We start from the raw sequence: 576,716 nt of genomic DNA on the forward strand, positions 1-576,716 counted from the left end.
ATGTGCCAGGCATATTTCTTAACTCTGGAGATAAGACAATGAACACAATAGATAGTATCCTTATCCTTCCAGAGCTCACAGCCCAGCAAGCAAACCACCCTCTTCTTTCTATCTTCGTGAAAATCCTACCTATTCTCCTTGGCTCTGACTCTATTTGGAGTTAACCTCTCCTATACAATCCCCCACATCATTTTATCTATTTCTTTTCTATGACTCCAGTCATGTCTAAATAGCACTGGAGTTAGATTTGTTCACTACCAATTACTAGAATCCCCTTCTCTATGAGTCTGTAACATCCTCCCTAGTAGATGCCATGACAAATTCATCTCCTTGCCCCCAGGGTACCCATCACAATGTGCATAGTAGATACCCCATAAGCCTCTATTATATGAATGTGTTCATTTATTCATTAACCAAATACAGTGGGCAACTTTCAAGGTGACAGGTGATCTTCTGAGCATTAAGAGACTTAGTGGTGAACAGGTCCCTGTCCTCTAGGAACTTACCTTGGCTTAGACACAGCGAGTTCAGATAATGAAGAATATCACAGAGGAAATAAGCAGAGGGTAACTTATTGTGGATGGCAGCAGGGGGCTGCTTCACTACAATAGTCAGAGAAGGCTTCTTTGAAAACTTGGTATTTGATCTTAGACATGACAAATGAAAAGGAGTCAGTCTTAGGAATAGATAGGAAGAAGAATATTCTAGGTGGAGAGAACAACAAGTAAAAAAACCCAGAGGCAAGAAAGAATTTGGAGTGTTGGGGAAAAATGAAAAAAAAAAAAAGAAAGAAAGAAACAGACCAGTAGGACCAGTAGCTGCAGCCTACTGAGGAAGAAGGAGAGCAGAAGACTGGGGAGGTGGTCAGGGTTATGTCATTAGGGGCTGGCAGGCCGCTACGAGGAGTTCAAATTTCATTCTAAGTGTGATGGATGAAGGATCTTAAAAAGCCAAGTGACATAGATCTGATTTATAGTTTAACCAGATCATGTTGAATTCTTTGCAAAGAACGTACAGAGGAAGGAAGCCTGAAGCAGTGAGAGCAAGAATAAATACCTGTAGAGTAAGATTCCCTGGGTAGGAGTCTGGAGACCTGGGTCTACATTACAGAGTGATCCCAGCATTATCAGACAGGTACATCAGAGTTTACTGTTTTCAAACCCAACTCATTGAACTTCCTGGCATCAAATCTTCCTGTTAATTTCATGCATCTCCCTATGCACATCTGAAATGATATACATGTGCTACGACCAAGAATCATCAGGGAGGTCACCCGGAGCTCTGGGCATCTCTTGATGTTGTATCATATATTTGGGGAGCTTCTGTGTCTCATTCCTTCTCCAGGGAATCTGATGCACTTCCTATCACCCCAGTGTAACTCTAACTGCAGCTCTCATTACAGCCTTTTATTGGCCAAATTCTGCTGGCTTTGGCGCTCCACACACTTCCTCTCATTCAGAGAAATCCATTTCAATCCCAGGCTCCTCATTAGAACAAATATTTTACGTGGGCAACGTCCCATTCCATGCATCCCAGGAAGAGGAAAAGATAGAGAACATTGGGTTGAGGCATTAAGAGAACTGATTCAGTTCTCTTGCTCAACTATAACTCATTGTCTGCCCATTTCTCTTCTCTGTGCCCCAGTTTCCCTAGTTGTAAAATAAGAGGATTGAACTTGGTAAGCTGTGGGTGTTTCTTTACTGACTCTCTAGAATGCGCTTCTCTTGATCCCTAACTGGCCTTGCTCATTCTTGTGCTGTCCTCTCCATTGTCCTCAGGGCTGTCAGGGACTGTGGATTATTAGGTTGCCTAAGCTTCGGCGTGTACAACAACTCATTGCAACAATTCTCAAATTTTATTCCATCCAACTATCCAGCTGGCAAGACATACTCTGATTTGTTCATGTCAGAAATATCCTTAGAATGTCTACTGTGCCTCAGGCACCGTGTTGAGTGGTGGGGATGCAATACAGATATGGTCTATCTACTCAAGGGCTTCAAAGTACAGGGGGAGGGGTAGGTAGACAGATCCCCCCACAAGCACAGGGCAGCACGATGAGTGCTATAGTGGGAAGCAGCTCGGGATGTGGAGGAAGTATACAAAGGAGACATCTAAGCCATGCTCAGAGCAACCCAGGGAAAGACTTCTGGATGAAGCAACTCCTAGGCCAAATCTTGAAAGCACTGAAGAAGTAAGCTAAGTGAATGGGCAGGGAGAAGTGCTCCAGGAAGCTAACACATGTGACAGTGAACCAGAGGTGAGACTCTGTCAGGGCTCCAACATGCGTAGATGACAGAATGAGAGGAGCCAAGGCTGAGACTTAGGCAAAGAACAGACTATGCAGGGCCTTGTATATCATGCTAAAGAGTCACAATGAATGAAGGATAGAAGGAGGAAAGAGTCACTCACTACATACTGTACTAAGTGCTGCAGCAGTGTGCATGGTGTCACGTGAAGTGTCTAGCACAGCACCTGCCACCTATGAGGCATTATTGCCTTGTGCTAAAACCTGCAGGTTCCCTGGGCAACCAGCTCTGGGTCTGAATCCCATCTCCACCACTTACCAGCTCTGTGACCTAAAGATATTTCTTAACCCCAGCAGGGGCCATCTTTCTCATTTGCATTAGGGTTGTTGGAAGGATTCAGTGAGATTATATATGTAGAGCTCCTAGTGCAATTCACTAACTAGTGCAACTCAATAAATGTTAACTACTATTACAAATAAATGCTATTCTTTCCTTCTCTTCCTCGCTCCTTCACTCCCTCCTTTTCTTCCTCTTTTCGTCTTTCCTTCCTTCAATTCCTAGATTAACAAACAAGGATTCTTAGATTAACAGACAAGATTGCAAGCCCTCCCATTTTCCCAATATACATAATAATGACCCATCATCTATTTGGCTCAAATGATGTCTAGATGTTGGTTCATTTAGGCAGGACTGTTCACAACTGGATGATTTTGGGTGTGCATTGGCGAGAATGGAGGGTAAATAGTCAAACCCAGTAGAAATGGAGGCTGTAGGTTCAACTCAAATCTTCCCTTATGCAGATTCTTCTGAGAAGACAGAGGACCAAACCCCACTCTGTTCTAATGGATGGTTTACCTGACCCCATGGATGAGAAGAGAAGCAGAGTGTTAATTGCATGGGCTTCCCAGTCAGCTCTGGGCATTCTCCCTGGTCCTGGTCTTTATTAGCTGTGTGATACAGGCAAGTTACTTAGCGCTTTGGGATCTTAGTTTCTTTATATGTAAAATGAAGATTATATGATCCATTCACAGCTACCCAGAGATAGTGCAAGAGAAATCTTGATACAGAGTGAGTTTTCAATATAAGGCATATGTTTTTTGTTTGTTTTTTATTGAAGTACAGTTGATTTACAATGTTGTGTTACTTTCAGGTGTACAGCAAGGTGATTCACATATATATACATGTATTCTTTTTCAGATTCTTTTCCCTTATAGGTTATTACAAAATATTGAGTATAGTTCTCTGTGCTATTCATCAGGTCCTTGTTGGTTATCTATTTTATATATAGTAGTGTGTATACATTAATCCCAAACTCCTAATTTATCCCTCCCCACCCCCTTTTCCCCTTTGGTAACCATAAGTTTGTTTTCTATGTCTGTGGGTCTATTTCTGTTTTGTATATTCTTATTAATGTTAAAGTTTTTACTAGTGTGTATATCAGAGCTATTACTAATAGAAACATGAATTTATTATTAGTGTTATCTAACAATATTTATTCATGTTAGTGTTAATAATTTTTTTGTGTGTTCTTGTTATTTGTATTCATATTATGCAGTAATAAAGAAGATAAAAATACCCCTGGTCGAAGTCTACACTTGGACCATTGTTCCCATGGTGAAGACCAACAGTTGGGCAAGGTGAGAAACTTTTGAAAAGATGGACCAGGACTAAGTTTATCTTCTCTACAAAGTCTATGCTCAGAAAACCAAACTTGAGTTTGCTGTTGTATTAGAAGTCATCTGGATGGTCTTGTTGGAGACTGGGGGCTAGAAAGAGGACAGGGAAATGTGCTGGCTGGATGGGTGGGCAGCTGCAGATGAGTGGTGCCAATCCTGGTATGCTCAGGTTCACAGCACCTGCTCCAATCAGAAAGCACAGTTCTCCCCAAAGAACAGTGCGGCAACATTTTCCTGTGAGGAAAGTGCCAGTGGACTCAGAAAGGAGGAATGAGGGCAGGGCTTGGCTATCTGGGTCAGAAAGTATTTGTAGGGAAATAAACACGGTAACTCGTGAGACGTCAGAGGGAATTATCTTTAAGAAAAAAACAGGCTTGGCTTAACTCATTTTTCCATGTGGTTACATTTTACTGGTGCTTGCTAGGTGACAAATCACCCATTTTTAGCTTTTATTTAGCTTTAGTTTTGATCTTATGAGTTAAGAATGACTAATACCCCAAAGAGTATGACCCTGGAGGAAAGCAAGCTGGGAAAGCACATTTCTGGGTGCGTGTTCCCTCTGTGCCTGGAGACATGGATTCAAATAAAAGTCAAGACTACTACCCCACCAGGGGCCATTGCTTTGGAAAGTAAAACAGGGTTTTTGAATACATCTTTGTTTGCCACTCTTATTCGAGGTTATCCAAAGACGAATCTGCTTCAAGAGAGGGGAGAGTAGTAAATTTAATTGGAACTTTCAAACAATATTCAGTTCAAAGCTGAGAAGCTCAAGATCAAATAAATATTTAAAACCTCTGGCCAAAAGCCAAAATGAGTGTCTTCAATGGACATTACTTCCTGGGTCTCGCTGGCTCAGCAGAGCAAGTGCAAGGGATGAAATTCTGTTCTTACTTAATTCTACTAATGGTCAGACTGTTGGGGGAAAAAGCTAATCACCTCACTTCCTTTTCTGACTGTTTTTGCTGTTTAGAGTTATGCCCACTAAGAGTTCAACCCTCTATGGCTGAAAGGAAGGGAGGATTGTGGATATCTACGTGTGAACTTTTACATGCACTGGCTGTGATGGGCTAGTCAGAGGTTAACCCTGTCTCTGGGGCTAATTTGTTCCCCTCAACAATCCTGGGAGGGAAGCAAGGTTATTAGGACCTCCGTGGCCAAACCCTACATCTGGCCTTATTTCGCTTGACCTCTGGGTGGAGATGTCTCCTCTTTCTGAGCCATATAGAATTGCCAGTTGGAACTTTCTCAGTAGACTTAGTAAAAGCAGGTATGTGAGTTTACAAATTGGGGATTTGGCAAGTCACTTGCTGCCATCATTTGCATCCTTAGAGTCCAAGGATGTTGGAGCAGGAACAAAGCTTAACCCTGTCATATTATTTTACAGAAAGGGAAATTGGATTTGGGAGAGAAAAAAGGGATTGCTCAAGGTCACACAGATGTTGTGACATACTGCAGACACCTCCGTGTCCTCCAAGAAATGATGACGTAGCTGATACAGGAAGTTCATGGAGAAGAGTTAAGAGAAAAGAAGTGTGCATTATTATGAGGCAACCTCTGCCACCTCCTAGCTGCATAGCCTCAGATGAGTCTCTTAAACTCTGACTCTCAGCTTCCTCCTGTGTAAGAATAATAGAACCTACTCCGTAGGGTATGTGAGGATTAAATGATGCCATCTGTACCTGCAAGTCCCTCAGCACAGGGCCTGGCCTGCTGTAGGAACTCAATACCTAAAAGTAGTAATAAATGCTTATCAGGTAAGAAGCACAAGAGAGAGAGGGGATCTGTGAGTCAGGGACAGTGCTGGAGGGAGCGGAGGGAGTGATTTATGTCCGGCTGTTCCCATACTTGGTTCTATTTGGGAAAACAGAGGGGTGAAGATAACAGGAAAAGGGGGCATGTCCTTAAGGAAATCATCTATTGTTGCCCAGATGACATTCTGGTAACAAGGAAACCCCCTGAAATCGGTTTGTGCGCAGCTCCAGATATGACTCCCCAGGGCTTTCAGTGGCAAGTTCAGGGGTTCCAAGAAGGGTCCAGGAATGAGGCGGTCACAGATGGGAACATTTATTTCTTTGGGAGTCTTCCTTTTGGATGTTCTCGGAGCTTCAGATGAACTAGAGGGGATCTTCAGGCTAGAACCTGGTAGGGGAGGCATGTTTCCCCTTTACCTTGCCCCTGTTTATTTGACTCCCAACGTGGGAAACATGCCAACTTTCCTATTCAGTCAACAGATGAGACTCTGGGAGGTTTATAAATAGCTTCTGTAAACACTTTCTGAAACTTCCCCTAGGACTTCTAAACACTCCTTAATAGGGACAGATTGCAAGAGAAAAAAGAAACAATTTTCTAAAGGCAAATTGATAGGGCTGAAAAAGGTGGACAGAATGTAGATAAAAATCATAGTGAAAGTGGGAATTTGGGGGTGGTGGTCTGCTTAGGAACATTTTCTAATTTCAAGTTTATAAATAAAATATATAGATGAATAAAAATGTAGATGAACACTCAAAGACAGGATGTGGTTTAGATTGGCTCCTTCATGATTCTAATTTTCCCACATCAAACAACAATTAATATTAATAGAACCATATGGGGAAAATAACCGTGCTTGAAAAAATACATTTTTTTCAAGCATTTTTAGATTCTCACTCAGTTTTAAGCTGCTACGAACAGTCATTATCTGTTCAGTTACAAGCAATTCTTATCTGTTCATGGCAAGTAGCCATACATTCCTCACCAACACCATGACATTTGTGTCCTCCAAGGAAGGGTTGGCGTTCAAGTTCCAGGGCAGAATTGAAGCAGGTTTATTCTCCTCTGGGTGAGCAGACTTTTACATGGGGACGCAGACTCACAGAGGATGGATAAAACACAATAAAGCTTCAGCCTCCTAGGACTCACCTGAGACAGAACAAGGAAGCAAGGGGGTGGGGGGGTTATTAGCCAGAACGAGGCATTAAGGATTACTGTTTGTTATTTCTTATCCGGACAAGATCCAGCCTCCCAGTTCAAGCTGATTGCATTGGGGGAACGGGGTAGGAGGAGACGCCAGACAGGCTATGAATTCTTTGTTCCCTATCAGAGAGGAGACAGCTCTTTTAACAGAAGGTCCCAGCAGGGTCAAGGACAGCAGCACGGGCCTGGTGCATCTCTGGTTGCCTTGGCTGTATTAGAGAGAGCCCTCAGTCCTCCTCTATAAGGCCTCCTATGGGACCAACTAGGGACAGTCTGGCTCTTATCAGGAGTAGCCAGGCAAGCAGTGGACAGCCAGCAGGCCCCTGGGGGATTGTCCCAGGGACCCCTAACAATCTTTGATCAGAACAACATATAATTCCTGTGCAAGACGCAGAGTAACCGAACCATATATCTAGATAAATAATGTTAATGATTGCTTCTGTTGTTATAATTGTTCCCTTTCACATCCAATCTTATTCAATGTTTATAGTGACATTGAGAGGTAGATGTAATAGATGTGGTGAAGATTCTCATTTTGCAAGACAGAGTATGAAGCACTGCCAAGACAATTCAAATCTACCAAGGTCCAGAGCTCTTAAGTGCAAAGTCTGGGATGTGAACCTGTTTTTGAAACATAGACAAGGTCTTAGGGCCTTTTCCCTGGGTCCACTGATTCCATTCAGTCACATAATTCTCTAACTCATTCATTTATTCCTTCAGCAAATATAAATTGAGTGCCTGCCACATTGCAAGCACTATTCTAGGCACTTGGGTAATGTCACAGGACCAGATGGACAGAAATATCTGCCCCTGCAGCCAGATGCAGAATAAAGTATGTGTACTATCTCCTGTACCACCACTTCCCATCTTATGCGACATGACTACCAACTCAGGGTGCTTATTGTCTAGGGAAGTGGGGGACACAGGTGATAGATGATAATCAACATACTAGCTTAAATACTAGAGAAAATGTGGTAAGTGATCTGGAAGAAAGAGAGCGGGGTCAAGGGGATCAGGGATATTGGGTAGAGGGACAAGTAACATTTTACATAGGATGGCCATGGTAAAATTCATTGAAAAGGTAAATTTGAACTTGATGGAGGTAAGAGATAGAGTCATCTGGGTAAGAGCTTTTCAGGCAAAGTACACAGCAAAGAAGAGACCCTAAGGAGCCTGGGATGGCTGGAGCGGGGAAGAGAGCAGTCAAAGTTGAAGTCCGCAAGATAAGGGGCCAAATCATGCAAGGCCATGCCAGCGATGGTGATGATTTTAGCTTTTGCTCTGCAACAATCACAAAGCCTCTGCATAGTTTCAATCACAGAAGTGGCATAATCTAATTATATTCAATATTTTAAAAATCATTCTATTGACCTGCTGGGTCGAGCTTAGGTTGAAGAGAGCAGGGTAGAAGAAAGAAATCCAAACAGTTTTGTGTACGGCAGAGACAATGCACTATGTTCCTGAAACCTTTCAAGTTTGTCCTAGATGCACAAGAAGAGATTCCCCATTCTCTTTTTGCAATAAGGTGAGCATGACATGATGGCGTTTTGTCTGGAAGTGAGAGTACCACTTCCAGGCCCGGCCCTAACACCTGATGCGTGACCCTCAATACTAGGGCCCCTATGAAGCATCCCTGGAGACCCTGTGTTGAGGACAGAAGCACCATAAGATGGAAGGAGCCAGGCCCCCCGTGGTACCGTGTGGGGCAGGGCTGCTTCATCCCACACCAGCCACATTGCCCCGTGGCTTGCATATGTGTGGAAACTGTGCAAAAGAAAAAAGGTGAACATTTCTTAAAAAGTCCCAATCCTCCTCTATTTCTTTCAGCCTTGTCACTAGTGATTGTCGAGCTACACTTCCTGTTTTGATTTTCCAAAGCAAGAAGAGCAGTGCACAGATGGGCTGCACCTCTCCTCCCTGTCTCACTAACAGCTGCTCAAAATCACACCTATGTGCTGTCACACTTGTCACCTTCACAGCGTGCATCAGAACTCTGATGGCGGAGAATCTCTAAGTCCCTGCAGTACTGGCAGTGGACAATAAGACAACAGCACAACAATGACAACAAAATAATTACAATTAAAACACACTTCCCTTTTCTTTCATCTTAAAAAGATATCAAATTTGTAGTAAGGTTTCCTTGAACATTTCAACATTTTTACTCTTTGTTAGAATTCTTTTAAAAATAGAACATCATTCACTACACCAGTCACTGAAAAATACTTAAACTCCTCACCACTATATTTTGTATCTATCTATCTATCTATCTACCTATCTATCTATCTATCTATAATATATCCTTTCATCCATCGATTTTGTGATGTTTTATCAAATATCACTTATTATAAAATTCCCAAAGACAGAAACCTAACTGGCCTAATGATAGGCAGACACTGAACTTTTCTCCAAGAAACTAGCATGATTCTCCCCTTGGGCATAGGAAAGGGGAAAGGGGAATTAACGTGGCTCTGTGTGCCAGGTTCTGACCTGGGGAAATTATTTAGAAGATCTCATTGGTCGCTTCAGGGTCAGTCTCAGCGGGTTGGTAGTTAAGGTGGAGAGAGCCCGTACTAGTATGATCTCCCTCTGACTAACAGGTGATCAGACTCAGCGAGCTGACACGACTGCCACACCACCAGAAAGAGCCTCTAGGTGCAAGGGGCGTGTGGCGTCACCATCATCGCGGACGCTGCTGCTTTCTTAAGCTGGAGAGGCCAGAGGCTGAGCAAAACTGCAAAACCAGCCCAGACCAATCACGAGAAGCACAGCAGCAGAGAGGTTTAGGAAACCGACTTTGGATTCAGCCAGAATTAGGTGTGGACCCTGGTTTTGTCACTTTCTAGATGTAGTCCTTATCAGTGTTGCTTAATCTCTCTTACTCTTCATGTCCTTAAGTATCAGTAATGGCTATAAAACACTGACCGCAATGCTCGGGCTTACAGTGAGTACTCAAATCGTAACCGCTGTGGTTATTCTTGTGCCACTAAAAGGTCTCCTGACTCAGAAAGGAGCGTCCCCAGAGCATTGTTAGATCCATTCACAGATCTGTAAAACATCACACTTAGTTACAACACTCACAGCCGCAAAATGCTCTCAACAGGCCATGGTTGTGGGTCAGAACCGACCTAGGCAAGGAGGCTTCTTCAGGGGTTCAAACGAGAAGGGTGGTTCCTAGGGACAGAGAGGGAACCACCCCTGGCCATCTCCTTTCTTTGCTCTCGTCTCCTTTCACATAAGTGGGTGCTGTGTGGGTGGGCTGGGGACCAGCAGTCTTGTCCTCTCCGCACAGCCCCTCCCCCTCCCGCCAAGGGCAGGGAAGGACAGATGGCAGGACAGGCACCAGAGAACCAGGGACAAGGGCGGAAGGTCAGAAGACAGGAGGGAATGTGACGAACACTAGTCAGTTATGTATTCTAGGGTATCCGATGTGTTTGCTGTCTAGGCAACGCCAAAAAATCCAACAAGACAAAAGATGACTGTTTTTCATCTTCCTCTCTATAAACTCTTTATGGTGAGATTGTCAGAAAGAACTTGCCCTGAAGATTTCATTTATCACCACCTCTTACAGGGAATAGAGTGATCTCCACTGGATCTGCTAGGTAGGTTGGTGAAAAAATGGGGACTAATAAATTATAAGCATATGCTTTGTACCACACAGGACCGTGCATCTTAACTATTTCATTAAATCTTTACAAAAAGTGGCTATCCCCTTTTTAGAGATAAGGAATGTGCATTTTAAGAAAAACTGCATAGCAAGAAAGTGCCAGAGCTGGAATTGACCCAAGTTTGTCTTTTCCAGGCCCATAGCCACCCTCATGTCTCTGTTACAACACCAGATTTAAGACAAAGGCAGTGTGGCATGTGGTCCTACCTTACCAAGGGACCGCTGGGGTCTTGCTGCTAGAACTCCTGAGAGAGACCCCACATCTGGAGAGCTGGTGTCTGCCCTCAGCCTGTACAGGAGGAGAAGGCACTCATCTGTTAGTCTTCAGGACATGTCATTGAAATTCTTTTTTTTTTTTAATTTTATTTATTTTTTTATACAGCAGGTTCTTATTAGTCATCAATTTTATACACATCAGTGTATACATGTCAATCCCAATCTCCCAATTCATCACACCACCATCACCACCCCCCTGCAGCTTTCCCCCCTAGGTGTCCATACGTTTGTTCTCTACATCTGTGTCTCAATTTCTGCCCTGCAAACCAGTTCATCTGTACCATTTTTCTAGGTTCCACATATAGGCGTTAATATACAATATTTGTTTTTCTCTTTCTGACTTACTTCACTCTGTATGACAGTCTCTAGATCCATCTGCGTCTCAACAAATGACCCAGTTTCGTTCCTTTTTATGGCTGAGTAATATCCCATTGTATATATGTACCACACCTCCTTTATCCATTCGGCTGTCAATGGGCATTTAGGTTGCTTCCATGACCTGGCTATTGTAAATAGTGCTGCAATGAACATTGGGGTGCATGTGTCTTTTTGAATTATGGTTTTCTCTGGGTATATGCCCAGTAGTGGGATTGCTGGATCATATGGTAATTCTATTTGTAGTTTTTTAAGGAACCTCCATACTGTTCTCCATAGTGGCTGTATCAATTTACATTCCCACCAACAGTGCAAGAGGGTTCCCTTTTCTCCACACCCTCTCCAGCATTTGTTGTTTGTAGATTTTCTGATGATGCCCATTCTAACTGGTGTGAGGTGATACCTCATTGTAGTTCTGATTTGCATTTCTCTAATAATTAGTGATGTTGAGCAGCTTTTCATATGCTTCTTGGCCATCTGTATGTCTTCTTTGGAGAAATGTCTATTTATGTCTTCTGCCCATTTTTGGATTGGGTTGTTTGTTTCTTTAATATTGAGCTGCATGAGCTGTTTATATATTTTGGAGATTAATCCTTTGTCTGTTGATTCGTTTGCAAATATTTTCTCCCATTCTGAGGGTTCTCTTTTCGTCTTGTTTATGGTTTCCTTTGCTGTGCAAAAGCTTTGAAGTTTCATTAGGTCCTATTTGTTTATTTTTGTTTTTATTTCTATTACTCTAGGACGTGGGTCAAAAAAGATCTTGCTGTGATTTATGTCAAAGAGTGTTCATCCTATGTTTTCCTCTAAGAGCTTTATAGTGTCCGGTCTTACATTTAGGTCTCTAATCCGTTTTGAGTTTATTTTTGTGTATGGTGTTAGGGGGTGTTCTAATTTCATTCTTTTACATGTAGCTGTCCAGTTTTCCCAGCACCACTTATTGAAGAGACTGTCTTTTCTCCATTGTATAGCCTTGCCTCCTTTGTCATAGATTAGTTGACCATAGGTGCGTGGGTTTACCTCTGGGCTTTCTATCTTGTTCCATTGATCTATGTTTGTGTTTTTGCACCAGTGCCATATTGTCTTGATTACTGTAGCTTTGTAGTATAGTCTGAAGTCAGGGAGCCTGATTCTTCCAGCTCCGTTTTTTTCCCTCAAGACTGCTTTGGCTATTTGGGCTCTTTGGCGTCTCCATACAAATTTTAAGATTTTTTGTTCTAGTTCCGTAAAAAATGCCATTGGTAATTTTATAGGGATTCCATTGAATCTGTAGATTGCTTTGGGTAGTATAGTCATTTTCGCAATATTGATTCTTCGAATCCAAGAACATGGTATATCTCTCCATCTGTTGATCATCTTTAATTTCTTTCATCAGTGTCTTAGAGTTTTCCACATACAGGTCTTTTACCTCCCTAGGTAGGTTTATTCCTAGGTATTTTATTCTTTTTGTTACAATGGTAAATGAGAGTGTTTCCTTAATTTCTCTTTCAGATTTTTCATCATTAGTGTATAGGAATGCAAGAGATTTCTGTGCATTAATTTTGTATCCTCCTACTTTACCAAATTCATTGATTAGCTCTAGTAGTTTTCTGGTGGCATCTTTAGGATTCTCTAGGCATAGTATCATGTCATCTGCAAAGAGTGACAGTTTTACTTCTTCTTTTCCAACTTGTAATCCTTTTATTTCTTTTTCTTCTCTGATTGCCATGGCTAGGACTTCCAAAACTATGTTGAATAATAGTGGTGAGAGTGGACATCCTTGTCTTCTTCCTGATCTTAGAGGAAATGCTTTCAGTTTTTCACCATTGAGAATGATGTTTGCTGTGGGTTTGTCATATATGGCCTTTATTATGTTGAGGTAGGTTCCCTCTATGCCCACTTTCTGGAGAGTTTTTATCATAAATGGGTGTTGAATTTTGTCAAAAGATTTTTCTGCATCTATTGAGATGATCATATGGTTTTTATTCTTCAATTTGTTAATATGGTGTATCACATTGATTGATTTGCGTATACTGAAGAATTCTTGCATCCCTGGGATAAATCCCACTTGATCATGGTGTATGATCCTTTTAATGTGTTGTTGGATTCTGTTTGCTAGTATTTTGTTGAGGATTTTTGCATCTATATTCATGAGTGATATTGGTCTATAATTTTCTTTTTTTGTAGTATCTTTGTCTGGTTTTGGTATCAGGGTGATGGGGGCCTCATAGAGTGAGTTTGGGAGTGTTCCTTCCTCTGCAATTTTTTGGAAGACTTTGAGAAGAATGGGTGTTAGCTCTTCTCTAAATATTTGATAGAATTCACCTGTGAAGCCATCTGGTCCTGGACTTCTGTTTGTTGGAAGATTTTTAATCACAGTTTCAATTTCATTACTTGTGATTGGTCTGTTCATATTTTCTATTTCTTCCTGGTTCATTCTTGGAAGTTTACACCTTTGTAAGAATTTTTCCATTTCTACCAGGTTGTCCATTTTATTGGCATAGAGTTGCTTGTAGTAGTCTCTTATGATGCTTTGTATTTCTGTGGTATCTGTTGTAACTCCTCCTTTTTCATTTCTAATTTTATTGATTTGAGTCCTCTCCCTCTTTTTCTTGATGAGTCTGGCTAATGGTTTATCAATTTTGTTTATTTTCTCAAAGAACCAGCTTTTAGTTTTATGGATCTTTGATATTGTTTTCTTTGTTTCTATTTCATTTATTTCTGCTCTGATCTTTATGATTTCTTTCCTTCTGCTAACTTTGGGTTTTGTTTGTTCTTCTTTCTCTAGTTCCTTTAGGTGTAAGTTTAGATTGTTTATTTGAGATTTTTTGAGATTTTTCTAGCTATACACTTCCCTCTTAGAACTGCTTTTGCTGCATCCCATAGGTTTTGGATCATCGTGTTTTCATTGTCATTTGTCTCTAGGTATTTTCTGATTTCCGCTTTGATTTCTTCAGTGATCTCTTGGTTATTTAGTAACATATTGTTTGCCTCTATGTGCTTGTGTTTTTTTAACGTTTTTTTCCCTGTAATTCATTTCTAATCTCATAGCATTGTGGTCAGAAGAGATGCTGGATATGATTTCAATTTTCTTAAATTTACTGAGGCTTGATTTGTGACCCAAGATGTGGTCTACCCTGGAGAATGTTCCATGCACACTTGAGAAGATATTGTAATCTGCTGTTTTTGGATGAAATGTCCTATAAATATCAGTTAAATTTATCTGGTCTATTGTGTCATTTAAGGCTTCTGTTTCCTTATTTATTTTCACTTTGGATGATCAGTCCATTGGTGTAAGTGAGGTGTTAAAGTGCCCCACTATTACTGTGTTACTGTCGATTTCCTCTTTTATAGCTGTTAGCAGTTGCCTTATGTATTGTGGTGCTCCTATGTTGGGTGCATATATATTTATAATTGTTATATCTTCTTCTTGGATTGATCCCTTGATCATTATGTAGTGTTCTTCCTTGTCTCTTGTAACATTCTTTATTTTAAAGTCTATTTTATGTGATATGAGTATTGCTACTCCAGCTTTCTTTTGATTTCCATTTGCATGGAATATCTTTTTCCATCCCCTCACTTTCAGTCTCTATGTGTCCCTAGGTCTGAAATGGGTCTCTTGTAGACAGCATATATATGGGTCTTGTTTTTGTATCCATTCAGCAAGCCTGTGTCTTTTGGTTGGAGCATTTAATCCATTCACATTTAAGGTAATTATCGATATGTATGTTCCTATGACCATTTTCTTAATTGTTTTGGGTTTGTTCTTGTAAGTCCTTTTCTTCCCTTGTGTGTCCCACTTAGAGAAGTTCCTTTAGCATTTGTTGTAAAGCTGGTTTGGTGGTGCTGAATTCTCTTAGCTTTTGCTTGTCTGTAAAGCTTTTGATTTCTCCAACAAATCTGAATGAGATCCTTGCTGGGTAGAGTAATCTTGGTTGTAGGTTCTTCCCTTTCATCACTTTAAGTATATCATGCCACTCCCTTCTGGCTTGTAGAGTTTCTGCTGAGAAATCAGCTGTTAACCTTATGGGAGTTCCCTTGTATGTTATTTGTCGTTTCTCCCTTGCTGCTTTCTATACTTTTTCTTTGTCTTAAATTTTGCCCATTTGATTACTATGTGTCTTGGCGTGTTTCTCCTTGGGTTTATCCTCTTTATCTCTGTGCTTCCTGGACTTGGGTGGCTATTTCCTTTCCCATGTTAGGGAAGTTTTCGACTATAATCTCTTCAAATATTTTCTCAGGTCCTTTCTCTCTCTCTTCTCCTTCTGGGACCCCTATAATGTGAATGTTGTTGCGTTTAATGTTGTCCCAGAGGTCTCTTAGGCTGTCTTCATTTCTTTTCATTCTTTTTTCTTTATTCTGTTCCACAGCAGTGAATTCCACCATTCTGTCTTCCAGGTCACTTATCCGTTCTTCTGCCTCAGTTATTCTGCTATTGATTCCTTCTAGTGTCGTTTTCATTTCAGTTATTGTATTGTTCATCTCTATTTGTTTGTTCTTTAATTCTTCTAGGTCTTTGTTAAACATTTCTTGCATCTTCTCGATCTTTGCCTCCATCCTTTTTCCAAGGCCCTGGATCATCTTCACTATCATTATTCTGTATTCTTTTTCTGGAAGGTTGCCTATCTCCACTTCATTTAGTTGCTTTTCTGGGGTTTTATCTTGTTCCTTCATCGGGTACATAGCCCTCTGCCTTTTCATGTTGTCTGTCTTTCTGTGAATGTGGTTTTTGTTCCACAGGCTGCAGGATTGTAGTTCTTCTTGCTTCTGCTGTCTGCTTTCTGGTGGATGAGGCTATCTCAGAGGCTTGTGCAATTTTCCTGATGGGAGGGACTGGTGGTGGGTAGAGCTGGCTGTTGCTCTGGTGGGCAGATCTCAGTAAAACTTTAATCTGCTTGTCTGCTGATGGGTGGGGCTGGCTTTCCTCCCTGTTGGTTGTTTGGCCTGAGGCGACCCAACACTGGAGCCTACCCGGGCTCTTTGGTGGGGCTCATGGCAGACTCCGGGAGAGCTCATGCCAAGGAGTACTTCCCAGAACTTCTGCTGCCAGTGTCCTTGTCCTCACAGTGAGCCACAGCCGCCCCCCACCTCTGCAGGAGACCCTCCAACACTAGCAGGTAAGTCTGGTTCAGTCTCCTCTGTTGTCACTTCTCCTTCCCCGGGGTCCCGATGTGCACACTACTTTGTGTGTGCCCTCCAAGAGTGGAGTCTCTGTTTCCCCCTGTCCTGTCAGAGTCCTGCAATCAAATCCCACTAGCCTTCAAAGTCTGATTCTCTAGGAATTCCTCCTCCCATTTCGGACCCCCAGGTTCTGAAGCCTGACGTGGGGCTCAGAACCTTCACTCCAGTGGGTGGACTTTTGTGGTATAAGTGTTCTCCAGTTTGTGAGTCACCCACACAGCAGTTATGGGATTTGATTTTTTTGTGATTGCACCCCTCCTACCGTCTCATTGTGGCTTCTCCTTTGTCTTTGGATGTGGGGTATCTTTTTTGGTGAGTTCCAGTGTCTTCCTGTTGATGACTGTTCAGCAGTTAGTTGTGATTCTGGTGTTCTCACAAGAGGGAGTGATAGCACTTCCTTCTACTCAGCCATCTTGTTTCCAGGAAGCCTATCATTGAAATTCTTGCAAGGAGTCTGGTCAGAGCTGATGCTGGTCCCCGTGGATGTCCTCAGGCCAGCCAGCGGCCAGCGAGAGAGAAACACACCGAGGTTCCCAGGGAGGCCTCTGCTGAATGTGTGTAGTCCTTCCCAGAATTGCTCGTCCTGCTCAGCCTAGTGTAGAAGGAATGAGGTGAGAGGGAGTGCAGGAGAGACTGTCCATACAAACAGCTTCTTTGTGTCTCTATTATCTGGGGTTTTGCTAATGCAAAAGCCTCCCGCCTGCAGGAAGGGAGGTCTGTAAACTGGCAGGTGGGACCCTGCTGCCATGGAGGAAAGGATTTTATTCCATCTTTGGTTAGGTCCAAGGTTGCCGAGGGGCTTGGTAATACACCTGGCTTAATAATAGTGTTTTAAAATATGTCATCACGTCATTGTATGAGGCAGATATGATTGGCCTCACTTTACAGAGGAAAAGAGAGAAAGCTGGGGCCCAGAGATGCTTGCTTGTGAGTTCCTTGTGGATTTCAGACAGAATCCAAGTCTCCTGACTCTTGGGCCAGTCCTCTTTCCAATATGGGATCTTAAACATGGCAATAAGAGATCTAAAAATTCTTCTTTGAGGCTTGGATAAAGGTTTGGGATGTGGGCTTTCACCTAAGTGGAGAGTCGATTCTAGTCTGATATTTTAAAGGCTTTGAAATGATCCATAGTTTATGAGTCTCCTTTCCCTGTGTTCTAAGAAGTAGATAAATGTTTTGGCCTTGCTTACCTCAAATACAAGATCAAAACAAAAGATTATGTGTGTTGATGCTTTGGGAGATGAGGAAACCCACACATATATAGGCAGAGAGGTTCAGTAATTAATCAAATCTTTAGAGCTCACAAGTTCACAGGATTGACCATTCACAACTTAGCCATAAACTCAGACATTTGAAAAGGCTCCTGAAAATGGGAATATACTTTTTCAAAAAGTTACAGCCCCCAAACAATGTGCTTTACTGCCTAGAACAAGTCACAGTCTGTGGATTACCACAAGGAACCCCAGTAAATATTTATAGATGGAATTGAATGAATGAAGGTACAAACCCTCTGGGTCTCCTGCTGGGGTTCATGAAATCTTATTAAACACACTTTTTTAGCAAGCTTGGTTATTTGCTTTTTTTTCCATCCTGCAGCAGATTAACTATAAGCGACTTGGAAAAGAAAGAGGAGCTGTCGGAAGCAGTGAAAATGTCAATAGAAGGCTTGACAGCTTGAGAATAGAAGAGAAAAAATAAAAGCAAAGCAGACAAAGGAACTTAGCTCCTCCACAATATAGCACTGGGTTGCTGAACCAACAAAAAGCTAGCTAAGTTTAAGATCATCAGAGATGTGCACAGACTATTTTAGAGTGACTTTCACCTATAATAATTTGCTTTAAACTGTTTTTGCAAACCCCCTTTGAAGAGGGAGTTAAGCATCAGTAATCACTTATTAGAAAGGCCTCTTTCTATGAGAAGATACAGATGAGTTTCCTCTGAGCATTTAACTGGGCTTCCCTGAAGGGTATGTGTACCCTTCATGACCTAGAAGACCCGTGAATATAATCTCTCTGGCATACTTTACACCTTATGGTTCTTTTGTATTCTAGATAGTCTGGGGAGTTTGAAGTCAGGGGTAATGCAAAAACAAACAAACAAACCCCCCCCCCCAAACACTCCTTTTCATCTTATCTCTGTAAGTCCATTATGGTGCAGCTGTCAGAAAGCACTTACCCCAAAGATTTCCTTTATCACCAGCTCTTACAGTGAATGAAATGGGTCGGCCATGATCTATTCTGGCTTCAAGATCTGATCTTACATCTTTTTTCCCCTTTTGTGACAAAATACAAAAAAACTAGCAAACAAAAACAACAAAATAAAGGACCATACATTAACATACATATACAGACACACACACACACACACACACACACACACACACATATATATATATATATATGATAATGGTTGTTAACAAGGAGTGATGAGCAGATTGTCTGCAGAAAGCAAAAGATAGAAAAGGCTCTGTTTCTATGCTGAGCTTTCCTGATTCCTAAGTCCACAACCTGTATTAATTGTTCAGTCCCTATCCACTTGGGATCAATGAAGAGGTAAATTCAATATGTGGCTCTAATCTTTCCCATGAATGAATGGATAAATGACACTCAAGTGGCTCACTGGGGGCCATAATAGATTTATTGTGCTAAGCCACGAGGGTTTCCTGGAGAGTAAAGCACAAGAAGCAATGCTTAATAATGTCAACAATGGACATAATGATGGAATATTAATGTCAACAGAGGAAATAATAATGGCAACAATAGATAAGAATTGCCTTTTTTTGGACATCTGGTGTTTGTCTGCAATACTCTGAACACTTTACTTGCACTCTTGCAATTAATCCTCACAAGAACATGTTGAGAAAGAATTCATTAACTGCACGTTAGTGATCAGGAAACTGAGGTTCAAGGAAGTTACTCAAAGCCCCAACTCACACAGCTAGTAAGTGACAGGGCTAGACTTGAACCCTAGGTTTACCTGTCTTCAAAATTCAGTCCTCCATCTTTCCCTCCTCTTCCCCGTCTCCCTTCCTCCTCTGCCTTCTTCTTCATCTTCTTCTACTCTAACTCCATAGATAGCTAACTCTATGGATATTCTCTTTGATCCATTACTTCCTAATAGATTTTTCAGGAGTAAAATGATTTAAATAGCAACATAAGTTTCTGAGCATCTACGTATTACAAGGCAACATGGCATAAAAACTCACAGTTTACAGAAATAATGGAGGAAAAGAGCACATATGTATTAAGTGCCTATGATGACTCAGGCCTTATAAATTTTATTATATTACCTCTTAATTTTCTCAACTATAATGTGTATTTTATCCCCATTTTACAAGCTAAGGGACTGAGGCCAGGAAATTTTAAAGAAGAAGCTTATCTAGAATCATACATTCAGTAGAAACTCTGACTTGACTAAATATTCACCAATCCAGGCAAGGTGTCTGGCTGGACCGAGATATGTACAGCCACAATCAGTGCTCTGAGCTTCCAGGACATCAGGGCTTGAAGAGCCCCTGTGCTCAGGTACATGCCCAGACATTTTTTTTTTTTTTTTTTTGCAATTTAACTTTTGTATTTTTCATTGCTGATTTTTTTTAAATATACAGCAGGTTCTTATTAGTCATCCATTTTATACACATCAGTGTATACATGTCAATCCCAATTGCCCAATTCATCCCACCACCACCCCCACCCCTCCACCGCTTTCCCCCCTTAGTGTCCATACGTTTGTTCTCTACATCTGTGTCTCAATTTCTGCTCTGCAAATCGGTTCATCTGTACCATTTTTCTAGGTTCCACATATATGCGTTAATATACGATATTTGTTTTTCTCTTTCTGACTTACTTCACTCTGTATGACAGTCTCTAGATCCATCCACGTCTCAACAAATTACCCAATTTCGTTCCTTTTAATGGCTGAGTAATATTCCATTGTATATATGTACCACATCTTCTCCTTCTTTTTTTTTTCACACAAACACACACACACACACACACTGTATTTTATTTTTACAAGAGATAAATAAACTGACACCAAGCATTGTAAATGGATGACCGCAACAAAAGCAACAATGATTGCAATTACCGAACATGAAACACACTCATACTATGTCATAATATTGACATTCAGTCCAGTAATCCTCCACTGTAACAGCTCCTTTACTTTGCAGTGAAAATTGGTTTGTATATTTTTTGCCTCTGAGTCCTTGTGGGATTTTTTTTTTTATTCAAACAGAAAGTCACAAAAATTATAATCATCCCCATCAGTTCACTCAGTCCCATGTAATTAATTTTTTTTATCTTGATCTTTTGTTAGCACTTTTATGAATTCATCAGTTTTCCATTAGAGTTCTCAAAATGCTTATTCATTCAGTTCAGCAGTATAGTCAGTTACCAGAAACTTGTACTTGTCAGAGTCTTTTCCATGAATTCCTTGAAGATGAAACCCTTTTATAGGAACATTTTTGCAAAAGCATCAGAGTACACCCAGAACTGTCTGTAAATGACAAAAGACTTAAAAATGACCACGGTTAAAGATTTGATGAAAGTTCATAATAATGCAATTGACAAGGAAATTTAGTTATGTCTGAGATATACATTTTGAAGTAATAACTAGAATTATGACTTATAACATTATACCAGAACATATAAGATTTTTAGAAATTTCATGTAATGTCTGAAACATTTATATTAACATGTTTCCATACAAATAACCGAAAGAAAGTTTAGTATTAGTTGGGTTTTTTTGTTTGTTTGTTTTTGCTTTTTTATACTGCAGGTTCTTATTAGTCATCAATTTTATACACATCAGTGTATACATGTCAATCCCAATTGCCCAATTCAGCACACCACCATCCCCACCCCACTGCGGTTTTCCCCCTTTGGTGTCCATATGTTTGTTCTCTACATCTGTGTCTCAACTTCTGCCCTACAAACTGGTTCATCTGTACCATTTTTCTAGGTCCCACACACATGCATTAATATACGATATTTGTTTTTCTCTTTCTGACTTACTTCACTCTGTATGACAGTCTTTAGATCCATCCACGTCTCAACAAATGACTCAGTTTTGTTCCTTTTTATGGCTGAGTAATATTCCGTTGTATATATGTACCATATCTCATTTATCCATTCAGCTGTCGATGGGCATTTAGGTTGCTTCCATGACCTGGCTATTGTAAATAGTGATGCAATGAACATTGGGGTGCATGTGTCTTTTTGAATTATGGTTTTCTCTGGGTATATGCCCAGGAGTGGCATTGCTGGACCATATGATAATTCTATTTTTAGTTTTTTAAGGAACTTCCATACTGTTCTCCATAGTGGCTGTATCAATTTACATTCCCACCAACAGTGCAAGAGGGTTCCCTTTTCTCCACACCCTCTCCAGCATTTGTTGTTTGTAGATTTTCTGATGATGCCCATTCTAACTGGTGTGAGGTGATACCTCATTGTAGTTTTGATTTGCATTTCTCTAACAATTAGTGATGTTGAGCAGCTTTTCATGTGCTTCTTGGCCATCTGTATGTCTTCTTTGGAGAAATGTCTATTTATGTCTTCTGCCCATTTTTGGATTGGGTTGTTTGTTTCTTTAATATTGAGCTGCATGAGCTGTTTATGTATTTTGGAGATTAATCCTTTGTCCGTTGATTTGTTTCCAAATATTTTCTCCCATTCTGAGGGTTGTCTTTTCGTCTTGTTTATGGTTTCCTTTGCTGTGCAAAAGCTTTGAAGTTTCATTAGGTCCTATTTGTTTATTTTTGTTTTTATTTCTATTACTCTAGGACGTGGGTCAAAAAAGATCTTGCTGTGATTTATGTCAAAGAGTGTTCTTCCTATGTTTTCCTCTAAGAGTTTTATAGTGTCCAGTCTTACATTTAGGTCTTTAATCCATTTTGAGTTTATTTTTGTGTATGGTGTTAGGGAGTATTCTAATTTCATTTTTTTACATGTAGCTGTCCAGTTTTCCCAGCACCACTTATTGAAGAGACTGTCTTTTCTCCATTGTATAGCCTTGCCTCCTTTGTCATAGATTAGTTGACCATAGGTGCGTGGGTTAATCTCTGGGCTTTCTATCTTGTTCCATTGATCTATGTTTCTGTTTTTGTGCCAGTACCATATTGTCTTGATTACTGTAGCTTTGTAGTATAGTCTGAAGTCAGGGAGTCTGATTCCTCCCGCTCCGCTTTTTTTCCCTCAAGACTGCTTTGGCTATTCACAGTCTTTTGTGTCTCCATACAAATTTTAAGATGATTTGTTCTAGTTCTGTAAAAAATGCCATTGGTAATTTGATAGGGATAGCATTGAATCTGTAGATTGCTTGGGGTAGTATAGTCATTTTCACAATATTGATTCTTCGAATCCAAGAACATGGTATATCTCTCCATCTGTTGGTATAATCTTTAATTTCTTTCATCAGTGTCTTATACTTTTGTGCATACAGGTCTTTTGTCTCCCTAGGTAGATTGATTCCTAGGTATTTTATTCTTTTTGTTGCAATGGTAAATGGGAGTGTTTCTATAATTTCTCTTTCAGATTTTTCATCATTAGTGTATAGGAATGAAAGAGATTTCTGTGCATTAATTTTGTATCCTGCAACTTTACCAAATTCATTGATTAGCTCTAGTAGTTTTCTGGTGCATGCCCAGACATTCTTGTACAGCATGTGGAGGGCACTTCGATGATAGCTATCAAATATGTAAAGGAGTGCATTTGTTGACAAAACAGTTATATTTCTGTAAATAATAGGACAAATGCTAAAAATGCACTATATAGTGATGTTTATTGTGTGTGCTTATAAAAATAATAGTGAAGAAGTAGTAGTGGAAAATAAAAATGTAAATATAATAAAAAACATCATTAGTAAAGTATTGTCATTGCCATATAATGGAATAAAATGCAGCTATTAAAATGATGAATTACACTAACATTTATTGACATAAAAAGATGTCTAAGATACAGTCCAGTTAAAAAGCACTTCAAAAACTATGTATCAGATGCTGAATAAATCCATGTTTCTGAAATAGAGACCCCACTCCCACCCTCCACATACACACATCATGGAACAAATGTATAAAACTCTGCAATTTTAATTGTGGTTGGCTTTAGACAGTGGAATAAAAGATTAATCTTAATTTACTTCTTCAAATTTTCCAGAATTTTCTTAATTTCATTTTGCAATAACAACTAGCATTTATTGAGTGTTCTAACTTAATTACATTTTTTTCATTATCAAAATAATCCTACTTTATAGATATGCATATTGAAGCTTAGAGAGGCTCATAATTTGCCTAAGGAGTGGCAGAACTGAGATTTAAGTAGATTTTCTGCTTCTACAAACCTATGCTCCTCAGTATGTTTCTACACTACAATAAATGTATAACAATTTTGATATAAAGATGCAATTTAATTATAAGAATAAAATAATTTAGAATTTTTGCTGTCCAGGAAATGTACAATTATCCTTGCATTCTGCACAACATATTAAATTATGTTTCAACTATTTCATCATTTTAGGGCTCAGCCTTTCTTTATTTTCAGGTCCATCTCTTTCTTAATTTCTAATACATACTTAAAATAAATATTGTCTAATGTTTCCTTAACTCCTGAGAGAGACTGTTTCACAAGAGCTATTTAGTCTCCAAGATGCCACGGAACATTTAAGAGGAAGAACATGTGGTTTTATGGTGGTGTGGTTGGTTATTTTTCGTAAAGGAATTCCTAGATTGCCAGGTGTCAAAACTCAAGGGGTTTAATCGGAAGTTACCCTCCAAGCCACAGCCTTCAAGTGCATTGGGTGCTTTATAAGATATAGAGCTGCTCCTCTCAGACCCACAGCCCTGTGGGATGCCCTACTGTGGTACTTAACGGCTGATAAAACCACTTGTCTTCTTGTTTAAAGGTCTCATTAGATTGAAGTCTGGGTCTGACTTATTAAACTGCTGCATCCTCAGAACCTAAACACTCACCTTCATAAGTCTGCTTGTTCACAGGGTCAGAATGCCCTCAAAACTCCCCCCAAGCCTCCTTAAATTTAGTTCCAAAATGTCAGTGATTGGTTTCTGCATTCTGTAGAGAAACATGAAATCTATGGCTTAGCAGAGGCTCCTGGGTGAGCCTTTGTTGCCTTAGAAATGTCATTTCTCACTTCCTGTGCCAGGAAAAGTTTAGAACCAAAGTGGTAATATGAAAGGTTTGTGCTCAGCCTAGACTAAGTTTCTCAAACAAACGTTGTGCATTGTAAGCAGGGTATATCTCTTGGGGATTATGATGTTAATTAATTTTATTTTTTCATTCTTTTGACGGGGTTATGAGACTGCAGGCTGAGGCCTTAGGTTCCTAAAGAGGCAACTTAAGAAGAGAACTGTTTTTCATGACATCACAAGAGAGGGATTAAATCATCTGCTAGGGAGAAAGATGACCATAGGAGATGCCCTGTAAAGAGAAATGCTGTGTGCTCAATGAGAGAAATGTTTGGTATTCAGCTCTGGATTTCCTTTTTCTGCATTGTCTTTCCCTTCAACAATCCTCAAGCTTTAGCAAAGTCTCATGAAGTTGAGTGCATCTCAGTTGGGCTTAAAGAAATAAAGTGAGATGGTTCTTTCCATACAAGGGTAGAAAGAGTGAACTGTAGCAGAGAGAAAAGGTGGCAAAATGGAGGAGAAGTTGAGGGTACTGACCTAGAGTGAGAGATATGGCCCAACTAAGATAAATTTGTGGAACGTGTAACCACTTCCTAAGGATTCTCAGAAACACTTGAGAAACAGTCAAGCCTTCCTGTGTACACCGTTGGGGCCTGGATGATGTCATTTGGATATGAAAGAGAAAGCCCTAAGAATGGAGAGCTTGGGGACACTTGGTTTATTCTTGGTTTAGGAAGTTTAAGTTTCCCATAAGATGAAGAGAACAGGGAAGATATTTGTCAAACATCTAATAACCACCAGTAACTGAATCTGTTATTATTCCCGAACCACTGTAGCTTTACAACAATGATTTGATTTTTTATTCCCAAACATATGATATAAGGTAAATGCTTCATACAGCTTAAATGTCTTTGAGAAAACAGATTTTTTTTCTGAATCCTGATCTCCTGACAATTTCATCAAAGCACAATGGAGCTCCAGCTTGGAAAAATCAAAATCATGGTCAGAGAAAGGTCCTTGCAGGCCAGGCCTGGTTCTTGCATTGATTATGAAAATGACTAAACAATTTTCATGCATTTCCAAGAACAAATTGCCAACATCCCGAGGAGACATTTCAACACATCACCAACTTGGAAGCTAATACTGGCAATGTCAACTGGGAAAAAGTTTTAGACACATCTGATGGGCCAGCCATAGGCACAAGTCTCTTAGACTGATTTGGGTAAACCCAAGACCTGGAGGGTCAGGGGCAAATGAACAAGCCCACTCAGAATCTTCTTCCCCCTGAACATATGTGGTTACTGCTGTGCAAACTACCCCCCACATTCTGTCAAAAATTTTTCTGTGACAAAGGCAAGGATCTGAATGGGAAAAGGAGGTAATTGATGGTCCATCTGATAGGATTTCCAGAGCAGAAGTTGAGGCCTCTGAATACAGACTCTGTTTCCTTGGCATCCTCTGTCAACCCCCTCTTGATTGATGCAACATCCACCAGGGAAAGCCATTTCCTTTCCCAGCATGTCTGCAAAACATCTTCATCTCTGGGTGCCCAGCTCTCAAGTATACTGCCCATGAGTATGTGATCTGAACTGGTGTCTCCAATGTCCTAAACAACTAAGGGAGAGCACGGATCAAAGTCTTTAGGAAAAGAGGCCAGACCAGGGCTGAGGGGAATCTTTCCCAGGAGGGAAAGGTAATCATTTCTCAAGACTTAATCTGATTGAGCCAGTTAACATCATTTGCATCTTGCATGACTTCTGTTGGTGGGGCTAGGCCAACTTGACATTTTGTTATGTTTTAGTGTTTACTTCTTCTAAATAAGACCATGACTATTCATGTGACTGTTATGTATAAACTAAACAGAAGTGACTTTTAACGTGTGTAATGACTAATCTCAGTTTTTAAGTAAAACACATGGAAAGATACATATTAAAGTTGAAACTTTAAACTTATTTGAACCTTTGGAGTTTTGCTTTGCTTAGAAGGATAGAGATGTTCATTTTTTATTGTTAGTACTCTCATTTGACACACAAACAAATGAAGATTAGATGAGCCAAGGGCTTGAAATGGGGCAAAGCTGGGAGCTTTACAGGTTACCTGAGGTAGAGGCAGTGTTTTGCAGTGAGAAAAAGTATTGGTAGCAAGTAGTCAGACAGATTTGGCCAGTGTGCTGGACTTGGAGATACAGTGGCCAGAAAAACATGTCTTTTGTCCTCAGCATTGTCAGTCTCATTGTGGAGACCTCTTAGGAGCAGAAATTTATAGTAAAGTAATACGAGATGGTAAAAGCTGAAAGGGGAGAAGAATGAGGTGCTGGAGGAGCCTTACGAAGACCACCCTTTCCATCTGGGGGCACAGTGATAGGCCAAGGAACATGAACTATGGCAACAGACCGTGAAGACAGAAAGAGCTTTGTACGAACTTTAAGTAGGTATTTAAGTGTGGCTGGGACACAGGGTACGTGAGTGTAGGTGAGTTGTGGTATGGTTGCCATTGAGGGTTGAAGCTCAAAACAGAATCAAGAGATTCTGGAAGGCCTTGTGCTCTAATGAATTTGAACTTTATTCTAGGGCAATGGAGAGCCATCAATGACGCAAAGAGATTTATTTATTTGTGCATCCATTCATTAAATATTCACCATCCAATACTTTTTATTTAATAAACATTTTTGAGCACAGACAGGCACAAACACAAAAATAAACAACGAAACCAAAACCAGATAAAATATCCTGCCTTGAAGGAGTAGGTGGCAATTTTAGATATAGTGGAGAGGGACAGTGTCACTGAGAAGGTGGCACTTGGGCAAAGAGATGAAGGAGGATATCCAGGAGAAAAATGTTCTAGGTGAAGGGAAAAGCCAGGGCAAAGGTCTGGAGGCAAGAGAATGCCTGGTGTGTTTGAGAAACACCAAGCCAGCCCACTGGGCTGGAGTGTAGAAGTCAGAGGTGGTGGACCTTCAGCTTCTGTGCTGAGTCAGGAGGGAGGCTGCCTGACTGTTCTGAGCAGAGACAGGAAGTGCCTGGCCTTCTGGCTTAAAAGGGGGTTGCAATGGGTCAAGGGAAGAGGCAGGGAAACAAGTTAGGAGGCTAGTATAGCAACCCAGGAAGAAAAAATGGCGGGCACTTGGACTGCTGTGGAGCCGTGGGTATGGTCAGAAACCTGACAAGGTTTGCTGACCATTGAAGGGGTGTGCAAGGACAGGTGACAAGTCCAGAGAATAAATTTATGTTTTCGGTCAAGCCCCTGGAAGGATGGGTTGCCTGAGTCCCATGGGGAAGACTGTGGAGGTGACATGGGGAACAGATACTGGGGGACGATCAGGAATTTTGTTTTCAATGTGTTCAGTTTGAAATATTGATTAGAAATGCAAGAGCAAAAACCAAATCAACAGATGCCAAAGTTCTGGGGGAAGGTATGATCCAGACACATAAATTTGGGAGTTTTTAGTCTACAGAAGGTATTTAGAAATAGAAGAATGGATTAGAACACTGAGAACGTAGTGTCAAACATTGTTAGGCACTGGACATCCAGCGGTGAGAAGAATAAACCAATCCCTTGTCCTTGAAGACCTCACAATAAAAAAAAAAAATAAATCAAACAATAGTATATATGAAATAATGGTTAAAACTGTATTAGAATGAATTCTGGATGCAGAGCAGAGAACAAAGTGGGAGGAGAGACCCAGCAGAGATTGTTCCACAGGCTGCTGTCATGATTCCCAGAGGATGTCTTGTCTTGAGTTTGGTGTTGGCAGTGGGAATGGAGAAAAGATTTGGGGGACACTTAGGAGGCTTAATCCTCAGAATTGGGTAATTGTTTAGTTCCACCAAAATACCTGACTCAGAAGACACGAAAAGAGTTTTGTTCCTTAAAGAAAAAGTCTTGGCAGGGTGAGATTGTCACTCATTGGACTGACCTCAGGTGTAATACCTCCTCTGCTGCGTAACCCCTTTGTCAGCTTGGGTAGATTTTTAACTTTTCTATTTTTCTGTTTCCTTACCTGAATGAGATAAATAATGCTTCCTAATGTTCTTATGAGGATTAAAGGGGAAATTACACAGAGGCTCCTAGCAGGGTTGTTGTAGAGCACTTAGCAGATGGACAGAAGGAAAAATTTCCTTTTCCTCTACTCATCTTAGGTTCACTGCCCAGGGCCCAGCACATTAGACTGAAAAAAGACAGATTAACAAGAGAAAACCAAACAGAAGTGTATTAACGTGGCAATCACACAAACACGCGGGAGTACTTACTTAGTGATGAGTAACTCAAAGAGATGATTGGATCTTGGGCTTATATAGCATCTTAGCAAAGAACAACAAAATTGTGGAGAAGTGACAAAACAAAGGAAATGGCCTTTGAGCTTCTAAGGTTGGCAAATTTTAGGAAGGGAAATATATGGGGAAACTAATGATAGAGAAGGGTTAGTTTTAGCAAGGTTTATTATGCAGACTCTTCTGGTGCCATGTCTGGGGTGAGAAGGGTCTAGAGCTGTCTCTTGTGATTAACTTGTGTCCCTGGTAGAGAGAAGAGAGGGGACATTTTATAAATTTATGGCCTGCTTTTAGGCAAATAGGGGGAAGTCGGAGAGCTTTCCTTCTCTCTGTTTCTTCTCAATTATATTCAGCTCAAAATAACCAATACGTCAAAGCAGTGTATTCTGCTATACCTTTCACAGCCGTTTAGAAGATATTACTTCTCTTTCTATTGAGTTAAGAAGCTTAAAAAATCAATAAGATGAGATAAAAACAAAACTCATTAGATCATACAACTAAAAACATACATTGAAAGAAGAAATGGTTGTAGGCATGGCTGGATCCAGAGTGATCAGCCCTCAGCTTGTCTTCCTGCCTCAGCCTGCTTGCAGATCTATTCATTTTATCATCACACAGACTTGACTTAATAATGTCAGAACCTGAGGTGGTAAAGCTGGACACTGAAAATATCAGGCTACAACCTGTTAACTGTTTCATCATCAAATTGTCCCACCTCAAGTCCAGTATTTGTAAACTATCCACCACCCATGTCCTTCTGATACTGAATTGGTACACTGATCGTTGGCAATCTAAGTAGAAAGAATGTCGCTTTCCCAATATCTTCAGTGAAATTTCCGGATATGACCCTTCTTGGCCCATCCTATGTATGGCACGCTGCATCCTTGACTGTGAACTGGAGGATGGAATCCTCATCCAAGGGCGGGGATCAGCCTCACCCAAACCTCATAGAAAAAGAGTAAGGGAAGAACAAGGAAGCAAAAACATAGGTCCTCTAGCTTGCCTTTTGTTATTGGGTTATACTCACAAATATCTCAGAGTTCCTGACCTTCAAGCCCCTTACTTTTCTATCTAATAACCATGTTGAATTTCATGGCTCAAACACTATAACCTGCAAACTCCTTGAAAACAGTAACCTTGGGCTTAGGGAAAACTTGCTAAGTGTATGGTCCCACTCCCTCCCACCACTTCCCTCCTGTGCCCAATGTACTCACTCCCTCTTCTTGGGCTTGCTCCACAGTTATCCATCAAAAACATTCTGCAGTGAGAAACAAGACATACACTTCATTTCCACCCAGACTTTTAACAATTGAAGACAAAACTATTGTAGTTAACTACAGGATAAATAAAGGGATTCCTAAGGCCTTAGTGCACAATGATAAATTAGCAAGAACATGGCCCTAGGACCGGAGGGAGCTTTCCACCCAGGCTGAGCCACCAGCTCACTGTTGGGAACAATTTATTTGATGCAAATGAAAAACCAAACATTTATAAATCAGCTAAATAAGAAGCTTAGGGGGAGAGCTTCTGGGATTCGGACAAAAAAAAAAATTGTTCTCCATGGGAGTTGGAGGATTGGAAATCTATCAGGACTTGGAGCATGCACACATCTGGTATGTGTTGCTGGGACACTTTGCCACTTTGTAAAGCTTTGATCAATTTAAGACTTCTGTTTATGGACCTTGCACTCCTACGGTTGGAAAACCTTTTCTTAATGTCAGAAGGACATTCTGGAACTGTCAACTCTACTTCCAAAAGCAAAGCCCTGATTTGTCCCTCTCTGGCTATCTTAACGACCTTACTATAGCCCATTCTATTGCCTAGACAACTGTCTGCAATAGTCATTTAACAAATTTTCCTGCTTCTATTTTTTTCAAATAAACTTTTTATTTGAGAATAATGGTAGATTTATGGAACAGCTGCAAAATTAATACAGAGAGTTCCTGTAGATTCCTTGCTTAGTTTCCCCTAATGTTTACATCTTACATTAATGATATATTTGTCAAAACTAAGAAACTAATACTGATATATTGTTCTTAACTAAACTGCAGATTTTGTTCAGATTTCACCAATTTTTACACTAAAGTCTTCCTTTCTGTTCCAGAACCCAATCCACTATACCACATTGCATTTAGTCGTCACATTTCCTTAGTCCCCTCTGGTCTGTGACAGTGTCTTTGTCTTTTCTTACTTTTCATGCCTTGACAATTTTGAGGAGTATGTGAGGGAAGCTATTTTGTAGAATGTCCTTCAATTTGAGTTTGTCTGATGTTTGCTGCATGATTAGACGAAGTGTACGGATTTGGGGGAAGAATTCCACAGAGGTGAAGTTCCTCTTTATCACATTGTATCAGGAGGTACTTATTATCAGCAGGGCCTATTGCTGGTGTCTTAGTCCGCTTAGGCTTCTGTAACAAAATACCAGAGACTGGGTAGCTTATAAACAACAGAAATTTCTCTCTCACAGCTCTGGAGGCTGGAAGTCCAAGATCAGGGTGCCAGCAAATTCAGCATATGGAACGAAGCAGGCTTGCTTAACTATAAAGCCATAAATAAAAGCACGAGATATGCCCCAGGTCATTAAGTGAAGAAATGAAGTCTGCATTCTGCTGGTCGAGTTCAGCAAGATAACAATCCTTAGGATCAAGGACAGGAATTTAAGGGAAAGATGGCATTCCAAAGTAGGAGACCCTCATTATACAGAAACCTGAGATGATTCAACATATTTTAGTGTATGTTACCACCCTTCTGCTGATTTGAATAAGCACTGTGACAGTCCCAGTTTGACCTCATAGGGTCAAATACTCTCCTGCCCAATACAAAGGAGGAGCTAGTGATGTAAGCCTGACATCTACTTAAAGAATGAGAAAAAAGTCTTTTCCCCTCCCCCACTTTCCTTTGATTATAAAAATGTAGGCCACTTAATTCTCAGGGCAGAGCCCCCTCGCCTACACGCTTGTATCCCTCGCAAGCATCCTATATTAATAAATCTACTTCTTGCCTATCACTTTGCCTCTCGCTGAATTCCTTCTGCGCCGAGACACAAAGAACATGAGCCTCAGTAAGTCCAGACACCAGGTGAGTGATTCTCATTAAAAGACGGTGGGTTCAAGTCCCAATCTGAAGTGCACGGTTTCAGCTCCATTCTACCTTTGTAAGACAGGGTTCAGAAAGCTAGAAACCCCTGAAAACATAATATGGGAAATCAAAAGGTGCTGGGTAGCAAGAAAATAAGAAAAAAGTCCCATTCACTAACGTGTGATTCATACTCAACAAATATCTGTCAAAGGAAGGGAGGATTATAGGATTTCCAGGCTTAGCAAACAAAAATGTAAAATGCTTAGTTCAATTTGAATTTCAGATGAACAATGAATGATTTTTTAAAATAAGTATGTCTCATGCAATATTTGGGACACAGTTATACTAGAAATGTATTTGTTGTTTACCTGAAGTTCAAGTTTAACTGGGTGTTTTGGATTTTATCTTGCAACCCTGAGGAAGAAGGAGGAAGGAAGCATGGAAGGAAGGGAAGGAGGGAGGAAGGAAGGCAGAGAGGGAGGGAGGGAGGGAAGACGATATGAATCAGGCTACCTTAGGTTCATGCAGTTAGATTTTTGGTTCATCTGACTCCAGATTTACCAAGAGAACATCTGTCTATAATTTGACGTTTCATGAGGAACTAGCCACTAGGAAAGAATAAACTGGTCAGACTGCCTGGAATTTCTCACTGTTAACTGACAAATGGGCTTTTGACTAAGACGTGGTATACTCTGTAGCTTGGTACAGGAAAGGAATGTACTGACTTCAGGGACAGTCATGTTCCTGTCTATGTGACAGATTTTGCAATATAAATTAATAAATTAAAATTCCAATTTGGTTCCAGGTGGATTAGAATAGGAACATTCTCAAAGCTGCAAGGGCCTTTGGCCTTCACCTGGGAGAATCCTTCATCCTTACAAATGGAGAAACAAGACGAAGAGGGAAGAGCTTTGACTAAGCGCCCACAATATTAGAACGGGGACTCAATCTAGTTTCCCTGGCTTCCTATTCAGGACTCAGAACTTCAAGGTATTCTCAAACAACAAACAAACAAACAAAAAAAGTCCTCAAACACTGAGAGTATTTATCTGAAATTTCCTACCAGTTTGTTCTTTCAGACGCCGTCTTACTCTCTCGCTTGCTTTCTTTTTGTTTATCCATTTATTTATTCCTAGTTTTTCATCTTTGTTCCTTTGCCTAAATTTTTTTCTACTCTCTTCATTTGTCCTTCAAAACCTAGCTCAGGGAACTTCCATGAAGTAAATGGAAGGGAGGGAGTTTGAGTTGTTGGTCTTGATTCTTCAATCCCCTATAACCATACTAAGTATCCACACCCTTGCTATGGCCTCACTGTAGCTGGAATATATACTCCACTGTGTGACTTTGGGCCCTTGGCTTGTCATCAACATGACATGACAGGCTATCTTCTGCTTCTGTCATCACCATAAGCACATGGCCTGGTATGTACCATCCCTTTAGCCTGGGCTGCAGAATGAGACAGAAAGAATAGACCTGACCCAGACCTACAGCTGGAAGCTAAACCCAGCAGAGCCCAGCGAAACCTACTGATGTCACAAGGTGTGCCTGCAAACCTCTTGGAAGAGCTTCTGCCTCAGAAGGGAAAAGTGGTACCCAAGTATACATATGAAATAGGCTTGCCCTAAGATAAAATAGGTTTCAACATTTATTCATTCGGTCATTCATTAAGTTATTCAACAAATAATCACTGAGCACCAACTATGACCTCATCTACTCTCTGAAACTATACATCACGAAAACTATTTGTCCATTAATGCATATTTCTGAGGAAAGGGTTTATGGCTTTCCTGAGCTACTCCAATTTGTCCTTAACCTCAACCAAATGAGTAAAGGCCCCTGGTAACAAGTGTTCACTTGGGGCTTGATTCATTTGCCACAGAAGGTCAGTATCGAATAGTACCATTGTATGGCTGCTCACCTGTGAGTACAGACTAAAGGAAAAAAATTGCTCAAATAATTTGAGCTTTACTAGAAGAGTTGACCAGAAAGGTTGAATGTTAATTTGCTAATTACTAAATGAGTGCATTAGTCATTTGGGATGATCACCTATGCTATTTGCAGTTGACTCTCACCATATAACTTGTACCCTAAAATTGTAATAAAAATACTGAATGTTTGTAAATACCATGTTAAATTTTAACTATCACCCTGATAATTTTGTAGGTTGGGCTCCTGTATGTCTGTCCGTTAGTACCTTAACATTTGTAACTATTTTCTCCTGTCGCACTAGTACAAGTCCCCACTGGTTCCTTTATGGTTGACTTACTATTTTTTCTTTCTTGTATAATATGATTTTAAGATCCTTTACTATTCTGATCTCTCTTCTCTGCATTTCCTAGTTTGTCCCTGATTCTCTTAAATACATTATTGAAAATTGACCAGACTCGAAATGTAACCAAATGCTTACCTCCTGCTATGGACTGAATTACGTCCAGAATGCCTATGTTGAAGCCCTAACCCCTTATTGTGATGGTATTTGGAGATGTGACCTTTGGGAGGTGATTAGATTTAGAGCTCATGAAGGTGGGGCTTGATGATGGGCTTGGTGCCCTTATAAGAAGAAACACCAGAGAGCTTGTTCATTCTCTCTCTCCACCGTTTGGTAACACAGCAAGAAGGCAGCCATCTTCAAGTCAGAAAGAGATCTCTCACCAGAAACCGACCATGATGGTACCCTGATTTCAGACTTCCAGCCTCCAGAACTCTGAGAAAATAAATTTCTGTTGCTTAAACCACCCATGGCAGCCTGGGCAAACCAAGACACCTCCCTCCCTGCTCCCCGCACAGTGTCTAGCGTGGTGTTTGTCTTCTATGGTGTGATTGATGGACTGGACCCGGGGATGCCAGCCTTAGGAGACCAATCTTGGTTTGCCCAGAATTGACATATGCTGATGAACCCAGCAGGCCCCCAAATTCACACCAAACTTTTCCACTGCTGGTCTGGATTTCTGGGCTCCCAGTGCCGGCCTCTCCATGCTAGCCTTTGGGGAGCCAACGCTTCTTGCGGAAGATATCACATGCATGAATAATATGACGAGTGTCTGAGTTGGCAGCGAGGGGTGGCAGAACTTTCCTAGGGATGAAGCCAAGGCTGGCAGATTTCCCACCTCCATTCAGCTCCTGGAAGCCCAGCAAATTCACGTGGCCATGTCTGGTGCTGAGGACTCACTGGTGGGAAGATATAGAGAGAGCTGGGATAATGTGCTTTTCTGCAGCCCCTGGGCAATCTGCACAGTCCAGTCACCCTTAGGTCTCCTTCAGGGAGCACTGGTGGTCACCTGCTGTCACCACACTTGCCCTATAGGTGCCTCGTGCTGCTCACGAGAACAGGTGGGAGGCACGAACTAGTCAATTCAATTCCTTTACCTTTAAAATGGTAATTTATTTATGGTAATAAAAATATTGCTTAAGATCGTCATGACAATCAAATGAAGTCAAAAGGTCACACATAGAGGCCAAATAGTCAGGGCTGCCATCACCGGGCACTGTTCTCAGAACCATCAGTATACTGTTTCTTATAAAGCTGATAACACCCTGAGGTAGACTGTGTTACGTTATTTTACAGCTGAGGAAACTGAGGCTTGGGGAATTTATTAACCTGAATGAGTTCACAAAGCTAGTGAGTGTGAAATTTCTTTCCCAGTGCTTGGTATATATATAGAGAGCACTTAATTTGTACTTACTGAATGAAGTATCAGATTTGTGTTTTTAATTCAGGCTGACATCAAAGTCCATGTCACCAACCCCTGTGCTGGTATTGCTTAACTCTAAACTGTAGAGTGCTGTTCCCCCTGTGAGGAACTGTTTCCATTTGGTCATCAGTTCTGATCCCCAAACTGATTGCCCTGTGAGTGGGATCCCAACAGACCTCCTGGGCCTTACATCCTGTCCATTACATCTTTTGTGGGCTACAGATCCGGGACAGATTTCTGTGTGGGCCAGAAATAAAAGGAATGTTAGCACCGACACTATTCTTGAAGATATTATGTGCCAGAGGAGGGAGGGGAATAAGGAAAATGACATTCAAAGAGAATATGTAGTAATAGCCACTCACTTTTTTTTTTTTTGGTTTAATTAATTAATTAATTAATTTTTAAACATCTTTATTGGAGTATAATTGCTCTGCAATGGTGTGTTAGTTTCTGCTGTATAACGAGGTGAATCAGCCATACATATACATATATCCCCATATCTCCTCCCTCTTGCGTCTCCCTCCCACCACTCACTTATTGAATGTTGATCTGTGACAGATACTTTGTTAAGCATTTTATGTATCTATCATTTTCTCCTCCTCATGAAGTAGGGACTCTTTCTAGCTCTCTTTTGTAGAAGAGGAATCTGAGAATATTAATTTAATTATTCCATGCAACTCTCTTTTTCCGCAGTGAAAACAATCATGGTTAATCCACATTCTCTGACTTGAAGGTCAAAATTTAGCAAAGTCACCAGCATGATACAGAGGCCTGTGTCAGGGCTCTGGGCCCCTGGAGCCCTGACTTCAGATCCTTTCTCCGTCAGGGAGTCCAGATGAATCAGACACAGGGGATAGCTCTTTGATTCTCAGTTTACTCACATGTAAAATAGCAATTCTTATCATACAATAATAAGATGTGAGGTAGCCATAAAGATTAAATCAGAAATGCCTGTACAGTACAATTTGCCTGGCACAAATTAAACACTTAATAAACATTCACTGTCAACATTATCATGCACATGTGATAGAAAAGAACAAAAACAAAACCAAAGTAAGGCAGCAGATTCAAAGTGCAGAAGAGGATTTCAGACCCTTTCACAGTTTCCAGGGTTCCCTCACGTGCAGGATTTCACCCATGTGGCTCCCTCTCCAACCCTCCGAGAGCCCTGGCTCCTCCTTGGGAGATGCAGTCATTTAACGATCATCCAGTTCTCCTGAGTGTTAAGTGACAGAGTCAGCACTCAAACTCTGGTCAGCCAGTGTTCTGTCAGCTCCTACAATGTGTCAATGAATGAGTTGCCTAGATGGAGTGGAAGGGTTATTCAGGGAACATTCCTTAGAAGAGAGGGCAGTGAGTCCCAATGACCCCACCTGCCACAGGTGTGTCCTAGTTGGTGGGATGGCTGGGCAGTTCTCCACTTTAGGCACCAGTGAGAATGTCTGGCCCAGAAGGAGGGTCTTTTTTACTCTATTCCACTGCAGATGAAAAACAAGTGTTTCCAAATAAATCGTTCTTCTTTATTGACTCTTCAAGTACTGCATATCCTGCTCTTAAACATTGAGAATCCCCACCATGGAATGGTAAGAAGACAGACTTTGGAATCAGAAGGTTGTGGTTTTAACACCAACTCTGACAGTTATCAGCTGCATGACTTTGGACAAGCCATTAAGCCCCCAAGCCTTTGTCTCTTCATCTGTGAAATGGGGACAGTAATACCTACTTGCATGATTGTTGAGAGGATTAATGATATAATGTATTCAAGGTGCCTAGATCACAGCGGACCCTTAGAAGAAGTCACAATTTTTCATCATTATCTTTTCATTAGTAAACTAATAAATTATAGTTACAAAAAAAACTGGCTTTCTAGATCCTGTGATCTTCACACATGGTGCCTTATGGTTCTAATACCAGAGATTGCCAGGCAGTTAGCTTGATTCACAGCTTCAAAAGGAAAGCTGTGTTTGGCGGTAGGAGGGGAGAGAAACTCACTCTCCAGGCAGACAAACATGTGGTCAGTTGACATGTGTGTCAGAGGGAAGACAGAACAGTAAAGAGAAATTTTCAGATCTCTAGAATAGATAAGAGTAGTCTGGAATGTAAGCCAGTCCATGGGCAACTGAGGATTGTTTCTGGAGCATGACCTTTGTTCCAGCTGTTTGGGCTTTGCCCATACAGTGCATTGTTGGAGGTTTGTCTTGCTATCACATTGGATAGGTGGGATTGAAAATGTCATGTCACCTACAGTGACTTCAAACAGTCTGGTTCCTTCACCTTCTCATGTCTATGCTCTGGACAGTAGACTTCAGATCTGGTCACACTGCTGAACAGAGCTCTGGAGTTTAACAGGACGTTTATACCATCTGAAGTCATCCAGCTGAAAAGCCACCCCAAAGGCTGAAATTAAGTGGGAGATACACTAGGAAAAAGGCAATTACAACAGACTGTTGACAGTGTCATATTAGGGAAAGTGTGAGCTGCTGTAGGAGCTGATAGGAGCGCTACCTAGTGCAGTATTGGTGATCAAGGCACTATCAATTTACCCACAGGAAGTGACCTTTTTGAAAAAATAACCAAATGGAGGTAGTGAAGGGGGAAGGTAGGGTTGGAGACAACAGCCTTGGATAAAGAAACAGCATGTTCAGAGCGTAGAGGTGGAAGAGAGTATGGCACATTCAAAGATCATTCATAGCTGGAATATAGAGTGGTTGGTGGGAAAATGGCAAGAGATGAGAATGAAAAGGGAAAGAAGTTCTCATAAACCATGCAAGGAGGTTGGACTTCATCCCTGGGGTGTTGGGAAGCATCTAAAGTGTTAAGCAGGGGCATGCCGGAATCACATCTTATAGGAAGTAATATAGAAGGTGAACTGGAGGTGAGATGTGATGGTGATGATGATGGCAAGGATGAAGAAGGAGAGGAGAATCACCACCATCAACAACACCACCACCACGAAAGTGGAACACGTGGCCAAGAATTCAAGAGCCACGCCCCCCTCCTTGTGGCCTCAGATGGCTCTACTCAATGCAAAGAATAGGGTCAGCACATGAAAGGAATTTGATAAATAAACACTGAATTATACATTTGATTTCATAGCTTTCCCTGTGGTGGCGGGCATATGACTCTCAGAATGTGGCATTAGATGGGTGACTGATCTAAAAGAAAAATTATCAAATAAATTCATGTATTATTCTTGAAAACCACAGAATAAGTTGTGGTTTTATGGCTCACAAAATGATTTACAAGAGTATGTTTAACCAAAGATGATTGCATTCTATCCCCATCTAATGGACCTCATTGCAGGCATCGAAGGGTAGGGTAGTAAAGGGAATTGTGGATTATTTTGTACAACTGATGTATTTTTATTAAAGAGATGGGGAAACCAGTGCAGAGGAAGAGGAGGGTCCTGCTCATGATCATAAAGCAAATTAATGAAAAAATAGTAGTAGCGTCTTCTGAATTACAGCCTTCTATTCTTTCAGTTGTATCTGTGACTTTACCATTTACAAATTGAAGATCAGGTAAATAAACATAATAATCTTTCCATAGGGTAATATGCCTTAAGGTGTGTTCACCAGGATGCAGCACTGGTAAATCGTAGTAGCTGGTGTGTGTGTGTGTGTGTGTGTGTGTGTGTGTGTGTGTGTGTGGTAGGGGGAGTTCTAGTTTCACATATGTTTAGAAATGATGGTGAAAACAAAGCTAAGTATATTTCTTTATTATGGATATTCAAGAGATTTTAGTAAACTAATACACCTTTTGAAATCCTAAAAGGAAGATTTCATCAGCCTATGGTGTTCAACATCAGATTGACATGTTGTTTTTTATAAATTATGCTCATCATATTGACTTATTTAACACCTTCAGGATTGACATTATAATTCTATATTATATGAAGGGCTTTTAGGGTTTTATATGCTTTTCCGATTACATATTTAATTTAAGTATGTCTCTCTAGAAGTTAATCAGCATCTCTTGAAATTCAGCTGGAAGACTTTGACAGATAAAACAGTTCAATGACTAAATAAATCACATCAACTTCTCCCAGCTTTCAACATTTTATGATCTACTTCAAGAGTCTGGCAACGTCTACCACCTTAAATTGGATTTCTTGTCATTTGACTGTCAATATTCTGCCTTCATAAAAATGTTCATTTCAATGCAACATGAAAATGTAATCTTTTATAAGCAACAATTGAGGACTCAGGTTAAATTTAGCCACAAGAGGTACAACAAATGAAGATAAGCCAACTGAAGTGATCATCAGATGAAAGGTCTCATCCATGCACAGCTAAGATTGCCCAATCAAGGCCTAGCTGCTAACAAATATCCTTTGACATTGTGTAACATGTAACATGCAGCCTAATTTCAGAGATGTTAAAATCAGGACTGGGTATGTGTTAGAGTTAAAGAAATGAATATTATGCTGCTATTTTATAGACCATGCTTTGGGAAATGCTGTTTCCTAAGAACAAGGAACAAAATGCCCTAGAATCTTGCCAAGCTCTTACCACCCTCTAACCATTCCAACTAGAGATTCACAGATGTCTTAGTCCCTTCAGGCTGTATAACAAATTACCATATACCAGGTGGCTTATCAACAACAGAAACCTATTTCTCACATTTCTGGAGCCTGGCAAGTCCAAGATCAAGGTGCCAACAGATTCCTTATATGGTGGGGGCCCAATTCCTGATTCACAGAGAGCAGTCTTCTTCCTGTGTCCTCACATGGTGAAAGAGGGAGAGATCTTTCTGGGGTCTCTTTTATAAGGTCACTAATCCCATTAATGAGAGCTGAACCATCCTGACCTAATCATCTTCCCAAGGCCCCACTTCCTAATACCATTATATTGGGGGTTAGGATTTCAAACTATGAATTTGGGGGGAACACAAACATTCACTCAACAGTAACAGATATTCAGATAAATCTTCAGGTTATTTCTCAAAGGCATTATTATATCCCCACAACCATAATCTCATCTTTTCTATAAGGACTCAAAACTATTTCCAGTTTTAAAATTTCTTGAGATTTTAAGATTTCTGATAATCAAAAATGTATGAGCTGAAAAATGTAGATGATAAGTGAGAATGCATGTTCCAGTATTGAAAGTAATATACAAATCTATCTTTATCCTTAAAACTTATTTCCCTTTTTCATTTTTTAAATCTTTTACTCATTTTCCCCACAGTTTTGTTTTCCCCCTTTTGCCAAGTTAACACATCTGAATGACATTTTAAAGCCTGTCAAAGAGTAAAAACTAAAACATATGATCTTAATTAAGTTTGAGTGAGTGTTTTGCCAATTCAAAGTTGTAGTTAAGAAAGTATTTTATTTTAGAGAGAGAGAGTGGAAGTTTACAGATCTACTCTATTCTTTTTTTTTTTAATTAATTTATTTTTTATTTTTTCATTTTTTTTTTGGCTGTGTTGGGTCTTCATTGCTGCATGCGAGCTTTCTCTAGTTGCAGCGAACGGGGGCTACTCTTCATTGCGGTACGTGAGCTTCTCACTGTGGTGGCTTCTCTTGTTGGGGAGCATGGGCTCTAGGCACGGGCTTCAGTAGTTGTGGCACACGGGCTCAGTAGTTGTGGCTCGTGGGCTCTAGAGCGCAGGCTCGGTAGCTGTGGCACACAGGCTTAGTTGCTCCGCGGCTTGTATGATTGTCCCGGACCAGGGCTTGAACCCGTGTCCCCTGCATTGGCAGGCGGACTCTTAACCACTGTGCCACCAGGGAAGCCCAGGTCTACTCTATTCTTGTCCTATTAATTCAAAACAAGCCTCTCCCTCGCTCAAAATTTTTTTATCTTCCTAGGTCAGGGTCCTTTATTTGATAATGGCCCCAGGGCATTCATTGTGAAGCTCTGGGGAATTACCTCCATTATATCAATAAGTAAACTATTCAGAATTGTATTTTGAACACCACTAAGTTCTTAGAAGACCTTCCCTAATTATTTATAGTGGGTTGCATGGTACCTCCCCAACCCCAAAGTATGTCCATGTCCTACCTCCAAAACCTATAAATGTGACCTTATTTGGAAAAAAGTTCTTTGCAGATGTAATTAAATTAAATGTTGTGAGATAAGAGCATCCTAAATTACCCCAGTGGGTCCTACCTCCAAGGATAGTGGGGAAAAAATATGCAGCACAAGCCAAGAATTGCCTGGAGCCAACAGAAACTGGAAGAGGCAATGAAAGAGTCTCCCTTGGGGCCTTCAGAGGAAGCTTACTCCCGCTGACAACTTGATTTCAGACTTCTGGGCTCCTGAACTGTGCCGGAATACATTTCATTGTTTAAAGCCACCAAATTTGTGGTAATTTGTATGGCAGCCCTAGGAAACTCATCTAATACTCCAATGCTCCGTGTCTTCCCTCTTCTTCAGAGACCAATACCGCTGACTTGAGAACTGACGCCAGAAATGCGGGGGCAGTGACTTCAGTTTTCAGTGATTTTTATCAAAGAATGGGGGTGGGATATTCTTCTGTTCTTTCTGTGATGGTTTGGATGACTTTTTTTTTTTTTAGTAAAGCGCATAGTGAACCGTAAGCACTATATCTGAGGTAATCGTTAAAACCTTCCTCTGTGCCATAAAATTGATACATCATATTTTATGTTGTCTTGTTTACAATTAATTTATCAAGTGTTCATTAAAAAATTTCCAATAAAAGATTGAGTGAAATGAAAATGCCTGATACCTTCCACTCTCCTCACTGTGTCTCAGTTTTCTTATCTGTAAAAGGGAGATCATTGGATAATACTGAACTTAGAGTTGTTGAGAGGGCTTATCCAGTTAATACATGTAAAAAGTTTGGGAGGATGCCTGACACATTATAAAAGTTCTATAAATGTGGATTGGTGTTGTTATCATAATCATCATCACCATTGTTATTATTGTAATTATTATGCTTAGCAGCATGGTAATCATGAAATGGAAACCCAACACTTGTGCCCTGAGTAAATACCTAGCTTAAGATTAATTTAGCTTGTCTCCCTAATTGAAGTTTAGATGTCCACTGAGGTATGGAGAAATTTTTATGGTCTTTCTTCAAACTAAAAAGCATAATGGCATTATTGTGTGGTAAAGACATCTTGGATTTCAGACAGACTTAAGCTCCAATCCTTGTTCAACAGTGAACTTGCTCTGTAACCAGAGTCAAATTTTAGGAGATGCATCACAGGCTGTCTGCTCAAACTTGCTTCTCTTTTCCACTCACATGTTGAGTCCCAGCAGCTGTGAACTAATCAGAGGCCACTGGTGACTGAATCAAAGATGAGGCTGTAATGCCAGCTGAGACATCGGAGTACCTTTGTGGGGATTTATAAAGTGACCAAAGAGAAAAATAGATGAATTCTTTTCCAGGAAATGAAAACCCAAAAGTTAGTCTGGAGAAGAATGGGGAGAGAGGAACACGGTAATGAGAATAAGACAAGACATGCTAAGTGGAGCAGAAAGGAAAGAAGAGAGGGTCCTTTCTTTCGTTTTGCTTCTTCTTCATTATCTTTATTATTATCACAGCCCCTTTGCTCTCATATAAAGAAAAAGAAGAAACACAAATGATGAGTTTGTATTTGGATCGTGAACGGACATCAGAATTTTTAAATAAATATGTAGGGACACAATTTTGTCTACTCTCTAAGGCTTAATAAAGCCCATGGATTTCATTATACTGTTTTTTTTTTTCCCTAAAAGCTTCAACTAGGATTAAAAGATATCAAAGCATTTAGTCTATATTACTATACATTTTTGTCTATACTAGTCCAAATAAGCAGATGTTCCTAAGTCCTTTTCTGAAATTGTTTTGATATGTGTACACACCCTTGACTATTAGACGGGTGGTTCTGATTAGTGTGACCAACTGAATCAAATAATCAGTCATTCAGTCAAGCAGTCCGTTGGCCTCTTTCTACCCTTGTCTCCTTACCAAATTGGCTTATTTGATTACATTGTTGATCAGTTTCAAGTTTAGTCTTCTTATATTTCCCCTTAAATGGAAAACTTAGGCATTACACAGTGTAACATGATTTTCCCAATGAAAATTAGGGATACAGCCAGGGATAGATTTGAGATTTTCTAATTTTCAGAGCAGCTACTTTTCTTCTACAAATTGTACACACACACACACACACACACACATTAAGTTATCTTCACTTTACAGGTAGGGAAACTGAAGTTCAGAGAGGTGTGGTGAGTCCTCTGATGTCACAGAGCATTAAGACACAGGGTATCCCAAGGGACCAAACCATAAACCACATAATCTGGATCAGTTATTCAGGAACACTACCCAAACAGTACCTAAACAACAAGAGCCTAGTCTGGGGCTCCCAGGAACACAGTTCTTCCAACAGGATTAAACCATCAAAACTTGTGAGGATAGCTTCTGACAAAAGAAGGACTAGAAAATTCATTCTAGAGAGGAATGATCACCCCTGTGGCCTGAGCATAAAGAGGAAAGAGTATAGGGAGGCAAAACAGGTCTGAATAAGAAAGCCTACACTCTGCATGCTGTCTCCTTTACCGTTATCGAAGACAATAAAAATACAATCCAAGAAACACCATCAATAGGGAATAAACTGGATGGGTATTTGTCGTGAGCAAAATAAGCTAATCCCGTGTTCTTGTTCACTTCCTGCTACCTCATATTAAATTGTTTTCTCCAATGGCTTATATGAGACAGAAAATTCCTTGAGTTAAGGTTAACGTCTTTTTTTGCTATGTGCTTGAGGTTCAGCAAAGAACACAAGAAATATTTGTAAGATGCTGAATGGACATTTAGGTATGGCCTTCTCTCAGCTTCAAAATTCCTTTTCCTTGCTGTTGACTCTAAAAGGTCCTGTTTAAAGGTTACATCCTCAAGGAATTCTTTCCCATCTCCACCATTTCCCTATTAAAATCAATCTCTCTACTCCCTAAGAGTGTTGTGTATGTCCCTTGTTATAAGCATTTTGTTCTGTTTTATCATTGTGTTACTTAAATGACATGACATAGGCTGGCATCTTAGCTGTAAGGTCCCAGAAATTTCCAACCATTCTCTACTAAAGTCTGTTTTACCACAGTACCTAGGATAGTGCTTTTCATTTAGTAGGGAAAAGCCTGATAAATAAAGTGAATACAAGTATGGTTATTAAATGTTGAGTTGGCTCCAGGCAAATGCTGAGAAAGTTTGCGCTTGGTATTTTTTCTCAAAGACTTGGTATTTGTGACTTTCTCTTCTCTCCCTGATTAGTGCTCTTCTACTCTTTTCTCTTCCAGGAATATCTTCATGAGATTATCACAAATTCAATCATGCTAAGATATAAAAACTAAAAAATCCAAAGGAGTTTCATTTAACCTGGAAAAGGTTTCAAGTTGGAGAATTATGATGTCACTAAGCTATCAGAGATGACTGTACTTGGAGAAGTGGACCAAGAAAACAGTGTTTATTACATTGGTCTATGCCTGTGCATTTTTAAACATGTTTGACCCTGTAGGAGATGTAGGCATGGCTAATTATGATTAGGAATGGGGTCACTGGAATCCTGGGATTTGGATGAGTCTTAGTTCTGTCAACCCAGTAGCCCTGGAACACATAAAATGAGTCTCAGATTCCTCATCTATAAAAAGAACTCTGAAGTATTTCCAAAGTTTTCTACTCACTATTTCTAGGATATCAGTTAAAGATAAAATTTTAGAAGTTACTTTGGAATCTGGCGCTAGGATTGACTACCAGCCAGGGATAATGTAATCAAACAACTAAGCAGGGCATGTTAAGGATCATCCTGACATTTTATAAAGTTTTTTTTTAATTTAATTCAAAGCCAAGAATTAGGGTAAGGAAAGAATCTAAGAGTATTAGTCATTTTGTGTATCCAAAACTGGGAATAGGTAGGCAAAATATATGGGAACAGGTCATTATAAGGAAGGAAGGAAGAGAAAGAGAAAAGGAGAAAGGAAAGAAGAAAGAAAAGAAAAAAAAGGGAGAGAGAAAATAGTCAAGAGCTAATCTGAGCACATTAAATATCATGTCATTAACTACTGGAAAAATAGACATATCCCACAAAACCCAAGTACATAGTAACTGACATAAATATTTTCTGCAAAGATCCACTCCATCCTGGGTTTATGTCTGTTTATGATTGATGACAGCTACATCTTGGCCCCAGAGGACAACCTTTATTCACATCACTCAGCTAGGCTAGTTTTAATTGTCTAAATATAATTCAATCTTTAGAGTCTGTTTTCTTGACTAGGTAACGTCAACATTGGACTTGGCCAATGGAGCTTCAATGGAAAGACAGCTACCTCCTTCTCAAACTTTCTCTTAAGGTGACTCATAACCAGAACCTTCTGCTGACTTGGTTTCTCACTCTTTTCTCCTTTTTGTATTCCATAGAATAAGATTATACAAAGACCAAATATATTTGTCAGCTATTTACTTTTATCCTTCACTCTGGTTTGTAGTAATCAGAAAATATTTAATGTTAATTGAGTATTGCCCACTGTTAGTACTTCGATCTTATGTATAGAGCACTGGAATTTACTGGGCACATACACTTTTATTTTCATTCTCACAATGATCCAATAAAGACATTTTTCTCTCCCCCCACACCTCCTGCTACCACATCTCACAGATGAAAAATCTGAAGCTTAGGAAATTTGATTAGTTTATCCAAAATCCCAAGCCAGTAAATGACAGAGGTGAGATTGGCACATGAGTGTGTTAGAGTCCAAAAATTCATGCTCGTTCTTATCATGCCATCAGAGATGTTTTGAAGCTAAATGTGACACAATTCCTTTATGAAAAGTCACAGCAAGTATAGTCTGGAACATTTTCTTTAGCATGTATTTATAGAGATATTTGATAATAAAAACTTGCCACAAGAAAGCTTTTCATCCAAATTATTGACAAATGACACTTAGCATACTTTACTGAACACTTGAAAAATACTTTCTTATTTAATTCTTATGACAGCTATTTAAGTGAACCAGTTAGAATAGGCGAGGCTGTGATGCAGTGACAAATACACCCCTAACTCTCAATGGCTTTATACAACAAAAGTTTGTTTCTTACTCATACCAATTTGATGGGAGACAGGCAACTCTTCTAGACAGCTTTTTATGTGGCAATGCAAGGAGCCAGGGTGCTTCCACTCTGTGGCTCTGACATCGACGTATGTTTTACTTCAGCGGTCCCCAACTTTTTTGGCACCAGGGACCGGTTTCATGGAAGACAATTTTTCCACGGACGGATGGGGTGGGGGCAAGGGGGATGGTTCAGCTGGTAATGTGAGTGATGGGGGGGACGGTTCAGGCAGTAATGTGAGCGATGGGGAATGAAGGAGAGCGACAGATGAAGCTTTGCACATTCACCTGCCACTCACCTCCTTCTGTGCAGCCTGGTTCCTAACAGGCCGAAGACCAGTAACAGTCCGCGGACCGGGGGATTGGGGATCCCTGTTTTACTTGATTGCTGCATCAGGGGAAGAGAAGGTATGGAGAATTCATCCTTGCTTCTCTAAAAGCCTCCCCTTGGAAGTGATGCTTGTCACAGCCCATTGGCCAAGATTGGTCACATGACCTCAGCCTAACTGCAAGGGAATCTGGGAAGTCTTCCCATACTCCCAGGAAGGAGAAGAAAACCAGATATGGTAGGTGTTAGTAATTTCTACTTGTACTCTTTTCTCCACTTTGCATAACTCTACACTTATGCCTGAAAAGTCTGGATTGCTCAGTACCAGAAAGAATCCAGTCTTATTCATGACCATTCACAAGCAAGTGCAGGCATCACATTATTTACTGTTTAGATCGTCTGAGTTAGACGTTCATAAATCTCACTTTCCTTTTCTTCCCTTTTTCTCTCCCCCTTTTTTTTTCTCCCAGGGTCCCCAAACATCTCCTTACCACCATCTGTTTTCAAGCTTCCCAGTCAGGTTTAGACTCACTTCTTTAGATTGGTTCACCAGCAATAAAAATGAAACTCTCAACTATGTATTAATAACCTCTCATAGCATGACACCGATGCTTCATTACCTTTAAACATATCTCACGATTGGAAAGAGGATGGGGAAAAATACATAACGCGAAGAGAGAAAGACCCCTTTCTCTCCACGTACAAAAAGAGAACTAAGTACTCAGTGATTTTTAAGGAATTTGCCTAAGGTCACCGAACTGTTCATTATGGCTGGTGTGGAGATAGTGATGTTTATGAGCAGAAGAGGGGTGAGAGAGGAGGGCAATGACCTATGGACTAAGTCCTCTTCAGCAATTGTAGGGTTGTTTCATGTTATATTGATAAAAAAGAGAAATAGTTCATCTTTCTACTACTCAAAAGCATTTTCTGTTTTTGGTGGAAAAATAAAAGGACAGCTTCCATCATTGTGCAAAAATTTCCTTTTCTTGAAGTTCCTGTCATTCACATATACTAATCTCTGCCTGGTGAAGCAGGATCACTTATACACTTACTTTTTTTCAATAAATATATTTTAAAATTATTCTTATTGGAGTATAGTTGCTTTACAATGTTGTATCAGTTTCTGCTGTACAGCAAAATGAATCAGCTATACATATACATATATCCCCTCTTTTCTGGATTTCCTTCCCATTTAGGTCACTACAGTGCATTAGGTAGAGTTCCCTGTGCTATACAGTATGTTCTCATTTGTTATCTATTTTATACATAGTATCAATAGTGTATATATGTCAATCCCAATCTCCCTATTCCTCCCACCCCCCTTCCCCCTTAGTATCCACACATTTTCTCTCTCTATCTGTGTTCAACAAATATTTTTTGAACAACTACTATATGCAGTATTTTAGGTGCTAAGGATACAGTGCCCACTAAAATGACTGTTCTTTCATTTTCTCACCAAAAATGCTGTCTATAACATCTCTGAAGTCTCCAGTTCAGCTCCGCCTACCCTTCTATATCTTGATTCGCTTATGAAGAAGCAATGCTGGTGGCTGATACATATCACTCAATGTTCTTCTCCCCTTATCATCCACAGTAGGACACTGCTGTTTCCCCTTTTCTGCAAAGGAATCCAGGAATTCCCCAAATTAACACAAGAGTAAGCACAATTAGACTTATTTAAACTCGGGAGAGATGTTTTTCTCGTGAAGTAGTGGAAAACTTGACATCATATTTAAACTTAATGCAACTGCAGACAGATTTCTGAAGTTGAGAACTGAAATGTCAAAGACAGGAAAAACGTGTTATCCCCATAGCTACTGTGCTCTGAGCTGAAGATGACTCATGAAAGATTGTGTGTGTGTGTGGGTGTGTGTGTGTGTGTGTGTGTTATCCTCAGATCACTGACAAATTACTAGAACTAGGAACTTGCAAATTACAATATGCTTGAACAACCAGAAAATGTGGACTAATTGGAGATTTGAGTTCTCTTTGGGTGGTTTTGAAATTTTCTTGAAACATGTACAGAATTAAAAGTAAACTGCAGACATAAGGGTTTTTTTGTTTGTTTCGATCTGATGAACACTTTTACACAGCATTTTTTTTAGCTTTCTGGTTTCCACTTTGCCACAGTTAAATTATTCACAAGCAGGCTAGAAAACTTTTCCGGAAAATGAGTTTTAGATTTCAAAATAGGAAATTTGTTAGTCAGTAAAGTTTAAATTTTTTCTCCTGGTAAACAGTATACATTTATATCATTTTTTTAAATCAGTAAAGAAATAACTATTGAATTAAGGCATTAGAGAAATTTGTTTTAAAATACATTTGTTGTTTACACGATTTTTTTTTTCTTATTGTGCTAATTTCTCTTTCCTCCTTTTCCTGGCTACTCACTTATGCTTTCTCTCTGAATTTGGAAAATTCTTACCAAACATCTTCTATGTGCCAGGCATTGGTGTGCCCTAAAATTAAAGTCAGGTAGCTCATGATTTTACTAAAGAGCAGATTACGAAACTACGGGACCAGTGCTGTGAAGTGTGACATGAGAGTCATGCTGAATGGATGATGGAGAGAGGAGAGCCTAACTCTGCTTAGGAAACTGGGGGACTATTTCACAGAAGATGTGCAACTCGTGTCATGCTTTGCAGGAAGCTCTCTAGCAGACAGCACATGAGGGTACTGCAGGCAACTGAAATTGCTCATACAAGTTCACAGATGCAGGAGAGAACAGCATGGCTGGAATGCAGGAAAGGTCAAGTGAGTTGCAGTGAGAGATGAGGCCGTAGGGAGAACAATCATGAAGAACATGGCAGGCCATATAAAGAAGGCTTTACTTGTGACTCTGAGTATGTATTTTGGCCTCTCTGTCTTCCAACTTGTACAATTAAAACAATACAAATTGGGTATGTTCCAAGATTGGTGAAATTAATGCGGTGTGTCTACATAACTCTCGAATGGCATGCTACTTGGATGATGAGTTTTGTGTCTTCCCAGGAGAGCGTCCACAAGTTCATTAAGTAAAATGATGCACTGAGCTCTTTTGAGAACTTCCTATACACCCAGCGCAGAATCAGAGTGGGTGGAAGAGAACTAAGAAATATCAAGTATGTTTTATTCAAAGCAACACATGAATTGATCACCAAGAATATGCAGACCATCGTGCTAGGAACAGAGGGTACAAAGATGAGTAAGATATTGTCCCTCCCTTCAGGAATCTCAGAACCCAAGGTACAAATTAGAGGGAATGAAACATCTCCAATTACTTCAATTACTTACTCCCTTTGTTGAATTTCTACTATATGATACTCACTGTGTTTAAAGCAGGGAACAACACACCTTTTTTTTTTTTTAATTAATTAATTTATTTTTGACTGCACTGGGTCTTTGTTGCTGTGTGCCAGCCTTCTCTAGTTGCGGCCAGTAGGGGCTACTCTTTGTTGCAGTGCACGTGCTTCTCATTGCGGTGGCTTCTCTTGTTGCAGAGCATGGGCTCTAGGCGCGCGGGCTTCAGTAGTTGTGGCACACGGGCTCAGTAGTTGTGGCTCTCAGGCTCTAGAGCACAGGCTCCGTAGTTGTGGCTCACGGGCTTAGTTGCTACGCGGCATGTGGGATCTTCCCGGACCAGGGATCCCCACTGGCAAGTGGCTTCTTAACCACTGTGCCACCAGGGAACTCCCACAACACACCTTTATACCTACTGCATCATTTACCAAAAAAACACCTCTCTTCAAGAAGCTCATGATGTGCTGTCTAAATAATGTATATAAACAATGATAATATAAGGAGAATTATAGACAAAGAGGCTTTGAGAGAGTTTCCTTTAGGGTTATTCAGATGGAGGGAAAGCATCCTCTATAAAGCCGGAAGTTTTACAAGTACAGTCCCATAATCGTCACAATGATTCACCAAAATAGACATTCTTAGCTCCGTTTTCTGACCTCGGAAATAGCTTGAAAAAGTTAAAGTAACTTGCCTAAAGATAAACGTTGCTTCAGGTAAGGGCTTGAACTTAGGTGTTTCTAGTTACATAGTCATGTTTTCTCCACTCTTTCCGGGCTACGTGGAATTAAGAAGAGCTTAGAGAAAGAAGCGGCATTCAAGAAAACCTGATTCTGACATTCTCTTAAAGACACAGCCTTATGTCAGAGACATGGTTCTTCTAGTAGAAGCTGATCCATCTGCCTCATGGTCCAAAGAGGTCAAACTCGAATAAAAAACAGCAGTGGAAACTTTCAGACTTAGTATGTTCAGATGGTCTTGTGTGCAGACATGGCATATAATGTGTATGTATCCTTTCTGGCTTGCTGGAAATCTGGTGCCATTCCTACGGCAGGAACCAGTTTGCAATCACTCTTATTTGTTTTTGGAACATTTATAATGACATTGGATAAATTAATATTAGTGCATGCCCACTGTTCCTGGCCAGGGAATGTAGTAACATAAATCTCCAGTACTCCAAGTACAGTTTTGGTTGAGAAGACCTATCCTAGTCTCTGGTATTAAAGACGTTATGATATGGGAATTCCCTGGTGGTCCAGTGGTTAGGACTCAGTGCTTTCACTGCTGGGGCCAGGTTCAGTCCCTGGTCGGGGAACTAAGATGCCACAAGCTGCGCAGCGCGGCCAAAAAAAGATGTTACGATATGAAAGCTTAGGATGTGACAAGACAGAGTGTAAGTGGACTTTAGTCTGAAGGCCTGTCCTTTGAAATGTGGACAGAGCTATGAGAGGCCTTAGAGAAAAAATGAATTTAGGATTGTAAATAATGCCTGAGCTGACATTTCCCTTGTGGGGACGCCGGTAATGGGGCCCAGCTGCCCAACACGATGCTCCATTGAGTTGTAAGGGAAAACAACATTTTTTCAAACTGATATTGTGAGTTAAGATCCATGGCTGAATGCCGTGTATTTTTGTACTTTACAACAATTCAAACCAGATTATTTTATACTGAAGCCACGGAAAAACAATCCCTACTGCCAACCCCCATCCTTCCTTCCTCCTGACAGATCTGCTCAAAATACAGGTTGGAAATGGGAGCTGTTTACCAAATGTTTCTAACTGAGGTTACATGATGAAAAGCTTTCATAACAGAGCCTGAAGTGTTAGGGATGCTTTTAATCAGTGTGTAGGATTGTAATTAATCCCAGGGTTGTCTCCTCTTCCAGATGTTCAGGTGCAGGGCTATATTCCTCTAAGGGTTATATTTGAGAACAGGCTGAAAGACCCCTTCGGAAGAAAGGCTGGAGAATACAAAGAGATTTTTGCTGGGAGACAGAAGACTGGATGTTGTCTTGTTTCTGTTATTCTGGGGTTGTTGTTCCTTCTACAAAATAAGGAGATTTGAGGAAGAATGACTGCACAGCTACTAGCCCATATAAGATACTGAGAAAATATGCAGACGTTTTGAATTTAAGTGTTATTTATAGGTACTCCATAATCACTGAAGTCAAAGGCTAATGCAAGTTCTACTCACAGTTTTAGAATTCATAAAGTCAAATCTAGACAGCTATAATTAAATGTGTCATTCTAATAATTGTCTCAGTGTACTCATTTGTAGAATAAAAGGATGGACCTAGGGGTTTAAGTAGAGACTCTATGGCTTCCAGGACAAAGTCTAAACTCCCTGGCTTGTCAATCAAGTTCCTTCATGATCTGGCCACTTGACACCCTCCTGATTTCCTCCTTCAACCCCTCTGCACATTCACAGGCCCTCAATCTTTTTCTTTTTCTTGTTCATGTATTTTATTTTATTATTACTATTTTTTAACATCTTTATTGGAGTATAATTGCTTTACAATGGTGTGTTAGTTTCTGCTGTATCACAAAGTGAAACAGCTATACATATACATACATCCCCATATCCCCTCCCTCTTGCGTCTCCCTCCCACCCTCCCTATCCCACCCCTCTAGGTGGTCACAAAGCACCGAGCTGATCTCCCTGTGCTATGCGGCTGCTTCCCACTAGCTATCTATTTTACATTTGGTAGTGTATATATGTCCATGCCACTCTCTCACTTCATTCCAGCTTACCCTTCCCCCTCCACGTGTCCTCAAGTCCATTCTCTATGTCTGCGTCTTTATTCCTGTCCTGCCCCTAGGTTCTTCAGAAACATTTTATTTTTTATTTTTTTAGATTCTATATATATGTGTTAGAATATGGTATTTGTTTTTCTCTTTCTGACTTACTTCAATTTGTATGACAGACTCTAGGTCCATCCACCTCACTACAAATAACTCAATTTTGTTTCTTTTTTGGCTAATATTCCATTGTATATATGTGCCACATCTTCTTTATCCATTCATCTGTCGATGGACACTTAGGTTGCTTCCATGTCCTGGCTATTGTAAATAGAGCTGCAATGAACATTGTGCTAAAAGACTTTTTTTGAATTATGGTTTTTCTCAGTGTATATGTCCAGTAGTGGGATTGCTGGGTCATATGGTAGTTCTATTTTTAGTTTCTTAAGGAACCTCCATACTGTTCTCCATAGTGGCTGTATCAATTTACATTCCCACCAACAGTGCAAGAGGGTTCCATTTTCTCTACACCCTCTCCACCATTTATTGTTTGTAGATTTTTGGATGATGGCCATTCTGACTGGTGTGAGGTGATAGCTCATTGTAGTTTTGATTTGCATTTCTCTAATGATTAGTGATGTTGAGCATCCTTTCATGTGTTTGTTAGCAATCTGTATATCTTCTTTGGAGAAATGTCTATTTAGATCTTCGGCCCATTTTTGGATTGGGTTGTTTGTTTCTTTGATATTGAGCTGCATGAGCTGCTTGTAAATTTTGGAGATTAATCCTTTGTCAGTTGTTTCATTTGCAAATATTTTCTCCCATTCTGAGGTTTGTCTTTTTGTCTTGTTTATGGTTTCCTTCGCTGTGCAAAAGCATTTAAGTTTCATTAGATCCCTTTTTTTTTGTTTTGTTTTTATTTCCATTTCTCTAGGAGGTGGAAAAAAGGATCTTACTGTGATTCATGTCACAGAGTGTTCTGTCTCTGTTTTCCTCTAAGAGTTTTATAGTGTCTGGCCTTACATTTAGGTCTTTAATCCATTTTGAGTTTATTTTTTCGTATGGCGTTAGATGCCCTCAATCCTGATGCCAGAAATCTATACTATTTTATGCTTTTGTGCCTTCTGATAAGTTACTGCTTCTGCTTAGAATTTCCTTGCTTCCATTATAAAGCTGGAGTAACAAATAGCATATTCTCTAGACATTGGCATTTTCTTAAGTAAATTCCATGAATTACCACTCTCAAAAATGTTTTTCTGATGTGTTGAGCATGCGTTTTGAGGAGGAGAGGAGGAGCTAAGTCTCAATGATCAAGACATTAGGGAAAATGCTGTTTATTTTACCAATCACTTGAAAAACCACAAGAAGTATAATCAAGATTCTGAGAATTCCTAAAAAAGGGAAATGTATTTAAGCCAGCATTTTCCAAAGGCACATGATGACAAATTTTTTTCTCCTATATAAGAGCTACAAATACCCTTCAGTTCACAGTGGGAAACACCTGTTCAAGTTAATATAGAACATACGTCACAGACAGGTTATAAATTTTCAAGGAATTATGATATACGCTATCCTTATCAATAAATTTTAATTATTTTTTAAAGTTCAGGAAAATTGTAGTTGTAACATGAAATTGTAGGAAATAATAGTGACATCATATATCTTTTACCAAGTTTCTCCCAATGATAATATCTTGCAAATTTATAGAACAATATCACAAACAAGATATTGACATTGGTACAGTAAAGACTGAGATCCACTACTCCCTTCCTCAACCCTGGTAACCACTGATATGTTCTCTATTTCTAAATCTTGTCATTTCAAAAAGTTATATAAATGGACTAATACATTATACAGCCTTTTGAGATTGACTTTTTTCACTTGGCATAATTCAACTGTATTTAGATTGATGAATGCGTCAATAGTTTATTTCTTCTTATTGCTGAGTAGTATTCCATGATATGAATGTATCACAGTTTGTTTAACCATTCTCCTATTGAAGGACATCTGGGTTATTTCCAGTTTTAGACCATTATGAATAAAACTACTATAAACATTAGTATACTGGACTGGTTTTTGTGTGAATATACGCTTTCATTTCTCTGGGTTAAGTTCCCAATAGTGAAAAGGCTGGGTCATATGGTAGTTGAATGTTTAATTTTTTAAGGAAACTGCCAAACTGTTTCCAGAGTTGTTTGCAGCCTTTCTTTATTATCTTTTTGATGCTTGCAGATCCTGTAATTATATCCCCTATTTCATTTCTGATATTGGTAATTTGTGTTGTCTCCTTTTTTTCCCTTTGCCAATCTCACTAGAAATTTGTCAGTATTATTGATCTTTTCAAAACACCATCTTTTGTTTAATTGATTTCTCTATTGATTTTTTGTTTTCAGGTCCACTGATTTCTGCTCTCATCTTTTTATTTTCTTCTTTTGCTTGCCTTAGGTTTAGCTGGACTCTTCCTCTTTTCTAGCATATGCATTTACTGGTATACATTTCCTTCTCAGCCCTTCTTTAGCTGTGTCCCAAAAATTTTTACATATTGTATTTTTCATTTAGTTCAATGTATTTTTTAAAATATCATTGAATTCCTATTTGACCCCTGGGCTATATATATGTGTATTGTTCATTTTTCAGGTGTTCAGATATTTTCCTCTTATCTTTCTGGTTTTGATTTCTAGTTTGATTCCATTGTTGTCAGAGAACACTGGGTGATTTCAAGTATTTTAAATTTGTTGGAGTTTGCTTTTTGTCCCAAGAGATGGTTTATCTTGATATATGCTCCATGGGCACTTGAAAAGAATGTGTATTCTGCTGTTGTTGGTTGGAGTAATCTTTAAATGTTTAGATACTATTGTTTGATGATGTTGTAAATTCTTCTATATGCTTTCTGATTTTCTGTCTTGTTGTTCTATCAGTTGTTGAGAAAGGAGTGCTGAAGTCCTCAAACATACTTGTGGATTTGTCTATTTTTCCTTTTAGTGCCATCAGTTTCTGCTTCACATATTTTGCAGCTCTGCTGCTTGGTGTGTATACATTTTGGATTTCTATCTGTTCTTGGTGGATTGACCCTTTAATTAATTATATAAGAATCTTTTCTCTCTCTGATGATTTTCTCACCCTGAAAGACTTCATCTTACATTAACATAGCCACTCCTGCATTCCTTTGATTAATGTTTGCATAATATATTAATATCTTTTTCATCCTTTTATTTTCAAACTGTGTATATCACATTTAGGTAATTTTCTAATAGAAATAAGTGGGTCATATTTTTTAAATTTTCTTCATCAATCCCTGTCTTTTAATCGGTGCACTTAGATCATTTACATTTATTATAATTTTTTATATTTTAGGGTTTAAACTGCTATTTTATTTTTTGTTTGTACTCTGATTTTCACTTCTTTATTTTACTTTTCTTATCTTTCTGTGAGTTTTTGAACATTTCCTGTTATTACTATTTAATATATCTGTAGTATATTTGAGTGTATTTCTTTGTGGTTTCTCTTGGTATTATGTTACATATACATAAGTTATCACACTCTACTGGTGTCATCATTTTAGAAGTATAGAAAGCTTATCTTCCTTTAAGTCACTTTACCCTCCCTTGTTTATAATTGTTTTGAATATTTTTTCTACATACATTTAGAAACACAAGACAGTGTTAAAATTTTTGCTTCAGCTGTCAAACTTAAGTTAGAAAACTCAATAGGGGAAAACATATTTACTCATATTTTTCCTTACTGTATTCTTTCTTCCTTCCTGATGTTCCAGGTTTTATTGTTTTCTTTCTATTTGGAGAACTTCCTTTAGCTGTTCTTTTAGGGTGAGTCTGCAAGTGACAAATTTTTCTTAGTTTTCTTTCATCTGAGAATTTCTTGATTTTCCCTTTATTCCTAAAGGATATTTTCAGTACATATAGGATTCTGGACTGACAATTCTTTTATTAAGGCACTTCAAATATATTATATCACTTCCTTCTGGCCTGATTTTAAAAATGCACTGCCATTCAAATTGTCTTTTTCCATGTAAGTAAGGTCCCATTTTTCTTTGGCTACTTTCTAGATTTTTTTTTTTTTGTCTTTAGTTTTCAAAAGTTTAATTATGATGTATGTTGATATGGATTTCTTTGAATTTACCCTGTTTGTGGTTTGCTCAGATTCTGGAATCTATAGGTTTAAGACTCATGCCAAATTCTTGAAATTTTCAATTGGATTTCCTTTGACTACTTTTTCAGATCTTGCCCTATTTCACTTTTCCTTTCAGCTTATACAAATGTTTACTCTTTTGTTATAGCTCCACAAGTCCCTGAGGCTCTGTTCACATTTTTTAGATTGTTGTTTAGACTGGGTAATTTCTATTGTTCTACCTTCCTTTCATTGATTCTTTCCTCTGTTTCTTCATTCCATTGTTAAGCCTATCCACTGAGTTTTTCATTTCAGTTATTCTATTTTTCAGTTCTAAAATTATCACTTGCTTCTTCATATCTTCTATTTCTTTGCAAAGACTTTCTATCTGTTTGCTGAGGCTTTCTCTTATTATTTGTTTCAATACTGTAATTGCCAATTAAAGTATTTTTATTAGAGCTGCTTTAAAATCTTTGGCAGTTAAAGCTAACATCTCTGTCATCTCAATTTTGGCATCTATTGATTGTCATTTTTTATCCACTTTGAGATCATCCTGGTTCTTGGTACAATGAGTGATTTTCCATTGAAATTGGGAGATTATATTATAAAACTCTGGGTTTTATTTAAATGTATTACTTATATAAGAACTGGCTTTCTCTGACATCATCCTGGCAGAGGGAGGGAGAGCACTATCTTGTTACTGCCGGATGGAGGTAAAAATCCAGTTTTCTTACTTGGTCTTGGTTGATACCCAAGAATGGGAGGTTCATCATTACCGCTAGGCAGGAATCTGGCTCCCTATGTGATCTCCACGGACACTGCAATGGTCATGGTTTTATGATTGTTGGGTGATGGTTAAAGTCCTGATGCCCCACTAGGCTTTCTCTCACACTCTTCTAGTGGGGAGGGAAATGGTGGACTGGATTAGAAAAAACAGGCATTCCAGATAGTCTCCAGGGACACAAGTAGGATGGCTCTTTACTAGCTGGTGGCATGAAAGCCCTGTTCCCAACTTGGCTTTTCTGGTATCACCTCAGTCTTGGATGTTGGGGTGTTTTGTTACAGCATTGTGAGGATGGAAGTCTGGGATGCTCCTTGCTTGGTATTTGGTGATGTGGGTGTGGGTGGACCACCAGTTCTTCTGTGGTGTTTGGCTTCAGTAGATTGGTTATTGTTTAAAATTTTAATATCTTGCTAATCTGTCCCTTTTCTAGTCCTTTGAATAAGAGAATATGTTTTTGTTGGGGTTCCTTTTTTTCTGTGTCCATTGGTGTTTCCAGATTGTTGGCTTCTTCATCTCCCAGTTTTGGATATATGAGACTAAAAGAAAACCCAGAGAATGCCCCATCCTGTTGTTCCTTGAGTCCTGGGTTTCCTGGCTTGTCTGCCTTCCTTTACTTAACTTTCAGAGTCTTCTTATGTATGTCTAATGAATAATATCTAGAGTTTTCTGGTACTTATTAGGAGAATACTAAATTAGGTCTACTCCATCTTCCTGGAGATGAAAGTCCTTTATCACTAATTTTAAGCCATCATTTTGAATGCTTATTACCTCTAAGCACAATATAATATACTTTTTTCAGACTTTATTTTTAGAGCAGTTTTAAGCAATATGATATTCTTTGTACATTATTTTATTTTGTCCCTAATAAACAATGGGTGAGATGTCATTATCTCAATTTAACAGGTGAGGACTGAGGTTCAGAGAAGGTAAGGAACTTAGCTAAGCAAAATGCAAAGTCGGGATTTAAACCTGATCTCCTGCATGTATTCTTCCTAAGATGACTCAATTTTAAAGTCATGCTGTTAATTCTGATCTCTAAAGGACTGTTGGTCTACTTCTGGAGCTTTTTGTAATTCTTGATGACTGAAAGAGAAATTCTAATAAAAATGGCAAGAGATCCAGGAATCAGGACACATGAAAGGTAACTGAAGGAAACAAGATACTGAAGAGAGAAGACAGTGTCTTCACATCTTTGAACAACTCTCAGGTGGATGACACACTAACTATTATGTGGGTCTCAAGGGAACATGACCAGGACTAGTGATTAAATGTTACAAAGACACAAAGTTCAGCTTCATTGTAAGGAAAAGCAGTTGCAGATCTGAAATGAAGATTAATTGTTCCTGGTGGTAATGAACCCCCAATCCTGAGTGATTTCAAGCAGGAGCTGGATTAATGTCCTGTTGCTCAGAGATATACAGAGGTTTGGCAGATATGATCTCAAAGCCCTCTCTACTTCTTACGATCTTTAATGTAGGCTCCCATGGAAGAGCTATGTGATATTGGACATGTTACTTCTTTCTCAACTTAATTTTTCTCTTCTATAGAATGGGGGTAATAATAATACCAACCTAATCATAAGATGATGTGTGTAAAAAGTTTAGTGCTATGCCTGCCATGTATAAACCACTGAATAAACATCAGCAATGGTGATGATGATGATGATGATAGTGTAGTTTCTGAAGGTACTGCAGGATCTCTGAAGGGTTCAAGTTATTGTTGTAGAGAAGGTAGTTTGAGGAACTGATTAATAGAGTTTTAAATAATAAAATAGATTTAAGTAAAAAAAATTTTTACTATACCCAACCTGTCCATGAATATTTTATCATTCTAGAACTGACATGAACTTATCATTAATACTTAAAATGTCGCATTTGTGATACATCCATGCATAGAACAAATACACAATGAATGCCACTCACTTACAGGCATATGCTAATTCAAATCCTTCAAACTTTGTCCATCACCTGAGTCAACCAGTCTCTGCCTTCAAATTCCTCTTTGATCTTTGACAAGTCTGTTAATATCTCTTAGATCACAACTTTCTCTTTTAAAAAATGACATTTAGAGAATCTCATCTCTACTCTGTGACCTAGCTCTGGGATTTGGTTATTTTCCATTTCAAAATGAAGTCATGTATCTTAGAAAGGTCAGAAAAAATTGTTTATTTCACTCAATTGGCCATTTTTTTCTTCCCACTGTCTGTCTCAGAGTCACCAATCAAAGGATTTCATATTATCAGGTCAGGGAAAGACTGCACTGTAGCCAGATTCCATTTCAATTTTTTTTCAGCTTTAGAAGCAGTGATTCCATGGACCAGTGCCATCCCGGCTGGGCTTCGCTTTCATAGATGAATTAGCTATTCCCAGCATTTCTTCTTGCAAAATTCCTAAGCCTGTGGGGAAGAAGTTAGTCTTGCTTATTTCACTTTCCTCTTGAGAGGAAAAGGCTTCAAGGAGTTTGAGAATTGTGACTGGTTCCAAATAGACACTTTCACAGTTAAATCACTTTTAACGATGAAACATTTTCCAGACAATCTGTTTCAGCATTTCCATCTATTTGAGCACTGTAGGCATCAAGAAGGTGACTGCTTCCTACAAAGGAGTTCTGTAAGAAGTCACAGCCTTCCAATGGCTGTGGGGTATGCCCAGTCATAAGAGCTATTTCCGACTATAAGTTTGTGGTGAAAACATCTTTGGAGAAACCTTTACTTCTATTGCCTCTCATCCAGTTGATGGTACCCACGTTTCCCAGTAACTCAAACCAAAAATCTCCCCATTCTCTCATTCCTCAATCTATTACTCTCTATGTCCCGTACATTCTACTTTTTTTTTCCTTCTTTTATTTAGCACCTCTTCACTATTAACACTTCCGGTAAGCTGGACTATTGCTGGGACTATTATAAGAGCCTGAAATTCAGTCTCTTTGCTTCACTATTCAGTCTCGCTATGTGCTTCAACCTCATTTATGCTAGTTGACCAAGCCATCACTTTTAGTTATAAATCTGGGCACAGTCATTCCTGTTCTAAATCTTTCAGTCACTTTCCATCACCTGTAGGACAAAGCTTACATCTCATACACAGCATGCAGGGCTTCTCATGACCCATCCTGTTCTGCTTTGCCAATTTTATTTCCATTAAGAACCCTTTTGCACCCAAAATCTAAACGACTGAACTACTGGCATTTTATAAATATGCCTTTATTCTTTTGTAATTCTATTCCCTTTACATAAATGACCTTCCCCTTAAAATCCTGTACCTAGCAAACTCATACTCTTTCACCATAAAGCATCACTTTAATTATAACCTCTTCTGAATATCTTCCCTGAATACCCAAGCAATTTTTTTCCTATGTGCCTATTGTGCTTTTATAAAAGTCTGCTATTATAGTTATTTTTATCATTTTTCTTTTATAGACTAGACACTACAGACACTAGAAGGAAATAAACAATCTCCTTTCCTCTTTTTATGCACAGATCTGGTTTTTTACTAATGTTTTAAGAAACAATAAATACATATATTTTTGTGGAAAACTAGCTATTTATTATTCAGATGTAAGAGCATTTGAGGGGAAGTAACTTTGGACTATTAAATGGCAACAGCCCATGACTGGAGTCTCTGTTGATGGCCAAGCTATAAAACTGCAAGGGGTTATGAAGGATTCAGTTGAAGGTTGATTCCAAGATGCCTGGGGGCTAGGGTTGTTAGTAAATCTTGCTCCTATGAAAGTCTTGATTGGAGATTAGTCATCAAGGAAGGAAGTCATGCCTGTATTTCTAACATTTATCATTCTACTCTGTTTCTGGACATGGAAGGAATATTTTTGCGGGAATAAATATGCAGAATAAGAGAGATCAAGAGTCAAACATCCCTTCTACTCCTGGAATCCCAGGTGTAGGAGTGTAGGGTCTTTGATGACTCACACTGTGAGAAAGAGATCAGAGATAGCTAGAACCCAGGCACTACTGTCCCTCCATGTGGTGGCAGCACTGCTAGACACTCCACCTTGATGGAAAGTATAAGCAACTCTGCTTGTTGAGCCACATAAAGATTAAATTATAAAGGGAGAATGCGCAACAGAACAATGGAGAATAAGCAGGGGTGGATCTAAAAGTGACTGACCAGCAAAGGAAATGGCACTTGACCAAAAACATGAGGGAATTCCCTGGTGGTTCAGTGCTTAAGACTCAGCATTCTCACTGCTGGGGCCCCGGGTTCGATCCCTGGTCAGGGAACTAAGATCCCGCAAACTGCCTGGTGAGGCCAAAAAAAAAAAAAAGAGAGAATGTGAAAAAAAAATGAGGACTCTTCTAGGCATCCTCATAGAGGAGGTTTATTACATGCTACCTGGTTCTCTTGAGTTTCAATACCTGGGCAGAATCAGTTACACTGTCAAGACCTCTCCTGCCTTCCATGCCTCTGTCCTTTCTTTGTGTTCATTCCTCCACCAGAAGATTTTTTAAGTCTTAACTCAAACCCCATCTCTTCCAGGAAACATCTCTGATAATCTTTTACAAACCCTAATCCATATGATTCCCCTGCCTGGGGTCAGAGGCCAAGTGTTGTGCTTCTAGAAGCATCTCCCATAAAATACCTCCTCCCTTCTTAATTGTATCAAACACGTAAATTTGCTTCATCTCTCAGTATCTCACAAACTCTGACCCCTATTTCTATGAGAAAACAGACACAACATTGCAAAAGGCTTATATCAGATTCTTTTATGATGTTTGCTGTGATGGAGGTGTCAAAGAAAAACCAGAGCTCTCGACACTTGTTAAAGGTGGAAAAAACAAATTTTATTAGGACTCTTGTAGTAGAGAAGAGAGACATCAGTATAGACTGAGCTCAACTCCAGCTATGACACAGGTAACTAAGGTTTTTACAAGGGATAACAGATATGGAACAAAAAGAGACTATGGAGAGGTGAAAAGGGAGGAACAAAAAAGGACTAGAGGAAGATGTAAAAATGGAAAATTTAGAAGGGGGTAAGTGGAGGGTTACTGAAAATGGCTTGGCGAGATGGGTTGAGACAATGTACATTTTGAGTTTGATAGACTTGCATTTTCTTGAGCAAAGACTCGGCACAGGGTCTCAGATCATCTTTAGAGGCATTGTCCAGTGTAGGTGGAAGCCACGCTAAAGTTTGGTCAAATATTTTAGCACAGTGTTTGGGCAACTCCTTTGTGCTACAGGGGAGTTCATGGTTCATATAAGAAAGAGCAGAAAATACAGAAGGTATAAAGGAGGTGCTATTGTAGGGAGTGTTGTAGACAGAATAACCTCTCCAGAGATGTACACATCCTAATCCCTGGAACCTGTAACTATGTTACCTTCCTGGACAAAACGGACTTTGTAAGTGTGGTTAAGGATTTTGGGATGAGTAGATGACCCTAGATTTTCTGGTTGGGTCTTATAAGAGGGAGTGTCAGGGTTAGAGAAGGAGATGTGATGACAGAAGCAGAGGTTAGAGAGAGAAAGCGATCTGAGAATGTCACGGACCTTGAGGATGGATAAGGGACCAGCACCAAGGAATGAGGTGGCCTTTAGAAGCTGGACTTGGCAAGGAAATGGATTCTCCCCTAGAGCCTCCAGAGGGAACACAGCCCTGCAGACACCTAGATTTTTCCCTGTAAGACCCATTTCAGACTTCTGACATCCAGAACAGTAAGACCATTAATTTGTGTTATTTTAAGCCACTAAAGCTTGTTTGTGTTTGTGGTCATTTGTTACAGCAGCAATAAGACAACACAGGACAATAAACAAGAGCCTCCAATTGCCCATTTCACCATTACCCCCGGACCCTGACATCACATCCTGAGGACTGTAGCCTCCAGGGGACTGAAGGAAAGTGTGTGCACTGGGGTTTACTCCTAGGAGCACAGTTACTGGGTAGGGCAGGAACATGGTTGATACTCATTTCCCCAGGAATGTTCTGGCATTTGCTCTGTTGCTGCGGTTTTGATATTAATATTAAAGATCTTAATGCAATCATCATTTTATCATTTGATTACATTTCCTTGGTGAATCAAATTACTCCCAAGCTAACTGACATTTAAGGATAGAGTGCACGCTCCCTACATTGGTTTACTTAAACAGGAAAATGTTGGGGTGATTAGCACAAGAGAAAGCTAATTTCTAAGCTATTTCAGTAGTCTTTTCACATCTGCCAATAATCTCTATTCCAAAAGCAATATTGGCTGGGGCACTGGAAGAATGTGCTAGTATTTTCAGACAGGCTGCAAACTACCAACCAAGTTTACTGAGCAGCCTTGTTACTCAAGCCACAGAGATGATAATTCTTTCCTCCAGGGAAATCATATGTTCCCCTTCCTTGTTACTTCTTGTCTCTACTGTGCAAGTTACAGTGGCCAATGCTTAGCATATAACGTCCTGGAAATGTGGCACTGTATATTTTGTCAGTTCCTCCTCTGAGACCTATTTCTGTTCCCCACCAGACCTCATTCTTTCACATTGATGTAACGAGTTACAGACTCAGGTTTGAAGTAAGATGTCAGGGTGCAAATAATTGCCATGATACTTATAGCTACTGGGAATAAAGGGTATCTTATAAGCCAGAAACTGTGCTAGGCATTTTGGATTTATTTCGTTTATTCAACCTGAGTTTTCATATATTTAGTCTGACATTGGTTAATGACGTTTGCACTATTGGTTGGAGTCACAGTTGGGCTTGGATAGTAGGAAGCAAAGATTCCTAATAGCTGGTAGGGTTTCAGGGGGTAATGTATGCTTCTGCTCTCTTTGTCCCAAGAAACAGATCTTATTCTCTTATTGCAGAGCACGGGCAGGGGGAGTGTGCCACATGAGGCATATAGAATGAATGATGCCAAACATTTATGGAAGAGCATATGGGCACACAGACAGTTTGAAACACTCTTTGCAGATTAGGCTTTTTAAATATATACAGCGTGAACGCTGGAATTATACTGTCTAGTTTGGTCCTGTCTCCACCAGTTCATTCATTCAAGCATTCACTCATTTATTAATTCAACAACTATTTACCAATATCTGTGAGCATACCTCTGAGTATTAGGGATACCATTTGAACAAAACAAAGTTGTTTCTTTCATGAAGTTTATATTCCAGTGGAAAAAAAAACAGGCAAAAACAGCAACAGCAACAATAAAAACCCACTTATATTAATATAATATATGTCCAATGATGAGAACTATTATGTGGAAAAATAAAACAGGGAAGGAGAGGGGGAGAAACAAACAAACAAGTTTTTTCTGGAGGCAGTGATGTTTGAGAGGAGACCTACATAAAGTAAGAGCTGCATGCCACATTCCTCTCTGGGAAGAGAGTTCCAGGTTTAGGGATAACAAGTACAAAGGCAGGCTTCGGAGTAACAAGTGGGAGTGTGTCTGAGGCCAGTGGCTTAGGATGGGCTGCCCAGATTTCCTTATAAGTGATGCATTAAGGAAGTGCTCTCAGAAGGAACCTAAAAAGGAGTAAGGGAGGTGGGGCAGGAAAGGATGAGAATTCAGGCAAAATCTGGCCCTCAGCATGATCTTCCCTGGAGAGTCTACTATTCGCCAAGAAGCCTGGGAGGCAAGAGGGCTAGTTCCAGGCATGCAAAGACAGTCCTTTAAAGAAGGTCTCAGGGGTCAGCCGTTAGAGGGTATGGCACCCAGAAGCTGCAGGATGAGCACAGAGAAACAACAGAGGGACACAAGGGAATCTGGTGGAGCATCGACTGTGTCTGCTAGAGTCAGCACACTGGAGACAATGAAAAAGAGCAGAGGGGTTGAAAACTGTGTCAAGGAGGAGTCTGGGGACCAGATCGTGGAAGGACTTTGAAATTTTACTTTATTGATAATGGGACATATAGGAGATATTTTGGGCACAATAGTGGCACACTCACCTGATTTACATTTTAAAAGGGTCAAATAAGCTATTGTGTGAATCATAGACTCAGAGGAATAAGAACAGAAGCACAGAGCTCGTTAGGAGGCTAGTGTAGAATTCTAGGGGGATTATGATCTTGGATATGCACTGTGCAACACAGAAGCCACTGGCCAAATATGGTTACTGAGCACTTGGAATGTGGCTTATTCAAACTGAGATGTGCTGTAAGTGTAAAGTAAGCATCAGACTTTAAAGGCTTACTAGGAGGGAGACCTTCAAGATGGCGGAGGAGTAAGACGTGGAGATCACCTTCCTCCCCACAAATGCATCAGAAATACATCTACATGTGGAACAATTCCTATAGAACACCTACTGAACGCTGGCAGAAGACCTCAGACTTCCCAAAAGGCAAGAAACTCCCCACGTACCTGGTAAGGCAAAAGAAAAAAGAAAAAACAGAGACAAAAGAATAGGGACGGGACCTGCACCAGTGGGAGGGAGCCGTGAAGGAGTAAAGGTTTCCACACACTAGGAGCCCCTTCATCGGTGGAGACTGCGGGTGGCGGAGGGGGGAAGCTTCAGAACCACGGAGGAGAGCGTAGCAACAGGGGTGCAGAGGGCAAAGCGGAGAGGTTCCCGCACAGAGGATTGGTGCCGAGCAGCACTCACCAGCCCGAGAGGCTTGTCTGCTCACCCACCGGGGCAGGCGGGGGCTGGGATCTGAGGCTCGGGCTTCGGTCGGATTGCAGGGAGAGGACTGGGGTTGGCGGCGTGAACACAGCCTGAAGGGGTTAGTGCACCACAGCTAGCCGGGAGGGAGTCCGGGAAAAGGTCTGGAGCTGCCGAACAGGCAAGAGACTTTTTCTTGCCTCTTTGTTTCGCCGTGCACGAGGAGAGGGGATTCAGATCGCCGCCTAAACAAGCTCCAGAGACAGGCGCGAGCTGCGGTTATCAGCGCGGACCCCAGAGACGGGCATGAGACGCTAAGGCTGCTGCTGCCACCACCAAGAAGCCTGTGTGCGAGCACAGGTCACTCTCCACACCGCCCCTCCCGGGAGCCTGTGCAGCTCGCCACTGCCAGCCTCCCGTGATCCAGGGACAACTTCCCCAGGAGAACGCGTGGCATGCCTCAGGCTGCTGCAACGTCACGCCGGCCTCTGCCGCCGCAGGCTCGCCCCGCATCCGTACCCCTCCCTCCCCCCGGCCTGAGTGAGCCAGAGCCCCCGAATCAGCTGCTCCTTTAACCCCGTTCTGGCTGAGCGAAGAACAGACGCCCTCAGGCGACCTACATGCAGAGGCGGGTCCAAATCCAAAGCTGAAACCCGGGAGCTGTGCAAACAAAGAAGACAAAGCGAAATCTCTCCCAGCAGCCTCAGAAGCAGTGGATTAAAGCTCCACAATCAACTTGATGTACCCTGCATCTCTGGATACCAGACTAGACAACCAATCATCCCAAATTGAGGTGGTAGACTTTGGGAGCAACTGTAGACTTGGGGTTTGCTTTCTGCATCTAATTTGTTCCTGGCTTTATGTTTATCTTAGTTTAGTATTTAGAGTTTATTATCATTGGTAGATTTGTTTATTGATTTGGTTGCTCTCTTTCTCCATTTTTTTTTATATATAGATTTTTTTTTTCCTTTTTCTATTTTTGTGAGTGTGTATGTAAATGCTTCTTTTTGTGATTTTGTCTGTATAGCTTTGCTTTTACAACTTGTCCTGGTGTTCTGTCTGTCCTTGTTGTTTGTTTGTTTGTTTTTTTAGTATAGTTTTTAGCTCTTGTTATCATCAGTGGATTTGTTTTTTGATTGGTTGCTCTCTTCTTTCTTTCTTTCTTTTTATTAAATTTTTTATTTTTAATAACTTTATTTTATTTTATTTTTTCTTTTTTTACTTTTCTTTCCTTCTCCTTTTTCTTCTGAGCCATGTGGTTGACAGGGTCTTGGTGCTCAGCCAGGGGTCAGACCTGTGCCTCTAAGGTGGGACAGCTGAGTTCAGGACATTGGTCCACCAGAGACCTCCCAGCCCCAAGTAATATCAAACGGCAAAAGCTCTCCCAGAGATCTCCATCTCAACACTAAGACCCAGCTCCACTCAATGACCAGCAAGCTACAGTGCTGGACACCCTATGCCAAACAACTAGCAACACAGGAACACAAACCCATCCATTAGCAGAACGGTTGCTAAAATCATAATAAGCTCACAGACACCCCAAAACACATGACTGGATGTGGTCCTGCCCACCAGAAAGACAAGATGCAGCCTCATCCACCAAAACACAGGCACTAGTCCCCTCCACCAGGAAGCCTACACAAGCCACTGAACCAACCTTAGCCACTGGGGGCAGACACCAAAAACAATGGGAACTACGAGCCTGCAGTCTGAAAGAAGGAGACCCCCAAAACAGTAAGTTAAGCAAAATGAGAAGACAGAGAAACACAAAGCAGATAAGGAGCAAGGTAAAAACCCACCAGACCAAACAAATGAAGAGGACATAGGCAGTCTACCTGGAAAAGAATTCAGAATAATGATAGTAAAGATGATGCAAAATCTTGGAAATAGAATGGAGAAAATGTAAGAAACATTTAACAAGGACCTAGAAGAACTAAAGAGCAAACAAACAGTGATGGACCACACAATAAAAGAAATATAAAATTCCCTAGAGGGAATCAATAGCAGAATAACTGAGGCAGAAGAACAGATAAGTGACCTGGAAGATAAAATAGTCAAAATAACTACTGCAAAGCAGAATAAAAAAAAAGAATGAAAAGAATTGAGGACAGTGTAAGAGACCTCTGGAACAACATTAAACTCACCAACATTTGAATTATAGGGGTCCGAGAAGAAGGAGAGAAAAAAAAGGGACTGAGAAAATATTTGAAGAGATTATAGTTGAAAACTTCCCTAATATGGGAAAGGAAATAGTCAATCAAGTCCATACAGGATAAATCCAAGGAGAAACACGCCAAGACACATACTAATCAAACTATCAAAAATTAAATACAAAGAAAAAATATTAAAAACAGCCAGGGAAAAACAACAAATAATATCCAAGGGAATCCCCATAAGGTTAACAGCTGATCTTTCAACAGAAACTCTGCAAGCCAGAAGGGAGTGGCAGGACATACTTAAAGTGATGAAAGGGAAAAAATTACAACCAAGATTACCCAGCAAGGATCTCATTCAGATTCAATGGAGAAATTAAAACATTTACAGACAAGCAAAAGCTAAGAGAATTCAGCACCAAAAAACCAGCTTTACAACAAACGCTAAAGGAACTAATCTAGGCAGGAAACATAAGAGAAGGAAAAGACCTACAATAACAAACCCCAAACAATTAAGAAAATGGTAATAGGAACATACTTATCAATAATTACCTTAAATATAATGGATTAAATGCTCCAACAAAAAGACATAGACTGGCTGAATGGATACAAAAACAAGACCCATATATATGCTGACTACAAGAGACCCAATTCAGACCTAGGGGCACACACAGACTGAAAGTGAGGGGATGGAAAAAGATATTCCATGCAAATGGAAATCAAAATGGAGTAGCAATTCTTACATCAGACAAAATAGACTTTAAAATAACGACTGTTAAAAGAGACAAAGAAGGACACTACATAATGATCAAGGGATCAATCCAAGAAGAAGATATAACAATTGTAAATATTTATGCACCCAACATAGGAGCACCTCAATACATAAGGCAAATGCTAACAGCCATAAAAGGGGAAATCGACAGTAACACAATCATAGTAGGGGACTTTAACACCCCACTTTCACCAATGGACAGATCATCCAAAAATGAAAATAAATAAGGAAACACAAGCTTTAAATGATACATTGAACAAGATGGACTTAATTGATATTTATACGACATAGACATACCATCTAAAAACAAGAGAATACACTTTCTTCTCAAGTGCTCATGGAACATTCTCCAGGGTAGATCATATCTTGGGCCACAAATCAAGCCTTGGTAAATTTAAGAAAATTGAAATCGTATCAAGTATCTTTTCCGACCACAAGGCTATGAGACTAGATATCAATTACAGAAAAAAATCTGTACAAAATACAAACACATGGAGGCTAAACAATACACTACTTAATAACCAAGAGATCACTGAGGAAATCAAAAAATATCTAGAAACAAATGACAGTCAAAACACGGTGACCGGGGCTTTCCTGGTGGCGCAGTGGTTGAGAATCTGCCTGCCAATGCAGGGGACACAGGTTCGAGCCCTGGTCTGGGAAGATCCCACATGCCACGGAGCAACTGGGCCCGTGAGCCACAATTACTGAGCCTGTGCGTCTGGAGCCTGTGCTCCACAACAAGAGAGGCCGTGATGGTGAGAGGCCCGCGCACCATGATGAAGAGTGGTCCCCACTTGCCACAACTAGAGAAAGCCCTCGCACAGAAACGAAGACCCAATACAGTCATAAATAAATAAATAAATAAAAAGAACATGAATTTCTTAAAAAAAACAAACAAACAAACAAAAAAACACGGTGACCCAAAACCTATGGGATACAGCAAAAGCAGTTCTAAGAGGGAGGTTTATAGCAATACAAGCCTACCTCAAGAAACAAGAAACATCTCAAATAAACAACCTAACCTTACACCTAAAGCCATTAGAGAAAGAACAAAAAAAACCCCAAAGCTAGCAGAAGGAAAGAAATCATAAAGATCAGATCAGAAATAAATGAAAAAGAAATGAAGGAAACAATAGCAAAGATCAATAAAACTAAAAGCTGGTTCTTCGAGAAGATAAACAAAATTCATAAGCCATTAGCCAGACTCATCAAGAAAAAAAGGGAGAAGACTCAAACCAACAGAATTAGAAATGAAAAAGGAGAAGTAACAACTGACACTGCAGAAATACAAAGGATCGTGAGCGATTACTACAAGCAACTCTATGCCAATAAAATGGACAACCTGGAAGAAAGAGACCAATTCTTAGAAAAACACAGCCTTCCAAGACTGAACCAGGAAGAAATAGAAAATATAAACAGACCAATCACAAGCACTGAAATTGAGACTGTGATTAAAAATCTTCCAACAAACAAAAGCCCATGACTTGATGGCTTCCTAGGTGAATTCTATCAAACATTTAGAGAAGAGCTAACACCTATCTTTCTCAAACTCTTCCAAAATACAGCAGAGGGAGGAACACTCCCAAGCTCATTCTATGAGACCACCATCACCCTGATACCAAAATCAGACAAAGATGTCACAAAGAAAGAAAACTACAGGCCAATATCACTGATGAACAAAGATGCAAAAATCCTCAGCAAAATACTAGCAAACAGAATCCAACAGCACATTAAAAGGATCATATACCATGTTCAAGTGGGGTTTATCCCAGGAATGCAAGGATTCTTCAATATGCACAAATCAATCAATGTGATTCACCTTATTAACAAATTGAATGATAAAAACCACATGATCATCTGAATAGATGCAGAAAAAGCTTTCAACAAAATTCAACACCCATTTATGATAAAAACCATCCAGGAAGTAGGCATAGAGGGAACTTACCTCAAAATAATAAAGGCCGTGTATGACAAACCCACAGCCAACATCGTTCTCAATGGTGAAAAAGTGAAACCATTTTCACTAAGATCAGGAACAAGACAAGGTTGCCCACTCTCACTGCTATCATTCAACATAGTTTTGGAAGTTTTAGCCACAGCAATCAGAGAAGAAAAAGAAATAAAAGGAATCCAAAAGGGAAAAGAAGAAGTAAAGCTGTCACTGTTTGCAGATGACATGATACTATACATAGAGAATCCTAAAGATGCTACCAGAAAACTACTAGCGTGAATCAATGAATTTGGTAAAGTAGCAGGATACAAAATTAATGCACAGAAATCTCTTGCATTCCTATACATTAATGATGAAAAATCTGAAAGAGAAATTAAGGAAACACTCCCATTTACCATTGCAACAAAAAGAATAAAATACCTAGGAATAAACCTACCTAAGGAGACAAAAGACCTCTATGCAGAAAACTATAAGACACTGATGAAAGAAATTAAAGATGATACAAACAGATGGAGAGATATGCCATGTACTTGGATTGGAAGAATCAACATTGTGAAAATTACTATACTACCCAAAGTAATCTACAGATTTAATGCAATCCCTATCAAACTACCAATGGCATTGTTCACAGAACTAGAACAAAAAAATTCACAATTTATATGGAAACACAAAAGACCCCGAATAGCCAGAGCAATCTTGAGAAAGAAAAACTGAGTTGGCAGCATCAGGCTCCCTGCCTTCAGACTATACTACAAAGCTACAGTAATCAAGACAGTATGGTACTGGCACAAAATCAGAAATATACATCAATGGAACAGGATAGAAAACCCAGAGATAAACCCACGTACATATGGTCACCTTCTTCCTGATAAAGGAGGCAAGAACATACGATGGAGAAAAGACAGCCTCTTCAATAAGTGGTGCTGGGAAAACTGGACAGCTACATGTAAAAGAATGAAATTAGAACACTCCCTAACACCATACACAAAAATAAACTCCAAATGGATTAATGACCTAAATGTAAGGCCAGACACTATAAAACTCTTAGAGGAAAATATAGGCAGAACACTCTATGACATAAATCACAGCAAGATCCTTTTGGACTCACCTCCTAGCGTAATGGAAATAAAAACAAAAATAAACATGTGGGACCTAATGAACTTAAAAGCTTTTGCACAGCAAAGGAAACCATAAACAAGAAGAAAAGACAACCCTCAGAATGGGAGAAAAATTTGCAAATGAAGCAACTGACAAGGCATTAATCTCCAAAATATACAAGCAGCTCATGCAGCTCAATATCAAAAAACAAAACAACTGAATCCAAAAATGGGCCAAAGACCTAAATAGACATTTCTCCAAAGAAGATATACAGATTGCCAACAAACACATGAAAGGATGCTCAACATCACTAACCATTAGAGAAATGTAAATCAGAACTACAATGAGGTATCACCTCACACCAGTCAGAATGGCCATCATCCAAAAATCTACAAATAATAAATGGTGGAGAGGGTGTGGAGAAAAGGGAACCCTCTTGCACTATTGGTGGGAATGTAAATTGATAAGCCACTATGGAGAACAGTATGGAGGTTCCTTAAAAAACTAAAATTATAAATACCATACAACACAGCAATCCCACTACTGGGCATATACCCTGAGTGAACCGTAATTCAGAAAGAGTCATGTATCACAATGTTCATTGCAGCCCTATTTAAAATAGCCAGGAGATGGAAGCAACCTAAGTGTCCATCGACAGATGAATGGATAAAGAAGATGTGGCACATATATACAATGGAATAGTACTCTGCCATAAAAAGAAATGAAATTGAGTTATTTGTAGTGAGGTGGATGGACCTAGAGTCTGTCATACAAATTGAAGTAAGTCAGAAAGAGAGAAACAAATACTCTATGCTAACACATATATATGGAATCTAAAAAAAAAAAAAAATTTCTGAAGAAACTAGGGGCAGGACAGGAATAAAGATGCAGGCGTAGAGAACGGACTTGAGGACACGGGATGGGGAAGGGTTAGCTGGGACGAAGTGAGAGAGTGGCATGGACTTATAAATACTACCAAATGTAAAATAGATAGCTAGTGGGAAGCAGCTGCATAGCACAGGGAGATCAGCTTGGTGCTTTGTGACCACCTAGAGGGGTGAGATAGGGAGGGTGGGAGGGAGACGCAAGAGGGAGGAGATATGGGGATATATGTATATGTATAGCTGATTCACTTTGTTATAAAGCAGAAGCTAACACACCATTGTAAAGCAATTATACTCGAATAAAGATGTTAAAAAAATTTTTTTTAAAGGCTTAGTAGGAAATAAAGACTGTAAAATACCTCACTAATATTTATTTTGTATTAATCACATCCTGAAATGCTATCTTCCTCAAATAATTCCATAAAATGTTATTAAATATGTTATTCAACTGTTTCTTTTTACTTTTTAAAATTTAAAATCACATGTGAGACTCACATTATATTTCTACTGGACATCTCAGTTTAGACTCAAATGGTGAAATGTGCTTTGCTTCTGTATATTTTATGAAAGTAGAGAGGCTAGGATTTGCTGACAGATAGTATGTAAGGGTGTAAAAGGTAACCACCGCAGGATGGTGACATTTTCTAACTTGAAAATCACTGGAGGTGTTGGAAGCATATTGGGAGAGTGGGAAATGGAATTTGGTTTTAGACACAAGTTGGAGATGTCTAATGGACCTTGAAATGGAAGTGATGAATGGGTGGATATATGAGTCTGGAGTTCCTTAGAGAGATCCAGACTGGAGATTTAACTTTAAGGATACTTTGTCTATAAATAGTTTTTAAAGCTATTGCACTGGGTACCATCACCTAAGAAGTGAGCATTAAATGCGGTATATGGACAAAACCGTGGAGAAGACAACCGTTCAGAAGATTAGGAGATAGTGGGGGATCTTAGAAATGAATCTTGTTAGTTGCTCAAACTTGGTCAACTCCTTTATTTAAGCCTTTGTTTCATTATATATAAAAAGGGACTAATAATAGTACAAACTTCATATGGGTGGAAATGAGAAGTGATTGGGATAAGACATATCCACACTTAGCACAGTGTCTGGCCAAAAGTAAGAACCCAATAAATATTACCTGTTACATTATTCTCCCCTTCAGAGGTATCTTATTGGATCAGTCATCAGGAGCAAAGAAGCCTCCAATTCTGGGGTGTTTGTCCAGTTTTTCTAGTGTGGAAAAAATTAATATTTTTGTCTGCTCAGTCTGTACCAGGCAAGAGCTAGGCACCATATTTCTCCCACTGCCTTTGCTGACATTTGTCACTTTTCCAGATGCAACACCATATGTACATTGGCTTGGAATGGATCCCAATGGGAAAACCTGCTTGGTTTTTAACAAAAACTAGACGGAGAAGATTCATTTTGGGAACCTGGGTCTAAGGAGGTGAGGCACCCATACTGTTATGGCTGGAGAGGCAGCAGAAGTGTCTTCTTGGTTGGCCCAGTAGAAATGCTAGTCTAGTTAGAGAAATATCTCAAAGGCCAGTCTCCAGGCCGCCAAATTGGTTTGTTGGGGAAGAGGGAGCACCGTGGAATGGAGATGGCTTAGGGCAATCCTATATTGGCAACCATGGTAGGGAGTATAAAGGCTTCCTAAAGGTGTCCAAGTCCTAATTCTTGAAATCTGTGAATATGGTATCTCACATGGCAAAAGGGACTATGCAGATGCAATTAAGTATTAAAATGGGAAGGTTATCCTGGATTATCCTACTAGGCCCAATGTAATCACAGGGTCATTCTAAGAAGGAGGCAGAAGTTTTACAGTCATAGAATAAGATGTGAAGGTGGAAACTGAGATGAGAGAGAGAGACTGAAATTTGGATATGCAGACTGTTGCTGGGTTTGAATATAGAGGAAGAGGCTCTAAAGCCAAGGAATGCAGGCAGCCTCTAGAAGCTAGAAAATGCGAAGAGACAGCTTCTCCTCTAGAGCCCCTTGAAGGAACACAGTCCTGCTGGCATCTTGATTTTAGCCCAGTGAAACCCATTTTAAACTTCTAAGTTCTGGAACTATGAGATGATAAATTTGTGTTGTTTTAAGCTACTTAGTTGATACTCATTTGTTACAGCAGCCTTAGGAAACTAACTCAGTAATCCTTAAAAGTCATGGGCTTAAAAAAAAAAAAAAAAAAGTCATGGGCTTTAAGTCATAACTATGGCGGAAACGTACCCATCCAGACTCAGTTTTCTAATAATTTCATAAATCTGGAACACGGCTAAGGAGAAAAGAAACAGAAGACTTCAGAGCCATTCAAACAGATGTTATTTATAAACTAAACTAAAGGCCCCAAACTTTCATAGTGCCAGAGCCTATGCACTGTTATTTTAACAAAAATTCCACCAACTTGGCCTGCCACAAATGAGAAGCATCAAATTGAAATAGGGGGAAGAGTTGTTGGGGGAAAGGAATTTGACAGAAGTGGAAGGCATAACAGTTCTCAGCCTCACAGCAGGGCAAGGTGTGAGGGATGCAGAAAAGCGTCTCACAGAGCTCATTGGCGTAGGAGCACACAGGTGCCCTGCACTGATGGAAGCATCAATATACTACATATATTAAAAATAACATAAATGCTGTCTTTGAAAATCCAAGGGAAAAATAGGTTTGGAATGCTCAGGTACTCAAGAAAGAACTGAGTATATTTTATAAGCTCTTCCCCCCCTGCCAAAAAAAAGAGGGTTAAATTTCATTTTAAAAATTGTTTCTCAAAAGTTTTAATCCTAATTAAGCAAGAATTCATGCTCAGCGTATGGTTTGGGTGACTTCTCAGCTGTACATAGGTGTGTAAGCATACGTATACAGATGCGTATTAAGGACTTTAAATGTCTGTTTATGCTTGGATTTGGGAAAGCTTGAGGGAAGAAAGTTGATAGACTGCAAAAAGGAGAGGGATGGGAATTTACATACATGTTGCTTTGTTCCATGCACCGTGCTTTATACTTTGCATTCATTACTTTACCTACTTCTCATGACTTATCTATAAAGTTGCTGCCAATTTCCTAGGGGCCTTACATAAATTTCCCTGGCTCATACTCCCTAAGAGTGGCATACTAGGGCTTGAACCTACATCTTGACTTTAAGATCTAGATGAATCTTCCACTCCATTGTGGAGCTGAAAAAGAGTCCTTTTTAATATTATCCCAGAAATAGTCCAATGATTAAAATGGTAAATTTCTGCCAGGGGTTAACAGGTGTGTGGGAACCTCTCTCCTGGTTAATCTTCATGCATAGAATCATTTTAGACTTGAAAGAGGCCATGGACATCCAATCAACTTATTTTACACATGAGAGAACTGAAGCCAGATGTGATTCAGACACCGAAGGTCACATGGTTAATTAGAATAGGAGCAAAACCCAGGATTCCTGCTGTCCAATACTAAACAGGGTTAACTCCCATCACCTCTCAAATGGGGCATGTGTAAGGGGCAGAATTTTTAGGATTCACGTGGGCTTACGTGGAAATGTAGGAGACAACCCCCTTCATGGAAGTGAACTTCTAGGGGTTCTGAAACTGAGCCTTTTGATATGACTACTCTCCCTCACAGGCTGGGGCGAGGGGGATAGAATCAGTGTCTGAGAATTTGTGGCTTTGCCATGTGCTTTCTCATTCGACAGGGGACAGGAATCCACAGGCAGCCTGCCCTTATGGGAAGCACTTGTTTGCCTAGAGGGGTCTGTTCCCTTTGAACTTCTCTGGGGACTCCACATGTCAAACAGAGCTGATCAAAACAGTAAATAAGGACCCTGACAAGGATTTTCAAAATTGCACGCAGATGTCTCCATTTTAGAGAATTGGAAACAAATCTTTCTTGGATTGCTATAGCAACAAGAGGACAGACAAAACAATACTTTGCAAGAAGCCATCCCGTGGGGACTGATAACAATTTGGAGGAGTGGAGCTGGGGGTTTGTAGAGTCTGGGCTAACATGTGCAGAGGCGGGGAACCCCATCGCCGAGGAACGTGGAGCTTGTATTCTAATGGAAACCACCAGTCTCTAGGGCGTGCTCCCCTCAGTCTGAGCCCCTATGTGAGAATTTGAAAATGGGAAAGGCAGGGGGCCAGAAGGAAGGCCTGGTCTGAAAATGCTGCCTTTTTGGCTCCATCTCCATTTGCCCAAACCAATCCTCCGGATCCAGACCGGTAGAATATAAAAATTCACATGTTCAGAGCACTTTACCATTTGTAAAATGTTTTCCTGAATTTATCATCAGAGTTGCTCATTTAGCTGTTTCAATTTAGTGAATGGATAAATAGTGCTCTGAGATAGATCTAGAGTTGGGATTTGAATTCAAACCCTTCTGGCTCAAAAACCCTTGACATAAACCAAGTTGCATGAACCAGAGTCCCCCAGCCATTTTCTTGTCCTTGTGAAATTTTTAAAAAAAAATCTTTATTGGAGTATAATTGCTTTATAATGGTGTGTTAGTTTCTGCTGTATAACAAAGTGAATCAGCTATACATATACATATATCCCCATATCTCCTCCCTCATGTGTCTCCCTCCCACCTTCCCTATCCCAAACCTCAAGGTGGTCACAAAGCACCGAGCTGATCTCCCTGTGCTATGCAGCTGCTTCCCACTAGCTATCTATTTTACATTTGGTAGTATATATAAGTCCATGCCACTCTCTCACGTTGATTGATCTATATTTCTGATTTTGTTCCAGTACCATACTGTCTTGATTACTGTAGCTTTGTAGTATAGTCTGAAGTCAGGGAGCCTGATGCTGCCAGCTCAGTTTTTCTTTCTCAAGATTGCTCTGGCTATTCGGGGTCTTTTGTGTTTCCATACAAATTGTGAAATTTTTTGTTCTAGTTCTGTGAACAATGTCATTGGTAGTTTGATAGGGAAGGATTGCGTTAAATCTGTAGATTGTTTTGGGTAATATAGTCATTTTCACAATGTTGATTCTTCCAATCCAAGAACGTGGCATATCTCTCCATCTGTTTGTATCATCTTTAATTTCTTTCATCAGTGTCTTATAGTTTTCTGCATAGAGGTCTTTTGTCTCCTTAGGTAGGTTTATTCCTAGGTATTTTATTCTTTTTGTTGCAATGGTAAATGGGAGTGTTTCCTTAATTTCCCTTTCAGATTTTTCATCATTAATGTATAGGAATGCAAGAGATTTCTGTGCATTAATTTTGCATCCTGCTACTTTACCAAATTCATTGATTCATGCTAGTTTTCTGGTAGCATCTTTAGGATTCTCTATGTATAGTATCATGTCATCTGCAAACAGTGACAGCTTTACTTCTTCTTTTCCCTTTTGGACTCCTTTTATTTCTTTTTCTTCTCTGATTGCTGTGGCTAAAACTTCCAAAACTATGTTGAATAATAGCAGTGAGAGTGGGCAACCTTGTCTTGTTCCTGATCTTAGCGAAAATGGTTTCAGTTTTCACCATTGAGAACGATGTTGGCTGTGGGTTTGTCATACACGGCCTTTATTATTTTGAGGTAAGTTCCCTCTATGCCTACTTCCTGGATGGTTTTTATCATAAATGGGTGTTGAATTTTGTTGAAAGCTTTTTCTACATCTATTGAGATGATTATGTGGTTTTTATCATTCAATTTGTTAATATGGTGTATCACATTGATTGATTTGTGTATATTGAAGAATCCTTGCATTCCTGGGATAAACCCCACTTGAACATGGTGTATGAGCCTTTTAATGTGCTGTTGGATTCTGTTTGCTAGTATTTTGCTGAGGATTTTTGCATCTTTGTTCATCAGTGATATTGGCCTGTAGTTTTCTTTCTTTGTGACATCTTTGTCTGATTTTGGTATCAGGGTGATGGTGGTCTCATAGAATGAGCTTGGGAGTGTTCCTCCCTCTGCTGTATTTTGGAAGAGTTTGAGAAGGATAGGTGTTAGCTCTTCTCTAAATGTTTGATAGAATTCACCTAGGAAGCCATCAAGTCATGGGCTTTTGTTTGTTGGAAGATTTTTAATCACAGTCTCAATTTCAGTGCTTGTGATTGGTCTGTTTATATATTTTCTATTTCTTCCTGGTTCAGTCTCAGAAGGCTTTTCTAAGAATTGGTCTCTTTCTTCCAGGTTGTCCATTTTATTGGCATAGAGTTGCTTGTAGTAATCGCTCACGATCCTTTGTATTTCTGCAGTGTCAGTTGTTACTTCTCCTTTTTCATTTCTAATTCTGTTGGTTTGAGTCTTCTCCCTTTTTTTCTTGATGAGTCAGGCTAATGGTTTATCAATTTTGTTTATCTTCTCGAAGAACCAGCTTTTAGTTTTACTGATCTTTGCTATTGTTTCCTTCATTTCTTTTTCATTTATTTCTGATCTGATCTTTATGATTTCTTTCCTTCTGCTAACTTTGGGGGTTTTTTGTTCTTTCTCTAATGGCTTTAGGTGTAAGGTTAGGTTGTTTATTTGAGATGTTTCTTGTTTCTTGAGGTAGGATTGTATTGCTATAAACCTCCCTCTTAGAACTGCTTTTGCTCTATCCCATAGGTTTTGGGTCGCCATGTTTTGACTGTCATTTGTTTCTAGATATTTTTTGATTTCCTCAGTGATCTCTTGGTTATTAAGTAGTGTATTGTTTAACCACCATGTATTTGTATTTTGTACATATTTTTTTCTGTAATTGATATCTAGTCTCATAGCCTTGTGGTCGGAAAAGATACTTGATACGATTTCAATTTTCTTAAATTTACCAGGGCTTGATTTGTGACCCAAGATATGATCTACCCTGGAGAATGTTCCATGAGCACTTGAGAAGAAAGTGTATTCTCTTGTTTTTAGATGGTATGTCTATGTCGTATAAATATCAATTAAGTCCATCTTGTTCAATGTGTTTCCTTATTTATTTTCATTTTTGGATGATCTGTCCACTGGTGAAAGTGGGGTGTTAAAGTCCCCTACTATGATTGTGTTACTGTTGATTTCCCCTTTTATGGCTGTTAGCATTTGCCTTATGTATTGAGGTGCTCCTATGTTGGGTGCATAAATATTTACAATTGTTATATCTTCTTCTTGCATTGATCTCTTGATCATTATGTAGTGTCCTTCTTTGTCTCTTGTAATAGTCGTTATTTTAAAATCTATTTTGTCTGATATGAGAATTGTAACTTCAGCTTTCTTTTGATATCCATTTGCATGGAATATCTTTTTCCATCCCCACTTTCAGTCCGTATGTGTCCCTAGGTCTGAAGTGGGTCTCCTGTAGACAGCATATTTATGGGTCTTGTTTTTGTATCCATTCAGCCAGTCTATGTCTTTTAGTTGGAGCATTTAATCCATTTACATTTAAGGTAATTATCGATAGGTATGTTCCTATTACCATTTTGTTAATTGTTTGGGGTTTGTTGTTGTAGGTCTTTTCCTTCTCTTGTGTTTCCTGCCTAGAGAGGTTCCTGTAGCATTTGTTGTAAAGTTTATTTTTGTGGTGCTGAATTTTCTTAGCTTTTCCTTGTCTGTAAATGTTTTAATTTCTCCATCGAATCTGAATGAGATCCTTGCTGGGTAGAGTAATGTTGGTTGTAGATTTTTCCCTTTCATCTCTTTAAATATGTCCTGCCACTTCCTTCTGGCTTGCCAAGTTTCTGCTGAAAGATCAACTGTTAAACTTATGGGGATTCCCTTGTATGTTATTTGTTGTTTTTCCCTTGCTGCTTTTAATATTTTTTCTTTGTACTTAATTTTTGATACTTTGATTAATATGTGTCTTGGCATGTTTCTCCTTGGATTTATCCTGTATGGACTTGATTGACTATTTCCTTTCCCATATTAGGGAAGTTTTCAACTACAATCTCTTCAAATGTTTCCCCAATCCCTTTCTTTTTCTCTTCTTCTTCTGGGCCCCCTATAATTCAAATGTTGATGCATTTAATGTTGTCCCAGAGGTCTCTGAGACTGTCCTCAAGTCTTTTCATTCTTTTTTCTTTATTCTGGTGTGCAGTAGTTATTTCCACTATTTTAACTTCCAGGTCACTTATCCATTCTTCTGCCTCAGTTATTCAGCTACTGATTCCTTCTAGAGAATTTTTAATTTCATGTATTTTGTTGTTCATCATTGTTTGTTTGCTCTTTAGTTCTTCTAGGTCCTTGTTAAATGTTTCTTGTATTTTCTCCATTCTGTTTCCAAGATTTTGGATCATCGTTACTATTATTACTCTGAATTCTTTTTCAGGTAGACTGTCTATTTCCTCTTCATTTGTTTGCTCCTGTGGGTTTTAACCTTGCTCCTTCATCTGCTGTGTGTTTCTCTGCCTTCTCATTTTGCTTAACTTACTGTGTTTGGGGTCTCTTTTTCACAGGCTGCAGGTTCTTAGTTCCTGTTGTTTTTGGTGTCTGCGCCCAGTGGCTAACGTTGGTTCAGTGGGTTGTGTAGGCTTCCTGGTGGAGGAGACTAGTGCCTCTGTTCTGGAGGATGAGGCTGTATCTTGTCTTTCTACTGAGCAGGACTGTGTCCGGTGGTGTGTTTTGGGGTGTCTGTGACCTTATTATGATTTTAGGTAGCTTCTGTGGTAATGGGTGGGGTTGTGTTCCTGTCTTGCTAGTTGTTTGGCATAGGGTGTCCAGCACTGTAGCTTGTTGGTCATTGAGTGGAGCTGGGTCTTAGTGTTGAGATGGAGATCTCTGGGAGCGCTTTCACCATTTGATATTACATGGAGCCGGGAGGTCTCTGGTGGACCAATGTCCTGAACTCGGCTCTCCCACCTCAGAGGCACAGACCTGACACCCGACTGGAGCACCAAGACCCTTTCAGCCACATGGCTCAGAAGAAAAGGGAGAAAAAATGAAGGAAAGAAAGAAAATAAAGTTATTAAAATAAAAAATAATTCTTAATAATAAAAAAGTTTAAAAGTAATAAAAAAAGAAAAGAAGGAAAGAAGAGAGCAACCAAACCAAAAAACAAATCTACCAATGATAGCAAGCACTAAAAACAATATTAAAAACCAAAACCAAAACAACGGGCAGACAGAACCCTAGGACAAATGGTAAAAGCAAAGCTATACAGACAAAATCACACAAAGAAGCATACATATACACACTCACAAAAAGAGGAAAAGGAAAAATATATATATCGTTGCTCCCAAAGTCCACTGCCTCAATTTTGGTGTGATTCATTGTCTATTCAGTTATCCAGAGATGCAGGTACATCACGTTGTTTGTGGAGATTTAATCCGCTGCTTCTGAGGCTGCTGGGTGAGATTTCCCTTTCTCTTGTTTGTTTCTCTTCTTTGTCACAGCTCCCGGGGTTCAGCTTTGGATTTGGACCCGCCTCTGCGTGTAGGTCGCCTGAGGGCATCTGTTCTTCACTCAGACAGGACGGGGTTAAAGGAGCAGCTGCTTCGGGGGCTCTGGCTCACTCAGGCCGGGGAGGAGGGAGGGGTATGGATGTGGGGCGAGCCTGTGGTGGCAGAAGCCAGCATGACGTTGCAGCAGCCTGAGGCGCGCCATGCGTTCTCCCGGGGAAGTTGTCCCTGGATCACGGGACGCTGGCAGCAGCAGGCTGCACCAGCTCCCAGGAGGGCAGGTGTGGATAGTGACCTGTGCTCGCACACAGGCTTCTTGGTGGCAGCAGCAGCGTTAGCGTCTCATGCCCACCTCTGGGGTCCACGCTGATAGCCGCGGCTCGTGCCCGTCTCTGGAGCTCATTTAGGCGGCGCTCTGAATCCCCTCTCCTCGTGCACCAGGAAACAAAGAGGGAAGAAAGTCTCTTGCCTCTTCGGCAGGTCCAGACCTTTTCCCGGACTCCCTCCCGTCTAGCTGTGGTGCACTAATCCCTTTAGGCTGTGTTCACGCTGCCAACCCCAGTCCTCTCCCTGCGATCTGACTGAAGCCCAAGCCTCAGCTCCCAGCCCCCGCCCGCCCCGGTGGGGGAGCAGACAAGCCTCTCGGGCTGGTGAGTGCCGGTCGGCACCGATCCTCTGTGCGGGAATCTCTCCGCTTTGCCCTCCGCACCCCTGTGGCTGCGCTCTCCTCCGTGGCTCCGAAGCTCCCCCCTCTGCCACCCGCAGTCTCCGCCCGCGAAGGGGCTTCCTAGTGTGTGGAGACCTTTCCTCCTTCACAGCTCCCTCCCTGAGGTGCCGGTCCCATCCCTATTCTTTTTTCTCTGTGTTTTCTTTTTTCTTTTGCCCTACCCAGGTACGTGGGGAGTATCTTGCCTTTTGGGAGGGCTGAGGTCTTCTACCAGCATTCAGTAGGTGTTCTGTAGGAGTTGTTCCACACGTAGGTGTATTTCTGATGTATTTGTGGGGAGGAAGGTGATCTCCACATCTTACTCTTCTGCCATCTTGAAGGTCTCCCCTGTCCTTGTGAAATTTTAACTTTCTTCCTACTTTGCCTGTTAGACTTTGATCACCCTCTGAGTAGCAAACTGACGCTAGTGGAAGAGGCTCTAGCCTTTATTTCTGAGTTATCAGGCAGGAAAACAAGAGACTGCAAAGTTCAGGGTTAAGCAGTTAGCTGGAATTTGGGAGCAATTGATAAAATCTAAATCATCTCAATAGCTAAAGGATCTTTACAGGTCTTCTGATCTCATTCTCTAATGACACATGATGTTTAAGCCACATCCCCAAACAAGCAGTCTCTCAGTCACAGCTTGAACCGTGGTTGATTTGAATAAAGTATTTAAACTGATCACCTGACAAGAGCTAGTTGTACCATCATGACCGTGTTTTTGACATCATGACATTAACCAGTGTGTTTCTCCATATGGTTTTACATCATGGTGCCCTGAGTTAATAATAATCATATTTATACAAAACAAGGGGTTAACTGAAGAAGCTGCTTTGAGGACAGAAGTGACCAGTCCAAGGGCTCTGGCCATCCCAAGAATTGAGGGGTTCAATATCCGTGCATCCCCTAAATGGCATTAAAGGAACAATGACAATTAGAATAAATTTTAGGGGTCAGAGGGAGAGTATAAAAGCTTAGACTGTGCCTTGCGACTTAAAATAACACTGATAAGTCATATTACATTTATATGTTATGATGTTTCAAAGGCATTTTAGTTCCTCTATTTCTATTGCAAACCCTGCTATCAACACAACACCAAGAGCGATAACATAGATAATGCTTCACATATATTTATAATGAGGATCTGTTGTGCTTCATAAATACTTTTTTTTTTCAGTCTTGCAATAATCCTGAGAGCTGGATATTTTCTTCCTCATTTAACAGAGAATAAGCTGAAGCCACTAGAAGTAAAGAAATTTGTTCTAGGTCACAGTCAGTGAGACTCAGAGCAAAGACTTGAATTCATATTTGCTTGAATTCAAGGCCATGCTCTTTCTACTTCAGAACTGCACATGGAGGCAATATTAAAAATGGAATTTTTTTAAGGAAGAAACTGGCAGGTGGTTTCTTATAAACCAACTAATAAAATAAAGAAATTAAATGGAAGTCAAACAGAAAAGAGAATGTCAAAGAGAGAAGTAACTACATAAGGTTGGTGTGAGAAGAAGAAAAGAATAGCAGGACTAGATCAGAGTTTTTTGTTTGTTTTGTTTGTTTTAGTTTGTTCTTTAAATATATTCCAGTTACCATTAGTTCTACCAGAGTCACAGTGTAAAAAAAGTGTTTTCAACTAAGCCACATAGTCTGTCCTCTGGGGCAATTACAAAGTATATTATCATAATAAAGATTTTCTTCAATTAAAAAGTGGTTGAAGAATATTAGATTGTGTTTAACCCGGTGCTTCCAACATTTATTTAGCAGCATCACCATTCTCTTTAATATACCTATTAACATTCCACGGAAGCAGTATTCTCAGGAAGTCATTCTGGGCAACCACATAGTACATAGTGAAAAAGATTCCTCCAGGTTTGCCAAGGGGCCCAGTATAGATAAAGGATTCTAAGGGCACCATATAAATCTTTTCAAACTTGTCTTTAAGAGGCCACCAATGTCCAGGAAGCTCAAACTATAGGACTATTTCCCATTTCTCTCAGGCAAGTCGAATGGCATTCCCATTAGAAATGGCAGAAATTTTAATTTCAAACTGCAAGTGATATGTGAATAGCCCACTACACCTCCAAAGGGAAGGATGAAACTGGTTAGAGTTTCAGATGCCTAAGTATTTGAATCATAGGGGCTGGATGTGGGTGCAGGCCTTTGTGTCTTTCTGCCTTGCATCTTACTGCCCTTGAGTCTTTTACTGCATGTTCCTGCCAGCTGGCCGTGATTAAATCTCTGATGTTGATAGGCAATGAGTGAGACAATTATTACTACATGAGTATTCGGAGAACTCGATGGGTGGGTTTAGAGGGGCAGCTTGGTGTGATGTGCAGCAGTTTGGGCTGACAAAGACATTTATGGATGTCAAAATGCCAGATGGATTCCCAGATGGAGGGTTTGGACTTTGCGGTTGGGACTGCCGGATGTGAGACCTCCCAAGGTCCCAGGACAAGTGAAGATGATTTCATTCTTTACTCTGAGTCAAGCCATGCATCTCTGGCTTGGAGCATCCAGTGTGAAGCCAGGGACAGGAGGGAGGTCCTCACTCAAGGTCAAAATTGGAAGTCAAAGCCAAGTTTCAAGCTAAAATGGAAAAAGACCAGAACTGGAGCTCAGAAGATCTAGGTGCTATTTTTTATTAGTTTGTCTTTGACTTTGGCCAATGGCAGTCAACACACATTTATAGAATGCTTATTGGTGTCAGTGACTATAGAAGTTATCAAGAGGAAGAAAGCACAGTTCTCAGATTCTGGGGATCACATTTTAGGGGGAGGGAAAAGTAAAGATATGATTACTGCCTAAAGTAAAAAATATAAACTACTCATTAACGATAGTAATCCAATGAACTAAAGCAGCTATGAGAAACTAGGTGTGGTGTCTGAGCTAATCATTAAAAGATTTTGACACATAGAGTTATTCAGGACAAGGGAAGAACAAAATCAAAAGCACAGAGGCTTGGACATAATTAGAAATTTTGGGGAAGTTGTGATTTGAAGGTAGGGTGGTAAGGTTGTGATGGTATTCAATAAGAAGTTAGCAGGGATTTTGTGGGTGGCAGGAATGTGATAATGAGAAAAGAGGAGCCTCTGGAAATTTTTGAACAATTATAATTCGTATTAAATTTTAGGAAAACAACAATAAATTTCATATATCTGACTCTGACCTGATGTCAGAAAATTACAGACTTTAGTCCTGATTTTGTCACTTTAATAAATGGTCAGGCCTTAGCCAGGTCATGTCCCCTCTCCAGACTTCAGTCTGGAATAAGAAGGTTAGACTTTGGTTTCTTCAGGCCAAAATCAACACAGTGTTGTCTCCACAGTGGTCAGGGAAATGGAGAAGTGAGTGGCTCCTTTCTTCTCTACTTGGAATCTTGCCCCCAGCCATCGGACAAAAAGAAATCTATAAACTACTACAAGTCACCTTGTATATGCATTGATCAAGCCCAGAGAGCCAGTTCTGCACTGGCTGCGCTCTTGTGGAGAGTGCTGGCTTTGAGGGTGATGCCACAGTTCTCACACCAACCCTAGTAGAGTTCTAGCCAGAGACAATCCCTGGTAGCAACCTTTTACGAAACTGCTGCAAAATGGGGGTTGTATTTTAGTTGTCCCTTGGAGACATGCTCTCATCTTGAGGATGGATGCCCATTTTTGAGCAATGGACTAAAAACTATTATTAAATGTTAATTGGAAATTATATTGGTGGGATGTTCATAACAAAATTTTCTTCAAAAGGAAGGGATTTGGGCTTCCCTGGTGGCACAGTGGTTGAGAGTCTGCCTGCCGATGCAGCGGACGCGAGTTCGCGCCCTGGTCTGGGAAGATCCCACATGCCGCGGAGCGACTAGGCCCGTGAGCCACAATTACTGAGCCTGCGCGTCTGGAGCCTGTGCTCCGCAACAAGAGAGGCCGCGATAGTGAGAGGCCCGCGCACCGCGATGAAGAGTGGCCCCCGCTCGCCGCAACTAGAGAAAGCCCTCGCACAGAAACGAAGACGCAACACAGCCATAAATAAATAAAAATTTAAAAAAAAAGAAAAGAAAAAGGAAGGGATTTGTGTACAATTCCTTAAATGGCATCCCATGTTAAAGATTAGGTAGTATTTTGAAGAACGTCAGTGTTTGGCCCTTTCAGGAACAAGAACGATAATACTATTTTACAGAGGCTCAATGGCAAGTAAAACCCATAAACTTCCAGAGATTTTCATGACCATTGGGATTCTAATTTTAAACATTTCATATGGAGCCATGGCATTTGGAAAACTCAAAGACAATGGTAACTATAGGCAACACGTGTGTTTAACACTGTTTTAGACTGGGGTAAATTCTTCTCTACCCTCAGGCTGAATCCCAGGCTCTCATGGAAATTTGGTACTTAAACTAGGATTCAGAGGGTAAGTGGGGTTTGTGTAGAGAGGGAGGTTCAGAGACAGCACACCTAATAAAAGAAAAAGCAGGGGGCTTCCCTGGTGGCGCAGTGGTTGAGAGTCTGCCTGCCAATGCAGGGGACACGGGTTCGAGCCCTGGTCTGGGAGGATCCCACATGCCGCGGAGCAACTGGGCCCGTGAGCCACAACTACTGAGCCTGCGCGTCTGGAGCCTGTGCTCCGCAACGAGAGAGGCCGCGACAGTGAGAGGCCCGCGCACCGCGATGAAGAGTGGTCTCCGCTTGCTGCAACTAGAGAAAGCCCTCGCACAGAAACGAAGACCCAACACAGCCAAAAATAAATAAATAAATAAATAAATAAATTTATAAAAAAAAAGGAAAGAAAAAGCAGGTTCAAAGATTAGGATGGGTGTCATTTAGGAGTAGAGTAGGGAAGAGACAGAAAATAGTATGCAGACTGATTTAACGAAAACCATGAATCCTGTGCAAAAACCATAAGCTTACAGTGAGCACCTAATTCAAAATTCATAAATAACAGAATGGGTAGCTTTGATTTTATTTCAGCTTTTTTTGAAGCTCTTCCATAATTATTAATCAGCTAATTTTCACAGTTTAGTGAGGTGGGTAGTATCATGCCCCTGGTAAATAGGGGCACACATCACTTAGAGAGATGAGGACTTGTGTCCAGCAGCTAAGAGCTGGCAGTGGGAAAATCAGGGCAAGAGCCCAAAGCCTTCTGTTTCCAAGTGTCTGGTCTTTTCAAACAGGAAGTAGCCATTGCAATTTCTGGTTTCAATCATTTAACTACACTCCAAATGTAAACAAAGATTTCAAAAAGCAACATGGAATCCCACAGAGAGATGCTGGCAAAATACGCCCCGTGCTTTTATGCACACATGGCACTGTTTCTCTAGAGATAGTAAAAGAAGAAAAATTAAATAATACAGCTTCCAGCAAGTCCTCCTATAAGGCCACCTGAATTTTAAGGATGGCTCTGTTATTCTGATGTGACAATTATGAAAAGTTACAAAAAGTTTATAGGAGGAAATGCTCCTACTTTTGCTCAAAGACCACCCCTTAATATTTTCCATTTTAAGAACATATACAAGAAAGCTCTGAGCATCAGGATACTGAAATATATGGTGACTGAGGATTACTTTGCATTTTTGGTGCTCTTTAGTTTATTTTTTACCATCTTTATTGGAGCATAATTGCTTTACAATGGTGTGTTAGTTTCTGCTGTGTAACAGAGTGAATCAGCTACACATATACATATATCCCCACATCTCCTCCCTCTTTGGTGCTCTTTAAATTGTGTTCATAACTCCCCTCTCGGAGAATATTGCTTGGCAAGCCCTCGCCTCTCACAAAACAACACTATAAAGTAACAGTGCTCCTCTTGTAAAGAAAGTGAACAGAAATCATCCCAAACCAACCATCCTGGAATTTTTTTCTTGGAGAACACCTAATCCCTAGAGTAGGTCAGATTCGGTGTAGATTTCGTTAATTGTTTTCATATGCTCCTAGACGTGCTTGGCTAGAGCTCTTAGATACTCCACGAGTAATTTTTAATCAATATCTAACCTTCCAGAGGCTCCTGGAAGCCAGCATTACTTTTTTTGGGGGGGGGGAAGTTTTTTAATTTGTTTTATTGAATTATAGTTGATTTACAATGTTGTGTTAGTTTTTGGTGTATGACAAAGTGATTGAGTTATACATATATATATAATAGTTTGCGTTTGCAAATCCCAAACTCCCAATCCATCCCTCCCCCACCTCCTTTCCTCTTTGGTAGCCATAAGCTTGTTTTCAGTGTCTGTGAGTCTGTTTCTGTTTTGTAAATAAGTTGATTTGTGTCATATTTTAGGTTCTACATATAAGTGATATCATGTGGTATTTTTCTTTCTCTGACTTACTTCACTTAGTGTGATAATCTCTAGGTCCACCCATGTTGCTGCAAATGGCATTATTTCATTCTTTTTTATGACTGAGTAGTATTCCATTGTGTATGTATACCACATCTTCTTTATCCATTCATCTGTCGATGGACATTTATGTTGGTTTTATGTTGGTCCATGTTGGTCCAACATTTATGTTGGACATCGATGGTTTCCATGTCTTGGCTATTGTGAATAGTGCTGCTATGAACATAAGAGTGCATGTATCTTTTTGAATTATAGCTTTGTCTGGATATATACCCATGAGTGGGATTGCTGGATCATATGGCGACTCTATTTTTAGTTTTTTGAGGAACCTCCAAACTGTTTTCCATAGTGGCTGCACTAATTTACATTCCCACCAACAGTGTAGGAGGGTTCCTTTTCTCCACACCCCTCTGGCATTTGTTATTTGTAGACTTTTTAATGATGGCCATTCTGACTGGTGTGAGGCAGTACCTCATTGTAGTGTTGATTTGCATTTCTCTAATAATTAGCAATGTTCAGGATCTCTTCATATACCTATTGGCCATCTATATGTCTTCTTTGGAGAAATGTCTGTTTAGGTCTTCTGCCCATTTTTTGATTGGGTTGTTTGTTTTTTTGCTATGGAGTTGTATGGGCTGTTTGTATATTTCAGAAATTAGTCCTTTGTCGGTCATATCATTTGCAAATATTTTCTTCCAGTCTTTTTGTTTTGTTTATGGTTTCCTTTGCTGTGCAAAAGCTTATAAGTTTGATTAGGTCCCATTTGTTTATTTTTGCTTTTAATTCTATTGCCTTGGGAGACTGACCTAAGAAGACATTGGTACGATTTATGTCAGAGAATGTTTTGCCTATGTTCTTTACTAGAAGTTTTGTGGTGTCGTATCTTCTATTTAAGTCTTTAAGCAATTTTGAGTTTATTTTTGTGTATGGTGCATGCACTGCTCACAATCTTTCTATGGCTCCCTTGTGTCAAGAAGATAAAGCCAAACCTCTTTATGCACTATTCAAAGCTCTTCATAATCTGGGCCCTCGCTAGAGTCTATTCTCTCTCTTTCATACCAATGTTTGAACCCTCGAAAACTCTTTTTAACTCTCACCACACACCGTGCACATGTTCTCCCCTCTTCCTAGAGTGCACATCTTTCTCCTGTCTGCCTGGAAAAATCCCTGCCAATCATTAAAACCCTGTGCAGGCATTAACTTTTACATGAAGGGCTGGCTCCCTGCCCTCCAGACTCTGTTAATTGCTTTCTCCATGGTACCTCTTATGTTCTTATATAGAATTTGCTTTGTTGTGCGTTGCACAGTGCAGTTTTATTTGTTGACAAGTTCATCCTTACCAGACTTTGTCTATGAAGGTGGAGACTATGTCCTTCTCAGCATGGTGCTGGGCAGACAGTAGACACTGATCTCAACTTCAGTACCTATGATGGGCTGAACCGAATCCCAGGCAGAGAGCCATGTAAGATGGACAAGACTCCCTTCTCCACTGTGACTTCAGGACCTGACCTATCCTAGCAGTCAGACCTGTGGGGTACGGATTGACATTTCTAATCCTGACCCACCTCCTCCCCTCTTGCCAATGATACTCTGGCAGAGGACAGGGATTGACAACCTCTCCACAAAATTCCTTGGATGTTGGATACTCAGGCTATTAGAAAATCAAATGCTTACTTCTTTCTCTTACTTGCCACTAATGCCCTAAAATAGCTGAGAACACTTCAAAGAAACATACACCATTATTTTTACCCCAGTTGTTTTCAAAAGCAGCATTACTTTTATTGGGACATCTACATTCTCTATACTTCAGAACAGTGTGTTGAGAGGAGAGAGGTATCCTGGAGCACTTCCCTGAGAGTAAACCTTTAGCATAAGTACTGCCTGATTTAGGAGCTGTAGAATCACTGATTTTTCCAAATGCTAAAGAATATAGGAATCACATTTTAGAGTAATAGGGGGTAGGAAAGTCAAAGGCGTCAAATAAATTCAAAGTTGTTGCACAATTTTAGTTATTCTGTTTACAATTATTAATTACCTACTATGGATACCTATAGTTGACTCAATACCTAACTGGGTCCTGGAAATGTTATAATAAAAAAGTCAGGTGAATCTTTGTCTTGGAATTTTCAATCTAGTGGCCCAACCCAACCCAGGAATCTCTTCTGCAGTATTTCTGGTATGGAGACAACCTACAACTGTTTGGATATCTCTAAAGATGAAGGTCTAGCACTTACCATAATTTTCAACACATAATTGACCCTTAATAACCTGTTTCTGATTTAGATTCAACTCTCATTTATTGAAATCTAGTAAGTTCCACTGATAATCACTTTCTTGTATGTGGCATCCCACTGATTTGAACCCTCAAACAGTGCTGTGAATTGGGAATTGATTGACCTTTTTTGTTTGTCTGTTTCCAGATGGGGAAATTAAGATTCTGAACAAAAAGTAACAGTACAAATTACTCAGGTAAAGAATCAAAGTTCTACAATGAAACAATTCTAATGTGTTAGCTGTGAAGATCAAATGAATATAATGGAGCTTACACTGTTTGTAAAAGAGGCTAATGCTGTTTTATAAGAAGTAAATAATAGAACTGAATTGTTTTGTAAACACAAGTGTAAGGACTTATCTAGATAAGCCTCCCATTAAGATTTTATTTGAAGCATGACTTGACCCTCTTCAATTAGGTAGCTCTTTCTTCATCAGACAGACTAATACTGCTCTCTACCCATATTAACTAACACGCAGTGAAATCCCTTCATAATCGTCACATGATCTAAAATTACCATGTTTATTTACCCATTTATTTGATTTGTGTGTGCTCTTCCACTTCCTGCAAACACACAAAACAAGAAAGCTCCACGAGTGCAAGGATTTTGATTTTTCTGTTCTCCAGTGAATTTCCTGTCCTAGACCAGAGTCTAAACCCGTGTAGGTGTTCAATAAAGGTTTGAAAAATGAATAAGTAACTTTCTTGAATTCTTCAAGGAGGGATTATATATATGTGTGTTATATTTGTGTACTGAGATTTTTCTCACTATAGATTCAGTTCCTACATGGCAAGGACTATGTCCCAGTCATCTCTGAATCTTCAGTACTCAGCATAGGGCCCAGCCTAGAATAGCCTCCGTCAGTTTATATTTGCTAATGAAGGAGCCATCCCTGAGAGTGTCCATCTTTCTAGCACATCTGAGAATACAGGCAGAGAGAATCAAACTGTCAATGAATACACAGGCAGAACTATGGTGAGGAAGATGGACCAGTATACACAGAAACAGAAAAGATAATAAAGGGGCATTGAGGTGACTGTAATCACCTAATATAGTTCAGGTATTTTTACCCAGGCTTATTCCAGGGCTTTGGAAATTATGCTTGGACTCCAATCATTCTCACTAAATTATCTTAGTCCTAGAATTCAACAGACCTAAGCAGCCTCCTCCTTTTTGAACTCATCTGATCTCCATATTATTGAACAGTGTTTTCTCTGGTTCTCACTCATTCATTGTGATTTTTTTCCTTAGTGTCTACCAAGTTAAAGACATTTCTGATACAATTGTTGCTCAGTTATTGGAAGGGGCCCTCTGTCCCTCAGAATACCAGAGGACTTGGGATGAATTCCCTAACAGTGCCATAGCCTATGAAAGCCCACAGCTCTTGTCATAGTCTCTGCCATAGTCTCTACCCATTCTTCTGTCTGGAACACCTGCATCCCCATGTGTGGTATCCTGCTGCACGCCTGGCTCTAAGAACAGATCTTAGCCATTTTGTGAGTCCTTGGGGAGACACTTCTCATATAAATGCATTACTAAAGATTGGAAAATGTTTTGAAGATTTTGTAGAGACCTGTGGGACATCATCAAGTATACCAACATATACATAATGGGAGTCCTAGAAGGAGAGGCGAGAGAGGAACAGAAAGAATATTTGAAGGAATAAGAGCTGAAAATTTCCCAAATCTACACATTCAAGAAGTTCAACAAATTTCAAGAAGGGTAAACACAAAGAGATCCACACTGGGACACTTAAACAATAAAACTATCAAAAGACAAAGAGACAATTTTGAAATCAGCAAGAGAGAATTGAATCATCATGTACAAGGGATCCTCAATAAGATTAACAGGCAAATATCTCAGCAGAAACAACAGAGGCTGTAAGGCAGTGGGATGGCATATTTAAGGTGTTGAAAGAAAAAAATAAAACAAACTGTTAACCAAGAATTCCAGATCCAGTAAAACTATCCATCAAAATTAGAGAAATTAAGACATTTCCAGATAAACAAAAGCTGAGCACATTTTTCAATAGGAGACGCTCCCTACAAGAAATGCTAAAGGAAGTTCTTCAGGTGAAAATGAAGGGACACTTGACAGTGACCCAACCAAAGAAATAAAGAACCCTGGAAAATGTAACTGCATGTGTAAATATGTAACATAACCAAGTCCAACTTTGGGGGCTTCTTTAGGGTTTCTGTCAACTTCTCTTTTTTTCCCTGAAAATGGGTTACACTTTCCTATTGTTTGGTATGCTTTGTGATTTTTTATTGTTGAAAACTAGATGTTTTGAGTATTTCAGTGTGGTAGCTCTGGAAATCAGCTTCTCTCTCCCTCCCTAGGGTTTGCAGTTGTTGCTGGCTGAGGGCTGCAGTCATCTATCTGCTTAGTGACTGTTCTAAACTATTTTACTTGTCAGTAAAATACTTTAGTAGTCTCTAAGTTCGCAGTTTCATTATCTCAGTAGTCAGTCAGTGATCTGACAGACATTTCCTTAGATGCCTGGAAACAAAAGACAAAAAATAAAAATACTCTTCTGGTCTTTCTTTGCAGATGAGCCCTGAGCTGGAGTACTCCCAGAATGCTTTGCCAGTGTTGCCTACAACTCTGCCTTAGCCTTCACCTCTTGCTTGTAAAGAAACCAAAGATCAGAGGGAGATGCAAGCCTAGGGTTCTCTTAGGACTTTTCAGACCATGTGTCTAGCCTTAGGTATGCACATTGTACTTGGGATTCCCTTGTAGACATGGCAGCCTTTCAAATCATTATTCCCACAAGAATCTTCCTTCTCAGTTTCCTCCTCCCCAGGCTTTATGGTCTGTCTGCTACTTGCTCCATATGTCATCCCTTGCCCTAGGCAGCTATGGGTAATTAATCTTTAATGCTTTCAACAGATGCCACCCAGCCTGAGTGGGGTGAAACAAAAGCAGGTCTTAGTGATAGTCCCTCAGGGAACTGCCAGATAGATCAAAATACACAATTTTTTGAGAACAAAGTCTGTATTGTTCCCTAACCCCTGGCATCAGCAGCTGCACCAGAAATGTGGACCACTCTCCCATGGCTGCCAGCAAACTGAGGAATGGGGGATGGTAGACAGGTAAGAAACAACACTTTCTTACCAACATTTAGCAGGTTTTTTTCTTCATTAAGTATTCCCTTGGTTGCCATAAGATTTGTATTAGATTTTGGAGTTCCTTATAGATTGATTATGTCAGTTTTGGCCCCTTATGGTTATTTCAGTAAAAGGACCAATTCTTGGAACTCCCTAACCTGCCATTTCTCATCGCATTCTCAAAAACATACACCTTTTGATTCACAGATTTCTCTTCTAGGAATTTATCCCACCGATAGACTTGTGCACATGGCAAAAAGATATTTGTCCACGACTATTAGTTTTGGCATTGCTTGTAACAGTAAAATACTAAAAAACAAACAAAAAAACAAAAAGCCAAAAAAAAAAAAAAGAACCCAAATCCATTGGTTAAACAAATTATGGCATGTCTGTGAGATGGAGTGCTCTGTACGTATGAAAAACAATCAAGTAGATTTCTTTATGCTTATAGAGAAAGATTTCCAAGACATGTTAACTGATAAAAGCAACTGGTAGAACAGTGTATTTTGTGTGTGAGTTAGGAGCATACACAGGAAGTGTGTGGCATGTTTCCTTTTATGTGAAGGAAACCTAAGAAACTACGAACAACATTTATCTGTGAAGGGCAGGGTGGGGATGGGAACCGTGCAGTTGGGATAGAGATGATAGGGACACTTTCCATGGATACTTTCTTAAATTTATAAATTGTGTGAACCATATAAATGTGCCAGTTATTCAAAAGGTAAGTTAAAAATTCAATAAATATCAGTACCCTTAGAGTAAAACTCTAGCATCCGTCATCTTCAAGGCCATGCTTGATCCCACCTCTGCCTCTGCTGCATCATCGTTCCCCCTCTGTCTCCTGATACAACATGATCCAACCACAACCAACCCAATGGTATTTTTCCCCCCAGATCTAAAAACTTTCCAAATTCTTTCTCCTTCAGGGCTTTTGTACAAAATGTTTCCTCTTCCAGACATGTTTACTGCTCTGAGATCCACGTGCATAGCACTTCTGCCACGGGAGATTTCCTTCATCCCCATCATTCTCTCTCAGTACCTTGGTTTTATTTTTCCTTCATAGTAATTACTATACTAGAGTAGTATGCATTTGTTTACTTTTATTTACCTGTCTCTCCTACGAAACTCTAGGAGCTCTGTCTGTCTTGCTCACTGTCGGATCCTCAGCAGTACCTGGACCAGTGTTTGGTCCACTGATACATGTTGAGTTGCATGAATGAATGTGTTAATGAAGGGGGGGGGCACATTAAATGCTCACGTACAGTGCATATCTCTTTAAGATCATTTTTCTTTTGTTTCTTGGGGTAGATTCCTAGTTTATTTCATCTGTAAAAAAGGGATGCTGAATTCGAGGGTCTCTAAGGTTCCCAGAGAGACTTTTCACAACACTCCTGCCCCTTCACTTCTACAACTAGCACACGTGAACTTGACCTTGCTCTTTTCCCTAGTAAGACAGTGAGCTCCTATTGCCAGCAAAATGGACTCTTCTGCTGGTATCAGAGATAGGAGGGGAACCAGTTGTCTTGAGTGAGGGTCTTTCTCTTCTGACACTGCTCTTCTGCCACAGAACCTACCATGTAGTGCTGCCTCTTGGCACCTCCCCTACTTTACCTGAAATAAGTCTCAACCAATAGGGACCCATAGGTACATTTTTCTCCACTTTCCCTCTCATGCCCAGGGTCCAGACAATAACGACTTTCAAAACCCAAATTAAAAATCTGGGCCATACATAACACCTCAACGGTCATTTGGCTCTGAACACGGGCACAAGCATGGTCCAACAAACTGCTCCAATCTAATGAATCTTAGAAAAGGCAAAAAACCAAAGCAACAACAACAACAATAAAAAAGCTTAAAGTTAATACTCCGTTTCCAAAATCCAGAGAGAGTTAGACCACATGATTGTGGAGGGACAAGATTTAATTTCTTAGCAACGAAAAATAGCAGGGAGAGACCTGCCAACCATCCCCTCATGCAATCTCTCAAAAGGCAAGCATCCAGGGTCCCACGAGCCAAGGGACAATTTGGGTACATGGACATGCTGGCTGACATGGAGGGGAGGGTACGATAAAACAATGTGGGACACATTGTCTGCCTTTATAGACCAGGAGGACCCATCCCACTTCCCCTGCCTCTGGAGCTCCTTTCAGAGAAGGCACTGAGGCGTGCCATTCACTGGATGGTTACTAATTTCAGGCTCTAGCGACAACCACATCTACTGCTAACGGTGCTCAGATGCCTTTTTGACAAGGTCAGACATAACCAGTCATCAAGGGGGTGGAAACCATCACAGAATAGAATGAACCAGGCCTCTGGACTTTGTCCAAGAGGTGGGTCTGCTTGAGACAAGCAGATACCTACTTCCAAACTGGCTGGCGACTTCTTTGTCTGAGAGTATTCATCTGGAAAGCAGCCCAAGTCTCTGTTTCCCTGCTGCTCTCTACAAAGAGCTACTAAGTCAAGGGCCTTGAAAAAGCAGAGGGCCTTGAGAAAAGCCAACATCAATACTGGATTTTATTAAATGGCAAGAGCATAGATTTTCAGATCTGACAGATAAAAGTTCCAGAGCAGTTTTATTTCAAGCAAATAGATTGATTTCTTTGAGACTCTTTCTATATTGGTAGAGGAATTATCTTTCTCATATATTATCATGAAAGTTAAATTAGATCATGCTTACAAACACTGGACTCATTGTTTTACACAGTAATTGGCTATTTTTTTTTAAGAATACACATATTCTCATTAACCCTTGTATTTATTTATAGTGAATATTATGAAATATCTCCAATATAGATAAACTGACACGTTTGCCCCCCTCCCCCAATAGTGAAAGGGGTATCCACAGAATGTCTTGAGGATTCTAAAACTGAAATTGCTGGCCCAGGCTCAAATTTATATCCTTGAAGTGTGATGCCTCTTTCACATTTTCCACTTCAAAGTAGCACTTTAAATATATTTGGGTCACACAAGCATCCATCACTGTTCTGCCACTTTGAACTTTAGCATGTTGAACCTTGTGGCAGTTAGTACCATCATATCATGTCATCATTGTGAATGATACAGAATTCTCAGTGCACAGATGTGTAAAGGACTGGCCTTTAGCTTATGTTGGAAACTAACCTAGAGATAATTAAACTGTAATCATATTTTACCCAAACACCCTAATCTCAAAAGACAGATGGATCAATAAAATTAACAAATGAAAAGAAGATAAATCGCATTCTAGGCAGAGGAAGCAGAACATGCAAAGGCCCACAGGATGAAAACTGTTGACCTCAGGCAGCCTGGTTCTGATAGACTACACATCCCATCCTTGTCAAGCCATCATCACTGCTAAGGCATCTGTATCCATTCTCGACAATCTTACCCACCAATTGGCATTGCGAATCTGGATGCAGAGAACAATGAGAAAATGGCTTAAGACCAGTCTCAGCTGGGGAAGTGGATGTGCTAAGGACTGGTGGTCCACACTCTGGGAAAGGTAGAGAAAAGGCTTCCCTGTAGAGTCAGGGGTGTGGATAAATCACCAGAGAGTGTAGTTCTCAGGATCTGGCATCAGAGTTAAAACAGATGTGAAATGTCATCATAGTCTCTTTACTGAAGGAATTTTACCCAAGAGCTCACCTCCCCTGACTAGTTTCCATTTGCTGCCTTAAGTGCGGGTGGGGAAAGAGAGTGGAGAGTGAAGGGCACTCTCTTCTAGTTTAGAGTGCACTGAAGGGCAGACTGATACTGGTGCTTCCCAGATCTCTGCTCCTGTGAACCAAACCTGGAGGGGTGATGGAGCAGATGGAAAATGCCACCACCAGATACACATATGCAAATTTCAGTGAACATTCCAGATACCATCTAACCCCCTGCAGCCACATACTCTATTACCTGCTCAGCCTCTCCATCTCAGTGGAACGTTTTCCAATCTACATACAGTGATTGCTGCTGGTCTCCAAGGGGTAAGTCTCAGATATGCTTTTAATCTGGAATCAATGAAGAAATAAAGACAAACCCTTACTGGGTACCTAATATGTGACTTGAGTTAGGTGATTCATTAGTAGGAGAACCACAGAACATTGGTGTTGGGCTACACAGGATTTAAATGACAAGCTTAGGGCTTCCCTGGTGGCGCAGTGGTTGAGAATCTACCTGCCAATGCAAGGGACACGGGTTTGAGCCCTGGTCTGGGAGGATCCCACATGCCGCGGAGCAGCTGGGCCCGTGAGCCACAATTACTGAGCCTGCGCGTCTGGAGCCTGTGCTCCGCAACAAGAGAGGCTGCGACAGTGAGAGGCCCGCGCACCGCGATGAAGAGTGGCCCCCGCTCGCCGCAACTAGAGAAAGCCCTAGCACAGAAACGAAGACCCAACAGAGCCAAAAAATAAATAAATTAATGAAATTTTTTTAAAAAATGACAAGCTTAGGTGTCTTCATCTTTAAATGAGCCAAAGGATTATTTTCACTGATGAAGAAAGAGAAGGTAGAGAAATGAAGCTGGAGGGAGGATAGTAAAACGGCACAAGAGAAAAGCACAGAGATTATATGTTAAAGAGCTGATAGGTACGAATGTAGAGTCACACACACGGGCTTTGACTCTGAGCTCTGGATTCTCTCACTGATGTGGTTTCCAAGTCCAGGAAAGTCCTGTATTATCCTTCAACCTCAGGGTTCATTAGTCAGATGAATTGTATGATGACTCAATTTTAGAAATTTTAAGTAGGACAGGGACTAGCGCATAACAAATGGTTCTGCTCTTAATATCCCTTTAATTTTTTCCATCTGTTACTCCCAAATATCCTGTGAAGTTAATATTTTCTCCATCTTTCAGATAAGCACAGTAAATCTTGGAGAAGATAAGTTATTTGGTAAAGTTCACACAGCATCTTCGGTATGGGATTTGAACATTGTTTTCTCTTACTTCAAAGCCCTATTCCCTTCATTAGTAAAATGTCACTTTGGGGCTTATATAACTGGATTGGAAAGCAGTGGATCTTTTTTGCTCAGACTGAATTTTCATTTTATGTGAAATTACTTGGCTCCATGCAAAGAAGGTGGCATCTGAGTTGATTTTCCTCTTTCCAGAACTTAAAACAGACAGGCACAGTGCCATGGCCCAGAGGAGGCTTGGGACAGATAGACACATGACCCAGAGGTTTGCCTCAGAAGGGGTCATTCTCCCCCCTGGAAGGGCTACTTAGCCAATAGCCCTCTGATTTGCTGTCTCCCAGGTCTCCTGACCCACATGTACAGGAGAGAAAATTCCTGCCAGCTGCCATTCCAGGGTCTGAGTTCCCCAGACAGGGTGAGATCATCCTTTCAGGCCTTGCGTGCTTTAATAAGCTGGATGACATCCTGAATGAATATGTAAATGAACAAGTGAATGACTCCACAGGAATCCATGAACAGAGTCTCTGTCAAGAAGCCATTTAGGCTCCTGTAAGATGTACCAGTCTGCAACAGAAGAACAACATCACCCGCCTGGCAGGTTGGTGCCAGGGTGACTCAGCACCTGAGCATGGATTCTCCTTGACTGGTGAGTTCTTCCATTGATTTTGGCTTTGGTACCTCCTCGGGGAGACTATTACAGGGCTGAAGTCTCTCTACAGACTACCTTCTGGGGATGCATAGTATTAACTGCTACAGAGAGACTAATGAAATAAAAATGGATCTGAAATTAGAGAATGTAATTTCAAGTCTACACTTCTTGGCCATGTAATGAATAAATGATATTAACTTCTGTAAAGTCTCAGTTACCTCATGCAATAAATGGATATAATCAAAAAGATTACCTATTTTGCATTGCTTTCTGAGCGTCATAAAGGTAGGGGATGAGAAGATTCTTTGTAAATGGATATGGGCTTTAAAATTGTCGGTTAAATTTTTTATTCACTTAAAACCTTGGACAATGAGTGACAGCTATACCTTAATTTATTTAGTCATTTGCTCAATCAAATTTTAGTCCATACATATTATTGAGAAACTTTTATGAGTCTGGGATTAAGCCTGGAAAGAACATCAAAATGTTTCCTAAAAATATGTCAATAATTTTACCACCCTGGATTGTGACGTCCATGGTGGGTGGGTGGAGGGGAGGGGAAATCCGTTGATGTACTGTGTTTCCACTCTTTGCCTTTATCCCAACCTTAACACTCAGCAACATGCCTTTCACATAAGTGGTGTTTAGGATAGATCAAATCAATCAAGTGTATTGAAGGTAGAATATCAAATACTTCTAGTCTGGCCCCCTCCAATTCATAACCCACAGAATACACACACACACACACACACTCACACACACACACACACACACACACACACACCAAGAGATTTATTATAAGGAATTGAGTCATGTGATTCTGGAGGCTAAAAAAATCTCAGGACTTCTGCAAGCTGGAGACTCAGGGAAGACAATGGTATGGAGTCAGTCGGAGTCTGAGGGCCTGAGAATCGGGAGAGCTGACAGTGTAAGTTCCAATCTGAAAGCCGGCCGGCATGCGTGAAACCCAAGAAGGGCTGAAGGGCTGGTGTTCTGGCAGTAAAATAATGATGTCCCAGCTCAAGGCAGTCAGCCAGGAGGAGTTCCCTCTTACTCAGACCTTTTGTTCCATGCAGGCCCTAACATTTTATCTTCTTCTAGTTAAAAGTAGTTTATTAATCATTCCAACACATGCACTGAAGGTCTACTGTGTGTTCATCTCTGTGTTTGGAAGATATATTTATCATGTATACCTGACTAGGTCTCCAGTTAAGTGCTTTCCATTGCTCTTCAGAGCCTTGCTGGGCACATATTGACTGTTTTGAGATGAATCAAATGGAAACCCTGTCCTCCAGGCATGGTAGATGCCTAAAAGTAATTGAAGTGCAATGTACGAACTGTCACGATAGAGGTGGAATTGGAGTTAGCATGACAATTCAACTCATGGATATTAGGACAGAATTCTCAGGAGGAGTGATCTGAGGGGCTCTCCCAGGAAGTGCCAGGATGGCTAGGTGGTGAAGGGCATCCCTCACAGATGGCACAATTTGGACAAAGAGACATCATAGAGTATTTGAGGAACTCCAAGCAGAACATTATTATAGGAACATAAGGGAAAGGTAAGGAGTCAGAGACAATGAGATGAGGAAACCAGTCTGGACTATGCTATTGCAGGCATGTATGGCAGATTTCTGAGAGCATTTTCTCAGAAACTTCCAACTGTCCCATTGTGAAAATATGGGTTCTTTTAGTGTGAGGGAACTAATTTAAGCGTGTTATCAGTTTTCCAAAACTGATCTTATAGTTGAGGAATGAAGAGATGTCAACATTCTTTCCACCTAGCCTCGTTGCAACATTTTGTGGCCACATTTAGAGATCAGAGAAGGAAAAATTCCCATTTTATAGCAATCCCCAATGGGAAGTTAGTTCCACCCTTACATCTTTAGCCTTGCACTTACTTGGGACACCTTCCTTAGATGGTAGGAAAGTGGGTACCATGACAAACTGTCCTTGAGAAATCGAAAAACTGTTTTAGATCACTGAAATATTAATAGTTGTTTAGAATGGCTTCCCTCCACAAAATTGTAGCAATGCTGTTTTTGGTTTTGTTTTGTTTTTGTTTGGGCACAGGAGAAACATGGAAAAATCATCCAAGGAGACGTACGGGAAACCGTGCTAGACAAATGAAGAGAGCTTCAAGAGGTGGGAAAAGGCAGTGGTGGTCTTTGTATCAAAGAACCAGGGGGAAGATTGTGTAAGCCATCACAGGCTCATGGTTGGGTATTAAGCTCATCCTTAGATCAAACTCCTGGAAAATATATAAATTTTGAAAACAAGTTGCAAGAAACTCAATCTTTCTGCCAGCAACTTAGAAAAACAAATTATTAAACTTTAGGGCTGGGAGGAATCTGAAAAGTCAGCCAGTCCAATCAGTCTCCCTGGACAGATATGAAGAATGAAACTGAAAAGTGGTTTGCTCAAGGTCAAACAGCTTATCTCCCGCATTCCTAACCTGGGCTCTAGGAAGGATAGAACTCAAGTGGAACTCTCTTGATGTTTGTGCAATACGGTAATTAAATGATCTATTTCCTCAAAACAGAAATTGTCTTTAAGTGACTTTTGAGAATGAAGTAGCAGGGAAGAAAACAGAGGAGAGGGAGGAGGAGGAGGAGGAAGCTGGGTCAAATTCGAAATTTCCACCTGGGTCAATTTAAAGTTACTCAAGGGATGTCCCTGGTGGTCCAGTGGTAAAGAATCTGCCTTCCAATGCAGGGGACAAGGGTTCCATCCCTGGTCAGGGAACTAAAGATCTCACATGCCGTGGGGCCCATGAACCACAACTACAGAGCCCACGTGCCCTGGAGCCTGCGTGCCACAACTAGAGAAGAGATAACCCACACGCCACAACTAGAGAGAAGCCCGCGCGCCGCAAGGAAGAGCCTGCGTGCCGCAACTAAAGGTCCCACATGCCTCAACGAAGACCCTGGGTGCCACAACTAAGACCTGATGCAGCCAAATAAATAAATAAATAAATAAATAAATGAAATATTTAAAAAAATAAAGTTACTCAAAGGAATTTTTCAAAATAACAGTAACTAAGACCCACCCCCATTAGAAAGTTAGAGGCATTCCATGATTTGTTCGTCCCATAACAAACTCCAACGAATCCTTCATCTAGCAAAGCGGGTGGTCTTGGACATCTCATGCAACCTGTGGTGAGGAATTTTGCTTGGGATAACTGGAATGTTTATAGGAACTTTAACCAACAATGAGGTCTTGGAATGTAGGCTAAACATGCAGAACAAAGACCTCACACTGGCATAGAAAACCAGTGATCTGGAGTCAGAAATCTAGTGTTCTCCTCTGTGCTCTGACAATTGCTCTAAAATATTAGTTAACTACATCAGACCCACACCCCTCTCTAAAGGCGAGGAAACCTGTCTGTAAAATGATGGTGTTCTCCTTGGAGAACGTTTTAAATATCCTACTGTTTTACACCATCATGCATTTATCCAAAGGATCTCTGCCTAGAACATCACTCTTCTTCACTCTTTCTGTAAATTCATCTTTCTGATTCTTCAGGCATTGCCTCCTTTGAGAAGACATCCCTATCATACAGCCTCACCCCCATCCCTGCTCCAGCCTGAATCAAGAGCTCCTCTTTAGGCCTCCACCCCACCTTATACTTCTTATTACCCTTATCACAACATTTTATAAAATATGCCAGACATTCAAAAAGCCATTAAGAAAATAAGAGTCATCCAATTAACTACCTCCCAATTAAATCATGCTTTAAGTCCATTTTTGTCACAGGATTTTAAAAAATATTTTCTTGAAATGACCTTTACACCCAGCACTCTACTCATTATCTTTAAGGAAGTTTAGAGCTGAAATGGAATTTTTCAGAATTCATGAAATATGGTAATTAAGGGATATTTCATCCAAACTATAAATTGTCTTCAGTGACTAAAACATTAAAATGAAGTAGTGGAGGAAAGAAGCAGAGCAGGGGAGCAAGGAGAGATACCAGGGGTAATATTTAATTCATTCTGAAATTATCAGCTTCAAACCCCATGCCTGGTACATAGTAGACACAAAATATGCATTTCTGAAAGTGATCTGAACAACTTCGGTCAGAGGCAAGTTACCTAAAATAATGAGGTTGTAATAAAGATCCATTTTCTCAGAAGCCCAAGATAAAGATCAACCCTTCAAGTGTTCCTTTTCAATAACTTAAATGGACTCCTTTGCAACATCTCCATGCAAAGCCATGACATCACCCGTGGGGTTTGTGTCACTTATGTGAGCAATGTTTCAATTGTGCTGTTCCCAAACTGTAGCCAAAACAAGCTGTCTTATTCCCTGAGGCAGTGGCCAAGGCTTGGAAACCCTGAGTGTGTACACACACATAAATCTCAAGGGGAAGAATCATGTTTAAACCTTTAAAGAACTTAAACGCATTTAGACCTTCAAAGTTGTTTGGTTTTATGGTAACCTGGATAGGGTTATCCAGAGAAATGTGAACATTTAGGGAAGGAGATGTGCATGCATTTGCTTCATTAAAGGTGATGGCATTCTTTGAAGTATCCAGAGAGTTACAAAAGAAGACTCAGACTCACAAGACTCCTTCTCTAGATAGGAGTTCTCAGCAGTGAGAAGCATGTTTTACATCTGCATAGAGTCTCACGATCCTATTGAGAGAAACTGTAATCCATTACAATTGTGTAAAGACCCTTGCAGGGGAAAGGACCCTGAGTTGGGTCTGGAACTATCTCCCTCTATAGAGAGAGAGAGAGAGAGAAAGAGAGAGATTGGGAACCTGGAAAAAGGACGGGTTTATCGGAGGTGTTCAAACAAGTGTATGTTTTCCTTCCTTCCTTATATTTGACCATAACGTATGTTCCCATGCCTATATTCCTATATGATACCTACCTACCTACCTACCTACTTACCTATCTACAGGCTGAACTAGTTTACCTACCTGGTAAACATCAGACAGAACTGTTCATCTAAAGTTAGCCTGCAAAGAGACAAACGTCATATTATGGCCCCTGAATATCTCTGTGGCCTTATCACTTGTGACAACTCCTTAGTTTGCTTATTACAAGCTATTTGTGATTCCCTAAATACCTCATGCATTGTCAGGGCTCACACTTTTATCTTTGTTGTACCCTCTGCCCTAGTGCTTTTTCCTAACTTCTCTGCCTAAAGGATTGCCAGATAAAATAGGATACCTGGCACAATATAAATTTCAGATAAAAAAAAATTTGTTTTTTTAATATTGCATAAGATACACTCTATTTCTATTTGTTAATTCTGGCAACAGTATCAGCCTGGTTAATGCCCACTCACCTTTTCAAATGTTTCCTTGTCTATGCTGCTTCGCTAATCCTTTCTCCCCTTTCCCATGGAGTTTAGTAATTTGTTTTCGTATCTGCCTTGGTGGTCCTTTGTCCACGTTGCCTTTATAGTATTGTACTTACATGTTGTATTATAACATAACATCTGTATCTACATGTATCCTTACCTTCTTTTTCTCTTTCCCACTTATCACAAGACAATGTGTCCCTCTACCTTTCAAAGACCCAATCTCTCCACCTTTGTTCTCCATCCCATCTTTTGTAATACCTCTGTCAACAAGCCCCATATCTGTATTCCCAGCCTAGACTCTTCATTTGAGTTCCAGACCTGTATGTAAGATAGCCTACTTGAAACTTCTGCTTGGCTGTATCATAAGGATTTCAGGCTTAGTAGACGCAAAAGGGATCTCTTTCCCCACCACAGCAATTCTGCTTCCATTGACAGAGTGACTTAGGCCAGTATCCCCATTTTCCACCTACCCCTACTCATTCTCCAGGTCTTAGCCCTATTATCACTTCCTCAAGGAAAACCTCCTTTTTTTTGCCACACCAGATTGGGATCCATTCTCTTGTTATACACTCACCAGGTATCCTACACTTCTCCTTAATACCAGTTAGCACAACTCAAACAGTATATTTACTTGGGTGGTTATGCCTTTCACTTTTTAAGCCCTTTGAAGTGAGGATTATGTCTATTGTAGGCATTGCATCCTCATTGCCAAGATAGTGTTTGACTCAGAGCATGCTCTGTGAATATAAATTAGATTTCTGAATAAATGAGTGAGTGACAGTTTACTTGCATTCCTCCTTCTTTCCTTATGATGAGTCCTTCACAGATCTGATATTTTTGCTTTGGACATCATAAGGGTTAAAAATGCAGGCTTTGGAGTTCAACAGACATGGATTCAAGTCTAGTGCTACAACTAATATGACTGTAGTCAAACTACTTCCCCTCATTAAACCTCATTTTCTGCATTAGTATATGGGGGATAATAGTACATATCTCATAAGGTTTTTCTGAAGATGAAATAAAAGGCATTTTAAATTCTTGAGAATACTGGTGCATAGTTCATTAAATGTGAGCTATCTTTCTGATTTTATTATTTATTTTGTTAGAAATCCCTTGAGTCTCACCCAATTCCACTCCATTCTAGGTAAAAATGCAACTATATAACTATAATGTCAAATTATTTTAAAATTAAGAAAATTTATGAGTGGAAACAAAATTAAACAACAGAAGATATTCATCAAGATCTCTTTAGCAAGAGGTGAAGAGAGAAGACCTTTTCTAAAATTGAGGAACTCTCATTCTTTAAAAACTAATAATGTGTTCAGAATGGGGAGTTCAAGGGAAATAAATGATGTAACTTCTCCATAGTAACAACTCACATTTTCCCCATAACGTAAGAAGACTTGCTGAAGTAAGATATTGGCCATTTAAGGGCTTATTTCTCTGTAAAAGACGTGCAAAGAGTCAAGCTCAATGTTAATTATTTTGGGGGGCATTTTGCACTGTTTGAAATGCCATGCGTTGTTGAAATTCTCAAAAGCCTTACCAGAGCTATCAGTCCATGTGAGGCCTCAGACCCAACCGTAAACACATGAGAGGTTTTATTGCATTTAATAATTCTAAGTTGGCCCAAACCAGCTTTTATTCAAGATGGCTTTATGCTTCCATATATGGACTGCACCAGTCTGCGAAAATAAAGTGAGGAGGAAATAAGAAACCCTCAGTCTTATGTCTCCTTTTAAAGAAGAAGAGTTAGACGTGGGTCTAGAAATGGGTCAAAGTAGAGAACAAGACTTACCATTTGTATTTAGCAAGCACATCATGCACCAAGCTGGTTGGGAACTTTCATGAGTTCCTTGCTTAATCCTCATGATGATCCTAAACAACAAATATTGCTATTCTCATTTTAGAGATGGAGAAGCTACGTTTTGGAAAGATTAACCTCAAGACTGGCTAAATCATTGCAGGACCCAGTAAAAAGTGAAAATGCAAGGCTCCTTGTTCAAAAAATTACTGAGAATTGCAAGATGGCAATAGGAGAATATTCAACCAAGCCCAGGGCCTTTCTAAGTGCAGGGCTTTTTGCGACCACACGGGTCACGTGCCCATGAAGCTGGCCCTGGTTTAAGCAACCCATCTGGTGTCACAAAGCCAATAAAAGGTAGAGTCAAGGGTTAGTATTCAGCCATCTAAAATTTAAGCCATGGTTTTTGCTCCTCTGAAACTCCCAAGTCTGTTAGCCTTCCTCCGCCCCTGCCACCCCATTGACTCTGTTTAGCTGTGTACACTGCCCTTGCTCTATTTGACAGAAGAACTTCTGAATTTTCAAAATTTGATTTTTTTTTTCATGTAAAAGCTTTGGAGGTACATTGATGGCTGAATTGGGCAATATCCCAACTTCCTGTATTCACCCTGCTCTCTGATTTCCCAAGGTAGGTATTCACATCAGCCAGCTCCTCCTGTGTCCTGGGCATGAGTCAGAGATTGTCTTTGAGAATTAATCCCCACAGAAGACTTGCTCCTGGAAGTAGCCTCTTAGATAGTGACAGCTGATAAAAGACTTCTTGGGACTTGTGGTTGCCCAACCACAAGTGGAGGGACCGGACTGGGAGTTTGGGATTAGCAGATGCTAATGTTTATAGGATGGATAAACAACAAGGTCCTACTGAATAGCACAAGGAACTATATTCAAGATCCTGTGATAAGCCGTAATGGAAAAAAATATGAAAAAGAATATACATATGTATAACTGAGTCACTTTGCTGTACAGCAGAAATTAACACAACATTGGAAATCAACTATATACCTCAATAAAATTTTTTTAAAAAAGGACTTGTTAGGGGCTTTCCTGGTGGCACAGTGATTAAGAATCCGCCTGCCAATGCAGGGGGCACAGGTTCGAGCCCTCCAGGAAGATCCCACATGCCGCGGAGCAACTAAGCTCACGCACCACAACTACGGAGCCTGCGCTCTAGAGCCCGCGAACCACAACTACTGAAGCCCGTGCGCCTAGAGCCCGTGCTCTGCAACAAGAGAAGCCACCGCAATGAGAAGCCCACGCACCACATGGAAGAGTAGCCCCCGCTCACTGCAACTAGAGAAAGCCCGTGTGCAGCAATGAAGACCCAACGCAGCCAAAAATAAATGTAAATAAAATAAATAAATTAATTTTTTTAAAAAAAGGACTTGTTAGATGTTAGTCCCAACTGAAAACCACACATCTTTGAAACAGAAGTAATCCTAGTGATTACTTAATCCCATTTTTGTTTTGTGGTAGTTGTTTTGTATTATTTTAATTCCTTTTTGTCATAGGTATACTGAGACCCAGATGAATCAATAAGTAGCCCAAGGTAATACAGTAAATTAATGGCAAATCTGTGACTCGAATTCAAGTATTTTAAACAAGAGACGTGATTATTTGTAAAAAGTGAACAGTTGATATCTAAATTATCTTTTCCTTGGCTTGTAAAGCAGATTATTCAAGAGTCAGATATGTTTTTGGATTAACAGATAACCACTTGAAAGAGAGAAATTCCACTGTGCCTTACAGCCAAGACTGAGAGAAGACCAGGTCTCCCATTCCATGCCTCTCTCTCTGTGATAAAGAGATATACTGGCTGGGTCATCTTGGATCAGATGGGCACCCCTCAAAAACTGTAACATGCTACTTACATGCTTGAAATCTTAACTCAGGTAGCCTGTAGAATTTTATAGCTTTTTCAAGACAGTCTGATGTCTCTGAAATTTTCATTAACTGCTGTTTGGAAAAACTTCAGTTGCTGCAAAATAAACAGGAACAGAAAAAAGCAAGCTGTCTTCTGTTCCTGGGAAAAGTTAGTCATGCAAACAGCTCTGAACCCACAAGGGACTGTACAGTGCCAGGTGAAGAGTGGCTCACTGGATTTCTGAATATTTTGTCTATTGGGTAAGCGAAAACTGAGGCTGTTGAGGATATTTTAGTGTCCTTTGTAGGTACTACACTATTTGGAGCAATGTCTTGCCCCTGATGACTCTACCATAAAATCCTGACTACATTCTCATAAGCAACCTTGATATTATGAGATAGTAACAACAGGCACACAATAAGTTCATGTTGAGTTTCTTGTCAGATGCCAACTAACTGTGAATGTAGAAACTGATTATTTGGTTGTATCTAGTGGTCCATAAAATCTAGAGTAAACCTCCGGGACATCTAACTCAGATCAAGCCTCCTGGCAAACTTAAATGTCTCATAAATATTTATCTAGTTAATACTATGTCAGTCCATATGCCAGAATTCAGCTAGACAGTCCCGGACAATTTAGAGTTCATTTCTTTACTACTCCCAGTGCTTGATTTAGTTAAGAATTCCCAATGCCTCCAGGAAGCCCTCTTCTTGAACTCGGCATTCATCTGTACCATTCACTGGACCCTTGAATTCAAGACAGGGTTGGAAGATCATCCAGCCCAGTGTTTCATAATGTGAAGTATGTATACTACTAGTGATACACAAGGTGGTTTGGGGAAGTAAATCAATAAACTTAAAAAAACTAACAAGTAAACATTCAACCATACAGTGTGATAATCATTGTGATGAAGCCATAATCTAAACCCAGCATTAATCCATTATCACTCTAATCCAGACAACAAAATTGATTCAACATTGTAAAATCTATTAAGTTATTTTATCATATTGATATTAAAGGATAAAAATAAATCTCAGTAGATGCAGAAAAAATATTCAGTACAAGTTAACCTCTATTAGTGAATAACCATGTCAACTTTCAAGAAGCAATACTTTTTTTTCCTGTTGCCCCCCGCCCCAGATTTATTGAGGTATAATTGACAAAACTGTATATGTTTAAAGTGTACAAACTTGATTATTTGATACACACATACACTATGAATTGCGTATCACCTCAAATAGTTAACCTTTTGTTTTGCTGTGGTGAGATGCTTAGATCTACTCTATTAACTAATTTCAAGTATACAATACATTATTATTAACTTTAGTCACCATGCTGTACATTAGATCCCCAGAACTTAATTCATCTTATAACTGGAAATTTGTACCTGTGACCAGTATCTTCTCATTTTTCCCACCACCACCCTTCACACCCTGGCAACCACCATTCTACTTTATGTTTCTATGAGTTTGACTTTTTTTTCTCAGATTCCACAAGTAAGTGAGCTCATACAGTATTTGTCTTTCTCTCTCTGGTTTATTTCACTTAGCATAATGTCCTCCAGGTTCATCCATGTTGCAAATGGCAGGGTTTCTTCCTTTCTCATGGCTGAATGATATTCCATTATGTATATACTTTTAGTATGTTATATAAATATATAATTTTATATAATATATCAATATATTATCTTGTATATTATAAAATACATAAAATGTATCATTTTTTTCTTTATCCATTCATTAATTGACAGACACTTAGATTGTTTCCATATCTTGGCTATTACAAATAAAGTGCAATGAACATGGGAGTGCATGTATTTCTTGGAGTTACTGATTTTATTTCCTTCAGTTGTATATCCAGAAGTGGGATTGCTGGATCATGTAGTAGTTCTATTTTTAATATTTTGAGGAATGTACAGACTATTTTCCATAACAACTATATCAATTTTACATTCCCACCAACAGTGCACAAGAGTTCTCTTTTTTCCACAGCCTTGCCAACATTTATCTTTTGTTTTTTGTTTTTTTTTGTTTTCTGTTTTGATAAAAGCCTTCCTAACATGCATTTGGTGATTTCTCATTGTGGTTTTAATTTTCATGTTCCTGATGATTAATTATGTTGAGCACATTTTCATGTACTTTTTGGCCATTTGTATGTCTTCTTTGGAAAAATATCTATTCCAGTCCTTTGCACATTTTAAAATTGTATTATTATTATTATTATTTTGCTACTGAGTTGTATGGGTTCCTTATGTATTTTGGAAATCAACCCCTTATCATATGTATGGTTTGCAATTATTTTCTCCCATTCCATAGGTTACCTTTTCACTCAATTGACTAGTTTCCTTTGCTGTGCAGAAGTTTTCCTAAGAAGCAAATCCACTTAGCCTGACAGAATACTGTATCACTCAGGGCAGGTTAGGTTATATATGGCATGGTGACAAACAGCCCCCAAATCTCTGTGGCTCAAAACAACAAGGATTTATTTCTCATTCACACTAAATATCCATTAGGGATCAGTAGGGATCTCTGCTAATTGTACATCCTTGGGGACCCAGGCAAGGAAGCAGCAACTTTTGGGCATTACTAGTCACCATGCTAAAGGGAAAGAGCTCTGGAGAGTCTTGAAAGGGCAAGTAACTGCTCTGACCAGAAGGAAACACTTTTTTCTGCTCACTACTCACTAACCAGAGTTAGTCGTATGCTCTAGAGGAGGCCAGGAAGTTTATCCCAGAAGACAAAGAACACTATATATTTGGCAAATAGCACTAAGGTATCATGCAGGAATCTACAAAAATTATATAGCTACCTTCATGCTTAATGCCACAACATTAAAATATAACTTTGCCCATGAAACCAAGAACCAGACAAGATTCAATGATATACTGGCGAGCCTAGTCATCTCAGAAAGGCAACATTAATTAACTAGAAATCAAATTAAACTAGTAAATAAGAAAAAAAATGCTCATCATACATTCTATATATGAAATAAAAAAGGGACAAACATAGGTATAAAATTAATAAGAAAGTATAAGACACTTGCTTAATATAAAATTAATAATGATACCCAAGTGTTTTCTTGTCTCAGGAACAGTTAGACAATTCAATTAAAAATATTATTTTCTAATAACAAATAGACAAGTTCCCTAGAAATGAATCTATCAAATGATGTGTTGGACATTTTGTGTAGAGAGTTTTAAAAAAAGTTTGTATTAAACGAGATTTTTAAAAGTCCTAAATAAGTGGATCAATATGACATATTCATAGATAGAAATACTCAAGCCAATAAAGATATTAATTCTCCCCCAAACTGATAGACAAAATTAATACAATACCAATCAACATCTCTGAAGGATTTTCTCTCTTTTTTGTCAAATTGACAAGATAATTCTGAAATTTATATTAAAGGGCTAACAGAAGCTAAGCCACTCCTGAAGAAGACAAATGAGAGAGGAACTTGCTAGGGCATATAGTAAGACTTATTTGAAGTCATATAATTAAAGCACTGTAGCTTGCTCGGATATAGATATGTAAACTAATGAAATCAAGCAGAAAGCTAAGCAATGGGACAGGCATTGATATAAACAGTGTATGACAAAAATGACATTGCAGAACAACGGAGGAATGGATCTGGCCACTGGTAAAATAAAAGAACATATTTCTTTATACTACCTGTAAAAATCAATTAAAAACTTTATAAAGTTTTAGAAAAGAGGAATATATATGTGATCTTGAAGTATGAAAATAAGAAAAAAGATACATAAATACAAATCAAAAATGGAAAAATTGATAAAGCTAATTACATTTTAAAATTAAGAATCTCTATCAGAAAACATCATAAAGAGAGTAAAAATATAAGCCCCAAATTGGAAAAGGTATCTCTGACATTTAGCAACAATAAAAAAGTGTTATTATCTAGAATATATAAAGTATAGATCATGCACCACATATAAAAGTGAACAGAGATGTGGACAGACACCATGAAAGCAGAAACACAAATATACATTTGAAAAAATGCTCAATCTCATTAATTAAAAAGGAGATAAGATAACTATTTAATACCCTTGAGACTAGTGAAAAAAGAAAGTCTAAAAATACTGATTGTTGTAAAGGGTATAGAGCAATAGTAACTCTCATATCTGGCTGATGGAATATAAATTAATCCAAAATATTGAAAATAAATTGACATTTAGTTACTAAACTTCAAAAACCTTAAATGTAGCAATTATATTCCTAGGAGTATTTCCTAGAGAAGCTTGCACATGTATGTCAGGAGACATTCTATAAGCATGACTCTAGCAACACTGATTTTACTAGCAAAAAACTTGAAAAATATCAAATTCCCATAATCAGTAGAATGGATGCATTGTAACATAGTTATTACACTAGAATACAATACAGCAGAAAGAAAATGAACTACAATGCAAAAAATCAATATAGATTCATTTCAAGGCGTAAGCTTAATTGAAAGCAGTAATTTATGAGGAAAATATATGTAGTATGATTCCATCTATGTAAAGGTATAAAACAGGCACAATAAACAGAGGGATATACTGGTAGGAAAATCTGTACAGAAAAACAAGGAGTAGTTAACACAAAATTCAGAATAGTGGACACCTCTGGAGGTTGGGAGAGAGACAGATAATGAAATACACATAGGAAAAGGCACATAGGCAGCTTCAAAGGTTCTGTAATGTATTTCTGAAGCTGGATGGAGTATACATGGTTCTTTGTTCCTATCTATCTATCTATCTATCATCTATCTACATACATTAGATATATTTATATATATATATATGTATATACACATAATATAGAATATTTCATACGAAAAATAAATGCAAATTGACTAGGAGCTTTCCAACAAATAGAAAAATGAAAGAGGAAAATTCAGAGAAAAACAGCATGGACAAAGGCATTAACATGTGAAAAACAGGTATGTATTGATGTATTTTTGAAAAGTGACACCTAATTCACATATTCGACCTTGAGGCTGGAGAAAGTTTCAGAGTCAACTGAAAAAACAAGTGAAAGCACTGCTGCTCAGATCTCTGACCCTTTTGGAGTAGGAAATTGGAGATGCACGTCCTTGTCTTGTTTCCCCTTTCTGAGATATCTAAGCACCTGTTAGTTACAATCTACCTTCTACTCTCAGGGGAAAGGGAACCTCTTAAGAGGAGTTGGAAGCGGGCTGAAGTCCTGGGAGCTGTGGTTTGTTTGGGGGAAGAACATGCAGCGAGATAAAGAATGGCTAGCTCAGGTTGGCATTAATGATGTGTCGCTGGCGCTTACTGCAATGCTTGGCATGCAGTTATTCTCAATAAATATTTGGAGAAAGAATGAATGGAGACTTTGACAGTGAGGAGTCCTGGTAACATGCCTCCTTTGTTAATGTTGTCTTGTTCTCTTTTCTTTTTTTGGCTATTCTCACAGTGGCTAGAGAAACTTTATAACTTTTTCCCCTTTCCTTTTCAGTAGCCGGTAAGGGTGGGAAGACCTAAAGAGGTCCAAGACAAACTGCGAATGGCCTTGATTTCCAGTGGTCCTCACAAAGTGCTGACAGATGTCTGACATGGGAGCAAGATTGGAGACGCTGTCAGCTGAGGCCAAGAGCCAACCTCCTTTTCTGAGGAAATCTCCATAGATGGTGATGGATAAGACGCCACTGCATGTCAATTCTGTGCTTTTTCTTTCCTCCTCTTTACCACTCATTTCTCCAGGGCACATCTCCTTCCATCCCCTACCTGATCATTTTCCTTTCCTTACGCTTCTTAAAGGAGTGCTTTACATGCCTTTGCTTTGGTTAATTTCTTCTTGTACTCTTTGGACCATTATTTCTCCTCACGGCCAGGAGGATACACAAGAAACTGGGGGCATGGTTGAGGCAACATAACTTGATTATAAATTTCATTGTTTTGAGAGTTCAAGTTTTCCTCCCATAGTGTAATTTCTATCTAGATTTAATTTCTTCTCATTTTTGAATTTTTTAATAATTTTTCTTTGGCAGAAATATAATGCAAATTCACTATAAATGAAATGTAGAGAGATATAAAAGAGAAAAAAGAATTCTAAAAATCACCCAGAGATAACAGTCATTCCATGTATTTTGGGGAATACTGTTCTAGTCTCTCTCTGTTTGATTTTTACTATTCATTTTTCTTTTGGAAATTAAGGGCACCACTCATTCAATGTCCTTCCTTTCCAGGTTATAACGAACATTGGGAAGAAGCACAGGAAGTAAAATATGGAGATAGTAGTAATAGAGACAATAATTTTTAACATGTGGGGCTCCTCTATAAGGTAGAATTGAAGAGGGGTCCTCCTATAACCTGTCCACCAAACCTGTTATCTACTGTGGGGAGAATTACATCTGACTGTGCTCACCTAGCTAGCTGCCTGGAAAATGGTATCCACCTCACAAACAAAGAATGGACAGCTGAGGAAAAGGGTGAATAGTGGTACTATGGGCTCGTCTATAGGGGGCTGACCCTAAGCCTATCTCCAGGTGTTCTTAGACTTGAAATCAGGTAAACCAAAGAGAAACCCAAGCTCTTCTTCAAAATCTGTGAGGCAGAGAAAGGTGACTGCCTACTTCCAAAGGTTTGTACAAAACAGCCTCTCCCACCAGTGTAAATTTCAGTTTGTATCAGGAAGGATCAAATGAGGAAAACAGAAGCCATACTAATCATTTTAACAGAGAGATTTAATAGAGGGAATTGGAGAAGTAAAAAGTAAAACTAGGTAAATAAGTAAGTAAATAAATAAGGCAAGAAAAAAGTAACTTTAGGAAGCAGGTACTAGAGTGGGAAGAACAAAGAGAAGAGGCTGAGATTATCCCATCCTAGGAGCAGAGAGGAGTGATCTTGCAGGTTCTGGCCAGCAGGTACTGGGATATCAGGAGCTTGGAGAAGGAGCTTCTAGAGCTATGACTCAGATCTCCAAGAACAGAGTCTGGCTGGAGCTGGTCTTTCTCAGGGTACATGATGAAACTGGCTCTGTGTGGGGAAAATACGGAAGCTAGAACTTTGCCATTACTTGGGTGAGGGGTCATTGCTAGAGCTAGGCTAATGAGAAAAGTAAGTAATCCGGAAGGAATAAGTGCCTCCTCAGACCAAGGCTGTTTCTAGAGCCTAATGGGAGGAGAAGTGGCAAAGGCGAGATATGGTTTGCAAAGTCCAGACCCCAGACTCACAGTTCAGAGTGTAGATGGATGCCAAGGTCAGTGTTGTAGCCACTCTGCAGAGACAGGATGGACCCTCACCCCAAATTTGGTTTCGATGTAAAGACTGATGGCCCCATGCACATTAAGAAGGTATGGAAAGATTTCTTACTCACAGAATTAAGTTTTCTGGGGAGAGCAGAGCATGATCCCAGGCTGATCTGAAAATGAACTTGAGAGTGCAGAAAAAGGGGACTGACTTGGGTTGTTAATGTGAGCAAGGGGTGAGCTGGAGTGAGGGCTCCCCTGTGTGGACAGGGGCTTGCATGGTTTGAATCTTCCACTGGCCCCGAAGGAGGGAACACCAGGCTTTCTCATCACCCTGCTCAGATGTGGGACAGAAGGGGAAAAGGGAAGATTGAGACTTAAAAGCCATCAGCAGTCAAGCATTAAAAAGTGGAGTCAGACTCTTTATTACACTCAGAAGACAGAACAGAGACTTTTCCTCCTGAAAAGGCTGAAAGTGCTCCTGTTGGCATTCTCCAAGGGGAGAACATTTATGGGGAACTGGTGGAATGGGGGAAAGGGAAGATTCTGTCTTTCTGTTCCTAACCTGAGTTACCAACCTGAGTTCTAGCTGTACACTGCATCTAGAAGCTTCCATTTCTTACCTAACAATATAGTCTGAACATATTACCAGATTATTCACTGTTCTTATAAAACAGTTTCTGATAGCTGCATGCTATTCTCTCTTTGGGTATTTGAATAAACTATGCTTTATATTATATCTGTTCTAAACTGATGGACATTTAGGTTGTTCCTGGATTTCCTTATATTTTTGAAATATGTATTCTATGCTGAGAAGTCACTGCTCCAGTCCCCAAGGATCCACCGAGTCCTTATTAGGCACTTGGCACAGGATAAGAAGTGAAAAACAAAAAACAGCCTCTGCTCTCCAGACGAAATGACCCCATACAAACAGGACTGTGCTGTTACACCCAAAGGCAGGCGAAAACAACCAGGGGAAGCATAAGGTCACATTTTTTCTTTTTATTTCTTTTTAATTAAAGGATAAATCATGAATACATTCTCATTCAAAAAACTTCATCAAAATACATAGGTGGAAAAGCATAAATATCATCTGATTTTTGCAACCCTGACTACCCATCCTTCTAAGCTTTTTTGTGGTGTGAAAAAAGTACACACACACACAGACACACACACACACATATACAGATACAGAATACACAGTACATATTCATATAATCTGGAGGTTCTTTGGATATGAGGAGGACCAGAAAATAGAAAAATAGAAAGATAGGTGCATAGATTATACAGAGTTCTGGCATTTAAACTCTTTCCAGTTAATATGATATTTTAGAAATGCTCTGTTCTTTGTAAAGACTGCACTGTTCTCACAGGAAGAATCCTTGGGGATTAATGTAACCTTTCCTCCACTATTAGACATTCGGTTTTTCCATTTTTAATAATTACAAAAATGCTACAATATAAGAGCATTTTTATACACATATCTGTATGCAAATGTGAAAATAAATCTGAGCATAGTATCCTAGAAATAAAATTGTTGGAAGAAAGGATATGCAAGTTAATTTTTTTCTATAGATTCTTCCTCTCAAAAAGAGCACTGATTTAAATTCTCTGCAAGTGTTCCTCTTTCAACATTATTTTGCTATGATTGGTTACTTTTGATATTTTTAAATATTACCATTCTAATCAGAAAAATCTCCCATTGTACTGTTATATTTTTAGCTCTTTAAACACATAGACTTATTAACCTTAAAGATCTTATTTACTGGAGATTAGGAGCGAAGATCGTGGAGTAGAAACACGTGCTCTCACTCCCTCTTGCGAGAGCACCAGAATCACAACTAGCTGCTGGACAATCAGTGACAGGAAGACACTGGAACTCACCAAAAAAGACACCCCACATCCAAAGACAAAGGAGAAACCACAATGAGATGGTAGGAGGGGCGCAATCACAGTAAAATCAAATCCCATAACTGCTGGGTGGGTGACTCACAGACTGGAGAACACTTATACCACAGAAGTCCACCCACTGGAGTGCAGGTTCTGAGCCCCATATCAGGTCCCCAACCTGGAGTTCCGGCACCGGGAGGAGGAATTCCTAGAGAATCAGACTTTGAAGGCTAGTGGGATTTAATTGCAGGACTTTGACAGGACTGGGGAAAACAGAGACTCCACTCTTGGAGGGCACACACAAAGTAGTGTGTGCATTGGGACCCCAGGGAAGGAGCAGTGACCCCGGGGAAGACTGAACCAGACCTACCTGCTAGTGTTGGAGGGTCTCCTGCAGAGGCAGGCAGTGGCTGTGGCTCACCGTGGGGTCAAGGACACTGGCAGCAGAAGTTCTGGGAAGTAGTCCATGGCGTGAGCCCTCCCAGAGTCCACCATTAGCCCCACCAAAGAGCCCAGGTAGGCTCCAGTGTTGGGTTACCACAGGCGAAAAAACCAACAGGGAGGAAAGCCAACCCCACCCATCAGCAGTCAAGCAGATCAAAGTTTTACTGAGCTCTGCCCACCAGAGCAACTGTCAGTTCTACCCACCACCAGTCCCTCCCATCAGGAAAATTGCACAAGCCTCTGAGATAGCCTCATCCACCAGAAGGCAGACAGCAGAAGCAAGAAGAGGTACAATCCTGCAGCCTGTGGAACAAAAACCACATTCACAGAAAGATAGACAACATGAAAAGGCAGAGGTCTATGTACCCGATGAAGGAACAAGATAAAACCCCAGAAAAACAACTAAATGAAGTGGAGATAGGCAACCTTCCAGAAAAAGAATTCAGAATAATGATAGTGAAGATGATCCAGGACCTTGGAAAAAGAATGGAGGCAAAGATCGAGAAAATGCAAGAAATGTTTAACAAAGACCTAGAAGAATTAAAGAACAAACAAATAGAGATGAACAATACAATAACTGAAATGAAAACTACACTAGAAGGAATCAATAGCAGAATAACTGAGGCAGAAGAACGGAAAGTGACCTGGAAGACAGAATGGTGGAATTCACTGCTGTGGAACAGAATAAAGAAAAAAGAATGAAAACAAATGAAGACAGCCTAAGAGACCTCTGGGACAACATTAAACACAACAACATTCGCATTATAGGGGTCCCAGAAGGAGAAGAGAGAGAGAAAGGACCCGAAAAAATATTTGAAGAGATTATAGTCGAAAACTTCCCTAACACGGGAAAGGAAATAGCCACCCAAGTCCAGGAAGCACAGAGACTCTCATACAGGATAAACCCAAGGAGAAACATGCTGAGACACATAGTAATCAAATGGGCAAAAATTAAAGACAAAGAGAAATTATTGAAAGTAGCAAGGGAGAAACGACAAATAACATACAAGGGAACTCCCATAAGGTTAACAGCTGATTTCTCAGCTGAAACTGTACAAGCCAGAAGGGAGTGGCATGATATACTTAAAGTGATGAAAGGGAAGAACCTACAACCAAGATTACTCTACCCAGCAAGGATCTCATTCAGATTTGATGGAGAAATCAAAAGCTTTACAGACAAGCAAAAGCTAAGAGAATTCAGCACCACCAAACCAGCTTTACAACAATTGCAAAAGGAACTTCTCTAACTGGGAAACATAAGCAAGAAAAGGACCTACAAAAACAAACCCAAAACAATTAAGAAAATGGTCATAGGAACATACATATCGATAATTACCTTAAACATGAATGGATTAAATGCTCCAACCAAAAGACACAGGCTTGCTGAATGGATACAAAAACAAAACCCCTATATATGCTGTCTACAAGAGACCCTCTTCAGACCTAGGGACACATACAGACTGAAAGTGAGGGGATGGAAAAACATATTCCATGCAAATGGAAATCAAAAAAAGCTGGAGTAGCAATACTCATATCACATAAAATAGACTTTAACATAAAGAATGTTACAAGAGACAAGGAAGGACACTACATAATGACCAAGGGATCAATCCAAGAAGAAGATAAAACAATTATAAATATATATGCACCCAACATAGGAACACCTCAATACATAAGGCAACTGCTAACAGCTATAAAAGAGGAAATAGACAGTAACACAATAATAGTGGGGGACTTTAACACCTCACTTACACCAATGGACAGATCATCCAAAATGAAAACAAATAAGGAAACAGAAGCCTTAAATTACACAATAGACCAGATAGATTTAATTGATATTTACAGGACATTCCATCCAAAAACAGCAGATTACACTTTCTTCTCAAGTGTGCATGGAACATTCTCCAGGAGAGATCACATCCTGGGTCACAAATCAAGCCTCAGTAAATTCAAGAAAATTGAAATCATATCAAGCATCTTTTCTGACCACAATGCTATGAGATTAGAAATGAATTACAGGGAAAAAACGTAAAAAACACAAACACATGGAGGATAAAAAATACGTTATTAAATAACCAAGAGATCACTGAAGAAACCAAAGAGGAAATCAAAAAATACCTAGAGACAAATGACAATGAAAACACGATGATCCAAAACCTATGGGATGCAGCAAAAGCAGTTCTAAGAGGGAATTTTATAGCTATACAAGCCTACCTCAAGAAACAAGAAAAATCTCAAATAAACAATCTAACCTTACACCTAAAGGAACTAGATAAAAAAGAATAAACAAAACCCAAAGTGAGCAGAAGGAAAGCAATCATAAAGATCAGAGCAGAAATAAATGAATTAGAAACAGAGAAAACAATAGCAAAGATCAATAAAACTAAAAGTTGGTTCTTTGAGAAGATAAACAAAATTGATAAACCATTGGCCAGACTCATCAAGAAAAAGAGGGAGAGGACTCAAATCAATAAAATTAGAAATGAAAAAGGAGGCGTTACAACAGACACCACAGAAATACAAAGCATCATAAGAGACTACTACAAGCAACTCTATGCAAATAAAATGGACAACTTGGAAGAAATGGACAAATTCTTAGAAAGGTGCAACCTTTCAAGACTGAACCAGGAAGAAATAGAAAATTTGAACAGACCAATCACAAGTAATGAAATTGAAACTGTGATTAAAAATCTTCCAACAAACAAAAGTCCAGGACAAGATGGCTTCACAGGTGAATTCTATCAAACATTTAGAGAAGAGCTAACACCCATCTTTCTCAAACTCTTCCAAAACATTGCAGAGGAAGGAACACTCTCAAACTCACTCTATGAGGCCACCATCACCCTGATACCAAAACCAGACAAAGATACTACAAAAAAAGAAAATTACAGACCAATATCACTGATGAATATAGATGCAAAAATCCTCAACAAAATACTAGCAAACAGAATCCAACAACACATTAAAAGGATCATACACCATGATCAAGTGGGATTTATCCCAGGGATGCAAGGATTCTTCAATATACGTAAATCAATCAATGTCATAAACCATATTAACAAAGTGAAGAAAAAAAACCATATGATCATCTCAATATATGCAGAAAAAGCTTTTGACAAAATTTAACACCCATTTATGATAAAAACTCTCCAGAAAGTGGGCATAGAGGGAACCTACCTCAACATAATAAAAGCCATATACGACAAACCCACAGCAAACATCATTCTCAATGCTGAAAAACAGAAATCATTTCCTCTAAGATCAGGGACAAGACAGGGATGTCCACTCTCACCACAATTATTCAACATAGTTTTGGAAGTCCTAGCCATGGCAATCAGAGAAGAAAAAGAAATAAAATGAATACAAATTGGAAAAGAAGAAGTAAAACTGCCACTGTTTGCAGATGACATGACACTATACATAGAGAATCCTAAAGATGTCACCAGAAAACTACTAGAACTAATCAATGAATTTGGTAAAGTTGCAGGATAAAAAATTAATGCACAGAAATCTCTTAGATTGCTATACACTATTGATGAAAAGTCTGAAAGAGAAATTAAGGAAACACTCCCATTTACCATTGCAACAAATGAATAAAATACCTAGGAATAAACCTACCTAGGGAGACAAAAGACCTGTATGCAGAAAACTATAAGACACTGACGAAAGAAATTAAAGATGATACAAACAGATGGAGAGATATACCATGTTCTTGGATTGGAAGAATCAATATTGTGAAAATGACTATACTACGCCAAGCAATCTACAGATTCAATGCAATCCCTATCAAATTACCAATGGCATTTTTTATGGAACTAGAACAAAAAATCTTAAAATTTGTATGGAGACACAAAATACCCTGAATAGCCAAAGCAGTCTTGAGGGAAAAAAATGGAGCGGGAGGAATTAGACTCCTTGACTTCAGACTATACTACAAAGCTACAGTAATCAAGACAATATGGTACTGGCACAAAAACAGAAACATAGATCAAAGGAACAAGATAGAAAGCCCAGAGATAAACCCACGCACCTATGGTCAACTAATGTATGACAAAGGAGGCAAGGCTATACAATGGAGAAAAGACAGTCTCTTCAATAAGTGGTGCTGGGAAAACTGGACAGCTACATGTAAAAGAATGAAATTAGAACACTCCCTAACACCATACCCAAAAATAAACTCAAAATGGATTCGAGACTTAAATTTAAGACCGGACACTGTAAAACTCTTAGAGGAAAACATAGGAAGAACACTCTTTGACATAAATCACAGCAAGATCTTTTTTGATCCACCTCCTAGAGTAATGGAAATAAAAACAAAAATAAAGAAATGGGACCTAATGAAACTTCAAAGCTTTTGCACAGTAAAGGAAAACATAAACAAGACGAAAAGAGAACCCTCAGAATGGGAGAAAATATTTGCAAATGAATCAACGGATAAAGGATTAATCTCCAAAATATATAAACAGCTCATTCAGCTCAATATTAAGGAAACAAACACCCTAATCCAAAAATGGGCAGAAGACCTAAATAGACATTTCTCCAAAGAAGACATACAGACGGCCAAGAAGAACATGAAAAGCTGCTCAACATCACGAATTATTAGAGAAATGCAAATCAAAACTACAATGAGGTATCACCTCACACTGGTTATAATGGGCATCATCAGAAAATCTACAAACAACAAATGCTGGAGAGGGTGTGGAGAAAAGGGAACCCTCTTGCACTGTTGGTGGGAATGTAAATTGATACAGCTAATATGGAGAACAGTATGGAGGTTCCTTAAAAAACTACAAATAGAATTACCATATGATCCAGCAATCCCACTACTGGGCATATACCCAGAGAAAACCATAATTGAAAGAGTCACATGCACCCTAATGTTCATTGCAGCACTATTTACAATAGCCAGGTCATGGAAGCAACCTAAATGCCCATTGACAGATGAATGGACAAAGGAGGTATGGTACATATATACAATGGAATATTACTCAGCCATAAAAAGGAACGAAACTGGGTCATTTGTAGAGACGTGGATGGATCTAGAGACTGTCATACAGAGTGAAGTACGTCAGAAAGAGAAAAACAAATATCATATATTAACGCGTGTATGTGGAACCTAGAAAAATGGTACAGATGAACCAGTTTGCAGGGCAGAAATTGAGACACAGATGTAGAGAACAAACGTATGGACACCAAGGGGGGAAAGCGGTGGGGGGGTGGGGGGGTGTGATGAATTGGGCGATTGGGATTGACATGTATACACTGATGTGTATTAAATTGATGACTAATAAGGACCTGCTGTATAAAAAATATAAATCAAATAAAATTCAAAAGTTAAAAAAAAAAGAAAACCAATCTACCAGAGTAATAAAAAAGCAAAAAAAAAAAAAAAAAGAATTATTTGGACCATAAAGTTAGTAGTACCAATGTTGAGAAACCCTGGGCTAGAGAATAGTAGAAACCGTGAACCTCCTACTTACTCCTCCAAATTTTTTGGAATACAGAGCTTAAAAAGTAAAGAAAAGAAAAAACTCTTTAAATTCATTGTTCCTCTCAGCATTTGGTTGGCAGAGGTGCTCTTGCTTGAAGAGATAAGTCAGTGATGAATGCAATTATCTCATTATATTGATTCTAGAGACTATCAAGGAATTTTTGGACTCTACAAACATCCTACCATAGACCGTTATTTATTTGGGTAAAAATCTGTGATGAATATAATATCTGTAATGGATCAAATCAGTGATTTTACCATGAATTCAACAGGTTAGTTGAACAGTTTTTTGGAGGTCTAAACAAACAGGGCTGCTCTGCGGTGACACAGAATAAACCTACCAGGCTCAGTAGACCCTTTAGAATTTATCCCTCAATCTTACCTTCTTTCCTAGCATTGTATACTTGAGTTCTTTCTTCCTTTCTAAAAGACAGAAGAAAAATGTCTTCCTTCCAGAAATAAAGGAAAAGAATTCATTTTGAGAAGGAGAGTCTTAGTGCCCAATAGTATCTAAAAGCTTTTCCCACCTCCACCAAGGCAATTTGCTGTTTCTTCAGCAGGATTTTTGTCTAAAGTTATGATGCATATTGAATGCACAAATGAGCAAATTAATTGCATAAAAGTCAGAATGAAAACCATTCTAATTACACTGGAGTTTTGTATCAACCACTTAATCCTCATGTGGTTAGGTCAATAGGTAAAACTACTCCAAGCTTCTCTTGGTTACATGAGTCAAAGTTATATTACTAACTCTTGAGTATTAAACTATAGTTACTATATATTACATATAATATACATATTATATTTATTTTTTAAAAAAAGATCTTATTTACCTTATTGGTTTATAAGAAGATTTGATGATTAAGGTGTAGAATAACAGTATTTTATTTCTTTGACCTTCATGTTAAATCAGGCAGAAGCTCTTTACCACTTTTTTAAGCAACATTTTGTTTCTAGAAAGAAAAAGCTAAAGACTTGAATATGTTCTCAAAAGAATTATTTGTAAAACTTCAGAGCAATTTTTTTATACATCTTTACTGGAGTATAATTGCTTTACAACGTTGTATTAATTTCTGCTGTACAACAAAATGAATCAGTTATATGCATACATATATCCCCATATCCCTTTCCTCTTGAGCCTCCCTCCCATCTTCCCTATCCCACCCCTACAGGTCGTCACAAAGCACGGAGCTGATCTCCCTGTGCTATGCGGCTGCTTCCCACTAGCCATCCATTTTACATTTGATAGTGTATATATGTCAATGCTCCTCTCCACTACATCCCAGCCTCCCCTTCTCCCCCTGTGTCCTCAAGTCCCTTCTCAACATCTGCATCTTTATTCCTGCCCTACCAATAGGTTCATCAGTACCATTTTTCTAGATTCCATATATATGCGTTTGCATATGGTATTTGTTTTTCTCTTTCTGACTTACTTCACTCTGTATGACAGATTCTAGGTCCATCCACCAGAGCAATTTTTAACTTGTCAAATATAACACTACAAATCCCTTGTAGACTTGTCTACAAGGGAATGTGATGGTTATTAAGTTAGTGAATAGCTACCTAAGATGGATTGGGATGAACCACGTTGGGCTTTTATATCACCTGAGTGCCTCTACCTTTTCATACCATTTCATTTTGGTCTTTAAGGCAACTTGATGCACATTGTCTGCTTTCTTGATCTTCTTCCCTGAGATATTGTGATTTTTTTTTTTCCGAGGTGAAGTTTGCACTTCCTATTACAGACTTTCATAGGATCTTGACTTCCTTAATAGGACATAACACTTACGTAGTAATTTCCTTCATTTCTGTTGCTTCTGCTAGAACATAAGCCAGAGCCGGGCCATGTCTGATTTGTTCATTGCTGTATCCCCGGCACCTGGCACAAGGTGTGGCGCACTTTGTAAACTCTCCAATCATTTACTTTTGTGAAAGGAAGCACAACTCTCCCTTCTACAAAAGTGCTGAGGACCATTGAGCTGTTGTATATATTTAAATTACAGCAAAACTCCACGTGCAGTGTGGTGAGAAGCATGATTTCTAGATAACTCACTTTTTAAAGAATATTTATTTATTTGGCTGCTCCAGGTCTTAGTTGTGGCATGCGGGATCTTTTAGTTGCGGCACATGGGATCTAATTCCCTGACCAGGGATCAAACCCAGGCCCCCTGCATTGGGAGTGTGGAGTCTTAACCACTGGACCACCAGGGAAGTCCCTAGATAACTCACTTGTACATTTATGTAACTCAGTTATCACTTGGATCTCCTGCCTGAACCCCCTTCTTCCTCCCTTCTGATTCCGTGACCTGTGCATTTCCATGCAAGTCAAAGACTTAACCAAATATCCAGCAGACACCCAGTTCATTTCTCAAGGCCTCCTCTGCCTCCTGAGCTCCTTCTTATTCTGGTCCCTGATTCTCTGATAACATGTTTATGAGAAACTCAGGCCTGTCTTCACGTTCCATTCACACAAGGCAGCCATTGACTCAGTAGAGTTTAGAGTTAGGGTTCATATCAGATTAATTCAAGTAGTGAAATGAAATACAGTAGTATGTTCATTTTTAAAATATTCTTCCATACCACCAAAGACTTCCTCTCATCTCTTCTGAACTTGTTTCACTCTCTATCTTCCCTTTCTCCAAAGAACCACAAATCCACTCCTCCCCTATTCTTATGAAGAGCTACTTTGCCTTTTTTCTCTGAAGTCCTGGAACCAGCCAACATCGAGGTCCTTGAGACCTCAATTTTTATCACAGTCACGTATTAAGGAACTTTTGCCTGATGAAAGATAATTTACTCCCAAAGAGGAAAGTTGTGCTGGTTGCTAAAACAATAATATGCTGCTGTATTAGTTACATTTACATCTATTACACCTAAAATCTAGGAATCTTTTACATAGGTGAATTTCAGTTCGGTTTCTGTAAACAAAAGAGCAGCACAGTAATTACTGCTCTCTCCTTCCATAAACAGGCATACCTATGTTATCATTCACAGAAAGCAGAGCTGGTTTCTCTTTACCCTTTCAGAACATAGATCATGGATAAGGCCCAGAAAAACATGCCTTTAACGCCACAGTAATTTGTGAGAAGGGTGGATTCAGAAGCATTCTGCTGAGAATTGCCAAAAAAACACAAAAGAAGCATGGAAGAATGCAAGTGCAAAAGTCATTAATTTTCAAACCAGTGAGGACTAGTTTGGAATTTTTTAAAAGGCGATATGAATTACATCACAACACATTTAGGGGAATAACTTAGCTATCTTTCCTGAACAATTGATGTAGATGATTCAGGGCAAGGTTTGTCTCAAAAAAATTCTTTTACATTCCATAGAAGTATAACATATGTATATGTTATACTTATGTATGTTAACATATGTATAACATATGCAAATCACAAGTGCATGGCCCAATAACTTTTCACAACTGGAACACGCACATGTAACCAGGTGAGAAACAAAACCTTGCCATCTACCCAGAAGCTTTTCTCCTATGCCCCTCCAGGACCTCCTCCAGGCTAATCACCCTCTTCACTTCTGATACCATAGCTTCCAATAGATTCATTTTTCTGTTGTTGAACTTTATATTGATGCAATCTTGTATCATGCACTTTTGGGGGTCTGGCTTCCTTACCTTAACATTATGTTTGTGGGATTCTTCCCTACTATTGCTATGGACTATTATCATTATTATTTGATATAATTAAATTTATACTATAAATACCATTTATTGAATTGCAACATTGAATTCTCTTGGTTGGAATATTTTATCCTTTTTTCTATTCTTATTTAGAAAATATAATTTAAAAAAACCAGAGGGACTTCCCTGGTGGTGCAGTGGTTAAGAATCCGCCTGCCAAGGCAGGGGACATGGCTTCGATCCCTGATCCGGGAAGATCCTACGTGCCACAGAGCAACTAAGCCCATGCACCACAACTACTGAGCCTGCGCTCTAGAGCCCACGAGCCACAACTACTGAGTCCACATGCTGCAAGAACTGAAGCCCACATGCCTAGAGCCCGAGCTCCGCAACAAGAGAAGCCACAGCAATGAGAAGCCCGCTCACCACAACGAAGAGTAGCCCCTGCTCACCGCAACTAGAGAAAGCTCGCACGCAGCAACGAAGACCCAACACAGCCAAAAATGAATAAATAAATTAATTAGTAATTTAAAAAACCTACAGAAAACACACACACACACACACACACACACACACACACACACTTATAATAATCTGTACTGTCCAGGGAGTGGAACTGACTTCAGTTATGGTAGATTCTATAGGTTCTAAGTCTTAAATGATCTCCTCCTCCTTCCACTTGCTCTTCCTCTCCCTCCTCCTCCTCCCCTCTTCCTCTTTTTCTTCTCCTCTCTGTCTCTCTCTCTCTCTGTCCCTCTCTCTCTGTCTCTGTCTCTCTCTCACACACACACACACAGACACACACACACACAACCCTCTCGTTGGCACATTCTCTGTTCAGTGAGATCCAGTATTATTCCTGGCCAAACCTAGATCTCCCTATGGTTGGGCAATTGGAAGCTAAAAGAATGACAAGGTTCCTTCTCCCGCCAGAACCTTATAGATTGAGGGACAATTTTACCATAGGAAGGGGGATGCTGTTACCAGACAAAGGGAATTGTCCAGTCAAGCTGAGTAGGAGAAAAATACAGACACAGTGCACATCATACCTACTCTAGAGATGATGTCTAAGTTTGTGTCAGCACAACAATAATCCAATGAGATAAGAACAGAGACTGTCAGTCAGTTTCACACCTGATGTCTAGATCTAAGGGATATCTCTTTTCTGATGCAAATACATTTTTGGCAGGATTTACAGAAAGTTTGGCATGATTCCCATTTGGCTGGCTAGGGAGTCAAGCATGGCCCGATTATATCTCTAGAGAGAGGGGGATAAGCTGTGTGCTGCAAGACCAAAACCCAAGTGGGATAGTCAACCCAGGGCCACACTCCCAGCATTGGCCTCAAAGGAGGCTCAATGCATTAATAGTCTCCCTGGAGTACCTCTGGAGACTGAGGTGCCAACACAGTGGGAGCCTGGGCTTGCCTGCTGAAGACATGCATGTCCAGGCTTTCCAGCTGGTGGTCACGGTAACAGCACACATGTCTGACTTCCCTATCTCACTAGTGCCTGCTATCCCTGGACAAAGGTGGGGTGAGAAGGATGAATTATCAGAGTTCCTCTGGTGTCTCCATTTCTGGTAGCAGATAGCCCTTAATTGGTATAATTACTGCATGGGCTGCTACTTGTCTACATTCCCAGAAAACTAGGTTAAGTATTTCTTTTCATGGACGTTGATGTGCATCTTTTGGATGCAGAGAACTGATAGATGTAGACCCCTTTAATACAGTGGGTTTCTGGTACTGCCTTGGGGACTTAAGTCACTGTTTCCTGGACATTTATAATGGAAGATTAAAATGGAATGAAGGCACCTCATGCTGTGTTAATTTTAAGAATTGTGGGCTCATATATAGTTAAAGGATGGGGAATCTCCCATTCATTGACACATTTAATGCAATAGATGGATATAAAGATAGATAGATGATAGATAGATAAATAGTGATGGTTAATTTTATGTGTCAACTTGGCTAGGCCACAGTACCCAGATATTTGATTAAACATTATTCTAGGTGTTTCTGTGAGGGTATTATTTAGATGAGATTAAAATTATATCAGTAGACTGAGTAAAGCAGATTACCCTCCATCATGTGGGTGAGCCTTACCTGATCAATTGAAGACCTGAAGGAAAAAGACTGACCTTTCCCAAGGAAGAGACAATTCTGCCAGCAGACTGCCTTTGGGCTGCATCTGCAACATTACCTTTTGCCCAGGTCTTTAGATGGTCACCCCACTCTGCAGATTTTGGACTTGCCAGCCTCCACAACTACTTGAGCCAATTCCTTAACTTTTTTCTCCCTCTCTCTCTCTCTCTCTCTCTCTCTCCATCTTATCGGTTCTATTTCTCTGGAGAACCCTGACAGGGAGAGACAGAGAGAGAGAGACGACAGACAAAGCCTACTAAACACTCAGCACTCCTTGAAGAAGCCCATGGGAATTATTTCATCTTTGGCATCTTTAGAACATGCCTAAGAACTGAGCACTGATACTAGTCTAATTTCACAGATAAGAAGCTGGAGTTAGGGAAGATAAATCCCTTGCCCAAGGTCTTCTCGATGGTTAGTGCAGACCTGCATTCTCACTCCGGGATATGTGCCTCCACATTAGGTCCCCTTGTCTCTGAGGGTCTTTGACTCTCGTTTATTCTCCTTTATACCTGCCTACCCTGCCTGCTCTCTCCGCGTGCATTCGGAAGGGCTCTGTTCACACCAGGGGCATTCTTCCCAGCTGCAACTCTAGCCTGGAGTCTGTTCACACAGCCTGGTGTTAATAGAGATCCCAGATGCTTCTGGTTTCACTGACGACATCAGGGCCAAAAGAATGCAAAATAGAAGCAAGGGACACTTTCCAGAGGAAAATGGGCTCCTTTCTTGAGTAGACCTTGCTTGACCCCTTGAGCAAGGCCAGAATATGGGAATATGGCTGTGAGAGACTGGACAGAGGTGCCCCAAGCTGGCATGGAAACATAGGCGTGTAATACACTGCAACATTGTTACATTTCTCCTCACCTCCCCCTTTAAATTCTTGCAAATTTTCTGCACTAGTTTGTTCAGTCATTCATTTATTTCCTCGTCCAATCAATATATATTTTTTGAGCAGGCATGATTGTCAAATGCCACACTTGGTGCTGGAGAGATGATGGAGAATAAAATAACCCTCCCTACTAGTTGCTAGAGTCTATTTCTCTGATGGAAAAGACAAGCAAATAGCCAGGCAATTCCAGTACATTGTGATAGGTGTTAGAGAAGAAGGAAGTGCACTGTGACATCAAAGGGAGGACACAGAAACAAACCTATTCAATGAATCAGGGAAGGGTTTCTGAAGGAGGTGACATCTAAGCCAAGTCCTGAGCAAAGAATGGGAATTCTCCCATTATGGGGATGCGGATGGGGATGGAAAGGATTGTTTTTTGGAAGAAGTGAAAATGTGCTAAGGTTGGAGGGCTGGATTTGAGAGTGCACATGACAGTTGCAAAGAATTCAAAGTTACTCACTGTGACTTAGGTGAGGTATCAGGAGTGGGGTGGCATGGGATGAGTATCAGGAGATGATGCAGGAGGAGAAATTGCTTGGAGTCCGATTCTGTAGCAAAGCTGGGCTAAAGAAAGCAATAAGGAGAAGAGAGGGGAAATGATGGAAATCATGAGCAGAACACAAACTGCTTTTGTCACCTGCAGCTGCTCGTGTGAGTTTGGGTTCTGGCCGTCTCCCAGGCACCGTGTGTTCTAGAGCGCATGCTTCTCCCCCGTCAAAGGGGAAGAGCCCTGCCCTGTTGACCTCCTGGATGGTGATGAAGAGTAAGTCAACAGTGACTGGGAAATGACAGTGCACTTTTTGACCCCCTCTCTCCTTTCAGGTCTCCAGCTCAGGATGGAGACACTTATTAGTGCACCACATTTGGGGTTGGGGTGGAGGGTTATTCCAGAAGCCAAGAGGTTCATTCTCTTTGGTGTTTTTCACAGCCTGGAAGATAAACTCTGACTCTAACCCACGGAGCAAGGCCAGCGGCCTCTTTTCTTTCTGCTCATGAACCCCATCCTCTGACCATACAGAACTCCAAAGCTGGTGTGCCAAAACCAAAACAAAGCAAACAAACAAAATTAAATTAAACCCTCCACTAGTCTAAAAGTTTGATCCCCCCAACAATACAAGGTTAATGAAAAAGACTTGAGACTTGGATGTGATTTTCAAGCATCTATGCCTTTGCCTAGATGGAAAACTACCCACTGCCCAAACTGCCCTTTTTTGATCATTTTCCTGAGTTCATCTGCACTCGTTTTCTGGCCTCTCTCCTTAGGAAGGCTTTCCTGGCATGTGGTGCAGCCATAGCTGGGGTTCCTCTATACGTTCATAGCAAACTGCACCTTCAGCATCATTTTAACCTCTACAAATCGCTTCTTAAATGCAGAGTAAAAAATTGTCCCGGGCTTCCCTGGTGGCGCAGCGGTTGAGAATCTGCCTGCCAATGCAGAGGACACGGGTTCGAGCCCTGGTCTGGGAAGATCCCATATGCCGCGGAGCAACTCGGCCCGTGAGCCACAATTACTGAGCCTGCGCGTCTGGAGCCTGTGCTCCGCAACAAGAGAGGCCGCGATAGTGAGAGGCCCGCGCACCGCGATGAAGAGTGGCCCCCGCTTGCTGCAACTAGAGAAAGCCCTCGCACAGAAATGAAGACCCAACACAGCCATAAATAAATAAATAAATAAATAAATTCTAAAAATTAAAAAAAAAAGTCCCATGTGTTTTATATTCTTAATTTCTCGGGTCCCCATTTGCGTCATTACTGTGTATTACTCCATTACTTCATTATTACACAGTATTGATTTTTTAGAATACCCTTTCCCAAAAAAACTGTCAAAAATAAGCAAAACAATAACAGCAACAGCAACAAACAAAACTTGGGCTTATAAAATCCAAAAGTCAAGTCAGTTTAACCTCTGAAATAAAGTAAGAGGAGTGGCATCAAATACGAACATTTTTGCCATTGCTTTTAAAGCCACCAAGTCTATCCCTTTGGAAATCCCCAGTCCCCACTCTGACAGGCCATGCTGGCTCGTCTTTTCACAAAGCCTCACTTGTCTAATCACTGTTCCACCTGCTATGATTTTTCAAGGGAGAACATGCTCAGAGCCTCTGAACTAAACCAGGCCAAGAGGTTCCTTGGCTGGGCTCTCCATTTGAAAATCCTCATGCTAAATTCTTTCAAGTACATACTCAGCCCTTCTCAGGTTATCAGCTACACTTAAGAAATCTGGTCAAATTGATTATGATATCTGATATATCACCAACTTAGAATCCCTGTGCCCCTTTCCTGGGAATCAGCTTAAGAGGAAAGGCAGATTTTTCATACACATAGGATAGGATTGTCCTTCCCCTGTATGGTGAAGTTCCACACTCATCCTTCCAAGATATGTGCCGTAGTTTCTAGCTCCCTTTTGTGAGACTCTAATCTCAGTGACTCAGGAGTGATTGACTTTCCAATCAATTGATTGCAATGTATTTACATGTGCATCCATATGTCCAAGGTACCCTCCTCTGCTCATGACTCCTTGTAAGAGAGACTACTCTTGGTGAGTTGAAAGTGGATTCCTGGCAGATACCTTGCTGGTGCAAAGGAAAAACAACTGGCAGGTATCTTACCACAATAAAATTTATGATTCTGTATTGCAGTTATCTAGTTTCTTACCAGGATGAGCCACTGGACTGTGGAACTGTATCTCATTTACAGCCATAAGGCATTATGTCTTATTTCTAATCATTCCCACAGTTTCTAATATAGATCCTGATGCAGAGTTGGACTCCAGTAACTTATTATTTAATGAAAGGAAGAAGAATAAATGAATGCATTGACTTCCTGATAGAGTCATTTCTGGGTACCATATTCAAAATGAGAAAGATCCTTTATCTGTGGCCACCACAATTATATTTTTGAAAAAGACATTTGAGTTTTCCTTTAATAGGTCCACTTTCCTGTTACCTGGATTTCTGGCTGTCTTCTGTCGAGATGCAATAAGCCCAGGATTGTCTAATAGCAATGCAAATGGAAGTACTACGTGCAAAGCCCTCTCTCTACGAAATCCCAGGATGGAAAGACCCACCATGAAGAAAACTTGCAGTCTCCTCTTCAATAATACCAGATATGAGTGGTATCAAAATCTTTCACACATAGGTACCTACTTGTCCACAAGTGAGTTTGTGTGTGAACATGGTGTCCATGGGTTCTCGCTCTAGCTCAGCACGACCTTGGATAAGTCTCTCTCTCTCTCTGGGCCTCAGTCTCCCCTTCTCTAACAAGCAGTGGCATGAATGCATTATCTCCATGCTCACTTGGAGAATTATACCCCCGTTTTTTTCAATTCATTGAAGCTGTTATGGTCTACATGTCTATAATTAGGGGTGACATTGTTCTGGCTCCCAGGTCCCTACCTTCATCATTTACCTGCAGGTGACAGCTTGGCTAAGGGAGACTTACTCAGCATACGCTAGCAGGTTGTATCCCGAGAGAAGTGCAGTTATCTGATACTGAGTACTTGGAGTCTTCAAAATCCTCAATCGTGGCTGTTTGCTGCTCCCTGGTGGTTCAAGGAGGCTTCTGCAGATGCCCAAAGAAAATGTCTCTGAAACGTAGATCCCACTCTTTTCTTATTGGAAGTCTTATTGGGCAAAATATGTAACATGCCAACACAATGCCTGCTACCAAATAACTGCTGAATAAATTCATGTTCACTTGTCTCTTCCAAAGGGAACTGGCTTCAGATTGTTGTGTTTAGAAGAGCCTTTAAAAATACTATAGTGGTAAAACAGGAATTTAGAGCATATAATACTAAAAAAATCAACAGTAAATGATGGGTATGTATTGAGTAATACCAAGATATTAAAAGTGATCAAAGCAGAATGGCAAAGAAACTCTGAAAAAAAAAAGAATATTCATTCATTCCTTTTTTATTCATAGCTCAAGGAGGTGATAGGAATAGGGAAAGTCTAACACTTATTAGCTTCTCCATGTTCCATGTTTTTATAAGTTTTATTACATTTGATGCACAGAAAAACCTAATGATGTAGGAGTTAATAGCCTCATTCTACACAGGAGGGAACTGAGGCTCAGAGAGGCAAATAACTATCTGAATGTCCATGGTTAACACATGGCCAGCATCTAGAATTTAATCTAAGTCTGCGCTGCTCTAAACTATGGCTTCTCCTAATACATCACCCAGACTTCTGGGGGTTTTACAATTATTTCACCCTTCTACCCCTTTTAAAGGTGGAGAAACCCTGACTCAAAGAGAGATGCTACTCCAGGGGTGTAGTGGTAAGGGTTTAACAACCAGCTCAGGGTGGTGGTGTCAGTCTAATTTATATAGTAGTTGCTAATTTACATGGTCTACTTTATTGAAAGTGGAGTTGGGAAGAAATGTACATAATCAAGCCCACCACTGATCTCATGTCTTATAGTGACATCTCACAAGTATATATTGAGTACAAACATGTACTAGACTGACATGAAAAAGAGCTGAAGTGTCTGGGTCAAATTCCAGCCTTCTTCTTCTTTCCGGTCTAGACAATACAACTGAGAATTGCTGATGTCACTCTGCTGATGGTCTCACCAGTTGACCATGTTCATTTCTGACTCCTGCTTTTTCCTACTGACTCTGGCTTCCTGACATGAGGAGATTAATACTAAGATGAAGTTGCAAGACATTCATCAGTTTGAAATGAGTGGCCATCAATCTGGAGAAATACGCCTCATTGCAGAGAAGAGGTGTTTGCCCTCATGGTGTGGCTCCAGTCAGCGTCATCCAGATCTCTGCAATATGCCTTATCCCAATGGACTGTGTGTCCCATGGAAGCATAATATTTGTCTTTTTTATACACATTGCTTCCCTAACTCATGGAACAATGGACTGCTCCACAATAGGTAATGAATCAATAGTAGTTGAATGACTCTATCTCTGGACATTGTATTAAAATTTCACTGTGAGGTGAATTTCTTACTACTCTGAGATATTGCAGAGGTCACTTGAACTCTCTGGAAATCAGCTTTTCCAGCTTTCAAATGAAGAAAATACTAGCTACTATGAGGGTTTGTTGTAAGATTAGAGTAATATACTGTATATCATGTGCTAGGTACACAGTAGACAATTGACAAAGAGCAATTCTTGTTGTTATTATTATTATTAGACTTTTCAATTTTTAAGATACTCATAAAGCAGGATTCCTGAGAAAAGTACATACTGATCATAATACCTTATATATGTTTGGTGGGCCATTTTATATCATGTATCTCAGTCGATAATCATAACTTCTCTATGAACGGTATCAAATATTCTATTTTAGAAATGAAAAAAAAATGAAGCCTGAACAATCAGTAGCTTCTGGGATTTCTTCCACCAAAAAGCTTCCCTGCTTGGATAACTCTTCTGTGGTGTGCTTTTTTTTTTTTTTTTTTTAAACATCTTTATTGGAGTATAATTGTTTTACAATGGTGTGTTAGTTTCTGCTTTATAACAAAGTGAATCAGCCGTACATATACATATATCCCCATATCTCCTCTCTCTTGTGTCTCCCTCCCTCCCTCCCTATCCCACGCCTCTAGGTGGTCACAAAGCACCGAGCTGATCTCCCTGTGCTATGCGGCTGCTTCCCACCAGCTATCCATTTTACACTGGTAGTATATATAAGTCCATGCCACTGTGCTTTAAAGCCAAGCTTTGTTGTCCTATTCTCCGTGAAGGATTCCCCACTTCCTCCTCTCAAAGCAGACTTTGCCATTCCCCTCTCCATGTTCCCATTGCATGGGATAACTAGATCTGCCATAGTAGCTCTCGGCTGTCATTCATTCTTCCATTTATTTAAAAACTTTTTATTGACTGCCTCCTAATAGTCAGGAATACTGCTCAGTTTAAGGTTTTGGGAGGTGAAACAGATAAGACTTCTTGCCCAAACAGAGCTCAGATCTAGTGAAAGAGACAGACATTAATCAGATAGCCATAAACATGACATATATATATATATATATATATATATATATATATATATATATATATATATATACCAAGTGGCTGCAGTTGAGCTAGTAAAGGGTAGCTTGAGACTAGATTGATTTTTTTATCAAGCAGGGGCGACATAACATCCTACATGGTCTTGTGCGTCATGCTAAGGATTTCATGTTCTTATCCTAGGAACAACAGGAATCCCCAAAAGGACTTGAGAAGAGGAATGAATTAATCAGAATTTAATTTTAAAAGATCAGTGTCTCTTTTTTTTTTTTAGAGAATGTGGTTATTTTCCATGCTACTTGAAGTCAGAGACCGTATTCAGTATTCCTGTAGTATCTAGCAAGGGGGCTGGAATAATAGTAGGCGCTTAGGGCTGTTGCTAAATAATGATGTAGGCATATATATACACACACACACATACATATTCAGTAATCCTGTCAATGACTCAGCCAAATAGCCATTGTTATGTCAATTGAGAGATTAGAAGACTAGAATACAGAGAGATGGTATCATTTGGTACTGTTGGTAGTTGGGTAAGCCAGGATTCAAACCTGGTCCAGAATATTCTTTAGGGTCTACATTCTTCCCACAATAATATGCCCTGACTCTCATTATGCCATGTGGCCTCTCATGGAAGTTGCTCCACAACGTAGACTCTTGAGTACATGAGAGCTTTGCCTAGTAGCCTGCCTCTCCCAATTTTCTAGGCATCCTCATCTGGTACCTCTCCTGACACCATAATTGTTCTACCTCCTCAGGCACCCATCTGTCTTCCTGTTGCATCCCCCACCCCCAGCCCCACTGGATAAACTTTTTCTCATCATCAATTCCAACACCAGCCCCTAGTGCTTGACCGTCATTCAGTGTCCCAGGCTCCTAGCCTTCTAAGCCAGCCTGTGTCAAACAGCATTGGACCTTCATTTTCCTTATCGAGAAATCAGAAACAACCTACATCAGGGTTCTAGAAGTTGAGTCCCAACCTGTAAAGTGAAATCTATCCTATAGTGTTTTTTCTTTTTTGTCTTTTTCTTTCTTTCCAGCTTTATTGTGATATAATTGATTTGAAACATGTTGATAATTGATTTCAAACATGTTGCAAAGTGATAACCATCATAGTGTTAACTAATACCTCCATCATATGATGTAATTATCATTTTATGTTTGTGGTGAGAACATCTAAGATGTACTCTCTAAGCAACTTTAAAATATATAATACAGTATTATTAACTATAATCACCATGCAGTACACTAGATTCCCAGAACTTATTCATTTTATAACCGAGAGTTTGTACCCTTTGGCCAAAATCTTTCCATTTCCCCCACCTCTAGCACCTGGAAACCACCATTTTATTCTCTGTTTCTATGAATATGGCTCTTTTGGACTTCCACATACAAGTGACAGCATACAGTATTAATCCTATAGTGTTTTGAACTCCATGTTTTCTATGATGTTTTGTAAGCTCATGTATTAAGAATTGCTTTGGCTCCTAGTAGGAGAAACCCAAAACCACATGTCACAATAAATCAGGAACTTTGTTATTCTTATATAACAAGAAATCTGGATGTCAGCAAATGAGGGCTTCTATTGCTATTTCAAGATGCCAACAGGAACCCAAGCTGTTCCTCTTCCCCCTTCCCCAGTCCTTCCTTAGCACGTGTATGCCACCAAAATGGCTGAACCACTTCCAGTAATACAGTCATGGTCTAGACAAGAAGGAGGGGAAGAGGATGAATAAAAGGTATTTGCTGGCTGAGAGGACTCCTTCTAAAAACGGTTCTCCAAAACCCTACCAACAGCTCTGCATATGTCTGATTGGCTAGAACCTAGTCACATGGTCACTCTCAGTTAATGTTTTTAGTTGGGTTTTTGGTATTGTCACACCAAAGCCATCATTTACTGAATGTCAAGGTCCTCCCTCTATATTGTTTCATTTACCCCTTGGAACAGGCCTTTTAAGAAAAGTATGAATGGTAGGTATGAAGTCACTTTTTACGTGACTTTGGAGAGCTCTGTGATCTCCTCTGCATGGAAATATTTTCTGCATACATAGCCTTTGTCAGGCACTTTCTCTTTGTTTTGTGAAGGCACAACCTCATTGAAGCCTAATATTTGTATGAGATAGATATCACTTGTTATTCCCATTTTCCAGATAATGCAACTGAGGCTTATGACGTTAAGTCACTTGATTAAGGGCACATGGCTAATATATGGCATTTCCAGAATTCCAACCCAGGTCAGTCGGACTCTGAAGCCCATAGATTTTTCCATTCTGATATGTTGCCATGTCTGAATCTGTCTAGCTAAGGAGGAGGGACATCCTTGAGGCATGCCAGGATCATTTCTCACCAGCATCCCCACAGACTAATAAATGCCGACACACATCTTGTATCACGGCTTCCCATCAGTCCGTGCCTCTGCGTTTTCCCCAGACCTGTTCCAAAGGTCCCCAAAGGACTGAAAATGTCATCTATGCAGACAAATTGGAAGCAAGTTAAAAGAGAACAAAGGGATATTGAGCCAGGGTAAAAAATTAACGTTCCGAACAATTTTCAGTCGGCACAGATTGATTTTTCCTGGGCATTTTTCCTCTTCCAATTTTGTAATTTATGTTTATTTTCAGTGAAATTCAGTCCATCTGTATCTGATTCATTCACACGTAATTCATCAGCTGACGGCCCTGTCAGAGAAAAAGATTCCGATGTGCCTCTTGCGTTTGACTTTGGACTCGAGGTCTGTCTGGAATACCAGGGCAAGGTGGCCTCTGAGAAACATAGAGAGAAGCAGGTGAAGTGGCTTCACACCTCCCTTCCAATATGCACGGCCCTCTGTTGTTTTCTCTTTGTTTTAGGCAGCTGTCGTTGTCTTCTCAATTATTTTGTAATTGGGCTTATGCACAAATCTTTCCAACTCTGCTGGCTCCATTTTGTCTGTCCATAAACATGCTCACATTTCTCTCATTCTAAAACACGAAATAGACAAGTCACCCCAGACAAAGGGATCACAAACCACAATGCCCTTCCCCACCTCCATTCATCCTCAAACACATTTCCACACCAGCATCTCAGAAGTTTGCACTCTGCATTCATCACCTCCAGTTTATTTCTCACTCCCCCATTATGTACCTCTGCCTCCTGTACCCGACCGAGACCTTCTAATGAAAGTCACCTTTCAATTGCCAAGTCCAACAGTTATGTTCTGCTACTATGAGATTAGTGTCTCGGTAGCACTGGCTGCTGTTGACAGTTCCCTCCTTCCTTACACTCTCTGCTCTGTTGGCTTCCTTCCATCCCTCCTCTTCTTTCTTCCCTTCATTTTGGTCTCATATGTCTCCATCTTTCCTTATTCATAAAAAATTTATGCACTTTGGCCCCCAAGTTTTGATTGAAGGTTCTGGAGCCAGAATGTCTGGGTGCAAAGCCCGCTGTGCCATTTCCAAATGTGCGACCTTGGGCAAGTTTCTTAAACCTCTCTATGCCTCAACTGAAAATTGGGGGAAATTATATTTCTTACCTCATAGGGTTGGATAGGGATTAAATTAATTTATTAGCTATAAAGTTCTTCAAACGGCACCTAATATCATAACCACTTAATAGATTTTAACTGATAGGACCAGTACTAAACATGATCTAATAATCTGTAAATGCTTATATGATTGATGATAGATGGGAATGTATTCTAATGCAATCGTTGTGATTATTTTAAAATTACGTTGGATGCATATTCTAGTCTATAGGAGATTATGACCAAGACTTCAGATGTATGTAAAATAAGTCCATATGCTTTTACTAATTATATACACCTAAAGATAGAAACTAAGGTTAAACCGTTGCCTAATAATACAATAAAAGGAAAAGTAATGGAAAAATATATAATTTACCAACACTAATTACAAGAAAGCTGTAGTGGTCATATAAATATTAAAATAGACCTTAAGACAAAGAATATTACCAGAGGAATGTAGAGATATTTCATAATGATAAAAGGGTCAATTCATTGGAAAAATGTGAACTTATCTATGTGTATGTACCAAATTAAAGGAAACAATAAATAAATCCACAACCAGATCTGAGAATTTTAACTCTTTTCCTTCAACGTTAAAAAACAAAAACAAACAAACAAACAAAAACTAAACCAAAAAATCACTAAAGTTATAAAAATTTAAACCCTGTCAATCACCACTGGTCTGACATTTATAGCAAACTATATCCAACAACTGCATAATACACAATTTCTTCAACTTCATTTGGAATGTTCACCAAGATAAACAATATGTTGGGACATAGAAAGTCTCAGTGAACTAGAAAAAATTTGTTTTCTTATTGACTTTATTCACTGATCTCAATGAAATTAAATATGAAGTCCAAAAAATAACTAACACTATATCTTACATATGGAAACTAAACAGCACACTTCTACATAACTTATGAGCCAGTGGAAAAATAATGAGGAAAAATTAGAAATTATTATCAACTAAATGACATAGAAAGAACACATGTTAAAATTGTTGGAATGTATTTAAAGCAGTGCTTAGAAAAAAATAGTTTAAATGCTTATATTAGAAAATAAAAAAGCTTTAGAATTAATTACTTAAATTTCCACCTTAAGAAGATGAACAAATAAACCAAAAATTAGTAAATGAAAGGAAACAGAAAATTAAGAGCAGAAGCCAATAAAATAGAAAAGCAATAGGGAAAATTAATAAAGCCAAATGTAAGTCTCTAGAAAATTACAAAACATTGATAAATCTCTAACAAGATTCATTAAGAAAAAGACAGAAACATAAAGTCTCCTTATCATAACAGAGAGGATATTATTAAATATTCTATACATATAACAAACATAGTAAGATAATATTATTAACAATTTTATGTAAATAAATTCAACAACTTAGATGAAATGGGAAAAAAGAATCCTTGAAAAAAACACAACTTAGAAAAAAATTGTTACAAGAAGAAATATAAAATCTAAATAGCTCTATGTCTTTTTTTTTTGTCACTGAAAGCCATTTTATTTTAAATATAGCAGTGTGTACATGTCAATCACAAACTTCCAATCTACCCCTCTCCCCTCTCATCCCCTCCGGTAACCATAAGTTCGTTCTCTAAGTCTGTGAGTCTGTTTCTGTTTTGTAAATAAGTTCATTTGTATCTTTTTTTTTTCAGATTCCACATATAAGTGATATCATATATTTGCCTTTCTCTGTCTGACTTACTTCACTTAGTATGATAATTTCCAGGTCCATCCATGTTGCTGCAAATGGCATTATTTCATTCTTTTTAATGGCTGAGTAATATTCCATTGTATATATGTACCACATCTTCCTTACCCACTCATCTGTCCATGGACATTTAGGTTGCTTTCATGTCTTGGCTATTGTAAACTGCTGCAATGAACATTGGGGTACATGTATCCTTTTGAACCATGTTTTTCTCTGGATACATGCCCAAGAGTGGGATTGCTGTGTCATATGATAACTCTACTTTTAGTTTTTTAAGGAACCTTCATACTGTTCTCCATAGTGGCTGTACCAATTTACATTCCCACCAACAGTGTAGGAGGGTTCCCTTTTCTCTGCACTCTCTCCGGCATTTATTGTTTGTAGATTTTTTGATGATGGCCATTCTGACTGGTTTGAGGTAATAACTCATTGTAGTTTTGGTTTGCATTTCTCTAATAATTAGTGATGTTGAGCAGCTTTTCATGTGCTTCTTGGCCATCTGTATGTTTTCTTTGGAGAAATGTCTCTTTAGGTCTTCTGCCCATGTTTTGATTGGGTTGTTTGTTTTTTTGATATTGAGCTGCATGAGCTGTTTGTAAATTTTGTTGGTCACAGTGTTTGCAACTATATAGCTCTATATCTTTTAAAGCCATGGTTTTCAAAGTCTGGCCCTCCCGAACCAGGACTAACGACATCATTTATTACTGTATTAAAATGAATATTCTTTAGCCTCACCTCAAAACTACTGAACCAGGAACTCTGAAAACAATGTTCAACAGCTTGTGTTTAAAAGCCCTCTAGGCATGAAGTTAGCAGAAACAGCCTAAACAAAATATTAACAAATTGAATCTAAAAACACATAAAAAGGATTAAGCGACTTCTGTCCCAAGAAAAATAGGTCATTTTCATATTTTAAAAATCAAGCAATGAAATTAGAAAAGAGAAAAACATAATAATACCTTAATAAATTCCAAAAAACTATTTTTAACAGTTCAATACCATACCTATTCATGATAAAAACTTTTAACAAACTAGGAATAGAACACAACTTTTATCAATATGTTGAAAGCATCTCCAATAGCAATACTAACAAAAGATGAACCATGAATAGCCAAAAGCACATAGAAAGTTCTCAGCACCATTGATCATCAGGGAAATGCACACTTGAACCACAATGAGGTGCCACTAAGAGAATGGTAACACTAAATACTGGTAACGTTGGGAGTACCAAACTCTAATATATTTCTGGTGGAAGTGTAAAATTGCACAACTACTTTGGGAAAAAGCTTTGATATTTTCTTATAAACAAACCTCTGCTGTGTGACCTGGCAATTAATTCTAGGTGTTTAGCTAAGGGAAATGAAAATCTACGTTTACAAAATGACCTGTAAAAAAATGTTCACAGAAACCTTATTGATAATAGCCTAAAACTAAAATGGTTAAGCAAATGGTGGTATATTCACATAATGGAATTATATTAAGTAATAAAAACACCAACAACTTACTTTTATACTCAGCAACATGGTTGGATTGCACAGTCATTATGCTGAGCACAGAAGCCAGACACAAAAGAGAATGCACTGTACAATTCCATTTATATGAATTCCTAGCATAGGCAAAACTAATCTAAGTTGAAGAAAAATTCAGAGCATTTGTGCCTCTGGGGGATGCTTTAACTGAGAAAAGGCTGAAGGGAAAATTCTGGGTTGACAGTTACATTCTATAGATAGGTATGTAGGTTGCATGGGTGGGTGCATTTGCCAAACCTAGTGGAATTGTAACTTAAGATTGTGCATCTCCCAGAATTTAATTTTATCTTTTAAAAAAATGTGCATTAAGGAAAAAATCTATATGCTTCTTGAATTGACAGCCAAATTGCTGGCTTGGTTAACCTTCAACAGCAAAAACGCTGATTAAAGTCTAATGTGAATGGAAAGATATGGAATGCAACATTGTAGGGTTCCTCAAGTCTTCCATATGTCTGTTACAACTGATTTTGTGTGTGATTTTTGCAGTCTTAAAGCCAATATCAATATTTGTCTGCAACTTGGGAGGCCCTTTTCTTGCCAGAAATGTGTAAGCTCTTTTTTCCTCTTGCTATAAATGGGATAAGTCCTACCAAACATTCTTCAAAAATAAATGAGTGGAACATTAATTTCCTGATAGCTCAACACCCCAGCTTTTCAACAGCATTAACTGTTTTCATGTGTTTAGTTTTTCATTGGTGGAGTTATTCATTTCTGAATATAAATCTCCTTTTTTTTGGAAATTAAAGATACATTTAGTTTAGTTTATATTTCCCATATAATCAATTTTCAAAACCTAATAACCTTTTAATTTTAACGTTGCTTAGCAGGAAAACACACCTGAAATCATCTGTTGGTGCCTACAATTGGATAGATATATAAATGGGAAAACTATTATCTTGTTTTTATACAATATTGAATATATTAGAGAATGGAACAAGATGAAGAGAGGTAAATAAAATTTTGGTGAAATTTTTGGTGTTGATTTACATTAAAATTTTTTAATGTATTATATAATATATATATTTCTAAAAATTGGAATTTCACTCAACACCTGCTTACTCTATAGGTCTAGCAGCTATCATGTTCTATCACTTTGACAAAGATTTCTGAAAATGATTGAGTCCCAATCCTTGAAAATACAGAAATGAAAACAAAATTCTGCCAAGAAATGCAGTCTAGGGTAGGGGGACAGACAACCATATTAACAATAGTAATTTTTTTTAATTTATTTATTTTTGGCTGCCTTGGGTCTTCGTTGCTGTGTGCAGCCTTTCTCTAGTTGCGGCGAGCGGGGGCTACTCTTCGTTGCGGTGTGTGGGCTTCTCATGGTGGTGGCTTCTCTTGCTGCGAAGCACAAGCTCTAGGCACATGGGCTTCAGTAGCTGTGGCACACGGGCTTCAGTAGCTTTGGCACGCGGGCTCAGTAGTTGTGGCTTGCGGGCTCTAGAGCACAGGCTACATAGTTGCGGCAGAGGGGTTTAGTTGCTCCGCAGCATGTGGGATCTTCCCGGATCAGGGCTCAAACCCGTGTCCCCTGCATTGGCAGGCAGATTCCTGACCACTGCGCCACCAGGGAAGCCCCAACAATAGTAATTTTAATAGGATATGTTAAATGCTAATACATGGAAACAATGGGCTATGGATGTAGTTATACATAGACACTAACCCAATTCTGAGGGAGTATACTGGGCAAGATTCCAGAATTCTTCTCCACTCTCCTTACCTTTCCCTTCCATCACCTTCACCTTCACCTGGCTTATGTTCATTTCTTTCAGGTCGCAGATTAAATATCATGATTTTAGAGACATCTTTTCTAAACTCTCAGACCATGAGCTATCCTTATTATATACTTTTATGGTACCGCATAATTTTCTTCATAACATTGATCACAATTGTAATTTAAACATTTGGGGATAATTATTTCTCTAACATTGAATTCACCTGCTGGAGTGTAGGTACTTTGTTTGTTCTAGTCTTTGCTTTATTGCCAGTGATTACCATGCTATTTGATATACATTGGATGATTGACAGATTCTTATTTAACAACAGCAACAACAAAGAATGAGCTAAGTCTTGAAGGACCAATGTTTTTCAATGCAGAGCTTTCCAAAGTTCTCTTCTTCTGATACCTAAACTATAACATGCAGCTGGTGTGGTTACTCTATCAACCAAGTTACTGATCGGAAGAAGCCTACAGTGAATATCCCTGCAGTGCGAGCAAAATTAAACCTGCATTGCTGTAAGCTACTAAGATTTGGGGGGGGTGTGTTATAGCAACATACTTTAACTCATCCTAACTGATACAGTGGTCATATCCAAAATCCACTTTTGCTAACTAAGCCAGTATTAAATATGCACTGAGCACTATGGAGGTACATATAAATTAATTAAATGTGGCGCCTGAGCTACTGTACCTCATAATTTCACAGTTCCTTCTTTCTAATGAAATAGAGCCCTCCCTTAGTCCAGAGAAAAATGCTACCTTTGTATCTAATATGAACTCTTAGATATGAGTAGTGTAGTTATGAGTCATGAAGTCAGATCTCAGTTATAAAACCTAGAGGTTAAGTTTTCTAATCTCTCTGGAATTTAGATTTTTGTTGTTGTCATTGTTAAGATGGGAATAAAGCTCATCACGTAGAAGTTAACTCTAACATTAGAAATGTGTCTATCTTGGGCTAGGTAGTAATTGTAGTTATTTATAATAAAATAAGAAGAGGGAGAATGTGGTATGTTGTTATCGTAAGAATATTCTTTTAAGTTCTGCTATATGAAATCATCTCTTATTCATTATTAGAGAAGAATTGTGTCTTGCTTGTCTTTATATATCTGGTGGTTAGCACAGAGCTGGACACACGGTTGGCATATGATAAATGAATGTTGACTTGAATTCTGTGAGGGCTGAGAGGAGAATAAGAGGAATTTCCAGTCTGAAGATGTCAGGGAAATTTCAAAATGTCACGGACGTAGAAACGTTTCAACTTAAATCTTGAAGGATGGGCAAAATTTTGACATGCTGGAGATAGAGCATGATTGTCAGAGAAAATAGGAAAAGCAAAGACATGAGTTAGGACCTTCTGGGATATGTAAGGCAAATAGTGAGTAGTTTAGTTTGGTTATATGTAGGGCACATAAAGTAAGAATTTTGTAAAAGGTAGGCCAAGGTCAGAATATAGAGAGCATCTTGCAGGCTGTGTAAGGAGCTGAGTTTTTAGTCTATAGCAAGAAAGAGTTATTGAGAGCAGTAAAGGAAGAGTGAGAGGTGGAAAGAGCAGTGCTTTAGGACACCTGTTTTGGGATGCAGTGTTGTATTAAGTGCTTTACAACTGCAATTATCCTATGAGATGGAGAATATTATTTTCATTTTCCATGAGAAAACTGAGGCTCAGATGTTAAATAACTTGCCCAAGTTATAGCCACCCATAAGTGGAAAAGATATAATTTAAATCCAACATTTTGTTTGATGTCAATCTGTATTTTTTCCATTTAAGACCACAACAGAATAAAATTTACTTCATGGATTTTCCAAATGTACAGGAAAAATCATTCTTGTGGCTAATGCAGCTCTATGGTTTGTTAAGCAAGTCCAAATGAGTTTCCTTAAAATATTTATTTTTCCTTAAATGTATTTCAAAGATGATTTGTGAAGTGTAAAGTGTTAAAAGAATACAAGCTGTTAATACTAATGCTAATTAGATAAACTATGCTTAGAACAGTGTTGTTTAGATCTTTTAGATCTTATGTCACTCTAGCACAAAAAAAGAGATTATTAATTTACTTTCTCATTTCTAATTTCCCTAAGCACAATATTTACAAATCAAGAAGAAATTCATCCCAGCACCTATGTTTCATTTAAAGTTCTTTAGAAGGTTAAAAAAGATGTCCAGGGGCTTCCTGGGTGGCACAGTGGTTAAGGGTCCGCCTGCCAATGCAGGGGACACAGGTTCGAGCCCTGGTCCGGGAAGATCCCACATGCCACGGAGCAACTAAGCCCGTGAGCCACGGCTCCTGAGCCTGTGCCTAGAGCCCATGCTCTGCAATAAGGGAAGCCATTGCAATGAGAAGCCCACGCACCGCAGAGAAGAGTAGCCCCCCCTCGCCACAACTAGAGAAAGCCCACGCACACAGCAACAAACACCCAGTGCAGACAAAAATAAATAAATTAAATAAATAAATTAAAAAAAAAAAAAAAAAGATGTCCAGACTATTAAAGTTGGAAAAAATTCAAGTGCTTGTCCTATAATGGAGACCAAAACTGAGGAACACTTTGGTGGTGTGGGATATGACCTTTTTAGTCCAAGTGACACAGGGCATCTGCACAGGCTTCATATGGTTTAAAAAATGTTTTAAAGGATCCCTGTGTGCTGAGCACTTATTCTTAGTAATTCAGCATTTACATTCAGAGGATGAATCCTAGGACAAGGTAAATAAAGGAGGTCAATATAATAGTATTTGTCTTTTACTAAATGTCCACCATAAACTGGATCCTTTATTCATTTTATTTCTAATCTTCACAACATCTTTTCAGGGCCTGTATTGCTATCTCCATTTTGTAGATAAAGAAAATAACAATCAGAATACTTTTAAAAACTAATATGCGCCTAAGTGGAGATCTTTAACTTACATTTTTGGAGTCATAAGCTCACATGCTTTCTATTTAACCACCTTGCCCAAGTTCCCTTCAACTGTGATGCTCTGTGATTCTACCTATCACCTCTGGTTCTTTCTCTTAAAATGGAAAGACAGGGTGATTGCAGTTGAGTCCACATAAGTTAGCTTGTTTTAGCCAAGAATGACCTCAATGGAACATTGTCTTGCTTTCTGTTCCCCAAGCACTGAGACACAACTATAATCCATTTGTTCTACGGTTTATGGCCACTCTTCCCAATATACCCTTGATGAACAACAACTGTTGACATGGAACTCTATAAAAGAGTCAGTCCTGTAAGACCTGAGGAAGTCCCTTCTTTCTTCATCCCACCTCATTCTTTCTCCTGCAGAAGAGATCAGTGCCCTGAAAATGGTAGAAATTATGCCACTCATGAGGCTAATGATGGATAGTGTAAAAGTCTCAGTGTACAGAACATCTCAGAGTAAAAACAAAGACCCTGGGGCAACTGAATCTATCTTAAATGGATGAAGTGCACATAGAAATTGATCCTTGGGCTAGGCAGGCTTTGTTTGACTCAATCTCATGGACATTTTGTAATTGTTATTTATCAGATGCTGGCTCTATTTGTCTAAAGGATTAGAGTAAGGAGCAAACTCCAAAAGAATGTTGGTGTCTCCAGACCTAGGGAGTAAGAATAAGAAACAGAGAAAAACTCTTTAAAATCCAGCCCTGGACTCCTCTTCCATCTCCCCTCCTTTCTCATGTCTTCATCCACACCAGAGAAACTCCTTTCTTTCTCTTTCTGTCTTTCTCACCCCACTTGTGAGCCTCTCTGCTTTTTGCTGCCAGGCTGGTCTTTTCCCACCTTATCAGCTTAAGCAAGCTTTTACTCTTTTTTTTTCAGGTCTTAGTAAGATGCCCCTACTCTCTGGAGCTTTCCCTATCACGACCACACAGAATAAATCACTCCCTCATCTGTACATCCTTAGGATGTACATCCTTCCTGTCTTGTAGCATCTTACATGGTTTATCATTGCTTACTGTGTTGTTTTCTCCCCCTATCAAATCCCCAAGTACAGTGCCAGAGACCCAGCATGAGTTAGTAAATTTCTAGTTAATGTACACAACTTAGATCAGATGTCCTTTACTCAGGGAGCTACTACTCCATTTATACCAGCAGTCTTTAGCCCCACAGCAAATCAGATTGGAGCACACAATGCAGAGTTCCACAGTGACTTCTCCGGCTGCAAAGCAATGTAGACTTTACTGAAGATCTCACTGCAGAGACTGAGATAGACACAAACATTGCACACAGCTAAAATTTCTCATTAGATAGGTCTATTCTCTCTAAAGTCCTTTTCCCTTCAGGTCACTACTAGGATGTTTTTCTTTTTATCCTATTTCTCAAACAGCAAATAACATTTTTCAGACTCTCTCTTCACCTAATTCTCCCCCAACAATAGTCACCAGTTGAACTTTAATTTTCTTACTTTTGTATTATTTAAAACAAATTCAAATAATCCTCTACTTTTTACCAAATTATAGACCTGTACCCATGACAGTGCTCATGAAAAATGGGTGACTGTGCTCATCTCATTAAATGGCACGTTAACCTCACCTCACCCAGGGCACTTTAGTACTTTTTTCCCTAAGAAATATAATACTTTCTCCAAGAAAGTATTTGGTGAATGTGGTTGCCCACACTTGATTATATGAATCTTTAATTATTGGGCTGTCTTAATTGCTGGCTATTGAGTCATCTCAAATTCTTGGAAATACACAGAGGTTAGACAAAGAAATAAAGTGAGTTAGTGACAGAAGTGGGATTAGAAATCAGTTGACCTGACACTCGTGTGTCTTCTTTCATATCTAGAATATTGGAGGAAATGTAAACTAGATAAACAATGAACGGAAATATTGTCTACATTTATTTCTATTTTCTCATTGACTGTACTAGGTATCTCATAAACGTGCACTCTTTATTTCCTCACCATTGCCCTGCGATATAGACATTATCTCCATTTTATAGATGAGGAAACTGAGGCTCAGAGTGGTAGAGTCCCTTGCCTATGTAGGTCTTCCATGCTCTTCTCACTGTGTGCACTGACACAGTACTTCTCAAATCCTAGTTTAAGTGCAGTAGGGAACTAGCTATTTGAAAGATTTTTTTGAAAATTAATTTTTATTTGAATTATTTTGGAAAGAATATCACACTGCTCTGAACTTTCATGCTGAGGTTTGTTTAAAGTGGAGGTGGCAGGAAGTGCTCGGATTGGATTATTGGAGGTTGTCTCAATAGGGATAAAAAATGGGACTGAAACGTCCCGTGCATATTTACACACCATGCCAAGGGGAAATGGGCCTGCTAAGAAAGTGATGCATTAGAACAGTGCTTCTTTATGCAGTGAAGCCTCGTTCATTATATCATGGGGGTTCCCTGAGGTCACAGGACATCAAAATGTAATATTTGGTAATGGTGGTTGGAGGACATTTCATTGCAGTTATATGATTCCCTGGAGTGAACTTAGAATGTTGCAGCTGGCCTACTGAGGTCACGGTGAAGGGTCTTTGACAAATGGTATGTGGCTTTTCTAGGAGCAGTCACTTCCTTGAGTCTTTTCCAGAAAGATTGCTGGTAGGAAAAATCAAAGTGAGGATTGTTAATATTTTGCTGATGCAGTTCTGTTCCATGTGGGCAACGTAACTCTGCCACTAGACTGTGTGCCTCTGGGACACAGGTACTGGAGCTTATTCATCTTGATGCTTTCCACTCCCAGCACATTGCTTGTCACTTGCCTTTAATTCAGTTCATCATGCTTGACAGCCAGCGGCAATTCAGTCTGGGAAGACAAGGGAGGGAGAAACACACGTAGCCTTGCAGAAGAGACAATGTTGACATTACTCTTTAAGACAGGAGTTAATGGGCAAAGAGGAAGTGATGATAGTCATCTCAGGAAGAGAAAACAGTGCATGACAATGCACTGAGGGTAGAGCAAGAGCATTCTGGGTTTGTACTTGTAACTGAGATGTGGATGCAGAGTTGGTGAGGAGGACCAGGAGATGATACTGAGGAACTTTCAGAAAGTACATCATTAAGAACCCTTTAAGTCAGCAAAGGGATTTAGACTTTATCCTGAAGGCAAGTAGTAGCCACTGATGAATCTGTCATACAGAGTGAAGTAAGTCAGAAAGAGAAAAACAAATACCATATGCTAACGCTATATGCGTTATATGGAATCTAAAAAAAAAAAATGGTACTGATGAACCTAGTTGCGGGGCAGGAATAAAGATATAGACACAGAGGATGGACTTGAGGACACGGGGTATGGAGGGGGAAGCTGGGGTAAAGTCAGAGTAGCATCGACATATATACACTACTGAATGTAAAATAGCTAGCTAGTTGGAAGCAGCAGTATAGCACAGGGAGATCAGCTCGGTGCTTTGTGACCACCTAGAGGGGTGGGATAGGGAGGATGGGAGGGAGGCTCAAGAGGGAGGGGATATGGGGACATATGTATGCATATGGCTGATTCACTTTGGTGTACAACAGAAACTAACACAGTATTGTGAAGCATTTATACTCCAATAAAGATCTATTAAAAAAAAACTATAAAGAAAAAAGTCAGTTGGAAATCTGACTCTAAACAAAATACAAAGTACCTCAAACTAGTATATGGCAAAGACTTCATAAACAAAGAAGAAAGACAAGTAGAATAAAGACTGGCAATTTAGGGTACTAAATATCCCTAATAGAAACAGGAAATTCACCGAGATGATCTTATTACATACTTATGAAATCAAACTTGATCTCACTAGTCACCTAGGGAATACAAAATAAAGCAGTAAGTAATAATTTGTGCCAACTGATCAACATATTTTAAGGCATTAAAAACATCTGCTAATAAAGGTGCATATACAGTGTTGTGGTGAAATCACTACAGTTTTTTGGGGGTGAGTAATTCGGTAGCATCTGTAAACATTTAAAACTTCCAACACTCTTTGAGTTGACCATCCCACAACTAGCCATCTAACAGGGTTAAAAGCCCAATATGCAAAGATGTATCTATGATGTTCATTATAGCATTTCTTGTAAAAAGCCAAACAGACTAATCTGTTGCTTAGTCTCCTTTTACCTTTCTAGATCCATTCTTAGCCTCTACTGACATCTCATGGGCTCCCGGCCCTCTGGTTTCCAGCAGACATGGGAAGATGGGAGGAGAGAAAGGTTGGGGTATTTATCCCTTATGGTGCCCCTGCTCCCTGCAGGTACTTGGTCTTAACAGTGGTTGTGTTTCCTTGTTATGCCCACGGCTTTACAATGGCCATCTCTCTCCTGCAACCACAGCTCTCACCAGGTTCTTGTAATTGTGTTCTGTTACCTTTCCTCTGCAGGCCTTGGGGTTTAACAGCTTCTCTCCCTAAATACTTGCTCATTTCACTCTAACTCACTTTCTGAGCGTGTCAACTGTTCCCTGCTGGAACTCAAATGAAGAGTACAGGATGAGTTGGAGAGGGTAAAATTGTATACGACAGACAGGTGGGCTGGTCCTTACAGGATTTCCACGTGACCCGAGGGAGAGAATGGGGACAAATTCTAGTGAGAGTTAAGACAGTAGTTTGTCTAGTTCACAAAGTCAGTCTCTTTCTCGGTACTCCCAATCTGTTGTCAACTTGCTGTTGTGTACGACACTGGGATCAGGGAAGGAGGATCAAAAGACAGGAGAGGTGCTGTCCTGCCCATAAGAAACTTTCAAGGTGACTTAACTTTCCTTACAGTCACTCATCTCTAGCTTCAGGAATATTTGTTAATTCTCCTAAAGATTTGGGAGCTCACCGAGGCAGTAGAAAGAGCTTGGGGTTATGCATGCCAGCTCTGGGAACTAGCTTCCTGACTTCACACCCTGGTTCCTCATTGTCTAGCTGTGTGATCTTAGCAAGTTGCCTAACCTTCCCAGGCCTGACTTCCCTCATTTGTGTAGTGGGGATACTACTAGTACCTCTCGAATTTAGTAGTTATAAGGAGTAAATGAGTTACTAGATATGAATATCTTGTGTAGGCGTTGTGTAGGGCACGTGTAGGGGTTTGATAAATATGGACAGTTGTCACTATCTACTCAGGCCAGGCTGTCGTATACAGAATGGACACAGAGCCCAGCTACAAAGACAAAAAGGAACAAATGAAAATGATGATGACCTCACTCTGCTTCTCTGCCTATGCATGCGGTTTGGAACCTACAATCATATAAAAAGAGAACATGTGGAAACCATTATCCAGACAGTCTCATTTCCTTTTTTGATAGGGTTACTAGACTGATGGATTGGGAATGGCTTTGGAAGTAGAGAGTCTTGATTTTTGAAAAGCACTTGACAGGATTCTCCCCTGGCCCAGTTCAAGTTCCTCCCTTTCCAGGAAGCTCCCAGAGCACCTGCAATGGGATTATCCTCTCACTACTTTAAATGCTGGCAGTCCTGTGATCTTCTCCTTTGCAGCAGAGATGCCAGTTTGCCGTTTGACAGAGTGCTTTATGTGTGTTCACGACAGTCTCCTAGACTGAGCTGCTGGAGATCAGTGTTCCCAGTCTTATGAAGCTGGCACACAACAGAGGGTAGCATAAACGCCCTAGACTTTGCAGTCAGACCAACAAGAATTCAAGCACTGGCTCTGCCTCTTACCAGTGGGGTGTGCTTGAACAGTTACTTTCTTTGAGTTTCCATTTCATCTGTGAACCTGAGTTAGTGATATCATCCTTGTATCATAGATACCATTTATTACACTCATTCTGTTTGAGGTAAAGCCTCACACCTCTCAAAGGTACTCTCAAGTATATAATACAATATTATAAGTGGAAGTCTATACTCTAACATCTCTTTATTTCCCTCATCTCCCAGCCCCTGATAACTACCATTCTGCTCTGTCTCTATGAGTTCAGCTTTTTTGGATTCCACACATAAGTGGTATCATACAGTATTTGTCTTCCTCTGTCTGAATTATTTTGCTTTGCGTAATGCCCTCAAAATTTGTCTAAGTTGTTGCAAATGGCAGGATATCCTTCTGTCTCATGGGTGAATAATATTCAATTGCGTGTATGTATATATATATATATATATATATATATATAGTATCTTTATCCATTCATCTATTGATGGACACTTAGGTTGTTTCCATGTCTTGGCTATTGTGAATAATGCTGCAACAAACATGGGAGTGCAGATATCTCTTCAAGATCCTGTTTTCATATCCTTTGGATATACACCCAGAAGTGGGATTGCTGGATCATATGATAGTTCTATCTCCAATTTTTTGAAGTACCTCTGTACTGTTTTCCATCGTGGCTGAACCAATTTACCTGCCCACTAACAGTGCATTGGGCTCCCTCATCTCCACATGGGTGTACTTGAAAGTTGCTAAGTGAGTAGATCTTAAATGTTCTTACCACAAAATAGAAATGTTAATCAGGTGACACGATGGAAGTACTAGCTAATGTTACAGTGGTCATCATTTTGCATTATATAAGTGTAACAAATCAACATGTTGTACACCTTAAACTTACACAACATCAGTTATATCAGTAATATCTCAGTAAAGCTGGAAAAAAAGATAGTACCATTATTTCCTATCTACAGAGGTGAACACATTGAGACACAGAAAGGTGTCCAACAGAAGCTCATCCAAGCTACAGAACTAGTAAGTGGTCCAGTTAGAATCTAGCCCCAGGCAGTTGAAGCCAATATTGCTAACCATTGCACTGCACAGCTTCACAGATAGGCTGTGCCTGGCTTATCACAGATGCTTTGTGCCATTGTTTGTTGAACAAAGGTTTACTAAGCTCCTAAGGTGTGCCTGGTATTAGATTTTGGGCATAAAGCAGTGATGCAGGCCTGACCTCAGAGACATTACCCTCTAATGTAGAATATAGACAATACAATAGTCAAATAAAAAAATAAAGAAGTACCTACACTTGTAATTAGTGCTCTGAAGGAAATAAACAGGGTGATGAAATAGAGAAGCCTGGGATAGTAGAGAAGACCTGGTGCAATACCTTTGCCCTGGTAAGGACTCAGAATATTTATTAACTTTAAATAGGCCTGGAAAGGAATAATGGGAGGCTGCTGTGAAACGCAAGGTAGATTTACAACTGGGTAACTAACCCTTTCCAAAGGCTGCTCATCAGTACACTGCTGTCAGTTTGGAGAGAGCGCTAACTCTGTCCAGGTCCTGAATCATTTAAAAAATGATATCCAGTTTAATACCTTCCAGAAGGTATTAAATTATGAGATTGGATTTTGAAATACGGGAAGTTTTGGTCAGATAGAGTGGAAATGATAGCGAAATGCCTGCTTTTTTTGCAAAATAATATGGAAGTCATTCATTTTAAACATCCGCCAACACTGTATTTTAAATTGAGAAACCCCAGTGTTTCCAAACCTTACCTTCTGTGTTACGTCTACATATTTCGGTGATTAGCTAAGAACAAACAAAATCATCCTGACTGGCTGAGTCTCCCTTATGGAGCCTCTATATTGGTTCCAGAGTAGGTAAAATGTTCCAAGTGCTTTCAGCAAATTATTTCTCATCCACACACAAGGGAATTTATGAAGAAGAAAGGACTCAGTGTTCTATGTCATGTGACAGTCATCTTAAACATCTTCTCCCCTACTGTAGTATGAACTACTGGTACCTTTCAGTTGTCCATCTCTCTTTATCCTGGCCCCAGTTCCTCAGGCTCTGAATTCCTGGATGAGAATATTATCTTGATCAGAAATGGTCTCAGAAATCTGACACCAGCTGATAACTTACTCAGGCATCAAATACTGATTCCAATAAAAGTTAGTGGGTCTTGCTGGGTTCTAAATGTGCACCAGCATGAGTGAATTTAGAAAATTAACTTCTATTCACATATTTTTTAAAATGACAGTATTTGTTTCAGAATTGAATATCTGAAATGCTGTAGAATGGATATTACCAAAAGAGAAGAAAAAGGGGGATGGTCATGTAACAACAGCATAAGGGAGAAGAAAGACTGGGGGATTCGGGAGTGGGGGGCTGAACAGACCTATTTGTCAGAGCTGGCTCTGTCACTGAATGGTTGTGCATTTCAGACAAGTCCTTTATACATTCTGGGCCTCTTATATACTTGAGGTCTCAAGTTCTTTCTTTGAAAAATAAGAACATGGAACTACATAAGAGGTGGCATTCTGGGTACATAGAAAAAAACCTGACCTGCAGACTTCTGTGTTATGGCTTCTGTTTTTTGGGTGCTTTTGATTAATTTTTTTCTTTTGAGTTTTTTGATAACTTTTTTTGGATAAAATTTCCATCTTATAGAAACGTTGCAAGGAAAACACAAGAGACTCCCAAATATGAGACTCACCAATGGTTATGTTATCTCTGATCCATTTGAGGGTAAGTTGGGGCCTTCATGCTCCTTTACTCTAAATATTTCAGTGTATTTCCTCAGAACAAGGAAAGCATGTCCAGAACCATAGTACACGTATCCAAATCTTTTGCTCTGTTATTGTCATACAAATTACATCTTCAACTTGGCTTCTTTTCCTTTTGACAGAATTGCATTATTTTATGAGCAATTTCTCTACTTTTTAGCACAATATGAAGTTCCAGGCTTCTGCTTTACCTTGAATATGAGTTTTGTTTAGACTTGTTTGTCCTTTTAAATATGCATTTCTCACATAAGGGCAGGTTGCTCATTTCTTTTGAAAAATAATAATATATTTTATTACTGGGTCTGAACTTTCATGGTTATCAGCTGGAAGCAATTGACCCATTGAGATAAGGCCTTGCTAGTTTCCATTTATAGTGATAACTCACTCCCAGTGATAACTCCTCTGGCTCATATCACTCATTACCTGCCTAGTCTCCTGCCTGGTGTTTGAGTTTTGCAGCATCTCTATAGGACAACCATATAGTTTAACATCCAAACTAGGATGCTTTTGGCAGTAAAAAGGACTACAATTAATAATTACCCAAGAGAGCAATACTGATACTTTCTTCCTTAACATTATATATGGATAGGGTCCTACCTCCTGTTGATTACTAACTGAAAATGGAAAATGAATGCTGGAATCTGAGTGATACCTTACTGAGAAGTTCTCTGAATAACAAAAATGAAGAGACCTCTCTGCAGACATTCTGAGAGCACAGAATGCTGAGTTTCCTGTTTTGATCTCAAGGATCATTACAGAGACAAGCAGATATCTCACTCTTTCAGCATGGCAGAATTAGTGTTAAGGGAGCCAGCTTCTTGAAGCAGGCTAAACCTCACCTTGCCCTGCACAATAAGTTCCTGTTGCCTAGGTTTTGGCTTAAGAGTAGATCCAGTTCTTTTCCACTGATGGAGCTTTTTTGCTCCACTTTAGAAATCCAGAATAAAAGGACATTCTCCTTCTGGGGACAGAAAAGCTGAGATTCAAAAAGGAAAAATCATTCCCAGTTGCTTACTTCCTCCTCGACAAACCTTCTTTACTTAGCTTTCAGGTCACCGTATTATCTTAGTTTTTCTCCTAACTCACTGTTCCCTTTTAGTATCCTTTGTTGGTTCCCATTGTTCTGCCTCATATCTTAAGCTACACCCCCCAACCTGACTCTACCAAGACTCAGTTCTTGGTTCTTTTGCTTTCTTTATTTACATTCTGGTGATATCTTCTGGTCTTTTATCTTTCAATATTTAAAGGTGATATCACCTATAATCCAATGACCCACAAATTTATTTCCAGCTCAGTCTTTTCCCATGAACTTGATTTGTACATGCAACTGCTGTCTCAACATCTTCATTTAGAATTGTAATAAACAAATTTAACATACTTAAAATTTTACTTATTGTCTCTAATCTTGACATTTATATCTTTCACATGTCAGCTGATGGCAATTCCATCCTTCCAGATCTCAGGCCAAAATAAAAAGAATCATATTTCCCTCCCATCCCAAATCTTAACTGCAGAAATTCTTCTGGCTCCACCTTAAAAATATATCCAAAATATGAACACTTCTTGTCAATGTAACTGCCATGATTTTTGCCCAAATCACAGCAATCTCTCATCTGAATCACTGTCATAGCTGCATAGTTGTTCTTACTTCTTCTGTTCTTTACATCTCCCCAAATCTTTAGCGGACAAAGTGATCCTTTCATTGTGGAAAACTTACTTCCATGTAGATCCTTTTATCTTTCCCACTCTTAAGTATCATCGTCTTGAGTACTAAATGATGTTGTAATTTTTGTTTCAATCATAAAATGTAATTTATAAAACTTATGAGGATAAAAAATTCCTATTGTATCTACCAATATTTCTGCTCTTTCCATCACTTTTTTTTCTTCCTGATGCTCCAAGATTCTTTCTTTTATCATTTCCTTTATGTCAGGTACAGAATTAGTGGTTGACGGTTCTTGTAACACTTGAAAAATGTGCCACTTCCTTCTGGCTTCTGTGGTTTCAGACGAGAAATCTACTGTAATTAAAACAGGTGTTTTCTATAGGGAATATGCCATTTTAATCTGGCTGCTTTCAGGACATTTTTGTTGTTGTTGTTAGTTTTCAGAAGTTTATTCATGATATATCTTGGCATGGGTTTCTTTGTATTTATCATATTTGTGATTTGTTTAACCTCTTGAATCCTATGTTTATGTGTCCTGTCAAATTTGATAAATTTCCAGCTTTTGCCCATTTTTCAATTTTTTTTTTATTATTGTTTAATAATTAGAGTTCTTTGTACATTTTGGATACCACTACTTTATCAGATATGTGTTTTGCAAATATTTTCTCCTAGTCTATGGCTTGATTTTTCATTCCCCTGGAAGATGTTTTTAAAAGGACTCCACGTCAACTTCTAGATATGAAATCTACAATGTCCAAGATTGAAAAACACTGGATGAGATAACAGCAAATTAAACAATGCAGAAGAAAAGATAAGTAATGTGAAGATATAGCAATAGAAAATAGTAGAAATAAAACACAGAAAAAAAAGAATAAAAGATAAGCAGAGCATTAGTGAGCTTTAGGAACTCTTCATGTGGTTTAATATGGATGTAATTGGAGACTCTGAAGGTATGGGAATGGGGAAGAAATATCTGAAAAAATTAAAGGTCAAGTTTTTCTAAATGTGATGAAAATTATCAATGAAGAGATCCAAGAAATTCATAACCCCAAGTACAAAAAAAATGAAGTAAATAAAGCAAATTCTAATCAAATTACCTAAAACATGTGATAAAGAGAAAAACTTAAAACCAGAGGATATAAAGGATACAATACATAGAAAAAAACAAAGATAAGGATGACTGCTGATTTCTCATTGAAACAATGCAAGAAAGAAAACAGTGAAGCAATGTCTTTAAACTACTAAAGGAAAATCTTTCAACCCAGATTTCTTTACCCAAGAAATATCTTTCAAATTTGCATAAAAAATAAAGACTTTTCCAGACATTAATAAAACAATAATAAAGCTAAACGAATGTGTCATCATCAGCTCCATACTACCATAAATGCTAGAGAAAGTTCTTCAGGCTAATGGAAAATCTGAATCTACAAAAAGGAATGAAGATATAGTAATTTTGCATGAGTAAATAAAAATAATTTTTATTATTATTTAAATAATTTTACAATATACTCAACTATATAAGCAAAGAGAATATTGTGGCATTTATAACATATGTAACATATGGATATTAAAATGTATGACAACAATAGCACACAGGCCAGCAGGGGAAAAGTTGAAATGTGCTGTTTTAAGAATCACATGCTTGACGAGAGGGCAGACACCAGAAGCAAGAAGAACTACAATCCTGCAGCCTGGGGATCAAAAACCACATTCACAGAAAGATAGACAAGATGAAAAGGCAGAGGGCTATGTACCAGATGAAGGAACAAGATAAAACCCCAGAAAAACAACTAAATAAAGTGGAGATAGGCAACCTTCCAGAAAAAGAATTCAGAATAATGATAGTGAAGATGATCCAGGACCTCAGAAAAAGAATGGAGGCAAAGATCGAGAAGATGCAAGAAATGTTTAACAAAGACCTAGAAGAATTACAGAACAAACAAACAGAGATGAACAATACAATAACTGAAATGAAAACTACACTAGAAGGAATCAATAGCAGAATAACTGAGGCAGAAGAACGGATACATGACCTGGAAGACAGAATGGTGGAATTCACTGCTGCAGAACAGAATAAAGATAAAAGAATGAAAAGAAATGAAGACAGCCTAAGAGACCTCTGGGACAACATTAAAGACAACAACATTTGCACGATAGGGGTCCCAGAAGGAGAAGAGAGAGAGAAAGGACCAGAGAAAATATTTGAAGAGATTATAGTCAAAAACTTCCTTAACATGGGAAAGGAAATAACCACCTAAGGCCAGGAAGCACAGCGAGTCCCATACAGGATAAACCCAAGGAGAAACACACTGAGACACATACATAGTAATCAAATGGACAAAACTTAAAGACAAAGAAAAATTATTGAAAGCAGCAAGGAAGAAATGACAAATAACATACAAGGGAACTCCCATAAGGTTAACAGCTGATTTCTCAGCAGAAACTCTACAAGCCAGAAGGGAGTGGCATAATATACTTAAAGTGATGAAAGGGAAGAACCTACAACCAAGATTACTCTACCCGGCAAGGATCTCATTCAGATTCGATGGAGAAGTCAAAAGCTTTACAGACAAGCAAAAGCTAAGAGAATTCAGCACCACCAAACCAGCTCTACAACAAACGCTAAAGGAACTTCTCTAACTGAGAAACACAAGAGAAGAAAAGAACCTACAAAAACAAACCCAAAACAATTAAGAAAATGGTCATAGGAACATACATATTGATAATTACCTTAAACGTGAATGGATTAAATGCTCCAAACAAAAGACACGGGCTTGCTGAATGGATACGAAAACAAGACCCATATATATGCTGTCTACAAGAGACCCACTTCAGACCTAGGGACACATACAGACTGAAAGTGAGGGGATGGAAAAAGATATTCCATGCAAATGGAAGTCAAAAGAAAGCTGGAGTAGCAATACTCATATCAGATAAAATAGACTTTAAAATAAAGAATGTTACAAGAGACAAGGAAGGACACTACATAATGATCAAGGGATCAATCCAAGAAGAAGATATAACAATTATAAATATATATGCACCCAACATAGGAGCACCCCAATACATATGGCAACTGCTAACAGGTATAAAACAGGAAATAGACAGTAACACAATTATAGTGGGGGACTTTAACACCTCACTTACACCAATGGACAGATCATCCAAAATGAAAACAAATAAGGAAACAGAAGCTTTAAGTGACACAATAGACCAGATAGATTTAATTGATATTTATTGGACATTCCATCCAAAAACAGCAGATTACACTTTTTTCCCAAGTGTGCACGGAACATTCTCCAGGATAGATCACATCTTGGGTCACAAATCAAGCCTCAGTAAATTTAAGAAAATTGAAATCATATCCAGCATCTTTTCTGACCACAACACTATGGGATTAGAAATGAATTACAGGGGAAAAAACGGAAAAAACACAAACACATGGAGGTTAAACAATATGTTACTAAATAACCAAGAGATCACTGAAGAAATCAAAGAGGAAATCAAAAATTACCTAGAGACGAATGGCAATGAAAACACGATGATCCAAAACCTATGGGATGCAGCAAAAGCTGTTCTAAGAGGGAAGTTTATAGCTATAAAAGCCTACCTCAAGAAACAAGAAAAATCTCAAATAAACAATCTAAACTTACACCTAAAGGAACTAGAGAAAGAAGAACAAACAAAACCCAAAGTTAGCAGAAGGAAAGCAATCATAAAGATCAGAGCAGAAATAAATGAATTAGAAACAAAGAAAACAATAGCAAAGGTCAATAAAACTAAAAGCTGGTTCTTTGAGAAGATAAACAAAATTGATAAACCATTAGCCAGACTCATCAAGAAAAAGAGGGAGAGGACTCAAATCAATAAAATCAGAAATGAAAAAGGAGAAGTTACGACACTGCAGAAATACAAAGCATCCTAAGAGACTACTACAAGCAACTCTATGCCAATAAAATGGACAACCTGGAAGAAATGGACAAATTCTTACAAAGGTATAAACTTCCAGACTGAACCAGGAAGAAATAGAAAATATGAACAGACCAATCACAAGTAATGAAATTGAAACTGTGATTAAAAATCTTCCAACAAACAAAAGTCCAGGACCAGATGGCTTCACAGGTGAATTCTATCAAACATTTAGAGAAGAGCTAACACCCAACCTTCTCAAACTCTTCCAAAAAATTGCAGAGGAAGGAACACTCCCAAACTCATTCTATGAGGCCACCATAACACTGATACCAAAACCAGACAAAGATACTACAAAGAAAGAAAGTTACAGACCAATATCACTGATGAATATAGATGCAAAAATACTCAACAAAATACTAGCAAACAGAATCCAACAACACATTAAAAGGATCATACACCATGATCAAGTGGGATTTACCCCAGGGATGCAAGGATTCTTCAATATATGCAAATCAATCAATGTGATAAACCATATTAACAAATAGAAGGAGAAAAACCATATGATCATCTCAATAGATGCAGAAAATCTTTTGACAAAATTCAACACCCATTTATGATAAAAACTCTCCAGAAAGTGGGGATAGAGGGAACCTACCTTAACATAATAAAGGCCATATACGACAAACCCACAGCAAACATCATTCTCAATGCTGAAAAACGGAAAGCATTTCCCCTAAGATCAAGAACAAGACAAGGATTTCCACTCTCACCACTATTATTCAACATAGTTTTGGAAGTCCTAGCCACGGCAATCAGAGAAGAAAAAGAAATAAAACTAGTACAAATTGGAAAAGAAGAAGTAAAACTGTCACTGTTTGCAGATGACATGATACTATACATAGAGAATCCTAAAAATGCCACCAGAAAACTACTAGAGCTAATCAATGAATTTGGTAAAGTAGCAGGATACAAAATTAATGCACAGAAATCTCTTGCATTCCTATACACTAATGATGAAAAATCTGAAAGAGAAATTAAGGAAACACTCCCATTTACCACTGCAACAAAAAGAATAAAATACCTAGGAATAAACCTACCTAGGGAGACAAAAGACCGGTATGCAGAAAACTCTAAGACACTGATGAAAGAAATTAAAGATGATCAACAGATGGAGAGATATACCATGCTCTTGGATTGGAAGAATCAATATTGTGAAAATGACTGTACTACCCAAAGCAATCTACAGATTCAATGCAATCCCTATCAAATTACCAGTGGCATTTTTTATGGAACTAGAACAAAAAATCTTAAAATTTGTATGGAGACACAAAAGACCCTGAATAGCCAAAGCAGTCTTGAGGGAAAAAAGCAGAGCGAGAGGAATCAGACTCCCTGACTTCAGACTATACTACAAAGCTACAGTAATCAAGACAACATGGTACTGGCACAAAAACAGAAACATAGATCAACGGAACAAGATAGAAAGCCCAGAGATAAACTCACGCACCTATGGTCAACTAATCTATGACAAAGGAGGCAAGGATATACAATGGAGAAAAGACAGCCTCTTCAATGAGTGGTCCTGGGAAAACTGGACAGCTACATGTAAAAGAATGAAATTAGAACACTCCCTAACACCATACACAAAAATAAACTCAAAATGGATTCGAGACCTAAATGTAAGACCGGACACTATAAAACTCTTAGAGGAAAACATAGGAAGAACACTCTTTGACATAAATCATGGCAAGATCTAGTTTTATCAAAGAAAGTATACATCTGGTAAATAAGTACACAAAAATATGCTCACTATTGTTAGTCCTGAAAGAAAGGGAAAATAAAACCACATTGAGATATAGGTTTCCCCACTATCTAAAAGCAGCGCGTTCCTATGAAACCGTTCCTAAGCCAAAATGGCATAAAGCAGAGTATCCCCTGCTTTCTGAAAGTTGGAGTTAAGCCACTTTGCTTTTTTGAAAGACCTATGTTAGTATGGTAATTTTGTAAAAGGGAAAATCTTACTTGAATTTTTTTCAGTTAGTGAAAACAGGCACTAATGTAGGTCTTTTGTAAAAGCAAAGTGGCATTACTCAAGCTTTCAGAAAGCATTGGATACATAACTATACCTATTACAATGACTAAAATTAAAACAACTGACCATACCAAACCAAGTGTTGACAATAACATGGGATAACTTTCATACCCTTGTAGTGAAAATGTAGACTAGCACTTCTGCTTTAGAAAACAGTTCATCAATTTCTTAACAATTTAAACATACATCACCTATCATATGACCAACCCATTCCACTCCTAGGTATTATCCAAGAGAAGGGAAAGCATATGCACATACAAAGGCTTGTATCAAAATATTCTTAGTAGCTGTATTTGTAATGGTCAAAAATAGAAACAATCCAAATATTAACCAAAGGGTAAATAGTTAAACAAATTATGGCATCACCGTGTTACAGAATATTACTTAGGAATATAAAGGAATAAACTATTGGCACACTCTGAAATAAGAATAAGTCTTAAAATAATCATATTGAGTGAAATAAATAAGGCAAAAACCCAGCATGTACTGTAGGAGTCCATTTGTATAATTCTTAAGACAACACAGAATAATGTATCATGACAGAAAACAGATGTATGGGGGGTAGGGAGAGGAAGGGGATGGGCAAGAGGGAGGGATTACAAGGCGATGCTAGAAAACTTGTGGGAGATGATATATATTTTCATTATCTTGACTGTGGTGATGGTTTTACAGTTGCATACGTATGTTAGAACTTGTGAAATAGTACAATTTCAATATGTGAAGCTTATTGTAGTTCAATTAACCTCAGCAAAGTTGTTAAAATATACATCAATAAATTTGATTAAATAAAAGCAACAAACTGTAAGAAATAAGTATAACAGATGTCCAAGACATCAAAATGTAAATAACAGAACACACCTGAAAGTAAATTAAACCTAAATAAATGGAAAGACACACTATATTCATGAATCAGAAGGCTTAATAGTTTTCAGATGCAGATTTTCCCCAAGTTGACTTATAGATCCATTGAACAGACTTGTAGACTTACAGACTTTATAAGGGACTTCTACAAATCAGTATGGGAAAGGCAGAGAAAGCAATAGGGAAATAAGCAAAATATTTGAACAGCACTGGATGAAAAGAGAATAAAATATACATACGAAAATGTGCACAATTTCACCCATTCTCAGAGAAATGAAAATCAAAACCACAAGATTCCTCTACACAACCAATATATTGCCAAAGTAAAAGAATAGACACTAACAAAGCTGGCATTGGACAGGACTTAGCCTTGGTATTCTTGAAACTTTGGATCATATAATCATTTATTGTTGGGGGCTGTCCTGTGCACTGTAGAATGTTTAGCAGAATCCCTGGCCTCTACCCACTAGATGCCAGTAGCACTCACCTCTTCACCCCCTCCACACTTCCAGGTATGACAACCAAAAATGTTTGGCTAGAAAAGAGGGTGGGAATGAGACTATTTAATGGACATTTTGCTGACCTGAGCTATATTGGAATTTGTTAGCCAGAGATAGTGGAAACAAATTTGCGATGGCAAATAATGGGGTCACTGGGGCAGTGTCTGTCATATGAATGAAATAATGCAAGTTTTAAAAAGATAAACATAAATGCCTAGAAAAAATACTGGAAACACATGGCAAAATATTGAGTGGCTATAATTGAATGGAAACATAAAGATTATTTTCCACCTTTGTCTGTATGTACATTATTAGAATTGAATACATACATACATACATATATATATGTATTCATATATATAATTTGCACTTTGTATGAAAAACTCATTTTAAGAAAATAAATTAAAGCAAAACACAGCTAAATATGATTCTGTGATAACTTATTTGTCAATATTCCTCTCTGTCCAGTAGAGGAAATTGGTACCTATGAAGCATTTAAAAAAATTGATCTCTACCAAAAAAGTCAGCCAGGATACACAGATATAACAGAAAATGAATATAACAGAAAATGAGCCCATTTGTAAAAAGCCATTGACAGGGCTTCCCTGGTGGCGCAGTGGTTGAGAATCTGCGTGCCAATGCAGGGGACACGGGTTCGAGCCCTGGCCTGGGAAGATCCCACATGCCGCGGAGCAACTGGGCCCGTGAGCCACAATTACTGAGCCTGCGCGTCTGGAGCCTGTGCTCCGCAATGGGAGAGGCCGCGATAGTGAGAGGCCCGCGCACCACGATGAAGAGTGGCCCTCGCTTGCTGCAACTAGAGAAAGCCCTCGCACAGAAACGAAGACCCAACACAGCCATAAATAAAAAAAAAATTAATTAATAAAAAAGAAAAAAAAAAAAAAAAAGCCATTGACAGTCAGGGCTGGGTCACAGATGGCTGATTATTTTATCTTTCCAGACGGGTTCATGTTTTAGAAACCCAATACTGAAAATTAAGAAAATTCTTGGGGTAATGATTAGGTGTAATAATAACATCATCATATGTTTGACCTTATCAAAACTAATTCCTTAAGCCTTGCTTGCTGAGATGGGTTATTCAGATGTGACTCTTCCCACTTGAAAATGGCACAGAGGGCCAAAGGGTTGATATAAAGCCACCCTAGTAGATGGAGTGATAAGATCAAGAATTCATGACATGACCAAGACTAGTGTATTGTCAGCCTACGGATAGATTAGAAGCAGAACTTTCCTGGACATATTCTCCTGAAATATAATAGTAAATAACTGACTGTGCTCTTACTCTATTGCTGGTATTGTTCTAAGTGCTTAAGATATACAAACTCATTAGATAACCACATCAACACATGGCTTAAATTATTATATACCTACTTTATTGATGAGGAAGATGAAGTGCACAGAAGTTGAGGAATTTTCCCAAGGACACTTAGCTAACAGGTGGCAGAATTGGAATTCAAGCCCAGATGTTATAACTCCAGAGCCAGCCCCCTTAAGTACAGCAGGTACTGCCCTCCCAAACGACCTCATTTTATTTATTTATTTATTTTTAATTTTACTGAAGTATATTTGATTTACAACGTTGTGTTAATTTCTGCTGTACAGCAAAGTGACACAGTTATACATATATATATTCTTTTTCATATTTTTTCCACTATGGTTTATCACGGGATATTGACTATTGTTCCCTGTGCTATACAGTAGGACCTTGTTGTTTATCCATCCTACATATATTATACTAGTTTGCATCTGCTAATCCCAAACTCCCAATCCTTCCCTTCTCAATCCCCTCTCCCCCTTGGAAACCACAAGTCTATTCTCTATGTCTGTGAGTTTGTTTCTGTTTTGTAGGTATGATATGTTCATTTGTGCAAACGACCTCATTTTAAAACAGTGCTATTTAATATATATTTTGAGACATAAAGACAAGACAGTCAGAAAGCATCTCCTCTTTGTATGTACTTGCTTGTCTGATAGTAGATAGTAGGCAAGTGTGTGCTAAAAGACATCCAGCTTGCTCTCCACTCATGGGGACAAGTACCCCTGGTTGCATTTCTCCTGAGAGATCTCCTATTTTCACAAAAGCTCTATATTCTCTCTCTATGTTCTTATAGTTGTTCATAATAATGCTAATCAGTAATGGAGTGTCTATGTATTCATGCAGTTCCTCCAATAGTCCTTACAGAGTTTGCATTGCTTTCCATGTTTTCCAATTGAGGAAAGTGAAGAAACTTAGATACTTTTCCCAAAGCTGAACATCTTTAAGTGGGAGATTCTAGATTCAATCCAGATCAGTGTTATTTTTAAAAATGCCCCTACAGAAAAAACAAAAGGAGATGCACCACCTTCTCTTGACTTTAGCACCTCTGTTAAATGAAGAACTGCAACCTCTCCACAACATCTCCTGTTCACTCAAAATATAAGCAAACAGCAACAACATTAATGACCATCCCATGACGGTTATCCCATCCTATACACCATCTTTAAAAGTCTTGTTCTTTTAATTTTTCAGGGGGTAGTGAGAAAGTTATCAACAGCCTGCCATCTTCTGCCCCGATAGAGTCATAGTTAATCTGTTTCAGTCAAACTCCAATCCTAACACCTTGTCATGCATTCGAGATTTCTTATAATGGCCACCAGGAGTGGGTTTACAAAGGGTAAGGAAACATGGTGAACTGTATGCAGTACAATATTTGTCTATTTTTTAGTGGTTAATTTCTATTTTATTTTGAGATAATTTTAGACTTACAGAGGAGTTGCAAAAACAGTATAGACCTCATAAATCCTTCACTCAGCTTCCCCCTTATGTTAGTATCTTACATTATCAGGAGATATTGCCCAAACTAAGAAATCAACCTTGGTATAACACTATTCACTAAAGTAGAGAGCTTATTGACTTCACCAGTTTTTACACTAATGTTCTTTTTCTGTTCTAGGATCCAATCCAGAATTCCACATCACATTTAGTTATTCTGTCTCTATAGACACCTCTAATCTTGACAATTTCTCAGTTTTTGCTCATTTTTATGACTTTAATACTTTTGAAGAGTAATGGTCAGTTATTTTGTGGAACATCCCTCAATGCGGATTTTCTTATATTTTCTTTTGATTATATTCAGATTTTGTCTTACTTTGCACTAAGGAAACCCTAAAGGTGATTTGCCCCTTTTCAGTGTACATGTCTTTCACTTTTTGTTTAGATTTATTCCTACGTACTCTACTCTTCTGGGTGCCATTATATGTACTTTCAAGGAAAATTTCTGGCCCTTTCCAGGAAAAAGAGGGGACAGAAGCATTTTTGTTTTTAATAAGTCTCCCAAGCTTTGAGCGAGATTTACCTCTAACCATGCAAGCAGGATCTGATGAAATTTCCATCTTGTGCGACTTTCCTCAGACAGCACTACTGCAAGCAAAGGAGTGCACACGGTTCAGACTCTATGCAGTTCTCACTGCCTCATATTAGGAGGTACCATGTCAATAGGTATTACTGGTTATGTTAACCTTGATCATTTGGTAAGGTGAAGGATGACAGAATTATCCCCCATAAACTTAGCAGTTTCACTTTATAATCATGTAATATATTGGTGCAAATATTCCATTTTGACATTGTGCAAATATCCCATTTCTGTTTAACATTCTATGACCCATTTTAGCAACCTTTGATGGACCTTGCCTGTAGCAATTATTGCTGTGGTGTTCTAATGGTTATTTTCTATTTCTTGCCTTCCCTCTACATTTATTAATTGGAATTCTTCTGTAAGGAACTGTGTATTTTTCTATGTCTTTTTATCTGAAATCTGGAAAACTGGGTCCTTTTTTTTTCCCCTTTGGAGGACTTTCAAAGGGAAAAAAAAATGACCTTAAAAAATAGTTTTTAAAGCTACCACTTGGGGGCTTCCCTGGTGGCGCAGTGGTTGAGAGTCTGCCTGCCAATGCAGGGGACACGGGTTCGAGCCCTGGTCTGGGAAGATCCCACGTGCCGCGGAGCAGCTGGGCCCGTGAGGCACAATTACTGAGCCTGCGCGTCTGGAGCCTGTGCTCCGCAACAAGAGAGGCCGCGATAGTGAGAGGCCCGTGCACCGCGATGAAGAGTGGTCCCCGCTTGCCACAATTAGAGAGAGCCCTCGCACAGAAACGAAGACCCAACACAGCCATAAATAAATAAATAAATAAAAACTTAAAAAAGTAAAAGTCTATTAATAAAAAAAAAAAAAGCTACCACTTGGCAATGAGAACTAATTTCAAGGAAAATATCCAGCCCTTTCTAGGAAAAAGAGGGGACTGAAACATTTTTGTTTCTAGTAAACATTCCAGACCTTGAGTGAGATCTACCTCTAGTCATGTAGGCAGGATCTGATAAAATTTTCTATCTTCTAGGCTTTCCTCAGACACCTCTAGTGGTAGCAGAGGAAACCACAGAATTTAGACCTGCAGTACCCTTACAGCAATTTCCCTCCTCTTCTTACCTTCCTCTTATGCTTGGGAGCCAAACCTTGCCCAATTATACTGGTGAATTCAAGAATCATTAGCTTTGAGTCCAGAAATAAACCCATGTACCGAGGTCAATTAATCTATGACAAAGGAGGCAAGAATATACAATGGAGAAAAGACAGTCTCTTCAGCAAGTGGTGTTGGGAAAGCTGGACAGCTACATGTAAATCAATTAAATTAGAACACTCACCCACACCATATACAAAAATAAACTCAAAATGGTCTAAAGACCTAAATATCAGACATGACACCATAAAACTCCTAGAAGAGAACACAGGCAAAACATTCTCTGACATAAATTGTAGCAATCTTTTCTTGGATCAGTCTCCCAAGACAAAAGAAATAAAAGCAAAAATAAACACGTGGGACCTAATCAAACTTAAAAGCTTTTACATAACAAAGGAAACTATCAGCAAAATGAAAAGACAAACTACAGAATGGGAGAAAATATTTGCAGATGATGTGACCAACAAGAGGTTAATAACCAAAATATACAAACAACTCATACAACTCAATATCGATAAAACAAACAACTCAATCAAAAAATGGGCACAAGACCTAAATAGACATTTTTCTAAGGAAGACATATGGGTGGCCAGCAGGCACATGACAAGATGCTCAACATCGCTAATTATTAAAGAAATGTAAATCAAAACCACAAATCTCACACCTATCAGAATGGCTATGTCATAACGTCATCAAAAAGTCTACAAATAATAAATGCTGGAGAGGGTGTGAAGAAAAGGGAACTCTCCTACACTGTTGGTGGGAATATAAATTGATGCAGCCACTGTGGAAAACAGTATGGAGCTTCCTTAAAAAACTAAAAATAGAACTACCATATGATCCAGCAATCCCACTCCTGGGTATATATCCAGAAAAAATGAAAACACTAATTCAAAAAAATACATGTAGCCCAATGTTCATTGCAGCACTATTTACAATAGCCAAGGCATGGAAACGATACAAGTGCCTGTCAGCAGATGATTAGCTTCAGAAGATGTGGTGTATATATATACAATGGAATATTACTCAGCCAATAAAAGAATGAAATATTGCCATTTGCAGCAATGTGGATGGACCTACAGAATATTATACTTAGTGAAGTAAGTTAGACAAAGAAAGACAAATGTTGTATGATATCACTTATGTGTGGAATCTAAAAAATAATACAAATGAATCTATATGCAAAACAGAAGCAGTCTCATAGAAAACAAATTTACGGTTACCAAAAGGGAGAGGGAGGAGGGGAGGGACAAATTAAGAGTAAGGGATTAACAGATACGAATTACTATATGTAAAATAGATAAGCAACAAGGATGTACTGTATAACAGGTAATTATATTCAGTATTTTATAATAACCTATAATGGAATATAATCAGAAAAAATAACTGAATCACTATGCTGTACACCTGAGACTAACACAATATTGCAAACCAACTATTCTTCAATAAAAAAAAAGAATCATTAGCTTTTTTTTTTTTTTTTTTTTTTGGCTGTGTTGGATCTTCGTTGCTGTGCGCGGGCTTTCTCTAGTTGCGATGAGCAGGGGCTACTCTTCGTTGCGTGCACGGGCTTCTCATTGCAGTGGCTTCTCTTGTTGCGGAGCACGGGCTCTAGGCACGTGGACTTCAGTAGTTGTGGCACACGGGCTTCAGTAGTTGTGGCTCATGGGCTGTAGAGCGCAGGCTCAGTAGTTGTGGTACACGGGTTTAGTTGCTCCGCAGCATGTGGGATCTTCCCGGACCACGGCTCGAACCTGTGTCCCCTGCATTGGCAGGAGGATTCTTAACCACTGCACCACCAGGGAAGCCCAGAATCATTAGCTTTAATTGGAGATTTTTTTTCAAGACCCCAAACCTTAAGATTTTTCTAACCTTCTTTTCCACAAAAGTATCCCTAATGACAAAAGATTACCTTTTAGATTTCGGGAGACAGTATAAGATAGATAAACAAAAATCAGTAATATTTCTATATACTAACTATGAACAACCCCAAAAGGAAATTATAAAAACAATTCCATTTACAATAGCATTCAAAACTACAAAATACCTAGGAATAAATTGAACCAAGGAAGTGGAAGACTTTTACACTGAAATCAACAAAACTTTGCTGAAAGAAATTTTAAAAGAACAAACAAATGGAAAGATCCTGTGTTCACGGATTACAAGACAATACTGTTAAGATGGCACAACTGCCCAAAGTGACCTACATATTCAATTCAATTTCCATTAAAATTAACAGCATTTTTTGAAGAAATTGAAAAACTGATCCTCAGATTCATATGGGATGACAAAAGGCCCAGAATCACCAAAAGTATATTGTTAAAGAAGAACCAAGCTAGAGGAATTGCACTTTCCAATTTCAAAGTTTACCATAAAGCTACAGTCATGAAAACAGTGTGGCACTGATAAAAAGCTAAACATATACACCAAAAGAATAGAACTGATAACCCAGTAATAAACCCTAAACATCTGAGGGCAATTGATTTTGGACAAGTGTACCAAGACCATTCAAATGGGAAAAAATAGTCTCTTTAACAAATGTTGCTGGGATGACTGGATATTTACATGGAAATAATTAATTTAGATTTCTACCATACACCATATAAAAAAATTAACTCAAAATGTAAAAAACTATTAAAAATGACCAATTGTTGTCTTCACCCCTTCCCAAAACATGTAGAAACAAAATGACTAAGAACATTTTTAAAAGTCTTACCCACAAATTAAAACTCTAAGAAATGAAAATTAAAATCATTAAATTAAAACCTTAGTAGATGGATGAAACAGCATATTAGGTATAACTCAAGAGAAAATTATTATAAATTAGTTCTGAAAATAATGCTTGAGTACAATACAAAGAAACAGAGATGTACCATAACAGAATTGGTTAAAGGGACGTAGAGAATGGAATGGAATAAAATGGTCTAATAATACACACTGTTTTGCAAGTGAAGAACAATTCCACCATAATAATGCAAAGAACATCTTTAAAGCAGCCATACCGAAAAGCCACCTAGCTACAAAGGAATAGCGAATGGACTAAGAATAGACTTGTCAACAATAAAAATCAAAGGACGTTGGCAAAATAACTTCAAAGTAGTGAGAAAAGACAAATATGTACCGAATGCGAACACATAAGTGTGTAAGTGTGTACTTACCGAATTCTCTTCCAAGAAAGAGATTGAAGAAGACAGCAGAGCAGGAAGATGCCCTAGCTCACCTCCTCCCAGCAACACACCAGCTACAACTCCATATAGAACAACTCTCTGAGAATGACCTGGAGACTAGCAGAATAGCTCTTCTACAATTAAGGATATAAAACACACACACACACACACACACACACACACACACACCCACTGGTGGGTGACCCAAAGAGGAAGGGGATATCACAAACTCAGAGGTCCTCCTTAAGGAGCAAGGGGTTAGAGCCCCACATTGGGCACCACAGCCCTGGGGACGGGCACTAGGAAGACAAGCCCTCTTTACTGGTTTTGAAAACCAGCTGAGTTTACAACCAGGAAAACCTGAGGGCTGTAGGAAACTGAGACTCTGCTTTTAAAGGGTGTGTGCAAAAACTTACTTGCTCCAAGTCCCACTCACAGGCTGCGGACTGAAAAGTGCCTGACACTCTAGCCAGTCTGCCAAGGCTGCTCCAGCACACCCCCCAGCCTGCACCTGACTCTGGCTCCACCCTCACCCCCCCAACCAAGGCGGTGGTTTCTGACATTTCCGGGGAGGAGCTCTAGCCTGTGCTAAGCTCCAACTCTACCCTTTGACTCCAACCCACCCCTGCCAAGGTGGTGACTTCTGACATACCCGGGGAGGACGTATCTCCAGCTCTGGCCCTTCTGGCTTCAGCCCACCCCTGCCAAGGTGGCAGCTTCTGACGCACCCAGGGAAAAGCCCCAGCCCATAATCGCTTCAGCTCCAGCTCTTCCACTAAAGCCACCAGGCACACACAATCTACATGGGGAAACTCCTACATGCATTAGTGTAATAAAACACTAAATTGTCAAAACTGTGGGATATAGTGAAAAACAGTATTTCAAGAGGTATGATCGCCTCAATAATAGAAAAGGGAAATGGCTATGGATCAAAAATGCAAGCGTCTAACAAGTTAGAAAATAACAAGTAAGACTAAAGAAAATAGAATTAATGAGTTAATTAATAGTGATAGGAATTAAAAAATGAAACTTAAACACAGATAATAAAAGTTAACAAAATCAAGAAGGGATTTATTGAAAATGAGGCTTGGATTCAACCCAGTAAACGTGGAAGGGAAAAGGAGGGCTAACTGCTGTGGATCAGAGCCAGGAGAAACTATTGCATCGCGACAGACCTGCAGTTAGGTTTGTCAGGGCAGGGGGACTACTTCCCCAGGAACATATGTGGGCCAAGTGAGAAACAGAGTTAAGTGGGGTCTTCTTGGTGGGTCTTGTCCAATAGGCGTGTGGAGGAACAAGGAAAACTCAGCAAAAAGGGGCTGGTGGTGGACATTTGAAAGCCTGTGGAATAAGGACAGATCCCCAGAGACCTCCCAGAATAGAGCTGGAGAAGCCTGGGGTCAAGGAAACTGCAGGGAGAGGTGTTCAACATGGAAACTCTGACAAGTGAGGGAAATTACCCTCAAGAGAGAAAAAAAAAAAAGCTGCCATTTTCTACTAGACCTGGAGAGTGAGAAGTCCAGCAGGCATGAGAAATGGCCAGTCTTCTTGCCCCCAACACCCCTTAACCCAGAGGGGAGCTCAACAGAAGCTGGCAAGTGGAAGATGTGACCTATTACTCAGGATAGGCAAGGCTCTCCTATAGTAGTGAATAACCCAAAGCGCTCAGTGACTTAACAGAGTTGATTTCTTATATCCTCGCTGCAGGCCGTCATGGGCTGCCACGGGCGTCTGCTGAGCACAGCTCATGCAGGTGCAGAGGCTGATGAAGCCTCTGTCTGGATACATACTTCCAGAAGACATTGTCATTGTACAAACACTACATCGGACCACTGCATGATGACTGTCCCTCTGTGAGTCAATGGTCTCATCTTAAAATGGAAATTAATGTTTTAGTACAGGAAAAAGAGCACTAGATCAGCACTTCTCAAATTGTGTTCCAAGGAGCATGTGTTGTCTGTGTGTCTGTGTGTGTGCGTGCGTGCACACGCAAATCTTAGATTAGAAAAATTTAATTAAAAAAATGCTTTCCTCTAATGTATATTTCAGACAACACACTTTTGCAAAGACCAGAATACAAGTAACTCCCCGTATTTTGTGTTATTGTTGCTGCTGTCATCCTCCTCCTCTGAGACTCTCTGTGTAACCACACCAGACAGGTCCTTGTGAAACAGCATTCTACTTTTATGTTGCGATTCTTAATTCTGAGATGCCATTGTAAGCATCATCTTGCTTGAAGGCAATATGACCACTAGAGGGCAGCAACCACAAGACAGAGCAGTCCCTTTACGACACGGATACATTTAATCTCTCTGGACGAGGCTTCAAGGGTTTGAGCAAATGTCTAGTTGCATCAGGATTTTGGAGAAACGGGAGCTGATTTTTGTCAAGCTCTTTCTCTGACTTTGAGCAAACTGGTTTCGGGCTCTCTGTGTCTCTGGGTCCCTCTAGGCACATAGTACAGTGACTAAAAGAAACGAGTGGCCTCTGTGTTTCTTTTCCTAACCATTCCCAGTAGCTGTCTTTGTAAGGCCCTTCAGTCTCCATTTTTAAAGCTAACCATAGAGCAACGGCTTCTCAGTGGACTCAGAACTGACCTTCTCTCCATCCAGCCAGTGAGAACTCCATCCTCACGAGGCAGTTCATGCTTCTCTGAGCTGTAGGGGACTTTGTACATGAAAGCTAACCCTCACTTCCCTGTGGGCAGGAAAACAGATCACAATTAGATGAGCCAGGGACCTTAATAAATGCAGATGTCTTTAAATAAACAAGTATCTTTGGGGATATAAATATGAACAGAACCATACTTCACAATTAGAGATGAATGATGAGTGAATGAGTCAGTCGAGGGTGGACTGAAGCATTAGGTCTGCAATGAGAAAGTCCGAATCCCAGCTCTCTCACTCATTGCTGTTGTTTGTTCCATTATTTAGTCTCTCTGTGCTTCAGCTTCTCCATCTGTATAGAGAAAGTGAGGATACCTACATTTCAGTTGAATAAAATAATGCATGCACAAAGCCAAATACATGACAGTGACTAAATATTCATCTTAAGGAAAAACAGAGAGAGGGAGAAAAAGCAAACTTTGTGTGTCTACTAACTGGTACAGACCTGCAGTTAGGGGAAGTGGAATCAACAAGAGTTTAGAACATATCAAATTTGTGCTCAAATTTGATATGAACACAGAACACAGCCTATAGGTGTTCTGCCACCTATAGGCTGTGTGACCTTGGACTTGTCATCAACTCATACTGAACTTCAGTTTCTTATTTGGAAAACTAAGGTACTGATGGCTACTTGTGTTGAGATCTAAAGATGACAAGGGATGTGAAGCAGCATCAAGTCGGTAGATACCAAACTGATTATTATTTTCCATATCAGACTCTTTTCCAAATGCCTACAGATTAATGCTATAATACAATCTCATCATCCACCTTCTAAATCAGACATTATCATTCCCATTTTACAGGCCAAGAAACTGAGGGTTAGAGAGTTTAAGTTACCTGCCCAGAGGCACAGAGTCTCAAAGTGGACAGTGTCTGGTTTCTGACAGGATCGTGCCCTTAGTCTAATGCCTCGTGATGCCGTTAGCTGTGGTATAGACCTGTTGACCTATGCTGACTACCAGAGCTACTGCCTAATGTTCCTACTTATAGGGGCTGTTACCACTGCAGAACCTCCCAAAAGCTGAAAGAGTACACTTTTCCTTTGCTCACCTTTTTCTCCTGTAGTGCGCGCATTGGCTACACACACCCACTAGATGGTGCCGATACCCTAGCTCTGGTTTACTTTGGGTTCCATCTTCTGTGTGAATTAAAAATTTACCTTCTGCATGAACAGCTCTAAATCTCTACATAAATCCCAGCTTGTGAGACTCATTTACTTGTAAAGATTTTTAAAAAATATTCAGGGTGAACTCTGGAGGCTTAGTTATCTTGCTTAAAAATGCAGACCAACCCTCTATAAATTCACTAGCTGAGGCCCCTCAATAGCCATGAGCCATCACAGTGCTATGTGTGTCTCTGCTCCAGGGTGAACTGGGAATTATTAGCAGCTTTTTCTCGGCGTGTATAGATCGATGGGCCCAGGAGAGCCCGTCAGGACTTCATGGCTTTTGCTTACTGCTCTATGGAATGAGACACGGAATATGGGTAGGCTCACAGCTGATACGAGGATAGGGCAGGCTATCGCAGGAGGTTAGATGACTCCCTTACCCCAAATTCTTCCCCTCGTAGCCTGTTACAAATGTCTATGATACCACCATTTGTTTAAGGCATTGTACTCCTTTATATAGTAATCATAACAATAACATAGCAAGGATAACCAACCTCTATATCGTCTTGCGTAGTTTACAAAGCACAGCTCTCTCAATTATTGTATTTAGCACACCTGAATTGACAGGGTATTTATTCCATTTTACAGAGGAGAAATTGAGCTCAAGAGAGTACGTGAAATCCTAAAAATCTCCAAGCTACTCAATTAAAATGCTAGAACTCAAACCCGAGACTTCTGATTATCAGTATCGTATACATGTCACTGCGTGAGATTCAAAACCTGTATGACATCCTGTCATTTACAATGACAGTTCCTCTACTGCTATTCCTTTACTCTTCTTATTGTCTCTGAATTTCACCTCTCCCCAAAATTCAGAGTCCCTGGAGGGAAACTCCCATTCTCCTTGCCTCCCTTCCTCTCTGCCTCTGTCCCATCCTCCATCCTAGTACCCAGCCCAACAGTACATGCTGTAGGAGCCAACAGAGGAGACATGTCTGTGTCCCATGCACAGAGCACCAGAGCTGGAACGGATGTTTGGGATTATCTCATCTAACCACCCTCTTTATATGTAAGGAAACCAAGCCAGGAAGGAGAAGTATTCCTAAATGTGATACCATGGGATTATCTCAGATGACCTATTTTTCACAACAGCCAGTCTTCACCTTGGTATCCATTAGTATGGAAACTATGTTCATGCCAACTGTGTTATCCTTTAAAACAGGGTCTCATATAAGTTTTCCACGGATGCAGCTGCTTCCCCCCACCCATATGCCTAATCACCAAATAAAATATCATTGGGATTGACATATCTACACAAATATGTATAAAATGGATAACTAATAAGAACCTGCTGTATAAAAAAATAAAGAAAATAAAATTCAAAAAAACAAAAAAACAAAAAAACTTTGGGCTGTGAAATCTCATCAGAGTTGAAATCTGTATGTCATAACTTTTTTACTTTAGGGCCTAAGAAATCTGAGCTGTAATTAGTCCTTTTGTTTTTCATTTGTCTCGTAGCCTCTATTTGCCTTGTACACACTTCTGCTATTTACTCACCTCAATGTATCATGGCTGTCTTTCTCTTTGCCTGATTCCCCCATGGACCAGAATATCCCCAAGGACAAGAACTAAATCTTAGAAATCTTTGTAACTCCGGAGGCTAGTTTAGTTTTTGGCAAAGAGTAGATGATCAATAATTAATTGCCAAATTGAATTACATTGAATTGGACCTACCCATTACAGACCACCTCCCTGCACACGTATCATCAAGGTTTTAAAATCCAGATGGGTATGAAAAGGCACCTATTAATAGATATTTAAGCTTTAAGAGCTTTTGAGACATTTACGGTTTAACAAACATTCTCCTTATCCTGAGCTCAAGATCCTTACTGCCTCACCGGTCAGATGAAGGCAGATGAATTAAAGATTAAGCTACACAGAATCTGGTAATTTAGTAAATATTTATTGAGCTCCTTCTATGGGGAAAAGTAAGCAATCAAGAGTTCTAAAGATGGCAGAATTCCTATGGGCAGCAACAAATCAAGGACCACCAGCAACAGGATAGGTGGAACCAGGCCTTGAACGGAGGGTTGAATTCGGAAAGGCACAGAGGAATCCTTCCAGCAGGAATGAGTATTGTGTGGTTTAGGTGTCGCCGTGATAAGAAAGTCTGCCCAGTGCCCTGGCTCCAAGGATGTAGAGCTCCATCATTTTCAGAGAGAGAAGGGGCTTTCAGGTCTTCTAGCTCAACCTCTCCTTCTATAGTTGGGGAGACTGAGGCCCATAGCGGGGAGGTGACTTAGGCAAGGTCCCCCAGTGAGTGAGTGACAGAGCTGGGATTAGAGCCCAGTGTCCTGACTCCCAGCCCATTGCTCTTTTCACCACATTTCTTGAATAATCCACTGTGCACCTGGCGATGCTTTTCTTTCAGAGTCCAGCCACTATTTCGTTTTCTCTGCATGGCAGGCAGCCAAGAACCTTCTTGAACTTCTTCATGTTGCCATTTTGCCCTCTGCAGAATGGGATATTAAAGTGTTCACTTGGGGGATGGGTCATGGGGTTCCGTCAGTAAATGTTTGTGAATTGCTCTGAGCTATTTGGGCCAGAGGGACTCCAGAAATGGGAGACCCCAGTGGCAGTGGTGGTGGTATCGGAGTCCTTCTTGAGGTCTTGCCTTTGCAGAATTAAAGAGATGGTGGAAGTGATAAACTATTCCTTATGAGCTGTATTTGTGTTGAAAGCACAGCATGAGTTCCCTGAGCGCTCCCTCTTGCACAACCACAGCTATGCACCAATCCTCCTGGGTCCAGAGATGGAACTTTGCTTAAATGCATGGAATTTATTCTTAGTCCTTTTCTTAATTACGACTTTATTTTTATTTCTCTGGCGTTCTCTAGGGGAGGGGTTAGAGAGGAGAGGAAAAGGAAGGAAGGAGGCAGGGAAATGTGTTACAGATTCAAGACTTTTTTTTTTTTTTTTTTAATGTTTCTGAGCTGCTTGCTGTCTGCAAAGTAAAGGGATTTAACGGATCTTGCAGAGATGCAAACTTCATTCCAAGGAAGCCGGAGCCCAGAAGACACGTAACAAATACAATGAAAACATAACTTGAGGTGAGGGCAATTATTATTTGACTAATAAATCCCCTAGGCTGATGGAAAAAAAGACTGAACCTTTTATTCATCATTGAATTCAATAAACAAAGGGGGTGGACGTTCAGGGTAAGAGGACCATGTAGTCATGCTGAGGGTATTTCAGCAAATTGCTATGTAATAACCACCACCATTGCTACTCCAGGTTAGTCATGCAGCCTTCCCTCCTGTGTCCAATTTGGCCCAATTTGGCATCCCACAACACTGAAAACTTTATTCACTCTCATGCGATGGTCCTTGTTCAAAATCCAGTTCAAAACAGGTCCCCTGAATGTCTACATCTGTGTCCTGTCTTAGTGGGTCTTCTTCAATATCTGGAGCTCCTTTACGGTAAGTAACTTGAGTGTAGGCACATTCCAGTTACCTTTTCTCTCGCTCCTCCTCTTCCTCCTCCTCCTCCTCCATCTGTATCTTCCTTTCCTTCTTCTTCCTCCCTGCCCTCTTTTATTTTCCTTTTTCACCATGATCATTATGCCACAGCTCTAGGACACTTTACAGTCTACAGAGGAAGGGAGTAAAAAAGAAAATGGACTTCGGAGGGAAATATCTTACTTGTGAATCCTGGCCCGCGTAGGGACTGGCTGTGGGAAATGGAGCAAATCCTGAAACTACACAAGACCTGAGATTTCTCATCCACAAATTGAAGGAAAAAAAATCAGTGGTCTAAAGGCTTCTTGTAAGGATAACCTGAGAGAGTGAAGTAAAACACCACAGTGCCACCTGGGGTAGAATAAGCACTTGACAGATGTGAGGGTCTGCAGTCTCCTTTGATCTTGGGCGCAGATGGTGGGACTGGGGGTTCTGTCTCATCCAAGCACAGCTACAGAGCAAATGCATGACCCTGGGGGAGATCCAAGGGGACTTCTCCCCAAGTGCTTCCACAAGTTCCCTTCTCTCTTTACCTCCTTTCTGCCATGGAACATTGAAGCCATCTGCCCAAGGAGGTGGTGAGCACGGTCTTTAAGAAGGTGGGTTAAGGAGTAGAAGACAACTGGGATGGAGCCCAACTGCTCCGCTGACTAACTCTGCGATGTTGGACAAATGACTCATATTTTATCTCTTCTCCAGTTTCCACATCCACAAAAATAGGGATAATACCTTCCTCATATGCCTTTGTGGTGAGTAGCTAGTGAGGGCGAACTACTTCAAATGATACCTGGCACACAGCAATTTTGGTTACTATTATTCTTCCAAGAGTGGCCCGGCAAGGGCAGCTGCTTTGTGCCATGGGACTTCCGTGGAACAAGAAGGCACAGGGAGCTGGTGAAGACCATGCTTTCCTCCGACTGGGCAATGCTCCCACCTCCCTCCCTCACTTACAACTGATTAGTAGGGCATACACACTTTTGGTCCAGCTCAAGGGTTTCCTGCCCCATGAAGCCTTCTATTTCCATCTCTTTCCTCCTTTCCACCTCTAGACGTGGCCACCATTTCCTCTGAGCTTCCAGAGCACCATATGTCCTCTTTGGTGTCAGTGAGTACTGCCTAACTAGTGCCATTGAAATGCATACTCAGGGTTCAGTTGTCATGCCAGGACATGAGCTCCTGGAGGGCACAGACCATAGCTTTTACCTCTCACCCTATCTGTTGGCCCGGGTTGATGTAGTCGGTGCTCATACAATAAACAGGTTGGTAAATGAATGGCCTACCCGTTGCGACTCAACTATGTCAGGATAGTGATTTTCTGAACTATGTGGTATTCTTTCCAAAGGAAACGTCATAAGCAATGAGATGTGATGAACCTTGGAAAGTGATTTGGCTTCTAAGAAATATCCTGTAAGATATTTTCGATGGTGGTTTTGAACTTACTCAGTTCAGCTATTCAGAATGAAGCACGATCATTGATTTGTATTAGCAAATAGCAAAGGGATAGACGAACGAAACAAAAGGGGAGACTTGCTCATACACTGCACTGGGTGTTGAAGTTGTCAGAGTAACCCGCTGTTGTTGAATGCTGTCAAAGAACAGACTGAAAGGAAAACAACTACATCTCAAATGCCCAGTGCCTGAATGGGTAGAGAGGTTTTACGGTGTTGGTCATAAATAGCTTTCACGAAGTTAGAGTGCTTACTTGAACCCTACTTGAACTAGCTGGATGCTGGTGCATTCATGACTCAGAGAAGAATTTTTTTTAAAGGTTTTGGGTTGCTCCCACTTCTTGTCGTGGAGTGAGCCAATTTATAAAAATTGTTTATTACTCCGTAGCCCAGCTGGACCCCAGAAGGATGGGGCTGTTGTGACCATGGAAAATAACACAAATGCACACAGACACCGAAATGAAGTCAGAGATCTTCTGGAGGCTTAGATAAACATTTAGTCTCATAAATAAATACATTATCAGACCACACAAAGCACTTCCTACCCAGTCTCTTCCTCAGAAGTCACAGTCCAAATAGCTTCTTTAATTTGTCCAGGTTCAAATGATCAAGATGTATTTATTGATTACCTACTGGATGACCAATTCCAAGCCCCATGTTCCAAGAGAAACAGTAGCAGAAAACATGGTCCCTTGCTTCTTCTAATAATTTGGAACTGTAGATATAGAGGTAAAATGCACAAACTTAAATCAATTAGTAACAAACGTAAGCCAGGATGAACACTAACTTGTGATGTCTTGGGAAATGGATTGCAAGGTAAGAGGTCTGAGTCCCAGAGCTACTACCAATTTGCTGGATGACCATTTATTCATCCACTCATTGGATAAACAAATCAGCACGTATTATGGATCAGGTACTATGATAGGTAGTGCGGATATCTTGAACAAATCATTTAATTTATTTTTTCATTCGCTTATTCAACAGATAGTTAATGATTATACAATAGGTGAAGCATTGTGCCAGGTGCTAGGGAAGATAAGTCCCTGCCCTCTGCAGGTCCGACTCCTCATCAAGACAATGGTGAGTGTTGGCGTGGGGGAGGGTGGTAGATTCATTGGTTTCTAATGTCCTTTCTGCCAAGAATATGCTAAGCAGTAGATTGGAGGATTATGTGGTTCATTTGCTACGTGTCAGGTCAAGAAGATGAATGGTCATTTGTAAAAATGGGATAAACCACTGGACTTTGAATTGCAGACTTTTGGATGGGAATCCCCTGAGAGCCTCAAAGCACAGCACTCACATGCCTATGTGTTCCGTTAAGAATGCAAGTCAGCCCTCTTCATCCCCTTGAACATATACATTTCTTTATAGTTTACAAGTCACTTCCATGTGGACAGTTTTATTTGCTCCACATAACAATCTTATGAAGTCAGGGGTTTAATATTCTCTTTTTAAAGATAAAGGAACTGAGGCCACAAGTGGTTGAATTTACTTACTAATGTCTGGGAGGAGTAGAGCTGGGGTCAGAGCCCAGGGCTCCTACTTCCCAGTCTGGTTCTTCTGCAACAGCAACAGTATTTATTCATTCGGGATGCATGTTCTGAGGGCCAGTTACGGCTCAGGCATTTGGCAAAGTCCTGGGGAGTCATGAAGAACCACGTAGTCATCTAAACAATGTTACAGTCAGTTCTCCTCTAATTCTTGCTAAAAATTAACAGGTTATTATGCTGCTTTGTAGCTTATTGTGTAGTTTTACATGCAGTTTAAAGTACGAGTTCCTAGATCATAAGTTCCTTATAGCCAGGTGCCAGGTAAACAACTCTTGATGAAGCACTTTCATATCTTCATATCAGTTCAACTGATGTTGATGGCAATGTGCGTGTGTGTATAAAACATTATTCCTACTCATTAACCATGAAGTGTATATTCTGAGAGACCCAAAATTATATACTTGATTAGTAGAAGATCTAGAATTTAATCCTAAGTCATTTGTCAATCAGCACTTTATCATGTCCATTCCTTAAACAACACTCCATCCCACTGTGCCATGTGTAGGACATAGAAGAGTATTTTTCCTACAGTAGCAACTCAAACACTTATTGTAGAATGAGTAGATTGGACATGGATTCATTTAATCTATGAATGGGCTATACATTCAGGCCCTAACATCTAACTGTCACTAAATCTAAGAAATAACTTTCCTCCTAGACACAAGAGTACTTTGAGAGTTTGAGATATAGGGAAGAAGTGAGAAGAAATCAAAGAGTGAAAGATGAAGGAATGATAAGTAAGAGAGGCAGAAAGACCGAGAGCTTTGGCATCAGACCTGGGTTTGATGTTAGTACCGCCACTTATGTGAGTATACCTTCAGGCAAGTATTTTAACTCTTGGGTCTTAAGGGATGGTTAAGAGGATTAAGGGCAATAATGTATGGTGAACATTTAGCACAGTGCCTCATCTACAATAAATACTCAGTAAACACTAACTCTTCATTCTAATACAAGCAGAGACAACTGTAAGAGCAAATACAGAGTTGTGAGGAAGTGTAGCATATGTTTGGGGGGAACTCTGAGGAAGATAAAGTATATGCATAGGGACATAGGAAGAGATGAATTTGAAAGAGTAATATGGGTCCAGATTTTAAAGAGCCGTCAGTGCCATTCTAAAGGGTTAGAATCTATCCTGTTGCTACAAGGGGTCTCTAACCAGTTGGGTCTTTTATAAACACGTTGTGGGTTTAGGCAGGGGAGAGTCGGTAAGTAGGGAGATGCCAGGAAGCTACACAAAACTGGAGTAACATTCACAAAGATCCTTTTCCCCTGATTTGCCTTTAGTAATGGCTGAAGGAAAAAGTACCTGGTGCCCAACTGTACAAACCTGAACCACTCTGAGTTCCTCCAGGACACAAATCTTTATCCACTGCATGGTTGGAAAAGGATATATACATATATTTTACAATGGATTAGCCTTTTTGGACTATGGCCACACCATAGAGGGTTTTCTAATCTATTTTGAGTTCTAATTGATTACAGCATTTGGAAAAATGTACAGCAAATTGCTCCGTTAATCAAGGTAAATCAAGCTGATGTCATAGATGCTAAATATATGTTTTTGCAGTAACACTATTTACGTGGCTGGAACCAAGGTTGCTGTCAGTGTTTCCACTTGACAGCCCTGCCTTCTCAGGAGCTCATGGCTTATCTCTGAAAGCATTTAGTGGTTCATCTTCAAGGCTGGATTCCTGGGTCCTTCTCCCTACATCTAAGGAAGGGGTCTTGGGAGAGGGCAAGGCTTTCTCCTTCTGTACAGACTCAAAGGCAGTGGGAATGAGGCCATGCCACAAAGGCTAGGAAGGCAAGGAAGGGGATATCAAAGGCAGGTGATTTTATGAAACCAGAAGGACCCTGGCATGTCACATCCTTTGGCTGATGAGAGAATTGAGGGATAAGCAGAGAACTTTGTTGAGATACAGAAGATCACAGTATGGAAGAATCCTCAAAGACCATCTAGTCTTCCTCATAAGACCCTTGAAGCATAGCTACAAAAAGGAGTTTATCAGCAATCACAAAGCAAGTTAGTTTCAGGGCTAAGATTAAAAATTAGGTGTCCTGATTCATGCTCTTTCTAAATGATAGAAAATGTTGTTGTCTTGTTCTTTTTTTTTTCTTTTCCCTTTTCCTTCTTTCTCATCATCCTCCCTAATATTCAATGTTATCCGTAATGCTCACTATGTACCAGGCTATGTAATAAGCACTCAACATTATTATAACCATGTGAGGTTAACATTACTTATATTCTTACTTTTTAAATAAAGAAATGGAGACTTAAAGAAACAAAGTAGCTCGATCAAAGAAACTCTGCTAATGAGTAGCAGTAACAGGGATTAAAACTTGGAAATATTTAACGCGTATGCTTGTGCACTTAATCATCATAATCCATTTTCTATCATGTTTGCATACCTTTTTATTTACTTATTTATTTTTATAAATTTATGTATTTATTCATTTATTTTTGGCTGTGTTGGGTCTTTGTTGCTGTGCGCGGGCTTTCTCTAGTTGTGGCGAGCAGGGGCTACTCTTAGTTGTGGTGCGTGGGCTTCTCATTGCGGTGGCTTCTCTTGTTGTGGAGCACGGGCTATAGGCACGCGGGCTTCAGTAGTTGTGGCATGTGGGCTCAGTAGTTGTGGCTCACAGGCTCTAGAGCTCAGGTTCAGTAGTTGTGGTGCATGGGCTTAGTTGCTCCGCGGCATGTGGGATCTTCCCGGACCAGGGCTCGAACCTGTGTCCCCTGCATTGGCAGGCAGATTCTTAACCCCTGTGCCACCAGGGAAGTCCCTGCTTTCTAAACAGCTCTTTTAACATGGTGCTATGCACTTCATGAACAATATTTTAAAAATTCACTAATGATGAATTTTAAATGATGCTGAGAGTCATAGCTGATCACTCTCTTGCAAGTTGAGGGGAAGTAACTTGTTGAAAGTCACACAGCTAGGAGGTTTTAGAACCAGCCATCGACCCTATGGATATTTCTGTGAGTCTGAGTATAGTAGTGAGTATATGATAATGAAGGAAGGTAAGAGATAAAAGAACTAAAACTCAGCTCTGTCCCTGAATGGCTGTATCCTGTTCCTGACCAATTTCCTCTTCTTCTCTGGGTCCTAGTTAGCATGTTTGTACCATGAAGGCACTGAGGTTCCTGTCGAGTAGTGTTATTCAAAGAGAAACACCAATAGCAATAGCAAGAAGAGGAAGAAGGAGAAGGAGGAGGAGAAGGAGATGGAGAAGGAGAAGAAAAAGAAGGAGAAGGAGGAGGAGGGGAAGAGGAAGAAGGGGAAAGCAGAGGGAGAAAGAGATCCAAGAATACACATGCAGAACTTCTAAAACCAGGAAGGATTGAAAGAAAGGATTTGGGATGAAAAAAGAGAACCAGAAAATTCACGCTCAGGTCAGTTTTTGAGGGTCATCCTTGGCCTGGGTGGTGCCCCATCAGGACTAGATCAAAAGCAGAACAGTGATGCAATCAGCTGTTTGTGTACAGATGCTGGCCTTCACATTCCCACATGGGAACATCTGCTGGGGACAACCACTTGACAAATAAGCAGGCAATTAGGTAGTAGATATATCTGTGTCAAGAACATAGGACCACCAGCAGCGGGGAGGCTGAAGCAGAGGGAGATGGCTATGCTGGGAAAGATTCTCATGTGAGAGCCAGACAACCTAAGGCAGAAGAAGGGAGACAGGGTCAGGGACAAAGTTCAGCAGAGAAGATCATTTGCTGCTTGCTTTGCAGCATGGCTTTATGATTCTCAGTCTTGGCTATAAATGATAATCACCTGCAGATTTTAAATGTCCTGATGCCCAGGCTGTACCCCCAAACAACTCAATCAGAGTCTTTTGGAATGGAGCATAGGCAGCAGTGTTTTTTAAAGCTACTTAGGTAACTCCAATGTGCTGATAAGTTGGAAAAACAATGGTCCGGAGGTCTCTAACCTTAACTACTCGGGTTGGTGACACAAAGACAGTGGTCTATAAAAGCTATCATCTTCATTCCTCTATGCTTCTCTTTGGAATAAATCTAAATATGCATTTTGAGTTTATACAATCCCATTTCAATGGTCTAGGACTCAAGCAAAGTCCATCTATTCCATGAAACAAATACAAACTACTTCTACCTCTGCTACTAGCTAATCTTAAACAAGTTGGTGCTCTCTTCAAGATTCCATTACCTTATCTGTTGTCCCATAGAGTTGTTTGTTGGGAAGTAAGATGGGATAATGTATACTTAAGGGTTTAAAACAGGCTGGGAACATAATAGGTGCTCAACAAGCGTTGGTGGAATTTAATCTGAGTCACACACACACACAAAAGGAAACATTATAGCAAGTCAGTTTGGGCATTGTTCTTGATGCTCTTCTCTCCATCAGACACCACAGCCAATCCATCATCAATCTTGCAGATATTATGCCCTAAATATTTCTTAAGCCTATTTCTTTTTCTCCAGTCTCAGTGCTATTGTTCAGGCTCTTACCATCTCTCAGCTGAACCACTGCAACAGCCAAGAACGAAGAGCTTTATATCCCCAACTGTGCAGCATTAAATGTGTTCCATACACCACAGACAGAGGAATTCACAACAAACAAATATCACCTCAGCTCAAAACCTGTCAGGGATTCTCTATCATCCAGAGGACAAAGACCAAGCTCTTCAATGTAGTATGCAAGACTCTTTAGGACTTGTTTCCGCTGGTCTTCCCACACTCACCTCTTTATATAACTCTCTCCACCTGTTCACCTCTCTCCCACCATAACCAAGTTCATATCCCAATGCTATCAATCTACTTATATTTTCCTCTGAATGCACTTGGATGTTTTACACATCAGACCCTTTTCTTATGCTGTTTGCTCATCTCAGAATACCTTTCTGACCTTTATCCTTCACCTAGCTAACATAATTCTATTCCTTAAGCTCAACTTAGGCACTACTTTTTTCAGGAAGCGTTCCCTGATCCTTTGTCTTGGTTTCCATTTGGTTCTATGCCTTGCATTTCCCTCTATCATAACATTTCACATTTTGCTGGAATTATCCAAACACACTTATGAATTTCAGCCAGTAGACTGTTAGCTCCTCCATGACAGAGGCCTTCTCTGGTCCTCCACTATATACAGTCAGGATATAGAGGATGTAGATGCTGCTTCGACTCATAGCAGATGCTCCATCACTTGTAAAACTTCAGCACAGTGAACCTGAGACATTGTAGTGAGCTTTGTTCCCAAGGAAGAGGTTGTTTTCTCTCCCACGTCTTCTTTTCCACTTACTCATGGGGAAGGACCAGGACTGGGAGATCTGTGTTCAAACCCTGCTGGTCAGTCAGCTCCTAACTAAGGCCAAGGTCCTGAAGGCAGTCCTCTGGGAATCTTTTGCAGACAGAAATGGAGCCATGCAGGAATAGATCTCAGTCTTATTTCTTTCCTCTGGACCAAATTGGCTCTGAGTAATGCCTCTGTGATCCTAACCACATCCTCCTTTTCCACTGCCAAAAACAAGGGGATAGAGATAAACCATAGCTCAAGCTCTAAGAATTTGGAGAAGGTGACTCGCTTGCTGGGTCAGGGCCATATTCTAGGAAGGCTGCTTCCACCCCCTTGGGTCTTAGATTAGACCGTGTCCTTCCAGTCTTATAAAAAATGGGTTGTCAACAGCAAGTCAGAAAATATTAATGAGGTGGGCAAGAGATGCCCCCCAAAGGGGGAGAATTGTAGAAATTGCTGAGGAAACACTCAGTAAGATGACATTTCTAAAGAATTTGCCCTCTATTTCTAGTGACTTTCATACAAAGTTATTGTTAACTCCCCCAACTGCATTGGAAATATTTAGATTCTATGTTTGATTTCAAAAAATTAAGCATGATTTGAATTGGAAGCAATGTTAGAGATAATCTGGGCCAAACTCAGAGCTTTTGCTTTTCTGAAGGGAAGTGGGGGATTTTGTTTTCCTGGTCGCCCAACATTTAATGTCCTCTTTTTAACCAGACTCCCATATTCCTTTGGTTGGTTTGCAGTAGACAGAATTTGAAGATGGCCCCCAAGATTCCTGCTCCTGTGTACATTCTATGTGTAACAGAACCAATGGAATATAATGGTATATCACTCTCATAATTAGATTAGCAATCAGTCAACCTTGAGTTGATCAAAAAGGAGATTATCCTGGATTACCCGGTCTAATCAGATGAGTCATTTTAAAAAAAGTCATTTAAAAGAAGTGTCAGAGGGACACTCTTGCTGACTTGAGGACGAAGAAAACTGCCATATTGTGAGGTTCGGGCCATGAGGCAAGGACTTGAGGATGGCCTCTAAGAGCTGAAAGAGGTCCCTGGCAAAAAGCCAGCAAGAGAATAGGGACTTTGGTCATACAGCCAAAAGGAATTGAATTCTACAAACAACCACGTGAACTTGGAAGAGTACTCTGAGTCTCAGGTGAGACCACAGCCCAGGCTGACTGACACCTTGATTTCAGCCTGGTGAGACTGAGCAGAGAATGTATTTATGCATTGCCCAGACTTCTGACATACTGAAACTGTGAGATAATAAAATTGTGTTGTTTGAGCTGTTACGTTGGTGGTAATTCCTTATACAGCACTAGAAACTAATACAGGGTCCATTTCTCGACTGTTGGTTATATGAACAGGGCCATCTCACCTCCATTTGGGCAACGGCATGTGACCCAAGCTTAAGCTAAACACGGCGTTACCTCCTCCTGTCCACAAGGATTGGCTCAAGACGACCATGTGAGCCAATCTGTGCCCATGAGAATCAGGCCGAGTTCTTTTGTTGGATCTGTTTAGGAAAGAAAAGTGCTCTCTTTTCACTGAAATTGAAGCTGAGGGCGTTTAGCTCTGGAGCTGATGTCAACCATACTGCCCCCACGTGGAATTTGGGAGTGAAGCCAACATTGAGGAGAATAGATTTCAGCAGTGGAGAAAAACAGATTTCTTGACACATTTTGAGTCCTGGATCAAACTGAGCCTCAAGGAGAGCTTACCCATGGAGGTTTCAACTACCTAAACCTGTAGCATCCACATTTAGTTTAAGACAGCTTGAGAGCAGGTTTTTGTCCCACGCAATAGAAAATGCTCTATCTGAAATACGGACAACTTGGCGCCAGAGAAGGAATATGTTGATCCAATCACACAATGTTATAAGTATGACATAGAAGGAACCAGGTTTCCTCATGTCCATTCAAAAGGACTCAATATTACCTTATTTCTGTGCCGAGCCCCTACCTGGGAACCATGAATTATTGATTTCCCAAGAAAAGAATATAATATAACAGCGACAGCAACAACAATAATTACCGTTCAGTGAAGGTTTATTACTAGCCAAGCTTTTTGTTATGAAGTACAAATGGTATTTAATTTTATATTTCTATAAACCTTAAGAATTTTGTATCTTAATCATCTCTATTTTAAAGACGGATGTTCAGAAATGCAATAACATAATCAAGGTCACATAGAGGAGCCAGAATTTAATCCTTATCTGTCTGGCTCCAAAGTCTATTCTCTTAACTAATGTGTTAATTGTTGCTAGGATAAAATAGGAACAAAACAAACCTAGGGGATGTTTCTTTATTACTTCAAGTTTATTGTAAGAATATGTCATAAAGGCATCTTTTTAAAAATATTTATTTATTTATTTATTTATTTATTTATTTATTTATGGCTATGTTGGGTCTTCGTTGCTGCACGCAGGCTTTCTCTAGTTGCGCCGAGCAGGGGCTATTCTTTGTTGCTGTGCGCAGGCTTCTCATTGCGGTGGCTTCTCTTGTTGGGGGGCATGGGCTCTAGGCGCGCGGGCTTCAGTAGTTGTGGCTCGCGGGCTCTAGAACACAGGCTCAGTAGTTGTGGCACACAGGCTTAGTTGCTCTGCGGCATGTGGGATCTTCCCGGACCAGGGCTCGAACCCGTGTCCCCTATATTGGCAGGCGGATTCTTAACCACTGTGCCACCAGGGAAGCCCAAGGCATCTTTTTTGATTAATACAGATCCACAAAGACTGGTGATATTTCTTAGCCAATCAGCACTACATGCTAGAAGAAATCTTTTTTTTTTTTAATTAATTTATTTGTTTATTTATTTATTTATGGCTGTGTTGGGCCTTTGTTTCTGTGCGAGGGCTTTCTCTAGTTGCGGCAAGCGGGGGCCACTCTTCATCGCGGTGCGCGGGCCTCTCATTATCGCGGCCTCTCTTGTTGCGGAGCACGGGCTCCAGACGCGCAGGCTCAGCAATTGTGGCTCACGGGCCCAGTTGCTCTGCGGCATGTGGGATCTTCCCAGACCAGGGCTCGAACCCGTGTCCCCTGCATTGGCAGGCAGATTCTCAACCACTGCGCCACCAGGGAAGCCCTAGAAGAAATCTTTAATCCCTAAAGTTGGAACATTAAATTGTACATCTCTTAACCCTCCTTTATTTTGAAAATTATACAGGAAGTATACTTGGAAGGAAAAAATGCAACTCGTGAGGGAAAAAAAATTCAAACTAGCATTTGGGACACTTGTATTCAAGTTCCTATTCTTCCCACAATTCCCTATGTGATCTTGGCCAAATCACCTCTCTAATGGCCTTTGTTTTGTGATCTATAAAATGAAGGAATTTATATTAAAATTGATGAAAAATCTTTCATGTGTAGAAAACTTTGTCCTATTATGAAGACATTTTGATGGGACTCCAAATACTCCACTAACATTTTTGGCTAAACCTATGTTTACTTCAATTTAGATCCTTTGGTTCAGTCCTGGAGTGTCTCTGAGATGTTCAGCCACTGGAAAGCCACTATGCCCAAAGTATAAAAATACGGTTCATTAGTTAAGCACTTAACTGCTAAGATGCTTACAGAATTGCATATGGCATCCTGTTTATTAAACACACATTATCAATGAGGAAATAGTGCTACAGAAAGTTACATAACTTCACTAAGGAGCAGAGCATAAACATAGGTCTACCTGACTCCCAAGCGGTTATGTGAATAGGAGGTTTGTTTGGCTTTCCTGACTGCTGTCTCCATTGCTGTGATACAATTAACCCAAGAGGCCACACTTTGAATCTGTTGAAGAGTCAATGGTTTTGAGATGGATTATATCAGCAGTGAGTTATAATGCAGGTTTTTTTCTTTTTATGCCATAAGACAAGGTATCAGGGGATGTGGATTTTGGTTATGTTTCTGATTCACAGTACCAGGGAGAACAGACATGCTTTCATCCCCTCATTATAACACCTTACATTCACATAGGACTTTAGTTTTTTTAATGTTTTTATTTATTTAATCTGTATCCCCAGATTCGCTCAATAAAATTTTTTTGAATGAATGAATGAATGAATAAATACATTCCCAGCTCAAGACAGCAATGGCAAGTGAAAATGGTAAAGAGTTTAGATTTAGATGGACCTGGGTTTGATTCCTTCTTCTGCAGCTTACTGACTCTGGGATCTTAAGTATGAGAGTTGATTTTATGAAATCTGCTTTTTATGAGGGTGGTCAAATGCATCTCAAGATGAGAGAAACAGTTCAATGCAATTGACACAGAGATCACATCCTATACTTTTGTTACCATGTAGAACTGGAGCATTAAAACACCAGATAGTGTATGCCAATATAGATACAGCAAATTAATGATTACAGTTCCCTCAAAGATAATAACACAAATAAGTAATCTCATGAGGGGGGGGTTATTTATTATTATTATCATCATCACTTGACAAAGGAGGGAGCTGAGGCTCAGAGAGATTAAGTAAGTTGCATGAGGGAAGAGCCAGAATTTGAACTCAGTACTGTCTGACTCTTGAACCTGTGCAGAAAAGCACGAGATTGTAACTATGCACCCTTTCCTCTTCTGGAGAGAATTTCCTTGTCTGATGTAACTGTAGTGTTCTATTTGGGGATTGCTTTGGGATGAAGCAGAGCCATCACTTTTAATGATTCAACTCATCTGAAGTATACCAGATCCTTTCTAGATGAACAGAGGGGAACTAAAAATTCCCTATAAATGGAGATCACTTTGTTCCCCTGAAAAAAAGCTTGCTTTATAAACCACACTGTAGAAATTACTCTAGGGTTTGTTTCATTTTTTTTTTTTTTTTTCTTTTTTCAGTCTTTGTTTCTTTCTTTAAGAGAGAGTCATAATTGCTAAGATTTATGCAGGAAACATTTCTCTAGAGGATTCCAAACAATTCTGCAGAGTTTCTTAACCTCCTTAGCTGCCCCCTTGGGGTCCCTCCAAACTGCTGTCTCATGAAAGAAGGAGTGCCCTACCCAGCCTTTTGGGGAGAACATATTCAACCATTCCTCAGATGTATCATATACATGAGAGAGGGGTGGCAGTGGTGGGGGGAGTCCTCAGGCGTTAGATCATCTGGTTTATCCCAACGCTGGGAGATTGTTCCCAGTTGGATATCTCAAGTGTTGTGAACGGCTGCTAATCTGGAGGACTGCACATCTGTTATTTGACGTCCGCCCTTGGGCAGCAAGAGCTACTGATGGAACAGGTATCGCTTTTCTTTTTTTAGATTATCCACGGCAAGCGTGCTAGATAAGAAAAGCCCAGAGATCATCACTCTGTACACACTAGTAAGACTGAATTATGCTGGTTTTATGATCTGATGCTAGAGAAGGCACAGACACCATGTGCCCACTCCTCGTCCCTAGCCAGCGGAGGAGGGGGAGTTGAAGTAGGAAGAAAAAGTAACAGGAGAAATGTGGAAAGATGGAAGAGGATTGCCGTCCGTCCTTTCTGCCTTTGTAACCAGCATCACCTGCAACCATCTCCTAACACGGCTTTCATTTCTTCCCCTGCACTTCCAGTGTAACTGAGGGTTTAACCTGCTCAGACAGTGGCAGAATCGGTTGTACTTGCTCTTTTACTGCATTTGCAGTGGGTGTACAACACGTCTTCATTAACTCTCCATGACATTCAGAATAGCTTTGGATACAAAAGACACTCAATCAAAAAGGAAAAACAGTCCCCCGCCCTCCCATCTCCAATCCAAGCATCCCCCAGGGCATGTATTAATTACTGAAGATGAATGCTGGACTTTCCTTCTCTGCAGGAGCTTTTAAATTGTATTGCTCCGTCCTGTCAGAAGATGGTGCTTCATCTTACAAACGGGGAAAGGAAGTTTCAACTTCTTGTGGAAGTAGCAGCTAATAAGGGCTTCTGTTACTGAGTTCCTATAATGTATCTAGCACTGTCAGATTCTTTTCATGAATTAGCCCACATAATCCTCACACCAACCCTGCAGAACACATTATTATCCCCATTTGTTGGATGGAGAAACTGACTCCAAATATCATGCTATTTCCAGACAATAGGTGGCTCCTGATGGTTCAAAAACGGAGAGAGGTCTATAGTTCCACGAAGTGATCTTGTGTCTACGAAGACATTGTCACAGTATCTCCACTGTTGAAACCTGATGGGAATTGAGAAGATGATTCTCAAATCCCAGTTTATGCATCAATCTTCCAAGGAAGGTATCCTAGCTGCAAATAAGATGAAACTTTTCTTTTTTTTTATATCAAGTGGGGTTGTTACTGTTTCCATAAGGGAAACAATGTTCAGGTGGAGTTGACCTGCCTTTGCTTAACTGTTGTGTTGCCAAAGTACCTTCTAGACATCCCCTTTTTTCTCATCCTTGCCCAGACTCACCTGAGTAGTTATCAACATTCCATAGGTGAAGTCAAAGAGATATTAAGAGTCCAAAAGGACAATATGTATCAACGTGTTTTCCCGGGGACACTAGTCTCAATGCTAATTTTCAGGATAATAATTTTTTGAGAAATCCTAAATATTCTCCCCATCCTTTACTCATTATTTCAAGACACATGTGCTCGTTGAATATTCTGAGATGTCTGACAAGAAAACAAACAAACTAAAAGAGAAAGAAAACAAAGCACAAATAAAAAAACATTTGTTTCACCACTCTGCATTTTCCTCTATTTAAATTTCCCCCCACCCCGCGCCGTGGTTCAGTTTTTTTTTTTTTTAAACATCTTTATTGGAGTATAATTGCTTTACAATGGTGTGTCAGTTTCTGCTTTATAACAAAGTGAATCAGTTATACATATACACATGTTCCCATATCTCTTCCCTCTTGCATCTCCCTCCCTCCCACCCTCCCTATCCCACCCCTCTAGATGGTCACAAAACACAGAGCTGATCTCCCTGTGCTATGCAGTTGCTTCCCACTAGCTATCTATTTTACATTTGGTAGTGTATATATGTCCATGCCACTCTCTCACTTTGTCACATCTTACCTTTCCCCCTCCCCATATCCTCAAGTCCATTCTCTAGCCTCTATTTAAATTTAAAAAAAGAAAAATTCCCCCTGGAAACATCTGCTCATAGATGGAACTATGGCACAAATAAAATGAGGATTTCACTGATTCTCCAGATAAATGGACACTCTCCCTCTTCTGAAATTCTGCACTGCTTTATCTTTATTGCTCTTTTGGTTTATAGATTAAAGATGATAAGCTAATGGTGAAAGACAGATGTATAAACAGATAAAGGTGAGCAGTATGCCCTATCTTGTTCTTTTTTCCCCTCTAACTTGCTTTCCCTGATTACAAATGAATATATGTTCATTACATAAAATTCAGACTTACACAAATGTAGAATCCATATGATCTACCTTGGGTTGTGCCAGGATGTCCTTCACATTCTCTCACAACAGTATAAACGCTCTTAGAATGGGCACATAGCCTGATGCCTGGAACGCGGCAGGTTCTCTGGAGAGGTGAATTGAATAGGTGAATGAGTTTTGTTTTATTAATTTTACTCAACTATGAGTCTTGTTCAAGTTGACTAACTAATCTTTGCTCCCCCATACCTAGCATAGTGCCTAGTGCATAGCAGACACCCAAAACAAACACAAAAACAAACAAAAACTGCTACAATCATTTGCCCTTTAAGAGTGCTTCTGAGCAGCCCTTGAAGGAAGGTCTCTGCAGTTAGAGCCAGATAAACTGTGTTTATATTACCATTCTGTCATGTGCTTGCCATGTAAGTTTATTCAGAAACTTGGTCTCTGTATCTATTAAATGGGGCTAGCCTTACCTGTCCTATAAAGGTGCCCTTATGCTCATATGAAGAAATATTTGTAAATGTGCTTTGTAAACGCTGGAGGGTTACTCAAGTTAGCTATTTTATGATTATAGAAAAAAAAAAAAGGTCTATTCTTGAAATGAGCCAAGTTTATTCAAATAAGCAAGCATTAACTGAGCTTTAATGGCAAAGAGAGAAACAAAGAGATAATGGTCAGCTAATGTGATAAATGGTGAGGGTCAAGATTAGGATAGGCAAAGGATGCTTTGGGAGCACAGAGGAGGAACATTTTCTGATGATACTGAGGCTGCAGGTGAAAGAGGTGATGTTGCAGATGTATTTGGAGGGGGGACCCCTCCAGGCAAAGGGAAGAGTTTGAGCAAAAATAACCAAAAAGATGGGTAATACATACATGTGTAGGGAACTACCACTGTTCCAATAGGGGTGCCAGATGAAAGGTCTTGTGACAAACCATCACCTACTTTATGTGATGTTGTGCACAGCTTTGAAGAAAAGAAAGTCAAGGGTACTTTGTCAAGCTGCCTCCCGTCTATCATGTGATAGAGCATGGACCCCTCCCCATAATGTCTTGAGGGTTTCTAGAGCTCAGAGAAGTTACCTACCAGCATCACACAGGCAGTAGGGGGTCTAAGCCAGGATCACAATTATGGCCTGGACCAAATGGCCCTGTCCATCACACTTCCAGCCTTAACCCATCTCTCCTTATTTACTGTGAATTGAAGAGAGGAGAGGATGGGAATTCCTTTTCTATAATAAATCCGCCTTTTTGTGGTGGGCTAGTGAAGGGCACTGAGGGCCTGAGCTGGGTCTTTTGTTCCAAATGGCCAAGTTAAGTCAATTGTGGCTGCTGTGGAAGTGGGGTCCCATGAAACCTGGCTGGCTGGTTGTAATTAATCACTACAAGGCAGCAAAGAAGGAGCTCAAGCTGTCAGAACACCCAGGAGGCTGTGGTTGAGGAGTTCCAACAATTCACATTTACAACTCAGTGTCTCCGTAGGAGCCTGAAGTTTTGGAAACTCTGGAGCTCAGCACAGATTCTGAGGCTTGGGAGCCTTGTCCTTTTGGACACCTTACCCCAAGGAGCTCTCCAAGCCCCTGACATTTGGGGGATTGTCAGAGCTCTGGGCCGCCAGAGAAAGGCCTTGTCTCAGAAGCCAAAGTCATCAACAGAAATGGAATTGAATGAGCAGGTTTTTCAGAGGCTGGAAGAGAAACTGTTTCGAAAATCTGTTTTGACTTTTGCAAACACTGCCTTTCCCTCTGGCCCCGTAATTGAGTGGAGCTGGCCATACTTATTCATCTCTTAGTCTATGGCTGAGTCACCCACTCCTTCTCATCAGAATGTTATGAGTATGCAGAGGAAAGGTGTTTATTGAGCAGTCTCGCTCCACTCTAGGGTGGTAGTGATGCTGGAGGTCATGGCTCTTGTCCCCAAGCAAAATCCAGAAGGGTCCTGCACCAACTAACTGAGTAGGAAAATAACCGACGCTATGTAACTGGTCCAGATAACTTAGATTTTCTTTTGGTGAGGATGGGAGAAGGGAATCTATTTGGGCAACAAATCAGGCAGCAATGTTCATTCTGTTCATCAGGACCTCTTTGACAGTTAAGCAAATGCCTATGAAGGTAGCCAGCAAATGCTTGGGGTACCAAGTGCTCTGTAACTTCTTATATGTGCCTTCTGGTTTTGTCTTCTTTTTTATCCTTCCTTTCCTTCTGACCCAGTTCCTTCCCTCTGATTCTATTTGCAAACCCAGACTAAGTTCTAAAGAGTTTCTTTTAGCCAAGGGTCATATATGAAAATAGTGCTGTTGGTAGAGATGATGTAATAAATCTAATAAAATTATGCCCCAGGGCTCTACAGTTAATAAGAAACACCTTGCAGTTGTATAGCACCATAGAGTTTACCAACTAACTTCAGATTCACTACCTCACTCACTCTGCACTTCAATTTCATGAAGTAAATAGGTAAATTGTATTTTCCCCATTTACTAAAGCTGAGATCCAAGAAAAGCTACGAGCTGATGATTCCCCAAATATTTTCTTCTGGTTGTTTTCTATTTTGTGTTGCTTTCAATTTTAGTTTGGGACATATCCATCTACTTACTTGACATCACTACCATGATAACTCATGGGCCCTTCAAACTCAGCATGTCCATAACTGGCCTTATCACCTCTCATCGCTCCCTCTTTCCCCTTCTTAGTTTCTCCTGGTACTGGTTCAGTGGAAAGCCCCTGCTATTCATCCATTCATCCAAGAGAGAGACCCCCTTTTTTTTCTCTCTGCAGCCCCACATCCAATAAGTTACCATCTTGTATAGATTCTTCCTTCTTATAATCTCAAAAAAATTCCTCCACTGCTTCCAACCCAATCTAAGCTGCCATCATTGCCAGCCTCCTAACCAACCTCTGTATATTGAGTTTGGTCCCCCTTCCCCAGTCCATTTTACACAACAGACTGAGTGTTCTTTGTAATATGAAAGTCTGATCATAGCCCTTTCTCCCTCCTGGACGTTGAAACTTTCTTTGGTTTCATGGGCCTAGAGGGAAAATTCATATACTTGATCATTTGTCATCTGAAAATTGGTAGTAGTTATTCTATTTTAGTCTCATTTTTTATTAGATTCCCATATTAGCCCATTTCGCAGCTCATATCCCAAGCTATGTGACTGTTTCAACCAGATTGAAATGTCTCACTTCTACCCATGCCTCACTCATCTGTGTTCCCCACTTCTTGTCTGGCTCACATTTGTGTGCCTTCAACTTCCACACTACCTCCTCCAGGAGGTCTTCCTTGAGTGTATTTCCAAGTTGTCTCTACTAGGTTTTCACAGTATTTTGTGTTTCCCTCTACTGTTGCCCTTATTTCACTCCAGTTTTATTTTTGCATTTTTTCCCTCTGCTTCCTTTCTGAGTGCAGAGTCTGTGTCTTATTCACCTTTAGTTTCAAAGGACTTAGCAGCAGTCATGCACACTGTAGGTTCTAGAAGCAGTCTGCACATTGTAGATCCTTGGTGAAGGCTTGAGAGGTACAGTAACCTGTCTGAGGTCCTCCACTCAGAGTGAAGGGCTTGCTATTCAGACTGACATGTACACACTACTATATTTCAAGTAGATAACCAACAAGGACCTACTGTACAACAAGGATTATACAGTTCCCTATACAGTACAGCACAGGGAACTCTGCTCAATATTCTGTATAACCTACATGGGAAAAGAATTTGAAAAAGAATAGATATATGTGTAAGTATAACTGAATCACTTTGCTGTACCCCTGAAACAAACACAACATTGTAAATCAACTCCACTGTAATAAAATTAAAAAACAAAACAGAACAAAACAAAACAAAACCCAAAAAAACCTAAATCTTATTTCTCTGAGTCAAGTGTTGCATGGAGGAAAGAAATAACCAAGAGGCCACATTGCAGGAATGATCAGAATTTTTTCTACTCCAGTCGATGGATACGGTATGGCATATAATTTATGATATAATATAATGAAATGTAGTTGGGCTGTCTACACATCATCTACGAAGAAGCTTTTTTGGTTTCATCTTGTCTCCATGATCTCTCCACTATCTTCTTCTCTAGCTGTTCACTTGAGGACACTCTGAGTCTGCACCCCACATCGTCTTTGACTCTCTTGGAAGAAGAGAGATGTTCCCAAGAAGTTTTGTGGTTCTTGCTTTTTCTGTTTTTCCTGGAAAGGTGAAAGAAATGTGGGTCCCACTAACAAGACTCACTCTCGCCAATCCCTCAGAAAGCCCCCTACCCCACAAAGGGAAATGCAAATAAACTAGCAGTCACTGTGCCTGTAAAATCAAACACATGGATCAGTACTTTTCTCCCCCATCATATGCTTCCACCAGTGTTTACTTAGTTAGAAGTTTTAACATAATGAAAATAGCTTTCATCACTCCGGCGAGGACTGCAGAGTCCCACAAGGAACATCTCTGCCAACAAGCCTGGTATTGCATTTGAAGATTGTTGTGAAGTTTCCCATTTCTTTACGAAGAAAAAGGAGGTTGGGGGTGAAAGGTGTGCCTAAGACCACTCACTCCGTAACGGAGCCACAGAACTGGAGCCCAGGTCTGTGGATTCCCTATCCTTTGCTCTTTCAGCTGTTCTAACAACTCTAAGGACACTCAAGGATAAAAGGCCAGAAAAATGATTTCCATTTACCCTGGATCCAGTGGCAGTTAGCATCTCAGTAAGTTTTTGAGTGCATTTTGAGGGATGGGATGTTCCATTAATCATGGAAACCAATAATATGCATTCATTTGACCAATTTTTTCAGAGGCAATACTAAATGTCCACTATTTTCCATTACATTGATGATCTCTGTATTTTGGAGAAGAAAAAAGAGGAAAGAAGAAAGAAAGAAAGAAAGAAAGAAAGAAAGAAAGAAAGAAAGAAAGAAAGAGAGAGAGAGAGAGAGAGAGAGAAAGAAAGAAAGAAAGAAAGAAAGAGAGAGAGAGAAAGAAAGAAAGAAAGAAGAAAGAAAGAAAGAAGAAAGAAAGAGAGGAAGGAAGGAAGGAAAGAAGGAATGAAGGAAGAAAGAAAAATGAAAGAGAGAGGGAGGGAGGAAGGAAGGAAGGAGGAAAGAAAGAGAGACAGAAAGAGAAAGGAAGAAAGATAGAAAGAAAGAAAGGGAAGAAAGAAAGAAGAAAGAAAGAGAGGAAGGAAGGAAGGAAAGAAGGAATGAAGGAAGAAAGAAAAAAGAAAGAGAGAGGGAGGGAGGGAGGAAGGAAGGAAGGAGGAAAGAAAGAGAGACAGAAAGAGAAAGGAAGAAAGAGAGAAAGAAAGAGGGAGGAAAGGCAGCAGGATGACTCCATGCATGTGTTTGGCTGTGGTGGAACGGATAGGCTGGTTTGAATTTGCCAGTTGCTGGCTCAGATTCCCAGTGTCCTGCCTCTGAAGTGTGTTCCTGTTGAATTTTAAAAGGGAATGAAATTAGGTCTCCACGTAGGACCCCTTCGTACTTTTATTTCCTTGGGTGTTCCTGAATGGCACCCCAGGATGGAAAGCAGTGCTATGCATTTGACCCTGTTGAAGAAGCCATTATGCTCTGAAGAAGAAATTACTCACTGTCTCTGTGTTATTCGTTGAAACACATCTAAAGCCTGGCCATGCAGATGTTAATCATGAGCATTTGGAGGCTTTAAAATATATCAGGAAAGAAAATTCAGACTATGAGGAAACATTGCTGATTTATCCGAATCTGTTTTGTTTTTTTAAATGGAGAAAATCATAGGTAAGAGTCAGGAGGTTGCATATCCCAAGGTCATACAGTGAGTTACTAACAAATCAAGGAAGGATATCCCGGTTTCCTAGCTAAGTTTTACTAATGATGTGAGCCTTTTAGGCACTGTCACCATGGTTGATTGCAGAGGCCTTGTGGACAAAACAGGGCTTGGTCCTTTCTCTTTCATTGTTTTCCATGTAAAAGTATAATCTATAAGGTCTTTTGAAGTTAACTCTCGTTTTTATGGATAGAAACTCTTCCAGGGCTCACCCTGCTACTTTTCCAGGGTCTGCCCCTTCACTCTCTACTTTCTTCACAATGTTGCAACTTCCTCTATTTTCCTTAGACTGTCTTTAGAGTTACATTTAGTTGGGTCCCTGAAAAGCCTCTTTCCTTCAAACACGAGAGACTGAGGCAATGCTTACGTTCTAACACTTTCTTGCAACTTCCACCACAAAGGAGGGACGGGGGGAGGGAAGTGAGGCAGAGACAAAAGCAAAGCAAGGACAAGAGGATGAATTACGGAGTTATCCACAGCTTCACAAGAACGTCCAACTGAGGGCTAGCTCATGGAGGTTGTCTCTGGAGAGGCATATAGAATCACTATGTATTAGAACAGTTGAGGGTTGAGGGAAGAGGAAGGGAAAGCAATTTATCTGTTTAGTCTCTACTTGTGCTGTATCTCACGGGTCATAATGTTCTCCAAAGAAGTTAATTCTCCAACATTTCCGGTTAGCATCGTCTGATGCCTCCAGAGACTGCTGTAGCAGTCAGAGCATCTATCAGTTTGTGGTACCTGAGCGAGCTGGATGCTGGAGCTGCTGGAGCTCACGTCACAATGGAGGGTGACAGAAGCCATGCAGCATCCCGGCCCTTGCCCCTGGGGAAGGCTCAGACACTCAGATGTCCAGAGCTGAGGTGACACAAAAATCCAGGAAATGCTAGCTCAGATGATTGCCTCAGACAGATCTGAGATGTGCAACTATAATTGGAAGCATCTGCATCTCATGGATGGAGAATATCAAAGCCCATAACTTAAAGAGGGGCCTTGAGAAAGCATTTTTCTCTTTGAATCCTATGTTTCGCCAAAATATATCAACCATTTTTTATCAACCATTTGATATCAACCATTCTTCCCTTCTGTTCGGCTATCAACTGAACAACCATTTATCAACCATTCTTCCCTTCTGTTCGGCCATCCTCCGTCCTCTGATTCTCTACCTCTCCTTTCTCGCTCTTATATATTCCTATCTCCTTAGATAAAACCTCTTAACCTTAGTTATTAAAGATGGATTGATACGTGCCACACCCCCATTGCCAAAACAAAGCAAAAGTTTGAAGAGAAAGATTACGGGTAGGTTTCAGAGTGCCTTGAAAGTGAAGTTTAGGAGCTTGGACATTATTCCCCTCTAATGGTGAGTGATGCTGTACTTTTGCTCAGAGCAATCCTCACCCCATTCCCCATACTATAGATCCTTTCGTTTCTCCCCTCTAATTCAAGTCTTACCCAGGGCAAGTACCAAGGGTATAGTATGGTTTCCTCACGCTATTTAAGTCTGGCAAGAACTGTTGAAAAGAGAACATTACAGTCTCCTGTGAAAAGTCCTGGGATGTGGGAGATACCAGGTGCCTGGAGGAGGGGTCCCTGAACTGCCTGGGAAAAGATTTAGGCAAAACTCCTCAGGAAAAATGGCATCTAACGTATGCAATAAAGGATGAGAAAGGGTTAAACTAGATCTCTGCAGAGGAAACTCTGCATAGTACTTCTGAGACCTCAATGTGAACTGACCTACTGAAATACTTAGAGAGGTGTGGTAGCCAGGCTCCAAAATGATCTTTGGTGATTCTAGTCTCCTGGTATTTATTTATACTCTTGTGTAGTTTCCTCCTGCATTAAATAGGGTGAATCTGTGTAATCACTAAGATATTTTGAAAATGATAGTGTGTGAAATTCAAGGCCAGGTCAAAAGGACATTACAGTTTGTACCATGTCCTTCCTTGGATCATTCAGTCTCAGGGAATGCCAACGGCTGTGTCATGGAGACACTCAAGTAGTCCTATGGAGAGGACCGCATAAGGAAGAACCAAGACCTTCCGCCAACAATGAGCCTTCCCTTTGCCAGCTATATGAGTCAGCTCCATTGGAGAAGATCCTCCAGCTCCAGCCCAGCCTTTAGATAACTGCAACCCCAGATGACATCTTGACTACAACTTCACGATATCCTGAGCCAGAGCTCCCCAGCTGAGCTATGTGAGAAACTGTGTGAGATAATAAATACTTACTGTTTTAAGGCATTAAGCTGTGGGGTAATTTGCTGTACAGCAATAGAGAACTGATACAAGAGGAAAGGGGGCATGCACTAAACCTGGAGAAGTAGGCAGGAGTCAAATCATGTAGGGATTTGTAGGTCCCATTAAGATGTTGGAACTTTTAGAACAGCAGCAAATCATTTAATGGGCTTTAAGCAGAGGAGTGAAGTCATCAGGTTTCTGATCCTGTGGACCCTTTGAGATCAACTGTGTGCTTAAATTTCTCTTTCTTACATGGCACTGAATACAATGCTTTTGCATTAAGCATGACAAATGTAAATTTCAACTGGAGAATGATAGATTGAAGACAGTATAGGATCACTCAGTAGCAGCAAGAAAGGAGGATCTCTGGTTCCCAGACTAAGTAAAATTGATGGAATGCAATGTTCCCACTCCCCACCAAACCCATATGTATGGATGAGTGAAGTGCAATGGCTGCTGTCAAGCATGTTCGATGCAGTCTCTTTACAACATGGGTGTGTGTGGTGGGGGACAGGAAGAACATCTGCCTAACAGACATACCATGATTTTTCCAAATATATTTATATTCTTGGTGTGGGAGTTGGAGTAACGATTTGACCCCAAAATGTCAAAATATGTGAAATAAAATTATAGAATCATATGGTCTTAGAGTAATAAAGAGACTATAGAAGTACTTTAGCTCAACTTCCAACTCAGTGTTGGATTCGTCTGTAGAGAGACTAATAATAGCGCCTACAATTTATTAACTGTTAGGCACTCTGCTGAAACCTTCCATAACACGATCTGACTTATTGTTGAAACATACCTGAGAGGTAGGTATTATTTTCACTTTTTCAATAAATAAATAACCAAGCCAAGGTTTAGAAAACCTAGGTCAGTACTTCTCAAACTCCAGTGTGCATGTGAATGGCCTGAAGACCTTGTTACAATCTAGATTCAGACTCTGCGTCTGGAGCGGGGCCCAAGTTTCTTCATTTCTAACAAACTCTCAAGTGATGCTAGCATAGGATGGGTAACTAATGCAACGTCTCAAGGTTGGGATGTGGCAGATTTAAAGCCTCTTCTGTCTGACTTCAAAGCTTGAGCTCTTAACATACTAACAACCCCTTCTCCTTCCCACTGAAGTGGTGGTTATCCAGTCTCTACTTGAATGCTTCCACTTATTTGGAGCCCTCTACTTCACCAGGTAGCTCTCCTTTCCAATTTTGAATACTAGCTATAAAGTAAAAGTTTTTTTCTTGTGTTGAGGCAAATTCTGTACCCATGCAACCTCAGTGGATCACTTGTTGAACCATGACTAAAGACGCACTTTCTCCATGATTGAATTATTATTCCTTTGAGTGCTTCATTTGTCAGGGAACCATGGAGAGAAGGAGGGGAGAATTTGGATACCAGCATACCTCTTGAACCCATAACGTTAGTTAATGAATGACTGCATAAAGGATGGGAGACAGAGGTGCAGCATTCTAGAACAAGTCCAGGCCTTTACTAATCTGAGCCAGAACTAAAGCAATGGAAATGTAGCAGGAGCCAATTGTAATCAGGACCAACTTCCCCTTTTCACACTATGTCCAGTCACCAATAGGGATATGGCCTTGGACATATTGATAAATAAAATATATCATGAGTCATATTAATTAGATCCTCTCCATAAAAATGAGCCCTATTGATTAACTGAGTCTACTCTTGCTCCCATTCATATCAGATAAGGTGTAACAAGTTGCCCATGAGAAAATAAGTCAGAGCTCTGGTGGACGGAATTCATAAGTTATGGAGTAGTGAGAGTAACTTTCCTATAAACTGGCTGTAGGCTCTCGAATACTAAGTTAAATAATTTAGTCTCCGAGAAAACAGAGCAGTATATAGAAAAGACATTGAGCTGGGAGTCAGAAAACCTGAGTTCTAAAACTGCCTATAGAGCTAATTTCTTTATGTCATCATCTAACTTGCCAAAAGAGAGCCTGGGTGGGAATCAGACCAGTCACTCATTCCTCTTCTCGATCGGAAATTCTAGGCATCTACTTCATAGAGAGCAAGCGAAGCTTTGGGTTCCAAAGGAGACAGGCACTAAATATCTCACAACCAAGAACCGAAACACCAATTACTTTTCTTCTCTTTCTAACAACTGCAGCAGGAAGAAGAAGAAGAAGAAAAAAAATCAGGGATGTTAGAAAAAGAAACAGTGATGTTGAAAAGGATTCTAATCTGTTACTCAATTTTTCAGGGCAGGATGTATTTCTCTCAAAAGCCAGCTGAGATAAAAGGCTCTCAGACGGATGGTGGCAATGCATACTGCCTTGCCACTCAGTTCAGAAAATACTGAATTAATAGACACTTGGAAACCTCTCTCAGGTCCATATTCTCCACTCACAAATAGGAATTACGAGGTCTTTGATGTCCTGCTGATATTATATTGCTTCTTGATGTTCTTTGGGGAAATTTCTTTAAGTGTCTCTATCCACGGCTGAAATGATATCTTATAATTTTTTCCATCAATAATCCTTAGTGACTTGTAGAAGGTGAGCCCTAAAATGTTGCCATCCACCATAGGGGGACCAAGTTTCCATTTCGAAGATGAACCACAAGAATTTTAGAAGCTATGGGCCAATTTTTATGGAGGGTTCTTGTTAATATTACTCACGATATATTTTCCCTCTTATTACTCCAAAGCCATATCCTTTTCAACGACTGGAAACAGTGTGTATTGTCTGAGCTTAGTAGAGACAGAGGTTTGGGGAAATTGAGGCTTCTTGGGTGTGGATTCAGCACCAGGAAAGTGTTCCGATTATAGAATTGCAGGATCAAAAGTGTAAAAGAACCAATCATTTTAAAATCAGATTTTAGAGAGTGAAGGGCAAAGAGAAAGGAGGAACTAATGTTTATCAGCACCAGCTATGTGCCAAACACATGCCAGTATCTTTACTCATATTTACCTACGTCCTGAGAGGGAGCTATTCTCTGCTGTCCAAGTAAGGACATTAAGTGAGACTGCCATAGTTTAAATAACAAACCCATGTTCACACAGCTAGCAAGTTGCACAGAACCAGTGGCTCCAACAGGCCTTTGAGATTTAGAGTCTAAACTCTTTCAACATTCCTGGCTCTGCTGCTTGTTTGCTAGGTTCCCTTGGATGAGTTACTTAACCCGGGGAGCCTTCACTTCTTCATCTATAAAAGAAGGTGTGTAGGGTGCTTGGGATGGTTTTACCCAGAGGGAACAGAGTCCTTAGCAACAAATGAGCATACTAAAGACTGTAAATATTAAAGTTGTCAACATCATCATTATTGCAGCATGCTGCCTCTTTTAAACAAATAAACAAACAAATAAGTAAATAAAAATACTAGAGTAATGCTAAGGCAGAGGAGGAGAGGAGAGGGAGAAGAATACAATGCCATTCTCTCCCTGAATCGCACGCTGACATGTGTTTTGACCCCGTGGTCATGAAGGTGACACTTCAGGACTCCACCATGTGCTCCTGGGACCATAGTCAAGATGAATGCGGGCAACATTCATAAATAAAATCCCACTTTTCTCCTTTTGTCCTTCCTCCAGTTACACCATCTCCTCCTCACTTCTTACTCTGGCCCCTTGTCTATTTGTATAAAGCCTCCTTATCCTCTCTTATCTCTGGATGCATCCTCATCTGGAGAGGTGGGCTGTAGAGTCAGGGAAGAGGCGGTCATGATGTTGGTCAGATTCACGTGGGTGAGGAAAGCCCTCTACTCAGAGAGAATGTAAAGGAGTGGATCGGTTGTATACTATCCAGAATTACCTCAATTTAGCTTCCTAAACTGCCAGTGTTGAGTAGAACTCTGAATTATTTCCGAAAAGCTAAACCAGATTGAATAGGAGCACCCTTAGAAATCATCTAGTATCCTTGGTCCATTTTACACATGAGGAAACTGAGGCACAAGGCAAGGGGGTGGAGGCAAAGGCTGTTCTGGCTGTCAATCTCCCTTTGATACACTCTAGCCCGCCAGCCCTAGCTCATCTTCTGCTTGGAAATATATCAGAGTGACCTCAAGTATTTTGACTTGCCACTTTCGCTCTGTTAACCTTACCCCCAGGTTCCTGACTTGGGGGCTTCAAAAGATAATCATCAATCTTACTTTCTTTATCCACTTCAAAACCATCTAACTTTCCCCCAAATGGATTGCTCTCTTTTCCAATCCTGAAATTAAACCCTGGAACATTCTCCAGAAAGAACTCAACAGAGGGAAGTCAACCAACAAATACGTTCCAGACTTATAAAACTAATATCTTTGCATATATTTTTAGGGCTGTGTGTGTGTGTGTGTGTGTGTGTGTGTGTGTGTGTGTGTATTCCACAACATACTTCTTATTGGCAACCGACTTGCTTTTGAACACTGGACGAGTCCACGTTTCTTGTCTCAGACTTTAAGCCCTTAAGGATGAGAGGGTTTGGCTAGATTGCTCTAAGCTTTCATCTTACCCTGGAAGTCCAGTGTACTTCTCAGTTGGTTGTTGTATTTGAGAATGCTCTCTTTTCTAACTGACCACCTTGGATTATCAAATGTACAAACCAAGTCGACTACCGAAAGGAGGTATAACCAGGTAGTAGAGGTGCATTTTAGGGAGCTCCAACCTAAGTTTTGCAGAATTGTGATAATTCTTTTCTTTCTTTCTTTCTTTTTAAAATAAGTTTTGAAGACCCAGGATTAAATGTCTCGGTAAAAATAGATAGATAGATAGATAGATAGATAGATAGATAGATAGATAGATAGGGCAAGCTAATAAATTTGTTTTGTTTTCCATTTGGAAATGTTTGTGTTTTTGTTTGTGGTATTCCTTACCCCACCCGTTTTTGGAGATCAAAAGGTCCCCTTTTGGAGCAAGGGAAAAAATCAGGTTTTAGAAATTGCCACACTTTCCCCACCCTCCCTCAGAACAGGCGGCAGCTTCGGCTCCTTGGATCTTAGCAATTGCATTCCCCCTTTGTCCCTGAGGTGGTCCATGGGAGGATGTAGGCCATTGTCCGAGGCTTCAACCTTTGTTGGATTCTTGAGAAAGGGCTGCTGAGGCAGACGTGAGGGCTGCTTTTAAGTTTTCCCGCCTCAAGAAGTCTATTGAGAAGTTTTGTGTGGTTACTTGTGGGGGTCAGGCTTCTGATCTGACCCCTCGCATCTCCGGGTAATTAGAGCATGCAGAACAGCACCTCCCCCCTGGCTAATTGGCTCTCTCAATGAACCTTTCAGGGAGGAAGTTCGTCTATGACTCACTTGCCCTCTGCAGCAAACTTCAGGCCCCAACACATTCATTTGTCCATGTGATGGGATGGCGACTTAGGAAGTGATTAGAAGTGGGATCAAACAGGCTCCTGATTGCCCCATTAGGAATGGGGCCCATTAACTCTTTGAGAGCTCTCTACCACCCTGGTGGGAAACTGATTGCAACTGAAGACACTTTCTCAGGCTTGGTGATGCTAACATGTTTATAACTCATTCCAAGAAAGTATGGTAGCTCCTGGAATCTACCTGGAAATCAATTGGCATGGTATAAAAACAGTGACATATAACTTGATATTAATAAACACCTTAGAAAAAGACAGGAAGCGGCCAAGGAAGGGAGCTGAAGTAGAAACTAGTTATTTTAATAAATCGTGCTACACTGGTAGCAGACATTGGGGTATAGGAGGTAATAAGGATTCTGTCCTACAACTATCATTATGGTCATCAGCTCTATGGAGATTTGTGCAGTTTGATTCAAGGAAGCAAGTGTGAGTGCTCCTAAAATATCCTAGACACAAGACCTCCCTGTACACAATCCTTATAGACTGCCCTCAAGCCACGCCACTCCATCTGGTAATGGCCACATTACATTTCCTGCTGGAAAGAGTAAGAAGGATTCTTAGCAGGCTCCAGTGCAGACAAATTAGGCCCTGGTTTTGTAGGTCATCTCTTGTTTTTCATGAATGATTTACATCTTACTTTCTTGGCCGATGCCCAGTTCATTCACAGACTGTAACTTGAATCTTCCCTGACAGGTTGTGACTTTTAGGAGTTCTTAAGTGGTGACTTATGTGAGTAAGAAATGTTAACTGTTAAAAATAAGGTCAAACACCAGGCTGTTAAGGCTGGTTACTTCAAGGGTGCTGAGGAAGAAAGGAGGAGCAAGGAGGTGGGAAAAGAGTATTTTTTCTTTTTACAGCTTTGATTATATACTTCTTACGATGATGCAGTAATTTTTACTTTTAACAATGTTAAAAAAAACTTTAACATGTGTTTGTGTATTTTCATAAAGAGAATATACAAGTTGGCTTTTATTAATCTTAGCTCTTTTACTCAATGCATCTTGTGTCACATGGATTATTAAGCATGATATTTTGCTAATGACAGAATCATATTGAAGAGTTCATATAGGTCAACCAATGTATTTACATATTGAATCTCAGTTCTACCTCTTAGTTGCTGGATAGTTTGAGGCAGGTAATTTATCCAATTTCATCAAAGATCCAAGATCTTCATCTACTAAATGGAGTTATTTCATAAACGTCTTAGATAGACAGTGCACATACAGTGTCCAGCAGGGCACAGAATGCTATGGAATGGCTTTGTCAATGGAGCTAATGTTGGTGTTATCATTATAGTTGAGAGGACCATGGTCCGGCGGAGTTAAGTCAAGATAACCCAAGAAGAGAGAGTACACACTTCAGACCCTCTGATTCCAAGCTTGCTTCCCTCTCAGGACCCCAGGTAGGTCCTTCTGGATCCTTACTGTCATCTCGGTAGTTAAACAGAGCATGTTTGCTTTATTATCTCCACTTTATACAAGAAGAAATAAAAGAAAACTTTTAATCCTGGCTCAAATAGTCCAGAACTCTCTTCACAGCCTAACCAGTGCTACGTTTTCTCAGGAATCCTCCTGAGATTCAGGAGGTACCACAGATGATTTCCCCATCAGAGAGGGGGCAAATATTCTTGTGATTTTTCTCACTGTGGGCTTTTAACAAACTGAACCCACTAGAGGAGATGGTTTGATCCCTTTCTCCTGCATTGTGAGCTCTTTGGAAACATACGTTAGTCATCTATTTACAGTGCCTATCACTTGTCTTAACCTTCGAATGGGCAATAATCAACATTTAAAATTAATAAATCCATGTATATAGCATAGAGAATTTTCCCACCTAGATTTTAAACGTTAATGGTGAGACAGTCATATTCATTCTTATATCCCAAGCAATGTGTGCTGTGCCTGGGGCATAGTGGAGACTCAATAAATGCTTGTTGAATGAATATAGCTACTATTCAAAAGTCTAAAAAAAAACAATGAAGGCATCAAGGAACCACCGCTTCGTTTGCTGCTTGCAAGGCATGTCGTTGGGTAATCACCCAGAAAGAAAGATAAGGCCAGACTCTGAATCTTTCTGGACCAAAAGAAAGACAAGGAGGGAGGGGTGGAGGCCACAGGGAGAGGAGGAACAGGAGGGCCTATGTGGAGGGGGTGGAGAAAGAAAGAGGAAGGAAGAGGAGAAGAAAGAAATCAGGTTGGTGCCCCTAAATCCTGCCTTATGGAAAGTGCACACAAGGGGCTGTCATGCAAATGAGCCTTGGCATGTGAAAGGGACAAGACGAAGGGCCAGAACTTTCTGAATTAACAATGGAGGTGCTTGTAACACACTCAGTGGAGTATGTGACAAAGACTTCTATTTTCAGGGCTTACTATGAATTCATGCCAACTTTACACAGATGCACGTCAGCTTCCTGCCGTCATTTTCTCTCTACACACACACACATAGGCACACACACACACATGCGCGCGCACACACACATTTTTTATCTTCCGATATATATACTTTGCAGGCAGCAGGATCTGCTGGAAACTTTTCTTAACTTTCACATTCAGGTTCATTTTCTCAGGTTCAGAGAAAAGACCAGGACTGGACGCAGTTATGTTTCTCCCTGGCCACTTAGGACTCTGCTGTCTGGGAGCACTTAGACGCAAGATGCTCTGCTAGAAAGCTTACGGGCCCAGGGTCAGAAGACCAGGTTTCCAGGCCTTTGAGTTCTGCCACCACTTACCTGTAGACTTAGACCTATTCTATCTTTTTCCCTGACAGCCTCAGTTTTGCTCTTGTGAAAGGAAGAATTCAGAACAAAAAATCTTTAAGGTTTCTTCAGTTTTGAAATTTTCTACTTTGTCTTTTTTCCATGACTATGTAGGCCCAGGCCTTGGAAGGATGGCACCCCATGGGCTGGTAGCTACTTTCATTGAGTGTGTTGTCTGGCTTCACGCTAAGGGCTTTATGGGAAGTATCTCACTGAATCCTCATAGCAACCTGAAAGAGGCCATTCCTCTTCCATTTGGTAGGTAAGGGCTGGAAGCTCAGGGAAATGAAGTTGGATCGTGCTCTTTTATTGTTACTCTTGAGATGGCCCCTTTTACGGGAATGCCTTCATTAGGTATTCACAGTGTGAACTCTACACAGATATCAGATGACTGCATTTCTTCCTTTCAAGTTCTCTACTGCATGGGGCACCCAGCTACGCAAATAATGGTAATGTAAAGGCAATGCCCGGTGAGTCATTTGTGGACGTCCTCTCCTCCAAGAAACTGTCTAGTGAGAAGTCCATACATAGGCTGGGAAGTGGGAGACACAGGGTTTACTCTTTCTCTTCATAAGCTCACTGTTCATCCTTGAGAAAAACATTTCCTTTTCTTGGATTCAGTTGCCCCAACTGTAAATGAGGGGGCAAATATGGCACTGATCTGAGTCATTATGGGCATTGGATAACAGCATACAAAGGTTCTGGTGCTTAGTTTAAATCCTAAGTTCTTCCTTTCTAGACGTATGCTCTTTGGCAAGTTACTTAACCTCACTCAAATTCAATTATTCTAGCTATGAAATGGGAACAATATGACTCAGTTCCCTGCAGGATTTGTGTGAGTATTGAGTGAGCTCATGCATGTGAAATGATTAGCATGATGCCTGGCAGCTGGTGCGGTACTAATGAACTATTATTAGCCGCCTCTGGATGAAAGTACTTGTGAGTTGCATGTTGTAGGCCAGTTGGTTTCTAAGAACTCCCCGATATCTTTTAAGAATGGACTCTGTGTACAGATTTTGAACCCTGGGCCATGAGTATAGTCATAAATTGGGGAAGGGCATTCTAGGAGGAGGGCTCAGCACATACACAGGGTGGGAGCAAGAGAGCAAGTTACGTTGAGAAATAAAATAATTCCATACTGTTGGGGTACTGGGCATGTGTCTACGGAGTGGGGTGGGCCTCAGCGAGAAAAGAGACTGGGAACACAGGCAGGGGGCAATCCGCAGAGCCTTAGACCTCAGGTTACAGAAACAGGGCTGTATCCTGAAGGCGGCGGGGACCAGAGTGTCAGATCAGGTTTGCATGGTGAAGTGAAGAACAGCGGTGACGTACATATTTCTCTGGAGCACACGCTCAGCTAATGAGCTGGCTTTATGTAGACTGTATGTTGATTTGGAAATGATTTGGGAGGCTGGGCTTGAATGAGTGATGAGGTATCCTGGGGGCTCTCCCAAAACCACTTCTTGGCACCGTCACTGGTGGGATTCAGAGGGAAGAGAGAGAAACTGGACACTGGGAGGTCTGCAAAGAGGCTCTGCAGAGGGACGCTGTGAGCTGGACTCGGGCAGTGGCCCTGGGCACGGGGAGCAGCGAGTCCCAACCCACTTGGAGGCTGGAAGGGCAGCTGTCTCTAGCCTTGCCGCCAGTCTGGCCTTCAGGCTTTGGTGTAGAAACCTGACCACTGAGACCCTGATCCACCCCAGGGCTGCTCTGTGGACCTGAGGGTCAGCACCCGTGAAGGATGGTGAGCTCAGATGCTGGGCCCCTGGGGACCATCGCTTGCAGGAGGAGAACAGACGTGCCAGGTAGGAGTTTCTCAACGCTCGTCTCCCCCCACCCCTGGATTTCGGGAATGCATAGAGAACCTCTGTGGTTTGGATGTGAGACTTGAAGCTCAGGAGCCAAATGAAGTCAGGCTGTCCGTCTGTTCTAAATTTAACTCCTTAACCACGTTTGGGCACAGTACCTTGTCTGAGGTTGTTTTCTACCCAAAATGTATAATGTCAGGGTGTGCCAGGGAGGGATGAGGGCGATGACGGCAAAGAGCCTAGGAGAAGAAAATACGAGCAGCTCCTGTAGCCAATCTGATCAGCGCATAAACTCCTAACTCCCCTCCGCCCGAAACCTCACTTGGTCAACAGTGACTAACTACAGGCAAGCTGCTTCCTTCAAACGGAGTTTAACAAAATGACCATTTGAGTCTCTGTGCATAAGTATGATTCAGTACTCTTTTCCTTTAACTTCTTTTAGGGGCATACCATTTGGAAAATATTAATAATTGCTATTTTAAGCATTCTCCATGTACAAAACACTGGGCTAAGCATTCCCTATTTGTTATCTCATTTACTCCTCAGGGAAACTCTATGGATTAAGTACTATTATTAGCTTCCTTCTAAAGATTAGGGAAAATTAATCATTCAGTGATTAAATAACTTGCCCAGGTCCTCGCAGTAAGTGAGGAGTCCTAGCCAGTAGAAGGATCTGGACTTGAATTCAATATTACCTCAAATTGAACAGTACTGCATAGATTCCTAAGTTGAGAGAAGTACCTCTGTGGACCACCTGAGCCAGTCTGCTACTCGTGCAGAGGTAAAATAGCATCATCCCATTATAAAGATGGGGAAAATGAGGACCAGAAAAGGTTACTGACGTGCCCTAAATCATGCAGAGAAGAAGAGAACAGAGGAGCAAGTACTGGAACCAGGACCCTTGTCTTCAAGAAAATGATGCAGAATAAACAGCCAGTTTGCTGTCAGATATCTTAAAAACAAACAAACAAACAAAAAACCTTTTTATTTTGAACTACTTTTAAACTTACTAAAAAATGGCAAAAATAGATCACAGAGTTTCCATATAGCCTTTTTTTTAACATCTTTATTGAAGTATAACTGCTTTACAATGGTGTGTTAGTTTCTGCTTTATAACAAAGTGAATCAGCTATACATATACATATACATATATCCTCATATCTCTCCCTCTTGTGTCTCCTTCCCTCCCACCCTCCCTATCCCACCCCTCTAGGTGGTCACAAAGCACCAAGCTGATCTCCCTGTGCTATGCAGCTGCTTCCCACTAGCTATCTATTTTACATTTGGTAGTATATATATGTCCATACCGCTCTCTCACTTCGTCCCAGCTTACCTTTCCCCCTCCTCGTGTCCTCAAGTCCATTCTCTACGTCTGTGTCTTTATTCCATATACCCTTTACTCAAATTCCCCTGAGAGTAACATCTTATATAATTAGAGTGCAACAATCAGAACCAGAAAATGAACATAGGTACAACACCATTCACCAAAGGCTTTACTGAAGTTTTACCAGTTTGTCCACTTATGTGCTTTTTCTCTTCCAGAATCCTATCAGGATCCCATGTTACATTTAGTTGTTACTTTTTCTTAGTCTCCTACAGTCTATAACAGTTCTTTAGTCTTTTTCACGACTTTGACACGTTTGGAGGGTATCAGTCAGTTATTTCATGACCGATGAACTGAGGGACTGTCCCTCGGTTTGTGTTTGCCTAGAGTTTTCACACGACTGGACTGAGGCTCTGCATCTGGGGCAAGAATATAACAGAAGTGATGCTGTTGCTTTCTTAGTGCACCATGTCACCCGGCTTATGATATCTACGTGCCTTGTTACTGGTGAAGTAACCTTGATTCCTCGGGAAAGGTGGTTTCTGCTGGGTTGCTCCACTGTAACGTTGTTATCCTTCCCATCCCTGCCCCTGTAGTAAGCAAATATCTCAGAGGACGTACTTTGAGACGATATCTCTCCTCTTTCTCCTCAAACTTTCACTCATTGGTCAGCATCCATTAGTAAAACTTGTATGCAGCAAGTGCTATGCTGCTCGCTCACTACTGACTTTCCATCTCCCTTTCCTTCTATTTACATTAATGTGAGTTCTGTTGTAAGGGAGGACTGTTCATTCACTCCTGTCTATCTATTTAATCAAATATCTTTATATCCTCATAAACTCATGGATATGTATTTTTAGCCTATGGATTATAATCCAATACTATCGTTTTCTATTTTGTTGCTCAAATTGTTCAGCTTTGGCCACTTGGAGCTCCTGTAGGTTTGCTGCCAGATCTCTTGCATCACAGTGTTCCTCAACTTTCTTTTCTTTAATTGCAGCAGATGCCTAAAATAGAAATAGCCACGATTTCTTTGGTTCTCTTTTTCTCTTATTTCCTACACCCTCTTCCAACTTCATCCCTTGTTTCCAAAGTCTGTTAGTTTCAGCTCCAAAATGTCTCTCAAATCTCCCCTCAGGGTCTTTTCCCAGTTTGGAATGCATTACTTCTCATTTTAACCATGATGACATTTTGGTCTTTGTCTTTCCAGTCCCCACCCCCCCCACCAATGAACCCCTTTTCCACACTGCAGCTTAAATAATGTTCTGAAAATGTGAAGATCAGATTACCCCCCCCTACAAAGGCTCCTGCTTGCTCTCAAACAGAGAACTGGTGTTTTTTAGCCTGTTTGTAAGACCATCCATGATTTGGCCACAATCAACTTCTTCAATTCCATCTACTGCTTCTCCGTCTGTTTTGTGCTCCCATCTCCTGAGTTCCTCACCTTTCCTATAATGTGCTACAGCATTTCATCTTTTTGTGTTTTTGCACATGTTGTTGCTTTTGCTTAGAATGTCCTTAATCTGGAAGATATGTTAACACCCCAACTCAGAGCTGGTTGAAATCTGTGGAACCTATGAGGGAGTGCCCCCTTCAATAGCTACCCATTGATTCAAAGGATCCTCAATTATTTTCACAACTCTTTGAAGACCTACTTTACATTTTTTTTTTCTGGAATAGAGAGAAGGAGGTCTTATGGAATAGCCTTAATTATTCTATTTGAGTTGCAATCTTGTGGCAGAGCCAGCAGAATTGTGGACTGTGATGGAGGTTAGTCCATCTTTGTTGAGTTTTTCTTTCCTTTTAGAGGATAACACCATCACCACTCTCATTATTACCTCATCATCACCACCATTGCCTAGCCACTACTGCCACACAAAGTTTAACACTACCACAATCACCATCACCACCACCAATAATTTTGCACTACCATTATGACTGCTACCACCAGCCCCATCAAACCAACACCAGGACTAGACAACCATCACCTCACCACCACCATCACCATCAGTACTGGTACCCACCACACTACTAAACCACCAAGAACTAACTTTTATTGAGTGTCAAAAGGGTCCTAAGCATCTCACATATGTTAATTCATTTATCACTCTTTATATATACCTTTGTGCTGAGACATGAAGAAACTAAGCAATTTGCTTAAGATTACTCAACTGGTAAATGCTGGAAAAAATAGAAATATTGAATATAAGTACTGAGTGAATTTAGATGTCTGCTAATTCAACTCTCATACTGTCTCATATTTAACTTTCTTGTTTTACAGGTGGGAAAAAACTGAGGACAAGAGAGGTAGGGAATGGCCCATATCTTGCTTTGACTCTTAAACCAGGACTATGTTCACTGTGCTATACAGACCTACTTTCCCTTCTGTTATTATCTGATATTATCTTTGGATTTTTCCCATTGTATAATTTTTTAAAGCATCTCAGACATGCATGTATTGGACCAAACAACAGACCAAAAGAAAATGAATACAGAACCCCAGAAAAAGACTTAAAAGGTATAAGAGTAATTTTTCTTCTTCCCCAAATCCCAAAACTAAACTTGACAATAAATAATTTTTTTATTCACTTGAATTCACCCCATTAACACTGCATGAATCTAATGTGCTATCTCAGAATGAACATGGCGGCATCACTTAGTGCCCCAGATCACAGCTTGGCAGCCAAAAGAGAATCCTGAGTCCACGACGAGGGAGAAGAGGTGATGTCTTCCAATGTGATTTACACAGATGGAGAGGCAATGAAACAGAGGAATAAAGGATGTCAGTGCCAGAGGGCAGGGATGGATTTGGAGAGCCCTCTTTAATCTCAGTGGTAGGAAAAGGCTTGGCCTTGAGTGACATGGAATAGTTGCATATTTGAGCGATGAAATGGTTTGTAAATTCTGAATGGTTTTCTTCCTCAGGTGAGACACAGCCAGGTCTACGGGAGGAAGGAGCAAAGCTGCCACAAGTTGAAAAGAGTTTAGTACTGGGGCTTCCAGGAATTGGCTTGGACACAGAGCCTCTGGTTAGGTCTCAGAGATATTCTGCTGGGCAGGTTAGGAGATGCTGTCAACATCCTACTCCTCCTCCTTTTGTAAATTCTGGGCTATGCAAGGCACCATCTGCACTCAGCCTTTCTAATGTGCTCATTCCTCTGGACACTGAAGTCCCAGTTGAGGCAAAGTCATGACTTAATTGCCAACTCTAGATTCTCTGTGGACACCTGGTCTACCCTGTAGTGATCCCTCATTTCTATATCCCGATTAGAGTATTCATGGATGTAGGAGGTAGTAGAAAGAGCACCAAATGGAGAGACAGAAGGCTAGAACTTGGCTCTAGAATGTACATGGAATGAGGGAAACAAGCATCTACACACAAGGTCTCAGATTGATTTTTAATCTTATTGAATGTTGCAGTTATTAATAGTTGGATCAGCTGTGCTTATTGCTTTCTGGCCCGTGTTTCTCCATCCAACTTCAACATATTTTCCAGGAAACTTTACTGGTTCCTCATCATGCCAGAACCCAGCAAAACTCTGCCTCAGTATTTTGGCCTTGGTCACATTTTGTACTGCACATTGAATCTGTCATTCAGAGAGTCAATAAATATTTTTGTGACTCTACTATGCACACATATATATATGTATATATACACATACAGATAGAGAGGGAGGGAGAGAGGATGAAGAAGAAGGAGAAGGAGGGGGAGGAGGAGGAGAGGGAGGGGGAGGGGGAGGAGGGGGAGGGGGAGGAGGAGGGGGAGGAGGGGAGGAGGGGGAGGAGGAGGAGGAGGAGGGGGAGGAGGGGGAGGAGGAGGGGGAGGAGGAGGGGGAGGAGGAGGAGGGGGAGGAGGGGGAGGAGGGGGAGGAGGGGGAGGGGAGGAGGGGAGGGGGAGGGGGAGGAGGGGGAGGGGGAGGGGGAGGAGGGGGAGGGGGAGGGGGAGGAGGGGGAGGGGGAGGAGGAGGAGGAGGAGGAGAAGGAGGAGAAGGAGAAGGAGAAGGAGAAGGAGAAGAAGAAGAAGAAGAAGAAGAAGAAGAAGAAGAGGAAGAAGAAGAAGAAGAAGAAGAGGAAGAAGAAGAAGAAGAAGAAAAAGAAGAAGAAGAAGAGGAAGAAGAAGAGGAAGAAGGGAAGAAGGAGAAGGAGAAGAAGAAGAAGAGGAAGAGGAAGAAGGGAAGGAGAAGAAGAAGGACAAGAAGAAGAAGAAGAAGGAGAAGAAGGAGGATGGGGAGGGAAGGGGAGGGGGAGGAGGAGGGGAGGGGGAAGGGGAGGGGAGGGGTGAGGGAGGGGGAGGGGAGGGGAGGGGGAGGAGAGGGGGAAGAGGGGAAGGAGGAGGAGGAGAGGAAGAAGGAGAAGGAGGACGAGAAGGAGGGAAGGAGGGAGGTGAAGGGTGGTTTGCTGCCTTTAATGAGATTATAGGCAAAAGAGGAGTTCAAAAAATATTACACAATTACAAAAATTCGAGTGTCCCAAGCATTGTGAAAGAGAAGCACAAAGAAAATTCTACTTGCGGACCTAATCTGGGTAGGAGAGTTAGGATGGCTTTTTCTGTGTAGTCACATTTTGACTGAGAGATGAAGGATGAATAGATTTCAGCCAGCTGAAAAGAGCAAAATTTGTTCTAGGAAGAGCAAAAAATCAATGAGTAAACCCCACAAATGCAAGAGAACATTGGAGAAACTTCAGCTGAAGTTGTAGGGAATATCAGGGTGGCGGGGGCAGTGGTGAGAGTTGAGGCAGGACAGCTAAGCAGTGTCTAGATCGTGCAAGGCCTTGTAAGTGAGGTGAAGGATGCTAGACTCTAGTCTAGGGCTGTGCATGTGTTTACGGGTCCACTGCTGAGTAGAGCTTTGCCTACAGTAGCCTCTTAATAAATGCAAAGTTCAATGTGCTGTGTGAGGAGGCAACTGACCCAGAAGAATCCACTGAAGTGTTGCTTTTTGTTCACTCCTCAGACTCCTCTACTGTAAGAGAGGTATTATGGGAAGTGGGAACTTCACATACCCAGGCCGCAGTTTTCTCATTTGTTTAATGGGGCATTATGATAATTGCATGAAGCAGTACATGGAAAAGTGCCTAGTCCTAGGGTATTGAGTAAAAGTTCTTAACCTTTGCCTCCCTTCCATGCTTTTAAATTCAGATAATCATTGATACTATCATCTAAGGGAAAAATTATTCTAAATTGTTAGGTAAGGTACACACACCAGAAGATCCCAGGCAGAATGTCAAAATTAAACAATATTGCTAAAAATTATATATATATATTCCTTGGTCTCTTTTACAAAGCATATTGATGTCAGAAAGCTGAGGCTCAGAAAGCTGGAGCAACTCAACTGTCACTTAGCTACTTGGTGATAATACTGGAACAAGAACCCAAACTGTCTTACTGGTCTAGGCCTCTTCCCCTCTGGTCCCTTTTATCTCCAACTCCTCATCTCCAATCCCCTTCCATCTCCACCACTCATATTAATGCTTAATCTTCACTGTGCCTCTAAATACGTGGCCCAAGTCTAGGCACTCGGGTGTTTATTGTGCACCTCTGTTTTGTCTTCTGTAACGTAAGGACAGGAAGACCTCATCCACATATTCTCAGATCAGCTAAGGTGGTCAAAGGAAACAAAGCAAGTGAGAGAATACACTAGACTGTCCGTCTATTGTGAATCTTTTCATGACATCTGTGCTACCCAGTCCTGTAGGAAATGAGGAGAGTAGAAGGAAGAGAAAGGACATTCATTAAAACCCCAGAGAAAGATAAGGTCTTATTACTTATATGTAGAAAAAGAATAACTTGGAACCCCAATAGTGCTTTGGCATGAATTCAAATACTAAATGTTCTAATCCTAACAGTCTCTTCCAGTTGAAACCTTCTGTCTCTATTTGGTCTATAAAACCTGGCTTTCCCCTTATACAGTCTCTCAGCAAATCATTCCAATTTTACCCTTCAAATACCTCGCCCATCAGTTGTTCTCCTCTCCATCTATTTGCTATTGTCATGATCCAAGATCTCAGAACCTTTCCCTAGGTCTCTCCACTTCTGGTTCTTTCTGTCTCAATCTATTGCTATACTTTCCCAGACGAATCTTTTTATATCCCAGTGCTGGTCAAGTTTTTACCAAAATTAGGTTATGCTTCCCAATCAACTATAGAAGAGGTTACAAACTCAACTCCCAAGCCTGAAATCCCAGGCCCTTCACAACTGTTAATGCTTTGCCCTTGTCAACATTACCAGGTGCTTGTCTCCTTTACCTTCCCTAAACTTGAGCCAAGCTATTGTCTTTGTTTGCTGGTACTGCTCTTTTGACCAAAAGCTCCCTCTGGCTGTGTTCCTCCCTGCCCTCATCTCCAAACTATGCTTATATACATGTTCAGCTCAAATGTTTCTTCTTCCATGAAGACCCCAATGGTTATCCAACCTCATCCCCAAACAGCACCCATTTCCAGCTGGAAATGTCTTCCAAAGTCTTTGTACTCCATGTTTTTCCCTTTCTCATGCAAAACATCGGTTTATTAATTTATTAAAAAAATTCATTTGTGACAATTTTTTGTCTCTGACTTGATAATATGATCCCCTTGGGGGCAGGGGCTATATCTGATTCCTAACATCAGCCCCAGTGCCTACCATGATGCTTGACACATAACAACCCAATATACCTCCTGGGAATGAATTGGTTATTCTGAGTGCTTTCTGTAAATTGCAGCAAAGAGGAAGTCTGTGAAGACAGCCAAAGGTAGCTCTCATAGAACAAGAATAATCCCTGAACAATGGTAATTCACAACGTAATTTAGACTGAGAAATGACAAACCCAGAGAGGGTTTTCTCCCTTACTGTTTATCTTTAGAGGCCTCATGTGAAATATGGCTATGAGAGTCTTGGTCTTGCTCAAAATTGTTTTGTTTTTCTTCTTTTTCCTGGCCCTCCCTTACCCCACTTTCTTTTTATAATGTTCTTAAAAAGTTGAGAATGGTTTATCTTAGCATTTGTAAGTTTATTTGTGGATGCAACTGCAAAGCTCATCATGTCATTTTTATGAGAATTCTGAGTCCATTGTCCTTAGAAAACGAAAATGATTAACATTGATTTGTTTTGTTACCCAACTGTTTAAATTATAATAACTCCCCATCAGGGTTTTTTAAGTACAGCTGTGTTTATGGATTAAGATCTACTGACTCAAATATTTACAATGTTTCAAAAATTACGAGAACATACAGTGTCAGGAATTTTCCATAGGCTGGTCCTTTGAACTGGAGTGAGTTTCTGTTCAAATTGAAGAGGAGGCTTTAGACAGTTTCAAAGGACATGGACAGGTCCATGTAATTGCATCTCCAGACAGGCACCAAATGGAATAGCTCCAAAGAAGGGAAACATTGGCTAAAATGGCCATATTAACAGTTATCACAGGCTGTATTAATGGAGCAAATATAAAAGGCTAGAGGCCCTAACACTATGAAGCATAGACTCTACTAGCTTATAAAATCTAGACTTTTGCTTTCACTTAACTTCTATATTGCTTAAAGACACCTCTGCCTTGACACATTTGAAGTTCAACTGGCCTGGAGTGGGAACAGAGCTATGCCATTTTCTAGTTCTATGATCTAGCACGAAGCATTTTTCTAGACCTTTTGTCCCAATGTATGGAATAAAGGTACTTGGGGGAACATGAAAAGATAGCATGATGTTCTGCATGTATACATGTTCAGCGGACTCTCAGTGGTCTCTTTTTTCTTTAAACCAGATTCTGCTCTTGGAAACACTGGCTTAGAAGTGGTACTTTCCCCAGAAGAATCATATAAACGGGTAGAGAGAACACTATCTTGGAATTTGAAACTGATGGTTCTGGCTGGTCTCTTCAGTTATTCCACTTTTCCTGCCTTGGTCCTGTCACGTATCTGTCTACTCCTTGTGCCCAGTTTGAGGCTGCTTTATGATGGAGTTATGCCTTAACTGGCCTTGTGTGCTGTGTCACAGTGCCAAGTTCATGATAAGACATAAAAAGGGGTTCACTGAAAAAATAGAGAGAAGGAAGAAAGGAGGTAGAGAGGGAGGAAAATGCAAGGGAAGGAAAGGGAGGAAGGAAAGAAGGAAGGAAGAAATCTGCAAATAACGTAAGCATATTTGTCCTACCTAATTCATAGGACAGATGGGAGATGGAGAGAGAACACACACACACACACACACACACACACACAAACAAAACCTACACCATCTTCATTGTATTTTATAGTTTACAAACTACTTTCACATCCATTATCTAATCTGATTCCCCGAAGTCCCTTGAACTAAGTTGGACAGGGAAAATTACCCCCACCTGGTGGGTGATTGAACTGATACTCAGATCATTGAAATTATTCACTCAAGGTTACACAGGTAAATTGCAGGTTGGGACTATGGCCCCTATTTTCTAACTTAAAATGTAGAGCTCTGGCTAATACACTATGCTAGTTAGATGCACTTTTGGAATTCAGAGAAATAAAATAAAAATTGGAACTAAAATAATGAGACAGAAGACAGTGAGGAATCACATTTTAGATGAACCAGTCATCAAAGTGTTATTTGTCTGGAAAAGGAATTAAGTTCTATAAGAATTGCCAAAGGGATTGGCAGAACATAATGCTTGTACTAGAACACTAAGCAGATCCAAATAACCGGTACTGTTGTGGTATTTTGAGGGTAAAGAGAAAGCCATTTGAAGTCAGACAGGTCTGCTTTTCAGTACGATCTCAGCTACTTATCCATTCTGTGACCCTGAATCATGTGAACCTTGAGTCACAGCTTTTCAATCTGTAAGTGGGTTTAATAATACCTGCTTCAGAGGACCTTCACGATGGCAGAGGAGTAAGATGTGAAGATCACCTTCCTCCCAATAAATACATCAGAAATACATCTACAAGTGGAACAACTCCTACAGAACACCTACCGAATGCTGGCAGAAGACCTCAGACTTCCCAAAAGATATGTATATTTTTTTCCTTTTTCTCTTTTTGTGAGTGTGTATGTGTATGCTTCTTTGTGTGATTTTTGTCTTTATAGCTTTGCTTTTACCATTTGTCCTAGGGTACTGTCCGTTTTTGATTTTTTAAAATATAGTCCTTAGCGCTTGTTATCACTGGTGTTTTTGTTTTTTGGTTTGGTTGCTCTCTTCTTTCTTTCTTTTTTCTTTTTTTTTTCAATAACTTTTTAATTTTTTTACTTTAAATAATTTTTTGTTATTTTAAAAACTTTATTTCTTTTTATTTCCTTCCTTCCTTTCTTTCTTCCTTTCTTCCTTCCTTCCTTCCTCCCCCCTCCCTCCCTCCCTCTCTCTCTCTTTCTTTCTTTCTTCTTTTCACCCTTTTCTTCTGAGCCATGTGGCTGACAGGGTATTGGTGCTCCAGTTTGGTGTCAGGCATGTGCCTCTCAGGTGGGAGAGCTGAGTTCAGGACATTGGTCCACCAGAGACCTCCTGGCTCCACGTAATATCAAACAGCAAAAGTTCTCCCAGAGATCTCCATCTCAACGCTAAGACTCAGCTCCACTCAACAACCAGCAAGCTACAGTGCTGGACACCCTATGCCAAACAACTAGCAAGACAGGAACACAACCCCACCCATTAGCAGAATGGTTGCCTAAAATCATAATAAGGTCACAGACACCCCAAAACACACCACTGGACGCAGTCCTGCCCACTAGAAAGACAAGATCCAGCCTTATCCACCAGAACACAGGCACTAGTTCCCTCCCCCAGGAAGCCTACACAACTCACTGAACCAACGTTAGCCACTGGGGGCAGACACCAGAAACAACAGAAACTATGAATCTGCAGCCTGCGAAAACAAGACCGCAAGCACTGTAAGTTACGCAAAATGAGAAGACAGAGAAACACACAGCAGGTGAAAGAGCAAGGTAAAAACCCATCAGACCAAACAAATGAAGAGGAAATAGTCAGTCTACCTGAAAAGGAATTCAGAGTAATGATAGTAAAGATGACCCAAAATCTTGGAAATAGAATGGAGAAAATACAAGAAACGTTCAACAAGGACCTAGAAGAACTAAAGAGCAAACAAACAATGATGAACAACACAATATATGAAATTAAAAATTCTCTAGAAGGAATCAATAGCAGAATAACTGAGGCAGAAGAACAGATAAGTGACCTGGAAAATAAAATAGTGGAAATAACTACTGCAGAGCAGAATAAAGAAAAAAGAATGAAACGAATTGAGGACAGTCTCAGAGACCTCTGGGACAACATTAAATGCACCAACATTCAAATTATAGGGGTCCGAGAAGAGAAAAAGAAAGGGACTGAGAAAATATTTGAAGAGATTATAGTTGAAAACTTCCCTAATATGGGAAAGGAAATACTCAGTCAAGTCCAGGAAGCACAGAGGATACCCATACAGGATAAATCCAAGGAGAAACAAACCAAGGCGCATATTAATCAAATTAAATACGAAGAAAAAATATTAAAATCAGCAAGGGAAAAGCAACAAATAACATAGAAGGGAATCCCCATATGGTTAACAGCTGATCTTTCAGCAGAAACTCTGCAAGCTAGAAGGGAGTGGCAAGACATGTTTAAAGTTATGAAAGGGAAAAACCTACAACCAAGATTACTCTACCCAGCAAGGATCTCATTCAGATTTGACAGAGAAATTAAAACCTTACAGACAAGCAAAAGCTAAGAGAATTCAGCACCACCAAACCAGCTTTACAACAAATGCTAAAGGAACTTCTCTAGGCAGGAAACACAAGAAAAGGAAAAGACCTACAATAACAAACCCAAAACAATTAAGAAAATGGTAATAGGAACATATATATTGATAATTACCTTAAATGTAAATGGATTAAATGCTTCAACCAAAAGACATAGGCTGGCTGAATGGATACAAAAACAAGACCCATATATATGCTGTCTGCAAGAGACCCATTTCAGACCTAGGGACATATACAGACTGAAAGTGAGGGAATGGAAAAAGATATTCCATGCAAATGGAAATCAAAAGGAAGCTGGAGTAGCAATTCTCATATCAGACAAAATAGACTTGAAAATAAAGACTGTTACAAGATACAAAGAAGGACACTTCATAATGATCAAGGGATCAATTCAAGAAGAAGATATAACAATCGTAAATATTTATGCACCCTACATAGGAGCACCTCAATACATAAGGCAAATGTTAACAGCCGTAAAAGGGGAAATCAACAGTAACACAATCATAGTAGGGGATTTTAACACCCCACTTTCACCAATGGACACATCATCCAAAATGAAAATAAATAAGGAAACACATGCTTTAAATGATACATTAAACAAGATGGACTTAATTGATATTTATAGGACATTCCATCCAAAAACAACAGAATACACTTCCTTCTCAAGTACTCATGGAAAATTCTCCAGGATAGATCATATCGTGGGTCAAAAATCAAGCCTTGGTAAATTTAAGAAAACTGAAAGCATATCAAGTATCTTCTCCGACCACAATGCTATGAGACTAGATATCAATTACAGGAAAAAATCTGTAAAAAATACAAACACATGGAGGCTAAACAATACACTATTTAATAACCAAGAGATCACTGAAGAAATCAAAGAGGAAATAAAAAAACACCTTGAAACAAATGACAATGAAAACACGATGACCCAAAACCTATGGGATGCAGCTAAAGCAGTGCTAAGAGGGAAATTTATAGCAATACAATCCTACCTCATGAAACAAGAAACAACTCAAATAAACAACCTAATCTTACACCTAAGGCAACAAGGGAAAGAAGAACAAAAAACCCCCAAAGTTAGCAGAAGGAAAGAAATCAAAAAGACCAGATCAGAAGTAAATGAAAAAGAAATGAAGGAAACAATAGCAAAGATTAATACAACTAAAAGCTGGTTCTTTGAGAAAATAAATAAAATTCATAAACCATTAGCCAGACTCATCAAGAAAAAAAAGGGAGAAGACTCAAATCAATAGAATTAGAAATGAAAAAGGAGAAGTAACAACTGACACTGCAGAAATACAAAGGATCATGAGAGATTACTACAAGCAACTATATGCCAATAAAATGGACACCAGGAAGAAATGGACAAATTCTTAGAAAAGCACAACGTTCCAAGACTGAACCAGGAAGAAATAGAAAATATAAACAGACCAATCCCAAGCACTGTAATTGAGACTGTGATTAAAAATCTTCCAACAAACAAAAGCCCAGGACCAGATGGCTTCACAGGCAAATTCTATCAAACATTTAGAGAAGAGCTAACACCTATCCTTCTCAAACTCTTCCAAAATATAGCAGAGGGAGGAACACTCCCAAACCCATTCTACGAGACCACCATCACCCTGATACCCAAACCAGACAAAGATGTCACAAAGAAAGAAAACTACAGGTCAATATCACTGATGAACATAGATGCAAAAGTCCTCAACAAAATACTAACAAACAGAATCCAAGAGCACATTAAAAGGATCATACACCATGATCAAGTGGGTTTTATCCAAGGAATGCAAGGATTCCTCAATATATGCAAATGTGATAAACCATATTAACAAATTGAAGGAGAAAAGCTATATGATCAACTCAAAAGATGCAGAAAAAGCTTTTGACAAAATTCAACACCGATTTATGATAAAAACCCTACAGAAAGTAGGCAGAGAGGGAACTTACTTCAACATAATAAAGGCCATATATGACAAACCCACAGCCAACATCATTCTCAATGGTGAAAAACTGAAACCATTTCCTCTAAGATCAGGAACAAGACAAGGTTGTCCAGTCTTACCACTATTATTCAACATAGTTTTGGAACTTTTGGCCACAGCAATCAGAGAAGAAAAAGAAATAAAAGGAATCCAAATCAGAAAAGAAGAAGTAAAGCTATAACTGTTTGCAGATGACATGATTCTATACACAGAGAATCCTAAAGATGCTACCAGAAAACTACTAGAGCTAATCAATGAATTTGGTAAAGTAGCAGGATACAAAATTAATGCACAGAAATCTCTTGCATTCCTATACACTAATGATGAAAAATCTGAAAGAGAAATTAAGGAAACACTTCCACTTACCACTGCAACAAAAAGAATAAAATACCTAGGCATAAACCTAACTAAGGAGACAAAAGACCTGTATGCAGAAAACTATAAGACACTGATGAAAGAAATTAAAGATGATACAAACAGATGGAGAGATATACCATGTTCTTGGATTGGAAGAATCAATATTGTGAAAATGACTATACCACCCAAAGCAATCTACAGATTCAGTGTAATCTCTGTTAAATTACCAATGGCATTTTTCACAGAACTAGATCAAGAAATTTTACAGTTTGTATGGAAACACAAAAGACCCTGAATAGCCAAAGCAATCTTGAGAAAGAAAAATGGAGCTTGAGGAATAAGCCTCCCTGCCTTCAGACTATACTACAAAACTACAGTAATCATGACAGTATGGTACTGGCACCAGAAAAAGAAATATAGATCAATGGAACAGGATAGAAAGCCCAGAGATAAACCCATGCACATATGCTCATCTTATTTTTGATAAAGGAGGGAAGAATATATAATGGAGAAAAGACAGCCTCTTCAATAAGTGGAGTTGGGAAAACTGGACAGCTACATGTAGAAGAATGAAATTAGAACACTCCCTAACACCATAAACAAAAATAAACTCAAATTGGATTAAAGATCTAAATGTAAGGGCGGACACTATTAAACTCTTAGAGAAAAACACAGATAGAACACTCTATGACATAAATCACAGGAAGATCCTTTTTGACCCACCTCCTAGAGAAATGGAAATAAAAACAAAAATAAACAAATGGGGCCTAATGAAACTTAAAAGCTTTTGCACAGCAAAGGAAACAATAAACAAGAGGAAAAGACAACCCTTAGAATGGGAGAAAATATTTGCAAATGAAGCATCTGACAAAGGATTAATCTCCAAAATTTACTAGCAGCTAGTGCAGCTCAATATCAAGAAAACAAACAACCCAATCCAAAAATGGGCAGAAGACCTAAATAGACATCTCTCCAAAGAAGATATACAGAGTGCCAATAAACACATGAAATAATGCTCAACATCACTAATCATTAGAGAAATGCAAATCAAAACTGCAAAGAGGTATCACCTCACACCAGTCAGAATGGCCATCATCAAAAAATCTACAAACAATAAATGATGAAGAGGGTGTGGAGAAAAGGGAACCCTCTTGCACTGTTGGTGGGAATGTAATTTGATACAGCCACTCTGGAGAACAGTATGGAGTTCCTTAAAAAAACTAAAAGTAGAACTACCATGCAATCCAGCAATCCCACTACTGGGCATAAACCCTGAGAAAACCATAATTCAAAAAGAGTCATGTACCACAATGTTCACTCCAGCTCTATTTACAATAGTCAGGACAGGGAAGCAACCTAAATGTACATCGACAGATGAATGGAAAAAGAAGATGTGGCACATATATACAATGGAATATTACTCAGCCATAAAAAGAAATGAAATAGAGTTATTTGTAGTGAGGTGGCTGGACCTCGAGACTGTCATACAGAGTGAAGTAAGTCAGAAAGAGAAAAACAAATACCATATGCTAACACATATATGTGGAATCTTAAAAAAGAAAAAATGTTCTGAAGTACCTAGGGGCAGGACAGGAATAAAGACGCAGATGTAGAGAATGTACTTGAGGACACAGGGAGAGGGAAGTGTAAGTTGGGACGAAATGAGAGTGTGGCATGGACTTATATATACTACCAAATGTAAAATAGACAGCTAGTGGGAAGCAGCCGCATAGCACAGGGAGATGAGCTCGGTGCTTTGTGACCACCTAGAGGGTTGAGATAGGAGGGTGGGAGGGAGTTGCAAGAGGGAGGAAATATGGGGATATATGTATATGTATAGCCGATTCACTTTGTTATAAAGCAGATAGTAAGACACCATTGTAAAGCAATTATATTACAATAAAGATGTTTAAAAAATAATACCTGCTTGCCACATAGCACAGGGAGATCAGCTCGGTGCTTTGTGACCACCTAGAGGGGTGGGATGGGGAGGGTGGGAGGGAGGGAGATGCAAGAGGGAAGAGATATGGGAACATATTGTATGTGTATAACTGATTCACTTTGTTATAAAGCAGAAGCTAACACACCATTGTAAGGCAATTATACTTCAATAAAGATGTTTAAAAAAAAATACCTGCTTCATACAGCAGTTATGAAGCTTAAATATAATAAGCTATGGAAAACATAATGCATTTTCTTAATATGGCCATTACTCAGAAAGGGAAAACTGTTACCTTTGGGAAACTCTTTGCTTTTCTGGGGCGAAGTCAGATTTTGTTCCTCTATGCTATCATTCTAGGTGAGAACAGTGCTTTGTCCAGGCATTCTCTCCATAGCCATATAACAACATGCATAATCCTCGTCGATCCACCTAACAACAGATGTAATCCTGAAGAATGCTAAAACGTGGGTAATTCCCCTCCATGGGAACATTCTGTGCCTGGCAGTAAGAAAGAGCTCAAAGGGCAGCAGTGGAGGCTTGTTGAACCCTGCTTGCATCAAGTACCTTCTCTTCCTAGAGACACTCCCACCCAGGAGTTCCAGCCAATATCCTAGCCCCTGGCTTTGGCCACCTTTTGTATCAATCTGTGTCTGCTTCTGACTTCTTTATGAAAGCGAAACTCCCCTGCAAAAATTTGTTCGCTCATTCATCCACTGATTGCTTCAATCATTCATTCATTTATTCAAACCATCTTAACTGCATCCGTGTGCATGGTCCCTTGATGATTTTGCACATCAACAATGATTTTAAGGCAAGGGTCACTGAATCCTCCTCCTAATAGCTGAGGACTTAAAGACAACCTAGTTAAAGGAAAGGCTGCAGAACTGAGGAAAAGAGAGCTGAATCTGAATTCTCACTAGCATTATGAATTTGGAAAAATAAGTTATTTTATCTCTATGAGCCTCAATTTCCTCATTTGATTAAAGGATGTGATCCCTTCTCTTACGGGTTCCTGGAAGAATTGTTGAAGAGATGTGTTTAAAGCACCTGGCAGATATAAATATTCATCATATGTCTCTTTTTCTTTGACATAATATTGCAGAGGAAAAGGAAATTGGTTGTTTTAAAGGAGGTGATAAGAAGACTTAAGAGCTGGCTAAGACATTTATCTCTCCTTGGCATGTTCACAATTAAATATTTTTGAATGAATTATTGAAAGAGCAAGAGTCTCAAAGACTCTTGATGTGTCTTTACTTCTTTGTGTTCTTCAACATTTCTACCAAAACTAACCACTCAATAAATTTCAAATTGTAAAGAGTTCATGCATTCTGAGAATCAAGGAATTACAACATTCTAAATAGATAAGGGTCCACAGAAATGATCCAATACATCTCCGTTTTTTTCCAGGCAGGATCAACTTGGCACACATAAGAGGGATAATGCAGGAGTGGTTAATGAAGAGATGATTTATGAAGGCATGACCAGGGTCAGAGAAACCAGCAAGAGATGGTGCAGCACCACAAGGCTAGCAATAGTGGGGAGCTACTAGCACCCTTAGGCCTGATGGGACGAGTAGAGGGAACAGTGTTACTGGAGTCTAGAGAGAGCAGACTATTGTTGTAGGCGATGACCTCTTAAAGGGGCTGTGGGCTTTAGATGAAGGACTAGCCACCGCTCATATGTGGCTTGATAAGGAGCAGAAGAATAAAATCCCAATCTCAGTCATCTCCTTCCCTTCAATCTCTTATCTGTTCTTCCCAGTGGTCAAATCCAAGTGAACATCAATGGGCAAGGAACCTCACTGATACAGCATGTAGAGGTCTGTCTCTCAGCTCAGAGAGCAGAGAGGAAAAGGGAAAAGGGTGGTGATGCAAAGGAAGACTATTCAACAAATGCATCATAACTGAGGCTTGGGGAGGAATGGCAAGTTGACTTGCCCATATGAAGTTTCCTTAGCAGAGTTGAGATGACAGCTCCTGCTTATAGAGCAGTTACTTTGTGGCAGGCACTATCCCATATGTATTTACTTGCATTGATTAACCCATTGAATTCTTATAACAATCTTATGAAGTAGCACTCTCATAACTACCAAGTGAAATTGAAATAGTCCATATTAAATTGTTCTTGATTGGGTCACATAAAATGCCAGAAGCACTTAATCAGAGTTGAAAAAATGTTGATAGAGGGGGGAAAACTGGAACAGATTGTGGGAGGTGAAACCCCAGATTCCAACCTCTTCATCTACCAGAGGTCTGGGCATTAGTCACCTAAAGGAGCTGTGGTAGAAGAGTAATGGCTCCCCAAAGAAGTCCGTGTCCTAAATGCTGGATCATGTGAATATGTTACATTACATGGCGAAAGAGACTTTGTAGATGTGATTAAGGTTACAGATTTTAAGATAGAAAGATTATCCTGATTTATCCAGGCTGGCCTTAATGACATGAGCTCTTCAAAGCAGAGAACTTTCTCCAGTTAGAAGCAGAAGAGTTGTGGCAGAAGGGTAAGTTAGAGAGATTGCAAGTATGAGAACAATCCCAAAACAGCTAGTTTCTGTGAAGGAGGGGGCCAGGTGGGAGGGCTAAAAAGAGGCCCTGAAGAACTAAAGGTGTCCTCTAGCTGACAGCCAGGAAGGAAATATGAACTTTAGTTCTAAAACCTCAAGGAGCTGGACTCTGCCAACAACCTAAATGAATTCTTCCTTGGAGCCTCCTGATAAGAGCCCAAGCCAGCTGGCAACTTGATTTCAGCCTTGTGAGAACTGAGACAGAGAAACAGCTGAGTCTACCCAGATTTCTGGCCTAGAGAACAGTGAGATAATAAATATGTGCTGTTTTAATTCACTATGTGCATGGTAGATTTTTTGATGGTAGCAGTATAAAGCTAATACAGGGATGCATGTAACTTGGATTGGATCCCCAGGAGCTCTGAGCTCTGTGGAGACATTCTTGTCCAAGTTCCTCATCCTACAGGGATCTTTGTTAGTATATGCCTGTTAAATATTGTTGGACCCACCAGAATAGCCCAAATTAAAAAAAAAAAATGACAACACCAGGTGGCTGAGCATGTAGAGCAACTGGAATGCTCATACAATGTTCATGGAAATATAAAATGGTAGGACCACTTTGGAAATACTTGTTGCAGTTTCTTATAGAACTAAACATACACCTAATACTGTCCCCCAGTAATCCTAATCATAGGCACTGTCCCAAGAAAATGAAAACATATGTCCACAAAACACCTTTCACATGAATATTCATAGAAGCTTTATTCAAAACAGCTCAAAACTGGAAACAGCCCAGGTTTATGTCAACAGGATAATGGAAAAATAAACTGTGATAAGTTCATACAATAGAATACTATATGAAATGTCTAGAATAGGCAAATCCATAGAGACGTAAAGTAGAATAAAAGTTGCCAGAGTCTGGGGTGGAAAGGGGGATTGGGTGTAACTGTTGATGTGTGCAGGATTTCTTTCGGTGGTGATGAAAATGTTCTGGAATTAGAGAGTGGTGACGGTTGCATAACACACTAAAAACCACTGATTTGTACACTTTAAAAGGGTAAGTTTTGGTATATTATATGTATCTCAAATTTTTAAAAACAGCAAAAAAGAGAAAGAATAAATTACAGATACATGTAATGACACAGGTGAAACTCAAAAATTTATTGTGAAAGAAGCTTCACACAAAAGAGTAGATACTTTATAATCTCACTGATGTGAAAATTTAGAAGAGGCAAAATTAAACTATGGTGAAAACAATTGGGAAGAATGGTTGCATTTAGGGTGATAGAAGTGAGGATTGACTGTGGAGTGGGAAGAAAAATCTTTCTGGTGTGATGGTACTGTTTTATATCTTGATAGGTGTTTGGGTCACACAGGTATATGCATTTGTCAAACCTCATCAAACGGTACACTTTGGATTTGCGCATCCACTGCATGTGAATTTCACCCCACAGAAAAAGAAACAAATACTGAACTTCAGTAAAGGAATGTAGGCTAAAATATTTAGAGGGAAGTGTATCGATGTCTGCGACTTAATTTGAAATGCATAAAAAACAACACTGCATTGTCAGGTAAACAGAGGGATGAATGGATGAATTGTTATGGGATAAAGCAAGTATAGTAAGATGCTAATTTTAGAATCCAGGACAGAGGCATGTGCTATCCATGCTACTTTTATGTTTGAAATGTTCTTAGTAAAATGTCAGAAAAATACTCCTTGGTCTTTGCTTGAATATTTATAATGAAGGGTACTCATCTCATAATACAGTCCATATTATCGTCCATCAGCTCTTGATGTCAGAATCATCTTCCAGTTATCAAGATTTTGCTTTAATTCCATCCAGCAGCTCTTGTTTCATCTTCTGGGGTCCCCTAGAAAAGTCTACTCCCCAAACCCTTTAGAAGGCTGCCTGGGGTAGTGTAGGAACATGGGCTATGGAGGGTTCAAGACCTGGTTCTGCCCCTAGTGCCTCACTACTCTAAGTGTAGTTCTCCGACCAACAGCATAGACATCACTTGGGAGTTTCTTAGAAATGCATAATCCTGGGCCTCATCCCAGAGCTACTGAATCAGAATGTGCAATTTAACAAGATGCTTGAATCCTTCCTTTGGATGCAAGTCAAATTTTAAGGTATGACCAGGGCAATAAAGCAAAAATATAAATGTGATTTGTGCCAGGGTAATAGCAGTAGGGAGAGTGAATTCAACAGAATAAAGACATTTTTAGGAGAGATAAAGAACTAGGAGATTAGAGTGAGAGTGGGGAGGGATGAGGGGAGTCGAAGATGATACAGAAGTTTACAAGTGTGGCTGACTGGGTGGGTAAGAGGGAATCTGGACCTGAGTAGGCATAGCGTCTGCTGTTTGGCTGACATGGATACAATGCCAGACTTACAGGAATATGTCCGTCCTTAGCTGCTATACTTCTTGAGATTTACTTTGATATCCTGTCCAAATATAAAACGTTCTCCTAGTCTGGTGCTTCTATGAGCGAAACTCCTGAAACCCTCCTTGCCAAGGTTTTGCCCTTGTTTTGCTCATCCAAAAGCACTTTCCAAGTGAATAATGTGGCTTTCCTTCCATTTCCCGCCTCCTCCTTCCAATTATGTAAACATACCACCAGTGTTTTAAACATTAAAAAAACAAAAAAAACCCGATATAGATCAATTCATCAATACTTCTAAATGAGGCTTTTTCACGACAGAACATCTGCCCAGGGACTAGGGCTCTGCCTTCTTAATACTGATGACCTTGGTTACCAGGACTTCCCAGAGGATCTTTTGTTTTGATGTTGTCTTAATGAACACACAACACTATTTTCCAACTCAGAGCAAACATCCAGGAGCACGTCCCTTCCTCACCCTTCATGAGCCCTTCACTGAGTCTGCAACTTCTATTAACTCTAATGGTCCTCGCTGGTGGTGAATGTTCCCTCTGAGCTTGCTGGGAGCTCACCTCATTGGGTCTATCTCATTGCGGCCTGAAATAGCGCTGAGGGGAGCAGTGACCTAGGGCTGGCTACCTGGTTATCTCATCCTTCAAGGTTCAGCTCAAATAGCTCAAATAATATATGCTTAGTGAAGCCCTCTCTAACTTCCCCACTTGCCTCTAAATGTGGCTCAGGTAGTTAGTAACCTCTTGGATTATGTATATCCTTCTATTCTAATTGTAGAGGGAAGAAATATATACATTAACCTAACAGTTGGCAAGAAAATCCCTCCTGGGGTGGGAAATGTTTGTCTATTAAAGTACCCTGATTAACTCCTTGCAGTGGAAGGTGAGATCCTGAGGACATGGTTAGAAAAAGTCAGGAAATAAAAGAGATTCATAAATTGCTCAGTATTGGAAAATCAGTGAAGCTGAGGAATAGAAGAGAGAAGAGAAGTGAGGGGAAAAGAGCAACGTGGCAAAGGATTAGAGACTGAATCCTGAGCATGTCTGAAGCTTGAAGCTTGAACTCAGGTCATCCAAATACCATAACTGATGGCACAATGGCCATCTCCACCTCTCCTTGGACGAGAAAGAGCATGGGATGCCTTTATGGAAATGGTGCTATGAACATGCAGATACATTTATAAGCACAATATCTCACTTATTCAAAAATAACAATTTCTAACATAGTCCATGACCTACGGATAGGCAATGAAAGGCTCTGAGTAGCTGACATAAAGATATAAATAGCAATTCTCAATAATAAGGCATAGCTGTCATAGACAGAGCTTGCACAAGGCATCAGACACTTTGTTGAGTTCTTCCTCATACATTATATCTTGTTATATATGCAAAAATCACATACATATTTGCCATATTTCTGATAAGGAAACTAAATCTTGGAAGGCTAAATGTATGCCAAAGTTCTCTGAGTTAGAATATGACGGAGCTTGCTCTAGCACACTGATTCCAAAAAGCCCATTCTTCACCAAATATTCTTTTTTTTCACAACTTTATTGCAGTATAACTGCTTTACAATGTTGTGTTAGTTTCTGCTGTACAACAAAGTGAATCACCTATATGTATATATATATCCCCATATCCCCTCCCTCTTGCGCCTCCCTCCCACCCTCCCTATCCCACCCCTCTAGGTCATCACAAAGCATCGAGCTAATCTCCCTGTGCTATGTGGCTGCTTCCCACTAGCTATCCATTTTATATTTGGCAATGTATATATGTCAATGTTACTCTCTCACTTCGTCCCTGCTTCCCCTTCTCCCACTGTGCCCTCAAGTCCGTTCTCTATGTCTGCATCTTTATTCCTGCCCTGCCACTAGGTTCATCAGTACCGTTTTTTTAGATTCCATAATATATGCGTTAGCATACGGTATTTGTTTTTCTCTTTCTGACTTACTTCACTCTGTATGACAGACTCGAGGTCCAGTCACCTCACTACAAATAACTCAGTTTCATTTCTTTTTATGGCTGAGTAATATTCCACTGTATATACGTGCCACATCTTTATCCATTCATTTGTTGACGGACATTTAGATTGCTTCCATGTCCTGGCTATTGTAAATAGTGCTGCAATGAACACTGGAGTACATGTATCTTTTTGAATTATGATCTTCTCAGGGTATATGCCCAGTAGTGGGATTGCTGGGTCCTATGGTAGTTTTATTTTAAGTTTTTTAAGGACCCTCCATACTGTTGTCCATAGTGGCTGTATCAATTTACATTCCCACCAACAGTGCAAGAGGGTTCCCTTTTCTCCACACCCTCTCCAGCATTTATTGTTTCTAGATTTTTTGATGATGGCCATTCTGACAAGTGTGAGGTGATACCTCATTGTGGTTTTGATTTGCATTTCTCTCATGATTAGTGATGTTGAGCATCTTTTCATGTGTTTGTTGGCAATCTGTATATCTTCTTTGGAGAAATGTCTATTTAGGTCTTCTGCCCATTTTTGGATTGGGTTGTTTGTTTATTTGATATTGAGCTGCATGAGTTGCTTGTATATTTTGGAGATTAATCCTTTGTCAGTTGCTTCATTTGCAAATATTTTCTCCCATTCTGAGGGCTGTCTTTTGGTCTTGTTTATTGTTTCCTTTGCTGTGCAAAAGCTTTTAAGTTTCATTAGGCCCCAATTGTTTATTTTTGTTTTTATTTCCATTTCTCTAGGAGGTGGGTCAAAAAGGATCTTCCTGTGATTTATGTCCTAGAGTGTTCTGCCTATGTTTTCCTCTAAGAGTTTTACAGTGTCTGGCCTTACTTTTAGGTCTTTAATCCATTTTGAGTTTATTTTTGTGTATGGTGTTAGGAAGTGTTCTAATTTCATTCTTTTACATGTAGTTGTCCAGTTTTCCCAGCACCACTTATTGAAGAGGCTGTCTTTTCTCCATTGTATACTCTTGCCTCCTCTGTCAAAGATAAGGTGACCATATGTGTGTGGGTTTACCTCTGGACTTTCTATCCTGTTCCATTGATCTATATTTCTGTTTTTGTGCCAGTACCATACTGTCTTGATTCCTGTAGCTTTGTAGTATAGTCTGAAGTCAGGGAGCCTGATTCCTCCAGCTCCGTTTTTCTTTCTCAAGATTGCTTTGGCTATTCAGGGTCTTTTGTGTTTCCATACAAACTGTAAAATTTCTTGTTCTAGTTCTGTGAAAAATGCCATTGGTAATTTAACAGAGATTACACTGAATCTGTAGATTGCCTTGGGCAGTACAGTCATTTTCACAATGTTGATTCTTCCAATCCAAGAACATGGTATATCTCTCCATCTGTTTGTATCATCTTTAATTTCTTTCATCAGTGTCTTATAGTTTTCTGCATACAGGTCTTTTGTCTCCTTAGTTAGGTTTATTCCTAGGTATTTTATTCTTTTTGTTGCAGTGGTAAATGGGAGTGTTTCCTTAATTTCTCTTTCTGATTTTTTGCTGTTAGTGTTTAGGAATGCAAGAGATTTCTGTGTATGAATTTTGTATCCTGCTACTTTACCAAATTCACTGATTAGCTCTAGTAGTTTTCTGGTGGCAGCTTTAGGATTTTCTATGTATAGTATCATGTCATCTGCAAACAGTGACAGTTTTACCTCTTCTTTTCCGATTTGGATTCCTTTTATTTCTTTTTCTTCTCCGATTGCCATGGCTAAAACTTCCAAAACTATGTTGAATAATAGTTTCACCAAATAGTTTTAACCAGAAGCATCTTTCTCTAGATAACCAAAAGTGCCTACTAAACCAAGTCTCCATCCTTTAACCATAAAATAGTCCCTTGGGTTCCAGAGGAGAGCCTATTTAGACTTTATATAACAACTTACTTCTGTGTGACTATTTGGTTGATTTATTAAAACATCCAAAACTAAACATTTAATGAGGAATGGTGGTAAGGGAATCTGAGAAGTAGATCCATCAACAACCTCAACAAGTGTCGGGAAACTGAATACCTCTGAGTGAAAATAAAAGGAACAAAAACAAAACAAAAAACACAGTCCAAACAAACAATCGAATGTGAAAAAATTGGGTTCTAGGACAAGCAGTCGAAGTTGTCACTGTACTTTGGTACAGAACGTGGCCGTGAAAAGTGTTAAAAAGAAATCTTGTTATTCTATTTCCCATTTCGAAGTAGCATGAAAGGATGAAATACATGTCAGGGGACAAAAATCCAACACAAATGGCTAAAATTAACAGTGGTGCAATGGAACAGCTCTAGCTATGGAAAGAGTAGACTTACGTGCTCACACTGGCCTTGCACATGCTAGTGCTGTGACAGGGGGCCTCACCATCCTGAGTCATACTTTGCTTCTCTCTAGAGCTGGAATACTAATTGTACCTATTTCAGAGGGTCCTTGTGAAGAGGAAATGGATGGCATCTATAACATGCTTGGCACATGTTATGTTCAGTACAGCTCCATTAAATGACATTTAAGGACAGACTCGATGCCCAAATGGAAAAGTTCTGGCATTTGGAAGGGATTTCCAACATGGAGCAGGTCTTGTTTGAAAATGGTGCATGTGTGCAGTAGTCACTCATTAGGAGGAGAAACAGGAGGCAGCTTTCCCACTCCTGGGTTATCTATCTGCACTCTGTGAGGAGAGCCATAACATGTCTGATAGACTAGCTCTCGCTCTTCACATCCCAGCCAGCATAGCCCAGGAGACAGAAATAGCATTCATCGAAAGCCGCAATTACCTCATTTCACTGGCCTGTTTGTGCGAGATGTGCCTTGCCTCACAGTGACTGCACGGGGCCAAAAGTCCAGCAAACAGAGCCACTGCTTGTCCAAGAAATGGCCCTGCAAACAGGAGAGGACAGCATGTTCCCTGAGTAGATTGGGACCCTTGGCTGTTTTGCGGGTGTTTTTGTTTTTCAAGCCAGAAACAGTGTCTGAAAACTCTTGGGGATTTCCCAAGCCCCATTCGTCAGATGGCCAGGCTTCCTCTGACATCATCTCTGAGTGATGCGGTGCAGCGAGAGGGTCACACACGAGGCAATCCCAGGGCAACCTTAGCACGATTGCGGGAAACGAGAGAGTTAGTGCCAAGGTGGTCAGAAAAACAAGGCGGACTTTCTGAAACAGTGCGTGGCACATGGTGGGCATTCAAGGAGTACTTCTTGAATGAAACATGGAGGGATTAAATAAGTCACTTCCAGATTGTGCATCTAGTATATGGTAGAGATGAGATTTCAACTAGGGTGACCAACTGTCATGGTTTACCTGGGACTAAGGGCTTTCTCTGGATATGTGACTTTGGATGCTAAAATCAGGAAAGTCTGGGGCAAATTGGAATGACTTTGTCACATTAATTTCAACCCAGGTTTGTCTGACTCCAAAGCTCATGCCTTTAAACATAAAAAAAAAAAACCTGTCCTCAAGGAGACTTAAGTTTAATAGGGGATTAAACATGGGAACAGACAACTGTAATATACATTGAAAGGGCTTACTTGCTGGAGAGAAGGATTAGCAGCTTAGTCAAGCACCATTCATCAACACCCATGACTCCTCCTTTCTAAGAGCAGTCCAGTTTTGTTCAGGAAATCCTTCTACTAAACATGTGCTTCAATGAGCCAGTCCCGGAAACTGCACTTCCCTTGCCAGTGAATGGTTTAGGAATGAGCATGTGACATAATGTTGGCCAGTGAAACATGAGAAAAAGTCTGATGGTCAGATTCTTGGAAAGGTTCCCTTGTTCTTAAAAAGAAACCAACATCAACAAAAGCTCTTTTCACCCGCTGGACATGTTTATGTCTGTAAGTGACAGAACTGTGGTGGCTGTTTTAGATTTACCAAGGGAACTAGAGCTAGGATGGAAGATGGGGAAGGTGGAAAGGGCCTGTGTCTTTTACGATATTGTTGAGCTATTCAATGAACTGACCTGCAGCTGTCCTAACTCAGGATTGAGGTGCATTGCCTTTATGAGTGAAACTATTTGAGACAAGGCATTCTGTTCTGCAGTTGACAATATTCTATTTTTTTTTTCAATTGTTTATTGCTTTAAAGAAATTATCATCCATCATTAAACACACAAATCCCTCTGTGCCCTGCCCTACAGCACCTTACATGGAGTTGCCCATTTGAAAAGTAACTCAAATGCAAAATAATGCTTGTGGTTCAAGAGTCTGGTATTTTGGTTTTTCCCTTTAGGACTAAGGTGAATATGTATTACAGCTTGTTCAGGATAGTGCTGGTTTATACCTGTGCAGTCGACAACATTCTAAAAAGACACAGTATCCAAAATGTGACATGCCATGAGAGGAAGGAGAGATGCTCTCCAGTTGATGGCACAAGGGAAGGCTTTATGAAGGATACAACACTTGAATTATGCTGTGGGGGAAGGATATTCTTTCAATAGACAAAATCAGGCATAGGAAATAACACTATTAAAACTAGAGAGGATGTGTAATCTGGGAATAGCTGGAGAAAAGCAAGGAGTCTAATTTGGCTAAAGCAAAGGTTTATAGAAGTGATTAATGGAACAGAAGCAGGAAATGTCCTCAGGAAGTAAAGCATAGAAGACTTCTAATTCCAGGCTAAGTAAACTAGATTTTCCCCATAGATGATGGAGAGTCACTGAAAATGGGTGGCTAGACCCAAATTACTGTTGACTGCCTAGACTTCTCCTTCATTTAGATTCACTGAATATTTAGAGCCATAATTCTCAACTTTAGAAGCATGCTAGAATCACCCAAAGGCCAATTAATCACCTCTTTCTCTCCCTATATGCCACATATAAGGGATGTGAGCAGACTGTATTGCTCTGGGGAGAGAGGCGTGGATGTCTTTTACTTTCTATTAAGCTCCTTGGTAATTCTGAAGTGCAATCATGTTTGAGAACCATTGACTTGGCCATCTATTATTCTGTATATTTTCAGTGTACTAATATGAGAAGTCTACTAGAAAGTCAAGCTGTAAGGAATACTGGAGATTTTCTAAGTAAACACCTTTCATTTTTGGCTAATCACTCTCCTGCCTACCTCTAAAATAAAGGCATTATAAATGCTTAAGGGCCTTGAAAATGTACCATTACCACCACCACTATTATCATTTTAATTGGGATTAAAAGGAAATACATAGCAGTTAAATGATTTGTCCAAAGCCAACCTGCATTATTAGTATCAGATCTGGGACTGGAAACAAGTTTTCAAAATTATCTAGCATACTTTCCACTAAACTGAGTTGTTTCAGTAATGTATATTTCCCCAAAAGTTTTTTAATTACTCTTTGTGTAGAAAACATGTGTTATATTTCTTTGTATCCTCCCAGCTACATCCTCCTCGGACTGTAACCTTCCTGAGTAACTGCCTCTTATATAATTGATTAAATACCAACTTATCCGGTGATTCCAAAGCAGTAGTGGGCATCAGAATTACCCGGAGGGCTTGTTAAAACAGATTTCTGGCCTTCACCCTCAGCATTTTTGATTCAATAGGTCTGAACTGATTCATATTCATAGAATATTCTCAGGTGAGGTCTATGCTCCTAGTCCAGAGATAATACTTTGGGAATCACTACACTTGTCCAAATCCAGAGGCGGATTTTTTGTCTAAAGTTTATTTTTTAGTCAAATAAAGCTGGTCTGGATTCCAGATCTGGCACTCTCTATCTGTGTGACTTTGAGCAAACTGTCTCCTCTATTTAAGTCTCAGTTTTCAGATCTATAAAATGGAGCTGTTAATAAATACCTAGGAAGTATTATCATACAGTGGTTAGCATACAGAAAGGACTCACTAACTGTCCGTTTACTAGCTCCTTTTCCCTCTATTGACTTTCTGTTGACAATCCACCTTTTCCAGGAAGAGAAATGCTGCCTGGCCCCAGTGGTAGATTCATGACTCCTCTTGTAGCTGGCTCTCCTTCAGTGAGCTTGAGTTTCTTCCACCAATTGCTAACACACATATGGAGCCTATTTCTAGGAAATGTTATACAAATCATTTCAAAGGGGGAAAATGTGATAGGCAAATTATGTCAATATTATCCTCAAAGCAGTATTTTGGAGATAAAACCTATCCCATATGTTCTGTTTCACTTACTTTGGAATTTTTAACAGTTTAACCATAGCAGCTGCTCCTGATCACTAATTGCCTGCAACATTAAACAATGGATGCGTATCAGTTCCCAGACTTTTCCTTCTGTGTCAACCTCAGAGCTTCCAGATATTTACAGATTTCTCCAGGTCGTTTCATTCCTCTTGTGCTGAACTCTGTCAGCCTATGACTGAGCAAAAGATGGTATGGGATGGATCCAGGCGACCTTTGGCATGAGCCTTGGTGAAACCAGAGCAGTAACAGATGGGGTTCCAGACCCGGAGACAATCTGGCTCCACACAATCTTTCCATGACTCAAAGGACCTTGACTAAATTTCCGTCACCACTCCTGGTTGATGGGTGATTTTCCATGTAAATTTTCTGGGAACTTCTTCATCAGAAACTATGTATAGCCATGTATCTTATTGTCCACGCAAGGAACTTGAAATTTGCTGCTTATTCTTTTTTTTTTTTAATCTACTATTTCAAGTCAGTTTCCAAGTCCTATCAGTGCTTCCACCTAAGCTCTTGATTCTCTCTGTTCTCTCAGTCTCCACTGCTCTTACATAAGCCACCATCTTTTTAAGCTAAGGTCACTATAATATCATCCCAACCAATATTTCCTGACTTCCATTGAACCCCATTCCACCTATGCCTTATCACAGCTGGAATGATCTTTCTAAGACACAAATTGTATCATGGCATTCCCTTGAATCCCTTTCCAGTGACTTCCAACTAGACTCAGAAACTGAGTCCAATCTCATCATCCTGGTTGACTCTAAATCTGCACTGTTCAATACGGTAGCCTCTAGCTACATGTGGCTCTTTAATTTACATTTAAATTAATTACTATCTCATAAAGTTGAAAATGAAGTTCCGCAGTCACACTAGCCACATTTCAAGTGCTCAATAACCATATGTAGCTAGGAGCTACTATTTTGGACAATGAAGATACAGACTATTTCCATCATCACGAAACTTTCTATTGGAAAGCGCTGCTCTAAATATTGAAAACTGGTTAACATTACTTACCTTATTGTAATGCTATACATGGCCATCATATTGGGCAATGGTGCCTGCGAACACTGATGAAGGGAATGTAAACTGATGTGAGCATTCTACAGTGCAACAGTTCTTAATGAAATTAAGGATGCTTATAAGCTCCAGAGAACTATCACACAGCTCTCAAAGGGAATACACTCAAGGTTGTTTGTCACAGCATTATTTGGGCTAGCAGTTTATGGAAGACAACCTAAGAGTTCATGACTAGGATGACTAAAATATGGAAGACGCATATTGCAGAATACTGTGAAGCAGCCAGAAGCAAATGACTAGATACACACATACTTATCTTTAAAACATATTGTTATATTCTTACTGTGGAATATGAGTTAGCAGTAAAATAATTTTAAAAGTACTAATATATGCCAAAACTTGGATGGATCTCACAGATATTAAGTTGAATAAAAAAAGTCAGACATAAGAGAGTGCATACTTTATGATTCCATGTTTATGAAGTTCATTGAACATGCAAAATAATTTTTGGTGATAGAAATCAGAACAGTGGTTGCATCTAACTGGGGATTTACTGTAAAGGGACAGAAGGAAACTTTCTGGGGAGATGGAAATGTTCTATGTTTTGATCAGCGTGTCCATTACATGGAAATATACATTTGTCACACTTATTTAACTATATGCTTAAGATCTGTGTGTTTTACCGTATGTAAACAGACCCCAATAAAACTAGTTATTTTTAAAAAATACATAGTTTTAAAGGCAAAAAGATTAGTTTCAGATGAGATATACAGCCATGTATATATGCATTCAAAACCACAGTATTTTATAAAGTTACTCATAAACAAAAGGATACATAACAAAAACTTTGAATCAGTATTTTTGCTGAGGATCAGGGGACATAAATGCTAGTAGGAATTAGGGATGAAAGAGATATAAATTAGGATAAAGTAAACGAGTGAGGGTCCTTAAATGGACTAGAGGTGATTGAGCCATGACTGGGGAGTGTGATCAAGTCAACTCAACTTTCTGTACCAGAAACCATAAGACCTTCACTGGGAGAGAGCGCCTCTCTTTTTTTTTCCAGGGGTGGCTGAACTAGGATCGTGTAATACTTGTGTGAGGTGGAGTCTAGAGGAAAGAAAGGGGTTGAGGTAGATAGGAGGGATGGAGATACTGCGGGAGGGGAAGATGGAGATGGGCAGAGAGAAGGGGAAGAAATGGAACATCTAGACATTTGAATCTTCAGAGTTTCTGAGACAGCTCCATCTCTGGAATTTTCAGGAATATAAACACATATATTTCCTTATTTCCCCCCCTTAAACTAGTTTGAGTGGGTTTCTCTCATTTGCTTTCAAAAATGTACTAATATCCTAAAGTAGTTTAATATTTTAAAGAATCTGTGTTAAGCCCTATTTTAGCATTTTAAAAACTTTTTATCATGGAAATAGTCAAATATATACACAAATTGAAAGATTAGTATAAGGAATTCTCAGCTTTAACAAGTTTTAGAATATTGCTAATATACTATATATCTCACACAAAAATACTTATGTATTTCTAAAGAACTGTTTTTAAAAATATAACCATGGGGCTTCCCTGGTGGCGCAGTGGTTGAGAGTCTGCCTGCCAATGCAGGGGACGCGGGTTCGAGCCCTGGTCTGGGAAGATCCCACATGCCGCGGAGCAACTAAGCCCGTGTGCCACAACTACTGAGCCTGCGCGTCTGGAGCCTGTGCTCCGCAACAAGAGAGGCCGCGATAGTGAGAGGCCCGCGCACCGCGATGAAGAGTGGCCCCCGCACCGCAATGAAGAGTGGCCCCCGCTTGCCACAACTAGAGAAAGCCCTCGCACAGAAACGAAGACCCAACAAAGCCACACATACATACATACATACATAAATTAAAAGAATGTAAGCAGACAAGAATAGCATTAAAAAAAATATATATATATATAAAACCATGATACTAAGATTATACCAATTTCTCCCTTAACATTACCAAATACACAATGTTCAAATTTCCGATTGCTTAATAAATGTCATTTTACCATATTTTTTCAAAGCAAGATCCAAACAATACCTAAAACAATTGCTATTAATGTTTCTTGAATTTATTTTAATTTACAGTTTCCCCATCCCTCTGTGTATATGTGTGTGCACATACATGTGAGCCTGTGTATAACTTATTTGTTGAAGAAACTCACACTTTGCTCCCACAGAATTTTCCTTATTCTGGATTTTTAGACTGCACTCTTGCTTCATATCTTACTCTGGTCCTGTATTTTCTAAGAACTAATAAGGTTTACTTTAATTCTTAGGCAAGAATACTTTATGGAGGTATTCTATAGTTTCTGTTGCATCACATCAGAAGAAAATTAATGTCTGATAATGTCTCTTCCAGTGGTGTTAAGAGTGATCAGTACATTCAGGTGTTTTCAGCTGGATCCATCTATTTTAAACTTCTTTATCAGCTTTTTACCTAAGGTTTGAGAATCCATTGATGATCGTTCATCATTTCATTAAAGGTGCTAAAATGTTGATATTTTTTTACTCCTGTGTTTAATAGCTATAAATGGTCTATAAAGAAAGCTTTTCTTTTCACATTATTTGGATACGTGAGGTACAGTTCTTATAGGAAAGATACGTTAATACTTGATTCTTTCCCCATGTTTAACAGTTTCCAGAGTAAGCTGACACTTATAAAGGCAAAAAATGAGAGTTTGGGATTTTTGTTTAAAAATATCTTTATGAGCTCATGGATTATAAAATATTTTATATGTTTAAATCTATTTCATTTATTATTCTCTTTGTGGCCCAAATGTTCTATTTTTGGCCAATGGCCGCTCATGAGTCCTTCTTTTTTTTATAACTTTTTTTTTTTTAAATTTATTTATGGCTGTGTTGGGTCTTCGTTTCAGTGTGAGGGCTTTCTCTAGTTGCGGCAAGCGGAGACCACTCTTCATTGCGGTGCGCGGGCCTCTCATTATCGCGGCCTCTCTTGTTGCGGAGCACAGGCTCCAGACGCGCAGGCTCAGCAATTGTGGCTCACGGGCCCAGCCGCTCCGCAGCATGTGGGATCCTCCCAGACCAGGGCTCAAACCCATGTCCCCTGCATTGGCAGGCAGACTCTCAACCACTGCACCACCAGGGAAGCCCTCATGAGTCCTTTTGATCCAATGTCATTCATTGATATACCTACTTTTTTTTTTTAAATTAGAGTATAATTGCTTTACAATGTTGTGTTAGTTTCTGCTGTACAATGAAGTGAATCAGCTCTATGTATACCTCTATCCCCTCCCTCTTGGACCTCCCTCCCACCCACCCCCATCCTACCCATCTAGTGTGATAAGATGTCCCAGGCTCCTCTTATGTTCCTGACCCGAGACCTGGAAGGAATTAATTATTTCTCCAAGGTACCCTTTTTCTTTTTTTGTTGGGAAATGGCATTTTGAAACAACACCATCTGGGAACTAACAGTGATCGTCACTGCTAGTCATTATGGATTGGACATTGCTTCTCAGTATTTTCAGTGGACAGAGCTAGGAAATATATATATTTTTAAGAGAAAATATTTTTCTATTTCCAACCACATGTAGACAATTTGTGGTTTGGTTAACATCTTCATTTTAAATTTTTATCTCATCTGCTGAAAAAATTTTGATTTTTAAATACTTATTTGCTTTATCCAACTATAAGATAATAGTATTGGAATAAGGAGGCCAATATTATTACTATCAATATCATTGTTGCAAGCAAGGTTGTTTTGGCAGTTCATGTTGTCCTTGGTATATGTTACCACATTATCCTATTTATAGTCAATTAAAATGAGTCTTCCATACGTAGCTAAGTCACTGACTTAACACACAGATCCATTTGTTACATTTTACTTTTTGATGGATTGTTATTTGATTTTTATGGATTGCCATTTTTATTTCTGATTTTTTAAAAAAATATTTAAAACATTTACATGGCTCCAAAGTCCTGTTTAGAAAATGATATATTCAGACAAAGTTAGATTTTATTTTAACCTTTACCTGTCTCCCTCTTCCTCCCTATAGATAACTGCTTTAATTTGCTTATTTTTGCTTATTCTTCTATTTTTATGTATGTGCATATGTGGATCTTAGATAAGAAGTAACATGTGCTATACATGCTGTTCTGCACCTTGTTAAGCCTTATTTCAGAAGTGAAGAATCCTTCCTTTGAGACATTCTATTTTCCTGCACCTACCTCAATTATTTAAGTAAAAGTAGGGGTTTGTGTAGAGCAAGTTTTCTTAACAAAAGGCACACTTATATTTTGTAACCAATGTGAAAAGGACTTGAAAAGTTAAGAAGTTCCTTTGAAGGCTAAGGTCTAGGACTATTAAGATTCACAGCAGAGTTTCTTTCCTCTCTGGAGTTGAACAGATTTTCGATGAAGAAAGTGTAGGCTTTGCTAATGGAGATGGCCTTGTGTATATACCGAACTGGGTTTGTGGACATTAAAAGCTACTTGACATGCACCGATCTTTTACTGGTAAGAATTTGGGAATAGTAATTTCTTTCCTGCTTCTTTGATCTCCTCCCAAATCCCATGGTGGTACATTATGGCTGCAGAGAACTGTAAATGTTAGCAAGCAGCAATTTGAAAGCCCTAAAAAATGTAGTTGCAGAGGCAATTCAAACATCAGGTATCCTTCTCATCATCCGGACTCTGGTTTTAGAGCTATTGAGGGAATTCTGTCAAATCTCAAACTGCATTGGATCGCTGATCTGGTATGAATACTCAGGTTACTCTGAATAGCTGCATTTTCAATGCATGAAAGCAGCTGTTACTTCTTTCTGTCCTTTCCTTAAAACAAAAACCAAAAAACATACATATACGTACATATATATGTGTGTATATATACATACATATATATGTATATATACACACATACACACACACATACATATATTTCACTGAAAAGGCATTTCTTTCTGAGGACAAATATAGCAGTTTTGAATAAGGAGGTTGAAATATCTACCCAGTCTAGATGTATGTCTGATCCTTAATGTTCTCTCACTGAGGTCTCTCCATACCCATTTGCACTTTGGGAATCATATTCAGTAAGTGTGCTTGGGTAGTTAATGACAAAGAAAGACATTGTACACTTCCTACTACAATCACTGTGAAGAGACTGAAGGTTAGTAAAAAGGGCAAAGGTACAGACTGAAAATCCTATGCTCTTTTTCTCTTTCCTATAAATTGTAGTATAGAAGATAAATGCATAGTTTATTTTTAGCTGTACAAAATAAATTTTATTTTACTAATATTGTTCACATTCAAACATGCACATACATTGTATGTTAATTATCTCTAATTCTGTCGATGCTATTTATTGGGGTTTCCCATCTTCCAGCATTCTGAATTATCAAAAAATGATCTGTGTCTACAAAAATGGAAGCTACTTGCCTCTAGGAGACTGAAGAATGGGGAAGAGGGTGGTGGGGAGGATTCACCTTTCCTTAAAGATCTTTGTCACTAACACTTAAGGACCTTTTTGACCTCAAAACCTTTCAGTATCAGTCACCACCCTTCTGAGGTAAATAAAAGAGAAATTGATGTCAAAACAAATGGCTGTCTCCATAAATTCTAACCAAGTCAGTAATAACTCCAGAAGAGAATGAGCTGCTGCTTGCTGTGTCCTCTGAGATTTTAAAACTGTCTGGCTGAGTATTTAAGCAGAATAACACCTTTTCTAATCTGACCTGCCCACACTCGACTCCTACTGCATCCCTGCCTACCTTCCCCAAACCTTCCTTCTCCAGAATTAATGGAGACACGATCGGGAGAAACAGCTGAACTAGGAGCTGCATGAAATTCTTGTTCATCTAGCAGCATGCTGTGCGACCTGAGGCCAGCTTTTTTCCTCTCTGCACCTCAGTTCCTCTCACCATAAAATGAGAGGCTTGGAATAATGATCTCCATGGCTCCTTTCAACTCTGACATTTGGGGGAATCTACAAAAATGCTCCAAGATATTAGAAGAGTTCCATTTAAACACCTGGCCACTTTAGAAGGGCTTTGCATATATATTGTATTTCACTTGCTAAATCGCCAAATAAACCTGATGTGAGTGATCCCCAAGAGGACACGAGACCAAATTGCAAATGTCTGTTTGTGATGATGGAGGTCTTGTAATCTGAGCATTGATCCTAGAAAGCCTTTGGGTGCTTCTCAGAGTAACGTAAGATTATAAAGTGATGTATTACCCATGAGAAATCCTTTCCCATTTACATTTCATTTTCCTCTGTGGTATTTAACTTATTTTTTTATTATGTACCACCATCATAAATATTTATACTGCAATGTATGATTGGTCAATAAAGAAAAATCAATACTGGGTTTTTGCTGCCCAGGAAAGAGATTGTTCTTTACCTGATTCTAATCAAGACTCTCAAAAAAAAAAAAAAAAAAAATCACAGGTGGGAAGGTGGAATAGGGACTCAACTGGGAAAAGGAAAACATGTATTATTTATTTTATATTTTTAAATTATATATATTTTACACTTACACACACTCACACTGATACCCAAAGGCTTTTTGTTTAAAACTGTCTTGTTAGCAACCTTCAATTCAGTCTAACTGCCTTCCTATAGTGCCTATGAATTACAGAAAATGATGAACTTTAACACAGAAAGCCATCACAGTTACTCCATTGTGGTTGTATCTGCCGTTATATATAAGGGAGATGAACTTGGAAGTAAGAAAAAAAAGTTTGCTCATCACTTCCATAAACCGTATTTACCAAGTACCGACTCTATGCCAGGTAATATTTTAATGCTTGTGTTCCAGCCGAAAGGATCATGCTCTTACTTTATAATAAAGGGGGTAGACAAACAAAGGGGATAAGTCCAGTTAGGCGATTAAAACAAGCTTAGGTGATAGAGAGTCACTGAATGTCTGTTTAGATTGGTTAGAGAAATTCTTGAGAAGTAACTGTAGAAGCTACAATCAGATCATCAATAAAATTACAACAATCCAATTGAGGAAGTCAGACGCACAAACAAGTAATTGTAATATAAGGCAAGAAGTGGCCAGTGCTCCAAAAACTCTTGCTATACTCAGTGGGTGGTTTAGGACCAGCAACACCAGTATCATCTGGGAGCTTGATAGCAATGGAGGATCAGAGATCCCACCCTAGATCTGCTGCATTCTAACACATTTTCCAGGTAATTCAAAGGCACATGAACATTAGAGCAACACTGTTCTTAACAAAACAGAATTCAGAGGAAAAAGAAATCATATCCACCTTGCAGATGGAAGGGTTCCTGGAGGAAGAATTATAAAGGCAACCTAAGAAAATGGATAAGATGCAAGTCATTCTTTGTTAATCATTTCTTCTCCATGTTATTTAGAGGGATTCACAACTAGACCATACAATGAGAGCCATCATGCTAAAATTAACAACAGCATCAAAGAGAATAACATACTTAGGAATAAATTTAATCAAGGAGGTGAAAGATAAGTACACTGAAAACTATAAACACTGAGGAAAGAAATTGAAGAAGTCACAGATAAATGGAAAGATATCCCACTTTCATGTATTGGAAGAATTAATATTGTTAAAAAATTTATACTACCCAAAGCGATATAAAGATTCAATGTGATTACTATCATAATTCCAATTGCATCTTTCACAGAAATAAAAAAAAATTCTAAAATTTATATAGAACCATAGAAGTTTCCAAATAGCCAAATTAATCTTGTGAAAGAAGAACAGAGTTGGAAGCATCACACTTCCTGATTTCAAATTACATTACTAAGTTACAGTAATTGAAATAGTATGGTACTGTCATAAAAACAGACACATAGACCAATGGAACAGAATCAAGAGCCCAGAAATAAACCTGTGCATATACAGTCAACTAATTTTCAACAAAGGTACCAAAAGTATAAAATGACAAAAGGATAGCCTTCAATAAATAGTGCTGAGCAAAGTGTGTACACATGTGCAGAAGAATGAAATCGGCCCCTTACCTTACACCATGAGCAAAAACCAACTCAAAATGGATTAAAGACAAATATAAGACCTGGAATTATAAAACTTCTAGAAGAAAACATAGGGTAAAAGCTCCTTGATACTGGTCTTGGCAATGATTTTTTGGATATGACATCAAATGCTTACATAACAAAAGGAAAAATAAACAAATGGGACTCTATCAAACTAAAAAGGTTCTGCACAGAAAAGGAAAAAAATCAATAAATGAAAAGGCAATGATGATTGGGAGAAAATATTTGCAAACCATATATCTGAAAAGGGATTAATATTCAAAATATATAAGAAACTCATGCAACTCAATAGCAAAAAACAACCCAATTAAAAAGTGGGCATCCTGGGTCGGCATAGCCATGGCAGCTCGTGTCCTCCGCGCCTGTGTCCGCCGACTGCCTGCGGCCTTCACGCCACTGCCCAGGCTCCCCACGCTGGCCACGGCCCAGCCACTCAGCACTACCCTTTTCCCCGCGGGGCCCAGAGGAGGCCTGGGGCTCTGCAGTCGGCCTCGCTGCTCGTGCAGTTTCCAGGTGGAGTTACATAGCTGTGCCCCCAGTATAGTAACACACTCCTTTGACATTAGAGGGAATCAAGGACCCTGTCCTTTACGTCTTGAAACTCTATGACAAGATTGACCCAGAAAGGCTCTCAGTAAATTCCCATTTTATGAAAGACCTGGGCTTAGACAGTTTGGACCAAGTGGAGATTATGATGGTCATGGAAGATAAATTTGGGTTTGAAATTCCTGATGTAGATGCAGAGAAGTTAATGTGCCCACAAGAAATTGTAGATTACATTGCAGATAAGAAGGATGTATATGAATAAAATATCAGACCCCCCCCCTTTTTTTTAACATCTTTATTGGAGTATAATTGCTTTACAATGGTGTGTTAATTTCTGCTTTATAACAGAGTGAATCAGCTATACATATACATATATCCCCATATCTCCTCCCTCTTGTGTCTCCCTCCCACCCTCCCTATCCCACCCCTCTAGGTGGTCACAAAGCACTGAGCTGATCTCCCTGTGCTATGCGGCTGCTTCCCACCAGCTATCTATTTTACATTTGGTAGTATATATATGTCCATGCCACTCTCTCACTTCATCCCAGTTTACCCTTCCCTCTCCCCGTGTCCTCAAGTCCATTCTCTATGTCTGCATCTTTATTCCTATCCTGCCCCTAGGTTCTTCAGAACCATTTTTTAAATTTTTTAAAAATTCCATATATATGTGTTAGCATATGGTATTTGTTTTTCTCTTTCTGACTTACTTCACTCTGTATGACAGACTCTAGGTCCATCCACCTCACTACAAATAACTCAATTTCGTTTCCTTTTATGGCTGAGTAATATTCCATTGTATATATGTGCCACATCTTCTTTATCTGTTCATCTGTCGAAGGACACTTAGGTTGCTTCCATGTCCTGGTTGTTGTAAACAGAGCTGCAATGAACATCGTGGTACATGACTTTTTTTGAATTATGGTTTTCTCAGGGTATATGCCCAGTAGTGAGATTGCTGGGTCATATGGTAGTTCTATTTTTAGTTTTTTAAGGAACCTCCATACTGTTCTCCATAGTGGCTGTATCAATTTACATTCCCACCAACAGTGCAAGAGGGTTCCCTTTTCTCCACACCCTCTCCAGCATTTATTGTTTGTAGATTTTTTGATGATGGCCATTCTGACTGGTGTGAGGTGATACCTCATTGTAGTTTTGATTTACATTTCTCTAATGATAAGTAATGTTGAGCATCCTTTCATATGTTTGTTGGCAATCTGTATATCTTCTTTGGAGAAATGTCTATTTAGGTCTTCTGCCCATTTTTGGATTGGGTTGTTTGTTTCTTTGATATTGAGCTGCATGAGCTGCTTGTAAATTTTGGAGATTAATCCTTTGTCAGATGCTTCATTTGCAAATATTTTCTCCCATTCTGAGGGTTGTCTTTTCATCTTGTTTATGGTTTCCTTTGCTGTGCAAAAGGTTTTGAGTTTTATTAGGTCCCATTTGTTTATTTTTATTTCCATTTCTCTAGGAGGTGGGTCAAAAAGGATCTTGCTGTGATTTATGTCATAGAGTGTTCTGCCTATGCTTTCCCCTAAGAGTTTTATAGTGTCTGGCCTTACATTTAGGTCATTAATCCATTTTCAATTTATTTTTGTGCCTGGTGTTAGGGAGTGTTCTAATTTCATTCTTTTACATGTAGCTGTCCAGTCTTCCCAGCACGACTTATTGAAGAGGCTGTCTTTTCTCCATTGCATATTTTGCCTCCTTTATCAAAGATAAGGTGACCATATGTGTGTAGGTTTATCCCTGGGCTGTCTATCCTGTTCCATTGATCTATATTTCTGTTTTTGTGCCAGTACCATACTGTCTTGATTCCTGTAGCTTTGTAGTATAGTCTGAAGTCAGGGAGCCTGATTCCCCCAGCTCCGTTTTTCTTTCTCAAGATTGCGTTGACTATTCAGGGTCTTTTGTGTTTCCATACAAATTGTGAAATTTTTTGTTATAGTTCTATGAAGAATACCATTGGTAGTTTGATAGGATTGCACTGAATCTGTAGATTGCTTTGGGTAGTACAGTCATTTTCACAATGTTGATTCTTCCAATCCAAGAACATGGTATATCTCTGTTTGTATCATCTTTAATTTCTTTCATCAGTGTATTACAGTTTTCTGCATACAGGTCTTTTGTCTCCTTAGGTAGGTTTATTCCTAGGTATATTATTCTTTTTGTTGCAATGGTAAATGGGAGTGTTTCCTTAATTTCTCTTTCAGATTTGTATCTGTTTGTATCATCTTTAATTTCTGTTCATATCATCTTTTGTATCATCTTTAATTTCTTTTGTATCTGTTTGTATCATCTTTAATTTCTTTCATCAGTGTCTTACAGTTTTCTGCATACAGGTCTTTTGTCTCCTTAGTTAGGTTTATTCCTAGGTATATTACTCTTTTTGTTGAAATGGTAAATGGGAGTGTTTCCTTAATTTCTCTTTCAGATTTTTCATCATTAGTGTATAGGAATGCAAGAGATTTCTATGCATTAATTTTGTATCCTGCTACTTTACCAAATTCATTGATTAGCTCTCGTAGTTTTCTGGTAGCATCTTTAGGATTCTCTCTGTATAGTATCATGTCATCTGCAAACAGTGATAGCTTTACTTCTTCTTTTCTGATTTGGATTCCTTTTATTTCTTTTTCTTCTCTGATTGCTGTGGCTAAAATTTCCAAAACTATGTTGAATAACAGTGGCAAGAGTGGACAATCTTGTCTTGTTCCTGATCTCAGAGTAAATGCTTTCAGTTTTTCACCGTCGAGAATGATATTGGCTGTGGGTTTCATACCCCTTTTCTTCACTGAGAGAAGACTCAGAAGATGCTGGTGAGTGTCTGGAAGTGAGAACGCATTTCTGCATCATTGCTGACTTTGATGGAGTAATTCTGTTTAGACTTGTACTTAAATCGTCTTAAGTGTTTTTGCCCTTTGAAAATAAATCTATAAAACCAAACAAACAAAAAAAAGGGGGCAAAGTACTTGAATAGATATTTTTCCAAGGAATACATACAAATGGCCGATAGGTATATGAAAAGATGCTCACTAACCATCAGGGAAATGCAAATCAAAATGACAATGAGATACCTGTTAGGCTGATTATTATCAAAGAGACAAAGGATAACAAGTGTTCGTGAGGATGTGGGGAAAAGGGAACTCTTGTACACTGTTGGTAGGAATATAAATTGGTACAACCATTATGGGAAAAGTATAGGGGTTCCTCAAAAACTTAAAAATAGAACTACTGTATGATCCAGCAATCCCACTTCTGGGTATATATCCAAAGGAAATAAAATCACTATATTGAAGAGATATCTGCACTTCCATTTTAATTGTAGCATTATTCACAGTAGCCAAGATATGGAAACAATCTAAGTGTACCTTCACAGATGAATGGATAAAGAAAATGTAATATTTGTATCTGGCTAGCTAGCTAGCTAGAATAGGATATTATTCAGGCTGTAAAAAGAAGGAAATCCTGCGATTTGTGACAACATAGATGAATCTGGAGGACATTATGCTAACTGAAATAAGCCAGACAAAGAAAGAAAAAACTGTATGATCTCACTTATACGTAGGACATAAAAAGTCAAATACATAGAAGCAGAGAGTAGAACGGTGGTTACCAACGGCAGAGAGTTGGGGGAAATGGGGAGATATTGGTCAAAGAGTACAAATTGGCAGCTGTGTAGGATGAATAAGTATAAATATTTAATATACAGCATGATGACTATAGATAATAATAAACTTAATATTGGAGATTTTCTAAGAGAGTGTATTTCAGATGCTCTATGCATAAAAAAGGGGGAAAAGGGGTAACTAAGTGGGGATATATGTTAATTAGCTTGACTCTAGTAAGCATTTCACTATGCATATATATGTCAAACCATTATGTACACCTTAAATATATACAATTGTTACTTGTAAACTCCCTCAAAAAGAAAGTATATATTGGGAATGTTTGGTCTTTCTATACCTGGGGATGGAAATATAAACCCCGAGTATAAAAGTTTTGATGTGTAACAAGAATTTGGTGATATCCTCAGCTCTGGAAGTACCTTATCTGTATTGAGAATGGTCCCTAAAATCTGTCTCATTAGGGCAAAGCCATCTTGAGACATGCTTCATTAGCTACTGCACTATGGGACCCTTTTGTAAACTTGGTTAAAAAAACTTGACATTTTATTAGGAAAAAAGGGACAACTTATGTGTCTCACCAACACATTTAGGTATTCTGGAAGGATCACAAATTAAAATGGTGTGGTCTGTGTGTGGTGACTTCTGGATGTGTGATCCTGGAAGAATGCAACTAAATGGACCATTCATCATATTCTACCTTATGTCAAATCAGAAGATTTTCAGCACAAATACAAATTGACACATATGTGTGTTTGTGTGTGTGTGCATATGCACTGTGATGTAGAAGAAAGAACATAGCCTTGCAAATCAGATAAATCTGATTCCAATCATTTTACTTCTCTAAGCTTCAGCATTCTCCACAAAATGGGATTAATAAAAACTACCTCATAAGGTTGTTGGAAGAATTAAATGAGATAAGTAGAAGTCACTTAGTCCCATGCCTGGCACAGTGTATGTGCTCAACACTAGTTACTTTCTGTTTAATAAAAATATTATCTATCCTGTTCTAAGAAAAAACATCTAGACATATTATCTCTACAACTAGGAGACATTACTTGGAATCATCTCACCACAGATTATGAGAAATAAATAAGATTTCTTGATACTGATGTTATTAACATGGAGTGCCAGATAGATATTTTTGGACAAAGGTATGGCATAAATAATAAATATATGAAAGTAATATATTATATGAACAAATCAACATCTCTTGGGCTTTCCTTGTCATTGTGGCACAATTCCATTTGGGAAAGGAACAGAAGAAATAATGCTCTGTCAGCTCCTAGGTTAATTACTAGTCATCATGTTGGCTGTTTTATGAGGAAAACATGTATTGTAATTGTCACATGTTCAGCTCTAACTTTGCTAATAACCCTTTAAGAAGATCTCTGTTAATTATCTAATTTGCCTGGCAAATTAGGCTGATTTAAGAACCCAATATGCCTGCTACAATCTCCCTACAGTTCAAAATTTTCAGAACTTAAGTGAAAATATGATTGGCTTAAGTTTTCCATTATGGTGGTATAATTCTTTGTTAGCTTCTACCCCATCACCCACTCTAATTCCTAAATTACATTTGATGAGGCACCAAGAAAGACAGGACTTTGGAGAGGGCCCCTAGGGGCTACGCTAATTGAATATTACTATCAAAACAAAGCAATCACAAGTCTTGAAGGTATTAAAATCTGGTGCAGAGAAAGTGACAACAGCATAGCCAAGAAGAAGAAAAAAGGACTTTGAAATGAAGACACATTAAAGGCAGGGCAAACATAAACAAACCGTTCTGGCTCATTTGCCCTTGTCCAGCCAGAGGAGTCAAGGTCTTTATGAAAGAAGCCAAGATAACTGATAAACAGTCTCTGCTGTAAGCAGTGGTTAAAAGGGAGAGAGTGGGGGCTTCCCTGGTGGCGCAGTGGGTGGGAATCTGCCTGCCAATGCAGGGGACACGGGTTTGATCCCTGGTCTGGGAAGATCCCACATGCCGTGGAGCAACTAAGCCCATGTGCCACAACTGCTGAGCCTGCGCTCTAAAGCCCGTGCTCTGCAACAAGAGAAGCCACGACAGTGAGAAGCCTGCACATCACTCTCTGCAACTAGAGAGAAAGCCCGCGCACAGAACAAAGACCCAACACAGCCAAAAATAAAATAAATAAATAAATAAATAAATTTAAAAAAAAAAAAGGGAGAGAGTGGCGGAGTTTTGCTGCTGATATACATTGAAAGACATTCTAGGCTCTTTTACTTTCTTTTCTTCCTTTTTTCTTCCCTCCCACCCCCCACTCCTGACTCCTGCATAGCAAGACAACAGCATCTTGAAGTGGTTTCTTTCATGGAATGTTTTTATGGGAAAAGGAGGAAAATTCTTGGTATTTTAGCCTTGCCTGAGATATGACAGCAATGCACCCCACTGCACCTCTACCACCTCACCTGCCCACTGGAATATTTAAAGTGTATGCTCGTCTTAGTCTTGTCCTTTCCTAGACTGAAATAGAATTAAGTTGAGGAGGGATAAAGAGAGAAGTTTCTACACAGCCGAGCAGGAGACCTGAGCTGGAGTCTAGGGTGGGATGAATTGGGAGGACTCCCCATCTTCTTTGCTGCAGGGCCCTCATCTGTTCAATGAAGGGGAAAAGTAGTTTCAACTGCTATGTCACAGGGCTACAAATACCTGACGGCTGCCTGGATTTCACTGTGGAAGGATTATAGCTTTCAGCAAAGTGGTTTTATAGCACTCTGGTGGTTAAAGGCCCATCCTTTGGAATATTTTAGACCTGAGTTTTAATTCTGGGCCCATATCTTGGGCAAATTAAATAATCCTTAGATTGCCTTATCTGTAAGGTGTAGACAATATTATAACTTTTTCAATGTTATTTGCATGTGTGTGTGTGAAAATTAAATGAGATAAACACAATGCCTGACACAGAGTTAAGTCTCTGATAAAAAGACAGAGCCTTTTACAGAACCCTTTCCCCCACCTTAGGACACTAGTGTGAGCATTTGGGGCCTGGTGCTACAGAAACCATTTTAAAATCATGAGATAGCAAGCACATAGATAAAATCGTGGGTCCTTTTTTTTCTTTTTTAAATTAATTAATTTATTTTTATTTATTTATTTTTGGCTGCGTTGGGTCTTCATTGCTGTGCATGGGCTTTCTCTAGTTGCGGCGAGCAGGGGCTACTCTTTGTTGAGGTGCATAGGCTTCTCATTGCGCTGGCTTCTCTTATTGCAGAGCACAGGCTCTAGGCACGTGGGCTTCAGTAGTTGTGGCATGTGGGCTCAGGAGTTGTGGCTCGCGGGCGCTAGAGCACAGGCTCAGCAGTTATGGCACACAGGCTTAGTTGCTGCGCGGCATGTGGGATCTTCACCGACCAGGGATCGAACCCGTGTCCCCTGCATTGGCAGGTGGATTCTTAAACACTGCGCCACCAGGGAAGTCCTGAAATCCTGGGTCCTTGATGGCATCACTGAGCCACAAAACCAGCCTGGAATTGTCAACTACCAGACTTCTTGATAAATCAGTTAATAAATACCTGTATTGTTTTAATGACTATTACTCAGAACTTGCTTATTTCTAATTGGCACCCTAGATGGTACACAATAAGTGTTTAATTGTGGAGAGCTCATGGTAAACACTCAAGTATGGCCTTTTGAAATTGTAAGTATTCAGAATGGTAGTTGTAATTTAGGTGCTGTATTAAGGCTTCTTTTTTCTTCTGCCTTTTCCCAACTTGACTCAGAGCTCCTTGGGGGCACTGAGTTCCAACGCTGCAGATGACACATTGTAAAACTTCTGGTCCATTGGCAGGAATCAAATTCACCTCTACAGTACAATTTTATTACAAAGTCTGATGGAAAGGGGGGTATGTAAATCTGGGTTAGAATCCCAGTCTCACTACATCTTTCTTGCTGTGTCACTTTGGGTAAGTCACTGGTCCCCTCTAAAAAATGATGACAATACTTTCTATGTCTCAGGGCTATAGGGATTCAAAGACATAAAATGAATAGAAGACGTTATAAATATTACACATTTTTAAAGTGTACCCCCACTCCCATTTGAGTTTTTACCCCAAATTTGGCCATTGGAACAAACTAGAAAAGTGAGGGTCCTCTTCAAATCTGTATCTCAAATGTGGCTGGGCTGTGGTCATCACTGTACATTCTCTAGCGTGTTCGGAGGCTTTGCTCCAAAACATCTGGGTGTTTTATGACTTGAATCCCAATTTAAAATTCCACAATGCCTCACACAATCATCTCTCTTTATCCAGAAAATGCTTTGCATCAGACCAAATAAGAAAAGCAAGAGCCTGGTGTGCAATCCTTTCAGCTGTCTTTTGATCTCTCTTCTGCTTCTACTAAGAGTTCAACGCACAAGTCACTTCTCCACCACTAAAACAAGGGTTGTACCATAAAGGCCAGTGATTCTTTCATTTCATAGTGGTAAAAGCATTTTAGCAAGTAAGCTGGGCTTAGGTCTCTGTTCTGACACGTATTAGCTATGGTATCCTGGGCAGATAACTCACTGAACTACTGTCTTCTCATGAATAAAATAACATGAGAAACACAGGTTTCGCATGGGAACAAAATGAGATCATGCATGTGAAAGAAAGGTCCTGGTAAACAAAGAAGTTCTGCACGGTATCATCTATATTAAAAATCACATGATTTATGAATCATTTCAGTGGCCTGTGTCATTTTTTACAAAAAGCAACTGGAACGATGGTTTGCAATTCACCGTAGGTGCTTCCCCTAATTTTTCCAAGGAAATGTATTTTAAGAATTCTTGCTTGTGTAATTGAATCAACGGATCCAGATAGGGCTTGCAAAATAGCCATCAGTTATCAGCTATTTTCTTTGAATTCTTTTTCTAACCGGTACCTAGAGAATCTTCCTGTTGAGGGACTACTTGAGACTAGGAAGTAAGCTAAAGAAAGAAAAGTATATAGAAGAAGCTATAAGATGTGAAAAAAAAAAAGCACAGGTGTATTCATTTCCTAGGACTGCTGAAACAAATTATGACAAACTTGGTGGTCTAAACCAACAGAAATTTATTCTCTACAGATCTGGAGGCCAGGAGTCTGAAGTCAATTGTGTTGGCAGTGTTGGATCCTTCTGGAGGGTCTGAGGAAGAATCTGTTCCAGGCTTTTCTCCTAGCTTCAGGGGGCTGCCAGCAACCTCACACTCCTCGCCTTATACCCACATCACTCCAATCTCTGCCTTCATCTTCCCACCACCTTCTCCTCTGTGTGTCTGTGTCTTCTTTTGTGTCTCTTTATAAGGACAGTTACCATTGGATTTAGGATTCACCAGTAATCCAGAATGATCTCATCTCAAGATCCTTAGCTTAACTATATCGGCAAAAACTCTCTTCCCAAATACGGTCACATTCACAAGTTCCAGGTGGACTTATTCTTTGGGTTCCATTCAACCTACTACAATGCTCTCAGAGTTATACTAACCTGGATTTGAATCCCAGCTTATACACTAACTATGCAACTTCTACTCTTTGGAGAAATCACATCCTCACTTGTAAAATGTTGCCATGATAATATCTTTACAAGATTGTTGTGACCTTAAAAGAAACCATGAATAATGAGTGCCTGCCAGGCACTGGCCACTCAATACATGGTGACAATTTTTTTAAATAAATGCTGGCTTTGGCACATCTAATATTCATGAAATAAAAGCCACTCCAAAGGAAGAAAGAAATACTCAGATTTAGCAGAAAGTGCCCTGGACTAGGTCTCAGAAGTCCTTTATCTAAATTCTGCTACTCACCCATTAATTCTAACAACTTTGAACAGTTTTGTCTCACTTAGTGGTGCAGAATTTACTCTCCCCATTTGTAAATTGTATGAGTTGAACTAGAAAACCTTTGATTTCTTCCCTTTTTCTGACATTCTGGAGTTTTACAAGTATAACATTTTAGATTGTGTTGGGAATAACTGGGTGGGAAAACACCCCAAAATTCCTACAGTCCAACAGGAAAGGAAACCTCTAGCCACCGTCTTGACTTCACATAGTTTTGAAGGTTTGTTTTTAGGGATAGACTTTAGTTAGGCGCCCCTCCTATCCACTTCTGGAAAGTGCAGTGAGCAGGCTAAAGTGAAACTTTGGGGACAGCTCTTATCTTTTCAGACTTTCAGCTGAGATCCTCCAACCTCAACTGCCAATTGCTCACCCACCACTCTTCTGAACCCTGTCACTGCCTTTGAGAAATGGTCTCCCTGCCTTCTTGGGCAGGTAAAGTCTGGGGGTAGGAATGCAGAGATGATCTGGACAGTCAAAAAACTATGCATGCAACCAGGGCTGGCTATATAATTTGTGGGGCTTCTTGTTCAAAATCAGGACAAAAGTGCCATTAAAGGTACAAAAACATAGCTTCCTTTCTTCCACAGTCTCTCTCCCAGCCTGTCAGGATGTTTTATGTTTGCTACTGAATGCTGCACTCCCTCTGGCAGGAGGACACTCACAGTGTGAGCGCAGACCTTCCTGGGTGCACAGAGCCCCACGCTACACACTTTTGTATTCACCTGGCTGTTGGCAGGATCCTCCAGCCTGATGTAGCATGCCCTGGCTGGAGGCGAGATGCAGCCTTCCCTTCCCAGGGTCCCCTGCTCCAACACCCGGGGGATGTGCAGCCATCAAAGAACTGCAACCTCCACACTGGGTCACACTTGGTACCTGGATCATGGGTGGGTGAGAGGCTCACCCCCACCACTGACTCACCTGCAGAATGGGCAGAGACGCTGCCAACCTGGGGCAGGGAAGGCTGCTGCCACGCCCCTCCCAGATTCACCATGGAGCCTGTGTGCCTGACCCCTAAACATTCTGCACTCAGGACCCCGCAGGAGGTAGAGGGTAACAGTGGGACACGGGCCTCACCCTGCCCATCACTACCTGGTCATCATTCTGGATGATGAGGGCAAAGGACAGGGCTGGGAGGGGGAGGCCTGCTTGGAGCTCAGGCTCCAAGCCCCTGGTGCATGATCTATTGTCCCATCAGACTTCACTTACGCAGTACAAATCCAAACAAAAAATTAAGGATTTCAAGACAGTGACTGGGGAGCATTAAACCCAGGTTGTGTGGCCCTTCCGAGCGCAGGGTCTGCGTGGCCGCACTGGTCCCACACCCGCGGAGCTGAGCCCACCAGCAACATAAGCCTAAACATACGTCCAGCAACTGACCTCCTCTGGGATGTGACTTACCTGATCTTCCCCTCCAGACTAAAGAACGTGTTTCCCCGGGATTAGGAAAAGTTTCCAGAAGCCCCTTTCCATGTGGAGTTCTGCTAGGCTCTAGGAAGGACTCAGCTATTTTCCAACTATTGCACTTCGCTCCTGGAGGGACACAGGAAGGATTGTGAGGGCTCTGAGAGACTGAAACTACTTAGCCAACGGTGAGCTCCCCGAAGGTCACTCTGTGTCCTCTCATCTCTATGTGAGCTGTTTACCTCTGGACAAGCAGCCTGTGACTCCAAAATTAGCAACACTTCTTTTTATACCCAAATGATTGTAGCCTGTACTCCAACCAGTCTAAACCCCCAAAGTGTTACACCACCCCACCTAGTGTTTCTTGGCTGTTGAAGAGACCTTTGCAGGTTATACTCTGATACGTACAGGCAGAGGGAAATCCTTCCTTCTTCCACACCATCTGGTTGTGACATTATCTAACTTTGTAGGTTGCCTTGGCCCTCACTAGGCTGCCATTCTACCGGGCACAGCTGTCCTCACTGGGCTAGGTTCATTTCTACCTCCTGCTCTGACCAAGGATGAGGAAACACTCTTAGACACTGAGGATAACAGAATGGACATAGGACACAGAGTGTAACATGTAATTGCTCCAAGAAGTGGCTTCATTCAAAATCCACTGGTCAAGTACAACTTGATGGTCCCTTATGTAGTCATGCTTGCCTAGCTCTCAGTCTTACGCAGGAACTGGTTCCACGCACGCCCCCCTCACCCGTCACATCCCAGTTGCCTGGGGTTGCTAAGCATCTCCCCATCACAGCCAAGTCTAATGAAGCCTGCCTCCGTATAAAAGTGGGAACTTTTTTTTTTTTTTTAATTTATTTTTTATTTATGACTGTGTTGAGTCTTCGTTTCTGTGCGAGGGCTTTCTCTAGTTGCGGCAAGTGGGGGACCACTCTTCATCGCGGTGCGCGGGCCTCTCACCATCGCGGCCTCTCTTGTTGCGGAGCACAGGCTCCAGACGCGCAGGCTCAGTAATTGTGGCTCACGGGCCCAGTTGCTCCGTGGCATGTGGGATCTTCCCAGACCAGGGCTCGAACCCGCGTCCCCTGCATTGGCAGGCAGATTCTCAACCACTGCGCCACCAGGGAAGCCCCGAAAAGTGGGAACTTTTCCCTCCTAGTTTCTAAAGAGTTCTTGACCCAGTCCTTATCTTCTGCAACAGGATTAGATCGCTCCCCGGATGACTGACAAAGGGGATTATACATTCTCTTCAGGGAAAACTTCACGTTCGCCCACAAGTGGGTATTATGGCCCCTTGATGTAGAGTAGACAGTCTTCATTGTTTGGTACTTCTCTATGCACTGGTAAATAATACCAGGTGAGGGTAACTCACTCTATGTTCTCTGTACTGCTGAGTTCCGTTCTGTCCTCTTTCTCTCTCTCTCTCTCTAACAAGCTTCCCACTAGATCAATATGATGAATGTATCAGATCTACACACCCCTTACGTATAATTCCTTTTTATCTACTCTGCTTCTCCTATACGCAGCTGCTCATAATTCCACAAGAACACTCTATGATTTAGGAGAATATTTTTTCCAGGGAAGTAACTTTCTGAAGCCTGATTTTATTTAAAATACATATAAATATTATGTATATATATGTGCACTTATCAACTTGTCATCTAAATCTGAGGAATTTACATTAGGTGGGTGGTGGTGTTCAACTAAGATCATCTTGAATAACTAGGAGTGACTTTTGGAGTTTTTGTTTTACACTGATACCTAAAAGGGGCTATAAAGTGATTTTTCTCAGTATATAAGGGTCTACTTCATCCACTCTAAATAAACTGATTGGGAGGTTCTTTTGTACTAGATGCTATTCCATGCCTGAGTCAAGGCAAGACTGGCAGCCAGGTAGAGTATGGAAGTAGATAAATAAGAAAGATTCCTGTTTTCATGGAGTTTCTGGTATAGGTGGAAACAGACAACAAAGATGTAAACAGATAAACCAGATAACTTGCAGATAATGATGAATGCCAGGAAAATAAAAGGTAGCATAGTGAGAAAGTGACTAGGCTGGTAGTCCTTAGACTGGGTGGTCAGAGAAGCATTTCTGAGGTCAAGATGTTTGACTGAGACTTGACTAAGAAGAAGAGGAGGCAGCCATGCAAAGATCTGGGCTCAAAGCTTTCACGCAAAGGAAACAGCTAGGGGAACGCCCTGAGATGGGAATAATCAGCTCTTAAGGAACAGAATGAATGTTGGTATGACTAGAGCAGAGGGAAAATGTGGAAGACGAGCTGAGCTCTGACTAGAGACAGAGTCCAGTCCTGCAGGGCATGAGTAGCCATGTTAAGGAACTTGAAATCCAGATAATTTGATGCTTTTAAGCAAGAAAATGGCATGGTATAGTTAAAAGATCCTTTTGACTGCTTTGGAGAAAAGATACGGTAGATGATAATAGTGGAAACAGAGAAAGCAGTTGGAAAGCCATCATGATAGGCAGGGTGAGAGATGAGTATGGCTTGTGTCTGAATGGTAGCAGTAGAGTTGGCCAGGGAGGAGAGATTTCAGGATACTTTCTGCAGGTGAAGGAAGTAGGACTCAGTGATAGACTAGATGTGGAAGAGGTAAAGGAAAGAGAAATCAAAGATGACTCCTATAATTTTGACTTGAGCAATTGGGTAGGTGTCATGTGAAAGCATCTTCTGAGATGGAAAGACTGGAGGAGGGAGTGCGGCTAGATAATGAGTAACTGCCTCCTAAGGTGAGGCCAAAGGAACCTGGGAAACTGTGTATACCTTTCAAATTACCACTATTTTCACCTTTATAAGCAAACAAAACAATTTTAAGTTTCTGTCTCAACTGGGCACTTCACTGTGGTTCAGTCTCCAGACTTAGAACAGGGCCATACACAGAGTGAGTCTTGAAGATAAATATAGACACATATTAGTTGAACGGTATGAGAGTAAAGCAAACTTAACACTGGCAACGACTTTGTAGTTTACAAAGCACTTTCCCATCCTGATCCTCACTTTCACCCTACAGAAGAAATAGTATTGCAACCCTTATTTTACAGAAGAGAAAACTGAAGCCAAAGGAACAAAGTGACCATTTCAGGCTTACATAACTCCGCTGGATCCTGAAACACAGGTATCTTGAAACTGCGGTCCCAGCCTTTGTCAATAAGACAAAGAGTCCTGGAAAATCTCCCTGTGTATAAACTCCCAGGAGCTTTTCCCTCCATCACTTTACATCAGCCAGACTCTGACTCACAGCTGGAGAATTAGCCTCCTTATTATGTAGTGAATTCCATGAGTACACACCAAGTGTTGTTTTCTGCAACAGGCTGAAGTTGCTACCTCTTTCAGTCTCTTTCTTCCATTAAACATGGAGTATTTTTCCTTGGAAAACTGTGCCCAGGTTAAGGGGGCTTCTCCCTGGTTTTGTGTAGATGCTTTGATATGCTCCAAACTCAATAACTTTCCTTCAATCCCTGGGGCCTTGGGAACAGCCAACCCACATGTGGTGGGAAGCGAGGCAAGAGGGAAGGAGGAATGTGAGGGAGACACAAACACAGCACAATGTTTTCTTTCTGAGAAACTTCATCAAGGCTCCGATTCCAGTGACCTCACCTTCAAGCAATGCCAGCTCCTTTGCTCTAAATCAAAGTTGACTTGTGGTGGTGGTTCACATGCTTTGAGTCTAATGAGCCTACAGCTTCTGATGTTGCAAAAGAATTCCTGAGGGTAGTTAGCAACTGCCCTCTGAGATCAGGACAGTCAATGACCCTGACATATGTCAACTTCCATGTTTCAGGGCAGAATCCTGAAGGAAGGTGTACATGGGACACTAGGCTGTCCATGTGGTGAGCCTCATTCAAACCGGGACACTTGCTGCAAACTAGCAGGGTGTATTCTGTACTCTCCTTTCAAGGAAATGAAACTAAATTATAGAAACAGGCTCTCAAGGGAGCGCCCTGCTTTTGTTCTTGTCTCTCACCCTTATGTCTTTTCTCAAAGCACTTCATGTCACTTCTCTGCTCCTAATCTTCTAGTGCCAACTTTTCAGAAATAGAATATAATCCATGTGTTTTTGATGTCCTACAAGGCCATTCATGATCTGACCCCCGGCTATATCTGACTTCTTTTATCACCGTTTCCAGTACTCATTCCCATACAAGCTACTCCAGTCTTCTTGCTATTCCTAAAGCATATTAAGGACTCTCTGACTCACAGTCATTGGAACTGTTGTTTCCTTTCTAACTGAATGGAAGTCTCTTTCCATAAGAGTCTCACGGCTCATTTCTTCAGTGCATTCAGGTTTCTGCTCAAATATGACATCTTAAGAGCATCCTGGCACTGCATGGTGGTCTCTTTAATAGTCCTGTGATGATTAATTTCATGAGTCAACTTGACTGGGCCATGGGGTGCCCAGATATTTTCTTAAACATTATTCTGAGGGCATTTAAAAAAATTTTTATTTCTTTATTTATTTTTGGCTGTGTTGGGTCCTCATTGCTGCACGCGGGCTTTCTCTACTTGGGGCGAGCGGGGGCTACTCTTTGTTGCGGCGCGCAGGCTTCTCATTGCAGTGGCCTCTCCTGTTGCGGAGCACGGGGTCTAGGCATGCAGGCTTCAGTAGCTGTGGCACATGGGCTCAGTAGTTGTGGCACACAGGCTTAGTTGCTCCACGGCATGTGGGATCTTCCCGGACAAGGGCTCGAACCCATGTCCCCTGCATTGGCAGGTGGATTCCCAAAAACTGTGCCACCAGGGAAGCCCACTGAGAGCATTTTTGATGAGATTAACATTTAAATCTGTAGGCTGAGTGAAGCAGATTGCCCTCCCTAACATGGGTGGGTCTCATCCAATCAGTTGAAGGCATGAATAAAATAAGAAGGCTGATCCTTCCTGATAAGAGAGAATTCTTCTTGCCTGATAGCTTTTGAACTGGGGTATCAGCTCTTTTCCTGCTTGATACTCTTCAAACTAGGACATCTGCTTTTTTGTGTCTTCAGACACAAAAACTGAAACATTGTCTTTTCCTGAGTCTCAAGCCTGCTGCCCTTCTGACTAAAACTATACTACTGGCTTAACTGGTTTTCAGACCTTGATACTCAGACTGGAACTAAACCATTGGCTCTCGTGGGTCTCAAACTTGCTAACTTATCCTGTACATCTTAGGACTTACCAGCCTCCATAACTGCATGAGTTAATTCCTTATAATAAATCTATCTATCTATCTATCTATCTATCTATCTATCTATCTATCTATCCTATTTGTTCTGTTTTTCTGGATAACCCTGAGTAATACAAATACCAAATTAAGAATAAAATAGGATAAAATATAACAAATTTAAAGAGTTTTTAATTCAACACCAATATACCCATCACCTAGATTCCACTTCTAATATTTTATAATACTTGTCTCCTCTGATATGAACTTGAACACCTCAAAGAAGTCTAACATGTCATCAGCAACTGTAACAAAGTTATGCCTTTTAATGAATTTAAATCTGTCTTCGTGTCAATTTATTGCTCTTAATAAGTTTGTCATTTAAATATTAAATTACTAAGAAAACATCTTTTAAATGCCAAACCATAAGTTGAATTTTTATGACAAAGTAAATTAATTCCTCTTTGTCAATTTTATATAAATTTAAATATATTTTCTATAAAATATTTTTCTATTAAAATGTTCGCTAGAACTTTTATTGGGATGGTATTGAATCTACAGATCAATTTGGGAGCACTGACATTTTAATAACATTGAGTTTTTGACCCAGAACACAATATATTTCTATATTTATTTAGTTCTTATTTAATTTTCTCAGCAATGTTGTGGAAGTGGCAGCATACAGGTCTTTTGTCAGATTCATTCCTAAGTATTTCATATTTAAATGGTATTGTAAATGGTAGTATTTCTTTAATTTGAATTCCTGTTTGTTGCAAAAACACACACACACACACACACACACACACACACACACACACATATATAATTTTTTTAACCTTTTTCTTGTATCTTGCAACTTTGCTAATCTAATTTATTAAGTTCAGGTTTTAAAAAAATATAGAAGGGGAGGCTTCCCTAGTGGTGCAGTGGCTAAGAATCCGTCTGCCAATGCAGGGGACACAGGTTCAAGCCCTGGTCCAGGAGGAGCCCACATGCCACGGAGCAACTAAGGCCATGCACCACAACTACTGAACCTGTGCTCTAGAGTCCGTGAGCCACAACTACTGAAGCCTGTGCACTTAGAGCCCATGCTCTGCAACAAGAGAAGCCACCGCAATGAGAAGCCTGCACACTGCAATGAAGAGTAGCCCCCGCTCGCCGCAACTAGAGAAAGCCCACATGCAGCAACAAAGACCCAATGCAGCCAAAAATAAATAAATAAAAAATAAATAAATTTTAAAAAGGAAAAAAATATGGGGGTGTGTAGATTTTGTTGAATTTTCTACTTAAAAGATCATGTCATCTGTAGATTAAGCAGTTTATTTTCACCTTTTAATCTAGGAGTTTTTATTTTCTTTTTCTTGTCTTATTTCACTTGTTACATACAACCTCCACTACAATGTAAAAAATTAAAGATAAGAGTAATTATTGTTATCTTGTTTGAGATCTTAGGGGAAACCATTCAGTCTTTCACCATTAAGTATGATATTAGCTTCAGGGTTGTTTGTTTATTTGTTATCAGATTGGGAAGTTACCTTCTATTTTTAGTTTGCTTAGAGGTTTGTTTGTTTTTGTTTTCTTTTGTTTAATTAGGAATAGATGTTTGATTGTGTCAAATGCTTTTTCTGCATGTACTGATATGATCATATTTTTTATTCCTTTAGTCTGTTAATATGAAAAATTATATTAGTTTATTTTCAAATGTTAAACTAACCTGACATTCCTGGGATAAACCTCACTTGGTTATTGTGCACTGTCTTTGTCACATATTGTTTGTTTGATTTACTAAACATTTATTTAGAATTTTGCATTTATATTCATCAGGGATACTGGAATGCATTTTCCTTTTATTTGTAATGTCCTTTTTTGGTTTTTGGATAAGAATAGTGTTTGCCTCATAGAATGAGTTGGGCAACAGTCCCTCCTCTACAATTTTCTGGAAGAGGTCATGTAGAATGGCAATTATTGTTCCCATAAATGTTTGGTAGAATCATCAGTGAAACCACTGGGGACTGGGGTTTTCCCTGTGGGATGTTTAACTACAAAGTCAATTTATTTAATAGATATGGATTATTTCCTTTTTTCTTCTTGAATGAACTTTGGAATTTTCTTTCAGGGAATTTTTCCATTTCATTTAATTGTTGAATTTGTTAGCATAAAGTTGCTATAATATTTCCTTATTGACCTTTTAAAATCAGTAGACTCTATAATGATGTCAATTTTCTCATTCACAAATGATGTGTGTCTGTCTCTCTATTTCTATCTCTATCTTTCAGTCTTACTAGTTATTAATCAATTTTATTGATATTCTAAAAGAAGCAGATATTTGATTCAATGATTTATCTCTGTTATTTTTCTGTTTTCTATTTTATTGATTTCTGTGCTGATTTTTAGTATGTCCTTTCTCCAACTTACTTTAGATTCAATATACTCTTCTTTTTCTAGTTTTTAATACTGGAAATGATGTCATGGTATTGGGATCTTTCTTCTTTCCTAATAAAGGTATTAGTGCCATAAATCTCCCTTGAAGAACTGCATTAGAAGTAACTCACATGTTTTGATATACTGTGTTTTTATTTTTATTTAGCTCAAAATTTTTCCAATTTACCTTTTACTTTTCTTTCTTCTATGGTTATTTAGAAGTGAGTTATTTATTTACCAAATGTCTTTGGATTTTCTGGAGATCTTTCTAATTTAATTCCATTCTGGTTAAAGACAATACTTTGTATAAATTTAATCTTTTAAAATTTATTGAGACTTATTTCATGGCCCAGAATGTATTCCATCTAGGTAAAAAATTTTGTGCACTTGAATGTTTATCATTCTGTTGTTGAGTGGTGTACTGTAAAAGTCAGTTAAGTCAAGTCGGTTGATAGTTTTGCTCAAATCTTTTATATCTGTTCCTGTTTTCTGTCGATTACTTCCATTAATTATTGAGAGATGAGTGTTGATATCTTTAAGTATAATTGTGGATTTGTCTACTTTAAAAAATTTTTTTATTAGAGTAGACTTACAACATTGTGTTAGTTTCAGGTGTAGAGCAAAGTGAATCTGTTATACATATATCCACTCTTTTTTAGATTTTTTTCCCATATAGACCATTACCTGTGCTATACAGTAGGTCCTTATTAGTTATCTATATTATATGTAGTCATGTGTTTATGTCAATCCCAATCTTCCAATTTATGCCTCCCCCACTTACCCCCTGGTAACCATAAGTTTGTTTTCTACATCTGTAACTCTATTTCTGTTTTGTAGATAAGTTCATTTGTACCCTTTCTTAGGTTCCACATATAAGCAGTATCATATGATATTTGTCTTTGTCTGACTTACTGCACTTAGTATGAGAATCTCTAGCTCCATCCATGTTGCTGCAAATGGCATTATTTTGTTCTTTTTTTATGGCTGAGGAATATTCCATTGTATGTATGTACCACATCTTCTTTATCCATTTCTCCATTGATGGATATTTAGGTTGCTTCCACGTCCTGGCTGTTGTAAATAGTGCTGCAATGAACACTGGGGCTCATGTGTCTTTTTGAATTACAGTTTTCTCCAGATATATGCCCAGGGGAGCAGACACCTAAGGGTGGCCCACATGCAGAGGTGGGGTTGAAACCAAAGCTAAGCCCCAGGGGCTGTGCAACTAAGGAAGAAGAACTGAAATCTCTCCCTGAAGCTGCACAGCCACGGATTAAACCCCCACAATTGGCTTGGTAAACTCAGCACCTGCAAAACATCTAAATGGACAGTGAGTGCTCCCGCAACTGAGATGTGTCTAGCTGTAGCAGCTGTGGACGTTGTGGGCATGTACATGTAGGGGTTGGGCCAGGTGAGAGTCTGAGCTTCCCCCACAGTGTCCACAATGGGTCCAGAGACTTCCCTAGAGGTTTGGAGGGTCTTCTGGGAAGATGGGGGTTTGCTGTAGCTCACCATGGGGGCAAAGACACTGGTAGTGGAGGTCCCAAGGAATTTGTTCTTGTTGTTTTATTTATTGTATTTATTTTTATTAAACATTTAAAAAATTTTTTTAATTTTTATCTTTCTTATTTTATTTTTTATTTAATTAAATTTATTTATTTATTTATTGCTTCTTTCCTGTATTTTTTGCTGTTGTTTTTGTTTTATTTTGTGGTTTTTTTCTTTTGTTTTTCTTTTTGTTAGTTGTGTTTTTATTGTTTGTTTTTGGTTTTGTGTTTGGTTGTTTTCTTTTTTTGTTTGCTTCTTTTGTTTTTATTGTTTGCCTTTTTTGTCTACTTTTTATGGCATTACTTCTGATTTTTGCTTTGTGTATATTGAAGATCTGTTATTAGGTTTAGGATTATTATGCTCTTTTGATGAATCCCCCCTTGTATGGAATGACTTTCTTTATCCCTTGCACTATTCTTTACTCTGAAATCTACTTATCCTGATATCGATAGTCACTTTCGCTTTCTTTTAATTAGTGTTAGCATGGTATGTCATTTTCCATCTTTCAAATTTTAACATATTTGTCTTTTTATATTTAATAAATTGTGTTTCTTATAGGATTTCTCATCTGTTTTATAATCTTTGACTTTTAATGAGGGTATTTTGATCATTTATATTAAAACTGTAATTGATATGATTAGTATTAAATTGATCATTGCTAATTAAATTGCTATTTGTTTTCTGTTTGTCACATCTGTTCTTTGCTCCCTTTTTTTTTCCCTGCCTTTATTTGGAATTAATTGAATATTTTATGATTGTATTTATTTCCTTTATTGACTTATAAATTATAATACTTTATTTGCTATTTTAGGATGTATAATATATATTTTAACATATCAGTCTACCTTCAAGTGATATTGTATCACTTTTCTGCTTCTGAATTTTATTTATTGTTGGCATACATTTTCCTTTTACATGTCATAAATCCCATTATTATATTATTATTATTTTTTGTTTAAAAAATCAATGATCAAAAAAAAAAATCAATGATCATTTAAAATGCTTTAAATATTCAATAGTAAGAAAAACTCATATGTAGCTGCCATTTCCAGTGTCCTTCATTCCTTTGTGTTGATCCATATTTCCTTCTGGTATTGTCCTACCGCCTAAAGGAATTCCTTTGATGTTTCTTTTAATTCGTGTCTAGTGGTGGTAAGTTGTTTCAGCTTTTCTATGCCTGAAAATGTCTATTTTTCCTTTGTTTTACAAAGATATTTTCACTCTGCATAAAATTCTAGGTTCTAGGTTGACATAATTTTTAAAAATTGTAACTTTTTAAAAGTTATAATTTCACTACTTTAAAGATGTTGCTTTCCTGTCTTATTGCATGACTTCTGACTGTTTTAGTGTCTTTGCCTGCTACTTTCAAAATCTGTGTCAGTTTTGGACCGGTTTCAGGTGATTGATTTTTCTCCTCATTATGAGCCATATTTTTCGCTTCCATTTTAAAAAATTAATTAATTAATTAATTAATTTTTGTCTGCATTGGGTGTTCGTTGCTGCTCGTGGGCCTTCTCTAGTTGCGGCAAGCGGGGGCTACTCTTTGTTGTGGTGCGTGGGGTTCTCATTGCGGTGGCTTCTCTTGTTGCAGAGCACGGGTTCTAGCCTCACGAGCTTCAGTGGTTGTGGCATGTGGGCTCAGTAGTTGTGACACACGGGCTTAGCTGTGGCACACGCGGCATGTGGGATCTTCCCGGACCAGGGCTCGAACCCATGTCCCCTGCATTGGAAGGCGGATTCTTAACCACTGTGCAACCAGGGAAGTCCCTCTCTTTCATTTTATGCTTGGTAGTTTTATCCTGGATTCTGAACATTGTAAATATTACCTTATTGGGGGCTGGTTATATTTATATACTTGTAAATATTATTTATCTATTTTCTGAGATACAGTTAAGTTAGTTGGAAATATTATGATCCTCCTATGTCTTGCTTTTAAGATTTGTTGATTGAGATAAGAACACTCTTCAGTCTAGATCTAATTATTTCCCACTACTGCGGCAACACCCTTTTTTGTTTTCTACCTAATGTCCCATGAATCACAAGATTTTCTATTCTGGCTAATGGGAAAATGCACTATTTCTGGTCTTGAATGAATATCTACTACTGTTCCTTCTAAATTTTTTGGTTGTTTTCTCCCAGCTTTCAGTAGTTTCTTTACATGAAAGCACTGTTCAGTAGTCAATTAAATACTAGACAAGGATCCTCTGCATGTCTGTGAATTTCTCTCCATGTACTGCTCTCTCCTCATCAATATTCTGTTCCATGAACACTAACCACTTTGGTCTCTCTGGATTCACCAGTCTATTATCTCAATTCAGAGAGTTCACTGGGCTTTGTCTGTGTTTCCTCTCTTTGTGCTATGACCTAGAAAACTTCTCAGGACAGTAAACTGAGGCAATTATAAGACTCATCTAATTTTTTTGGCCTAATGTCCAGTGTCTTGAAAACCATGATCTCATGTATTTTGTCTGTTTGTTGTTGTTTTAGTGCCTCTAGTACTCCATCTTTGCTAGAAGTGGATATCAGACTGTCAGGAGAAGGAAACCAAGTAGAATGAAAGGATTTAAGGATCAGGTTTAACTGGATTTTTATTTCTGATTTTTCCACTTACTCTGTAAGCTTGTAAATTTTTTTTTCTCTTTTGAAGACTTCAGTTGTCCAACTGTAAGATGGATAAAATAAAACTTGTCTCAAATGGTTGCTCTGAGGACTAAATAAAGTGTAGGTAATAATCCAACAGAGTGCACAATAAATGTCTGCGTCCCGTTCTTTTGGTGGCACGTGGTACGGTTGATTTGTTGAGATTGTGTCAACTAATCATAGCCCTCTCTATCAGTGTTCCTGCTTAGAGACAACTTCTCAAACAGTTCTTGTGGAATCACTTATTTGTACTTGACAGCAGGAATTCAAATTTATTTCTGCTAAATATTATTCTGTTAGAAACAGATTTATCCTTGTCCCACTCCATTCCTATTTCTCTGGATATTAACTCTGATGGCTAACCATTTTCTCTACATCTTCCAAACAAAACTGTCATTTACAAATTGGCTAAGCACACCTTTCATCTAAAGTGTAACTCTCCATCTTGAAGTACTATCTTATACTAAACACCTAAGCATCTCCATTTTCCTCCCATAATCTGGTAAAAAAAAAAAAAAAGGTACACATATAGAGTGTATTTATAGTTTCTAAAAACTGTAAATCCAGAAAAATAAGACCACTTGTTATGTGTCAAGGGCATGACCAATGCATTACTTCACAACCAGAAAACCAGCCAATTTCACAACATGTGACATCAGAAACAATATACAAGCATCTTTTAACATTGAGTCATTGTAAGAATGACATATTTTATGAGCCAACATGATCTCTAGATGGTATTAATATCTGATTGATGTTTCAAATGTCTCTAATAGTCAGCCTGAGTAGTCAGATAAAAAGAATAAAGAGACTTCATAAGAAGTCTGATACAGAACCTAGCATTGATCATCAGAATGTTTGCTTGGAGCTTCCATTGATACCAAGTTAAAACACTAGTGGTGGGACAAATTGGGAGATTAAGTTTGACATAAATACCCTACCATGTGTAAAATAGATAGCTAGTGGGAACCTGCTGTATAGCATAGGGAGCTCAGCTCGGGACTCTGTGATGACCTAGATGGGTGGAATGGGGGTGTGGGAAGGAGGTCCAAGAGGGAGGGGATAGAGATATACATATAGCTGATTCACTTCATTGTACAGCAGAAACTAACACAACATTGTAAAGCAATTTTACTCGAATTAAAAAAAAAACAACAACGAAAAAACACTAGTTGCTGGATAAATACTTCCCTTTATAGTGGAAAGCTTCACATAAAACAAGTAACTGATATTTTATAGGTTCTTATGGTAAAATGACATAGGATATTAAAAAAGTGGGGGTAAATTATGCAAATAAGAATATAATAATGACAATAATGGATTCCATTATAATCATTATAATATCTAAAACGTGTACATTCTTTTTAACTTTTTAATGATGTATAATACATATACCAAAGACCATGAGAACATTATTATGTATTTTAAATGTTTTCCATTAATATTTGAATCCTTGTTATGAACTTTATGTTTGAATAATGGTATCTCTAAACTGAGTTATAGATACTGAGGCTGAGAGAGTTTAGGCAACTTGCTTAAAATAGGTGATATTGCTATTATTAGGCATATGACTTAAGACTTGATTATGTGCATTGGATGATTCCAAAGCCATTGCTCTTTAGCAAAGTTGTCTTCCAGTCCCTATTTTGTGAAATGTACATATTCTATCAAATTTAATTACTATAGAAACTATGTAACAGAGAGTACTCTCTATGTTTTACAAATAATGAACCCAAGCTTCAGTATGTTTAAGTAATATTCCTAATACACTTACTGTCTGACAGAATGGGGGTTCAAGTCCAGATCTTTTTTATTCTCTTTTAACACACTTCCTTATTTCCCTCCATACTGACCAGCTTGCCTACCTGCCTGCCTGTCTGCATTTGTAAATAATATTCTTTGTATAATGTTTCCATCTGAGTTGCAGCCATGAGAAGGAGTAAGTCGGATGAAAGGAGGGTTCTGGGAGAAAGAATATGCAGAGACAAAGGAACACTTAGTGTGTTTGGAAACTGAAATTGCTGTGAGGAGGCTGGATCTCAAGAAGTGGTTTCAATCCTGGTTGCACAGCAGAATCACCAGGGAAGAGTTTTTCGATAACTACTGATGAGTGACTTCATCCCAGACCAACTAAATCATCATTTTTGTGCATAGGAGGGGAGGCATGTATCTATTTGTTATATTTTTCAAACATTTCCAGGTGATTTTAAGGTGTAGCCAGGTTTGAGAACACTGAATTAGAGATTAGGTCTTGATTTCATCAAGACCTGAAAGCCATGTAAATGAGTTGGATTTAATCTAAAAGGCAGTTGGAACCACTGAGAAGTTTTAAGCAGAGAAGTAACAAAATCCCATTCACATCTGAGGCTGCCATATGGAGAACTCACTGATCAACAGAGTGGCACCATTAAGAAGCCAGTTGCAAAGATGATGGTGGTAATATATATACTAGAGATGGAAGAAAAATAAAAATATATGAGAATGTTAGGTGTTAGGAGTGTAAAGACTTGGGAAACGATTCTTTGTAAAAGGTGCAACAGAAAGAGGACTCAAGAATAATTCCCCACATTTTTGTCTTGTTGTCATTCATCAAGTCACCATGGATAACAGAGGAGGTTTGAATAGAAATTGGTTCAGTTTTGAGCTTTTTGGTTAGGAGTACTTGTGGGATATTCAGGTAGAAATATTTGAGAGGCACCAAGCACACAAGACTGAAGCCCAGGAGAGCAATCTGGCCTGGGTCTATGGAGTTAAAGTCCTTTGCAATAGGTGGTGATTGAAGCGATGTGTTTTCTGTTGTTGGTGGCAGTGCTGGTGATTGGTTGGGTGGTTGATTGGTTTTAAGAATTTGCTTTTGGAATGAATATATGTATATGTATAACCGAATCACTTTGCTGTACACCTGTAGAAGGGTTTATTCTGCTTTCTGCCACGAAACCAATGTTCGCTTTCTATACTGTGGATATCACGAGACATTTTGCAAAAGAATACCATAAACTGGGTTCTATGCCTGTGGCCTAGGGTTTAGCAGATAACCATTTCTGCTGCTTTTTTCTAAAGTGCTCTGGGAAATGCTTGAACAATATTTGAGTAGTTGTGATTATGTGGGCAATTAATACTACTTTGACAAAAAATTTAGTGAAGTGGAAGTAAAACATTTTGAAGAGATCTTAATCACATTGAATACTCTCATTTTACATACGGGGAAATTGAGTCTAATGAGGGGAAGTAACGTGCCTGAGGGTGCAGAGCTGGGATCAAAGCAGGATCTGTCTGGAGCCAATGTTTTCTGCTACAAAATACCTAAATTGGAAAAAGTGGGTCCAATGTCCTAGCACAAATGAAGGTAAAGAACAGTATACAAATGGGATTTAGCTGGTCTCAACTGGGCCAGATGATGGGCTAGGGAACACAATAAATTATTGCTATTTTAGTTAAACTACGTAGGACGCCACTTTCACTGAGAAGAGCTTTTCCTCTCATCGTACAAATGTAGAGAAAAGAAGACCTCACACACAATTACATTAGTGCTTGATGATGTCTAATATGAATTTGGAAATGGAGAAATTAGATTAAATCAATAAGTGAGGCTTTGTCACCTACTGGGTGGGACAAAGAAAGTCAGGAGGTAGAAGAAAGAAAGTCAGTGGGTGGGACTAGCTGTCCATTTCGTACTGAAACACTGGACTTTTTAAACCAGTGGACCTCTTGAATTTCCTGAGAGAGGAAATAGTGCTAAAAAGGGAAGATAGCCCTTCAGATGGAAAGAAAACATATGATTCCAGCACATTTGTTTAGTCTTTCTGCAACTCAGATAAAGCAAAAAGCTCATTAATTTAGAATTGGTGATAATTTGTACAGGGCCTATTCTGAAGTTTACCTTTGCTTTATCTGGCTAAAAGGATTTGGAAAGCAAATTAACAGTGTAAACAGGATGGCAGGCAGCAATATTTAACCTCTTTAAGAGAGCAAACTTTCTCCCAATATCTTTAAAACACAATTTATACATACAGATATGACATGCTAGTTACAGATTATTTTTATCTATTGAGTATAGCAGGACCCCGATGATTTCTACCTAGGACACTTAGCTGAGTTTGACCCAACGCATGTGTTTCTGAAAGAAGTCAATTTGCATTGATTTTATAATTATCAAACTTTTAAAATATTGATACTAACTGGACAGGCCTTGAGTGTCACAATTAGTTCCACTTAATAACCTCTAACTTTGCTTCTATCAAGCAAGAAACAGTGCTTTAAGCAGCATGTGTTATAGAACAAAGAGTAGATATGGAAACCAGAGGTCTTGGGTTCAAGTCCATGTTCATGTGTTATTTGTGTTATGTTACCTTGCACGCATTTTAGATTAGATGGGGATTAATCTCATTTCTAGAACCACCTTAAATGGGGATAAAGATAGCTCTGCGTAGTACTCATAGGGTTGAATCAAACATGAATTCTGCTAACAGATATGAAAATTCATGATGAGGCAGTATTAGAATGCAAAACAATTCCATTATTACTTTTAGCCTTATTAAAGACTGAAAACTGAAGCAAAAAAAAAAAAAGACCATCTTTTATAAACCAACTCATTATTTTTTCCAGAAATACCACTGTTTGCCAGTTCACTGCTAACATCCTAGCTAGAATTGCACATTTCTGGTGTAGTTAGCTACATTAAGCTATTACTAATCATTGCAAACTCCATTAAGAATTCCTTGAATTAAGGAGTCCTGGTACCTTTGCCTTCCTCCTGCTCTACTACCTAGGTTCTTCTTCTCTGTAAAAGTTGGCCCTCTTTAATTTTGTATGTGCACTTTGACATACTTCTGCACTAGCACCCTAAGGTGCCTTTGTAAATGTCCCCTTACACTTCTGTATCCACACCAAGACCATGGACTGCTTTATTTCTGCCCTATGTTTTATTCGTCTCTGTGTCCAAAGGGCTTGGCATAGTAGGTACTCAACACAGGCTTAATAAACAAATAATTGAATAAATGAGAAAGATGAGGACATATAGAAAATGAGTGGGAGAGAAAATTTTGTACTGGGCACAGGATCATGGTTCTAACAACTCCTCAAGCCCCATCTGAAGAAAAATGCCCCATTCACAGTTTCTGCCACAGAGAAAGCTGCCTTTTCTACCACGTGAACCCTCGACCACAATTTACTAGATTTATGGTGGGTACCAGACCCAAGGGTAGACACATCCATAGGTTAGCTGGACAGCAAGGATGTGCCATGGCATCTCATCTTGCCTGGTTGTAGAAGAAAGGACAGGAAGTGGCTACTCAACCCAAAGCTGGCTGAATCAGATACAATTAACCACCAACATCCAATCCACCTTGTTTTTCCTTGGTAACACAGTCTGATGTTTGTACAGGTATCAATCATTTAGGAAAGCTGACTATATCTCCTGCTCAGAAGTAAAACCTAAGCCAATCATAGTAATCTCATTCTCTTTGCCAGCATTTCGTTTAGGCATGGCATGTGTCATAATTCCAGTAAATGAAATGTCAAGTCAATGTGGGAAAGTCTCCTGATGAACTTCTGGGAAAAGTTTCTTCATTCTTTAAAAGCAAAACTTAGTGTCTTCTTATACAGGATGTAGCTATGTTTGGTTGAGATGCTTAGATTGGCTACAACAAAGATCATGAAGGGGAGGTAACCTTAGAACACATCCAGTATGCCAAGAACAGCAAAACAGACTGAAGTAAAGAATCCAGATCCTTAGGTCATCAAAGAGATATTGAATTAAAGGACTCAGGAGAAGCCCTACTGCAGGATTTCATACGACTAGATAGTAAAATTACCTTGTTGTTTAAGTCAATTGAATCAGGGTTTTCTGTTATTTGTAACCAAAGACACAGTAACAAATACAACCATCAATCCATACACAGACCAATTTTCTATGTAGCTGCCTAGTGCAAATCATGAACTGACCTTTTAGAGTCTTTTTTTTTTTTTCTTTTCTTCAGAAATTAGAACTTGGAATTACTGAAAGAAGAAAAATTTAAGTTAGGAGCTAAATCCCTGAAATTACTAATTAGAGAAAGAGTTTGGAGTTGCCTTAATGAGTCATGGACAAATTCAACTCTTAAAGAAGTCATAATTGTATGTAAGCAAAGGTAGCCCAAAAGGTCAGAAAGACATCAAAGACTGACTCTAAGCTCCCTGAAGGCAAGAGAGTGATGGAGGGAGTATTAAGCCCTATAAAATACTTTGATTTTTTTTTATTAATTAATTAATTAATTTATTTATGGCTGTGTTGGGTCTTCGTTTCTGTGCGAGGGCTTTCTCCAGTTGCGGCGAGCGGGGGCCACTCTTCATTGTAGTGCGCGGGCCTCTCACTATCGCGGCCTCTCTTGTTGCGGAGCACAGGCTCCAGACGCGCAGGCTCAGTAATTGTGGCTCACGGGCCTAGTTGCTCCGCGGCATGTGGGATCTTCCCAGGCCAGGGCTCGAACCCGTGTCCCCTGCATTGGCAGGCAGATTCTCAACCACTGCGCCACCAGGGAAGCCCTACTTTGATTTTTAATGACATTTTCCCCCCATTTCCTGTACACATGAATTGCTTACCTGGAGTTAAACTGGGTCTCATTTGGCTCTTTATAATCAAAAGAACTGAACATATCTACTGAACGAACAGAAGTAAAATGATCTCATGACTGATTCTGAATTTTTTCATTTATAGGAATTAATGAAACCAAACAAACAAAAAACCCACCTACCTGACATCCCTCTTTTTCCTACTGCATTTCTAACTAGTATTTACTCAGTTTCTGCTAAATATCCCAAGACATGGAGTGAACTCTCTCCTTTCAAGGACACATTCCACCATTATTGAATGGTATTGACTGATAAAATGCTCCCTCCGAGGAAGAAATTAAATTGATTTCCTGAATCCCTGGGATCATCTCCAAACATATAGATCAATAGTTATCAACTAGGACTAATCTCCTTCCCATCCCCACCCCCCCACCGCCAGGGGACAATTGATAAAGTTTAGAGACATTTTTAGCTGTCACGACTGAGGGGTTGCTACTGGCATCTGGTGGGCGGAGGCAAGGGATGCTGTTAAATGTCCTGCGATGGACAGAGCAGGCTCTCAAAATAAACAATTATCCAGCCCCTAATGTCAACAGTGCCAAAGCAGGGACGCCCCGACCTAACGGGGTCTTATACATAGTAAATAAATCCCTCTTTTGGAGAAGGAGACCAAAAAAATACTGTGGTTTTGGAGCATTTCCATTAAGCCCTTCACATTTTCTATTAGTACCACAGCACAGGTATTAATTCAATGGTCTTATATATAATACCTGGTCCCCAGGTCCTAAAATACAGTTGATGCTTGAACAACATGGATTTGAATTGTGTAGATCTACATATATAACAAAAATGTACGACAGTACTACACGATCAGCGGTTGGTTGAATCCACAGATGCAGAACTGTGGACAGGGAAGGCCAACTGTAAATTTACATGCGGATTTTCAGCTGTGCAGAGGGTTGGTGCCCCTATTCCCCCAGTTGTTCAAGCATTAACTGTAGTTGAAAGTGAAATAGCCCTTATTTGGAGATCAATGGAGCAAACAATACTGGGGAAGAAGTACATCAGATACTTAGAGGTGCGCAGTTAATGGCTTTCCGTGCTTCGGAGCTAAGGCATCTGCGATGCATAGGGAGCTCTCCCAATGTGAATACATGCTGTGGCCTATGAGTAGATGCTTCATGGCTCTACTTTGGAAATGCCTGAGTCATATCCTTGGCTTTGTTCCTGCGGTGGACATCTGTTGTTTTTGTCTCCCTTCTCCCTTCTTTTGGGAATAGCACTCGATTTTCCTTTGGGAACATACTTCTCCCTATAGAGGTATTTCCTAAAATGTCTTAAAGGAACCATCAGTCAGAGGCTCATACTTTCTTGTCATGTGTTGGCAAGTGTATCAAGCTAGGCCAATCAGTCTTTATCTCCTTGGGATTTAAATTTTGAGTAAAGTAATACGAGACTGGGAAACATTTGAAGCTGATTTATAATGAATTGGGATGGTGTCCTAAAGAGAATGCCTACCATTCCTTCTACATAGATTCCAATTGTTTTTTGTTTCTGATCCAATTGTCCAACTCACCTCTCAATTTTACAAGTTGTCCCCACATACTTTTACCACCACCCCAGGACTAGCTTTAGTTTCTTAAACTTAATAATCCTCAACTTTTATAACCACAGAATTAGGTACTAGGAAGGGAGTCAATACATTTGGATTCTCAGGCTATGGCTGCTCTTCATTGACTATTATGGTCATGGGAAGGGTACTTTTCCTCTCTGAGTCTGTCTCCTCACCCATAAAATAGAAATAACAGACTAGGTCATTCCTAAAGGCCCTTCTAGCTCTAAGGTCCTAAATTGCTAGTAAGTATTGGACCTTCTTTGACTAAGAAAGGCAAACGAAACCTCTAACACAGCCAGGAGGTGGTGCTCCAGTACCACGATGATACAACCACTAACAGTGTCCAAGGAGTACTGCCCCTGTTGGGGATAAGGGCTTCCAAGAATCCTGCAAGGTCATTTCCACACTGTCTGGTTGATTTGGGCACGTTTTCCTCCTCTATTGCTAAACACAACTCTGTGTGCGGCTAATGTGAGAAGTCTATTGCTTGATCTCTGTTGGGATGGATAAATGTTCCTCCTCAAATATTTCCCTATTGGACAGTGGAAATATTTCTCAATATTTGGTAAGTCACAATGATGTTTGGTAGAGATGGGTGGTAGAACTATGCATGTATCAGGTACATCAGTGAGACAAGCAGCTCCGAATGCCATGGGGGATAAAACAAATATGGACCTTGCCTTCTGGAACCAGCTCTGCCATGTATTTGCTGTATAACATTGGGAAAATGATATTGTATTTTCCTTCAGTTACCTCCTCTGTAAGCAGTTACATTGGATGAGATCAGTGGTTCCCAAATTTTGTCAGAGAAAGAGTGGAAAAAATCTTTCCTTAAATAAAGTCATACATGAAATCCTCATACATAAAGACTTCTCAAAACTTTTTACATTACAAGTGGCAGAAATGGAATTCAAACAAGCTTGAGAGTAAAACAGGAGAAAAAAAAAGTAAAACATGTCACATATGGCTGAGTCAGGGATCAAAAGCTGTCATCAGAGATCCATCACTCCACCTCTCATGTACCTGTAACTACTTGGCTTCATTCTCAGCCAGACCTTCAACGTATGGTAGCAAGATGGTCCTAGAAGAGAAAGGGAGGGAGAACAGTTCTGCCTCCCACCCCTACTCCCTATCTCTTTCATTCTGAGAAATTCCAGTGAAATGGCATATCTCTGTTGTTACAGAGACAAGGCTGCATGCTTGCCAGTTCTATTAAAATAACACGGAGTGAGAAAGGGAATATTCCACATGGGAGGCAAGAAGAAGGAAGGAAGGATGGAAGAAGAGATATTCAGTACTCAAAATGTATATAAAACTGGGATTTCTCTGACTGCGGGAGATAAAAGAACTATCTTTCCACCAGGTTATGGTGGAAGAGAAACTAAAAACCATAGGACTAGGGGTCTATAAAGTTTCTTGAGACTCTGAGGGTCCAGACCTCTAAATTGAGAAAAAGGTGACAGAGTTCTTTCCTCCCTCTCTCTTTGTTGTGTTAAACCTGAAGTTTCCCCATTTTCTATGAGCTAGCTATTTATTTAGAAGACAAACTGATAACTTGCCATCTTTGCTTTTCTCGTTCTTCAGAATGATTTTAACCTTGTTTATAGCATGAACTTTCTTTGTACATGGGAGAAAACCCAGAGATGATTCTATTATTTAAATGATGCAATTGAGGAACAGATAATTAAATAAGCCAGTTACCAAAGGATTGGTATAAAATATTATATGTGTAAGAGCCCAGTGAACTCACCTTGTCCAGCTCAATCATTTTCCACTGGAGGAGACTGAGATCCAGAAAGGAAAACCTATCCTCCCAATGCCATGCAATAATTTAGTCCCAAAACAGGAATCAGAAGCCCAGACTGCTGTTTCCAGATCCATTATTCCCTCTAATCGGTGCTTTGGTGTGTGTTGTACATAGTGATATCTTTTTCCTAACACAATTCTGATCATGTCACTTCTGTCCTTAATTATTTACATCATTCCCATCTTTATGGAATGGTACAACCACTTAGCATGACATTCAAGACCCTTTTTGATGCGAGCCCTTGCTTACTTGTAGCTTTATTTCTACCACTCCTTTATGAGCTAGCACAACTGGCTTTTCCTGCCATCTCTCATACATTGTGGTATTTCTGGCTTCTGGTCTTTGCTCAGACAATCCCTCTGTCTAGAATACTATGCCTCTCCTTCTCTCTCATCTCGTAAACCTCTCCCCCTTCTCCTTCTCTAAGGCTCAGTTCATCTGTTACTCCCTTTGAAGCATCCTGTGACACATTCTCTTTCTGTAAACTAGTTGTGATATCACTCTGTTTCCCTCATGGCATCTCATGATTAGTTCTATGGTTGCTCTTACTAAGTTGAATAGAATTTTCAGTTTATTGAGTTAGCGCTGCCCATGTCATTTTGAATAAATGAATCATTTGATATTAGGCTTTGTGAGAGACAAATCTGGGTACAAAAATGCTTTCCCAGGACCTCTGAAAATACACTAGAACAGGCTAATGATTCTCTTTCTTGAAAGCCTGAGCAAAACTCCAGAATCCTCTACAACGTGATGTAGCCACTACCATTTAATTGAAGTTGGTAACCAAATGGAAACTTAACTTACCATCTCCATATTTATCTAAAACAAAAGGCTTTAAAAAGGTATATTTCTTCTAAGATATCACATTCATTTGATACTGAAGTCATTGAAGATCTCGAGGCTACATCTTGGATCAATAAAAAAGAACACTGTGATTTGATAGTAATGTCTGTCAAAGCAGCAGAAGGTATAATAGTGACATACATTAGTTCCATTGGCTGACTCCACCTCAGTTCAATTCAAAGATTCTCAGTCTTTTAATCCCTGTTCCACGTTTGAGGTTTAACTTTCACTGTTTGACACACCTTAAACACATCATAGTGATGGCTCACTATTGACCATCCTTCCACAGGTAAAGCAGGCTGCAATTTACATGCACTCCCCACGTCTATCATGGCACTCATTTCTCTCCTTCTGCAGAAAGTGAAATTAGCCCTCCTGCAACCTAAACCTTCCATTTATCTGGCTCTCTCTGCTAAGCATCATAGTGATTTGGGTTCTCTCCCACCCGAAGTGTGTATGATCCTCAAGGACAAAGGAAGCAACTTTTCCATCTTTGCACCCAACTTCCTCCTCATGTAAGATAAGTTCAAACTATTTCACTTGTTCCTGTCTTTGCACCAGTACCTTACAAATATCTCATTTCGTCTTTATTGCAATTCTATAAAGTAAGTATGATCACCCTCACTTTCAGGAAAATGATGCTGGGATCAGATAAAATAACTGATTTACTCAAAATCAAACTGTTTATACATCCCAGAGTCGGAGTTTGAGCCAAGCCATTCTAAATACAAAATGCATTTATTTTAATTCTGTTAATATGTATTTTCCAAATGACTAAGTGGACAAATGGATGGATGTCCAGACCTGTTTGAAATATTTTCCACCTTTGGCACAATTTATGTATTTGCCCAGAAATTTACATATTGTTCTACCTTTGTGCCCATGTCAAAGAGATGACAGATTATAATCCCACTTGGAATTTTTAAATAGGTTTAATTAGGTTTCTGTAACTAGAGACTAAAGGGGTCCTGATTAATACATGTAAAAGAAGTGAATATATGGTACAGTTAGCTAAGAGTGGAAAGTCGGGTTAATAAAGAAAAACTCCTGGAAAAGTACCAATGCTGAATGTGAGCTAAGTATCTGGAACCTCAAGTCATAAGGCATGTGTACTCTTCACAGTGACATAGATTAAATCCCAAAGAAATATTTGAAAATACTTCATCCAGCATTTCCCAAAGAATTCTACAGGACTTTGTTTCTATAGGATGCTTTTAAGTGGTTCCATGGAAAAAATGAGTTTCACTGCTAAAGGATTTATCAGGGATTTTGATTGTTAATATGCATCATGAATCATATAGTGTTATGTGTGTTATTATATCTACCAAACTCATTTTACCACAGATTCTGTACTTAAGCATCTTGAAAAGTGTTGTCCTGAGGGATGTGCTCTGTGGAGTTCTGGCACAGTCTGAGTTCCTCATTTTAAAAGTGGGGGATCAGAGGCTCAGAAAATTTGAGTCACTTGCTTGAGGTATATAGGAGCAGAACTTGAGGGCTGTCTCTGAGTTTCTAGTCCAAAGTTTTATTATTCTCCATCTGGCTGAAGTGTGGTCACTGTTAAATCAAGTAAACAAGGAGGTCATTACATAGACTGAATTGGCTCTAATGCTGTGACAGTCTATGTAAGCAAAGCAAAATCTAAGCCTGTATATGTCTTAAGTTTATGAAAGAAAATGTTAAGGCCCTCAATTACAAATAGCCAACTAGGTTCTAAGCTATAGTCAATCAATAATTCCTTTACTTCACTTCTGCCTTTTCTCTATAAATGTCTCTCCCCAGCTCCTGTTGGTGGAGCGTTCCTAACTACTTCTGACTTGGAGCTGCCCAGTTTGACTTGACTTTTGCTCCAATAAACGCTGAAAATTTTAATGTGCATCAGTTTATCTTTTAACAGTCCTAGTGATGGAAGAAGGAACCAAAAGAGACTCTGAAGAGCCCCCAGGAGCAACGAGCAACAGGGCGTAGGTACCTGCTGAGCTCCTTGAACTCACTGCTTCCTTGATGCCTCTGGAGGTGGTGGGTAAGTTCCTCTCAGATCCTGGATCCTAGCTCCACAGCTTTTTCATCATAAACTTTTAGACTTTATTTGTGCTTTTATTTTTTTTTTTTCTGGACAGAGTCCAGAAACCACTGGAGTTGGACTGGGTCCAACTTAAAAACCAGACCAGGCCTGAGGTCGGAGTGGTTCCAACTTAGAAACCTGACTGGGTCTGGGGTTAGACTGGGTCAAACTTAGAAACTGGACCAGATCTGAATTAAATTCGACTGGGTCCAGTGTGAAGGCTCAGGTGAATAAAATTTTGTTTTAAGGCTACCCTTAAATGGGTTATCCTTACCAAAGATACTCAAATTACAGTGGCCACAGAGAAGAACTTTTAAGAGTCTTAGATAAGCTTATCCATTTACAAGGTACCCTAGAGAAAAAGGTGTCTCAGCTAGGCACTCACTATGAAGGGTAGGGAAGAAATATATTGCTTCCTCTACAGTTTCTGTTGACCAGGATGACATCCACTGGGACACCCTACTTGCCCTGGAGCCTGCAGATGGCATCCTGGAAAACTTGGCAGAAGCTGGAAAAGAATTCTTACCAAAGCCATGCTTGGTTGAGAGAGGAGGGGAGAATATCACATTGGCAGGGAAAAAAAAAGAAAAAAAGAAAAAGAAGAAAGAAAACAACAAACAAACAAAACAACAAAAAATACATTAGTTATATATCCTTTTTTTTTCAAGGACAGCTACTGCCCTCTTGTTTGTCTCATTTTGTGTCCTGAGAACTTGGCTTGGCATCTGTCATGGTGTTGGCCCCCAAAGTATTGCCAAACAGAAATATGGGTTGTACCTCACTTGTGGCTAAATATGGCTGGATTGTATGGTGTGGTTTGGTATGTCTTTATGGTGTGTCTACTTAAAACTATTTTCCAAAATATTTTTGGTAACTTAAAACTCTAAAGTTATACTGAGATAAGTTAAATGATGAGTATTCATTGAATATCTAGATTATTTCCAAATAAGGTAAAAAACTGAGACATTAATTAGTGAATACAGTTTTATCCACTTTAGGTTTCCTTTTACCTAGAAACTTAAAAGATATTTGGATCTATTAGTAAAAATGTTTTGTGCCACATTGAAAAATTTACTATGAGGAAGAATATACTTCTAGAAATCGTGAAATATATTTATAATTTGCCAATCTACAGAATGCTAGTGTAGCAGACAGTCCCCAATTGCTTACTTCTTGGTTTTCACTAGGAATAAAGGATTCTAATGGTTAAGAATTCTAATCAATATACATAAATTAATTAAAGTGATTTAGAAATAATAAGGGTGAAAGGAAACAACCATGTATGAAAAGTAGGTGGGGAAAGTAGAATGACCAGCTGTTCCAGAATGAGAGAGACAGAAAAAACACAGGACAAAACCTGAATGGAGAAAAAAAGCTGTAGAAGATTTGTGAAAAAGGAGGGTTTTTTTTTTTTTGGTTTGTTTGTTTGTTTGTGGGCTCAAGCTGACTAAAATTGGAATGGATTTATTTAAGTTTTTGAAGAATGAGTTTTATTATCAAAAGTACACTGGTGCAAAAATCAGAGTTTGATTTACTCTCTGTTAAAATGACAACGTGCCTTTGGACTATTGGTCTTCTCTTGATAAGAGATTATGAAAGGTTTTTTTGTTTGTTTTTGTTTTTGTATTTACCTTTTGGGTAATCTACCCGGAAAGCAAAGATTTTATGTCTTATCAAAATAATGTATCATTCTTCATGTTGTCATTATCAGGTGTTTGATTACTTAAGAAAGCCCAGTCTTCTCAATATTAGAAGAGGTAAGTTTTATTCACAGCTGTGTAACCTTCTGTATTTGCCTTTAACATCTTCTGTTGTCATAGTTAAATAGATAGTTAAATATCATTTCATAATTATCTGAGATGTTACTTAGTCAAATGTTCAAACCTTCTGACATTTGACAACTTGCCCAAATCAAATTCTAAATGGAGATTTTTTTTTTTTTTTAACCTCTAAAGAACTTTGAGATTTCCCAGAGAGCTCCTGGAACATCTCAAAGGTTTTGTCTCTCACCTTATAAAAGAGAGATGTTAAAATAATTAGGTTTATTTGGAACATTAAATTACATGGGAAGCACTGTTAAATAAGAAGTGATGATTAACTTTCTTGGGTTATATGTGCATAGATGTATGTTACCAATATAGGTATTCCAGAAATTATTTCAAGTTTCTAGAAATTTGTCAATACTCTCATTGTCCTATTATTATCTTAAATTATCATATGTCATGAAAATAAGTACATTTTCTTATCAAAAGAACTCTCATCAGATCTTTAACCATGACCATTTTTAAAAGTATTTTATTTTGTTTTATTGATTGATTGATTGCCACAGCCTACAGCATGTGGGATCTTAGTTCCCCAACCAGGGATCGAAACTGTGCCCCCTGCATTGGAAGCTCAGATTCTTAACCACTGGACTGCCAGAGAAGTCCCTGAAAGTCTTTGTCATTTATAGACAGTTATCGTTTTACTCTGATACTTTTGCAAAGGTGCTTCATCTTCAGAGAGATTCATGGAAAGGACTCTGACAGGTACTCTAGAATATAGGTTTCTGACAACTTTAAGATCATAAAACTGAACTGCTTAGTAATTTCCAGAAATAATGAAAAAACTTGATTCAAGCAGAACAAGAATTAAAAATATGGGATTGAATAAATTTATGAGAATGATTATCATTTTTTTCACAACCTTTTCTTGAAACATTGCTGGTTCCTTAATGTTTTACTTTTCCAGATTTAAGGAAAGCGTTTTCTCTTAAGCTATCTATGACTTACAATAATTTTGTAAAGTATATCTCTATAAATAGAATTGAAACATTTACTTTTTCTCCCTACCTGATCCTTCTAGAATTCAGAAACTTGTTGAGTAGTCTTATTTTCAATAGCAATATAGTTATTCACATAAGTTCAATAAGAATCTGTTCTCCTTATAACAGGACACAATTGGAAACATGGTTATATTACCAAGGCTTTGACTGGAATGTCACATTTGAGAATATACATAAAATCATATATGACCAGACAGTCTTAAGGAGCTAAGATTGACTTTATAAAGCCAATAGAAGCCCCTTGGAAAAACTGGCCTGGTATCTTGCTTACATGGTTCTCAGAAACCATGAGAAAGATATATAAGAAAGATTTCTCTCTGGAGCTCATTCTGATACTTCATAGATTATCATTTTCCACATATTTTTTGCAAAAACTTCCATTGTACTAAACCAACTTCCAAAACCTCCATCCTTTTCCTTGAAAACACACACTTTTGAGCACCTATGTGTGTTTTCCAGACAACCTAAGTGCTTTGGACACATTCTCCTTGACAAACTTGGGAGTTCTGGGCTTGTGTGAAAACATTCCACCCTTTCATGTTTTCCAGACAGTGTCTAATTGGAATGGAAACTAGCACAGAATTGGGTGTTTGGTGAAGGAAATGACAGGTGGCCCTCTTAGAACTAAGGCGTGATGTCACTCACTAAGGTGAAGACTCTGTTGCCTGATGCCTTTTTGACCAGGGATTAGTGAGATGTGGTGGGCAGAGCACTGGACTGGGAGTCAGGAGGCTCAGATTCCAGTCCTAGTATAGCTGCTACCTTTCTGTCTGACCCTGTGGATTTCATTTTCCACCAATTTGGTTGTATTCCTTATCCATACTATAAACCCTCCCCGCCTGAGTCTTGTTTTCACTAAGCTAGATCTATCAACTTCGAAAGTCTTAGTACAGGGGCTAAGGGATATACAATTGGAAAGGACATTGCAAGGGGATTGCAAAGTGTCAGCTTTCTACACAAACACTAGATGAACAACAAACAGAAAGTTCTGTAGAAGAAACAGAGGAGGAATCACTTAATTTTGCTTGGTTAGTTCATTCATTCAAGGGAAGATTTTATGCAGAAGAGTGAAATAACCTGATGAATATTTTATGAGGTCCCTCTGGCTTCTGTGTAGACAATGGATCATAGAGGACATTCGAGGAAGCAGAAGGGGTAGGTAGGAGACTAATCAAATACAGCAGGGCTCCCCAACCCCCATGCCTCAGACCGGTGCCTGTTAGGAACTGGGCCGCACAGCAGGACGTGAGCAGCCGGACAGAGCAAAGCTTCATCTGCCATCCCCATCCCCAAAGCTTCATCCCCGTCGCTTGCATTGCCACCTGAACCATCCCCCTCCTGCCCCCATCCGTGGAAAAACTGTCTTCCACAAAACCAGTCCCTGGTGCCAAAAATATTGGGGACCGCTGAAATACAGGCGTACCTCATTTTATTGTGCTTCACTTTACTGAGCTTTGCAATAATAAATTAAGATACTGTGCTTTTTACAAATTGAAAATCTGTGGCAACCCTACATCAAACAATTCTACGAGTGCCATTTTTCCAACAGCATTTGCTTGCTTTATGACTCTGTGTCACATTTTTGGTAATTCTTGCAATATTTCAAACTTTTTCATTATTATTATATTTGTTATAGTTATCTGTGATCAGTGATCTTCGATGTTACTGCAAAGTAACATAATCTTTTGTTATTGCAAAAAGATTATATGACTCCCTGAAGGCTTAGATGATGGTTCGCATTGTTTAGCAATAAGATATTTTTTAATCAAGGCATGTACATTAATTTTTAGACATAATGCTATTGCACACTTAATAGACTACAGTACAATGTAAACATAACTTTTATATGCACTGGGAAACCAAAAAATTCATATGGCTCACTTATTACCCTGGTCTCAAACTGAACCCACAGTATCTCCAAGGTATGCCTATAGTTCAGATAAGAAATGTTATTGGATTGGGCTATGGTGATGGCATTAGAAATGCAGGCAATTTAGAGTAAGTAATGAATGGGGAATTATTAAAACTTACCAATAGATTGATTGTGGCTAGTGAAGAAAAAGATGGAATGAAGAATGATTCAAGGATTTTGGCTTTAACAACTGAGTTGGTTTTGTTCCCATTTACTAAAATGGCAGAGATTGGGAGTAGAATATGTTGGAAGTGAAATAAGAGTCAGTATTTTAGACATGAACATTTTCCAACTTCCAGGTACAGATATCAAAAAGAATATTGAGTATATGGATTTGACTCCCAAAGAGGTTTGGGCTAGAGATAAAATTCAGGAGTGATAAGCATTTAGATGATACTTGATAAGCTTCAGAGACAGGTACCATTTGAACTGATTCTTGAAGGATGAATAGGATTTTGCCAATGATTGAGAATATGGACAAGGGATGTAAATGCAAAGGGGACTGAGTGAGAAAAGGCAGGGAGGTGAAGAGGCCACGCCAAGGTCTACTAGGTTCTCTGGGCATGAGCTTAGACCACTGCAGAGCACTCTTTGTTACAGCAACACTACCTTCTCTCTAGAAACATCCACTAGCCATTCTAGGTCCCTGGACAGTTGGGTTCAAAGCCAATAAAGCATTACAGCTAAGTGGTGGGAATGTAAAATGGTGCAGCCACTATGGAAAACAGTACGGAGGTTCCTCAAAAAACTAAAAATAGAGTTGCCATGTGATCCAGCAATCTCACTACTGGAAATATCTCTGGACAAAACTGTAATTCGAAAAGATACCTGCACCCCTATGTTCATAGCAGCACTATTTACAATAGCCAAGACATGGAAGCAACCTAAATGCCCATCAAAAGATGAATGGATAAAGAAGATGTGGTATATGTATACAATGGAATATTACTCAGCCATAAAAATGAGTGAAATAATGCCATTTGCAGCAACACGGATGCATCTAGAGATTATCATACTAAGTGAAGTGAAGTCAGAAAGAAAAAGAAAAATACCATATGATATCACTTGCATGTGGAATCTAAAATATGACACAAATGAACCTATCTACGAAACAGAAACAGACTCACAGACATAGAGAATAGACTTGTGGTTGCCAAAGGGGAGGGGGTTAGAGGAGGGCTGGAATAGGAGTTTGGGATTATCAGATGCAAACTATTATATGTAGAATGGATAAACAACAAGGTCCTACAGTACTGCACAGGGAACTATACTCAATATCCTGTGATAAACCATAATGGAAAAGAATATGAAAAAGAATATATGTATGTATAACTGAATCACTTTGCTGTACACCAGAAACTAGCACAACATTGTAAATTAACTATATTTCGATTAAAAAAATAATTAAAGGATTATAGCTAAGGATAATGATAGAGCCTACAGTTTATTTCATTTTTCCTCAAACCAGAGAAAATTTCCCTAATTTTTAAAAATAACATTAAATTCATTAGTGTTTGTCTTTTCCCACGTCTGGCAACTTCATCCAGCGTAATTCAGTTCAGACTTCAGTGTCACTACCTGGGAGAGTAGGATAGATTAAAAGCAATTTAGAGATTACTTGTCACATTTAATTTGTCTTTGGTAAGGGATTTTGAGTTTATTTCTGAACTTTTCTGTTTCAAATCAGTTCCAAAAATAAGCCATGATGTCCTTCTTTTAGACTCTGCCCAGCAGAAAGTGTTCCTACAACACAAGCATTCAGGAACCCTCTGGCCCCATGTTACCTTAGGTTTTATTATCTCAGGATGTTCCCACAAGTCTCTTCCTCCATAAGCAGAGCTCTTGCTCTCTTTGCCCTCTCTCTCTCTGTCTCTCACTCCTGAGTTCATCGGCTCTCATTCTCACTCCTGCTCTCATGCTTGCCCTAGTAAACTAGAAGACTCTGATATGGTCTAGCTTGATATTTTCACTTTAGAGGTGATGCATCCCTTTTCCATTGCTGCTGTAACAAGTTACTATAACCTTAGTGGCTTAAAACAACTCAAATTTATTATCTTACAGTCTACAGGTTGGAAGTTTGGTATGAGTCTCACAGGACTAAAATCAAGGTGTTGAAAGCCTGTGTCCCTTTCTGGATAGTCTAGGGGGGGAATCAATTCAGTCTCATGTGGTTATAGCACTTAGATCTCTGTCTCCTTGCTGGGGACTTCTCTTAGACCTCCACGTCTCAGAAACCGCTACAGGGTGTCAAATCTTGCTACACTGTATCTCTCTTGCCTATTCTTCTGTTTTCCTCCTTTATTCCTAAGGACTCATCTAGAATAATCTCCCCACCTCAAGGTCTTTAACCTTAATCACATAAAGTCTCTTTTGCCGTGTTACCTTGGAATGTATTCATAGGCTCTGGGAATTAGGGGCTGGACATCTTTGGGGGACATTCTTCTGCCTATCACAGTTGAGAAAACTGAGGCTCAGATCAGCATGCCTTGTCCATGATCAATAAATAAAGTTTAAATTTGAATCCAGGAGTGAGATTTCTAACTTCAAGTTCCTTCCACTATGGAAAAAAATGCATGCAGCTCAAGTATGAATTTTGGTCAATCCTAAGGGTAGAATGATGTTTTGGGATGAATACAATCTGTAAGATACGGCACACGTGGATTTAGAAGCTTATTCCTCCACGCACTAGCCACTTGACATTGAACAAATCAGTTTACATCTCTGAGCCACAATTTTCTCATCTATAAAATGAAAAGGATAGGACCCATGTAGCAGGGATTTAGGGAGCATTTAATAAGCTGTTTCTTGAGCACTTAGCACAGGGTTTATATAAAAAAAAATTCACTGAAAGGGCCAATTTGAGTTCCTATATTGCACAGATGAGAAAACATGCCCAGAGAGGAGGAGCAATTGGACAAGGTCATACAGTGGGTTAGTGGCAAACCCCAAGCCAGATTACACAATGGCATGAGAATTTGGAGGGAGGGTAATTACAAGAATGAAATTCCACACCTGCTTCCTACAACATTCCACAACCAGCTTGGAGGCTGAGCCTCTTCATTCCCTTCTACCGGGGCATCCCACAGGAATTAGAGGCTGAAAGGCAGGCATGCTGGATTCATCTGATGTGACAACTTTGGTCTTCCTTGTCATTTTCAGTTTCCACATTCTTCTATGAACCTCTGCCCTACAGCCCAATCGATGTCAGCTCACTTAGCGTTAAATGCTTCCTGCGCACCGAGCCATTTTGCATGCGCTTAGTAAAAATGGAGCCATCCAGCATCAATTCACATGAAATAATTTTCCACTTCATGTCAACCGAAAATCACCAATTTCCTGCTACAAGTGACACTTAGTACCGGGAGGCACTTGGAGTCGTTAGGAGTTATCGTCGCCTAGGCTGCTTGCCTTTGTGTGACCAAATCCGATATCTAGAGAGAATATGGATTAAAACTCTATTTCCATGTAATTAAATATAAGGATTAAAATCTAGCCCATCTTCTTATCAAGCTGAAATTTTTTCACCACCTAAAGACAAAAAATAAATTGTCACTGCGTTTGTAACTCCAATGGGGCAGGTCAGAGCAGAACTGCTCAATCATTCGATGAGCGTATAGAGATCTCCTATGTTCTAGTCACTCTTGCAAACACAAAGAGAAATAAAATAAAATCTCTACTCTTAAAAGAATCTTACTGTCCAGCAGGGGTTGTTAAATATGTATATAGTCAACTACAATAAAAGGCATATTTAATCATATGCAGCTGTTAAAATATTATGTCCTAAGTTGGGGGTCCCCAACCCCCAGGCCGCGGACCGGTACCGGTCCTGTTAGGAACCGGGCTGCACAGCAGGGGAGGTGAGTGGTGGGCAACTGAGTGAAGCTTCATCGGCTGCTCCCCATTGCTCCCCATCCCTCGCATTACCGCCTGAACCATACCGCGCCCCCCCACCCTCGGCTCCCGTCGTCCGTGGAAAAATTGTCTTCCACAAAACCGGTCCCTGGTGCCAAAAAGGTTGGGGACCTCTGTCTTAAGCTAATGATGTTCAAATACTTTCAACTGTGAAAATCTTTATTTAAGTGCAATGCAGTAAATAAAACTGATAATAGGAGACCTGCAGTGGCTGAAGTGGGAACAAGAGACCTGGAGACCAAGCCATTAACACATTATAGTTTCTGAGAGCTCTTCATAATATATTTAAAAGGATCTGTTTTACAATATTTGTAACTGCTTTATTGAATGTACTGATCTGTAGATACAAGTAGAAAGTAATTCTTCTTATCATTACCTCTTTAACTTATGCTATAGACTGATTTTTCTCATACTCTTGGTTTGTATCTAGGGGGATTCTAGAGTTTCTCTGGTCCTTCTCAGGTATTAATAAATAATCTTGTTTCCCAGCTCATTGTGGAACTAAAGCCAATCTCAGCCAATTAAAAAATTTTTCCTTTTCCCAAGCTTTGGTCCACAAAATTGGAAAATGTAGGGAAAAGGAAAGAGACTTGTCATCTTCCTCTTCCCCATTTCCCCATCACGTTCTTCTATTCCACTTCCCCCACTTATTATAACTCCTATGACTTCTCCTGGAATGGAGAGGGCTAGGGTGATGTGACAGAAGAAAGAGGCAAAGAATGTCTTACTTGCCCACCAGGGCTGCCATACACAGTTGTGTAGGTTGCATACTGCACAAGGGTCCCCAGCCAATGGAACATGGAATCTAGCTCACTCTGCTTAGGAAGCTACACTTACCAAGTACTCTGGTGTGGAGCTGCATCCATCTGAGGGAAGGAAACATTTTTATAAATTATCACCTTGTTTTATCACCTGGTTCTGTGCTGCCTCCAGAAGAAGGGTATGTCTTTTATAGAATTTTCACAAGGTATATAGGGATAGAGGCAACCTTGTTGACCAGTACAATTTAAAGTTGACATTGGACTAAAGGTGGCAGGTGTTCAAAGACTGGTTCTTTCCTTTGTGAGGTGCTTTGGGAGTTATTAGGCATTCTCCCACTCTAGGACCCTCCCGTTTGTTGATCTCTGATTCCAATGGCTGAATATTTCTGACCACACTTCAGTCCTACAACCCAAACCTCCACCCCACACAGACCACCTCTGTTGGGTCTCCTCACGCTGCAGGAGGTCTTTGAATAAAGTCCCTTTCAGAACATCTGGAGGCTTATTCCCTTGTCTGCCCCAGGGACAGACAGCCCTTCCTCCATCTAGGAAGTGGAACTCCATAGCCCCCTGACCCAGTTGCCAAAGACTCCTCAGCAAGTCTCTCCCTGTTAGGCCCTTTCAGAAATTAATCAAATTCCTGTCTCCATATTCACCAAAGTCCAGGATATTTAAATGATTTTCTGAAGTCTCCTCCATCTGAATCAATCCTCTAGCATCTCCTCTGTACCCACACCTGGAGGACAAACCAAGTGGCAAAGCCAGTTCCATAGCTCTTACTCTATCTGACATCAATAGGTGGTAACTGATAATCTGGGCCTTTGGAGCATCTGCTGAGACTTAAAGACATAAGGAAATGTCTTGGTACATAATGTTTAATGACATGAGTAAATTCTCAAGTAATAATAAATGGAAAGACAGATAAACATATAAACTTGAATGTATGTATATATGTGCATATTGTGTGTATATGTGTGTATCTATATACTTTATCTATTGATCGATCTATCATCTATATCTGTCCTTATAGAACCAGATGAGGTGGAGGAGTGGTGGATATTGTTGAGATTCTCTCATTTAAAATATGACTTATGGGGAATTCCCTGGTGGTCCAGTGGTTAGGACTCTGCGCTTTCACCGCTGAGGTCCCGGGTTCAATCCCTGGTCGGGGAACTAAGATCCCGCAAGCCATGTGGTGCGGCCAAAAAATAAAATAAAATAAAATATCAATAAAATAAAATAAAATAATAAATGGTTTCATAGAGCTGCCAGTGGTAATTTTAAAAATAAAATAAAATAAATAAAATAAAATATGATTTATGTAGCACCTGTGAATGTCACTTAGGGGCCCTGCCTACAACTCAAAGACATAGGATATAAATTCTAGGTGCCACCTGTATTAGTTTCCTATTGCTGCTTTAACAAGTTACCACCAACATAGTGACTTAAAACAGCACAGATTTATTATCTTAATGTTCTGGAGGTCAGAAATCTGAAAAAAGGGTCTTACAAGGCTAAAATCAAGGTGTGACTAGAGCTGATTCCTTCTGGAGACTCTAGGAGGGAATCTGTTTTCTTGCCTTTTATAGTTTCTAGAGTCTGTCTACATTCCTTGGCTCATGGTCCCATATCACTCCAACGTACTGCTTCTGTCCAACGTACTGCTTCTGCTTCTGTCATCACGTGTTTTCTCTAACTTTGACACTCTTGCCTCCTTCTTATAAAGACTCATGATTTCATGGGACTCACCCAGGTAATCCAGGGTGGACTTCCCATCTCAGGATCCTTTTATTACTTCTGGTCCGTTTTGCCATGTAAGGTAATGTGTTCATAGGTATTGGGGATTAGGACGTGGACATCTTCGATGGGTTTCTAGTATTCTGCCTACCACACTATCCTTAACAGGATGCCATAGATAGAGAAAATGAAAAATGGCAACAAATACGAGAGCTTTAAAGTATGAACTTGGGTGAATTACTTAAGCCCACTCAGCCCTCAGGTTCTTCATCTATAAAGTAATAGTACCTGCCTCATGCAATTGTTATTAGTGTTAAATGAGTTACTATTTTCAAAATACTGAGGACAGGGCTGGCTCATGGAGAGTGCTACATAAGTGTTTTTTAAAAGTCACAAGGGAGGGAATTCCCTGGTTGTCCACTGGTTAGGACTTGGCGCTTTCACTGCCAAGGGCTCGGGTTCAATCCCTGGTCGGGGAAATAAGACCGCCAAAAAAAAAAACAGAGGTTAAAAAAAAGTCACAAGGGAGGATACTCTACATTACAAAGTAGACTCAGGATCCAGCTGCTTCTTATTTGGCCGACACTGTGTTACATATTCCAGGATTAATAGCATCAGGGGCTTATTAACTTAATGGACGTTAATAAATCTCTGGAGTGAGTCTGATACAATAGTATATGTATTTACAATTTTTTTAAGAAAATAATCTAAAACATTAACAGTTCTCATGTGAGATTATGGGTGATTTTTATACTCTTCTTTATAGTTGATCTATGTTCTATATTTTGTTCAATTAACCTATATATCAGTTATATCAGAGGAAAAAAAATAATGCATGCAATTTAAACATTTATATATATAAAGAGGTCAGAGGTTTTTTCCTGGGTTCCTGGACTTGATTTCTGATGTGTGGAGGGCAGGGTTCCCTACACATTCAAGCAATGCTCCAACACCAGCTGGGTGTCCTATAATTCAATTAAATTCTGACACTGTCTACCTGGAGATGGCATCAGATTCACATGTTGATGGCTCAGTCCCACAAGACTGCCCCTGACTCCCATCAGATGTCTGTTGCAAGCCCAGGTTATTCCTCACGTTTCTGACCAACTGGCTATAGGATGTAGATTCCCATGATGTTCTCCTTGGACTTCAAAGTCAGTTGCAAGTCCAGGCTGTTACTTGTACTTCTGACTGACTGGCTATACACAGGAGGCTCCCAAGACCCCTCCTCGGGTTCTATTAATTTGCTAGTGTGGCTCACAGAATTCAGAGAAACATTTCACTTACTGGATTACCAGTTTATTATAAAAGAATATAACTCAAGAATAGCCAGATGGAAGTGATGCATAGGGCAAGGGCACAAGCTTCCCTGCGCTCTCAGAGTACGCCTCTGCCCCCAAATCTCCACTTGTTCACCAACCTCAGAACCCAGTCTACTGGAAGCCCTTGGTACCCAGTCCACTGGCTTTTTATGGAGGCTTCAATACAGAGGCATGATTGATTAAATCATTTGCCACTGGCAATTGAGCACAAGCTCTAACCCCTCTCTCTTCCCAGGAGGTCAGGGAATGGGATAGAAAGTTCCAACCCTCTTATCTCCTGGCTAGTTCTCATGGCAGTCAGCCCCACCCTTAGGTGTGGTCAGAAGTCACCTTATTAACATAACAAAATATACCTTGATCACTCCGATCTATTAGGGAATTCCAAGGGTTTTAGCAACTCTGTGCCAGAAAGTAGGGGGCGGGGATGAAGACCAAACATGTATTTCTTACTATAAATCACAATATCATTAGTCATTGGAGAAAAACAAAAAAATAAGTGTCTACACTCTATTCAAGCCATGTAAACAAAAAACCAAGACAATAATCCTTAACGGACCTCTATCGACTATTGGATACAATCTAGACACACAGACCTAGCATTTAAGACTTTTTAGAAACCAGATCAAATCACCCTGCACACTGTAATTTTTCCCATCCCCTTGTTCCTGTGAATCAATCTAGCAAAGCCCTATTTAGAAGCTGTGATGTGAGGCTCTACATTGTGTTCTGGGTCTACAACTACTACAGCAAACCCTCTCTGTTCTCAAGTAGTTAATAATCTAAAAGGAGGGGTAGAGTTCTATACAACAAAAGACAAAAAAAATGGTCTCAATGGCATCTTTGTTATTGTTATCATCAAATGCTATGAGACATGATTGACCCTAATAGGGCTAGGGCTGGCTGCTGGGATATGCAACCTGGGCAGTCAGCGCCCTGGCTTAGGAGGGCCCATGCTTAGTGCAGAGCTAAGAATTTCAAGCCACAGTCAGCTTGAAATTCTTAATCATTTCTGAACAAGGAGCCATGCATTTTCATTTCGCACTGGGTGGGCCCCACAAATTATGTAACCAGTCCTGAAAAAGGGTCTGAGGGTGGAGGGCAATTGGACGTGGAGGCTCCAAGTACATCGTCATTGAGAAACACCAATCCAGTGGCCAAATCCACAGTTTCCTTTGCCTCTCCTACGCTTTGGACACCACGCTAAGAACTACATGTACGTATATGTATATACACACATCTGCTTTCTCTATCAGTATATATGCACACACACTTAAAATTTCACCAGTTCAGGGGGCTTCCCTGGTGGCGCAGTGGTTGAGAGTCTGCCTGCCAATGCAGGGGACACGGGTTCGAGCCCTGGTCTGGGAAGATCCCACATGCCACGGAGCAACTGGGCCCGTGAGCCACAACTACTGAGCCTGCGCGTCTGGAGCCTGTGCTCCGCAACAAGAGAGGCCGCGATAGTGAGAGGCCCGTGCACCGCGATGAAGAGTGGCCCCCACTTGCCGCAACTAGAGAAAGCCCTCGCACAGAAACGAAGACCCAACACAGCCAAAAATAAATAAATAAACAAATATTAAAAAAAAAAATTTCATCAGTTCATAGCTATCTACTTACTTCTCCACTGACCATCTTACCTTACCATTTATCTCTCCATAGGTGCAACAGGAAAAGATTTTCTACGAATTTAACTTCCTTTGCCTTCTCACTCTCCCTCCTTCCCTCCCTCCCTTCCTTGATCCCTTCCTCCTTTTCTTCCTTCTTCCTTTTTGTTGATTAATGAGGTTCTATGACTCTTAAGTCCTTAGGTCAACTTCAGTGGGCCTCACTTGGGCTGCTTATTTCAAATGCAGATTTTTATACTTCAGTCCTAGAAATTCTGATCAGTAAGCCTGAATTGGGGCTGCAGGAATCTACACTGAAAACACACACACACACACACACACACACACACACACACCAGGTGATTCTGGTGCCTACCAGAATGTTGAGGAACATTGCTCAAATGTGATCCAATCCCCTCACCTAATGGTTCTGAGAAACTGAAACCCAGAAAGTGACCTCCCTAAAAGTCAAATGTTGATTTGGTAACAATTTTGAAGAAGGAAGGTCCATACCTGACCATCTAATTTCTACTTCAGAGCCCTTAAAAGCATTAAGTTCTTGAAATCATGGAAATGCAAGTGTCTCCAAAAGCGCTTGGGTGATCCCTAGGGGAGTGCAGTGTTTGAGTCAAGTCACACCTTTTCATCTTCTTATCCCACAGTGAAAATCAGACTGAAAGGAACACATGGGGGCACGCCGGAAGTGGGGAGAAATCAGAAAAGAGAAACTTGCAGCCCTGCCCTGGTGTGGAGACGAGAAGGACTGGCTTCCCAGGGTCCAAGCTGCTTGCGCTGGGCGGTGCTCCCCACGCCAGTCAGGATGGTCTTTTTAAAATACAAACCTCCCCGGACACCCTCCGCCCTGACACAGCAACTTCCACGTGGAGTGTGGCGTGATGGGGACACATGAACACTGAGATCGGACGGTCTAGAATTCACCTCCTGTCTCTGGCACACCACCTTCAAGCTGTGTAACCTGCAGCAAATCACTTCAGCTCTCTGTGCCTTGGTTTCAAGATTTATAAAAATGACAGAATGGTAATGAACACACAGGGCTTGTGGTTGAGAGACTGTATAATACTAACACATTAAGAGAAGAGGCTGTGAAGTTGGAAACCTAAGTTCAAATATTGGCTCCTCTTCTTAATAGCTGTGACTTTGAGGAGGTTACTTCACTCTCTGGGACAGGTAAGGATTATGATCACACATTCCATGTGGGTCATTGCGCAGATGAAATGAAACAAATGTATCGAATGCTCTTGACTAAGCATCTAGCAAGGGCTCAAGGAATGTTAGTTGTATGAAGCATGGTAGATGCTTGATAAACCAATGGGAAATCAAATGAATGGGGAAAAGGAGAATTTGAGGCAAAGCATAGTCACACAAAGCAATTTGTCTTTTCTCCTCTACAAGAATGCTCTCTGAACCCAGTGAATTTCCACTGATGGGGCAGAAGCTGGGATGGCAGACCAGATTAAGGTAATTGTCTTCCTTGGAAGCTGAAAAGTTACAGTTAGTTTGCCTCCGGCACCTCTATTACTGCAACTTCAATTCAATCCCCACATCCCACTGAAATAGTGAATGAAATTTTTTTAAAATTAATTAATTTATTTTTGGCTGCGTTGAGTCTTTGTTGCTGTGTGCAGGCTTTCTCTAGTTGCAGAGATCTAGTTGCAGAGATCAGGGGCTACTCTTCATTGCGGTGCGCGGGCTTCTCATTGCGGTGGCTTCTCTTGTTGTGGAGCACGGGCTCTGGGCGCGCAGGCTTCAGTAGTTGTGGCACGTGGGCTCAGCAGTTGTGGCTCGCGGGCTTCAGAGCACAGGCTCAGTAGTTGTGGCGCACGGGCTTAGTTGCTCCGCGGCATGTGGGATCTTCCTGGACCAGGGCTCGAACCCGCGTCCCCTGCACTGGCAGGCGGATTCTTAACCACTGTGCCACCAGGGAAGCCCGTGAATGAAACTTAAAAGCTGCAAAAGAAGAGAAGGAAGAATTGAGGAGTGGAGCCAAAATGCTTCAGGCTTCATTTGGATCCTCTCCTGCCATCTCCCCACCGTGTCTTTGGCCCAAGCCTCTGCAAGCTTCCTCTCTTTCTGTCCCTTTTCGGGGAAAAAGTCTTTGTCCCTGCAGTTGGCCGTGAGAAGTCTTCTTTCCTTTTCCTTATGGGCAAGTGCAGGGGAAGGGTGAGCATGCTGAGGCAGTGAGGGGGAGATCCCAGAGGAATCAGGGAGCAGGGCTTTGGTCTTGGACTGAAAACACAAATAATACAGCTCTTGGTCAAGGTTCTCATCAAGTCACTGTAGCTGTCGCTTTACCTGCTTGTGTTTTCACCAGGCAGGGGGGTGTCCAGGCCCCAAGGTCAAGGCCATGAGCAGTCAGATTTGGTATAAATCCAGGCCATCAACAGCTTCATAGTTTATCATCTGTTTCAACATTTGTAACACGGGATAAGATGGGTAAAATACTTGGCACCGCGCTCAATAAAATGTTTTTTTCTCCTCCTCGCCCTCGTTCTTCTCCTTCTCTTCCACCTCCTCTTTCTTCTTGTCCTTTTTCATCCACGTGCTTTTCCTCCTCTTTCATGCTCTGTCTCTGCTACCCAAAGTCAGGGGCCATGTTTTACTCAACTCTGCCTCCCCTGAGACCTTGTACACAGCAGATGCTCAATGGATCCCTGTATAATGGAGAAAGAAAGAAACTCTCCACTGCCCTCTATCTGCATATTAGAAAGCACTATCATATCTGTGTTCTTGCCAATGAGTAGTAGCTAGTAAAGTGCAAAACTTCTAAGTAAAGAATTAGAGAAACATAAAAACCTAGAACAACCCATGCACTGGCTTAGGCTCCAACTCTGACTTTACATAAAAGACACTGGAGACTCAGAGTAGAGTAGGGATTTATTTATGGCCCTTGTGGGGGGCAGGGGCCGAGTGATCTGTTTTTCTCCTCATCCATTTCAATTTCTCTGTATCACGACATCTCCCTCTATGCAGGTGAGTCTCCTGATTGTCCCATTAATACATTCACTCATTTATTCATTCAGGAAAGAAATGTCTAATAGCACTTACAATGTGTCAAGCAGTCATGGTGCTAGGTACCAAGGTCAACTATACATAAAAATAGGCCTGATTTCTACCCTCATAAAGCAAACGAAGGAGACTGCTGTTAACTGAAAACATGTAAACTCCACTGTACTCTTCTCAACATACGTGGATATATATTCAGTTTTAAATAATAATAACGTGCTTTAAAGGAAAACTCTTAAGATGCTAGGAGAGGGGAAAATAAAAGGGGAACACTATTGAACGGAGGCATGGAGGAAAGCATTTCTGACTGAATGACTTTTAAACGGAAGCCTAAAGATTAAAGAATATTCTTATGGGCAAGTTCTCCTAGCCCTCTACACCTCTGCTTATGTGGCTGGCCCATCTAGAATGCCCTCTTTGTTTCTTCCTTCATCTAAGGTCCACATGTTCTTCAAGTCCCAGTACAAAGGCCACAAGTCTTCCCTTATCATTTTAGCCCTGCACTTTCTAAAAGAAGATCAAGTCTTCCCTCCAAAAATACAGTCTCATTTCAATTCACATTCAGCGAACACTTTGTCAGAGATGTTTGACTCCATTTGCCGAGACAAATCCATCTGTATTCTTTATACAGATGAAACAGGTCCATGTTTATCTGGTTAACATTTATTAAAGCGTGTTGGATTTGTATGAGCTGAGGCCTGGTCTACGAAGTTCTACAGGCAACCTATTACCTAATTGTTTCATAGATATACATAATAGATAGATAGATAGATAGATCGCCAGGTGTTATATATTGCAACAGTGAAATTTGCTGAAAAAACATAAAATCTTAATCAAGAGATTAGAAATGACAGAGTGGTGAAAAAACGAAGGGTGAACTTGAAGATGGGAGACATGAATATAGATTCTACTTCTATTTTTTTTAATGACTTAAACAGCAACAATAACAACGAGACTAATCTCTAGGCTTTATGGAGCTCTTAATACATTCTAGGCATTGTGCTAAGAATTTCATGTAAATTACCATGTTAATCCCATTAAACAGGAATTATTATGAGTTTTACTCCAGTTTTTACAGATAAGGAAGCGGAAGCTTGGGGAAGTTAAGTAACTTTCTCAAGGTAACACACTTAATAAGTAATAAATGCAGTGTTTAAACTGGGTGGTTTAATTCTAGAACCCACACTACATACTCACTTGCAAGTTCAGGGCAAGCTTAATAAGCATTTTAGCTATAGTTGGCATCAATTTTTGTAACCTAAAATAACAAGGGGAGTGAACACACACAATGACAACTCAGGCACCTCTATTTTAAAGGGCTTCTTCCTGTTCTTTCACTGCTTGGGAGGATCAAGAGAGACTTCCTAGAAGAGTTACAGGAAGATCTGGAATCTGGAGAAATTTTCAGTCTCCTGGGTTCCTTTCCCTTCATTCAAACCCCGGTCCTGCAATTCTTTGATTATTTATAGAGGATATTCCCAAAGGAAGGCAGCTCCATATTCTGCCTTAGAGATTGCAAAGAGAGATAAATTACACATTCCTCATTCTCTGGCTCGCTGGGGAAATTGGGGGCTGTGTTTACATCGCTTCCTTGGTATTTATCCTCCTGCCGACTGTTCCATCCCCTCTATTTCATCTTGTTATTTTACTTCCATTAGGGGAGCAGAAAAAACATGAGAAGCCATTCTGATCCACCCCAATCCTCAGAGGGCATTGCTCGGTCAAAGTCAGCATCCTCTCCCTTGTAATTTTCCCTACAAACATCTCATTCAAGAGGCATTTTCCTCCCTCTGAGTACTAATGTCCTGATGATGATAAAAATAAATAAATATCACACACACACACACACACACATCAAAACAAAACAGAAGGGGAGAAAAGAGAACAGAAAATCGATTGCACGCTTGGTTCATTTCATGTTTATATACTTCTGGATTTCCTTCCTGGGCTCCTGAGAATTGCCTAGTTAGCAGTTAGGAAGGGCTGGCGGGGTCACAGCAGTTTTAACGTGGCAGGCCTGTCTTCCGTGGCTTTTCTTCTTTGGGAAGGGGCTGAGGTTTATTAAGAAATCTTCTGAACATATGAGCTCCTTTATTTACCCATCACGTCCGTGGAGACATTGATGCAGTCCATTTTGTGTGGGGAACTGACAGGATTATTTGTTATTTTCAGTACTTTTCTGGAAATAGCAGCTTTGCTTCAAGAAAATCCTGTGGTTGGTTAAAACAATTTTGATCACTGGAGCCCGTATTTGCTTAATTTTTCTTTACCCTGGCTCTTCGGTGAAGGACAACATACTCTGAGCACCTAGCTGTGTGTTAAGATCTATACCGAGCACTTTCCATGTGTTATTCCACTTGATTAAATAAACAAATATATTGAGGTAAACAGCAATGTCCTAATGCTATAGATAGAGAAACTGAGACTCAGAGTATAAACATAATTCTGATTGGGAGACTGTGAGAAATCTTTGCAGCTCACTGATATAAATTTACTTCCCTCTGATAAGTTTCTTTTGAAATTTTATTTTAGAGTAGAGTTGATTTAAAATGTTGTGTTCGTTTCAGGTGTACAGCAAAGCGATTCACTTATACATATACATATATCCATTCTTTTTCAGATTCTTTTTCCATATAGGTTATTACATAATATTGAGTATAGTTCCCTGTGCTATACAATAGGTCCTTGTTGATTATCTATTTCATATATAGTAGTGTGTATTTGTTAATCCCAAACTCTTAATTTATCCCTCCCCCCAACCCCAACATGTTTCCCTTTGGTAACCATAAGTTTGTTTTCGAAGTCTAATAGGTTTTAAAAGGCAATGGGGTACAACTGACATCACTGGGTTTTTGAATACTAGATTTGTGTCCCTTACAAGATACACGGCCTTAAGCAAAAAACATGAAACTATCTAACTCTTATTTTCCTCCCCTCTGTGGTATAAAAGGGACTGTATGAAAAATTTTTTAAATTTATTTTTAAATTAATTAATTTTTTAACATCTTTATTGGAGTATAATTGTTTTACCATGGTGTGTTAGTTTCTGCTTTATAACAAAGTGAATCAGCTATACATATACATATATCCCCAATATCTCTTCCCTCTTGTGTCTCCCTCCCTCCCACCCTCCCTATCCCACCCCTCTAGGTGGTCACAAAGCACCGAGCTGATCTCCCTGTGCTATGCGGCTGCTTCCCACTAGCTATCGGTTTTACATTTGGTAGTGTATATATGTCCATGTCACTCTCTCACTTTATCCCAGCTTCCCCTTCCCCCTTCCCGTGTCCTCAAGTCCATTCACTAGTAGGTCTGCGTTTTTTTTTTTTTATAAATTTATTTATTTATTTATTTTTGGCTGTGTTGGGTCTTCATTTCTGTGCGAGGGCTTCCTTTAATTGCGGCGAGCGGGGGCCACTCTTCATCCCCGTGCGCGGGCCTCTCACTATCGCGGCCTCTCTTGTTGCGGAGCACAGGCTCCAGACGCGCAGGCTCAGTAGTTGTGGCTCACGGGCCCAGTTGCTCCGTGGCATGTGGGATCTTCCCAGACCAGGGCTCGAACCCGTGTCCCCTGCATTGGCAGGCAGATTCTCAACCACTGCACCACCAGGGAAGCCCACTAGTAGGTCTGCGTTTTTATTCCCGTCCTGCCCCTAGGTTCTTCATGACCTTTTTTTTTTAGATTCCATATATATGTGTTAGCATACGGTATTTGTTTTTCTCTTTCTGACTTACTTCACTCTGTATGGAGACTGTATGAAATTTTGATACAGAAATCAGATACAGAAATTCTGGCTCCACCATTTACTAATGCTATGTCTTAGGTCAGCTTTCCCAAAAGCAATGTTTGGAATGAGGATTCATGCATGTGTTATTTATTAAGGACATGCTCCCAGGAGAGAATGATAAGGGAGAAGTAGGAGAGGGATGGGATGAAATCAAGCAAGGGTGAGATGTCAAGTGAGTCCCCATCTCAGCCTGATCCCACAGGGAGCTCTGGAGCATATTACTCCTCAGTTTGTCCTCACTCAAGGCAAAGGAGCTGGATTTTTCACACTGTCATCCCTGTCTGTCACTGGTAAGAGCCTCCCGAGAAGGCTATGAACTCCCAGGTACTTCTGACTCTCTGCTTGTGCCGGGCAGTGGCCAGAGGTAAGACAGACATAAGAAGATCTGGGTGGAGCGCTCTGTGGTTCTGGGTATGACATTTCACGTTTCTATTTTATTTTCCTATCTTTAAATTGGTCAGCTAGGTTCTACAACTTCAATTTGTTTAATTGTTCCACATGAAATTGGAAAGAAAAAGTAAGTTCCTTCCACTGGAACTTAAGTTTCTTGGGCCAGGGATCTTGATTTTACTCAATCACATAGCCGATACTCCTACAAGACTGACTAATAGTAGAAGGGGCTAAATAAATACCTAACAAAGAAATGAATGGTGAACAAATGGGTATTCACCAATTGTTGGATAAGGGTTGTCATGACTATCAGATTAATCTGCTAATTAGATCATCAAAATATTTCATATTCTCACACTGGGCTTGTCACACATATAGGAAAGACACCAATGGACCCAGAGAATGTAAAGATATCTTAATGAAAAATAACACAGAGGGACTTCCCTGGTGGCGTAGTGGTTAAGAACCTGCCTGCCAATGCAGGGGACACGGGTTTGATCCCTGGTCCGGGAAGATCCCACATGCCGCAGAGCAACTAAGCCCGTGAGCCACAACTACTGAGCCTGCGTGCCACAACTACTGAAGCCCGTGTGCCTAGAGCCCGTGCTCTGCAACAAGAGAAGCCACCGCAATGAGAGGCCCGCGCACCGCAATGAAGAGTAGCCCCCACTCACTGCAACTAGAGAAAGCCCGCGCGCAGCAACAAAGACCCAACGCGGCCAAAAATAAATAAATAAATTTAAAAAACACATAAATATACAAAGATATTTACTTAAAGAAAGGGATAACACAGTACATCCTAGACCAGGGTTTAACTTCCCAGTCCCCAAACTACCCACAAGAACAGATTGCTATGAATGATACCACTGCTTAGAATGAGGATTACCCCTTTTCCATTTTTATGGGGCTTTATGCCCTCCAAGCGCCTCCCATCTTGGAGGCTTGGCTAAACAATAGCCTTCCCACTAGGTACAAGAAACTGGAATTGGTAACAACCCCAGACTCCATAAATATGGATGTGAGCATCATGTGGGTATGAAGATTTAATTTATATAACTAGCATTGTCCATTAATCTTCATGCTGAGAAAGTAATATAAAAATATTTTGCTAAGTGAAAGAATACAGTCATAAAAAACACGTATTGTATGATATCATTTATATGAAATGTTCCAAGTTGTCCTCTGTACCAATGGGGACAACAGTACCTATCCTATAGGATTTATTATAAGGATTAAATGAATAATAGCAAGTCAAGCATTGAAAACGGTGCTTGACACTGACATGAATGCTGTGTAAATATTAAGTATAATTATCAACAACAAAAACAAACACAAAAGCAGTCAGACTGAAAAATGGAAATTGACACAGACATGTAACAATAATTCACAAGTGACACAGCTGAAACACACATGAAGGGGTGTTTGACTTCACAAGAAAACAACTACATGCACCTTAAATTTTAAAAGATGTCATTCTATCAGATTGGCAAAGATTGCTTTTTGTAGCACACCCAGAAGTTAGTAAGGAGAGACAGCAAAGGGCTTTGTCATACACAGATGGAGAGCATGTAAATTGGAACAAACCCTTCTAATGAGCATTTGGACAAGTTTATCAAAAAGCACTTCATATCATTATGGAATTGCTCATTATATTTTTTCAACTGAGAGCCAAGGACAAGAGAGAGAAACTTTCTTTAATGGAAAGTGACACAGAACACGTAGAGATGGTTACACAAAAAGGAGATAACAGCATACTTTAGACTGGGTAGTAACTTCCCAGGCTCTGCTGGGATAGACTGCCACAAAAGATACCTTTGCTCAGGAGGGCAAATTCAAGTTCAGGTCACCTTTAACTGAGGTGTAGAATTTTGAGAGGCCTGGCTTACTGCAGAGGTCTGAATTTCAACTCCTACCCATGAGCATGCCCAAATTCTCCTCTCCTGATCCTTGTATCACCAAGACCCCAAGAACAGCCCTCCACATTTCCCCCCACCTTCCTAGGACAGCTACAGCATCCATTTACTTGCTTATTTTCTGGATCTCAACTGCTTCTTCATTTGTGTGTGTGTGTGTGTGTGTGTGTGTGTGTGTGCGCGTACTTATAAATTTCTCCTATTTTCTTGTGATTTCAGCTGTGTATTTAAAAGGACCTCTCATATAATATCTAGGGTTTCCAAGTATTGTATAGCAGTAGAGCTTTCCAATTCTCTAGCCCATTCTATGGCCCAAACCAGATATCTATTTTAAAATGATCTACAAATCTGCCAAATCCCATGGTCCTATGGTTCTAAGAGGAAAACCTAGAATCACACATAATTAAAGGCCTCTTTGAATGAGAATAAGCATGAGAGAAGAAGAAAATGCTACATTTGGCCAAGCACTGAAGCAGTTTGGGTTTTCATCTCTTTCTACAGCTATCAATATAGACCTCCACAATGCTCTCCCAGCCCCATGTGCACGTGCCTAGGACTAATGACACTGTTGGATATGATCCGTCTACAAGCCTGTCTGTCCTAGAAGACAGTTGCCTCTCTAGAAGCTAGCATGCTCTCTCCTATAAATCTGTATCCCGGTTTCTAGAACTACGTCTCCCACGAGAATACGTGCTCTGTGCGTGCTTGTTGAAAGAATTAGTGACTTTTCTTTTAGAAATATATCTGACGGGGTGGTAGAGAGAAAAGGTCTTAGATGAAATGCTTTGGGTCAACTGTAATAAATGACGCATTTTTAATTTCACAAATATCAATTGAACACCAAACATAACTGTAGCCACTTTCTAGGTCCTGAAAGATGAATACACTTTGTTTGAGCAAACGGCTGTTTTTATCAGGATTTCATTTACATTCTATAGGAAGAATTTCTGTGCATGCGTGTATTTTGTGTGTGTCTGTGTGTGTAAGAGAGAGAAAGATATTTCTCCCTTGCAAAATAATATGTTTTTTATACGATCCGGAGAGAAATACTTCAGTGTAGTAGCAGAAACATCTGCCAGACAAGCCTGCCTGAGTTAGATATTTTCTAGCTATGTGATCTTCAGCAACTTACTTCCTTTCACCAAGTATCAATTTTCTCCTACATGCCTTCCAGGGTTGTTATGAGAATTGAGAATTGTAAATAATGTCTATAAAATACATGGCCCATAGTAGGTGCTCAATAAATCATAGCTGCTGCTATTACATCATAACATGAGAATCCTTCTCAAATGTGAGGGTTAACTCCCTTATTGAGTCTGTCTTCCAGGTTTAGGGCCTGGACACTTGTTTTCTTTAAAATAGGGTACAATGTGACTTCTTGTTACTAATTCTAATCCTGTGAAATGCATATTATGATGGGCAGTTCTGCCAGTCAGGATAAGACAAGATTGAGCTTGTACATTTTCTTTAGTAAGCATGAAGCCAACCTCCTTTATTGGCATTTCCAAATCAGAGCCAGCAGCAGAAATATAGATAGTGCCATAACCTTGATGCCTTGAGAGTCTCTAAAACGTAAACCTATTTGATATGACAAAAGGTCGACCACATTGGTTACTAGGAAAACCTCAGGAAGTGCAGACGAGCCCTTAGGGCATCAAGGGCTAGGGTATTTCACTGCCCCCCTGTCTCTAAATGGATAGCATCTCACAGGGACGTTTTACCGCATTACCACATTACTCTCATCTGGTGCCAAGAATGTTCTGGAAAAGCCAACAGGAAACAAAAACTAGCCAATTTGTAAAATTTTCTCATGCCTCTTTTATTTCCCAGTGTATGCTTTCATTGATCTTGCAGAGTTCTTGAGGCTGGAATGGTGAATAATAACCTCAGGCCACGCATGGTCTGACCTTGGCAGAGGTCTTTCCTTTTGCCTTTCCTGGTTGCAGTGGGTCAGATTCCCATGCGTGTGCATCATAGCCCCAGAAGAATTGCCTCTATAGCTCCTCTGTCTACTTATTGAGAGGAAGACGTGGAAAGGGGTGGCAGGGAGAGTATCAGACTTGGAGTTCTACCACTCATGAGCTTAGAGGTCTTGGGTAAATCATTTTATATCCCCAGACCTTCATTGGTCATCTATAAAATAGAATCAATGTCTAGCTCGCCTGAGAACACATTTGTGAGAATAATTTATAAACACTTAACCCCTATACATGCGGAGGCTTTTTATTTTTGCCATGTCCATCACCAGAGGGAAATGAAAACACCCTCCATTCTTCTTTCAAGCTAATGCCATTTCTAACATTGTCTTATCCACAATATGAGCAACAAGCTAGAAATATGATTATGAAAAGATCTAGGGAGAAAGAGAGAAAGTTATTAAGGAATTGGCTTATGTGAATGTGGAGCTCTCTGGGTCTGAAATCCCTAGGGCAAGCTGACAGGCTGAAAATTCAGGTAAGAGCTGATGTTGATACTGCAGTCAAGTTCTGCGGGGTTGCAAGCTGGAAACTCAGGCAGAATTTCTATCTTCTAGTCTTGAGAGTTCCTTCTACTTTTGGAGAACCTCAGTCTTTGCTCTTAAGGCCTTCAAGTGATTGGATGAGGCCCGCCCACATGAGGGAGAATAATTTACTTTATTGATAGTCTAGTGATTTAAATGTTAATCACATCTAAAATATATCCTCCCAGGCATTCACATCCAGATTGGTGTTGACCAAACAAATGGGTACCATAGCCTAGCCAAGTTCACACATAAAATTAACCATCACAGTACCAAGTACTGTAGAGGATTTCCAAGTGGAAAGAACTGGGTGGTGGTTTGGAAAGAAGAAGACTTAGGGAGCACATGATCTCTGGTCTTCAATACCTGAAGGGCAGTTGTTGAATGGGACTTGCTTCTAGAGGTCACTGAAGGCCCAACAATGACCAAGAAGTACAGCTCCAGAGAGACCAACTCTGGCTGAAAATAAGGAAGAATATACTATCAGCTACATGTGTTGGATGCTACATATTTTGATTCCATGGAAGTCTTCAAATAAAGCTGAGCTGCTGCACTTCATGAATGCCACACTTGGATGGGATGGATGGGATGCCGCATCAGATGGGATGCCCCTAAAAGCAGCATCTAAGGTCCTCCTGAAGTATGAGATTCCATGATGTTACATAGATATTCTGAATCACTTAGAGCAATTTTTAAATTGCAGTTCATTACTATGTGAGGACACAGATTGCCTCTTTTCAAGAAGCAAATGTAAACATTTTATTTATTTAATGTTTTACTTTTTTCCCTGTTGGCCTTTTTTTCAAAGGTGCTCATTCCTACCTGACATAAGACTCATTTTAGGCTGTTTTCTTAATATTATGCCAGAGCAAGGGTGAAGTACGTAGAAGATGGCATTACAATCATGAATTAGCATTCTCTTTCCTTGTTGTACTGATCATATAAGCCTGAAAGTTGGAATTGGAGTGGTTTTAATCACATTTCAAATTAATGTACTCAACTATATAAGAGACAAATAAATATGATTATCTACCCACATGTTTCAGGTTTGCCTAAATTTGATGGTATGTGTAGTATTTTGTCTTTGACTCATTCTCTAATCTTAGGCAAGTTAACTTCTTCATGTCTTAGCCTCTCCATCTGTAAAATGGGTATGTTTCATTGACTTGATCACTCAAATTTTCAGATTCTTTCTAGCTCTTACATTTGGTGACACTGATTCCAAGTTATCTTCAGAAATCTTTCAGAACTCTACTAAAGCACTATTGCTAAACCCGTATAATATCTAGGATTAATCGATGTTTTCTTCTTGCAAACCAAATCTGTTAGAATATCAGAGCTTCTCAGACAAGTGTTGGCTCATAAAGAAATCCGGTTTATTTTCCATTAAAAGAAAATGCATTTAATAGAATCTGTCATACTTTCCTCTCAAGTGAAAGGTATTTAGAGGGGCAATTGTGTCCCTGGGTACAGATCTGGTTGGAAAAATAATTTCTAAATACTCCCATGGGATGACTCTCAATGCAGCCACTCTCTTATCCCATGCTGTTCATCTTCTTCTGCTGTGTTTGTCCCTTTGTGAGGCTCATGTATTCTTACTATTTTCAAGGTTTTACATTTTTGTTTCCAGGGTAGAATTACAAAGGAGGGAGCAATTGGAAACATCTGCTCTGCTTTCGGACACTGGGCAGGCGCCTCCATCACATGCCTTTCTGCTGCTGGGTGATTAGGTACAACTAGAGGCAGAATTGCTTTTACTTTGGACTGGGATTCTCTTCTTGGCCGTGAATGAATAAATGCACCAGATGGAACTCTCTTTTCTCACCCACTGAACAGACGTGAACTGCCGGTCACTCAATCTGATTAGTAATACCTATCCCACTAAGACAGGAGTGGCAGAAATCTTGACTAGTCGAACACCCGAAAGCCTCTGTTTGTTTTCCTAATGCTTGGGCTGATTTTGAGGCAGCATAATAGTGGATTTTGTCTATGTTGCCATGGGGGGTTTTATAAAAAAAAAGATAAAAGGAGCTCCTCCTATCATGAGTTTCCAAAGTGAATGAAGGCTGAAGATGCTGAACAAACCATGTACATCACTGTTTTAGACACAGGCTTGAGAGCTGTACCAACACAGTTACTTGAGAGTTGAGCATCTAGCCAGAGATGATCAGAGCTGGAAAACTCTGGAGACTTCTAGTCCAGATATGTTCATTCATAAACGGGCAAACCATGGCCCAGAAAAATAGGTTGGTATAATATTACTAATAACACCTAAGGTTTACTGAGCACTTATCATGTTAAGTACCATGGAAAGCACTTCACAAAGACAAACTCAATTCTCATGGATTCTTTCAGAGTTTGGTACTATTTTCCTTCCTTCCTTCCTCCTCCCTCCTTCCCTCCCTTTTTTCTTCCTTCCTTCCTCCCTTTTTCTCCCTTCCTCCCTTCTTTCTCCTTTCCTTTCTCCCTCCCTCCCTTCCTTCCTTCCTTCTTTCCTTCCTTCTTTCCTTCCCTTCTTTCTTTCTTTTCTTCCAGATGAAGAGACAGGCTGTGAGGCCAGGTCTATAAAGTTTAAAAGCAAAGACTCAGGGTCCAAACTCAATTCTAACTGATACCAAAATCTGTGCCCCTGGGGCGGTGGTGGGGGGAGGGCGGAAAGCAAGCCTGGTTGAATAGCAGTTCTACAACTAACTTGCCCTGAACTTTGTACAAAATATCTCATCTCTCTCAGAATCAATTTTCTCACTTGTAAAGTATAGAAAATAACAATTACTTCATAAGGTGTTGTTGGAATTAAATTAGTAACATTGAAATGATGGTTTTAGTATACGATGGGTCCTCAGAAAATGGGACAGGTACTTGGCAGATATTTCAGAGGTCATTACATTACTACCCTCTGTGTATGGAGGGTGCGGGTGGGTGGTAAGATGGCATTTCTAATGCTTTTCAACCTGGTACTCCCATGATGCTGTGAGTCATTTGTTTAGGATCAGAGGAACATGTTCTGCCTGATTCCTAGCTCCAGAATCTTACTCCAACTCAGTGATGTCAGAAAGAGAGAAGCATACATATTGCCCTAATTTTTCTAATAGAAATATGAAATCTCAAATCTAAAAGCTTTACATTTTCTACTAAAGTTTTGGTCTCTTCAATATATGCTTATAAAAACAAAACGCAAACCTTTACCCTGAAGAATCAATGCACTATTTGATTTTTTTCCTCGGGAAAGAAGAAGCACAGATTTGGTAAAGAAGGAGCTGAATGGAGGTTAGATGTAGTGGATTCTTGTCTGGGTCCTGGCACTCCATACTGGTGTGAATTTACCCTAGACTCCTACTCAGGCTTAATTTTCCCATCTTTTAAATGAGCAAATCAATTTAGAACTAGATGAACTCTTAGAAACTTTCCAACACAGTGTAATATCTATATGAAAAGTAGAAAACTCTAGTCTCTTACCTAGATGGTAGCAGCCATGTAACAATATCTACATGTCCTGGATTGAAATGGGATTGAGTCCCTCCCAGTGTGCCTGGCACTGTGTCATTTAATCCTTGAGAGCATCTAGCAGTGAAAGCAATTTAAGATGACAGCAAACCTTATTGTTATATTCTCCAAAATCTTTCCCACGTCCATCCTGACCACTGTAAAAGTGTGTCTGGCATATTGCATTCCACTGTGGTTGAAAGATGCATCCGGGGTCTCTAGTATATTCCTCTTCCTCATGTTTCCATTATTCAGGGAACATTTTCAAAGGATGAGATCTGCTCGATTTTTGAATAGTTTCCAGAGGGATGTGGCAGAGTGCCACCTCATTTGATTCACTTAAAATTAGACCACAGTGAGGAATCCCAGTGTCCCGCTGGGAGCAGTTCTGTACCGGTGGGAGGGTAGGAGGAGAGACATACCCGTTTGCTGCTGGAATACAAGAAGGGCTCTCCATCATTGCCTCACATGTCTCCCCAATTCTGATTATTTCGAGCACTAACCCTCTCAGTGAGAACACAATGTAACATAATTTCTGAGTCCCCCCTCCCTTCTTCCACCTATCACCTAGCATTACCATTTGGAATTCACTGATACTAATTCTAGCAGAATTGAAGAGCACTTATCGGGAAAAAAAGTCATTGCAAATTCATGTCCTATTCCCAGTCTCTAATAAGTCAACCACATGCTATATTGGTTAAAGACTTAAAATGTACTCATTCTGCATATGGGATATAATCCTGGGTATCTTAAATAACTTGGGCTGTCATAACGAAATAACTTAGATTGGGTGACTTAAATAACATAAATTTATTTTCTCACACTTCTGGATGCTAGAAACCCAAGATTAGGGTGCCAGCATGATCAGTTCTGGTGACAGCATATACACAGAGAAAGAAAGAAAGACAGAGAGAACAAGCTCTTTTCCTCTTCTTATAAGGCCACAGTCCCATCAGATTAGAGCTTCACCCTTATGACCTTATTTAATTTTAATAACCTCTGAAAAGAGCTTATCTCCAAATACAATCACACTGAGAGTTAGGGCTTCAACACATAAGTCTTGGCAGGGTGGAGGGGGAAACAATTCAGTCCATAGCACTGGGATTTCCAAAATTTTCTTTAATTTCTCTATCCTCAGAGATAGGTCCCAAAAGAGACATCAAACTTGGCTTAGATTTCCCAAAGATTTCCATATCTACATACTAAAAGAAAATTTGGACTCATTTGTCTAAAATGGGTAAGTTCAGTGATCTGATTTTTTTTTCATGTACCCATTTATGGGTTGGAAAGAATTCAATCTTTGGAAAGGGTAGATTTAGTTCTAATCTTGGTAATATTGCTGACTTTATGACCTCAGCTTTATCCATCTGTAAAGTAAGGTCTTCTGGGAAGATTGCTTCCCACTCTGATATTCTGGGGATCTGAGATGTATGGATTGGCATTTGTGTTCCTTTTGGAACAGATACTTGCTATCAAAATCCAAAGGATGCTCTAATGTCATTGGGCCTACATTTTCATTGGCCTCATGGCCAGGATAATGGAATAGAGATGACTTAAACAGAATATTGAAATCAAACTTTCTGGGGAGAGGTAGAAGACAGACACTGAGCCATAATCTAGAAGTGAAATTGGGAGCAGTCAGGTGAAAGACTCATGGGTCAAAGGGGCAGATTTTGGAGCGCTCTTCCTGCCTACTGGTTTACATCTCGTGGAGTGGTTGGGGTAGAGGAGACATCACAGTGATTTATAGAGTCTAGTAGTTAGTTAAAGCACAGAATAATGATAGGTGCTTTCTTAACTAGCAGGCGTTTTCTAAGTGTAAAAGACACTTACAAGCACTTTGCACTTATTATATTCAAATTAATTCTAACCACAAACCTTGGAGTGTCATTTTTATTCTCAAATTCCAGAAAAGAAAAATGACACTTAAGAGCTTAAAGCAAGTTGTCCTAAATCATACGGCTGGAGAGAAGCAGGGTACAGATTCCAAACAAGCCAGTTGACTTGAGATCTCCTAATGACTAGTGCCTTCTGTCTTAGCGGGAAAACTGAGGCTTAGTAATGTGGTCTATGTCTTCTCCACCAGTGTTCCAGGAAGACAGGGATGTATGCAACCTTTTGCCTCCAACACTTAGGCAGTGTAAAAAAATACTTGGGTGTAGAAAATACAGGATGATAGCAAACTCCAAATGAGTATCTTCAAACCCAAACAGAATCAGGATCATCCTCACGGAGGAAATAACATCTGAAGTGAGACCTAAAGACTAAGAATGACTTATACAGGTGAGAATAGGGGAAACACAGTGGGAGAAGAGGGACAGAAGGAAGAGTTTCATACCAAAAGGTATCTGTGCCACAGCGTACTCTTCACATCCTAATTGCATGTTTATTCATCTCTCTTCACTGATGGTGAATTCCTTGAGAACACAGCCATTTTCTTATTTATCTTTGTGTTCCCAGTACCAAGAATACAGTAGATGTTCAATGCTTGTTGAATGCTTACTGCTTGAACCACAAAATGCATTGAGGGTTCCTGACCTCCCCAATGACTGGCTATCTGTCCTGGATTTACCATTTAATCTTGTCCAGTCGATGTTTCCTTTTCACTCCATTTGTACCAGGTAGCTCTGCTAGACATCAGAGAGGTGAATAAATAAGACACAATGTGCTGCTTTCCAGGACCTATCATCTCTGGTGGGGATGGAAGACAAATATGCAAGTTGCTGAGCCTCAGGGTCTCTTCCAGCTACCTCACAGGATAATGGAGTGCCCGGGAAAATAATGCATCAAAAATACTTCATAAAGTATCATCTGTATCTAAGTTAATAGTTATAAATTGCTAAATGGAAAAAAAGTAAAGCTCTTTGCTTAGCAGAATCCCAATTAATAAATGAAGAAGCATAGTTGGATATCATCACTTAGTAAACACTATGGCACTAATTGTTGCAGGCGAGGTTCATCAATAGAAATTAAAATTAATGGGTTAAGGTATAAAGAGAAATGCATTTTCTGGATTTAAATATGAGAGAACAGTAGATAATAGATCTTCTACCAAATGATTGACCTGTATCCTGTATTCTTCCAAAGTGTCACAATCATTTAAAAAAAAAAACAAAAAACTGTGGAATTGCCCCAGATCGGGGGAGACTAAGGAGGCATGACAACTAAAATTAACGTGCAATACAGGATTGAATCCTGGGCCTGAGAAAGGACATCCATGGGACAAGGGGAAAGCTTCATATAAGGTCTGTAGTCTATTTTATAGAGTCACATCCATAATTTCATAATTTTAATAATTGCACCAAGGTTATGTAAGACGTTAACATCTGGGAAAGTATGGTGAAAAGTATACAGGGACATTTTGTACTACGTTTTCAAATTATTGTATGCTTAATTTTTTTTTCTGAATAATAATAATAAAAAAAAAGGTACTTCACTCATGCATCCAGGTCCCTGAAGTTAGAAAAAAGTGATCATGAGATCTGTTGCCAGAATCCTGAGGGAGTATTCTGTTGTTCCTATAATTCAATGGGATTATCTGTCCGACCTCCACAGAGTCCCAGAACCAACAAATTCATATTCAGAATCTTTGGGTGAGAAAAACACCAACATACACTGTGCCAGGCACTGTACTGGCCACTTTACTTACACCCCTGTGTCACTCATCATTTTGTATCATGTCCTTTCTGTGCCCTCTACTTTGCCCCATAATTTGAATTCTGTGTTATAGAAAGAGGTCCAAACCAGTCCACTCCGCCCTCTGAACACAGAAAGCAAACAGCTTAATTGGAAATTGCTGTTTTTCTTCTCCTTGAGACGGTAAAAATCATTTTCCATTTCTTCAGGCAGTTGAGAGTCACTGCCCTCCAGGAAATGAGAAACGTTTCCCTGGACTTTATGATAAAATTAATTACAGTTTCGTTTCGTTTCAGGGTTGAGGTAGGGTTAACAGAGGAGGAGAGATGCATTAAGGCAAAGGAGTAAATAATATACAAACCTAAAAGATGTTTTGAAAGGTTGCCAGAAACCAGGTGAATAATTGATGATGTTGTGAAGCATCCAGATCTTTCCCATGAAATGGTAGTTACGCCAAAATGAACTGCAAGCTATCTCTTTTTTCCCTTACACACACACACACACACACACACACACACACACACACACAGAGTCCTTTTATTGACCCCTCCCACAGATAAGAGATATGGTTATTCATCCATTCAGAGTGTTCTGAAAGTCAGACCCATTCACCTCTTCCCTCATTCCCAAGCCCACTGCCTTTGCTTGAATCTAGCCCACACTTATTTGCATGTAATCTTACGTACCCAGTCTCCCTGCCCAAGTCTGGATGGACTACTGCCTCCTATGGAGCTTTTCCTGCTCTGCTCAACAAAACGTATCAGTCCTCAATGCCTGCCTGTGAACAATAATCCATGTCTGTTAATTCATCATGCCAGGCCTTCTGAAGTCTGGCTTTTGACTTTATTTCCACTGGACACTACAGCAACCCTGAGTATCTTTTCATTAAATTAATATTTATTCCCTGAACACGCCTGACATTTCTCACTGCCCTGCCTTTGTCCACATAGCCTTTCCATCAGGAATGAATGTTCTCTGGCCTCATTTCAGCCTGCTGAAATTCTATCTTTCATACCTATGTTCAGTGATAACCTCTTTCCTGAAACCCTCCCCCAGTTTTCAGTTATTCTCTTAGTAACCTGCCTGAGATTACACGTGTAGGCAGTTGCCTCTACTTGACTACAAACCTCTTGAAGGTAGGGAATGTGCATTCTAGCATCTGTTCCTCTTGAGTGTATAGGTATAGTTCAGAAAGATTGTAAGTGAAAAAGTTTAGAGAATGTTGGGAGATTATATCTATTTTATATCTGATGAATAGTTCAGTAACATGGAAAATCGAATTCTGTGGAACACAGCATGCCACCGTGATTCTGAAAAAAATGGAGTGATGCTCTGTGTACATTTTCATAGCACTATTTTACAACATTTCTTTCCACATCATTAATTCTCAAAATCCACTCAGCAGAGTAGGCTTGATTCTCCTCATCGTTCTGATGAGAAAACTAGGAGTTGGGCAGAGATCAAGTCTAGCCAGGGGCAGACTGAGAGGACTTATAGCTGTACAGACTTAGGTGAAAGTTGGAAGAGGAAGCCATAGAAAGGGATGGTGGGGCACACCAGACTCGGAGATCTGCAGACTGACTTTCCAAGCCCAGCTCTTCCATCCAGGAGCTCGGTGGTCTTGCATAAGTCATTCCAGGCTTTTATTTCCTGTCTATTTTTTCTGTGTGCGTGGTATTCAAATATTTAATCATTTAACCATTTTTATATTTTTGGACATGGAGGATGTTTCTTTTTTTAAACCATGATGAATAGTACTATGATGAATACCTTTTTAAAAAAAATTTTATTGGGGTATAGTTGATTTACAATGTTTAGTTTCAGGTGTATAGCAAAGTGAATCAGTTATACATATACATATATCCACTCTGTTTTAGATTCTTTTCCCATATAGGCCATTACAGAGTATTGACTAGAGTTCCCTGTGCTATAGAGTAGGTCCTTATTAGTTATCTATTTTATATATAGTAGTGTGTATATGTCAGTCCCACAGATGGCACTTCTAGGGGCACCTGCACTTAAAAAGTGATTCTTTGAGATGACACATAATTTGGTGAGCTATGTCCATAGTGGAGGCCCCATTCAGCTAGGCTAAGAGGCCCCAAAGTTCTCTGAACTGTTAGGGGTGAGTCCTCTACACTACACCTTGCCCATCGAGAGGCCATTCTGTCATGTTCATGGTTCAACATATCATCTTTCTTTATGCGAGTTGTGAAGAATGAGCATCACTGCGGTTTCAGGAGACAATCTAGTGCGCTGGTTAAGAACACAAACTATGGGGCCGGACTGCCTGGGTTTGTACCTCGGCTTGTCACCCAAACTAGCTGTTAGGGTTAGAGTTAGGGTTAGGGCTAGGGTTAGGGTTAGGGTTAGGGTTAGGGTTAGGGTTAGGGTTAGGGTTAGGGCTAGGGCTAGGGTTAGGGTTAAGGATTAGGGTTAAGGATTAGGGTTAGGATTAGGGTTAGGGATTAGGGTTAGGGCTAGGGTTAGGGATTAGGGTTAGGGTTAGGGTTAGGGATTAGGGTTAGGGTTAGGGTTAGGGTTAGGAAAGTTGCTTCCCTTCCCCTTGCCTCACTCTCCCCATCTGCAAAATGGTAGTAATAGTATTTCTCTCCTAGGGTTGCTTGAGCGTCTATGAGGTAAATCTCCGCTGAATAGTCGCTATTTTTACTTCTGTGCCAACCATTCAGGCTCCTGGGAGGATCAAATGAGAATAGTTTATAAACCTGAAAGTACTAATGGAAAATAAATACTTTGTAGAACTAATATGATTTTTTTCTCTAAAACTGGAAATAAAATGTGCCCTCTTGTTCCAGAATCCTTCTGAGATCATGAGCTAAAAAACCGAAACACTGTTCATGCCATTTATGGGACACAGTTTTCTTCTAAGTCATTTTCAAAGTTAACTTTACAGTGAACTTTCTCCAAAATGGCTCTTGTTGGAATGGCTTGCAGACCTGAGATTTGGAATACTTTATTTTAAAAGCCCCCCCCCCTTCTAAAGTCAGAATAGCAATTACAATAAACAAAATAACATGAAGTTACAAGTCACAAAAGCCATTTTTAATCTGTGAAGATCTTTAACTTGAAATAGATATATCTTATACTCTCCACAGATGTCTTCTCCCTATAAATTATGTATTCAAATAGTAACATTAAGCCATAAACTCTGAGATCAGTGAGGGCAAGTACCCTTTTATTTTGGAAGCACATCAGTGCTAAATGAAGTGGATGGCTGATGTATGCTTTTCCTATTATTTGCAAAGTCATAAATAAGAGCAGAATAATAGTATATTTTAGAATGCCACACCGATATATAAACACTGACTGAATATACATCTTTAGTAATTAACTTAGGAAATGGTTTAGAACAGTTTCCAAACTGGTTTATGGTCATAATTTGGTACAATCAGCCAATTTTTAGTAATACTTTAAGAAGGGCATTGTCCTAGGAACTGTGAAGGATACAAGACAGCTGGGATCTAGTAGCAATAAAATACTGATTTCAATCCAAAATCCACATTTATTGACAAGACCTTATTTGAGCTTGATAGGGTCGGGTGAAGCTTCTGGAATAGCTTTGATCTGGCTCAGTGTTCTCTGTCCTCATATCTGTCCACCATCAGCTTCCCATTGTTTGCTTCACTAACTCTGATGACCTTTTCCATGGATTGCAAGTTCCAACATGATGTTATACTAAACACATACATTTCTGAGGTCAAATAAACTTGGCATAAGTTGGGCTAAACATAGATTTCATTCTTACAGGACTTCTCAGAGCCTTTAATAAGTTCATGGCTCTCTTATCAGGAGATGGAGGATGTTGTATTGCTCAAACACATTAGACCAATGGATTTTTTTTTAAACAGTATATTCACAGACTAGCGTTTTGCAGAATAATTGGGGAAACACTGGATTAAGACATTAGCTTAGATTTATTTGTTCAATAAATAGGAATTTGATGTGGGTAACAGAGATACAGTTGTTAACACATAGCCACTGTCCTATTCTCATGCAGCTCACCTCTGGGAGGTGTAGCCTATAAGCACAAACATTTTAGCAGCAAGTGTGAAAGGCTGGGGAACACCTTGGGGGGAGAGGGATGTCTTACTGACCTTTATATGACTGACATTTTGCCTAATGTGGATCCTACGCGTAGCTGGTGTTCAACTGATGTTGGTGAAAAGGTTGGGAAGGGAGAAAGAAATCAAGGGAGTCTGGGCTTCCCTGGTGGCGCAGTGGTTAAGAATCCGCCTGCCAGTGCAGTGGACACGGGTTCGAGCTCTGGTCTGGGAAGACCCCACATGCTGTGGAGCAACTAAGCCTGTGAGCCACGACTACTGAGCCCACGTGCCATAACTACTGAAGCCCACGTGCCTAGAGCCTGTGCTCCGCAACAAGAGAAGCCCCTGCTCGCTGCAACTAGAGAAAAATCTGCGCACAGCAACAAAGACCCAACGCAGCCAAACATAAATAAAATAAAATTAAAAAAAAAAAAAAAAAAGAGAGAGAGAAATCAAGGGAGCCAGGAAGGACAAGATTTGGTGAGGGGGAGAAAAATGGGATGAGAAGAGACCCATTTGGGAGCATAACTAGAACGCAGGCAGGTAGTTGAGCAACATTGAAAAATCCTGAGCGTTTCTGAAGGAACTGGGGTGAGTCTGTCTGGGAAAACTGAGAGTAGCAGTTAAAATGACATATCCTGAATCACAGAGCTGCTTCAAGTTGGTCTCATTATAGATACAGACATACTCTAAACCATAAAGCCAGATAGCCTAGAAAGTTCCTGCTGGAAGAGATCTTGGAGATGCCCCAGTATGAACTTCTTTGCTTGATCTCTCCTTATGACCTCGCACACTGAATTTTTTCTGTTGGTTTTTGAGCAGACAATGAGATCCATTTAATCCATTGTGCACCCTTCTGCTTTGACCTTTAGGAAGTTCAGAGCTTAATTTAGTATGTGATTGCAGTAATTGTTAGCTATCAGGTTCCAGTTATAGCCGTGTCTCCCCTTTTGTCGACATAGTCAGAACAGCTACAGTGGCTCGAAGACTATCCTAGGCTCTGTGGAGGCTATACATACTGCCTCAGAGAGCTCTGACCAGTCATGGGACATGCAATTTTTAGTCATTGGTTCATTTATTAACTCATGAAGTTATTGGCTATTTATCATGTGCCAGGATCTTTACCAGGAATAGTAAAGAAGATAAAAAATGTAAAATAAAATAATAAAGAAATAACTTTAAAAGATTTTCTGTATTCATTCTTTTAATAATTTGTTTAATAAGCATATATTGATAATAAATTATGTAATATGCAAACTATTTCAAAAACTGGTTGTAATGAGTGCTCAAATATATAAATATATTTTTACCACAGATATCCTTAAATGTTGTGGTAACATAGATTCATAAAACCCCAATCCTGCAAAGTCACAAATCTAAGTATGTAAAATCTAAGTGGGTATAAATTGTAATGAAAGAGTCTTGAAGCCCTTCAAAATCATAGGACTTGCCCATTGTCATGTATCTAGTTAGTCTCCCAGCCAGATTTCTTCTATTGAGTTACACTAGATTTGGGATAATTACACAAGAACATTCCCACCATTGCAAAGGTAATTCTAGCTCATTCATTTAGCGTATGTTTGGAGGGTCCCTCAAAATATCAGGTCCTGGGCTAGGCAACAGGTCACAGAGGTTGTTTCTGAGTTTCTTTCTTGGGTGACTCTGAGTGAGAGCCTTCTGCCAATCACTACTGTAAATATATTATCTAAGTGCTCAGCATAGAGAACCCATGTCTTATGATTGCACAACTACCATGACAAATCTCTGGGCAGAGCCATCAGGAAATAATTGCTCTTTGGCTTCACATTTCTTTGTTGAGCTTGATGCCCTCACAATAGGAGGATTATACAAGGAAGTAAGAGATAAATTGACGACACTTTACATAAGCACATTCTTTTCAGAATGGAGCAACCTACATGAGGAGAAAGACATGGCAAATGTTTCACAAAATCCAGTAAAGAAAATTCAGGGTATGGACCTGACATTCTCTGACACTTTTAGTTCCTCATCACTGGCCAAAGCACCCTGTCGACAGCATTTTCTTGGTGGCCATAAAGTAGAGAGGTTTGCGTTTGGCACAGAAGAGGTAAAATGTAGAAGAGTCAGGAATACTTCCAGACACAACTCCAGAGGGCACCCTTCACACAGACGGCAGCATAAATGGCACCTTCTAGAGTTGTGCAGTGCACAGTCTTTACAGTTGTGTAAAATGAGGTTGAGAAACATTCCCCATGTCCACGTGTTGGTATATGGACAGCAGGAATGAATAAGGTGGAAATACAAGGCCATGTGCAAAGAAAACATTGATGGGAGAAAGTAGCAAATTGTACAGCTGAGGCTTAGAGGTGGGTATGATAGATTTAGATTTGTCAAGCTCAGATTTGAATCCAGTCTGCAGAACAATATTAGGAATCCATGCTGCAGGCTGATGGGAAAATAGACCTGATTAGAAGCTGTGACTGAAATTAGAAATTTGGGTTTAAGATTTGTCAATTGAAAGTTGATAACTGGGAAGCGTGAGAAGGGGGTAATTTCTCCCATGGAAATAGAGCATAGAATTATAATAGAAGTAAAAGGGGTGTAGGCTTAGACCTTGGCAAACCCCTGTTAGGGAAAAGGATTAGAAGGAAGAGGACCTAGAAAAGCAGCTGGAAGCTTATGCTTTCATCCTCTGGAAAACACTGTCCAGTGTCACTGAGTGAATTGCAAGGACATATCTCAGACCACAAGGACTCTGCGGGTTTGTGAGACTTTGGCAAAATCTAGTTTGCCATATAAACGTACAAACTGTCATTTTTTCACAGATTCCAACGTTCTGTTTCTCAAGATATGCCTCAAATACATTCATCAATTTCATCAAGGATGTTTCCTGGTTGTGACAGAATCATAAATCTCACAAAGTTCTTAATAATCCTTTTTTAAAAAGACTTTGGTTATTTAGATAGTAAATTAGTTTAAACTACCACTGTTAGCATATTCAGGGGGAGCTTAGACTCAATAAATGTCCTATGAAATACAATAGATGGGCAGAACTTAAAAGAAATTCCTTTCATTCAGTAGGTATTCAGTCCAGCCCTGACCATGCAACAGTGTTAGGGGCTGAGATAAAATGGGGAACAAGGCTGACACGATCCTTACCTTGTGAATTTACATTCTGATGGGAGAAACATACAAAAAAAAATAAAGTCAATAAATAAGTACACATATCAAATATGTGATAAATACTGTGAACAAGGAATTAAAGTTCAGACTAACAGGGGCTCACCACTTAGATTGGGTAGTAAGCAAAGGACATTCTGCAGAGATACTATTTTAGCCAAGGTCCAAAAGAGAAAAAAGTGCAGCCTTATGAACAGGTGGAAGGAAGAACATGTCAAGTAAAGGGAATGGCATTTCCAGAGGCTCTGAAGGAGGAAAGAGCTGGACAAGATTTAGGAGCTGGCTGAATGAGGGGAAGAGCGGAGAGGATGGAATTGGGAGGAGTCAGGGGCCAGATTATTGCCATGTGTGGACAATGGATTAAAGGTGGACAACAACGGACCTGGAAACTACAAAGGGATGACTATCACAGCCATCCTGGGCTTCTGGATTAAGACACTAGCCATCAGCAAGGCGAGAGAGAGAGAGAGAGAGAGAGAGAGAGAGAGAGCGAGCTGAATGCATTCAGTGATATGTGTGGAGATAGAATTTACACCACTCATGGATCTGTATGTAGAGCCAAAGACAGGGATATCTCTCCAAGTTTTTTGTTTGAGAAACAAGGTGAATGGTGGGGCCATTTGTTGAGATAAAGATGTGAGGGAGAGACATATTTCTGGAGAAAAATCCACTGTTTTATTTTAAATGTACTACTCTCGAGATATCTATGAATGACACAGTTAAAGATAAGATTAGTACAATCTGAGAGTGAAAAGGAACCCTTTGCCCTGTGGTAAGAAAATTGGTAGGGCTCTCAACAAGGTGAACACAAATGTGATCAGGTCATTTGTTAGCTTAAGTCTGTCTATGACCCCAATTTACCTCTTGCATGAGGATCTTGATTTTTAGCCTGGCATTCATTTCTGAAAACATGCAATACTCTCTTTTTTTTTTTTTTTTTTTTTCCTTCTCAGGTATATGTATTCATCTAAATAGAGTGATGTTATGAAAAATAAAAGAATGAAAAATAAAGGAAATGTTGCTTTATTCTGATCCATGAATCATCGACTTATGTCCCAAGGCTGTTGTATTAGGGATGAGTTTGAAAAGTAAAAAATAAATACTTGCTAATCTGCCTGGATTTTGCTTTTCTGCTGTCAGCTGACAAGCTCACTATGAAGTGTGAAGAACTGGCTACTAGATAAGCAAACTGCCAGAATGCTAAACCTTTAGACCTTCTCAAAGAAGCAGGAGTGGAATTATTGACACTACTACAAATGTACAGAATGTGTGTCACCAGAAAAATGACCTCCAAAACCCACTGGCTAATTTCCCTACAATATTCAGGGCAGGTACTTGGTACTCTAAGGGGAATCAATGACAAGGGAGACACAATCTTCTTTCTCAGAGAACTTGCAGCATCCAGAAGAGACACATATGCAGTACAGTAGAATACAAGGTTGGAAGCTATCAGACTCAGAAAGCCAAGACATATACATTGCTGTTGGAAAACAAATGATAGAGAGAGAGAGCCTCCAGCTGAGAATAATATGGAAGAGCTTCATGGAGGAGGGACTGTTTGAATAGAACCTTAAAGGATGGATATGATTTTGAAAACATGACAAGAGAGGGGCATTACAGGAGGAAAGTAGAATGGAGCAGAAGAAGAAAGATCAAGCCGTGTTTGTCAAACTAGAAATAGTTCAGTATGCATGTATGCATGAAAAGTAAAATCCAAAGTGGGAAGTGAGGATGGAAAAATTGAATGATTCAGAAGTTTAAGAAACAGGTTGATTCTCAAGTATCCAATCCACCAACCACCACATTTCTGAGCCTTCAAAATTTGACGGGGGACTTCCCTGGTGGTGCAGTGGTTAAGAATCTGCCTGCCAATGCAGGGGACACAGGTTTGATCCCCGGTCCCGGAAGATCCCACATGCCGTGGAGCAACTAAGCCCATGTGCCACAACTACTGAGCCTGCGCTCTATAGCCCGCGAGCCACAAGTACTGAAGCTTGCACACCTAGAGCCCGCACACGGCAATGAAGAGTAGCCCCTGCTCGTGGCAACTAGAGAAAGCCCGTATGCAGCAATGGAGACCCAACGCAGCCAAAAATAAATAAATTAATTAAAAAAAAAAAAAAGAAAGAAAATTTGATGGGATTAGCTCCACTCCCAGTTGATGGGGGCAGGTCTTGTTTAGATTAAACCTATCAGGGTATCCCATTCCCTTTTTCAAAATGATTGATTCAGAGATATCACCAATCAGGGAGTTAAAAAAAACACTCTTCTACTGGCTTTATGTAAGAAAACCTCTTTCTATTCATTGTGTATTATAGGATCATGCTCTTTTCTTCCCACTGGATGTGAACAAGGAAACATGAAGCTCTGGGAACTTCTGACAGCCATCTTGGGACCAGAGGAAAAATAAATTTTAAAAAATTTAAAAAATAAATCTGGCACTGAGAAAACAAGACTGAAAAATGAAGAGAGAGAAAAACTGTGTCCTAACGTTTTTTTGAGTCAATGGATTAAGCTTCACATGAGAGCACTGCTATTTCTGGACTTTTGTGTTACATGAGCCAATAAATCCCCTTAATGGTTTAAACCAGTTTGACTTGAGTGTGCTATTACCTGCCACTCGAAGTATATTGATACAGATTCCTTGGAAGGCACATTAAGGTTTTGGTTGGCAATAAGGATCTACTGAAATTTGTAGCCCCAAGAGTGCCATAATCTGCAAAGAAACCCTCATAATAGTGGACAATGCAAAACACCATTAAATCAAGGTAGTCCAAAACAGAGGCCATGAAAGTCAGCCAGTGTTTTAAGCTGAGATTTGTCTTACTTTTCTCTCATTCCCTGCCTAGTCATTTGACTTCTGTCTCTGTCCCCCAGAAGGAAAGGAAGTAATTCTACTTAAGTCTTTCCTTGAGACGAGCCACCTCCCCTGGGTTTGGAGCCTGACACCATTTTTCTCTCTTCCACTGACGCCATAGATGTATTCGTTTCTCTTTGGGTATTTAATGTAAACCAGATAAGCCACAAACTTATAATAACTTTAGTCAATTTCAATTCTAGGCAAGTTGAATCATTGAGGCCAATGCTTCAAATACAAGATACTGTGATTTCACAGATGGTGAGAATGTTTGGGGAATTGCTTTCCTAAACTTTCCTTCCAGTATTTAGATTATGGCATGCAGTCTAGGGGTATATTATGAGTGATCCTCTTGAACCTTGTCAGAAAGTCCTCATAAATCACATTCAAGAAAATATATTTAACTTCCATATACATATATATGAAACTTAAGAACTCAGACAAGTGGAATGAATTCCAAACTGTCAGTTTATAGCAGTAACTTGCCCTTTCAATTTGGGGCTTGAAATTTGGGGTGAGAAAGCTCTAATGGAAATAGCATGTTCTTAGAGAAACCAGAGGGTCTGCCTGACTTCTGAAATACTTTATATGGAGTGATAATTAATTTTGGAATTTAGAAGATGTTAGGTTATGGTCTCAGGTATTTGTGGGATTCCAATAGATCCCAGTTGCTAAACCTTAGTCTTTCATCTATGAAATGGGTTTAATTTTTCCATCTTGTGTTATGATTATAAAAGAAAACATATTCTTGAATTAATATAATACTTACAGTTGACTGTGCTCTTAATATATGCCAGGTGCTGTATTACAGACATTATTTACCATCATTTATTTAGCTCTTAATATGTACCAGCCACTAAGAATTAATATGTATTAACATGCTTAATACTCACACCATTCAAATAATATGGATGTTAATATTTTTACCATTTTATAAATGAAAAAATTGAGGCACAGAAATGTGAAGAATTTTCCCAAGGTCACACAGGTAATATATGGCAGAGGAGAGAATCAAAGGGAGGCTGTCTGCTCTTGGTATGTCCTATAATTTTTACTCTTCCTAATAGCACTAAAAACCGAGTATCGTGAATACGATATTTTGGGTAAGAAAATTAAGACTTACAGAGGATATATACCTTTCTCAAGGTTACGCAGCAAATTCATAAGAGAGCCTAGACTTAAAAGTTAACTCCAATATTACTTTTATCTTTTACTTTGCATATTATTTTCCTCATGCGCCCAGTCTCTCCATTTCAAAGCTTTCCATTCCATACTTTCTTCAGATTACATTGTCACCATTCTCTCTCTGAGCTAAAGTTGGGTGACATACAAGAGAGGTTGAATATTAGAGAAATCACAGATTACTAGATTTGGTATATACCCACGTTACCTTTAAGAAAATCATTAGAAGAACTTAATGTAAACACGTTAGTTTGACTCAATGGTATATCAACTTTAAAATACAATCTATAATTTCATTTTGAAGTTTAGCATGCTTTTTAATTTTTTACCACATTCATTACCAAATTAATGCCTTAAAATCATTAACACATTATCATATTCCCCTAACACAGGGAAGGCCTATTGATTCCAAACTCAAATGTAATCAGGATTAGGATTTCTGAGTTCTCACTCTTTGTTACCGGTAAGGTATGCAGTCATGTGTAGAAATACTCTGTTGCATTTTATAGTCAAGTTTGGCAGAGTCTCCTAAAGTCCTTTTTCTCTAAGACAGAGAGTGTAGAATAATTGTTAGAATTTATAGTTTTTGCCTCATTGTCACCTTGTGAAAGCTGGTTTTCACCTTGACCAACATTCATAACACCGTTCCACAAAAGTTGTTCAACAGACAAGGAGCTAAGCTATAAGGCATCATGATTTGACTTACACTAACTGAAAAGAATTTGTTAGTGTTATGAAACCACCAAAAGTGCAAAATATAAATTGGCCACATTAGAATGAAGACACGGTATAGAAAGTTATTGGTTACAGAGTCGTCAGAATTAGAAAGAAGGATATCATGAAACTACATTAGATGCTCACGTGAATATTGTGTTTTGCAGCTTGCAAAGATCTTTCAGATATCTCATCTCATAGAATGCACACAACCACCCTATGAGGCAAGTATTCTTTTTTAAATATCCCCAAAATAGGGATCAGAGACAGGGTAGAACTACCCAAGTGTCTGCAGTTAGCAAGTAGTGGCGCTAGGATATGAATGCAACTCTGACTCCAGAATCCAAGTAGAAAAAGCGTTAAAATCCTATGGGCTTTCGTTCTGTCTGCTCTGGTACTGGAATCTACTGGGCCCCCACTGAATGATTTTGGTTTCTCTTCCTTCTTGTCCTCTTCTTTTCTTTTACAGTTTTCTTGGCCACATTTGTGGGAAATGACTCCAATTAAAACTTCGTGAGGCCAAGGCTGATTAATGTATCACTGACCACAGATTCTCCAGGATGTGGCCAAACTTCAGTTCCTCAATTGTTTGTCATCTACCTCCATCCTGTCCGGCACCCTCAGGACCTTCTATTGCCAGGACTCAGGGCTGGTTTCCTTGACCGACTTTGGCCTCCATGGTTAGAGATTGGACACCTAGTTCATGTTCCCAGATGGGGCCATTTCTGTGCCTTGTTTTCACACGAACACTTTAAAAACACAAAGTCCTAAAGACTCTACTTTCTTTTCTACCTTCCCTAGATGAAGGGCTTATCTGCAAGCTCCTCATTTTCTTCTGCCTCAAGATAACATCTTGGGTCTAGAGCAGGGCAAACACTGACTCAGCCTTTGCTTCAGCATTTTCACTTTCTTTGGGGTCTTGTGAACTGAAATTTTGGTTCTTTAGGACCTTGAACTCTAACTCTCTAACACATTGTACCATTTATGCCCTTTGACTCACTTAGATTACCAACATATGTATACATACATATATATACATACATACACACGCATACATATCAGTACATACATACATACATAAAAGCTGCTGTCTTACTATCCACCATGTATTGTCATAGGATTTGTGTGAAGATGGAGAGAGGTTTCATATCTGGCTCCATTCTTCAAGTACTGGGTCGGCCAAAAGTTCATTTGGAATCATGGAAAAAGCCGAACGAACTTTTTGGCTAACCCAATAGTTCAATTATATCTGTATCCCTGTCTAACCATTTATCCAGAGAGAAACAGAATGAAACCCAAGTTTGTTTGATGTTGAAGCCAGCAGTCTTTCCACCTCCCTGTAGGGGTACTTTGAGATATGAAATATGGTGAGCCAAAGACTTTTACTTGCCTCCCAATATCCATTCTGCTAAAGTTTCCTTTAGCCAGGACAAAAATTCTAGAGCAAACGTTAGGATTTCTATTTTTGGTCCCAATGTCTGTCACCTGGGCCAGTTTTCATAGTCCCAGCCCCAGCAGCATTGAGCCACAACTGTCAGCTGAGCACATTACCATCCACCTATGAGATTTCCTTTCCCATCCAATTTTCTCTTATGTATTTGGGTGCAAAATGGGATAAAGTTCTGGCTAAAGATATGTAAGCTGAAGTAGTGTGTAGAAGGTCATTCTAGGAAGTCTTCTTAAATGAGAAGCTATGTGCCCTTCCTTTTCCTCTTTTTCCTTCCTGATGCTTGGAGCAAAGATTTGATGCATGCCACTGCAGCAGCCAATTTGGTCCATGGGAATGAGGTGCATACTCAAGGGATGTTGGACAGGAGAGGTAAAAGGATCCTGTTCTCTGACATAAATAGAGCCACCATACCAAATTCAGACCTCCAACCCACAACTCACTTTAAAATAGAGGAGAGCTGGGCTTCCCTGGTGGTGCAGTGGTTAAGAATCTGCCTGCCAATGCAGGGGTCATGGGTTTGAGCCCTGGTCTGGGAAGAGCAACTAAGCCCGTGTGCCACAACTACTGAGCCTGTGCTCTAGAGCCCGCGAACCACAACTACGGAGCCCATGTGCCACAACTACTGAGCCTGTGCTCTAGAGCCCGTGAACCACAACTACTGAGCTCACGTGCCACAACTACTGAAGCCTGCGCACCTAGAGCCCATGCGCCACAACAAGAGAAGTCACCGCAATGAGAAGCCCACACACTGCAACGAAGGGTAGCCCCCGCTCGCTGCAGCTAGAGAAAGCCCACACACAGCAACAAAGACCCAATGCAGCCAAAAATAAATAAATAAATAAATAAATTTATAAAATAGAGGAGAGCTAAAGTTTTGTCTTATTTTGAGGTATTGTTATTTATTTCCCTTATATACAACTGAAACAAGTGACAATTAATATAGATGGAGATCTTTAAAAAGGATGAATAGAGAGAGTTAAATGTTGATAAACTAAAGGATGTTGGCATGAATAGAGGAGATCTAACATCGCTATTGTAGCTAAGGGAAATTTGTTCAGAAATGTAGATTATTCCAGTGTTACCTGTTACCTCTGCATTCAGACAGCTTACATATAATACCCTCTTATTCCTTCCAGTCTTATCTGAAAGGACAAAGTCTGCAATCAAATCCCTGGAATCTCCACTTGCTAGGTGTTTGACATTGGATGAACTCATTTATCTCTCAAAGTCTTATTTCTACATCAAAGATATGGATTATGAGTTATCAGTAAATTATGGTATGTGTGCCTGGAACAGAGAAGGCACCAAGTAGTAGAAATTCCCATAGGAACAGACACTCTCTTCAATTTCAGGGACTTCATTTCTGGCTAGCCTTAAAGGAGCTAGCTAACTGTATCCTCCTGAGAAAACCTGTCCCCCATATTCGTGCTCTGTTCCCTTTCCTCTTTGGACACGTAGAGAGATAAGTTCCAGTGATTTCACTGTGATTCCATTAGCATTAAATGGAGTGCACATGACCCAGGAGAATTGAGACTCTGTCAGTGGAAAACTCTAAGTGGAAAGGTTCCTGTCCTTGGAGCTGCGCTTTAGAAACCTTGTCAGTAAGAGCTTTTGTCTTAGGGGTTTGTAAATATTTATATTTTCAAACTACTATGAGAGGAACAACAGCCATTCCACATGAATGGATTACGTTAAATGTACCCAAAGTCTGTAATTTAAGCTGTCAAACGTGAGGAAATACCAGACTTAAGGCTGCCATTCCAATCCGCTCAGAATAAATAAGGACTCTGGGCAGAGATCTTCCACACAATGGCTCACAGACATATGGAAGATGTTACTAGGGAAGACGACTGAAGAGAAGGAAAAACACACTAAATGAATTCAAGAAATACCTAGTCTTTCTTCCAGAGAGGGAAGGGATTGGGGATTGAGGGAGAAGATTTTTGGCCCAGAAGCAAGGAATTGGGATTAACATTAAACCAAGAATGAGGGGTGGCACGTGGAGGCTTTTCCTGTTCCTAAGGCATTTGTCTGTTTTTCATTTATTGTTTGGTCTGGTGATATGACACCAATATAGGAATCAAAATGTGTGTCTGAACTGGCGGGATGAAGGATAGGGGATTTATTTACTGTGGAAGTTCTGTGTTAAGCGTGTGGTGGAGTTTCCTAGCCCATAAAACACAGGTGGAAGGTGTGTTTATTGAACAGGAAAAAAAAAAATGCATTTCAGGGAGAGATTGACCAGTGGGTCATATAAATTTGATTCAATTCTACAGGCAGGTACTAGCCACCTACTTTGTGCCAGACATGGGCAGTGAAGCTTGAGAAACAATCTTATTTAGTGGAAAGAGCTTTAGCTTCTTGTCCTTACTCTGAAGTTCACAAATTTTGCAGAATGAGGCAAATAACTTCCCCTTTCTGAGCATTAGCTCAAAATGCCAGTGCTTTCTTTTTAATGACTAAATACTGTTAGGTGACTTGGCGAAGGTATGGGACAAAATGGGCTTGCTAATGCTCTCCTATTAACCCTCCAGTCTAGATTTTGAGAGAGCTCCAGGTGTGGTATTCTGTGTTACTATTCACTGATATTCCATGCTCTTCTCTGTGGTACCCTTAACTGTGACAGGATATAACATCCCATTCTTTTTAACTCAGGTGTGATCAAAAGACTTGGTTGTCCAGTGGGATAAACAGGAGTGATATATCTGAGAGGAAGATATTAGAGCCAATGAGAGGTTCACTGTATCTATGTTTTCTTTCCTTCTGCCCTGATGACCAACAGTGGTCCAAATAGAAGCTAATCCATCAGCCTGGTTCCTGGAATGATGACATGAAGATATGCTATTGCCCACCTGCCATGGACATATACCATCAGTGGTTTTAAGTCACTGAGATTTGGGGGTCTTTTGTTACTGCAGCAAAACATACCCTTGCTGACTGAAACTCACAGGATAAGAGACAACTCTAATCTACAAAGTATACATTCTTACCTTAGAATATCCTAAGTCACGGTGATCCTAAGTATCACCCTGGTCCATGGCAGAAAGAGAAGAGCGAGCAAATTCTAAATTTTCATGGTCTTTCACCCAGTCAAGAAATGTAGGCCAAACTCTATCATCCAGAAGTTGATTTACTTATTTCTCCTGTATAAGAAGGAGAAAGTAGAATTAGGGTAAATGACAAAATGTGTTACTTTAGTGAAGTCTCCTGAGAAAGGAAATATGACTGTTCTCCCCCAACAATACTGAAGATTTTTGAAGAGGGAGGTGACACACTCAGATCTCTTTCTGAAATCTCTCTCTTGATGCACTTTGGAGGATGGACTTGAGTGTATATGACTGTAGCTAGGTTGACCAAGTAGGAAGGACTACAGCAGTAAGGATAAATGAATGAGGAGGGCAGTTTTAATAAGGACAATTGCAACAGAGATGAGGAGAAGACTGCAAATACGAGAAGTCTTTTGCAGGCAAAACTAATAGTGAGGGTTTAGATGTGTGGAAGAAGTGTAGCTAAAGATGAGCGACAAGACAATGGTCACATTATCCATAGAGAGGAAAACTGCATGAGACAACTCAGTTTAAAGTGTTGAGTAAGCATTTTAGTTTGGGGGTTTCCCTTATGCTTCTGCACAGAATCAATGATCACATGGTCCTGCCCTTTGGGATCATGTTCAGACACAGACCACTGGGCAAGATGCATCATTCAACTGGCCAGCTGTGATCCTTTTAGTACATTTACGTTGGATTTACTGGAAGACCACATTGTTTATGGTTCGTGGGAGGCATTCACAAGTAAAAAAAAGCAGAGCTTTGACCACAGTTGTGGACCCTGAGACGGGAGACGGCTGGGCATTATGCCAGGAGAACAACCTGAGGAATTCTACAGGCTTGGGTTCAAATTCCAGCTCTACCATTTTCTAGATGTTTGGTTTACTTAAAACCGCTGAGTCTCAGTTTTCTCACCTATAAAATTAGGTATAATAATATGTACTTCAAAGGACTGTTGTGAAGACCCCAGGACTCTATCAATGTGATGTGACCAAAACATAGCAGGCATTCCATAAATGCTATTTCCTTTTCCTTTTCCTTTCCCACATACCACTTAAATGATGTGGAATGAGATTGTCTTTGAAAGACACCATTGAATGATATGCTTGTTATTGGTCAACTCACCCTTTCATTTTGGGAGCCCCAAAACTATCTTTTATGGTAAATCAAAGGGATTTTGCCATCAAAGAAAAGAGACCAAACATTTTTGGTTTGCTACCCATTGAAAATAGCTTAAGCCAGAAGGGCATTTTGCCTGGAGGAGAGATGACTTCTATTGGTATGTGCATGGTGGGAGTGGTAGGGGGGAGCCAGTGGTCACCATTTCCAAATATCAGATGGTCATCAGAAGAGTGGGGGAAGTGATGTGCTCTGTGGTCCAGACAAGAGAACTCTGGCCAGTAGGTCAAAGTTATCATGAGACATTCCTCAGTTCAATTCACTGCAGCTAATAGCCCTACAATGACTCTTTGGAGGCAGTCAGTAGTGTAACTGGATGTATGAAAGCTGAAGTCAGGTGAACCCTGGGCAATTAAGCAAGGAGTAGAGATTCCCACACTTGATGGGAGGGTCTACCAGATGCAATTCAAGGCAGCAAACCTGTAATGAGGGTCTGGTACATGTAAGACTCCGGCTGTAATCTGGGAGAGAAACAGGTTCAAAGAAGACAGTGTCTCTCCTCTTAAGCACACATAATCAACTCTAAATTCTTTGATTCCAGGATAGATTTAGTGACTCAGCCTTCCCCACAGGTTAGTCAGTTCAGTCCCAGGCTAGATATTATAAATTGTCCATCCTGTGTACTATTTATTCTGATCCTCTCAGGCAGAATTATCCAGTTGGAATTTGTTTCCAAAAGAAAGTACTCATGCAAACTTCACTTTTAATAGAGGTGTGTCCTCAAAGTTAACATGAAAATTGAAAAGCAAGTTAATGAATTATGTCAAAGCATATCTAACAAAAAGTGAATATGTTATACCAGAAACGACTTCAAGTTTGTAAAATTGGGTTCTAGGCTTATCTGGATAAAAACTAGCTGGATGATTTCCTCAATTCATCTCCCTTCTCTGATCCTCAGTATCCCTTTATGTGCTATATTGAATTTAGTAATTTCCACGTTCAGGTCCTGCACCAACATGCTATAGCGATGTTAATCATAAAATAAATATGTACTAAACATGTACTATATGTCAGATGCCATCTGAGGAAATGAAGTAAAGAAAGTAACAAGGCATAGACCCTGTCTTGGAAGAATTCATGTCTTGTAGATAAAGCAGCTAATGATGACAGGAAACAAGACATGAAGTCTTATTGATACTAGACCATATGGGCATGAAGATGTGTAAACAAATGATTCTGCCTTGAAAGATTATGGAAGGCTTTTTAAATGGGGTTGCAATAGGTTTGGAAAATCAAGATGACTCTCTTGATAATACAGATTCTTACATGTGCTTTAGCTAGAACTGTGTAGATTTATGTGCTATAGGCCAGAAGAATGAAAGCCAGAAAATAACAGTGAGAAAGAATTGAGTGCCAGGCACTACAGACCATGCGGTGTGCTAGGTACTTCACGCACATTAACTCAGTCCTCCTGACAGCTTGTGGTCAATGGTACCACCTCCATTTTCACTTTACATAAAGGAAACAAAGGTACAATACAATAAATTTTAGCTAAAATTACAACTCAGATCCAACGGTAGTGGTTAACCCTCAGGGTGTGTTGAGAAGGATTCAGAAGCCACCTACAATAAGATGGATAGAACGACATGCTTAATTAGGAATTCATACAACAAATATTACTGAGCTCCTTCTATGTTTTCAGCATTGTTGTAAATGAGTGGAAAACACTGGTGAAAAAAAGTAGACATTGGTCTCTGCTCTTCTGTTGCTGGTATTCTAGAAGACACAAGGAACAATAAATATAAAAGATAAAATGTATTTCTTGTTAGACACTGAAAAGACCTGTGGGAAACCAAGACAATGTAGCCAGGGTATGTGGGCTGTGCAAGCTAGCGAAATTGTTACAAGTTTCATGTGGTGGACAACATAGGCCTTGTTGAGAAGGTGGCATTTAAGCAAAGACATGAAGAAGGTTCAAGGGTTAGCAACAGCAGGGACATGGTAATGGTGGCACGTGAGACAACAAAATAGCAAAATGGACAGTAAAATCAGTCTCTAATTATAGGCCTCCGTGGCTCGAAACCTTCAATAACAGAATTCCAGTCAAGAAAACCAAGAATTATGATTTCAAATCTTACTAGAACCATTTTAAGCTTAAGGCAGACTTACATTTTCAAGCTATGAGATTTTGAAAAAAGTGACTTTCCTTTCGCTGAGCTCCCATTTTCTCATCTGTAAAATGGGCGACAAAATGTCTAACTGACTGAGTACTTGCGGTGATTTAATGAGATGGTGATTGTAAAAAACCTGGCATGGAGCCTGACACAGAGCTGGAGCTCTGTAAGTGTTTTTTTTTTCACCCTCTTGCAACTTTCAGGCATTAAAGGGGAAAGAAACAGTGAATGTTGTGCTTTGAAAAACCCACTCATTGGGCAGATGGTTCGGAAAGTTGCAAGTCACCACCCACCAGTTCAACTGCACTGTTGCAAGCTTATGTTCCAATCTTCGCTCAAATACTGACATAGCTTTGACTCACTTATACTTAGGGGTACCAGGAATATTTCTCTTTCCTATTCCCTGTTGGCCCAAGGACTGAACGATATGAATTGGATGTTACCATCCCCTTACCAACTCTCTGTGAATGTCAATTTTGTGAATTTAAAGAATTCATCTAATGTCATTGAGCTGTGAAGTTTTTACAATTTTCTTTTTATGGGTGAAAAAAAGAGGAAATACAAAATTGATAACGCAGTCAAAGTGTATCATACGGAAGAATTTTAAGGTAGGAAGAGTAGATGAATCTGATTTGTAGACTGGTGATAGTCAAGTAATTGAAACATTTTTTCACATACATCTTTGGGATTAGGAACTCCACCTAAAGATGGTTTAAATAAGCCTCACTGAAGGGCATGGGAAGTAGTGTTTTATGCAATTTTGCTTTGGTTCAAATCTCACTTACAATACCTATTGTGCATTTATTGAGATTCTGTGTACACCAGGCACTATGCAAGGAATTTTAATATCCCGTCTAATTTAAGCCTTAAAACAACTCTGTGACATGGGAATTTTATCTCTTTACATAAGGAAACTGAGGCTTTTTATATCCTTACTACATAAGGAAATAGGCTTGTTTGTATGAAATTTTTCTTCAAGGTCACAGAACTCCTATCCTTCAGAGTCAACAGTCAAATCCTGAATCCCTTTTACTCCTATGTTTTTTTCCATTATATACAACACTGTTTCATAGTTTTAATCAAACAGGTTTTGTAAGAGAAGTTCAAAGTATAGATCTGCAGTTTATATCACACAGCTCAAAAAAGTTTGTTTTGGGAGAGAATTTTCATAGTGTTCTAGAATAATTTTAAGAGAGGGGGTACACTTTCAAATACAAAATTTATCTAAGGTAAGAACTAAATTTCAAAGCATTGTTTCCTGTTTCAGCATAACACCTTAAGACGACATGTCATGAATGCCATACCTGCATTTTCTACATCTTTACTCCCTATTGATGCAGAAGTGTAGACAGATGAGACAAGAGAAATGCAGGAGCCCATATCTAAGTGGTTTCCAGGGGCAAAGGGGTAGAACAGAGACAGCTGTCCTGGGAGGCAAGAGCAGACGTTCTGGTTCTTGATTGGCAGGTAATTTGTTTTGCGAAGATCTTGGTCAATTTGCTTTTTCCTCTCTCAGATTAAAAACAGGTAACTATTTTACATTGGATAGTGTATATATGTCCATGCCACTCTCTCACTTTTTCCCAGCTTACCCTTCCCCCTCCCCATATCCTCAAGTCCATTCTTTAGTAGGTCTGTATCTTTATTCCCGTCTTGCCCCTAGGTTCTTCATGACCTTTTTTTTTTTTTCCTTAGATTCCATATATATGTGTTAGCATACGGTATTTGTTTTTCTCTTTCTGACTTACTTCACTCTGTATGACAGACTCTAGGTCCACATATGTATATGTATAACTGATTCACTTTGTTATAAAGCAGAAACTAACACACCATTGTAAAGCAATTATACTCCAATAAAGATGTTTTAAAAAATGCAAATTAAAAAAAAAAAACCAAAAACAGGTAACTTTTGCCTCCCTGGCACCCAGCCCCCACCTGTAGTTTCAGTGTTTCTCTAGGATCGAATGGGTGTTTTCTGCTCCCTTATATGGGAAGCTCCTTGGATTGGCCATTGAGTGTAGCTCCTCTGATTCAGTTCTTTCCTATTATAAACCCTGGAAATGAAGAGGTAAAATTGTCTTGAAACATCACCTAGTCCTACCCCTTAATGGTCAGACGAGAGACACGGAGGATCACAAAAGGCTAAACTTTGGCTTCCCAAAGCCACATGTCAACTCAAGGCAGAGAGAGGGCCAGGGCCAGGCCCCTGCATCCCAGTTCAGTGAACCTGCATTGCTCCAGCATGATTAAATCTGACGTCAGACCTCACAGAGAGATGATGTTTCGTTGTTCTGTTCCGTTATCTTTGTCCAGACCGTACAAGTTTTTCCTTCATAATGAAAAATGATCACCCTTCTTAAAGAATAATTGAAATGAAAAAGGCAGTGTAATCATACTGCATCTGCAGATATTGGCATTTCAAAACACTGAGTGCATAATAAAATAATCCTTAAGGAGATCAGTCATTGTCCAAACACACTGGCTGCTCTGACTTCCTCCAGGGCACTCTCACCAATATTAATATTGTATTGAAAAATATTCAAGGTCTTCTGTCTTTGGTCTGCATTACAGTGTCTGAAATGTTTTAATATTACACAGTAGTTTCCTTTAATAGAAGTGCGATGGCCAAAATCGTGGAGGTAAGACTCTAGCTCTGCAATTTACCTGGAATTATGTTTCCCTCCAGACCCTGGGCTTTCTGGGAGACAACCAGAAGCCCTGCATGATAAAAGGGTATGAAGTCAAATCATATCATGTCAGGTTTGCAAAAAAGAGAAGAAAAGCTAATGCAGAGTGGGGAAAAGAAGAAGATTGCTCACCACGGAGAAGGCTTCTTGTGCTTCCCCTCATTCATTCCTCGTGACAATCCTGTGATATAGTTATTATTTAAAAGTGAAGAAACTGGAGCTCATGGACACTAAATAGAGAGTTCAAGGTCATTAGTGTGCAGGTAGAAGACTAGGTTTTAGAACTGCAGGACTTTCTGAATTCAAAGACTGTGCTTTATTTTGGCTGTTCACATTACTTCCAGTGAAGGAACAGGTTATGTTTATGTTGAAAGATTGCAACTGTTTTTAGAGATGGTAGATCATTTTTTCACCTTCAAAAATCAATGTCAATTTAGAGAGTAGAGAACAGATTTTCTTCCCTTGTATCCTCAGAATGCTGAGAAGGGAATACAGATGGGTATAACAGAAGACATACTTTAAGAGAAGAGAGGCTGTCCTAATGGTAAGAAGTATGATTTTGTTAGGTCAGCCTCAGAAATTGCACGTTTTCATAATAAGTGTAATCAATAAGCTAAGCAACGACCTCACAGAGATATAGGGAAGATTCAAGTCTTAGATAGGACTTTGGACTAGGAAATCTCTACATTTCTATGATTTGTCATTTGATCTGCAGCACTTTGGTTAACACAGAAGGTACATTCGATTCCTGTAATTTTAGGTTCCTAAGTTTTGTCCAAATGCATATTTTTGCAAGAAAAAAAAAGATCCTCGGCAGTGTTATATTATGGCTTTTGGCTGAAATCTCATGCCTAAAATGTGCAACTGAAATATGGCTTTATGGAGGAGCTCCAAGTTTTTCAGAATTATGTACTGTTTGAGAGGGGTCAACCGCAGAACTGCACATCTCTGCCGTGTCTTCAAACCCTCTGAATCGCTGAGGTCTGCAAAACGAATTGGGAAACCTTCAGAATGGGAGGTCTTTTTGGCTTCCCATCCTCAAGCTGCTCTCCTGCAGAACAGGAACCAAAAAACAATATACACTCACTCAAAGCCACCAGGCTGGAAACTCACTAGTGTCAGATGAAGGCAGGCTCCGGAGAACTGTAAACTAGGTGAAACTCCTCTCTGATGCCCTGAAGCCTCCGTACACCACAAAATATTGGAGGTGAAAAGTCTCAGCGATAATTTTTTTCAGCCAGGGACACTACACTGAGGCTCAGAAAAGGGAAGGAAACTGTTTAAGAAAACACAGTGACTTTGTTTCAAGATTAGTACTAAATTCTAAGTTCCTTGACTCATTTAGTGCTTGAGGAATTACAGAATTTCACGATGAGACAGAACTTTGGAGATCATCACTTCACCAGCGTTACCCCAACTGGATATTAGTAGGTTTCCATGGGAAAGGGGTTTCCTGATCAAGTAAGTTTATGAATCAGTGCCTTCTATATTAGCGATCCATACTGCCCATGTTCAAAGCTCTGAGGCATCTAGCAGAAAAGACCTGCATTTGATTTTAATTAAATGTTTCCCAAACTCATTTGACTGCAGAGCCATTTTCCTTCTGGCCACCTACTGACATACTGGGAAACACTTGGACTTTGCAGAATACAATTTGGTAGTGCTGATACTGACTATTCTCTCTGGATACTTAGTTTTTCTACCAGCAGGGCCACCACATAGTGTCCAGCTAGAGTGTCTACAACAGCAATGAGGCCCTTATCAAACCATAAGTTCACTGAGCAGATGACCATAATATGTTCCCAGTCAGGTCTCCTGTGATGAAAACAAGGGCTTAATGATTATGTAACTGTTCCTCCCACAGGCATCCCTGACACGTTTTTCAACAATTCCAATCATTAGGATGCCAATCCTAGTATTTGCTCCAATTGCCTTGCTGCAAGCCTGGTCCTCAATACTGATCTCTCTACACAGATGACAGCCTTGCAAAGACTTCAAAATGCTGATCATGACTCCCCTTCTCTTAGAAGCCTGAACCTCTCCTTGTTAACCGCTCCTTGGTTATTTTTCTGTTTCTTATACAGCATGGTTTCAGGTCTCCTCACCATTTTGGCCACTGATTCCAGTTAAAACCATGGGGTTTTGTACTATTAGACATATCTAGATTCAGTTTTTTAGTTACTCCACTTGGTAGATGCATGAGATTCTAGAAAAATTCATGACCTTTGTTAATCTCAGTATTTTTTTTACCTAACTAATTAGAGCTATTTAATATCTGTCTTATGAAATCAACTCCATACATCTATGGTGATAAATAAATGACGATGCATGTATGACCTGCAACATAGTATTCAATATATTTTATTTAGCCTTGGCACCTTTGTTCCCAGAACCTCACTAATTTCTAGGAATCTATTCCAAAGCAGTGTCATTTGGGACAATCTTGTGAACATTTGGTTAAATAAGTAAAAATAGAAGGTGATACCAAGGGAGGTGATTGTCCCTCTATATCTGACCACTTCCAGAGAACTGAGTTCCATTTCTTCCTCATATGTTACCAAGATGCAGTTGCCTTCTCTATCCAGTTCTGCTCCCCTCACTCCTTTATTGGTGTTCCTGAGAGCACTCCTCAATAAACCACCCACATGCCTCCAGTGATAGTCTGCTTTTTGGGGCACTCAACCTATGACACTCAGAAATAACATGGGGATTTGGGGGGAGCGAAGGTAACTGAGGTCTTGCATGTCCAAAGGAGTGATAAGCTAGGCAGTTTCAGGTCATAATAGCAATGTGCCCTCACTTCAAACTCTCTTGAGGTGGAGAAGTCTGGAGAATACAGGTGTTTAGCCTCTCTGTCACCTGGACTTAATTTAGTTTCTATTTGGACACAGAATTCTTGTCTGCTCTGTAAGGAGGTACACATTTTATAAAGTTCTGGCTAGTGAGAAGAGATAAGAAAGAAGTGAGCCCTAGTTGAAACATATTCGACCAGTTCTGTTTTTTTCCTCTGGGTCTCAGTTTCCCAGCAATACAATTGATCAGTTGAACCAGATAATTTCTGAAGGGTTGTATAGCTCTGTCATTGTTCTATTTCTTTTCCAGAACTTCATCAATTATTCTCCTATCCCTTAAGTGGAATTTTGAGATCTTTCAGGCAATTAACAAATAATTATAGTGCAACTACCATGTGTTAATCCCATTGCTTGGTTTTGAAGACATAATAGTAAGCTTGCTAGAAAAAGTCTAGAAGTTCATGAAGATTTCAATCTAAGTGGTTAGACATACAATTAAATAAACAACATGACAGAGCAGTGAGTAATAGACAAAATCCAGGATGCTACAGGAACACAGTAGAGGGAACTCAGCAATACAAAGAAGTGAGGAAAGGCTTCTCATAAGAAATGTCCTTTAAACTAAAGCTTGAAAAATGAGCCACACCAACAGATAAATAAACAGCTTCCAGACAGATAAAACAGGTACAAAATCTAAGAGGCTTCCATATACTTGACTAACTTAAGCAACTAAAAAATGTCAACCCTTGCAAAAGGATTCTAGATCTGGTGGAGATTAAGAAAATAAATGATGTGTATTTGAAAGAAGGGTCAAATTATATTTTGTCACCAAACTTAAATAATCTATGCCATGATTTGTATATGTGGATGGGCACACTTGCATCACCTAGAGGCTTCCAAGAAAGACAAATTCTTGGGTCCCACCCCAGACCAACTGAATCAGAATCTTTTTGGTTAGGGGTCCAAGAATCTGTGCTTCAGTAAGTTCTTTGGGTGATTCTTATGCACAATAGGGTTAAGTTGGAGCTTTGACTCATGTTTACTTGATGCATTCAGATGTGTTTGTGATGAATTAGGCTGTATCAACGGCAGAATTTCATGCAAAGTGCATTGGGATGCTTGGTGATGGTTATGACAGGGACAAAGAACTTGCAGCTGTTTCATGTATCAAAACTGACTTTTTCTCAGCCACCTATGGCAGAGGATGATGCCATCAGGTTGCTTTTCGAGTAAACTTTCTTGGGCTATGGATGTTTTCAATGCAGAATTCACTCTTCTATTTCATTTCAAGGAGTCAAAAGTAGCCTTCTGAGATATCTGATTCAAATCTTGGCATTTGAGCTTGCATTCATAAAGACAAAGGAAATCAAACATCCAGTTCCGAATCTTTGGTGTTCAGAAAGACTGCCTTATAGCCAGAACTCCAAATCCTCTTGCAAAGTTACTAAAATTTGTGAACAAAACATGAGCTCACTCGAATCTATAACATAGCTCTCTAGAGAGCATGATGTTTATAGGATCTGGGGATATCAGTTATATGACAAAGACACTTTCCTCTCTGCAACCAGCCAACAATAACCCTGTTTCTCCATAAATATCACTGGGGAGGTGGGGGTGGGTCAGATATGATTTGGTTGGTGCTGCCATGTGAAATACCTTTTATGTGTCAGTTTTTAAAGAAATGGGATAATTTAGCATCACTCTAATATCTTACATTAGCATGCTAAAACCCAGGCCCAGATAAGAAAAACTGCCCTTCACTGCTAAGAGTCATGTTAGCACCTCTTTAGGGCAGTAAAGGAAAAGATAAATGATAATGGTAGGAAAAAAAAAAAAAAACAATTTCCATAGTGCTTTCAGCCATGACTAAAGCCCAGTGTATGAGACAGAGGCTTTTATTGAGAGCTCATAACAGATAATGCCTCATAAACTCAACAAGCATCAAGAAGGGCAAATGGCATGTAAGAAAGAAAACCCTTCCCTGGTAAGAGACTTGGTTAGTACACCTGAAAAAAATCCTTGAGGTAAAGGGTAATTAATTCAAGCAATAATTTGGTGCATTGAATTTATAACATAGAGCAATCTCTTCTCAAATGTTATTGTTTTATTTAAGGTCTGAACTAATGTCTTCACTTTGCTTCTCTGGGTTCATATGACAATTAAATACTTAAAGAGAAAATAACGCAGGTTCTATGACTTCTGGTAAGACTCCCAAAAGAAGGAAATCGTGAAGACGTAGAGAATGGACTTGAGGACACGGGGAGGGGGCAGGGTAAGCTGGGATGAAGTGAGAGAGTGGCATGGACATATATACACTACCAAACGTAAAACCGATAGCTAGTGGGAAGCAGCCACAGAGCACAGGGAGATCAGCTCGGTGCTTTGTGACCACCTAGAGGGGTGGGATAGGGAGGGTGGGAGGGAGACACAAGAGGGAGGGGATATGGGGATATATGTATACATATAGCTGATTCACTTTGTTATACAGCAGAAACTAACACACCACTGTAAAGCAATTATACTCCAATAAAGCTGTTAAAAAAAAAAAAAAGAAAATAGGCATAGGATGGGCATATTGGTCAGAATGAGGCCCCAAACCAGGCCATTGGACCAAGTTTGAACACAGGGCAGGTTCTGGCTGATGCTTAGGGATTTTTTTAAAATAAATTTATTTATTTATTAAAAAAAAAAAGAGCTCTAGGTAAGAATGTTGTTCTCTAGGAAAATTAAGTGATTTGGGTCTTCATACTTCTTATCCCTGAACTCAGCTCCAGGCCTTTTTATAATAATTATACCCAGTAAGATGCTCAGAACAACTGAAACATCCCTCATTTGTTAGGTTCTGCTCTCTTGAGAAGGTAATTTTTGTTTTAAATAGCAAAGATTTTTCTTCACTGCACATTCACAGATTATTTATTCTTATACTTGTCAGTTGGCCTTGTTTTAGAGCAATTAAATATTTGTGTTGGTCTTCCCCAAATTACATTAGAAGTTTTAAGATGGCACTTACCATGACATAGACATCTTGGTTTTCCTTAGATCATCTAGCGTCATGCTTGGGACATAGAGGCTCTAATTAATCTTATTTTCTTTATGCTAAATCATGCACCTAAATCATAACACATCAAAACCCATCTGAGTTCTGAGGAAAGCTTTCAAAGCATCAGGTTAAACTGGAATTTTGACTCATGTTTATTTGATGCATTCAGATGTATTTGTGATGAATTATGCTGTATCAAGAGTAAGATTTTATGCAAAGTGCATCGGGGTGCTGGGTGATGGTTATAACAGGGACAAAGAACCTGTAGCTGTTCCCTGTATCAAAACTGACTTTTCTTCAGCCCCCTCTGGAAGAGTATGATGTCATCTAGTTGCCTTCAGAGTAAAATTTCTTGGGCTACGAAGTACCTATGTCTATGGATTTTTTTTTAATTATTTAATTTATTTGTTTTTTTATTTTTGGCTGTGTTGGGTCTTCGTTTCTGTGCGAGGGCTTCCTCTAGTTGTGGCAAGCGGGGGCCACTCTTCATCACGGTGCGCGGGCCTCTCACTATCGTGGCCTTTCTTGTTGCGGAGCACAGGCTCCAGACACGCAGGCTCAGTAGCTGTGGCTCACGGGCCTAGTCGCTCCGTGGCATGTGGGATCTTCCCAGACCAGGGCTCGAACCCGTGTCCCCTGCACTGGCAGGCAGATTCTCAACCACTGCGCCACCAAGGAAGCCCCATGGATGTTTTTAATGAAAATTATTGGACCTGATAAAGTAGAGAGAGCACCATAGTGCTTACCAGGGTCTCATCCTAGCTCTCTACTAACTGCCTGGATGAGCTTCGTAAATTCCTTTCCCTCACTGGTCTTTGTCGTGTTGATCTATATAAGGTGAGCCAAGCAAGTGATCTTTAAGGTCCTCTCAGCTCGAAAGTTTAAAGATCTCTATCAATTTTGAAATCACCTATTTTGGGTTTCACCATTTTTACACCTAATTTTGCTGTCTCCTGTAAGGCACAGGAAGCTAAGTGTTGTAAATGTAGTGTGACGGATGTGTAAATTTCCCACTAATAAGACTATTCATCAAATTCATGTTGTATTAAAATGGCAACTAAAATAGAACAAATGCTAATTTTAATGCCTTATAATAAAGAATGCTGGTGGGCTAATGGAGAGGAAGATACATGAATATGAAAACTTTAACAAGAGATAGAACAGGCTTGTGATGAGTATGGCATCAATAAAATGAAAGGGGTGGAGGGGTCAGAAGAGGAGATTGCTTTCTCATAGAGGGAATCGGGAGTGACTTGACGGAAGCATTTTAATTGACACTCGGAAGATCAATGTTTGTTTGTTTGTTTCTTGTAGGAGACCTACTAGAGTTATGACTGATACACAGAATGTGATAAAACAACAAGAAGGATATAAAACTAAGAACGAACGTTGAGGCTGAATCATGAAAGGAAATCAGGGCCAGTGCAGGTGTCAGGAATGTTTTAAAATTAGTAGCTATGAACCCTGGCTGTACATCAAAATCACCTGGAGAACAGTTAAAAACTATCTATGCTGGTGGCTCACCTTCAGAAATTTAGTTAATGGTCTATATTGGAGCCCAGGCATCAGTATTTTTTTTAAACTCCCCAGACCAATGTAACATGCAGGTGTAGGTAAGAATCAATCATTTAGGTTATGGTGGGGTCATGTAAGGTGTGAGGCAGGTGAAGGATATAACTGCAATAGTCCTATAATGAACTGCAGAGATTATTATCCTCTTGGCAATTGATATATGAACTGCTTTGGAAGGAGAGATCCTTCTTTTTAAAAGATGCCCTTTACAGTGGAAGTCATCCCTGGTTCCTGAACAGGTAGCATAAGGATAAAAGAGTCTACTCTACATAATTGAGGCGAGAGAAAGACCAGAGAAAACACTGGCACTGCTTGGAGGAAGAGTTAGTATCAAGAGACGGGAGTGACCTAGATGGGGCTGGAGGTGAGGGGACTCTTAGGAGAGGAGATATGTCTAATGGGTTTATTTCAAGGGAAAAGCTGTTGCCATAATACATGACTCTTTCTCAGAACCTCATAAATCTTCAGTAAAATATTTAACAAATGAAAAAGGTTGGCTGTAGTAGGACTTCTTGTGGAAGCTCGTGAAAGGCTAGATAGTGGTGTTGAGGCTTTCACGGTGAAAAAGAGCTACTGTGAACAACTAGCACAGTACATTCTAGGTTAGAGAACTGTACGAAGCCAACTGGCATACCTTAGAGAACGTTCCCAAACATGACTGAGCCACAGAAACAGTGAATCAACTAATTATAAATGCAGATGCCTAGGCTCAATGCCAAACCTTATGTTTATCTGGGTTTTGATGGTGTGGCTTTTAACCAGTTCTGCAGATGCAAACTCTGTCAGAGGTCCTGAGTTCCGGCAAGATTTATATGGAGGATATATAAGAATTGAGAATTAAGAAAGGAAAAAAGGATGCCTTGGATTTAGGTAATACTAGTAGGTTTGTATGGAGAGAATAAGATGGTTCAAATAACTGCAAGTCATATAAAACAAACAAATATTTCCGTGTGTCTAGGCCTGGCCAAAGACATCACAAAACATCTTTTTTTCCTCTTCTATTTCTGCTGTCCCCTGGGACAGATAGCTCTGGGCCTCATGGAGTTATGAATCAGAATTGTTCTGACATATGCACCTAATAGAACATGCATTAGCTTTAAAATTAGGAGCTCTGTTCTGAGTGCCCATGATTTCATTCTTTATTCCAAGAACATTAGCCTCGCCTAATATAGAAGAGATGTGAAATTTTCCTACAAGTTTCACTGACTCTCTTACACTGGATCCACTACCCAGTTAGTCTTTTTTTGTTTTTTGTTTTGCCAATTCTACTCTCTCTACCTAGGAGCCAGATCATAGAAATGACTCCCTACCAGCTTAATTTCAGAATTACTAAGACTATTAACCATAGTGTCTTTGAGTGAGGAATTTTCATTTTAGGGTGTATATACCTCCTGCAATTAAACAAAAATGAATATGTGTGTGTATGTATTTCAAGTTCCCCTCCCTCCAGGGAGGGTGTCCATGAGATTTTCCAAGAAGGCCACAACCCGTACATTATGAAGTGTCCCTGGTGTATAAGAAAGAGCAATGCTAAATTCAAGTACTGGCCCTGACCCATGCATGTGTGTGATTTTGGAGGAGGTCATCACTCCAAGTCTCATTTTCCTTCCACACAGTACGGGGATGTGAATTCAAATGATCCTATGTATTTAAACATGCCAAATAGAAAGCCATAGCATGCAGAGGGTTCTTGTAACCTCATAAACAATCTGATGTACACAGAGGCTGGGACACCATAGCTAGATCCACCACACATTCCACTTGGAAGAAAAAAATCCACGAATGAAATAAATTTATGTACCTTAATGATCTTTGTAACTGAAGTACTATGTTCATATGAATTAAAGTGTCGTGCTCTCTAATTCATTCAGCATCAGGATTACCATGAGTATAAATGTAAGACTAATAATATTGATGATAACGACCCCTGCTTATTGAGTGCTTGCCATGTATAGGCAGTGTTTCATTTAAGCCCACAATCCTATTAGGTGGATACACTTATATCCACCATAGGAATGAGGAAGGAAACCTGAGAGGGGTTGAGTGAGTGAACCAAGGTCAGAGTTAGTGCCAGAGCCAGGGTTAGCAATTTGGGGGAAAGAAGAGAAGTTTGTATGAAAGCTGCTCTCACTTATCTAAAAAGACAGCCAAAGGGAAGAGAAGTCGCTTTGATTGTGTGTGACTCCAGAGAGTAGTGGAACCACGACCAGGAGGGGCTACACTGTGAGGCTGTGTGTGCCCAGTCCAAACATTCAAGCCACTTGTCTAGAACATTATAGACAAGATCTCTGATTTGGATGGAGGGATTAGGGTGGCCAGTTTTAAGGGTATCTTCCCAAAGTTGGAGCTTCTGTTTGCATGATAAAAATGGTCTGTTCCCTCAGTGATCACTGTAAGCTCCTCAGGTGAGGAAATGGAACTGACATGGAGATTGGCCCTTTTGACTCAGATTCGATAGTTTGTCTTAAACAAAACCGTAGCCTGATTCAGTCTCAGCTCCCTCGTGAGATAAATGATTGTTTCAACGTCTGTTGCCGACTTCAGAAACAGATGATGCTAGTAAATGCCCCAAACTCCTTGGGATGCTCACTTGAAAGGCGGTTTTGCTTTTATTTTCATGGCTATGAAGAAACTGGCCCATACATTTGTGAACTTACAGATGACATAACACTTCCCCCAAAAGGTGGCTGGGAGGCTCGAATGAGATAATGTATATAAAATGGCTGGACACAGTGTCTGGCACATAGTAAGTTTTCAGTAAATATTAGTATTAGTTGAATCCAGTTCTGTGCTGCCCCGGGTCCCCTTTTAAGGAAGGTCATTGCTACCCAGGGGCTGGGGATGCAGTCAGCAGAGAGCCTCCACCTGCCAGCAACCCTGGACCCACCTGGCTGCAGAGAACTGCCTCGTAGAGCCTGCACCCTCCCTGAGAGAGTCTGCACCCAGAGACTGAGCCAGGCCAGTACTACATCTCACCATATTGGCCTCATGTGAGACACCCCGACAAGTTCCTTTCTGGCCTGGCGGAGCCTTGGCCAGGCCTGCATGGCTGTGTAACCTCTCCCTCAGTCAATCCCATGCCTCCCTCTGCCTTTCACAGGTATCGATCCCTAATAAGCATACTGCATACTAAACTGCATCTCAGTGTCTGCCCCCAGAGAACCCAACCTGCAACATCTGCCCACATCCCACAGACTTATGTGTAAATTGAGAAGATTCTCATTCCAGCTTCCTGGAATGTGTCACGAGAGCTTGGGTATTTCTCTAGCCTTCGGTTACCTGGTTTCCAGCAGGAAAGTTTGGGCCACATGACCTCTGAGGGTCGTCCCAGTGCTGACATTGCATGAGCTTTTATTTCCTCCATTCATATTCTCATCACACCCATTAGGAAACCTCCTCTGTGTCTTGTTTTCTATCCTGTGTTCCCAAAGCATCCTGTGTTCACAGCAGAAAACCCTTCCACTGCATTGTCATTTTGCTTTTGTGCATCTATCTTCCTTACTGGATGGGTACCTTTGGATTAAAGATGCTGTCTTTTACCTTAAAGTCACCTGTGGCACTTACTGCCTGGTCTAGAGCCTTGAAGGTGTTCGATAAATGGGTACTCAGTAAATGAACCCATACAGGCATCCTCTGGGTTATTCTGACTGAGGAATACATGATGAATGGCACTCCATAACTCTCTTTCCAAATGCCCTCTTCTTTTGGTATACCACACCCCACTTAGTGAAGAACAATTTGTTTTCAGATTGCTGCAGGACACAAACGTGTCTAAGTAACTGGTTCAATAAATGAAGATATGGCACTGTATTTTAGTCAACTGTCAAAATCAGGTGGTACAATACAACAAAACATCATTCTTTCCCAACCAAACATGTCTTTTTAAAAATGAAATTACAATTGCTTTGTATTTATTTATTTTGTTTCCTTATAAGAAAGCAAGGATGAGAGCTACCAAAAGACAAAAGGTGATGAGGTAGCTGGCATGGGACTGACCACAAGGTTGCAGGAAAATTTGGGAAGGGAAAGGAAATTATATGTATTAAATGCCTAATACATGCCAGGCACTGTTCCAAGCTCTTAGCATATATCTAGTTTAATAATTATATTTAACAGACAAGAACACTGAGGAACAAATTGGTTAATGATTTGCCATGAGTCCTATGAGAGAGATTTCAAAGGTGGATATAGAAACTCAGACATTTCCTCTCCAATATGTAGATCTGTCTGAACAAATAAATGGAAATGGAGACCTGAGAGGTATCTCGATATCAAATCATCAAGGATGTTCTGTGTAGATTGTTCACAGGGTGGGAAAGGGGGAAGGGAAAGAGAGAGAGAGAGAGAATTACCAGTAATCATTTAACCAAATAATCCTGATCTCACTTAAATGTAGAATCTAAAAAGAAAAAAAGTCAAACTCATAACGACAGAGAGTAGAATGGTAACTACCAGAGTCTAGAGGGTGAGGGGAAAGAGGGGCTATTGATCAAAGGGTACAAACTTTCAGTTATAAGATGAATAAATTCTGTAGATCTAATGCGCAGCCTGGTGACTACAGCTGATAACCATGTCTACTTGAAATTTGCTCAGACAGTAAATCACAAATATTCTTCCCATCGCCCACCCCCAAGAATGGTGACTATGGGAAGTGAGGGCTACGTTAGTTCGTTTGATTGTGGCAATCATTTCACCATGTACACATATATCAAAGCATCACACTGCATACCTTAAATAGACACAATTTTTATCTGTCAAAAATAAATAAATACAAACTTTAAAAATACTTCTGGAGTAGAAAGCAGTGGCCTAAACAGGAAGACATGTATAATTGCAAAGCATATTTCCTGCCCACAAAGAACTTCTAGTATGTAGTTGGGAAGACAAGAGATGAGTGCATGAAAAAGAGAATTAGCTACCCAGGGCAATGAGGCAGGAATGTTCCATCCCCTTCACAAAAGTTCAGAGTCAAGAGATTGTTTCAAGCAGGGCTGTCAAGAGTGACAGTGACTCACTCCTAATTAATTTGGTGATGAATGTGAGTAATGTCCTGTTTCCTCTTCTTCTCTCTGATCTCTCCTTTCGGGGTCTCCCCACTAACTCCACAGAGTTATCAGAGGGGGGCTCATGAAAATAGAGGTCTTACCGTGACTCTCCTTGCTTAGCAGTTCCCCGCCAGGATAAAGGAGCTTGCTCTACGAAGCCATGAGGTTTTTACCTGTCTACTTACTAACTGAATTACTACAAATCCACCATAAGAGAAGAGGAAAAGAACATCCAGTTTTTCTGAAATCAGCCCTATAGCCAGACAGGATGCCCCATTTCAAGGAGTCATGCGCACACTGCCCTGAAAATTATCCACATTTTTTTTCAGTTTAATTTCAAATATGAATTGCCACGTAGACATAGAATTTGCCTATAACCATATCCAGCTGTGTACCTTGAGTATTTTAAAACAGAGAATACACGATATGGAAGAATCAAAGAAATAAGGCGCCCTAAAAAACACTATCATTTCAAACAAAGGCTCTTAGCAGGAGAAAGCCTTTTAGTGAAAACACCAGGACTCAAAAATACAAGGCTGCTTTAAAGTGGGAAGCTGTTCTGGTGAAAAACCATAGAAAAGCCAATCCTATCTGTGAAGATTTTGCATCTGGGTGTGTAATATAGACATAGTGGTCCGATTTCCTTTGCGGAGAAGGAATGTAACATTGTGACGTTTCTGAAATTCTAAACCTGAACAGGGGTCGGGGAGGAGTCATTAGAGTCTGAACACATGTGCCAAGGTATGCTTTATGAATGCTAAAGCTGAAAAGATTGCTTTTAAGGACGTGCACAGGTTTCCCTCCTGGCCACCCTGCATCCGGCCTTTCTTAAAGGGTCTCTCTTGGAAAATAAAGTCAGTGATTTTTTTTCTCTTTTCCGAATGGACCCACAAAGCAGGAACAGATGTGACACAAGTAACCTCTACTTTGTGCATACCTCAGAGAAAAACGACACGGACTAGAGCAGGGGATCTGGCTCCAGGCCAGAGAAAAGGACAATTGGAGTTTAGGCCTCTAATGGCAGGGCTCACCTCAGCTCACTCCTTTGTACTCGTGCAGGGAGTGTAGGTGGGGAAAAGGGGCTGTGTCTATGCGTTACAAGCACAAATGAAGGATTTTCAAAAGGCTGCCATGTTCCTGAGCTCTCTGTCCTCCCTTTTCCCCACGTCAGGATACCCACACTACTTTAGCTGACCACCTCTAAGTGCGTGGAAGATGTGATCAAACACAATGCCTGTGGCTTGGGTGCCAGATTCTGACACCCTGAGTTAGACTTCTGACTCTGCCACCTACTAACTACATAGTTTCTAAAAAATTATTTATGCTCTCTATGCTTCCTTCTTTATTAACAACACAAGGATAATAACATCAGCTACTTCACCAAGTTAGCTTTGAGAATTTGATAGAAAATACACAAACAGCACTTCCAGTAACGCCAAACACATAGCAAGGTTTCCACCAATGTTATTTGTTTTAAGCGTTAAGAATCACTTTCCATCATGTTTTATATTTATTTGGGTCCATTTCTTATTTTTCCTCACCAGAAAGGAAGGCCCTTGAGTGCAGATTCACTTTAATATTGTACTGTCTGAAATCAGTTTCAGTGGTGTGCTGGTAAATGCTCAACAATGGGCTTTCTGAAAAGGAAGCTCGGATCTGTCGTGTTTGCCAATTTCTGTGGTGTAAATACTCCCACCATGGTTGTTTTCAAGCTATCAACAGGACATCAGCTGACTCACAAAATTCCTGAAAATTTAACAATAGTCTCTTGTGGGGCAATACAAGCCAGCTTCAGTACTCCTCTGAGTGCATGCATGAGAGACAAATGAGAAAGAATAAACATGTCAGCAAACAAATTTAGAAATTAATGATTCCCATCAGGGATTCTCAGTGGTAAGAATGAGCATGCTACCACTTATTTTCCCCCCAGCTTCACTGAGGTAAAATTGACAAATAAAAATTATGTGTATTTAAGATACACAACATGATGTTTTGATACACCTATACATTATGAAATGATTATCACAACCTAATTAACATATCCATCACCTCACATAGTTATCTTTTTTTTTTTTTGGTATGGGAACACTAAAGATGTGTTTTCTTAGCAAATTTCAAGTATACAATACAGTGTTATTAATTATAGTCACCATGCTGTACATTAGATCCCCATTGGTGCAGCCATGCAGCTTATGGGATCTTAGCTCCCTGACCAGGGATCGAACCCAGGCCCCCTGCAGTGGGAACGCAGAGTCTTACCCACTGGACCACCTGGGAAGTCCCAGGACTTCCTTTTTTATAGATGAATAATATATTCATCTCACATTTACTTTATCCCTTCACTTATCAGCAGACAATTCAGTTGTTTCTGTATCTTGATTATTGTGAATAATGCTGCAGATATCTCTTTTCTACCATTAATTAGGTTTTAATGATCTTCTCTATCAACTTAAAAGAGGTCTCTGGCCAGAAGGAATCTTTACTGAGGATTTCTACAGAACATTGGTCCCTTGTGTTGCCCCTCCAAAAGGAAAATATTGATCCTAAACCTTGGGTATTGTGTCACACATTATATGTTTCTTGTGAACATTCATAATGCACATGGGTATGTTAAAGACACCAAGTCATATTAAAGAAACAGATTTCTTTACTGTAACGTAAATGTAAAGAAACATTTCCCAAACACATTTGATCACTAAAAGTGGTCTGTCTCAGTAAATAGTAACATCATAAGGAATTAATATCTCTGAAGAACATACACTGGAAAACACTGACAGAGCTACTTTTTATAATCATATGGAAAGAAGTAAATGTCCTTAGTAATTTTTGGAGAATATGGTTTTTTAAACTTGGAACAAAATACATCTTGGATAGTCATCAAAAGAAAAAATGTATTAATAAAAATAATAGCTATTCTGTGCCAAGGGCTGTCAATGCCCAATTCTGCAAAGTAGATAAAATTACCCCATTGTACAGATGACAAAATGAAGACTCAGGAAATTTAATTAATTTACTGTCATGCTGTTGAGGAGAATTCAAATCCAGCTCTTTGTGGCTGCAAAGCCAACATTTTTCTACAACACAGACATGTGATGTCATTATGAAATTATGATCATCTGTTTCCATTTAACCCTTCACTCTTCAAGGCAATTTCAGTTATGTTTTCATTTCCTTTTCTCCACAATAATTATTTCAAAATTTCTACATTCTCTCTGCCACCCCACTTGCAGAAGATTATTTCAGTTCCTTTTAGCCAACTACATAAAAACATTAGAAATAAATGTCCTCAACTGTTCAAAACTTGACCTGTACATTTAGCTTTATATGTATCCATCTTCCCTTGTTCATCTCAAAAAAAAAAGAAAGAAAGAAAGGAAAGGAAAAGAAAGTTTCTATATCTGTGCTACACAATACATACGCCCAATCCTTTCTTGACTTTTCAGATCCCTTCCTTTATGCATGTCCCTGTCGCATTCTCTACCTCCTCCTCCCCACTGGCTTTTTCCAACATTTTACACATGTTCAATTCTCTCCCTATAAACAATCTAGAACAACTCTTTCTCCTCCCTCTTGCCTCCCCTTCTATCTTCCAGTTCTTTCTTCCCTCTCCTTAGCCAAGCTTCTTGAAAATCTCGTCTACACTAGCTGTTTACGTATCTCCATTTCCCAGCCACTTTTCAAACCTCTCCAATTAGGTTTCTCCCACCTCTTCACTGAAACTCTTTCAACAAGATCATCAGTGACCTCTTTGTTGCTGAATCTTTGGGCACCTTTCAATTGTTTATTTAATTGACCATCCTTTTCTTCTTTTTTAAAATTTATTTATTTTTGGCTGTGTTGGGTCTTCGTTTCTGTGTGAGGGCTTTCTCCAGTTGCAGCGAGCGGGGGCCACTCTTCATTGTGGTGCGTGGGCCTCTCACTGTCGCGGCCTCTCCCGTTGTGGAGCACAGGCTCCAGATGTGCAGGCTCAGTAGTTGTGGCTCACGGGCTTAGTTGCTCCGCGGCATGTGGGATCTTCCCAGACCAGGGCTCGAACCCGTGTCCCCTGCATTGGCAGGCAGATTCTTAACCACTGCGCCACCAGGGAAGCCCGACCATCCTTTTCTTCTTGAAACATGCTATTCTCTTTCTTTCGTTGACAACTCATGTGACTTGGTTTCTTTCCACTTCTCTAATGACTTTGTCTCAAACTGCCCTGGAGATTTCTCTTCCTCTAGCTGTCCTCTAAATGCTGGTTTTCCTCACAGATGAATTCCAGGCTCATATTCCTTCTCAATAGTCATGCCCTTCTTGAATGATCTCATCTACTCTTGTGGATCCAATTTCACCCTGTTATGCTGATTATTTCAGAGCCACATGCAGTCTAGAAGAACTCCTGGCTCCAAAGCACATCCAATTTCTTACATGAAATTTCAACTTGAATGACCTGCAGGTATGTCTAAATTGAAATTATTGATAATCTACCATCTCAATATGCTTTACCATACACGTTCCCTTTCAAAAGGAACTTGCACTCAGGCTTCTAAGCCAAATGAATGATTGAATGAATGGAGAGTAACCTTCAGTTTTTCTCTGTCTTATTTCAAATCTAATCCATCAACAAGTCCCTTTGATTCATCTACCTAATACTTCTAAAATTCATCCATTTCTTTCCAACACACCATTAGCATACTGTGACCCAATCCTTTTCTTCTTGGATATCAACAGCAGCCTTCTATCTGAACTTCTAACCTCTACACTTGCCCCTCTGTAGTTCATTCTGTACTCTAAAGCTAGAGATATATCTCTTTTTTTATCATTGTTATTCAAATTGATTTCTTTATTGTTTGCTTTTTAATTCATTTTATTGATGTATAGTTGATTTACAATGTGTGTTAATTTCTGCTCTACAGCAAAGTGATTCAGTTACATATATATATAATATGTATTCTTTTTCATTTTCCTTTCCATTATGGTTTATCACAGGATATTGAATATAGTTCTCTGTGCTATACAGTAAGACCTTGTTGTTTATCCATCCTATATATAATAGTTTACATCTGCTAGTCCCAAACTCTCACTCCATCCCTCCCCCACCCCCTCCCTCCTTAGCAACCACAAATTGGTTAGAGAAACATTTCTAAAATTAAAATCTGATTTTTTCAGGCTTCTTTTTAAAAAGATCCTCCAGTGGTTCCTCTTCGCTCTTCATCTGTACTTAGCATCTCAAATTTACTCTAAGTATGTCAGCTTTTGGGTGAAGCCCTTTAATTCCCCAGTACTTTCTAACACCTTCAGTAAATGCACACGTGCACACATGCTCAACCCTGTTATCCTGACCAGTCCTTACTCACCCTCCATGTCTCAATGATTATTCATTTCCTCAGAAAGGCCGCTCCTCCTGCAGTTCCCAAGGTCTCCTTTCCACTTATTCTCACATATCCCTGAACTTTCAATGGCATAACATTCACAAGCATTTTTGTCAAATCACGTGCTCCTTCTTCAATATGCTTGAGTTATGTGTTTTTGAAAAAGTACATGAGACCTCGCAGGTGGTTACAGGTCTGGCTCCACCAATGGTCAGCCAGGCAGTGGTCCCTGTGGCACAGAATGCAGCAAGAGGCGGTGTGTGGCATTTTCCCTAGGACACTCGAGGCCCTTGGGCCTCTGCCTGCCAGCCATGTGGCTGACAGGGTCTTGGTGCTCCGGCTGGGTGTCAGGCCTGTGCCTCTGAGGTGGGAGAGCTGAGTTCAGGACATTGGTCCACCAGAGACCTCCCGGCTCCATGTAGTATCAAACGGCAAAAGCTCTCCCAGAGATCTCCATCTCAATGCTAAGACCCAGCTCCACTCAATGACGAGCAAGCTACAGTGCTGGACACCCTATGCCAAACAACTAGCAAGACAGGAACACAACCCCACCCATAAGCAGAGAGGCTGCCTAAAAACATAATAAGGTCACAGGCACCCCAAAACACACCACCGGACATGGTCCTGCACACCAGAAAGACAAGATCCAGCCTCATTCACCAGAACACAGGCACCAGTACCCTCCACCAGGAAGCCAACACAACCCACTGAACCAACCTTAGCCACTGGGGGCAGACACCAAAAACAACAGGAACTACGAACCTGTAGCCTATGAAAAGGAGACACCAAACACAGTAAGTTAAGCAAAATGACAAGACACAGAAACACACAGCAGATGAAGGAGCAAGGTAAAAACCCATCAGACCAAACAAATGAAGAGGAAATAGGCAGTCTACTTGAAAAAAAATTCAGAGTAATGACAGTAAAGATGATCCAAAATCTTGGAAACAGAATGGAGAAAATACAAGAAACATTTAACAAGGACCTAGGAGAACTAAAGAGCAAACAATGATGAACAACACAATAAATGAAAGGAAGAATTCTCTAGAAGGAATCAATAGCAGAATAACTGAGGCAGAAGAATGGATAAGTGACCTGGAAGATAAAATAGTGGAAATAACTACCACAGAGCAGAATACAGAAAAAAGAATGAAAAGAATTGAGGACAGTCTCAGAGACCTCTGGGACAACATTAAACACACCAACATTCAAATTATAGGGGTCCCAGAAGAAGAAGAGAAAAAGAAAGAGACTGAGAAAATATTTGCAGAGATTATAGTTGAAAACTTCCCTAATATGGGAAAGGAAATAGTCATTCAAGTCCAGGAAGCGCAGACAGTCCCATACAGGATAAATCCAGGGAGAAACACACCAAGACACATATTAATCAAACTATCAAAAATTAAACACAAAGAAAAAATATTAAAAGCAGCAAGGGAAAAACAACAAATGACATCCAAGGGAATCCCCATAAGGTTAACAGCTGATCTTTCAGGAGAAACTCTGCAAGAGAGAAGGGAGTGGCAGGACATATTTAAAGTTATGAAAGGGAAAAACCTACAACCAAGGTTACTCTACCCAGCAAGGATCTCATTCAGATTTGACAGAGAAATTAAAACCTTTATAGACAAGCAAAAGCTAAGAGAATTCAGCACCACCAAACCAGCTTTACAACAAATGCTAAAGGAACTTCTCTAGGCAGGAAACACAGAGAAGGAAAGACCTACAATAACAAACCCAAAACAATTAAGAAAATGGTAATAGGAACATACATATCGATAATTACCTTAAATGTAAATAGATTAAATGCTCCCAACAAAAGACATAGACTGGCTGAATGGTTCAAAAAGAAGACCCGTACGTATGCTGTCTACAAGAGACCCACTTCAGACATAGGGACTGAAAGTGAGGGGATGGAAAAAGGTATTCCATACAAATGGAAATCAAAAGAAAGCTGGAGTAGCAATTCTCATATCAGACAAAATAGACTTTAAAATAGAGACTATTACAAGAGACAAAGAAGGACACTATATAATGATCAAGGGATCAATCCAAGAAGATGTAACAATTGTAAATATTTATGCACCCAACATAGGAGCACCTCAATACATAAGGCAAATGCTAAGAGCCATAAAAAGGGAAATCGACAGTAACACAATCATAGTAGGGGACTTTAACACCTCACTTTCACCAATGGACAGATCATCCAAAATGAAAATAAAAAAGGAAAAGCAAGCTTTAAATGATACATTAAACAAGGTAGACTTAATTGATATTTATAGGACATTCCATCCAAAAACAGCAGAATACACTTTCTTCTCAAGTGCTCATGGAGCATTCTCCAGGATAGATCATATCTTGGGTCACAAATCAAGCCTCGGTAAGTTTAAGAAAATTGAAGTCGTATCAAGTATCTTTTCTGACCACGGTGCTTTGAGACTAGATATCAATTACAGGAAAAAATCTGTAAAAAATACAAACACATGGAGGCTAAACAGTACACTACTAAATAACCAAGAGATCACTGAAGAAATCAAAGAAGAAATAAAAAAATACCTAGAAACAAATGACAATGAAAACATGACGACTCAAAACTTATGGGATGCAGCAAAAGCAGTTCTAAAAGGGAAGTTTATAGCAATAAAATCCTACCTCAAAAAATAGGAAACATCTCAAATAAACAACCTAAACTTACACCTAGAGCAATTAGAGAAAGAAAAACAAAGAAACCCCAAAGTTAGCAGAAGGAAAGAAATCATAAAGATCAGATCAGAAATAAATGATAAAGAAATGAAGAAAATGATAGCAAAGATCAATAAAACTAAAAGCTGGTTCTTTGAGAAGATAAACAAAATTGATAAACCATTAGCCAGACTCATCAAGGAAAAAAGGGAGAAGACTCAAATCAATAGAATTTGAAATGAAAAAGGAGAAGTAACAACTGACAGTGCAGAAATACAAAGGATCATGAGAGGTTACTACAAGCAACTATATGCCAATCAAATGCACAACATGGAAGAAATCGACAAATTCTTACAACTGACAGTGCAGAAATACAAAGGATCATGAGAGATTACTACAAGCAACTATATGCCAATCAAATGCACAACATGGAAGAAATCGACAAATTCTTAGAAAACCACAACCTTCCGAGACTTAACCAGGGAGAAATAGAAAATATAAATAGACCAATCACAAGCACTGAAATTGAGACTGTGATTAAAAATCTTCCAACAAACAAAAGCCCAGGACCAGATGGCTTCACAGGCGAATTCTGTCAAACATTTAGAGAAGAGCCAGCACCTACCCTTCTCAAATTCTTTCAAAATATAGCAGAGGGAGGAACACTCCCAAACTCATTCTACGAGACCACCATCACCCTGATACCCAAACCAGACAAACATGTCACAAGGAAAGAAAACTATAGGCCGGTATCACTGATGAACATAGATGCAAAAATCCTCAACAAAAAACTAGCAAACAGAATCCAACAGCACATTAAAAGGATCATACACCATGATCAAGTTGGGTTTATCCAAGGAATGCAAGGATTCTTCAGTATATCCAAATCAATCAATGTGATAAACCATATTAATAAACCAAAGGAGAAAAACCATATGATCATCTCAATAGGTGCAGAAAAAGCTTTTGGCAAAATTCAACACACATTTATGATAAAACCCTCCAGAAAGCAGGCATAGAGGGAACTTACCTCAACATAATAAGGGCCATATGTGACAAACCCACAGGCAACATCATTCTCAATGGTGAAAACCTGAAACCATTTCCTGTAAGATCAGGAACAAGACAAGGTTGTCCACTGTCACCACTATTATTCAACATAGTTTTGGAAGTTTTAGCCACAACAATCAGAGAAGAAAAAGAAATAAAAGGAATCCAAATCAGAAAAGAAGAAGTAAAGCTGTCACTGTTTGCAGATGACATGATACTATACATAGAGAATCCTAAGGATGCTACCAGAAAACTACTAGAGCTAATCAAGGAATTTGGTAAAGTAGCAGGATACAAAATTAATGCACAGAAATCTCTTGCATTCCTATACATTAATGATGAAAAATCTGAAAGAGAAATTAAGGAAACACTCCCATTTACCATTGCAACAAAAAGAATAAAATACCTAGGAATAAACCTACATAAGGAGAAAAAAGACCTGTATGCAGAAAAGTATAAGACACTGATGAAAGAAATTAAAGATGATACAAACAGATGGAGAGATATACCATGTTCTTGGATTGGAAGAATCAACATTGTGAAAATGACTCTACTACCCAAAGCAATCTACAGATTCAATGCAATCCCTATCAAACTACCAATGGCAATTTTCACAGAAGTAGAACAAAAAATTTCAACAATTTGTATGGAAACACAAAAGACCCCGAATAGCCAAAGCAATCTTGAGAAAGAAAACTGGAGCTGGAGGAATCGGGCTGCCAGATTTCAGACTGCACTACAAAGCTACAGGAATCAAGATACTATGGTACTGGCACAAAAACAGAAATATAGCTCAATGGGACAGGACAGAAAGCCCAGAGATAAACCCACACACATATGGTCACCTCATTTTTGATAAAGGAGGCAAGAATATACAATGGAGAAAAGACAGCCTCTTCAATAAGTGGTGCTGGGAAAATTGGACAGATACATGTAAAAGAATGAAATTAGAACACTCCCTCACACCGTACACAAAAAAATAAACTCAAAATAGATTAAAGACCTAAATGTAAGGCCAGATACTATAAAACTCTTAGAGGAAAATATAGGCAGAACACTCTATGACATAAATCACAGCAAGATCCTTCTTGACCCACCTCCTAGAGATATGGAAATAAAAACAAAAATAAACAAATGGGACCTAATGAAACTTAAAAGCTTTTGCACAGCAAAGGAAACCATAAACAGATGAAAAGACAACCCTCAGAATGGGAGAAAATATTTGCAAATGAAGCAACTGACAAAGGCTTAATCTCCAAAATTTACAAGCAGCTCATGCAGCTCAATATCAGAAAAACAAACAACCCAATCCAAAAATGGGCAGAAGACCTAAATAGACATTTCTCCAAAGAAGATATACAGATTGCCAACAAACACATGAAAGGATGCTCAAAATCACTAATCATTAGAGAAATGCAAATCAAAGCTACAATGAGGTATCACCTCACACCAGTCAGAATGGCCATCATCAAAAAATCTACAAACAATAAATGCTGGACAGGGTGTGGAGAAAAGGGAACCCTCTTGCACTGTTGGTGGAAATGTAGATTGATACAACCACTATGGAGAACAGTATGGAGGTTCCTTAGAAAACTAAAAACAGAACTACCATACGACCCAGCAGTCCCACTACTAGGCATACACCCTGAGAAAACCATAATTCAAAAAGAGACATGTACCACAATGTTCATTGCAGCACTATTTTCAATAGCCAGGACATGGAAGCAACCTAAGTGTCCATTGACAGATGAATGGATAAAGAAGATGTGGTACATATATACAATGGAATATTATTCAGCCATAAAAAGAAACGAAATTGAGTTATTTGTAGTGAGGTGGGTGGATCTAGAGACTGTCATACAGAGTGACGTAAGTCAGAAAGAGAAAAACAAATACCATATGCTAACACATATATATGGAATCTAAAAAAACAAAAAAAAAAAACAAAAAAAAACAGGGTTCTGAAGAACCCAAGGGCAGGACAGGAATAAAGATGCAGACATAGAGAATTAACCTGAGGACATGGGGAGTGGGAAGTGTTAGCTGGGACGAAGTGAGAGAGTGGCATGGACATATATACACTACCAAATGTAAAACAGATAGCTAGTGGGAAGCAGCTGCATAGCACAGGGAGATCATCTCGGTGCTTTGTGTCCACCTGAGGGGTGGGATAGGGAGGGTGGGAGGGAGACGCAAGAGGGAGGAGATATGGGGATATATGTATATATATAGCTGATTCACTTTGTTATAAAGCAGAAACTAACACACCATTGTAAAGCAATTATACTCCAATAAAGATGTTAAAAAAAAAGTACATGAGACCTAAAAATCTCTATATAGAGTAGTTCTAAGAAATAATAGCAAAGGAATGGATTCCAGGATTTCTACTGCATTCTGCAATTTTGAAAAGTATACATTTATATTATCTTTGTCAATAGTCATAATATTCAAATAACCTGTATTGATATAATTTGCATCATACAAATTAATACTACATGAACATAAAGCAGAAGACTTTCAGTTAAAATGTTAATTTAGCATATGTGTTTTTTCTATGTTTCCTTCTGAATCACCAAGAAAATGATAATAATAAATGAAATTAATCAGAAACAAGTTGACCTGAAAAAAAGGCATTAACAAGTTCTTGGAAGATGAAAAGTAAGTGAAGAAGTAGTAACTGACATAACAAACTGGAAAATCCTGAAACCCAAGTGCCTTTCAAAAAGGATATTAATTAAAAAAAAAAAAAAGCTGATTTGCATCACAGAACCCTGGAAAAGCTCAAAAATGGAAGGTGTTAGGTAGCTTGGAAGGTATAGGGTGAAAAACCCAGACTAATCAAGAATCTATACAAGGAGTTAGAGCCCCAGATGCTCTTGCATGCCCTGTGAAGCCAGGCAACTGTTCCTTCATGATTCTAGCAGGAGGCATTTTGTCATGTGAGGATGTAGAATGAGGGATGATTTAAAGAGGGAAGGCCAGTAAGGGAGAGGGTAGACATGAAATGCCACTTTGAAAATAAGAGAATTTAGTGAATATTCTTGATGGTGACCACACCCTCCCTACCCTCTTTGGCCGACTAGAAGGCAGACAGGAGATTGAAGGGAGCTCTTCTCTGGGGGTACTGACAGCTCCATAGGAATAAACAGAAGATAATGACTTTTAAGGAGCCCACTGAAACAACCGGGTCATTATCAGGTCATCATACAAAGAGGGCAACCCAATAAATCAACAAACCCCACCCATTTTTATTCTTTATCCTTAAATATAAATGGATAGTCAAGTATTCCCAGGCATTAGTAGGCAGACTCTAAAGAAAGGTAAAACCCAAAATGTGAAACTATAATCAGAGGCTTAATACTTGTAAAAGAAATTATTATATTCACAAAACAAGGATATGATGCTATAAAAAAAATGCTCTCAGAGCAAAAAATGTTATTAGAAATTAAAATCACAATTGCCCCTCAAAAATATTTTCAAATTGAATTGAAAAATAATGTAGAGAAAATATCCCAGAAAGTAGAGACAATAGATAAATATATGGAAAATAGGAGAGGAAAATTTTATAATATTAGAAAATCAACTCTAAAATCCAAGAAATAAGTAATAGAGGTTCCAGAAAGAAGGACCAGAGGTAATGGAGGGGAGGAAATAAGTGTGTGTGTGTATGTATGTGAAATACTTATACAAATACAAATCAAGGCACAACATGGTGAAGATCAGGAACACTGAGGATGTTGGCAAGACCATTAGAATTTTCAGGGAGTAAACAAGTTCATAAACAAGTTACTGGGGATCAAAATGTCATCACAGTTCTCAAAATGGAGCAAGCTGTTTAAATTGGTAAAGAATTTCTAACATCAGGTTTTCTAGACTCTCATTCAAATGTAAAAGTAAAATAAGGACAGGCTGAAATGTGCAAGGACTCAAAAATTAACTTTACACAGGAAGCTCATGTGCCCCATTAAAATAAGGCACCAAAATGTAAACAAGATGAGGTTGGGATTCAGAAAATAGCAGCTTTTATACTGAAGATGAGACAAAAAGCGTCCCTAGGATGATGTTAAAGGGAATGACTAATGTAAGAGCCGTCTGAAAAGCCTGGAGAGCAATTAGTATTAGGATGGTGGGCTCCAGGAGGGAGCTCTCTAAGGAGAAAAAACAGATACATTATACACATACATACATACATATACAGACATACACCAACACATATAGGTGATTGATATATAGATACATAGATTTTTTAAATAAAAATAATAAAAATTTTACTGTTCTGGTGGATATTTGGAGGCTTAAAAAAGTTCCTGAACAAATGGATTATTAAGATAATTTTTAACCCAAGGGGAGGAAAATTTATACAAAGAAAGGAAATAATTATGCTGTATTTCATGGCTCAGTTTTGAAAATATTTACACAGTCTAATAATATAAACACTGAAATGTTTATTTAATTAAAAGTGTGACAGAGCTATCTTGAAAAGTTAAGGGAAGGAAAATATGTGTGCTTATGTGTTGGTACAAAGGAAGGGCCATGGAGCACATTGTAAAACAGTAGCCAGACCATCATAGTTAAGTCAATGGATAATGTCTAAAATTAAGACTAAAAATATATATTGCATAATTTATAAAAATGGAAGCAAACACCCAAAGAGATATTTTGAAAGTGTTGAAATTGTGAATCTCAGGGAAATAAGACTCGGTGATGGAAAGGGGCAAAGGATTGCTACTATTTGCTAAAAGTTGGATAATACTCTTTGACTTTTAAAATATATTTCCATACAAATAACAAACCAGTGAGATGGATGGGGAGGAACACACTGGTCGATGTAAATCAAAGGTCATGTTCTTGTCTTTGAATTGGATGCTGAGTTCAAAACTGTTGATTATATTATCATGCGTTATAGCATACGTAAAGCTTACATATATTATTCTGCATGTACCAAATACCTAAAAGGTATTTTAATGCATAATCATTTATTAAAGAAAACATACTAAAAGAAAAACTTGATAAATTTGTGCAGCCACTTTGGAAAACTGTATGGAACTTCCTCAAAAAACTAAAAATAGAACTACCATATGATCCAGCAATTCCACTCCTGGGTATATATCCAGAAAAAACAAGAAAACTAGTTTGAAAAGATACATGCATCCCAATGTTCACAGCAGCATGATTTACAATAGTCAACATATGGAAGCAACCCAGGTGTCCATAAACAGAAGAATGGATAAAGAAGATATATAATGGAATATTACTCAGCCATAAAAAAATCATGAAACTCTGCCATTTGCAGCAATGTGGATGTGCCTAGAGAATATTATGCTTAGTGAAATAAGTCAAAGACAAATACTGTATGATATCACTTAAATGCGGAATCTAAAAAATAATACAAATGAATGTATATAACAAAACAGAAACAGACTCATAGATATAGAAAACAATCTAGTGGTTACCAGAGGGGAGAGGGAAGAGGGGAGGGGCAAGTTAGGGGTAAATTAAGAGATACAAACTACTCTGTATAAAATAGATAAGCAACAAGGATATATTATACAGCACAAGGAATTATAGCCATTATCTTATAATAACTTTTGAAGGAGTATAATCTGTAAAAATGCTGAATCACCATGCTGTACATCTGAAACTAATGTAAAATTATTGTAAATCAACTATACTTCAATTAAAAAAGAAACCTTGAAACTAAAAAACCTCATCTGTATTAAAGGTTGAAGTTTTTAGAAATGGGAACATAGATTTCCCTAAGTCTCTAAAGACTAGTGGCTGCAGAGTTTCCGATATGTTTCTTTTTCTTTGACTAAAAACTATGTAAATGAAACAGTAAAGCGTCAGGTGTTTTTGTTACACAAGTCTCTGGTAAACCATGGGTAAATCAATCTTTGGTACGTTTGAACAAAAGGTGCATTGTCAGACATAAGACGACAGAGACCACGGGCTGCGAGAGAGGAGGCTGGATGCTGCGTTTCACTGATGTCTGTTCTACTGCTACACACTCTTGTTCAGGGCACCCTGGGGTTACCAGGTGCCCAGGTGCCTTGCCTCTCATCCCGGAATTTGCTGATAAAAACAGTGGGAAACTTGTATCAACATAGATCTAAACATTAATTGTCTATTCTTTCTAATGGGTCTGCAAATGGGCAGATCCTAGGCTTACTTATTGTTCCCTTCCCTTTTTGTCTGCAAGCTCCATGCAGCTTGGGACCTTGTGTCTTGCGCATTCCTGGATATGCCTGCCATTTGCCTGGCACATTGTGAGAACTAAATACATAGTAATTGAATGAATGATTGAACTATTGATTTTTTTTTTTTTTTTTTGCTATTGATTAACCTGAGGTTTGGCCTATGAAAAATTGTATAGATTATAGCCAAACCTTACCCTTGTTTATTTATCTGCTTCGCTCTAAAATGACATAATGGCGAGAATATAAAGTTTAGTGACAAAAGACTCCATGGTTAATTCCTGGATATGTCCTTTACTAACTGTGTCATTTTGAGCAGCACTGCACAGTTTTCTGAGCCTAAGTTCTCTCATCCATTCATCCATTCTGTGATGATAATAAGACTTCCGTCGTTATAGGGAGGGAATGAGTTAATAACTGTGCATTTTATAGGCTGTAAAGTAATATGTAAGTGTCTATTGTATCTATGATCAAAATCTTTCTGATATATATTTTCTATGTATTGTATCCATTTTATTCCCCTCACTACATGTTATTTTTCCAAATTGAATTACAAGCGAGAAATTTAAGCACAATGCTAGTCTTCATGAGTTTATATTAAGAATTGTTAAGGTAGGAATTGTCATAAATATTTATAGCTACCTCCTTGAGTCATAAGGCTTCAAATATGTGAATCAACTATATTTTTCCTGCCATTTTTCTGACAAGCAGACACAGAGTTGATCAGTTCTATTATAAAGTCACTAAGATATAGGGAAACATTGAATCATTTTTTTATTTTCTTTCTTAAATTGCCTATGTTTTGGACAAGGGAACGCACTATGAAGTTACAGATAAAGTTCGCTTTAACTATTGAAGAACAAAGAAACTATTATCATTAAATTACAATGATTTCATTATTAGATCTCTGTGTGTGTGGATAACCCTTCTTTTAGGATCAGTTAACCCCTCTGCAATGTAACAAAGATCAGACCTCTATATTAATTATTTAGAAGAGAATCTGATGCAGTAGGACAAGCCAAGGTTTTGTAGCAACATGCTCTGAATTCAAATTCTGACTCAGCCATTTTATCTCCCTGAGGCTGTTTCCTTCTATGGAAAAAAAAAAAAAAGCAGAGATACTTGAAAGGATGAAAGAAATTATACAGGAAGTGCTTGATTGGCAATCAATTAATGTTAGCAATCACTGTTTTAGAGGCTGATTTTAGACTTCTGAACCCCTGGTACTCAGATATCATTCTCCAACTATGCTTGTATTTATACACTAAATTGGATTTGAGGAAAGCAGTCGATACCAGCTGGTTTCCAATAAAAAGAAATGTGGCTTGCCTGTGCGGGCATAGAGGAAGTAACATCCCCAGAAGGCAAGAGTGGCTGGGCTGCATCTGTGTAGCTGTGTCACACATGATCAGAGAACCACAGATGCCAGAACTGTGCTAAGTGCTTTACATGTGGAACAAGAACAAAAACAAAGGCAGACAGCAAACCAAGAGTGTCTGCTTGCTATCCCCAAACCACAAGTACGTTCAGAGGAGGAAGCCTGTCAGACAGAAAGAGCTTTGTTCTTCTGAAAACTTAATGGCTTTAGATAGGTATGTTTGGTATTAAAACCTGAGAAAAGCAGCCAATGCCCTGCTTTTAGGCCTTGCAGGATGAAGGGGATGAGTGGGAACAAAAGAAAGAGAGAAATGGAGAAGCAGAGAGCCTCATGACAGAGGTCTGTGCACAGCCTTCCAGGGAAGCCCCCCAAATGCTCGAGTAAAGTCTCCCAAACTTATGCACGCTAATGTGAGTGACTGTGTTGTTACAGTTAATGTAAACTGAAGGAGAAAACGATGCTTGAATCAATGCAGTGAGGAGAAGAGGTAAGTAGAGCATCCTATCAAGGGAAACTAAAATATCTTCCAGGGATTCGTATAAACCTTGAGCAGGACTTGGACTTCCATAGGCCAATTTGGGAGTTGGAAGCAATTTGATCAATTTCAAGTATTACATGCATGTATGTTTGTTGGGGGACTCTTAGCTAACCCAGAGATTATGCACGGATCATAGTTTTACTATCTCTATTTTACAAACAAGGTTGGAAGATGTTTCAATGACTTGCCCAAGGTCACCCAGCTAAGTATCTGGGGCAGGGGGAGCTGATATTTGAACCTATGCCCATCTGTCCCCTGAACAGAGCTCTCAGTTACCATGTCATGCTGTCTCTCTAAGACGATTCTCTGGATCATCTAGCGGGGCTTGGCTGGGTGGCTACATCATAAATCACATCAGAGCTCTTTTGAATAAAACAAACAAGCAGGCCCCAACTGTGCATATTCTGATTCATTAAGTCTAGGTGACATCAGGGGAATCTGTATTTTTTTAAATTTCACCAGACATTTCTAATAGGAATTCAGACTTGGGAACCTAAGATAGTCTAGTCTCTTAATATAAGTGTGGGAAGCTCAGGGCCTCAAGTGGGAAGGGTATTATACAAAGACAAACACTGAGAACTCGGCTTTATTCTAGAGTCGGGGATAGAACCTATTATCTCTAGTCTCAACATCCAGTGGGAAATACACATGAGCACAAACTAAGAATCCATACAATATAGCGCTTACAGGGATCAAGTGACTAAAAAATGGTTTAATGACCACTTAATGATTAAATGGTTTAATCAAGTGACCCTTTCTTTGTAAAGAAACTCACTAGAAAGTCTAAGAACACTTCTGTAATTTTCTAGGTACAAATTCTATAAGGTAAGAAGTAGTATATTTTGTCAAAAAAGAACCTGAGGCTAAGAGAAGGAAGTGATTTGACAGAGACTACGACAGCAAACCAGCGTTCTAATTCAGTTCTATCACACTGAAAGACTACACACTTGATAAACAACACTCACCTTTTCAAAGTGCGTATGTATTAAACGAGCTTCTCTTTAGGTTGTAAACACAGGGTCATTTTGTGCGTAATAAAAAGAATTCCTTTGGCGCTCATTCCCAGCCACTGTTGTGTAATCCCCAGTCCCTCCTAGAGAGTTGTCCAGGTACGTCTGAGGGTGATCCAAGGAGAGTACACTACGTTCTCCTTACCAGCCTTCTCTGCCCTCAGTTTGAAACTAGCCTAACAAACTGAAAAGTGAGAATGAAAGGCAGCTCAAATGAGAGAGGATGCAAGTAAAATGAAAAGCAGACCCCTGGATAAGTAAGGAGCTAAAGGTCAGAGAGAAGAGAACACTGCTAGGGAAATACATGGTGAAATTCAGTCAGGATGAGTTTTACAGTTAAATGTCCTTTACATACTGGAGCACAGTGGACCATACCACAGCTCTACCAATGTCTGTATAGCTGTAACTTGCCGACTGTTGTCTAAGTCTAGACCACGAGATTCCTTACAGCTAGAATAAAATAAACGTAACAAACAGAACGTCTCTTCCTTCTTCCCTCTTTCCCTCTTCTCTTCCCTTTTCTTCACAGAGGCAAAAGCATGCCCCGCAGCTGAGGAAGGAGAGTTGGGAGGGGATGGAGTCATGGCAGCGTGGGTACACCGGGCTGTCCAGAAGTGCTCGTGTGTGCGTGCAGCGGGGCAGTGCATGAAGACAGCCGTATGCCTAGTGGCCAAGGGAGCAGATGGGGGAGGGGGAAGATGAAACCGGGATGGTGGGACGATCGCTTACGTTAAGCAAATAAGTCAAATGACTGAGCAAATGAGTAAATATTTTGAGAATAATGGCAGCCAGTTTTCTCAATGTTGGAAAAATGATTTGGAAACATAAAAAGGGAGAAATCTAGATAGCATTCTGAGGTATTAGAACTGGAAGTTGCTCTAGTTATTCGTTGCTATATGACAGACCTTCCCGAAATTTAGTTGCATAAAACAATCACTTTTTCTGTTTGCATATCCTGTGGGTCAGGAATCCAGGCAAGCACAAGAGGGCACAGAATGACCCTGCTCCATGGTGTCTGGGGCCTCAGCTGGGGGTGAGCTGACCTGGGGGCTGGAATCATCTGGAATCCCCAGGGTAGTTGAACTTCTTACATGCTAGCGCAGGGCTTGTGTGGAAGTATTCTGGTGAACAAGGCAGAAGCTGCATAGCATTTTCTGACCTGGCCTCAGAAATCATGTAGCGTCATTTCTGCCATAATCATCTGATTACACATGAGTCACAGGTTAACCCAGTTCAAGTGAAGGGGACATCAACTTACCCTTTGGTGGAAGGAGTGACAACAAATTTGTGGATGTTCAAAAACAGCCAGAGAGATTGCCATGAACTTGTATATGTATGTATATATACATATTTAAACATATATGTATACATGTGTATACATATATATGCAGGTATATACATACATGCATAAGAATACATAGATACATATATATTTTCCTACCTCTGTTCCTTGAGAGTTCCTAGAGCAATGACAGAAAAATAGTGATGAACACACTGAATATCCAGCTGATCTTGGCTTCTAAATATCTTCCTCCACAAGAAGGAATGATGGGTCCTTAGAGAAATAGTTGTTTCCAGAGCTAAAAAAGGGAAAGAGATGAGCATGGGTTATCTTGTTTTGCCATAAAGTAAGGAAAAGCTCAAAGAATATGAAGCATGTCCAAAAGACACTGGAGTCAGAAGGTACTCCCAATGACCAAAGATGGCACAATTTAAGCACCAAAATAAATAGTGACAGTAACATATAACAACCCATTGAATTAATTGGAATTCATGAGTCCACACTTGATACAAATAAAAATATAAATAAACAGGGTGAGGGGATATTTCTTCCTTGAATGAGAAGCCAACTAATAAATGAAGAAGGAATGATGGAAATAGAAAAATCACGACTTGGCAGTCATCACTGGTCAGGGTTGATTTAGGCAGAAGTCATCAATGGATGCTCAGGCAGTGGGTGGGGTTCCGGGAAAAAACAAGATGCCAGGATAATTTCTGAATATCTGCCCTCCAAGGACTCATCAACTACAAAGGAAAAATGGTGACTTCACTGTAGGGAAATCTGGCAGTTAGCACTATGACCAGGTGATTGAGGTTGTCATGACCATTGGTGGACCAGTCAACATCATGTGCCTCCTGATGTGAGTCACTGAGAAGAAAACAGTGTAATTTCTGTGGAGTTTCTAACAAGAAAGCGTGGCCTGTGTTAGGTCACAAGGAAATAACAGGCAGACTCTGGTTGAAGTTTGCTCTACAAAATGAACAGATTGTGCTCTTAAAAACTGTTAGAGAAAGGACAGAGAAAGGCCAAGCAACTGTTCCAGACTGCAGGAGAGTGGTGAGATCTATCAACTAAAACAACATATTCCTGAAGAGGTTCCTTGGCCAGAAGAACAAATAGGACACTGTTGAGACAGTGGTGAAATTTGCATGGGGTATGTAGATTGGATGGTAGTCCTGTGTCAAGGTGGATTTTCTGACTTGGAGGGTTGTTTGGTGGTGTGGCAAGAGTGTCTTTGCTTGGGAGAAATACATACTGGAGAATTAAGGAGTCATGGTTGCGGGGGGTTAAATCAGATATTGCTCTCAAATGGTTCAGAAAAAGACTAATTATAATGGGTGTGGGGAGAGAAGAGAGGACAGAGTAAAGGTAGAGAATCCATGGGTTGAATGATGTTCTCTCTTTCCAAATTCACATGTTGAAGTCCTATCCCCCAGAACCTCAGAACATGACCTTATTTCAAGATAGGGTCTTGAAAGAGGTAATCAAATTAAAGGGAGGTCATTAAGGTGGGCCTTAATTCACTATGACTGATGTCTTCATAAGAAGAGGAAATCTGGACACAGATAGACACATAGAAGGAAGAAAGGTAAAGAGACATAAGGAGAAGACCACCATCTGCAAGCCAAGGGGAGAGAACTGGAACAGATCCTTTTTTTCACAAGCCCTCAGAAGGAATCTACCCTGCCTACACCTTGATTTCAGATTTTAGACTTGCTTTTTGTCTCTCCAGAACTGAGACAGTAAGCTTCTGTTGTTTAAGCCGTCCAGTCTGTGGTACTTTGTTACAGCATTCCTAGCAAAACAACACCATGTGAAAAGGATACTGATGTTCTTCATATTGTTCTTGTAACTTTTCTGTAAGTTTGAAATTACTGCACAGTAAATTATTATTAAAATAGTGGTAAGTTATCATTTTACATGTAATCATCTAGCAATATTTTCACACATGCTATCTCCTTTGATCTTCACTACACCCCCAGAGAGGTAGTGATTATTTGATTATTAATATTATCAATTATTAATTGATTCATTTCACAGTCCAGTAGTCTGAGTAGGTTGCAAAAGGGTCTTTGTAATGGAGAAAAATGAAGCTTAAAGAGGTATCCTCTGAGCCTCTAGTGTTGACAGCGGGAGAAGCTACTTGTTCATACATATAACCCTCTGATAAAGTTATCAGAAGGTGAAAAGCAAGAAGAGAGGTTCCTTTAGAGTACAGATTTAAAGATTGCCCTAAACCCTGTTTCCTTAAAGAAAAGACTTGGAGGAAGGATAGAAGAGAAGAGGACAGAGAGGAGAAGCAGAGAGAAGTGGGATGCAGAAAAAGGACAGAGGAGAGAGAGGAGTAGTAATGATCACTGACTGCTTTTGCTCCACATCTGGAAGCTGATGAGCGGGCAGATGGGAGGCAAAGGAAGCGTCCTCTCCTCCCAAGTAGAGATGGTCCCTTCCTTGTCTCTCCTTCAGCTTGTTCATAAAATCTCCACAGTGTCCCCTACGAAGTGGTCTTGTCATAAAATGCTATTTTTTCTTCTCTACTAAAACCTGAGGCATTGCAGCCTCTTCTACTCCTTAGTTATAGAATCTTGGGTAAAGACGGCACCACGATCCTGTAAAAACACAGTCATATGAAGTCATTCCTGTGCTCAGAACTCACTGGTGACTCTCAGTCTCATTCAGAATGAAATCCAAAGTCAGTCCCCAAACCAACACGGCCCTACAGGATCTGTCCACCTGTTACGTCCCATATTGTATCACCTCGCTCCAGCCTCCAGAGACTCCTTAAGGTCCCTCAAACTCACCAAGGTGGCTCCAGCATTGGGGCTGTGTACAGTAGCACTCCACCCCCACCCCCTCTTAGCTGCAGTTTCATGTTCCTTGGTTTCAGTTACCCATGGTCAACCATGGGTCTGAAACATTAAATGGAAAATTCCAGAAATAAAAAATTCATAAGTTTTAAATCGTGCACCATTCTGAGTGGCATGATGAAATCTCGCGAGGTTCTACCAGGGACGTGGCTCCTCCCTTTGTTCAACATATCCCACCCCTTAGTTAGTAGCCCTCTTGGTTATCAGATCGACTACCATGGTATCACAGTGCTTGTGTTTAAGTAACCTTTATTTTACTTAATGATGACCTAAAGCGCAAGAGAAGTGACGCTGAAAATTCAGATATGCCAAAGAGAAGCTGTAAAGTGCTTCCATTAGGTGAAAAGATGAAAGTTCTTGACTTAATAAGGAAAGAAAAACATTGTATGCTGAGGTTGCTAAGATCTACCATTATAGCAAACCTTCCACCTGTGAAATTGTGAAGAAAAAAGAAATCACCTGAAGCAGATGATTCTCCTGAGGTATCATCAGAAGGTCAATAGCAGCCCTACATCCTTCACCTAACTTCATCTCATCACACAGGCTTTTTATCATCTTACATCATTACCAAAAGTGTGAGTACAGTATTTGGAAAAAAGAGACACATTCACATAACTTTTATCAGAGTGTATTGTTATAATTGTTCTATTTTATTATTGTTGTTGTTAATCTTTTATTGTGCCTAATTTATAAATTAAACTTTATCATAGGTACGTATGTATAGGAGAAAACAGAGTATATTTAGGGTTTGCTACTAGCCAAGGTTTCAGGCCTCCACTGGGGGTCTTGAACCATATCCCCTGCAGTTAGGGGCGTGGCTACTATACTTGCTATTCCTCCAGCCTCCTGTGCTTCCTTCAGATATCCAGGAGGCTGGTCCCCTTCCTCTCATCTTTTTTTTTTTTTAAACATTTAAAAAAATTAATTTGTTTATTTATTTTTGGCTGAGTTGTGTCCTCATTGCTGCAGCAAGCAGGGGCTACTCTACCTTGTGGTGCGTGGACTTCTCATTCTGGTGGCTTCTCTTGTTGTGGACCACCAGCTCTAGGTGCATGGTCTTCAGTAGTTGTGGCTCGTGGGCTCTAGAGCGCAGGCTCAGTAGTTGTGGCGCACGGGCTTAGTTGCTCCGCGGCATATGGGATCCTCCCGGACCAGGGCTCGAACCCGTGTCCCCTGCATTGGCAGGCAGACTCAACCACTGTGCCACCAGGGAAGTCCCACTTCCTCTCATCTTTACTAAAATGTCACCTTCACAGCAAACCCTTTTTAAAATTTAAAGGCTGCCCAAAGTGTCCCATTCCCCTTGCCCTACTTGGTTATAATCCTTAGAGCTGGTTGCTGTGTAACATTCTGCGGTTTTTACTATTTGCCTTTGTTTTATACATTGCTGGTCTTTCTCACTGGAATATCTGTTCCACAAGGACAGAGGTTTTTGTTTTATTTGCTGCTGTATCCTTAGCACATAGAGTGGTATTTGGCTCAACAAATATTTATTGAATGAATAATTGGGGTTACTTGACCATCCTGTATCTCAGTTACATGATCAAAACCAGTATAATAAATGTTATATGCTGGTGAGGATGTGGAGAAACTGATCACTCAGATGTTGCTGGTGAAAATCTGAAATGACACAGCCACTCTGGAAAACAGTTTGGCAGTTTCTTATTAAACTAAACATGCAATAACCATATGACCCAGCAATTGTAGCTTTGGGCATTTATCCCTGAGAATGAAAACTTATGTTCACATTAAAAAAAAAAAAAAAAAAACAACTGTACACGGATATTCGTAACAGCTGTGGCACATCTCCATACCATGGAATATGACTCAGCAATTGAAAAAAGTAACTGTTGATACAACTCAGATGAATCTCAAAATAAAAAACAAACAAGCAAAAACAACAACAACAACAAATAACGAATCCCCAAAGTCTATATACCGTATGATTCCATTTATATAATATTCTCAAATGGTAAACTTAAGGAGATGAAAAATTGTTTACTGGTTTCCAGGGACTAGGGCTGGAGATGGTGGAGGAGGCAAGTAGATGTGTTTATTAAAGGACAATATAATGGAAAAAAAAGAACAATATAAGGAACACATAGTATCAAATTGCTGTTTGACTGTGGTGGTATATACGCAAACCTACGTATGTGATAAAATTACATACATCTAAACACACACAAATTGTTACTGACCCTTTCGAGTTGGCCCGCAACAGGCGTCCTCCTGCCAGGTGGTGCTCGCACCAATGCAACAAGCTGGAGTTTGGTTCCGAAGCAAAGGAAAGCTTGATTCCTTGATTGAAGAAGGCAGAGTTGCCAGCTCCCGCTGTCGAGTCCTGGCTCTCCCTGCCAGGACGCACGCAGGTGGGGCTGCTTTATAGGGATCAGCTTTGTAGGCGGTCTCATCAGCGGGGGAGGGGTTGGCGTTCTCGCCTTGCAGTCCTGTGCAGCTGAGCTGCTCGCAGCTGCAGACCACAGTGCCGGGTGCAGCCTCTCTGCACACGGCCCGCTGCCGCCATCTTGAATCGCAGTGCCGCGCGCAGCGCTTCTGCGCGCGGCTTCTGCACGCGACGCAAGCGGCAGCGTCCGGGAGCAGCGTTTCACGTTTGGAGCTCCGGTCTGAAGTGCCGGGTGGAGGGAGGCCTCCGCATGCAGCATCCTATGAGCAAATGAAACTAGATGAAGCACAAAGGAAAACAAACAAGCAAGAAAAAAAAAGGTTAGACTTTATTTTATTGCCTGGATTCTATTTTTGTTTCCCTGGGAATTGTGGACGGCTTTTGCTGGTGACACAATGGTTACATATAAATCTTTGGACATCTGAATAATATAGATGGATTGTATCAATACGGTTTCATGGTTGTGTTATTGCAAGATGCTACCATGGAGGGAGACTAGGTAAATAGTACACGGGATCAATCTGCATTATTTCTTACAAGTGTGTGTGAATCTACAGTTCTCTCAAAATACAAAGTGTAATTGAAACACTACAGTATTATTCTGAAAATATGCACTGAGTACTTAGTATGTGCGTCACCTTTGTAGGGTAGCTGTGAACATTGAATGGATATATACATATACGTGTGTGTGTGTGTGTGTGTGTGTAAGTAATACAGTTAGAGCGCTGTTCAGCATATAATAAACCCTCAGTACATTTCAACTATTATTATTCCAATCCTTGAAGGCAGAGCCTCTATTGAGTTCATCTCTGATTCTCAGTATGTGTATTGTTTCTGATACATATTGCGAGCACCTGTCAGTGTGAACTGAATAAATGGCTTATCTAATCCCTTGCACCAACCTTCAAAGAGCAGGGTTCAATAAGAAGGGTGCTATGAGTGGAGCCCAGAGCAATCAAGAATTAAACAGGAAGACAGTAAGACTACCTAGACTCCACCTCCCAGCTTTGCCACTAATTTATTATAAGCCCGTTTTCTTCACTGAGTCTCAGTGTCACCATTTGTGAGAGGAGGGATTGGAATGGCATTATTTCCAGCCCTTAAATCTACATGGTTCCATGTTTTATAAGAGAATTATTCTTTCTGAAACTTGAGCCTTGGGCCAGGAGTCCAAAGGTAATTATATACTGGCTCCAAAATTCTGGCCTCCAGTTGTGTTTGGGTAAAGTTGACTCTTCTGTTTCTGGCCTCCATTAAAGCACGGTTATTAGCAGCTGTTTTTTTAGCTTTATAGATCTTTGAAGTATGTGGTAGTCAGAATATCTGTAGATGATAGCAAGCCAAGATTTTTGAAACCTTTAGGGGATAAGAAATTGTAGAAACTTAAGCCATAATTATGGTATTAATCACTACCATTGCATCATTATCCTCCAAAGCCAAGGGGAGTTATACTTGCTAAATTTAAAAACAATAAAGGCATGTTGTGATTTATGAAAACACAAAAAAAGCCCTCAAAAAACACCAGCTTGTTTATTTTACTTAATATTTGCAATACAACCTAATGTATTTGTGTAGTGTTTTTGAGAGGACTCCTGGGTAATTTTTCACGCTAAAGGTTAGCCAAAAGCTGACAGATGTCTTTACTCAACAAGGCCAGGTTTTACAGTGCAATGAGCATTACATGTATCATTCTTGCCTGTCCTCTTACCCTATGTCAGAGCATCTGGAATGTCCAGCCACTTCAGAGTTGAAATTGCTTATATTTTTGTACTAATTTGGGGTTCCTTGAACATTACATCATTGAGTGCTTATTAAACACCTTGTATGAACTCACTCTTGCAGAGACACTATGAAATAATTACAGTGAAATATGCAGTGTTCTCTATTAATAATAAATACAATTTGTTGAGGAACTATTATACCTACAGTAACTCACCTAATTTAACTCTCACAACTCTATCAAAAATATATTAATAACTCCAGTTTATAGAGAAAGCAAACCAGATCAGAGAGTTTATGTAACAAAATCCTAAGTTTTTTCCAATGTGGTAGACGCTTTCAATCAAAAATTTTTTTTGAATTCAAATCAAAATAAATCTATGGATGCTGGCACTTAAATTATAATGACAAGAAATAGAAATCAACTAGGGCTAGAGTAATTGAAGAAAATGGGAAAATATTTTCAAAGTGCTGAAAAAAATCGGTTGGTTAGATTGTATTGTCAGCAAAACCATCCTTTAAGAATCAGGCTGAAATAAAGACATTTTATGTAAACAATGAATAGATTATGAATAAATTCTCATAAAAGAAACTTGGAAAGGATGTACATATGGAAAAACATATTCCCAGTAATAAGGTCCATGATGCAAAGAAACAGCAAACATTTGGTCGTACCCAAACAAACGCTGAGTATCTGAAAAACAGTAATAGTGTCTAATTTGAGGTGAAAAAGTAAAAACCATCCAAGATGCAACTTAAATACTGGACAACAATAACACATGTATTGGGAAGGAGTGGGAAGAGTAAAAGTATTTTAAAGTCCATGGTGTTATTCAGCATGGGAAGGAAAATATGTGTTAACTGAGGACTTAGTGTAAATTATGTATGTAATTATTAGCATAACCACTAAAACACTAGAAAGAGGAGATTAAATTAGAGCACATATGTTTAAATCCCCCAAATAAAGCAAACAAGCCAAAAACAAAATCTACCAAAACAGGAGAGTAAGATTCTCAGGCCAGAGCAAGGATGAGTAAGGCAAAAGGATGCTTTGTAATCAACAGGAATCTACGGAGGAGAACTTATCCGTTCAAAAGCCATTCAAGGAAGATAGCATATTGACCAACAGACCTCCCTTTGAAAGAATACTGTGCAGTGGGGCGTCCAAGCTCTCGTAGCTGAGGACCAGTTCTTAAGAATATAAACAATATAAATCTTCCAGTTAAAACTTGCCAAAGAGATCAGCCTACATTAGTAGTTCTCAAATGTAGGACTCAAGATTATACTTCCAAACATACTGACTCAGTAGGGCTGTTTTCATCACAAATCCCAAGAGATAATAAAGTGGAAGACTTGAAGACCACATTTGATAGTCACTATTCTGCATGAGCATACTGAAGTTCCCCGGCAGTACTATTTCTCAATACAAATGAATACCGAGGTGCTTGGTTTATATCTCAATCTCTGGCAAAATTTGAGAAGAGAAAAAAGAGTGTACATCATTCATTTGAGTTTGAATAAGATATTACTCTTCACAATGAAAAAAAAAAAAAAAAAAAAAGGATTTCTTGGCTTAAAACAACAGACCTGTGTACATTTGCTAGTTAATGTCTGTGAGTCTAATACCTCATGGGAGGCAGCCCACCTGGTCTCACCTGGTGACACCCAGCCCACAGTTCCTGCCATTTTTCTCATTTCAGCAGGACTGGGTAGGAAAAGAGGTTCTGCTAGTAAATCAAGGCCATCTTATTGAAGCCCCCAAGTCCCAATCTCAGGAGGTATAGAAGAGTCAAACCTCAGACATTCACAGAACTAAACTCTTCTTCAGGGGAGAATACAGTTCAGAATTTATGACTTTGATACAGACAGATAAATCGAACCCTTTCTCTGAGCACTAATTCCTACAAAATGCAGGATTTTTTTTTTCTTGTGGAAAAATTGATTTTAATACATTTCTTGTGTAGATTCCTTTAGTCAATCACATATTCATTTACTTTCATATTCACTTCTCCTTCCTCACCCATATGTATTCATTCATTTGTATTCATTCACATATTCCTGTATCAACTTATATTTTATCAAGTCAGTCATTAACTAATTCATGACTCTCAATCACGTTATCATTTATGTTTTCACTTGTATTGTTTTTCACAGTTTTCTCATCCTTTGATTCTCCAGTTCATGTATTTGTTCACATCTTTTAATTCATTTCTTCACTCATTTAACACACACACACACACACACACACACACACACACACACACACACACACACACACACACACACACACACACACACAATCTTCCTGCAAGTTTCCTCTCTGCTAGAGCCACAAGCAGAGATAAGCAATGCACCCGTGACTCCTTCTCAAGCTTTGAATTATTTCCCTTGGCTTTGTCTTTCCCAGATCTCCACCTAGAGAATGCACTGGAGAGTCCATTCTGTAGCTACAGGCTTCTTAGTTCATACACAGGGACAACATTTTTAGCAGCTTCTAGATGTCAGTCAGGCCAGACTTGTATCAAAATTCTGTTTCTTTGCATCAGACATTAATCAGCCCAGGAACTTCAACCTAGTTTTAGGGCTCTGGTTTTTCCTTCCTACTTAGGGAAAGCCCAGTTCCTTACTGCTGGGTGTTACCTCCCTGTGAGTCTCTGCTACTCACATAAAACACTTCCCTTCTGACACTTCTCATCACCAAATGTGTGGCGACTTTTCCCCACACCAAACGATTCTCTGCAACACCGGCTTGGTGTCCTGCAATTTAATTCAGTTCTGACGTTATTTATCTGGAGGTGGCTTCAGATCCCACAGATTAAGGACTCAGTCCCACAAGACTGCCTTCCCTGACACCCATACACTTCAGACACCCGTTGCAAGCCCAGTTTATCACCTGTGCTTCTGACCAATTGGCTATAGGTGGGAGTTTCCATTTGATTAATTTGCTAGAGCAGCTCACAGAACTCAGGGAAACACTTATGCTTTCCAGTTTAATACGGGATATCATAAAGGATACAGACGAACAGCCAGATGAAGACATACATAGGGTGAGGTCTGGGAGGGTCCCCAGTGCAGGAGTTTCTGTTGCTGTGGAGTTGGGGTGTATCACCCTCCCAGTGTGTACGTGTTCTGCAACCCCCATGCTCTCTGAACCTTGTCATTTTGTTTTTTTATGGAGCCTGCCTTACATAGCCATGATTGATTAACCCATTGGACATTGATGATTGATTCAACCTCCAGCCCCGCTTCCCCCGCTTAGAGATTGAGGGGTGGGAGGTACTGAAACTTCCAACCCTTTAACCTTGTGGTTTGTTGCCCTGGAAGCCAGCCCCCTTCCTTAGTTTACCTAAGGGATTTTGGAAAGTCACCTTATTAACATAACAAAATAAATCTTTATGGCTCTAATCACAGGAAAGTCCAAGGGTTTTAGGAGCTCTGTGCCAATAAGAGGGTCTAAGACCAAATATATATATATATATATATATATATATATATATATATTTCTTGTTATAAATCAAAATATCACAACCTCACAGGGCTCTTGCCCCTGCCTGAAATGAGTGGGTCTTGATCATGACCTTGGTGGTGGCTGTGTAGTCCCTGAGTTCTAGTATTTTCTTAGCCTTCAATTGATCTATGTCAAATGAAAAGTGTTTACCCTAACTCCCTCCTCCATGATTATAATTATAATATATTATGTTATAATCCAGTACGAATGACCATTGGCTTGGTTAAGCTCAAGTCTGTACTCTCAAAGTGCAAAGTGTTTTTCTTAATAACCTACACAACTGGTAATTGTTTAATATTTGTCTTTACTGCTAGGGAGTGTCAGGAGGGGAAGATTTCTCCTCTACCCTTCTTGGTTCTTTGGCTGGATTAATTAAATTGACACAAGACAGATTAACAGGTGATAAAAACAAATTTAATTTGTGGGTATGGAGGTGTCAGAGAAACAAGACCTCCAAAGTGACCAAAGCAGGCTATTTATATAAATTATTTTAACAATTATTTGTGAAGATTTAACAAAACACAGGGGTTTGTGCTTAGGGTTGCAAACTAATGAAGAAGTAACAAAGTTTGTTTATACAGTTTTCTTAGCCTTGAATTCCCTAACTCTGGTGATAAGGATGCTTTCTATCCTCCTGGGGTAGGGAGGGTTCCTTCAGATGGGAGATCTATTTCCTGCTTTCAGGGGCAAAGAAGAGGTTCAGAGTATTGTTGTTGTTGCTGTTTTTAATAGCATTTCACCCCACACCAGCTGTAACTGGTGTCAGTATGCCACTGGGGCATATCTTGGGGTAGGATGTCCTGACCCCCAGCAGGAGTAAGTTCTATGATGATGGTAACTTAGATGGTGCTATTCATCAATACGTCCCTAGCCACTGGCGTAGTGTTTGGCTACATGAATATTTTTCACAGATATAAGAGTAGCGTGTGTTGTAATTGAGTAGATGCAAAGGGTCTAGGGATAGAAGATGTGGAAGAAATTCAGCATCTGAGGGGTGGGAGTGATGGGGAGGACGCACAAAGGACATGACATTTCAGATGTGCTTTGAACATTAGGAGTTTGCCAGGCAACGGGGTGTGTGTGTGTGTGTGTGTGTGTGTGTGTGTGTGTGTGTGTGTGTGTGTGTGTGTGGTGGTTCCTGGTAAAGGAAACTGCATTTTCAATGATACAGAAGTGAAACAAAAGGGTAGCTCGCTGTTGGTAAGTGAGGCTGGAAAGACAGGCAGAGACCAAATCATGCAATGTGTAATCCATGTTGAGGATCTTGGACTTAATTCTGAGGGCAAAGGAGTGGCAAAAAGGGATTTACAGATGGAAGTAAACTGGACAGATTAATTTTTAAAAAATTTTATTTTGGGAAGATCACCAGTGACCAAAGCAAGACAAGGTAAGGAGTTACAGCTCAGAAAAGATACTATTTTGTCTGTTGGGGAATGTTGTCAGAGACTAAAAGCAGCTTAATGGGACATTGTGAGCCATGCTTGTATCTAAGAACCACATTTCAGTCATAAGGATGGGATCCATACTCTGTTTTACCTTGCCTCACCTCTCAAATATGTCAATCCGTACATCCTATCAATGTCACTCCCTAAATTTCACCAGCTTCTCTTTATACCTACTGCCATTTCCCTGGTTCTGACTCCCATCATCCCTAACCTGAGCTATTGCTACCACTCCTACACTATTTTTGTTGCCTGTTAGATCTTTCCCACTAATCTGTGTCCCCCACTGGTTGTTAGAGTGAACATGAATGGCTTCTTTCCTGTTTAATATTTTCCAATAGCTGCCCATCCCCTAGAAGATCAAGTCTAAACTCCATAACGCACCTTGTTTTACAGTGATGTCTCAGGTGGCTTCTCCAGCACAATTTCCTCCATCATTTGATTATTGTATTTTCAAAAAAACAGTCAAATCACCTAATTAGGAACTCCTTCCTTACTGTCTGCCATAAGAAATGGCCACCTACTCATTAATATCATTTTTGTATCATGCACACATCTCTTATTATACATATTTCACTGTGTTGATATTCATTTGTGTGCACCTACCAATTCTGTCCTCCTTGGAGGAAAACTATATCTTATTATTTGTAAACACTGTCTGTTTAAATAGATGTCTCCCCTTCCTCCAATTTTTTTTAATGAGCACATAAATGAACAATGATTAAAAAAATGAAAAGAATGAATCAAAATAGAGAAATTGGGTCAGGTTCAACTAAGGTATTAAAAAAATCATGGGTTCTGGCATTTTTGAGCAGAGTAATATTTTCAGCTTCTTGGAAAGGTGTAGAAGACCTTTTACTCATTATTACTCATCCATTATGAATTTCACTATTAAAAATATAATATGGTGTGATGGTTTTACTGTTGATCAACTCTAAGCATATATCTATTAATCCTTAGGGAGAAATGACTCACAGTGTTTCCAGTTATGCGGCCAGAAAGTACTTTGATTGGATAGTCACTGGGGTCAGGCCTGGAAGAGCTGAGAAATCCCGGTGTTTTCCCTCTATTCCCTACTAGCTTTTTGAATCTAATGAGAGCTACTTGGTCTCATCCTCCTATAAGGTAACTGTGGGTTCTCAAAACCAGATTAGGTGGGAAACCCTTCACAAACTGGGACTAATGACCTGAGAAATTCTATGACCAATGAACTGGGGACTTCTTCAGGTGCAATGGAGAACGTGGAAGCCAAATAGGAAATGAGGAAAAACAGCTGAAAGTACTAAGAGAACGTGAGAAGGAAGGGTTGACATGGCTGTGAGGATTAGCAGGTCTCTAGGAGGGTAACAAAATTGAGAGAATTGGGAAGAAAAGGCAATTTGGTGTGGAATTTTAGGATTGCGTGAGTGCATATTCTCGCATATCCTCTCTATGACATTCTGGAGTTGATACTGGCTCCTACAGGCAACTGGTCATTGAAGATGGACAAAGGATGTAGTCAGACTACTCAGACTTGTTATGTGGAAGGTGCCCTACCCACTGCTGGAGGTCAATCTGTAGAAAGACTTTACATTGCCCTAAGTGACCTTTCCAACAACATAAGAGGTAGCTACAGCCATCCCCCATTTCAAGCTGAACTTGAAAGAGGTTCAATGGATGGTTCTCACCTAGAAAGTGAGAACCAGACTATCCCAGAGAGTCTGACTAGAAGAAAGGACGGGGAGGGCAATGTTTTCATGAATTAGTTTTTTCTTCTGCCTATGACACAATGAATCCTAAAAAGATGTTACATTTTTCCTTTCTGAGAGATATTACTGGCGTGATGGAGAAAGATGCAGAGAATGGCATTGATCTGTTGGCCTTAACGGTGCTGTGGGGTCAGAAACTAACTGCTCCAATGTTGTTGTTCTGTGTGACTTGGAGCCCGTCTTTCTCAATACCCCTGGATTCTTTCATCCTAAAAGGAGCTCACAAGGCATGACTCACTCCATCTTTAAGGCTGTTCCAAGAATTGGGGATGTTCCCAGCTTACGTGGGATTATTGTCAAAAGAAGTGTTTTTATTTTCATGTATTCATTCTGTTACTTAGCTAATGCTGATCTGTTATCGTCACTGTAGCAAATGCTATGGAGACTCGACAAAAATATGGTTGGTGTGATATAAATTGATAGGAACCAAAATATAGAATATTTTAGGCACCAAAGATGACTTTTAGTTTGAAGTGTATAATTTAATATCCCAAAATGACTTTGTACAACTTTGAAATCTCCCCATCACTGTGCATTGCATAACTACAATATGTATCAAGTCCAGAGTACAAGATTTTTCTGAATTAGCACTCAATAGGTTAATGTAACTATAGAATATAATAGAGTAAGCAATACTATAACTCATGTATTGCTGTTTAATTTACTGTCTTCATTGAGACCCTAATTTTAATTAACTTTACCTATGAACCTTCTCCTGCAGATAGAACTGAAGTGAGACAAGCACACACGTCACTATTCATAAAATCATGTAAAAAATTCACTACATTCATTGATACTTTGAAACCCATACATTAGTTAAGAACCTGTGAGCTATGGTAATCCTTCCAGTTTACGGATGAAAAATTGAAGCGCATAGAGGTAAATTGATTTTCCACAAAACACTTTGCACGTAACCACAGGATCCAGAATTTGAACTGAGTTTGAGTTCAATAATTTTTCAGCTGCATTTTGCCCATTTTCTTAGCTATAATATTTTACTTCTTTAGCATGTTTGCATTCCCTGGAAAAAAAAATTTAATCGGAGAAACTTATGGGAAACAGCACAATATTTAGGTGACTGAGAAGCAAATAAGAAATGATAATCAATTAAGATAGAATTTTAACAGATAATCCAAGCTGTATGCAGAAATTTGAGGCATTAGTCTCACTTCTACATCCTTTGGATGTGGAATTTTACAGCAGTGGCCCTGCATATGAATGTTTTCAGTGCTCTATTCATGTGTCAGCTCTAGAACTTTTTGGACTTTGTTCTTAGGTGCCCATGATGCCCATGACAGAAACCCTGGAGATACTCTTGCTTACTGACTTTCTGCCAGGGCTGACCACCAGCGTGACTTGGAGATGTTTCTCCAAATGTAAATGATTAAGTCCCACCTGTGAAGATTCTGATTCACAAGATCACAATGGCTTGAGCATCCTTAGAAGCTCTCACCCAGTAACTCTTTGAATAGACCTAATTGAGAAACAATCCAGGAACACACACCCCTCTTTTCCATTTTGCAGGTAGCAGAATGGAAACCCGGAGAGGTAAGAGTCTTTCCAAAATTCACAGAGTTTATTTAGCCTATTGCTCAAGAACTCCACAATGGGAACTGTAATGATCACATGACCCTTGATGTTCTGGTCTCTCAAGATCATGTCCGGATACAGAAACACACAGGATACAGAAAAACACAGGATTCTATGCATTTTCAAAAAGCATAAGTGGGATTTTAGCCTAGGTCTACAGATACGTATAGGTAACCTACTTTGTCCTAAGGATTATGCTAGCTTCTTCTCTAGTTTTTCCTCCTTGGCAAATGACAGTTGATGCTGGGCCTCTACAGGGGTCTCAGGAGCGGGTGATAAACCAAAGGGAAACTGAAACCTGAGTCCTGGATGGCATTTCCTCCAGAAAATAGTGACCATCCAGAGCATGAAGTTCCATGGGACAAAAAGAGGCAGCTGCCACCCTAGCAATAACAGGTCAATCCTCATGGTCAGGAGCAAAGAATAAGAGGCAGAATTGAGGGAGATTTCTTAGGCTGAAGGCACACAGGAGGAAGGAGACTTTCTTAAATCTATGCCAGCCCTGAAAGTTGCTCTCAGATGACTGAGCCTATGTGAAGAGCACCGAGAACCAGAGATAAATAAGGAAAAAAATAGTTCTACTTTCAAGAAATCACATTCTGCTTTGATACATATGTACAATGAACAGTGTTGCGGGTTAATTAACAAAAGATTTCTGGTGAAGCTCTTCAGAGTAGGCCATGCCTGAGTATCATTGTGGAGGATGTTTTGTGGTTTACCATGCAGACATGGGTAGCAGAACGAGGGCATTCCTGGCAGAGGAAAAGCATATGCAAACTACAGAGCAGTGTAGCAGGAGGATATCCTAAGAGAGCTACAAGTCAGGGCTTGTGCTCAGAGTTGAAACACAAAGAGAATTGTTGAAGAATGGAGAGGTACCTGGCTGATGTCTCACGAACCACTTAAATGCCATGTGAAGACATTCCCTCTGCTTCCTGTAAACCACTGACTGGCAAGAATGTGGTGTAAGCTGCGCTCCTCCACAATGACAGAGCTGCTTTGGGAAATGTTAAGCTCCCTATGGTTGTCAGTATTCAGGGTTTTTAAGCATCAGACTAAAATTTAGATGACTTCAAAGATCCTTTTCCAGCTATAAGATAGATATTCTATAATATCTATTTAGGCATGGTGGCCTTTCAAACCAGACATCACTCTTGTGGATAAGATGAGAATGAAAAAGAAGAAATAAAAATAAAGATATAATGAGGTATAGGAGCAGCGGAAGATGCTTAACATCAGCACTGGAATGGATGGTAACAGGAATAGGGGCGAGAAAGCTAGTCCAAAACACTTTATCCTGCCTGAATACTCAAAAGTCTCTTAACCGTTCCATCCCATTTATTCTTGTTTCTCTCTGATCCAAGATCATACAGACATCTGGCATGTACTGAAGCCTGGGTAATTTTAATGAAAGGGAAACCAGGTGATGCCATCTCTCTACCCTCAATACTTTAATAGCTCCCTATTATTCTTCATGACCAAACTATTTCACATGGGCTGCAGAGACTTTCGTGGTCTGCCCATGTCTGTCTCCTCAGGCTCATTTTTGCGATCAGATTCCCCTACATTAGAGTGTCTCAGCGTTGGTACTATTGACTTGTCGGACTGGATAATTCTTTGGGGCTGCCCTAGGATACTTAGTAGTGTCCCTGGTCTCTACCCACTAGATAGTACTCACTCCCAGTTACGACAACTAAAAATTTCTCCAGCTTGCCTAATTGTCCCTGGGGTTGGGGGAAATTCCCCTGGTTGAGAACTACCGGTCTAGACCTTTCTTTTCCAGGTACCTGTTCATTCAAATGTACCATGCTTCCTCTCATTACAAGACTTATGAAATCACCACTTCCTTTCTCTGAAATAATCTCCCTCTCCCCACCCCTATGCCAAATTATTAATGTCTAATCATTGCTTCTGTCCAAGTGCAATCATTACTTCCTTCATGGAGCCTATACTGGTCCACCAATCACAGTGCTGTAATAACCCTTTCCTTTAGGGCTGTATTTGTAGCCGTATGTTCATCACTGGGATCTTCGGAATAATTTCTGACTTCCCCTCCAGGCAGTATGCTTCATAAAAACAGGACCCTTGCCTATTTTTATTTACCATTATGTCCTCTGTACCTGGCATGGTAGAAACTCAATAAACATTTATTCAATGAATGATTGAAAACTGAACAAAAGTTGCAATTATCAGGAAAGTAAAGCAGGACTTCCAGCCTCTGAAGTCAACAACTGTTTGCTGAGCACTGATTTTGCATTAAGCAGGATGCTGAGCCCTGGGACCACAGTAAAGAATAATATACAGCCTTTGCCTAGGAGGCATAGCCTTGGGAAAGAAATTGACTTGTAAGTAGAAAGGAACGATATGGTATCCTAGGTGATCAGTGGAGGTCTGAACAACCTAAAGTTGGATATATACAGAAGACTTCCAAGGTCTGCCTGTAGAGTGAGAAAAAGGTTTCAGAAAAAAGATAATTCTTGAGCTCAGACTAAAGGGTTAGACAGAACTGGCTAGATGGACAAGGGTAATGGGGTAGGCAGGTATTAGAGCTGGTGTGATTGGTGGGAAATTAGTCACAATAATGCTACAGGTGTATGGCAATCCAGCCAGCTGAGAATCTCCACACAGTTCTGAGAAATGAGCTTAAAGACTTAAGCAGGGATAGAGGCATGAGAATTTCTTGTGTAGGCTCAGAAGTCTGTACTTTCTCCTGGAGACAATGGGAGGTCATAGAAGGATGGCAAGCAGTGGTGTGAATCAGATGTGCAATTTCAACGTATGAGCTGAATGTTTGACCAGTAGATAGAAATACAACTTCATAACTCAGGGTCTCATTACAAATGTTTTAAAACTTTGAGTGGCTGTGGGCCTGGCACATAGCAACTTCTCAACAAGGAAAATCAGAATGCAAACTCGGTATAAGGTTCAAGAGTGCGTAGACTCTGTTCTCACCAATAGGAGGGCAGAAGGCTTATTGCAACCAGTGAGTCCTTCTAGCCTCACTCCCATGAACCCATATTTATTGTTAGTGGCAAGATATATATAGGGAGGTATAGGGATCAGGAGGCCAGTTCTAGACTTCAGAGAAAAAGAGGCAAACATAGGCATTTTCTGGACACTGCAGCATTCTGAAACCTGATGATTGAGTGTTTGTTTTCCCATTGTCTGCATTTCTGCCTAGTCCTCCAACATGAATAATTGTCAAGGTTTTGCTAGGCCAAAGTATATTCCAGAGAAATCGGATCTGCAATTTTGCAGAATTTCACAATGCCTTTTTGCAGTCCTGTGTCAAATTGTTTGTTTAAATCTAGTTTATTTTACCTTCTTGGTCCTGGACGTACTATCAGCTGAAATATTTATATCATTGCCTCTTAGGAGTTGTGCATTTCCCTTGTTCTGTGAAAAAAATGTGCTGACCTGTTCTATGTGTATATGAGTAATTGTTTTTATTTTAATTACTTGAGTGCCTGTGGAAGGAGACTGCGTTGTCTGGCCCATTCTCTCCTTGACCGTTTCTTGTCTTGCTTTCATTCACTCCCTTTCGCGGAGAAAATTCTTGCTCTCATCACCAACACTGTCTTTGGAGACCATTTGAAGTTGAAATCTTCATGCTAGATCTAGCCTTTTGAAAGGAGATGTGGGAATCATAAAGATAAACGTACCTTACCACACAATGCAGAAATCCCCTTCTCCCAGCCAGGCTCCAGGATGCTGGAATTAAAAAAAAAAACAACCAAAGCACATCCTTGCTGTTGTTCAGATCTCAGTTTTGAAAACAAGGTTCCCACACAAGCATACACACACATTCCTTATTACATATAGCGTTCTGTCCTCAACTCACCCCCTTCTGACCTCATTCATTCATTCAACACAATTATTGAATATTCATGGTGTGCCAAGCAGTGAGCAAAACAGGCAAGTCTCTGCCCTCACAGAGACCACAGTCTGACGTAGAAAGCAGACAGTGCAGCAGTTACTACCATCATGGGGGTGGGGGGAGGAAACTCTACAAAAGGGGGTGCTATCTGGTTCCAGGGAGTCATGGAAATTATGCCAGGAGAAGTGATATTCAAGCTGAGGAAAGAGAGGAATGGGTGGAGGAGACTAGCACCAGGGAGGAAAAATGTCCCAGGTTGGAGCTGGAATAACATTTGGTGAGAGATTCAACTAGGGAGGTAAGGACCTAGATGGTATCTTTTAAAAATCTGGCTTCTACAACCATATGGTCAGACATACTTGTGCTCAACACCAGCTCCAACTCATCAAAGCTGTTTGATCTTGAGCAAATTGCTTAACCTATCTACGACTGACTGTCATTATTAGTCATTATTAGTTCATAGGGTGGATGTAAAGGTTGAATAAGTTAGAACATGTACGTTGTGTACACACTGGCTGACACATGGTAACATCTTGACAAATAATAGGTTGTGTTGTGATTATCATCATTATTACGTATTATTATCTCATCTTCACTATGTCTTCATTATCTTTTCCACTGTTTTTTGGTTATTGTTGTTGTTGCCCCCTCGAGTCAGGTGATTTGGGATCAACATGTTTCTGGAAGCTAGCCAACCCTGGATCCCCTGTCTACCTATCTTCTCTCCTTCCCTCTCCATCTTTCTTTTCCTTTTCCTTTTCCTTTTCCTTACCTTCTCACTCCTATGGTTGACACCCCACCATGGTTGGGCCCCAGGAACTGGACAATGGGTAATATAAAATAATGGAGTCCTGTGTATTATTAACTTCGTGCCAGGACCATGCTAAGAACAATTTCTATGCATAGTTCAGTTGGAAATTCACGTTAGCATGCTCTACCACTTATGAGGGAAAATGAGCAGAGCATAAATTATGGGTAAAATAATATTTCTCACTTAGCTGTCAACATTGAAGAGATGTTTCCATTTAACTTTGGTAATGTTTCTCAATTTCTCTGCCTTTCCATATTCATACTGCCATACCTAAAGTTAGGATTCATCTCTCATCCAAACTAGTGTGATATCATCCCCAATGTGCTCTTTCTTTCACTTTCTCATTCTCTCTGACACTCTCCCTCTTCCTCTCCCCCACTTCCCCCCTCCCCCTTCTCTCCTTCCAAACTTGCCTGTTCCAATCCAGCTTCAACTGAAATATCAGAATGTTCTTCCTATAATATCACACTGATCACTATATATTCATGTTTGAAAACCTTCAAAGATGTTCTATTTTCTGAATAATATGTCTATCAGGACACCTTTCACTGCAAGGAACAATAACAAACCTATCAGATTAAAAGGTAATGAGAATATATTGCTTCACTTACCTGAAAAACCCGGAGGTGATTTGAGCTTTGGGCACAATTTGATCAGGACTTTAGCTCTGTTTCTCTGTTATTCTCTTGGTTCCTGTCCAAATGTCAGTCTTATTCTCTAGCTGGCTTCTTTTATGCTGGCAACATGTTTAAAGCAGTCATAGGTATCCTAAATCCACATCACACTATCCAGCTAGAAAGAGACAAACGCAAGTCAAGGATTTCTTCCAATTGCTCCATCTTAAGCTGTGGACCCACCTAGGAAGCAATCACTGACTCTAAAGAGATGTCATAAGCTCATTGCCTTAGATTTGAGATTAACGGCATCTCTGAGTTGAACACTGTAGGAAGGCATGTGGGTTTACTGTATTCTGTTAGTTTAGGGGAATCGGTACAAACCCCTTGCCAAACAACATAAACCATGTGGATGCAATAGAGGGTGCAACAGATACCAGAAAGGCAAACAGTGATGCTACCCCTCACCCCCGAGGATGTCATTCAAGACCTGTCACAGTCTAGCTTCAATCCACAGTTCCAAGTTCCCACGTTTCTATTCTTACATTACCCTTGTCAGACTGAATTAACTGCCCCAAGTTTCCATCTGTGCTTTTGCTCCAGATTGACTTTCTCTGTGGCATGCCAAGCTCCTGCCATTCTTCGCCACAGAGAACCCTCCCTATCCTTTTAGACCCACCTTGAATGCTCTCTCCTCATGGATCCTATGATATTTTCCTCCCTCTCTCTTCAGCTGTAGTGGAGTAAAAAGCACTGAATTTGCCATCATCCAATTTGGGCTTGCCTGCTGGAGCTGTCCTGTCCTCAGACGGTGGCTAAGACTGTCTTGTTTCTTTGTCTCTTTCTCGTTTCTTAAAGGACCTGCTCTCTGTCTTGCGTTTTCTTATCTAAGAAAGTACCAGTGCTTTGTCTTGGGACATTTCTCTTTAGGTCAATGATGTCACCTCTTATTTAAATACCTAAACCCTACTGAGTGAAATTTTTGAGCTAAAATTTTGGAAAATCTGGAGGGCTTATTTTTTCAAAGGAATAGTCAAAGAATTATAAGCTAATAACCTATACATTATTACTTAAGTGCATAAAAACTAATGAAGGCAGGCTACGAAAGTTACAATTCACCATACGTATGAGGTATTAGTATGTATTTTCCTCTCATTTGCAAGTAAATCTTGTTCTGCAGAACACCTGTATTTCTGCGAAGCCATTTGTAAATCAAATATCATATTCTCATTTACATACATTTTAATTATAGAAATGAACTGTATGAATTTTAAAAATATTTTTAGTCACCTCTAATATCTCATCTCCTTGTCAACTCATCAATAAACTGTCAATACATACAGATTGTTCCTGACTTAACAATGGTTTCACTCATGATTTTTTGACTTTAGGATGGTGCAAAAGCGGTATGTATTCAGTAGGAACTGCACTTTGAATTTTAAATTTTGAACTTTTCCTGGTCCAGGAATATGCTCTCTCGTGATATTGGGCAGTGAGAGCAGCCGCAGCCCCCCATCAGGCACACGGTCATGAGAGCAACCAACCAATACACGTACACCATTCTGGACTCATACAACCATTCTGTTTTTCACTTTCAGTACAGTATTCAGTACAGTATTTTGATTTCCTTTCGGGATAAATAAAGACATAAGTAAATTGACATGAGGGCATTATGAGACAAAATTATGGGTGCAAGATGTCAATTCCAATTGTGAAGTAAGGACATTTCAAGAACTCATGGTTATCTTTTATGTCAATTCCAAACATTAGAGATAAATGACTGTGAACAGCTTTAATCATGCTTTTAAAGATGTGAGAATTTATATGGCTTTTGATATCTTTCCTTTTTGTGGACTACACTGTTTTTCTGGCAGTATCAATTTTACCAGTAATCCTGAAAAGCAACTAAATATCTAAAATCGTATTCACAAAAGTCAGTATAACATTGGGTTAAAAGTGCAAAACTAGAGGGGCTTCCCTGGTGGCGCAGTGGTTGGGAATCTGCCTGCCTATGCAGGGGACACGGGTTCGAGCCCTGGCCTGGGAAGATCCCACATGCCGCAGAGCGGCTAGGCCCGTGAACCACGACTACTGAGCCTGCGCGTCTGGAGCCTGTGCTCCGCAATGGAGAGGCCGCGACAGTGAGAGACCCGCGCACCGCGATGAAGACTGGCCCCCCGCTCGCCGGAACTGCAGAAAGCCCTCGCACAGAAGCGAAGACCCAACACACCCAAAAATAAATTTAAAAAAAAAAAAAAAAAAGTGCAAAACTAGAGACTTCCCTAGTGGTGCAGTGGTTAAGAATCTGCCTGCCAATGCAGGGGACGTGGGTTCGAGCCCTGGTCTAGGAAGATCCCACATGCCACGGAGCAACTAAGCCCGTGAACCACAACTGCTGAGCCCACGTGCCCCAGCTACAGAAGCCTGCGCGCCTAGAGCCCGTGCTCCGCAACAAGGAGAAGCCACTGCAATGAGAGGCCCGCGCACCGCAACGAAGAGTAGCCCCTGCTCGCTGCAACTAGAGAAAGCCTGCATGCATCAATGAAGACCCAACACAGCCAAAAATAAATAAGTTTTTTTTAAAAAGGTGCAAAACTAGAGGGCAAGAACATGCCTCCATCAAATGATGGAGCTGTAGAAAGGACATAGGAGTCAATTTAAAGAAGTTCCCAGTGGCCAAATCTGGGATGACTTGGGCAACAAATAGAAGATGAGATTATTGAATTATAAGCCATGAAAGAAAATAAATGTCCATAAGTCAATGCTAATATAATAAATGAACAAGTGAATGAATGAATGAGTGAGTCCATAAATAAATGGACGAAAGGGGTCACTCTTCCTTATGGTGAAGGAATGCATTAATTTTCTTTTTTTTCTGTCTTTATAAATGCTTTATTGATGTCTAAACCCATACATAGATAGAAACCATATACATACATGAGAGATACCAATCACTTTTCCTATCAGGCCCAGCCCTATTGTGATGGAATTGTCCATGTCAAACACACAATTTCACTATCTCTGGCCAAGAGACACCTAAGAAACATTGAGTCTCCCCAATTTCCAGCTTTCCTGTTCTCATAACTTTGTTTCTTGTCTTTTTTTTTTTTTTTTCCAACTATAAGGCATAACTAAGCTACTGATACAAAAAGAGTCCAGAGGGGAGGGAATATTTTTAAACCATGTCAGTCTAACATAGTGGTCACGTTCTGGGGACCCTTAGGCCAGATAGAGCATGCAGATATGTTGGCCTCTGAGTGTTAATTTTTTTTCAGATTTTTTTTTTTTTTTTTTAAATATTGGAGTATAGTTGGTTGACAGTGTTTTGTTAGTTTCAGGGTACAGCAGAGTGATTCGGTTATATGTATACTTGTATCTATTCTTTTTCAAATTCTTTTCTCATTTAGGTTATTACAGAATATTGAGCAGAGGTCCCTGTGCTATACAGTAGGTCCTTGTTGGTTATCTATTTTAAATACAGCAGTATGTATACGTCAATCCCAAACTCCTAATCTATTCTTGCCCCCCACCACCCTTCCCCCCGGTAACCATAAATTCATTCTCTAAGTCTGTGAGTCTGTTTCTGTTTTGTACATAAGTTCATTTTATCATTTTTTTTAAGATTCCACATATAAGCGATATCATATGATACTTGTATTTCTCTGTCTGATTTACTTTGTATGACAGTCTCCAGGTCCATCCATGTTGCTGCAAATGACATTATTTCAGTATTTTAATGGCTGAGTAATATTCCATTGTATATATGTACCACATCTTCTTTATCCATTCATCTGCTGATGGACATTTAGGTTGCTTTCATGTCTTGGCTATTGTAAACAGTGCTGCAATGAACATTGGGGTGCATGTGTCTTTTTGAATTATCATTTTCTCTGGGTATACGCTCAGTAGTGGGATTGCTGGATCATATGGTAAATCTATTTTTAGTTTCTTAAGGAACCTCCATACTGTTCTCCATAGTGGCTGTGACTGTAACAAATTGCCACAAATTTAAAAGGTTAAAAACCACAAATTTATTTTAAAATTTAAAAGTTTATAATTCTGGAGGTCAGAAGTCTGAAATGGGTTTCAGTGGGCTAAAATCAAGTTGTTGACAAGAGTGCATTCCTTTCTGGAGGCTCTGTGGGACAATCTGTTTTCTTGCCTTTTCCATGTTCTACAGACTTCCAGCATCCTTAGGGGGGAGTACCAATCCCCCCCACAATGTCATTAAAGTCAGGAATGGCCAGTAGAATCTTTCTCACATCACATCATTCTGACACTAACTCTTCTGCCTCCTTCTTCCTCACTTAAAGGACCTATGTGATTACACTGGACCACCTAGATAATTCAGGATCATCTCCTTATTGGCAACTATAATTCCATCGGCACTCTTATTTCTTCCTTGCCATGTAACATTATAATTCACAGGGGTTTAGTATGTAAATGTCTTTGAGGGAGGGAGTTATTATTCTGTGTATCACAAACAATTACACTTAATAAATGTAAAAGGAATGATGTAAATAGAAAATTACCATTTGGCAAAACTATTGTGATAATTATTGTATGCATCCGTGGATACTATATAGTTAGGGATGATGAGAAACAGAACATTTGAATAGTTTCAAAGGGCTCCCCACATGATACTTACTAATTGCAAATGGAGTTACTTTCCATGCCTAAACATGGCAGATACCACCATAATCAGGTAACTAGTGAGCTATATATGTATAATTGGAGTTCCCAAGGGCAAGGAGAGAGAACAAAAAAAGTATTCGAAGAAATGACTGAAAATTATCCACATTTGATGAAAACTATAAACCCACATATCTGAGAAGCACAACAGACCCTTAGTGGAAGAACTATGAAGAAAACTACACCAAAGCATATCACCATCAAATTTCTTAAATCAGTGTTAAAAAAAAAAAAAATCTGAAGAGCAACAGAGGGAAAAAACACACACATTAAAAACAGAGTGTCAGAGACAAGTATAACACTGACAACTCCTCAGGAAAATTGGAACTCTGAACACAACAAATCAACATTATTAAGGATTGAATGAAAGAAAAAAGCCAATCTTCAATCTGGAATTTTATAACCAGAAAAATATTTAAAAATTTAAAGCAAAATGAAGTATTATACAGACAAAAAGAAAGCCGAATGTACTCATCTCTAGCCAACTACCTCTAGAAGGCATGTCTTTAAAAAATCCTTTGAGCAGAAAATAATGCCAAAGGGAAATTTGCCTCTATGCAAAGGAATAAACAATATTGGAGGTGGTAAATATATGTGTAACAGTAAATATTTGTATCCAATTTTATTAAATTTAATTCAAATATAATTAAATGACTTTGGTTTCCCACCAAGAAGGAAGGAGTAACATATTTACCTTACTTCATTGAAACGAAAAGCAAGCAGAAAATATGAACCAGTGGTTTTGAAGACATCAGGCAGTGAAGGGCAGTGGTCCTTCAGAGACAGCAAACAAATAATGTGAGCCCTGTAATTGTCACAGCTTGCTGCCTTGAGAGAGTTTCCAGACCTAGCAGCAAGAAAATGGAACACAGTCTGAGCCAAAGAGACTCTCTGCGTTGAGATGGAGCTCAGAATCCCAGAAGACCAAGGTGGCTAGAATTTCCAATACAAAGTAACAGAGAATTAGTTGCATAGAGAGAGTTCTCTAAACCTATGCAGAGGGTGTCCCTCAATTTTTTTTAGCTCAATGTTGTTAGGATGTTAATTCTTCCAAACTTGACCTATAGATTCAATGCAATATACAAAACACTAGCATGGATTTTTGTAGAAATTAACAAACTGTTTCTGAAATTCAAATGAAAAAGCAAAAGACCTAGAATAGCTAAAATGATTTTAAAAAAAAAAGAAGTATGGCAGACAAACACTACTTGATATTAAGACTGCTATGAGCTGGCGTTTTTTCAGAATGCAAATATTGCTGATGCTTTGCCTCGGAGCTGACTTCTTTTGAGGTCATGTGAGCCAGAGACATGAAGACATCTGTTTCCCTTCAGGGGCCTCATCAGTAGCCGTTTTCTGTCACGAAGTTACACTCCATGTTTCCAAATACATATAACCTTGTTCTAGTACTGCCTGTCCTCAAACTGCCCTTTTCTTTCTTTCTTTTTTTCCATTCACGGGACTGCTAGAAAACATTGTAGATACCGTGAATGAAAAATATTGTCAACACCTTCCACAGTAGGTAGATGGATGATAGGTAAACAGGTCGGTATATACATAGATCTAGCTATCTTGGGGTAAGTGCAGAGAGTTGCTTGAACAAGTTGTCATTTCTTAGCACCAATAAAGAATCTAGACATCATGAGCCTCAGTATCCTGGAGAGCAAGTCTTCTGTTGAACGTAGTTTTCACATAGTAGCTCAAGATTTCAGTAATTATTTCCTGTAAAAGATGGGGACTATGAGATTGCTGATTTTTTGAAAATTTTATGTTACCGTGATATGACTACTTTGTATTTCTTTTATTTCTACATTCCTTGAATTATCGCCTAAGCATATCCTTGCTTCTGTATACTACCATAAATCAAATTACCCCAATAATGGACACCAACAGAAACTCTAAAATAATCTTCTTATTGGATGCAAATTTAATTTAGTTCGGTTCCACAAACATTTTTGAAGCCCTACTGTATTTTTGGCCCTAAGTTACAAACATAAATAGTAGTGGTTTCTCTCCACAGAAAGAAACAGAATGAAAAGGAAATGCGAATATTAACTTTCATTGCAATTTCTCCAGCCTTCAGATGTAAGTTCGTATTGCCTCTCAATTTCAGAAGGTAATTGTGAGAACCAGAATGAACCAACATGAAATAACGTGTGAATGTGTGATCTTTTCCAGGGCAAAAGCTATATAATCTAGGATAAAGAACATTGGTTTGGAAAAGACAGTTCTGGATTTGAATCTTAGTTCCACACTTCCTCACTGTGGAACTTTTCCCGGCCTCTTACACTTTCTCGGCCTCTATTCTTACATCTCTAAGATGAGGGTAATTATGTCTTTCTAACAGGGCTGTTATGAAGGTAAAATGAGATAATTGATATTAAGCTTCCAGTTTAGGACAGGACAACCTGGCCAGTGTTCAGTCCAACAAATTTTCTTCCTCTAGAATGGAACAAGGGACTGTCTGAAAGGCTGCTGATCATCCAGAGAAGGGAGAAGGCTGTCAGCAGTAGAACATAACAATTTATAAATTTCTTATTTCACAACAAGCTCTGGGACATCCATCGTCCATGGAAATAAACAAACACTGAGTCTGGGGCCCGTTCCCAGCTGTGGAGTCCAATGCAAATGCACCTGAATGACTAAAGTGTGTTGCAAATGACTCACCAACCCCTGACTGCAATCTGGGTCCATCTGCTGAGCAGGGCCGACCACTCCCCCCAAAAGGGGCCCATGAGAACTTCTACAGATCATCTCTTGGAAAGAGGAAAGTTTGCTTGCTCTCAAGGTGTGTCTCAAGCCCTCATTCCAGTTATTTAGCAGACTGTATTAAAGAAGCAGGCAGCTTTCCTCCAGAATCTTTAGAGCTCATCAAGTTCCAATCCCTCTTTTAGCAAAACTGGTTTCAGGGAGGGAAGGTGTGACTTCCCCAAGGTCGCACAGACAGACATCCAGATCTCTTTTTCTTTAATCTGACACAGTTCCGCTTTGCAACGTGCTATGCTCAGTAAAGTGTTTGCTGATATTTTTTCCTTGAGAGTTATAGGATGGGAATGGAATGAAAGTGATGGTGAGCATGTCCCAAATCCCTCCAGGACCCACCCAATAGATTCACATGCTGAGGATTTTTCTGGATTCTTGGACACATGCAGTCTGATCCCTGGTTGCTAAACTACCCACACATGGCTTTTCTCTCTTCATCTGCTGTGATCTTTTGAATCCTTCTTTGCAAGAATTCAGTTACACAGTGCTGCAAGTACATACTTCCATCCACTCACTTCTCTCAGCAGATAATGCTGATCACTGAGTCTGGCCCTTGTTCTCACTGACTCTGAAAGTTGCCTAAAATATTTTCTCAATACAGTCTTCTAAACAGCGAACACACGTGGGGAACATTACCAAAGCTACTCACTGTGCTATCACAAAGAAAGATGGACCTCCGTTAGGCAATGTTCTCCTTCAAAGCAAACTTACGCACACATACAAATGTGAATCTAGTATAACGATGCATCTAGAGGTTTGGCACATAGAAAGTGCTCAACAGTTATTTGTTGAATGAAAGACTGAAACAACTGAATAAATGTGGTGTTAGACCCACTTTCCCAAGTACCAATCACTCTTCTAGAGGATCTTGGATATAAAAGGGACATTACTGATCAAAGGGAACATCAAGAGATTCAGAGAGAGAGGGAACAACTGGACAAGGATTTCATTTGATTGTAATAAAAACAGAATAGTACGTAGACTTTTCAGTAGAAGGAAAATTAAAATGTCAGACATTTGAGCAGGGATGGGGATCCCATAAAACTTGTATCTACCTACTTGTCCATAAAAATCAATGTGATTTTTATGGATTTTTAATAGTTAATAACCCTTAGAACAGTTTCTAAAATGAAAGCATATGCACACCCACACTTAGGATCTTGCACATTGAGTTGTTTTCCCTGTAATCAATAAAACACTGGGAAATGAAATTATCCACTTTGTTTTGTTCCTTTTTGTAGGGCTTTGAACTATATATGTTTATTATACTGTAATGTGCTGAGATAAAAGTTTTGGCTTGTTATGGCAATGACTGGAATTGGCTGCTTCTCTCACATTGAGGTGAATACAGAAATCATGGTGTCCAGAAAAAAGAGAGTGGTGGGGAAATAGGATTTGGGGGACGCTACTGACGTCTTTAATACAATGACGCTACTCCTTCTTTAATACAATGATACTTATTGTCAAGTGTGGTCAAAAGCCAATGAGTCATCTTTATAACAAAACTTGCTAAGGAATCCCAGCTGACTCAAAGGTACATTGAAGACCTATGGCAATAACTGTCTGGGTTTTCCATTAGCGAGCCTTTCCACAAATGGCTACACTGTTTTCGTTTTGCTTTGTTGTTTTTAAATTAATTACTTAGAGAATTTTATCCTGAATTTTTAGAGAAGAGGAAGGAAAACATTTAGGCAGAAGACCAATGATAGAAATGAATGAGCAAGTTTTTGTTGGAATGGTTCAGAAAAGGGAAGGGGAGTGAGCCATTGTGCTGGAAACAGAACTAAGTTTTGGAAGGCTGGCAACCTGGGCCCAGCTCACTCTTGTTTGGTAAGTCCTTCCTCTCAAAGGACCTCACTTGTGCCATCTGTAAAAATGAAGGGATTTTGTACATCATTTTGGAACATCCTTTGGCAGTATCTCCTACAGCTGATTATATGTATACCCTATGATTCAGCAATTGTACCGCTAAGTGTGTACCAACAGAAACAAGTGAACATGTGCACCAAAAGATACGCACAGCGACGTTCATATCAGTATGACTTGTAATAATAAAACTGGGAATATCCCAAGTGTCCATCAACCCTAAAACATGTTATACTTATAAAATAGAATATTATATAGCAGTGAAAAGGAATGCGCAAAGCCATGGAAATGTTGAGGAAATGTGCCAGGCGCAAAAGATTTCATGCTATGCGATGCCATTCATGTATAGTTCAGAAATAGGCAAATCTAATTCATAGTGAGAAAAGCGGTTTGGGATTGAACAGATCTGGATTGGAATCTCATACTGGAAAATTAATGGCTGTGGGGTTTTGGGCATGTTGAATTTCCTCTCAAAGTCTCAGTTTCCCCATCTGGCGTAGAAAACACTTAACACAATATGTTTTATATTAAAAATACATGGAAAATGGTAGTTCTTGTGGATTGTATTCCAAACTCTGACATCTAGGGTTCCTTTGAGGTACATTATTTTAAGATTAGGTAGGAATTCCTATATCTGTTGCTCTAGGTATCTATCATGTCCCCTATCACATACATTTTGGTTCTTTCTTCTTTCTTTCTTCTATTCCTCTTCCCAACCTCCTTGCTGTTCATTTTTTATTTTTCCTTTCTCCCAGTGCTTCCATCTTGGTTGCTTTTGATCTTTCTGTGGTTCTCTAAGACCCCCCACTGACACCTTCTAAAACTCTTTCAAGACAAAAAGAAGTGGCTAAAATTTTCTCTTTATATCTCACTCTCTCAATATATCACTCTCCTGTTTTTTGTGTGTGCATGTTGCAGTCCCATGTAGATTCATGGCTGAATTCAAGGCACAAATATGTCATGGCACAAATGTTTCATAGCATGTAAGGAAAGGTAATAGCATCCTAAGGCTCATTTGACATGTTCTACTTGGACTGAAGTACTGTGAATCCTTCACTCCTCAGCCAGCCTACTGCCTTGACCACCCCTCTCACCAGGATAGATCAAGTCTCCTAAATAAATTTTTTTTTTTTCCTCTTGGTCATGGGGACTGCCCTTACCCCCTTGCAATAATTTACTGCAGTTTCTGTTCAGCAGAAAACCTTTTTAAAAAGTGTAAATCATGTCCTATCTTCTTTGTTTAAATCCCTCCAACAAAGCCCAACGGAATTGGAATAAAACATGAGTCATCACCTTGACTTACCAGGTCTCCCATGACCCGTCTCAGTACTCACCTACTCTCATCCTCTCCCTTTGTTACAATGGCCTTATTTCTGTTTCTCGCATACATTATGCTTATACCCAACTCAGGGACTTTGTACATGCCAAGCCCCCTATTAGAAAATTCTCCCAGAAAATTTCCTGGATAGCCCCTTATAATCATTCAAGTCCAAGTATCACCTATTGAGAGAGCTTTGCCCAAGACCAACCTAGCTAAAGTAACATTTACCTTACCCCAAATTACTACCACGTCACCTTATTATATATTCTTTATAGCAACTTTCACTCACCTCATTTATGTGCCTTACTTTCTTGTGTTTACATGGTTTTTGATGTGAATGGTGCAGTGAAGGGTGTTGATGTAGTTTACAGGTGATGCCAGTGGTATTGGTGGTACAGGGAGTAGCTATTCAATAACAGTTTTTCTGTGGTCTGGGTTTTCATTACTCCTTCTCACGGTTGAATTCAATAACTCCGTGATCCAGTCAGAGGAATCCATGTGGGTAGTAAAAGGAGTATGGCCTCAGACGTCTTCCTCTCTTCATCTCTGATTCCAACATGATCATATTCGCTGGCTTCCACTCACTGGGTAAAGCCATTTCCCAGGCTTGATCTGAGAATGAGAACTTTACAAATTTCTCTCTCTTATTTACAGGCTTTTTAGTATGATCTGAGCACAGAATTCTCTCAAAAGGAAGAATATTCTTAGCAGATTTCTAGAATATTAACATGAGCACCAATAGCTGAGTTCCAGTCAGTTAACTTCTCCCTTGCATAGTATATCTTGGATAAAATAAAAACACCTTTTTGGTGCTTTGTATTTGTTTGGTTTGTTTATTTGTATTCTAATCCCGAGGAACCCAAGTACTCCCAAAGGCATTGAGAGATGACAGTTTGCTGCCTGCTGTGTATTGTAGGAAATACATAGAAGCACCATGAATGCTTAATAAATATATGTACCCCCCAAATTTGAAGTTCTTTTAAAACTTTTCAGTGCTATGTTTACTGAATATTTACTCTGAGGCAGAGACTGCATATGTTAATTCCTCCAGACCCTCTTCCCTTCTTTAAAAGCATACGTGGATTTAGGGGGAAAAAAGAAAATAACAGATTGGCATTGAGATGTAGTATAAATATTTTGGAGTTTGATCTGCACTCAAGTCTTGGTTCAACACATAGTAGCTGTGTGAAGTTGACAAATTATTTGACCTCTCTGAGCCGCAATTTCCTCAGTAGTACAATAAGACACATAATACCTGCTTTGCTTTTTTGCTCGGTTATGGAAGGATGTAAATGAGTTTATTAAATCCTTGGGAATTCAATAATTGTCATTTCTCTTCATCAGCCACAAGTTTCCACAAAAATAGCCTTTACTTGAAATGTAGTCAAATGAAGAAGCTGGGTCTTTTTGTCGCCCCTTGAAGAACACAGTTGCTCTACATGGGTAATTACAGTTCTTTTGCTGTCAGTCTGGAGAGTATTAATCTCAGCTGAATGAAGCCGTGGTGTAAATATGCACCCACTGAGGAGTAGGATGAGTTTACAAACAATTATGCAAATATGGCTGTATGTTTTTCTCCAGACCTAACCACAACATGAGTGGAGATTAATCAATGTGGACATTGTTGGCAAATGGAGCATTTCACTATGTTCTTCCTGAGAAGATAAGAATTAGTGTCTGATGTTGAGCCTCAGTTCAACTGTATGAGTGGGGTCAAGATGAGGATTGGCTGAATTATCTCTGTTCTATTTCAAATAATTATCCCAAAAGAATCTAAACAGTTAAGCATAGCTGGGGTGACGGAGGTGAGAAGGATCCAAAGAAAGTTTGTAAATTCATATTATTCCATGGTAAATATTAATAGAAATACCTATTTTATACTATCAAAACTAGCCCCCTAGACTACTATTATCTTTTATCTCTTAAATTTCAATAAAAGAATGAATCCTGCCCTGTATGTAGAAGAGGTAAAAGATCCTTCTACAACTGTGAAGTTTTTTAATCATTCATCAAGGACAGTTGGAGAAGGAGGGACCATTTATATTCATATCTAAATGTATTATTGTATATATTATATCCATATGCATATCATATGTATTATATATCGTAAATATTATACACAATATCCAAACTATTGAGTGACCAAGTGACCATGCTGAAGTCATCATTTCATTTCTATGAGCAAAAGTTTTCTTATTTATACAGTGGGAATAAATTATATGAAAATTGTCATTTAAGGGTAAAATACTCTAAAATTTAAGAGACAATTTGCATAACTATTATTTCTATCAAAGGCACACTCATTTATTTGGATAAGAATTTGAATTTATTTTTATTTTATTTAAAAAATTTTTTATTTTATATTGGAGTATAGTTGATTAACAATGTTGGGTTAGTTTCAGGTGTACAGCAATGTGAATCAGTTATACATATACATGTTTCTATTTTTCAAATTCTTTTCCCATTTAGGTTATTACAGAGTATAGAGCAGAATTCCCTGTGCTGTACAGTAGGTCCTTGTTGTTTATCTATTTTAAATATAGCAGTGTGTACATATCAATCCCAGACTCCCAATCTGTCCTTCCCTCCCCACCTTTCCCTCTGCTAACCATAAGTTCATTCTCTAAATCAGAGTCTGTTTCTGTTTTGTAAATAAGTTCATTTGTATCATTTTTTTTTAGATTCCACACATAAGTGATATCATATGATGTTTGTGTTTCTGTCTGATTTACTTCACTTAGTATGATAATCTCCAGGTCCATCCATGTTCCATGTTGCTGCAACATGGAATGGCATTATTTCATTCTTTTTAATGGCTGAGTAATATTCCATTGTAGATATGTACCACATTTTCTTTATCCATTCCTCTGTTGATGGACATTTAGGTTGCTTCCACATCTTGGCTATTGTAAACAGCGCTGCAGTGAACATTGGGGTGCATGTATCTTTTTTGTTGTTGTTTGATTTTTGCAGTTCTATAACTTTATTCAACAATCAGCAGTTAGTTCTCATCCACATTAACTGTCTGTAGATTTTTTTTTTTTTTTTTTGGACCATGTTTTTCTCTGGATATATGCCCAGCGGTAGGATTGCTGGATCATATGGTAGCTCTATTTTTAGTTTCTTAAGGAACCTCCATACTGTTTTCCATAGTGGCTACACCAGTTTACATTCCCACCAACAGCATAGAAAGGTTCTCTTTTCTCCACACCCTCTCCAGCATTTATTACTTGTTGACTTTTTTTTTAATATATATATATTTTTTAATTAATTAATTAATTTATTTATTTTGGCTGTGTTGGGTCTTCGTTTCTGTGCGAGGGCTTTCTCCAGTTGCGGCAAGTGGGGGCCACTCTTCATCGCCGTGCGTGGGCCTTTCATTGTCACGGCCTCTCTTGTTGCGGAGCACAGGCTCCAGTCGCGCAGGCTCAGTAGTTGTGGCTCACGGGCCTAGTTGCTCCGTGGCATGTGGGATCTACCCAAGCCAGGGCTCGAACCTGTGTGCCCTGCATTAGCAGGCAGATTCTCAACCACTGCGCCACCAGGGAAGCCCACTTGTTGACTTTTTGATGATGGCCATTCGGACTGGTGTGAGGTGATATCTCATTGTAGTTTTGATTTGCATTTCTGCATTTCTCTAATAATTAGCGATGTTGAGCATCTTTTCACGTGCCTCTTGGCCATCTGTATGTCTTCTTTGGAGAAATGTCTATGTAGGTTTCTGCCCATTTTTTGATTGGGATTTTTGTTTTTTTTGATATTGAGCTGCATGAGCTGTTTGTAAGTTTTGGCTATTAATCCCTTGTCGGTCACAGTGTTTGCAAATATTTTCTCCCATTCTGTGGGTTGTTTTTATCATTTTGTTTATGGTTTCCTTTGCTGTGCAAAAGCTTTTGAGTTTAATTAGGTCCCACCCATTCGTTTTTTTTTTTTTTTAATTTCCATTACTGTAAGAGGTGGATTAAATAAGATATTGCTGTGATTTATGTCAAAGAGTGTCCTGCCTGTGCTTTGCTCTAAGAGTTTTATAGTATCTGGTCTTAATTTTAGGTCGTTAATCCATTTTGAGCTTATTTTTGTGTATGTAAAAGAATGTTCTAATTCCATTTTTTTACATGTAGCTGTCCAGTTTTCCCAGCACCACTACTGAAGAGACTGTCTTTTCTCCATTGTATAGTCTTGCCTCCTTTGTCATAGATTAATTGACCATAGGTGAGTGGGTATATTTCTGGGTTTTCTGTCCTGTTGCAGTGATCTATATTTCTGTTTTTGTGACAGTACCATACTGTTTTGATGACTGTAGCTTTGTAGCATATCCTGAAGTCTGGGTGCCTGATTGCTCTAGCTCCATTTTTCTTTCTCAAGATCGTTTTGGCTTTTTGAGGTCTTTTGTGTCTCCATACAAATTTTAAGATTTTTTGTTCTAGTTCGGTGAAAAATGCCATTGGTAATTTGGTAGGGATCGCATTGAATCTGTAGAAGAAATTGAATTTGTTAATTCATTTTTTAAACAAATTTTTATTGCGTATCTATTATGGATCAAGTTCAATTCTAGACAGTGGAATAAATTATTAAACTAAAGATACAAAAACCACTGCCTTCATGGAGATTGCATTCTAGCATAGGGGTACAGACAACAGATAAATTATACATATCTGTATATGTATATATACATATATAACCTATTTATGCACACACACAAAAACTACATAGTGTATAGTACTATAAGCTTGATGGAAAAGAAATTGAGTAAGATTTCCTGAGAAGGTTATATTTGAGCCAAGACTTAAATGAGTTGAATCCCCTGAATATATAAAGATATTGATAAAGAGACCAAGTGAATATCTGTGTTGAATACATTGAATTCTATGAGTCTCTGTTTCTCCCTAATAATAGAACTTCCCATTCCTTTAAGACAAGTAAACAGAATGTTTAAATTACACTAGAGAAAATATGTGATAAATTAAGTTACATCAGTATGGCTTAAGTAGGAGGAAAGTTTAAAAGAGCACATAGAGAAGTAGGAACTAGAAACTGCAAGATCTGTGTTCTGGTCTCTCTCTGGGTGTGACTAGCCTAGAAACCTTGGGTGAAAACTAACCTGAATTTTTCTGTCTCTTAGTAGCCTTTTTTTTTTTTTTTTTTCCCAAAACTGGGATAATATTTGTTCTACCTATACCAAAGATATTTATGAGTATCATTTGGGTATAGCATAACTGTACCATGAAACATGTGAAAGTCCTATATGGGAGCAAGATGGTTTAAGATAAATTATGCATTTCTCACTAGATTGAATAAGCATAATGTCTTATTTGCCTGACAAGATCTTAAGTGTTATAATCAGTCTACATCTTTTCAATAAGTGTCTTACTACAAGTTTACTGTTACAAGTACAGAAGCTCCTCTACTAAAGAAATTTCACATTATATAGGTTCATAGTTTTTTTTTTCTTAAAGAGCTGCTCACCAGAACAAAAGTACACTGACTATATCCAAGCAGATGAAATAGTCACATGAAATCATCCATACTCTTTTTAATTGGTTTATGTCATATGCACTCTGATGTAGCACACTTTTACATTTTATGATGAAGACAGCCAAGATGGAAACATCTTTGGATATATATTTTAAGAGTTGACAGGAAACAATAAGATTCAGATTTAATGCTGTCAACATCTCTGGTTGTCCTGTGAAACTTCACTTTACATGGATGTTTAGCAATATTTTGGACATGTAATAGATGGACTTCTGCACAGCTACTTAGAATCTAGCCTTGTCTAAAAGATCCTTCTATGCTCACTTTTATGACTATTTTGGAAATCATGGGCTTGCACAGATAGGTACTATTTTTAGGTGTATGTAGTAGGCTAGATAACAGCTCCCCCAGATGTCCATGTCCTAACCCCCAAAAGCTATGAACGTTACTTCATATGGTAACAGGGATTTGATCCATGTGGTTCAGGATCTTGAGATGGAGAGAGTATCCCACATTAGCCAGGTGTGCTCTAAATGTAATCACAATGGTTCTATAAGAAGGAGGCAGAAGGAGATTTGACCTCAGACAGAAGAGGAGAAAGTGGTGTGATGATGAAACAGAGATGTAAAGATGCTGTGCTGCTGGCTTTGAAGCTGGAGGAATGGGTCATGAACCCAGAAATGCAGCTCTACAGGTTGGGGTAACCAAGGAAATGGATTCTCCCCGGAGAACTTCCCAAGGTGGCACAACCATGCTGGCACCTTGGTTTTGACCCAGTGAAACTGATTTCAGACTTCTGAACCCTAGAACTGTAGAAGAATAAATGTGTGTTGTTTTAAGCTACCAAGTTTGTAATAATTTATAACAGCATTAGTAGGAAATTAATACAGGGTGAACCTCAACTTATCAGCAACATCCCCCTCCAGGAGATGCAATTTATTAAATCAACATTGGGCTACACTCTGTTAAACAAGTTTCAGATGCCTTGCACCCAGAATTTTGAGAGCATCTGGTACATCTCACTGTATCAGAGAGCAGAAAAATTTTTGTTCCGGAAGGGGATGAAACTAGATTAATACCCTGCTTCTACCTGGAATAATACAGTCTTCCATATGTTGCTGAACTTCTCTGGGCTTCAATATTCTTGTGTATAAAAGGGAGCTGATAATAATAATACCACAAGTCTTAGGTCAAGATGAGATGAAATAACACATGCTCAGCACTTAGCATAGATTTTTGGCATGTATTATGTATCAGGAACATATTAACTTCTTTTTTGGGGGCTGTGTCGGGTCTTAGTTGTGGCATGTGGGATCTTTTGTTGAGGCATGTGGGATCTTTCATTGTGGTGTGCAGGTTTTCTCTCTCTAGTTGAGGCGCGTGGGCTCCAGAGCGCATGGGCTATGTAGTTTGCAGCACGAGGGCTCCCTTGTTGAGGTGCATGGGCTCAGTAGTTGTGGTGCAAGGGCTTAGTTGCCTTGCGGCGTGTGGGATCTTAGTTCCCCGACCAGGGATCGAACCCACGTCCCCAGCATTGGAAGGCGGATTCCTTACCACTGGACCATCAGGGAAGTTGCTGTTTTGTTTTGTTTTGTTTTGTTTTCCTTGATCACAGCAAACCCCAAGATGCAGCAATCTATTAGAAAGACCAGCATCTTCTCTAGACACAAGCTAGGTCACCACAAACATTAAATGTAAGATTCAAAGTAAAAAGAAAACAATATTGAGTATTTAACTTATTGGCACTTACTGATTGAAAACACTTGTCCAGATGACACATTGTTCCTTGTTCTCACTTCTGCCCCTGTGTGTTACTATAAACTCCCGTCCCATAAATGCCCATGCAGAGCCCAGATGACCACACCTGTGTTAAAGAGCACCTGTCACCTGGGTGAAAATTATCATTCAGGGTTGGAGACCTGAGCGCTATCACTGACTAGAAAAATGATGACTGAAGAGTTTTTTTTCCATATGTGCCTTAATTTTCTTGTATGTAAAATTGAGATATACTAAAGTTTCCTATATCAGTGGGCTATCTTAAAGGTTCAATGCTACTTGAATACATAGAATTAAGGAAAATAGTAAAGCAAAGTGGCTAAAATATAGCAACTGCTCAAAAGATGACAATTATGAACAATTATAATTGTTAGACACTGGGAATATAAAATCAATTAAAAATTGTATGATTTATTCAAGGATTTTACAAGTCCAGGTATTAAACTTTTAGTGCTCAAGGAAATAGATGGATTGATAGATAGTTGGATAGATAGATAGATGATACTTAGATAGATAGATAGATAAAAATAACTCTAAGTGGCCTATGTTCTACATCAACTCTGTCCATTAGAAATATAATGCATACTACATATATCATTTTACATTTTCTAGTATCCACATTAAAAAAAAAGCAAAAAGAAACAAGCAAAATAAGTAACGAGTAAACAAAATTATTTTAATAACACATATTATTAACTCACTATATCTAAAATAGTATGTCAATATGTCAAATATTTTGCATACTTTTTAAAATACTTTGTCTTTGAAACATTATTGAACATTTTCAATAATTGAATTGAACATCCATTGTTAACTTAAAATTTAAATTAATTAAAATTAATTACCATTTTAAAATGTAGTTCCTCAGTCTTAGTAGCTTTAAATGTTCAAATAATGGCTACTACATTGGACAATGTAGTTCTCTTTTTGTAAGATTACATATCAAATAGTCTGTGCCTTCTGGAAATTTATTCTCCTAGATTTTCAAGTGCCATCCCGGAACTGAGCTGGGGGATTTCTTATTGTACTGTATATATTACTGGCTATTACATTATTACACAGCACCCTGCAGAGCTGTGACCACTGCTTTAAAGATGAAATATTATGCACTGCAATTTTATAAAGCATTGGCTTAAGAAACATTCATTTGAAAAAAATAATGGGAAGGAATGTGGTGACAAAGGCAGAAATGTAAAACATCAGTAAATATAAGTTGTCGGGGAAGGAAGTATAAAGTAAATAAGGCATGTGGATATTCATTCATTCTGTGGTGGAATTACCAACACTAAGCCAAGAACCAGGAGACCTGGCTCTGTGATGAGGGTGCTAAAAACTTAGTGGGTTTTTTTTTTTTTTTTTTTTTTTTCCTTCTGGCCTGACTTCCCACCTCTTGCAATATCATGGGCTGAGCCTTCAGAGACCCACAGATACTCTGAACACATAGAGATGCTGCATTAATTATAACAGCAACAGTAATATGCTAATCAATAACTAAGATCAAAAGAAATAAATTCTGAAGGATAAGAATTAAGAGGTAGATCTAAGCCAAATGCATATGCTTTCAAGTTAATGCAGTGGTGGCTTAAAAAGGTAACAGACAAGATAGGAATTGAACTCTCTGTAGAAACAGGAAGTATGGAGTTATGACTGCAGGAAACTGGGAACTTTATGTGCTGTAAATAAAGCCAGGGCCCTGAAAGATTGCAGAATCCATGTAATAAGGGGACAGAAATCTTCCTACAAGTCCAATAAAGTAGCAAGAGAACTCATCTTCTGCCTGTGCTCATGGAGGGAAAAAATGCATCTACATTGAGAAATTGAAAAATCTAGCATGTGCCATGCGTGGATTTTGGGTCAGAATATACATTATTCACATGGAGTAGGGATCACAAGGAGGGAAATAATGCAAAAAACACTCTAAGACCATAAACCCCATGGTTTTGGCAGAAACAAATAAAAGAAACCACACTGTGAAGACACTTGCAAGACCCAGAGGACATGTGTCTCCCATTGACAGAGGAGATAGAGTGTGGGGGAAAGACCACCACGAAAAACAAACACATAATCTGAAAATACAAATTACTTGAGGAAATGATCTACCACATAGGAGATCAACAGAAACAACAAAGCATAAAATTAATACCCCAAGACACTAAAATTACAGAACGTAAGAAAGAGGCTATCAAGTAAACACATTTTAAATGATTAAAGAGAACATAGAAGGAAGCAAATTAAAATAGAAAAAGAACTTATCAAAAATGAATAATTAGAATTAAAAAATAGGTATTGTAAAACAAAAAAATGTATATAATCTTAAATTTTAAAAAAAGTCAATGTCTGGGTTAAACAGATTAGTCATAGTGAAAGAGAGAAGTAAAGACCTGGAAGATAAAAAAGGTCAAGGTACCTAGATGGAAGCACAGAGATATAAGTAGATGTCAGTAAAGAAAAAAGAGGTTAAGAGTTATGGATCAGAAAATTAGAAGTTTCAGTATTTTATATTAGGAATATATTATTAACAGTCTAAAATAGTATGTGGCACATAGAAGGTACTCTAGAAATATTTGCTGAAAGGATGAATGAATGAATAGAAATCCCAGAAAAAGAAGACAGATAATCCATGGCAAGAAAAAAAGTGAAAATTAAAGAGATAATAGCTATAAATTTTTCAGAATCAGAGAGAGGTATAAAATGTAAGTTAAAGAAATACAGTGAGTCCTAAAGAGGAAAAATTGAAATAAACATACACTTAAAAACCATAGACACAGTAAAAGTCTTACAAAGCAAACAAAGGAAAAAAGTAATCTCAAAAACAGAAACTAGATGTTCAGTAGACTTAGCAGCAACAATAGAGACTAGAATGAAATAATATATTTGACATGCCAAAGGATAGTAATTTTAAGCCAGTGATTCTATAAGACCTCAAAGTTATTCAAGATTGATAATAAATTGAATATATTTTCAGCAAAGACTGAAGATTTACAAATCATCACCAAAAAGTGTTGCTAAAGATTGTATTTCAGAAAGTTGCAAATTGTATAGAGAAGGAATTAGAGATGACAAAAAATAATAATGAATAAATAAGTTACTTGATATGTAAATAAATCTAAATAAAAAGAAACAGAAACAATATTAACTTAATTGAGGTAATTAGAAATAAGGTGAAAACAAACTATTCCAAAACAATAACATGAAAGATGGGGTAATAATATGAACAAGATAAAATATTCTAGGCTCTTTGAATCATTTAGTGGGAGTTTAAAGACATTGATAAACCTTAGACTGTTGTTATATATGCATCTTAAATTTTAAAAGTAAACGCCAAAAAACAGAAACGCCATATAGATAGTGTTTATGCATACATATAGTGTATATGTACCTTCACACACGTACCTTCAAAACTATTAGAGGAAATAAGAGAATAAACAAAATTTCATCAACCCAAATGAAGGCAGGAAGCAAGAAAAGAAAAACAAAGGAAACACATATTACATACAGAACACATAGTAGAATAACAGACGAGAACTCAAAAAGTCAGTAATCACCATTAACGTGACAATATTTATTTTACCCGATTAAGGACAGAAATTCTCAGAATGGATTTTTTAAAATGACAGCTAAATGTTGTATATAAGAAATTCAAGTAAAATACAAAAAACAGAGAAATGTGAGTAATAAAAAGATAGAATGAGATACACAGGCATATATAGAGCCAAAAGAAAGCTGGAATAAGGAAATTAGTTTTACATGGAAAGAGCTTTAAGGCAAAAAGGCTTTTTAGGGATTAAAAAGTGCATTAGTTAATAATAAAGTGATAATCCCCCAGAATAAGACTCTTGAACATGTATGTCCTTAACATCAGAACTTCACAATATGTAAAGTAATAATTAACATAATAATGACAGAATGATACAATCATAATTATAGTGGGAGATTTTAATTTACTTCTGTCAGAAACTGGCAAGCAAAGAAAATAAAAAGAATAAATAAGCATATGAAATGTCCTTAAAGAATGTTTCATAAACTAGTGCACACAAGAGTTCTAAGCAAGTATAAAGACCTGATATCAAAAAACCATATTATGTGACCACACTGCAAGCCAAATAGAAATCAGTAACAAAAGATAATCAAAGTCCTTCTTATACATTTAGGAAACTAAAATTAATTAAATTATCAGTTAAGAAAGCATAATGGAAACCAGGACACTGAGAACTAAACCACAATGATAACATGCATTATTCAATCTTGTGTGATATGGCTAAAGCAGTGATTAGGGGAAAATTTATAGTCATCATTAAGAAAAGAAGATTATAAATAAATGCAATAGAAGGAACTCCTGCCATTTATGACAACATGGAAGACCCTGGAGGACATCATGCAAAGTGAAATGAGCCAGATACAGAAAGACAAACACTGCATGATCTCACTTATACATGGAATTTAAAATGGTCAAAATAGAAGCAGAGAATAGAATGGTGGTTGCCCAGGGACTAGGGGTAGGGAGAAAGAGAGATGTTGTCAGAAGATATAAACTTTCAGTTATAAATACGTTCTGTGGATCTAATGTATACCATGATAACTATGGTTAACAGTACAATGTTGTATTTGCTTAGAGGATGGTTATTAATTGTTCCCACAAAAAAAGAAAGAAAGAGAGAGAGGGAGGGAGGGAGGGAAGGAAGGAAGGAAGGAAAGGAAAGGAAAGAAAGTGGTAATTAGGTATGGTGATGGATATGTTAATTAGCATGATTGTGGTGCTTATTTCACGATGTATACATCTATCACAATATCAAGTTGTACACCTTAAATATATACAGTTTTTGTTAATTATACCTCAGTAAAACTGAAAACAATAAATGAGACAGCATTGAATTAAAAAAATTAGAAAAAGTGTAGAAGAAAGAAAATAAAAGCAAAACAAGGAAAATGAAAACGAAGAAACGATGTAATTGTATTCTTGAAAGGACTAACACAGTGAAACTAAGCTGACTCAAGAAAAGAGGGAAAAAAATGTATATAACTCTAACCACTAAATGACAAATTTGAACCCTTTTCTTATATCACACACAAGAAACAACTTGAAATCGATAGACAAATATAAGAGCTAAAACTATAAAAATTCTTGAAGAAAACCTAGGGAGAAATTTTCATGACTTTGGATTGAGTAAAAAGTTCATAGATATGACACCAGAAGCATGACCCATAAAAGAAAATAAAATTAATAAATTAGACTTCATAAAAATTAAAATATTTTTACAGCAAGAAGAGATTATGAAAATGAAAATGCAAGTTATGGACTTGGGGAAAATATTTGCAATCTGATATCTGTTAAAGGACTTTTTTTCCAGAACTTATGGAACTCAATAATAAGATGACAAACAATCCAATTAAAATGGGCAAAATATTTGAATAGACGTTTTATCCAATAAAATAAACAAGTGGCCAATAAGCACAGGAAAATATGCTTAACATTGTTAGTCATTAGGGAAACACAAATGGAAATCGTAATGAGATACCACTATACATCCACTACAATGTCTATAATCAAAAAGACAGACAATAATAGGTGTCAGTGAGGATGTGGAATAATGGAAATCTTCCTATATTGCTGGTAATGTCAAGTGGTGCAGTCACTTTGTAAACCAGTATGACAGTTTCTTAAGTTATACATAAACTTACTGTATGACTCAGCAATTCTACTTTGACAACCCAGCAATTCTACTCTGGTTCAAATACCCAAAAGAAATATAAACACCTGTCACACAGACTTGCATGTGAACATTCATAATAGTATTATTTTTTTAATAAATTTATTTATTTTATTTATTTACTTTTGGCTGCGTTGGGTCTTTGTTGCTGTGCACGGGCTTTCTCAAGTTGCGGTGAGCCGGGGCTACTCTTCATTGCGGTGCGCGGGCTTCTCATTGCCATGGCTTCTCTTGTTGCAGAGCATGGGCTCTAGGTGTGCAGGCTTCTGTAGTTGCGGCACGTGGGCTCAGTAATTGTGGCTTGTGGGCTCTAGAGCTCAGGCTCAGTAGTTGTGGCGCACAGGCTTAGTTGCTCCGCGGCATGTGAGATCTTCCCAGGCCAGGGCTCGAACCCGTGTCCCCTGTATTGGCAGGCGGATTCTTAACCACTGTGCCATTCTTAACCAGGAAGCCCCATGATAGCATTATTAATAACAGCCCAGACATGGAAACAATGGAAATGTCTATAAACTGGTGAATGAGTAAACAAAATGTGATATATCTATATAGTGGAATATTATTCAGCAATAAAAAGGAACAAACCATTGATATATACTACTAAGTAGATAACTTCAGAAACATTATGCTGCAAGTACACTGTATTCCTGATTGAACCCCTGATTGGTTCCAGGCATGCAGAAGGCAGGATTTATTAATTCACTGAACATATTTGAATTTAGCAACTTACTGTGTGCTGGGCCCTGTGTTCAGCCCCCAGGGAACAAGTGGTGACCAAGGCAGACAAGGCTGTGGCTCTCAATTCACAGGGGAGATGGAGGATCAACAGCCAAATAAACTAGGTGACTTCAGAGTGGACCAATGAAGGGAATAACTAGAAGGAAGGAGGGGCACTTAGGAGAAGTGGAAAAAGAGAAAGCTCTCTGCAGAGGGGCCACTGGAGCTGAGATTTGCAGGATGAGTTAGCCATGAGGAGATCTGCGAGAAACGAAAGAGTTCCAGGCAGGGAAGCAGCAAGTGCAGAGGTCCCAAGTTGGGAGAGAGGTTTGTGTGTTCCAGGAGCGAGAGCGAGAGCCCTGTGGCTGGAGTCGGGGAGGCATGAGGGAGAGTGTGAGGGGGGCAGAAGCGGACCAGGCAGGGCTTGGACATCTGAGTGAGAGATTTGGATTTCATCCTAAGAGCCATGGGAACCTGTCGGAGGATGTCGATCTGAGAGAGATGTGATATGATTTAGATTGTGGGGTAGCTCTGGCTGCCCGGAGCAGGATGGAGAGTGGGAGGCAGCAGGCCCTTGATTTGCCAGGAACCTCAAACGCCCTAAAGCAGAAGCTGGGCGCAGGGGTGAGCAGAGCAGGTGTCAACAAGGGGCCCCACTTCCGACCTTCACAGGAGTATTCTTTGAGATGAGGCCTGACTGCCTCTGGTCTGTCCGCTTTCTGGCTATGTCAGGGCTAAGCTCGGGACCTCTCCTGCTCCCTGCCAGCCAACTGGGGTATAGGTTCAGATCCCTCCCCAGGAAAAGCCAACAGTACCTTGGCCAGGTGATCAAGGTTAACATTACTAGTGACAAATCATGTTGACATGATGTACTCCCTGATAAGATGTGATGAAACGTGCACTTCACCTCTGGACGTTCTTCCCCCAAACCTGTAATCTCAGTCTAAGTATGGGAAAAACATTACACAAACCTAAATTGAAGGACATTATCCAAATACCTGACTCCAAACAAGTTTTTAAATTTTAGCCATTCTAGTGAGTGTGTGATGACATCGTTGTTTTTATTGCATTTTCAATCTAACATGCAGTAAAATTGACCTTTATTAGTGTACAGTTCAGTGACGTTGATACACATAGAGATAGATTTGTGTAACCACCATCACAATCAGGATATGGAAGAGCTTCATCACCCCAGAATATCTCCCTTGGGCTGTCCCTTCACAGTCATACCCCCTCTCTACCCCTGGCCACCACTGATCTGTCAGTATAGTTTTGTCTTTGTGAGAGTGCCACCATCAAAGGAATCACACAGTGTTTAACTTTTTGAGACTGGCTTTTTTTCACTTGGCATAATGCCTTGGAGATTCATCCAAGTTGATGCATGTATGAAGTTCATTCCTTTTATTGCTGAGTAGTATTTCACTGTATGAATGTGCAACAATTTGTTTATCCGTTCACTGTATAGAGCTGCCATAACTATTCATGTAACAGGTTTTATGTGAACTTAAATTTTTATTTCTCTAGGGTAAATGCCCAGGAGTGGAACTGGAGGGTCATATGACAGTTGTATATTTAACTTCATAAAGTGTCAAACTATAAAAAAAAAAAAATGCTATATGAAAACAGCCAGACATAAAAGACCACCTATTGTATGTTCAATTCATATGAAATGTCCAGAAAAGTTAAGCCTACAGAGAGAGACACAAGGGATATTTTTGGAGTGATTGAAATGTTCTAAATCTGGATAGTGGTCAGCCCTTTGTATCGTATTCCTAGGTTGCACATCCAAGAATTCAACTAACCTTGAATTGAATGTGAATCAAATTTGGCTGTAATGCAGATTATTTGAGATTAAATTTGATATACATTCAATTGTAAAACTACTAAATGTAGTTCCTAGAGAACATATAATAATATGGTGGCATTCTTGAGAATTCTCAGCTCCCATGTCTCTGATCTGGGGGAGGCAGAATGGCATAGTGGAAAAAAGATTTGGAATTGCAGTAGTCCTCCCTTATCTGAGGTTTTGCTTTCTGAGGTTTCAGTTACCCATGATCAACCATGATTTGGCAACATTACATGAAAAATTCCAGAAATAAACAATTCATAAGTTTTAAATTTTGCACCATTCTGAGTAGTGTGATAAAATATTGGGCCATCCTGCTCCATCCGGAGTATCCCTTTATCCAGAGTATCCTGTCCATTAGTCACTTAGTAGCCATCTAGGTTATCAGATCAGCTGTGTGGTATCGCAGTGCTTGTGCTCAAGTAACACTTATTTCATTTAATAATGGCCCTGAAGCACAAGAGTAAGGATGCTGGCAATTTGAATATGCCAAAGACAAGTTGTAAAGTGCTTTCATTAAGTGAAAAGGTTAAAATTCTTGACTTAATAAGGAAAGAGAAAAATCGTATGCTGAGGTTGCTAAGACCTACAGTAAGAATGAATCTTCTATCAATGAAAGTGTGAAGAAGGAAAAATGAATTTGTGCTAGTTTGGCTGTCATACCTCAAACTACAAAAGTTATGGCCACAATGCATGATAAGTGCTTAGTTAAGATGGGAAAGGAGTGCAATTTGTGGATGGAAAACATAAACGGAAAACAAGTCCCAATTGACAGCAACATGTTTTGCCTGAAACAAGGGGCACCAAGCCTTTAAGGATGGTTACGTAGATTCAGAAATAGGTTTGGACTGGAAACCTAAAAAATTGCTGGAGAGGCTATGTGTGTCTAAGAAGAAGCTGCTGCCACCATGTTGAAGTTAATTAAGGAGAGAGGATACCATCCAAACCAAGTCTTCAGTTGTGATGAAATCAGAACCTTCATTCACAAAACTGCAAAGGAGGCACCAGAGCCTGAGACATGAAAGGACAGGTGAACTCTTACATTATGTGGCATCTCACATCATCATCATCATCATCACCATCATCACCATCATCACCATCACCATCATCATCATCATCATCATCATCATCACCATCATCACCATCATCATCATCATCATCATCATCATCATCACCACCACCACCATCATCATCATCATCATCATCATCATCATCATCATCATCATTAGGGTCAGTACCAATATAACACAGTAAGACATTTTGAGAGAGAGAGAGGGACCACCTTCACACAACTTTTATCATAGTATATCGTTATAATTGTTCTATGTTTTTATTCTGGTTGTTAATTTCTTTCTCTTCCTAATTCATAAATTAAACTTTGTTTTGTGTATGGGAAATAACAGTATATACAGGATACTATTCATGGTTTCAGGCATCCACTGGGGGTCTTGAAATAAAGCTCCTGAGGATAAGGGGGGACTACCATATAGGTCTTAGTCATAACATTTAAAGGCTGCACAAGTAAGTTATTGATTACCTGGGTCTCATATATCCCACCTGTAAAATGGCCTTATACTGTTTTGATAGTGACGATTAAGGGCTGCATTATATGGAGTAAATATATTGAAAACTGTAAAGTCCTGTGTAAAATATTAAATTGCAATTGCTAGTATGTTTAGGTAACTTCTATGTGCCAGGGGTTATTTTAAATCATATTATGTTGTGTTATCTCATTAAATGTTTAAAAAAATATGAGATAAGTAATATCTCCATTTTACAGTGAGGATAAAGAGTTACTACTCAAGGTTATTAGACAGTATATAGCATGGTATTGTCTTCATATTTGATATTTTTAATTGTGGTTCCCTTCTCCTTTCCAATGTCATAGAACTAGATGAAACCTTTGTCTTTTCATGCTCACAGTATCACAGCGGCTTCCAAGTCATTCTCTCCACCTGCAGTCGCTCCCTTACCTTCATCTCAGAGGTAACATCTTTACTGTTAGACTGAAATCCTCAAAATGTCATGGCCATCGTGTAATTTTCTCACCTATTGCATTTTCGTCTTTTAATTCCTTCCAAGATTAAAAGGAACTTAAATAGCCATTTAGTATAATACCCTTTCTGAAACACAGAATTTCTCATTTCTAGAATTCTACAGTTTTGTGACTTAATCCTCTTTTACTAAGGTAGATTTGCTGGATAACCAGTTAGCTGGTTCAGAGAGGCAGAGGATTGAATGTGGTGGAGGACACCAAGCTCTCCTACCATGCTTTTGTCCAAGTGGTTCTATAGACAGGGAAATCCCTCTCTCCTTGTACCCACTTCACCCACATAAGTCCTTCTTATCTTCCAGATCTTAGTTTAGTCTTCCTTACCTCCAGGAAGAGTTCTCTCATAGCCTAAGGCAGGCTCCTCTGACACAAAGTCCCATAGCTCTCTAATTTTCTTTCATAGCCCTATGAAGTGAGTGACTAACTTGCAAGTCTACAACATGAGCTCCAGCGGGCAAACTGTGATGGTGCCACTCACCATTTTGTCACCATTATCTACCATAGTCCCTGAAACACAGACTGTATCCAGTAAATATTCATTGAATGAATGGATAAGTGAAGGAATGAATGAGTGAAGCAATGAATCAATGAATGAAAAGAACAGACCGATTTTGGTGACAACTTTGTCAAAAACCTTGGGAACTGTCAATTATTACATGCCTCCTAATATGCTGAAAACTTTACAAGCACTGCTACTGGTCCTCAGAGCCACCCTGAGAAGGAGAGATTTATTGTTCCATTTTAGAGAAGAGGAAACTGAAACTCATCAAGTCACGTGGCTTGCCCAGATGCTGCACCATATATGAGACATACACATTATGGCACAAACCATCAAAGTTTACATGAGGAACGTGGATGTGCTGCCCAAAGCATTTCATCAAAGGGAAAAGAAGAAGGTTTTCTGACAACCCCTAGGATGTTGCTGTGATGAGTATGACAAAGTGGTGGTTTTTAAAATTTTTTTTTAATTTTTTTTTTTTAATTTATTTATGGCTGTGTTGGGTCTTCGTTTCTGTGTGAGGGCTTTCTCTAGTTGCGGCAAGCGGGGACCACTCTTCATCGCGGTGCGTGGGCCTCTCACTATCACGGCCTCTCTTGTTGCGGAGCACAGGCTCCAGACGCGCAGGCTCAGTAGTTGTGGCTCACGGGCCTAGTTGCTCCGCGGCATGTGGGATCTTCCCAGACCAGGGCTCGAACCCGTGTCCCCTGCATTGGCAGGCAGATTCTCAACCACTGCGCCACCAGGGAAGCCCCAAAGTGGTGTTTTTAAACTTAATGGCACTCTTTTATTTCACATTTTGAGGAATACTAATATATTGTTTCTTATACCTAGAGGGTCTGTATGTCTTGCTTTTCTCCAGAAGGTTTTGGTTTACATCTTTGTCGTAGTGTAAGTATGAGTAGCTTTCTCTTTCACCCTCAGAAGCCTCCTCCTTTAGAGGTGGATTATATAGCCACTCTCCTTAACGTGCCTCTAGCCTTTATCAGAACCCTAGAGGCACATCAGGTACTCATCAAATACCTGAATAACATATTGCCAAGTCAGGCGTTAGAGTTTCATTCTGTCTCTCTCCTCTCCTTCACAGTTCCTCCCTCCATCCTTTGTCTTTTTTCCTCCCAACGTTCTTCCACGCTTTTGGGTTTATAGAAACCCCACTCCTTGCCCAGACAAGCAGGTGAACTGTAGGATTCTTAGACCTTCTCACGCCAGAGGCAAATAAGGAAATTCAGACTAGTTTCAGAACTGTATCTACATCTTGAAGAATTTGGGGTTGGTTTCATTTCAGATTCTATATAATCCCGAATGTATGTGGCCAAACACTCTCCCTTGATTTTTTAAATCCCAGGTGCAATTTAAGGGAAACTGAATCCCTAGATTTAATTCACAAAATGTGATTTTTCTATAGGATATTTGATATTTTCTTTTAAAAATATACATTAAAATTTTTTTTCTTTCCTTTCAAACACCAGAAGGTTAGCGCTGATAGGTTTTGGTTTAAAGAATACAAACCCCAAATTCTGAGAATTCAAAATATGGATAAAAATATATTTGACCTTTTTAGGCTGAGGTACAGACATATATGTTATCTGGGTTTGGATGTGTTTTATCTCTCTGCCATCCCCCCAATTCTCCATCTTCAGTTTACAAAAAAATAATACTATTACCAAACAGTGAAAACTAATTACATGTGACATTATTTTAGATCCATGGTTTGTAAAGATCTGTGCTTTAGAAAGAGTTTTTATATTCTTTTGTGTCTCATAATATCTTCTGAAATAGAATTTTTTTCGGAATTTGTACTCTAAAATATCTTTTCCTACTTAAACCTTGAAATTGACTTTTTTCCTGCATAGTTTTTTATTGATTTGGTGGGGAGGGGAGGTGTTCAGACACTTCACATCAAGGTCCTATTTCAGAGAACAGTGGTAACTTACTTTTTTTAAGAATAGTTTTAGATTTACATAAAAATTTCAAAGATGGTACAGACAGCTCCTGCATGTCATTTACCCATTTTCTCCTATTATTAACATCTTCTCTTACTAGGATTCATTTGTCACAAATAAGAAACTAATATTGGTACATTATTATTAATTAAATGCCACCCTTTATTTAGATTTCATCAGTTTTCCTTAATATCCTTTTCCTGTTTGAGAATTCCATTCAGGATACCACATCACATTTAGTTGGCAAGTCTCTTTAGATGACTCTGTCCTGTGACAATTTCTCAGACTTTCCTTGTTTTTGATGACCTTGACAGTTTTGAGGAATACTAGTCAGGCATTTATGTAGAATGTCCCTCAATGTGGATTTGTCTGATATTTTTCTCATGGTTAAACTGGGGTTTGGGGCTTTGGAGAGGAAGACCTCAGAGATGAAGTGCCACTCTCATCACGTCATGTAAAGGGTGCATGCCATCAACATGATTTATCACAGAGGGTGTTAACCTTGATGACCCGGCCTACATAGCATTTACCAGGTTGGAAATGGATTACTTTTCAACAAATTCTTCTTTAGTATTCAGAGAGGCATCGGGGGAGAGGTTTGAGGTATCTGATCTCAGGTCAGGAAATATAAATTCTGAATCCTGGCCCTGCCATGGATTTCCTGTGTCACTTTTCTTTTCTGGGTCTCACTTGTAGCCTATGAGGCTTAGAGAAAATGCTAAAAGGAAAAGGGAAAACTTTTGAGGTCTTCTTATATCTTAGATTCTATGTTCTCCCCTTTTATTTTTTATTCTACTTTATCAGAGTCCCGGTAGAAATAAGGATGGGTAATTTGAGGAGAATATGATAAAGAAACTTTTGACAAAGGTGAGGATGGGGTATAGGGAAATCCCAAGCTTTAGTGCAGCCCTCTGGGTCTAGTGCCAGCAGGGTGCCTGCATCACACCTAGAACTGAAGGGGTGGGAGGACAGAGTACTTCGGGTGTCCTAAGACACAGATGCCCACACAGAGGGGGAAGGCTGTCAGACAGGAGCTGTGGCCATCATCCAAAGAACACAGCCAGCCCATGCCTGTAAGCAGGGAGGAATCAATTCCCTGATTTCATGCTTCTTTCTTCCTCTAATCTGGATGAATCTACCCTAAAGCTAGAAGACAAGGAAAGGAATCCCAGAGAGATAAGACACTTGGGGCACACATAAGGGTGGAGAAGAGCAGAAAGTGTATCTGGAAGGACAAACCAAAGATATGTATATTGAATGCTGTGAGTTACAACTGAATCAATTCAGCCCAGCATATAACATGCCTAACATAATTTAATAATTTAGTATAACTTTCACTTAAGTATTTGCAGAGACAGAGGACCCAATGAATTCCCAAACAGCCCATGCCAACATATCAGAGTTCTAATGATTACAATCTGTCACTTAGTCTTTAATCCATTCATCTCAGACAATGGGTGTGATGTCTCTTCGACATCAAAATTTGAAATATATGCAAATAGTTCCAATGGACTATCTCTCCAGCTAAATAATCCAAGATTATTCCAGAGTAGGTGGAAAATTAGACCAGGTTACTCTAAACAGTCACCCAAGTCTAAGATCTGTAATTCCATGTGAATACAAACCACTTCCTTGGAAAGATTTATATCCCTAAGGTTCATTAATGTTGCACTGAGAATTAACATAAGGAGATGAAGAAAGGAGCCCAAGATTCTGAGGGATTAGATCAAAAAATAGAAGTTTAATGCCTGTATCAGGGCCACATAGAACAAAACATCGATCATAATGGCAAGGGGGAAATTTAAGGCCCCCTTGTGAGTTAGGAACTTGGAATTGTATCAGGTAGACAATTGTCCATTGCATAAAAATGACTCCATCTAAATATAGTTCTAGGGACAGAAAAGGTATCATAAGTGAAAGATACTTTGCAAAAGTTGTTTTACATTTGACAGAGCTTTAATATTTGTCACTCACATTATTGTGGTATAGACATTATTACACCCATCTCAAAGATGAGGAAAAAGAGGCACACACATTAGGTACCTGGTCCAAAGTCACACCGTTCTCGAACAGGGCAAGACATATATTTGACGCTCCACAAACAAATCTTAAGGAGTAAAGCTTAATTATCTTAAGTGCTGAGCTAATCTTCTAGAAAGGACTGCCCAACACGCCCTACCTTCTGGCACAGTTGTCGGGCACAGAGAGAAGTCAGCCAGGGTTCCTTTTTCATATTCTAGCCAAAGAGGCTCATTTGGACACTTGAGTGAAAATAATTTTTATATTCTCTAATGACTATAACTCATTTTCTATTACTTAGTAAATGTGATGAAGAAAAGTGTTCTTGTGAAGCCAGGTAGCGCTTGCAAATGGGCTGGTGTGACTTGACGGATGGATTTGGAACCCAAAGCTGGGAATAGAGTGGCTGAAAGCTGCAGATGTTGGCAGAAACTGACTTCTGAGCCATTTCTCTTTCCTTGGATGGTGATAATCTGGACTTTTTAATTGATTAGAAAATCTAAAAGGTGCACTTGTGTTTTCAGTTTGTATGTAAGAATCAGCTAACTGTTGGAAGTCAGCAGGCCTTTCCTTCACTTTGTCCACCTAGTTGTAACCTCTCTCTTTACTTTGAGGACTGTCTAGCAAATGGATATAAAGTCCTGAAACCTAAGGGATTAGAAAGACTGACTTAGAGAATATCATCTATATTTCTGCTGGGAGCTAGAAAAATAAGAAAAGCCACAGCATAACTATTTTTACAAGCTACAAATTGTTTATACTATTGAGCATTTTTAAAAGTATTTTAAGTGTGTTTGTTCTGAGGAAAGATTGGGTGCTTTAAGTACTATACCATGGTGGGTATAATGGAAAAGAACCTTGGTTTGGAGTTAGACAGCCCTAGGTTTGATTTTGAACATATCACTTAATTTTTTTTTAACTTTGGGCAGTTTTATTTGTAACCTTTCTATGTCCTGTATGAGAAAGGTAAACTGTTTCAAAATGCACCCTTTAGTGCTGTGGTTCTCAATCTTGACTACACATCAGAATCTCCTGGGGAGCTTTAAAAAAAATACAGATGCATGAGTCCATTAAATGTCTAAATGTGGGACCTAGGTATTTAAAAAATACAACCCAAATGTAGAGTGAAAATAGACAGCTAGTGCTTAACCAATCAGAATGAAAGGATCAGTTTTTCAGGGACACAGGAAATTGCAAGATTTACTCTACACCTCCCATGAATGGGGAAGTTGAAGCTCGGGGAGATTCCTAAGTTTGTCCAGAATCACACAATTTAGAGTAGATGTCAGGTCTTCTGAAATCTAGGTCAGAATATTTTCTGCAGTACTATAAACTCAGCCTGAGTTGCTCATAAGCTACCCAGAGCAGAAAACAGAGTTTGAGACATGCCCTTAATAATAATAATAATAATAATAATAATAATAATAATAATAATAATAATAATAATAATAATAATAACAGTACTAGAGGCAGCTTGGCAGTGAGGTTGTCCTCTACAATGGCCTGCCCTCTGATTACCAACATATGAAACCTTGAATTTGGCTTAAACCAGGAGTCACAGGCTCACGTGTCCACCAAGTTCAGGTAGGCAACTGACCTGCCACAAGACAGTACAGGGAGATGGGAGCCAGGATGAAATGGAGGGTCAATTTTTCGAATTCAAATATTTAACAGATTTCAGAACAAACAGAACAAATTGGTAACCTGAATTCCCTTATAGGGTGCTGGTTTACTCAATCCCCACCAATGTATCACGTTGGATGCTAGATTTTAGGAAGAACTTGATAGCATGATCTGATCCAGAGTTTTGCCTTCAATCTGTTATTGTTGCATCATCTCTTTTCTAGATCTAAGGAAACCAGAGGCTGGAGATGTTGAGTAATTGTCCCAGCTCTCAAGGTGATGGAGTGACAACCAGAACAGAAGTCTTTGTATTCATTCCCTGCCTCATGCTCTTCTGGGTATTGTCAGAGTTTACGAGCTGGAGTTAGAAGAGACAGCGGTTGAAATCCTGGTGACACCACTTCCAAGCTGGGAGACTGTAAGTTACTTTCTCCTTACTAAACCTTGTTATTTTTCCCACTATAAAAATTAGAATAATAAAACTAGTTACCTCATAATGGTAATATGGGGATTAAATAAAATAATGCACGTTAAGCGCTTAGCTCAGTGCCAAGCACAGAGTGAGGATGCCTTCACTGTTTTTTTGTTATCAGCATTGTTGTTTTGTTGTGCAATATCACTTCGCATCCTGAAGTATGAACGTTCAGAGTTCTTGTGTTTTTTTAGGGACCAGATAGTTTCAAACTGGCTCTCTCTCCTCCTCCAAGCCTAGTCTCTTTGCTATCCACATGCAAATATACTTGAGTTCACTCGACTGAGAGTTTCATATGTAGTACATTCTAATCTGCAGCATGGTGTTTGGAACTAGGATATCAGAATTAGGGTTGACTGGTATGTGACTGAGGCCAGGGACTTGGTATATGGCCTTCCTGGGATATAACAATTCCATTTTATAATGTATCCATGAGAAAAAAAAAAAAAGTGGTTATAAGAAGAAATAAATGGAATCAGAAGCTTGAAAATGTTCAGACCTCCTGGACCCTGGAAACAACAATGACATACTTTCCCCATAGCTTGAGTGAGAGGAGTTTGGCCTGGAAAACTGGCTCCTCTCCCTTCCGTCTCTGTCTCCAGTGTCTTGCCCCGGCCTCGTTCCATCTGTCATTGTCCTGCAGACATAAGGAAAGGCATGTAAGTGTGGAGTGATGGGGGCAGACACGTTTTCCAAGCCTCCAGGCAGCCCCAAACTGATATGAGAGGACACTCTTAGTATTTCTAAGCTGGATGAGGCTTCCAAGGGCTCTGAGACTTGGACTTGAAAGAAAACGCCTGTATCCCATTCATTGGATCCAGTCTCATGGGGAGGGAAGGGTAAGCGCTCCCTGCCCTTGGTCATCTTCTGACACACAGCCTCTTGCCTGTCCCTAGTGCCGTCCTTGTTGATAACCACAAGGTGGCATTGCAGATTAAAGTGAAATACCGCAAACCTCCTTCCCGCTCCCAGGTGAGGCTCTGTCACTGCACACCTGGGAAGTAAGAGGACATATATCCCCATCTGCTCATTCTACAGATGGTCACACTGAGGCTCAGAGACAAGGCGTAACCTGCCTGGGGAGTTACAGTGTAGAATGTAAGTCTCTCAAGTGCTAATCAGGCAGGAAAATGCATGACCCATTGTTAGGTACCCAGATAATGAAATATATCCCTTCAGTTTAGCAAAGTATGAAATATATCAGTGTGATTTTCTAAAGAATAATTTCCTTGATTCAAGTGGGTAAAAGAAATTAGAATGTAAATGCCTCAAGGGCAGGGATTGTACCTACTTTACTTGCCACATACAAGATCCTGGAATCAGTTTATAGAGTATTGATTTATGATTCCTAATACATGTTAGGTTCCTTCCTCTTTATAGTTTTTTCATCTTCAGACTAGATTTCTAGAAGTTAATGGGCAAAAATTACTTTTCTCTTGATCTCTCATTTATTCAGTTAATACATGGTTATTGAGACCCTACCAGGTCCAGAGGCTGGGCTGTGCGTCTGCTGGGAGCCTGGCCGTGTGTTTGGTACTGAGTAGATGCTCTGCTTTCATGGATTTACTGTTACCTCACTCACTGACTTAGGGAAACTGTGGGATTTGAACAAGGATGTTTGAAATCCCTTCCTCCTTCCCCCGTCTTTGGTTCCTCCCCAGAATTCAGGGTCCAGCTTTGTTTCTGATTCTTGGGGAAGCCAAGTGGCTTCTGAAGTCCAATGGCAGAGCCCATTCCCCTGGATGGGACTTGCGACATCACTACTGTTATATTACACGGGGAATACCCCCTCATCCCCTCACTCTCTGAGGCACCTTGGGAAAGTCATTTTTCTTTAGGTCTCAGGTCCCTGTGTCTAAAATTCACTCAAAGCCTAACATCCTATAGTTCTAGATCATCTAACACCCTCCCCTCATGAGACTTGTTAGCAATTGAAACTTCTCCCCCATTGCTTCTGTTTGGGTTCCTTTGTACCAAAACATTGGCTGTCCAATGAGGGGTCCCTGATGACTGAATCTGGAATGTGTATTCTTTGGAAAGCTCTGAGGTTGGGACTTGAGGGAGAAAGAAATGCCATCATGCTGTTTTAGAAAAATTATCTTCCATCAGAGGAAAATTCAGTGATTCTCAGGAGGAAAAATGAAAAAAACATATCATGTGCCCAGATGAAACTTCGTTGCTGTTGTATATTTTAATGCTCATATAAGCCAAAGGACCTCACTTGGGACCCTGCATTTCTCAGAGTGATGTTCAACAGCAGATCAGATTTTCTGATCCAAAATTTAAAAATCCCTACAGGTAAAAATCCCATAGTATGAAAACCCACCAAACTTGGAGAGGGTGCTAAATTAAATTGTCCATTTACAAAGTATGGGTACAGAATGCTTCCTTCCTCTGACTGTGCTCTAGGTTAGGTCTCTCCAGCCACAAGGAGTCTTGCTGACCAGCCCTCATGCTGCCTGTCATCCCCAGCCCACCTTCCATTCTCCTCGTTTAGAGCCTTTTCCATTCTTTCACTAGTTGCTCACGTGACATGGTTTCCAGGCACAAATCCGTCTTACTCCAGTGTCCCAGTGTCCTTTCTGAAGAGTGGTGGCCAGAACTGTGTGGTCCCCCGTAGCAGCCCCCATGCAAGTTCTTCGTACCCTTTCCTGTGCTAAGCAGGGCAATAAGGAGGTGAAGAAGACCTGGACTGGGTCTTTGAAGAGCTCATTGTACAAAACAAAGGTATCATGCGTCTGTAAACACAGAAAACAGAAACAAAAGGCAAGAGGTTTAAAGTAGTTTTCCATGGATGGGACAGAAAATAGCCCATATAACAGACACAGAGTTCTTAGCACATCCTTTGTTTTGTCAAGTTTCTGGGTGTTCTTATTCTGTTCCTAATATTTCATTAAAATGGGTGTCTGCATTTATTGCCAATGAATGTCACCCATATGAATATTAAAGAGAGCAGCGTTCCCAGCGGAGAGGCTAGTTACATCCTTCCTTTTGTTTGCCTCCTTTCCTCTTTTTAAGTCAGGGATGGCTGAGGACTCAGAGCAGAAATTTTGTTTCATTTATCCCTTTCTTTTGTGTGAATCGACACAGCTGAGACTCAGGGAGGGAATGGTGCTTGCCGTCAGTCCAGGATGGACCAACAGTGCCGGATTGTTCTTGCAGAGGAACTCATCTTTGCAGCAACGCTTGTTTCTTCTTCGTGGCTGATTGCACTTGTGAGATCGGCAGGCTGAGAAACGCGGTGCTCTGGAGACAGGGTGTGAAAGCTGCTGCTTAGTGATGGGCTCCGCCTCTGTGTCTTTGGTGGCAGAGCCCTGCTGTTGGCTCTTCAAGGCTTCAGTAAAGGGGAGAATAATTCCCCAACTAATTTCAGGGGGCCCTCTGCTTTTCTTGTAATTAGCATAGAGCCCACTCTTTACCGTACGTTTACAGGACATCCTGCCAGTTGCAGAGCGAGGTTATATTCATCTTCTTGCTTCCTCCTCGTGACAGTCCTGCAAGGCAAGAGGGAATATCACAGTTTATAGCCACAGGGACTGAAACTTTGAGACTGTAAGAGGTAGGTCCTGGATCCTGCAGGAAAGATCAGGCAGAGAAGCAGAGGCTGATGTGAACTCGGGGTTTTTACGTCAGAGCTTTGATGAGTCTTCATGCCCTATATCTGCCTCCACGACATATGCACTGTTGTGCATAATGTGACTGTTGACAAAGCTCTAGTCACATGAACCCAGCTCATTCATTCCTCACAACCACCGTATGGGATTGCGATGACTGCCTCTGCTTTACAACCAAGGCATAGAACTTTCTTTGATTTTCTTCCCTTCATGTTTAGGAGGAATAGGACAACTGTATAAAATTGAAGGATAAAATTATGTGTGTGTGTGTGTGTGTGTGTGTGTGTGTGTGTGTGTGTGTTTAATCATCACAGCTCTCCTCCCCACCTCAAGTTCTAGAAAACACAGTGGAGCAAAAAAATTAGAATAAACCCAATTCCCTCTGCTTGTCTTCATTCCAGGACAGTGAAAATTTCCATTCACAAAAATGTCCCCAAAGCCCTGTCAGCTCTAAAATGTTTAAACAAAATTTACATTATTTCAATATCATCTATATCCCATGAGTAAAAACTGGAATTATGTGGTTTGTAAAGATGCTAAATATGCAAATCAAAGTTTGACTCTCTCAGTTAACTATAATTTATGTTTGTTGGTAATTTACAGTTGGACAGGAGCTTTTGAATATATTTTATTTAATTCTTCCAGCAATCATACAAGGTAGATATTATCTCCACTTTACAGACGTGGTAACCGAGGCATAGAGATGATCATAAATTTCCCAACCGCTGAGTGACAGATCTCAGTCATGCAGAACTTGGTCAGGTCTGCTTGATTCAAAATATCATGCACAAGTTCTTGGAATTTTCCACAAGGGGCAACTGCATCTTTTGCTCCACTGTCACTGGAAAATACCCCTTCTGCCGGCAGTTGTCAATGTCTCAACAGTTTTAGTTCAGGGAAGTTCTTAATTAAAAAAACAAACAAACTCAGGTTGCTGGAGATGGGACACAGAATAACTGAGAAATGGAGCTTTATTCATTCTGTCAGCTCAATTTGTGGTCACTTTTACATGTAAAAAATACAGATGACAGTTTCCCTATCTGTGACTTTGAAACCCTAAATCATAAGCAGTCCTCTCAGGTTTTGCTGAACAGCAGGAACAATGTACTTCCAAGTCTTGAACTGGTAAGTAGTTAGGACTGAGACTGTTAGAGTTATTAGCTTAAGTAACGTTCACTCCACTCAGCATGTGGGGCTCCCAGATTTACCAGGAAACTTCTGAAAGCCTGTACTTGGGTGACATCAGACCCTGGAGTTGGAATAAATGCTTTGAAAAAAATATGAAATCACCAAAACATCTCATCCTGTATAGTTTGATGTATTTAATAGTGTCATATAATTAGAAGGGACCTTAACCATCTTCCAATGCAAACATTCCTAGAAAGGGAAGTGATTTGACTAAGATCCCATGGCAGGTCAGTTACAAGGCTGGGTCTCTTGATTCCTAATGAAGACCTTCTCCTTGAGTTACGAAGTGAGATTTACTGAAGCCCATCCCATTTTGGTACTAAGGATACAACAAAATTAAGTCACAGAACTGCAGTCCAGATCAAGTAGAAAACAGAGCAGTAAATAGAATTACAATACATGCAACAGAGTCTATAATAATATAGGATAATAATAATAGCTAACACATTTTAAGTGGAATATCTTGTATTGACCTCAGTACATGTCATGACCCCAAAAGGTGGGTGTGTTCTTGTTTTAAAGATGTGAAAGGAACCAACTATGCAGAGATTGAGTATTTACCCAAGGTTATGTCCAGTAAAAAAAGGAACTAGAATTATGAGTACAAGAAGATTTGGGTAAACAGAGGAGGAGAAACGACTATATTTAGGAGAAAGGAATAAGTGATACCTGAACTGAGTTTTCAAGGAAAGCTAGGAATTAACGAGATAAAGAAGGGAAAAGGATACTAGAGACTGTGCCTTGGTATAATAACTATTTGATGGTGACTGTAATAAGGTAGAGGCATACTGTAAACCTTAGAGCAAGGACTAAAGAAAATAAAATGAGTGATATGATGTAGCCAATACTGAAGACAAAAAGTAATCCTAAAAAGTATTCATTTACTCCAAGATAAGGCAGAAAAGGAAAAAAAGGAAAAAAAGAAAAAAAAGAAAAAAAAAAAAAGACACATTCCAACATGATAGACTTAAACCCAAACATCAACAGTTACATTTAACATGAATGATCTAAAGATAAAAACACTCCAATAAAAAATTGGAGATCATCATATTAGAACAAGTAAGATCCAACCAATTGCTTACTGCCAGTCCTGTGAGTTTATTTAACAAGTAACCCACTTTAAGTTTAAAAAAATATATAGGCCAAAAACTAAAAGTATAAAACATAAAAGTATAAGTAAAATGTATAAAAGTTAAAGTATAAAAATATATACAAAGCAAACATTTACTATAAGAAAACTAGAGTGGCTATGCTAATATTGGTCAATATAGACTGTAGAAAAACAGAAATTTCTAAAGATAAAGAGGGACACTTTATAATAATAAAGGCAGTCAAGTCAGTTCACCTAGAAGACTTAACAATCCTAAATGTGCATTCTCGAAATAACAGTTTTAATATGCACGGGATCAACTGATAGGAACGAAGAGAGAAACATACAAATCCATGCTGGAGATTTTAACATTCCTCTTTTAGTCTGATTGAACATGTAGACAGAAAATCAGTAAGAATGTAGAAGACTCAAACAACACTATTAACAGTCATTCTAATTGGCATTTATAGACTACTCCACCCAACAACAGAAAACACATTCTTTTCATGTGTACATAGACGTTCACCAAGATAAGCCATTTACTGGACAATAAAAAAGCATCAATACATTTTAAATGACTGGGTAAAATCCAAGAGTAGCATTTAGATCTGTTCTTAGCCTTAACATAAACTGATTATATCTGCATTATGTCAGTAGGATTAATACATTAATATTATTACAATTCAAGCCTGTTATTCTATTAAATCACTGTGTGACTGTTGGCAAGTTTCTCTGTATGTCTAAACCTCAGTTTTCCCAAACATTAATGTTTGGAATTAACTAGACAATGTTTTCTTAAATTGTTTTCCACCGTTTGTTTATGAAGCCAGACCCTTGCACAATGCCTGTCATATAGAAGTGCATCTCAACAAAGATTTGTCCAAAAAATATTAAGTGAATGAATAAGCGGTTGTTTTGATTTAAGAGATGCTTGACAACACTTTGCTGCATTTCATCCTTTACATTTCTGGCTTTAAAATACGCCTTCTTCCCAAAATGCAGTGAATAGGGATTAGAAGTTTTTGTCCTTACTTAAATACTTATCCCTACTTAATTTATTGTGAACTGTAATGGATATGTAGATTAAGTGCACTTTTCAGTTAGCTGCTTTTTGGAGTAACAGTCTGATGTCTTTAGGTCAATGGCAGTAATAAAAGTATTTGTTTGTTGGGGCAGTGTATAAGAAATGTGCAGACCTATATGCTCTACAGAATGTTATTAACGTTTGTGAAATTTCAGGTAGCAGTAATGGAATTCACCTAAAATTTTCAGATCATTCATTCATTTTGTCCCAATTTATGTATGATATCTTACAAAGTCCATTTTGCTGTTGAAAACATGAATTCCACAATAATGGTTATCACTAACAACGTACCGATTGTTTTAAAAATAAGAAAAAATATGTCATGACTTTGCAACTATTTTTGACCTATTCTTAGGGCAAAGAATATTTAATTCAGTATTCTTCAAAGTGAATTCTGCAAAACCATAGTCACACAGGCTGTAAATGTTATAAGGAAAGAGGGAAGGAAGGCACAGCAGTTTTTAAAAAGTTTTGGAAGCACTGACTTAAACTCAGAGGGCTTTAGAGATATTTAAGTATGTTAATGTGTATTATAAATTTCAAAATGATGGGGAGAGGGACCATTGTATAAAGGACTCCCCAAACATTTTAGCATGCTTATTAGTGTCCTGTGGCTGCAACACATTACCACAGGCTTAGTGGCTTATAACCGTAGAAAATGATTCTCACACAATCCTGGTGTCTAAAAGTCTAAAATCAGTGTATCGGCAGAGCCAACTTTCCTATGGAACCTGTAGGGGAGAATCTGTTCTTTAGCTCTTCCAGCTTCTGGTGGCTGTTTGTATTCCTTGGTGTGTGGCTGCATCACTCCAATCCTGCTTTTCCTGGTCCCATTGCCACCTCCTGCGTGTGTGTCTGTTGAATGTCCCTCTGACCCACTCGTATATTTGTCACTGGATTTAGGGCCCACCTAGCTAATCCAGGACAAGCTCCTCCTCCCCCAGTTTTTAACTTAGTTACATCTTTTGTGATATAAGTTAGTATTCATTTTTTTTTTTTTTTACTTTATAAGGTAACATTCACAGGTTCCAGGGGTGAGGAAGTAGGCATATCCTTTTCAGGGCCACCATTCAGCCTAGTATACCATGGAACAATTTCATGGAATTATCTTTTGTTCGTTCATGTATCACTCAGAAAATACCTTTTGAGCCACTGCTGTATGTCAGGCACTATTCTAGGTACAGCAGACTCATCAACAGATAAAATTTTAGTAGAATAAATTTTAGAACACCTTGCCACGAATTAATAAATGTGATTTGAAAATGCTAAAGATTCATCACAACATTTGAAAAGCTACATAATGAATAGCATTTATCTTTTCTTTCAGTCAGAAATTTAGCTAATTTAGGATATATTGTTCGAATTTCTTGTGTTTATCAGGCACTGGCATATAGAAGTGGGTGAATAAGACATGGCCTCTACCTTCATGAAGCTTGGAGCTGCTTGGAAATGTAGACATGAGCGTAAAACGCCATACCCAGAGTAAAAGTCTATTAGGAACAAAAGCAAGAAAATAAATTCTTTTAAAAAACTGAGATATCAGGTGGGCAAAATAAAATAATTGAAATAGAATTCTCGTAATGAGTGAAGGACAGAATGGATGCAGTGAAGAGTAAAGTAGTTCATTGGAAAATCAGATCAAAGACAATTCCTAGGAGGCATAGACAAGGATAAGAGATAAAAGATATTATTTTAGGGGAAGAAATGGGAAGAAAAAAAAGCAGGAGTATTAATATTCACATAATAGGAGTACCAGGAAGGAAGAAAAATGGAGAGGATGTCATATTTGAAGAAATAACAATTGAGAAAGTCTCCCATTTTTTTTAATCAAAATACAGTTTGTTTACAATGTTGTGTTAGTTTCTGGTGTGCAGCAAAGTGATTCAGATTCTTTTCCATTATAGTCTATAGCAAGATACTGAATATAGTTCCCTGTGCTATACAGTAGACCCTTGCTGTTTATTTTATCTACAGTAGTGTATATCTGCTAATTCCAAACACCTAGTTTATTCCTCCCCCACCTTTCCCCTTTGGTAGCCATGAGTTTGTTTTCTATGTCTATGAGTATGTTTCCGTTTTGTAAATAAGTTCATTTGTATCATTTTTTAGATTCCACGTACAAGCGATATCATATGATATTTATCTTTCTCTGTCTTACTTCACTTAGTATGATAATTTCTAGGTTCATAGAAATTGGCATTATTTCATTTTTAAAAAAAATTTACATTTATTTATTTATTTCTGGCTGCGTTGGGCCTTTGTTGCTGCGCGCGGGCTTCTCTAGTTGTGGCGAGCGGGGGCTACTCTTAGTTGCGGTGCACAGGCTTCTCATTGCAGTGGCTTCTCTTGTTGCGGAGCACGTGTTCTAGGCGCACAGGCTTCAGTAGTTGTGGCATGTGGGCTCCGTAGTTGTGGCTCGCGGGCTCTAGAGCATAGGCTCAGTAGTTGTGGTGCTCGGGCTTAGGTGCTCCGCGGCATGTGGGATCTTCCTGGACCAGGGCTTGAAACCGTGTCCCCTGCATTGGCAGGTGGATTCCTAACCTCTGTGCCACCAGTGAAGCCCTATTTCATTCTTTTTTTATAGCTGAGTAATATTCCATTGTGTGTGTGTGTCTTTGTGTGTGTGTGTGTGTGTGTGTGTGTGTGTGTGTGTGTGTGTGTGTGTGTGTTGGCTATTGTAAGTAGAGCTGCTTTGAACATTGGGGTGCATGTATCTTTTTCAGTTAGAGTTTTTCCAGATATATGCCCAGTAGTGTGATTGCTGGATCATATGGTAGTTCTCTCTTTAGTTTTTTAAGGAACCTTCATACAGTTTTCCACATTGGCTGCACCAATTTACATTCCCACTAACAGTGTAGGAGAGTTCCCTTTTCTCCACACTGTCTCCAGCATTTATTATTTGTAGAGTTGATGATGGCCATTCTGACCGGTGTGAGGTGATACCTCATTATTGTTTTGATTTTCATTTCTCTAATAATTAGTGATGTTGAGCATCTTTTCGTGTGCCTGTTGGCCATCTGTATGCCTTCTTTGGAGAAATTTCTATTTAGGTCTTCTACCCATTTTTTGCTTGGGTGGTTTGTTTTTTTGATATTGAGCTGTATGAGCTGTTTGTATATTTTGGAAATTAATCCCTTTATGGTCACATCATTTGTAAATATTTTCTCCCATTCTGTAGGTTGTCTTTTCATTTTGTCTATGGTTTCCTTTAATATGCAAAAGCTTATAAGTTTAATTAAGTCACATTTGTTTATTTTTGTTTTTGTTTCCATTATGGTAGGAGCTGGATCCAAAAAAATATTGCTGTGATTTATGTCAAAGAGTGGCCTGCCTATGTTCTCTTATAGGAGTTTTATGGTGTCAAGTCTTACAGTTAAGTCTTTAAGCCATCTTGAGTTTATTTTTGTGTATGGTGTGAAGGTGTGTTCTAACTTCAGTGATTTACATGCAGCTGTCCAGCTTTCCCAACACCACTTGCTGAAGAGGTGTTTTTTCTCCATTGTATGTTCTTGCCTCCTTTGTCGAAGATTAATTGACTGTAGGTGTGTGGGTTTATTTCTGGGCTTTCTATATTGTTCCATTGATCCATATGTTTGTTTTTGTGCCAATACCATGCTGTTTTGATTACTGTAGCTTAGCAGTATTGTCTGAAGTCTGGGAGGGTTATGCCTCATGCTTTGTTCTTTTTCCTCAGGATTGCTTTGGCAACTCTGGGTCTTCTGTGGTCCCATATAAATTTTAGGATTATTTGTTCTAGTTCTGTGAAAAAAAATCCAATTTTTTAAAGAAGTATTTCAAAAAGAAAATTCTGAGTACTAAATAACATGGGTAAAGAAATCAACACAAAGGAGAAACAAAGAAATAACTAATTATAGTACAATGCAAATAAAAACTTGAGAAGAAGAGAGAATTCTATCCAATTCTAGAATAAAAATACATGACTTACAAGGGAATAGGAAATCAGGTTGAAATCAACATTCTGTATGTAGTACTAGATTCAAGAGGAGAGTGGAGAAATATTTTCAAAGTGTTTTAAAAAAAGCATCTGTATATCAAATTCAAATGCAGAAATAAAATACACTTAATCTTAGGCATACAAAGGCTCAGAATTTTAATGCAAAAATACTACCTTTGAAGACACATTTTTTTTTTGAAGACACTTTTATAAGCAGTATTACAACAAGTAGATAATTACTTATCTGCGGAAGAACTGGGGAACAATATTAATTACCTTAGCAAAAGTTCTTAGTGAAAAATCTCTCACATATAAAAATAGAAGAAAAAGGGAAATATATAGTAATTCAGACTAAAACTCAGTATGATTCGGTGAGGGAGTAGTGAGGGCAAGCTCAAGGAAGAAGAGAATGGGCTAAAGTGTTTGTCTTGATCAAAGGAAGATATACACATTGAAATTCTTAAGAATTGATGAGAAAATGAAAACAAAATAATTACAAATTTTAATAAACTGATTCTAACTATCTGAAAAAATTCAATAGAATGTGTAACTTTCAAAAACAGCAAAAAAAAAAAAAACTTTCAATATCCAGCATTGGACAGTTTGAAAGGAGAAATGAGAAGGAAAAGAAAGCATGGCAAATAAAAAGTACAAAATAAAGTTGCAAAAATAAGTGACATTGTATCAATATAATGATGACAGATTAAATGTATATGGTTTAAATTCACTGCTTAAAAGCCAGAGATTTTCTGATTATATTTCTTATGCCAAGATCCACCAATTTGTTATCTTTCAGAGAAAATTTTTAAACAAAGGGATATAAAGACTGTGCACAAAGGTACAGAAACATGCATATGAGGAAGATGGGTTGCACAGGAGGATGAGATAGCAGTTTTATAATAGATAAATATAATTTGAGATAAAAGTGGACATAAGAGTTCAAGAAAAGGCTACTTAACAACATTTCAAACAGGTACAATATTTTTAAACATAAATGCACCTAAGAGAGACTCAAAATTAATAAAGTAGCACTAGCAGAACTATAGGGAGAAATAAATGTGGGAATACTTTGTAGGTTGAGATTTTAACATATTCCTCTAATAGATCAAGTAGACTTTGAAAATAAGAAAAAATATTTTTAAGTTATTAAAAATATACTTAGTATGTGTAAACTAAAAGGTGTATGTAGAACCTATATCCAAGAAAGAATATGAATTTTTTTCACAGAGAACAGTCTCAAAAATTAACATGTAAGAGGTCAAAAGTGCTACTAAATACACAGGTCAGTCAAGGCACATACATGACAAACTTACTCATAAAATATCTGTGGTTGTGGGCAAGTAGAGCCAAGTTAAATGTCAATTACCAGCAGATTGGATAAATTAAAAAGGAGAGGGTACTCATGATGGAGTAGTTACAGTCAGAAGAAATAAATTAGATGCCCTTAGAGGAATGATGTTAGCTATTGAAAACATAGTATTTATTGAATAAATTAAGAAATACAATAAAATAAAATAACAGGAAATTCATAATTTTATTTATGTAAATGAAAAATGTATACACAAAATATTTTTCAAGATTGATTCTATATCTAAGGAAACATCAAATACAATAGTCTGCATGCCTTGGGGAAGAAAGGGAATAGGAGGAAGGAGAGGAAATGAATGGAACATAAAATATAAAGTAAAATAAAACAAGTATGAAGCCTTGAAAGAATCAATGATAATTACCATGAAATAAAGAGTAATATTGACTCAATTATATGCATCATCTGAGGTTAGAAAAAAAAACCCAATACAATGCAAGCAGACAAATCTGAATATAAAATTATACGAGCAGTATGTAAAGAGGAAAAAAAAAACACAGAATAAAAACTAGGAAGAAATAGACCAATATACTTATAATATTGTGTGTGTGTAGCAGAGGTGGGTGTGTACATGTGTGTACACATGCTTGTGGTTGGTGATAGATGGATGTTTTATATTTATCTTAAATTTTCCTTTATTTTTCACATTTTCTCCATTAAGCCTTTGTTCCTTACGTAATCAGAAACAAGAAAAAAAAACTGAAAAAGAAAAATTTGTGCCTAAGGCATCTATAGTCCATTTTGACATGTTGGTTTTTAATGTCATAACATGTGAAAGAAACACAAAATGAATTAGAAGAGATCAAACAGACAAAGAAAATGGCTGATGAAATTATTAAACCAAATAGTCAAGGCAAAGCAAAGTCCTAAATTGTTGACATGCATATTCCCCAATTCTAAAAACCAGTGCACAAGCAGACTTGACTGCCTCTCAAGGCTAGTTTTTGCTGCACCATTAGCTGATTCTGTAGCTCCTAAAGGAGCCTCATCACTGAGACTAAAGTTTAAAAGGAGTGTTATTACTAAGCCTTCAAAAATGGTCATGCCAGTGATGACATGGAGAAAACCAGACATGTGGCACTTTCTAAAGAAATAATACTTTTTTTTTTTTTTAATTTTTATTTATTTATTTATTTATTTATTTATTTACTTTTGGCTGTGTTGGGTCTTTGTTTCTGTGTGAGGGCTTTCTCTAATTGCGGCAAGCGGGGGCCACTCTTCATCGCGGTGCGCGGACCTCTCACTATCGCGGCCTCTCTTGTTGCGGAGCACAGGCTCCAGACGCGCAGGCTCAGTAATTGTGGCTCACGGGCCCAGCCGCTCCGCGGCATGTGGGATCCTCCCAGACCAGGGCTCGAACCCGTGTCCCCTGCTTTGGCAGGCAGGTTCTCAACCACTGCGCCACCAGGGAAGCCCAGAAATAATACTTTTTAAAGGGCAATTCCCTGAAGTCAAGTCTTGGCTATTTTTAACTTTCATGAGCTTTTTTTAAAAAATCAGACTTTTGAACCTAAATCAGGAAATCTAGTTGAGACCCTTGCAGTTATGCTGCCTTGGGTCACAGAAAGAAAAGCCATGGCCACCTTGGAATTCCAAGAAATTCACAAGTATAGAGCACTTCATCCTAAGAGATGTTGACCTGCCTTTTTAAATCATGATGAAAGCAACCTCATCCCACTTCCTCTTATGGTATCCTTTGGTACAGACAAAATCCACTACGACTGTTCTGGGCTGTAAACACTAAGAAATATTTCCCAGTGATAGCACTTGCTTTGTCTCAGCAACGTGGGTATCACATTTTATGCTCCTTAAAAAAATCCTTACATTTTTTCATCTTTCTATAACAATTTAATTGTTCTCTTCCTCCTCCTCTGCAACCACCACCAATGCCACCACCACCACCAGTGCCACCATTTTCATTAACAGGTGTATATTGAATGTCATCTATTGCCAGTAATTGGGCATACCATCTTCATAGACATGGCTAAAGCCTTAGATGCATTCTGCCCCAAGATCTTCATTTTATAAATGGGGGGTGGAGCGAGGGACTTCCCTGGTGATGCAGTGGTTAAGAATCCACCTGCCAATGCAGGGGACCTGGGTTTGAGTCCTGGTCCGGGGGGATCCTGCATGCCACGGAGCAACTAAGCCCGTGCACCACAACTACTGAGCCTGTGCTCTAGAGCCCACAAGCCACAACTACTGAGCCCGCGTGCCACAACTACTGAAGCCCACGCACCTAGAACCTGTGCTCCACAACAAGAGAAGCCACCGCAATGAGAAGCCAGAGCGCCGCAACTAGAGAAAGTCCGCATGCAGCAACGAAGACTCAATGCAGCCAAAAATAAATAAATAAACAAACAAACAAATCAATTCAAAAAACGGGGGGGGGGGCGGCAATATGAATTTCACATGAGGTATACTATGCTAAATTCTTTACAGGATTTCATAAAATATTAGAACACCCCATGTGTTACATTTAATTAGGCCATGATATAGATGAGATAACTGAGCTTAAAGAATATAAATACATTTCATGTGTTCACAGAGTTACACGAAGATGCATATAGGAAGTGAAACCAGATTTGCATCATGCCGAAATCAGTATTATTTCTACTGGCTAGTACTGCCTCCAAGAGAAGGCAGGGACCTAAATTAAGTGGCAGAGCTTGTGTTTAAGACACATTTATGTCAAGTATAATTGACTTTCCACTTTAATGCATTGACATTTCTTTGTAATATCATTTCGGCTTACCATAGAATGATAGATTATTTTTAACATCCAGACTTTGAAACATTCCCTATGTGTTTCTTTATCTGGACAATGTGTGAAGAAAGTCTTTTATATAACTGTCTTCCAAGACTTTGTAAAAATAACTCATTTTTGTGAAGATTCATGTGAACTCATTCTAAAATAATGACTGGAAATTTCTTCCCAGTGGCATGCAGAAGATAACAGTTGAGTTCAGGAAAACTTTATTGAGCATCTATTATGATAAAGGCACTGGGAAGTCTTTGGGGACACAGAGGAGGATAAAATAGTCACTGGTCTCAAAAGGAAGAAATACACAAAAAGAGAATCACAATTAAAGTGCACCATGCCAAATTAGGGGTCAGCTCCAGGATCTTTGCCAGCACAATAGAGGCGTCTCTATCCCACCCTAGGTATGCAGGATGGGAGAGGGTGGTGAATGGTATTCCCTGAAGAAAGTGATTGATGCTGAAACTTGAATAACGAGAAAAAGTCAGCTGTGTGAAGAAAAGAGAAGAAAGCCCTTAGGGTAAGTACTGTGAGCCAAAGAACTAGGGGCAAGAAATGCATAGGAAATTTAGAAGGTCGTGATTAGATGGATTCGCCTTGTAGGAGGCTAGTGAGAAATAAAATGGAAAATATAACAGAGGGACATGTAGAAGGTTCTGTCAGTGAGACTAAGAAATCAGAACTGAATTGTTCGAACTAGTGGGGCAGGGAGCATTGTGATGGGACTGTGGTCTGGAGCCATGAGATTATAATGTCCTCCTTTAGTATACAGAGGAGGAAGCTGAGTCCCAGGAAGAGAAAGTTACTTTCTCCAAGTCTCACGTTGACTTAATTGGCAGAGAGAAGTCCAGAATTCATACTCTTTTGTTTATTCATCTAGCTGTTCAGTGAATAGTTATTAAGTGCCTATAACAGTAAGAAGGATAACGTGTAAGGCACAGCCTTGCCCTCATGGATTTACCTACCACCTGCTATTTTTAAATAACTACTATTTATTGAGCTATTACTATGTACCAGGAATTGTGATGAGCCTTTTGTTATTCCCATTCTTTTCATGGAAATAAGGAATTCTTCTGACTCCCATCCAGTAATTCTGGCTTTGGCCATGTCTTCCCTCTCCCCGTTTCCATCCTACCCCACTCTCTAGGAAGCTGGGGAAACAGACACAAATATAATCCCGTTTTCAAAGAGCTTGATCTTTCCTCCCAAGGCTCTGACACAACCCCCAGATGTGCACGGAGCAAAATGTGTGTCCCAGCAGCCTCTTCTAAGCAGCAGGGAATGGTATCCCGGCATGGCTGTGCAGGTGGTACCCATTCTAACACCGGGGAGACAGGACTTTGAGGGGATGTCCCATGTTGGGACAGGATGATTGATCCTGTAGCACAGATTCCCAGGGGACTCTGGAAGAAAGTCTACATGTGCATCTAGGGTTTTGACAACGGCCCCACCTCCCAAGGCTGCAGGCCTGATGTGGAGACTGAGATATGTGTTCTGGCAAAGCACATGCTACTATTTAAACCCTCTATAGGTTTCATCTGGGACCCAAGGCTGCTTTTACAGGATTCCAGCACACAATTGGGACCACTTGACCTTCTCCACCCTTCTCTCCCTCTCTGCCAATCCTCCCCCCAAGTCCTCTAACTTCTCATTAAATACTATGTTTAAAATAATAAAAGAGCATTTGGAAAGCTATGGAGTCAGCTCATAAAGTTGCAAGAAATCTAAGAGGTCACCGAGCCCAGTGTCTCTTAATGCAGGGAAAACGGTCCTTTTAAAAAGTACCTTAAAACATGGAAAATTGAAGTGATGTGAACAAAATCAATTATTATTAATGAAAAACTTCATTTTTGTCTCAATGCATGGAATAGGCAAACCTCAGAGTCCGTGGCAACTGGTAACAACACCCCGGTTAGGTTTTCCTAACCTACAAATACCCAGAGTGATCGATGAGGTTGAGGGTGGGGAAAGAAGAAACCTTTGGTAAGCAAACATGGGATCAGCGAAGTTTTTAATTTGACTGTGCCCAGAGCTGGCTGTGGAGTGAATAATTTACAAAGTAAAGGGCAAGACTTTGCAAGTAAATGGAAAACTTTATGTAAACAAAATCATAGTGCCCCCTGACCTCTTTTACCACAGAAGATTCCGAGGTTTTTTTTAAAGTGACTAAAATACATAGGACTCAGGATGATTAGACTCTATTGAATTATCAGAAGAATATGTCAGACGCTTTGATTTTTGATGAGCTGATGAATGTAAAGGGGTCTGTTTTGATGTTATAGATGTTGGTTTCTGTTTTTGTTTTACTTGTCCCTGATTACTGGTGAGGTAGAGCAGATTTCCCTAAATTTTAGGCCATTATTGGCTATTAAGTTTTTCTCTTTTGTGAATTAGCTATTCGTAACCTTTGCCCATTTTAATTGACTTACTTTTATTAATTTTTCTTGTTCTTTGTATGTTATGGATATCAATCTTTTATCTGTTTATCTATGAATTTTTTATAATTAAATATTTTTTTAAAAGACAGCTGTATCAAGCCCGTGAAAATATTTATTTTCCCCCAAAGGTGTACTAGGTTGTTACTGTGTTTGGTCCTTGAAGAAGAGGCTGAGGAGGTATAAATAGCATGTGGATTATGTAGGTCTTGTCCTTGCAATCTCCATGAATGGCTGTGCCTGCAAACATCCACTGTGTTCACGGAAGGGAGAGCTGGAGATGTGGTTCTAGGCACCTCCCTTATCTTCTCCTCTTCTTTCTTTGAGGACCGCAGGTTGCTGCAGCTTTTGGGAGGAAGACAGAGGGAACTCAAACCAGAGCCTACATTAAATCCACTCTCTCTCAATGGGAACAGTTGGGAGGAGGCAGAAACACTGAAGCATAAGGAGCACCTCAACAGGAACACAAACTGAGATAAACAATTTGCAAAGCACTTTCTCATCTTTGGGTCTTCCTAGTAATTGTCTTAGTGTGATCCGCATTTTTACAGAAGGGCAGATTGAGATTAGGAAGGGTGCCTGTGTTCACACAGCTAAAAATCAACAGGGCTGAGGTTCAAAATTCAGATCTTCCGGTTCTGGATCCTTTTGTCTGTTGAGGGCAGAGGCTGTGTTTTGATGAACTGTGTGTGCTCTGCTTCCACTAGTGCATCAGTTCACTAGCAGAGCCACACTGTGTATTTTTTGGTAAGTTGTTTGTCCTGTGGAAATTGCATTAACTTTCCCAAACGTTAAAGGGTGAGGGGATGGGAGTAGTGATCAGTAAATTATAAGTGCAATTCTCTATAAACTGATGTGAGGCAGGAAAGCCCAGATGTGTATCTATAATTATTGAAGGCCATTCATACAAGAATCCTTTGCTCAACACAGCCAGGAATTGCCATTTAAATATTAGTAATAATAATAATAATGATAATAATAAAGCTTGCTTTTTTTTTTCCATCTTCCCTAACCAGCACATGTACGTAGCCATAATGTTCACTTCCCTCAAACACATATTTTTCCTGTATTTTTTTCTATATATATTTTTTTTCTCAGAGTGAAGAGACTTCTGGAATGCTGACACGGGCAATAGATGCTTAATTTTGGATTGTGATCTTCCCACAGCCTGTTGCCCAGTACTCAGCTCTATGAGGCCTTTGTTCATCCTGGGGCCCACACATAGCGCTGCCCTTAGAACCTGAATAAAAGCTCGCTGCTCAACCATGGCTTCCCAGATCCATCCCTGCCAGGTCCCCTCTTCCCAGGGCAATAATCCTTTTATTTATTTTTCTCACATGGAATGTCCCCCTTTCCATCTCATTTTTGCTTATTGAAATACCACATTAAGACTTGGCTCAAATGAAAAAGTAAAGCCTTTCCCAACTACTGCTCCTTTCCTCTTGCATGCACAAATGGCACTCTGTAATTCATGGTAACCAGCACAGTATAGTGGCTACTTGGGAAGGCCTTGCCTACCCTGTGAGTCTGCAAGCTGTGCCCATGTTGGTGAGAGTCGTGGTTGTTGTTGCAGAGGATGTGCTGTATTTTCCTACACATGAGAGATGCATCTTCTGCCTGGGCTTTAGGCCGCAAGTGATGACCACAAAGGCATTTTTCTACACCCTTCTCATGACCTCAGCAGGTGGGAAACACTGATCCCAAAGGGAAGAAAATCACAGAGGATGCAGGGTAAATAAGTGCTCACTTATTCCGCAAATGTCTATCAAGCACCTTCCTGTTACAGGGCTGGGAATATAAGGGTGAGGGAGGACCCCAGACTCGTGATGCTTACTATTAGGGGTTGGATATAGACAGTAAACCACAGAAATAAGTAAAATACATAGCATGTCGGTTCGGAGAAGTGTTATACAGAAAAACAAAGCTGGGAAAGGGGAAAAGGATTCTATGGCAATGTTAAGTGGGATGGTCACGATGGGCCTTGTTGAGAAGAGGTCTTTGAGCAGAGCCCTGAGGAGGTGGGAAAGTGAGCCAGGCATATATCTAGGGTACATTTCCTCTAGCTGAGGAATGGCAAGTGCAAAGGCCCTGAGATGAAAGCAAGGGGGCCATGTTTGAGGACAGTCAAGGAGACCAAGGGAACTGTTGTGGAGAGAGAAAAGAAAAAGATATTGAAGTCTTGGGGAGGCTGATCAAAGAGAGCTTTGTAGGTCATTTCGAGGACTGGCTTCTGCTCTGCGTAGGATGGAAAATTTAAGATGTTTTTTAAGCTAAGGAGAGATGTCATATGATTTATGTTCTAAAAGAACCACTCAGTCTGCTGAGTTGAAAATAGGGGGAGAGGGTGGCAGAAAAGAGACTAGCTAGGAAGCTACTGTAATAATTCAGTGAGAGAAAATGGCACCTTGGACTGTTCTGCAGAATAAAAGCTGAAGAAGGAAGAGAAGTGAATTCATTCTGTATTAGCTGATGGATTAGAAATGGGGATGGGGGTACGGAGAAAAGGTGAGGGGGGAAAGTGTCAAAAATGACTCCAGTATCAGCAGGTTGGAAAGGTTATTTTCTGAGATGGGGAAAGTGCAGGAGAGATTTGTTTGCTTGTGGAGTGTATGTGGAGAAGACAGATAATTTGGTTTTAGACATGTTAAATTTGCAATGCTGATTGGATGTCCATGTGGAGATACTGATCAGGCAGTTGGCTGAATACACAAGTCTGAAGTCTACAAAGCAGGTGGTCTGGACTGGAGAGTATGTTTGAGATTCATTAGTAATAGGAATATCACCCCCCCCCTCCAGCCACCAAAAAAATAATTGAGTCTGGATGAGAAAAGTTTCAAAGGCTGAAACCTGGGCATTTCGATGTTCAGAAGTTCTAATGAGGAGAACCTAGCAAAGGAGACTGAGAAGATGTGAATCAAAAGGACAAGAAAGGTCAAGGAGAGTTTGATATTCTAGAAACAAGCAAAGTAGGTATTTCAAGGGAAAGTTATTACAGGGTAGTGTGTTAACAAGTTGGTCACAGCTTCTCATGAAAGTGCAGCTGATTGCTTTGCCACTTAGGACCTCTGCAGAGAGGTTCCACATGGAACCAGTACATCTCAGAACAGCCTGTCAAAGGTAGAATGGAAAAACGGAAAAAAAGGCAGTTATCTACTGGCAGCCTTGCAACCTTCTGTTTTCCATTGATAAAAGTCCTTCCTGTGGGCATTACCTCTGGGTTGGACCACCCAGCCTGTCTATGGAGCCAAAGGCTTTGTGGGTCCTATCATAGCTTAAGTTCCTGTGGCTCTAACTATGGCGGACCCAATGGAGGTTATGACCAAAGCCAAGCTCTCAGCTGGGGAGAGGTCATAGCTGGACTTTGTAACCATAAGGATATTATGAGCCATCAGCAGGACCTCTGTGGCTAGGAAGCAAGGCAAGTGGCTGAGTTTCAGGTGGTGTTCTTCACCATGTATCAACAGGCATGGAATATGCAGAAACTGGGTGAGTACGTTTTGTGAAGGGATAGGAAGTCCTCCGTTACGTTGCTTTGTCTTTCTCAATTCTACTAAAACCAAACTCTTTTATTTTTTTTAAAATTTTTATTGGAGTATAGTTAATTTACAATGTTGTATTAGTTTCAGGTGTACAGCAAAGTGAATTAGTTATACATACACATATATCCATTCTGTTTTAGATTCTTTTCCCATATAGGCCATTACAGAGTGTTGAGTAAAGTTCCCTGTGCTATACAGTAGGTCCTTATTAGTTATCTGTTTTATAGGTAGTAGTGTGTGTATGTCAATCACAGTCTCCCAATTTATCCCTCCCCCCCTTACTTCCTGGAAACCATAAGTTTGTTTTCTGCATCTGTAACTCTATTTCTGTTTTGTATATAAGTTCATTTGTACCCTTTTTTTTAGATTCCACATATAAGCTATATCACATGATATTTGTCTTTGTCTGACTTACTTCACTCTGACAATCTCTAGGTCCATCCACGTTGCTGCAAATGGCATTATTTCATTCTTTTTTATATGGCTGAGTAATATTCCATTGTATACACGTACCACATCTTCTTTATCCATTCTTCTGTTGATGGACATTTAGGTTGCTTCCATGTCCTGACTATTGTAAATAGTGCTGCAACGAACATTGGGGTACACGTATCCTTTCGAATTAACGATTTTCTCCACATATATGCCCAGGAGTGGGTTTGCTCAATCGTATAGTAGCTCTATTTTTAGTTTCTTAAGGAACCTCCATACTGTTCCGTATGGTGGCTGTACTAGTTTACATTCCCACCAACAGTGCAAGAGGGTTCCCTTTTCTCCACACCCTCTCCAGCATTTATCGTTTGTTGACTTTTTGATGATGGCCATTCTGACCGGTGTGAGGTGATACCTCATTGTAGTTTTGATTTGCATTTCTCTAATAATTAGTGATGTTGAGCATCTCTTCCTGTGCTTTTTGGCCATCCCAAACTCTTCTTACTCATCTTTCATACCTAGTGCATATGTTATCTCTTTCATAAAGCCTTCCCAAACTAGTTCAGCCTTTCTTTCTCTCTTCTTTCTTAGTGCCCATACTGGTCAATCAAGACTTGATTTCAGATTCAGACATCCTGAGATTCCAAGTTTGGTTCTACCGGCTACCAGCCAGGTGAACCTGATTTGACCATCTTTCCTCTCTTAGTATCAGTTTAATCATGGATAAGCTAGAAAAAATTGCTTGCTCACAGTTTCATTTGAAAAGACTTAATTAAGTTACAGCATGTGATAATATTTTGATAAACCATAACATTGTATATTATTATTATTATTATTATTACTCCATCTTCATTTCATGTGATTGAGACCTTGAGGCCAAGGATCACACTTTTTCTTTTATCTGTTCCCCCAATTTCCAGCACAACAATAAGCCTCTCAAAGAAAACTTTTGGCCTGACCAAACTTGGAAAAGAAAAGAATTACAAATCTTTTGCTTCAAATCCTTTTTGGAACTCAGCTAACCATAAATAAATAAATAAATAAGCACATGAAAATGAATTACAAACCCAAATGCATGCCTTGCTCTGAAGTATGTATTTGACTTTAAAAACTGAGCCTCCCTCTTTTAAAATTGAAATATGAAACATTGTGTGTGATTATTTTTTTCCCTTTTAAAGACAGAGCCACAGTTGCAGAAATAATTTAATATACTACACTGCATTTCCCCTGCAATTGTGCCAATTCTGATTACACGTTTCCAGATGCTGCTGTTTGTTGTGGTTCTTTCATTACTACCTGGCCAAAGAGCTGAATGGCTTGTCTCTCTCAGCAGCTCTGGCCAGGAACACTCAGCTGATGTGTGCTCTAGGTGAAAAAAGCATATGGGTGATTGTTCACCCTGGGTTCAGTGTTCTGGAGCCCTCTGGATCCCCGGGCTCAGCACCTGTACCTTATGTGTTAGAGCCAAGAGACTGAGGAAGATGTTGAACTGGCCAAGATAGGACAGCAGGCAACAAGCCTAAAACAGATTTAATAAGAGACCTCATTCCTTTCCACTACGTTTTTGTGAGATATTTCATGGGAATTGCTACTTGAGAGCTACACGGAGCCAACCTGGGGTCTGGCCAGCCATAGACAGGGGGCTTAAAACCTTCATGGGCTGACTCCTGGTCTATACACAGAAAACCTTGAGGAATGGAGACCTCTTCCAAGATACTCCAGCCCATGGGCTTTCTGCAGAAGTGTGGGAGTGGGCACTAGAAAGTACACTGTCTGAGTACAGGGACTTGAATTATAATTCTAATTCAGCCATCCATCCACGACTATCTGAGATAAGTCAGTTTTTCTCTATGGGGCTCAGAATCCCTGTCTCTAAATTGAGGAGACTTGAGTTTCTAAGCCATCTCTTAGTTCTTTTGTAAGCCTGCATTATTATGCTCTGTGGAAGGGAACAACTGTGATATGGGAACACAGCTTTCAGGTTGGAGCCACTCATCCTGGGTTCTCATCTCTACAGTCTTCACTGCCTTCTGGCTCTAAGATGTCACCCAAGTTACCCCCTTCCTGAGCCTCAGTTTCCCAAAATGTAAATTAAAATAAAGAAGGAACCGAGCAAGCTTACTGAGCTCTGTTTTGATGTTCTGGCATCCTATTCCACTCTATCCTGTTGTTTTACAGGAAGGCTGTACCCTATACACCATCAGTTCCCATACCAAGGGAGAAAGAAAACTGTAGAAACTTCCTAGGGGTATTCAGGGATGCTTTCTTTGAACCCTCTTCCCCCCCCCCCCCCACCGCATCCTTTTCTGGTTACTAGAACTTCTACTCCAGAGAGAGGACTAGCTTGAAGTCTTATCTGTAGGGATGGAGGGAAAAGGGCTTACATGAGGTGAATCAGAATCTTCTCCTATCTTTGGTTTGTCTTTATTGGTGTAGGGGAGGGGGTAGTGGGTGGGCCCCAGAGGTGGACTCCAGTCCCAGGATTTACTTTCTGATTCTCCCATTTATAAAGTGCTGTCACTTCACCTGTGTATTCAGTGCCCACCCATCACATTACATTTTGGGTTCCAGCCCAAACACACTTGCTCAGGTTGCGTTCATTATCTAGAAAACCTATGCACCTTTTCCTGCCCCACTCCCTTCAGTAACAGATAACCATGATCATACTACGGCTACTACTGATGCTATAATAACAATAATTTAAAAACTGTCATTTATTAATCATTATGCTCAAGACAATGCAGTGTGATTTACATCCATATCTCATTTATTCCTCACACCTGTCCTGTGGATAGGTTCTAATCCCCCCCTCCTTTTATGGATATGGACTGAAACAGATGGAGGAAAAATGATAACGGAACTTTCAGTGGCTGAGGCCAGACTTCCATTTGGTGTCTGAGTCGTCTATCCTGCTCTAAATCTAACCATTTAATGCTTGTATTCCTTGTGTTGCTGTTGATTCGTGGAGATAGATCTTACCCCACAGTATCTCCTAAATTTAGATTCCATGTATAAATGTCTGTATCTCTCACCTCATCTGGTGTCTGGTAGGGACTCAAAGGACAGTAATTCCAGTTGTCTCCTTTAATCATCATGCCAGATTAGAGGAAAAACTGTTAAGAGATGTTAAGAATCTTCTCAAGGTCACACAGCTAATGTAAATGGCAGAGCTGAGATTCAAACAGAATTCTGTAAGCCTATAAATTCCGTGAGGTTCTGCATCACCACCAAGTACCTGTGTAAATCTCAAGCTTTTTTTTTTCTTAAGCTTTGTGGGAAAAATCATCAGGTAGTAATGGGGGCATGGCAAACTGGGAGTAGCAAGTAAAAGCAAGCTGGATCTAGAAGTTTCTGGTTGTTTCTATGTGTGTGTTTTGTTAGCAGGATTGAAGGGAGTAATGTGCATGATGGTAGAATTGTTGCTGGCAGAGAATTCTTTTAGCATCCACTTGAACATCCTCTTTCTTTTAAGTATGTATTGATTAGAGTCCAAACACCTCCATTCTGTTCTTAGCCCAGCACTTTAATTACAGTGGATTCTCAGTTAAGCCTGTTGGTTCAGTTCTCTGTCATCCTCTACCCCCATCCTCTTTTTAACATACAGATCAGAATAATGCATTGAAATGACTTTCTTTTAAAAAAAAAAAAAGGGTGATCTGCAAGCAAAATATATGAACAATGTCATAATCATGTTGAAATTACAACCTTAATGACCCACAGAACCATTTTCCTTGACAGGCTGATTCCAGCACCTAACTTTAAAAATATAGTTGTGTGTGTGTGTGTATAGTTATATTGAAAAATTAACAACAGCAGTATTAGTAATAATCAGTTAAGCGCTTTCTATGTGCCAGATAACATGCTAAAACAAGCATATGTATTATTTCATTAAATCTAACCAACATTCTATTAAAAAGTACTATTATTATTCCTACTTTGCAGAATCTGGGCTTAGAGAAGGAAGGGAATTTGCCCAAGGTTGCAGCTAGTGAGTGAAAAAGTCTGGAAACTTTCTGGCCTGGAGGCTGAATTCTTAATTATTAACATAAACTGATAGTCTTAGTGAAGAACAGGATGATGATTCAAGCACCATAAGACCATAAATTTGGGCCTCAGAGGGGTTAATCCTATAAGAGGAAACACCTATCCTATTAGTAGAATAAGAAAATGTGTATGTGAGTGCCTTTGAATTTCTTTTTTTTTAATGGGTTAGGAAGATGTAAGTGACCTCTCTAGATGTCATAGAACTTTGCAGCAGAGAGCAGACCTCAGTGATCCCCGGCAACACATATTAATGCCTCTTTTATTTCAGTATCACTTCACAGTTATTTTGCAAAGCTCATCTAGTGCCATTATATTTTGTGAGGTAGCTCACTCAGATGAGGAGCTTTCAGCACAGGAAGTTTAACTGTCTTGCCTTAAGTCACAGAATTAATAAGTAGCAGAGCCAGGAACCAAATCTTTGTCTTCATGTTCTAGGTACAGGACTCTTGTTTTGCAAATAAGAAAAGAGTTCGAGAGGTTTTAAGTGCCTTGGCCAAAATCACAGTCACTTGGTGACAGATTCAAAGCTATTGTCAGAGACACTGGGTAAAAATCAGAGCAAAAAATGTGCTTTGAGTAGTTCATCAGAAATATGATAACACCATTCCAGCCTTTCAAGAGAATTGAATGCTGTTACATGCACCAAACCATGATCAGCAAAGATCTAAATGATGAAACTCTGGCTGAAGGACTGATATCATGTAGCTCTTCCTGGACATGGGGAAAGGATCCAGAATTTCCCTTCCTCATAAATACTCAGAAATGAGATCCCAGAAGATATGAGAGTCAAGATTTTAATCTTGTGCAGTTTTCTCTACAAGATTCTTAGAACCATCACTAAATCTTTTCGAAATGTTAAAGCTGAACTTTACATGTGAATTCAAACAGCAGGAACCGCTCTGTGTGAGTATATCTACCCAAATTTTCAGTCCAAATAGAATACAGATCATAGGGGAAGAAGTCTGAGAGGCAGCATTATTTATACCACAGATTATTATTTTTTCTTCCTATTTTGTAAATTCCAGTTCAGGATGAAGCATTCAAGTTGTGGAAATACAAGAGATCAGTTTCTCTTGGTGACTGCCATTGCTAGGCTGAAATAAGATGAAGACCTAGCCCTGAGCTTTCTCATGGAAGCTTGTTTGGGATGTCTGTTCCAGGTTTGTTTGTAACCTAGATTTTGTGTGTGTGCGTGTATGTTTCTTATTCTATGCCGGTGATTTTTTCCAGACTGAATTCACTATTGTGGTTTCTATAGAGAAAGAGGATAGCTGGAATAAAATGCCATGGTATGTGTAGTTTGCTATTCTGTGTGGGGGGTTGGAAAGTGAAGAGGGACATAAAATAGCACAGGACTCCTCCATCTGAGCAGAGGCTCAGTGGTGGGCTGGGCAGGGGAAGCCCTGCATTGTGGGTCCGTACAAAGGCTAGGACAGTCAAGGTGACACACCTCGATTATTTTTCTACGTGTCACACATTCTGACTCCTGTTGCTCCTCAGATATGACCAACGTGCTTCTGCCTCGGGGCCTTTGCACTGGTTATTATTTCCCTTTGAAATAATTTTCCACTAAGTGGCTCCCACACCTTCCTCAACTCTCACTGAAAGGTCATTTTCATTTACTCAATGAAGCTCACCCTGACCATCTTATTTTAAAATGCATCTTGCATCCTTCCTCAAAATTTCCTTGTTTTTCCCCATAGCACTTGTAACTTTCTAACATATCTGTATATCTATCTATCTATCTACCTACCTACCTACCTACCTATCTGTTTATCTATGTGTAAATAAATAATTAAAAGGAATGTGCATGTATTTATTTGCTTAAAATAAGTAAATAAATATTTAAGCAAATAAATAAATGCACACACAAATGCCTTTCAGAAGATGTACTCTGAAAGAGAGAAGAGCTTCATCTACTTTGTTCACCAGTGAATCCCAAGCACACAGGATAGGCTTGGCACGGGCTGTAGGCGCTCAAATATTTGTCAAAGAAATAATTGTTTGTTTGTTTATTTATTTATTTATTTATTTATTTATTTATTTATTTATTTTTATTCCCTAACTATCCCTCCCCCCGACCCTTCCCTCTGGTAACCATAAGTTTGTTCTCTAAGTCTGTGAGTCTGTTTCTGTTTTGTAAATAAGTTCATCTGTATCATTTTTTTCTTTAGATTCCACATATAAACAATATCATACAATATGTCACTTTCTGTCTAACTTACTTCACTCAGTATGACAATCTCTAGCTCCATCCATGTTTATTTTATATTGTTTCCTTCAATTACTTTTCATTATGTTTGTAAAACCATTATGTTTTCATTATGACTATATTAGTTTTTATTGTGTTTTTAAATTGTATTTTTTTAAAAGTCACTGGTTTTGAGAACAGGCTCAGGGGATGCAACTATACCTGCCCCCAGGTCATTTTCACTTTACAGATACATAATGAGTCCAACCAACCAACATGTTTGATGAATGAATAAATGTTAAACTGATGTTAAATAACCTTTAAGGAGAAAGAGTGAGGAGGCAGAGGTGCTTTGCATATATTACGTCCCAGGAGCCAGGCATTGACATGTACCATTTTGCAAGGGAAAACCTGAAGTTTGAAAAAATGGTACAGATGAACCGGTTTGCAAGGCAGAAATAGAGACACAGATGTAGAGGACAAACATATGGACACCGAGGGGGGAAAGCCGCGGGGGGGTGGTGGTGGTGGGATGAATTGGGAGAGTGGGATTGACACGTATACACTGATATGTATAAAATAGATAACTAATAAGAAAATGCTGTATTAAGAAAATAAAATTCAAAAAAAAAGAAATGGATACAAATGGGCCTAGGACTTTATGAATTCATATAGAAAGGGAATCTAAATTCAGTGTATGACAAAATGAGCACCACCAGTTAATGAGAAAGAAACTGTTTAATAAATAGTGTTGAGATTAAAACAAAAAGTTTCTTACACAGGTCATACAGCTAGTAAAAGGAAGAGACATCAGATTTGTTATCCCTGACCCCAAAGCCTGTAGTTAACTAGCAACACACTACACCGTCTTCAAACTGTGAATTCTCTGGAGATGATAGTCATAGATAATTGGTGTGTTGGATGTGGAGGTGTACCGGACAGATAGCCTCCATTAGTACTAAAGGGCTCGTGTGCCCAGACGCTGAGATTGCTGGTCACGGTCAGCTCTCCAGCTACCATTCATCCTCCGTGGAAGGTTGCAGGGTCAGCCCACATCCAGTGATTCTTCCATGTGGGGTTCAAAGGTCTGTCCCGCCTGCCTCACGTGGAGCGACTCTGAGGGGTCCTCCTAGCTCCAGAGCTCCCCAGTGGGATCAGCTGAGGCCTCTGCTGTGACTGCATCACAGCCCAATCCCTCCCTCTGCCCAGTTCTAGCACCTTCACTCCCCACAGGTGTATCTCCCAAAAGCGCTTCCTAATAAACTTCTGGCCATGCAGATCTCTGCCAGAGTCTGCTTCCAAAGAATCTGAGCAGAGTCAGTTTATTAGGTGGTACCGCTGAGTTCAGACATTTGCACTAACAACGCCAGTAGCACACGCCTTAAATCCAGTCTCAGATGGTAGGACGTGTTGGAACCCATGGTTCCTCAAAGCTTGAGGCACTCCTCTTAACTTCCAGGAGCATGTTGGGGAAAACAACTGTGGTACACAATTTGACCCTTGTGGGATCATCTGTTTTTCAATTAGCTTGATTTGAAATGTCACCAGTTTGACAGTCGTCACATCTGGTAAGAACTTGCCCTGAAGGCTCCTTCATTCAATAAGTAAAGCCCACTGTGTGCTGGGCCTTAAGTTGCATTGCACTTGAGAGAATCAAAGATGCATAAACCCAGTTCCTGCTCTCAAGTAGCTCTTGGTTTAGAAGGTGATTCTCTAACGGCTGTACATCAGAACCTCTTAAGAACTTGTTAAAAATGCCCATGACTGATCTTGGAATGGGGACCAAGAATTATTCCTACTTAATTTTTATATTCTGATACAAATGGTTCATGAACCACTTGTGGAGAAACCTGAATCCTGAAAATGATATAAAATATGCACTGAACATGCATTGTTCGATCTATTCTTACTGAGGAACGTGCTGCGGTGGGCTCTATAAAGTGTGTGTGTGCATACACACGTATATATGTATTCTGTACTTATGGAATATAGTCCATAGTATATACATTTACTGAGAAACCATTATGTGTCAGATACTATGATAAGCTCCATGAAAGGATGAAGATGAAAAATTCTTGGGTCCTTTTCTCAAAAAGCTTAATTAGAACTAGATAAAAGTCATTAATTTCTGCCATCATTTATTTACCTATTTATTTCATCAATGAATTCATCCCTTCATTTATTTAATAAATACTTACTAAATGAAATGTGCTATCAAAATGACGAATAAGGAAATATATGAGAAGTACTTTACATGGAAATCCCAACCCTGTGGGAGGGTTGGCATCTTAGCTTCCATACATTTTGCAAAATTTAAGGCCTGGTTAATTAAAATGCTTCCGATGGCAATGAACAAACACACATCTGGAGGTGGTAATCACTGTTAAGATGTTTGTGTTTGGATCATCCTAATTCCCTTCAGTTCACAAATCTGGGGATGAGAGGAAGGCAGTAGTAAGAGTTCCTTCTGGTTTGCCTGACTCAAGTGAACCATTTTTGAATTTGGAGAATTTCACAATCATCAGTCAGACTGGCCCGTGCTAGCAGTTTTCTGGATTTCTAGGAAAAATCTCTGGTGTGTGTCATGGTAAGGAAATGTTCAAACAAGGAAAAGGGGTAAATGAAGAATCATAATCATTTAGAAAGAATTCACCGAGAAATAGAGGTCTCCGTGGTGTAAGTGAGGAGTTGCACAATGTGGTTACAGGAAATGCCAGATATATGACAGGTGGGATTGAATTCTCCCCTCACCCACCCAAGGCAGACAGCTTGAATCTAGCCTAGCTCTCTTTCCTATAGAGGCAGATGGAACCACAGAATCCTTCTGTAAACACTGACTCCAGACATCCATTACCAGTTCATTATAATTGGTAGGAGAGAGGTTACCTAATGTTCATTCCCAGTGCAGTGATTTGGATTTAAGAGTGTGCAGATTTGGGATTTAGGTCCAGGTCTTCAGGCAACCAGAGGTTTTCATCTGACAGGCTCTTTGGACATCGGTTCACTAGGCTTTCCAGTGGATTACTTATCTTCTGCATGCCTCTGTGTGTTTATGAAAATCAAAGGTGAGAAAATACAGGATTCAGTTTCAGAAAAGAAAGTCTGAACTGTTCATAAATACAGGACCCTCCTTGACATGCCTTCCCCAACCGTGTGCTCTCTCTCTCTCCTCCTGCTGCCCCTGGCCACTGGCCATTTACTTTTTTGGCCATTTTGAACTTCTGTAACTCTCCTGAATGTCCTTTCACTCTGTTCCTTACAGGCTGTGATAAATACTGTTCCCTCTGCCTGGCAAACTTCTCCCTACCTTACTCACCTCATTCTCTATCCCTTGCCCAATCCCAGGTCACTTATCACTTGAATACATGGCGCATTTCAACTTATTCTTTAGCTTTCCTGGTCCTTCCTCTGGGAGTTTTTCTCTGATGACATCAGTCTGACTTGGACTATACTCTTCCATGATCCCCACTGGTACCCTTATCTGGGCACTAGCCTTTGACTTTGAGTGTAAAGACTATATGCTTTGATGTCCATCTTTTCTACAGTGCCTTTCATGGTGTCAACACATAGTAGGTGCTTAATAAACACATTGGAATTGGTGAATATAGCAGCAAGCATTTGTTGCTAATAATGAACATGATGGTTATACCTCCCTTGTTTTATATGTCTCTTTTCATCTGTTTTCAGCTTTATTCCATATTTTATGTAATACACATTTATTTAATAAAATTACATATTTTATTTAATAAAGTAGAGAATAATTTAAAAGAGAGTCATAAAAAGTGAGAGACTTTTGGTTGTATGTTTATCCCATTAACATTTACTGAGTACCTTCTAAGTGCCAGAAAATGGAGAAATCAAGAAGAAAATGACACCGTCTCTTCCATCAAAAAATTCAGTCTAGCAGAGGAGACAGACAAGAAATACTTGACTAAGATGACCATGAAATGAGTACTAATCATATATTCATATGAATTGAATATCTACTATATGCCAGGCCCTGTTCTAGGCAGTGAGGTTCTGCGTTCAGGGAGCTTCTATTACGGAGTTACAAGTGAGGGGTATCCAAAGAGATAAGAAGCATGCAAGAGGAAGAAGGGACTTCTATGAGGAGGTGACATTTTTGGTAGCCTGAGTGGAGCAAATGCAGTACTAACTTTTAAGGATGAAGGGATGCTTATTTAGTTATGCGATATCTAACGCACGATAGATGTGGCTGTAGGAGCAGAGTTCCTGGCACAAAGTGGTTGCTTGATAAACATGCTGTTCTGGATAACTAAGCCAAATCCAAAAATGAGTAAAAAGTGGTCCTTTCCCTCAAGATCATGCATTCTAGTGGAAAAGAGGGTGAGGTACATGGTGGTGAATGAGAGGAGAAGCCGAGCGAAGAGTTGGAGCTCTGAAGCTCACACATTCCTCTCCTCCCACCACCCTCTCTGGTCCTTCGGTTCCTTCCTCTGAAAAAGAATATTCTTCTTGGGAGTTCTAAGTTCTCTGGTGTTACTGTTTCTTTTGCTGGGTGCTCCACCTTGGCCTCCTCCCAAATGCCTCCTGCAAATGTTTATTTGTATAAATGTTGCATATACAAGGGCAGGAGATAGGGAAAGGGGTGAGCCAGAGTCATTTACGAAAGCACTTTGGCACTCTGCTCCGGAAATCATTTCCTCAGGAGGCTGCCCTGGACAGAGTGCACTTATTCTCAGACCTTCTATCCCCATTTCCAAGCAGAATTGCAATTCTTATTTACAGTCAGAAGCTCCATGGCGTTCCGAGCCAAAAGGCTTCTTTCCTGAAAAGCCAGTAGTGGCCTCCAGCATTCCATTCTTACATTTAACAAGAATGCATTCCTGTTTGATCAAATACCCAGGTACCTGGACCAGATGGAGAATGGTAGACCTAATTCGTCTCCATCAGAGAGCATTTAATGGGCACCTATTTGGGCAGATCTTATCCCAGTCACTGAGGGCACAAGACATAGAATCCTAAAAGGGCAGGAAGGGACTATCTTTTATGAAGGACATGCCACATACTACCATGCTTTCCACACAAGACATTGTAAAATTCTTGTGAAATAGATATTATTATCCCACGTTACAGATCAAGGAAAGAGGAAGGAAGGGCAGAAAGAAGGGAGAGAGGGAGAGAGGCAAGCAGTAAAGTAAGGAGGAAGGGAAGAAAATGGAGGGATGAAGAATTTGAAGCTCTGTAACTTGCACAACTCCTGACACCTGGTGAATAGGCTCTCCACCCATTTTCCTCCATCACCTCTAATCAAGCTTTCACCTTCACATCTCCATCAAAATTGTTCTTATTAAGGTTATCATTGACATCCACAGGGCTATACCAAGTAGTCAATTATCAGCCCTCATTTTGAGGTTCATCACCTATTAGCAGCATATAATACACTTCATCACCCCCTCCTCCTTGAAACACTTTTTTCACTTGGCTTCCAAGACATACACACTCTCCTGGTTCTGTTGATGCCTCACTGCCACTCTTTCTTACTCTCAGCTGACTTCTGCTTATCAATCTGGTGTCTTGATATTGGAGTTTCTCAGAACTCAGTCCTTGGACTGCCTCTGTTCTCTGTCTACATTCACTCCCTGGGTGATCTCATGCTCTCTCATTGCTGCAGATATCATCTGCACACCAACAGCTCTTTTTCCTTCCATTCTGGATCATTTCTCTGAACTTCAGATTGGTCTATACAACCAGGTACTTGATATATCTCCTTGGATGTCTCAGACTTACTTTCAAAATTAAACTCCTTATCTTACCCATTAAACCCACTCCTGTGATGGACTCCCAATCTCAGTTCTGGAAGCTCCATCTTTCCCATTGCTCAGAACAACAACAACAGCAACAAACCCCTTCTATTTCGCTCATACCCCATACCCAGTATTACAAGATATCTAGTTTGAGTTACCGTCAAAATACATCCTGGTCATCTCCACGGTCACCAGCCTGATGCAAGCCTCCGTTGTCTGTCACCCAAATTACTGTGCGGTCTCCCTCCCTTTGCATTTGCCCTAAAAGCTTGGTCTCAACTTGGTGTCCAGGGTGATCCTGAAAAACCTATCAAAGTTCCCCCTTTATAACTCTCCAAAGTCTTCTCCTCTCACTCAGAGTGAAATCCAAAGTTCTTAAAATGACCGACAGGGCCCTACTCCATCTGGTCTCACGTCCCGCCCTGAACTCAACACCCACACGTCCCGCTCCTCGGGCACTCACTCTGCTCCAGTCCCACCGGCTTCCTTGCTATTCCCCCTTCCTGGAATTCTGTCCCCTAGACATCTACATGGCTGACTTCCCCAACTCCTTCAGGTCTTCACCTCAATATAACTTTTTCAGAAGGGATGTAATTGACCACTCTACTTAAAATTGTAACCCTACCCCGGCATTTTCTGTCCCCCTCCTTTGCTTTATTTTTCTCCATAATGCTCACCATCATCTATTATTTCATACATCTTGTTTTGTGGTTTTCCTCTCTTTCTCTCTCTCCACACTAAAAAGTAAGCTCCTTGAGTGCAAGTTTTTCTGCTGGTTTTCCACTGCTCTATGTAAAGCACTTTAGAGAAGTGTGTATGATATATTGGGCCTTCAATTAATATTTATTAAGTAAATAAATCCCAACAAGTAAGGAAAGGGAGGCATCAGTAAGGTTTAATATAGGCAAGGGAGGCTTCATGGAGAAGGAAAAAAAGTTTGTTGAGTACTTATTGTGTGCCAGGTACTAAGTTAATATCTTACATCCATTATCTCATTAAATCCTCCTACAACCCTGTGAAGTATTATTGTTGTTGTTGTTGTTTCCATTTTACAGAATAGAACACTGTAATGTCAGAAGGCTAATTCACCTTCTCAAGGTCACTACAACAATTTGTATAGACATCCAGAGGTCAGCTCCTTTTCTTTCTGGTTCCCAACCATGGGATACAATTTTAGAAATCTCTCATGGGGGTGGGGCTATCCTACTTAAATTAAAGGAAGGAAAAAAATTAAAGGAAGGCATATATAAAAAAGAAAGTTTTCATTAATGTTAATATTGTTTATTTTTTTCAATAACTTATGATTTAATTCTTAAAATAACTCTGTTAGAGTATGTGCTATGTCCTTAGGGGAAAAGAATGAACAGAATATTCCCTGCCCTCAGTGAGATCACAATCTAGAAAAGCTGACATTAATACAAAAATGAAAGTATTTTAATAGCTTTGTGCTTTAGGAGCACAGAGGAGGGAGCAATTGATTTCACGAGGATGGCGTCAGACAAGGAAGACCTCAGAGAAAGAGGACATCTAAACTTAATCCTACAGGATGGGGAAGACTTTGTAGTCCAGGCAGGGTTGCAGCAGAAGCAAAGGATGGAACCGTGGCAGAGTGGGAAAGAGCTTAGGTACAATAAAGAGAAGGTGTATATGTATAACTGAATCACTTTGCTGTATACCTGAAACTAACACAACATTGTTAATCAACTATACTCCAATATATAAAATAAAAAGTAAAAAAAAAAAAAAGAAAGAAGAAGAAGAAGGTGGGTCTGGGACTTTTCCCTAAGGGCAGTAGGAAGCCATTGCAAGATTTAATCTGGGAAGTGGCCTTTTCAGGTCTGTGCTTAGTTGAGATCACTCTGACTCTCATCATGGAGGATAGGTGGCAAGGAAATAAACTGGGGGCAGGATGCTAGTATAGGGGGCCTAACAAAATCTGGGGAGAAATGATGAAACCAATGCTGGGGCAGGAGAAGTGGGAATGATGGATGATGATGATGTGGGTATACACATTTAGAGTGTTAAAATCAGCTGTTCATTAAATTGCCTGGGAAGATTAAACAATTCTGCTACCCTGGACACAGCCCAAATCAAATGAATCAGAATTTCTAGGGTTTAAAATAGTTTATAAAGCTCCCCAGATGATTTCAATGCATAACCAATTTGGAGAACCACTGGTTTATGAATTACTGGTATGGATGACTAATTGGATATGACCAAGAAAGAAAAAGGAAGACAGAAAGGTAAGGTTTTCCAGCCCACATGGCTTAAAGAAAGGCTATTGTTTCAGTGACTTTTCTAAAGAATCAGACTGGCTACAGCTAGTACTTGATGAGTAGCCTTGGGCAAATGACACATGTCTCAGCTATAGAAAATGGTAAACTTACCTTATAAAAGTATTGTGGGGATTAAATGAGATAATGCATTTAAAACACATAGCATGGTGCCAGGAACAATGAAATTTTTATTTCATTTATTTATTTAATTCTTTTAGGTAAAAATGAGTCTATGGGAAAAGAAATGGTTACCAGATGAGGGATACTAAGTTTGGATCTCAACATACCGGACTTAAGAGTGTCTGTAGGATATCGAATAGTCATTTGGAAGTAATACTTTAGTTTTCAAGAGGTAGTTCAGAACTATAGGTACAAATTTGGTACTGTTTAGTGCTAATGTTATTGTTGGCATATAAATGTATATGGCCACATAAATGTATCATATCATTTGGAGGGAGAGTAAAGTGAAAGGAATGGGTGAAGGACTAGTATATCAGGTACAGGCAGATCATTTTGAACCTCAGTTTCCTTCTCTATAAAGTGAAGATAATGGTAAATCATGCTTCAAAACATTTCTTGGAGAGTTAAATACGATAATACGGGTAAAGCACATTAAAAATGTGGGATATAGGAGGCATCAAAGTGCAAAAAAGCCAGAAGAGAAAAAAGGGAACACATTTTCAAAAGAGTATTTTGTCAAGGAACAAAAGAGTCCCAAATTTGAGGAAAAGATCAATTGTGTCAAGTACATAAAATAAATCATTTGGGACCACAGTGTTCTCACTGGTATAATGAGCCCTCGATTAAAGGATAATTACATAACTTAACTTATTGTCCTACCTTATTTAGTTTTTTTTAACGTTTCATTGGAGTATAATTGCTTTACAATGGTGTGTTAGTTGCTGCTTTATAACAAAGTGAATCAGCCATACATATACATATATCCCAATATCTCCTCCCTCTTGCGTCTCCCTCCCTCCCACCCTCCCTATCCCACCCCTCTAGGTGGTCACAAAGCACCGAGCTGATCTCCCTGTGCTATGTGGGTGCTTCCCACGAGCTATCTATTTTACATTTGGTAGTGTATATATGTCCATGCCACTCTGTCACTTCGTCCCAGCTTACCATTCCCCCTCCCCGTGTCCTCAAGTGCATTCTCTATGTCTGTGTCCTTATTCCTGTCCTGCCCCTAGGTTCTTAAGAACCATTTGTTTTTTAGATTCCATATATATGTGTTAGCATACGGTATTTATTTTTCTGTTTCTGACTTACTTCACTCTGACAGACTCTAGGTCCATCCACCTCACTACAAATAACTCTATTTCATTTCCTTTTATGGCTGAGTACTATTCCATTGTATATATGTGCCACATCCTCTTTATCCATTTGTCTGTCGATGGACACTTAGGTTGCTTCCATGTCCTGGTTATTGCAAATAGAGCTGCAATGAACATTGTGGTACATGTATCTTTTTGAATTATGGTCTCAGGATATATGCCCAGTAGTGGGATTGCTGGGTCGTATGGTAGTTCTATTTTTAGTTTTTTAAGGAATCTCCATACTGTCCTCCACAGTGGCTGTATCAGTTTACATTCCCACCAACAGTGCAAGAGGGTTCCCTTTTCTCCACACCCTCTCCAGCATTTATTGCTTGTAGATTTCTTGATGATGGCCATTCTGACTGGTGTGAAGTGACACCTCATTGTAGTTTTGATGTGCATTTCTCTGATGATTAGTGATGTTGAGCATCCTATCATGTGTTTGTTGGCAATCTGTATATCTTCTTTGGAGAAATGTCTATTGAAGTCTTCTGCCCATTTTTGGATTGGGTTGTTTCTGTTTTTGATATTGAGCTTCATGTGCTGCTTGTAAATTTTGGAGATTAATCCTTTGTCAGTTGCTTCATTTGCAAATATTTTCTCCCATTCTGAGGGTTGTCTTTTCGTCTTCTTTATGGATTCCTTTGCTGTGCAAAAGCCTTTAAGTTTCATTAGGTCCCATTTGTTTATTTTTGTTTTTATTTCCATTACCCTAGGAGGTGGGTCAATAAGGATCTTGCTGTGATTTATGTCATAGAGTGTTCTGCCTGTGTTTTCCTCTAAGAGTTTTATAGTGTCTGGCCTTACATTTAGGACTTTAATCCATTTGGAGTTTATTTTTGTGTATGGTGTAAGGGAGTGTTCTAATTTCATTCTTTTATGTGTAGCTGTCCAGTTTTCCGAGCACCACTTATTGAAGAGACTGTCTTTTCTCCATTGTATATTCTTGCCTCCTTTATCAAAAATAAGATGACCATATATGCGTGGGTTTATCTCTGGGCTTTCTATCCTGTTCCATTGATCTATATTTCTGTTTTTGTGCCAGTACCATACTGTCTTGATTACAGTAGCTTTGGAGTATAGTCTGAAGTCAGGGAGCCTGATTCCTCCAGCTCCATGTTTCTTTCTCAGAATTGCTTTGGCTATTTGGGGTCCTTTGTGTTTCCATACAAATTGTGAAATTTTTTGTTCTAGTTCTGTGAAAAATGCCATTGGTAGTTTGATAAGGATTCCATTGAATCTGTAGATTGCTTAGGGTAGTATAGTCATTTTATTGATTCTTCCACTCCAAAAACATGATATATGTCTCCATCTGTTTGTATCATCTTTAATTTCTTTCATCAGTGTCTTATAGTTTCCTGCATACAGGTCTTTTGTCTCCTTAGGTAGGTTTATTCCTAGATATTTTATTCTTTTTATTGCAATGGTAAATAGTGTTTCCTTAATTTCTTTTTCAGATTTTTCATAATTGGTGTATAGGTATGCAGGAGATTTCTGTGCATTAATTTTGTATCCTGCTACTTTACCAAATTCATTGATTAGCTCTAGTAGTTTTCTGGTAGCATCCTTAGGATTCTCTATGTATAGTATCATGTCATCTGCAAACAGTGACAGCTTTGCTTCTTCTTTTCTGATTTGGAGTCCTTTTATTTCTTTTTCTTCTCTGATTGCTGTGGCTAAAACTTCCAAAACTATGTTGAATAATAGTGGTGAGAGTGGGCAACCTTGTCTTGTTCCTGATCTTAGTGAAAATGGTTTCAGTTTTTCACCATTGAGAATGATGTTGGCTGTGGGTTTGTCATATATGACCTTTATTATGTTGAGGTAAGTTCCCTCTATGCCTACTTTCTGGAGGGTTTTTTATCATAAATCGGTGTTGAATTTTGTCAAAAGCTTTTTCTGCATCTATTGAGAATATCATATGGTTTTTCTCCTTCAATTCGTTAATATGGTGTATCACATAGATTGATTTGCATATATTGAAGAATCCTTGTATTCCTGGGATAAAACCCACTTGATCATGATGTATGATCCTTTTAATGTGCTGTTGGGTTCTGTTTGCTAGTATTTTGTTGAGGATTTTTGCATCTATGTTCATCAGTGATCTTGGCCTATAGTTTTCTTTCTCTCTGACATCTTTGTCTGGTTTTGGTATTAGGCTGATGGTGGTCTCGTAGAATGAGTTTGGATGTGTTCCTCCCTCTGCTGTATTTTGGAAGAGTTTGAGAAGGATAGGTGTTAGCTGTTCTCTAAATGTTTGATAGAATTCGCCTGTGAGGGCCTCTGGTCCTGGGCTTTTGTTTGTTGGAAGATTTTTAATCACAGTCTCAATTTCAGTGCTTGTGATTGGTCTGTTTATATTTTCTATTTCTTCCTGGTTCAGTCTCAGAAGGTTGTGCTTATCTAAGAATTTGTCCATTTCTTCCATGTTCTCTACTTTATTGGCATATAGTTGCTTGTAGTAATATCTCATGATCATTTGTATTTCTGCAGTGTCATTTGTTCTTTTTCACTTCTAATTCTATTGATTTGAGTCTTCTCTCTCTTTTTCTTGATGAGTCTGGTTAATGGTTTATCTATTTTGTTTATCTTCTCAAAGAACCAGCTTTTACTTTTATTGATCTTTGCTATTGTTTCCTTCATTTCTTTTGCATTTATTTCTGATCTGATCTTTATGATTTCTTTCCTTCTGCTAACTTTGGGGTTCTTTTGTTCTTCTTTCTCTAATTGGTTTAAGTGAAAGGTTAGGTTGTTTATTTGAGATGTTTCTTGAGGTAGAATTGTATTGCTATAAACTTCCCTCCTAGAACTGCTCTTGCTGCATCCCATAGGTTTTGGGTTGTCATGTTTTCATTGTTATTTGTTTCTAGGTATTTTTTGATTTCCTCTTTGATTTCTTCAGTGATCTCTTGGTTATTAAGTAGTGTATTGTTTAGCTTCCATGTGTTTGTATTTTTTTACAGATTTTTTTCCTTTAATTGATATATAGTCTCATAGCGTTGTCGTAGGAAAAGATACTTGATACGATTTCAATTTTCTTAAATTTACCAAGGCTTGATTTGTGACCCAAGATATGATCTATCCTGGAGAATGTTCCATGAGCAGTTGAGAAGGAAATGTATTCTGTTGTTTTGGGATGGAATGTCCTATAAGTATCAATTAAGTCAATCTTGTTTAATGTGTCATTTAAAGCTTATGTTTTCTCATTTATTTTCATTTTGGATGATCTGTCATTTGGTGAAAGTAGGGTGTTAAAGTCCCCTACTATGATTGTGTTACTGTCGATTTCCCCTTTTATGGCTGTTAGCATTTGCCTTATGTATTGAGGTGCTCCTATGTTGGGTGCATAAATATTTACAATTGTTATATCTTTTTCTTGGGTTGATCCCTTGATCATTATGTAGTGTCCTTTTTTGTCTCTTGTAATAGTCTTTATTTTAATGTCTATTTTGTCTGATATGAGAATTGCTACTCCAGCTTTCTTTTGTTTTCCATTTGCATGGAATATCCTTTTCCATCCCCTCACTTTCAGTCTGTATGTGTCCCTAGGTCTGAAGTGGGTCTCTTGTAGACAGCATATACGTGGGTCTTGTTTTTGTATCCATTCAGCCAGTCTGTGTCTTTTGGTTGGAGTAGATAATCCATTTACTTTTAAGGTAATTAACAATATGTATGTTCCTATTACCATTTCCTTAATTGTTTTGGGTTTGTTATTGTAGGTGTTTCCTTCTCTTGTGTTTCCTGCCTGGAGAAGTTCCTTTAGCATTTGTTGTAAAGCTGGTTTGGTTGTGCTGAATTCCCTTAGCATTTGCTTGTCTGTAAAGGTTTTAATTTCTCCATTGAATCTGAATGAGATCCTTTCTGGGTAGAGTCATCTTGCTTGTAGGTTTTTCCCTTTCATCACTTTAAATATGTCCTGCCACTCCCTTCTGGCTTGCAGAGTTTCTGCTGAAAGATCAGCTGTTAACCTTATGGGGATTCCCTTGTATGTTATTTGTTATTTTTTCCCTTGTTGCTTTTAATATTTTTTCTTTGTGCTTAATTTTTGATAGTTTGATTAATATGTGTCTTGGCGGGTTTCTCCTTGGATTTATCCTGTATGGGACTCTCTGTGCTTCCTGGACTTGATTAACTATTTCCTTTCCCATATTAGGGAAGTTTCTAACTATAATCTCTTCAAATATTTTCTCAGTCCCTATCTTTTTCTCTTCTTCTTCTGGGACCCCTATAATTAGAATGTTGGTGTGTTTAATGTTGTCCCAGAGGCCTCTGAGACTGTCCTCTATTCTTTTCATTCTTTTCTCTTTATTCTGCTCTGCAGTCATAATTTCCACTATTTTATCTTCCAGGTCACTTATCTGTTCTTCTTCCTCAGTTTTTCTGCTGTTGATTCTTTGTAGAGAATTTTTAATTTCATTTATTGTGTTATTCATCATTGTTTGTTTGCTCTTTAGTTCTTCTAGGTCCTTGTTAAACATTTCTTGTATTTTCTCCATTCTATTTCCATGATTTTGGACCATCTTTACTATCATTCCTCTGAATTCTTTTTCAGGTAGACTGCCTATTTCCTCTTCATTTGTTTGGTCTGGTGGGTTTTTACCTTGCTCCTTCATCTGCTGTGTGTTTCTCTGTCTTCTTATTTTGCTCACTTACTGTGTTTGGGGTCTTCTTTTCGCAGGCTGCATTTTTGTAGTTCCCATTGTTTTTGGTGTCTGCCCCCTTTGGCTAAGTTTGGTTCAGTGGGTTGTGTAGGCTTCTTGGTGGAGGGGACTGGTGCCTGTGTTCTGGTGGATGAGGCTGTATCTTGTCTTTCTGGTGGGCAGGACTGTGTCCAGTGGTGTGTTTTGGGGTGTCTGTGACCTTATTATTATTTTAAGCAGCCTCTCTGCTAATGGGTGGGGTTGTGTTCCTGGCTTGCTAGTTGTTTGGCATAGGGTGTCCAGCACTGAAGCTTGCTGGTCGTTGAGTGGAGCTGGGTCTTAGAGTTGAGATGGAGATCTCTAGGAGACCTTTTGCCATTTGATATTACATGGAGCTGGGAGGTTTCTGGTGGCTCAGAGTCCTGAACTTGGCTCTCCCACCTCAGAGGCACAGGTGTGACACCCGGCCAGAGCACCAAGACCCTGCCAGCCACATGGCTCAGAAGAAAAGGGAGAAAAAAATTATGAAAGAAAGAAAAAAATAAAATAAAATGAAATAAAGTTGTTAAAATAAAAAATAATTATTAAAAGAAAAAAAATTAGAAGGTAATAAAAAAAAAGAAGAAAAAAAAGGAAAGCAAGAAAGAAGAGAGCAACCAAACCAAAAAACAAATCCACCAATGATAACAAGTGCTTAAAACTATACTAAAAAAACAAACAAACAAACAAAAAATGGACAGAGAGAACCTTAGGCCAAATGGTAAAAGCAAAGCTATACAGACAAGATCACACAAAGAAGCATACAGATACACACACTCATAAAAAGAGAAAAAGGAAAAATATATATATATCATTGCTCTCAAAGTCCACCGCCTCAATTTTGGGATGATTCATTGTCTGTTCAGGTATTCCACAGATGCAGGGTACATCAAGTTGATTGTGGAGATTTAATTTGCTGCTCCTGAGGCTGCTGGGAGAGATTTCCCTTTCTCTTCTTTGTTCGCACTGCTCCCGGGGTTCAGCTTTGGATTTGGACCTGCTTCTGCATGTACGTCGCCTGAGGGCGTCTGTTCTTCGCTCACACAGGACGGGGTTAAAGGAGCAGCTGCTTCGGGTGCTCTGGCTCACTCAGGCCAGGGGGAGGGAGGGGTACGGATGCGGGGCGAGCCTGCGGCGGCAGAGGCCAGCATGACGTTGCACCAGCCTGATGCGTGCCGTGCGTTCTCCCGTGGAAGTTGTCCCTGGATCACGGGACCCTGGCGGTGGCGGGCTGCACAGGCTCCCGGGAGGGGAGGTGTGGAGAGTGACCTGTGCTCGCACACAGGCTTCTTGGTGGCGGCAGCAGCGGCCTTAGCGTTTCATGCCCGTCTCTGGGGTCCGCGCTGATAGCCGTGGCTCGCACCCGTCTCTGGAGCTCATTTAGGCGGTGCTCTGAACCCCCTCTCCTTGCACACCCCGAAACAATGGTCTCTTGCCTCTTAGGCAGGTCCAGACTTTTTCCCGGACTCCCTCTCAGCTAGCTGTGGTGCACTAGCCCCCTTCAGGCTGTGTTCACGCCGCCAACCCCAGTCCCTGCGATCCAACCTCTGAAGCCTGAGCCTCAGCTCCTAGCCCCCGCCCGCCCTGGTGGGTGAGCAGACAAGCCTCTCGGGCTGGTGAGTGCTGGTCGGCACCGCTCCTCTGTGCGGGAGTCTCTCTGCTTTGCCCTCCGCACCCCTGTGGCTGCGCTCTCTTCCATGGCTCCGAAGCTCCCCCCCTCCGCCACCCGCAGTCTCCGCCCGCGAAGGGGCTTCCTAGTGTGTGGAAACCTTTCCTCCTTCACAGCTCCCTCCCATTGGTGCAAGTCCCGTCCCTATTCTTTTGTCTCTGTTTTTTTCTTCTTTCTTTTGCCCTACCCAGGTACGTGGGGGAGTTTCTTGCCTTTTGGGAAGTCTGAGGTCTTCTGCCAGCGTTCAGTAGGTGTTCTGTAGGAGGTGTTCCACGTGTAGATGTATTTCTGATGTATTTGTGGGGAGGAAGGTGATCTCCGCGTCTTACTCTTCCACCATGTTGAAGGTCTCTCTGTCCTACTTTAAATGTGAGATTCCTACCATTGAAAACGGAAGTGCAGTCAGTCACAAGATTCAAATACCACTTCTCAAGAGAAAACAGTTATTTGCTGGTTTTAAAGCTGAAATCTATTTCTTTCCTGGGTCCTCACTGAAGAATTCATGTGTGATGTAATGGGAGGTGTCCTCTTCAGTATCTCTAAAATGCTTTTTAAAATTAGTTTTATGAGCCTCCTCCTCGTAAAGTCTCTCTGTTTATACTACTCCATAAATGCATATTTACTAGGGACCAGACGATAATAATAGTCTAATATTACCATAATAATGAAATCAGCCACCATTTAGCGAGCATTTATTATGTGTCAAGCACTGTGCAAAATATTTTTATTTACATTGTTTTCATGCATCCCCAGAAGAAGGGAGAGGGCAAGAATTATTATCCACACTTTCCATATGGTGAATCTGAGGTTCCAACAGGCTGGATGACCACCCAAGGTCAAACCACTAATAAGTGTATGGCCAGGAAGCCTACTCACCTCCAAGGTCTGTGCATTTAGTGCTACTTTGCTCCAGAGTTCAACCTACTGTTTTGTAAACATGGTTTTCAATATGAGTGGTTAGGTAGAAATCAGCTGATTTTATCAATGAGGGAAAAGAAGCTCTGAAAGGTGAAATGCATTTCCTAGGGTCCCATGAGTCTTTTGACATAAGGTGCCATATGCTCAGCCCCTTCTGGCTAAAACTGTATTGTGTATTGTTCTATCAGATATAACACTGGTTGACATGAACAGAGAACAGAGGTTCTTATGTTCCTGCCTTCTTATGGGCAGAGAATATTTTCAGGAAAGTATTGAAAATGTCAGGCAGATTGGTTTAGTTATAACTCCTGACTCCTAAGCAATCAAAAAATGTATTGCTTTCTACTTATTTTTTCTGCACAAAGCACTAATTTTACTTTTAAAGTGAGTCAGAGAATAAGACTCTTAGTGGAAGAGTTTTCACCTAGATCATCTGGTTCAGTAACACATAATAAGGGCACACCCTCTCTGGGGTAGTGTTGTCAGTCAATCTCCTTGATTTCACAATTTACATTCTCTATCTCTCCTCAGCTACAAAGAAAAGCCCCTCCTGCACTTCAAACAGCAAAGTCCTGCCAATACCCTGCCCACATCAGTCTCCATTCAAATGCCAGCAAAATGACCCCATGGTTAAAGGTAGTGAGTTAACGAATCAGCATCCTTTAAGATGTTTTTTCTTTTAACTGACACAGGGAATTGGAATGACCATCTTTGAGAAAGAGGCAATGATGTAACACAGCCTATTGTCTAGACCTTTGGGCCCTGCTGACAGTCCTGCTTTCGAATCTGGCCCAGTTGTTTACTTGCCGTGTGTCCTAGAGTAAGTCACTCACTCTCTGAGTCTCAGCTTTCTCATTTGTAAAACAGGCAAATTAATTGCACCTATTTCCTATGATAGTTGGGAACGTTGTTATGGTGAAGGTTGTGTGTTTCCATGTGGAAGGAGGCCCATAAGCAAACACTTACTTGTAGATTCTCACTGCCCCTCATTTGTGTAATTGGGATGAAGAACAAGGAATTCATAGTTCAGCACCATCCCTTTCCTCTTTAGAATCTTCCTGTCTTCTGAGAACCTGTGATCTGGTTTGCCCTCTGTCATGCAGTAAACTAGTCAGTAATGGTCCTGCACATGCCTGAGAGGCCTGGGGATATCCAGGGCTTCTGTGACCAGGTGGATGCCTCTGTCTAATTCTGAAAGAACGCCACTGTCCATTCTTAAACAGCTCTTTCAGTAATAAAGCCAACATTTTGCTCTCTATCAGCCCAGTCCTTTGTGTAACTTGGTTACACAACTTCAGAACTTGGGAGACTCCCTAAATTCCCAGTGGGATTTAAATAAAATAATATGGGTGAAGTGATTAATACAGTGCTCTTGGTTCTGTTTAGGAGGCATGTTCTCAGGTGTATTTTCTTCTAATGTGAACTTTGTGTGGCTTAGGAGGCAGCATTCTAATTGATGCATCTATTCCCCATTATTAATAGTTAGTAATTATTGAGAATTTGCTAGGTGCAAAGTTCTGTGTTTGGCACTGTGTATAATGCAGTTGTGAAAGAGTGAACCTCATCCCGCCCCTGCCAGGATTTACCAGGCTACTGGTGAGAAAAAGAAAAATGTGTGCATATTTGCACAACCAGGCAGGAAAGAATTATACTGCAAGGGAAAGTAGATGAATTGCTAAGAGAAGCTGGTGTATAGCAGGTACAGTTAATTGTTTTTATTCAAGAAAAAAGCAGTTTTTAATTTTTTTTAATCATGAAATTGATGTAAGGCCTTGCGAAAGCTCCTAATTTTCGTTGGGCCTCAGTCCCACATCTGAGAATAGAGGAGGGTCATTGAATGACATGGTCCTTTAGAGTCTCCCCAGGCTGACATGCTTCAGTCCATTCTCTTCCTCTTTCTCAAGGTCTGTAAGGGCAAAAAGGCAGGGGAGGATCCTTAAATAAACCTCATGGTGCCTTGGGGACTAGGCTAGGAGTCACAGGGAGGGTAAGCCCTGCTTCCCTGTGCCCACCTTACCTCTGCGTGGTTTCATTTTATCCCAGTTCATCCCCCACAGGAGTGATTCATGCTTCTTGTTGGTGACATGACACCACTCATGTCCTCCTGGGTACCGTCTTCACTCTGTCTTTAGGCAAAACTAAAACCAGCTTCAAAGAAAACCAGGTGTGTCTCTGGTCTTGTCCAGGCAAACTGTAATGAGGCATCACCAGATTTTGGTTCCATCTATATGTAAGCAGAGAGTCACCAGAAGTCCCAGGGGGAGCCCCACCTGAGGTGCAGAACTTGGCACTTCCGTGCTTCCCGTTGGGAGAGGGTGAAGAGTGGGGTAGAAGGAGCACACGGTGTATTCAAAATAGCCCATCCACTTAGGTCAGTACTGGACTCCCTCAGATCTGAGGCCAAGTTAGGGTGAGAGAAGGAAAAGATATGATGATGATCATAGTGATTTATTTTTTAATTTTATTTATTTATTTATTTTTGTCTGTGTTGGGTTTTCATTGCTGTGCACGGGCTTTCTCTAGTTGCGGCAAGTGCGGGCTACTCTTCATCGCGATGCACAGGCTTCTCATTGCAGTGGCTTCTCTTGTTGCACAGCACGGGCTCTAGGCACACGGGCGTCAGTAGTTGTGGCACATAGGCTCAGTAGTTGTGGCTCGCGGGCTCTAGAGCACAGACTCAGTAGTTGTGGCGGACGGGCTTAGTTGCTCCACGGCATGTGGGATCTTCCCGGACCAAGGCTCGAACCGGTGTCCCCTCCATTGGCAGGCGGATTCTTAACCACTGCGCCACCAGGGAAGTCCCGATCATAGTGATTATTTATTGAGTATCTACTATGTGCTAATTACTGGTGTAAGGGCTTTATATACCATTCCTTTTAATTCTTGAAACGACACTATGAGGTAGTTACATTATTATCCTTATTTTACACATGAGGAAACTGAGGCACACAGAGTTGCAGTAACTCATCCAAGGTCACACATCTAGTAAGTGGCCGAGCTGAGATTGAATTTTTGTCCATCTCCAAAATCTCTGCCCTGTACTGCAGTTTTATATGACATCCCTCTTATGAGGTCTGTGTATGACAAGACAGTTTTTATCCACTGGCCTCACTTTTCCTTGTCTAAACAATGGCTCTTTACCTCAGTAGAAGTTTTTTTTATATCTGCTTTCTTCTCTCTATCCTGGCAACAGTGCCCTGGTCCAAGGCAATCTTCTTTCTCATCTAAAGTAGGTATTCTTACCCACTCATCTTCCACAATGAAGCATGTGGGATATTTCTTAAAAGCAACACTGGTCCCTGATCTGACCCTTACCTAAACTCTTCAGTCGCATAGCCCCTTTTACATGCAAAACAAATCTTTCCCATTCCAGTCCTGTGTCCTCCTCCAGCCTCACCCCTTGCCCCTTTTTAAAATACACTTTATTCTCTACTCAGAGTAAGTTTCTGCTGCTTCTACTAAGTGGCATAATTTTCCCATGACCTTGTAACTTAGCATGGCTGGTCCTTCAGTCTGATCTTGCGCCATCCCCAGTGCACCCCACCTCAATAATTCCTCTTTATCCTTCACTTGTAGATATGCCGCCATGGATGTCACCGCTACAGGATGACTCCCCTGATTGTCCTTATCCAGATTTAGGTGGCATCCTATGTGCTTCCACCACAAGCTGCACAGACGTTGTTATATCTTCTCTCCTATGTCCATGTTTTTATTTCTTTATTTGCCTCACCAGATTGTCTGCTCTGTTAGAGCAAGGACTGTGCTTCTCATTATGTCCCCTTTCCCTACCTCCATTATATTTGTTGAATGAATGAAGCAATGAATAAGAAACAGATGAGAGAGATTCAGGGTTGGTTATCATGGAAATTAGAATCCAGTCCCACTGTTTCCCTTGTGCTCCAAAGGTTCTTGGCAATTTGGAATATAAAAAGGCTAACATAGAGGGAACTGCAGCTCATGTTCAAGTCACCAGTATTCCCACCCTCCTTATTGGACTCTTGCTTCCTGAAAACAGAAGTTATAGTGCCTGAATGCAGTGGGAAGCTCAGCAGATGTGCTCTAAGCATGTCACACATCTGCCTGCAAGTATTAGAGCTGGCTGGATTAATAATGCATTAATAGCCCCACCATAAAATACCGTAAGTATTTTAGATAACAGAAAAGAAGCCCTTTTGCCCTTGAATGCACTTTGATGTTCACTGAGAGAAGGAGAGTCTCTCAAAAGCAAGAGGGGGAAAAAAAAACAAAAAAACTTCAAACTTTCTTATACCAGGAAAGATTGGAATTTTCAGACTTCACCTCATTAAGAATACTGTGCAGTTTCCAGTCCTCTGAAGACCCTCGATAAATATTAATTGAATGTGAATTGAATTAAGTAGAAAACCTATTAATGATTTGTTTTTTTTCCTCAGAGCAATTTAGGGAGCACTAATAGCTGCCTATTACCTTTCAATAATGAAAATTTCTGTGTCAGGTATAGAGGAGGGAAAGAAGTGAGATGGGAGAGAGGAGAGATTACAATCAGACAGATCTGGGTTCAAGTTCCAATTATGCCATTAAATCTCTGTGTCTTCTCAAAGGACTTATTCAAATGAGTCTTGACCTTCTCGCCTATAAACTGGAGATATTGATACTTAGTTTTCAGATATTATGATGTATTGTGAGAATAAAATATATAAATATTTCAGACTCTAAGTTAGAATCTACATTAAAGAAATCACTCATCTATCCATACAAGTCATGCCAACATACTACCATGTCAACATATTCAGACATTTCCATCTCTCTCTCTCTTTCTGCATTTAAGTATACTTTATTTAAAATAAGTGATTGTTCCCTTCCAAGATTCTCTTTCTGGGCTAATGTCAGGAAATCGATTGTTCTATACCACTTGAAGACTCTGTTTTCACCTCCTAAGTTTTCCAGGTTTCTGAGAGCACCAGTCAGTTACATAGGGGATATATTTCTACCTCTGGACTGAAGGATTCCTGGGATTGGGGACTTTTAATGATAAAATCAGGAAAGTCCCAGACAAACTGGGATAAGTTGGTCACACTACTTCCTAGCTTTGGCCCAGTTGAAAAATAGACTCAAGTGTCCCATAGGGAACAAAACCCACTTCAGAACTTACCACATGACAGCAACAGCTGAGAAGAGCAAGCATATCCTAAGCTTAAGTTAATCCAAAAGAGGGGGAACTTCCAGGCCAGATGGAAACAGCAATTTTTAACACCCTAATTGTCCAGTAGGATAACAAGGCTCATCAGAAGCCAGACTCCTACTGTCTCATTAATCAGGGAAGAATGGGTAAGAGAGGGAATGAGTAAGAGAAGGAAAGAGGGTCTGGCCTGTTTTTCTCTTCAAGAAGTCCCTTCACCCATCTGTGAGGAACTAGGAAGTAGATTTCTTGATTAGGACACTATGTCTCTTCCAAGTCTCTACCTAAGATGAGTTGTGACATCGGCATGAATTTGAGACACCAGGAGACTAAGCTTGAGTCCTGGCTTCCCATGAGCCCCAGCTGTGCGATCTTGGGCAAGTCATTTACTTTCTCAAAGCCTTAATGGGGAATTTAATATATAATCTGTTTAAAAGAGCTTTGCACAGTACTGCATGAATGTTTTGGTTTGTATCATTTAAAGCAGTAGTTGTCAACTGGGGGTAATTTCACTCTCCTCCCGGTGGACATTTGGCAGCATCTGGAGGCATCTTGGGTTGTCATACCTGGGGAGAGGGCAGTGTGCTATTGGCGTCCAGGGGGTAGAGGGCAGGGATGGTACTCAGCATCCTACAATACACAAGGCAGCCTCTTATCACCTCCCAAAAGATAAATGTCCAGACCCAAATTGCATGGGTTGAGAAGTCCTCATTTAAAGTTGATCTATACTAATTGTCTTCTGCTCCACAGTTTAAAGGTAGTATCTGAATAAAAACATTCAAGGGGATTTTTTTTCCCCACATGATCAACCAGTAATAGTCACCAGTGATTAGATCCATCTCGTATTCTCTTTTGATGCATCCATATCAGGGGTGAAGATATTTGATTCCTTGATCTATTGGCTTTTCCGAAGAAAGCATTTGTTCATGTGCATATGTGTATATGCATGTTCGTGTGTGTTCAGCATCCTCTTTGAATGCTTTTTGGTTTCACCTATAAAATAATAGCTCGTGAAAGATCATAACAGGCCTATGAAACTGTAGAATAATATTTTATGCTGGGGAAATGACACTGTCCATAGCCTCTTACAACTGTTGCATATTTACCAGGATTCATAAAATGTTCACTTATCTTAGTTCATCCTCAGAGCACCCCTGTAAGGTAAGAAGAGCAGAAAATATCAATATTATCCCCATTTAACAAGGAAGCAAACTGATACCCAGGAATTCCATGACTTGCTTAGAATCACAAAGATATTAGGTAGTGAAGATTTTTCTGTCTCAACACTAGAAAGTTAGCAGGTCTATATATGAAGCCAATATATATATCCGTTTGTGCTAAGATTATTTGTTTTGGTTTAACATTTCAGTTAAAATCAGCAAATGTTTGTTAAGCATGGACACTAAGTTTGGAGAGACCCAAGTGGCACAATTACTGCCATCAAATTTTCAGAGACTAGTTGAAATTTTTATCTAAATATTGGCTGGATATAATAATGTTAAGTAAAATTGTGTTGATCTCTAAATTACTAGAAGGAACAGATGTTCAAATGAATTTGCTAGGAAAACTGTGTCATCACATGAAAGTTAATTAAGAAGTTAGCATAAATAATTAACTCTTTCCAACATGACATATGTTATATACTAAAACATGCATTTATGCAGATATATTTTGTATTCCCAGTTGGATTTTAAGGCCCTTGAAAGTAGCGACGCTTCTCATATCACATGTAGGATGTTGCCTAGCTCATATTTGGGCCATAATTTAAAGAAAATGCTTGCAAGGAGGAGGGACGATGACTGAATATATTGAAAAGATGGCCTAGAAAACCAAGGAAGAACTACATTGATAAAGTAATAATTATACTTAAAATGTGTGGTGGATTATGGTTTTAAATGTTTTCTATGATTAATATCACCCTTCCAAAGAAGTAGGACTCTTTACTGCCTTGAATGTATGTATTCCCACTTATATATTAAATTTTCTGTCAGCAAGGAATGGAGAAGAGCCAAAGAAGACAGGCTTGTATTCCAACCCTGTACTTGGAACTTCCTTCAAATTTCCCCTGGGACACTGAAGTAGATTCTTCTCTTTGCCTCACTTCTGGGACAGGGTTGTTGTGAAGATCTAGTAAGACACCTCTGTTTATGTTTAGCCATTGAGTTGACCATGTAGTATCCTAAATTGACCTCTCATCCAAGTGCCAGTACGTTAAAGGTTCTCCAAGAACTGATGAACTCATCCATCAAGAATATAACCAACTGAGCAGAAAAGCAATTTTAAACAAGCATCTCTTTAAGAAGGAGAAATAGAAGGAGAAGGCTGGTGGGAAGAGGGGTGAGGGGAGATAAAAACGTATCAGGAAAGGGGCAGGCAACACCTCCAATTCTTTGACCCCTCTAGTTTCTCCCTATCAGTCATGCCCAGACTTCACTTCCTTCTTCCTTCCCCAGCTTAGATTCTGGATGCCCACTTTAAAGGATTCCTTTATCCATAAACTATTTTCATTTCCTTCACCATGGAACATTCACTGACCTCTCTGGGAAAACTATCCTGAATAAATCCAAAGATCTTCCTTATTGGTGTTGCCATCTGCACTCTGCTGCTGAACACTGGGAGAATAAATAATTGCCCAGTCCTGTGGATTGAAGCTACAATAAGTTCATAGTCCCAAACCTCACTTTAGCCCTCAACACGGAAAGCAGTCTTTCATGTTTCCAATCACACTGCTACTCTCAGGCTTCCTGCTTTGCAACTATTTCACCACCTCCTCTTGGTCTGGAAGCTCCATCAATTCTTTCTTGGCTCTCCACAGATAAACCCTCCTTTATAATAGAAGCCAGCACAGGGGAATTCCTTCAACATCCTCACACAAGTCTTCAAGATAAGCTGCCTATCCATCCTCTGTCCTCTGTTCCTCCTGTCACAGAAAACATTTGTGTATGTCTCTTCCTTATTCTCTAAAGATAATTCCTTCATCAGAGTTCTGGTGAACTTCTCCAGTACTTTGTCCTTTTAGCAGTCTCCTCATTATATATCATCAACCTCACTCCTCTTTCTCCCATGAACTGTTCCCATCAACAGTAGAGTTTAGTTCACCCATGTTAAGATATTGAAGTTTCTCTCAGATTGACAATTCATTAACAATTAACAATTCATTAACAATTCATTCATTCCTCATCTGAATGGCATACGCCAACATGTAATGTGCAATTTGTAAATATCAGTTGATGAATCAAACTTGCTTTGCCCCACCTCTCCACTATGTAATTAGCCAATTCATCGAAGACTTCACTGTTGCTAAATCCCATAAATGTTTCTCATTCCTTATATAAATGGTAATTCACAGCATATGACACTGTGGTCCCCATGTCTCCTGATGTTCTCTTTTCTTTCTCTAACAGCTCTATTGAGATACAATTCACACACCATACAATTTACCTTTTAAAAGTACAATTCAGTGTTTTTTTAGTATATTTACAGAGCTCTGCAACACTAACCACTATCTAATTCCAGAACATTTACATCACTTGAAAGAAATTTCATATCCTGTAGCAGTCACTTTTAACTACCTTCTACTCAGTCCATGGCAACCACTAATCTACTTTTTACTTTTTTTTTTTGTCTCTTCTGGACATTTTAAGTAAGTGAAGCAAATCAATGTGGTATTTGTTACTGGCACCTTTCACATAGAATAATATTTTCAAGGTTAATTCATACCGTAGCATGTTTCAGCATATCATTCTTTCATGGCTAAATAATATTCCATTGTATGGATATACCACATTTGTTTATTCATTTATCTGTTGATGGATATTTGGTTTTTTTTTTTTTAACATCTTTATTGGAGTATAATTGCTTTACAGTGGTGTGTTAGTTTCTGCTGTATAACAAAGTGAATCAGCTATATGTGTACATATATCCCCATATCTCCTCCCTCTTGTGTCTCCCTCTCACCCTCCCTATCCCACCCCTCTAGGTAAACACACAGCACTGAGCTGCTTTCCCTGTGCTGTGCGGCTGCTTCCCACTAGCTATCTATTTTACATTTGGTAGTGTATATATGTCCATGCCCCTCTCACTTCGTCTCAGCTTACCCTTCCCCCCACCCATGTCTTCAAGTCCATTCTCTACGTCTGCGTCTTTACTCCTGTCCTGCCCCTAGGTTCTTCAGAACCATTTTTTAGATTCCATATATATGTGTTAGCATACGGTTTTTGTTTTTTCTCTTTCTGACTTACTTCACTCTGTATGACAGACTCTAACTCCATCCACCTCACTACAAATAACTCAATTTCGTTTCTTTTTATGGCTGAGTAATATTCCATTGTATATATGTGCCACATCTTCTTTATCCATTCATCTGTCGATGGACACTTAGGTTGCTTTCATGTCTTGGCTATTGTAAATAGAGCTGCAGTGAACATTGTGGTACATGTATCTTTTTGAATTATGGTTTTCTCAGGATATATGCCCAGTAGTGGGATTGCTGGGTGGTATGGTAGTTCTATTTTTAGTTTTTTAAGGAACCTCCATACTGTTCTCCATAGTGGCTATATCAATTTACATTCCCACCAACAGGGCAAGAGGGTTCCCTTTTCTCCACACCTTCTCCAGCATTTATTGTTTGTAGATTTTTTGATGATGGCCATTCTGACTGGTGTGAAGTGATACCTCATTGTAGTTTTGATTTGCATTTCTCTAATGATTAGTGATATTGAGCATCCTTTCATGTGTTTGTTGGCAATTGTTTTTTTTTTCCTACTTTTTGGCTACTATGAATAATTCTGTTACGAATATTTGTGTACAAGTTTTTGTGTGGGAATATATTTTCATTTTTCTTGGGTATATTCCTTAGAGATAAATGTGCATTCAGATCTTTTGCCCTTTTTAAAATTATGTTATTTGTTTTTTTACCAATGAGTTATAATAACTTTTATATATTTTGGATATAAGTCCTTTATCAGAGATATATACTTTCCAAATATTTTCTCCTAGTCTGTGGATTGTCTTTTTATTTTCTTGATGGTGCTTTTGAAGCAAAAAGATTTTAAACTTGATGAAGTCCAGTTTATGTAGTTATTCGCTTTTCATTTATACTTTTGGTATCATATCTAAGAAAGGTTTGCCTAACTCAAAAGCATGAAGATTTAATACTATGTTTACTTTTAAGAATTTTGTAGTTTTATTTCTGATATTCAGGTCCATGACCCAGTTGAGTTAATTTTTCTGTATTGTGAAGAGTCCAACTTCATTCTTTTCCATGTGGATATCCAGTAGTCCAGCACTATTTGTTGAAAAGACTATTCTTCTCATTTTGGTTTGTCTGAGCAACCTTATTAAAAATAAGTTAACTGTAAATGTAAGGATTTATTTCTGGACACTCAGTTCTATTTCATTGAGCTATAGGCCTATCCTGATATCAGTACCACATTGTCTTGAATATTATATCTTTGTTGTAAGGTATGAAATCAAGAAATATGAGTTCTTCAGCTTTGTTGTCTTTTTCAAGATTTTTTTTTGCTCTCCTGTGTTACTTGTACATCCTTAGGAGTTTTAGGATCACCTATTTTTCTGTGAAAAAAGGCAGCTGAGATTTTGATAGAGATTACATTGAATCTGTAGTTACATTTAGGAGTATTGCCATCTTAACAATGTTAAGTCTTCCAATACATGAATGTGGAATGTATTTCTATTTAGTTAGGTCTTCTTTGATTTTTTCAACAATGTCTTGTTTCAGTATACATCTTATACTTCTTTAAGATATTTATTCCTTGATTTTTATTATTTTGATGCTATAATAAATGGAATTGTTTTCTTAATTTTCTTTTTGAAATGTTTATTGCTAGTGTATAAAATACAATTGATTTTTGCCTATTGATGCTGTATTCTGTAGCCTTGCTGAACTCACTTATTAGTTTTAAAATTTTTTTGTGGATTCCTTAGAATTTTCTATATAAATAATCATGTCATCTACAAATAGAGATAGTTTCATATCATTCTTTCTAATCTGGATGACTTTTATTTCTTTTCCTTGACTAATTGTCCTAGTTAGAACCTATAGCAAAAGTCAAATAGAAATGGACAGAATGGACGCCCTTGTCTTGTTTTTGATCCTAAGATTTCAGTCTTTCACTGTTAAGCATGATATTAGCTGTTGGTTTTTCTTAAATGCCTTTTAACAGGTTGAAAAATTTCCCTTCTATTCATAGTTTGTTGAGTTGTTTTATGATGAAAGAGTATTGAATTTTGTCAAGTCATTTTTAGGTGTGTATTGAGATGACAGTGTGGTTTTTTTCCTTTATTAATATGATATATTACCTTGATTGATTTTTTTAGATATTAAAATAACCTTATATTTCTGGAGTCTTTGAGTCAGGTCAAATAAAGACAAGCTCTGTGAATGGGGTATTCCAGGGAGCTTCCAGGCAGAGCAAATAGTAATAATTCTCTGAGAATGGGACTTTTGGGAGATCTCTAAACTCTGTCCCTACTAAGCTGTGCTTTTCACAGCTACCATGATTATGAGGCTGTTGGTTTTCATGGCTACTGTGTGGGAAGAAGGAAATAGACAAAGGACATGTTAAAATGCCACAAAGCTGCTTGCTTTTGTTATTGAGATTCATCTGTTTTTCTTCAACAAACACTTCAGATTATTGCAAGCTCTTGGTTAATTTCTAGAATTCTGAAAAGGTTGATTTTGACAGTTTTTCCAGTATTCTCCTTGCTTTGATGGAGGAGTGGATTTTCAGAGGTCTCTGCTCTGCCATTCTGGAAGTGATCCTCCTCCTAATTTCCTCTTATCTTTCTGGCTACTCTTATGAAATTTGAAGGCATCCCTCTTAATGTGCCTGAACCATTACTGTTGTTTTTGTTTATTTTTCAGGTTTCTGTATTGGACTCTCTTTCCTGCTCTCACAACTTTTATCATCTTCTCAGATGTCCTGATCCATTGCTATGGCTTCACTTAGCATCTCCGTGCTAGCAACTCCACATTTGTAACTCCAGCCCAAATACTTGCTCTGAAAAGCACACTCATACCTCTGTCTCTCAGTATACCTTGGAGGACCTACAGGCATCTCAAACCCAATCTGTCCCAAACTAAATGCATCATTAACCTTTTTCTCCTACCTCATATCTGGCACTACGGTATATGCACAGCCAAGAAAACCAACAGTTACCCTTGACACCTTCCTTTCTTTAACCCCTCCAGCAAATCGAATGATCATTTTATTTGATCATCCCATTTTTGTGCTTCTTGATCATGTTACTTCTTTTCTGGCTCCTTGTCACATTTAGAATTGAATCTGAGTGCCTTAATGCTTAATGGGGTCTACAAAGAACTTCAGGATTTGGATTCTGTCATCTTCTCCAGTGTCATCTCTCCCTATTCTCCCAGCCATCTTAAACTTTCTTTCCCATTATACTTTGCACAAGCTATTGCAAGAGAAATCCTTTGTGCTTTTGTTAGTTCTCACTTTTTTATTTTTTTGCTTATGCTACCTTGAGTTGGATCCTGTTGCTTGGAATCAAAGGATCCTAAATAACATGCTAAGCTTCTCAGTGTAGCTGCAGCATCTGAAACCTTGTTTTACTCATTATTCTAACTTCACTCATCAATGTTTCCATACTCTTAGCTGAACTGACCAGGCTGCTGAGACACCCACTGCTGTCCATGCTTTTCTGTTCCATCTTCTCGGTGTGTCCTCTTACCAATAAAACTCTTTCATCTCTGCTTATACTACGCTGAGAGATTGGTACCACCCATTATTTCAACCCCTGAAGAGAAAGTTTCTCTCTGTCTCACTCACTCTTTTTATCTCTCTTCTCAAATAGAATTCCCCTTCTGATCACTTCTCCCAGGAGAGGAAAAATATGAATATTCACTAGCGAAAATGTACATCTAGTATATGAAATTCTATTGTCCTTGAGGCAAAACCCTTTTAGGCACTTTTAACTCTTCTGCATCCAGTATGTGTAGATTATATAACCCCTTTGAAAATTGTAAAATCAAGTATGATGGTTATTCTTTATTCTAACTCTGGGGGAATTTAGGTCCTGGGTTCCTTCTTAGTTTAAATCCACGTGCAATGATCATGGGGGCATCTCAAGGTAATACACTGTGGTCTGGGTCTGACTAGCATGTGTTGTAACCCTTTTTTCTCTTACTTGCTAGCTCCTGATTTTGATACAGTTTTTTCACCACTTAATCCCAGTTTCGTTTTTTAAAATGTATTTATAAAATGGGGCAAATTCAGTCCAAATTCAAGATGATTGGTAGAGCTATGTGAATGGATGTGAAAAGCCTAACCCTGGATCTTATCAATGGTAGCCACTCAATAGATGGCAGCTTAGTTTACTAGCATTATTGTGATTACCCAGCCTGCAACCTCTGTTCTGTTAACAGATTTCAGCCCACTAATCTTTTGTTTCTTCATCCTAATCCTTCACTTCCTCTGACTGTTCCTTTTTGGTTCCGAGCAAACAGGCCACTTGTATCTGGATCTGGCAGATTCTAAAATCTCTGCTTGGCTTTGTCAGACAAGTTCAGGCAAGTACAGACATGTCCACGAGTTTCTCAGAAGGTTGACTTTGCCAAAGCCAGAACGCCACTTCCCCTCCCTTCCCAGTGGGTCCTGTGCTCCAAGCTGTTGGACATAAGTTCGTGCTTTCGAAACTTCAGTATTTACACAGAGTCTGTGCCTCTGATTTACCCAGTGTCCAGCTGCTGACACTTATCTTGAAATTTCTAAGTGCAATACTGCAATCAAAGTGTCAGGGCACAGAAATGAACAAATAAAGATGTTTGGGGACTGCCTGCTTTTCTCATGCGATTTGCAAATTTTTCTTGGCTTGCGTAATCTGAGGTGGCTGGGACCATGGGCCCCTTCATTCCTTGGCCCAGTGGTACAGCACATGGCAATGTTACAAATACAGGAGCTGGACATGCAGGAGGGGCCTCACCCCTGCTAGGAAAGCGTCCACCTCTGTGCCTCCCAGACAGCGTTGACGCATTCAGACAAGCTGGACAAAGAACGTACAGTCTACATTCCCTGGCCTTTGAAGGGAAGATGTTGCAATGTACAGGCAATTGGAGTGTTTGCCTAATTCATCAAAACATTCACATTTGCTAGTAATACAATGCATCTATGATGAGAAGGACCCAAGGGGAGCTCTGTGGATTGAGGGTAAAATGGCTCATGACTCCTAATTTCTACCATTTGGCTCAGCTTTGAAGCAGCCTTCCCTTCATTCATGAAAGTGTTGCAGTGTTGTTTAAAATGCATGGGCTTTGGAACCAGATGGATCTGTGGCTCAAACTTACTAGCTGTGGGATCGTGGGCAATATAGCCTTTCTAAATTCTCTTCTCTCATCTGGAAAGTAAGGGTAGTAAAACTAAACTCAGAGTTTTTATGAGGATGCTTTGAGATAATGTGTAGTGCTTTAGCAGAGGAACAGACACAGTAAGTGCTACAAATGAACTGTTATCATTCACTTGCTTTATAAGCACCTACCGTGTATCAAGCACTCTGCTGGGCCCTTCCCTTAACATCATTTTCCACCTTAGAGTTGGTGGAACATTTGAATGGGAGTTGGGAGACAGGGAGAAGCATATTTCAAAAGAGGCAAAGAAGGCTTGAGTTTCATGCCAGTATCACCTCTGACTAATCTACATGGTTTTAGAAAAGAGACTTCTCTCTAAACCTCAGTTTCCTCCACTGTAAAGCAGATTAATTATTGCTATTACACAGAGCAAATGGGACAATAATAATAATAGTAGTTATTATTATTATTATTACAGCTAGTGTTAATATAGAGCTTATTAGTTTCCTAGCACTTTCTAAGCATTTCAGATTTACTGCTTTATTGAAACTTTGCAACATCTCTAGGAAGAATTATTATACAAATTTTACAAATGAAAGGACCAAGGGACATAGAAGTTAAATGACTTGTCCATAGCTACCAATCAGAAAGCAGCCAGTCTGGCTCCAGAGTCTTTTCTCTCAGTCATCACATTTTGTATTAGGTGAACTATAAAACCCGACATAAATATGGAGATTTATTATTAAACTCTGGAAAATTCTACCTAATGAACTACATTTTGCTTCTATGATTGTAGCACCCAACATGATTCTTTTTAAGGCAACTGAAACAAATGCTCTACAATGCATTTATTCCCAACAGTTTATTGTGAAAATGTTCAAACATACAGACACGTTGAAATATTTTACAGTCAACATATATACCTACCATCTAGATTCTACAATTAACATTTTGCTATACTTGACTATCACATACCTAACCGTCTCTAGACCTCTCTCCCTCTGTCCGTCCGTCTGGTTTGTGATACATTTCAAAATGAGTTGTACTCATCACCATACTTCACTCAAATTCTCCAGTATGCATACCATTCATTAGAATTTAATATACTTTATGATTTTTTTTTCTTTTCCAAAATGTGTTATAGGTTCCATATCTGGGATGAAGATTTGACAACCTCAGAAAATAATTAAACTAACCTCAAACCATGGGGTATTTTACTTTTAATAATATCATTTTATTATTGTTGTTGTTGTTACTGCTATTGTTGATTTTCACACCTGTTTTTTTAACACTAAGGGCCAGTCTGCTATTGAGCTGCTTTCTTCCCAGCTCAGACCTTCCATTTCATCCCAGACATAATGACTCCTGCTCAGTTTTTCCCACTCCCACCCTCACCCTCTTGTGCCCAAATCCAACCACAGTTTGCTCTCTGCCAGACCGCCATATATCCAGTGGCATTCCAACGCTGCCACAGAATTCCACATGGTATCCAAGTATCTGTCTGACCCAGCCAATTATTACAATAACACCTTATATTTAGTTAGTGCTGGTTCATTATTTCATTCAGTAAGTATTTATCAAAAGTCTATTTAACCAGGTGACCAGGAGAGGGAGAGGCAGAGAGTGGGCAGTGGGTACTGAGGAACAAAATAATTAAATCAATCAGCACACAGTTATTGCATGACTTCTGTGTACAGAGCGTCACCATCAAGGAGTTTATAGCCAAGATGAAGGAAGAAAACAAAAGCTCAAGAAATAACTGGAGACCAGCTGTAGAGGGAGAAGCAAGCAAAAGGTCTGTTTGTGTGTCTGTCTGCCAAAGAGATGTAGAATAAGGATTTGATTGGGATTTCTGGAGAGAAATGAGGCTGTAAATAAATATTGGATAGACCCAGGGCCATGTACTAGTGGAGGGACGAAAGAAGGCTTTTTTGAAAGGAGGAAAGAATTATGTTAGGCAGTTGTTAAAATGTCTTAGAATATGTGGAGGAGTTGAATGATAACATCAAGGATTTAGAGCTGGAAGAGATTGCCACAAGGATAGATTCTATAAAATTATAAAGATGGCTATGTTGCAGCATCGAGACCTTTTCTAGGATTGTTGAGGCTGAACTTGTTTGGCAACATGCTAGGTACCCCAGAGACAAAGGTGAGGACTGTTGTTGAACCTGGTGCGTGATCAGCACTGCCCTTGAGCACACATGATGACTTTGACTGAATAATAAAAAACATCTTTTAGGGCAAATTAATTTTTTAGATTGATCTCTCTCGGCAGGTTAAAAACAAAAACAAAAAACCCCTCATTTCACCAAGCCCAGACACACAGCTTGGGGAGTAGAGCACAGATTGGATTTCAGCCCCGACTCACACTGTCAGGCGAGTATGACATGACAGCCCTGCCCATGCTTCCAAACAACATGGCTGGGAGAGGAGAGAAATGAGTTTACCTTGATACACCAAAACAGGAGTCAGTAGGTGTCATCAAGGGCATGCAAGGGGTGAAACCATCTCTCTGGGTGGCTGTGAAGTTGAATGAAGGCATTAGAAAACCTCCAGTGCTCTCTCCATCTTGAGGGTTTGGGGGCTGAGACGCTATTCTATGGTAACCTCAATTCCTCCCCCCCGATTACACTGCCCTTTGTATACAAACAGGGTCACATTAAAGATGATAACACCTATTTTCTTCTGCATAACAAGGAATTCCAACTGCAAATCTCTACATGTTGACTCTCTGAAGACAGCAGGAGATGTCATACATGGGTGACAAACAAACCCATTTACTCTTTGTGGTACTTTATGGTGTCACCATGCATGTCCTTTACTTTCTCAGTGCCCCCTCTTTTATGGTGGACGACGATGAGTCCGCTTGGAGAGGGGCTCTCAGCACTTCCAAGGGTACTGTTGTATTAGCGTGCTCCCAGGACGGGTACTTGCAGATGCTCTGCATTTTCAGGCATCTTCAAAATGCCCCGGTTTGACTGTGGTCTCCCTCAGAGTGAGGAGGAGGATATTTGCACCCATTCTGTGCTGGGTTTCCTCTCCTGGGCACTGCAGATGCCCTCTTTGTACTTTTGTGCCCCACAGAACCTTTGAATAAATAGCTCCTTCAACTTCAGTCCCTGGACCATGCCAGACACATCATAGGCACCCAGTTGTTCTCACCATTCCTCTTTCCTCTTTCTCTGCAGCCTTCCCCACTCCACCCCCTCTAACCAGTGCAAACTACACATATAAATAAACACACACCTGGCCAGCTCTCCAGACATGTATGAATCCCAGTGTCAGCCTCAGTTTGGGCTCATATTGCTACATAGTAAATCTATCACGAGTATTTGTGAAGTCCTCACAGGATGCCCAACTGAACTGAGTTCTTGGGATACATTTTAGATGGAAAATCAGTGGACCCTGCTGTGCAGAAATGCAGTCAAATAAGGACAAGTTTACTTTTAAAACATAACTTTGACTTTTTTTTTTGTTTTACAAAATGAAACAGTCTCATTTTAAGCATTTAAAAATTCAAACAAAAATGAAAGAAAAATAATAAGGACTGAAAAATCTCACTATCCAGACAAGATACGTGCTAATTTTTGATTTTTATCATTCCAGGACTTTTCATAATTTATTTAACTAGGTCAGAAGTTGGAGAAGTACAAGTTATTTCTAACATTTTGCCGTTGTCAACCATGAACGTTCTGATAATCGTATCTTTGAGGAGATCCATGATTATTACCTTAGAATAAATTTCCAGAAGTGAAATTAGTGCCACAGACCTCCACAGTATATTCCATTTGGCAAGTTATGCCAACTCCAACTTCACATTTATCCCAAATCCCAGAACCATTCACCAGTTCCACTTCTACTGTTCTACTCCATGTCCTCTTAACTCCTGGTCCACTTCCCCCTAATCCATCACCCTAGAACTTCTCTCCCTAGTGTACCACTCTAGTTCACCTCCCCCTAATCCATCATCCTGTTCTATCTCCCCCTAGAACATCTCCCCCAGTCCATCACCCTAGAACATCTCCCCCAGTCCATCAATCTCCCCCAGTCCATCATCCTGGTCTGTCTTCCACTAGTCCATCACTGTAGTCTATCTCTCCTCCTCTTTACTGCCATAGTTTGACAAGTGGTTTCCCTATCTCTACATTGACTTCTTTAGGGTTTATTCCCACCTATCAGAATGAGAAATCTTTTAAATGTAAAAGCAGACCATGTCAATCTCCTACTCCTAGAACACAGATTCAATCCCCCATCATGGCCTTCAATGCATCAAAGTTCTCTAAGATGTAGCCCCTTCCTATGCCTTAGGTCTCCTCTCCCTGCTACGCCCTCCCCACAGGCACATTCCTCTCCAGCTAAACTGGCCCTCCTACTGTTCCTTGAATGAAACATGCTCCATTACTGCCTCAAGACTAGCTTTTTCTCCTCCAGAAAGCTCTTTATCCTGATCTTTATATGAGCCCCTCCATTAATTCATTCTAAAATAGTTTACCACCCATCACTCTCCCTCCTCCCCCACCTGCAGAATTACCCTGTCAACACCCTGCTTTATTTTCACCATAGCATAAGTCCTCTTATTTTAAGTGTACTTTACTGTCTCCCCACACTAGAATTTTAGCTTCATGAATCCTTCATCATTGTGCCCCCAAAAGACTAGAAAAAAATAACCTGCCTTACTAGATGTTCAATAAATAAATATAAATTGAATGTATAGATAAAAGAATGAATTATTATTCTATTAAAGTGTATGCAGAATATTAAAGTTTTAGATGTCTATTGCCGAATTGACCTTCAAAAAAAAGTATATCTTACTTCTGCTCTCACTAGCAGAAAATTAAAGGAGATAGTTTTAATTTGATGTACCCAGATTTCCTTCATGTTTATTTTCTTAACATCTCCACAAAATGTTCTTAAAAGTGCTATTGGTTAGGAAAGAAGTACATTAGATAGTTCATCTCATTATAACTTTCCCTAGAAAATGACTCAAAATAAGTGTAATATAAAATTCTCTGAAGGGACTTCCCTGCTGGCATAGTGGTTAAGAATCCGCCTGCCAACGCAGGGGACACGGGTTCGAGCCCTGGTCTGGGAAGATCCCACATGCCGCAGAGCAACTAAGCCCGTGCACCACAGCTACTGAGCCTGCGCTCTAGAGCCTGCAAACCACAACTACTGAGACCATGTTCCACAACTACTGAAGCCCACACGCCTAGAGCCTGTGCTCCGCAACAAGAGAAGCCACCGCAATGAGAAGCCCGCACACCATGACTAGAGAAAGCCCGCATGCAGCAATGAAAACCCAACGCGGCCAAAAATAAATGAATAAATTAATTAAAAAGAAAAGTTATGTATAAAAAAAAAAACAACTCTCTGAAGAGTAGCAGATTTTTCCCTATAACTGAGCTTCCTTCTCTCTGCTTATAACTATATGTGTGAAGGGGGCAAGTAAAAGATGAAAAAAGTCAAAGTAGGTAAAACTTAAAAGACAGTTTGGTATATGAGAAAGTTCTTGGTCCCTCGAATCAGACCTATCTGAATTCAAATTCTAGAACCACTGTTTACTGACTGAGCAACCAGGGACATCTCTTAATACCTCAGTGAGACTCAATGCCCTCATGTATAGAATGGAGATAATCATTGCTCCCCTTTCTGAGTTGCAGTTAGGATTAAGTAAAATACCAGGCAGGGTTATTTTATTGAGCACATGTAGAGCAGGGTCTAATGTGCACCATAAATGAAAGCTATTTTTATCTACATTCTTGTCATGTTGGTGACTTCAGCTACTCATTATGAAACCTTGAGGAGAAAGGATATCATGAGATACAAGAATTGTCCTCCAGTATGTGAGGAATCATTTTGTGAATGAAGGGGATGCATTTAGGAAAGAACTAAATTACAGTTTAACAGACCCTGGGGAATAAAGGAACTTGGCTCTCCAAGCTAGATCTGTCCAGCAAATAATGAGGTTCATCATGAAGCAGTACACACCTGAAGAGGCTAGAAGGACAGGCATAGGTAAAATTTGACTCTGGATAATATCAGCTCTGAACTGTTCTTGATGCTTAAATTTCTCTATCAGTGCACCTGTGTTTTGCTTGTCAATAACAGAGGCATTTAAAGGAAGAATTTTCCAATAGCTTCTAAGACCATGCCTCTCCATCTCCTTCTCCATTGATACAGAAACTTGGCCTTGGGCATTCATGGGCAATTATGAGAGAAAATTAACCCCAACATTCTTACTATCTTAGTAGTTGACTGGGAGTGTGAAAATGCCAGTGTTCTGTGAAAACTCTTGTTTACTAAAATAATTTGCAGCTCCCAGGTCTTTGGTTGTCAGCAAATTACAATAAGAATAAAATAACTTCTTTTATTCTGGAACTTACTAAGGAAACCCAACCCGTCATCCCCTCTTTCTTCTTCTTTTAGCACCTTCCCATCTTTAGTACTGAGGTCAGAGAACTAGACAGTTCATTGGGTGAAGACTTAACAGAAATAGAGGATTTACTGGTATCTGCCCAGTGAATTGTAGTTTCGTATTTTCTCCAAAATGGCTTGCATATATCTATACATAAGTCCTATAGTAGAACATCACCGGGGTTTACCTAGCCTTCTCAGCCAAAACATGTGCTATGTAACTCCAGTCCCTATAAAACTCTTGCTTACTGAATGACCTTGAGAAAGTTGCTCTCGCTCAGTCTCTAAGAATCATGATTAACAGTGCAGGCTTTGAATCACACTGACCTGGGTCCAGATCCTAGCTTTGCCACTCACTAGTTTTTTGACCTTGGATGATTTTCTTAACCTTTTAGAGCCTGAGTTTCTTCATCCCTAAAATGACTATTGCAATAACTGTTCATTCCTCATAGAGGCAGCATGACCATTAATTGCAATACCATAATACACAGTGCTTAACCAAGTGCCTAGCACATTATAAGAGCTCAATAAATGTTCCATTATTATAATAATTATATAAGTATGTCCTAGTCCTAGAGAAGCTTTATATAAATAAGCTAGTGTCCTCAATTCTACATCATTAGTTGAATCTTAGTGACAACATGGCTGTTTTCCCAGTCACCCAAGCCAGAAATGTTTTATTCATAAACAAGGGGTCATCAGAGTCCTATCATGAGTCGGGCGCTGTGCACATTGTGTTTCAGATGCATTTCTTCCTCCCAGGGTTCTTACCATTTGCAAAGTCATCTTGGACTTCTTCCTCTCTGAGACCCTTCCCCCAGCCAACAAGTGACTAAATTCAATTGATTCTTCTGCCTAAGTACCTCTCCATCCCATCAGCTCCTCTCACTCCATCTCACTCCCACTAACCCTCACTTCTAGTCGCATCATCTCTTGCCTGTATCACCACAGCAGCATCTTCACTATTTTTCTCGGTTCCAGCCTCACACTCCCGCCAGCTACTCTCCAGTCAGGCACAAATGAGTTGCTCAAATACAAACACAAACCTTATCCTGCTCAGAACAAAACTCAGACTCCTTGACATTTCATATGAGGTCTTTCATCATTTGACTCCATTGGCCTCTAACCTGATTTTTGGCTGCTTTCCTACGTGAGCAGGCTCTGACCCAAGAAGCCACTTAAAATGACCCGAATATGCATTTGCTATTTCATGTTTTATGCTTCCAAGCCTTCCCACATACAGTTTCCTCGTTTCAGAAGGCCCTTCCTCTCTGCCTACTGGGAAAACTCACTCTTCAATATTTATTTCAAATGTCACCTCTACTGTGACCCATTCTCAGAGCGTTGATCACTTCATCTTCCGAACTATCTCTATAGCTTGAATCTACTACTCTTTGTTTCTCTTAATTATTCATTAGTTTTCAGGTCAGATGTCACCTCCTCAGAGAAGGCTTTCTTGACCACTCCTTACCCCCAAAGAACCCCACAGCCATGAATTTCTACACCAAATTATTTCTCCTATGACTTCTTGCTATTTACAAATATAGTTCACTGAATCTTATGAACAAACTTTTGCAAAACAACCACATAGTTGTAAAACTATAAAACAACAGTTTTTCTCATACTACAAATTAAGAAAAATGATCATGTATTTCGTTTTGCATGCAAAAACAAAACAAAATCTTTACCATCTCAAGGAAATGCTGGACTAAAAACATGCAAACTATTCAAACCTTTAAATGCTCCACGTTTTATTTCTACATTAAGCCAGATCAGGAGAAAATCACATCCCTGGACTGTATTCTTTGGGCCCCCTAAAGAATTGTCTTTTTTGGAATTATGATTTAACACTGTTGTCAGCGTTCATCCATGCTGCTGCTATTATAAAAAACAGATGTTTGCAGCACATCTTTTGGACTCTTGATCAAAGTGCTACTGAGAACATCTTCCAATGTATTGCTCAGTGTCTTTTGTGACAAGTTCATCTCAGAAGTAAAACCCAGGACACTGTATGTAACCTATGTTTTCTTCTGTTAAATGCCAACGGATTGATACCCATCCTGTTTCTCTCTTTGCTTAGGCTTCCAGGAAACTCAATGCTCATTTTGACACTCAATTGCTATAACTTAACCAAGATTTTTTTAAAATATACTTTTATTTTCTCTTTCCATTACTAACTCCCCTGCCTCTTTTCCAGATTTTAAAATGTGACTTTTTCCACCTACTAGCAGGATTTATGGCCAAGAGAGGTGTGTGGTAGTAGAAAAAGCATGCATTTTAAAGTCACACAGTACTGAGTTTCAAGGTTGGCTCTGTTCGTTTTTAGATGTATAACCTTAATTTCCTCTATTCTCAGTTATCTCAACTTGAAAACCAAAACATAATGCCATCTAGGTGTGATTATAAATATTATATGTGAAAATATATAATATAAGAATACTTACTGCAGTCCTTGAGATATGAGTCTATTTTCAATTATGTTTGTTGCCTCCTCAAATCCTATTAGAAAGTGGGGAATAAATGTACGGACAAATGATAAAAGGGAGAATAACAGTGAAGGCAACAAGGTTGCCCACGATCAGTTGTGTAACGGATGATAAGAACTTGATCTTGGATGACTTCATAGAGAAAGTAAAATACTGGGCTTTAAAGGATGCAGAGGATTTACATACATGAAGACTACAAAGAGGATGTTCTGGATGGGTGAGGCTTTGGTAGGAAAGAGTGAATTGAAAAAAACTAAAGCAGGCAGACCTGATTGTACGTTTATCAACAAAAGCACCAGAGTAAGTACTACAATGAAAAGTTAAAAATTCAGAAAGTTTCTGTTTATACAATTGAGACTCACTGAGCATAGAATGAAGAGTTAATTTCTTAGACTACTAAAGGGAAAAACAAGGGTGATATTTGAAGCATTCCTCTCCCTCCTCAAAGTTTAAACAATTGAAGATACAGAAGCTATAAACAGAAGTAGCTCTAGGAAACCCAGGATTATCCATTCACTCTTCAGAAGCCAAGGAACAGATTCACGGAATTAGAGAGCAAAGGGGCTATATTGGGTTCTCAGCATCACCTAGGGCTGCACATCTGAAGAAGAGAAGAGAGCGGTCCAAAGTCTCCAAACAAGATAGGGGTAGAATGGGGACCAAACTTCAAGTTCCTGACTCCCAGTCTGCACTGGGACTCCTGCTTTGTCTGTACGCCAGGTCCTCTCCATCGCCAGGTCACCGCAAATCTATCCTTTCCCATCTGAGTATGTGAAAGGGAAGTTTGTGTAAGAAAAATTTATTTTTATCTTCTACCTCTTGAATCTTGATCCATATTAGTGACAAATTTTATGGTGATCAATGAGGCCGAAGAGGTCTGCATCATGTGCAGAGCAGGCTTCTTGCTCATGTGTACGTCTGGATCTGAAATACCAGAAGAAAGGGTGTCTTGAGAGTCTGTTGTGCGGTTGCCAACTGAGTGTTTGAACTCAGATGGATCACATGCAACACTTCAAATGGTCTTCAGCTCAGTATCCAAACATTTGGTTTCTTATCTATGCTAATTCCAAATTTTCTAAAGTAGCTGAAAGTTTATTGTGGATAAGTTCATACATGCCTGAAAAAGATGCAGCTGAAGTAGGTTTCACTTGTTGGGTGGGGCTGGGATTTGCCTTCCCAAATGTGTAAGAAAAACGTTTAAGTAGAATGAAGAGAAATAATTCCTGGAAATAGAATTTTTTTTTTTAATCTAGAAAGAATATAAAGACGATCTATTCTGGAGATGAACAGTAAGTAGGTTGAGTAGTCAGCTGCTCTCTAGTGGAATGTGTTGAGGATCCTGAAGCTAAACTCTTGCATATCATGAGAGAAGATCACGTAGATTGGTGATGTCTGCCATGAGCTTGGAAGGTGTTGGTGGCAGCACACAGGTCAGACATAAGCCATCGATGATCTGATCTAATGCAGTCACTCTCTAAAGTCAGAAGGTAATGATGACTAGGTAGGTGTCATCCAGGTGCACAACCTACATTTTTTATGGGCTTCTCTTACATGACTTTTTATCATGCTGGGATGACTTCAGACCTGTTATCTTCCAGTTGATAGAGAAGAGGCTCACTACTGCCCATCAGTTTCTCCATGTGTTTTTTAACTTGAAGCAAAAACAAAACTATTAGTGAAATAAGGTCTCTTCCCATTCAAAAAAAAAAAAAAAAGGTCTCAGATGGGGCTCCTAGACCTCCATGTGGCCTTGTCATGGCATCTCAGCTCTAGCCACTCCACTGGAAGAACGTTTGGATTCCTCATAGATGTTCTCAAGTTAGAAGGAAAAGCCCAGCCTTTCCTGCCTTTCTCTAATTGATGCTTGTCTGCAAAGAGAGTAAACAAGGCCCAGATTTTTATTCATCTGTGGGGTTGTGGGTAGCTGTTTTTTTTTTCCCTTGAGCCTGCCTGGTTCCATATTACATAAAGGAGAATTTTAGAAAGAAGAGCCCTGCCTACATGCAGGGAAGAATCAGCCAGGCTAAACATGCTTGGAGCATATGGGAAGAGACTCCAGCAACGTGAGCAGTGTTGGACAGATGTGCTGAGGAGGGATGCTTAAGGAACAGAATCCTCTCCTCCATTTTTTAGTTCTTCCAGCTGACCCCACCCAAACAAACCCTTCTTAGTATTTCAGAGCCACGGATGGACAGAAAGCTGCCCATGCTTTCTGTCTCTCAGTCTCTTATCCCCTTTTTTTCCTTAGTAGGATTTGAACCAAATGGCTTTGAGCTTTCCTCCACTAATTCCCTAGACTTCTAGGGAAACATACATCCCCACAAACATGTGTGGACAGAAATAAACATCTAATACAAAAAATATAAACAGCTGGGTTTCAACGCCAATTTCTAGGATCCACTGTGTTTTCCAAGAAGGGGAGGCTAGTGTCACCTGGACCTGAATAGAAACACATCCTAAAGGTTTAGAAAATAAAATTCAAACAGTAGAGAGTAAGAAGCCCAGGGATGTGCCAGATGGGTTGGACTTAATTTTAGAAGATCTGAACACTAGCCCTGTCTGTCTGTCTCTGTCTCCGTCTGTCTGTCTGTCTGTCTGTCTGTCTCTCTCTCTCTCTCTCTCACACACACACACACACACACACACACACACACACACACACACACTCACAAACTGCATGTTCTTGGGAAAATTATTGTCTTTTCTGGGCCTGAGTTCCTTCTCTATAAATGTTCTCTGCCATCCAGCCTCTTTGTCCCATAATAGCACTTGTTCCTACAGAACTTTGTATTCAATTCAATTGCCTGATTGTTCCTGCTGCATTGGACTGTGATATATGCTTGGTCTGCTAATGTGAGGTGAGAGAATCTGAGTTTTAGAGGCAGATTTGGGTTAAAATCCTGGCTCCACCCCCTCAGATGTATGACCTTGAGCAAGCCATTTCTCCATGATTAATTTTATAAAGGGAGGAAAACAAAACATGGTGATGATAATGTCTACTTACTAAGGTTCTTTTGAAGGCTGAAAGTCAGAGCACATTCTTGTAATGTCTTGCAATAGCCTATAATGGAAAATAATTTGAAAAAATATACATATATAGCTGAATCACTTTGCTGTATACCTGAAACTAACACAGTATTGTAAATCAACTATACTTCAATTTTAAAAAATCAGAGCACATATAAAAATGCCTACTTATGTATAGTCTTAAGATACAGTAAATCTTAGTGTCCTTAAGTTTCCTTAATATGTAGCATAAGCCTGGCATATAGTGGGTATTCCAAAAATTCATTTTGGAAAGAAAAAAAGAGAGTGAAACAGAGCAAGAAAAAAAAGAGGGGAGAAGGGAGAGGGAGGGAAAGATAAAAGGAAGGAAGTAAGGGAAAGAAGGAGGGAGAGAGAAAGAAAAGAGGAAGAGAGGAAAAAAAGAAAAACAGGAAGGAAGAAATAAAGGTGGATAGGTAGAAGGGAAGAAGAAGTGATGGAGGAGGAAAGGAAATAGTGTTAGTCATGCCCTCTTCATCAGCCTGTTAGTTCCTAAGGGGCACCTGTGGCATACTCATATCTTTACCCTCAATTCCGAATATTGACATTAGCGTATCATAACTACTCAAGTAATGTGTGCTGGCCAGATTTTATTAATCTTTAAAATGAGGATAATGATACATGTCACACTTTATATAAGGCTTCTATAAGCATCGGATGAAATGTTGAGTGTGAAAATACTTCGTAAATATAGCAAAGGTGCTGATGATGGACCTCGGGTCTGGTCTAAGATGTTAAGCTTGTCCCAAGCCCCTATTTGCATAATCTAATAAACTGGGAACTGAGGAGACTACTTAGTAAAAGTAGGTACAGACATATGCAGACACATTTAATAATACTCTGTGTGTGGAAGGATGAGCAGAGGAGAGAGCTGAAAACTGGAGTATACAATCCAGTTGGACAATGGGTTTGCTGAGAAAGAATGCATCATAAAAGAAGAAGGAGCTTGGGAAGTAAAAGGTGGGTAGAATGGGAAGAGCTGTCTAAGTAAGCTCTAAGCTCTTTATCACTTAGGAACCCAAGCAGCCCTACTGTGGGACTTCACCAAGTAAAGGAAGAAAAAAATCTCCTCCCTTAGCAGGAAAATGATGAGTTGCCACATAGGACTGGGGGCATGGTATACCAGATGACTAAGTGTAGTCTGTGCCAAAGAAGATGTCCATGTAGACAACTTTGTGCAAACTCCACAGTGCAGAGGCTAGAGACAATGATTTATCACAGTTTTTTATGGTAGATACCAGTGGTTCATGGTAGGGAGCCAACGCTGATAAAAAATGAAAAATAATTAGACCAGTACTTAGCAAGAGTAAGCAGTCAATAAATTGTTAACATCAATACTATTGTTATTAGGCTGGCTACTGCCTACAAAGTTAGGATAGAAATTTGACAGCAGGACCTCAGGGGTAATCCCATCCTACTGGAGGATGTCTCCATTCAATTCACTAAAATTTCTGAGCTCTTAATATAGGCAAGGCATTATAAGGGTTATAAAGATTAATGAGGCTTTCCTGTTTTTTTTAGTCACAGAAGATCAAAATTCATGAGATGCCAATTAACAAAACTATCAGTGAGACAGAGCAAAGAGTAATTACACCCATTAATTGTTAAAAACTGTTGTGACCTTTCAAAGGAGGGGATTATTTTACCTAAGGGGAGGGTCAGAACAGACTTCATAAAAGGGAGGTTTTCAACAGCCTTGGAAGAATGCATGGGGTTTGGACACACACACACATATGAATGAAGGAGGACGGATATTTTAGTGTGAGGAAGAAGGAGGTACAGAGAAACATACAGACTTGTTACATGTGACAAGAGGACTGAGAAATGAGGCTGAAAATGTAGGCTAGGTGCACACGCAGAAGGTCTTCAGAAATTCTTAATTTTACAGGCAATGGGGAAGCATCACATGCCTTTTTTGAATGGACTGTAAATTCCATACGGATTGCATATTTAGTTTTGTGTCTGAATTTCTCATGATCTTAATGTAATGACTGGCAAATAGCGCTCAATTATTGTTTAAGTGAATAGTGGGTGGATGGGTGGCTAGATGAACAGATGAATTAAATAACAGTTATGGAAGATGTGCACCCAGCTGCCTTGTACTCATCTGCTTGTTCATTCATTCATTCATTCATTCATTCCTTCAGTATTTAGTCAGTATTAAATAAACAGATATTTCAGAAACTGTGCTGCCTGCTGTTTGTGCCTTGAACCTGACAGCAATTCTCCTCTCGACATAAGCCCAGGGAAGACCATATTGCCTACCCTGTGGAGAGAGTAACTTTTAATGTAGGACACCCTGCATATTGGAAGCCAGGGATTTTTTTTTTTTTTCTTAGTCATTTTTGTTGAATCATTGAGTTGATTTTAATAAGGAGGACAATTCTTTAAAACTTTGGATCCCCCCAAAGCCAATTTTTATGTTTCCCCAAGCACTGCAATTGAGGCTGCTCTGCCTGGCTATTAATACTCTAATGGAACTGCGTGCCCTCTTACAGAGGGGAAATCAGACGTTGTGCTGAGCTGATTAGAAGTGATGGCATGGAGCTTCTTCCTGAGAACGGAAGTCCTGTAACCTCAAATACCAAGGACTATAAATCTCAGCAATATATAATGATAATTGGTTTGAAAGGCCTAATCGACACAGAGAACGGAAGCCAAGAGCAGAATGCTCAAAACTGGAAGCACCGGGCCTCCGCCTCCTTCCAGAAGGAGATGTGTCATTCTCTCCCTCAGTGCTGGGAACAGCAGTAAAGGATTTAAAAAGCTGACCTTCACTAAAGGCCAAACTGGAGGCCCTGCCTGATGGTTAGTAGGGTCTAAAATAGAAGTCTATCTGCAGCACATTAAGCTGGGAAGCTGGTAAAAATCTGAATTCCTAGCTGTGATTTTAGACATAGTGAATCAGAATCTCTGAATTTGAGCCTAGAGGTTAGTATTTTTAACAAGTTCCTAACTGACTCTTATGCGCAGTGATGTTTGAAGACCACTGCTGCAAATTTCAGTCTCCATCTAGTGCTCTGTGAGATCTTCCTCAGTTCCCTGCCTCTGTGTGATAGTGGAAACACCTCTGATCTTGGGTTTAACAAACCCATGTTCGAGGGGCTTTCAGCAAGCTCTGACTTCTTTCTCCAAACCCCTTTCTCCTGATTTGCAAAATGAACAAAACAAAGTCTACCAGGCTATGTTCTTAGAAGATCTTGAACAATTAGGCAGAATATGAAAACATGAGGACCTGTAAAGAACCAATATTATTGGTCATGGACTTGAAACATGCATAACTTTGGAGAATGTAAAAGAAGGATTTGGTATTATCTGTGCCTCAATTTGAGACTCACAAAGTCAAACCTTTTTTAGCTCAAAGGCAGGTTGACTGAGATACAAAGCATTGGGCAGACCTGGACTTGACTCTCAGCCACATTGCTTTTTAGCTACAGAGGCTTAGGCAAGTCACTTAGCCTCCCTCAGCCTCGAATTTGTCATCTGTAAAATGGGCATAAACCATCTGCCTCTTGTAGTTACTGTATTAGAGATATTTATGTAATATATTTGGCACGTATGAATACTAATACATGAAATCAGTGATGATGACACAAGCTGGCTTGAAGTGGAACTGCTAAAGCCTCTCATAACCTTCCTTAGCCACGCCCCCATTATTTGATGTTGGACAACTGACATTCTCTCTATCACGTGTAATACATCATGCAAGCTTCAGGTTCCTAAGTTACCCCTTCCTAAACAGATAGTTACTTAAGTGCCCCCACCCCAAAGAAACTATGGAGTCCTCACTCCATAACTATTTACCTGTTTAACATTTATGTAACTTTGAGGAGGTCACTTTCCTCCTCTGCACAATGGCCATACTAACTGTACCTTTATTAGGATAAGTGATGCTAAATGTTGTAACAGATAAACCTTGAAATCCTAGTGCATCCTTATTAAAGTGAAAGATTATTGTCTACTCACGTCTTAGTCAAGTAAGAATTAGCCAGGTTTGGGAGATTTTTATCCATGCAGATTTTCAGGGACTCACTCTCCTTCCACTTTGTGGCTCCCATCTTTAACACGTTGTTGCCAAGGTCACTGCAGAAAGAGAAGGGAGACCAAGGAGACAGAATGCCAGACGCTCAAGTGCCTCAACGCAAAAGTGACACATCTCTTCTGCTCATGCTTCACTGACCAGAGCTGCTCACTCTGCCCCATGTAGATGCAACAGGGGCTTGAATAAAGTCCCTGGCAAGCACTCACTTCCTACCACCAACTTTACATTATGAAAGGAGAGTGCAAATCTCTGTCTCAGCCACCATTACTAAGTCATAAAGTTGCTGTGAAGATTAAATGAGAAAATACACATCGAATGCTTAGTGCAGAGCCTGGTACATAGCATCTAATCAATAAATGTTAACTGAAGCCATCGTTCTTAATGCCGCAAGGTTAATTTCATTCTTTGTAGTGGAATCCTTTGGATGCTAATGACTTATTTAAATACCAGATTGGCTATCTTGATGATCTATCCTGATTTTAGTCTGATTTTCATTAATTCATTCAACTCACACTTATTGAATGACTACTGAGTACCAGCAGTGAACCACACTCTCCCTTTGCCCAAGCATTACATGGAATGGTGGAAAGGACATGAACACTATGCAAACAGTTACATAAATGGTTATTTAAATTGTAATTGTGATAAGTTACATGACAGAGAAGTACAGAGTACTAAAAAAGTGTGCATACCTAGAGGACCAGCCTAGGCTGTAGGTTAAGCAAGGCTTCTCTGAGACCTACAGAATGAATGGAAATTGGCCAAATGAATAAATGGAGGAAAGATTTTAAGCAGGGGGAACAGACATGAGCCTCTTCTTTCGGATCTCACTAACTCAGTCCTGGGGATCATTCAGCTTGGATAGCAGACCTCATGGAATGTTCCAAAGAATCATCAGTTTAAAAATACAAATAAATAAAAGCATCCTGGTAAATATGTCCACAAAGAACATTAGCAATTTACAAAGAATACACAACATCCAAACACTTTAGCAGCTCTAAGGAACTTACAAATGTTTTTATGCAATTACAAACTTCCTTTTCTCTTCTTTGAAATCTTCAACAAGTCTTTCTGTACATAACTTTTCTCAGCTTGATTCCAGTCACTGAATGTGTTCAAAATAGAAATATTTTTGTGATTTTTCCTGCTCTTGGCCATATATCCACTCCTCACCAGTTCTTCCAACACCCCTCAAAATGCAGAAATATCTTAGATTAGATGTTCTTATCACAGAAGAAGAATAATAAATAAGTCAGGAGGAAACTTTTGAAGGTGATAGATAGATTTACCACTTAGATTGTGTTAATGGTTTCATGGGTGTATACTTATCTCCAAACTTATCAAGTTGTATACATTAATTATGTACAGCTTTTCGTATGTCAAAAATAATAACTTTAAAAAGTGAAATAAAAATGCAGAAATAGTGTGCACATGTGGACTCCTGAGCACACACACACACACACACCTGCATACACAGAGTAGGGGAGTATTACTGGGGGTGATGGAGAGTTCTACTAAGTAGACCAAAGGATTTTATGTCCTGGCTCTGCCATTTGCTTGTTGTGTGATCCAAACCCGTTAACACGGCATTCAGAGCCCCTCGTGGTACCCAAATCTGAGAGCTCAGCACCTTCCACCATTCTTCCCTGCATGTGCCCTCAGTTATAACCAGAGCAAGCATCTCAGGTCCCTGATGGATATTGTGCATCCACTGTTTTATACATGATGTGAGCATGTACCACCTGAGATGCTCTCCATAAGCACAGCCTCTGTCTCCACCCTCTTCCACGCACAGTATTACTGAGCAGCTCGGCATCCTGCTCAGTATTAACATGGATCTCAATCTCTATCATTTAACTTTTCTTAATCTTGTATTTGCCTTATTCCCTGTGTTCCTATTGCTGTGCTAAAGCCACTGGTAGCAGTTGTTGAGATATTTTCTAATTATTTATGTGCCTTCCTCTCTCACTAATCCATGTAAATTCCCTGGCAGGGGTCAATTGTGTGTGTGTGTGTGTGTGTGTGTGTGTGTGTGTTTCCCCAACACCTAGTGCAATGTCTGATTGCACATAATGGGCATTTAATGCATGTTTGTTAATCACATGCCTTTTCTAATCATTTGTCCTCTCTGAGCCTCAGATTTTTCACCTGTGGAAATGAAAAATAATACCCTACTTAGTTCACCCATCCTCCTGTTAAATGAGAACATGCATGTATGGTGCTTAGCAAGGAGTCTACCATAAAGTACGTGGGAGTGATTGATTAACACACATCTGCGTGCCTACTATGTCCTAGATCAGAAGCGTAAAAATTCTTTGCCGATGATTAAGCACTCTACAAAAAGAGGCATATATTTAATAATCATAATGAGATTATTACAACATTAAGACAAATACGTGCATACATTGCTGCTTGTTTAATTATAATAATGATAATAATATGAGTAACCCTGTTTATGCTCTTGAAGACTAACGAGAAGAGTAAGGAATGCAGAGTTTGTAAACACTGGGGTTCTGAACAAGATGATAATACTTGATGCATAACCAGTTATGAATTCCAGGGTCAGTGAATTTAATACATTTTATATCATTGCAAATGTTTGCTCTACTCCCAGGGAAGATTAAAAAAAATATTCTTGTGTTTGGCTCAGAAGCTTGCTTCTCTCCTGGCAGTGTGCATCAGACTAAATGTCACTAGAATATTTCAGCATATGTGGGTAAATATTTACACTCATTTTAAACAGATATTCCAAATTCCTTGTTGTTTTTCAGCAGAGGCCTAAACCTGGTGGTAAAAGTCATGAATAGAACTTTTTCATTCTCACTAAGTGAGAAGGGACTTTTCAAGGATTCTTGCCTCCAGGGTGCTCTATTTTTCTCCTCCTTTCTCTTTGGGTTGAGTTGTTGGAAGGGAGAACTGGCCCTCTGCCATGGAACTCTCTACCAAGCCACTTCGAATTATTGCTACATGGTCCCTGAGAGCCAGTAGAGATTCAGCTGTGATCTCAGGGGGAAAAAGAAATATAAAGGAAAAAAATATGGAAGCTATGATATGAAGAAGTTAACTCTTGGAAAAATGCACAATGCATAGTGTTATGGCCTTGGGTTGCAAATGAATGGACAAGGGCTTAGACCAAACTTCTGATTCTAAGAGGAATGAGAAATTATGATTGGAACAAATCAAAGATTGTACTTGTTCTTTGGAGATGTAGAGAGCAAAAAGGGTACATCAGTGGGAGGATATCGCTGGATTTGCAGGTTGATGACACACAGAGATTGGGTTATAGACGTTTTTGTTTGTGTTTGAGATGCACGGAAATGTTGTGTATGTGTATGTATATCTGTATGTATGTATGTATTAGCAATTTCCCTTGCTTTCTAAAATTCATCAGTAGTAGAGGCACTCATTTAGAAAAGGAAAAAAGACCTCTGCTAATAGAGCAAAGGAAGAAGCTAGGCAAAGCTTCAGTCTTGTCTAATGGGCTACTCTGAAGCACCATTGATGCCACAGAGTTGCCCCATCTTGAGGCAAGAGGATCCAGTTTTATGATCCTGTATCAGTTAATTCTTGTGTCTGCAGGGTTTCCAAGGGGTTTGAAGGTAAGGGCTACCTCCTAGGCTCTCTGAGTAACTCACCCTTGGCCAAGGGAAATTCTCTAGCTGTGAGTGCAGTGATCTGTTTGTGACTCACAACTGCTGAGGGATGGAAGGGAATCTGTATGGGCACCAACAGCAACTACTATATCGGGGTTGAAATCCATAGAGGGGCAAGTTAGAATCATAGAGTGCTGTAAATTCAGAGACAGAGGAGCTGGTTCTTTTATTCTATTGATAACATTGATTAAACATCCATCCATTCCACTGGTAAAACTGCTATGCACCAGGAATACAAAGACCAGAGGCAGCCACTGTGTATTCTGCATCCTAGTGTAATCGGGGTAAGAATTCTGCCCTAGAATCTAATCAAGGGGAGAAAAAGGACACAGAAAGTCCTGATGACAAGACAACACTTAAACATACTTGTGCACCTGCTACGTGAGCAGTCCTACGCTTTGTATCATGGAGGCAACAAGGATGTGTAAGTGTGGCTTTCACTTTTGGGAAGGCAATGAGTGAAAAGGGCTTCATAAAATACAAGGCATGATGTACTCAGTGTCTCATAAGAAGCAGGAAGTTTAAGTACGGAAGGACCCAGAGGAAAGAGAGATCATCAACTGCAGAAATCATGGAAATCTAAGAATTGACATTGGAGCTGACTCTTAAAGGATGGGCAGGCAGAATATGAGCATACGTCAGTGGGGGAAAAGGTATTCCAAACAGAAGGAATGGCTTAAGTAAAGGTAGAGAGAAAATATAGTTTCACATAAATTGTGCTATGTGATTGCCAAATAGTGAAGTTTTGCCGGAATAGCAGGTTAAAAATAGGGAAGCAGTAGGAGATGAGCAAGGAGAAGTAGGCAGACCTTCAAATCTAGGCAGATGAGGATATGAGAACTTGATCTTCAAAACACTGGGTAGCTATGAATGAATTCTGAAGAGTAAAAATTCATAATTAGAGCAGTCCGGTGGGAGGGTAAATTTGGCAATGCAGAAGGCAAAGACTGAAGCAGGAAAAGCTAGAAGAGACTAAAGTAAACTACATCACAATTCTGCCTGACATATGGTTACTTGTCATGGGGTTGTTAGAATAGAACACTTCAACATGAATAGTGAACCTTAATGTAAACTAGGGACCTTAATTAACAATAATTTACAAATATTGGTTTATCAGTTGCAACAAATGTACCACAGGAATGCAAGATACTAATAATAGGGGAAAGGAAGGGAGGGGGGAGAGGAAGAGGAGATATATGGAAATTTTCTGTACTTTGAGGAGTTATATGAAAATTTTCTGTACTTTGAGGAGGTATATGGAAATTTTCTCTACTTTGAGGAGGTATATGGAAATTTTCTGTACTTTATGCTCAAGTTTTATGTAAACATAAAATTGCTCTTTAAAAATACGCAATTTTAAGAAAATCTAAAAAAACAAAACAAAACAAAAAGACATCCCCACCACTTTTACCCAGCCCTTTCATCTGGTCAATTCTTACTCATTTTTCAGAATATCAGTTTAAACAGAGCATTTTTCTCTGTTCCTCTAATAGTTTAGATCCCTTCTAGATGGTTTCATACCACCCTGAACTTATTCTTAACTCTATTATCATCCTTATAAGGTTGATGACTAGGAATATTCTAATTACACTGTTATGTGAATGATAAATGTGTTTTATTGTATTAATCCACTGAGATTATGGTGTTTCTCATAGTAACTAAAGTTGCTTACTCTAATATATGTGTTCAAAAAATATTGAGCATCTTATGGATTAGGCTTGTGTGTGTTTTATTTACCCTTAATTTTCTAATGCCTAGAAGAACACCTGACTCATAGGAGGTACTCAGTAGATATTTACTGATTGCATGTTTCATTAAAAATTATTTTATCATAGATACGAGATATTGGTTAAGACTGTTGGCTTGGAAATAAGATAGTCTTTGGTTTAAATGTTAACTTGTCTTTTCATTTTTGCTTTGTGACATTGGCCAATTCATTTTACATCTTTAAACATTTCTTCTGCTCTGTAAATTGGGAATAAAAAGATTTCCTATGCCATAGAGTTGTTGTGAGAAGTAAATAGGATATTGTATGGTCTTAGCCCAGGTTCCCCAGAAAACAGAGCTTGATGCAAGGACTAAGCACAAATGCTCGGTTTTGGCAGGTGCCATCTCAGGGTAGCAAGAATGTGAGAAAGGTAGAGTGAGCCATGGAGGGATGGACATAAATGCAGGGTGATACACCACACTGCTCTCCACTGTTTGATGATCAACCATGAGGAGACATGGCTGTATCATGAGAGGTGGATCCACTTGGTCTTTTGGGCCATCTCTAGGCGGTTAGTATAGAGAATCCATTCCTCAGAATGGTCGATATGACAGAGGAAGGAAATGGGTCTCAACCTCCCCTTCTGCATGTGGTTTCTCACAGTTAATATCCCATGCTTCTGGACTGCTGCATTTGGCTCTTTTGACAACTGCTCAGAAAATCGGATCTCCTACCCCGTGCTATGCATTTCACCCAAGTCTGGAAGTAGTAAAGGAAACTTGAAAGTCAGGACATGCAGCAGGTCAGTCTGGCTTTGCAGGGGCAAACAAGGGGTGGGAGGCTGACCTTCCTGGGGAAGCTGCTGGCCAGATCCAAGAGGCAGGAAGCATCCACACCCAACCAGAGGTAGTTGGCCATAAAGGCAAGCTGTGAAACTCCCCTTGCAAAGGAGCTATGATAGCTGACATGCTATATTCTCACATACGGTATATGGCATACAGTAAGGGCTGAGTAAAGACTGAATTTTATTTGAAATATTCATTGAATGAGTGTGTAAGTGAACAATAAAATCAATTTTTAAAAAAATTCTCAGCTCTTAGACCTAGAGAGTATCTTAGAGATTGGCTGTTCCAAATTCCTCTTTTATAGAGGACAATACTGGGGCTCATGGAGGCAGATTACTTTTCGAAGGTCTAATGGCTTCTGAGCAGGCATTCCAGAATTCTCTATAATCGCTTTATGCCGTGCTCCAGTAACTGCAATGCAGTGGAATCCGGTAAGCATAAGGAAGGCAGCTATCTTCGTTTTCAGGTACTCAGAATGTGTCAAGCACTTTTCATCCCCCTGAGGTATTTGCTATCCCTGTTTCGTACGTAGGAGAACCATGGTTTCAAACGGTAAAATACCCTGCCCTATTATTAAAAGGTAAAAGTCAGAAAACAAACACAATCTTGCTGTTCCTGATGTTCTTACCTTCTTTCACTGCATTACACGAACTGTCATGCTAGATGAGGAATTTTCCCTCTTGTGATTCTTACAAGATTCATGCGCAGAGGGGAGATGGAAGTCCCATAACACATAACAAGAAACAGGGGCACAGAGGGAAAGCAAGAGGAGTGAGCCTTGGACCAGCAGAAAATTTAAAACTGAGATTCCCCCTTCTCCATCTGCTGTATTTGCCACTTTTTTTTTTTTTTTTTTTTTTTACAAGAAAAAGTCCCTTCTGGGAAAGACTCACTCAACTCCAGATACTTTTCCAAGACATTCTTGGAGCTGAGACTAGCATATCCAACTTGGCGGCGAGAAGTGTGATTTTAATTAGGCCATTTCCCTCTGGGGACTGGGGGCTCTGTTGGCTGAACTTCATAAAGAAGCATGTGGGTGGGCAGGGTGTAAGGAGCTCAGAGGTGAGGAGCCTTCAGGACAAGGCTCCCGACGGGACTGGCTGTCATTTTGTGAAATTTTCCCTATTCCTTCTTCCCCCTAAAGTAATTGGAAATTGCTGCACCCGGGAAGAGATGTGGCTTCCTTCAAATAGGAAAGGGCTTTGGAGCTCTTGGATCAGAGCCAGCTAATATCCAGGGCATTTGTTTTTCAGCCACAGGGCCCCTGTGTGGATCAGTCACTCAGTCCGGACAGGTGTCCACCTTCCTTGCCCCAGGGAATCCCTTTGGGTTCTAGAGAGACTGCTTGTGCCATTCCCCAAGTGAAAAGTTCATGTTCCTCCTGGTCATGAAATAATGTGGTCCCAACCTTCCCTCTCGGGGTGTGTCCAGTGATTTAAGGCTTTTGACTTCTGCACTGGAGAACGGTACAGAGATAAATTGTTGGCTACCGACAACGTCTCTTCCAGGCTGCAGAAAGCCAGGGCAGTGCAGCTGTGGGTGGGCTTGGTCATTCAGGAGAGGCTGGCCAAAAGCCGCCTAGAGGATGGAAACCGAACAACTCTCAGAAAAACCGAGACTTGAAGGAGGACCCAGGAGATATCTCCTGCAAGTCTTCCCTGGTTCTTTAATCCTCCTTTGAGAACTGGACATCCACTTCCGATTTCCAGAGAATCAGAGGGGATTTTTCTAAAATGCAAATCCAATCACCTCAAGTTTCTGCTTTAAAACACCCTAGTGGGTCCCTGCACCTTAAAGTCCTTGCCACTGTATCAAGCTTTCTTTATGTTGTGGTTCACACATCTCTCTCCAGCTTCCTCTGCTTTTCTTCCACACCCACCCCCTACAGTTCCCAGACTAAATTATGCCCTTCACATACTCGTCCATACCCTTCCCTGCAATTGCAATAATCTTTAAGGCTTCTCTCCTGTCAGTGGGCTCCCATGCCTTCCATCCCGAACCCCTCCTGTAGTTGCTTGGCTAAGTTTTGCTCATTATTCATGTCTCTGATTAGAAGATTAGAGGAAGGCTTCTCTGGAAAGCCTTCCCTGAATATTCCTCCCAGACTCATTGGCAAAATGGGAACACCTGTTTTGACATCTATTTTGACACTTAACATGCTCCATTATAATTGCCTGCTTAATTCGCCCTCCCCATTCACTGTAAACTGTGAAACTAAAGACCAGGTTTGTGTTTTGTTGATCATTATATTCCTTGTTGAGTATCAGACATATTTTAGGCATTCAATAAATATCTGTTAAATTAATAAATGAGACCCCAGAAGGCATCCTGTTAAACCTTTAATGATCTTCATCATTTCCTGGGGATTAAATACTTCTTTTGAAAATCTACAGAACTGGGGGGATTGGTGCAGCTTTTCACCAATAATTTACAAGCAGCCCATAAAGACTGCTGGTAGTAAACAGAGCTTTTAAATTTTTCATACACACTGAGTTTTGGTAATACTTTAAAATATTGATATGCAGTATGGCAAGAACAAGTGTGGGCATGCTGTGTTAGGTCTGTCCTGTATAGTTGCTCAAAGGGATACCTGTGAGCACGTTAATTAACGTGATTGGATTCTTTTGCATTCATGATACACAACTAAGAGATTGGACATAGGAATGTTCGTAGAGAAGAATGTAGGCATATTCAGGAGGTCATGAGACTCTGCTAAGAGAGAGACAGCTGTCCTTCTGTGTTTTTCCAATAGGGAGAGTGCTAAGCTAAACCTCGAAAATGATTCAGCAAGGGTAAGAACCAGGGGACAGTCAAAAGGAGAATCTGGCGAGAGGAAAGCTTATTTGTAGTTGGAACAAGGCAATAAGAAGAATAACTGGAATAAAGGAAAGTTTCAGACCTAAATTTTACAAATACCTTTCCACTCTGGGCAGCATTCTATGCTTTATGGAACGTGGATAGACTCTGAAGGTCCCAGGGAACCTCAAAGTTGGTTTCCACCCAGATCATCACTTTTAGCCAGAGGGATGGCAGAACATGCCATGGAGATGGTTATAGAACTAAAGACATCCTGAAGGAAGATGGAGATGGTTATAGAACTAAAGACCTCATGAAGGAATTTATAACCATAGGACAGAGTGCTGACAGTTGACTTCCAGGCTCAAATGACTGCCATGACCTAGGTTATCTCTCCCACTTGCTTCTTTCCTGTTACATGAGTTTTACATCAGGAAGAGGAGTAGAATTGACAGAAATCCCCCAACACTTCTATTCTTAGGCACTCCTCATGGCTCCTTAACTTAGCAGAGGTGAACAATAGTTCCTCATAAAAATAATGGGCATAATCCTTTCTATTTTCTAGTATAGTAATTCCCAGAGTGACTTCCGCAGAACATCTGTTCTGAGAAATGTTCATAGATGCTGAATAAAAAATGGTTCCAGGCCAAAAAGTTTGGGAAATTATACATGTTGTAGTCCTTTCGTAGGTAAGCATATTGTACATCAGGACATTTAGGACTTTGGTGAGTTCTTTCAGAGAAAACAATCAGATACTCCCCGTTTATTAAATGATAAAACTTTTTTTAAAGAAATACAAAATTAATATTCTACTGAAAAAACATTTAGGGAAAGTCTAGTACATCATCTAAGGATTGTGATTGTAGGTACTCAAATATCTTTACCCAATATTTTGTTTATAAAATTAATAAATAATTTGTCTATTGACTTATCAAAATTGCATGTTAACTAAGCAGTCATCTGTTATTATAAATGTTTGTGACCTATTTTGTATCGCCTCTGTTGTTTTGGATAAAACATAGTTTCTATTTTATATTGAGAACTAAAAAAAAGTTCACAAACATTTGTATAATGTCCTATAAGTGTAAGATGCTGTGTTACACATTAACACAGGAGATAGTAATAATAATAACCTTGTAAATAGTAATGGCTTTCTTTTATTGAACCCTTAAATATGGATCAGAAACTATATTGGGTACTTTTACAACTATTTTCTCATTTTATACTCCCAATAGCCCTATAAAGACTATGTTATTATTATCTCCATTTTAGAGGTGGAGAAACCAGAGAGTTTAAGAAAATTTCCCAAAGTTATACAGCTAGTAAGTGGTATAGACTGATTATGTAATTGGTGCTCTTGACCTTCAACAAACTAGTGTTCTAGATCATAGAAATGAAGGGTTTATGCACACCAGGTCTTATTTTTGTTGCTTCTGGGAAAGTGGTGCTTTTTATTCCACCTAAGATCAGAGTGAATTCTCTGCCCAAGCTAAACAAAGCATTAGGGGGCCTCCCAGCCTTCCTTTAGAAAATAGCTTGTAAAAGTGGGATGTAACAAATGCAACCCAGACTGGAGCCCTGGCTCTATAGATGAACATTATCTGTTACTATTCTCCAAGAGAAGAATTGTTTGAATGTCTGAGAATATGCAAGCTCTAACCGAGTGAATTTAGATTTCTAAAATTCGAGGTTGGGCCTTGGGGTACAGTAATAGACCAAGAGTTCTGCACAGTTATAATTAACATCCTAAAATGCATCTGAGAAGATGTTTGTCATTCAAAGTCAAAACGAAATGAACCCTTGGCCAACTCAGAATTCTTAAACAAATGAAAGAGATTTTCTTGGGTGCAAAACTCCACATGGGTTATAAGGAAACTTCCCTCTTTTGACTAATGGAAGTCCTTGGTGAAGACATTTCAGGGCCGGTGAGCTGCTTTCAAACCAACAACCCTGTCTTGAATGTCTACTGTGTGTTTCATTCTAAGGTGGACAGAATTAGTAAGACTCCTATAATCTAAACTGTCTTCTCCCTCTCTACCTCAGCAGCCAGACTTTCTATTCTAAAACACAAAGATGATCATGCCATACCCTTCTCAGAACACTCAATGGCCTACCATCACACTCAGTGTAATAAATCCCTATTTAAGTTTGAGGGCTTACATCGTTGAGCCTTTACTTCACCTCTCCAACCATACCTGCAGAGGTATACCATGAAGAAATGTGTCAGCAAAGTAAGGCTTTGGATCCTTCTGTCAGGAATGGGAACTATTTTGAAGTTTTAAACAGAGGAGTGACATAATTAAGTATTTGATTTACTTTATTTTTCTTTCATTTGTCCTGATCACATTCTCAGTGACACCGATTATATGTATGTTTTATCTCCTTTGTATGTCTTCTGTAAATATTTTTTCCAATTCTTTTTTTTTTTTAATATTTATTTGGCTGTGTCAGGTCTTAGTTGCGGCATGTGGGATCTTCATTGCGGTGCACGGGCTCTTCATTGCAGTGTGCAGGTTTCTCTAGTTGTGGTATACGGGCTTCCCAGAGCATGTGGGCTCCGTAGTTGCAGCACGCGGACTCTCCAGTTGTGGTGCACGGGCTCCAGAGCTCATGGGCTCAGTAGCTGAGGTGCGCGGACTCTCTAGTTGTGGCGCACAGTCTTAGTTGACCAGTGGCATGTGGGATCCTAGTTCCCCAACCAGGGATTGAACCTGTGTCCCCTTCATTGAAAGGCAGGTTTTTGACCACTGGACCACCAGTCTCTCCAATTCTTTTTTAAAATTGCATTTAATTTCTTTAGCTCACTTTCCTCAAGTCTGTAGGCTTCTATAGCTCTAACATTACATCTACTCATAGAGATGGTGCTTTTAATGCAGGTTTCAGTGATGGTTATATTTTTCACTTTTATTTCATTCCTGACCTTTTTGTGTAGTTCATTTATCTTATCGTTGTTGCTGCTGTGCCTTGAGTCCCTAAATCTTTTTTGAGCTTTGAATTCACAAAAAATTTGTGTTTACATCTTATAAATGCGGCAAAATATTTGGTAACAAATATTATTTTATCTGTGGTAAGATTTTTGAGGGTATTTGTCAGTTGTCAGTCCTTAAATTTCCTTTTCCCCTTTCTTCTTGCTGGTATTTTAGATACTATGTTGACTTTTCTTGTATTAACATCATCATTGAATAAGGTTAGTTTTTCCTTTATTGCTTTTTGTGGAAAATTAGTGGTAATGGGAGAGAAGTGCCACTAGTAGAACTCACCTGCTCACAGTCTAACCCTTTGTAATATATAATACTGTGTGTGTGTGTGTGTGTGTGTGTGTGGGTGGGTGTGTGGAGGGGTGTAAAAATGAGAAAGAAGTATAAACTTTTTTTTTTGGTTTTATTGAATTTTGTTGGTTTTAGAGAAAAGAGTGGGATTAGAGATACATTCAGTTTTCCTTCTTAAAAAGCAAAATGAAGCTATGTGTTTTCAAAGATCATTCTAGCTACACTGAACAGATTGAAGGGAGGCAACGAATGAGGTGAGGAGCTGTAAGGAGACTATTATAAAAGTGTATATAAAATAGGATGGCTGATGGCATTGGAGATAGAGTGAAGAGAGTGGAGGTAAAATCGATAAGACCTGATGATTGTTCCAGGCTGTGCCCTCAATAGCCTGTGATCTTTTCAAAGGCTGAAGATATACTTATCCATCTATATACTCCCAAGGACCTAAACCAGGCACTGAGTATTTATTACAACCAGACAAGAATGCATATTTTAATTCCAATGAATTAAAACATTGTCCTGGATTAAATATTTTCCATTTCTCCTTAGAAACTGCTGAGATCACAGCGGGGGAATTTGCGTTATACCTTCTTCTGGGGAATGTGTGTGCGTGTGTGAGATTTTATAGCTGTTTTTTTAAAAAGCCCTTTAATGCTTTGGAAGTAACTGATGTGATAAGTGGCTTCTCTCTAAACATGTTTCCACATTTTAAAAATGGGAATAATAATAATATGCTACGACTAATAACAACTTGATGGGTTTTTCTTGGGATGAGTGAGCAAATGTTCAGTGTGCCTCTCACAGGCCTGATTTCTTCTAGGTGCTCCCTCAGGGAGCCCCCATTTACTCTTTCTCTCTCCTTTCCGTACAGAGCATCTCAGGCTTGGTTCGATTCTTACCTTAGTCTTGCCGGTATTGCCTCTCTGTACAACAGTCGTTTCCACAGAGTTTTACAGTTATCTGTTTATGTGCTTGTACCCCTACTAGGCCAGCGATCATGACACTTTATCCTTGTATCTACCAGTACCTCTATGTAAAAGGTCTTCAGGACATTCTTAATGAATAAAATAATTGGTTCCTAATGGCAGGTCATTCCTATCATGACTGAGGATGCAAATAGCCCTCCCTACCCCCTTTCTTAGAAACACAAGGATTAAAGCAAGGCCACCCACAGCCTTTGATCCTTGGGTTTAATAGAGAGGCTCAGCAGTAACAGAAACAACCCAAATATGCTGTATTTGGAAGAGTATGTTTCTCAGACATACGGGCTTCTGTGAGCAAGAGTCACAAGCTGTCATGTTTTGGTGAGTCATGAATGGCTTTAGTGTCAAACCAGTTCCAGAAGAAAAGGAGAAAATGGCTTTAATTCATGAAAGAATACATTCCATCAGAGAAGACACATATTTCGGAAGCAGAATACAGCATCTTAGGAAAACACAGTCTCTCTCTATAAATGTATAAAATAAAGCAAAATTGCATTATCATCCAACAGCTAGATTTTTTTTTTTCTCCTTTGAAAGTGTAATTTGTTACTTAGTAAGCCCTTTATTTTTATTTGGGAAATTGAATAGTTGTAACTAGCCCAATGGAATTGTGCTTTGTAAAAGTTGGCCTCCTACAAATCAGTTTCACTTCCTTGTCTCTCTAGTGGTGCCATAGCTCATCCTAGCAAGACAGTCAGTTGGCAGTTGTTTTCTGAACTCCTGCAAGGTTCTCAGCAGTGCATTAAATGATGGATGGCTAGAAAGTTGATGACTGAGGATGGGGAGGGGAGTGTCTACTGTTAGTTTAGTCACCATTTTATTGAAGCTGGCAGAAGAACTATTGCCCTTCCTGAAGTCTAGCAATGCTTTTATGAAAACAAGCATTTTTGTAAACTAATTTGTTTTTATAGCCAAACTAAATGCTATGAACCAAGCGAAAATTCCAACTTGGAATTTTACCCCTTGTTTGTTATGATGAGGGAGTTAGCTCCGTTTTTCTGGAGGCTAGCTATGTACCAGGTACTTTGGATGTTCTACCATGTAACTCTTATTTAAAAAGAAAAGGTGGTGAGTGAGGGGAGAGGAAAATTTAGCCTGGTCCAGAAAAAGTCAGAATTATCTTATTTGATTGATAGATTTATTCTGTTCTTCCTTAATTAATTTAAAAATTATTAAAACTATATATTATGTATTTTACAAAGACCAAAACATTTAGAAAAGAGATACCATAGGCAGTGGTTCCCTTTTATACCCTAGATTATTATTATTATTAAAAGGGCAGCCACATTTTAACATTCTTATCTTTGTATTTTTTAATTTGGATTATCTTATGGTTGTAAGCATTTTTTTTACTTTTTTTTTTAACTTTTTTCTTACAAAAGCTAAAAGTTATATTTTTTTTCACACACACACACACACACACACACACACACACACACATTCACATACATCCTCTAATCATGACCTTCCAAGTATAATTATATCAAAATAATACCTAAAACACTCTAATGGGTCCCTGGTATACTTACATTGAAGATCTTGCCACTGCATCAAACTTCCTTTATTCTTTTGGCTAAAATTACATTCATCCCCATACAGTTGTATAGTTACAGAATTACTGTACCCAGCTGAGCCACCAGTTTTTACATCGTGATTACATTTCTGTTTTTGTATAGTTTTTTATTTGTTTTTATTGGAGTTGATAATTGCCTCCTTTCATAATTTGCTTAGTTTTTAAAGTGCCTGCCATTATAGTAATCTGTATTTTCAATAGAACCGCAAAGCTCCTTTCAGTGTGAACAAAAACAGTACTTAGTTCAATCAGTTCTAGTTTGTTTTTGTTTTTGTTTCTTCACTTGAATACGGCCCTTCTAATGTTCTGTCTTCTGGCTCCTATGTGGAATGGTTGTTCCCTAGGTCTTTTATCTGTCATCCTGAGACTTTTCATCTTCATCATTCTGATATTTTCCTTTTCTTCTCTTCTCCTGCATTTGGTCCAAGTTTTCTTAAGAGGAAGTCTTCCTCTTTCTTGCTTTACTCCCTCAGTTTTTTGGGAGCATATCCTCTAATAGATTCTTGAAAAAAAAAAGATGAATAGGGGGTAAATTGTTCAAGACCATGTATGTCTAAAAATGTTTTCATATCAAAAAGCATTTATGGATAATGTTCAAATAGAAATTTAGGTTGCAAGAAGAAGCATAATAGACCACAGGGCCAGAAAGGTGAGGAAAGACCAGATCATTTAGGACCTTCTCAGCCTTGGTAAAAGAAGTTTGAAATTTATTCTGAATGAAATGGAAAGCCATTGGACAGTATTGAATAGCAAAATGTCAAGATATAATTTTGATTTTTTAAAGTGTTCTTTTGCCATCATATAAAGATTAGACTATAGAGGGGTCAAAAGTAAAGCATAAAGGTCTGTTGAACATGACTGATATAATCCACGTAGAAGAAATTTGTGTCTTAAACTTGGTCGGCAATGGAAGAAGGGGGTAGTGGGATGGTATGAGTATGATGTGAAGAGTGATGCCATTTGCCAATATAAAGAAGACTGGGAGAGAAATAGGTTGGGGAGGGGTGATAAATGGATAACATCAAGAGATTTCTTTTACAACACATTACTTTTGAGAGGAGATGCCAAGTAACAACTTAGATATCTGAATTTGGAATTTAGGGAATTTAGAGATGATATTTAAAGCTATGGGACTGGATGAGAATATCTAGAATGAGAGTTAGCAAACTACAGCCTGTAGAACAAACCTAGCCACTGCCTATTTTTATAAATAAGGTTTTATTGGAGCACAACCATTCTCATTTTTTTCATGTAATGTCTGTGGCTACTTTCATGCTACAATGGCAGAGTTAAGTAGTTGGAACAGAGACCACATGGCCTCAAAACCTAAAATATTTACAAGCTGCCACTTTACAGAAAAACCTTGTTGAGTCCTGACCTAGGGAATAAGTATAGGTAAAAAGGAAAAGAAAGTCAAAGATGAGCTCTGTGATTTCCCATTATTTAAAAATTGGGAAGACGAGGGTGATCCAGCAAAAGACACTGGAAAGAAAGTGAGGAGAGGAAAACCAGGTAAACCTTAGGTCCTAGAAACCAAAGGAAGACAGTGTCTTAAGAAGGGAGTGTTTAACTATGAGAGATGTTGCTGAGGGGTGAACTAAGGTGAGGACTGAGATTTGGCCACTGGATTTGGCAAGATGAACTGCAGTGTCCTTGACAAGAATCCTTTGTGTGGAGTACTAGCAACCAAGTCTAATGGGAATGCATCCAAGGGAGAAGGGAAGGTGAAGAAGTGAAAATAGTGAATGTGTGTGGTAAGAACACTTAAGATGAGACCTACCCTCTGGACATGGAAACAATCTAAATGTCCATTGGTAGATTGATGGATAAAGAATATAAATAATATTTTGAGCTTTGCTATGAAGATTAGCAGAAAAATGAGGTGGGAACTGAAAGGAGGCAAGGGGTCAAAGAAAGTGGAGCAGGTTGGTTTGTCAGGAAGTAGACCTTGAGATGGAGATTGAGATGAAGAGAGTTTACTAGGTCATGTTTTCAGAATCAACATCTTTGGAAGGGAAGGCAAAATTGAACAGAAGGTGAAGTTGGCTGAGAAGAAGTCCAACAAAAGCTTCACCCAAATCCAGGGAGAACTTAGAAGCTGAGATGACCCTTCAGAGACATCCTTCGATGAAGGGAGGAGGGTCAGGCCTATTTACACCCTCATTGATCAGTCATTGGATGAGGGCTGCCCCAGGAAGGAGGGACTCTCTTGATCAAGGTGGGCTTGCTCCACAAAGGCAGTTCCTTAAGAGGCATGAAAACTGAGAGCTGTTGATCAGCAGCATTCCCAGTGGCTAGAAGAATAAGTTTTTCATTCCCATAAAGGGCTCTGAATGGCACATTCTAGAATTCACTTTGGAAGGGGCTTTAAAGTATGGGACTCCCTGCTATCTTTTTAAAATCTTGTCAATGCCTCTCCCAGATTGTCCTTCACAGTTTATGGCCTCTTACCAAATTGGAATCATGGGTGGAAAGAAACTCATTGAGCCTCTAATCCAACCGTCTGCCCAGTACAAAGACACCTTCTATAGATGATTTGCCTTGTGCTGTCCATTTCTGTTTGCAGGCATCAAGGAGTAAGGACTTCAGCATATGTTTCTAATATTGAGTAAAAATGGTTCTCCCTGTAATTTCCATCCTCCAGTTCTGGCTCTGTACTAACAGGATAGGTATAATTTCTCTTTTGAAGGAGAGCCTTTCAGAGATTTACAGGTACCTTTTAGTCCTCTTTCCCGACCTACCTACTCTTAATACTCCTCTTCTGCCAGCCAGAAGTGTCCTTCATATTCATTCAGTTTAGTCAGCAAACCCGTATTGACTCACTGGCCTAGGTGAGGCACAAGGATAAGTATGTACCCTAAACACCAGGAAATAATTTCTAGTATTTTTGTCATCCCACTTGCTCTCCTGTGTCATTTCTAACCTAAAGTGGGGTGGTTCCTCTTGGTTCAGGATTTACTCCTTGCTCCTCTTTCTTTCTCATGATAGATTCTCTCCATAGAAAAGCTTCCCAACAGATACCATTTACCGAACACTTACCCTGTGATAGGCACTACACTAAACACATTTCAGTCATTCCCTCATTTAATATAAAGAAACCTAGAGGTAAATACTGTCATTATCCCTGTTTTACAGGTGAGGAAACTACGTCTTTGGAAACTTAGGTAACTTGCCCAAGGTCTTAACTAGTAAATAGGGGAGAGAAGAGTCAGTTCCGTGTCTGTCTGACTCTACAACTTGTGCCCTTAACCGCTGGGCTAATCTCTCCATTACCAAGGCTCTAAAGAGCATCCAGTGCCAGTTACCCCCAGGTGGATATCTGCCCTGTTTGGATTGAATTGCATCCCCAAGAAAGATATGATGAAGTCTTAACTCAAGCTTCCCATTCTCAGCATGTAAATTTATTTGGAAATAGGATTGTTGCAGATGTAATTAGTTAAAATGAGGTCATCCTGTAACTGAGTGGACCCTTAATCAAATATGACTGGTGTCCTTAAGAGAAGAGGGAAATTTGGACATAAATAGAGAGAAGATGGCCATGAGAAGAAGGAGGCTGAGATTGGAGTTAGGCTGCCACAAGCCATGGAATGCCTAGGGCTACCAGAACCTGGAAGTGGCAAGGATGGGTTCTCTCCCAGAGCCTTCTAAGGGAGCTCAACCCTGCCAACATCTTGATTTTGGAATTCCAGCCTCCAGGACTGGGATACAAGAAATGTTGGTTGTTTTAAGCCACCCAGTTTTTCGTCCTTTGTGATGGCAGTGCTAGGAAACTAAATACAACCCCTCTGTCAGGCCTCTCTGCTCTGCCTCAGACTCATTTCCTACTGTTCCTCAGTACCTCTCTTTGATGGGCTCTGAGGCAGGTGGCACTGGACATGTTGAACAGAACTTCACCACCTTGCCTGCCCTCTTCACCGTGCTCACTTTCCAGTGCTCTCTCTGCTCAATTCTCAGCGCCCACCTTCACACAGTCACTCCCTGAAAGGCCGTCGTTTACTTTTCATCCCTTTTAAGATATTTATTGGGTGCCAGACACTGGGAGATGTGGTGGGGACAAGAAAGAGAGCAATTAAGGTAGCTGATGCTTATGTAAAGCTCTTCTCAAGGCTTTGCACACATAACCTAATTTATACTTCACAGCCATTCCATGAAGTAGGACTAGTCGTCCACCCATTTAACAGGTGAGGAAACTAAGGCACAGAGAAGTTGAATAAATTGCATGGAATCACATAGCTGACCACTAGCAGGACCAAGATTTGAACCCAGGCAGTCTGGCTCCAGAGTCCGTGTACTTAATGACTAGGCTTTCCTGTCTCTTGGGAGGAAACAGCTCCTGCTTTCAGGGATGATAGAGAATTTTAGAGGAGCTAAAATATTAAAGAGATAATTATGTGAATGAATATAATGTTATAAAATGTGATAAGTGATATGAAGGAAAATTAAACAGCATTAGGAGTGAGGCTGGAGGACCAAGTTTCCCCAGAGAAGAGACACTTAGACCGCGATCTGACCAGGGAGTAATATTTTGCCAGGTAAAGAAAGCAGGATAGAGAATTTCATGGCACAAGGAACAACATACATAAGGTCTTGTGATGGAATCAAACTAGACACTTCCCCTTCCTTCATGTCCCAAGTCCAGTTGATCACTGAGTGCTGATGGATCCATTTCCTAAACATTTCCCTACCTCTCTACTTTTGAATCCATTTCTTAAATATTTCTCAATCTCTCTACTTATCCACAGTCACTTCTACACAACAGTAGTGACCTCCTAACTTCTCTCTGTATGTCCACAGCTGAGTCCCCAGTCAGAATGACACAAGGCAGCCATAGTTATCATTTGAATGCATATTTGATTGGGTATCTCTCCTGCTGAAAAGTCTTCAGTAGGGTCCCCTCGCTTTCAAATGATTTCCCAAATATTTGCCCTAGTGCTATGGGCACCTGAGATTTCAGTCTGTCCCTGAGGTTTCCATCTGTCCGGTGTCCTTTCTCAGCTCTGACAGTAGCAGTCCATGCTCTCCTCCTTTGCCTTTGGAAAGCACCTCTATACCAAATACTTCAGGAGATTATGGCGGCTCTATCAGTTATAGGACCTTGCCCTCCAGGCCACAGGGGTGAGCATATGACTAAGGAGTGATCAGTTACTGTACCCCATCTCCTTAGTCACAGTGATTTGTCTGAAGCAGTAGTTTTCAAAACTGAGTGTGCCTGGAGGGCTTGTAAAAACACAGATTGCCAGGCCTCACCTCGGAGTTTCTGACTCAGTTGGCCTAGGGTGGGGCCTGAGAATCTGGGTTCATTAACAGGTTCCAAGGTGATACTGTTGCTAACATCGAGGCTGAAGGTCAAGTATAGGCCAGAGAAAAGCCACAGAAGTTCGTATGTACTCAATACAGGAGAGACAAGTTCTCCGTTTCCTTTGGAATCTATTGCTACAGAGATATTTGGAGCCATAAATGGCCAAAACCTATCAAACCCTAACACCTGGAAAGAGTCTATCTTCAGGGTGAGATAACGTGGCCAAAATAAAGAGGAAAACAGACCTAAAAGTTAAGGAGAGTTTGTGCATCGTGATTTTAGACCCTGGATCTAATTGCCACCAAAGCTAGTGTTACTTCTGTTTTTCTTTTTTATAATAATATGAACAAAAACACCCCTTGTTATACCCCCCAAGCTCTACCCCTCACTCCTGTCCCACACACGCTTTCTTATTCAAATGAGAATTACAGTATTTTTTTCAAACACTTGTAACAGATTGGCCCTGATTATAAATGCGTGGCCTTCAACACCCTGTCTGATCTGTTCCCAGTCTATTCTACTCTGCCTCATCCAAATTTGGCAGCCTTTCCAATTTCCTTTGCCTCCCTGAGGACCTTCGCACATCTGTGTGTTTGTTCCAGAAGCCTCTCCCCCAACCCTCCTAATATTCCTGCCCACCTAACTCCTGTTTATTCAGGTCTTCAAGAAGTCTTCTCTCACCAAATAGGTTGGATAAGCTTGGTCTAGGCACTCATAGAACTACCTTTAATTACCACACAATACGTATGGATTTGTGTAATTAATTTTTAAATTTATGCTTCCTCCACTAGAATGTAACTTTTATAAAAGCTCAGACCTATGTCCCATTTAAAACTCAATCAGAAAGAATAGATAGATTGTACTTTATCAAAATTGAAAATTTTTGTGCATCAAAAGACAGTATCGACAGATTGAAAGGCCATCCACAGCTTGGGATAAAATATTTGCAAATCATATATCTAATAAGGGATTAGTATCCCAAATGTATAAAGAATTTCCACAACTGAACCAAAAAATAAGCAGCATAATTAAAAAATGGGCAAAGAACTTTAATAGACATTTGTCCAAAAATGGTATACAAATGGCCAATAACCACATGAAAAGATGCTCAGTCCCTAATCATTAGGGAAATGCAGTTCAAAACCATAATGAGATACTACGTCATACCCATTACAATAGCTGTTATGTGTTGGAATTCTTGTGCACTGCCGGTGGGAATGTAAAATAGCACAGCTGCTATGAAAAACTGTGGCAGTTCTTCAAAAAATTAAACATAGAATTATCTTATGATCCAGCAATTCCACTCCTGGGTATATACCCAAAAGAATTGAAAGCAGACTCAGGTAGATCTCTGTACATTCATGTACATAGCATTACTCACCATAGCCGAAAGGTGGAAGCAACCCACATGTCCATCAGCATATGAATGGATAAACAAAATGTAGTATATATACATACAATGAAATATTATTCATCCTTAAAAAGGAAATAAATTATGATTCATGCTGCAACATGAAAGAACCTTGAAGCCTTACGCCAGGGGTCCCCAACCTCTGGGCCATGGACCAGTATCGGTCCGCAGCCTGTTAGGAAATGAGCCACACAGCAGGAGGTGAGCGGTGGGCGAGTGAGCGAAGCTTCCTCTGCGGTGGTTCCCCATTGCTCCCCATCGCTGGCATTACCACCTGAACCATTTCCCACCCCCGCACCGCTCCTGTCTGTGGAAAAATTGTCTTCCACGAAACTGGTCCCTGGTGCCAAAAAGGTTGGGGACCGCTGCCTTACGCTAAGTAAAATAAGCCAGACTCAAAAGGACAAATATTGTATGATTTCTCTCACTGGAGTAGTCAAATCCGTAGAGACAGAAAATGGAATGGTGGTTGCCAGGGGCCAGGGAAAGGGGAAATGAGGAGTTATTGTTTAATGGGTACAGAGTTTCAGCTGAGGAAGATGAAGAAATTCTGGAGATGTATGGTGGTAATGGTTACACAACAATGCCAATGTGCTTCATGTCACTGAACTGTATATTTAAAAACGATTACAACAGAAATTTGATGTTATATATGTTTTACTATAATAAAAAACAATAGCATCAATCAGTAGCCTACTCTTCTGCGTGGCATATGATAGGTTCTCAATAAACATTATTGAAAAATGAATAAATAGTAAATGAATCAAAAAGTGATAAATCGATGAATCTATTAAAAAATTAAAAAGTAACTTTATAAACTTTAACATAGAAGGAAAAGCACAACCTCTTTGAAATCCAGAAATAGTTTATAAGATGTTAAATATACTAGTATTATCTTATTTTCCTAAGGGAAAAAAAATACACTCAAACATACACACAGAAAAAAGTCTGTAAGTTCCATCCATTAACTGTGGTTATTTCTGGTGCAGAATTATGGATGATGGACTTTTAGTTTCTACTTTATATATTTTAGTACTCCGAAAGGTTTTAAAATAAGCACAAATTACTTCTTATATTAAGAAGTAATCAATACATATACTTTCATTTTGAAAAATAAATGCAGAGTTTGAAATGAAATACCACACTTTCAATGTGGTCTCACCAGAGCAGGTTGAAGATGGCCATCACTTGCTGAGTTTGGGAGGCTGGACTTCTAATTTAAGAGGGATGTATCACATGCCAGACCCCAACAAGGTGTTTTCTGCCCTCAGGTTAATTCTGGAAAGGTTAATTACTCTCACAGCCTAGCAGCCCCACTCTCTGGAGATTTTTCTGGACAGAGCATGGTTTTCAGTACAAAAGAATGAGGGCATTGGAACTTCAGGAGACTATGCTCAGAAGTAACCTTTTGCGTAATGGCTATTTTAACCCCCCCTCATCCATCCCACACATTGCACACAGTTTGTCTAACCAGGAAACCCTACCCAGGAAAATCAGGCCTCAGGTGGAAAGTAGGTGGCATTCAGCCTGGCAGGAGGGATGTTATTGGTGAGTCACATCCGGTGGGAGCTTGAGGAGCAGCTGAGGCACCTCCCTGTCTTGATTTTGTCAACAGTGGTACATGAAGTTCACACTGAAGCCATGGATGAGAATCCAGGGGCTGTTTTGGGAAAAATGACTATGCAGAGAAAGAAGTGGATTCTTCAATGATGCCGTGACTTTTAGTAAATGCAAAGAGACTATGGGGAGTAAGTTTGGGTGTAGTGTTGTTTTGGAGAGAACATGGAGGGGGAGAGGGTTTTGGATAGAAAGAGTCCTCTCCTGTTGGTCAAACACACCAGATGCTGTTCCAGGTCTGCCATTAACTAGCTCTGGGGTTTTGGACAAATCATTTAATCTCTTTGAATTTCTCTTTCCTCTGTGAGGCAAGGAGTTTGAACCAGGTGATTACTGAGGTATAACTTAGTGTGGTAGCAACAGCTTGATTGGGTTTCATCTCCCAGCTGTGCCACTTATTAGCCAAGCATCCTAGAGTTAGTCCTCCTGCCTTGCAAGGTGAGCCAAGAGTGCAGCGTGGTTCACCGCATGTTTAGGTGCTCGTGGCAGTGCCCTTCACGCTACCATGAATGAGATCATATCCTACCCACCACACTGCTTTTTTTAGTGGCAGTTAATAATCCTATGTGTTTATATATGTGGACCACCCAAATTGTGGCTAGTCACGGACGTGGTGTGTGGGCCTGATGGAGTGTGGGAGTGTGCATACCCCTTCAGGGATCATTCTCACTTATCAGCTAATGGAGACACAGAAAGGTTAATGAACTTGTCCAAAGTCATACAGTTAGTAAGTGGAACAACTGAGATTTGAACCCAGGTTGTTTATTTCCGAATCTTTTGCTCCTAATCTCCATATTCCACAGCTCATCCTGAGTGAAATGTCTTATGAGCCCCTCATTCTTTTTTCCTGTGTATCACAAATCAGTGGAAACTTAACATCTGAAAACACCTTTCAGTTGCCTTGACATTTGCACTTCCCCGGGCCTTCCTGAGAAATGTTCACACTCCAGCCACTTTTGAATAATCCTTGCTTGGAGTTTGCATTTAAGAAGGATCTGCTTGAGCCATGGCACACATTGATGTGCATTTCTGAAAGTGTAGGAGTTTTCAAAATATTCTAAATCACTTCCCTAAGAAAAAAAGCCAGAGGAAATGAATGAGTCATGCTGATTAATATTTGAACATAAACATTTATTGGGAAAACCTGCAGAGAATGTGGGCTGGGAAAATTCCTTTGCCCCCATACAATGTGTTTGTAAGTCATGGGGATTTGCCTTCCTCTGTATTTCCTGTGTACCCTTCACTCAGTTTCTCTGCTGCTTCAGCCAGAGACCTAGATCAGATCTCATCACAACCCTTTGACTGGTTTCTCCCTCCCTTCTTAGACAAAAGTCGGTTGCTATTGATTCCTTGACTTTGCCACTTATTTGTTCCAGAATCATCCATGGTTCTTCTTTCCCTACTGGTACTGGACCGTGGTACTCAAGATCTTTGTTATCTGACCCCAAGCCATGGACCGTACATCATGTCCACCTATTTTTCTCCCTTACCTGTCCTTTGCTCCAGCGGTACTTGACTGCTCCATGTTCACTGAACACGTTCTCCATCCTTTATGCTTTTGTGACTGCTGTTCCCTTTGCCTGGGATGTCCCTGTCTTCATCCTTCATTCCCAATTCTCCTTTTTCCTCCACAGCCTAAACTCAGTGTTACCTCTTAGATGGCCTCTTGCATTGATTCCATCATGATTTCATCACTCAGTCCTCTGAACCCCAGTCTGCTTGGCTGGTTGCTCTGTTATGGCTCTTAGAATGCAAAGTTTGAGTCTGTGAGTGCCTTAATACTCCATCTAGCTGTAGCACCCTTACCTGCCCAGTACAAAAAAAAGATCACACTGGGAACTGGATATAGGACCCAAGTATTTTGACTCCTATTCCTGCATCAGGAATGACTCAACATTTATTCGACACATATTTTGAGCACCAAGAACTGTACTCTGACTAAGGGATCTCATTCAAAGTAAAAGCCCATGGCTTTGAATGGCCTTTAAAGCCCCACGTGATCTGAGTCTTCACCCCTGCTCTAACCCTCCCTCACTTGCATCCAGCCTCATTAACCTCTTTTCTGTTCCTTGAACATGTCCCCACCTCTGTGTTTTTTACTTGCTCCTCCTCCTGCCCAGAATGGTCTTGCTGTAATACAGAGCTGCCTCTTCCTCTTCCTGCTTCAAGTTTTTGCTTAAATGCCCCTTCCTCTGTCAGGCCTTGTCTCACTACATAAAGAAAATCGCAATCACCTCACATGTTGACTCTTCTTATCCTTTGCTTGATCTACTTCCCTCTTTAATGCCTATCGTCCTCTGGCTCACTGTATACATTTTTTTCTATTCATTTATCATCTGATTCTGCCACTAGAATATTAGGTGTTCTATTTATCGCTGAACACTTCATACGTAGGCAAGTACCTTACACATGATAGGAGTCTTATTACTATTTATTGAATAAATGAATGAATATAAAGTTGAACAAGACACGCTTAGCCTTTACCCTCTTGTTTCTCATGAACCACTGGGAGGATAGGCTTGATTCAACACCCAACTGAGAAGTGTTCTGGTCTGGGAAGTAGAGACAGCCAACTCAGACTAGGACAGCCAAGGAAAATAAGCAAGTCATTATCCTTGCCCTAAAAGAGTTATGGCTTTCCAGAGGGATAAATAGATAAATAAACAAATAAATACCAAACAATGTGGAAATGACTTTGCCAAAGGACAAAATAAACTCTCTCTTGTGCACATCTTATCCCTCCCACTGTCTATAACCTCCTTGAGGAGTTGGTTCAGAACTAATTCATCCCTTTTTCTTCACAACCCACCAACACTCCACCCTACCTCCCACCATCCCCCAGGTACAGTGACTAGAGGGAGGGAGCATGCAAGAAGATGTTTGATGGGTGAATGAATGGCTCCTGAAACAATATGCAAGCATGTAGTCCCTCTCACCCTTAAGCAATATAAATGCCAGTGGTGATTTGGCTGTGAGATGATTGTATTTTTCTGTTTATCCATTTGGCTGGCACAGTAAGGCGGGGACTTCACGGACATTCACTCACTGATATATGGCGTGATAAAAGCAGGCATCTGCCTGTGAAGAGCAGTTCTCCATAAAGCTCTTCTGAGAAAAACAGGTCCAGTAAACTGAGCTCACACCCATTACTGGAGATATCTCCAAATTTATTACTGGAAGCTGTATTAGGAGGAGAGTTGACATAGCTTTCTTCTGGTCAATTTCATCAATGGTGATTTGGAAGGCATGAGATCACCTAAACCATGGAAGACTTGTTGCCCTCATTCACCCACTGGAAGGCTGATGCAGGCTGCTGTGACCTGAGGGGACACTGCCTGCCTTCGATTACTCCCTTGTCTTCAGATTAATAGATGAGAAAACTGGGGCCCAGAGGGGGAGGTGATTTGTACAAACTCAAACAGCTACGTTTCAGCAGAGCCTGTACTAGAACCCACCATCTGCTGCATGTTGGTTACCTAAGCATTGCTTGCATACTTCCAGTGACAGAACTTAACACCCACTTGGAACTTCCAGTTTTTTTAATTTTAATTTTTTATTAATCTATAGTTGATTTGCAGTGTTGTTAGTTTCTGGTGTACAGCAAAGTGATTCAGTATATATATATATATATATATATACACACACACATATACATACACATACATACACACACATACACACATGCACACATATTCTTTTTTTTTTTTATTGGAGTATAATTGCTTTACAATGTTGTGTTAGTTTCTGCTGAACAGTGAAGTGAATCAGCCATATGTATACATATATCCCCTCCCTCTTGGACCTCCCTTGCCCCCCCATCCCACCCATCTAGGTCATCACAGAGCCCCAAGCTGAGCTCCCTGTGCTATACAGCAGGTTCCCACTAGCTGTCTATTTTATACATGGTAGTGTACTATGTCAAACCTAATCTCTCAATTCATCCCACCCTTCCCTTCCCGCCCTGTGTCCATACATCCGTTCTCTATCGTCTGCGTTTCTGTTCTTGCCCTGCAAATAGGTTCATCTGTACCATTTTTCTAGATTCCACGTATATGTGTTAATATACGATATTAGTTTTTCTCTTTCTCACTTACTTTACTCTGTATGACAGGCTCGAGGTCCATCCACATCTCTACAAATGACCCAATTTCATTTCTTTTTATGGCTGAGTAATATTCCATTATATATATGTACCACATCTTCTTTATCCATTCATCTGTTGATGGACATTTAGGTTGTTTCTATACCCTGGGTATTGTAAATAGTGCTGCAATGAACACTGGGGTACATGTGTCTTTTTGAATTATGGTTTTCTCTGGGTATATGCCCAGTAGTGGGATGGCTGGGTCATATGGTAATTCTATTTTTAATTTTTTACGGAACCTCCATACTGTTCTCCACAGTGGCTGTATCAATTTACATTCCCACCAGCAGTGCAAGAGGGTTCCCTTTTCTCCACGTTTATTGCTTGTAGAGTTTTTGATGATGGCTATTCTGACTGGTGTGAGGTGATACCTCATTGTAGTTTTGATTTACATTTCTCTAACAATTAGTGATGTTGAGCATCTTTTCATGTGCCTCTTGGCCATCTCTATGTCTTCATTGGTGAAATGTCTGTTTAAGTCTTCTGCCCATTTTTGGGTTGGGTTGTTTGTTTTTTTGATATTGAGCTGCATGAGCTGCTTGTATATTTTGGAGATTAATCCTTTGTCCGTTGCTTCATTTGCAAATATTTTCTCCCATTCTGAGGGTTGTCTTTTTGTCTTATTTATGGTTTCCTTTGCTGTGCAAAAGCTTTTAAGTTTAACTAGGTCCCATTTGCTTACTTTTGTTTTTTATTTTCATTACTCTAGGAGTGCATCATAAAAGATATTGCTGTGATTTATGTCAAAGGGTATTTTTCCTATGCTTTCCTCTAAGAGTTTTATAGTGTCCAGTCTTACATTTAGGTTTCTAATCCATTTTGAGTTTATTTTTGTGTTGGGTGTTAAGTAGTGTTCTAATGTCATTCTTTACATGTAGTTGTCCAGTTTTCCCAGCACCATTTATTGAAGAGGGTGCCTTTTCTCCATTGTATATTCTTGCCTCCTTTATCAGGTTCAGTGCAATCCCCATCAAATTACCAATGGCGTTTTTCACAGAATTAGAACAAAATATTTTACAATTTGTATGGAAACACAAAAGACCCCGAATAGCCAAAGCAATCTTGAGAAAGAAAACTGGAGCTGGAGGAATCAAGCTCCCTGGCTTCAGACTATACTACAAAGCTACAGTAATCAAGACAGTATGGTACTGGCACAAAAACATAAGTATAGATCAGTGGTAATTCTCCTTAGAAAGCCTAGAGATAAACCCACACACCTGTGGTCACCTAATCTTTGACATATATATTCTTTTTCATTATAATTTATTACAGGATTTTGAATATAGTTCCCTGTGCTATACAGTAGGACCTCAGTGTTTATTTATATATAATAGTTTGTATTTGCTAATCCCAAACTCCTAATTTGTCCCTCTCCCACCCCTTTTCCCCTTTGGTAACCATAAGTTGGTTTTCTATGTCTGTGAGTCTGTTTCTGTTTGTCAAATAAGTTCATTTGTATCACATTTTAGATTCCACATGTAAGTGATATCATATGATATTTATCTTTCTCTGTCTGATTTACTTCACTTAGTATGATAATCTCTAGGTCCATCCTTGTTGCTGCAAATGACATCGTTTCTTTCTTTTTTATGGCTGAGTAATATATATATATATATATATATATATATATATATATATATATATATATATATATATACATATATATACATATATACCACACCTTCTTTATCCATTCATCTGTCAGTGGACACTGAGGGTGCTTCCATGTCTTGGCTATTGTAAATAGTGCTGCTGTGAACATTGGGGTGAAGCTTCCAGGTTTTATACTGGTGTGACTAATAGGACTAATATTTGGTTGAAAGCACTCTCATGAGGTGAGAACAAAAGTAATAAAATTCCAGAAAAATGAATTAATTTAAGAGAAGAGTTAGTGACAGTGATCAATTTGTTATTTCATTTATTCAGCCTAAATTACATATCTACCAGTAACCTGTCTTGAGTACTAAGGATTCAGAGTTGAACAAGACATGGCCTCTGCCTTTCTGCCAATGTGGTTTGGAAATGTGGCTCTTAGGGTATTAATAGCTAAAGTAAATAAAGAAGTTTGACTTGTACATTTATAATGTCTGTAAGAACTTGAGAGTTGTGAGGAATGAGGGGACCATGATTCAGGGCAAGAGAGATGTCCAAGGGTCATGGCTGGCTCCTCAGATACCCAGTCTGGACACCCAATTTTAAACTCCCCCAAAGTGTGCTTGATATTGTTGCCTAGCCAAAGTCAAGAACTAGAGTATAAGCTCCCCCAAATCAAGGTTTATGCCTGATTCATTCCTATGTTTCCAATGACGAGCTAGACTTGACACTTAGATGATGCTTAGCACATGCATTCTGAATTGTTGGATACAGACGTTGATGAATTTCACAAAGCAGCAGAAAATCAAAGGCCAAAAAAATATGTGGTTTAGACTCCAAGTGCCAATAAAATGCCATCTCAAGAAATTAGTGAGGATGGAATATCAAGAATGGTGAAGTAGGGTTTGTGCTAGATTTTGATTAATGATAATCCTTCTCATCTGTTTGGTGATTTAGAAGGCATTTCTATATCCACAATATCAGTCTAGCTTGCAGCAAGCTGTAAAGTTGGCAGGGATTATTTATTACCCCCACTGTAATAGGGGCAACTGGCTCTTGAAAGGATTCACCCATAGATGTGCTTCCCTGCACATTATTTGTGCTTTACATCAGCATTTTGCAATTATTGGATTCTTAAGGTGTTTTCAATGTGAGCAAATTAGACAATGTGGTAAATCATTAGCAAAGATGGTTACAACAATTCTACCATCGTTGTATGTCCACATTTGTCAATGTGTCTTTGCCACTACTCCTATTAAGAAGTGGAGTTTATTTCTCCACCCTTTGCATTTGGGCTTGGCCATGTCAGTTACTTTGGACGGCAGAACATTAGCAAGTGTGACAAAAGCGGAGACCTGAAAAACGCTTACACATTAGAGCATATACTTTTTTGTCTCTGTTGGAATCCTGAAACCACACTAGATTAGAGCTCAAGTTCACCTGCTGGAGATGTATCCCAGTTAATAGCCTTCCAACTGCCAGACTTGAGTGAGGCCATACAAGACCCTCCAGCTCTAATAAAATTTCCAGTCAACTGCAGCCATTAAAGTGACCACACATGAGGCCAGCAGAAGAAACACCCAACAAGAAACCAGTCCAAATTTCTGAACCACAGGATAGTGAGAAAATGAAAAGGTGTCCTAAGCCCCTAAATTTTAAGTGGTTTTATAGTGAAAGAAAACTGATGCAAAGGATATTAGTAAAACATTAAATAAGATATAGACCCATCTTGGATTCCTTATGCCGTGAGTGTGAATGGAAGGCGAACAAAACTTAAGTAATTCCCTTGTGGTACATATAGGAGGAAAGGCATTCAGTTTTCTGATGAAACTAAACAGTATAGGACTATTACTCTTCTCTGTTCATGGCCAGAGTAAGAAGATAGATTAATTTGGAAAGGTACTTCCATCTCTATTAGGAAGCACCCATAGCACGTTATTTATGTATGTAGGACACTGTAGCCAGCGTCCACTGAGACTCTCATTCCAGAGATCCTGATTATCCATTGAGACTCCATATATAAGTAACTGTGTGGAAGGGTGGGCGGCAGTATCTAGAATTGATCTGGGGAAAAACATCTTTCATTATACCCACATTTGTTAAAGCAGGGGAGTATAAATAATTCTGGCCTTAAGATATAACTTATACCTAGAATAAAATACTTAGGAATAAATTTAACCAAGGAGGTGAAAGACCTATACTCTGAAAACTGTAAGACATTGAGGAAAGAAATTGAAGATAACATAAATCAATGGAAAGGTATACGAGGCTCATGGATTAGAAGAATCAATATAGTCAAAATGTCCATACACCCAAAGCAATCTATAGAGTCAATGCAATCCCTATCAAAATACCCATGGCATTTTTCACATAAGTAGAACAAATAATCCTAAAATGTGTAAGGATCTACAAAAGACTCAACTAGCCAAAGCAATCCTAAAAAAAAGAACAAAGCTGGAGGTATCATGCCCCCAAATTTAAAACTATATTATAAAGCTATAGTAATCAAAAAGTATTGTACTGGCACAAAAACAGACACATAGATCAATGAAATAGAATAGAGAATCCAGAAATAAAACCACACTCATGTGGTCAATTAATCTGTGACAGAGGAGGAAGAATATACGATGGGGAAAAGACAGTCTCTTCATTAAATGGTGTTGGGAGAATTGGACAGCTACACGCAAAAGAATGAAACTGGACCACTTTCTTACACCATATACAAAAATAAACTCAAAATGTATTAAAGACTTAAACATAAGACCTGAAACCATAAAACTCCTAGAAGAAAACATAGGTGGTAACCTATTTGACATCAGTTGCAGCAATACTTTTTTGGATATGGCTCCTCAGACAAGGGCGACAAAAGCAAAAGTAAACAAATGGGAGTACATCAAACTAAAAAGCTTTTGCACTTTGAAGGAAAACACCAGTGAAACAAAAAGGCAACCTACTGAATGGGAGAAGATATTTTCAAAGATACATCCAATAAGGGATTGCTGTGCAAAATATATAAGCAACTCATTTAACTCAATATCAAAAAACAAAAAAAATTTAAAACATGGGCAGAGGACCTGAATAGACATTTTCGCAAAGAAGACATACAGATAGCCAGTAGTTGTGTGGAAAGACACTCAACATCACTAATCATGAGGCAAAGGCAAATCGAAACCACAGTGAGATACCACCTCACCTGTCAGAATGGCTATTGTCCAAAAGACATGAAATAACAAGTATCGGTTAGGAAAGGGAACCCTTGTGCACTGTTGGTGAGAATATAAATTGATGCAGCCACAATGAAAAACAGGATGGAGTTTCATTAAAAAAAAAAGAAAACAAAACCACTAATTTGAAAAGATATATGTACTCCAGTGTTCATTGCAGCTATTATTTACAATAGCCAAGACATGGTACAATATGAATGTCTATCCATAGATAAAGAAGAAAGAAATGTGGTATAAATTTCATAAATACATATATATATATACACACACACACTTTTAAAAAGACAAATATATATCTTTAAAAAGCATGAAATCTTGTCATTTGTGGCAACATGGATGGAGCTGGAGGGTATTATGCTAAGTGGAATAAGTCAAAGGAAAACAGATGTTGTATGATTTCATTTATATGTAGAATCTAAAAAACAAAACTAATGAACAAACAAAACAAAACAGAAATAGACTTGTAGATGCAGAAAAGAAACTGGTAGTTACCAGAGGGGAGTGGGATGGGGGGAAGGTTGAAATAGGTGAAGGGAATTAAAAGGAACAAGCTTCTAGCTATAAAGTAAAAAAAGTCACAGAGATATAATGTACACACATAAGAGATATAGTCAGTAATATTGTAACAACTTTGTGTAGTGAAGGATGGTAACTGGACTTATTGCAGTGATCATTTCATAATGTATAAAAATACTGAATCACTATTTTGTACACTTGAAACTAAAATAATATTGTATGTTAATTATAATTCAATAATAATAAAAGGCATAACCTATGCCTGGTCAAAGAGATATTTTTAAAAAAGAAGCTTTAAAGGAAATGACCATATAATTTACAGTGCTAAGACACTAAAGGAGCGCTAAAAGTATTAAAACAATTACATTATTATTTTTATTATACAATTAATTTAATACATACAGCATCATGTCATTTGCAAACAGTGATAGATTCACTTCTTCTTTTCCAGTTTGGATTCTTTTCATTCCTTTTTCTTCTCTGATTGCTATGGCTAGGACTGCCAAAACTGTGTTGAATAAAAGTGGCAAGAGTGGTCATCCTTGTCTTGTTCCTGATCTTAGAGGAAATTCTTTCAGCTTTTCATCACTGAGTATGATGTTAGCTGTGGGTTTGTTATATATGGCCTTTGTTAGTTTGAGTTATGTTCCCTCTATGCCCACTTTCTTAAGAGTTTTTACCATAAGTGGATGTTGAATTTTATCAAAAGCTTTTTCCTCATCTATTGAGATAATCGTATGGTTTTAATTCTTCAGTTTGTTAGTGTGATGTATCACATTGATTGATTTGTGAATATTGAAAAATCCTTATAAAATCCCACTCGATCGTGGTGGATGATCCTTTTAATGAATTGCTGGAGTCAGTTTGCTAATAAATGTATAATTACAGATTTTTTGGAAATATATGGGGTTTTTGCCTAACAAATTTGTTTTAATATACTGGTGGACCTTAAAATAGTACTATGCAAAAGCTATTTTCAAAAATTCTATTTCTTAAAAAACTAACATAAGTTCACATACACTTTCAGAAATGTTCTTTTTTTTATTTTTTAACACCTTTATTGGAGTATAATTGCTTTACAATGGTGTGTTAGTTTCTGCTGTATAACAAAGTGAATCAGCTATACATATACATATATCCCCATATCTCCTCCCTCTTGCCTCTCCCTCCCACCCTCCCTATCCCACCCCTCTAGGTGGACACAGAGCACCAAGCTGATCTCCCTGTGCTATGCAGCTGCTTCCCACTAGCTATCTATTTTACATTTGGTAGTGTATATATGTCCATGCCACTCTCTCACTTCGTCCCAGCTTACCCTTCCCCCTCCCTGTGTCCTCAAGTCCATTCTCTATGTGTGCGTCTTTATTCCTGTCCTGCCCCTAGGCTCTTCAGAACTATTTTTTTTTTTTTAAGAATGTTCTTTTTTTAAATTCCATGTATTGATTACCTGAAAAAAGGAAACACTTTTTATCAGTGAATATTTAGATAATATAGTGACTTTCTTTGTCATACCTATATCTAATTTGATATCACTGATATTTTCAGAAGAATGTTTTTTGCTCTTAGTATGGTCTTTTTTTGTTTTGATATTTTCTTTAAATTGTTTGAAATCTTCTCAATCTTATGGTTAAAAAATTTTAAATTTTTGACACCTTCAGTTGACTCTTTTCGGTAGACCATAAAATTGAGAAAATACTCAGCAGATACTGAGGTACCTGGGAAGCTCAGAGTAATTTCTGCTAAGTAGAAGAAATTATCAACTCTATTTTTCACATTAAAATGTGTAAATACTTGAACCAAATAGTTTTTAAAAGTACTATCTTTTCCCCTCAATTTAGCCAAATGGCTTTTTCAACAAATATTCTTACAAGACAAAACTCATCAAATATGATACTAAACTTAGATGCTGCAAAATTGTACACCTTCTCAATTTCATTCTAGTATGGTACAGAATATAAAATTATCCAATTAACAAAAGGAGCAGCTCTTCGAAGGAAAGTCACTACAAATCTAGATACTTCCAAATGACATTTAACCATACCTTCTGCCACTGTCCACAGCCAATCGTCATCATCTAGCAGCCATCTCAAGACAATCTTTAAAAGTATTTTCAAATAGATTCAGAAACTCAGTACTTAATTTTTCTTTTTTTAAATATATACTTTTTAAAATTTGATTGATAATGAAAGGATTTATTGAAAATTTTAAAAGCATTAACAGAAAATTAAATCACTATATAGTTGTAGGTTTACACCATATAGTAAATTATAAAAACCCCTGTAGCAAGTCCAATTTGGGACTGTCTCTATGGGAGGACCACTCAGTCTTTATTTTCGACACACATTTCATGCCTACCTCATCTATTTATTTCTCACTGACCTGCCTGGCCATTTCCTCTATCTCATAGCCTGTGACAGAGCCCATGGCATTACTGCATGGTTCACCAAGTGGCCAACAGGGACAACACCGCTAAATTGTTTTTCTAGCGCCTCTGGACACAGGAAGGATACAGCTTTTCCTAGTCAGTCCTGTCTCAAAGGAAGTGTTGGTTATTTTTAAGTGTAGAAAGAGTCTGAAAAGAAAAATGAGCTATGGATGATTGTCATTTAGACTTAACTCTAACTTAAAGGAAGACATCAGTGTACAGTGTGTCTCACACTCTATTAGATGAGGCCATGGTGAAACGTAGAACACAATGTGAACGTCTTCCACACCATTCCAACTAATTTAAATGCAACTGTCAGTAACGCTTTACTAAAAATGGAAAACCTTGGGTAGATGGTAACCTCGGACAGTAGAAAAATTTGTCTGAGGCAAACTGAGTTCTACGGTCACCTTGCTTTAAGGTGTTTCCTTTCTGGCAGATCCATATTCCCAAAAAAAATGGTATTTGACTTAAAATCCTGGTTGAAAATAGTCTTATTTGATTGGCCTTGAATAGGTAAGAGAAAAATTTAAATTAGGATAAATATCAAGAACTATAAAATATTTGTATTCAAAATGAAAAATAGACCATCTTGTATGCACATTCCACCTTTGTTAAAAATACATCCAGAAGGGAAAGTGACTTCCCTCTCATTGCGTAAGTGCACTTTGGAGGAGGATGACATACAGATCATGTGGTTCCTTCTAGTTTCTTTTTTTTGTTTGGTGTTTCATTGGGTACCATTGTTGTTATTTTAACAACAGCAGCGGATGCTCCACAGTCTTGAGGTCAACATTCAGACTCCTTAGCTTGGAACTCAAGACCCTTCATGATATGATCCCCATCTATTACTTTAGGGTTATCATTCTCAAGCTTCTCCTTTAGGTTCTTTCTTCTAGCCCAAGTACAATTTTCCTTTCTTGTAACGTGTTTCATGCCTCTGTGACTCTGCATATGTTGTTGCTTCTGCCGAAAATCTGCCTTAGCCCGTGTCTTTTATTCATTTAGCAAGTATTTACTGAGTGGTTATGTTACTTCAGACTCTGTGCTGGGCATGGTGTGTCAGTATGTTGTTTTTTTTTTAATTTTATTTTTATTTAATTTATTTATTTTTGGCTGTGTTGGGTCCTAGTTTCTGTGCTAGGACTTCCTCTAGTTGCGGCGAGCGGGGCCACTCTTCATCGCGGTGCACGGGCCTCTCACTATCGCGGCCTCTCCCGTTGCGGAGCACAGGCTGCAGACACGCAGGCTCAGTAATTGTGGCTCACGGGCCCAGTTGCTCCGTGGCATGTGGGATCCTCCCAGACCAGGGCTCGAACCCGTGTCCCCTGCATTGGCAGGCAGACTCTCAACCACTGCGCCACCAGGGAAGCCCCTTGTCAGTATGTTTTTAATGAGTAGATACATAAATGAATGAATGAGGCACCTTTATCAGTTTTAAGAATGGGCAGGCACTAGAGTGGGGTGAGGTGTAACATTCTAGGTATGAGGGATCACATGAGCAGATAGCATAGAAGCAGACTCAGAGATTTTTTTCCCTCTTTCTCCCTTACTCTTTGGTTTACTGCAGGAGAAAAGGACAAAACAAGAGTTGGAAAGTGGTCCTTACCTCATACCATTTAATTATTCTTACATTCCAGCTGATCACACCAGATGCCTCAATAGAAAGTAAAAAAGCAGACTATGACATGGTTCCAAATGGCAGAATCATGGGTAGAAATAGGACCATCTTTAAGGACAAGCTTAAATGTCACCTTCTCCAGGAAGCGTTCCTTCATATGCAAACCTACTACAAAGGGTACGATCTCTCCCTCTCTTGTCTTCCATAACACTTTATAGCCACCATTTTTTAGCATTTATTTACTTTTATCTTGTATTTATAGTGATTTCTGGCTCCTTCTTGAGTCCTTACATACTTTAGAATATTGTGAGCTATCTGAGGACAAGGCACCAAACTCATTCATTTTTGCAGCGCCTGCCAACATGTCCTTAGTGTTTGGCAATTTGATTGGAAAATCTAATCTATTATTTGGATGCATTTTAGCTTAACCATTTTCACTCAGTTGCTTGCAAAACGTAGAACTATTATTTCTTATATGTGTACAGCACTTTCCAGCCCCTTCTTTATTGGCCTCCAGCCACATCAGTTTGGTTCCTTAAGCACACCAAATTCTTTTCCACTTAATGTCTTTCACACAAATTGGTTCTTCTGCCTGAAACACTAGTCTTCCCCCCTGGTACGTGTGTGTGGACACACACACACCACAACGCCCCACACATACACCTTCTGCATAGCCAGGTCTTTCTCACCTTTCAAGCCTTTACCTAATTGTGAACTGCTCAGTGAGACTTTCCTGGACCACTATACAGCTAGCCCTTCAAATGCCCAGGTTCCTCACATGCAGATTCAACCAACCTCGGATCAAAATATTCAAAGAAAAAAAATTCCAAAAAGTTCCAAAAAGCAAAACTTGAATTTGCCACACATAGGCAACAATTTTTATTGCATTTACATTTTATTTACAACTATTTGCATAACATTTACATTGTATTAGGTATTATAAGTAACCTAGAGATGATTTAAATTATAAGGGAGGATGTGCATAGGTTACATGCAGATACTACACCATTTCATATAGAAGACTTGAGCATCCTCAAATTTTGCTATTCATGGGGGTCCTGGAACCAATTCCCTGTAGATCCCGAGGAATGACTCTGTTGACTCCCCTTTCCTCAGTATACTTTCCCATGCCATGATACTCCCCCACCCCTTCTTTCAGTGCATTTTTCAGTTTGTAACTATATACTTATTTGTTTGCCTCCTTGTTTATCATCTGTCTTTCCAACTATATTATAAGCCCCCTAATGGCAGATAAGCCTATTTTATTCACAAGTGTATATCCGGTGCTTAGCATAGTATTTGGCATATAGTTGGCAGGCAACATATGCTTGTGAAAAGTATAAGCTTCAAAATGCTGTTACAAAACTTGCTGCTACTTCCAAGTCTTCCTACAATCTGGAAGTTGGAGATGGGCAATGGAAACATTCCTATTTCACACAGAAGCATGCTAAACCATAAAGGAATGATTAACAACCAGCAGTGAATCTGTGAAGAAGCTGTTCTAATCTCCTAACTTGTAGCCCATTACCTACAACCCCAGGCCAGCTCTCCTGCCCTTTTCAAATGAGAAACAAAGTTAACAAGTGCCTTTAGCATGACTTTGACCAAGGACTGCTCAGGAGACACTTTGAGGGATCTCAAATGCCCACTTGGGCAAGCTGCCTTCCATCAGAAGCAGGCACGTGTTGTGGGCTCTGAAAGGGGAAACCTTCTCTGTGTCACAGCTGAAAGCAGCACTTTGGATATTTAAAGCAATCCCTCTTTTAAAAAATTAATGACCTGAAAGGGGAGAGAAGAAGCTGCCTATGTAATACGGAAAGAGGAGCTGAATGACCACAGCCCTGGTCCCTCTCCAAATGATGTCATCATCAGTCTAGATAATAAATTTGTAACAACGTGGCTGAAAGAGATGGGACACAATTTCAATATAAGTCAAAGGAGCTGGTGGCAGCAGAATCTAAAGGGAGGAATTTTTAAAATCTGTCTGGCCTATGGTTTTCTATTCCCTGGGTAATTAGATTATCCAGAGAGCAGAGCAGAAACCACAGTGAGCTCTGGCGCTAGGAGCCTGGATGTCCCCAGCCCATCAGAACAGGCCGAGTGGCCAGCGGGCCCTTCTCTGCTGAGTCTGCCGAGCACGCCCTTCTAGTTTGAAAGGGGAGACATGGGAGAACACTTGATTTGTTTTTTTCAGAAGTCAGCCAGTCACTTAACATGTATCATAAGACGTGATCCCAGAGAATGTTTTCCCTCACCGTAGAGGGCCATACCATCTTTCTTGTTCCTTTCAGGATCTGTTCCTGGTGATTTCTCCCTGGATTGGTCTGGAGTCTGCATCCCTTACCATGTTTATGTTGATCTTGGCTATATCACAGATGCTTTAAATTACTCGAGGGTGTCTTGTTTTAAAGTATTTTTCATTTCATTCTTAGTGTCAGAATGCGATAGAGCTCAGTTATGGCGGCAGATCTAGTCCCAAGGTCTTATATGATCTACTGTCTAGCGATTCCCACAGATCCTCATAACTATAAATGTTTGATAAGAAAATGAATTAACGGGCTTCCCTGGTGGCGCAGTGGTTGAGAATCTGCCTGCCAATGCAGGGGACGCGGGCTCGCGCCCTGGTCTGGGAAGATCCCACATGCCGCGGAGCGACTAGGCCCGTGAGCCACAACTACTGAGCCTGCGTGTCTGGAGCCTGTGCTCCGCAACAAGAGAGGCCGCGATAGTGAGAGGCCCGCGCACCGCGATGAAGAGTGGCCCCCGCTTGCCGCAACTAGAGGAAGCCCTCGCACAGAAACGAAGACCCAACACAGCCATAAATAAATAAATAAAATAAAATTTAAAAAAAGAAAGAAAATGAATTAACAAATGTGTAAGTTTGTAAGAAGCACATCACCACCTCTTTTATGTCAACTCCAGTGCTTTCCTAGTCCCAAAGATAGACTGGCAGCCAGTGGGTCCATACATTCAGGATTCAGCCATCTCACCCGGGCACTGGCAAGTCCACTTCTGTCTATTCCCATCTTCATCCAAGCCACTGTCGCTTCTCTCCTGGCCGACTGCAGTAACCTTGTAAAGTTTCCCCACAGTCATACTTTTTTTCTTTGGTTTCCAACCGTCTTTTAATTTATGCATAATATATTCACATGTAGTAGAAAAGTTGTCTTTTTATTTGCTTAATTGGACAATACCAAAAAGGTATTCTACACGTTTTGTCACAAAAGGGGTTTTGCTTTTATCAGAAATGAATATTTTATATTTGTCTATGCCTTTGTTAAATTAACGGAGACATTATTGATACCTTCTAAACTAAAAGCAAAATCAGAATTTCAGGTAAACTAATCATAAAGATCATTAAAATCAAGCAGCCATAATGAAGGCCTCACGGTCATATTTGCGCCCCTCCATCACATTTTCCATAGCCAGTTTGGTTTTTTAAAATATTAATTGTTTTTTGTTACTCTCTTGCCTAAACACTTCAATGGTTACCCACTGCTCCCTAGATAAGGACCAAGATCCTTCCATGAATGGCCCATAAAGCCCTGTGTGGTCTGTTATCTGTCCGCCTCTCCCATCTCTCCTTAAAGACCCATGGCTTCCTTGAGCACTTTCTTCAGCCACACTGTCTTTTAATTTTCTTCATCATGCCTTGCTCCTTTTCATCTCTAAGACTTCACATTTACTGCTTCTTCCATCTGGAATGCCAGTGTATCCTCACTCACACCTGGTTAATTCTAACTCATGCTTAGCTCTCAAGTTACTGCGTCACTGAAGTCTTCTTTTTTTTTAAACAAAAATTATTTATTTATTTATGGCTGTGTTGGGTCTTCGTTTCTGTGCGAGGGCTTTCTCCAGTTGCGGCAAGTGGGGCCCACTCTTCATCGCGGTGCGCGGGCCTCTCACTATCGCAGCCTCTCTTGTTGCGGAGCACAGGCTCCAGACGCGCAGGCTCAGTAATTGTGGCTCACGGGCCTAGTCGCTCCGCGGCATGTGGGATCTTCCCAGACCAGGGCTCGAACCCGTGTGCCCTGCATTGGCAGGCAGACTCTCAACCACTGCGCCACCAGGGAAGCCCTGAAGTCTTCTTTTAACCCATTCCCTCAACCAAAATCAGTGTGTGCGCGTTCGCGCGCGCACACACACACACACACAATAGCCTTTCTCACAATACCTTGGCATCTCCTCCCACTCAATAGAACCGTTTCCATTGATAACAGTGTTCGTTTCTATATGACCAATTGCCTGATTGTAAGATGTGGACGGGGGGCTGTTCACTTCCCAGAGACTAGGGGGGAGCACATGATCAGTAAGCACTTGTCGAATGTGTAGAAGACAATTTGTCTCTGGTTTCATGACCCTGGGAAGTCAAAGTCATGGGTTCAGTTCTGAGGAGCCCAAGGACACACAGACCATACCCCTTAACAAAGATGCTGATAAAACGGAGGTTTGAAGAGGTTAAGGGCCTTGCCTGAGGTCACATAGTTTGGATTTAAAGCCAGGTCTGCCCAACTCCGTAATCTGTTTCTTTTACACTTCACCATAGGGCCTCATCTTCTGACTATTTAGAAGTAGCTTCCCTGCAGCCTGGAAATAAAGCAACAATTCAGAGGACATACTTGGTGGATGTAGGACAGAGGTGTGATTCGTGGACATAGGAGGGAAAGTCATGGTGGAGAAGCGTTTCACAGAAGAAAGGGGGTCCTGTGTGACGGAGTGCAGGGAAGTTTTTTTCCCTCTCTGGTTAAGGTGTAAAAATATTTCTCACTGCTATTTTCTTGACAGTAAAAACTGAGTTATGATGGTGTGTTAATATGTAGAAATATTAGAACGCAGGGTGTAAGTTGTAAGAAAAAGCGAGATATCTGTCTTTGGAGTGTCTTGCCAAATGGCTAGTGGAGAAAAGTTTAACTTCAGTTGAACATCTGGCGAAACTTTCTTCGCATCTGCAGCTTTCCCCTACCTACCCCCCCATACCCGCCTCAGTAAAGTTCTTCCTATGGAAATATCTAAAATTGGTAAGAAATCAAGTACTTAAAAAAAATCAAGCGACAGTTTTCCTTTTTTCACTTGTTTATATTCTTCCAAACCGTCTTAAAGAGAACTTCGTGAATTTAGTTTCTTAATGTTTTAAATGTTTGAAAAATTGTAAAATTGCATGAATAAGAAATATGCGTGAATGAATTAAGCTTACTACCACACTCTTGTGAGAGAAAGGATTTGCTTAGCAAATAAATAACTTTGATATTGTTGGAAAGAACGTTTAAACACCAAAAGAGAACAAGCTATTCACAAGCACTTTACATACCAACCCCTGAGAAGCTTATTACAAATCACCTGTCTTTTATTTACTAAGATATGTCCCTAGAGACACCTACTTGGCAACTCTAGTTTAAATTAATATATTTTCTTTAAAAGATAATCTGCATTTACTTTAAAACTCTGGGTGATTCAAAGCATTACAGATTCATACCGATAGATATGTATTAGTCAGAATTAGGAAAGCTTCAGAGTGTTTACGTAATGCCTTCTATTTGGAAGTCTGTTCAAGGGCTGCAGAATCTCAAGCTTCTTTTCTTTCTTCTCTGTCTCTTTTTTTCTGTGTCCCAGTTTCTAATGCATGACTCTGCTTACTGTAATTGAATGCTTGAATTTAGCAGAGAAGGTATACAGAGCAAAAATACATCAACAGCAAGAACAGCAGCAAAAATTGAAATTGCCTATCGAATCTTAGAGTTCAATATTTTCGGTTCTAAAAAACTAACCAGTGTTTTTAAAAACTTTATCACAACACAGTGGTAAAATGTCAATTATGTGTGTACCATTGTGTAGGCACTGGAGAGATATAAGTATGTTCTAGATCTTCAAGAGTTTACTCTTGTTAGGGAAACAATATCTTGCAATGTATATTGATATAGATCAGTGGTGACTTTGCTCCCCACGCCCCCAGAACATTTGGCAATGTCAGGAGAAATATTTTGGTTGTCGCACTTGAGAAGGGGTACTACCGGCCTCTAGCACTTAGGGGCCAGGGACGGTGCCCAGCATCCTGCAATTGCCAGGAGAGTCTCCCACAACAAAGAGTTATCCAACCAAGAATGTCAGTAGTGCCACAACTGAGAAACCCTGATGTAGATTTGACATCAGTTCACTAAAATATGAGATCCTTAGGTGTAGGACTCCTGTGGTCTTTAGCTCTGAATCTCCAGTGCCTAGCCAAGAGTCTTGCACATTTAAGCAGGTATTAAATGTCTGGTCGTTACATGAATGAATGAGTAAATGAAGAGCAAAATTGGGGCATGAAACAGAAAGACCACGAATCTCATCAAAAAAAAAAAAAAAAAAACTAGCTATGTGGGTGAGAATCCTTTTTCATGTAGAAGTTAGTTTTCAGACCACTAGTACTACTGATACTTCCAAAATGGCTACCTTTTGTTGGGAGACCACTGTTTGCCAGATACTTTCATCATATGTGCCCAGAAATAAACCCCAGATATATAGCAGTTCTCCATATTCCCAGTGAGAAGATTAAGACACATTTGACCAGCTCGAAAATATTAATTTTAGTGATGTAGATTAAATAGTTAAATATCTACTTACGTAGTTGATTCACTTAGATACATTTAAAATTACATATTATATTAATATATTAATTTAGAAATATGCTTTTTCCCCACACTCCTTTGTTTCGTAAAACAATTTTATTCAAACTTTAGACATGCATGTTTCAGTATTGCTCGGTCATTACATCACCTTTTAAAATTCCTTGCATCTAAGTTGTTTCAGATGTAGTAGTTTTTTAAACTATATATAATTCTATTCACTCATATTTTTTTCTCTAAGCCAAAGGCACTCATTTATGTATGATTACGAAAGGTTACTCTTTTCTTCCTATAGATAAAATTATTCAAGATTTTCACAATGGAACCACTTAGTGTATTGCTCTTAAAAGTGCTATCTACAGGACTTGTTTATATGCAAATCTTGCCTAAAAGACCATCCTCCCTCTCACCCCATTCTCCCACCCGCCTGTCCTCTCCACCCACACTTCACTCCCAGGATGGGGCAGTTACTAAATATGTGTTACATTCAATTGCCTTCTTTTGGTAACTGCTTTTGTTAGATGATTTCATAAGGATCCAACCCTAGCACTGATCAAGGTAGTTACAGGATAATGAGCCTTCCCCAAACAAAATTGGTTATTCAAAATATAGTAACTGAGAGAACATTGTAAGCCCTCAAATGAAAGGCGGTTCTACTTTATGGGGCACAATTTTTAGGGGAAAACTCTTACCTGTTTTTGAGACATGTACAGTGTAGTTCCCCCTTATCCGCGGAACATACATTCCAAGACCCCCGTGAATGCCAGAAACCACAGATAGTTCCGAACCCTATGTACACTATATTTTTCCAGCATTACTCTGCACTTTAGGGCCATTATTAAGTAAAATAAGGGTGACTTTGAATGCAAGCACTGTGATACTGCAACAGTCAACCTGATAACCAAGTTGGCTACTAAGTGACTAATGGGTGGGAAAGGCTGAACAAAGGGATGATTCAGGTCCTGAGAAGGGCAGCTTGAGAATTCATTGTGCTATTCAGAACTATCGCAAATTAAAACCTATAAATTGTTTATTTCTGGGATTTTCCTTGTAATATTTTCATACTTTGGTTGACTAGATAACTGAAACCATGGAAAACAAAACCTTGGATGAGTGGGGACTACTGTACAGTGCATTTTCTCAATGAATCCCAACAGCAACCCCAGTTTTCCTCGTTATTTGTATCCCATCCTTATGAAGCTCAGTGTTGTGACCATGCAGGGTCCAGGCCATGTGGCTAATAGGAGCTGGACCACAACCCACACCCAGGTCTCTTAGGCCTCAAAGACGAACCTACTTATCATTTACCCAAACAAGTTTTCGTGAGTGGAAACCAACTGGGAAGGTGTTGCAGGGGAAAGGCAAAAACATAAGTAAAGGAGAAAAAGTAAAAATTCCCATGACACTTCTTCTCCTAAGTTCAATTTCCTTTCCAGTTGATGTCTAAGGCATTTGCTAAAATGAGTAATATTTTTTCTGATTTTGTACATTAGACATGATTAATTTAACACTCCTTAGAAGTTAAGAAAGATTCCTAAGAAAGGTTAATTAGGATCTAGGTACTGAATGCCATGAACTCTGGTAGTCAAAGTTAGGCAAAAATATTTAAGGTTTCCATTTTAAAACTAAACACACAAAAATAAAATTTTAAAACAAATTCAAGAAACTAAAATATCACTTTCATCAAAAGTCTTTGAGTAATTTTTTCCAATGATAAGACTATTGGTTATAGCCTTCCTGAATGTGATTTGAGTTCTAGGTTTCTTCATCAATAAAATTACTAAACCACCGTGCTGGTGTGAGGTTGGAGGAGATAAAATATTTGAAGCACAGTGCATTAGGCCTGGTTCACAGAAAGCAGTCAATCAAAGTTAGTTCCTCTGCCTTTGTTCTATTCTTCTCTGATCACTTCAACATTTAGACCAATAGTAATACTTGAGGAAGAGTAGCAGAGATGAGGCTGAAGATGTTGTAATGGTTATAAATGGAAAAAAAAAAAGAGTTAACATGAATATCTTTGTGTACTACAATGTTTGCATTGATGTTAGTTATAATTTAAAGAAAATCTTAGAGGTCTAACCTGACTCCAACCTAGGATCTGAAACTCAATTATGGAGCTGCACCACCTTCAAAACTCCACTACACCCATTGGATCCTGGTTTCCAGTTCCATGCTGCTTAAACCTGGCCATAGTCAACCAGCAGAAGGCAACACAGCTTCCTTTCTAAATCCCACCACAGATTGGCAAGCGTGTTACATTTGATGAATTTCAGATGTGTTTGAGGCAATGGTAATGAAAGACAAAACAAGACCATTGAGTTGGTAGCAAAAGGTCCTCAGAGGATACATCAGTTCCTTAAATGCAGTAAAATAAATGTTGCCATTGGTCTGTAATAATTAAGAGGACACAGTTGCTGGAAAGGGTCTTAGAGATTACCTTTCCAACACAGTTGTAATGCAGATGGAAGAACAGAGGTCCAGAAAAGAGGAAAGACTCGCTCAGAGTTGCACAATGAATCATGACAGAACAAGAACTAGAATTCATATCTCTTGGGTCTCTAGTAACTAACCAGATATAAATACATGGATACATACATACATAACCATTCCTTAAGAAAGCACTCTTAGGGCACTCATAATTTCACTTTGACATCTTTGCACAAAGGCTGTTGTAGCGTTATGACCTAAATAGGAAAAAAGTGACATCACTTCTAGGACATCTGCCCCTAGTAGGTAGCATCTAAGACCCTTGCCAAGGACACCTCCAATCTCCTTGGACATGCTGGGTCAGCTACTTGCTTGGCTGACATCAGCCTGACTCACACCTTCAGAAGTGGCAAGATGTGCACAGTAAGGAATGAAACAAACTCAGGGTCAAAGCTAGGTCAAGTTTTCCAAAATCATCCCCAAACCCCTTTAGCTAATTGGAAATTGCTGCAGAGAGCCTACCTCTACTCTACAGCTGAGCAACAAAAATGCCTCCAGTGGAGACTTTACCTCCCAGAGGTGAGCTGAGATCATTTCTGGCAATGTAGCGCTCCCTGTTTATTTTTAGATCAATACAGTGGAGCTCATTGGTTGACTGCTGGGCACACACAAATCATTTGGAGCTATAGCTCTGAAAAAATGTCTTCTAAATAAGTGTTCTTTAATCTGTTTCTGTCAGCATTAATAATATGACGTCTACCAAGCTCTGCTTTATTGTTCATGTACACATGTATGTGTGTGCTTCTGTGTGTTGAAGGGACATGTGTACAATAGAGATTGGCCCTGGAAGACACTTAGTAATTGTCACTTCTTTTTCATTCATAGATTTATTCAGGTATCTTTAATAAATAACTATTGTGTTTTACCACATGACATTATCATGAACTGTTGGCTAAAATAAAATAATCAATAAAATCATTTCCATTATTAAACAAGCAAGTATTTACTGACTGCTTTCTGTATAGTAGACATTGTACTAAATCCTCGGGACATACTGTCAAATGAATAGAGTCCCAGGAACAGAAGAGGACATAACCTAGTGAGGGAGGGAGCTGTATAAAGAAAAAGGATAATACAGTATGGTCAGTGATAGAAGAACTGCTGCATAAAGTGCTGTGCGAGCAGAGAGAAATGAGCAATTAATTCTGCCCAGGGAAAGTAGGGGAGGATTCCTGGAGCAGAGGACAACTGACCTGGGGTTTCCCAAGGGTTAGGAGGAACAAAAGGATAACAAAAGAGTTTTTCAACCATAGGAAACAGACCTCATCTTCTTTCTCTGGAGGATTGAAGCTTCCTGGAAAAGGGAGTCTGAGAAAGCCCTTGGAGATGCCCTAGCTGACCCATGGCCAAAAAGAGAACCTCTATGTCTCTAGCCCTCTCGATTTGGGCATCTCTCATGAATCCAAAAATTGCTGCTGTAGGAAAAAAAAAAAATGAAGGAACCCATGTGGGTTTGGAAGGTGCTTTCCCTCTGAATCACTGCTCTACAACACCCAAGCAGGACTTCAGGCAGGGGCAGAGTGGGTTTCCCTAGGCCCAGCCAAAGTAAAGCTTTTTCAAACCTAAGATTTAGAGGAGAAAAATGAAGACTTTGTGTGTATGATGCTGGAATAATCAACCTCACCTTTCTAAACTCAGTAGTGCTGTTAGTATATAGACCCCAAAGGACTTGGAACAGTAGCAAAGCTGTTGGGGTGCCCAGGAGCAGGATTCTAGAATTAAGAAAGCTGTGGGTTGAGCCCCAGCCTGAGATTTTAAAGGCCTTTGTTCCATTATCAGCTCTGCCACTTGCTGTCTGGTCTTGAGAAAATGGCATTGCCTTTTCTAGACCTCACTTTTCCCTAATAAGATGGTAATTGGATTACGCCTTCTTGTGTGATTCTTAAATTTAGGATTCTAAGAGTCTGTTTAGACATGTTTGCAGCCTAATGGATCTCAGTAGATTTGGACCCTTCATTGGAAAGTCAACCATTTTGGCCAGATCATGATGGAAGCTGTCTATACAAGAGGCTGGTGAACCCACACCTTCACAGAGAGGGACACCCCTCAGTGACTGCGGTAGATTGCATTATTTGTCTATAATTTTTCCTTCCCTCCCTGACTTTGCTATCCTTCTCCAGAAGTATTCTCCCTGGACCCACTGTCTTGGGCCAAATTTTATGACTTACTGGGGACAGTGGAATGTGGGCAGAAGTAATAGTATGTCAGCTTCAACCTGTGACCTGAAGAGGCATGGCAAATTTATGCCAGCTTTTTGGAGCTTCTTCCCTCTGCCAGGAGATCAGCATGCCCCAGAGAGCCATTGCTTCTTCAGTCTGGGTCCTGGCATGAACATTTTGGAGCTGACCTGAGCCTATCCTTAAGCCTAGAGCCCAGCAGAGCCCAGTAAAGCCCTGCCATATGATGATACACAGATTACTGTATATACCGCAACTGAGTTGCATCAACTGTGTACCTGTTAGCCTGGAATATGTTTTCATTGTTTTAACCCACAGAGAATGGGGATTGTTTGTTATGGAACAGCATTATTTCAGCCAAAAGCTGGCTAGTGTGCTGATCCTCTTTGGATTAGACTCCGTAGATGGCCCTGCAGTGCTGTGGAGTAATGCACTGTATTAGTTTCCTATAGCTGCTGTAACAAATATTAGTGGCTTAAACAACACAGTTATCTTATAGTTCTAGAGGTCAGAAGTTTGAAATAAATTCCCCAAGGCTAAAATCAAGGTGTTGGCAAGACTGTATTCTGTCAGGAGGCTCTAAGGAAGAATCCATTTCCTTGTCTCTTCTAGATTCTAAAGGCTGCCCGCATTCCTTGGCTTGTGGCTCCCTTCCTTCATCTTCAAGGACAGCAATGTACTTGTCACATTGTCGTCTCTCTGATTCTCTTTTTCTGCCTCCATCTTCAAGTTATAAGGACCTTTATGATTATGTTAGGTCCATGCAGATAATTCAGGATAATCTTATCTCAAGGCCAGCTGATTAGCAACCTGAATTCCATCGACAGCATTAATTTTAATTCCTATTTACTGTATAACCTAACATGTACAAAGGTTCCAGGAATTAGGAGGTGAGTGTGTTTGGGGGTGTAGGGAGGACATTATTCTGCCTGACATAGGAACCGTTGCTAATCCTGTACTCATAGAAAGACAAGAGTGCTAAAAAGAAATGATACAAATGAACTTATTTACAAAACAGAAACAGACTCACAGACTTAGAGAACGAACTTATGGTTACTGGGGGTAAGGGATAATTAGGGAGTTTGGGGTTGACATGTACACACTGCTCTATTTAAAATGGGTAACCAACAAGGACCTACTGTAGAGCACAGGGAACTCTGCTCAGTATTATGTAACAACCTAAATGGGAAAAGAATTTGAAAAAGACTAGATACATTTATACATATAACTGAATCACTTTGCCATGTACCTGGAACTATCACAACATTGTTAATCAACTACAATCCAATATAAAATTAAAAGTTAAAAAAAAAAAGACAAGAACGGAGGGCGCATTTGCCTTGTGGCTCCTGCCGATTCCTCCAAACCCCATCCTATAAACCAAACCAAAGACTAGGTATAGGAAATGTTTTTGGTGCCCCACATTATATACCCTCAACCTCTTACCTTAGTGTGACTGTGATGGATCGTTCTGTGCATTTTGATTTCAACCCGCCTCAAGGGTACACTACCAACTTCTCCACATTTCTCCCTTATGGCCTTTTCTAGAACTACAGAAGCCTGCTCAGTTCCTATGCAGACGTAGCCTTCACTGGCTGGGTGGAAGCTGATGAATAAATGCCCAGCCTTCTGGGAGGACATGGATGGGGAGGCTCAATTCACATGGTTTCTAGAAGGGTCTCAGCAGGACTATAATAATCCTCAGCTCAATAACCCCCATTGATTAGCTTTTCCTTATTCTCTGTCTCTCTCTCTCTCTCCCGACTCTTTATCCTACTTTCTGGATCACCTCCCAAATAAACTGCCTAACACCCAGACCTTATCTTAGACTCTGCTTTGCAGGAAACCAAGCTGAGACTCCATATTTGGTATTGGCTGAACAACCATGCCTCAGGGTTGAAAGAACCCTAACCAACACCCAGTCTAACTTGTGTAGGAATATCTAGACCAGCTCTTGTGACTCAGGAAGGCCGTCTAGTCTGTAACATCTCTCAGCAGAGGTTGTGCAGTCTCTGCTTATGTACCTCCAGGGATAGGAAAATCACTCTTTCCTCACGTTGTCTCATGAGGCAAACCATCCTAATGTAAGACAGCTATCAGTAAGAATGTGCTTCCCTGAGAAATTCTCTCATGACTCCTAGTTTAGTTTTAGTAATCCTTCTGTAATGTCATATATTCTTTCTTACAAAAATGCTCAGAGACTTAGAGACCAAAAAAACAATGCAAACTAAAACTTTCCTTCTTCATATTAAGCCTAGGGCCTTCAACAGTACCACACAAACTCAAATATCCTTACAATTGATGAAATCCTCTTTGCCAATATACTTAAAACTTCATAGCTAAGGGGAACATAATATTTCATGAGTAAGCAAGGTAAATTGGTATCAAAAGCTGGGTTCAAAAGTCAGCTGTGTCACTTGTTACTTCTGTGTGCATGAGGAAATAAGTGTCGCTTGCCAAGCCTCAGTTTCTTCATCTGTAAGGTGGGGATAATGAGACTCCCCTCAGAGGGTTGTCATGAGAAGAAAATCTATTAACACATGAACTACCTGGAAAAAGCTCTGAAATGTTGTCGTTGTTCATACAAATGATTCAGTTGTTCAATTTCAGCTCTGCCTCTAACCAAGCAACAAAACACCTTCACAATAAACATGGAAGTAGAGCCAAATTTATAATAAATTATGTCTTCACTTCTAAATGACTAAGATATTCTGTACTGAAATGACAAAGACCATGGTGGTGAGTTATAGTACTACATTTCTACTGCACCTTTGTTTTGTTTGGTTACGGATGCTATGAATCAACTTTATTACATGGGACCAAATGTTCCATGTCCTGACACTTTTCAGTCTACAAATCCTGGTCCTTGCCACCCTTGTCCATGTACCGCTTCCCTTATGTAATAACAGTACAGCAAATTTCCCTTGATGTTATCTCACAGCAAAGAAAAATGGAGGTTCAGAAGAGGCGAGGTACTTATTGACTTGGTGAACTGGTGTCAGAAAATGGGTTGAGAATCTGAGGCAGAACAGTATTTGCCAGTGGTGCAGCAAGTACAAGGGCCCTGAGGCTGACCTTGGCCTGTTCAGAGTAGCACAAACACTGGTGTGTCTCTAGGGAACCAAGTAAGGGGGATCGTGGTAATGGATGAGAGCAGAGAGGTTAGCAAGAGTCTGATTCTATGGGGCTTTTTAGGATATGGGGAAAAGTTCATAGTTTATTTTTAGTGAGATGAGAAATTTTGGGAGGTTTTTGAAGGGGAGTAACATGATCTGATTTCTGTTTTTTAAATCATGAAGTGTTGATAATTGACGGTGGAGAGGGAGAGTGTCCCAGGGAGACTGGTTAGAAGGCTGTTACAGTAGTCCATGCGAAAGATGATGATGGTTTGGAATAGCATGGTAGTGGTAACAACAGTTGGATTCAGGGCATACTTTGAAAGTAATGCAGTTAAGATGTGGGTTGAATTGGACATAGATTGTTAGGGAATAAGAGGAATCAAGAATCACTCCTACATTTTGAGCCTGAGCCATGGGGAACATGGCACCATTTCGGTGAAAGTGGAAAACTATGTAGAAGCCATGGGGATGTGGTACAGAGGGAGGGCAATGGAAATCAGAAGTTCAGTTTGGGACGTATCACATGGGAAATGTCCTTTAGATATTCAACTGTAGGTATCATTTATGTAATTAAAGGGTTGAATCTGCGGATAATTGGTGAGGTCACAGTATGAGAAAAGAAAATGTGGGACTCATCAGCATATACATGGCATTGAAGGCCCTTAAAGTCAATGGGACCACCGAGTGGTGGAAGTGTTCCTAAAGTAGGGGAGGGCCTGACACTGAGACCCAGTCTCCCCAGGTGTGGAAGAGGAAGAGGAAGCCTGTAAAGGATGCTGAGAAAGAGAGGCCAATGAAATAGGAGGAAACTGAGAGCGAGTAGCAACCTGTATGCAAACTGGAGGAAGTATTTCAAAGAGAAAGTAAGTGACAGAGTCAAATGATGCTGATAGAATAACTAAGAATAACTAAAGTGGCTGAGAGCCCATATAATACACATTACCATATCAATGTGCCCTGCAAAAAAAAAAAAAAAAGACCTCTAACTTTATTGAATGCATTTCCCAAATTGATTTGCCCAAACCATATTTTTCTAGTTAATATCAGTTACCATGCCTGGAATACTCAGTTCATAAAATGATGTTGTAGATACAAGGAAAGGAGAAGGACTGATCACCTGTGACTCCCATTCCCAACTCTCTCCCCTTCCTTTTAAGAGAGGTCCATGAAAATTGTAAAGGGCAAGATGGCGTGCATCCTTGCAAGTGTGGGTAGCCTTTTGGTCTGACGTCAGTTAGGCAAGGCCTGGTTTCTTGGGTATGAGAAGACATCACATATGAAAATAAAGCCACAAGCAAAATCCAAACCACAGCATTCAGAGGTTTTCTTGTCACAAGCCAGGTCCGAACATTGGCAGTGCAACTCCAGAGGACCTGATGCAGTGTGGGCAAGACCTTGCCTGGCCTCAGTACTACCCTCCCTTCCCGGAGTCCACATTCCAGCGTTACTTAAAGAGAAGTGTCAGAAAAGATTTTTCTTTTCCAGATCATTGGCATATGTTTGCTCAGATCTATTTTGAGGGCATTAGCTCAACATTGCTGTCTTTTCTTCCCAAAGAATTAAGAAGAGTATTTCAAAACCACATTTATTTTCTCTCTCTCTCTCTCTCTCGATTCCTCTGTTCTCCCTATTTTCTGTCCTTGCTCCTCTGTCCTTCTTTCTTCCTTGACCTACTTGAGTTTGGCATGGATTTTATCTGTCATGGCGTGGAAAAGGCTGTTGGTGCCCAGGACTTGCTCCACTGTATTGCTGACCCTTGGCTTTCTTAGCATTCATTTACATTGCAAACCAGAGAAGCTGCAAAGGATGTAGAAACTTCTGTCAACCAACTCAGTGCAAAGCTCGTGCTTACTGATCGCATCCTATATATTAGGCAGGATCTTTGTTGAAGAAAAAAGGGAAAAAGATGGGCAATTGCTGAAAGTATGAGATACATGTTTTCCTTGCCAATAGCTATCAAAAGGTTCTTACTGAATCCGTACAACCACCCTGTAAGGGCAGCATCATTATCCACATTTTATAGTTCAGGGCACTTAGGCATATTGAGGTGAGGGGACTTGCCCAAGATCAGTCAGAAGTGGTCCATCAGCCCAGGCCTTCCTTTCTCTATGGACCAAGGTTTGCACTTGAGCTGACTCCGTAAGGGATGGAGAGAGAAGCAGGAAAACAATGATTGTCTTCTATGAGGAAGGATAGTTTATTTAAGAACACAAATAAATATAAGAAGCAATACCTCTACCTTTTTGGTAAAAATCAGCTTTAAGCACATCCCTCTTCTTTGTTTGTTTTTACATGATCCCTATCTACCAGGCACTAGGCTGGGTACTTTGCACGATCCCTGAAAGTCAGAACAACCTTGTCATGTAATACTTTTAGGTAAAAAGAAAATGCATACTGTTTTCCTTTCTCCTTTCCTTTCTTCCTTTTGTTAAAATTCCCCTCTAAGGTACTCAGTGACAGAGAATATTTTAATGATCATACTGGCCATAGACACACATACCTTAGAAGAGTATCAGCATTTACTCCCAACTTCTTTTTCCCAGATTGGAAAAAAGTTATCATTGTCCCCATTTGACACCTTAAAAAAAAACATATATACTGAGGATGGCATGAAAAGAACCTGTCTCATCATCTTAAAACATCTCCAATTTTTTTTCCTATTTCTCAGCCAGAAGTTCTCCCTAATTTGGCATCGCAAAATGAACAGGAATGTAGGAGGAAGCTTTTATTTCTCCTAGAAAATATGATCTGCTCCTGTTTTGAATCACCTTCAAAAAACTAGATATTTGGTCCTACAAAATTGTGTTTCCACTGCAAAATATGGGGACGTTTACATATTGGTGAACTGCAGTAAATATTAGATTCTTTCGGCTACCTTGTTTCTCAGCTCCTACCAGCAGCCTCGGTACCAGGCCAGTCCATATTTTAATCCAAGGCAGCTAGCCACTGTTCCTTCCAGGGGCCCTACTCAACCTACCCAGAGAAGGACGGAGGGGACCTCCTACCCACCCCATCTCACGAAGGGGTATGCTCTTAGTGAGTGTATGATACCCTGGTCTTTCACTCATTCCCTCCTGGCTTCAGAAATGAGGCAAAGGGATCAGATATGACTATGGAATGAATCTGAAGTGGCAAAAAATAAGAAACCCATACACTCACACACACACACACACACACACACACACAAACGTACATCAGCAGTCCAAGTTGTTTTTGGTAAGTTGCTTATAGCGTAGTCATTTATCAAGACATCTATTATGCACACACCTAGAGAAGAATGAAAGTCATGGGCTTATTCTTTCAGGAGTCCAACTAATCCTTCTTTAATGGCTGGTACAAAGACTTGTTCCTCTCCCATCAGTTTTGGGCTCTGAAGGGCACTTACGTGTTCCACCGAATTATACCGGATATATTAAATTAATTCTATTAGCCAGCTTATCCTATAAATCTTTAACCCAGCCCTGATACATATGCATTCACTGGTATAAATGACTTCAAGCAATTTCAGAGCTTGCTCGCTGGAGCCGTAGCTACATTGAAAGGTGATCCAGGCTCTGACCTTACTGCATTCCTCAATGTTAAATAATCGGCTAAATGGTTACAGCCCTTTTGCAAAATGGGGTAGTGCATTCTCTTCTTACCCCCTCCCACTCCATTGCTAGCTTGGAATTTGCCTTCAAACCAACTGCACGACCCATGAACTGTAATGGGCAAAAACAAGAGATGTGAGCAGCAAGGTCTCCACTGAAGACTGAATGTAAAGGAAATCCAGGAATGCTGTTTCGAAATCCTGCCTTTGCCCTTATTGTCCCCTAACCCCTACCCATCTACCTGGCATATGCTCACTTTCACTCTGTTTTCTAGGAAGCTTTTCCTACCCACCCACCACGGCTCTACTTAAGTGCCTCTTCATTTTCTTACAGTATCTTGTGCTTACCTCTATCAAAAATAATCACAACCATAGTAGTACAGTTAGTCCCCGTTCCGAGAGTGCGTTCCGAGAGTTCCGTTCAGAGAGCGCGTTCGTAAGTCCAATTTGTTCGTAAATCCAACAAAGTTAGCCTAGGTACCCAACTAACACAATCAGCTATATGGTACTGTACTGTAATAGGTTTGTAATACTTTTCACACAAATAATGCCTTAAAAACAAACACAAAAAATAAAGAAAACATGTTTAATCTTACAGTACAGTGCCTTGACGACAGCTGGCATACAGAGGCTGGCGTCAAGTGAATGGGCAAGAAGAGTTACTGACTGGAGGAGGGAGAGGTGGTGGGAGATGGTAGAGCTGAAAGAGCGTCAGCAGTAGGAGGTGGAGGTTTAGCTGCAATTTCATTCACGTCTGATGTTGATGGAACGCACATTCAAGGTCTTTGAAAGTTTGCAACTCGAAGTTTTGTTTGTAGGGGACTTACTGTAGTAGCTAACATTGAGTCTTTACTATATGCCAGACACTTTTCTAAATGCTCTATAAATATTACCTTACTTAATCCTTGTTACTACACTATGAGGCAGGTATTAGGCTTATCCCAGCTTACGTATGGGACAACTGAGGCACAGAGTAGTTCAGTAACTTGCTCAAGGACACAAAGCTGGTAGGAGGTAGAACTAAGACTAGACCCAAGCAAGCGGTCTAATTCAAGTATAACAACTAATACTGTTGAGTGCTAGTTATGGGCAAATGTTCAGTTGTCTATGTGCTTTATCCCATTTCATTCTTCAGGAAGTCACGTGCAGTAGTGATGGCATAGTAGACCCATTTTACAGATGCAGAAGTACCATGATGGATTTGAGTCCATATAGTGAGTAAGTCTAGATCCAGGATTCAAATTCAGGTTCTCTGTTCCTAAAGCCCAAGCTTTCCATCACTATGCCTTAATATACAGTTTTGTAATTGCTTATTTATTTTTCAGTGAGCTTTCCTTGTGCACAAACTCAATAAGATTTCATTTTTCTGTACTGAACCCCCCCAACACAATACCTATGATGTGCCTCTTTTTATAAATGTTTACTATACTCACATGACATGAATATATTTTGAGGCTAGCCCTGTCAATTTACATCATCAGGGGATAGAGAACTTCATGGGGCAGGAGACCATGTGTCTTAGCTTTGTCCATGTGTTTGCTCTGTTCTACCTTTCTGAAAGTTGGTGAGCATGTAGAAATCTCCATCCCCTCCTTTCCCATGAAAGTGCATAAGATCTGCGTGGTGGAGCTCCAGTGTACATTACAGGGCTAGGCTGGTGTAGTATGACACTGATATCTCCCAGTATCGAGGGCGGTTTTTTGCGTGTCATGCCAGAACTGCACCAAGCGGTTACAGGTAATCAGAGTAGACTTCAGAAGAGCAAAAGCTGTAGAGTCAGAAAGTTCTACATTTGAGTCTATTTTTGGGGTATCTTACTCTGGAGAAATGACTTAACTTTGCTATGCTTTGCTTGCTTGTATGAAAAATGAGTAGTACTTACCTTATAATATCCCAGGATGATTAAATGAGATTATATTCATTAAGTACTTGACACAGTGCCAGGCACTTCATAATCTCTCAGTAAGAGGTAGCGATTATGATTATGCTAGGCCATCTTTGCTTTTCTTCTACTCACCTCTTGGCCATTTTCTTTGCTCTCATATGCCCAGTTGTAGTCAACGTGTTGTTCTATGAATATTTGCAGAACCTTTTATTAATGAGAAGCAAGAAACTTTCAGTAATAACCTTGTATTCATGGAGTCCTTGCTATGTGCCAGGCGCTGTGCTGAGTACTTGACACAGGTTAACACATTTATTCCTCACCACACCCTATGAGGTAGGCACGGCAGTTTTCCCCATTTTACAGTTGAGGAAATAAAGGCTTAGAAAAGCTAAGCAGCTGGCCCAAGGTCATGCAGTTAGTAAGCGGCAGGAAAGGGATTCTAACTGAGGCAGTCTAACTCTACAGCCCGATCTCTTACCCAACCTGGCATGCTAAAATTTCCTCCACGTAATCCTGAGTTAGGTCTCTTGTTTTTAAAACGGGTGACAAAGAGCAAACACTTGGAAGGTCAAATTTACCCAGCTGTAAGCAACATTTGGAAGTTGGCTTGACAACGTGGAAATCTGTTTGTTTGCAGGCTTTTATGAGTAACTTTGTTGAGTCCCTTTGCTAGCCGTCTTCTGTGTATTCCTTACAGATGATCTTCAGTGAACTTGTGGGTTCTGGGAAGCAGCTGGATGGTTTGCATAACTGCCTTTACACTTTTCTGGCACAGATGTCAACTGTTCTTAAATCTGACACAGATAAAACTCAGTGGCTATTGATTAGACTCTTGACACAGTGCTCTCCAGTTTTCCTTCTATCATATTTGACTGCATTCCACGGTGATGCTGGTGACCTTCTAAGCTTTCTTTGAAACCTTATTTATGATGCAATTATATGGCCTCTCAATGTGTGTCAGAAGTCCAATTTGGATGAGGCTCCTCCTGCCTCCTTCTTGCGGATTCAATCCCTAATTCCAAATAGGTGCCCTCCTCAGACTGTCAGCCATCATGTTTAAAACGAATGTGGGATTTGAAAGGCTAACTTAAGGATGGGCTGGAGCTTGCGTTACAGAAAGCACTGCCAGCATGCATCTTCTCATATGTTTCTCCCACTTCCAGGAAAGCAGTATTCTGATTTTTAATAGTTCCACGTTCAGAAGGCAGTCCAACTGGAACAAGGAACACACATTCCAAAGTAGACTTGCAACTTCTAAAAGACATTTGTATTTGCTCTACATGGCAAAATGGCTCAGTGAGAGACCAGAAGAGTTCATGAGCAAGCCGCAGTTTGAAAGATGGTGAATGTATATTGTTCTCCCTTTGATTAGGTGGGATGAGTTGTATGCTGCTGAGGTTTGGGCCACATTTAGGAGATGGTATGGTGAGTCAACTAGAGGACCTGCCATTTAGAGTGATAGCAAAGGCTTTCATACATGAGATATGGCCAAGTAGAGAAAGAAAACAACGGTAAACTAAGATTCAGGAAACTGGAGGGGTAGTCTTCCATAACGCCTGGTGTAACCTCAGCAGATCCTGCCTCCTCTCTGGGACTCAACTTTACCATCTGTAAATTGAGAACATGGGTCCTGAGATCCCTTTCTGTAGGAAAAACTTTCTTGTTCTGTGTAGAGCCTGCAGGAGACAGCATGTACCCCAGAGCACTTCTCAGGATGCAAAGTTGGTAATAACTAGCTGTGAGGAAGAAAGAAATGACTTTCAGCTCTGTTTTCAAGGAGAAAAAACTCACCGCTCATTGGCCCAAGGAGGCAGCCAGTATTTCCAGAAGTCTGGTGTTAACTGATCTCAAATCTGAACGCTTGTGAATTATAAGGCCAATTTTCCAATCAATTCTGGCTGAAATTCAGAACGCTTGTTGAGATTTAGGGGCTGGTGAGAGGACAGAGCTGCAGAATTGCCAGGGATAATTTCTATTGCCATGTTCTGGACACAAAACAAGTCCTAGTGATGATAATAATATTAAAAAAAATATACTGGCAGGGTTGCAGAGTAAAAGTAAGTTTAATCCAATCTGGATGTAAGGAATGCATTCAAGCCCATTTCCAAATCAGTAACAGGCAGGCAGGATTTAATCCTTGATGTATTTTTAACATCTTACAAAAAGCTGTTGCACTTGGTGCTTTATTTGTTCTTTAAAGGGGGGAAACACACTCAACAACAATGGCAAAATTTTCCTCCAACCTGGAAATAGGTTACAGAAAGCTTTCTGATGCTGTTAGTCAGCCCCACTAGAAGGTGGTGGTTTTGCATTTATTACCACTATTTAAGGTTAGTATTTAGGAAGTAGGACCCACCCAGTGCCATGTCAGTGTAGGGCTATGCAGTGTCTCCAAGATTTCAAAATTCAATAATTGTCATTATAATTACCAGGAGTTAAGTACATACTGTGTACCTGGAACAGTGATGACCTCTTCACATAGAGCCCTAATGGCTTGGGACCCCATGAGGAGCTATTACTATCCTGTTTCAGAGGAGGAAATAGACTCTGAGCAGTTAGGAAATTAATCCAGGGGCCTGTAGTTGATAGCTTTGAGGTTCAGACTCAGTTCTATCTGATTCTGGAACTCATACTGATTCTGGAGTTCTGTGCCAACACTATAGGATGCCTGTGACCTGTTTTCTGTGACCATTAATTTGACACCTGGTACTATTTGAAGCGTCTCCCATGAAGCTCACACTTCACCCAGTCATGGTGCAGAAGTAAAGTTGTTGGCCAGTAGACTGATAAAGACAGCAGCTGAGTGTGGGAAGTTTTGTTTAATTTTAAACAACTTAAAATGTAGTGTATAAATAACAATATCTTTCCAGTTATAAAAGCAATATGTATCCATTGTTAAAATTTTGGAAAATCCAGAAAGTCACAAAGATGAAAGTAAAAGTTATCCCTCATCCTGCAAATATGAGAAAACCATGGCTCACATTCCTTATTCTGCATTACGTAATGGTTAAGTGCTCAAATTCTGGAGCCAGACAGGCTTAGGTTCAAATCCCAGTTCAAGCAATTATTAGCTGAATGGATTTGCATATATATATATATATATATATATGATTCATCTTTTTGTTTATTTCAAATTTTGTTTTAAAATAACTTATGAATTACATCACTTAGAAATGAAACTAATAGCCAACACTTCTATAACATTGACTCTGTGTCAAGTACTGCTGTAAAGCTTTATAGATAAACTCATTTTAATCTTCAGAAAAACCCTATGAGATTGTCCCCATTTTATGGGAAATGATGAGGAAACTGAGGTAAAGAGAGGTAAAGGATTTCCAAAATCACATAGCAAGAAAGTGTCAGAGCTGGAATTTGAACCCAGTAGTTCTAACTCCACAGCCCATGTTCTTAACCATTAATGATACTACTTCTGGTATTATTTAATATTATTATTGTTTCCTTCATAATTTTTATTTTACAAAATTGGAAACATACCGAGCATATTGTTTTGTTATCTGCTTTCTTCATTTAACAATATGCCTTGAACTTGTTTCCAAGTCATTAAATACTTTTAGGGAACACAATTTTTTGATGTCTGCGTGGTATTCAGTTGAATGTCTGAAATGTAATTAACTTAGCCAAATCTCTATTGTCAAGCATTTCAGATGTTTCTAATTTTTCACTGTAATAAACAATGCTGAGATGAACATCATTGTACATGCATTCTCTGGTTATTTCCTTTGGATAAATTCCTAGAAATAGAATTGCACAGTCAAAAGAGTATGATGCGTTTTATGTGGATATTGGTGTTTTTTGTTTCATTTTTGAGAAATTGCAAATCTCTCTGTAACCTCACCACATCAGGAATACTCCTGTAGCAAGGGAACTATTAAAAGTCACAAAACTAGCATTAGGACACACACATTACACATAACCCAATATTTACTGCATATAAAACCAGTGGTTCATCAGAACAGAATTCGTGCTAATCCATGGTAACAAAATGTAATAGCTACTTAACCCTACACATTGGGGCAACCCTACTCCAGATTCTGGAGACAATCAGGTTCACAGAGTGGTGAAGGGAATAGCGATTTATTGAGCAATTAATACATGTCCACACCAAATTCAGTCCTGTAGTGACCCTGCCTTGGGCGATGGGAAATGTACTTCACAGATAGGAAACTGAAAGGTTATATGACTCACCCAGTGTTGTAGAGATAGTGAGAGGCTGTCAGTGTGAGGCACACTCCTGCCTGTTTTCACTTTGCCCCTTCCATATGCCAACACACTGCCCCGAAAATTTAAGAATTCTATATCTGGACTTGTCAGGGGAAATGCCACTGTGATCTCGGGTTCCTGCAGCTAGACTTCAGTTTTGGGGTCCTAGGTCTATTATTCATTTCTGTTAACTTCAACTGAGACAGTTTAGCCTCAAACCTCACTGCACAGGTCTTTCCACACTGTCAGTATCACTCTCTCTCTGTCTGTCTCTCTTTTTTCTGCAAAGTCCACTGACTTTATTGATTTAAAAAACTCTACAAGGACAGTGACTGATCTGCTAAAAAAGGAGCCAAATGACATAAAACAAACCAGAGGTGAGGGTAGGGGTGAGGAAAGGGGCCAGGAATCCACTCAGAAAAAACTGGTAATTGTTGACAGAAAACTGGCAGGGCAAGGAAAAAGAAGATGGATGCAAGAGCAAGAATTTCAAAAAGGTTGGCATGGTGAGGGGAGAGAACTCTCCAAAGACCCTGGGGTGCATGGAAGATGGTTAGGATAGCAGTGATCTTCTCCCTGTAGAGGCTGGGGGAGGGGTCCTCACTTGGCTGCAAAGTTGGGTGTTTATGGGGTGACAAATTCATCCTCCTTTGCATGGGACTCCTCCAGTTGTATCACTGAGAGTCCCTCATTCCAGGAAAACCAGGACAGTTGACCACCCTGAGTGGTCACTACAGGATAATCCTGGGTCAGACATTCACAGATATATTTTTCTTAAGAATCAATTAATCTATTCCTTCACGTTCATTCACTCACTCCATCCTTCATGCCTGGTCACTGGGCAGCCGTCTCGTACTCACCTTTGTACTCTAGCTGCAACTGAGATGGAGGAAAAATTGACTTCCATTCTTCCCTTGGTTAACTGTTTCCGAGAGGAAAATGACAGAAAAACTAATTCCGTTGTAGGATAAATGCAGCAATGTAAATATGGAGCAGGCACTAAAAGGGCACTAGGAGGACACTACCATTTAGAAATATGAGAAAAAAACTTTCCGGAAAGGGGATATCTGTGCTCAGTACCGCAGATCCTATGGGACTTGGGCACTGGAAAAGATGGTCCAGGGAGAGGGAACAGCAGGAACAGCTCGGAGAGAAGGGTTTGGTGCATTTGGGAAACTATAAAGAGTTGAGAATTGCTAGAACGTGGGATAAGGGATGCATGGGGTAAGGGTCCTAATGCCAGGACCCTAGTCAGAGACAGAAGGGAAGTGGGTGTGGGGGTGATGTTTGCTGAAGAAACTCGCATCCATTACAGGAAAAGCTGCAGTTGGGAGGAGGCGCAGGGATACAAGACCATAGTAAGACCTAATGCAGAAAACAGGAAAAAAAAAAAAAAATTGGGACCTGGTGTTTTGGGATTTTATTTACAAGGTGACAGTAGGTCATTTGTTCATTTATTCTCCAATTTGTTCACTAAATTATATTTATTAAGCATTTACTATATGCAAGAAATTGTTTTAGATGCTAAAAATACAACAGTGAATACAAACAAGGTAAAGTTCCTGCTCTCAGGGAACTAGGATTCCATTAGGGGTCTAACAAACAACAAACAAATTCATAAATAAAGGAGTTCACCTCAGCTAGGAACAAATACAATGCAAAAATAAACAGAGTAATGTGACAGCAAGGGGCTGAGTAGCAAATGCGATTGGGTTGTCAGAGGAGGCTTCTCTGAAGAAATGTCATTTGAGATTCAACCAGAAGAATGAGAAAAGCTAGTTGTGCTAAGATAGTAGAAGATTGTTTCAGGCATGGGAATAGCAAGAGTAAGACAACAGCAAGCTCAGAAGGTTGGAGGGATAGAAACAAAACCAATGAAACTGGAAGCTGGGAAGTGAAAAGGAGAAGAGACAGGGATGAAGTTGGACCATATAGAATAAGGCCCTGCAGACTGGAAAGTTATTAGAAGTTTATCAGCGAAAGAGTGGTCATTCAAACTAGGGCTTTCTACATACACACACACATACACACATAGCATCGTACACATCCCCACAGACCACCATTCAGTGTCCTGTATTATAACGTTCCAGCTTTATGACCATGGGAAAGACATTTAACATACTTACTATATACCAGGCATATAGTGGTAAAGAAAACAGGCACAGTTCTTATCTCCATGGAACCTTGTCTCTCTGAAGTTTGGGTTCCTGACCCAAAATAATTCTCATGTTGTAAAGATTATAATGATCAAATAGGGTTACAAGAGACAAACACCAACTCAGTGCCTGGTACACAGAAAAAGACCAATAAATGTTAAGCACTTACCCCTTCCATTATGAAACCATCATTCATGAGGCCAGCTCAAGGTCTTTTTCTATATTTAGCTAGTGCTATCTTAGTTCAACCCAGTTAAAAGTTTCAAGAATAGATCCCCCCTTGGAGAAGGGATGCATCCACATTTTGGTATTCTCACTGCTCCCTTAGACTTTCAAGGGCTACTAATTCATTCCAAACCCCAGTCATGATAACCCTAATTCCTTTTTCTAAAGAACTGATTACAAAGTTAGAAAAACAGTGAGGATGACCAAAGGTCAGCATGTCACTAGATGTCCCTGTGTTGATGGCCAAAAACAGTGGAACACATGCATATTCAGGGTAGAAGTTGAGGCTATGGCAGATGCCAGATGGAGAATCTTTTTGGCTATTAATTTTTGTTTATGTAGTATCTACTCACTTCACTCACTGGAACCAGCATTATGCAGGGTCATGCACTACGCACTAGCTATCAGGAACGGTTACTTATTACTAGCTCAGTAGGTGGACAGGGGCATGTCATTTCCGAAGGAAGCCATTTGCAGGCTTTTCCTGCACTTATTTTCCCATGTTCAAAAATTCTTAGAAAAGTGAATGATTGCTGATAGGTTTCAGAATTTCTTTTACTTGAGCAAGCTCCAAAGGCATTTGGAAGTTTCTTCAGCCATGCAGGTTCCCAGATTTGAAAATCTAGCATCTAGCATCATCAAGCAATCACTTCTCAACCCCTACTATATGCCGTATGTTGCATGCCAGGAAGTGGTTCACAAAAATGATATGAACTAGAATTTTGTCCTCAAGTCATTTATATTCTAGTGAGCATGGCTTCCCACTGCCTTCAGGCTAAAGCTTTAACTCCAAGCAAACCCCCAGGAGGTCCTTGGCAGGCTGCCTCTGCTCCACCTTCACAAATCCTCTGGCCAAATAAAGGAGTTCTCTTTCCCTGGATACTTCTTGTACTTTACAGCCACTGCAATCATGCCTCTCCTTAAATTTGTCCCAGATGATTTCCCAGGAACAATTTGATGTAGTGAAAAGAATACAAATATCAAATCCAGGTTCTGCAACTCACTTGCTGTGTGTCCTTCTGCAGGTCAGTTTCCCTCTCTGAGCCTCAGTCTCCCTAGCTGTTAAATGAGTGGGTAGGTCTATATCATCTCTACTCTTCCTTCCATCGCTGATAAGTTCGAGGATTCTAGAGCTAGGTGTAGAATGAACAGGACATCTCAAGAAATGTTCAGCATGACTTTTCAGACCAAGAAAACAGAAACATCTTTCTTCTCAATTCTGTTTGCCCAGAGTGGTGAAGATGAGGTCGGTCAAGCTAGTCCAGCACACTATGCATGCTATTTACTTGCCTCTGTTTCCTGTTGGGCCTCTAATAACACTGACCGAGGGCTTACTTGTTATCATTCATCAGCTCTCACATCCTTACCCCAATTCTGAGAAGTGTGTATTATTATTTCCATGTTCCATGTGGATGTATGGAGGCTCAGGCAGGACATGTGACTGAGGTTGTACAGTAAGGCAGGGAGTCAGGATGTAAATCAGAGCTCAGCCTCCTTCTGGGACAGCACAAAGCCTCCCCTATTCAGCCCATGTCCTGTCTCTGATCCTCATGTCTGGGTCTCCATGCAGAAGTGGCTGCATCAGAAGAGCCTTTGAGGCTGAGAGCTGTGCCAGCACACGTTTACACTGACTGGCTTCCCCTCCACGGGGCGGGGCAGAGGCTAGCTCTGTATGTGATACAGGGAAACCACAACAAGGCAATCCCTGGAACTATAAAATCAAATTAAATCAGGGATTCTGGCTGGGGATTTAAACATCTTAGCCGCTCTGATTTCTCTGGAGAAGCCGGGAGATGGAGCCAACTCCCAGCATGCACTCTCTCCCCAGTCATAGCATGTTTTTTGCCTTAGGTTCTCAATCTGGTTTAAGTTGGCCATTTGGAGAGGAGAGAATTCCTGGGCTTGGAGAAAAGAGAGCTTTCTGGGCTTGGGGAAGACTTTTGTCTGCCAGTCTATTCTGCTCACCATACTAGGAAATCTGGAATGCTGGTGGGCTCTAAGGGTAAATAAAAAGAGGGCTGGCTCCCGTTTACGGAGCATGGGCAGCCCTCCAATGAGCTTCACACCTGTTCATTCCAACCGCAGTGCCATCACAGCAACACAGGCAGGTACTTTCCTCATCGCCAATTTAAAGATAAGGGAACCTTATCTTTAGGCTCCGAGAGACAAAATAACTCCTCCAAGGTTATGCAGCTGGCAAAGATGAAGCCATGTTTCAAATTCTGGATCATATGAACCTCTCTTCTTTTAAGCCACGTGACAATATCACCTCCACTCCCATCCTGAAGAGAAATTTAAAAAGAACAATCCAACCTACCCCAAAGGAGACATTAGTTTACAGCTAACTGGAAGTTTTTTTTTTGGGGGGGTGGCAACATATATGGATACTTATGACAAGTTTTCAGACTGACATTGACACTCAAATAAATCAAAACTCCTAGCACAAACCATTTGGTAGGAGGAAGTGTACGAACAAAGCATAATTGAAGAGGGGAGAAAAGGAGAAATATAGAGGTATAATGTGTAGTTTATAACTGATGATATTTTATATAGCATAGTAATTTAGCTTGGAGATTCTGCAGCAGTCTAGCAAGATTGGAATCTCACATAATGTTAGGCAAATTATTTAACCTCTAATTCTTTCTCTTAATTTAAAGAGACAATAATAATATTGCTACCTAACAGGGTTGTAGTGAAGATTAAGTTACTATATACAACGAGCTTAGAGGACTAGTTGAGACAGTTAATGATATACATGTCTTATTTTTAACTGGCATATTGATAATATAGGTCATATGCCATACAATTCACCCATTTAAAGTGTAAAATTTAGTGGTTTTTAGTATATTCACAGAGTCGTTGACTATCATTACAATCAATTTTAGAACATTTTCATCATTTTAAAAAGAAACCCTGTGTCCATTAGCCGTTACTGCCTATTTCCCCAAACTCCCTCGCCCTAAACAACCACTAATTCAGTTTCTATTTCTACATATTGGCCTATTCTGGAAGTTTCATTAAAATAGAATCATACAGCACGTGGTCTTTTGTGGCTGGTTCTTTCGTTTAACTTACTGTTTTTACAGTTCATCTTGTAGCATGTGTCAGTACTTCATTTCTTCTTATGGGTGAGTAATGTTCCATTGTGTGTATATACGATATTTTCCATTTGTCAGTTGATGGATGAGTTGTTTCCAATTTTTGGCTACTATAAATAATGCTGCTATGAACATTTGCGTACAAGGATTTTGTGGTCAGGTGTATTCATTTTTCTTGCATATCTAGCCAGAAGGGGAATTGCTGGGGCATACAGTAACTCTATATTTAACTTCCTGAGGTGGTGCTAGACTATTTTTCAAAGCAGCTGCACTATTTTGCGTTCCTACCAGCAATCTTTGTTAACACTTGTTATTGTCTACTTCTAATTTTATCCATTTTAGTGGGAGTGAAGTGGTAACTAACTGGGGATTTGATTTGCACTTCCCTAATGGCTAATGATGTTGAAGATCTTTTCATGTGTTTACTTGCTGTGTGTTTATCTTCTTTGGAGAACTATGTATTCAGATCCCTTGCCTATTTTTCACTTGGGTTATTAGTCTTTTTACTATAGAGTTTTAAGAGCTCCTTACATATTATAGATATAAGTCCCTGATGAGATATATTATTTGCAAATATTCTTATTATCTAAGATCATGAGTTGCTGAAAGAAAAGGGGTTTTTATTCCTTTGGATCATGAGCTTTGGAGTCAGTTCTGGGTTTGAACATCTAAGATTACCAATTCCTAGCTGTTTGACTTTGGATTGGTTACTTTGCCTCTGTAAAGTGGGACTACTAATTCTGTAGCTTCAGTTTGTGCGGATTAAAATAGCTAATATGTGTTTGTGTATGTCACAATGCCGAGCATATAGGAGGCATGGAGCAACCAGGATCTGTTATTATGGTACAGTACCTCAGAGAGTTCAAAGCATTTTTGTGATAATTGACTTATTTTATTTTCAAGACAACTGGGACATCTGATAAGATATTGATTATTAGTTTTATTTTATAACCTAGATCACTTGCTTCAGGAGGTTAGGTAATAAGCCCAAGAGACATAGCAGTTACATGATAGATCTAAAGCTCAAACTGCTTTCTTCCAACTTGAAGTTTAATGCTGTATTCAAAGGACTTGGTGGGACATATAATGTTTTTGTGTGTAACCAGAGGATGGAAATTTCTGGGAATTGAAGCAGCAATCCAAATAGGCAGGTTGCAAGCAAGTAAATTAAAACATAATCAATCAAATCTCCTCTGGCTAAGACAGTATCTTCCACTCCCGAATTCTATCTTGTAATGTAAATTTGCTGTTCTCTCATTAAGAGAGAGTGTTTATTCCCCTTCATTTAAATCTGAATTGACCCTTTGATTTGATTTGACCAATAAAATATGGCAGAATTGATGCAGTGTAATTGCTATGAAGAAGTCTAAGTAGTCACATGTAACAACCCACATGGAAGAGACGCATGACCCTTGGCTGTGATAGCCCCAGATGAGGTTCCAACCAGCAGCCAACTCCAACTGCCAGCCACGTGAGTGAGGCCATTTTGGACCAACCCCAGCCAATACAAAGTGAAGCAAAATAATCACTCAGCCAAACGAAACCCAGAATCATAAGCAAATAAATTTTTGCTGTAATCCATTAACTTTTAGGATAAATTGTCACATAGTAATGGGGAGGCAAAACCACTTGAAATTCTCAGGTAAGGAAGCAATGTCAGAATATTGTTTATTTACAATTTGATATAGCTAAAGAAATGCATGCCTTTTCTACTTTACTCAACTATAAGTAAGGTTTTGTTATTTCTGTTTTTTTTTTTTTTTAAATAAAGCCATTGAAGGTTTTATTTTTTCCTTTTTGGCAATATATTTGAGCACTTTAATTCTAGAGAAAATAGAACTTCTAAATAGAACATCACATCTGAATTTTTACTTTATCTTTTATCATATTTTCTTTGACATTATCTCCTGAATACAATGACTGAAATTTTAAAAGGCCAAAAATGTCCTTTGACAAAATGTCCTATGACAAAATTGTTACAATGTCCTATGACAAAATTCATTTAAAAATAACAATATCAAAAACCTTTCTATTTATTTTTAACATCTTTATTAGAGTATAATTGCTTTACAAAGTTGTGCTAGTTTATGCTGTATAGCAAAGTGAATCAGCTGTATGTATACATATATCCTCATATCCCCTCCCTCTTGCGTCTCCCTCCCACCCTCTCTAACCCACCCCTTTAGGTGGTCACAAAGCACCCAGCTGATCTCCCCATGCGATGCAGCTGCTTCCCACTAGCTATCTATTTCACATTGGGTAGTGTATATATGTCAATGCTATTCTCTCACTTCGTCCCAGCTTACCCTTCCCCCACCCCGTGTCCTTAAGTCCAGTCTCTACGTCTGCGTCTTTATTCCTGTCCTGTCCCTAGGTTTATCAGAACCGTTTTTTTTTTCTTTAGATTCCATATATATATGTTAGCATACAGTGTTTGTTTCTCTCTTTCTGACTTACTTCACTCTGTATGACAGACTCTAGGTCCATCCACCTCACTACAAAAAACTCAATTTCATTTCTTTTTATGGCTGAGTAATATTCCATTGTATATATATGCCACATCTTCTTTATCGATTCATCTGTCGATGCACGTTTATGTTGCTTCCATGTCCTGGCCATTGTAAATAGTGCTGCAATGAACATTGTGGTACATGACTCTTTCTGAATTATGGTTTTCTCAGGGTATATGCCCAGTAGTGGGATTGCTGGGTCATATGGTAGTTCTATTTTTAGTTTTTTCAGGAACCTCCATACTGTTCTCCATAGTGGCTGTATCAATTTACATTCCCACCAACAGTGCAAGAGAGTTCCCTTTTCTCCACACCCTCTCTAGCAGTTATTGTTTGTAGAGTTTTTGATGATGGCCATTCTGACCAGTGTGAAGTGATACCTCATTGTAGTTTTGATGTGCATTTCTCTAATGATTAGTGATGTTGAGCATCCTTTCATGTGTTTGTTGGCAGTCTATATATCTTCCTTGGAGAAATGTCTATTTAGGTCTTCTGCCCATTTTTGGATTGGGTTGTTTGTTTTTTTGATATTGAGCTGCATGAGCTGCTTGTATTTTTTGGAGATTAATCCCTTGTCAGTTGCTTCATTTGCAAATTTTTCTCCCATTCTGAGGGTTGTCTTTTCATCTTGTTTATGATTTCCTTTGCTGTGCAAAAGCTTTTAAGTTTCATTAGGTCCCACATATTAATTTTTGTTTTTATTTCCCTTACTCTAGGGGGTGGGTCAAAAAGGATCTTCCTATGATTTATGTAATAGAGTGTTCTGCCTATGTTTTCCTCTAAGAGTTTTATAGTGTCTGGCCTTACATTTAGGTCTTTAATCCATTTGGAGTTTATTTTTGTGTATGATGTTAGGGAGTGTTCTAATTTCATTCTTTTACATGTAGCTGTCCAGTTTTCCAAGCACCACTTATTGAAGAGGCTGTCTTTTCTCCACTGTATATGCTTGCCTCCTTTTTCAAAGGTAAGGTGACCATACGTGCGTGGGTTTATCTCTGGGCTTTCTATCCTGTTCCATTGATCTATCTTTCTGCTTTTGTGCCAGTACCATACTGTCTTGATTACTGTAGCTTTGTAGTATAGTCTGAAGTCAGGGAGCCTGATTCCTCCAGCTCCGTGTTTCTTTCTCAGAATTGCTTTGGCTATTCGGTGTCTTCTGTGTTTCCATACAAATTGTGAAATTTTTTGTTCTAGTTCTGTGAAAAATGCCACTGGTACTTTGATAAGGATTCCATTGAATCTGTAGATTGCTTGGGTAGTATAGTCATTTTGTTGATTCTTCCACTCCAAGAACATGGTATGTCTCTCCATCTGTTTGTTTCATCTTTAATTTCTTTCATCAGTGTCTTACAGTTTTCTGCATACAGGTCTTTTGTCTACTTAGGTAGGTTTAGTCCTAGGTATTTTATTCTTTTTGTTGCAGTGGTAAATGGGAGTGTTTCCTAAATTTCTCTTTCAGATTTTTCATCATTAGTGTATAGGAATGCAAGAGATTTGTGTGCATTAATTTTGCATCCTTCTACTTTACCAAATTCATTGATTAGCTCTAGTAGTTTTCTGGTAGCATCCTTAGGATTCTCTATGTATAGTATCATGTCATCTGCAAACAGTGACAGCTTTACTTCTTCTTTTCCAATTTGTATTCCTTTTATTTCTTTTTCTTCTCTGATTGCCATGGCTAGGACTTCCAAAACTATGTTGAATAATAGTGGCAAGAGTGGACATCCTTCTCTTGTTCCTGATCTTAGAGGAAATGCTTTCAAGTTTTCACCATTGAGAATGAAGTTGGCTGTGGGTTTGTCATATATGGCCTTTATAATGTCGAGGGAGTTTCCCTCTATGCCCACTTTCTGGAGAGTTATTATCATAAATTGGTGTTGAATTTTGTTGAAAGCTTTTTCTGCATTTATTGAGATAATCATATGGTTTTACTCCTTCAG

General features: G+C 39.6%; 2 long non-coding RNA genes and 1 pseudogene across 12 annotated transcripts; 2 read left to right on the forward strand and 1 right to left on the reverse strand.

Moving 5' to 3' along the window:
- Nucleotides 1–23,959: 23,959 nt before the first annotated feature.
- LOC309633436 lies at nt 23,960–383,968 on the reverse strand. 9 transcript variants are annotated; one of them, XR_014247515.1, is made up of 11 exons: nt 380,945–383,968; nt 376,039–376,177; nt 337,912–338,064; nt 264,039–264,170; nt 196,501–196,597; nt 183,821–183,961; nt 182,870–183,039; nt 176,392–176,542; nt 176,182–176,281; nt 174,237–174,383; nt 135,934–139,829 (listed from the first exon to the last, which is right to left on the reverse strand). It is a non-coding gene; the product is annotated as an uncharacterized lncRNA (long non-coding RNA). The 9 variants fall into 9 exon arrangements; XR_014247514.1 differs by lacking the exon at nt 182,870–183,039; XR_014247507.1 differs by lacking the exons at nt 135,934–139,829; nt 182,870–183,039; nt 183,821–183,961 and adding an exon at nt 23,960–28,489.
- LOC309633438 lies at nt 89,722–103,438 on the forward strand. 2 transcript variants are annotated; one of them, XR_014247517.1, is made up of 3 exons: nt 89,722–100,202; nt 100,293–100,433; nt 102,507–103,438. It is a non-coding gene; the product is annotated as an uncharacterized lncRNA (long non-coding RNA). The 2 variants fall into 2 exon arrangements; XR_014247516.1 differs by having other exon boundaries at nt 89,722–100,433.
- On the forward strand, nt 247,784–254,022 carry LOC309633245 (acyl carrier protein, mitochondrial pseudogene; annotated as a pseudogene). Its single transcript has one exon. The product of its transcript is annotated as an acyl carrier protein, mitochondrial pseudogene (transcript).
- Nucleotides 383,969–576,716: the final 192,748 nt, after the last annotated feature.

This window comes from Balaenoptera borealis (assembly GCF_965194805.1).
Source record: "Balaenoptera borealis genome assembly, chromosome: 8".
Lineage (NCBI taxonomy): Eukaryota > Metazoa > Chordata > Mammalia > Artiodactyla > Balaenopteridae > Balaenoptera > Balaenoptera borealis.